Source organism: Mchenga conophoros, linkage group LG10 (assembly GCF_057382185.1).
Source record: "Mchenga conophoros isolate Kocher_MC1m ecotype Shallow Benthic linkage group LG10, M_conophoros_male_GT1.1, whole genome shotgun sequence".
NCBI classification, from domain to species: Eukaryota; Metazoa; Chordata; class Actinopteri; order Cichliformes; family Cichlidae; genus Mchenga; species Mchenga conophoros.
The window spans coordinates 17,215,497-17,665,069 of NC_140535.1; the positions used below are offsets into that span (position 1 = coordinate 17,215,497).

Here is a 449,573-nt window from a genome sequence, read left to right on the forward strand (position 1 = left end):
CCACTGGAGGAATCTCTCTCCTTTCCAGCAGCAGACTTTACTATTTTCTGTTGCAACATTTAATAAACGAACGTGTTCATTCTACATGGCGTAATATAATTCGGACCCATATTTGTCATTCTAAATAAAAACAGCAGCAAGAAAGCAACACAATATCGCACACAGGAAAAAAACAACAACAAACCAACAGAACTGCACATGATGATGAAAAATGGGGCCAAAACAGATGAAGAGATATTCTGACCTTTGTTATTGTAAACATCCAGGTAGTTTGGCGCTGAGAAGATGGTAATGAGGGATGGGAATCCAGTCGTCTGACTTTTACGGTACATCCGGTAGCTTCAAGGCCATTACGTGGAGGTGAAGACAGAAGAAAAGCAGAGCATTGCTCTTAAATAGGTAAACGTTCATTTATTTTTGTTTGTGTGCATAGGTGTGTCTTTCCGTGCTTTTTGTAGCGATTACATACCCAGCATCTTGTGCTTCGTGCGCTCGGATTATGGATAATAAGTTATTGCTCTGTAGGAACTCACATACAGCTGGATAACTGAAAGATAGTCAATGAAAACTGTGTTAAGAGGTGACAACACGAGGTAAAAATAACAGAGTGGTGCAAGCAACAGAGAATGGGAGTGACTTGGTATAATTTTATTTAAGGTGTGACTTACTAATTTCATATCTGGTTTCACTCTCAGATTTCTAAGAATTTTCCACGGGTGATGCAAGTGTGTGAAAAAGCATCTGATATCTACCTGGTGTGATAAAATAAATATATAAAAGCCAGATAGCGGCAGTCAGACCTTCCTGCCTCTCAGCTCCGTCCTTACAGGAAATGTGCTGCTAAAGACTGTGGCTGCTTTGTTTGTCTATGTAGTGCTTCGCAAAAAAGGGCTGCTCCACCTTCGTATCTTTGTGTGCACTGTTCTGTATATCAAAGTTCAATTCCTTATAATCATCTCACTTTATTGAACTGGAAGTGTTTGAGGTATTTCTGTCGACTAGAATTGATATTTTCACTCTGCCATTACTCCAAACATCTCAGAAATTATAACAAATGTGGGGTCTCCCAGGCAGTGTCGGTGAGAGAAAAACTATAAATGGACTTAAAGCATCTGCTTCAAACATTTTGGTGCTGGATAAGGTGTCCTCAGAGGTCTTGAAAGCAGGCCGGAGCACAAAAAAGACCGACAGCATATTAGGCAGGAGTGCTCATAATGTTCAGCCTATTAGTGGATGTGTTTCAGCTACAGCTATAAAAACAACAACAACAAAAAAACGAGTATATGAGTATAATCTGAAATGGAACCTACTTGATCCAATCCTTGATTTTACTGTCACACAACCTCTCTAGTTCTGCTTAAGATACGTTCATTTCCAAAAAACAAATTAAAATGTGGCTGTATGCCATAGTGGTATTCCTTATTTGTTTATGTATTTTGTTTTCTAGCCAGATGGACAAGAATATGTCCCATGAAGACTAACAATGCTAACACATGACTTCCAGTGTTACAGTTCAGGCCAGAGTTTCATAGCCATGAATCATGGAGCAGTGCATCAGGCCTCCCTAACACAGGAGGGAGAAATAATGACAAGTGGATCACCTTCAGCTACCAACCACAGTAGGGTACATTTAGCAGTTGTCACCTGAGATTTGTAACACCTGAAAGGTTGTCGTTCAAAAATCACATTATCTCTTCAAACTGAGTCTTGTAGATTTAAAAGAAAAAGAAAAAAGAAAAAAGGATTTTAGAGAACAGTTTAATTAGCCCTTTTAAATGCAGCAATTACTGCCCTCAATGCAACATCACCTCAATCTGTCACTTCTCTAAAAAGTTTTTTTTAAAGTCCTTTGTGATCTCTTTATTTCAGCTGCTGCTTTCAAGAAGTTACAAGAATGATATATTTTAGTCCCTCAGTTCCAGCTACACACCTCGCACACATCGCAAACTAGGCTGTTTCCAGTGTAATTGATTGCCATACACTCTCTCTTACCCTGATGTTCTTCCACTGACCTATCACAGACAACAGCTGTAGATACCGAAGGGCCTAACATTACAAAACAGCTCCAATATATGGACCCCAGATGTTGGTGATTTCAGCTTTTCATACACGAATGTTCACTAAATGCAGTTCTTTTTAACAACTACTAGGGGATGAGGGGTGTAGCTTAAAATGACATCCTGACCTATTGAGGTTTTGTAGACATGTGACCACTAACTTGTTGGCCATTTTGAACATGACAATCATGGCGACAATGTAGGCTCAATTGAATAAGGCATGTCTACAAACACAGCAGTTAAACCATGAGCTGAGCTGTATTAAAACTTGAATCAGTGTAACATTAAAAGGAAACAATTTGTCTTTAACCTCCTAGGACCTGGCGTCCACATATGTGGACATCACATTTTGGGTTATTTAGACCAAAATACTCAATTTTGCTCTACAAGGGCCTGATATCCACTTACGAGGACATTATACTGCCACTGATCTATCGAAATTTTAAACGAATGTCCTCATATGTGGCTCTTATTTTTCTTAGAAACAAAAATCAGGTTAAAAAAAATCTGGTAATTCTTTGTTTTTACATTCATCAGGTCCCAATCAGCCCAAATATCAAAGAGAAATTAAAAATGCATGCCATGGAAGAGTTCGGGTCTTAGGAGGTTAAAGTAAAAGCTGTGCTTTTTAAAACGTTCACAAGCTCTGAAGCACAAATTTTACTTTGAAGGTTATCCTTCTCCACTTCCAGATCGCCTTGCACTTTTTCAAGTTTTACTACTGCTCGGCTGATAGATAAAGTGTTTGCAGTCAAACATGCAGGCAACCATGGCAATCTACTGGGAGGTTTTTGGTTCACCGCCTTCTTTGCAACTGATTTCACCCAGTGAGAGCCAACAACCTCCGGGAACTACTGCAAACCAATTGGGGAATGTTTCCCTAACAACCAGTGGTTGTACTCCATCTAATCTGGTGAACAAATCTCAAACAATGTGCACATAAAGTCATGGTGTGAAACCTCAATAGAAGTCTAAACAGATTTCGACCTTAACTTATGAAAAACTTTGCTGGTGATTTTATGGTGTCAGTCACTCATTTTGGGGCCTGTTGAATAAAACACGAAGTCCATTATATAAAATCTCCTTACTCTAAATGTCAGAACGGGTGTGTTTATTGGCTAACAACTTGTGATCAACAAGTCATTAGCCAATGAACAGCAAGATCAAGCTCTCGCTCATCACATCCAGTTTCAGAACACAAAGACAGCGAAAACGCTCATCTCAGGGACTTAAAATGGGACTTCATTTAATGTGACGTTGGCTACGTCTATGTTGTACTTTGTAATATTTATACTGTTAGTTAATCTCTCCACTATGCTTTGATATATAACTAGTTAGTTAGTTTTGTCTAAAATAGAAATATCTTCACTTTACACTGACAATCGTCAGAAAAGTAGCTGCTTTGAAAAGCTTGATTGAAATTATTAAAAAAATGTAAACATAATCACTTCAGCGCTTTCATCTTTCTCCGAATCTCTACAACATAACCCTCCCCAGCAACAATCCTCTCCTCCTGCACTTCCCTAAAGTCGCTGCCATCCTTGGACCCATCAAACTTTCAGAAGTGTTTAAAATATTTAAGCCCTCAAAGGTTTGTGCCGGAAGAAACAACAAGGAGACTGCTGTGCCCTAAGCACCTGGCGAAACTATGCCATCCACCATATGTAAGTAGGTCGCACGGGCAACCCTCCTTTAGTGGCCAATATACAAACCACAGGATTAGCTTGAATGTGTTGAAACCCTTTCCCTTATTGCTGCACCGTTACCGATCTGCAAAACGCTGTTCTCAAAAAATGTTATATAACAGATTCTATTAAAAAACACATCCACAATGCATTTCTGCAGTTTTGCATCACACATACTGAAGATTAAGCCTGTTACAGCTGCAAACAGCATTTTTCTTTTTTTGTTTTCTTTCCATGTCGTGTAACAAGATAAAAATAAAGAACTCATCATGCACTGATGTACTTTTTTTTCCTTTTCTTTTGTCCGCTCTATCTATTGATTACTGCAAAGGAAAAGAATACCCACACAATGCCTGCCTGCAGCTCACATTCTTTTTCTTGCCTTTGTGAAAACACACAATAATGTGTCGGTGAGCCTGTGAGTGAGAGAGCGCGAGGAATCTGACAAGTGAGTATGAGCGAAAGAGACCGAGAGAGCGATGGAAGTGGCGTGTTGTGAGTGTGAAACAGAGTTTTTTTTCCCCTTTCACCTTAGAAAATCCATCTGCCAGGCTGGTGGTCATTAATCTCATTTCCCCCCACTATAAAAGCTATGAAATCATATAAACATATCCATAATCACTTAGCTGACTCACCACTTTTCTGATTGCACCTTGGCGCATGAGAAATGTTTAGTTAGTGCTTTGATATCATAATAATAAGACTGACAAGAATAAAAGGCCAAGGTAAACAAACACACGATGTGATGTATTTGCCTATACTTTATGAGACAACAGATTTAATGCAGAACCTTAAATCATATGCAGCATTACTACATCACATTACTGAACAAGATAAGCCTGCACTTATGCATTTCATCCAAGGCTGAAAAATGAAGTCAATGTACAAGTGCCAAGAACTGCAATTCATCAAAGGTCACTTGAGGAACAAAAAAGGACCTGCCTGCAACAACAACAAAAACAACAGAAGAAAACAAAAAGAAGCAAATGTCCCTGTATGTGATAACTGTATCACAGAAAAGCCAAAGGCAGGCATGCTGTTCCAAACTATGGGAAAAAACAATTTCATTGCTAACTGCGTTCATGGAAGACACATTCGGGAAGTCTAATAATTATATGTGCAAAATTATTTGATCCCCCATGAAATTGAAAGATTTTGTCTAAATTTTTAAGTATTTTTTCAAACAGAGAAAAATATTTTTCTTGTTTTTTCTTACTAATTTTCTTTAGAAAGCATACATTATTTCTATTTGCAAAGAATAACAGAATGATTTCAGAAAAACAAAAATTACCAGGGTTAATCTTATTAGCCTCCCTGGAAAAAAGGACCTTTTTATTGAGTAACTGCACAAACCACTACTGTGTAATGATGTGCTTTAACTTTGTGATGCTCAAAAGCTTGTGAAATAAAACCGAGGGGTTATCTTCCAATTTATACAGAGTATAAAAACTTCAGCGAATGTTTGAGCCGTCACTTGAGAAAGCATCGTGCCACAAACAAAATAAATCAGTTTTTACTTGAGAAAAAGAATTGTTGATGCTCACAAAGCAGGAGATGGTATCACAGATACCTTGTGAGAAACATCATCAAGAAATTCAGAGAGAGCAGGCCAAAAGAGCTCTTTGGTCATATCAACACTGCTTATGTTTAGAGAAAGAAGGGAGAGGTCAAAAGAAGACCGACCCCACAGTGAAGCATGGTGGTGGGTGTATTATGCTGTGGGAATGCTTTAATGTGTCTAGCATACAAATTCTCATCAAAGTAGAAGTGATCTCCAAAAAAGAAGGATTTTGAAAGAAAACATAAATCAGTCGCTTTGTCTCCCAACATGACAATGCCCCAAAACAAATGTTGCTCTTTGTTCAGAAGACCAAAGTGGACGTTAATGACGGGGTGATTCAAGCCCTCATTTGAATCCCATTGAACGGGCGCCTTGCAAGATGGCGCCGGTGTACGTGGCTTGCCGTGGCTTGCCGTCCTCGGCTACATCTGCTTCGCTGCTTCTTACCCTCTCTACGCTCTTTATGGACCTTGGCATTGTATTTTTTTATCCTTTTAGTTGTATGCGCATCTAATGGCTGTGCACTGATTACATACGACAGGCAAACACTTTTAAATCTAAGACTCTCTCATTCCTCTCGGCCCGATCCTTGCTGGAACCTGAGTGACGCCACCACGCCCCGACCGGACCCTCCGACCGGCTTCCTCCACCTACCTATTCCGAATCTACACAAGAAACGCTATAGGAAACGCGGTAGAAGGAGCGGCCGCCGCGTTCGCTTCAGGCTCTACTTTAAAGCCAGAGCCACAGGCTACCCACATGCCAGCCTGGATATTTTATCTTCTTTCCCTCCTTCCCAGGAGCGCTCTGATGCTAAGTTGCTCACCCACCGTTGGATCTGCTTGGCCGACCACGAAGTCTACCCTGCGATTCCTGTGGCATGTTCTCCTGCTCGGGTTTGGATAACATCGCTCCGACGCGGCGTTTGCCGAAGCAACCTAAGTGTCCTACGACGCACCACCCGTGGCGACTTAGCCCCTAGGATACGGATGGCATTGCTTAATGTCAGGTCGCTGGTCAATAAGACCTTTCTTTTAAATGACTTCATCTCCACTAATGGGATTGATGCCTTATTCCTGACTGAAACCTGGATTCGTCCTGGTGAGTTCATCCCTTTTACTGAACTTCTTCCGTCGGACTGTGTTGCTTTTAGCTCACCAAGGCTTACTGGTAGGGGTGGCGGCGTAGCCTCGGTTTTTAAGAATTCGTATGCAGTTCGGCAGCTACCCTCACCTACCTACTCTAGCTTTGAAGTCCAATTATTGGAGATGACTGCATCCACGACCACACTCTGCGTGGTGGTTTATCGACCGCCTAAATATAGCAAATATTTTATCACGGACTTTGCTGATCTCCTAGGCTCCGTTCTTTTTAAGTATGGTTGTGTTCTCATTGTCGGTGATTTTAACATACACACTTGCTGTAAGGATGACTCATTTGCTAAAGACTTCCTTGCCTTAACGGACTCTTTTAACCTGGCTCAGTGGGTTAATGACCCAACGCATGTTAAAGGACATACTTTGGACTTGGTTTTCTCATATGGTCTGGACGTTTGTATCAAGGATATAAGTGACGCTGGGATCTCGGATCATTTTCCAGTTATATTTGATACTGGCTTATGCACTAATGAACTACATCCTGCGGCTCCCCTTCGCCCGCTACGTGTAATTAATGCTGAAGCGATGTCAAACTTCTCTATGTCTTTCTTGGATTCTGCATCTGTCACTCTCGACTGTTGTTCTTTTCACTCGGTTGATGACTGTGCTAATTCCTTCCTATCGCTGATTTCTTCAATCCTTGATACTGTTGCCCCCATTAAGATGAAGCGCCCTAGAACCTACTCTCAGTGTTGGCTTAACGACACTACGCGCGCCTTACGTCGCGTGTGTCGGCGCGCTGAGAGAAGGTGGAAAAAAGATAAACTTCAGGTTTCCCATGACATGCTACGGACTAGCCGCTTAAAATTCCAAAGTGCTGCTAAAACGGCCAAAACGTCCTTCTTGTCCAAAATCATCCTGGCCAATGACCATAACCCCCGTACTTTATTTAAAATTTTTAACTCTGTGGTTAACCCTTCCCCGGACATGCCTTTAATTCATTCTCAGGGTCTTTGTGAGCGATTTCAAACTCACTTTTTAAAAAAGGTCTCATCTCTTAAGTCCTCCCTTCCCCCTGCTTTATATCCTCTCCCCATTCCTGAGTGCATTTCAACTTTCCACCAGTTTGAGCCTGTGTCACTTTTGACTCTTAAGCGGCTAGTTGCTCAAATGAATAACACCAATACTGTGCTTGACATTCTTCCATCTCGTTTAGCTAAGGACTGTTTTGATGTAATCGGACCTAGTATCCTATTTCTTATGAACTTTTCCTTGCTCTCAGGCTGTGTTCCTTTGTCCTTTAAGCATGCTGTAGTCCACCCGATTCTTAAAAAAAGAAATTCTGACTGTTATGACCTTTCAAACTATAGACCGATCTCTAAGCTTTCGTTCTTGTCCAAGATCCTGGAGAGACTAGTTCTCTCCCAACTCCAGGCGTACTTGGACACGAACAACATTGCTGAGAAATTTCAATCTGCCTTTAAGCCATTGCATAGCACTGAAACAGCGTTGGTTAGAGTTCTTAATGATATTCTTGTAATCACTGATACTGGACGCTCTATGGTCCTAGTTTTACTGGACCTCTCTTCGGCCTTTGATATGGTAGACCATAACATTTTATTACTAAGACTTGAGCACACTGTGGGTATTAGAGGCACTGCCCTCGACTGGTTTAAATCATACCTCGCTGATAGATCCTTATCAGTTCACTTAGGCACCTTCTCCTCTTCCTCCGCTCCGGTCTGTTGTGGTGTGCCTCAAGGATCAGTTTTAGGCCCTATTCTCTTCTCATTGTATTTGCTCCCTCTAGGCACAATCTTTGAAAAATACAATATCGCCTTCCACTGTTATGCCGATGACATACAGATCTATTTTGAACTTACTGACGACCTTGCTGTGTCCCTGCACTACTTTCAAGAATGCATGCGGGAGGTCAAAGAATGGTTCCTGAGTAATTCCCTCGTTTTAAATGATAAGAAGACTGAGATTGTGGTGTTCAACAGTAAAATCCCTCGTGCCCAGCTCTGTGCTGCCCTGGGTTCCTTTGCTAGTTTTTCTTGTGACTATGTCAGTAACTTGGGTGTACTGCTGGATAGTTCGCTCAAACTCGATAAGCAAGTGTCTGCTGTAGTGAGATCTAGCTTCCACCAACTGCGCCTTATCTCTAAGGCTAGGCATTATATTCCGCATGAGGACCTGGAGAAGCTTATTCACGCTTTTGTGACCTCCAGGTTGGATTATTGTAACTCCTTGTACTATGGTCTTCCCTCTTCTCTTCTTCTTAAACTGCAAACAGTCCAAAATGCAGCAGCCCGCCTTTTGACTGGTACCAGGAAATTTTGCCATATTACCCCTGTCTTAGCTAGCCTGCATTGGCTGCCCATAAAGTACCGTATTCAATTTAAAATATTACTCCTTACTTTCAAAACTATTAATAAATTAGCGCCAAGTTATCTTAGTGAACTTCTCAAACCACATACTCCTGTTAGAACACTCAGATCTGCCACTCAACTACTTCTGACCCAACCCAGATCTCGACTGAAGTCCCGGGGTGACCGTGCGTTTGCTCTGGCTGCCCCGGTACTGTGGAATACCCTTCCTCTCGACCTCCGCGCATCTGATTCCATTGCACTGTTCAAATCACGATTAAAAACCCACTTATTCAATCTTGCCTTTCCCTCTAGTTAATATTTCTTTTATGATTTTATATCATGCACTTCTATGCTCATTTAAATTCTTGTTTGCTCTGTACCTGTTGCTTTCCTATGTATTAGTGACAGTTATCTGCTTGCATATTTAGTACTTGCTTTGGTCCTATTTCTATTTCTATTATCCTCCTCCTATACTCTATTTTACTTGTTAAGCACCTTGGCATACCCTTGGTTTTTAAGTGTGCTTTATAAATAAAGTTTATTATTATTATTATTATGAACTGAAGATCAAGGTCCATACCAGATGACATCAACTCTGGAGGAGCTTGAAACAGGGATTGCTAAGGAGACATGTGTGGCAAATGATTTCAGCCTGTTATCCAGCAAAAAGGATACACAATTAACTGTCAGCATCAGGGGAGATAATGATTTTGAACCCTGGCAGTTTAAAAAAAATTTTTTTTTGTGTATGCAGAGTAACATAATGTAAAAAATGTGGGCTGATAATTCTGTCCTCATCTGTACCCGACTGCATCTTCGATACACTGCGTTTCCTGCTCGATTTCTATTACAATTTTTGTCATTTGTCAATAATACAGAATGAGGTTCTCTGTGTAGCATGCATCCTGTAAGCTTAGCAAGAGTCATAATGATGGAGAGGTATGTTTGAGAGCGAAGGCAGGAACTAAGCCACGGGGAGATAGATGACTATTATAGCAGCAGCCTCCACACATCCACAGAATAATCCTCACTGAGCTCCCATCTCCTGGTGAACAGCTATCAGTGACCGTTTAACAGGATGAAAGGAGAAGTTAAAACACTTTATTGGCTTCTCTTTGTTCGTCTTCACTATTCTCAAGTACCTGCGTTGTGTTGTTTTACTCTTTGTGTGTGTGTGTGTGTGTGTGTGTGTGTGTGTGTGTGTGTGTGGGGGGGGGGGGGGGGGTCTAAACTGCTATCCATTTTCCAAAGAATAATATATTGAAGTTCACCTCAGTTTTGTAATATAATCAACACCTTCAGACATCTGAAACTTGCTTTATAAGAGAATTCAACCACAGTAAACAAGTTTATCTTATTGCTGCAAAGAGATCTCATATGTTTAATTGGAGTTTGGTTTTATCCTGCAGGGAAACATTAATACAGAAATCTGAAAACCTCTGCTCCTGCAGCAAGGTGATCTCCGAAACAGAAAACAGTGTTCTTGAAGCTCAAACAAAAATAAAAATGAAAATGCTTTGGGAATGTTGTAAATGCTATGCAAATTAGACTCTAACACACTAATATACACAAAACTGTCAGAACGGTTTTAGTTAGGACTCAGAAGCAGATAACACTTCTTTAAAACTGTTACAACTGGACAAAAAAGGACACTTTCTTAGATATTAGTTTCGGTGCCTGAAAATACACAGGAATTAAATTAAAAATGGATTATAATGGGAACTACAATTATCCTACACACTCTGTCCAGAATGCCATTTACTCTTTGGTAGAAGAGCAAGTCTTCATGTCTTTCTGTGATTTGAGCAGATCTGCAGCTCCCACGCATGGCTCTGTGCTGTTCTGAACCTTCATTAAGAAAACTCTCACCATAACTGCCACCTAATCTCTTCTCCTCACCACCACCTACTTCCACGGCTCTCTTCCATCTCACAACAACATTAGGACAGCGCTCACTCTTCCTCTGCCTTCCTATCATCTTGATACGTTACCAGGGCATCGTTTCTGCCTCAGTTTTTATTTGACATATTTACCACTGCTTTATCACCCACGCTAACCTCAGGACATGGGGACTCCTTCACTGATAGACACTGTAAGGGTCAGGGATACGCTTATCTGTCTGAATCCTTCTGTGTTCATGTTAGCTGTGTCCACATTTGATTTGTGCTCAGGTATAAAAAAAAAATGTTTGATATCTATTAATAGTTTATAATCCTAACATCTATTTTTGCTATTAAGAGCTCATTTGCATGGGTTCTGTGCAACAGTCAAATTTCACCCAACATTATCCTTGACAGATTAAATGAGATCATCAACACTGATAACTAAGGGTGTTAACTTTAAATGCATGTCATCCCTGTCCTCCCATCTTCTTCCATCTCTTAACTGTACTCCAAGTAGAAAGAGTGTGACATACACACGATTGATGAATAGCCACCTACTTCAAGATCAAAGCACATGCGCTTCTATCTTTCTTTTTTTTTTAAAAGCTTGCCCTATTTATATCAGCCTGGATTTATTGTAGACAGCTTCACAGTGTGAGCTGCAGTCTTTCCTTTAAAACTTACAATTAGAGACCGGGGGTCATGTTCAACATACCAAGGATATATATTTTATTATCAAATTTTGCTAAACCTCAACTGCAATCACGACTCTGTAAGCAGTTAAGAGATTTCTCCAAATAGGGAGATGCTGGCTGCAGATAACCAATCTAGAGCAATATAGATATATCCTGTTCTTCTAAGAACAATCTGTGACCCCAGTTTCAAAAATCTTGGGATGCTGTATAAAAATAGTCTCATAGACCCACATGTTATTCACAATACAACACAGAAAACATCAAATGCTTAAGCAGAGGAAATGTAACATTTTAAGAAAAAAAAAGTGTCATTTTGAACTTGATGGCATCAGAATATCTCAAAAAAAATAAAGTTGGGGCAGGGGCATTTTTAGTACTGTTTAGCACCCTCCCCTCTTTAACAGTAAGCAAACATATGAGAACTGAGCTGCTGCATTTTGAGGAAGAGTGTATTTCTCATTGTTGTCTGATAAAGCTTCAAATGTTTTCAGTTGGTGAAAGGTCTGGATTGCAGGCAGAGCAGTTCAGCACCTGGATTCTTCTAATATGAAGACACGCTGTTGTAATAGTTGCAGTATGTGGTTCAAATATCCAGTCTTTCTTGAAAAAGACAATGTCTAGATGACGGCAAATGTTGCTGTATATACCTTTCAGCATTAACACTGTTTTTCCAGTGCGACAGTGTTCCTCTCCTCTTTAGTCCAGATGAAAAAAATCAACATTTTGACTAATCTGACCAAAGGGCAGTTTTCCACTTTGTCTCATTCAATTTTAAATGAACATAGGCTCAGTGAAGACTGCGCTTCTGGATCAAGTTCACATATGGATCCTTCTTTGCATGATGGAGCTTTAACCTGCATTTGTGGATAGCACCGTGAACTCGTGCTGAGCTCATGCATGATGGTCATTCCTGTTTTTAACACAGTGCCACCTGAGGGCCCAAACATCAAACTTCACAATTTCACATTGACAAATATTGACATAAAGTTGTTCCACAATTTGTAGACACAATTTTGTATAGATTGGTCCTCTTTCCATCTTTATATCTGAGAATCTTTGCCTCACTAAGATGCTCTAAATATTCCTTCACCTCTTTCTTTTTAGTAAAACTGTCCCAGCTTTCGAGATGAGAGTCACAATTTTGGAATTGCGGTTGTACAAGCCGAAACTAAGCTTTAAGGAATGTAAAATGTGTAAAAGAGATTAAGTGATACATTTGGTGCAGCCACAGTCAGGAAAGACAAAAATACAGATGCTGTGCTAAGAGACATATTATTATAACTGTCCCCACATTAAGACACAAGTAGATGTGACTATAATTACAACTACATATTCTCCTACATATTTATATGACTTAAATATTTTTTATGGCATTTCTGACCATTTTACTACAACTTTTTCAGCTTCAACCTTAACTGTATTAAAAGGTCTTTGGTGCAAGTAATGAACATGTATTAAATTGTATTAAACATTATTCAAACCAGCAGGCTGCTGGCAAATCTTGCATGAGGTCATTAAGTAGGCCATAAAGCTGAAGCGCTCTCTGTTTTAAGATTATGTTGCTTCACTGAGACCTAGAATAAAATAAAATATTGCAGCAAGCGAGGAATAAAGTTCCCTCCACTATGAAACATGATCTGAAGTTGCTGCAGGTAGCAAAAGAAAAAGCTCACCTGTAGAAGTAAGAGCAGCCCCGCACTGTGTTGTGGCTGAAATATTCCTGGGTTTTCTCATTGCCAAAGTCTTCGAGAGGGTCGGACCACAGCAGGTCACACATGGGCCCAAAAGCCGGTGGCTCCTTGAACCGATCCAACTTTACACACGGATTCAGAAATTGATGTCAGGCACACACAAAGAAAGCAGAGTGGGATATGGTAGTGGTGAGGCGTGACTGGACTGCTACCTTTTTAATGTCATCTAAGGTGTGTATTTCAGGTGAGAGTCCACCGTGAACACACAGAAACTGTTGGTTCATGAGCGCAGCCAGGGGAAGGCAGTCAAACGCGTCCATACACGAGTCATACACCTGCTCTGAGTACTTGATTTTACCTGGCACAACACAAAAAGTAATGGTTTGGTTCAATGAGTCACCTTTTGAACACTGAAATGTTAGCAAGTGGTAATTATTTGGGTTTAACTTTGGCTGGTAGGCATACTTTTAGTTCTTTCAGTTTGAATTTGTTTAACTTGTTGCATTTGTAGCTCTTCATTTTCGGCTTCTCACAGGCAATTCCAATTCAATTTTATTTATATAGCACCTAATCACAACAACAGTCACCTCAAGGTGCTTTATATTGTAAGGTAAAAGCCTTACAGCAATACTGAGAAACCAACAATGAGCGAGCACTCGGCAATAGTGAAAAGAAAAACTCCCTTTCAACAGGAAGAAACCGTCGGCCATGACCAGTTTGGGGTGAGGTGAATTCCATTCCCTTATATACCTTGATATAGCATTAACATTAGCTCCAGGCTACGCAGAACCGTAGTAAGACAGAGAAAGAAGAACTGAGAGGTACTCACATTCTTGTTTGAAGGTGAAATATTCTGTCAAATGTCTACATTCATGATTTCCACGGAGTAAAAATAGTGTCTTTGGATAGAGGATTTTCAGCGACCAAAGGTATAAAACACACTGTTGAAACAAGCACAAGAAAAATGTTACTTGTGATGTTTTTTTTCCTATTTGGATTCCTGTGTGGCGTTCTTAATAATATTCTTTTGGATTTACCTCAATACTGAAGTAGCCACGGTCAACATAGTCACCAAGGAACAGGTACCGTGTTGTAGCTGGTGATCCTCCCACTTCAAACAGCTTCATAAGATCAAAGAATTGCCCATGGATGTCTCCACAGACTGAAAAACACCCCAAAAGGGCAGATGTTATGAAACCGAAAAGAACCCCCCCCCACACACACACACACACACACACACTGAAAATCCTTTTCTCTTCTTTGCCAACATGTGCACGCATCTTTTTCCCGTCTGCTAGGATAAAAAAAATGCAGTACATTATCATTTCGGTCATACCTACCGTAGCCTGTAAAACCATTTGCAGCCATTGCAGTGCATTCACGAAACAAAACATTCAAGATTCGACCGATACTTCTGACTTCATCACTGTTGTCTTTTTTCACACGACAGTGATGAGTTGTGAGTTTCTATATGTATCGCCTGGATTTCCAGGCTTGATATTTATTGTTTTTGAAGGTTTGAAGAACAGAAGATGAGAGACAGACAGTAGAGACCACTGTGACAGGAGCTCATGGCGTTACAGAATAGTACACTTTGTACCAGAGGTGTGTGTCTTCATTTTCTGCATGCAGGTTAGCTGCATAAATAGACAGCCAGGCTGTGCAGATGCATGGAGATGCTGCTGTTTGTATCGTGACTCTACTGATTATTTGCATCTGATAAAAATGTCTCGCGTTTGTTTTGTTGTGTAATACCTTTTGCAACCGTTAAGAATGTAGCTGTAGAACGGGCTCTCGTTAATAATGCAATATTGCGTACAGGGAAATATGGATGTAATGTAACTATAAACAAAGGCATAAATAAAAATAACTACTTATGCCATAAGCATAAAGATCTGAGCGTATTCTGTGTGAGGTGAAAAATATGGTTTCACCGAATGGGCTCTCTGGATTACTCCATCTACTATGTGCACTTTTCTTCTCTCCTTCCATGGAGAACTCGGAGCACTTAATTATTCACATTGTCACTGGAAGTGTTCTTCATTCTTTTAACTCTTTAGTGCTCACATATAGAGAAAGCACGGCCTGTCAGCAGAGCGGCATGTTATGAGAATAATATTCTTGCGTGTGCATCTGGATCTGATGGATGCCATGTTAGAAATTCTCCCCTCTTTAGGTGTCGCTGTATTGAGATATTTCTAAGGTCTCTACTCTAGCTGAAAGGCTTCTGTCCTCTGCTTCTGAGAAATGAGACGCTCACGCCTCCCAGAGTTAGAAAAATCTCGAGCCCCCGGGGAGATATATACTTTTTTGTAGTGAACACTGTGGCACTGGAGTGCAAACCTACATCTCATTTCCTCGCTGCCTTCAATTTTTCATTATCATCTTTCTCTGTCTCCTTCTCTCCTACTCACCCTCCATCTCCTCTCGCTTTTCCGTCTCCCCTATCAGCTCCACAGTGGCCTTCGCCCACTCAAAGCTTAGAGCAATGTGAGTGGGAGACTTCTTGTGTGACTAAAGCAATCAAAAGCACACATGCGCACATACATGCAAGCTCATGCGCAAACACCCGTAAAACATGCGTGCAAGTAAGGATTCACATGCATAATCGGCTGCAGAGACATTCAAACACTGCTCGCGCTCACACAGATATAAACAAATGTGCAGACATAATACTTAGTTTGTCATACATATTTCATACTTAGTACATAAAGCCTCCATTTTGCTGATGCAGGTCGAGCTGAGGCCTTCTCCTGAAGTGCATTTGTCATCTTTGATGACATTAAGCTGATAGGAAGCTAGGTAAATGCATAATTACATGTGCATTCACATTTATGTTCAGTATACACTCACCAACCACTTTATTAGGTACACCCTGCCCTCCTAGTACCAGGTTGGGCCCTGTTTTGCCTTCAGAACTGCCTCAATTATACCATAGCCATCGATTCAACAAGGTGCTGGAAACATTCCTCAGAGATTTTGGTCCATATCGACACGATAACATTACACAGTTGCTGCAGATTTGTCAGCTGCACATCCATAATGTCAATCTCCTGTTACACCACATCCCAAAGGTGCTATTAGATGAGTCTGACAGAAGGTAGGACGTATGCATGCCCTACCATCTGAATATAGAAAACTGAGACTCATCAATCTAGCCAGTCTTTTCAGTCTTCTCTGTCCAATTTTGGTGTGCCAGTGTGAATGTTAGCCTCAGTTTCCTGTTCTTAGCTGACAGGAGTGGTTTTCTGATGCTGTAGCTCACCTGATTCTGCATATCTTGGTTGTCATGAGTCGTTTTTTGACTTCCTATTAGACCCCAATATTGCTGCTATTCTGGGCAAAATGAGCTATTTGTCAACATATCTGTCTCTGTATTTATAAAGGTTGGTAAATGAAAATTTAAAAAGAGAAACACCTTTTAACAATGCTATGAATGTTCATGCTATGCTTCCAGAGCTTTGAACGCCACAAACACAACAACCAGCTGATGTGAGCCGAATCAGCCAGAGCTTAAACGAGTACTCTGTGACTCGCTGTGGCAATCAAACAAGATTCTCTTAAAACTGCACCGTCACATTAGCTCAGTACGAACTAACAAATGTGTTTGTGTCTTGTATGCCTGGGGAAAAAAGAATGACCAATATATTCGATTTTTTAAAATAACCAAACATGTGAATCAGTGTTAAAAATCCTATAGGTTGGACTATGCTTCCTATCAACTCAAAGCAGTACGGCCATTCTCCTTCGACCTCCAGCATCAACAATGCATTTTTACTTAGACAACTCTTTCACTTTTTTGGACCATTTTCTGTTAACCTTATAAATGGCTTTTTTGAAAACAGTATTTGTTTTTTTTTTAACTAAGAAGTAAGAAAGCAACAGACAGAAAATAGAGAAAGTTAGAGAAATTACTTGCAACAAAGGTTGAAAGCTGAAGAGGTGGGTGTTGTAATTATACAGTATGTGTGGTAAGCAGTCGACCAGTGAGAGCCCCAAATAACCCCTTTATCATATTGGCGACAGAATCATGTTAAATTTAGCTGAAACACAACCGGCTACAACAGAGTCTGACATTTCACTAGTACAAGAAACAATATTGAGTTTTACTTTAAAATGTATTTATATTCACAACTTTAGTAAGATAAAATTGGCTAAATAGATGATGTAAAAGAAAAAAAAAACCCAACTAAGTCTCTTAATTAAATTTTCTTGATGGGAAGCCACGGTTGAGTACACAGGATACTTTTGTGTCGGGCTGAGGCATGTTAATATTTTAGAGCATAACTAGGACACACTGCAGGGTTTTCAGCAGAAAAAAGATTTTATCTGTTTATACATGAGAGATACTTCAGGCTTTTAAACTCAGCATTTGTTTTAACTTTTATACTCTCTACTTACATCTAAAGTAAATATAGGTTTAAAGCTTTGACTTATATATTTTTATATATTTCAAACTAGTGTTTTCCAACCTGATTAACTGGCTGCATAGCAAAATGTAGACAAAGAAGGAAACATTATGGGATTAACATCATCCTAACAGACCAGAAATTTGCGCAGAGACAGTGCTTCTGAGATACCGCTGAACTACTTTACATGGACTTATTTAACAAGATAATGATGATTCTGCCTGGTAGTGACAGCTTCCTGCTGTATTCACACGAATTCTCCTTTATCTATTTTTAAAAATCACTTGTGCTCTCTGTTCTCTTTAAAAAATACTGATCATAAAGGAGCAGAAATTTGATCTAAGATCCCTCTCACAATTTATTAAAATGTCTTAACTTACCTGACAAATAAGGCTAATAGCATCAGCTGTCTTTTATGCTAGCAAATGTTAGCATGTAGCACGGTAGACGTACTTGGTTAAGCTAGCTCAAGTTTACTGTCACAGAGCTGTTGATGACTTTATCATCAGTTTTGGAAATTAAAGTTAGGTGCTGCATTTTTTTTTGTCAGCTCTCACTGTGTCTCACTGACAGTTACTTGTAGACAACTTTTAATTCAAAAAGCTTAAAGGTTTTTTTTACATGACAATGTGGTACTACTGTACAGAGTCAAGACAGTTTTAACTTAAACAGGACTCATTTTTATATGCTTCGTTTGAACAGTTTCCCTGGCAAATATAGTCCAGATCAAAAATAGCCTGAGAAATTGAAAAAATAAAACAACAACAAGACGTTATATCCCTTGGTTTTTCTTTATTACTTCTGACTGCTTCCTTAAAATATTTTATGAATTAATTAAAAATGTAAAACTTTTTTCAATCACTAAATGATGGATGAACTGTGATGATGAAAGTTAAAAAGACAAATTCAATTCTATTTATCTAACACTTGCTTCCGGTTCTTCTCGAATATCAGCTGTCCAATAAAATCAAGACAGAGCAGATCCTCTAACTTCCTAATATAAAGGATATTAAAACTAGAAAATTTCATATGCAAGCTCAAATGCCAGCCCCATGTCATATTATATCTGAGCAAACATTTTAGCTTGGCATCAAACTAAAGTAAACTAAATTAGCAATGACTGTGCTCTAGTCAAGTGAGCTTGCTCCTGGCTATTGCGCAGGCTGCCTCATTGTCATGGTTTACTGCAACACTCAGCAGAAATGAGCCAACATTAAAACACCTGTTTCTTTTCCTGATCTACATCCAAACAGATCTACATCTGAACACTCAGTCGTTTCAAGTTCCAGGCTCGCCATGCTGCAGTTTGACTTTAAGTCTCAGGTAAGTGTCTGTGAAAGGTTTCATACCTGTGACCGGTGCCTCGATGTCTAATATAGTTTTCTCCTGACGCAGGATAGCTGCTCCCTCATTGATGATTCGGAGCGCCACGGCCTCCTCCACACGACCTTCCTTGGTGAGATGGGCCTTCAGGAGATCCACGCGAGGTTTCCCTTCACAGTCAAACACTTCCTTCATCGTAAGGCGGTGGCTCAAGGGGAAGGGGACAGCTGAGGACAGAGCACAGGAACGCAGCGACATTTAAGCACAGGGACATCATGGTCACTATGGCTACTCTTAAAGAAATGGACACAATTTCCGACGGTTTTGTTGCCACTGTGCTGCATTATTATAGTAAACAGTCCTCAGGAATGATACTGACAACATTTTATCAAGGAACTCATGCAGCAATCATATAAGAGAAAACCCCGACCATGTTTTGCCTGCAAGCAATACTGCACAGCTGCTTCATTCCATCTTTGTTGATGGTGTGTGCACTTTGGCATGAAGAGCATTCTTAAGAGCACAGTTTTCCTTAAAACAGAAAGAATCTCCCATGAAAATGCAAGGACTTCTCTATCTATCTATCTATCTATCTTAGCATACTGACAACTGTCCTTTATGTGGTTACTTGTATTTTCTGAGTGCCAGATAAAATATCTAAGCCATCTACTCATCCAACACTCTCCCTGGATCGCTAAAGCCTTTGGCCATTAAAATGCATCAGTCACCTACCAGCAGACAGCCTGTGGAACTGTGAAATCCAACCACCGATCATTACTTCAGTGGCAGCAAAGGTTATTTATTAGACCTGGTGCCGAGCTCTGTGTACTCTAAATGCAAGCTATCAGGACCTGTGTATTTACGTTAATCTACACCTCATCTAGCTTAACAAAAATCACATGAGGTCCAGTGGCAGAATTCATTTGAAAAGCTAGACACAAACAAAAAAGCCTGCCAGATTTGTGCAGAGAATAGCAAACAGAGCCACTCAGCACTGCCAAATAAAAAAAAAGACAAAGGAAAAGTCGCAAATCTCAGGCTTATACTGAACATGACCAACATGCTCTTCAATAATGAATGCTTGACTAGAGGAATCTCAAAGTCGCCACTCGTGGTATAATGAGGCAAGCCCCAGCGAGTGTTTTTAATGGGACTCAAATTTTTCACAGTGTGCAGCATGTATCTGTGACGGCAATGTGTACTTTGACACTTTACCAGCAAGTACAAACTCAGCACAGTCAGCACGGAGAGGAAGCGAAGTGAGCCTGTGGGGTATGTGGACAGTGCTCGCAAAGTATCTTTAAACGCCCTACCTGTTTATCCACAGGCTTTCGAAATGTCTGCATCTCCTGAATGTACTGGAACTAAGTAGCACTTGTCTTATGGTGAAAAACTCAGCAACAATGTCTCCTTCCAAAAGATAATGTCCCAGTTACTTAAAAAAAAGAAAAATCCACAAACCTCAGCGTGAACAATTTCAAATACCAACTATTTACTTTTATACTGAGGTACACGATGCAGTCTACCTCTACCCATGATGAGGGGCTTGCGCTCATGGCAGTATTTAAAAATTAACAGCCTGATGTGCTACAAGTCAGTGCATGGGTCGACTGTGTAATAAGTTGCAACGATATTCTGAAGTCTTGGTCTGCAGTTTTCACAGACTGCACTTGGGTTAATCGGAATGCCGCAAGCTATGGCTGTGTGCACATGAAGTCAACCCAAACACCAGAAACCAACCAAAACAGACTTGTAATGTGTTAGTATGAAAGTACTATCTACTCTTGTCCCATCCACTGCCCCTTCAGAGGACCAGTTGATGGTTGGAAGTGCTTTGAGAATCACCAGTTGACTTACATCCACTGCCTTATAAACAAGAAAAGGCAGACATTGCTACAGGCAGGCCAGATGAAAATATGTCATTTTGATTTAAAGCTGATAATTACCATAAGTCAGTGTAGCATATGGTTTAAGAACCATCCCAGATGGCGGCGCGCACAGACGCAGCGGCCCGGAGCTCCTACACTTTTGCACTTTTGGTGGTTAAGGGGTATTTATTATTTTCTTCTTTTTTTTGGGTTGTATGGAAGCCCCAAACGCAATTTCATTGTTCTTGACAATGACAATAAATAAATAAATACTAAATACTAAATACTAAATATCTGACAGATGGAAAAGATTGAAAACATAACCTGTGTTGAAATACATTGGCGTAGGTGCTATTATGTACCTTACATAACCGTAAAAGGTAAATGTGGTGCAGGAGCCCAGATTACTCAGGAACCGTTCTTATTTCATTTTAAACTTCAAACTAGCAGAGCAATTTGACTGTAAAATGAGCTGAAACTAGCCTCATGTGGATACTTTAAAAGGAACATTACGCTTTGTTTTTTTCTGTTTTCTTTCTTTTGTTTCTTTTTTGTGTTTTTTTTTAGCCGATTATCAGAAAAACCCAACAGAGATTATTTCGAGATAATCCTCAACAGCACATTTTAAAGAAACGCACATATGTTGACACAGACATGTGAGCGGTCTCCTGATATAGATGTATGGTGGAGAGATGAAAAGCTGACTTCTGCTCAGCACCCGAGCAGAGTTGAACTATGAAATACTGTACGTTGCCGGGCAACAGCAGCAGCAGCAGCAGCTAACTGTTGGAGTACAGCCAGTAGCTGTGCTCCGCAGAAAGCTGGGATTTGCATTGGGGGTTCACGTAGATACAGTGATGCAAATGCTCACACATTGGTCAAACCTTAAGCTCACAGTTATTCCTCTGTGTGGAGTTAAAAGACATTCAGCTAAAGACGGCTAAGAAGAGCTGCCTCTCTGCACTGTTCAATTAATAATAAATGTATGGTGGGTTTATGTGTTTGTTAACCATAGTTTGTCTTGTTAAGTGCAGGATGGTTTCACAAAAGTAAACAGTGCAATTAAAAGATCCATAAAATAAAATAAAATAAAACAATGACATAAGTATTCTGGTTTATTGCCCATATTCTCTGCTATAGCTTGCTTTGTATGATATTCAGTGTCTTACTGTATGTACCACCTGACTGATGTTTTTATTTAGATGCTATCAGAGCAGGTCTGTTCTGTCAAACCTAACTACTGCCGCATCATGGCCATTAATAAATTACTAATGCCAATACAAGTATTTGTATGGTGTTACCAAAGGCTGACATGAATGTGACAAAGTTGTACATTGATATATTATACCTCGGGGTGAAATATAAGAGCGCACCTGCACTAAACAGCCTGTGGTGACGGTACTGTAGCAAACAAACTGCACAGCCCAGCAGTTACTGTTACTGTACCACTTTAAATATGCTCTGTCAGATTAAGACATGTAAGACTAAAAGAGAACCAGCGAGAAACTGGCTGTGGTTTAAGTTGAAGCTATGTACACAGCAGGGATAAAAATAGCTTCGAGTAGCTTGTAGTGTCAGTGCTCGGTAGTTCACTACAAGCAGCGCACACAAAAACAGCAGGAAACGTCAGTCTTCTGGCTCAAAATTTTCACTACCTCAATAGCTTCCTTTGATCACCTGATGGATGCAAGATTCAGTTTCTTCTTTGTATTTTTTTTTCTTCCAATTTTCAGTCTTTTGGGGATTGTAAAAATGGCTTTTACTTCTTTTTCAAAGTGGTGTGCAAGAATAGGAGAGCAGATACAAGTGACAAAAGACACATTCAGTGTCGGCCAAGCAATAACAAACCTTTATAGCACCTTGACAATTCAGAGCATGGAAAAAAAGAGGATTTTGAAAAATTATAATTCTTTCTCTATGATCAGCCAAATTAATCTGCATTAGAAATCACAGGTGAGGCTATTTAACAAGTATCCAGGGCACACAGCCTGAAAATGAAAGAAAATACAAAATACTTATCAACTCCTAAATCCTAAAGTGTTACATGACCATGTTACAAAAGCAGAAAACTGAGTCAGAATTCTTGGCTGTGTTACGTTCGCTGATATAAACCTTCTGTTTGACATATTTTTGAATTCCTGGGTGTCAGTGAAGCTGCGCCAGGAAATAACCACAATGGTTTTGTCACTGCTTTAAATTCGTGTTCAAATGTGCAGAAAACAGCACGGCAAATCAAAACCAACTTCTCCCTTTTATGATGGACGGCACGGAAACAGAATTCTGTTTGAAACCGAATATCCTGTGAAAAAGATGAAAGTACAGTAAAAGTATAATGAAACGAAAGTGTCCGCAGCACGAGACCGAAGCTATTCAGATGGCCTGTTAGATAAATCTCCACTTAAAGTAAAGCTAGAAAACAATATTGTTCAGGCAGCTCAGGAAGAGTGTCTTTTTCCTTTTTTAAATTTTCTTCACCTGACACAATTCATGTTCTGTAATCAATGACAATTTAAGGCTCGTTTGTAACTGCTAGTGCACACAGTACATTTGTGCGCCTGCAGTCATTGTCATGTAAGTGCATCTCACAGTGCAGATTACTGTTTCTAAAACTCCGGAGGCTAAAGGACAAAGTTGCTAATGCTGACTGAGCTGCTCGGCCGTTATGATAATATACAGAATGTGGATACACACACACACACACACACACACACACACACACACACACACACACACATATATATATATATATATATATATATATATATATATATATATATATGTATGTATGTATTCAGGCAGAGTGCTGACTGTTGGCAGATCCACTGTAAAGAAGAGAGAGGGGGAAAAATGAGCAGGGCTAAGTGAGTTATGACATCCATGGGCACTTTATCATCCTCCATTGATCCATCTACTGATTCAGCTTTTGGAATCCCCCCACACACCGCCACCCTTTTTTTCTAATCAAATTAAACCCTGACTTGAGCCCGGTAAAATAAACCCCCCAATAAATGTCCATTTCATGCCCTCTCCCTCTTTTTGCTGGCCCCCGTCTAAGCCCCTGAAATCCTGCTGCATCACTGCTCCAGCTTCTACCACAAGCTCGGCAATTCAGCTGTTTTTTCCTCCTTCATCCTCCTCCTCCTCCTCCTTCTCCCCCCACACTCCCCCTCTCCTCCTGTCGTGAGCGAAAGCAAGCGTACAGTCAAATCATGACAGATACGATTAAACATAAATCAGCGGGCACAATTAAAAATGTATTACACTTCATATTTCCTGGTGCTGCCCGTGTGCTCGGCTCGCTCTCCGCGGGGGCTGTGCAGCAGAGGAACCCGGATTGTTTATCAACATCAAAGCTTCACTTGCCCACTACCAACACCACCACGAACACAACTTGATGGCCGCATATGCACCATTAATGCGCGACACGTTCATAAAGTCCGCGTCCTGCCGATCCGCAGAGAGCTAAACACCGGAGGTGTTATGTAATACAGCCATAAGCACGCAGAAAATATAGGCTAACTTACATTTCACCATCCGATCCGTGGCGTTTAAGACGATGTCAGCGTTAGACATCTTCATGGGCAGTTGCTGTCTTCGAGGCTGAAGCTTTTTTTTTTTTATCTTCTGTTTCCTCCTGCTCCCTCTCCTTTAGGATGTACTCTCAGTATTTGTTGTCGAAATGCGGCTGATGCTGTGGCATCACTTAGATGATGGGTCCCCTCCGTGCGTCGGTGCTGCGCCGGGTAGGACTGCTGCTCCCCAGGCAGGGATGGATGCTGGGTGCTGGATGCTGTAGGAGCTGCTTCTGCTGTCCTAAGCTGTTAATGTGGGGGAGGATGCGCGGAGAGAGAGGGAGTGAGAGAGAGAGAGTGAGAGAGAGAGAGATGTGCACTATCCCGACATGGCGGTGAAGGGAACTCCCACGCAAATGTTTCACGGGACTGCCTGATGCTGCCATCAGATGGAGGCTGAGACGGGGTTGCCCCCACGCACGCACTACGCGCCATGTTTCGGTATTCTCGAAATTTGTACGCCTGATAATGACAGCGCGTGGACCTCGGCTTAAACGTGTTAGACGTTCATCACAATCAGACGGGCTCGGTTTGATTCCCGCAGCGGGCACACGTGTGCGCCAAAAGCAGCAGTCGGGTGCGTATGTTGGCGGAGACTTTTCACTTGGTGGCGACAAACCATCAGGTTTTATGCAAAGTAAGCAATCAAAGTAGCAACTTAGTCCACGGATCTTTCAAGGAAAATGTTTAATATGGTTAACTGTGGATCCTAATGATGAGATAATCACGTTTGGACACAGGGGAGGTAAATTAACGCGTTGTATGGTGATTACAATTTGCTCACTTTAAAATGAATGATATTTAATACTAGTCGTCTGATGCTCAGACTCATTTCCTTATTACGAATTGTAGTTCAGTAGTTCAGTTTTTAAGAAAAAAAATCATCAAAAATAATTTTCTAGTTTGGTAACACTTAACACGGGTAAGTGCATCATTTATGGCGCACATTAGCATGTACATTAGCATGCATGTAATTTATAAATATAGATATTTTTGTTCTTGATTGATCAACTAATTGTTTGTGAGTGAGTTAATAAAGGTTTTATAAATACTTATTTCACATTTTAATTCATGGTTAATTCAGGCAGTTACTAGTTGTTAAGTGTTTTTGTGTGACCTCATTTAAAGTTAGGAGTATTTTTGCCTTTTACAGTATTTAAAAATGAAAATGAAAGTACCCCAAGACTCGAGCAAGTCTCAGCTATCTCCACAACAGAAAAACGACTCACCCAAAGCACAGAGAGATACACAACACTCAAACATTTATTGCCACCGGAGGTTTGCACATTACTGAAATCTAGGTAGGACCAGAGTCCGAGTTTGTAAGAGGGGTTTAAGAGAAAGAGATGCACTGAGCTTAGAAACAAATCTCATATCTTAATCATTATATGTATATAAATGTAGATCTAAATAGTTTGTTAATCACCTGCTCAGACTTTCGAAATGTTACCATGAGCACATTATATACAAGCTTATTAATCAAGAATAAACACTTATAAATGCATTTATAAATTACATACTAAATTGTATCACAATGAATCTGATAATATAGCAAAAAGCAAAAACAACAACAACCCCCAAACAAACAAAAAGCAAATCAAAGATGGAAAGGGGCATCATTTTTACTTTAGTTGTCAGCAAGCAATCTGATAGGGAATGTGCAAACAAGCATACGCTATACGATCACTATTCTGTGATTAAAAATAAATGTTACTTATTTTCTTTATAGGAAATCAAGTGAAGGATTTCACTTGAGTGAATGAGGATTATTCCTTTAGTTCAATCCATTGTGTTGGGTCTCTGCTTTCTGAAACACGAGACCAATTCAGTGATTTATTTCATTGTTGATGTTGAAGTCCGTGCTGTTTCTTCCTGGTTCACCTTGGTTTCTCGTTATGTGCCTTCTCTGTCTTTCTACTACATCTCTGATAGTTTCCATCCTGTATTATAGTTTCTCCTGTGTGAGTTGTTTGCCCTGTCTTAAATATTTACCCCCTGTGCCCTCTTCCAGCCCGTGCCTCACTGGGCCATCAGCTCTGTGTGCATATAATCTTATCTGTGTCTTTGTCCGAGTATCTGTTTGCACTTCACGTGTCTCCCAGCGTTCTCTTTGCTCCTGTTTTAGTTTCCTGTTTTGTTTCACCTTTTTCTTTTTTGGACTTTGTACTTCTCTGGATTTTTGCAACAGTCAGATAAAAGACCCACTTTCTCTTCAGTTCACCTGATCTGGAATTTTGTCCTGTCTTGTGAATCTGTGACAAAGTGAGGGTCGTCTCTCTTTAGATTCTGAGTTATGGTTTCTTCCCATAATAATGGTACTATTTAATAGACTGTTGTTAGTCCTGGCTTATCCAGCTCACAGTCCACAATTCACAGATTATTATAATGTGTGAGGTCCACAAAGAAAGTGATACGTTTTCATGTTATTGTTTGGCTACACTGCACAAACTAATTAGAAATCAAATCCAAACACTCCAATGAGTCAAAGAGGCTTGTGAACAATTTTGGCAGAAATTAGACTGCTTCATATCAGGATTACTATGATTCTAGTTTTGTTTTTTCTAATCAGTTTTACTTTTGACTTTTAGTTTTCAGTTTAATTTTAATTTTAATTTAGTTCCAGTTCCAGTTTTAGCTTTTTAAGTGTTAGTGTATTTAGAAAAATCAGTACAAGTAAAAAAGAAAGAAAGAAAGAAAGAAAGAAAGAAAGAAAGAAAGAAAGAAAGAAAGAAAGAAAGGAAAACAGAATTTTTTCAAAGCAGCTGACTCACAATCTTGTAAGCATTTAAAGTGTCAATATACACAGAGATCAACGCCTCTTCAGTCAAGTTCTGATTTGATTAGTTTTAATAAATTAACAAATACTAAACCTAAGGATGTTTCCTCTACATTTTTTGCTTTATTACCTCTATGGATTATGTTTTTGGTGGCGTTTGCATGTGTGCCTGTCACTCTGTCTGTAAACATGAAATGTATGCATCCACCAAGGTCTTCAAGGTCTACTTAATGATTTAGTGGTTGAAAAGTGACAAAAAGCCTTATGACTTAAAAAAAAAGGGTAAATATATTAGTATAAAGATTTCAAATAACATGTCGCATTTGACCTCTCTTTCAAGGTCAGTAGACTGAGCTGAAGGTCAAAGGGATAATGCTATACGGAGCTATTTAAACCTTTGTTTCTCACTGCCATTGTTTGAATTAACAACATATAGGCATATAATCAATGATATAATGATGCATTACTTTGGACCTCTGACCTTTTCTTCAAGCTCAAATAAGGTCAAACTTTCCTAAAATATCTTTTATCTTTAAAATTATGGTTAAAATTCTACTACCTTTGTTTGTATTGGCAACATTTAGTGACACTGGGATATCTGCTTTTTAAATATCACATTGCCACATATCATATATCATGTCAGCTTTGACCTCTGACCTCGCTTTTACATTTTATTTCTGCCAGTTATGTCAGGCATATTAAAATAAATTTCAAAAGAGCAAATAAGAAAAACCCACACTTTGCATTTGTTTCTAATGCACTACAAACATCTCAAAGTTCATTTAAAAAGAACAAAGAAAACAAAATACAATAGTATTCCGTTAAATGTAAACCCTACCCAGGCAGCGGTACTTGGCACTCTTGAGGTGGTTCTTGTTTTATTAGGTGTAGTATATTTTATTTTAGGTAGTTTTCCAAGTTTACAAAATCGTTTCAGGTAGTTTAAAGTAATTTCAAAAGTCTTGTTTTTTTTATTGTAGTTAACTAAAATGTTTTTTAAAACTAGTTTTGGTTAACTGCAACCTGTAACTAACCTTGTTATGACCACATATAGCCTTAAAAAGCATGAAAATATGTGGTGCTTTTCATAGCATTGCTTTGCTTATTTGTAAAAAATGTTTGGAATCATGTATGATTTTTGTTCCACTTCTCACGTGTACACCACTTTGTGTCGGTCTTTCACGTGGAATTCCAATAAAATTGATTCATGTTTGTGGCTGTAATGTGACAAAATGTTCAAGGGGGCCGAATACTTTTGCAAGCCGCTGTATAATCTGTTGGTCCCATGATTCATGGTGACAGTGTCAGCATTATGTATCTTCTGCTATGTTAAGTGTATATTTTATATTATGGTGTACGTATTTTTTTTTTATTGTTTGTATTTGAAAGTATTTTGCTGAATTTCTATCTGTAAAGGTTGAGGGTGAACTTGAAAGATTCACATCGTATGAAACAAACAAACTGGAAGAAAGTCATGGGACACGAGAGGTAAAGAAATCTCAAGTGAAACGGAGAAACAGAAACAGAGTTCACAGATGTCATTTTGATTCATAACATTTTGAGCTGGATGGATGTTGATGCCAATCTCTGTCCAAGACAAGTTTTATTTGGTTTAGACGTGAAACTTTATGGTTGCTTATACAGTCGTCACTTTGAAGACTTACCACTAGATGGAGCTCTAACCTTTATTTTAACTGCAGCAGCAGCAGCAACAGCTGGTTCTCTGGTACTGTTACATGAGGGGCAGCATTTGCTGCTTTGCATTATGAGACGTGATCATTTGAGAAGGCAGTGACACCGCTTATTTAGTGGCACAAGCTAAACAGTTGTTGATGTGATTTTGTCATGCTTTTTTGTCCTAAAACTGTCAGTCAAGACAACAGAGGCACTTCCTCGCTGACAGATGAGGCAGAACATGTGATGAGTGGCAGGATGAGTAATAAATCTCTAGAAATGGAACAAGTGTTGCTCATCAGGCAGAAAGCCTTTGCAGCTGTCAGGCTCACACAAGGTGTGACTGATTTAGGCCTATTCAGTGGGACAGGAAAACACTTCACACAAAATCCATACCACATTAGAAACTGAATTTTTTTTTCAAAAGTCGGTCCACTGCATGTTGGATTTGCACATGGTATGTCCTTGGAGTTGTCATTATTACCAGGACAGAAAAAAACAGAGTGGAGACGGTTTTCTGCCAATGTTCCTGTTTTTGCTTCACTTAAACACAAAAAACGAACAAATAAAAAAAACACCAAAATGAAAAATATTTTTTCAGAAACTTAATGCCAATCCCGATTTACTGCCTAAAAACATTACACGTCTTGTAATGACATATCCTTGGACGTGCAGAACCTAAATATTATTTTTGCTGGCGTGCTGTCCTGGCACAACAGTAGGAGAAAACGGTAGAGTGAAAGGAGCTGCATTATGTCCTGGAGTTTATCCAGCTGTAAGCTCCCACATTACTTAAGTCATTTTCTCGCAATCACATCACTAGGGCTTTCTGGCACTACTATCAAAATGCAGGGAGGAGAAGGGGGAATTACCAAAAGGGGGTCTATTTATCAACATCTCAGACATTATATATTCTAAAAGTACAATAAAGTTTTCAGCGTACTACAAATGTTGCTGGAGTTTAAGCATCTTTGGTCATGTCACCACACAGACAGTTCATCGAATCACAAGCCATGCTGCATGTGACTCATACAGATCATAAACTTCCCTTGCTTCATAAATACTATTGATTCCCAAGTTTAATAAAATGCTGATTCCCCTGTCTCTGTCTCTCTCAGTGTCATCCCAAATAGTTTAAAGAAATACTTATGTAAATATATACATACATATACATGTTGTTTTATTTCTGATAGAAAAGCTGTGTCATCCATATGTAATGCTCCAAAAACTAGCCTTGAATTTGGCTAAACTTCCTCACTTCCATTTCCTAAAACCACAGTACCACTATAAATAAAAATGTTTAATTATGCCTTAGGAGTACCTTAAAAAATCTCTGACCAATAGTCACTAGGGTTTTTTTTTTAACCATGAATTACATGAGTATGTTGACACCACAGGCTCTGGCTCAAGAGTTGTTTTGTGCGTCAGCTCTTGAGCCAGAGCCCGAAGGCACTTAGTTTAGTTCAAGACGACGATCGGGAGCAAGAAGAAAGAGGGAAACCACCAACCTGTCTTTCTCCGAGCCCCCAAAATATGCCAACGTGCATCTCCGCGACTCGCTAATTAAACATTTGTAACTGATAAACAACAAGAAGAGTTGGCAGCGAGAACTGCTTGTCACCATGGCTGTAGTGACTTCTTGGAGTCTCTGATAGGACTCCAGGCCTGTTGAAGCTAGCGCATAGAGATAAGGGGCAGACTGCAATTGACACACAGGAGTTTTTACTAAATAGATAAAGTAGTCTGTGACATTTTAAAGCTGCTTGCATGTGTGAGAAAAACCAAACAACTGGAAAAAAAACAACAATAATTCAAAGCATTTCCCCTTCCTGGCAAGGGAAAAGAAAGAGCTATTGGAACACTCCGCTCTAACAACTGGTTAGTTCTGGTGACAGATGATCTGTGGTATTTTAAGTGACGTCACCTGGCACCAAAGACCAGTCAGTATGAGAGAGCTTTGTTTCCAGTGGGTCCCATGGAGACATAAAAGTGTGCTTTTACGACTAATGTGAACTGCGATTATTAGGTGGCATGATTACATGTATTGATGTGGATATAGGTGAGAGGTTAAAGAATCCATATCTGAGAGAAAAAAGAAAAACTTGTATATGGTAACATGGGAGAGACACTTGACACGAAGCCAGTCTTTCAGAAATACCATAAGTGGCATGTGCGAAGAGTGTTACAATGATTATTTAGGCAGTTTACAGGGCTTGTAATTGGAAAAAGCTGATGTTCATGCTTTGCTTGCTCCCGTCATCACTTACGTACCTCTTTCTGGGCCATCACTGGGGGCTTTCCTACAACGCTGGTCATGTGTGCAGCTGGAGATGGAGGCCATGCAACGCTAATCCTCCACCCCAGCTCAGGAAAGTACCCGGCCTCCCTGTGCAGAGTGAAAACAACAAAGGGCTGAGTGTGGCTGCAGCCTCCGGGGTTCAGTGCACCCACCAGAACATGTCCAAGAGTCACAGCTTGCTGCTCACTCCTACCCATCTATCCATGCATGACTCTCCTAAGCCATGGTTTCTCTCTTTGATCGTCTTTTCAACCCGGGAAAAGCACGTATGATTGCAGGCTGTCGTGTAACGTTCCAGCCTTTTCCGGACACAAATAGAGGACTTTAGAAGGTTAAAAGGGAAGGACGTCTGCTACAAAAGAGTCAAAGAACACGGTCGCTTCATTTTATCCTACGTGAATGTAGAATAGCGGTGACATAGTCTGAAACCCTGAATGCAGAAAATGTAGAAAAGTGAAACTCTAATCAGTTGTTTTAAAATGGAACTGCAAATGTGGACATTTATGAACCATATCATAGCTAAGTTATCTGGAAAGTTAATTAGCCACACGTTCACGTGCTCACATGTATATTCATCTAACATTTATATCTGCATTACATTTTGTTAGTCATAAAAAACACATGTCTGAGTAAAAAGTCATTAATGCTGTATACACAAACACCATAATTTATGAAGAGAGCAACGGCCTCTCTCTAATTTAATGTCTACTCCTCGAGTGTAGCTACAGTATAACTATCACGTGTTTAATCAAAGTGTAAGCAGGTTTATTGAAGCCAACTTTCATTCACTGTGAGTGCAATCATGATCATGTGGAACAGTGGATATTCAGTTTATTTTTGGGCAGCCTCAGAGAAGATAGACACCCAGATCTGGATTTTTTTTTTTTTTTTTTGCCACCATAGCTACAGCCTTGAGTTCTCGATCTGAACCATGTTGCTTGCTTTGATGAATTGTTCATGCTCAAAAGAGGGGATAATCTTTCATTGACTAAACTCAAAAGCAATAAGAGGTGTAAAAAGGCAGAACGTAAACAATATTGTGTAAATATATATTTGTATAATTTTATATATATTTGAATCCCCATGTCACCAGAAAACGTGTGTTGAAATGTGTCTCCAATTAATTTGGTGAGTACTGGGCAAAATGATTACATGTGGTGTTTAAGTGCCGCTTCCAGGTGTCCACAGTAGATCCATTGTAGTTTTGAAAGTGACTAAAAGCGGAATGTACTAAAGATGCCTTTAATTATATTAATCCCAAGTCACATTAGGGTGAATCCCCGCTGCATTAACATTTCTTTGCTGAAGTGGAGAAGCTGTTAATGTCAAAATAACACACAGACACGCACACGTCACCCAACACTTCTTGAAGGGGATTTAATTTAATTTATGAGGAGTTAGAATGCAAAGTGAGACGCTCTTTTAAACAGATTTTCTTTTTTTAAAGGAGCCAATCGTTCCCTGGCATTTTATTTCAAATGTTTCCTGCTCGGAGAAATGTGTTTCGGAAGTATTCACGTCAGAGTCATTTCATCACGAGGCAAGTACTGTGGAAAGAAGCGCAAAAACTTCAACAAAGTCCTTATTGTCAATGTTTTCGCACGCACAGAATATGGACTAGCCTGTGGGTGGACACCTTTATTGTGACCGAGTTTAGAGCACAAAGACCGTGCGTAATTACGCATGTGTCGGCTTTTTGACTTCAGTGTTTACGAAGTGAGTGTCATGTATATGAAAGCCGTAGCGTTATTTGTTTGCAGGGAGGTTGGCTGGCTACGGGCAGAGTTAGTCGAATACCCCCTCCTCTCCTCTCCCTCCCTCCCTCTCCCTCTCCTCAGCTGCCGCGATATTTTCCAGCTCTGGAGCCTCAACCGCAAAGCTCGATCGATTCGCATTGATTGTCCCTGACGAGCTGCTCCACTTTCTAGCCAATGTCAGCCAGTCTGCGATCGGGAAGGAGAGAAATGAAGGAAAATCTCTGCCGCCCTGGCGGTGTCATTTCCACACACTTGGGTTGGCCGCCTGCCAGCAGACAGGACAGTCGAAAAAGGCGGACTGGACTCTGGAGCTGAGGGAAAGGAAGAGCAACCGGGGATGAGACTGATTTATGTCAGCGTCATTTCTGCACAACCTCTGTGCTCCAAATAAACACACTGGTGAACTGAGGTTAACCCCGTTTATTCTCAGCTACCCCGGATCCTTCGTGATAACAGAGATCACTCTTTAAATCACACAATTAAGCCCACGTGTCTCTGCTGTTTGGGCAAAAAGCAAATAATAATTGTTATCATGTCGAATACTACTATCATAGCCAATACCGAGTATCTGAAGACAGGATAAACACAGCAAGTAATCAGTCGCGTAGATTGGTGCTGTCAGCTGTGTTTATTTATTTTTGACACAGCTCTCGCTCCACAGTTGTCCTGAAATCACACCAAACCCTCGCTTTCGTTTTGTTGTTGCTTCGGCTGAAGTGCGCGCACCGCCGAAAAGTCCAGGTCGGTTTTTCCGCGAAGCTCCAAAAATCTATGAAATGTGTTTGCATGTTCCTCTCCGCAAGCGGGGATGTAGAGGTGGGATTGCAAGGACCGAGAAAGCTCTGGGAACCCACGCGTTCAGCCTCTGAGAAAGTACGCTTTTCCGAAATAACTGACGGTGAATATTTTTTTTTCTTTTCACATTTACCATTAACAGAGAGGCACTCTGTAGGATTGTGTTCTCGGAGAAGAAGCTTTTTTGCCTCCCCCTGCCCTCTTCTTTTTTTTTTGTCACCATTCTGCACGGCAGGCTGAGAGACGGACCGCTCGGACTGTGGGAGCCCTCCCCTCTGCTCGGATCTGCTTTGGTAGGTGCGAATAAAATGGGCCCGTGTTTGCAAATATGCAGATACATAGAAAAGGAGGGAGGAGGGGTTGGATGGAGGGGGGAATCACACTTTGTTGAAGTGTGCTGAAAGTTGGGATGTCATCTTTGTATAGGATCAAGTTATAGCAGGGTGAACCTGGGAGCTTCTGTGTGACTGCAGAGCATATGCTGGTACCGCAGATAGGCTACTGTGCTCAAACAGAGTCCGGGAAGAAGCCAGTTGTTTGGATCTGTTTAGTGATTAAATGATGAAGGGAAAAAAGCTGATGAGTTTAATGTGATAGGTTGAAGGAAATGTTTTACAAGCTTCTCCCAGAAGCCAATGTCAACAGGATTCATCATTTGTCTTTATTTAACAAGTCGCCCTCAGCGCCGATACGGATCGCCACACCACCGGAACAAAAAGTCCGCTGGTTTATTGTGAATCAGCTGTTAATGATGCGCGCCAAACTTGACGTTTACACTTAATGAAAGAAATGCCTGGAGTCAGGTCACGCTTATATTTGACATCAGACTGTCAGTTTATGACTGAAACTTTTATTCAGCAGTCACCTCAAACCATTAACCGCAAAACGAATATCACAGTTTCTCACTGAGACCTGAAGAGACTATTGTTTCTTTTTTAAACATATACTATTCTTATATCTCCTACACCCCCCCCCCCCCCCCGTTCTTCTCCGGGCATCATTAGAAAGTTCCCCGGCAGCGTTTCTCGAGCTACCTGCAGATTTTACAGTCAACCCCCCTCCTCCTCTCTTCCTCACCGCCTGCAATCCGCCACCGATGATATCGCAGCTCCAAGTCCTCCATATGCTGGCGAATAATTTGAAGTCACAGTGTGCGCGGCGTGGTTGTTTTTCTCCTCTAACTTTTGTGTGCATTGCCTAATTAGGGAAAATAGAAACGCAGCAGGTTGTGGACAATGGATGAAGCCTTGAGTCTAATTATTGTCACCAGGCTTTTCTAACTCCCCCTGCCTTTTTGTGCGTGTGCGCCCGTGTGCGCACACGCAGGAGGTAGGGGAAATAGAGTGTGTAGCTCACCGTGGACAAATAAAGAGTCCGCAGACAGCGCGTCTGAAAGGGGAGGTAAGGGAGGGAGGGAGTGCATTTGCGTCGCGCATCGCTTGAACGCATTAAGCTTTCTCTCTGGAGGTCTGGAGGTGTAGTCAGCTGCTCCGGAGTTCGTGGGGGGACCAAATGATTCATAACCATGCAGGAAATCACACCCCCCCACCTCTGTCAAAAAGCTCACCGCGATTACCTGACACGTGCGCAAGCAGTGACGTCAGTGACGGAAACTTACCTAGGAGTTAGCCCACTTCAGATCCCGTGATTTACACACGGACGTGTGCACCTGAAAGTGTCACACAGCTTCGTTTTGTCATCTTTTTGTGATTTTTTTTTTCCAGGTTAGTTGTTTTTTCACTTCAGTTTTTAAATGTGTAAATCAGGGATGATCACTGGATGACGCAAAGTGCCGTAGAGATTCACACCTGGATAATTTCACGGCGCAGCTCCAGAAATAGTGGAAAAGAGAGACGCACACTGGCCCTAAATGCTCTCTTCCTTTCCCCCCATCACCCATTGATCCAACTGGTCAATGACTGAACCAGCCAACCATTCATCCATCAGTCAGCTGGCTGTCACTGTTTTGTGGGCCGGCTTTCATTTATATACACGGATCTCTTGGTATCCTCTCGCAACAGCTGGTGTGTAATCGGAGAAGAAAAACAGTTTAAAATTGTGTCTTTGAGGTGACAAGCCAGTCAGGTTTTAAGCTGTAACAAGCTGAGAGCAGCATCTGAATGTTAAATGAGCTGTTTATGTTCATACAGCAGTGCTGACAACTAGTCTTCCCTTTTTTATGGCGCTGTTAAAGTGCTACTTCATTCACAAATGATTTTCAAGCCTGAAAGTTTTTTTTTTTTGAGGTTCCAAAAGAACCTGAAAAACTCCACTTGGTTTGTGTGCACCAGATTTTTGCTGATCAGTCATACACCTGACATCATGTGGGCTTTTGAATGGCTTTTACAACGCTTTGACACAGTGTTATGGGCAGCTTTGCCTCAGGTAAGATTGGATTGTACTGACCATGTGTGGCCTAGAAGAAAAAAAAAGTTTGACATTTCCAGAAATGTACTTGTTTGCTTTCTTGCCAAGAGTTATGGGGAGACTGATATCATTCACACACACACACACACACACACACACACACACACACACACACACACACACACACACACACACACACACACACAAAGTCATTTTGCCACTTACTGATGAGAAGGAACCTATGTTATTGATCTTTATTATTTCTTGGTTAGAAAATCATCCTGGTAGATAACATCCACTTTTTTTTTTGAAAAGAACTAATATTTTAAGTCATCAGCTTAAGGTGCAAGTAGGTCACTTTTTGAACCTTTGGACTAAGTTGCCCACTGTTTCCAGTCATTATGCTAAGCTAATAATTTCCTTGCCCTAGGTTCATAATTACCCAACCATGAGGGATATTTTTAGCTATTTCTCAGCAAGAAATACAGTTGATCTGGAACATGTTTAGTTTGACTGTGAATCTAAGGTCACTGATACTGAGCTGTGAATTTAATGAAGATTGTTAATCAGGAATATCTGGATTAAGAAAAAAATCATCTTTACATGACGCCCTGTGTGACAGTGCACAACAGCTTCTCTTTGTATCACACTGTCATGTTTATTACAGTATAAAAGTATAGAGTTCAAATCAGTAGACTGGATCGGCCGATGATGACGAAGCGTGCACCTGGCTCTAATTAATGTCCAGATTTTTGCCGTCTTTTCTGATTAAACAGCAACCTTTATAATCACATTAAGCGCCCCGTGTCGTACCTTTACAGGCTAGTAAATATTTTGTCAGCTGCACTAAATGATTTACCGACCACTGAAACCAAAATTTATTCTACACTCATGTATGCTTCCCCAGTTGTGCAAGAAGAGCTTAAAAAGGTGATTCAGTTTTGACTATAACAGTGAGGGTGTATCAAAACCAGCTCAAAAACACACTGATGTACAGTGAGGCTTGTCCTGTTAATCTGAAAGGGGCGACACCGGTAGTTGTCGGACCTTATTGATCATTTTTATTCACACCTTTATCCGTAATTCCTGTGCAGAATGTCGCGTGAAGATAGATTAACAACAAAAAGGAGAAAGAGAGCGACTCGAGAAGACGACAAGCCACATTTTACTCCTCTTTTTTATTCTGAAGGAGCTGGAAAGGAGGAATAAGACTCATTCTGGCATTAATATGTTACCACCAGTTACAGTGTAGGGGTCATGCCAAGTCACAGAAACTTGTGGTGTAAAGTTTTAATTCATTCCCTCTTAAAGATAACATTTGACCTTAGTATATATCAATAAATCTGTGGTTTGATGTTCATTAGAGGAGGTTATCCCTACTAAGCTGTATAGTCAGAGATCAGCTTTACTAACTTCTGACGCACACCCGGTCATTTTGTTCTGGAAACAGGCTTGAAACGTGCCAGAAACGTGTTCGTTTAGAAAAGAAAAACAGGGGTTATTCCTACTAGCCGTCCATTATGTAAATCACAGCAACAGGCCAATAAAATCACAGGAAGTTGAGCTGTATCGTAGTTACTCAGTAGAAGATGCAGCTGTGGCTCAGCAGACAGTTCACATGAGGACATAAACCTTTTCTGTAAATGATGCGGTGAGGGGATCTGAAGAGCCATGATGCTGGAAGTGGAGGAGGATGATTAGCCAAAGACTATATGCCATGCTCAGGGTTTATGGTGATGGAAAGAGTGTGACTGATAGGGCAGTGAGATGGAAGGCAGATGTGTACACATATAGACACACACATACACACGCACACACAGCAGAGGAGAATGAGTGTGAGTCTTTAGATAGGTGCCCTTGCTGTCATTTCTTAGATAATGTGGTTGACCAAAGTAATAAATGTGCCTCGGTGGGCAACACACATCCTTTAAACATGTGAAATATAAATCTACGTACATGTGTTTGTCATTCCGGGTTGGTTTCCTTAACGTCATCGATTTTTTTTCTCTTTTTTTTGCCATTGCACGCCATCATATCCGAATCGGTTAAAAATTTGTTGAATAATTGATTCCTGTGTTGCAAATCTTAGGACAGCTATTGTCCATTATAATAATTTAACTCATATTTTACTGATTATTCTTCCATAGACATACCAAAAGTTTGCATCACCCAGAGCTAGAATTGTGGTTTTAACCATGCTTCATCGAGGGAGACGATTTAGCTCAAAGCCACGCTTGTCAAAGTGATATTTGAGCTAGAGTACAAAAACAACTTATGCTTACCTACGAATCCCTCTTATTAAATATCGTTAGCCGTTTCCTGAAAGGCGGCTCTGAAGTGTAGTGGTCTACACATTCACATAAAATGTAAAAGATCCCTGGAGGAGACACAAATCCCTTGGAAGTTGAATCAGGAAGGACGTCCAGCATAAAAAATCTGGCAAATCAAATATGTAGAGTGACACCTTGTGATAAAGGAGGAGCTGAAAGTAGCTTACTGAGACTCTAGCATCAACATACTGTATGTGGGTGTTGGGGGATAGGGGTGCTAAGTAGGGCTGCCACAAACGATTATTTTGATAGTCGACTAGTCACCGATTATTTATGCGATTAGTCGACTAATCAGATCATCATCCACTGGACATAAAACTACAGCTTATTGCACCAGCAGCATATGCTCTTATATAACTATCATTAGCTTACAGCTTTAAGCTTTTAAGGTGCTAACTAAAAATAAAGACAAGATGATAGTTTATTCAATTTTAATGAAATTTGCAGATTGTTTCGGTGAAGTTTAATAAACTCCTTGCTATCTAAAATATAACAGGACAACGGAGTATATTCTCCAGCATCTCACACTTCTGATAATCAGCTGTCTGCTTGAGGTTTATTCAGCTGTGTAAAAACTATAACTTTAATCTCAGACAAACCGATTTACTCAGGAACAAATAAAATACTAATAAAAAAAAAAAAAAGAAAAAAAGCCAAACAACAACATTTTAATTTATCTAAGTGACTCATATATATTTAACCTGAGTAGCGAAAGACGGCGGTGGGTTTGAAAACAATTTGCCGGGAGTCCGGTGTTCTCACCGCGCTAGTGACCTAGCCCCCGGCTAGCTATCGAGCTAGTGGGTAACAGACGTCTCCGAAAACGTCGGAGCGCTTTTGAAAATATGTGGTGTCCTGATAAACTGAGCCGATATTTGAGGTTTACACAGCTACATTCTCGGCTGAAAATATGTTAAACGTTTATTTTGTGACCCAGAAAGAATAATAAGAGTAATATTAAAACTAACTAGCTACCGCCATTGTTGGAAACTGAGCTGGGCCGCGCTATGAATTCTGGGACACAGCTGCTTCTTCTTCTTCTTCTTCTTCGGGGTTTAACGGCAGCTGGCATCCTTGTACATGCAGTGCTGCCATCTTCTGTTTCAGTCCGTTATTACACTCTTAAATCCTGCTACTCATTCCTGCGTCTTTTGGGATCTTACAAAGCTTCAAACGACGCGTCGACTATTAAATCAGTCGTCGACGATTTTGATAGTCGACGTAATCGTGACTAGTCGACAAATCGTGGCAGCCCTAGTGCTAAGCAAAGCAAGTCAGAAGTACTCATGAAAGGAATTGTGGTATACTTATTACAACTGAGCTCCTGTTTGAAACAGCCAATGTGTTATCTGAAAGACTTCCCTTTTCTTAAAAAAACAACAAACTAATGGTATCATTGACAGGCCAGTTACTGGAGCTGGTGTTCTGGTTGGGTTGCATCACGAGTGATCAGAAGCCATTTTCATGCGTAATGATTTTCAGCTCGAGGACTCATTTATTCCAGCAATTGAAAATGAGCCAGTTCATTAATTATGTGGGATACTCAAGTCGTTTAGCATATTTACTGTATTTAGAGCACTGTTGAAATAGATCAGCCCTGATTAACCAGGAAACTCTTCAGTTTTACAATAAGCTGTTCATATTTAATTCGGGATCGTGCGTTTAAGTTCTCGCTGAAGAGTCACAACTGACCTCTATCTTCTATCTCTTCAGTGCCATTATTTCATGAAAGCCACAAACCTCCCATGCACTTCTCTGATGAGTTCACGTGCTGTTCGCACACAGCTGAGCAGAGGTAGCGGCAGTGAGGGGATGCTTCTGGGAAACTGGACCCCGGTCAGTGCTGTAGTGGGCGAAACTGAAACTATGGGGCTGAGGGGCTGCGGCGCTGGCTCTGGTTCGCTGGCGCCACATCCCCCTGAGCTGGTGAGAATGTGGGGGCTGTGCTCTTGCCTTTGAAGCTTTACCTCCCACTAATTCTGGCCTTCCAGTTTCCACACACTGCACAGACACCCCCCCCCCCCCCCAATCCTCTTCCCCTCCCTTTCCCTTTGTTTCCCTTATAAGGACTTGCCCGGCCATTTCCTCAGCTTTTCTGTGGGAGGTGGTGTGCTTGTTTGTGAACACGGACAGGTCAGGAGAACAGCGGCGTAGTTTTTTTTCTCTTTTCATAGCAGTCACAGGAGTCTTACACTAAAAGCTTCTAGATGCATGTGTACTCATCCACTTTGTAGTCTGCTGTGAGTGACCCTCCTCATATCTCTTACCTGCCCGTTTGATAATAACACTTTGCCAAATTTTACTGCTCCACAGTTTTGGTCTTTAACAACAAAAAACCCCCCAAAAATGAAGGGATGCTCCGATGAAAAGGACGGTCATGAGAGAAGCCTGGACTTCTGGCGTATTTTTTTATCAGCAGAAACACCTGATATTGAGCTGTGTGAGAAAGTCTAATAACATAGATATTTATTTTCTCCCATATTTTGTACCAAATTGCTGTAAGTTTCAATAAATCCAGTCTTTTCTTAAATGACTAAACTGCAATTGGGTCAATACATGCTATTTGACTTTCACTGCCAGGTTGGTCTTTAAACACACCTGTACTTACATAACAAAGGTAATGATCAATTCTGGAAAGACAACAATCACAGAGAAGTATAAAATAATTTGACAGAAGTCACAACCGTGTTGCACCCAATGCAGATCAACAAGTCGACTTCACCTGAGCACCGTTCCACTGTAGGCAATGATGACGACATGATGATTCTGAGTATATTTTCATATATTTTCAAAGGTCTTCAGAGTATTTAAGGTGAGAATGAAAAAACAAGAAGGTATAATGAACCTTTGAGTTGCAATTTGTGTTGTTTACCAAAGAAATTTCTGTTCTTAGCACAAGTTAATTGGACAATAATGAGATAACAATAAGATTTGGCTCCCTACCTTGTAATTTCTTTTTGTCGCTAACCAATCAGAGAATCTCCAGGGGAGCCGGTGTTTCTTCACCAGCCCAAAACTGCGAGGTTTGATTTTTGTAGTTTGTTAAGAAAAGAATCAGAATTAAAGCTGATTTACTGAGACAAAATTTTGGTCCCTCTCGATGGGTGATTTCTTTCTTTTTTTCTGCCTCAACTAAAAATGAGTTGGCTCTTTTCATCCGAGTTTTAATCCCTGCAGGTATTCATTTATTTATATATTATTAGAAGTGTTATTTATTGTCTCATAAGCTAATTACTATGCATCAAAGCAGCAGAAGTATTGGAAGACCAACACAAATAGTTCACATTTCAATAATTAATTCAATTATTTGCACAATATTACACTATACAACATTAATAAAATAATTTTTCCTGTTAAATTTTGTGCATTTTTATCATGTTTTGCGAGGCCTGGAACAGGATGTGAGGTTTGGTAATTTTCTAATTTATTGATCTTCACCTGATCTCGTGTGAACCTGATGTCTTTAACGTAATAATAACATTTTTTAATAAAAGCACAAATGATTAAATATAAAATTGTAACGTGAAAAGAGCAGAAGAATCTAAAAGTGTTCACGAGTAAGCCTGAACGAGAAGAGCCACTCAAATCTGTTGTTCTCCTTAAGGAGCTTTATGCTGAGTTTCATCTCATTTCTCTGCTGTGTGGCCTGCAGTGCCGCCGTTTTGGTTTCTGTTAACATCATTTCGTCCACACAAGGAAGCTGGGTTTTTTTGTCTTTTAAAGCAGAAATTCTCTGTGCACTCCCAGTGCAGTACTGAGAAACACACTTAGCTTCTAGCTGGTGAACAGTGCAACATCTAGGATTTGAAGAGATGCAAATCAGACAAAAGGAAAAGAGCGGTGATTGATCAAATGAACTGAAGTCTTACAGTGAAAAAGAAACAGTTGATATGAAATGAAGTGTAAGGTGCTGTTATGTCAATATTGTTTCCCTCCCAACATACTGGTTCTTTGTACTTTTGAGTTGATTTGTGTTTCGGAGAAGTGATCATCAATGCATAACGTACACATTTCTCTCCCTGTCTAAAGTTTCCAGATGGCTCATGGAAGAGCGTGGATGAGGGCTGAGCAGTAGTGGGGACAGAGGGCTTCGAGGCCTGCCTGTCGTCGCCTGGCTGACTGCTCCATCGAGGTGAGGTACCGCTCTCACTGGGGCACAGAACGGACCGAGGAAAGGTCCCTCCTTACTCACCCCTGCCCCCTTTCCACCCTCACCCCCAACCCAGGCACATACGTTCTGGACCATGTCTAGCGGGCTATCGGCGGGTGGCCAGACAGAGGACCTGGAGCGGAGTAGCTGCAAACAGGACTCTCCTGTTATAGAGCGCCGAAACCGCAGTGGCATCATCAGTGAGCCCCTCAGTAAGAGCCTTAAGAACTCCCGCACCCTCTCCCAGTATACAGCAGTCTCCTCTGCCACCACCAATGGACACACAGACAATAGTGAGACTAAGAGCCACCCGGCCAAGCCTCAGCCCACCCCGCAGCCCCAACCCACTGTCTCTGCACTGACAGCAGCCAAGTTGGACCGAACCCTAGAACAGGTTCTGGAAGGACAGAATGGCCTGCTGCACTTTGCCCAGGCAGCAGCACTGCTAAAGCGAGCCGGTATGGAGCACATGCTCCTGCCTGGGGGAATGGGAGTGGGAGTTGGCGGTGGAGACGCAGGCTCGGGGGCTAGCGATTTGGAGGGTACGTCTGTCACGGACGCCGTAGGTGGTCCTGTTGACTTCCCATATGGAGTAGGGGGTGGCTTCCCCTTCAACCCGGGGCTTTTCATCATGACGCCGGCTGGAGTGTTTCTGGCGGACAGCGCGCTGCACATGGCCGGCCTGGCCGAGTACCCAGTGCAGAGCGAGCTGGCCTCTGCTATCAACTCTGGTAAAAAGAAGCGAAAACGTTGTGGGATGTGCCCACCTTGCCGACGGCGGATTAATTGTGAGCAGTGCAGCAGCTGCCGGAATCGAAAAACGGGCCACCAGATCTGCAAGTTTCGCAAATGTGAGGAACTGAAGAAGAAGCCCTCTGCTGCTCTGGAGGTAAGACAGTGTTTGTTATGATGTGCCATTGCTTTAGGAGGCCCTTCTGATGCAAAAGGTCACTAAAAAGCTATTTGGATGCATTTACCATTCATTATCTGTAAAGGTAAAGAAATATGAGCCACACAGTTGTAATTATTGGCTTTAAGATTTGTAGCTGGGAAGTTAGCAGGGAAAATCCCAAAACCTTTGTAAAAGTTGCCACAAAGACTTTTAAACTTTACAAACAAATCTGAGAATCACACTGGAAGGCACAAATGAGATTCATACCTGAATGTCCTTGCCCTTTAATGTGGCTAGTACAGGGAGGCTTTTTGGTGGGGTGATGGCTCCACAAGCAGGAAAATGACAGGTGGTGAAGAGTGCGGTGGGTAAGTTCATGCCATGGGGTGTCTTTAATCTGTTCACCATAACTAACAAGCGCTGTGTCCACATTTCTTTACTGGAAGACTGATTCACCGGCTAAAAAACAAGCATGTCATTTTAAAATGATGCGACTTAATGTAGTTCCCTTTACTAGAGCACTTTGGATTTGATCCCATATAAAACTGCCTTGTGTGTTCCTCTGTTTAACTGCCAGGAAATGCAAATAAAATGGTGTGTGTGGAGGCAGAGTGGAAGTAATTGTGAATATGTGTACAGTATGCATGTAAGCATACATGTGTGGGCATTTTTGCGTATGTGTACACATGTAACAAGGTCCATCTGGCTACAGAGCTGTCATCTGGAGCACCAGGTGTCAGCGTGGCACATGCACCCCCACCTAACCCCCATCTCCTCCCCCCGCCACTGTCCTTCGCCGCCACTGTCCTTCTCTCCTGTGACACTCCTGTTCATCTAAATGGCACTCTGAACTTCCTGTCTGCTTCCGCCGTCACACTCAGCGGCCTAACTAACTCTGGCTGCAGTGACAGAATGACCAATCATGAAATCCATCTGAGCAGATGTTCCATCTCAAAGGAAATAAACTTTTGCGATCAATGCCTAATAGTGTCGCTTTGCCGTTACATAATGAATTGACAGATATGTAACCCTGTGAACCAGCGGAGAGGCCGCTGGTGTAATTGACACAAACTGGATCTATGATTCCAACTGGTTTTAGCTTTACCACTTTCGCTTTCTGATGTTGATTGAAGGTGACAGCTTGACCTCATCCTAGCAGGCTAAAGGTGTTCAGTCTCCACATTCTGACTTTGACCATCCAAAGTCAAACTTGATAGCATGTTCACTGGACACTTTGAGTAATGCAGACATTTTTTAGCTTGTGTGTACACTTTAATGTGACGTTAGAAAGGGATTAGCTTAGTTTAGCTTGATTAATGTAGGTTAATATAGCTCTTTAGCCCTTTAAGATTATGTCTTGCTAAGCAACCAACATTATAATGTATAAGTAATATATAAAAATATATATATAAAAAAGTGCATAGAATCAAATTCTATTAACATCATCTTTACATTGTACTACATTCATAAACTGTGCTTTAGTATTCTTTAAAATGTCTTTACTGACAAATAATTTAAAGTCTTGCACTACATTCATTGTTCCTATATGATGGATGTGAATTAAACTTTTGCATACAGTGCGTTTATTACCACTTTGAAATAATTGCACGAGGGGGTAATGTAACTTTTGTCCAGTATCTTGATCATTTTCTGGAAACAGTCGTTACTGACTGTGTTTAGTGGACACACATCTATGGCCAAAGTCAGACATTTGGTGATTTCAGTGCATCTCCGTGAGCTGGATATGTTGACACATCGTTGCGGTTGCCTTTCACAGACATCTGAACTGATGCTATACGATTTATGTTAGCAGCAACAATACGTTGTTTTTCTTGGTTTTAATTATATGCATTAAACGCTGCAGTTTGTGGTGGCTTCTCAGGCGCTTCAATAAGTTTGTTGTGTTTCTTTATGGGGCAGACACACAGCGCTCTGTGCATGTGATTTCTTCCTAGTAAACATCACTTTTGCTAAACCCAAAAGGATTTCCAGAAAACGGCCTGCTGGACGTTTGAGGTTTTTTCCCTGTTGTTTATCTGTTTTCGTGCACTGCTACTCGTCCAGACTAGTCCAGGTAACTTCAAGCGACGTGGTGCAGGGAACATCTGTGATTGGCACGTGTTGAGCGCTGATAATATTGCTCAGTCACGCTCATTGAATGGTGGGAAGACAGAACTGTGATCAAGATTACAATTGGATTGATTGTGTGGCCCTAATTTTGTCTGTCTAAAGCAAAGGATGAACTCATGAATCTTTTTTTTCTTCATTCTTCCCCCTTAAGTCTGCACAGAGAGGTACTACTACTACTTATTTCCTATTTCAGGGCATCACAGCCAGTAATGCTGTCTCTGTCTAATGAGCTCAGTCTAACCAAGTGCTTTTTATTATAGCCATGATATAGAAATACCTAAAAAAAAAAAGGAGAGAAGAAGAAGATCAGAAGAGTTCGTCCATAACAAGGTGGAAACCTCCCCAAATCCTATCCATTGCAATGCTCGTCAGCACGTCAGACTGAAAAAGGGCTTCTACTGTATGTGTAATTTTAAAGAATAGTGACTCAGCATTGATTTGATCTTATTTATCCTTAGAGGACTAACTGATTCTGTCAGAGTGGAGGTTGTGCCTGGTTTGACTGACTTGGAGCTGGAATTTGTAGTTTGACAGCATCCTTGGCAATAGTTTTTATGCAGCGTGTAAATAAATGTAAAAAAGAAAAATAACTGGCAACATTAAAAAGTTTACAGAAATGCTAATGGAGTAAAAACCTTTTACAAACACGCCATAACTTATTACTGGCCCTTCCGTGAGCTGAAAGTGTGAAACTAACCTGGTCAGACACGACCATTGTTAGGGGAAAACAGCCAGATGTTCCCTGATGCTGAAAATCAGACTGATCTGTATGAATATTATCATTTTGCTTTTGCCTCTCGCATTGTTCAGATTCAAATTGATGAGAAGATCCATTTGTCTTTGTCGATGATTCACCGAAAATGGTGAAATGTGTCAGCTTGCTATGTAGGTGGTGCGGCTCAATGTCTCTTAGAGAAAAGGATTTAATTTTAATTTATGATTTGCAATTGATGTTGTCATGGCAGTTAGCCTAACACCAGTTGTTCACACCGCGGATGCCAAACCCGAGGGGATTGGAATAATCACGGTAGTTGACGGAAGTCGTGTTGTTTGGAAGGGCGCAGCCCGCTGATGTTCCTAGTGACCACCTCACATAAACCTGTCAAAGCTTTAAGTAGAATCGCACTGACTTCAGTAATTACTTGCAACTAATTTATTTAATAACCCTGTCAAACTGTTTCCCCTGTTTTTTCTGACCAGATATGGGGAGGCTAATCTTTTATTGCCGCTTAATTAAATGTGAAAAATAATACAGCAATACAAGAATAATGAATATTGTCAGCGTCTCCTATTACATCATCTCACGATAGCATCTGCAGAGCAGCGTAGTTGACCAGAGCACGCCGTGTGCTTTCAAAGTCAAGCATTGCCTGACCTAATCCATTAGTAGCTGGAGTAAACATGAAATGTTGTCACTTTTCACTTCACTGAATATGCCACAATAAAGTTGGCCGGTACATCAGATATTAAATAGAACAACAAGTGCTTTGTTGTTGTGCAACAGATGAAGTCTGACTTCTGTTGAACAATGCTGCAGTGCCTCCTTGGATGTGTGAATATTCCTGCAGATCCACAGATGCAGCAAGGCTACATTTGGGAAAAGGTGGGAAACGTTCATGATAAGGTGACTGGCAGTCTAACAAACTCACATTTTTTTTAGGTAATCCCTCTGATGCTGCTTTATAAACCTAGTGGTCTTATTAATTCAAAGAGGTCCGTGAGCTGTTACGCCTTTACCCTGAATGTTATTTGATATCTTTTCCCTTGGAGCAGAGCTCTGCCAGTACTACAAAAGTTTCATTTTTGTCTGTCTTTGTTCTTAAGCCTGCAGATCTTGTTTAGCAGGTGATGAGATCACAGATCAAAGCCCGAACTGCACTGTCAGAGTGTGATGTCATCAGTACATCACACTCTGAGACTGAGATTCACGAAGGGGAAATCATGTCAGAAGAAAGAGCAGAGACTCAGCGTAATTCACTAATGTCTGTACCGCCTAGATGCTGTGAAAATGTGTTTCACGCAGTATTTATTTAGTTTTTAAACACGGGCTTTAGAAGAGAACTTCCTACTTTCCATTAATGCATATTCAGGGCAACTTGGGAAGCACCTGCGCCAGAACAGAAGATCCTCCTGGCTTTCACAGTCCACAGTGAGCTGCAGTGAGCCTTAGCTGTAGCTCAGACAGCCCCTAAGTGTCACATTTCCTTCCAATCAAAGATAGTGCAGCACATCCCCGTCTGCTGTGGCTTTAATACTCGGCGCACAGTTTCTAAAGGAGCATTATGTCTTATTTAACACGTTGCGCGGTCAGTTTATCAGATGGTTTTGACTGTTTTTTCAGCTCGTCTATGTGTGCGCGCAGCTGCAGCTAGAAAAGACTGGCAGAAATATCCTGGCTTCGCTTCCCTGAATTTGCATTGAAAGGTTTTACTTCTCGTGTTTGTACCGAGCCTATGAGCGTATACACGTCGGTACACAAGTGCAGTCCAGCAGCAGTGTGCTTATTTTAAGGGTGTTGACGGTTTCCATTGAAAGCTCATGGCAGCTCAAAGAGGAGCGTAAAATTGGCAAGTGAGGGGGAGTCAGTATGCTGAGGCCTTTGCCACCTCATAGCTCACTGGCTGAAGGTGTCTGGATTTATTCTGGGAATGTTACATTTGATAGAAATAAGTGGGAAGGCAGTTCCTTTCTGTGCTATGTCTGAATACCCTCAAGTGATGTAAGTCTCAGCGATGCTGTTTGGCATAAAAAAAGTAAAAGGAAAGCCGGGGTTAGGAAGTGTACTTTGTTTTTACTTGAATGTCATTGTGTGCTTGGGATGTACTGTACTGGAGTGTCGGGACTACTTAAAAGATAAGACCAGCTGTTTTTTATGTTGTTGTTTTTGTCTACTCATAGAAGAGCCTGTTCTGTTATGAAATTCAGTGGTTGTGTGCTTCAGATGCAGCTAACACCTAAACATACAAGTGTTTTCCATTGGGAGCCACTTTGCCAGTATCAGACGCTGATATGGGAGTAGCATATTCCCTCATGGTCTTTCCTGGCTCCCAGACACTGTACATCAGGCAGTCAGGACAGCAGCGACTCACACAAAGTGACAGGCATGCAGACTGACACAGAGACACATGGGTGTGTGGGCAAGTTGCTGGGCGGGCAGAGGGACAAGTCAGAGTGGACAGTCAAGGGAGAGTTAGGTACATCGAGAGAGACGAGGTTTTCAGGCAGCCAAGGTGTCGTACTCACTGCTGCTATAAGCGAAAAGGACCCATGAGGCCCCGGGGGGCAAAAAAAAAATCTTGAATTTCACAGAATATCCCAGTTACTGCAACTTTAAGCCACATTTATTTTCCCTGAACTGCAGCATTCTCTTTCACTTTAACTTCACAATACAACTACCTGACTGACTAAAGGGCAATAACCCAACCAATAGGCTGGCTTCTTTCATACTTAAAAAAAATGGTCTGATTGCCTTGTAGGCTGTATTTAACATTTTATTAAGTCAATCTATAATATTGCTTCTGCTGTAGCATTTCCCACTGAGTATTCTTTTAATATAAGATATAAAAGGTAGATTTAATCAATGCGGCGTAGTATTGTGTGCATCCATTGCTATAATCAGTCTAAAAAAAACAATAGAGATGTCTGGTCGGGCTACAGAGGACGGACGTCTAAATTGATGGTTTTGCAGTCAGATCTCTATAAATATTGTTGAAATTGTGCACATCGCATACAGAAAAAAATCTGACACTTTATAACTTGATGTTTGTCTAATATTTGGTCTAACTCGCGATGAATGATCAGTACTTCTGTGGTTGTAGTCGACTGTAAATGTAAATTAGCCATGGCTGATATCTCCGAAGGGCCCGTAGCAATAGAGGTAATGTTGCCTTGCTTACATCAATGTCCAGCTCAGAAATTTAAATACAGTAGTGTTAAATATTTTTAAAGTAAATGCTGGCTGGTTAAAACAATTTTAAGACATATATGTTATACACAACAACACAACAAAATCTTCAGGTGTCGAACAGATGAATATTATTGTTTAGAAACACTGTTGAAAGAGCTACAATACGTAGAGGCCTCTAAAAATCTTTCAGTTTAAACGCAGCTTTAAGATAGATGTCCATGTGTCTTTTGATCTGGGATTAATGGCCGTGGGTCTGATGGGTTAAAGTTAAGATGAACGTTGAAGTCAAACGTTAGATGATGAGTAGAAAAGTAATCTGCACCTATTTTGCAACAAAAGGCAATTTAACCACGGTACTTTGGACCGGGTAACATTTACATATCATTTTCAACAAACCACAGGTGTGAACTGCATCAAAGGATTCACGCACAAGATTAAGATATAAATCGTGGTATCTGCAAATCTCTCCTGCGCCACCTCATGAGCTGCTCGGCTTACTACGAGACATGATTGTTTTGGAGCAGGGGTGCCCAATCCCGGTCCTCGAGAGCTACCGTCCTGCAGCTTTTAGATGCATCCCTACTCCAACACAGCTGAATCAAATGGTTTGATTACCTCTTCAGCATGCCATCGTGTTTGGCAAAGGCCTGATAACAAGCCATTCATTTGATTCAACTGTGTTGGAGTAGGGATGCATCTAAAAGCTGCAGGATAGTAGCTCTCGAGGACTGGGATTGGGCAGCCCTGTTTTGGAGGATGCCCCAAGCAGCATGCCTTCAGTTGGCATACATTACAACTATTTGAAGTTTGCCCCCCAGACGTTGTGCTTTAGTAGTTTCACATCTGTTAAAGTGACATATCTGTAAAACACAACCTTTAGGGCAACATCTTTACCAAAATGAAGACGGGACAGGAGACAGTCAGTTTGCGGGAGTCCCCTGGGCTTTTTTACATACTTGCAGGATCCAACCATGAGAGTGGTGCACATTTTCATATGTAGCACAAACCTGAGAAAATATTTGATAAATTAGTCTGCCCCAGACATGGAGGCAGGATGGATGAGGATCTAATAATAAATATGACACTGTGTAGTCACAGAGCACACAGCTGTTAGCTACAGTTAAACTGCAATCCTCAGTAAAGGTTTGATGTGTTTACTGAACTCTAGTAAAGTGTCTTTGAAGGCATCGCTAATAAAACAAAATTAACTATTAAAATGACAGAATAACAGTTTAACTGAAGTTAGCAACTCCATATTCCATGTCTGAAGAAGACTTTGGTCACATTATACAATTAATAAGTAACTGAGATGATAATCAGCAGACAAATCAATGAAGACAACAACTGATTATGTCAGTGCATGTGTATGGTTTAATAATAAATAATAAATTCAAGGCCTTTGGGTTGATAGATCAGATTGTGTTTGTGTAATTACTCCGGTCCTGGCTGCGAGATGTGTTTAGTGGTCAAGTAAGAGGAATCGTATCAAATGTATTTACAATCAATCACAATCGACTCTTGGAAGAGAGCGCTTGCTTAGGAAAATGCATCATCGCCTCAGCCAGACAAACAGTGAATCTTTATGCCAGCTGGAGGTCATTCGCGGTTTTTGACTCAGTTGTTTTAAAGGTTCTTTTCTTTTCTGGTCGTTGTGAGCTACAGACGCTGCAACATCCCACATGTGCAATTGTGTGCAGAGATGCTTTGTGTTTCGTTCCTTTTTTTTTTTTTGTGGGTGTCTGTGAAAAAGTAGTGAAAACTGTTGATGATAAAGCAATGAGAACAATAGCCAGAACATTCACCGGTGCCCTGGGGCCAAAACATGATTTCATGATAGGTTAAACTGGTTTCCGGGGATCAGTAACAGATAACAATAAGCAGCGTAACCTGAGCTCTCTTAAAAAAAACATTAATTTCATTTGACTTTTGTGGTATAGTCCACACCGGTAAGACAAATGTGCATGCATTGTTCGAAAAAACACATCCATAGATTTTTAGTGATTGGCCACTTCACACCCACAGATCCCATCTGTTTGAACCTTTGCAATCAGTGTTGGTGAAAAAGGGGGTTTCTATTCCTGAAACGCTGCCATTTTTCCATTGATTGCACATGTTTAATAATGAGGAAAAACGGCGTTTACAGTTCGGTCGAGGGATGTGTTGTTTTTCCCTCCGCACACATTACGTCATGGTCAGTCTAGCCCCTACCAGATTTTTGACATCTGCGACAGTGCCAGATGTTGCTGTGTCCTCTGTCTGTCTTCTTAACAGCTGAGTACCACCACAGAAAGGTCATCACAGAGATGGATGAGAGGCTAGCACACTTTAACACACGGATCATCAAATCATCTTAGATGTACATTGGCTGTTAACCTCTGGGTTTGTGGATTGTATTAATATTCATTTGAGCCAAAAAGGATTTGCTGACAGGATCAACTGAAAGCTGTAGGGAAAATTTAGGCTATACCCAATTCAAACCTGCATCCGTAAACATGAGAAGTTGAGACGTTGAGAGGCAGAGCTACGAGCAGCGCCGTAATATTCTGTCAGATTATTCCTGTTTGAGTCAACATCACAAATAAAGCACAGTGTGGGTTATATTTGGCTGGGACCACCAGAATAATTACCTTGTTTGAATTCTTTTTACCCAAGCAAAAGTGTTTTATTTTTGTCAGCGGGAGTTAACTTTCAAAATGAAAGTACACGAAACCTGTGGAGCACGAACCCTGCTGTCATTCAGTTTCATGTCCAGATATGAACAATAGCAGTCAAAAGAACACTGTACTGCTGATTCAAGGGTAGAGGAATGGTTTAAGTGGGCCTGAAAAGTAATTAGAGCTGGCATTGTTTCTGGTTTCAAACAAGCTTCTTGAACTAATGGGCCATTTGCTGCCGAGCTGCCTTTGTTGAAAAACTTGTAATTTCACTGCAGCTGTGAAAAAGAGCTGCACAACAGTTTACCGGAAAAAAAAATCAAGTCTGATTATGTTCAGGTTACAAATAATTTTTAAATTTGAATTTCATTAGAATCGAAAAAAATTGTTCTGAGGGGAACTATAAATATGAGGCCAGTACACACCCTTAGTGCATCTTTTGTTTACTTTTCCGTGTCATCACGAGCACGTGTGTTTTTGTGTTTGCACTCGCAGTATGCATGATTCCTTATGAAACCTTCTGCTGTTGAGTACTGATGGAGAAGTGGAAATGAATCCAGCGTTTATGAGAATTTTAGTTCAACGGTCTCGCTGTTTGGTGCGATTTCGGGGGTGTATTGTGAGTGTCGGTTAACGTGCCGCTGTGTGTGGAGGTGTGTGACTGTACTTGAATACATATTGGTTCGGTGCGAGAGTGTGTGTGGGTGCATAAATGTTTCCCGAGCTCCTCCTGCCTCGCTCCAGGCAGAGCCGGCCTAAAGGAAGAATCCGTGCTGCAGAATCGAGTTGCACTTTACAGGACGCCAGCCGTGCTGCGGCTCCAGGGACCCGAGCTGCTCTCTATCTCCCGACTGGCAGGCTGCTGCTGAGCCCTGCAGCTGCATGCATGTGTGCCACTCCTGCTCAGTTCAATCAGGCACACAGATAACCACAGCGAGAGAGAGAGTGAAGGGGTGGGGGAGACGGGAAACGGCATCATCATTGATGATGGTGTGGGAGAGCAACGCGTGTGGTGGCTAAATAATAAATGTGGCATATTGGGTTTTGTGTGAAGCCAGGACTGAAGCCTGTTCCTGTGGTGCTGCCGAGGATAAAGATGTGAAGATTTCAGACCTAGTCATCCAGGGGTGGGGGATGGAAGTGGTGGACGACTGATTAGCTGCTAAACTTAATTTACATTAATCATTCCAGTCGATTGTCAATTGGAAATACTTCACCTTCATCTCAAGTTTTTTGTTTTTTGTCCTCGTCTTTTGTATGACTGGTGTGAGATTGCTAATTGAATCTCAACAAGTTGTCACACTATGGCCTCTGGTAGCAAACAATTTTACTTCATGCATTAAGCAATCACTGTTTCATTAACTAATCACTGGTTGGTGCCCAAAAATGAGGCAGAGGAACTCTCTGTTAACTGGAGGGAAACATTAGACACGCCTCGATTTTCAAGTTTCGAAAAATGTTTAGCAGTTAAGTGGTGGACTTGACATTATCTTTGCAATGCCAAATAGAATGTGTTGCTTTTCATTAACAACTACACCCGCATCTTCTCTCTGCTCTTCCCCTATCTGCTCCTCTCCTCTCCCATCCCCTTCCCCCCTTTTTCCTCCCTCTTTGTCTTCTGTTTCTCCAAGAAGGTGATGCTTCCTACAGGAGCGGCGTTCCGGTGGTTCCAGTAGGACTCCTCCTCCTCCTCCGCTCCCTACCCAAAGCTCTGCCATGAAGTGCAATGCCAACTCCTGGATTGTCTCCGGAACAGACACTGGCTAATAAACAAGCTAGCAACAAATAAAATTATAGAAAAACCCCCAACAAAAAACAAAAAAACTAAACTAATAAAAGCAGAAAAAAAGAGGAAAAAAATCAGCCGGATAATGGATGCACCTACTTATTCCTTGAACCAAAAATGAAAACGTAAAGAAAAGCATCTATGGCAACTTTCATTCCCTTTTCTATGTTTCCATTTTGGTACCTTTTGTCCTTATCCCAGCAGGTTTTTTCTGTCGCTTAAACATGGAACTGCTCATTGCCAGAAACAGAAATGACGGACTGAGTGTGGACAATCAACTAATTTCTGTGTTTGGTGTTAATGTTGTTCATGTGTGGAAAGATAAAGTACTTGTGTAGAGAATGTAAATTTACAGCTATATTTTAAAAACTAGTGGCTAATGGTAAACATTATTGTAATTCTTCACCATTATGTTACTCAAAGCCCTCGTCTTCTTTATGATTTCATTTTACTTTCCAGAAAGATTTAAGTGGTTGTCCTTTGACAGTCAAGAAAATGTTTCAAATTGTGGTGCTGTCCATTTTGGATTGTAATGAAACTTTTAAAAAAAAAGAAAGAAAAAAAAGTCATGTTAATGGGCAGATCACCTGAGATTCTTCGCTGGCTTGAAGATGTTGTTCGCCAGAGCCGTCACTACTGTAATCTCCTCAATCAGCCCTCCTCTGCATTTCCAAACTGTTCCTTTAGTGAAACTGGCAGCCTTGTTACTGTGGCCCTACTGAGCATGTGCCAATACTGCTCAGGGCAAAAGCACTAAGAGACAGCACTTGCTCTGAGTCTACCCTACTGAAAGCACTGGGACAAGCATTTTTTTTTAAATTTATTTGTTTATTTGTCATATTTTTATGATTTAGTTATGTTGCTGGGTAGCTACAGCTTTTAAAAATAACCAATCTTTGTATTTGTTTAGAAAATTGGACTGGTTTTGTGAATAAAAAGGAATGCATGTATTCGTGTCAAAATTTACAAATCTGATGTTTGTCTACTTGTCTATTTGCATGTTTTTTTTAACAGCTGATTTTAAAAAAATGGTTGGACTGACAAAATAAATATTAAGGATACATTTTCCACAAATTAGAAGGAAAAAAAAGTTTCCTTTTCTTTTACAATTGGACGCTGCAGCATAATTTTGACTCAAACACAGCTCATTAAAGTAAATCAGGTGGTGGTATGAATCGCTAAGATGTTCTTGGGTTGACTGAGATCTCTTTTTTACTGCCTATGTAATACACTATATGGACAAAAGTACTGGGAAATCTACACATGAACCCTACAGGAGCAGCTAGGCCATGAAGGCGCGTGTCATGAAGCTCCCGGCACACAGTGTTTGTGCTGATGTTAAACCCAGAAGAGATTTGGAGCTCTGAAGTTATTGAACCAGCAGATCATTGGTGACTTTTACCCACTTTACTTCTTACACTTTATACTTTTATATCAATATTTTTGCCCATATAGTGTATCTGCCTACAGTGGAACAATGGACCCTTGCTATGCTAAAATGTAACCAAAATGATTTAAATAATGTTTGAATAAGATCTTTTTGTTTGCAGTTTTTCTTCAAATTGCATGAAACCTCTTGAAGCTCCACGTAAATGTTTTTTTTTTAATTCTTCGAGGATTTTTCTTTCTCAACAAGATGTTTGTGACATTTGCCCAACTTCTTGATATTTATAGTCCGAAAACACATGCAGAAGTTTTGAAAATTGATGATATTTGTGGATGAATGATTGCAAGCTCCGTGTCCAGAGCTATTTAGGCTGTGGTGCTTAACGCTGATAGTATCATGTGTACACAGAGTTTAAAAGTTTGGATCACAGCACTTCCATGTTAGTCCTTTATTTATTTATCCAGGTAAAAATCTCATTGAGATTAAAAATCTCATTTCCAAGAGAGACCATGTAGTTCACAATGTACTCTGCATACATCCAGTATGTGAATTTAAACACACTAGTGTCATCTTAAATTTAATGCAGCAAGTTGTGCACTTTCTGAGAATTGTTCCGCTAGCATTTTCCTGTAATACATAAGTCACTGTCTATTTGTTTGCCTGCCAACTCCTCTATACACAGTTGGAGTTGAGCAACTTGGCACACAGGTACTTCTTAGGCCCGTGAAGGTTCTTATCTATATCAGATATTATGATGTCATCACATTGCCTAGTAACCACCTACCAATAGGCAAAATTGACCCATTTGTAGCATTTATGCACCTGTAACACCATACAAAACCATCATATGATTTTAATTTCTCTAAAGTAACATCTATCAACAAAACCTTTATTATGAAGGGTATATCATGATCACATGTTGCCTTGCAACAACCTGTCGCATGGACATTTTTATTGAAAATTTACAAGTTGTCAAATATGTGTGTGTGTTTTGAATTTCGATTAGAGGGTGTAGTGCTTTGATCAGGTAAGGCTAAAAGCGGTATCCAGAGACTGTCTGTCTCCAGTGCACAGCTATCTACTAATTAATGTTAAATAACAATCCAATAAAATCCAAGCAGACTCTCCAAAACTGGAGCACAGATTTCTTGGATGGGCTGTACCTCACAGTGAGCCATATTATTTGGCAGATAATTCCTTTAAAACTCCTTTAAAAGTCACCAACACCACAAACTCGTCTGAGAGGTCTGGTTCTGTGACTCAAATTAGTGAAGTAGAAGCCCAGTGGAAAGCTTCCTGTGTCAACACCCGTCCCTCAGCCAACGTGGTCTAACTTTTAGGATAAAATAAGATGTAAACAGCTTACAGAGAATTTGTTTTATATCAGGCTGTGAAGATGGTGAACACATAAATCTACGGGGATTGACTTGCTTTTTGAGTAAGCCTCAAGTGGCCACTCCAGGAACTGCAAGATTATGAAGCTTCCACGTTGGCTTTCGTTTCCAGCCCCAGAGGCTGGCTCTTGGTGTGAACACACTTATGCACTAAAGATAGCGAGAATAACGATGGAAGCATGCGAGACTCTGAGACTCATCTACGGATACGAGAAGGCAGAGCTGATCACATTGGTCTTAGTGTAATTACTGAGTTGATTTCCATTCCCTGCTATGCAATGATTCTGTGATTAATTTAGTTTTACAGCTTCATACTCACTATCTCTTATCCAGGTGGGGAAGTAGATACAGACAGCCAAAGTGCGGAGTGTTTTTAATTAGAAAATATCCGTGGTGGAAGGCCCAGTATGGTGGGCTTGTGTACGAGCTTGTGATCAGCTTGGTGAGCAGAGACTTGGAGAGCATAGCTATATTCCCAGCTTCCCCCCCGGTGACAGTGCTGGGCTAGTGCCATCGCCATGGCGATGGGGGGAGTGTGTGTATGTGTGTGTGTGTGTGTGTGTCTGGGGGTGGTGGCTGAGGCCTTTCATTATTAATGTGCACCGCGGCGTCCTTACCTCCTCTGAGCCCGCACAGCTCACTGCCTGACCTGCCATCCAAGGGAGAGGGAGTGGGGAGGGGGGACTGAGAAGGCAGAGATAAAGAAAGAGAAGTGAGCCAGAGAGAAAGAAAGAGACAGCACGACGTGTGTACAGGGTGCAAGCGTCTGAGTGTAACGTAGAAACTGGATTTTACATTTAGCAGATTTCAGATTAACATCTTTTCACTGTGAGTGCTGAGGTTCTGGGTGTGGTTGCAGGTGACAGCGGCTCCTGCCTGCTGAGTTGTAGCAGCCCAAGGGTTGGGGTGAGAGGGTCATGTGGTGGAGGTTGCGGTTGTCTCCATACAGAGGGGTGTACGGCTGGTGAGCAGGCCTGTCACATTGGGAAAATCCTGGAATCTTATCACCGCCTCACAGACACTGAGCCGCACTGATCTACTCACCCTTGTTGCCAGCAGACATGCCCTTCCCCCATCCAAATGCCCCTGCACAGGCTGGCCCCTTCTCAGCTCAGTCGCCACCTTCTTCGAACGGGGAGATAGCAGCGACTGATGCAGTCCAATTGTTGAGGAGGGGAGGAATGTTGCTTGTAAAATGTGACTAACAGGAAGAAAAACACAAGCTCCTCAAGTAAGTACAAGGCGCAACCCTGGTTTTAGTAATTGACCGAATGTAAGTCAAGTCACGGTAAAAAGCAGAATGAGGTACAAGAGGCTATTTAAAGATACATATGTCCTTAAAGTTGTTTTTTAAAGCATAATCTCACCAAACAACATTGTTGTTTTAGTGCTGTGGTGTAAAAAAACAACATTAGCCTTCATAAAAAATAGTCAATATGATGCCTCATTAATTGGACTATTTCTATATTCTCTTAATGTAATGTAGGAGGACTGTAAACGGTTTTAATAAAGCGATTCTATCTTAGGCTATTTATCTGTTTCAGCGTATTGCAGGAACGTGGATGAAAGATTGGTCTCATGGTAGACCATTTCTTTGTCTCACTGCATGCTCTGCAGAACAGTTACAGCAGCAACAAAGGTCATTTATGATACTGTTCTAGCTGTGTTAGAACTTGTATCTCCAACCTTACAAAATATTCAGTGACTTTTTACATATTAATATTAAATTTGTTCACTGGAAAAAATGATCCCGTGTGTTAGATGCTCCCAAAACATTTTTTTCCTCTTACTCGAACTGTTGATTGCTATTGAAAAAAATTGAATTAAATTCAGATGTAATTATATATTGCCAGGTCACAACAACAACAACAACAACAACAACAACAACAACAACAACACTCCCTCAAGATCCTTTTTACTTGTAAAGGTAAAGAAAAAATAGTCTTCAGAGAGTTTTCTCTGTGATTCTTCTGCTTAGGACATTCAGTTTAAAGACTGTGCACGCCTTTTTGTTAAATCCTCAAAAAAAGCTCCCTTCTGAGTCTTTTACTACACAACCATTTTTAATATAGTTATGATTAGGTTATATTAGTAAATAAACTAACTTACTAAGTTAAATCGATTCTTCACTTGTGTGAAAACATGTACAATAATAAAAACCTTGTATAAAATTCTACCTTTGCATTGATGCACCTGATTCAAGTAGAAATCTGATGAAGCTGATGTTTGTTTCTCCAGTGCTGCCTCATGAACTTAGTGATAATGCTAACATAGGTATGTGCTAATATATATCCGTACTCAAGGAACAAATTCATGATGAAGGAAGCAATGCATGATTACAGTTTAATCTTGAAACCCTCGGTCATAGATCAGAGCAGACTACAGCTATGGTGAAATTAATCAAAGTGATATTATGTCAACCAGCTGAAGCTCCAGTTGTTAAATGTGAGTCTGGGTGTTTTCTAATTATCTGTCTCCACTGTCTTATTATTTTTACTAGAGGTCTATTAAAGATATAACATACAGGCTTAATGGTAACACTGAAAGCTATGACATGACTCATAAAGAAACTATTTCAGGTATTTAGATGACATTTGGGTCTTAAGGCCCATCCACCACCATCCCATTTGAGCTGTTGCTCATATTTGTACTGAAGAATAACAAAAACTGTCAACAAAAGAAGGAAAAGTACAGTTAATATATTTTATACTTAGTTTTTTTCTTCATCATGCTTCTTTTAAAAAAGATTATTATGTACATGCAGTAGTAAGTAATAATCAAGTCACCAAAGACAATGAAGCAATAACACAGAAAAAACCTTCGTGAATCCCAAACAGTTTAGCAGCTTTCTGATATTTGGTGAAACCGAACTGCCTTAAAAGCGATTAGAAAGGATTTTAAAGTTAGTCCCATTTTTATTTTTATTTTTTTTACAGAAAGCTGATGTGATGAAATCAACACTTTGTCACCAATGGAGTGCAGCTGAATCAATCTTTCGCAAACTACCTGCGTGTGTGAAATAATAACTCGCACAAGTAAACACATAAGATCAGAGAGGAATCAAGCATAGCAAAGGATTCATCTCATTTTGGGTATGAATGAGGAAAATAGTCACTTTCTCCATTGCCACCGCAGCCCTGTCCTCTTGACACCTGCGGATGGAACAAAGTTACTTTGAGCTGCTTCGACAAGTATTGTAAAACTCACTCGCTCACTAAAGGCATTATGGCGCTTCCTGCTGAAGTCTAAGTAAACTAAATAAAAGCCAACAGCTGCGTCTTCATAAATAAAAATGATGCGTTAAGCAGAGTCTCAATTGTTGGAGTCAGACTGAAGATCCGTTGTAACTTTTTAACCTGAAACTCTACACAGATGGAATCAGGGAAAGTCTGTTTGTGGGTGTTTCAGCACAAATGTCGTTAAAATATGAGCTGGTGGCTGAATTTAATGGAGCACTGTGCAGTATTTCTAACTTCTTCTGTTCTGAGTGGTGACCAAAAAAAAAAAACCACCACGCTGAGCTCTAAATGAAACCTTTCTATTGAAATTATTACATTAAAAGCTGCTGCTGCAAGAAGCTGTAAGTATACTTCATGCTGCTCTGCTGTAATATATAATCAAACTTCATTCATAAACTACCTTTGAACGAATCACGACATTTCTATATAAGGCTTGAGACTTGTTATATGAGTCTGCTAATCCAATCCATTCTTAGTAATTACAGAGAATGGATTGGATTATGAAAGCACGGTTCATTTTTATGTGCAATAAATGATCTAAAAGCAATTTTGATCATCAGATTTATGCTTTCATTTATCTAAAACTGGGAAGCAAAAGAACTGAGTAACTAAAGTTCATCTGTCAAAATCTCACCAGCAGTTTCTCGGATTTAAATATATTATTGATAACCAGAGGGCTGACTAAGGGCATGTTCATGATTAGGAAAATTACAGAGGATCGGCACAATTTAAAGTGACCTCTAAGACCTCGAACCTCTAAGTCCATTTATACTTAAAAAAAAATAAGTTAAAACAGTTAAAAACAAAACAATTGAGGCTACAAATGTATGACATTCTTAAGATGACACACAGACCAATGACTCTGTGACACTGGCTAGACTGTGAGATTAAAAAGGTTGGGGGTGAATAGGATGTGAGTTGAACAACACTAGGCCAGATTTTTTACACATAAATATCTGTGAATGAGCACAGTGACACAATCTTGCGCAACCCATTACAATTTCTATCTAACTTTGAAAAAAAAAAATCCTATTAAACAGGCCCTGAAGACATGTCCATGTCAACTCTGATAGGGACACTGCTCGGGACAAGCATGAGGATAAAGCCATCTCTGTGTAAAGCTTTAAAATGCAGTTTTTTGGTATGCTTGGGCAGGTTGGGATGTACTCCTGCACGCTGCTAAGATCATGCTCCAGCAATGATATAAAAGCCACAGAGTCTGGGTCAGGCCTTTTCTGGTTTTGGTGTTTTCTCTGAAGATAGAATTGAATCCTAAATGTCAATATTAAAAATGGTCTTGATATGTATTTATGATTTTTTTTATACCAACTTAGTATATTTAACAATTTTATCTCTTAACATGAAACAATCCAGTTTAATATAACAGGCCTACACCTGATGTATTATATATATATATATATATATATATATGTACATACATATATATATATATATATATATATATATATATATATATATGTGTGTGTGTGTGTGTGTGTGTGTGTGTGTGTGTGTGTGTGTGTGTGTGTGTGTGTGTGTGTGTGTGTATATATATTAGGGGTGCAACGATACTCGTATTGATATTGAACCATTCGATACAGTGCTTTCGGTTCGGTACGCATATGTATCGAACAATACACAATTTTAATTTATTTTATCAACTTTCCTTCTGACGATGCTGTCTGTGTTGAGCGCTCAGTGGATCTGCGCTCGACAGTGCAGCCTAGGCGGAGTAGTCGAACGCAGATCCACTGAGCATAGGGCAAGCTAGCGAGACAGACGTTAAGCTCTCCTTGCAACATGCCAAATTGAGCCTCCCCCACCCTCATTCAGATCTGGCGTTTGGAATTATTTTGGTTTTCATGTGACGTATGACCCTGAAGGTAAGCGCGTCATGGACTAAAGTAAAACAGTATGTTGGATGTGCCACGCAATGCTCAATTACATTGGTGGGAACTAGTGTGTTAGCGCAGTTAGCTCGTTAACGTGTTGGCCGTCCAGCCCCATGCACGGGGCGATCCGCGGTAGCTCGTTAACGGAGATTTGCCGTGTTGTGGCGTTAACGTCATTTCAACGAGATTTACGCTGACAGCACTAGTGGGAACACAACGAATATGACTGCACATTTACTCCGACATCATCCTAGTGCAAAGACAAGTGGAAGCAGTCAAAAACAACAAGCACGCATGCTACAAACTTTACCCGAGTCGTTTAGACAGCCGTTAGCACATGATTCTCCTTATGGGGACCTGATATGTTTAATATGCTGCTGAGAATATAGCCCAGAAGAAGCGGATAGTATAGCTTTTATTTTGGAAAGAGACATTTCTCTGTAACAAACTCTCTTTTCCAAAGATGATTAATTTCTCGATCAGATAGATTTATTTATTTTTATTACTTTGTTGTTTCAGCAACATTAAATTTAAAAACTGTACTTTTGAGTTAAAATATATATTTATAATTTTAATAAATGACAAATTAAAAAGGCATGAACATTTTATTTTGTATCGAAAAAATATCGAACCGTGACACCAAAGTATCGAACCGAACCGTGAATTTTGTGTATCGTTGCACCCCTAATATATATATATGTATACTTTTGAGCGTGCACAACCACTAATATACAAACAGAAATATACAAATAAACACACAGTTTTGAGCAGACACAAAGACAGTCTTTCTTTCTTTCTTACACACACACACACACACACACACACGCACACACCCGAGAACACGTAGGAACAGATTAAGTCCAAATCAATGGCTGTGGCTGGACTGGGAGAGAGATTTCACCCAGGGTTCTCGTTAAGGTCTGACACATGCGGCAAAGGCTCGAGGGAGTGTTATTACCAGGGTGATGGTTGAAAAGACACTCGTTTCTCCACGGTGCGTCCTGCGGGAAAATGCATCGTGCAGCCATGGAAACCATAAGGCTAGGTGTTATGCTATAATTGGGGCAGCGTTTTTAACGGTGCAGCTGCACTGCCAGGTATGCCACTGTCTTCAAATGAGAAATTACAGTGGAGCCACAGCAGAGGAGATGCAACTGATTTTCAAGAACTCTTTGTTTTCTTCCCGTGTGATTTCTTTTTGATTTGTTTGATCAAACGCACTCCCACACAGAGACCGGGACAAAGATAATTCTATCAGACAAGTTGGAACATTTAAATAAAAAGCCTGCGTTAACCATACCTGCCTGCTCCTACGTGTTTTTATTATTATTTTTTCTTGGTGTTTACATTGTGCAACCTGTTTCAATTTGCTGACTAGCAATTACTCTTCAGTCTGGGTAAAACCGGCATCAGGAACCACAGCATAAGATGGAGGAAGAAGAGGAGAGAAAAGAAAGGAGGAGGAGGGACTGTGAGGAGAAGAGGGGAAAGATGGTCGCCGGCCAATCCCTGCTCAGTCTCTGTAACTTGGTTGATTACAATCAATTTCCTTGGTATCGATGGCCTCCCTGGCCCCGAGCTGCACTCCCTCCTGCACTTTGCATGGTACGTGCTTTGTGTACCATGACATGACTCACACTCAACCACGTCCAACACCCCCACCCACTCCAACCCCGGGCTTTTACCACCTGCAGTCCTCCGATCCTGGCCTTGAGAAATGTCAACAGCTGCGTAACTGTGTTCTGGAGGAGGGGGTATAAGCAAGCATGTGAACGACCCAAATGTTTCCACACCATGCTCTCTTTTAGAGTTGGTTTAAAGTCTGGGCTGTGCAGCATTTTTATTAGCTGGCGAGCTCGCGAGCGTGATAGATGTGAAGCAAGCTTGGGTGGTGCTCTTGCTGCAGTGAGGAGGAACTCAGGAGAGACGAGGTGGAAATGATGGGATGAAGTTTGGTCGTGACGCGTTGGGCTGAAAGCCCCCCAAATCTGTATTTGTTCTGGGGAATGTGAAACTGTCCTCCCTCCGGCATGTGCGAGGGCGCATCCCGCTCGCTCTATCTCTGCACACTTGGCACGCTCCATCCGAATTAATTGCATCTCTGTGAGGGAGAGAGTGAGATGGATAGAGAGCGAGAGGGAGAGAGGTTTAGTCCTTCTGTTGGGCTAGTCTTGCTACAAGGGGAGTCATTTAAAATTCTGCCTCCCATGTGGCTCCTGGTTTTCACTTTAATGACCCCCCCCCTTCCCTCCACCTTTTCCTTTTTTTTTTTTTTACCCCATGACTTTCCTGAGTTTGGAGCCCCGAGCACAGAGTCCTATGCCTGCATGATGCTGATATCATCTTATTCATTCATGTATGCAAATTTAAAAAAAAAAATGTTGTGTTGACTGACATCACAGCCGACGGTGACAAAATACTGTATGCACCTTTTCTTTGTCACCACACGTCTCCACCCTCCTTCACCTCTGGAAGCATACATTGCCGAGATCAACAATGCTATAGCTTATGCTACAGGTTACCATGGGCGGTTTTTCCTGCCCGTTTGAGCACCACATTTTCCCAGTTACTGCTTCAACTGTGGCAAAGATAAGTGTTCTTTAAATTACTCGCATTTATATTTGACTAGACACATTGCTTCGTTTTGTAACACATTAGAATAAAATCCCCCACCTTCTGTTTACAGTGTGAAAACTGCCTGCTACTAAGTAATGAACCATCAAATCAGGATCATAACAAATACTGTATATTGACCAATTTCAGCGATTTTTCCGAGGTCCAGCTCTACATGCGGACATGTCTGGGTGTTTTTGTAGCAGAGGCAGCAGAAGAAGGCCCTTGCGGACTGTTATCTGTTGCCGTGTTTCCCGGCGTTACAGTGAAGATTCTTGAGAGACACGATAGGAAATGGCCTCAGTAAGATAAAGCCAAGCTTTCTGCATGGTTCTCTGCAGGGGCCACTGCCTCTCTCTCTCTCACACACACACACACATTTTCTGTTTGAGGTGGGGGTAGAGTGGTATGGGCTGTAGGACAGCGACGGCCCACAAGGTCAGAGTAGGCAGTGTATATGGTTGTTTTTCTCTGTTTTTTTTCCTCTCTCTGTCTCTCAGCAGTGGAGCTGTGTGCTGCCTCCCCGGGTCTCTCCTCTATCTGGTCAATACCACCACGCAGCTTCTGACGATCAATGGAGGGTCAATACCTCTCAGACGCCTGCCTCTTTGTGCTCTCACTGAGTTAGCAACCACCTACCCTGGCCATCCTTTTTTTTTTTTTTAACTTTTTCTTTTTCACTCCCAGTTTTTTTATGACCCCAGCTCTCACTTAAATACATGAACCTCCTAAAACTGGAGACACGCTGCAGTAAATCTGAAGGAAAGCGCGTACGCTTTCTGCCAGATAGCATAAACCTTTTCCCCTCATCACGCATGCAGATGAGCGTATAGTGGCCGATTGTCTGTGGAAACGTCTTCTCATCTTTACATTGTACAGAGACGTTATGAATCACAGTAGTATGATGTACAACTAAAGCTAAACACAGTCTTTACTCAGTGATTATTGCATTTAATGGCTCTGGCTCAGGCCACCTACATAATGAACTTCACTTCGCTTCACGGGTAGGTGGGGCCAGATTGAGTTTAAAAAGTCCACTCCTGAAAGCGCAAAGTCAAGCTTGAAGCAGTTCATATAGGACACTCAGTCATGCATGCTATCAGCTGACCCATGAGCAGCCAAGTTACAATCAGACTGACAATAAGTCGGTCTGTTTAAGCCAACGTGGCTCACACTCATTCCTGAAGCACATTCACGCTGCTGCTGCTCATGATCGTTTTTTGTGACTCTTTCCTGCACCATTCCACAAAAACAGTCTGTTGGTGGTATCTGGTGACTTTTGGACCAGTTTTGTCAGTACAATATATTTCGCATTGTTTGTAATCCTGGAAGGCTTTGAGCCCCTTGCCATTTCTTAAGGGATTGCACAAAAATACTGCAGTGGGAAGAGGGACTGGGTTTTAGAGGAGGTCCTGGTCTTTAATACTCATTTCCAGCATCATGTTTTTATGCTTGATTGTAGGTTTTCTGGTCCAAACTAATTCTAACGTTCCCATCTCAGTCACTAAGATAAGAGATTTTAGCTCCCCGACATTTAAGGTCACTTTCCTTCGATTGGCCGCACTTCACAAACAAAAAGATTTAAACAGCACATGAGTGGGGCTTCTGTACTCATAGCTAGGGGTTTGTGCCTCAGTTGGCAATATTCAGAACATCCTAGCAGACATAAGAGAGCTAAGATGCTAAACATGGAGCTGTCAGGCAGGAGGAAATGAAGAAGACCACAAAGACGATTCATGGATGTAGTGTAGGAGGACATGCAGAGGGTGTGACAGAAGAAGATAGGGATAGGGTGAGATGGGGCAGATTGTCCACTGCATTGACCCCTAAAGGGAGCAACTGAGAGGAGAAGTCTGAAGCTGAGCATTTAGAGCAGAGTTAAACATTAGCTTTTGTCTAACAGGGATTATTTTCTGCCCATTTTTAATATGAACATCTAACACTGTAAGAATACTTGTATCCATCCATTCATTATCTTTCCAATTGAGGGTCTGTCCCAGTTCTCATAGGGTGATACACCAGGATACAACAGTCCATAGATTGCCAATCCATCATGGGGCAAAAACAGAGAGACAGACAACACCTACGACCAATTTAGAGAACATATAAACTCTACACATAAAGGCACTAGCAGCAAGACCTTCTTGCTGTGAGGCCACAGTGTTAACTACTGCAGTCTGTGCTGCCCAGACTTGTACATGAGTATTTCTATTTGAAATAAAATAAGGAAAAGCAAAATAGGCCCCACTTAAAATCTCATTATGGATCTCTTATTATGCATCCTAACGTTGCAGAGAATCCAGGTATAATACACAGCGAAGGACACCTAAATCTCTGTCTTATACATATACTGTACATAAAAGATGTAGCTGCTGGTTTGTGAAGGTCCCACTCTAAAGCCTCACTGTTAGCACTGATAAGTGCTGTGTCAGTTTTGTTGGAGCCAGAGGTTACCATATTTGGATGAGCATGTGGAGTGCTAAGTTCTTACCCAAGATGGGTGCACAGACACATACACACAGACACAAACACATATGCAAATTCATGCTAAGTAATATTTATTAGATAGTGTGTGAGTAAAAATAACAACTCATCAAACCCTAGTTTTTGGCTGGTCAACTGCATTAAAATGTTGCTAAAGACAACAGCACAACAAATACAGTCGAATGGTCCAGTTTGAGGTTGGCTACAGCTGCCTGTGTTGGCATCCACCTTTCAGGTGATGCAGCCAGAAGCAAAACTTCAAGCCAAGACAAAATTTAAAGGGTGACTTATTGAAAACATCAATGCCTGATTAGTTATTATTAAGGGGTAAAACATGAGATATTGGTGTTGAAGAGTGTGTAAAAGCATCATTATAAAAAAGATGCTACATCTGTTATGCTAACTATAGCTGCTGGATATGAGCACTTGAAGAGTCTTAAGTTTGGCTACTCTGCTTCTAAAAAAAAAATCATATTATTAGCTGTAGCAGTTTTATTCTATTATAAGAGTAACAGTTTTTACCACAATGCAACTCTTTTTGTAGAGGTAGGAAAAAATCTCAGCAGCAGGCGGCTCACACCTACCCACCAGATGTTAATCATATAGAAAGAAATAAAAGGAACACAAATATTAGAAAACAAAAGTTTATTCTTTGCATTTCTAATTAAAACAAACTGAATCACTGTAATGCACGACAGTACTCATGAGACGGGGAAAAGTAGAAGGAAGATTGATTTTTTCAACACTGAACAGCAAACACAAGCCAAACACAGTAGGCTATTAAAAACACCCACAGAGCCATTTGGCATTGTTCTACTGGAAACCCAATATTCTGCAGAGAAAAATCAAGTGGGGATAAACAAACAAACAAACTGTATTAAAACTGTATTTTGACTCTATTTTGACCCCTCAATAATAACGACACTAAGCGATCTGTGCTCTGTTTTTGTCACAGTCACCTCGCAGTTTCAGACATGCAGATTTTCAGTAAGGTCAACAAGTTGTTGGACAATGACAGACCTTTTAAAATTTCCCCTCTCTGCACGATATATAATTAAAAAACAAAGCAAACAAAAAAAAACAACAACCGCGATGTGATTGAAGTCCAGACTTTAACTTTTACTTCAAGGGACTTAACACAAGTTTTGAATTAAATGTTTAGGAATTACAGCCATTGTTATACACAGACACAAGTTTTCAGAGGCTTAGAAGCAATTGAACAAATTAGCATTGTTTTAAATATAAGAACAGTCAATGACTGAAGTCTCTCTCTGTCTTCATATTTCTCAGTAACTTCAGTAAACACATGTTCTGTTGGGCTGAGATCAGGTGAATGGCTTAACTATTGAAAAATATCTCATTTCTTTACCTCAAGAAACTCTTGGGTTGCTTTTACAGTAAGCTTTGGGTCATTATCCATTTGCACTGTGAGCCACCATTTGATTAATTTTACAGCATTTGGCTGAATATGAGCGCAGAGTATTGCGCTGTACAATTCACAGTTCATCCTGCTACTTCTATCAGCAGTCACATCATTAATAAACACTAGTGAACCGGTTCCACTGGCAGCCATATATTCTCATGCCATAACACTGACTCCACCATGTCTGACAGATGAAGTGGTGTGCTTTGGATCATAAGCTGTTTCTCTCCTTCTCCATCCTTTTCTCTTCCCATCATTCTGGTAAAAGTCCAACTTGGTCTTTTTCAGATCTGTGCCGCTTCTTTGAAATGTTTTCTGGCAAATTGAAAGTGTGACCTTATTTTTCTTGAGTGTAACCAGTGATTTGCTTCATGAATGTACTTCCATTCATGAAGGTGTTTATTGGTTGTAGATTGAGACAATGATACATCCACCTCCTCAAGAATGTTTGAAACTTGGATAGATTTGTGAAGTCGTTTTCCTTAACCATGAAAATAATTCCATCATCATCCGCTTTAGAGGTCTTCGTTCAGGCCTTTTTGGTGTTACTGAGCTTGCCAGTGCATTCATTCTTTTTAAGAGCGCACTAGATTTTTCCTGTATCGAGAGTTCCAGTGAACAATTACCAACAAGATCAACACTTAGAATCAGCTCCACATGTTTTATCTGCTTAATAGCTTCATTTAATAAGGAGGAAACAGGCCTCACCTGACCATGAAACTGATTATCAATCAACTGTCCAATTGATTTTCAGCCTCTGAAAATGGGAGACTGTGTTTAGAAATTCTCAGTACAGGTCACAAGTCTGCACTTAAATCACACACTGAAAATTTTTACATTAACTAGGGTTGTGTCCAAAAAAAAAGTACACAAAAATCATACGGTCCTAACTGTAACTATTGAAATGAAAATTTGCAAAGAATGCTCTTCAAATTCCAGCCTAATCATCAAAAACACATAAAAAATAATTTTTAAGTCAGACAAAGGTTTCATAAGGTTTCGTACTGAGAAAGTGGATGACGTTTGCGGCTCTTGACCATCTGTGGTTCGGATTGTTTTGTAGGTTTTTGACACCTCCCCAAAGAAATCTCAGTAATAAATGTAGCAATTTCTTTTCTGATGTTTCAAGGTGACTTGTTTGGTAACATGGACCTCTTCAGCAGGGGTCAAAACATGCACCGAGCTTAGCTTATTGACGCATAGAGCATCCGCATGCTCTTAAGAGGTCATGCACGTCAACACTGATTGTTTTAATCCCTTTAAACAATTGATCAGTGCTGTCATTTTCTGATGACTCTGGGCAATAAATACATATAAAATATAGTATAGTGTAGTATATAGTAAAATAGGTGTGTTTTTCTTGTAATAGAAGAGGAGTATTTGGCTACTTTGTGAGTCTTTCAGGTCTTTGAATGTCTCTGACATTGAGACAAACCATTTTCACCTCCAGAAAGAAAACAATTAAACAAACAAAGGAGAAGAACACAAACAATGCAGGACAAAAATAATTAGTAATAAGAAAAAATATCGATATCACTGGCGTCCTTCTTTCCCAGAGGCTGCACGTGGAAATGAGTTTAAACGTAGTGCGAGCCATTTATTTTTCTTGCGAGATTATTATATTTTTGGGGTTGTTTTTTTTTAAGGCAGCACGCATGTGTGTGCATGGTCGGTATAAAATCTGGTGCACCCTGGTGATTAAGAAACAGGTTTCAGTGCGTAAAGGTATCATAATCAAATACACTGTTGCACCCTTTGAATCTCTGGCAGCAGCTGACTAACATCCCCTCTCCCAAAATGACAGATGATTGGAAGGCCCCCACAGAGCCTGGTGACATTATGGTAATTGTCATTACTGGGGTTGGAGTGCGTGCGTGACTGACGCCATTAGAGAAAGTGCAATTACAGTAGGCTTTGGTGACCTTGCTGACTAGTGGAGGTCAGGGCTTCTCATTAGAGTGTAGTGGAAGGCAGCCCAGTGTCTCCACTGTGCCAATCAATAACAGCATAGCTTGGTCCGCGCTAATCATAGCATTGACGCAACCTCACGCCCTCCCACCCCCCTCCATCGCCACACATCTCCACCTAACCTTCCTCTGTCACACCTTTTAGCTTCTTAATTCCTTCCGAGCACTAAACACACATATAGAGAGCACATACAAAACATAATAGCATTTTAAAATCAATTTTTGTGATATCTTAATCTTACACTGCAGTATTTTCTTTGGATTTTTAAAACAAATTTTAGGACTTTTTATGCAGAATTATGGGTTTGTACCGTAACTGTGTATTTTGGATGCATATTTAATCTTTGGGGGTTGTTATGTATTGTTTCTTTTGTTTTTATGTTGTTCTTTGTCACATCACATTACATAAAATTGGGAAATGTACATTTTTAACTTATATTTTAGCGGTCTGGAGGAGAAAAAAAGGACCAAATTTACCAAAGCTTTGGGTTTTGTAACTTCGCTGGGTCAGTTCAGGTGCAGTCTATCATTTCCTTCTATTCCTCAAGCTTTTATTCACTGGCCTAGACTTCATAACCTGTGGGTGGTTTTAAAAGTTCCTTTCAGATAAGACTGAGTGTGCAATGAATGATGTATGACCAGCAGTTTTGACCACAAGGTGCACTGAAACCAAAACTCTGACAAGGTAAGATTTTTGACGTGCTTCTCTGTTTCAGATGGTGAGGTTATGTAATGTATAGACATCCACGTTTAACCCCCTAAATGCTGACCAGTTGTACTGTGGGAAATACCTGATACATGGAATTTTCTCATTTAGATATAAGCTTTGAAATGTGAGAAAATGTGTGCATTGATTTGGGTGTATTTATATCTCCCCTGCAGCAGTTACCAGCAAATCTATCTATTTTTGACTACAGGGTCTGGTTGGAATTGTAAATGACTCTGTACTTTTATCAGAGCTTTTAGCATTAGCTGTTCCTCAGTCCAAGGACACTTTGGCGTGTTGCAGTACTGGGCATCGAACCTGTACCATGTGAGCCACAGCCAGAGGAGGTGAAATACATGTATGAGACCTGTGCAGGTTTGCACGCTCTATCTCTTGATTTACTACATGTATTTAGTTGAGCCAAATGCATGTAGTAAATCAAGTAATAATAATCTACTCTTTTCAAGCCTGACATGTAAGGTCTATTTTAATGATGGCATGAATTAATTGAAAAAAATATTGTTTTTTTTTTCAGCAGGGTTAAATCTGCAACAGTTAGAAGCAATTATTTTTGGGATAATTTGGAGATAACACCCTTAAAATAAATTAATAAGGTGTGACTTCTTTTGTTATCACTTCTAATGCTGAATAGGTGAAAATTGCCCTCCAGTTGCTTATCTTTTTGTGGCCTTTGACTGTGCTAGACCAATGTCTAGCAAGTTGTATGTGATCCAGCAGTACTGTACATCATATGTAAACCTCACTACAGTATGCTTACTCTGTGCATTTGGCTAGCCTAAGGTAGCAGCTCCATGTGCAGTGAAATCCAGCTTTTGTTACATATCAAGTCCATGATCTTCTATATTCTTCAAGTTAAAAGGTGCTTTGATGGGGAGTGAGCATACAGCTGCAAGTACATGGCCCCATATAGTTCTGCAATAGCTGGTATTATGCTGTAATGTACCTGATGAGGTTTCAGGAAGGAAGCTATAGACGCTCCTTCATCTGTGCTGTGCTAAGTCTAGTGTAAGGTTAGAGGGTATCACATCCCATTTGTAGACTGAGTAAAGGCTGCTCTGTCACACGACCACACTAAGGTGTACGCACCTGCTGCTGCTGCTGCACTGATCACATAAAACCTCTGGTCTGTAGCTCTCCCTCTTGTCAATGAAGGGATGAAATCTTAATATGGTGGGGAGCTGATAATGGCGCTGTGTTGTGAATGTGTGTAGCAGTGTGCACCGCACATGGTGGCAGGGTGAGATATGCAGTGTGGCTTGGGTGCAAGCAGTCAGGAAAACAGGCTGTGAGCTAGTTGCTTGGTGTCTACAGAGACAGGGAGGGGGAGGGGAGGGGCGGCTGGTCAGGAAACTCCAGATCTGCCTCAGCTTTTTCTTCACTGTTTGCACTCCAGTGGTTTAGTCACCAGACCTGCCTATTAAATCAAGGGCCTCCTTTGACAAAGACTGCCAATTATGCCCCGATGAAATGCCCCGTCCTGTTCTTTTTTGTGTCCCCAACAGGGTTTTATCATTCTCTACTCCGTTTCAACTCGCTTCAATTCCTTTCTCGCTTGCTCTGTCTAACTTATTTTTCCATGTCTCGCTCCAGTGGGAAAACTGTGTGTTGCATCTCTGGCCTTTTCCCCGTGTCTGTGCAACTCTCACTAAGGCCCTGTGAAGAATGAAGAAAGACTTATGGAGGTTTTTAGTTTGGTAAAGGGAGCACTAATTGTACCTGAGGTATAAAAATAACAGCCAGAGGCTGCTGGGAGGTTCTGCTGTTTTGTTTGCTAACAAACAGATTCTGTCAATTTCAAGACAAGAATGAGATCAAGATCATGGCGGGGCTTTGGGGAGGGCAGTGTCCTTTCCACTATGCTGCTGAAAAATCTCAGACACATTTTTCATGCCCATAAACTTTAGTACGGACAGTTTGTATGCCTGACAAAATGAATTAGGCTCATATTTGTGCAAAAATACAACAATATACAAGCAAAAAATATAGTTACTACTACTACTATATGGCTAACTGGCCTTTATAGAGGTAGGCACTGATTATAAGAGGTTAGCTGTTTTTCCAGCGTGTGTTTTGCAGAATAGATAAATAATTTTTGAAGATATGATGTATACACTCACAAATTGTGACTGACCAAGAAGAAAAATTACTGAAGCCTTTTCTTTCATATAAGAGAAACATAAAATACATTTTATTTCTGCTATTATTATAAATATTATATTTTTCTGATGACTCTAACCCTTGGCCCTTTGGCAGACTTGGCCTGGTTCATTCCAGCATCAGGAGGAGAACTCATCATCGAACTATTTTTCATCTCTGTCACAGCAAAACGAATCACATGAGTCAGAAGTTTAAATTAGATAGCACCACATTAAGTGTCGACTCACTTTTAAAGTATAAAATCATGTTAAATTGAATTTTTACCTCACACTAAAATGGTTTGGATTTTGATGAAAAAGAGACATGCTACAGACACCTTTGTGCTTTTTGTGGTTGCAAATATATTGTAACCCCCTCCCCCCCAAAAAAACAAACAAACAAACAAACAAACAATGAGACATTTTATCATCTGTCTGTATCTTTGGATTTCCTACCTTGCCCGCCACACAATGAACCATGACACATATAACACACAAACAATGGACTTTTCTAGATTGTCTTATTTTTGAGTATTTAAACTTATACTGCTCTAGGACTCGCAACACTACATGACTTCACAAAAAAAGTAATAAAGTGTGCAAAAATCAAAATTGTGAATATAAAGACTTTCAATATGACAGATAACACACAATGTATCCATTCTACTTTCTCTTATGCATGCTGCACTTGTTGCTTTGAAGTGAGACGTGCATGAGTCAGAGCATTTTTTTAAAATAATGATGCAATAGTCACAATCAATTTTATTAACAAGAAGAGCCCAGCAGGATTAAATAGTGCAGCGAAGTTCCCAGAGGTGTGAGGTATTATGATAAAGCACTCAGATACAAAACAAACCCAAAACACTTCTTGTTACACTGTAGTAGCAAGAATTCATGCCCTAATGATATACTCACTAATATACTTATAACTAGCCTGTGATAAATGCACACAAGAATTTCACTCGCATGTGCTGTGCCAGTGTGCCTGCACATGTGATGTGACAATAAAAAGTGATTTGATTTGATTTGATGTAATCTTCAGGAATGCTTATATGATCTAGTAAGCCTTTATGGGTATAAAAATAATACTGTATTTAATAAATATCACATTTTACATTTTGTTTCAATCAATTCCTGTGTGAGCATGTCGAATTTTAAAAAAAAAAGTCCAAATTCATCAAATTTTGTGCGCAGGGCTTTGCAGGACTGCACAAGCTTTGGCAATGAAGCCAGTGAATGAAGAGCTTCTCAAGCAATCAGATAGTACTTGGTGTCACATTGGGAAGTGGAGTACTGCTGAAACAAGATAGGAAATGTGTGATTTTGTGGGGGATCGTCATTCATTTGCTGGAGTATAGGACCTCACGCAGTTTAAACCTTGTTTACAACACTCACCCAAATGAAGCTGAAAGCTGCAAATCAGATTTTTTACATAAAAACATTTTTTTAAAAAAGGTCAATAAAAAAAAAAATTAGAGTAATTGTTTTTGAACACCACTACATGTTAAGAGGCCACTGCAGATCTTAAAACCTAACGATGTTGTACATAGCAGAGATATAATCACATTTTTGGTGAAACGTAGACTGGCAGACCTCGCTGCTTCCTGTGATGTCGATTTCTGTGCATCACTCAATCCACTGGCTGCCTGTGGTTCGTTCGTAATGGATTGTAAACCCTGGTGCAGGCACATAGTGCTGCCGAGGCAGCCGCACCCCCCATACCTCCAGGCAATGCTCCAACACTGCACACTGCTCGTACTCCACGCTCTGCTTCCCTCTCTTGCCTGGCCCTTCCTTCTCTGGTCAGCACTCCACTGAGCCCTGGCTCTTCTATCCTGATTCTCAAATGCTCAAATAACCTTCTCTCTACAGTCTGAACAGCAGCCACGACCTGCCTTCGGTTCTTAGGGGGGGGGGAGACATATTACAGAAGCAAGATTTACCCTAAACAGCTTAGTATATTTTCTACTTTACACTTCACCATCATTTTTTTTTCTGTTGAATGTCTCACCCTACATATCTCTAAAAATTAAGGAACTAATGATTTTACACTTTAATCAAAACAAATTTGCACTCGTCTTGATACAAAGATACAATTACCTTGGAAACTATTTTTAAAAATCCATAAAGCGATTTCAAAGACGATAAAATGTGACATTCACCACTTCTTCAACAGCTATTAGCGGGGAACTTAGAAACCTCATGAATATCATGGATCAGGCGCTCAGGAGAGGATATAGTGAGAGCGCCACCATGCCAAAAGGGAGCTCAACAAGGCAATCAGACTGGAGAGTCGGGTTGCCAACAATGACTCATACTACAGGAAAAGACTCAACAGTTCTCCTTACCCGCACTCTCCAACAACCTCAACCCCCGTTACTGTCTTACGGAGCAATAAATCTCTCCTCTGCCTCATTCCAGTCCTTCTCTATGCAAATGCAGACAATGTAATTTGTATCAGCATGTTTACATGTGTGTCACACGTATGCCTTCTTCATACAAAGGCATGCAGGTGTAGCTGAAATGCAAACTCCAGTGCAGTTTACCACCGCAGGACGCTGCCTGACATTTGCACTGACAGCACCTGCGCTGTAATATAACATGCTGTTATATACATGCTTTGGTAGCACTCCGCAACAAACCAAAATGATTTATGGTGTGATTTAGGGAGTCATTTTCAGTACTTATGAAACCTTACCAGCCATTAAGATACAGTAAAGGCAAACTGTGGAAGAGCAATAAATGCAGCATTAAAGGAAGTCTAGTCTAGTCTCGTCACAGTTTTCACCAGCACTGACAGCATGGCTGATATTGTTTTCACCTCTTGAGTCTGTCTGTGTGCTATCACGGCACAATCGCGCATTAGAAAATGGATTAGTGTTTACTGATATATGCAAGAAAAATGATTTTACTCTGGTTTGACCAGAACCTTCAGAGATTTCCATGTCTCACTCATTAGACAGAGCGAGACTTGCGTGCACTTCTCGAGACTTGTGTTTAAATCTATCAAGTTTGACAGTGTTCAGGAATATTGCTATATATCTTCGTAGGGCTCGATGACGGTGACCTTGTGACTGAAGTAGGTGGCACTCAAACGGTTCATTTTCAGTGGAAGTAGAGTAAAATGACTTGTAAAACACCCCCCTATTTATGTGAGCGTGCACAGAGTCTGAGGAAGAAAACAGCCGTTAAGAAAGAAAGTTTTCTCTGTCTGTAGTTTTAGGATTTTTCGATAAAGGAAACCTGCTGATGAAGATTTTGATGACTTTGATTATAAATTTTCACGATTCTCCCCCCCTCCCTCTGGAGTATAAACACATGTAATTGTCAAAAAGGGGTGTGGTCATTAGACCCCATTTAAGAGTAATATAAATATAGTCTGAGTTAATTGTTTTCTGTGGAATAGATGGGAAAAAGTATTACTGTTTGTCTCCTAATATGTTCTTAATTTTTTTCCCTTTTGTTTTATTTTCTTCATGAATTGTTAGGATGAGCTTTAATGCCGAATCTTGTATGTATTGTAGCCACTGCATCGTTGGGTATGTGGGTGGAGGTTTCCCAGCTGAGACAATGTGATTATGGAAATTAGCTTTAGTAAGTTGTCTTCCAAGTTATTTTAGATGCTATCTGGTGCATTGATGATACTGTTCTTTGTACTAATACTACAATGTTCCTAGTAGCTTATGGTTGCTGTTATTTGAGATGTCGGACCACGAGTGAAATAGTGAGAGCAGATTTAATAACCTTGATTTAATACAGAAAATTACATGTTTAAAAAAATCTGAAAGCCCCCATTTTATAGATATACAAATATGGGATTGCATTTTATGGCTATTACCAAAATAAACACTTTTACCTAAGCGTTTGCTTGCTTGTAACCTCTCAGCTAATGGTTCATTCCTTTACATCTAGTGTGTCTCACCGAACTCTAGGTCATGAATGTTGACATATTCACTCAATCCCTTATACTTTACAATAGTCTGCTTTCGCTGTGAGTTTACATTCCTCACTGGTTCTCACTGGCCATAGTTAATATAGGAAGGAGGTTTGAAATCATATTCCAACAAGATAATCAGGCTAAATAAGAAGGGAAGCGAACTCTGACACTTTTGAAGGACGGGAACTTTTTACATAGTCGAAACTTGGTACCACTGTACTTCTTGGAAATATTAATTTAGTTCTTTCTTAAGCATCAGAGGGAGTTTGAGTTACATGTGTGCTGTAACTGGTAAAGATATGAAAGCACATTGTTTGGACAAGCACATAAATAGAACATTGGCAATTTCCATTAATTAAATACTCAGACATCAATGTTGCAGTAGCTCATCCAGCTAACGAATCAGAATTCACAGGTTATTCCCTGTAAAACCACAAATGTGACCTTGACAATGAGCTTTGTTTGGGTAAAGAACCATTAGGTGATCACTTTGTGTAAGTTTCACTAAAATCTGACAAGCGCAGTTGGAGGAATAGTGATTCTCTTGAAGTGTGAATGGATAGAAGGAAGGCGGATGCCTCTCAGTGACGTTAGATCATCGGTCCTTCAGCCAGATGAGTTAAAAAGTGTAAACATTGGTAAAACATTAGCTGTGTAAGCAGCAGGCCATTAACCTCTGAAGACAAATGTCGGAGCTGGGAGTGACGTCACTCCTGATTTGAGCGCGGTGAAGAAGACGAGAAAAATCAGGGTTTATTTTGCCCCTTAGAAAGGTAGAGGCATTCATGTATTACTAACAATACAGTGCACTGCTTGCTATTATGCGGTAAAAAAAACACAGAAGCGCATTTACGAATATACCATGGTCAAATTTTTGCATATGGATCATTTTTCCAGTCACAAATACACAACAGTGCCCGATTTTACAATTTTACTAAGCTTTACCTGCGCTAACATTCTGAGCTGAGAGTCCATCTTCCAACGTGGCGTTTAAGTTGTCCAATTCTGACTGGAAATTTGGAAATTCGAACTTCCAGCTTTAAATGAATACACCACAAAAGCTGGTTGGCGTCTTAGCTCAGCTGGGCCTATATATAAAACTCTTTGCTAATTTTCCCCCAACTTGCTACAAGGCATCCTGCGCACAGCGATGAGATGTAGACTTGAAATGAAACAAGCTGAAACAAGAAAATAAAGGAACACTAGCAGAGGTGAGATTGCACTTCAAAGTTCCTATTAGTGGTGTAAAAAGAAAATAGGGGAAAAAGGGTTTGGAAATTATTTCGTTCATGAGGGACCTTCCGTGTGGGTACTTACTCCCAGGTAGTCCCCAGAACTGTTTGTTCCAAAGCCCCTAAGAAGTGTATACTCCCTGAAAGCATATTACTCCAGATAAATTAATAACAATGGTAGTTTGTTCCTACTGTCTGAAACATCTTTGTAAGCACCCCTAAAAGGACACATAGGAGTGTTTCCACTTTAAAAGGACGAAGTCAGCATCAAGCAACAAGTAGTGTAGAAGCAGCACAGCAACACACCCAATTTTTAACCAGGTTAGCATTTGTAAAAGATTGCTAACCAGGTTAGCAATGTTTGGTTTAAAATACAAATTTGTTATAACCTACACTGAAAAAAAAAGAACGTTGGATTTACTTAATTCATTGGTGGACATTGGTTGCACACAAATGTTTTGCTCTGGAAGCAATTTAAACAACTGAGTTAAATTAACACAAGTTATTCATATTCATAAACCTGTGCATTTTGTGTTGACATAAAACTTCTCATGTGGATCTTTTTTCCCTCTAAAATTCACATAGTTGTCACTCCATCCATCTGCTTGTCACAAAAGCTGTCACAGGGTCAGAGGCAGGGTACACCCTGGACAGGTTGTCAGTTTATCGCAGGGCTAACACAGAGAGGCACTCGCATTCATTAACCTAACCACGCTAACCGCATGTCTTTGGACTCTGTGAGGAAGCCAGAGAACCCACGCAAACACAGGGAGAACATGCAAACTCCACAGACAAAGGCCCCGGCTAGTTGGTGGAGTTGAACTCTTGATTTGATCTTTCTCGCTGTGCGGAAACAGTGCTAATCACTGCGACACTGAGATGTCAATCCATACTTTAAAAAAGTAGGAAAACTATGATTACCAGGGTCGATAGAGAATTCTCTTTATATCTTGTGACGACAGGTTAAACAACAATAACTTTACAGCGTGCACGTCGTGTGTGTATGCTTTTCTGCCTCTTATAACCCCAGTAAGTCTCCTGAGGTTTGAAATCGTGTGTGATCTTGTGATATCGCGAATCCAGGCAACTAACCACTCTTGCCAGATTGTATCACGTCATCGCAACAAGAACAAATTAAGCTGTTTAATTTTATACAGATCCTACATGATATAATTATGTTCACCATATAAAAATTTGGAAAACAAGTTGGACTCTTGTAATTTCACTTTTTCAAGTGTAAAAACATGGTCTAAGTTTTAAATTGTAACTAGTTTACCTTTACACAGACCTTACATAAAAAACTGAATGTTTTCTAGATGAGGACAGCATCAGTCCTGTTCAGGCCTCTAAAAATCATCCTGGAAAACTTTACCAATAAACAACCAAAACCCACTAACTAACCAACGACAAATCAGGAGCAACCAATCAGACGGCACTGCTACATGGCAGAAATGAACTGAATATAATTGAGTACACAAAAAATTAGATCATTACTGAAAAAAGAACATGCGTGAGTTGATAAATCATCTTAAATATTCGCATTTGTGTAACAGTAGAGGGGTTTAAATACTATGACTTCTCTTATCTCTACATTATAGCCATTATAGCCATAGGCTTATGGGAGATCCTATGTTTTTACTGTCTCCAGTTTGACCATTTGCAGAATCCCAGCTTAAAACTCACAATGAGAAAGAAGGGAAGAGAATTGGCCTGGTCTGAGTGAGTTTGCCTTTCAGTGGGTGAGACAGATGCTTGTTTACTGGCCTCATTATGTCAGCAGCTGTCCTGAGCAGGTCACTCTGTGGTCCTCTGTCCACCTACTGAGACACAGAAGTCCAGCACCTGACAATGGACACACTGTAAAAGGTTTCGAATATGAGAAAAGCTTGAGAGGCTCTTATTAAATTTCTGTCACTTGGCATCTGTGTTTATATAATGGAATGTTTGGCTTCCACTATAAATGGAAGACACCTCTTTCAGTGGATTAAGAACTATAATTAAGATGGTGTACCTATTATTAAAAATGTAATGCTCAAAAAAAATTCCTGTTTTTAACAAAACTTTTTGTTATACAAAAGGTCCCTTGAAATTGTTTCACTCGGTGCTGGTTCTAAAACTGTCCACAGATTTTTACATGCATATTGTAGCTACAACAGCAGATTGAATGACTGATTCCAGGATCCTATGTTGCTTTTTTGATGGCACTTTTAACACAGATTTTTTTTAAATGAGACTGTTCTCTATAAGTCTTAAAATTATTAAGCCAAAATGTTTTCTTGTGTGTACACTGCCTATTTGCAGCCATGTTTTTGCCCCAAATGTGTACATGAATGTGTTGTTTTTCCCTCTCTGCAGTCCCCACATCTATAATCCCTTTTATTGAAATCCGTGTCACCTGCCGCCTGCGCAGTCCAGCACCCTGAAGCATTAGACGGCTGGCATAGTGACGGGCACTGCAGTGAGAGGAGAGAAAGGGAGAAACATGCGAATAAAGTCTTTCATTTAGTTTCGTTGATCGGCTTTTAAAAATAATACAAATTACTGGTTCGTTTCATGTCTAAAATTAACTGGGAGGCAACAAGCGACGCATCAGCAGGGTCTTCAAAACATACAAGGCACTAAAAGCAAGTAAATTCTCACTGACAGTGCTACCAAAATCCACTGCGAGCTGGATGTGCCCCCGTTGTTATGGCAGCACACTGTCACCCGGACTGCCCACGACTTTGGTCAGAAAGATGGAGTCATGGTGGGCATCTTAGCTGGACGCTTGGTGCCTCTTTCCCCACGAGTGTATTAACATTTCATCTTCCCTTGAGGCACACAGCAACACCAGAGTGAGCATTGTGTTTTGAGAAAGATTGAGATGGAGAGGGTGAGGTAGCCAACGCCACGAGGGAGGTGGAGGAAGAAGACAGAGTGAAGGAGAGAAAGGAAAGCCAGAGGGAGAGAGGAAGAAGGGAGGATTGCGCAGAGGGAGCGTGAGGCAATTTTGCAAACCTGTGACACATTAATTATTAACAAACTCGGGCTAAATGCGTAAACTCTTCCTCCTTGTTCATTCTCTTTTCTCTTTGCTTCACTCTCACCTTCTGCGGAAAACAGTCGCACGCACACACAAAACCTAACAAGGTGACATGTGACACTCATAATATGAAGTGGAGCATGTCAAAGGGCTGGGGAAGGTGTCAAGCATAAGACCCACAAAGGGTGGGAGACAGGCGGGAACATGCCAGTGAGGATGAGGTAAAGAAAAGACCGGGGACACAGCTATAATATGAAAAAGAAGTACGAGGCACAAGGAAGATAGAGCTAGAAAGTGAAAGTAAGACAAAGATATAAACAGCAGGGTAATGAGAGACTGCGGGGAAGAAGAGTAGAGCATTGTCCTTAAAGTAGGTGTGTGTGTGCGTGTGTGAGGGGGGGGGGGGGGGGGGTGATAGGACTGATAGTTGTATAAAGCAAAGAAATACAGACAGGAACATGTGGTCTCACTTAAAAAAAGATAAAGGGTGGAGGAATAAGGGTGTTGCATTAAAATGCAAAAAAAGAAGGAGAAGTGTGAGCACTCACAGCAGTCAAACTGAAATCACCCTTTGTTTGGAGAGCAGCATATCCTTCACACATATCTCAGTTTGCTGCTAATCATTAATAGGCAGTCAGTCCGTTAGGCATTCATTGTTGTCTAATCAATTGGCTAGGATGTTGCAACGGTCTAACATGAACATGCCTCTGTGTGTGTGTGTGTGTGTGTGTGTGTGCAAGTGTTGAGGCAGGCACTGCTTGAGCGGTCACTCTGCCCCTCAGGCGATGGTGTGTGTTTGGAAGGGAATGGATCCTCCCCCAGGAGTGCAGGGAGGAGATGCGTGTGAATGTCCCTACAATACTTTTGCTGCAGTCTGTCCTTCCTCACAACAGTCAGGCATCCATGAGTCCACAGTCAAACAAAGAATGGCTGGCAGCGAAAATCTCAAGGAATTGCCAAGTGAACAGCAACGCGTAATTATGTTTTTGTACTTGATATGTACCTCGCCAATGATCACGTGGAATTTCTTGAATGACGCAATGAGACACAATTCAGAATTTGATTGTCTAAAAAGTGTTTCATTCATTTCATGATAGATGAAAAAAGAGCCAAAATCAAAATCATATTGCAGAGTGTCCTACTTTCACGTCAAAGACCTAACGCCTACATTACCCACAATGCAACCTGACCACTGACAACTCAGTTGTTCTGTGATAGAAGCACCTAATGTAGCCTCTGGCCTCAAGCAGATAAGAGGAGCAGGCAACAGAGTTCTGATAAGCTCACACCTTTCTGACTCCTCTCCTTTTTCCATTTTAGACAAACGCTGAGTGAACTTAGTCAGCTGATCAGATTTGTTCAGCTCCTTCTGGAGCAACAACAGACAGAGCGGTGCAACAATTTCCCATGTGGATCAATTTCAATTCAATTCAATTCATTTTATTTATATAGCACCAAATCACAACAGCCGTCACCTCAAGGCGCTTTGTATTGTAAGGTAATGATCCCATAATAACGCAGAGAAAACCTCAACAATCAGTTGACTACTTATGAATAAGCAGTCTATCTATCTATCTATCTATCTATCTATCTATCTATCTATCTATCTATCTATCTATCTATCTATCTATCTATCTATCTATCTATCTATCTATCTATCTATCTATCTATCTATCTATCTATCTATCTATCTATCTATCTATCTATCTATCTGCAGTAGAAACATAAATACAGGGATAACATCGCCATTAATCACTTAGTGCTACAAATATATTTCTCAAAATCAGAGACAGATGAGGCAATTGACTGCTTGATTTTTAATTAATTAATCATTAATTATCAGTGCAAATAAATCTAAATCTACACACAGATGTAAGAGTAGCACCAATCTTTTAAACTTTAAATGTTGTAAATCATTTTTAAAAATTTACATGTCGTAAAATTGTATTAATAACCTTGATTTTGGCATGTGTTACACTTGCATCCATCTGGCAAATTAATTGGAGACTATATATTTTACCCAGCTGTTTAACTCCAGTTCCACTGGTCTTGTTTTTGTTTGTTTGTTTCTTTTGTCATGACGGCTACATTTCATTCTGTCTGAAGACAAAAACAAAGAAATGTACTTGTTCTTGCATATTAATGCACGAGCAAATGGCCATACAAGACTGCATGCACCCCTATATCACAATGGATAACTTTACATCACAATGGGCACCATTAAGAAGGTGGCTACTTTGATGCTTGAAGCAGGGTGGTTGACATTTCTGTGATTTCAAGAAAACAAGCACTTTGTTTCCAATTGAGATCAGCATAAAAACGATTTTGTCAGGTTGAATTAGTACTTGGTCTCATGCTGGGCTATGCATATGTTGGATCTCAACATTGCCCAGTTTGTGGAGTCTGCTTTCTGTTTCACTTATAATTTCGATTGTGTAGCCTTTTGACACTATATTAATAGGTTAAGTGGAATTGTATTCAGTATTACTCTGGAAAGTTTCTATGACCTTTGAAACCACTAAAAATACATGAAAGGCTGTTCCACACACAGTGCATTAGTTCCACATTTTGTCACGTTATAACTTTATTTTATCCAAAATGGATTAAACTCATTTTTATTCTCAAATAAAAATGAGTTTAATCACAATACCCCATACTGACAATGTGAAAAAAGACACAGCCATTGCTCAACATGTTTTTCAAGCACTTTTGGCAGCAATTACAGACTCAAGTGTTTTTGAATATGATGCTACAAGCTTGGCACACCATCTAGAGTGCTCTGCAGCAGGTGATCATCAAGGTTACCAGGTTCCTGAAGAGCCTGACTAGTCTTCCAGTTCCTGCTGCCAAAAAACATCCCCACAGCATGATGCTGTCACCACCATGCTTCACTTTTGGGATGGTATTGGTCAGGTGATGAGCGGTGCCTGGTTCCATCCAGACATTCAGGCCAAAGAGTTTAATCTTTGTGTCATCAAGCCAGAGAACTTTGTTTCTTACAGTTTGCAAGTCCTTCAGGTGCATTTTGACCAACACCAGGTGGGCTGTCATGTGATTACTTTTACAGAAATGGTTGTCCTTTTGGGAGGTTCTCTCCACAGAGCAACACTGCAGCTTTGACTAAACCCCTTCTATTCCTTTCGTTCAGATTGGCTCTAGGAAGAGTCCAGGTGGTTGGAAATGTATTTCACTTATGGATGATGGAGGCCATTGTGCTCACTGGGGCCTTCAATACTGAAAACATTTCCTGTATCCTTCTCCAGATCTGTGCCGATATAATCCTGCCTTGGCGGTCTTTAGACAATCTCTTGGACTTCATGACTTGGTTTGAGCTCTGACCTGCACTGTCACCTATTGGACCTTATATAGACAGGTGTGTGCCTTCCCAAATCACAACTTTACAATTTCGACAGGTGGACTCCAATTAAGTTGTAGAAACATTGGACAGACGATCAGTGGAAATCAAATGCCCCTGATCTCATTTTTGAGTGTCAAGGCAAAAGCTGTAAATGATTATATTATATATGTTATATATTTGTTTCATGTTTCTAATAGATTTTCAGTGATTTCAAGTAAGGAATTTCAAGGTGAAAAATGTTGGAATAAGGCTGTAACATAAAATGGGGAGCAAGGGAAGCACTTTGAATACCTTCTGGATGCACTGTATGCTTACAAAAGGGCCGATGCCTCAGTGAGTCACTGTTAACACTGTAACTTTATCATCACATTCTGTTATATTATGAGTCGTCTTCAAAAAAGCGAGGCTATCAAAAGATCTCTTGGAGTTTATTAAACTTGATTTTATAAAATTGGAAGACATGCCCGATCGTTATAGCGTCTTCTTTTTTTTTCTTATGTGGCAAATAGAGATGATTAGTGAAGAACCTTCAGTCATTACTTGTTCCCAGTCCAGCTGCACTGCACTGCAAGATTTTGCACATGGTAGCAGTTGCCATGTTAATTTTTACGCATCAGAAAGCTTGGGTGGTAGCCAGTTGTTCAGGCACGTCACATCACCTGAGAGCTTCATATCACAGCTCAGCTAAATAGAAAAACAAAAAGTGTGTGTGTGGGGTGGGGTGTACAGTATATCAAGGTTTTATATGCACTTAAAGGTCTATGTGAAAGTTATTAGTGACAGTCCTTGAATAAAAGGAAGACCACACGTGCAAGGTTATGTGTAAGCAGTTATCCTTACAAACGTGCTCCAAAAAGTAAAACAGGAAGTATCTAAAGACCAAACAACAAACAGTGAAACATGGAGACAAACATGAAGAACATGTAGCACAGAAAACAGGAGAAACACAACAAATATAACCAAAAATTAAAAACCCGGGACCATGACAAATTCAGTCTTTATATAATTAATAAAAAACAATACACTATATTACGGCACTGGCTTTTTTCTCTAACAGAGGCCTTTAGAAGATATTGTGCGACTCCACATTTGTGACAAACGTGGCAAAGTGAATAAAAGGACAACGCAAACTTACACTGAGATGTTCTGATGTCTGAGAGGAGTTCTGCAGACACTGGGGCTACACCCTCTGCAGATCATGGCTGAATAAAGAGGCAAGAGGATGAGTCAGCATGAGTCATGTTTTAAAGTCTTGCCAGGACGGACAAATTTCACCTGAAATTGCGATAATGTCATGTACTCAGTTCTCGGCATCTTTGTCATAGCATGTCTAAATCTGACGCACAGGACACTGTGGCTTCTCACCAGTACAAAGAGTCTGATCTGACAAATCTTCATGCTGTTACACGGAAATACTGTGAGAGGGTGCATCAGCAGCAGCAGCTACAGCTTCAGACGCTTTGCACTCAGGCTGTGAAGTCTTAAATAATTTCCACACTAAGTGACAGGCTTTGTCTGATTGACAAGAAACAATGCAGTTCCATAATATCATGACAAGACTGCCAAAAGTTTCTGACTTCTGATTGAAAGCCAGTGAAAGTTTCAGTCTCACTTGCTGTTCATTTTATTTTTCAATCAGAGCCACAATAGTTGGGTGGTATGCGCTTAGCTGTTTTTTCAGAGGAAAGCAGATATGTCTAGAGAAATCTCAATCATCAAACTTCAGCAGAGCACAGCCTGTTCCACTGACCTGGCTACCGAGAGCCAGACTTGATATCTTTTATATATTTTATTTTATCTTCTGCATCTAAGGATTAGGACAGCATTTAAAAAGCAGTGTGCAAGGAAGTGTTTGAAATATTTTTCACCTTGTAACTAACCTCAAGTTTGCTCTTCTACAGTAAAGTACTTGAAACCTACAATACTGTGCAAAAGTCTTGAGCCCCATTTCATTTTCTTATATAAGCTAGGAAAGGGGCAACAACAAACCACAATTTGTACAATTCTTACAAGCTTGAAAGTCAATTCTTGGTATGACCACCTTTATTCTTCAACACAGCCTAAACGCTCTTAGTCAAGCTTCTTCTAATTAAGAAAAAAGAATCTATTCAGGAAGAGCTCTTCAGGCTTCTTGAGTCCTTCAAGAAGCTCTTCGTTGGATATTAACACACTTCTTCAATAATTATGAAGTCCGGGCTCTGGGGAGGCTGATCCATAACTGATAGTGCTCCACTGTGTGTTTTGCAGCTATAACTAATCAGATGCTTTCTGGATGGTATTGCATGGTGGGTGAAAATTGGACGGTATTTTTCTGTGTTCAAATAAGATTCCCGAACCAGTGGCTGAAATGGAGTCCCAAGCCATGACAGAGGCTGTAGACACTCACTGTTGTACCTCTCTACTCACCTGCTCTGTCCATATTGAAGACAATCTGGAAATTTGGATTCATCACTCAAATTGATTTTCTTTCTGTTTAAAGCCATGACTTTCAGTTACTGTTTATCCTCTGTAGATAGCCACTTCATCTTTTGTCCTCTAATTGTCCAGTTTCCTCTTTTTTTAAACGGCACGCTGCCCATCATGCTGAGATACAGTAGACTAAGTTTTCAGCTAATAGATCTCGGGGAATCACTTACTGGTGCAAAAATAATATTTTGTGCCAATATTTGAGAATATTTAATTCTCAATATTTTTTTTATTCCAGCTAAGCAAGAATTTGTCTATCAGCAAGATAATGGATACTGGAGTATTGTTTGTGGGCCTAAGGGGCCAGGGACCACCCGACAGGCCCATCCTGACTGCCCATGAGAAGCATTAGTAGTATCAGTAAGCAAAATACTAAATGTGTTTGTCTTTCTAAATAAGTAAACAGCAAACCTATTAGGTTATCACAGGCAAATTCTGACCAATCGCAACAAGCCGTTTCACAGTGACCAACACCTGCTACATCTGAGCAAACACGCCATGGTTCAGAGGTGGCTGAGGATGAAAAGTTCCTTAGCTTAATTTGCACTGTATACAGATGTGATTTCCCCAGTTTACACCATTTGTCATGAGAATTCTTACCAAATAGTTCCCCTATAATTATTATTATAATTTTGTTTTATAGTAGAAATATTCCTTCAGTTTCTGGCTGCACAGAAGGCGGGTAATGCGTAAATCAGTGGGGATGAACTCACTGATTGCAGCAAATAGTCTTTTTTTTGTTCAAAGTAGAAGAACCTATAGAACAGACAGGAGTCGGAGCTGAAAATGTCTGCTTGTTTTACTTTCTCCTTGAAAGCACAGGTGGTTTCTATTGAGATTAGTGAATGAATTTACAGCACAGTGCATCACTCTCTCTCTCTCTCTGTTGATGTGACACAGTGTCGCTCATCCAACAGGCTCTTTGTTTCTCTCATCTATGTGACAGTAATCCTGCGGATAAGATATCTACTTAATTACACATTGCATTTCAGCATTTAAGTGAACAGATAGCGTGTATTGGTCTTCACAATCCACAGCAAAAATGGCGATGATAGATTGGTTGTTGTTTTCTTAATTTATACATGCACTTACCAGCAATAACATATAGAAGGTGTAGGATTAAAAGTATTAACGTCTGTAGTTACAAATTATTCTGCCCTGTCCATAATATGAATCCTTGTGTGGATCATGCTGAAATTTAAAAAGCTGAATTTCATGAAGTCGAGCAGACATGCAGCTGGGTGAATGAAAGAACCCATTAGATTTGAGCACAGATTACTTTCTGTAATAAAGGATATTTATTACGCCTTGGTTAAACTACAAGCTCTGTCCCTCTTTTCTTTCTTTCTTTTCGATTTTTAGTCTTGTTTGCATCTATTTTCCTTTTTAAAAGCAGTGTTGTATTAGCATCCCGTGTAATGAATCTTTATCTTCCAGAAATACAACTTGCAGCCATTAAGTTAAGAGTTCAACATTTTGGCATATATACTTAAATGAACATTTGTGATACCTCTCTAATGTTTATGTGTAGTAAAAATAAAGTTAGAACCTGCAGCCAAATGTTTTTTTTTCTAATGTACAATGATCCGATTTGAGGGAAGAAACTGGCTGGAGAAAGCTGGCCGAAAGACAACACAACAACACCCACCTAACAGCAACAGATTTTCATATTTAACAAATTAGATGTTATTTATTCATTAGTCAGCTGTAAGATACTGCTAGATGAAGTTTGTTACCGTTGGACAAACCAGGCTAGGTGCTATTTGGAGTCTTTTGTTATGCTAAGCTAACAGACTGCTAAGTCAAACTCCATAGTTAGCACACAGACATGAGTGGTGTCAATCTTCACATCTAGCTCTTCAGATAAAAGCAAATGAGGATATTCCCCAAATGTCCAACGAATCCTTCAAGTATTTGCTCATATTTGCTCACTACCCTACCTTCTTTGACAGCCCTCAGAGAAACAAACACCTCGTAAGATCCCTCTTCCTTAGCCTGTCACACATGGATGACTTTAGCAGACACATTGTTCTTGGACACTGTCACTGTGGCTCTCCATAGGCTCTGCCTCCACAGCACTGTTCCCAGTGGACATGATCCCTGTGGACGTCTCACTCTGTCAGCTGCTGTGTCTGAAGAAAGGAAAAAGGAGGAAGCACAGTTTGAAGTAGCTATTGGGTTTGAACATTACTGCTACGGCTGTTTCTCTGTTGCAAGGGTTTAAACCTCACTGACACATATTCACTATTTGTGAATATTTGGGTAGAATAATACACTAGCACAGACAGCATGCACACACCATTTGCATTACCAGTAAAGTCAGTTGCACTGACCATGAGGACTGTGTGGATGGTCTCTCTCAGGGCCCGATAACCCAGCTCACCATGGCAACACTTCCCACTGCGCAGGCCCTGCAGCTGCATTAGTCTTCTGCACACAGCATGCAAACCAGGTCTCCAGTATTCCTAAAGAGACCCTAAAGAATACATACACCCACAAACACATCTTTTTCACAAGTATGTATGCACATACATAATTAGAACAAAAACAGCTGGCCACGGTGACATTTAGTTTTCTCAAAACTCCATACTTATCTCTGCTGTTGGCAGGTATTATGAGTTATTTCTGTGGAATTAATTTCAGAGTGAAGGTTTTTTTCAAACAATAGGAATTCTTTTAAAGAGCTTTAGTTTTCAATCTTGTGATTCTCATGAATTTATCTTGTCAAAGATGAAGGATAAAGAGTTGAATCAGTGCTTTGTACTTTGTTCAAAGTGCTTGGGGTCTTTGGTCAGTGACACTGAACAAGCAGCTGCCTACAAGTCATACTACTGCCTCTGCAGTTCAGACCAGAGGGGCCACCTGCTGCTCTCTGGCCAGAAAATCATTAAAAATCCGTTACCTTTTCTCTAAAAATGTAACATTACGAATAAAGTCACCTTTAAGGTATTTGGCCTTGATTCTGCTTATTATTGTGGCATACTATGCGGTGGCAATATCTTAAAAATCTCATTTTTAAGCCTATACCAGCTCAATTATGTGCTATATCTTCTGTGGCTATAGATGTGTGTGCTCAGCAGTTCTTACACTCTTCTTCCATACATGAACTAAAATACGCACTACAGTATCTGCATGCACCAGTCTGGCTTTTTAACAGCAAGCTACTTCACTTTTCTTTCATAGCATTAATCAGTAATGTCATTGCAAGTATATGTTTGTGGCCTTTATAGGTAGAATTACAAAATGAGCACTATCTACTGGGTTTTGTCATATAAATGTATTGTTATAATGGCGCCTAAGCTGTTCAGAATCACACGGAGAACAACCTGGAGAGCAGAGCACATTGCACCGATATGAAGGCTTTGTAACATTTTGTGCAGCAAATGGCTCACAACATGTGCTCCTGACTTAAAGTCTATAATTTGTATCAAAGATATTTCACTTCTTTTTCCAAAGGAGATATTTTAGCAGTGAAAAAAAGGGGTAAAAAATACCAAAAATACATCTTGGGATCAAATTCTGAGTAAAAATGTGCAGTATTGTGCAAAGGTTTTAGGTGATCAAGATGCTTAGACTCTGCCAGTACAGTCAGGGAGAAATCTGATTGATCACAAATGAATTCTGCTGCATGAATGCGCAGCAAGTCACAGAAAACTATCTTCAGCAACAAGAAGAATAAGTTGTCCTCCGAACAGATGGTATGGATCCAAATAGACCCCTTGTCTACTCAGTGGGAGGGAATAATTATGTGAAGAGGCAGAAGACAGCAAGAAACAGTAAGACAGCTTATATTAAAAAAAGGACGGTTCTCCAACAAGCTTGGAACAATCTACTCGCTAAGTACACTGAAGAAATGTGCACTTGGAGAACTAATAGTAATGATCATGTAGTTTCTCTTGATTTACTGCACTCTGGTTGGAGTTAACTGGTGAATACGTAAACAGGCACCTGATATTGAAACCTAATAAAACTTAGAGTTCTTAAAACCTTGACCTAAAGCACGTACACATCTGCTATGTCTTTATTTGCAAATTTATCTTACTGTTCATGCCTCTTTAACTCTCCTTTACAGAAGAAAGGGAGTCATCAAGTAGTCATAAATGTCAGGCATGAAATCCAAAATTTTCACACTGAAAGAGTCAAAATGTCAACAGAAATTTTTCAAACAGCGCCTTCAAACTAGCCACTCTCCTCCACAAATCTGTATGCTCAGCATGTTCCAGATGGAAAAAAATTTGACACATTTATAGGACTGGTGTTTGAGATTTCAACAGAAACAACACTTTTAGCAGGACAAAGAGTTCAGCTTCTCTGCCTATTGATTAAAAGATGATGCTTTCATTCATCTCCCAAAATAATAATGCTGCCAATTCAGAGATGGCTCAGCAAAACAACACTCAGAAATAGTAAAGCGCATCTTACAATAATGCAGGAAGTAACAAATAACCAGCACAAAGAAGACCGTATATAGTGAACACTCAGAGAGCTCATGCTACCGCTGAAAACTGTATAAAACACATAATTCTGATTAACTACATGTGTGACACAGTGTCAGCTAAACTCAGCCAACCTATTTGTATGAATGCTTCTATAAAGCCTCTTTGAACTTCTTCAGATTCATTTTTTTTCTCTTGAAAACACATTGCTAATATTAGAAGCTATTCAAAGGAGACAGGCAGGGGACAAGGTCATTTCTCCAAATATATTGATCACGAGCCAAAGCTACAGTCTCTGCCAGGTGCACAGGGTTCAACAGTGATTTGAACTGGTCTGTCTGTTTCATTCTGTAACATATACAGTCACTTGAAAAATATGCGAATGTGTGCCTCAGCCAGAGTGGTGTACGCAGTCTTGTGTGCGATCAATTGCAAAAAAAAAAAAAAGTCTGTCAATTTGTATACAGTCTTTATTGAAATACACAAAAAGTCAAAAGAGATATTCTGTGTTTACTGAATCAAGTGAATACAAAATTCCACAAATACAAATAGTGCAAAGATTACAGAACTAAGAACCACCACCGCTGTCTGATCCAAATAAGCTGATTGTACACAATGACAACTGCAAGGTAAAGAGCCTAAAGGTCACATAAGGGTCAAAGTATAACTTTAGTAAGTAAAATTTATTTATATAGCACATTTCACAGATAAAAATCACAAAGTGCTTTACAATAAGATCAGACATACAAGTTTAAATTAATTAAAAGCCCGTTTGTATAAAAATGTCTTCAGCTGCTTTTTAAAGGAGTCAGTAGAGTCTAGACAGCGTAAAGACAACGGCAGAGAGTTCCACAGCCTAGGTGCCAGTGCCTGAAAAGCTCGATCCCCACGTGTTTTAAACCTAGTACGTGGGACCACCAGTAGCCTCTGACTTGAAGACCTAAGTGCTCGGGATGAAGCATGAGGTTTCAACAGGTCAGAGATATACTGGGGAGCTTCACCGTGCAGAGCTCTAAAAGTTACAACTAAAATTTTAAAATGAACCCTAAAATTTACAGGCAACCAATGAAGAGAAGCCAAAACTGGAGTAATGTGTGACCTCTTGTTTGTACCAGTTAAAAGTCTTGCTGCTGCATTCTGTACAGACTGAAGGCGATCCAGAGCTGATTTGTTAAGACACGTAAAAAGACCGTTACAATAATCCAAACGAGAAGAGATAAAAGCATGAATAATCATCTCAAGTTCTGCCTTTGACACCAGTAGCCTGAGTTTAGAAATGTTTCTTAGATGATAAAAACAGTTCCGGGCAAGTTGTTTAGAGTGTTTCTCAAGAGACATCGAACTGTCAAATATAACACCTAAGTTTCTGAGACTCGACTGAAATGAAGGGTCTAAAAAACTGATATGCTGCCTAATTTCTGAGAGCATGTGATCAGGTGCAATAATCAAAGTTTCTGTTTTATCTGCATTTAACTGAAGGAAATTGTCATTTAACCATTGTTTGATTTCTGACAGACAATTATTTAAACAAGACAATTTATACAACTCAGAAGCTTTGAAAGAAAAGTACAACTGAATGTCATCAGCATAGAGATGATAAGAAATATTATTGTAACGTCTGATAATGTGGCCTAGAGGGAGGATATACATCAAAAAGAGAACAGAACCTAAAACAGATCCTTGAGGTACCCCAGAAGACAGAACTGATGTTTCCGACAGCACATGATTTATACAGACAGTAAAGGATCTCTCAGATAGATACGACATAAACCATTTTAAAACAACACCAGTAATCCCAAACAAGTCCTTCAGCCTATTTATCATGATGCTGTGATCAACAGTATCAAAAGCAGAGCTGAGATCCAACAGAACCAGAACAGTGTAACTTTAAAGTGAACTTTAAATAAAGCTCAAATATATTCTTTTAAATATTCTAATGAATCCAGGCTTAAAGTTTGAAACTAAGTACTGATCGTGCTTTAAAGAGCTTATGAGAGACATTAAAGCATTATAGTACATTTACTGCCATTTCAACTATTTTTAACGAGCGTAAGAAACTGATCCTGGGTGATTTTGTAGACCTGCAATACCATCAATAGAATCACGACCATCAAAAAAAGACGGTCATCTGATCCCAACTTTTTTCTTTTTGAAGTCGACCAACACTCGTGTCCCTCCATTAAAATTAATTGGGCCATTTCCACACCCTGTTGGATTACACCTGAATGATGTGATTTTATGTCATCTTGAATTATCGATTCAGCAACATGTCCAGGATACAACATTAAGAAGGAAAGGTGCTTATAATAACAACGTTTAGCATAATAGCACAGTATATAAATGTACTTAATGTACTTTCATTAAGGATTCATTAAGTTGTTTTCAGTTTTAATGTCAAGCAGCTGCAAGCTGACTTATCCATTTTTCTTGCAAAAAGCCACAGTGAGCTGGAATAACATGGCTGCAGCATGGAGTGTGTAGCCTGCCTGATTAGTTGGATTTCTGCTCTTATGGTGCATCAGATGTAAATACATACATACATACATACATGAACAACTGCCAAGGTCCTCTTAAAGTAGCTCAGATACAAACACACACACGCACACACACACACACACACACACACACACACACACACACACACACTGAGCCCCTGGTTTGTCCCCCTGCCCACTTCCTCTGCAGCCTATGGTGTTTCCGCTGGGGTGAGACAGTGCCAGCTCCCTCCCTCTGCTTCCCAGTGGGGTCCTGCCTCCCGGCATCTGTCAGGGCAGCTGTCTCTCCTCTCCACTCTGCACTGCACCACACTATGCCAGGCCTCCACACAGGATCGTGAGCCACACATGCACGCTAGCATTAAAACACATCAAAACACGATGGGACGTGTCTTCATAGTTTTTAAACAAAAAGGTTTTCACGAATGGTTTAATCAGGTGATGCAGACCACCGAATTGCTCCGACGGCAAAAGACTGCAGTCAAATGAAACACATATGTGAAAGCGAGGGCTCATTAAATCTTTCTCATGTATATTTGGTGTTTCTTAAAAATATAAACAGCCCCCAGTGATAGCAGAGTACGCTTATACATCCATCTTCGTAAACTGAGTCTGTCCTGTCTGTTCCAAGCCCTCTACAAGCATTTGTTTAACGGCCGGTTTTTAAAAAATGAATATGAAATCAAGTTCAGTTCTTTTTTTGTTTTTTTGTGGAAGCCTGCAAACACTGTCTGGCTTTATATTATTTTATTTGTTAGTCATATGAACAAACCCGGAAAGGGATTTGCGACATAACAGCCAAACACAGGGAGAAGAGAAAAAAAACACAGAGAGCAGAGATGAAAGAAGGAGGGGTAGCTCAGGTCCAGGTGTGCCAGAAGCTTCAGGAAATAAACATACAGACACTGAGCTACACAGGTGCTGAAAAATGACCCTTTTCCTTGTGAGGCACAGCAACTCAGGGAAGTGTGCATATGTGTGTGTGTGTGTGTGTGTGTGTGTGTGTGTGTGTCTGGGTATGCGTTGGGGGGAATGAGGTATAGCCGAAACTGAAACCGGATAAAGAGGACAGTGGACCGAAGAAGGTTACCCATGACTCTAGTTCTGACTGCAAGGCTAGAAGAAGTCTGGCATCAACAACCTCCTCCCATCTCTGCTGGTAAATACAAAACACACAAAACTCCCTTCGCTCCCATACAACATACACACTGTGCACTCTTACAGGTAGTACACACACACACACACACACACACACACACAATGCATGTGCATTTACAGACGAAAAACACCGTCTCTGCTCCACCCCCTCCCCTTGGGGTAGAGGTCCATCCAACACAGATGTAGCCCTGATTAATTGGGCACAACGCAGGGAAGTGGGTCTGGAAACTACCTGGCAATTTCCTGCAGCCTATCCTCCCCCACCACCTTCTCTCCCCAAAACATCCCCTCTCCTCCTAAAATTTGGATCACGTAAGTCAGCAGGTGGGCTGCTGGGAGGAGTGTCTGCCGTGTGGCGTTGATATTCTGCCTGCGTCCAGCTCGCTGGGCGCCCTACATTGCAGGCACTCCCTCTGGCAATGCTTGCCTTGGCTCTGGGCTGAGTGCTGGAAATGCTGAGAGTCTGACAGACTCCATGGGCGCACATACAGGTACACACACACACACACACAGACATGCAGAGAATGGACCACTCTCCACTGGCGAGCAAAGCACATCATAGAAAGAGTGAAAAAGGGAGCACCAAAGGGAAAGAAATGGCAAAATAGCGCAGAGGATGGACAAACAGAATTTACCACACACTTTTTCAGAGAAGCATGTGGATTACCCCAGCGAAACACAGGGAGGCTTTTTAATGAAAGCACAGGAAGGGGGCAGCAGCTGGTGGCATGTGTTTGAGCCGGGAGGATAAGATCCTTGCGCCAGCTCCCCCTTCCTCTCTTGCTTTCCTCATCTCCTAACGCCTCCTTCATCCTATAACCCCCCCTCATACACACACACGCACATCCAGTAGAAAATGAAGTCCTTTGTCCGCTTCACCACTGCCTGTCCTGGAGTTGGGCCTGAGCTGTGGGGGCCTGCTGGTCAGCCAGCACCAGAACCAGAGGAGAACCAAGTTGAGCCCCTCACAGTGCTGGATACAGTCTGTCTCCACAGACCAACACAAGTCCCCAGTTACCCGGTGTTGGGAGAGGAAAATACAGAGAGAGACATCAACAGAATGGTTGGACAATGCCAATAACAAAGATGGACAGCAGAAAAGCATGGTCAAAAGTGTGGCCAAAATGACAAGGAAAACAGGATATTTTTCACAAAGTCACGCAGTGACAAGATGTCTCAGTTCTTTTTTTTTTCTTTTTTAAATAAACAGATAAAGTGCTTGAGGATGGGGAAAAAATTATTGGGAAATTATTCAAAAATAAAGAGAATTGAAAGGAAACACAAAAACATAGATATTACAAATATTCAAACAGTGAAACAGAAAATTGTAGTTGAGTTAAGTATGTCAGAGTTAAAGTAAGAACAAATATGTAACAAACAAATGTTTCAAACCCTTGGGGGAGTTGTTAAAATAATAAAAGTGAATAAAAGTGAAGTGCATGGTACAGAATTTATCCAGAACTGCTTGTGATGAAGGACTTGTACATTTATGTGTAGTTAAGTCACTGAATGAATAGTGACATTCAGCAGTTATTGCCTTATTTATTTCTTTTAGTTGTAGTTATCAGTAGAAGTACACAACAGTGGAATGTATGTATGCATGCATTTAGTCAACTTTTTGTTAAGTCTTGTTTTTTCAGCTCTGTTAAATTACTTTATTTTGTATTAATTCATACCTTTTTTAAAGCTTTTTTTTTTAAATATTCTTTTTTTTGCCTGTGCTGAGGGGTCTGTTGGCTGAGAAGATGCCCTCTTAAGAGAAGAAGTTGGGCCTTTCAACACTACTCAAAACAGGAAGTGTTAACTGGGACATGCCAAATGTTGCTACACGACTGAGGGTAGTGGGGTAACTTGTATACCTTAAATTATGTTGCTCATTTTCTTTGACTTTTAAGTTACATATTTTCTTATTTTCTTGTATTTTATAGCTTTAAAGTTGTAAAGTAAGTATTTAACAGATAAACGTGATTAGTTGTAATTTGTTATCTACTTCAGTCTGATTCAAGCTTCTCTTTGACTCTTGTTTGTCTGGTCTGTTGTTAGTTTTGTTTGAGCAGTTTATGATGAAACTTTTGTTTCCTGTGTTGCCATGACAACTTGAGTTTAGTTCTGTTTAGGGATGGGAACTGATACGAATTTAGTGATGGATATCAAATTGATATCACTTACCGATTTGATTCAATATCGATTCTCTTATCGATTTTCATTATGTTCTAACTGCCTCTTTTTTGAGAGTGGTCACCATCACTAAGCAGCATATCAGTGACATTATATTCATGCAAATTAACTTCATGCTGTGGGTGAAATGTTTGTCCGTCTTTGAGGTATTTTCCCTGCTTTGTTGTGATCAGTGTTGGAGTCGTTACTCAACAAAAACAATTATTACACATGTCACTTTTACTTTCATGCTACTCTGTGAAGTAGCTGAAAGACATCAATATAACCCAAAGCTACTGCCACACACACCAACATAATTCCCTATCCTAATGAGGACACACAAATAATTTTTCTCTTAGTATTTAGGTATGAACACAAAGCAAAAATGAAAATCAGCACAGAGACATATTAAAGCAATGCCCACAGTGATTCTACTGTAGAAACATGAACAGGTAGAAACAGAGGCAGCAGCCTGTCTGTTCAGCAGGCTGGGCTGGGGTCAGCATTCACTCATCTTTAACATCATTCTGGGTTCTTAGGTTGCTTAGCATTAGCATGCTGTCTGTGCAGATGCTTACAAGGAGCTGAAGTTGTGTTAGCAGCAGAATACAGCTGTTTCTGTCTTGCATGCAGTTTCCATCACGCTCTTCTCCTTTTGTGCAATAAAAATAAAGGTTATGCCCATATCCACGCTGTAGACTGAAGACCTCCTCCTTCCACACACAACTGAAATCAGCTGATTGGAGCCCAAGTGCAAGTGGAACTGGTAAGTGGGATCGTTGTATATTTTTTCATGAAAAAAACTTAGTAATCTGTAAAGATATTAGTGTGTACAAGTGTATTAAAACTAGAGATGGACCGATCCGATATTACGTATCGGTATCAGTCAGATACTGACCTAAATTACTGGATCGGATATCAGAGAGAAATAAAAAATGTAATCGATCCATTAAATATCAAACAAGCACCTCACGAAACTTGCATAACTCGGCTCATAACCGAGCAGTATGCACCACGTGATAGAGCGGCTGTGGCGTGTGAGACCTGTTGGTGGTCTGGTTGAGTATTTGTAGCCCTGCTACCAAACTGGCATTTCATCTCCGAGGAAGTGATCCCATAGAGAAGTAAAGCAAGTGTGTAAGTTCATCTCTGAATGTTTGTAAAGCATTCCCGCGTTAAGCTTAACAACGATATATGGAGCCACTGCCTCTTCTCTCCCTCCCTCTCCTGCTGCTACTTCAATCGAAACTGATCAATGATCAGCTGATCGGCTTTTCTGTCGTGAGTCCGTCTCTCTTGTTTGTTTATTGCCCACTTCCTGTCAGAAAGAGGAAACCAGCGGCTGAACAACAGCAGCACGTTTAAGCTTGATAAGCTGTTGTTAGAATTTATTTAATATTACTTTCTACACCAGGATCCTTTTCTATGTAGCTGACGGCTGGTAACTGTGCAGGGGTGGATCTAGCAAAGTTTAGCCAGGGGGGCCGATAGGGCATGAACAGGGAAAAGGGGGCACAAAGACATACTTTTCTTTCTTATTCTCATTTAAAATATCTAGCGTTTAATAAATATTTATCTGAATCTTACACCCAAAGTTATAGTAACTATTAAGTCTAATATACCCTAGTAAGCTATACTACTTTTTCCTTTGGGAAGGTACCATCTCTGCAGTTCTGTTGAAGAAAGATGTTGAATCAATTTAATTATTCTTGAAAAATAATTGATTTCTGTGCATTTTGTTTTCACACTGCATCAAATTAAAGTTGATTACGTCGATTAAGCATCATGAGGTGGGGGGTGGTTCCCATTTTTTTTTTTTTTTACTGGGAGTTTGCAACCCTATTAGTTAGGTTGCTTAATATTTCTGCTAAGTACTCTTTAAAATACCAGAATTGGGAGGGTGGAGTAGGTAGGTTTAAGTTTATTAGATTGATCTGTATTGCTGAACTATGAAATATTTTGGGTGCAGTGTATTTTTTGCATACAGGTATAAAATAATAGCTTTAGTGTTTTGTTTTGTTTTTTAAAGTTGAGTATAAACTTATACAAAATGCAGCAAGATATTTAAAAAACAGTTTTATTGATTAAAATAAACTTGAACTATATCGGATTCATATCGGTATCAGCCGATATTCAAATTTATGATATCGGTATCGGACATAAAACAGTGGTATCGTGCCATCTCTAATTAAAACATCGGTGTATATTGAGGTTTGAGCCTACTTCAACTGCAGTCTTTAATACTTGGTTCATGGATTAAATTTTAAGGCCCAAGGTGGTCACTTGCTAAAACATTTTTTAGTGTTTGTAGGTTCGGTACATCGGGCTCTGAATTAACCTTTTTTCCACATTGAAACATTCATTGCTTGTCTTAGTCTTGGCTTATTTATTTTTTCTCACTTTTAATCTGGTCTTCAGTGCCTTTTACTACCATTATAGAAACTATTGTTCATATTGTATTTTCAGTTTGTTTATGCCTGACAGAGATCCCAGTAATGTCAGTATAGTTATATAAGTGCACTATGATGAAAGTCAGGGCTGGACTGACATTTGCCCGGTGGGCCGGAGCACTTGTGGGAATTTATTTTCTTTGTCAATATATTATATAGCCTACAGGCTGGCTTGAAGGGCCACTATACACTGGCCTGACAAGCACTGACGAAAGCCCATTGGTTCATTGTCATTATTGACAATGGATTGCCCAATCAAATTTCAAAGCTCTCCCCTCTCCTACCTTCCCTGTGTGCTCATACACCTTGTGGATGCCAGGACCAATTTTTGTCCCAGTCCAGGCCTAATGACAGTGCTTACAACATGTTAGTGATTATAGTTAGTACTGTCATTGTTCACGAGTGCCACGTTTGCTTCTTTATTCTGGATGCACATCTGCACACATATTTGCAGTAACTACTTCTTGAGATATTATTCCAGTAACAATGCATTTTTCCTGTCTACAGTTACAGTCCAAGTTTTCAGTTCTTCAGACACAGCTAGTGTTATTTGCATTAGGCTACTTCTACAGTGTTATGTGCCTTCAGTAAGAGTAGATCTTAAAAATACTACTTATTAGAAAAAGACTGAGTAGATAAAAGATCTTGTTAGTTTTTCATAAATGGATCTGCATGACCTTGTCACCCCACTGACCCACCAAATCCATGTTTGCTTCCCAACCCCTCTTATTTACCTCCTAGCATTTAATCTGCTATTGCAACACATTCAGGAATCATTTTGGACAAGCAGGCCACAACTTTTCTCTCACTCATTGTTCCCTCAAAGCTTGCAAGGTTCTTGCCGCTCACTGCATTTAAAGAATATCTTATTTGACCCATACTGACATTGTTTTTGTTGTATTGGGGCTATTGAAACTTACCTTTCTGCAGGTAACCAGTCTGTTCATTTGCTTGCTCAAGGTGTCTATGAGTGTGCATGCTGAGGTCTTGTATTGATTTCAAACAAACAGCTGCTGCTTTTTCTTTTCTGGTAATGTAAGAGTTCTAGTGCAACAGAGAGGATCATTCCCCAGAAATAAACATGAACTGTGTACTGGATATTAGTTGTTTGTTCAGAACAGCAAAAGACACAGTGGTTAAAGCTTAGCCGAATGGGCTATTGTTGTGTTAAAATAAGCGCCCTTTAAAAACTGAAACGCAAAAATTTACAACAATTAGCCACAACTCTAACCCATCAGGACACAGAAAGCCAGTGGTGGTGCCTGGGACTTTAAGAGGTTGGGAGATTTCATTGCTGTGTTCCTTTAGCTGTCCCTGAGCAGTATGGTGGCACACACTAGGGATGTTCTTGATTTGCAGCAGTCTTTAAAGTGGCTGGTATGTCAACATCACATTCACATGAATGCCTGAAAGAATTTAACCTAGTGGTGAGAGGTGTCGAGGTTAGTGGTCTCAGGAGCTCAGCTCTGCTTTTTTGCAGATGATGTGATCCTGTTTGATTGATCATGATGACCTCCAGTTCTTATGCACCTGAGTTTGAAGCAGTGTGAGCTTCAGATGGGGAGAGGAGCTTGGTCATTCAGGAGGGTCTCAGAATAGAGCCTTTGTCCTCAACAGCAAAAGGATCCATTTGAGGTAGTTTGGGCATCTGAACCAAATTCCGCTTGGTGAGGTGTTTCAGGAATGTCCACATGGGGAAAGACCATGGAATAACCAAGAAACAGTGGACAAATTGTGTCTCTCAGCTGGCTTGGGGACACCTCTATGTCCATTCATAAGAGTTTGTGGAGATTGTTGAGGAGAGGGAAGTCTGGGTGTCTTCACTTAAACTGGTCACCTAGATGGTGCTAAATGGATGCATCCAAGATTTCCCAGAGTATTACTTTATTTAGAAAATGTGCATAGTTTTTACATGGAAACTGTATATCAAACCCTTTACTTAAATAAAAAAAAAATGGACTGAGAAGTGAAATCCTTGTTGATGATATAGTTCGACTACAGGGTTAGCTGCAGTAGGCGGTCTGTTTGACAGCAGAAGGGCTTGAACCTGGCTTCTCTGGTTGAAAGATTTGCTTCACAACCAACTCTGTACACTGACTCTCCTGAAAACCTATTTACAGTAATGTGCAATATAATTTAGTTCCTGTGAGCCTGGGTGAGTGTAAATATCATTACAACCCATGGAATAATTATCTCTTCGGACAGAGAGACACCCCATTGTATCTGCATTGCTACGCTATGGTGCAGTGTTTTAGACTGATTATTATACACTCAGGTTGTTTGCTGCTGTAGAAACAAAGTAAAAGCTTCATATACCTTAAATATAGAATGTGAGCGTGATAAACCACAAACCTCCAGAGATGGATGGGGTAAAAACAGGAATACAATCTTGAGTAAAATGTAACGGAATTGACAATAACAACAATAAGCATAAGTCTAGTTTATCTCTACTACACTCAAGTTGTTCACCCAAATGGTTCTTATTGAGTTTATCTGCTCTGTGTGAGGTTTATCCACAGTTACATGTAAAAACATAACGTAGGCTTCTAAATTCTAGTATTTTGTAACTTTCTATATTGTTGAGCCAGAACTATTATACCTTGCTGTGTGTTTTATGACAGTCTAAAGCCAGAGCCAATGACTGGTGATAAACAAGCCTGGCTAGTTTTTCCTCTGTCATTGCCACTAATAGCAGCATAGCCCGTCCTCATTAGGCAATTTTCAAGCGACTTGAATTCATTCTTTCTTTGCACATTGACACCTCATCCTCCATCCATCTAATGAACCATACACTGGTCTAAGGAGGATGGACTGATCACCACCAATGATCATGTGTCTGTGACATCCTTTTTTTTTTTTGCAGCTACACATATTGGACTGGTCACATTTCCAAGGGGGGAAAAAATCTGGCTGAATTGGTCCTGTGACTCAGGTGGTGAGGGTGCCCCCTAGAGACAGGGAAAGTCAGTACTGCTCTTGGATGATGCCGATGGACCACAGGTTTTGTTTTGGGATTTTTTCATGGCTCTTAAGGTCTTTTTGAGCAGGATGCTGACTGAAAGTGCACTGAATCCTTGTTCTCCTGTGTATTCGAATATGGCAGGCAACAGCCTCCACACATGGCAAAACACCAGCCCGAGAGCCATTTCCTAGCAACGTAGGTCTTCTGCCCCAGGAGGAATCTGGAGGCCTCTGCTGTAGTTGTACCATGCATTTCCTGGAGGGCAATCGGCTTTTCCCTCATCTCTTCACTGACTCCCTCACTCCTGGCCTATGTCTTTGTGTTTCTCTTGTGAATATTCTTCATTCTAACAATTTTTTTTGATAGTTTCTCGTAAATAGCTTTGGAAAAGGGAAATATTAACAAAAAGCAAAGCTAAGAACATAACTAATACAAAGCCCAGGCTTTTCTGACCTAAAATCTCTTATTTTTGATCACAGGTGGCTGTTCTTGTCAACATTGCCTCACTTTTTAATTGTTTTTTAACCTGTACCTATACGTTACTTTTGACTAGCACTTAATTAAATCCATTTCAGGTCAAAGGTAAGTAAGAACCTGGGGACAGCATCGACCTCAGAACCAGTGGGCTTTATTTGAAGTCTGTACCAAAAAACACAAACACTAGAGTAGAGCTCAGAACAGCAACCGTAAACGTCCCCCTGTGGCCTGTACACATGGCAAAGGTGTACACTGCATAGGAATATTATATCACGAACTATTTATTAAATTGGGTAAAGATGACATTTACAATAAATCTTGACAAAATAAATAATCTTGCAATACCTTAGCCAATTACCAGAGATTACTCAGATTTAATGTATAAAACAGTGTTATGTATCCTGCCAAAAGTGAAGTTTCCCATGACCTTGCATGACCTTTTATATTCTGCTCTAAGAAGCAAACCGAAAAAACAGAACAAACTCCGCTGAGCTTTGGTGTGACAGAAGGTACTCAGTGAAAACAGCCTCTGCATGCAACTGCTAACATGCGTGTACTTTTCCTCTCCGTGCTAGTCTCCTTCTTCCCAGCTCCATCACCACAAACCACCGTTCCCACAGTATTCCCATGACTCTCTGCTGCTCCCCCTCTCTTCCCGCGAAGGGCCCAGACTTCACCAAAAGGCAGGAGGACTGCGTTGGCGAGCAGCAAGCTGCTCTAGCCCACCTTCCTCACATCTGAGAACCTCTGTGAAATCCTAATCCCCAGAGCAGGGTGAAGCGCAGGCCCAGCTTGCCTGACCTCTCTGGTTGCCATGGATACAGTGCACTATAAATAAAACAGAGGGGGCTTTTTTTTCAAGCAGTTTGGCAGGGCTGTGTGGCCTGCTCACTGGTGGGGCTTATTTTCTCTCTCCCTCCCTCGTTCTGTCTCTCTTCTCTCTCATTCTACTCCCCCCTTTCACTTACTCTCTCAATCACCGAGCGCCTGTCCTTTCTCTCTGTCTTGCGCTTCCTCCCTCTCTGTGTCTCTGCGGCTCATTCAGCACTTTCATACCTGTATTCAATGAATCCTTTGCAAAACACTTCAGCACTTTAAACGTGTCATTGTTCAAAGTAAAAGCGCAGGCAGGCTACTCATTTGGCTGGTAGCTGTTTACATCTGGCAAGTAAACACATGCACAGACCAAGTTGGCAAAAGGAAGACCTATTTTCTTCGTGGTGGCAGAGAGGCAACAAGAGACAAGGGAGGCTGAGTGTGCTCCGCACCGATTCAGGACTGCGCTGCAGATTTTTGTCTGGCAAGGCGAATCTCGGGAGGCTGGAAAATAATTTGGTCATGGCTGTGGGAGGCTGTTGGGAGTGGGAGGCATGCGGGTGATGTGGAGGAGAAGGTTTGAGGGGTGACTGGTTGGTGGGAGGAGGAGGGGGTAGGGTTTTGACCGTCTCGCTGTGGTGAAAACATGCTTGACACTTCATTCCTTTCCAGTTAATGTGGAGCGTACTGCAGGATGTTAACCCTCTGCCTGCCTTTTGGTACTTGGTCTCCACTGTTGCACAATACCCGGTCCTCCCCAACACTTCCTGCTTTACAGCAGCCCAGGGCTTGAACATTCCTATGAAAGAAAGTGCTGCGTACCTCGGGAAGGACAGTTACGGTGTCTACATTAGCCGAAAGCGTGGTACTGAGAGACAACACAGACCTGCTGTACTGCATTGAAGTAGCTGTCACGGCTATTTGAAAATTTGACCACTTACACGCCAGATACTCTTAGGGAGAATTTTAAAGAGCAAGCCGCATTTCTTGGACCATCTGCTTCATGTGAATTACACAAAAAGACAAGACCAGGAAACATCCACAATGTTGCCTGGGAGACAGAGGTCACATGAGACTATGACTCACCGAAACCCAGAACTACCTAGAAACCAATGACCCTTGCATCATGGTGGTCTTTACAGTTTGGCAACATGCAGAAGGTTTAGTGTCGTATCAGTGCATGAATAACATGTGAGACGCTGCCCCTTGGCCACCGACAAATATACAGTTCAACTTTCAGAATCAGATACCTCAAAGGGAATCAACTTCACTGCCACTCACTATTCTTCACACACACACACACACACACACACACACACACACACACACACACACACACACATGCATGCATATACACTGCATTGTGTGGTTAGCAACCTGTATCCCTGCCATGGTTCTAAAGCTGGTGTGTGAGTTTGTGTGTGTGTGTGTGTTCGTGCAGACCTGGAGAGTAGGGAGTTAATGCAGGCAGGGCTGTGGCAGTCCTCCTGCCCCTCAGCCAGATTAATCATGCAGGAGAGACACAGCAGGCCCCCGTTCATTCTGCCTGGGGGTGAAGCTGTGCCCGCATGCTCTCCATATCACATGGCCCTGGCCCCCCTCTCTTCTCTCACTCTCTCTCTCTCACTACTAGGGTTGCTGTGGATGGGGCTGGTGCTGGAGGAGAGGGGGAGTTATTGGTGGTGTGGTGGAACGCCACAGCACGCAGTATAGCTTTCTTTCTTTCCTCCACATTGTTCGTTTTTTCCCCTCTCTTTCCTCTCCTCTCTTCACTTCCCCTTGTGTGAGCGCAAAACGAGTGAGGCAGAGAAAAAAAAAAGAGAAAAGAGAGAGAGAAACAGGCGTCCATCTCTCCTGCAAGGAGACAACAACAGCTTCTTTTTTATCTCCCATCGGAGGGCCCTGACGACAGCAGTGGCCGCGCTCGGTGGATGAAGAGAAAAGTGTGTGTGCGTGTGTGTGTGTGTCTGTGGGGCCAAGGGGGGTGGGGGGCATACCAAGGGACTCGCCACAGATATCTCCTGGAAACTGCTCGACGATGTCTCTGCGCATCAGAGAACAGCCACAGCCATTGTTAGGCTCATTGAGGGACGGAGATCTATAGGCGGCATTGCACAGTTGCGTGCTTCAGCACTTTCACTGTGTTGCACAAGTACCTAGAGCGTGAACAATAGAACCTACTATGCATGCTACATGACGTGTTGTGCTGTAAATCCTAAAAGACGACCTCGGTGATGAGACCTGATTGAGGAGTACATTTGGATGTGGACTCGCAGGTCGTTTGTCAAGTTATAAAGCACTTTCCTGCAGGAGAGAACACTGTTGCCCTCTGTGTGGGCCTACGCAGATACAAGATCCACACCAGTCTAGACAGCAGTGTTTTGTTTGCAATGACTTTGCAGTGCCAGATGGGAATATTAGAGTAGCTCATCATATCATATGAAAATTATCTTACAGTCATAATCAGGAGAAAAAAATTGTTTGGTTCAAAAGACATCAGGTGAGAACAGATGCATAAGCAAAGGCCTAAGGCTATATTTTATCTGGTTTTACAAAATAGTCACGTTCTAATAAATATTAGCCCTTATCTGAATAAATGAGATGAGAGCCACAACTTAAATTTCAGTAGTCATCAGGCATAAAGACTATGTACAGAATGATCATCCGAAGGAAAAATGAGTTTCAGAAGTTTCCTTATTTTGCCCCATAATAAGGATTAAAAGGCGATTTTGTCTTACTACGTATCTGCAAAGAAAAATGAGAAGGAAACTTAGCTACTTCTTCACTACAGAAACAAGCAGATATGCTTGCCACTGCTTAGCTGAAACTGTCATTAACCTCTGCTGTGTGCATGTGTCAGCGCAACAACACAGGGGGCTTGCATGTTTATTGGTTCAGCTGTTGCATGCTTTTTGAGGGGTGGGCCATCTTTGCTGTCGCAGAGTTTTCCAAAAGATTTCCATTCAGGAATTCATGCTCATCTCCTAAAATATCCCAGACGGATGCAAAAATCATTCTACAAACACAATGACATGAAATGCATTTGCCAATGGGTGACCAAGACAAGGTCAATCAAATATTCTTTAAATACATATAAAGAATATTTTTTTACTTTAATATTGTCACTTTTTCATACTATCTTAATTACCTATGCTTATCTAATGAAATCATTCTCTACACCAACATTTTCTTATCTTCTGTCGATTACTGTATTGCTGTTCTTAGATTAAGTGATTAAAAGACCAAGCAGTGTTTACGGCAGAGTGAATGCAGTCTTCCTACATTATCCATTTTTGTAACGGTTTTAAATTCAAGTTAATAAAACCCACAGCATACACACACACCTACTATCTGAAGTCATCACAATCATTAAGGCAGAAGCTGGTCTCTCCAAGGTGTTCATGGATCTGAGGCACATCTGGTTCCAGGTGAAAAACTCTGACGTATTCAGTGTAATTAATACAATAGCTTGTAATGAAACTTGTTAAAATGGTGCCAGTGTGTGCTTGTGTTTGAAAGGAGTCTCGATCAATCAGCAGCGTCATGACACTCTTACACTGTGTCTTTTGTAGAGTATAGAGCTAGCGCTGAGTCATGGGCTCTGCTTTGTAGACCTGTGCATGCATGTTGCTGCCTATCCAGACATTACAAAAACATCAATTCTGTCACCCCAAACTTGCGTGCCATTTTACTTCCATCTCATGTGCTCCTGTGACTCCTGCCTTAAAATCCAGTACCAGACCTTTTTCTGCTGGACAAAACACAGACAAAGACCACTTCCTGTCTAAATGTTGTTAATTATGGCACTGTAGGGCATCAGAGGGCCATTTGCAACTCACCATTAATAAGTGAGTGGTGCATTAACTTTAAAGGTGCTGGAGTGTTGCTGTTACTCACCCCCAGTTGGCTGATTTGTTACAGGGGATGTTCTTTAAACAGATTAGCCAGGTGCCAAACATTAGCCAAGGCAACTGCAATCTGCAATGGAAATCGCAGGTACAAATGGGAAAATATGCCTCAATTTTTGCAAAGATTTGAATTTCATCTGCAGGCTTGGAGAGCATTACTGGAAATTAAGCAAGAAATGTCTGAGCACAGCGATACCAAGCGTGTGGGTGTATCTGTTGTGCTGCTGAAATTAAAATTTTACACTGACCCTGGTGAAGCATGCAAGTATATTTGCTGAGGCTGGACATCTAAAAGAGGCAGATATTCTCAGTTCACCAGCTGCAACCTACATGTTACAGAATTTTTTTTAATTTTTTTTTTTTTTTTACAGTAAATAATCAAATTATTTTAAATGTTTTGCCCTCTGAACGCCACATAAAAAATTTTTTAATTTCTTTTTTATTGGGATTACAGTGATGAAAGTTAGCTAAACTATAAATTCTATGAACAGAATTATCCGGTATTTCAGAATTGGTAGGAAAGGGACAAGATTATTTGCTTCTTGAGCTGACTGGTTACCTGTTGTAGCTAGTTTCTAGTTCAAGTTCAACTGACCAATCACATTGGAGCAGATTTAAAAAGAAAAGCTTACATCAAAAAGAGACTGAACACAAACTTTCATTAAAAGTGGTTGTTTTTTTTGTTTTTTGTTTTTTTTTTTTTAATCTTTGCAAACAGTGACTAATGGACAACATTCTTGGCTTGAATATCTGGTGGCTACATCAGAACCCCGAAAAATTGGCTGTTGCTCTCAGAGGCTAAGTCAGCAAATTAGCTGAAGGATTGCCAGACAGAATAAATAGAGACAGAGTGAGAGGGTTTTTTTAAGAGAGTAAGCACACACACACACAAACTTTAAAAGACTCGGGTATACAAGTTATGCAGTTTTATTGTTTCATTGACTGTACCACAAAACCTTGACATCAAAAAAGAGAAAAAAAAAATGTCCCTCATTTTATAAGTGAACATTGCTGTAATGTTAAATATCCCATCACAAAATCTCACTCCTCATATAGAAAAATTTAAAAAACAAACCAAAAAAACAATAAGCAAAAAGTACAGTCACACAGCTCAAAAACATGAAACGCTGGATTATTTGGCAGCAACTGTCTAACTTGCCAGGATTTGATCCACTGGGAGTGACAGATGAGTGCATTTGGCACTGTCATTGGTCCACAACAGGTCGCAGTGAGCCTCCTGCCAGGTGGCAGAGGGAGACATACATTGCATTATGACAAATAAACAACTCTACACTATTCCCAGGGAGGAGACAGCAAGATAAAGGAGGCCTCTACTGTGCCTTCTTTCACACCCTCATGCCCCCCCATGCCCATTCTTTTGTTCAAGAAGACAGAAATAAGGAGGAAAAACAGAACCAGGCATGTGTGCACACCAGCGAATGTAAACTGTCTTATAAGCAATCAAAAGAAAAGGCAACGTGTCAGTAAATATCGTGTGCGCGGACTTTGTGAATTAGGGTAAAAACTGTGTTTTAGAAAAATAGCACATTTTTTCATGCTTGTATGAAGTGAAAAGCATCAGTAACAAGTAAATTCATTTGAAAATATGTGCGCCATCATTTTCCTGGCAAAAATGTTTAAAAACTTTCAAATGCAATCCACTTCTTTGGAATTCTTTTGACTTAAAGAGTGTTTACAGTACTGCAGCATCAAAAATAATAATAACAATAAAAGAAAACCATTACATTCAAGCATTTCCATCACTGTGCATTCAGAGTGACAGCAACAATGCAAACGTTACCACTTCTAAACCACCTTTGGAGTCCATCCCATTAAGCCTCTGAATGAGGCATCACAGTAGGTGATCTGAATCACAGAGATGCATGAAGCTTGGGTGGGTGCCTGTTCACCAGTGTACGGATTACCTGACAGTAGGTGTGCTCGTTTGACGCAAGTGGCTAGGTTTTGTGGGAAGGGGTGGCTTAATCCCACGGGAAGGGGTCTGTGCAGGGTTTGTAGCGCGATCGACACTGAAGGTTTTCATCAGCTGAGCCACGCGGCCACGCCCTGCGCAGACTGGTGCACTCCCTGACGTCCAAGGCTCCTCTGAGCTAGCCTTTTGAAGCTTTTCTGATTCGCGGATATCTGGAAGAAAAAGAAAACAACACACAACAGTTTACGTTTTGCCTTTAAAACCACAGCAACACGATCTCTTTAGTTCCCTAATGCTTACAAAGCTTTGTTAAAGGAGAGATGATGCAACATGGTGGTAAACATGTCACATGTTCCAGGTATCAAGTTTAGAATGGAAAAAAATTATATATATATATATATATATATATATATATATATATATATATATATATATATATATATATATATATATATATATATATATATATATATATATATATATATATATATATATATAGAGAGAGAGAGAGAGAGAGAGAGAGAGATAGAGATATAGAGATATAGAGAGAGAGAGATATAGAGATATAGAGATAGGGATGTTTGTGTGCGTCTTCAGTTTTCAATTAGATATAGGAGCTTAAATGCTTTGCAAATCACTTATTTAGGATTTTATGTTCAGTAGCTGTTGGGCAAGCAGGAATCAACCACTACCCTTCCCGCAATGCCATGTTAGCTTGCTCTTCACCCTTTTCTGCCTTTTTTTTCTCCCTTTCATTCGCTTTCTTTTATCCCACTACGGCTGAGCAGAGGTCATCCTCAGTGGAAGTGTAGTAGGGACACAGCTGGGTGTAGTTTGTGCTTTTGTGTGCGTGCGTGTGTGTTGCCGAGGTACTGTGTTTGGAAGAGGGTGTAATTGAGGGAGGAATGGAGGGAACAGGAGTAACGAACGAAGGGGAGGGAGGGCCGCAGGGACGGGAATGGAGAGCAGACAGACGCTGCTCAGACACCAGAAGGCTTGAGGAGCCACATATTTTTAGCGTCATCCCCGGGGGACAGAGATATGTGAGAGCACCCGTGTGCGTGACTACAGACACACACACACACACAAACGTGCGCACACGCAGAAAATAGAGTGAAAACACACACAGGCGTGTACAGAGTTTCTAACAGCTGAATTTCAAAAGACATGCACATTCTCACGTTATGTTCGGGTCCGTGCATGCTCTCGCACACATAAACACGGATTCAGACCCCCCCACCCACTGCACATGGATTCAGTCACGCATGCAGCCAACGCTGACTAACGCCACGGCATAGTGTGCACACACGCACAGTCACACACAAAGAGGTGAGGTACAGCCAAAACCACATGGGCACTCCTGAGGCCGGGAAACCTTTAAAGCTCTTGATGTCTTGCAGGCATGAAAGGGAGAGACCTAAAGTAGCCTTTAAGGTTGTGTTATTGTTTATTGCTGTTTACTCTGCTTTCGCTCCTCTTTCTCATTCTCTCGTGCACCTCTCCCCGTGGCTCCAACACCTCCCCTCTACCTTCCTTTTGCCCTGCCTTCCTCTGCCCCCTGACCCATAGTTCCTGTGTTAATGTCCTCTCGCTGCGTTTCGTGGGCTTGCCTCTGATTGTCTCGTTGTGTTGTGTGGTCACCACGGAAACCTTGGATAGGCTCCAGCAATTGAGGCTGACACACATTCAGGCACGCACCGAACACACACAGATGCACACAGACACAGACGCGGGCACGCACACACACTCATGGCCAGAGAGTTTTTTGAGCTCAGAGCCTTCCTGCAGGTCTGGAGTGGAATGCTTAATAGAGACAGAGAGATAGAAAGAAAGAGCAGGAGAGGGAGGATTGGTGTATGGGCAGGGACTAAATGAAACTCTCCTCAGCAGCTGCACCCCGAGCTCTGTCTGTCCGCCGAAACAAGTCATTAAAGCTACCTGCGAAAACACCTATTTAAATTAAAGAGAACCTCTGCAACGAATTGCTTGTTGAGATTGATTAATCTCCCAATCGAGCATTCAAGATGCCACCCATCACGTCCCGGGGCAGCTCGTAAATGTACAGAGAGGACAAAGAAGAGGGGCGGGAAGAAGTGTCAATGATCAGGCTAGCACAAAAATTAAAGACTAATCTATCTCTTTAAAGACGTCCACATGTCTCGCAGAGAAAGAGGAGGGGTGCGAGGGTGGAGGACTTGGGTGGGAGGTGGGGGGCAGAAGTGGGGCAGAGGGCAGAATTCCCCAGCAGCACGTCTGTGGACTGAAGCGTGGGGAGGAGGAGAGGTGTAGGTGCGCTTGTTGTGTGTGTGTGTGTGTGTGTGTGTGTGTGTGTGTGTGTGTGACGTGTGTGACGTGTGTGTGTGTGTGTGTGTGTGTGTGTGTGACGTGTGTGTAAGCGTTGGGGCAAGCTCCTGCATGGGGGCTGGGGCCCCTGTCACTTATCAGCTCTGGCTGAGCGTCGCCCAGGGCTAGAGTCGGAAAGCAGCGCTGGAATGTGTGTCCTTCCCTCTGAAGGTGAAGCCAGAGGAGAGCGGACGGAGACACAGGGAAGAGTTATAAACACAAAAACACGCGTGCATGTATTAGCTGCAGAAGACTTTGATGTTCTTGAAACCATCCTCAAATCATATGGACTGTCTCAACATATATAGGTTTATTTCTTGCACCGGCTCTGCCATCCTACCTTCATTATCTGGAGTGTTAACAGTTTCTATAACTTTAACTAAGAAATAAAAATCTCAAGATTCAGGATTTATTTTTGCTGCCAAAAGAGGAGAAAACCCACGCGATCACAGGGTGAAGCTCCACACAGAAGGACAGGTCCAAACCCAGGAACCTCTTTCTGTGAGGCAACACAGGTTTCACTTTTTGTGCAGAGTCCCAGTTAACAGTAAGACTCATTTTCAGATTTACAGGCTTTCAGTGTTTACGTTTTCAAGCATGAACTGATTTTGTTTTTCTCCACGCAGATGTTACACCTGTTTGTTTCCAAAAAAGTCTGTTTCCTGCCAAAAGAAACTGAAGAGAAAACTGGTGAGAAATATGGATTTTTCTCACCAACATTAATTACCAGATTATTTGTTATAAATACATCAACACTGTGAAAAATACCAGGGTTTAATTGCCATTTTATTTGTTCACTCACAATTTCTGCCAAGAAGGTTTTGTGGTTGGTTTGGTTTCATTGTTTCTCTGTTTATTAGGAGGATTACTCAAACATTTTAGCAGAGGTGGGACTTGGCCCAAAATTTCATGCCACATCTTCACAGATAGGTATTTAATTGAAATATGGGGGGGGGGGGGGGGGTTAATGTCTTATTGTTTTCAAGAAAATATCACAAACTGATCTGCGTTCATATCCTCTTGGATCCAGGAACTCGATCCATGTATAGCAAGACTTTCTTTTGCTTTTGTCGAGATACACGGACTTGGATACTCTTGTTCTTACCCAACCTCTTACCTGACGAATGTAAAACCTTTAATCTTTTTAAGCCATTTAAAATTTATCAAAGATGGGATAACGGCATCCTGTCAATATCCAGAACCTGAGACTTTTAAATTGGATTTCGTCTTATCCTCCTGGGTTAGCCTAAACCATACTGGCTTGTCATGACATCCAGTCTACCTGTGTAAAACATTTACAGCATGAATGCTCCAGTGTTAGATTTCAGAGTTTTATGTTCCTCGTTGTAGCTGTAAATCCAAATTTATACTGTCACTAATACAAAGTTAGTTATTCTTTGGGAAAGCGAGGCGTGAGCCACGGTAACTGCTCAGGATGCATGAACCCTTGTCATTACCCGCATTCAAATGAAAACAGCTGAGGCATGAGCCTCATCTTTGTTGGCCTCCTCCTCCTGTTGGAACAAGCTTCCTGCCATTGTCAAGGACAGACACTGTGTCAGTATTTTTGCTCCGGAGTCGAACACATTTATTCAGCACTGTGTTCAACCCACCTCAACTCCCACCACACCAGCTGTTCTTTTGGGTTTCCTTTCCCTTTCTTCCCTCTACATTTTGCTCTTATTCACTGTCGTGCTAGCGCCCAGGGAGCATAGATGTAGCCACTAATCTAACCACCAAAGTGGGTGAAGACACACATGCCACCAAACTTCTACAATACATCTTTGCAGCCAGATCCACATTTAACTAAAAACAAACAAGAAAAACAAAAAACAAAACAACAACACACTTTGTCTTTTTGCGACATTCTCACGAGTGTGTGGGTTTGACCGCCAAAAATCTGTAATGATCTTGAATGTTTACAATAATCAGAAAAAAAAGGGGCGGGGGGCAGGAAATATTTTCAGGATTGTTCCCCCCACCCATTTTATATAAAATGCTAAAAACATGTGGCTAAACCAATAGACAGTCACACAGCTATGAGGAAGTTCCTGTTAAGGTGCTAGGAACTTGGTTTTGTTGTATGGCTTTCTAAAGGAAACTGACTCTGTCGACATCTGCCTGGTATAAACTTAAGTTGACCCAATAAAACTGCTGCAATCACCGTTGAAAGGAAAAATGTGATTTTATTTAGGTTTCTTTGTTTCTTCCAAATTTAAAAAAAATGGTTCTGGAGGAAGCCAGCCTTCAAGTTCATGTTGCAGTGAGCGTGTGGTGTAGGGAGAGCATATTTCCAGCAGAGGGACCTTTATGGAGATGAGATTTTCTGCTCAACTGGACTTTTCTTTCCCTACAGTATCACTGATTTCCACTGGATGGTGCTAACTTCACCCTTACAATGACCATTTTTATACTTAACTGGGTCACTGTGTGGTACATGAGCTTCCAACAGGTATATTAGATATTACAACGATAACTCGAGAAAGATTCAAACAAGAAGTTGGTTCATCTCTACAACATAAAAAAAACTCCCCATTTTATTTAACACTGGCACAAAAGGAAAGGAGGAGCAGACCCATAAAAGAGAAACAAAAACACTGATACATTACCCTAACAGGAAGACCTCATCTCAGCCCAAATTGAAACAAAATTAATATAATATACACAATACTGTACAAAAGTCTCGTTTCACACCTTATTTCGTTCCATTTTGGTTGCAACAAGCCAGACTTCTCCATGCTTTCTGGAGGTCTTTCAAGGCTTTTATTTGAATGATGAATTTTAATAATTTGCTGAACCCATTTCCCTTTTTCCTAGAAAAATATAAAGAAATGACGAGTGACTCGAGACTTTTGCACAGTAATGCAGCTTTGAAGAACAACCTTTGCCAAGATTGACACAGAAAGATAGATAGGGCATTATTTACAAAACCTTTTGTTTTAATTTTTTGACTGGTATCCTTTGTTATTACTAAATTACCACTTAACAAAGGCATATGTTTACACTTTTATCCACATTTATGTTGCCTCCATGAAATAACACAGAAGAACAAGTTGAGTTTTAAGTAGTCATTCTAGGGAACTAATATTTTAGTTTTACTGCTGGCAGATAATTCTCCTTCACATTTTTCCTTGACTTCATGATATTTTTCATCAAGGTCAAAAAAAAAATTTTTTTTCTTCTTTTTTGTATTTGCTCACAAACTTAGCACGACGCTCTGAAGAAAAGACTGGAGAATAAAGGATCTGGAGAGGAAGGGCTGGGGAGAGGATGGAATGAGAGGCAAAAAAATGAGAGGAGAGAAGAGCAGAGCAAACACCCCTGCTGGCCACCAATTTCCATTTCCATCAGGAAATTGGTTTTCACATTTAGATTTTTTTTTTTTTGGGGGGGGGGGGAATTGGACCCTCAAATCCAGCAGATTTGGTCCCACCAAATGTCGACTGCATTGCCACGGCTGTTGACAAATTAATTGTTGACAGAAACTGATCACAATAGAGAAGCTATCAAAAGAGCAGGTGTGCACGAGCAACATGTTACAAGGGGACAAATCCCAGTCGCGTACGTTTTCCCCTGCTTTTTTTCCCCTCTAGGCAGGCCTCTTTTACTCTGCCAGTCCATAAAGATTCCAGGGGGCTGAGGCACTATTTGGCGAGCACATTGGGTTTCAGGAAATAAATCCTTCTTCCTTGCTGCAGCACAGAGAAATTTATCTAGTATGAACTTTGTTCAGACTGGTTCTGCTCAGCTCTCCAAAGCTATTATTACTCTTAGAGAAAAAGCTGCGGCTGGCTCAGAGAGCGGTGGTGATTGTCACGTAAGGCAGTAACCATGTTGTGAACTCAATTTTAAACCCATATGTTTAAAACTGGAGTCCAGGCTTTCCGCAACAAATGAAACTTAGCCAGAAATAAGAATCATGGACTTCCCACGAATCTAGATTAGTTTATCCACGGTGACACTGATCATAATCAGTATGGTTGCTTTTGCTTATTGGATTACAGGAAAACCGAGAAAATAAAAAGGTAGAAGGGGTACAAGCCCCTCCCACCTGATACTGTGAAAGATGGATGGCACACCATACAGTTTTCCCAGTACATCACAGGGGTTAAAACAATACCATGTCATCAATTCACTCCAACCTTAGATGTGTCATGTACTTTTAACTCTGAGTTAAATTCACTCACCTTTACCACCCGGTGACTCCTGTGGCTTCTGGGGTTCTTTTGACTGCAGGCTCCCTTTGGTTGATGACGTCATGCCAGAGTCTATTTTGACAGCGCTGCCGGGAGAAGAGTATGGCACGGCGGTAGCCAGCCTCAGATTTGTGAGGCCAGGTCTCGTGTTGACATAGTCTGGTGCTGCATTTGCAGAAGCCGGTCTCGTCTTGACAGCGTTAGCTCTCGTGGGAGGCCTGGAGCAGATGGAGGGCTGGGGAACTGACTTCTCCTCGGTTGCATTGGCTGACTTCAACTCGAGCTGCAGAGTGAGGAGTGACAAAAGAGAAGCGGGGAGTGCGATCGGTGTTGACAGCTAATTCACATACAGTGGAATTACTGTCATGTTTGATTAAATCATTGGATAAATGATTCACTAAATTAGAATCCTCCAGTGACAACATGGTGCCGGAATGAAACACGCAGAACTATGACCACTGATTAAGAGTTTAAGGATGTTTGGAGAGAAAATTATAAGGTGACTTGAAAATCAAGCAGCCTTGCTAATCTTGCCTCCTGATCTTACGCCTTCTTAATCAACAATCTCACTCTCTCCTCCTCCCTCACGACGACTCCTTCGCTCTCTAAATCAACTGGAGAAAAGCTGCAGCGGCGTTAGCAACAGCCACATCACCAAAGCGCCCCCGTTTCCTTTCTCCTCCAGGAACAAATCATTCAATCTATAAACAAGGCATTCAACCAAATTATGAATCCTATAAAGAAAGGCTTATGCTGTGAATTCTTGGCTGTCACACTTGCCAAACCTCCTAAGGTGTGAATGCTTTCTTGCCATGTGCACATGGGGTGGGCCAAAGATGTGCTGGGGCCTGTAATGGAGAGAGGCTGGTATGGATATAAGATGTGAGGGAGAGAAATTTCTGTCTGTGGCAAAGAGGAGGGGAAAAAAGAAGAAGAAAAAAAATGGAACAGAGGAGAGCTCACGCGCCCAAACCTCAGGAGACTATCCCACAATCCCATCCATCTGCGACTGACGCATTCTCTATCTCTGGCGTTTTAATTCCCTGATCAAGTTCATCAACCATCTGTTCTAGGGCAGTCCAGAAATCCTGCCTTGTCTCTGTGATTCAGCTGTTCTTGCAAAGCGTGTCACCTGCACACACACACACACACGCACACGCACACGCACACACACACTTGTATGCACATAAACGCAGAAGAAAGCAAGGGGATATAGCAAGCCTACTCCCCAGACGACACAAGGCTGGAGCGGCGATGGAGCTAGTGGGAGGACAGGACAGTTCAGCTGTTCCCCGGAGAGAGAACTGTGAGGGGTGCGGCAGCTTAGACAAGCGGGAGCACAGAGAAGGAGAATGCTGGGAGAAAGATGATCTGCAGAGAGGCTGGGAGTGAGGGGACAGCTGGCCCCAACCACCATTTCCTGTGACTCAGAGGGTAGGACTGCCACAAAAAGTCATATAGGCACTCTGTGGTGGTTGTGCTTCAAAGAGCTAGAGATTTTACTGCACATCGTATACAGCACCTTGCTGAAACATGTCTTTTAAAGTGTTTTTCTGCACAGGTATGCAAACATTTCCTTTCTTAAAAATATTTCAAAAAGCTAGAATGAGATCAAAACACCTGCAATGACTTTAATTCACAGATACCTTTGCAGTTGCTGTAGGCGGTGAATGCTCGCTCACTGACACCTGTGGGTTTAACAAAGACATTACATGAGTGATCTAGGCCATGATGCAGTGTGAGAGCACACAGCTCTGTTAGTGCAGGCAGTTACTCCAACTCACCGGCAGAGGGAGTAAAGTGCTCGCCTCCTCACTTTTCCCCTGCTGGGAGAGAAAGAGACACAGTTAGTGCTGATGGCGACTCGTCATCTTCCTCAACTTTTAGAGCTCAGTGCTTGGAATAAGCTCTTAAATCTATACTTAAAGGAGTTTAAGAAATAGAGATGAGATAAAATACTTAATTGTGTGAATATATTTCAAATTAAAAGTTGCTTTTAAGAAAAAAAACATCTGTGCGGTGGTTTTGTTTCTGCAGGAAAAACAATGATGGCCTCTTATTTCCACTGAATGAGCAGCAAGCAGCTTTAGCTTTAGAGAAACATCATGGTCAGGCCAGATGAGACTGTGTACGCTGGCTCGCTGTGGCTCAGTGTGTGCATGGTTGCCATGACAACACAGCAAATCTCTTTTTGAGATAGCATGGAAAAAGGAAAAAAAAAAAAAAAAAAAAAAAAAAAGGAGGCACCCACCAGCACCCCCAACACACACACACACACACACACACACACACACACACACACACACACACACACACACACACACCTAAAATATCACCAGGTCAGAAATCATCAGCACATTATTTTGACACAGAAACAGGGCAGCGATTGATTTTCACCAGCTATGCTCAAGAACCTAATGGAAAGTTTCCACAAACTGCTCTGCGGGTATGAGAAGTGAAAATGACTCCACCACAGTGTTGAGATTGAGATGGAAATATTGAGTTGAATGGATAAAAGATAAAGAGCACCGTGAAACTTTATTTTATGTCGATCTGAAAGCCCACTCCATCTCAGTCATTTTTATTATACACGATGTTTTGATCAACTTGAACATATTTATTAGGTGTATGTTTTTATTTAAATCAAGAGGCGATAGCAGTGTTTAATATTAAAAAATAATTATGACTTTTTTTTTTCTCCAACCAAAATGATTTGATTTTTAAGGATCACAGAGAGCTACACACACCTTTAGATTCAGGGAGACGTCGGGTTGCGTTTTAGAAAGGAGGTTCTCTCTCTCAGTCTTGACAGGTTCCGTGTTTTTTCTGTCCTTCAGTATAGTTTGATGGCTGGAAAACATAAACAGAATGTGTCACGTATAAAACCCAACCAAATCTCCTTAAATGACAGTCTGTTAGCAACACATGCACACAAAAAAAGAAAAACAAAAAACTGAAACACTGATTCTTCTGTTACACGTTGTTCTCTGCCTTTAATCTTAATTATTAAAAAAAAAAAAAAAACATCACTGTCTGTTTTGTATTACAAATGTGTATTACCTCGTGTTGTTCTGCAGGCTTGGAGTCTTCTTCTCTCCAAATCCTGAGCAGATTAATTTGGAGCTCAGCTCATCCACCTCCCCAATCACAACAACCGCCACGTCCCCATCCCGGCCGAGCTGCCAGCTGACACTCTTATTGTTGGCTGTTAAAAACACGAACACACTTAAACATTACAAGTCAACTAGCTACTGAAACAAAACTGAAAGTGCTTTTGAATTTCCCTCAGTGAACCTGTCAAAAAAAAAAGAAAAAAAAAGAAAATGTGGGATATGCCTACAAATCTTATAAGGCTATATCAAAACAACACAACAGAATAAATGATGAAATATTGAATAGACTGTTTAGAAGGCCCACCCCTGATTTTTCAAACGATTACTCTGAAATGTTTTATTAACATTGATAACTAGTGATCAACATAAGCATACTTTGACCCTCACATAACAACTTGTAGTGCTGGTTAAAGACATTCTAAATCACAGTCCAGTCTTGGTGATTCTCCTTGTGGTCTAAGGCCACAAGGAGAATAATTTATAGATTTATAAATGATGATTTATTCATTTATTTATTCATTTATTATATTCACTCTGCTGTTTTGCTTTCTAGATGGGGTCCGCGGCTTCCAACCAAATATAATATACGCCTGAAAAAAACAAAAAAGTCTAAATATACGTGATTGTGTTGTATGGTAACGCGGCTCACTTAAAAGATCACTAGTAAAAGTTACCTGTGATTATCTCGCGGCTTCTGACTTATCGCTTTGTCTTCACTGATTTTACTGCAGCTCTCTGTTATTGCAGTGATCACAACATTTAACAGACTTGTAGCGCTTACTTAGATGGAGATACATATTTGTCTGTGTGTGTGTGTGTGTGTAAATGACAAGTCTTTCTCACACGATAAAAGGTTATTAAGCTGCAAACACTTACACTTGTTTTAGAACTGATGCTTTTCATCCTGTACATGAGCTCTTTAGGCAACATTATAAAATTCAGGTTGCCTTCTTAAAGACCTCATAGTTCATAGAGCCTGGTTCTGCTGGAGGTCTCTTCCTGTTAAGATGGTTCTTCTTCCCCACCATAGTTCGTAGTGGATAGTCTCATTTTAGGCCCTCTCTTTCCCTCTAATATTGTCTAAATGACAATACAAGACTTGTTTGTGAACTGGTGTTATATAACTAAAGCTGAACTGAAACGCACATTATTCTCACACTCATCAACCCACTCACTGATCCTTTATGCCCTGGGGCTGTCTTGTTATCCTGGGGTCGAGACTGCTATCAGAATATAAATGATATTCGTCACAGGCTAAATGTGACCACTCAAAACAACTTTGTATTGATTTGCAGTCACCCATCTGTGTAAGGGGAAAACATGGACCCACAGTGAGCCAACCAAGAAAACAAAGACACTGGATTTAAGTACACGTCAAGAGTTGGGTTTTTCCTTTAATTTGTCATCGGTCCATATGTCACATCCTTGTAACTATGTTTGGAGCACTGAGAAGTTACTTTCATAGTGAACTGGTTTTGCCAGCCAACCCTGTGGATCACATTCCTGCGAGGCATACCAGCATGACGCAACCGTCAGAACATACCTCTAAAGACATTTCCAACAAAAAACTGACAGCAAAAGCCACAAAACAATTGTCAGACGCACATGACATGAACCCTGTCATCTGAGTACAAGGATGCTACATTTTATGGACAGAATGTACAAGAGGCATTTCCACTGTCCTCACCAAGAATGTGTTGCACTTTCTTGTAAACAGAATATATCTGTATTTGAAATAACAATCTGTTGCTGAAGAACAAGATCATTGATTCTAATCAGTTTTTTCCGCCTCGTGTAAATGTCAGCAGTCTAAGAACAACATAAACAAAGGCACAGAAACAGGGCAGCATAAAGTCAAAGTCAGCACATAAACACTCATTACCACGAGGACAACCTTGTGGTAACCAAAAAAGTACTTCCAGAAACAAAATTGTACTTAGAAAAGTAAAAAAAATAGCAATGTCTTTAGTTTTAGTCTCTCTCAGTCTGACGTCAGAACAAACAGCCCAATAAGGCACTGCTGCGTGTGTATTATTTTGGACTAGGATTTATATGTGACTGTGAGTCATGTGTTTGTATTGTTGTATTGTGTTAATGTACTTCTGTGAGCTTCTTTAATCCTCCAGTCTGACAAGTGCGCTCCTTGTCACAATAAGACATTTCAAAAGTGCCACCAAACCGAATTAGACCTGCGACAACAACAAAATCAAAACAAGCACATCCTGCACTGGAAAACTAACCAAAACTAACCTGAATCGACAGGCAAAACCGGAAAACTAAAGAAAAACAAAAACTAATGGAAAACACAAAAGTGCAGGAGCAACTGCTGAGTGGGATATGAGCTTCATTTTGTGGCTAAAAACCCATTTGGCATTTCAGCTCTCCCACAAGACCATCCAGATAAAAATCAAAGTCTCCATTTCTTTTTCAAACACATACATTTCCTGCTAACTTCCCATTTCAGACTCTGCTAATTGTTTAAAGGCCTGAGTCTTGACTCATGTCCTATTTTTACATTTTTACATCAATTATCCACCATTTCCTCTACACGCAAGACAGAAAAAGAAAAAAAAAGCCGTGTTTGTGGAGAAGAGTTGTAACCATGTGTTCTCAACCTACAGCCTCCTAGAGATGACTGCACTGGTCATTAAGACACAGTGCATTGTTCTCTCGCTCTGTACCACAGTTGATAGAAAGTGCTTTGATTAACCAAGACCAGACAAAACACATCACTGTGTCAATCATCAACTGGCTTTAAGTCATGCTGTGATATCATTGTAGTTTAAGTAACTGCTGCACTCATCCAAATAAATTAACTTTGCCTCTGATGTTTGGATTAAGGTGATAGAACAATTTGTTATGTTCGCGTCGTTACGCAACGCCCTTCTTCCAGAAGTCCTTAATACAAAAGACGTACAAGAGAAAATGCAGACACGCAAGATTTTGCCAAACCAGTTTCACGACCGGCTTGCAGCTTCCTGAGTTTCTGCTTGTTTTGTTTTTCCCATGCATACTCTCACCACCTAGGTTGAGCAAAAGAATTTACCAAATATGAGGAAAAAGACAGTATTTGTAATCATATCTTATGTCAGCTTCTGATAAACACATGTGCTCTTCGTTTAACTTGTAAATTTCCCGACAGGGCTGTTATTTTGCCATCTCCTCCTGTCCTGTGGATGTTTTCTTCTGACATTTATTTGCCATCAACCACAGAATTCCAGATATGAGCAACATCTGGGACCTCACATTGCAATGTTTCAATTGGAAATAAAATGATCTAATTTAGAGTTTCTGTCTGTGTGAATGAGGCTCAGAAGACAAGGAAATTAGACCATACGGTCAAACTATTTTCACCTTGTGGAGGGTGAAGCATTTAATAAAAAGTGCAATTATAACAGATCTTTAAATAAAGATCTGTAATAGTTTAGGACCTAAGCTGTAACCCCCCCCCCCCAAAAAAAAAACAAAAAAACAAAACAAAACAAAACAAAACAAAAAAACCTATTTTGATGCTCACTTCATGTTTTGACAAACAGCTGTTCAGATAATTGGGAGCATGCAAACTCCAGAAGCTTAGGATATCTGTCACAGCCAACGTACACATGCTTCAGTGGTTCCCTTATCAAGCTTTGTAACGCTCTATCGGGTAATTCTCAGCACACTACGCAAATATCTCAACTCCAAGGACTCTGAAAGCGCTTGCTCAGAAGAGAACAGATGGTTTTCTGTGGAACCTTTGTGAAAACGTGACAGTCGGAGTGCCTGAAAAACCTGAAGCTGCACCCTGCAGCTTCAGGTTTGAGATAAACAGGAAGAGAGAAGGTTAAAAAAGGTGAGGTGGCGGCTGTGGTTGTTGATGAAGAGTCTTTACTCAGTGTGGTTACCTTTTCTTGGCTTTGCTCTCTTGGACTCTGCGTCGCCCCCCTCTCTCTCCAGTTTCTCCTCCCGCTCTTTCCAGCGCCGCACCTGCTCTTGGCGCATTTTCAGGAACAGTGTCTTTTTCTGCTCTTCGTTGAGGGCTTCCAGCACCTCAGGGTCAATGTACATGTCCTTTAAGATCTGCTGCAGCATGTTGGCGGCCAAATGGTTGGTACGTTAACCTGGTACCACTTGGCAAGCAGTTGAAGCTTGCTTCTCGTAGTGCACAGTGTGTAAGGATGATTTATGGTCTCATGTCAGCAGAGGACTTTTGTAGCTTCTTATTTGTCTCTAAAGTCACTCTTGAAGTCATGAATTAAGGTTCTTGCTCTTTCTACACATGCTTTTGTACAAGCTGTACTATCTCACTCATACAGACTGTCTTTCTCTCTCTCTCATACACACACTCTCTCTCACACACACACACACACACACACACACAAATCCTGCTTCCTTTCTATAATGTGCTCAGTTTCCCCATCAAGATGTCAGATTTCTTTGGAGGTCATCTTTGGCACAATCTATGAGAAAAACAAAACACACAGTGAAGATCATCTTGCATGATTTTCAAAGCTGCAGTGTCTTACATATTTTCTTAAGAAACTTTTTTTCTTATTTCCTAGAAATATCTGTTTAAAGCAGTTGTCTTCTCCTTCCGTGCATGAATACGGAAGAGCCCAAAGCCAATTTCAACACTTTACAGAAAGTCTGCTACCCAGAATGGGAGGAGATTCCAAAGGAATGGGACTGCATCTGACATCAGTGTCCCACCCTGCTCCTTCCTCTCCCCAAAACCATGTTCGTTTCTCTCTAAAACTCTCACAAGATAGCGGCCCCCGCCTCTTTTTCCTTTTGTAAAAAAACATGGCCAGTGTCTGGTTGTAATGAGGGATAAAAATCTGGGTCATAGCACTGGACAGCGAGAGCCAGGTTGTCTAACAAGAGGATTGAAATGGACTCCTCCAGTCACAGTGGGTAGTTAAACAATGGCTACCACATAGGCAGCACTTGGAGGGAAAGAAAGCTCGTCTCAGACTGAAAACTATCACACTGGTGGAATACAGATTGGTGTCTGCTAAACACACCGCAGGGTGCAGAGAAGGAAACCAAAGAAAACAGGGGGGAGGGGGTGAAGTGGAGAAAATGAGTGCTACAAAACAAAAAGGGAGTTGTAGGAGAAGGTTAGAATTTGCTGAAGTACTCACAGTGGGATGTAGACAGCCGCTCCACAGCAGAGTATGCTAACTGAGCTGAGGGAGTCACAGCGCCTGTGGGTCCACCTCGTCTTTGTGTGTATGACTGAGCTGATGACATCACAGCATTCCATAATCTCTTTACCTCCCTCTCCCTTCCTCTCTCTCTCTCTCTCTCTCACACACACACACACACTAAAGCTACATTTAAGGCTACATTTCAACTTCCTGAGTTGGTCTCAGGAAGTTGAACTCACACTTTAAAAAGCTAGAAAGAAAGGCATGCGTTCATGTTCATAACACACGTATTTTCCACATCTTCACACATTTTCGCTTACACATATAATTCTACACAAATAATATTTAAAAAAAAATACAGCAAAGAAAAATGAGCTCTCTTCCTCCTGTATTTTCTTCCATTTTAATGACGCCTTTTAATTAAGAAATGCTATTTGCTAACGTTCGCGTTTAGTATTACCCAAAACTTTAGCACAGCCTCTAGCATTATGTGAAACAACCGATGTGCCTTCTAGCATTATGCAAGTAACTGTTTGCTGTTTAATTTACCATGTCTGCTGATAGTTTGCACATTCAAGCCAGAGGAAATTTTCTCAGCTAACTGTCCTCCTCTGCTTATGAGCCACTCATTTTTAGGTAAAGAGCGGCCTCTACTGGTTAAGGCAATTGCTGTGATTTAAAAAAAAGAAAAGGAGCCTGCCATGGATTACGTCACCACCCAAGCCAGTGCTCAACTACCTTAAACTACAGCACTAAACGAAAGCTGAATAAAAACTGTGTATAAGCACTTATGCACACTGACCGCATGGCTCCATAAATTTCCACTGCAAAACAGCGTAAATATACAATGCATGCAGATACCTGCACCTAAAACGTAACGAGGGGCAGGATGCTTTTGTAACAAGCCATTTGTTATAGTCAGCGGTGGCAAAGTGCTCATGTGAGAATGGTCATGCTTCAAAATTAATAAAATGTAAGTTCTCTAGATTCAAAGTGTGGCACCTTGGATCAGACTAAACACATCAGAACACATTACAATGTGTTTTATGTTTAATAAGAGAATCTTTGTTTAATTAAATGGGGTTTATCCTTTTTTTGGATGCTTTAATCATGCTGTGACGACAGAGACCAGTTCTCTGTGTAGATTCTGGGATGAGGAGCAAAGTCGGAGTGTAAGCTGGCATCTGGGCTGGAGTCCATCTCGGTATAGCACATCCACTTCAGTTTTTTCACCCTCCATCCCCCTCTGGCAGGCTGGGACTATGAACTAACAACAAAGCACAAACATATATATGTCCTGGAGAAATACCTTTGGGCATATCTAGAGAATGGACCTCCCAGCTCGTTATGCTGTATTTACTCTTATGTGGGTTCTTCTGATAGGAGGAGAATGGTTGAAGCAATACAAAGGTACCGCGTGTGGATGGCCCAGAAATAAATCTGCCTCTATGCTCCATGATTTAGAACCTAGAAGCAACCCAAATGGTGCTGCTTTATCACTTTGCCAATTTTCAGAATTTACATAATGATAATTAACATTTTCTATGTCATTTCATTTTATTAACAGAATTAAACCAAGACTTCAACTTGTTACAGGGAATCAGTTTTACTTATAAATAGCTATAAACTCAAGATAGTGAGACGCATCCTAAAAACATCTGGAAGCAACTTTTTTAAGCTCTTTTTTAAACTTTGATTTTTAGCTTAACTCTGACACCAAACGTATTAAAAAAGAAAAAAAATAAGAAAGAAAAACAATCATTACAAAAATGTAACTTGAAACATGTGCAGGTTCTGTTGGGTCACGATCAATAAAGTCTAATTTCTTTAGTTTTAGATTAACAGAAAAACTCACAGAAGAGCAATTGTTGCATACAGATGATCACAAATTGCATAGTCGGGATAGTCAGAGAACAAAGTAACGCTTTATTTTACAGCCTGGTTTTACACATACAGTACTATTGTAGAAATCTCTAAGAAGACATGAGTCATCAGGTACTCGCCATTGCAAAATTTGCATTTTATAGGCTGTAAAATTAAGCTTTAGCAATTAGTATCATTGCAAATGTATAATCAGACATTGTAGACAGCACTACATAAAAATTAAACAGACTTTTCAGTGATTTCCCCCACCCCCATCCCACAACAAGAAATGAAACATGAAAAACACATACATTTTGAATATAGATTTTTTTCACCCTCATGGGTAAATTAAATTTATTCTTTTTTTTTTATAATTTGTCAAATGTACATAAATTATATTTAATGCATCAAAAACCAAATGAGCAAATCAAATAACCTCATTTTTTTTAAATAAAAAGAGGTAACAGAAAAGAGAACAACATTCTTTGTTGAGATCATTTTTAAACAAGTATTGGTCAGGCATTTCATTAACCTGGGAAAGCAAAGTGCTACACACAACAACCACTGAAGACAGTTCACCATACACCTTAATGAGGATTGGACTGAAGCACCTTTTCTTAGCTTAAAGCTAAAATGGAGATTCCAGGGATTTTTTTTTCTTCTTTTTAAATTTTCCTTTTCACAAAAAAACAAAAGAAAAATCAAAACAAAGAAACAAAAAAAAAAAAACAACTCCATTGTATGTTTACAGTCTACCTTGAACAAACCATTAGCCAAGTTTACCCTTTTCCTTGAGAGGGGCATACTTGCAGGGACAATGTTCGATTTCAAGTTAAAGTAAGTACGTGAACTGCTTGACTCAACAGGCTGCTAAGACCTTGGTTTACTATATTTTCCTCCAGGATGGAGCTTTGTGTGCAAATAAAGGCATACAATTCCTTCATGAGAAATAAACATGGAATTCAGCCATATGCTTTCAAATAGTAATCATATATTTAATTGATATACATATATTGCCACCATTGGCACATATGATATTGCACACAGTGATGAAATGTTGCACAGAAAGAAAAAAAAAACAAAACGATATTTTTGTGGGCAAAAACATTCCAAAATTACAAATAATGTGGAATAATGCTGAAAAGGTAAAACTACATAAAAACAAACAAAAAACAAACAAACAAAAACCCCCACAAAACAAAACAAGACATGCTTGCTACTCCCCATTAATTGAGCAACTTACAACTTACACATAACTAACCCAAGCCATGAAACAAGCATTTTAAGGGGTGGGGTGGGGCTTTCCCGTAACAACGGATACCATTTCAGGCCACTACTGATGTTCCCAATCAGCCCCTGCTCTCCCTGCTAATGCATATGGCTGGTGAAGAGCCATCTCTTCTGCATCGTCTTGCATCTAGGTGACCACCCCCTTCCATGTTTACATGTAGGCCGATACCTGGATGGCTAGGGAATGGGGATGGCAATAAAGTCGGGGGGGGGGGGGGGGGGGGGGGGGCTGAAAGGTAGCAGAAAAAAGTTAAGAATTCTGCTCCTATTTTTCTAAAGAGTTTGTAACAGACACTTTTAGCACCACGAGTCGTGCGCTAGCACACAAGGGGGCTGAGACACAAGAAATAGAAGAAAAAGGAGTTTTGAAAAAAGAAGAAGAAGAAAACAAAAAGAAGCCATAACTGCGATCCAAAGCACCAGGCCAGCGTGTAAGCATGCGGAGTGTGTAAGGCACCAGGTTGTTTATATGCTGAAGAGGATGCTCCCAATCAGGTATCATTTAGGCTATACCAAAGGCTCCAAAAATAGGTGGTCAAGGACAGTCTAGTTTGCTGGTTTCCAGTCAATCTAAACATGGGAGCAATCATTTAATTCAATGCTGAGGTAAATCTGACAGTATCTGATTGTTGCCAGTTTCTCTGGAGTTTACTGACAGAGTTTATAAAACTGCTATCACACATCTATGAGATGCGACTGAACTGGATTAGAACCAGTTGTTTTCCGTGTGGCAGCCCAAATATTTACAATTAGACCAGAACAGAATCTCATCACCCCAGGTGGGTATTTGGGCTTACAAATCTAAAGCAGAGCTATGAGAATGTATCCAAAGTAGCCCCACACTGAACTTCACACCCTCAGATCTTAAAACGCAAGAAAGGAATGTGCACATCCAATGACATAACAGACATTCACCAACAGGTGAACCAGGCCGTCTTCACCTCGGCTAAGCCAGGCAAGCGCCTCAGTGGCCGTCCTCATAGTGTGATGGTGACATTTCGATTACTGTTCACAAGGTCGCTGCTTTTACAATCATGCTTTGAAACAACTTCCACTAGAACTACACCGAGCCTTTTGGATGGTAATCCCCCCCCCCCAGTCCTCGAACTTGAGATTCATACAACATAGGCAGATAAAGATACGTATGGAAGGGTCTTTGAGCCAATATTTTGGGAGACCAACGAAATCGTAGTGCAGATAAACATGCAGCAACAGCACTCCTTGGCACCATTTAGACTTTTATGACTAAACAAGATCACAAAAAGTTTGTTTCATATGTACTAACCGATTGCGCTCTTCCAGTTTTACTATGCCAATCAACACAGTATATTCAGGGTCTTTTGCCTTGTTAAATAATCTGCAGTTCAGGCCATTTGCTACATGTTGTCTCTGCATTTCCTCTATCAAATACACATTTAGTACCTTTAAACTGAACACATTGCATTAACAACGAGACACAAAGGTAGTCTATTATATATCCATCTGCATGGCAACAATTTCAACTGAAACAAAAGTTACAATATTAATATATCTTTGAATGCCTCTGGCAAATGTCAAGATCCAATGACCAGTTCCTTATATGCAATGCATATTGCACAATAAATAGAGCACTTATTTCATTTCATGAAAATGCCTACACGTTCCTTTGTTTTGTTTTGTTTTTAATATATATATATATATGTACTGCATGAAATCTTATCAGTTTCCGAAGCAGGCCTAGCCCTCATATGATTTATGTGTAAACACCTCTCTACTCACAGGTAAAGGTAAATAGGATGGCAAGTACATGTGACAACCTTTTACAAAGTTTTGGAATTTTGGTCTAAAAATTAAAACATCTGATTTGTGCTGAAGTCATTTAACTCACATGAGAAGGAAACTTTTTTGTCTCTCCTTTGAACTCGGCAATAATTCAATTTGAACATTGCAAACACTTTTTTTTCCTCTCCTCTTTACAATAGCTTTAACTGGTACAAAAGTTTTCTGTTAATAAGGGAAATAAACAGTTCAATATCGTTTGTCAAGTAGGAAACAATGTTCAAATATAATGTTATTACTTTGTTTAGCAGCCTGTTACTGTATTAATGGTGGTTAAGTGGGGTAACATCCAGCGATGAGTGACAACATGTCATAACTGTCAGGTCGTGGAGGTTTCTTATATTGTGGGTGATGCTCCCTTGGTTAAACCAATACAGTTAAATCTTTAGATTTCTTTCATTATACAGTAGAGTGTTTTCTTTTTAATTATAATTCTCTTGTTATTTTCATTACTCTGGCATGTTTTTCCTCTCTCTCTCTCTCTTTTTTCTTTTTTTGTTTGCTGTCTATATCAATCCTCGTCTCCATCGTCCTGCTGCATCTCCTCTTGTTGCTGCAGCTCGCATGCCCTTTTCTCCCGCTGTTTCTCCTGGATCTTCTTCATCTCCTCGGCATATTTACAGAAAGTATTCCCAAATTTGGACCACACTTTGTAGGGCACTGTAATTGAGTTGCGGTACGTTGGCTTCACCTCGCTTACCCTCATAAACACACCGTACTTATTGGATCCGACGTCGAAGAAAAACCGTTTGTTGTCCACAGTCAACGATGACCCTTCGGGCAACTCTGCAGGTTCGTCCTCTACACCATAATCGTCAATAAGTTTAGCCAAAGCGTCACGAAACTCAATAAGTCCCTGGGCAGGCAGAGCAATCGTCTGGCCTTGCGTGAATCCCAAACCGGGCCCCCGGTTAACGGTCTGTCGAATCCTCAGAAACCGTCCCCGCTGGTTCTCTTTCAGATCCATATAGTATTTCCGATTTTCTCGGACCAAGAACTCGCTTTTGAGGGCTCGCCTGGGCTCGTCTTGTACCATCCCCGGGTTGCTCGGACCCAGCTGGGCATAATGTTCGATGAAGTCCCCCAAGTAGTCACGGAACTCAACCGCCACGGACATGGAGAGAGTGAGGCGGCTCTTGTTTCCACCGGCCCCGACTTCTGCTATCTTTAAGAAGCGGCCTTTCGCGTTCTGCTTAACGTCCAAATAGAAACGTTTGTTTTGGATGTCAACCCTCTTCGATGCCAGCTCTTGGGTCTCATGCTGGAGCCCGGAGGCCGAGCCCGCCCCTCCTGTCGCTAGGTGCATGGAACCGAAGCCTGGGCCCGTAGCTGCTCCTCCCTGCTCACTTCCACTGTCTCTGTCCGCCATGATGCTGCCTGCCTGCCTTCTCCCTCTGTCTGCTGCACAGCCACAGCGAGCCGGAGCTCTCGCGAGATCTACACAAGAGTATAAAAAAATAAAACGAGAAGGGCGCTTAACGCAGAGCGATTGCCATGTGTTTTAATGCCCTTTATGCCACACCGCACGACTAATGTCATAAGCTGTCACTAACATTGAAAGCGAAACCTACGGTTGTTGGAGGAAATGCGTCTACCAGCCCACTTAAGTTTCATTTCGTCTGTACAACTCCCGAAAAGCCAGGTGCTTTTCCAACCTGGAAAGACCCAAGCTTGCCCTCAAGTTTTTATCTAAGAAAATAGCCTTCTAATGCATCACCGACTTCACATCACAAGTGTATCTGTTTACGTGGGATGTGCTAACGAGTTTACAGATCACCGTTTGCTCTCAAAGAGTTGAAGAATTAAATTTTTTTTTTTGATTTACAAGTCACAAGAAAATCGGTACATATTATTTAACAGGACCACATCAGCAGCAATACAAATAATAGCAGGACTGATAAAACGAATAGCTTGTAACGAATAATTAGTTTTCACTCTAGGCGACAGTCAATTATTACATAATTTATAATACGTCTTACCTTTTATACATTGTATTGGATTTCTAGGCTATACTAAACACTGATATCAGCATTAGAATTAGAAAGGAAGGAAGGAAGGAAGTTTAGTTTAAAATATATGCTATGTATAGCTAATAATACAAATAAAAAAAATTATATATATTAATTTTTAGTTTCCGATTCCCGTTTTATTTTATGAATGAGCAGTTTTGTTCTATAACGCCAAATCATGTCAGAAAGGGAGAGAGAGCCGCCATGTTAACTGTGTGGGAATAATATGATAATAATATGATAATAATAGGTGGGTCTCACACAACATTGTTTCAGCAACTCAGCTAAGTTTCCCCACCCTAGAGGCTACTTACCTCTGCTTAGATAAAAGACGGAACAACTAGGCTAGCTTTAATACCACCAGTCATTCCTCAGTTTGAAATCTGTAAAGGTGCAAATTTTTTTTACAAAGGTTACATTTTTTATGTAGCAAAACATCCAATGAGCGTGCTCGGTATGCCTACGGGACATGCAAAACAGCTGCCAACATCAAGGCTAACACACACAGAAGGCGTGAAAGTGTAGCAACCCCTCCTGTAGCTTACGTTCATGAAAGAAAGGTGCTGTTTCTAAACTCTGACTTTGTGGCGACTATTTCTAAGGTAATCTTACCCACTTATTCACGCCTTAAGATAGAATTGTGTCACCCAGGTGTCCGAGCAAGGTCTGAACGCTGTCTCAGCGGAGCGCCCTGCAGCTCGCAGGCCTGCCTCATTAGTACTCGGGCCTCCTTCTCTTCAGCTATTCAGCGGCGGCAATGTCTGCTCCGGGTCAAAGCTCTTTCTTTCATTTTATTTTTTTTACTTGCGCAAATGTGAAATTTGATGGGCAGACCTGGGCTATGATAGTTCAGCTCATTTGCTCTGGTAATATTTTGCGCATTTCAAGTAAAGCCACTGCATGGATTGATAATGGGAAAAGATCAAGGCATGCCCATCTGGGCCTACACAGATTATTACTGACTAGACCATGACGATCTTAGAGCATAAAAATAAGTAGTAATAAAGCCCCAAATAAATAAATAATAAACCCATCTTAACTTAAATTCTGCCCAAAAAATAAAATACAATAATCAATGCTGGCGATACTTTTTTTTTTTTTTTTTTTTTACACGAAGGACCTTTTTTTTAGTCTTACTTCCGATTTACCTGGAAAACGATTTTGTTTTTTTGTTTTGTTTTTTAAAAAAGAGTGCCAAGACCTTTCACTCGAGGCATCTATGAGCCTGTATAGGGTATCTGTATTTTTTATTTAGCATAAATCTTCTGCCCTTCTTCCGCCTTTTCTAATTCCTTTTTCATATTTACTTCAAACTACTTTAGATTGCCTCCAAATTATTTTTACGACCAAAGATAAACAGCGCAAATAGGTTTTAAATGTAAAAATCGCTCAAATAGTTTTATTCAAGCGCACTACAAAGAGTTAGTAGGCCTATTATTACAAGAAAATAAAATTTAGTATTCAGTCAGTGACTGTGAGACAGCTGTCCTAGGCCTCGTCTATATGATTACACTGCAGAAAGCCCAGAATTTAAAACATAATTGTTTCCCCCGCCGCTCATTCTTGCAGACTCGTTTATGTGTCGCTGCCGAGTCCAAATAAGGGAAAATGGTAAGATGTTTAACTGTGGGTATCCTTTAGGCACTATTCGTTCTTCACTTCACAAACAAGACCGAGAATTGAACCTCAAACTTTTATTTAGAATAGAAAATATCAACTGCATTGATGGAAACGTTGAGATACGTGATTAATTTCCCTCTCAAAGTTGACCTTTCTTCTCTACCTTTCCACAAGACTGTTAGGCCTGACTGAAGCCAGTCATACAAACAAACCCAACGCAGAAACTTAAAAATAAAGTAAAATAAAATAAAAATAAACATGTATGCATCTTGACTTATAGATACTACTTGATTTCTCAGGCGTTAAATATTAAAGCAGTAATTTGAAATGCTTTACATTTAAAATGCTGTATGCATTCTGTATGTTTATAGTAATCATTTCAAATGCTTATTGTTTAAAAAAGAAAATTCCGGGCTGTGAAAAAAATATTGGGTAATTTAAAAAGTTACAAATATTAAAAATTATAATTTATTTAAACAAATAATGAATAATAAAATGTGAAGCAGGAGGACGCTGAAATATCCGGACGATGCTAAGAGAGAAGTCGCGTTCAAGAAAATTATTCCCTCTAAAATTCCCTGAAGAAGAATTTAGGTCGCTCTTCTACTCTGTCCATCAATAGTGTAAATCAGAGCTGCAGGTGAGGAGACAGAAGCATGTGGGCCTTAAGAGGAAACAATACACTTGACTAATTTTCTCCTTCTTTTAAACGTTCTCTTAATCTTTACCCACCTTTTATATTTTTTATACACATAAACATTCAAATATGACCTATTCTGCGCCTCAAAGGGTGATTCATTCCCCAGTAATTCCCACTTTGATTAAAAAATAAATGAATAAATTGTGATTAAAAACCTAACAACTGCGCGAGGATTAAACCAATGACAATTTTAGAGTCTAAACGTGTAACGTGTATGACTGTGATGTTCAGCGTGAGGTTGGCCTGTTGGTTTTCTATGCAAAAAAAAATCAACTAAGTTTGTCCGCACCTGCTCGCAGTGAACCTCTCTCATTATTTCATTGCCACTCCCCAGGAAACTCTGAGTACAAGCTTGTATTCTTTTCATTAAGTGTTTCTGCTGAAGAGAAGTCAACTCTATGCTGTTTTTTTTTTTTTTAAATGATCTGCCCTTTCTTTTTATTGTTAGTTTTTCTAAATAGATGAGTCCAATAAATACCGCTGTGGATGCACGCGAAATGGGTAAGTCATTCCTATTGCACTGAATGAAGGAACAGCACTGCAAACTTACAGGCCTCGTTTGTGAATAATGTGTCGGATTTAAAATGGCCTTACCTCTCTGGGCCTCAGATTGCAATGGAACCACTCATTTAGAATTTCATCAGACTTTCTAATCAAAGCGTTTACTGTGACAAGCTCATCTTTGTCTGTACAAAGTTACACCTAAAACACTATATACGCCTCTATATACGCAGATTTATGAAGACCCAATAGACAGATGAATAACTTATCAGTTAAGCAATAAATTCATCACCAGTCGGTACTTGGCCTATTTTCTTTCTGACAATTTTAAATTATGGACGTGGATCATACATGCAGGTCTTTTTCGGATCCCGAGATCGCATCCAACGCAGTTTTCAGCCTCAGAAAGTGTTGTCGCAGTTGGTAAAAGACAGCCGCTGTGATCACCTCCCAAAGTTTCTCCCTACATCCCAGCATAGGTGGCATCGCTCCAAATGCAGCTCCATTTTTTTTTTTTCATTTTTCGTTTTTTGTAGACAGATCGGTCGTACAGTGAAGTATTCATGCTTCTGTAAACTCTCCTAAGCAATGTCATATGCTTGGCTGCACGTCAGGACACTTACAGCACAGCAACAATGCGAATGACTTGTAAATAAAGCGTCATTCCACCGAGCGAGACTCCATAACCTACCTTTACCCCGCTCAGTCTGCAGGCGCAGCGCCTTAAAACCTCGACGGTCTGCCGCAGATGGCGAGACGAGGCAAAAGACACATGTGAATGCGCTCGGACTCCTGCGTGACAGCGACACGGACTGCTCCTGCTTGCTTCACAAGATGGACAAGAAACCGAGAGTCGTGGCACGAAGAGCGACACACGCACAATTCAACGCCGCTGCACGTTGCATGATGTCAACACGCAAATGTTGGAAACTCGGTTCAAGGGCGCCACTTCTCGGCGACACTGGGGAATTACAGTATTGTCTTTTTGACTGTAACAGGTATAGGGCAACATTTCTGGGAACTGTAATGCAGGGTAGCGTCTAAAGAAGTGAAATCCGAGCGTATTTTTGCGTTAATGTTGTGAACTTGTGTGTCCCACTTTGCCAGTGGCAAAATGAATGAATGAATGATCTCCAAAAGTTGATTCTGTTCATCTGGACGCAGCGTTTTCAGTGGGAGAAACTTTTAATCACTCTAATTATTGGTTTTCCTATCAAAATATATATTCAAAAACATATGACCCCTGTACAAAGTCCTATGTCCTGGCTCTTTGAGCAGCCACTGAAAAACTAAAGTGACTATTTATAGTAATTCCCAGCCAAGAATTGATAAAGTAGCTCTGATCTTAAAGGGGAAATCCATTACCTATTATGTGATTGCTCCTTAAATGCTTGTTCCACCAATTCCTACATCATCGCATCTATCCCGCACTGGTCTGCAGAGTGCTGTTTAAAAATCGCATTCTCAATTATAGGTGCTGACAGGAGGACTTTAGTCCACACAGTAATGTCTTGTCTATTGTGAGCGTGTTTGACATTAACACTCTATAGGTCTAATTCAAATTTCAGCACCACGGAGAGCAGCCAGGTCTGTTTCAAGCTGGCAGGTGGTGCACGCAAGTAACTCCATTGTGTTATTATAAGTTACAGTATGGTTTTGAGAGTCTTTGGCTTCCTGGTTTTAGATTGATTTATTATAGAATTTATACCCTGACCTTTTTACCTTTTAAAGGTTATTTCACTTAATCTTGTGCACCTTTCATTTGAGCCAAATTCAAATCTAGCACCCTGCTGTGTCGCTTGTTTGATGAACATCAGCAGTTAGGGTATGTTACTGTCTCTCAACTACTCTCTGGTCAGCAGATGTCGCTCTTTGTGATGCAGTTACTTGAACATCATGTATCCGCATTCAGGCTAAAACCAAACCATTATAAATTTCAACTTTAGTTATATTTGGTATGACGATAATCAGTATTCCTATGTTAATTTGTGTAGTTATGTAACGTGACGTTTGTCAAAGTGCTCTGTCAGAACTACCCTGAATGAACACGTTTAAATATATATTTAAAAAACAACAACACTTTAACAAATAGTTCATCTGCGGTTTGGACCCCGGTGTTGCAGCTCTATAGATTTAATGCGGTCTTCTTTCAACAGCGTTTTTTTCTTCTTCTTCTTCTTCTTTTTCTTTCTTTTTCTTCTTCTTCTTCTTTTTTTTAGAGGCAGAGCAGTGAATGTGACCTGAATGCAGGGCATGACTTAATGGGATGAGATGCAAAACTCATTCAAAACAGTCTCTTGAAGACTCCGAAATGCTTTCGCAGCCTTAGTCATCGCAGCCATATGATTTCTCTGGGCTCAGCGGGTTTCCGTGTGAACCTGTTTCGGTCTTTGGAGCGATGCCTTGGCTACAGTGAAATGCGATTTTGAGGAGGGACAGTCATGGATTTTGGATTTCGTTTGTTTCGTTATAACGTGAGGTCGACACCGATAAAAGACCATGGAGTGATCGGCACACAGTAGCGGGGTTTGGGGAGTGAGGAGAACGACCCTTCGGTGCGTCGGTTGCCCGTGTCAGAGCTCCAGTTCTGCGTTTTTTTTTCTGTTGAGGGAGCCTCTTGGCAATCGGCATTATTTTCTGTCCGTCTGTGGCTCGTAGGGGAGGCGGAGAGAGAGCCGCGGTGGAAGGCGGCGTATTAGCGCTATAGCTGCCGAGCAGAAATAATTGCTTTATTTTAATTTAATTTTTTTTCTTTTCTTTTCTTTCTTCTTTTTTGAAGGGGTGGGGGGAATGAAACGTGGCTTTTGTTTTGCGAGCGGACTACCAAACTTGTGGTTCACTGCAGCATTTTGCGTCTTTTCTCTCCGCTGCAGATGATACAGAAAACCATCATAGCGGTACCCCACCACTGCAATTTTTGGGCAAAGATAAGAGTGGCGTCGTCTTGCAGTTAAGGCTACTATGGCAGCATAGGAAGCATCTTCTGGAGAGAGTGAAACCGCCGATTCCTTGCTTAGCATGTCTACGATGCCTTATTATTAGTAGAAATCAGTGACTGGGTTTGAAACCCAGCGTCACCCCGCGGTTCCAGAGCTACTGTTTACCCACTGAAAATCACCCGAAAAAGCAGCGGATCCCGATGGCATGGACACTTATGCAAGGTCTGCCGCGCTGTCGTGCTACTGGAGCCTACTTGCTGTCTCTTCATTCAACCCAGCTCCATCGCCATCGCCCCGCAGCCGAGAGAGCCCTGCCGCAACGCGACCAGCGACCACCGAGCCAAAGCAGGCGGCATGAGGCTTGATTCAGTACATTTATCCATGCTGGTCATCGGGGTCTCATTCGCCTGCTACTCCCCGAGTTTGAATTCCCTGCAGGACCAGGCTTACAAATCCGCCGTGGTGATCGAGGGCAAGGTGCAGTCTACGCCTGTGAACGTCTCTGCGGAGCCGTACCGTGTGAATGTCAAAGTGCTGGATGTTTGGCCCCTAAACAGCGGGGGTCTGGAGCGAGAACAGCTCGTCACCGTGGGGGAATTTGGATCTGAGGCTCCGTGCACCAAAGTGAAGAAAAACCACAAGTACATTTTTTTCATGGACCCCACTGACGAGCCCTTGGTTTTTAAGGCATCGTTCGCGCCTCTTGACACCAGTGGAAAGAACCTAAAAAAGGATGTTGGAAGGATCTTGTGTGAGGACTGCGGTAAGTCAATGTAGCCCTAATGTGGAATACCGGTGAAGTCCAACCCGGAAGAATCAACGTTGTGTTAACAGCCCCGGGCTTGGGGCTTTTGGTAACAGGCACTCTGGTGAATTGTGGTTATTGTGGCCACAGCATGGCTTGGAGTCACTGGGTACCAAATAGGTGCCTAAGGGGCGTCTATGCAGCAATTTTCGACAACTCTCGCAGGCTCCCATAGCCCACATGATCAATCAAACTCTCTTTCTCTCTCCCATTCTCCCTGAACTGCAATAGACAAGCGCCTCGCACTGTTGCTAGTGAGGAATTGCAGTTTATGTGTACTTTACTATCTGCAGCCAGGAAAGCTGCTTTATTCTTTGACATTTCAGACACATTGCAGTGCACGTTTTACTTGTCGTTAGTCATACAATCATTGCAGTTTTCCAAATATCCTCGTGGCTTCTTTTATGAAACGTCAAACGCTTACATTTAAAGGAGCGAGCACAATTTCAGGACCAGGGACAGCGGCCTGTATCACCGGTATCACGTGTTGAAAATCACGCTGCCCTAGGCAAATTGGCTCCTAGGCTATATTTAGGCTACCGCCCTGCTTTAATGCTTTAATGCCACACTTTGTCGTAGCAGCAGCAGAGCAGGTCTGTCTGTTTGCAGACAGACCTGCTCACATGCTAAGGGCTAGCAGTGTGCTGTAGCTGAATCCTGAAACGTGATGCTGTGATTGAAAATGTCGAATTAACAACTTTCCCACGTCACACTCAAGCATTTTCCTTTTCTTGTTAGTAGTTTAAGAAATAACTTTGGTCTGTAGATGTTGTTCTTAGAGAGTAACTTGAAAACAATATCCAGGGCATTATGTTTGCAGTGAGGCATCATGACCCTGTTAATCGCCATTGAGAGAATCAGGTTTATTGACAGCAGATATTTCAAAGGAAAATAACTTTGCTCTTTTCTTCTTTTGTTAGATTATTTTCTTGAGGATGTGGAAATTACGGAGTACAAAAAAATAAAGGAAACTGTGGTGCAACAGGCTGCACTCAAATCCTGAATTATTGTACATATGTAGATGGACACAGATTTTTGCTTTTTCACTTGATTTGCATAAGCAATGTTGTTTTCAATGCCCTTTACTAGGCTAAAATGAGCCCCTACTACTTTAATTAGAAAGTAGTGCAAGTGTCTGTAACGTGAACTTAAAGGCCACATAGTTCCTTCATTGTGTCTAGGCTATGGTGTTTGCTACTCAGCTGTAAAATCTTACTTGCCTGTCTTCCACACTTCTTCCACAATGTTTAGTTAGGACACACATTTGCACTTCCATTGAAGCACTGCGGCCTAAAATGTGATGCGTGTCCTGTACTGCTGCTGTCTTAAATCCACTTAGTCTGTACTCACGAGACACAAATTCTCCCCTCTCCTCTTGATTGTGCCACTCTCACTGTGGCTTTTAAACTCATCATCTTGTTAGAGAGGTAACAGAAAATGGACCCTATTCCCTTTTGGATTCCCTGAACAGCCCAAACAGCCCTTGTCAGTTTTTCTGGCACTTATCAAAGCTTGTCAGTGATGTGATCAAACTGGCACAGCCACCTATTGTGTCACTTTGAGTTACCACACCCAGTTCCTGGGCCTTTTATTTACTTCAAAGAACCCATCAAAGTATGTGGTTATACATGGATATTAAGATCTCCCCAGAGTTTCTTTTCTGACCCCCCTCTCCTCCCCATTTATGGCTTGTCATGCAAACAGTAACAATATCCTCGTGATACTTTCAGTTCCTTTCTTTGTTCAGCACTAACCAAAGATCACCAACTTTATGGTGACTGTTTTAGGCATTTAACTATCTCTTAATGTTTGCTCATATTTTTTTGGCTTAACAAATCTTGTTTAGGCCCAGAGACTGATTCCAGGTCTTCTTAGGACCTCCCCAAAACTTGCCTTTAATCCCTTTTTGGCACCGTACAGATGCTGTCTAGTGTGTTAAACATATATACTGTGCAACTCTCAAAATTATGTGGTTGTGTGACTTCCACTTCCTATGAGCTGCCTTAAACTCAGGCTACCTACAGCAGTTAACACAGGTGTTAAAGTGAGCTTGAGCACCTTTAGTAAAAGAGTAAATCTGATAGGCAGAATAATACATATTACTATTGAGTATGTTTTTTTTCTACCTGTACTTGCTTATAGCCAAAAGGATGGAGTAATAAGAAAATAATGGCATGAAATCCCACAACCTCATTGTGGGATTTCGTGTCACATCCCCTTGTCCGTCTCATCCCTACTGAGTGTTAATGGTGCAGATGTAAATGAAGCTGCTGTGGTGGAAATTTAGCATCTAGCTCACTCCTCTTCAAAAGAGGAGTTAGCATAAATGTTGTTTATACTTTTGCTCATAAACATTATTTTTTGGTGGGCAGTAATTTTAAATGTATAGAATCTTGTTTCTGCCACTGAAAAAAATGCTTCCTTCAATTCATCCATTCTCTTCTGCTTATCCAATTTTAGGGTTGCCAGCGACAGCTGTTGTAGGGCGAGAGGCAGGGTACATGCTGGACAGATCACCAGTCTATTACAGGGCCAACACATTGACACAGACAACCATTCACACTCACATTCAGGCCAATTTAGAAATGCCAATTAACGTAACCCCACTAACATGTCTTTGGATTGTGGGAGGAAGCCAGAGGAATGGGAGAGTACCCACGCAAACATAAGGAGAACATGGAAACTCCATGCAGAAAGTCTTGCTGTGAGGTAACAACGCTAACCACTGTACCACCAAATAAAAATAACAACACTAAAATAAAACCAAACCAAAAAAGGCAAATTTCTTTGCCATCGATAAATCAGAACTTCAGGTTATTATCTTAAAATTTAAAGTTATTATATCTCAAGAAACCCCAAATTCGGAGATATTTAACTTGAAGTTTTGGATTAATGGATGTCATTTTTTTTCAGTGGCAAAACAAGCTTCTGTACGTTTTGAAATGATTTCCCACTTAAAAATAAGTGGAAACAAGCTTAATAAATTCAACAAATATGATCACACACAAGCTGTTATATGCAGTTTATATTGCAGTGTGTCATGCTGGCTAAATATACATGTGCTGCCTATTTACAATAGAGAAATGTGTTAGGCAAAGGAGGAAGATGAAACATAATTTTAGTTAAAGTTAATCGGTTATTTGCTGAGCAGATATTTGATAAACTGGAAATTTAAAGTTTACTTGTAATGCCTTAACTTTGGAGATTTTAATCAGACATGCATGACATGCTGTAGTTGTGTTTTTTCATATTGTGAAACATCTTGCAAAGGAAATCAAAGCATCATAATTTTGTGGTGCTGTATTCAAAGTTTGCAATGAAATACTAGGTACTTCAGTACAGTTTCATACAGGCTGGTTAGCTGGCAGTACTGTGGTGAATGTACAGTCATGTGCTATGTTGGACAGGTGCAGAGCAGATTGTGGTATTTATGGTCAATGTAAGTTTACATCAAGGGTAGCAGATCTTAATGCAAAAGTAAGCTGATGATGCCGATAAGCTTCACTCAGTGGAATTTACCTTTTATCTGAACTTTATATCATCTAGTGGTTTCAGATCAGGGACGATAGCTCATACAACATCTGCGTCTATCTTGTTGAAAGTTAAGTGGCAAAAATCCACAAAGAGCAGGGACTCTCACAGCAGCACCAGACCACAGCCTATACACAAAGGAAAATTTTACTGGATCTCACAATGCAAAATATAATTGCTTATTTCAAAGTGGTTCTTATGCCCACATTGCACTGCTACACCCGTTTCCTCACCTGCAAAATCCCACTGTAACTCCCTGTTAACACCTGCACTTTGGCTGCAGGACTCAGTCAGCTGGGTGCTCTGGGTTTCTGTCAGAGCAGAGATGAAATCAGCAACAATTACACTTCTTATGCTACAGGTTACAGAAAGCATGCACAAACACAGGTTCATGTTAGCTATGAAAATGCTGCCCTCACACTGGTTGTCCATGTCTGGCTGAATCAGTAGCATTATCTGTGACATTACTGTGTATAAAAAAAGTTATACAGTAAGCTAGCAGACATATAAACATCTCACTCAAGTATACATTTCAGTATCATTGCATGACAGCCAGTATTTCCTTGGAGTTTAGTGCTGCTCTGCAACAGGTCACTGTTGATGCTATCACTTTTAAAAAGGAAGTTCGCTTATTATACAAAGCAGGCACAAGCATGTCAGATATACTGGTATTCCAGAATAAGGAAATCTACACAGTGGACCATAGTCAGTATTAGTGCACCATAAGGCCCAGTGACCTACTCCTCAGTACACAATTTGTGTTTACATCTCTTTTTAAGCTTGTTGAACATATGTCAGTTGACTTGGCGCACAAGTACTGAAGTAGGAGGCAGACTGCTCTGTACACACACACACACACACACACACACACACACACACACACACACACACACACACACACACACACACACACACACACACATTGTCATCCATTTGTCTATTCAGAACCTTTTTCAGAGATCACATCTCAGGATTGTTTCATTATTTTATGTATTTATTTATTTATTTTAGCCTAAATCAAAAGTGTGCAGACTGAAACAAATGTGGTAGGTGCCCCCCCCCCCCAGCTTTTTGTCTATCCACAGACTCATTGAGGAGACCTACATAGCTGTATTTTGCGTGTGCATGTGTGTGGGTGTATTCAGGCTGGTGGGAGCACTGTATGAGTAAAATGAAGTACAAATCAGTGCAATGTCTATGACAAAAAGCTCTCATTTTAAAAGCTGTACATTGTACTGCAAAATGCATCAAACATGCAAATCACTGTCACTTGTGTGTATTTTTAAAGTGCTCATTCTGGCCATTTAGTTTTTTTGAGCTTGATCAATGTAAACCTGTTGCAGTGAATGCACACCCTGTTACTAATCTGTCACTGCAAAGTCCAACTGTATGCAGGTCACAGCTGCTGCATTGAGGTGGTAGACAGGCAGAATTTTGCCTGCAAGCTATATCTTTCTGTGAATTGGAAGAGGTCCTTAGAAGAGCCAGACATAGAACAAGAATGACAGCTGCTGATGGCTACTGGGCTCTGCTTCTACCCCACAATTTAGTCTTGTGGCAGCATTAATCAGCATGCATCTACAAGTTGGTCATTACACCCCAATGACACTCTCAGGGGCCATTTAGCAAACAGTTGTGACAAAGGTGCTCATTTACTGTATTTCACCAGCAAAAATTATTGCCATGCAAAGGATGTGTGCTTGTTTAGGTGATGACTGAAGCGTTTTTCGATGGTCAGTGTTGTGGCCTTCCAACTGAACGTGACTGAGATTACACTTTATATTATGCGATTGTGTGAGGATTGTTTTCTATGTTCACATGGTGGTCATTTATGAAGAATTTCTGCCCCATTCAATCTCATCTTGGCTATTTTACAGTGACAAGATTGCTTGATGTATAGTCACAAGATCTGTGGGGGAAAAAGGCATGACCATTTTCAGTAATTGGGTGCCCATTTTCTTGTCCATTAGGTACTTTCTCACAATCACTCAGACTTGTGCTCCACGTTTCTAGAGACAGATTTTTAAAAGCTATTATTGTGACAGGGTAAGCATTTAGGATATCTATCTTTTGCGTCTCCATAAGTCACACTGCCCCAGTAACAGAGCAGCTGTCATGGCACAGTTGAGGTTTTCTGATTTGGGTCATGGTTGTACCTGTTTGTACAGCAGAGCTATTGCAAGTGAGCAAGCGGTGTGCTTCGAGCCTTTCCTCTACACTCCTAAAATTTCAAATCAGATTCTTCCCAGCTCGTGTGTTGTAATTGTTGCTCTTCTGCGTTACGTAATGAGCTCTATAGAGCCATGATATGAAAAAAAGAAAGAACAGTCATAGCAGAAATAAGAGTTAGAAAAAGATGATGATTTAGAGCAGAATTCATTCTTTTTTTGGAGGTGAGGCACATATTTGGTTATTACTGTTACTGAGTAAGCCAGTACTTTAACTACAGTGTTAGTTGATCCATTTATTGTTTAAAACAGTGTGAAGCTCTTAACGCTGATGCATGTTTGTGAAAGTTACACAATTATCTCACCAATGAGGAATGTCAATTTCCTTTCTGCTCTAGTTGTGGCATTCACCAGATATGCAATGTCATTTGAAATACTCAAAATCACAGTGGATGAAGATGGAACATATTAGCTTTAGTTACTACCACCTAAAAACTTTCTGTTATTATGTAAATGTACTGTGTTACTCCTTGCCTTCCATGATTTAGAACATTAATACGGTTACTGTACAATACTGTGCAGAAGTCTTGAGCCACCTATCATTGCTTTATACTTTGCTGGGAAAATGGGAAATGTGTGCCGGGATTTTCTGAAATATGTGCAAACACGCATGGAAATACAGTATATAAAGCAAAAACAGAGTATGTACATTTATAAGGTGCTTGAAAGTCAATATTTGGTATGGCCACCTTTATTCTTCAACACAGCATGAGCTCTCTTAGGCAAACTTTCTTGTACTCTCTTTAAGGATTATTCAGGATTAGTTCTCCAGGCTTCTTTAAGGATATTCAGAGTTTTTCTTTGGATGCTGTTTGCTTCTTGTTCTGCTCTCTCAAGATGATCCCACACTTATTCAATAATGTTGAGCTTCTGGTTCGAAGGAGGCCAATCAATGACTGATAGTGTTCTTCTGTGTGGTTTTCTATGCAGGTATGCTTTTAATGCACTGACAGTGTGTTTGGGGTGTTTGACATGCTAAAATTGAAGCTATTGCCAATTAGATGCTTTCCGTATTGCATATTTCCATATTGCGTGGTGGATCTGATGATACTTTTCTGTTTTTTGGCAAGCTCTCCAACACCACAGGCTGAAGCGCAGTCCCAAACCAAACAGGGCCTCCACCACAGTGTTTTACAGCTGTAGACACTCACTGTTGTACCTCTCTCCAGTCTTCCTCTGTACACGTTGATGGATTTTTGGTCAAGTTCTTGTGTAATTTGGCATACCTTAGTCTTTTCTCCTTGTTTTCCCATCCTTAAGAATAGCTTCTTGACAACGCCCCTCCGCTGAGACCAATGATGAGGCTCCAGTAAAGAGTATTGAAATATGCTGAAAGGTTAGTTTGTAGACCTGCCACTTTTTATTGTCCTCTACTTGTCCAGGTTCCTCAAATTTGTTTAAGGACACACTGCATACCATACCAAGTTTTCAACTAATAGATCTTTGAAAATTACCTTGTTAGTGGAAAAATACTAGCTTGCGTTTGTATAAGTATACCAACTGGAGCATTTTTCACATATTTACGTAAAGAAATGAAAATGTGTTTTTGCAGCAGGATGGTAGTAACAAAGTGCAATGCAAAGGTGCAATTTAAAGTTGGTTCTTTGCTAAGCCGTCTGTTATGTGCAGGTCTACAGGTCAGTGTTAAGTGGCTTAACAAACAATAAACATTCCACTGAAAATGGTCAGGTACAAGGACTGGACTGAAAATGAGTGAAAAAGCAGCCTATATATATATATATATGACTACAGTAAACATAAATATATGACAATTTTGGTATATGAAAGATACAAAACGGGCCAAAATTATCTATCAGCTGCAAACACAATATTTGATTTCCAAATTATATTCATATCAGTAATTTAAAATGGGCACCGATTGGTAGCAGGTATTTGAGAAATAAGATTCAGGTTTTCAGCTTGCTTAATGGTTCTTGCTGGTTAGACAACAAATGTTAGAGAATGTCATGTACCTAACGGATTTCATACAGTATTACGGTTATTAAGGTTAAGCACCATTTGTGATGCAAGGAAAGCTCTGGACAAAGCACAAAATGGAGTTATCACTTCCTAATTCTTCCCGATCCACAAAATGCTGACAGTTTACTTATGTGCAGTTTAACATATCCAGCATCAGAGATACTTGCTATAGTTTAAATGTCTGTTAACATAAGCTTTAGATTTCACACACACACTAAAGCAATGCTTTGGACGATTATAAATTTCCATGTAATACAGAATTATGTCTGGGCTCATGGAGGGCTTACTCTAAGTTCAGCTGGATAAGAACTATGAAAACAAGTCTGCAATGCCATGCAGTTTAAAACTTTCAATTTTATATCTGGTTTATTATTTGCTTCCATAAGTGCAAACTGCTTAAGTGAGAGTTTAAAAGTATTTCGTAAGATCACGAGACTGGGGAAATAACAGCCTGCACGATGCCATATTGGTAGATATGATAGTAGACAAACATGATAGACTGCCTGCTTGTTCAGTTTCTCGCTTAAACATGATTAAGCAAAATATGCATGTGATATCATTGGCAAAAATGTGGATTTAAAAAAAATTGCAGTAATTTAATAGCTGTGTCTGCTTTTATTTGTATTCATGTATTTGTAATTTTATGGAAAAGGTTTTTTGTTAATAGATCAATACTGCATGCACCTTCTGCTGCAGGTGAACTGCACCTTTTCACCAGCTTTTATCAAACATTGCATCGCAAGTCTCTGACAAACAGGTCAATATTTTCTGTGTATAATTAGATAAACAGTCATGTTTTATCCAGAGCATTTACCTTAACTGTAAAGCCACAGATCTTTGTGTCATGGCTGTTATACTGCAACACTGCAGCTTGCAAACAGCTGGCTGAAATCTACCATCAGACAGAGAAGCAGATTTGGATTGGTTAGTGGTGTGAATGCAGATTAGTCTTACAGTTGGAACCTAATCTCGCAAACAATAATCTCCATTAATCTCCAGCCTGCTTGAATTCACAAACTGGGATGAAGGCTGCGTTTGAAATGGCAAAACTATTTAGAGCAGAACACGAGGATAGTCTGTCTGATACTTTCTGCGACAGGTGGAAACCCTGTCACAGAAAGGGTTTCCACCTGTGTTTTTTATACTTAACAGTCAGAAATATTCAGTGTCAGTTCTGTCACAGTTTTATTATATTTTAAAACTGTGCTAATGAATTGGTACAAAAAAGTTTACTGGTCCTTCTAAAGCAACAGGGACAAAAAAGAGGATATGGTTAGAAGTTGCAGGAAAATGTGGACCAGCACATTAAATCAGCTCTCACTCAACCCATCTCTATCACACAAGGATCTTGCATAACCCCAAACCCTATCGCCCCAATTTTGCCTGCTGGCTGCTGCCAGGAAGATCCGAAGGAAGACAAAAAGATAAAAATAATATTTAAAAAACAAATAATAATAAAAACGCTATCAGAATATCAAAAGGAGAATAAAAAGGGCAACCTTGCCTCCACATAACCCAGATTTGTGTGTTCTGATAAAATGATCCAGGTTCAGTCTAAATACTTAATTTATTCTTCAACTTTATTAGATCTCATGGCATACCTCAGAGGAAAACATCCACGTCCATGTTATCAGCTATTCAGTTAAACAGCTCGTTCACCCTGGAAGACACCATTATTTTTTATAAACCTCCCTGTAAAACACTAGCACTGGATTTAATGTACAGTGTCAGCACCAAAGGACATTTTAAAGGATGGTTGAACCTTTAATTATACTTTACAGTGGGGCAAAAAAGTATTTAGTCAGCCACCGATTGTGCAAGTTCCCCCACCTAAAATGATGACAGAGGTCAGTAATTTGCACCAGAGGTACACTTCAACTGTGAGAGACAGAATGTGAAAAAAAAAATCCATGAATCCACATGGTAGGATTTGTAAAGAATTTATTCGTAAATCAGGGTGGAAAATAAGTATTTGGTCAATAACAAAAATACAACTCAATACTTTGTAACATAACCTTTGTTGGCAATAACAGAGGTCAAACGTTTACTATAGGTCTTTACCAGGTTTGCACACACAGTAGCTGGTATTTTGGCCCATTCCTCCATGCAGATCTTCTCGAGAGCAGTGATGTTTTGGGGCTGTCGCCGAGCAACACGGACTTTCAACTCCCGCCACAGATTTTCTATGGGGTTGAGGTCTGGAGACTGGCTAGGCCACTCCAGGACTTTCAAATGCTTCTTACGGAGCCACTCCTTTGTTGCCCGGGCGGTGTGTTTTGGATCATTGTCATGTTGGAAGACCCAGCCTCGTTTCATCTTCAAAGTTCTCACTGATGGAAGGAGGTTTTGGCTCAAAATCTCACGATACATGGCCCCATTCATTCTGTCCTTAACACGGATCAGTCGTCCTGTCCCCTTGGCAGAAAAACAGCCCCATAGCATGATGTTTCCACCCCCATGCTTCACAGTAGGTATGGTGTTCTTGGGATGCAACTCAGTATTCTTCGTCCTCCAAACACGACGAGTTGAGTTTATACCAAAAAGTTCTACTTTGGTTTCATCTGACCACATGACATTCTCCCAATCCTCTGCTGTATCATCCATGTGCTCTCTGGCAAACTTCAGACGGGCCTGGACATGCACTGGCTTCAGCAGCGGAACACGTCTGGCACTGCGGGATTTGATTCCCTGCCGTTGTAGTGTGTTACTGATGGTGACCTTTGTTACTTTGGTCCCAGCTCTCTGCAGGTCATTCACCAGGTCCCCCCGTGTGGTTCTGGGATCTTTGCTCACCGTTCTCATGATCATTTTGACCTCACGGGATGAGATCTTGCGTGGAGCCCCAGATCGAGGGAGATTATCAGTGGTCTTGTATGTCTTCCATTTTCTGATGATTGCTCCCACAGTTGATTTTTTCACACCAAGCTGCTTGCCTATTGTAGATTCACTCTTCCCAGTCTGGTGCAGGTCTACAATACTTTTCCTGGTGTCCTTCGAAAGCTCTTTGGTCTTGGCCATGGCGGAGTTTGGAGTCTGACTGTTTGAGGCTGTGGACAGGTGTCTTTTATACAGATGATGAGTTCAAACAGGTGCCATTCATACAGGTAACGAGTGGGGGACAGAAAAGCTTCTTACAGAAGACGTTACAGGTCTGTGAGAGCCAGAGATTTTCCTTGTTTGAGGTGACCAAATACTTATTTTCCACCCTGATTTACGAATAAATTCTTTACAAATCCTACCATGTGAATTCATGGATTTTTTTTTTCACATTCTGTCTCTCACAGTTGAAGTGTACCTCTGGTGCAAATTACTGACCTCTGTCATCATTTTAAGTGGGGGAACTTGCACAATCGGTGGCTGACTAAATACTTTTTTGCCCCACTGTATCAGTGAGGCATTGTAACATGGCATGGAAGCCTCCTGCACCTGATGCATTGCTTTTTGATACGAAGAACCTTCCACTAATATGCCCCATTTCCTTCTCTTTACCTGTTTTACGGTACAGCAGAATCTCATGGGCCTTGACGTCTCAGACACTACAGTGTAGTGCTGGACTGTGACTATGTAGTGGACCGAGCTGGGCTTTTAGATTAGCTTACAGCCCCCCAACCACTGCCAACATTTATAGAAGTCAAACCTATTTATTCTTTAACACATTTAAAAACGACAAGGGATAACCGAAGTGCTGTACAACTAAAAGCAGTATAACCGAGCTGGGAAGACAAACAATAACTCAGTCACATTTAGGTGTTTTAATCTGCTTCTACCAGAAGCATCTGATTAGCTGACTTTAAAGACATATCAGGAATATCCATAGTTAAAAGTTCAAAAATGTAAAAGGATTCTAATCTGTTTAAAACCATTTATTTAAAAAAAACAATCAATAAAATCTTAAAATCAATTCTGTAACCGGGCATCAGTGTAAAGAAGCCAAAAACAGGGGAAATATGGTCTCATTTACGTGTGCCTGACAGCAGTCGAGCTGCTGCATTCGTTGTAGACAACAAAGCAGAGCCTGGCTGATTACGAAATAAAGGCTATTGCAATAATCAAGCCCGGATGAAATGAAGGCATGAATTACTTTGTCAAAGTCAGCAGATGGGAGAACGTTCTTAATCTTCGCGAGGGCTCTCATCTGGAAGAAATTGGTTTTAACAACAGAATTTATTTCTTTATTAAATGACGCTGCCATCAAAGATCACCTCCAGTTTTGTTTTGTTTTGTTTTTGTTTTTGCAAAGGGCCAAGGTCACCTTTAAATGAAGAATGTGAGTCACCAAGCGCCCCCCCCCCCCTTTTTTTTTTTTTTTGTTCATTCAGGTTCAAAAAGTAAGCACGTCATCTTGACCACACTATTGTAAATCTTTCCTTCAAGCTTCCCATTTCCATTTAATCACCTTAAGCAATGGCGTCATTAACAGATTAAATATTATTGTCTGTGGCATTATTGGAGACTCCTTCAACCCAAACAGGGAATCAAACAATCCTCACTCCATCCATCTTTACAACCGCTTATCCGATTCAGGGTCAGTTCAAGGCACCCTAACGCAGGGCTAATATATGATTCCTATTATATTTTTGTATGGTAGTCTTTACTGTGTTTTTCTGTGATTTTCAGTCACTACTTTCTTGTTTCCTATTGTACAAGTACTGTAGTACTGCAGTGGTAGTGGAGAGCACAATGTTTGACTATGTCCACTAAATAGTCACAGTGTTCAGTGCACTATTTATTAGACTAAAAGCTGGGCCTACAGCTAAAAGTTTTAGCAAAGGTTAAGCAGTGTATCTCAACCTCACTGTTCTCTCACTAAATCTTTTGTTAAAGCTTCCCATTTCTGTTTAATCACCTTAAGTGATGGCGTCATAAACAGATTAATTATTACTGTCTTTGGCATTTATTGAGAATGCGTATCCCACCCCACCAGAGAAACAAATGGAATAAAAGCCATGGATCTCTTCAGTACCAGATGCTGAGCAGTTTCTTAGCTGAAAATAATGCAGTGTAGACTAATCATCCAACCTTGTAAAATAATTTTGCTAATAATGCACATAGCACGATTTGAACAGCATTCCTTGAGCATCCAGACAGCCAGCCATTCTCTTAACTGTTTATTCTTTTCAGGGTCATTTCGGGACAGTCTATCACAGGACTGATATGTTATTTCTATTGTATATTTGTGTGACGGTGACTTTCAGTCCTTACTTTCATTTACAGTTTCTCCTCATGTGTCCTGTTTCACTGTATGTGTCTTTTCTCTGTGTGTGTGTTTTGGAACTGGGAAGATGTGCTTAGTTTCTTTAAACGACGACAACACGATGAAAATCTGCTCGAAACCTTTTTTTTTTATATTGTTGGGATGTGTCAGTTCATTCATAAACAGATGTCCTCAAGCTCTTAGAGCCACATAAAAGGATCTGCATTTAAAAATATATATATCTACTGACTACATCGTCAGTAATAAACCTGACAAGTTAAAAATTTGTAGGTTGGTATTTGTTTGTGATTTGTGTAAATTAAGACTATGCATTAGAAAAAATTAAGTAGGTCAATATTTATAAAACGGCCAGTGGCTTATTCTTTGGACTACCTTGAGAGATGGTATAAGAGGGGAACTTTTATAAGCATAGGGAAACTGTAAATGGCTTTAGGTGTTATCATATTTTACCAGTTTTATAAATTCAGTTATTTTTGCTGAATACCTAAAATTGCTGGCCAGAAGTTTGGTAACAAAATGTGTATATAACACTTGCTAGGGACATTTTAGATAAATAAAAGAAGAAATCAAAGAACATCTGGCACTAAAGAGAACATTAGTCTAACCCAAATGTTGGAAATATTGTAGTTCTTAGACTTTGGCCTCTGTAACTACAGTTTACACCCTGCAAGTGGACTTTTTAGCAGTTAGAGTTTTTCAACCCACTGAAGAATGTTGACTTCACCACAATGAGGCAGTATATGATCAGGATCAGGACGAGGAAGTGGGAGAAACACCAAAAAGTTGAAAGGGATGAGTCCGTTGGGAATGTCCCAGCAGTTGTTAGGCTCCTTGCCTCTACAGCTGGAGCAGTGTCAGCAGCGCTCAAATGGCCACAATCGCCGCACAGTCCGCAAGATATCAACAGCACAACAACTGTGAAACTCACAGCCATTTGGATTTTACTTTGATGACAAAGGCAATCTGTTTTTCCTGTCCACCCCTGAATGCCCTGGGGTGGACATTCCTAAAATACAAAGAATCGACTCTTTCAAATACTACAGTATTACTACAGGTATACTTCAGAGCTAGCACTGAATAACATAAGGCATGTACTGAAATTTAAAAAGAAAAAGAAAAATACTATAGATGAATGACTAAGAAAAAAACACAAAATTGCCAATGAAATGGAAAAACACACATATACCTGGTTTGCAGCGCATGTTTCCACACCATAGACCCCTATTTAGTGTGTTTACGTTGGCCTGATCATTATGACTTGTATCCTCCTGCTTTGTGAAGGCAGTTCAAGTTTACTCAGCCTTTTGAATTATTCAGTAATTTGCAGCTATCTTGGGCTGCAATACGCTTCCTTCACAGGCTGCAGCTAGTGCACGTATTTAAATATTTAAAACTTGTTTTTTTTTTCTTTATATTGTGCACGCCATGAAAGGCTGTCACCAAAAATAACCTCTTAAACTCCTTTGGTATTATCATTAAATAAGAAATCAGTAAATAAAAAGAGACACGATCCTATTTTTAAACGTGAAGTCTAAATATGAGACATATACAGTTCTGTGGGTTACCACCCCTTGTTTCTCTCAGAAAATGTGAAATAGTTGCAGAATTTATTGAAACATATGCAAACGCACACAGAAATGCAGCATATAAGGCAAAACAGAATTTCTAACAAGCCTGAATGTGAGTATTTGATATGACCACATTTATTCTTCAACACAGCCTGCACCCCTTAGGGAAGTTTCCTTGTAGTTCCTTTATGTAGTCTTCAGGACTAGTTCTCCAGGCTTCTTGAAGGACATGCAAAGCTCTTCATTGGATGTTATCTGGTTTGGAGTTTTCTTCTGTTCACTGTCAAGATGATCCTGCACTGCTTCAAAAATGCTGAAATCCTGGATCTGGGGGGCCAATCCATGACTGATATGAGTTTTTACTGAACTGGCACTGTGTTTTGGCTCCAAACCATGATGGAGCCTCTACCATGTTTTATAGATGGCTGTAGATACTCACTGTTTTAGCTCCCTCCTGACCTCCTCAGTACATATTGATGATTTGAAACACAAATTTCAAATATGGATTAACACCTCTTGCCAGATTTTTGGTCCAGTTGTGTAATTTGGCATACATCAGCCATTTCTCCTTGAGACTGTTTCTTCGACAGCTACCCTTCCACTGAGACCATTTCTAATGAGACATCATTGAACAGTAGATGGATCAGCTGAAGGGACCGATGCGTCTCTCAGGTCCTGTGTCCTTCTTTCCTAAGCACGTTACATTCAGACACTCGTCATCTGTTGTGTATCATTTTTTAGGCCTCCCACTTCTTCTTTTGTTCTCTACTTTGCTCAAATCTTGTAAGGACACGCACGTTTTCAGCTAATAGCTCTTTGGGAATCACTTTGTTAGTGCAAAAATCCAGTTTTATGCCTGTTAAAACTGCGTTATTTTTGGATTGTTTCATAGATTAAAGTAAAGAAATGAGAACAAATTATGTGTTTTTGAAACAGGCTGTTAGTAACAAAGTGCCTAACTTGTCTCTTACGTGTCAACACAACACTGGTTCATCCCTTGAGTTATGTGCCTTTTGCATGCTTGAATGAGTCACAGGTCCGTGTTAAGTGGCTTAACAAACAATAAACATTCCTCTGAAAATGGTCAGGTACAAGGACTGGACTGAAAATGAGTGAAAAAGCAGCCAATGTACAAAGAAAAACTTTGAAAGACCTTCAGAATTATTGCTCAAGACCACTTTTAAAGACAAATAAGAAAGTCTGGCTCCTTGGAAGTTAAATATAGAGAAATGACAAATGAGCAAAGACTTTTGCACATGCATAAATGTAAAACAAACATGATTTTTTTTTTAACTTACGCTGTATTTCAGTATGAAAAAGATTAGACTGCAGACTAGTCTTTTTGTTTGGAGCAAAGAACAACAGAACATTAGAAGTTAATTATTCATTGACACTAAAAAAAAACAATGTGGCCCATCTGTATTAATGGCATAGAGTGTAGATCAATGTTGGAAATCTGCACTGCATACAGTTTATCCATCATTCCAACTAAATTGGGGGAAATAATTCTGGGCTATTAACTTTGTTATATACAGATTTTGCATTCTTTACATCGATCAACAGGTTAATCACATCACATATTAATTAATATCACTTTGGATTAATACATGTGAACGGCATAACTCACAAACTACTCAGGTAACCTCCTTTTTTTTTTTTTTGATCGGAAGCCTCGTGAAGCTTCTTGGTTTGCCCCAATACTAAACTGGTTACTCTTTTCCCTGCGTCTGATACTTGTTGTTTCTGCAGCCCGACAGAGCACTAGATTCACTTTTGGTTGATAATTCTTATGAACAGAATAATTGCTTAAAGCTGGAGGCCTGTGGTCATGATTGTGCTCACACAAATTACTCTTGAGATCAACACTGTTTTGGCATGTTGCAGAAGTAGTCTACTATTGCTCAGTCCACAGAGGGAGGGCATAGCTGGCAGGCACACATTTCGCTTGTCGATCTTCGTAGCTGCAGGCGTATCATGGAAGAAAACACATTCCATAAACATTCCATAAACTGGTTTATAGGTGAGAATAGAGCTCCTCAATCACAAGGTATAAAAGGTTTGTGTAAACAGCTTAACGTCTTCGGCGGCATCTTTAGCTTTGGCTCTAGCTTCGGTTACTGTAGAGCACCACACAAGTTTTTAAGTATACATACGTGCGCACTGTGTTTGTAATGTCAGTGACACTGTGGTGGAGAACGGGAGTTAACACAGTCTTACTTAATCCCTAAAATAAAACACAAACACTATAATCAAAACACAAATGCAACTCTCGCTCTTTCATTGGAAATTATGACTCGATGTAGCCAAAGCCGTGTAGCTTGTTTTGGCTGGAAAAGGAGAGGAACAGTATCAACTGACAGTGTAAAATGTCAAGAAAGTGCCAAGTCTTTGGAAGAATTATAGTACAGCTTATTATTGCTTCTTATTATTGGGCAACAGTAAGAAGCAGGTTGCATTAACGAGTGGCAAACATGACTTCATTTGTGATTTGTGTAATTTAGTATTCACAGCCTTAATTTGACTTATTGCAGCAGCATTTTTTTAACCTACTCATCAGTTAACCATTTGTAGCTCTGGGCGATTCTTCATTACACTATCACCTCAACAAATTGTCCGGTAGCTTCACAGGAAACAACGTGGCAATAAAGAACAGTACGGATGATAACCTTTCACTGAGGCTCTCTCTCTCTCTTTGGCCTTCAATTACTATAGGCCCCGGGCTACTGCTTCACTCTCATCAAGCATCAGTTTCTTGTAGTCTGCTGGTTTTATCAGTAGATTCGGGCAGGTTTTATTTAGTCACTACTTGATGACAGACGTACCAGCATTTTGTACTTCTATTTAGGTCATGTCACGGTAGTAAAATTTGTTCAGTCACTGGGAACAGAGTGTTGCTTAGAACGTGGAGCACATAACTCTCAGAGTAGTTTAGTTGTTTTGTTAATTTGGATATCTCACATTTCAGTCCACCTTCTTAAAAGGTACATACAGAAATAGTTCATCCTTTCCTCATCTGAATCTGAACACTTTTTTGTTTTGTTTTTATGGGGAATGCATGCAGATCGAGGAAAAAAGAAATTCCCAGCTCGATGTTGTTGCTTGCCGGTGCTTGTGCGTGTTATCCTTTTGGATAATTGGCTGAATTTCTCTAAATACATTTGCTATAATTCTGAGTCTGCAAGCATATGCACGCTTTCCTACGTCAGCTGGTTGTAGAATGGCTAGCTTCAAACCTTGCCTGCATTTGCGCCGTGATTCAAGCGTGAACACTGACATGCAGCCTCTGTAAGATTTAATAGACTGAAATAAACATTTGTCCGAAAACTGTGTAATATGACAGCCAATTATGCATTTTAGCAAAGAAAGCTGATGGTGTCCATGACAGGAACTTCAACCAAAAATAAACAAACAAAATGATAGGGAACAAAAGGACCATGGGAAGGGCAACGGTGTTTGTGTGCAGCGTGCCGAAGTGTTGAAAAGAGGGGCTGCTGGCACTCCTGCTGGGCGCCTCCCGGTGTGTTTAAGGGACGTGTCCGGCCATGTTCACCCCCCACACACAGTACATATCCTGAGAGAAGGTTTGTTTCCTCAGGTATGTTGTAGGTGTGGATTGATGTGTGTCTTAACATGAAATAACTTTACACAGAATGGAATGGCTTGTTAGCGGTGTTTGGAAGTGGACCAAGATAAAATCCTGTCTCCCTCAACAGGGGTCTCCGACCTTGGGACAGATGTTTACTTTACAACAAAACTAACGAAAATATGCATCATTTGCAGATTGGAGATAAATTGCCTAATTCTGTGTTCTGTGACTGAACGTAATACCGAGGAGGAGCTGATAGAAGATTATGACGCTGCTGACTCGACCAGCAATAACATGTCGACGACTCAACCATTGTATTCCTCAGTATTTACAATATATATATACACGGATATTTCATTCATCACACCATAAGATGACTAGATACTTGACGCCCATGCACAAAGCAGTCCTTGTGTGCCGTCCGAGAACTGGTCTACAAACTGTGACGCCATCAAGTTGTAAACTGTGGACATTTTCCAGTGGAATGATTTGGGAAGTATGACGTAGGATAGTAACCCCACCCCCCGCCCCAACCCCCAAGGTTTTTCAGAAAATTTAGGCAATCATTAAAAATTTCTGAAATTCTAAAAAGGTAAAAAGCAAGCATGTCTGTTTGTGATTACTCCTGCGTGTGTGATGCATGCCAGGGCGTGTGTTTTTGTCGTTGGCTGTTCCTCTGTCCTTTAGCCTTGCTTTCTTCTGACCTTCCACCAGTGCTCCTGCTCATTATTGTGTTGCTCTAATCTGGAGGGGACAGGACTGGGTGCAGAAGTGTATTTATCTTCCTGCACAAATAGGACCTCTTTCCGTCTGGTCGTTGCTCAGCTTGTTGTTGAAAGATAGCGAGCAGCGTAGAGCAAGCTTCAGTGTGTGTGTGTGTGTGCAGAAGGAAACTGAGATGTGTCCCAGCTGGCCCACAGACCAGCACACTACCATCACCTCGCTGCAGCAAATGTAGACAAAAGAGGAAATATCTCCCTTGTGATACTGATACCCCTTAACTCTGGGGGTGTTTTACCCTAAATGAGAACGCAGCATTCCTCACAGTGGTCTGTTGTACTTGTAAAAGCCAGTAAGATCAGTGTTACAGAAAGTCCCTGCAGTGTGAGCCCCGTAGCCTCGTTTCCGTTTTTTCCCCATCACATCTGTTGGGATGTGTACTTTTACTACACATTGTCTAGGCATGTTTCTTTTCCTTCCCTTGTTGTCTTCATGACATTAGGCTTAGAAGCGAGGAGTTATCATACTGCAAATGGCCATGGGCCAGGAAACCACTGTAGGCAAGCCAGCAATACAAAACAACATAAAACGTACCTTGAAAAATATCCCAGTAGATGACTTCTCTGTTTGCCCTGTTAAAACTGTGAAAGGTCATTCTGGTTAAAATACTGGGTAATTATTTGACCTTAGTTTTGCACTGCAGTCAGTGAAACTCTGACCCTGTCTCCAGTGTCTTAGCATTTCATTTTTATCCATCTAAACCTGGTATAGCATGATATTATTATTATTACTTGGCTTTTTGAGCAATAGTAAATACTCTTGGCTGAAATTCAACTATTAGAATTTAAGCTAAAGCTTTGGTACCGCACCTCCATCACTAAGCTGGTGGTGGCTCGCCTTGAGCTTGAGCTTTAGCTAGCTTTGACCTCCTTCTTAGTGCCGGGGTTGTCAGTCGCTGCTGTGCTCGGCATTGGATTTAACTGCTTGTAGAGAGTTAGAGAGAGGGTTTTTTTTCCTGTGTGTGTGTTTGTGTGTGTGCCTTTGCAGTCATCTTGTCGCTTCGAGATGACCCAACCACAGCCTTGGCTTCCTGTCAGCTACATCTGGCTTGCCAGAGCTCAGTGTGAGGCACCATCAGCTGGGCCAGCTCTCTTGCCCACTTATCAAATTCACTCAATTTGAGACCACCTTGGTTTGGGCTCATGCCGCCAAAGCATGATCTAAGCTTACACATGCGTAGTGGCCTGTTTTCCAGGAAAAGCCTAGATTGGTGAAAAACAAACAAAGAGATAAGACAGAGTCTCGATAAGCCCAAGCTCAGCCACGAGGCAAAAAACAGAATCGCAAATGACTTGACCAAGGAGCTGCATTCAGTGTGTGTGAAACACTTCACAGTGTCCTCATTGTGACATGTTTGTGCTTCTCTAAAAGCACATTCTGGAGATAAAGAAAAGTGCAGAGCACAAAAGGAATTTGATTTGATGTGAAGAATGCAAAGCAGAGAACGGATGAGCGTATGTTTTTCAAGGGGGGGTGCTGATAAGAAAACAACCTTCCCGTGTTTTCCCATGTGTACATTTATGTTTCGGTTTTAAACCATGTATGAAAACGTCATTGGTGGATTCACTTAAAAAAAAGTTCAGATATGTTTACACATGATTTATTTAAATCCGCAATGTAAATGTTTGTCAGTCATGGAAATTTGGGGGTATTGGTGTTATTATTGTGTGGTTATAGAAACAGATATAACAGGTGTACTATTAATAGCTCTATATGTATTTCATAATTCTATGTAAGATGGGGAATTTTTGTTGTTGTTGTCAGTTTAAGAGCTAAAATGTACGCAATGGAAAAACCCCACTATCTTGTGATTCAGATGTGGCAAATTAAAGGTCCGTTTTAGTAAACTACATGCAAGTGGTTTGTATTTACTACACTACGAGTGGAAAAAGGTCAATTTGAAATGCATCAGTGGCCCACGTGCATCTTTTATTTACATGCGGATGCACCTGTGTGTTTGCATGCGTATGCGTACGAGCGTGTTTGAGGGGGTCTGTTTGTATTTGAGTGTGACAGTGTATACTTTGTCAGCCTGAGGACACTTAGATTGAGTGTGTGTTGTTCTCTCTGGCGAGAGTGCACATATGTGTTTGCGTGAAGACCTCGTTCTATGTGGGTGTGTGTTTGATAAACTGTGAGAGCATGTGGGAGACTGTTTGTCTATTCATCTGGGTGAGAGCAGGAGAGATAGAGCAGAATGAGGAGGTGGAAGAGCAGATCTGCTTCCAGCCTCTATCTTCAAGTCAATCTGCTCCGTCACACAAACCTCTTTATGTCTCCTTTGGCAGAAGGGAGGGAGACGGGCAGAGAGAAAGAGAGCGCGAGACAGACAAAGAGACTCAGAAAATAAATATGTTTAAATGGTGGATGAATACAAGAGGAGGAGAGAAGGAGAGAGATTCAATCAGGCAACCTTAAGAAGATAGAGCGGATTTTTTTGTTTAAGAGGATCAAAGTCATACTCAGCTACTCAGACAGCATCTGTCATTTAAAATGTTTGTTCTATTTTAATCTCAGCAATGAGCTATTCTTATCCAGCTGAAAGGATATGGCTAGCGAACGTGAAATTCAATGACTTTAATATTTATTTTCATCATCAGGGAGCAGAAAATTGTTTTACAGAGTTTGTCAGTTTAGCCCCACTGGAAGTCGAGAGGCAATTGACATCCTGTAGAGCTTTCTGTACAGTTTCCTGCACACACACGCAACACATTCAATGCACGCACAATTTTTGTCTCTCTCTTGCTCTCAAGCACACATAACCCCACACTTCATCACATTACCATGAGCAAGGCCAAAAAAAAAAAGGAATCAGCTTTCAGTTGTGAAACAAAGGAAAAGCACACACAACAGTACATCTGTGTGAGTAGGTGTTTGTCTGCCTGCAGTACAGGCATTAAGAGCAAAACGTAACATAAATCAAAATCTGCTTAATGGTAGGTCTGACGCTAATGTATGGCTGCCATTCTCTCTCCTCTTCCGTTCTGGCAGCCGTCCAGATTAGGAAGACAGTCGGTTAGAGTTGGGAGGCACAGAGATCAAATCTGGTGGCAGGGTTGGACTGTTATTGCAGTATCATGCCCCACCGGCTGATGAGTTGCTGTGCTCGTCTCTTGTTCCTCTCAGCCGCAATCAAACCTGTCACAGTGTGAGTCAGCGTGGCCGTAAGTGGGGAAGATGCCTCTTGCCATTAAATCAATCAGTTATCAGACACACCAGTCACATTTTGTCCACTGTGGAGCCACAGCTAAAGCTGTGAGAGGTGTTGGTGATGTCACGTGTCTGTCAGAGCGAGCTAGTGAAGGATGGAGACTGGTACAGAGCGGGAGAACTGAACAAACTGGGAGGCTAAAGAGCTGAAATCTCATTTTCTCAGTGGCCTTGAGAGTGGAGCATGCTCAGTGCTGATGTTTGTCATCTCTCCCTCTCTGAGATGCTACTGCAGTGCTTCCCAGCAGGCTTGGCACAGGCTTACTCATGGACATCTCTCTTATAGAGCGATACAGTGGCCAGGCTGCAGCTGCTCGGAAGATGCTTCCCTCTGCGTTTCTTTTTTTTCTCGGTGTTGCTCCGTCCCCCCACGCCCTCTTATCTTACCTGTCTTTCAGTTCAGCCTCCCTCACTCTTCCTCCCATTGTATTTCTCGCACATTATCTCCTACTTTCTCACTAGCATCCTCTCTGCTTTCGCTCTCCCGGTCTCTCATCCTCTCTCCGCCCCTCCACATCCCTCTCTCACATACTCTAGTTGCTACCTTTAAGACTGCGGTTGCCATGGTGACAGCTATGTGCTGCAGAAACGTCAAAGAGCTGAATCCACACAGGATCACTTCCTTGTTTTAACACTTGTGTTCTTTGCTGTCGTTTCCCTCTGGTTTCTGGCAGCTCCCCTTAAATAACAGACGGACACGCTTGATTTGAATGCATCCAACCATTTTGCCATGCTGTAAATGAGGCAGCAGAAGCAACTTGTGGCTTCTTTTCTGTGATCCCGATCCCAGCTGTTGCTGAGCACACTCATTAGTAACACTCAGATTTGGAATCTCCGTTGACCTTGGCGCAGCTGACCTTGAGAAACCAGCCCCTTTCTGGGAACTCCAGATGTCACCGACATTGATTTGTGTCACGTCTCCACTCCACTCAGCAGCTCGCAAGGTGACATTAATCGATGGCGTCTCGACCCTCCTCGGCTGTTGCTGGCCACACGTTGTCCGCTTGTGCAGGCATTTGTAGCACATGCACATGAGCAAACAGCAGCTGTCAAATTCATGCAGACAAATCTGGGTTTGCTGCAAACTCTTTGGTTACTACCACACAGCATGTCTTTATTTCAGGCACAATGTGTTTTTTATTCCAGCAGCACAGCTCAGCGTGTGGTCAGCTGAGGAACAGATGCCTTGTTAAAAAGGTGAATGCAGCAGGTGGGGCTGTTTTCTGTCATCTGTTGAAAGGGACATTAGTTTCACTCACAAATTCCCTCTTTCATGCTTTTTTTTTTTTAACCCTGTCTTCCCTTCTCTTCCTCCATTACTGCTGTTTTTTTCCCATGCTTTCTATTTATTCTAGCTCTTTTTTACTTCTGCTTCTCGTAGAAGGTTTGGTCCTCTTTCTTCTCCCCCTTGCCTTTGCCTCACCTCTGTCAATCAAAAATATAGATGTTTGTTAAAAGCAGGCACTTTACCTTGTTTTAAGTCCTGAGTATACACTTTGCTGGAAAAAAATAGCTGACAGATGTAAACAGTAAAACCTAATGGCTGTTTAAAGCCATTATGTCTAAAGAGATAAACTCTTGTGCTTATGAAAGGGCTTTTTTAAGGAGTATCAGAATGATGATGTGCAGGTATGTTGCTGTTAGGAGGCTGGAGCTCAGCTCCATCATGCAGGGAAGCTATCTTCCCTTTTCTGGGAGAAGCAATGAAGGGGTTAGGAGACAACCAGAGATGGGATCTATGAAGCATTTATGGGTAGGGCATATATCTATGGAGGATCTATGTATGAAGTTACAGAGGTTGGCTCCTTTTTTCTTTGATTTCTTAAAGTTTTGCCACTCCCACACTGGTCTATTGTGTCTCTCCACCTACAGACCCTAATCCAAGGACAGCCCACGGCTGCTGAAAAACAGCAGATGCTTTAGAGTAGTGTAGAAAAAAAGAAAAGAAAAAAGAAGAGATCTACATGTTCATGATCTACATGTTCATGACCATATTTGAGTTTGGGTGTGTAAAATGTGAGTTTATTTCAGACTTCCATTGTACACCACAAGGTCATATACAAAACGCTAGACCTTGTTCAGAGCTTAGGTTCTTAAAAACCTAATTTCCTCACAGTGTGTTGTCTACTACAAGTCCGCCTCCCCTCACTTTCATGTGCATGCTCATGCAGTTCTTGCATATTTTATGTAACCGTCCCAATGGGAGACACTTGTGGCAAGCAGGCGATTGTAAAGCTCATTCGTTTGCATCCACACTCTACGCTGCAGATTTTAGCACGCGTTAAAAGAAATGTTTACAGAACCTAAAGGTACATGTTGCTGTTCAAGATCAACATCACACAAATGCCCCTATAGCTAAATACAGTACACCCTCATAGGTGATGTCATCCTGTGTCATTTACATCTCGTGGCTCCGTTTGAATAGATTTTGAGATCTTAGAAGAGCATGATGAGCGATGCCCTGAGAGACTAATCTTCTCCCAAATCTGCATGAAGTCATCCTAAAAGGCACGCTTTTCTTTTTTTTTGTTCCGACGTCACAAATCCTCGCGTACATGACAGATGCATGAATCGCAATCCCATCCCACCTACACTCAAGCAGTACTTTGAGCAAGTCTCATCTTGTAGGATAGAGGCGGAGGAAGTGCGTTTTGAGACTGCGGGGCAGCGGGGGGGATAAAGGTGGTAAAGGGGCAGTTTTCTGTGATACTGCATCCCCTTAACAGTACACAGCTTCAACTGCTGATTTGTTATGTCACTGAGAACAAGAGAGGGAAAGCAGAAAGAGCCAGTTGTTTTTGAACTAGAAAAATCTCCACCTTGAACCTTACTGGCATGTCAAACACTGGCCTTGAATCGACCCCTCCAGGTTCCTTGCCCACAGCTTATGCCACTGAGTGAGCTGACCTGTTAAGACATGACCCTTCGGCTGCCCCTTTCAATCCCTGCTGCTGCCGCCTACTCCCAAGCGGCGTCAGGAATCCTCTGAGGGCTTGACTGAGATGGTCTCACATGTGACTCATCTACAGATTTCTTTTTTAAAACATGAGTTTCATTGAGTCATTGTGCTCTTGTTTCGAAGGCACATTTTTCTTTTTTTTTTCTTTTTTTTACATAGTCACATCTTGAGCTATGTCAACTAAAGATAACAGATTAACTGATGTTGTAGTTATGTTCGCTTTAAATGCTGTTTCACACAAATATAAAGAGAAAAAATATCCTTTTTATATTAGAGTCAGGCAGGACTGTGATTGCCTATTTAATATTTAAGTTTCTGCCACTTTTGGAGCCACACATGTACCTCTACTGACTTTCAACTTTCTCCATTTTCCTAAATTCCTCTAAATTATGAATCCCTAAATTCTTTGAATACACAGAATGCAACAGAGGCATGAAAAACTGAAATGCACATTCAACTTTCAGAGATAAGGAAATATCAGACATTTTATTTTGACGTTCTAGCATTTTTGTGGTGACGCACTTTGTGATATTTATCTTGAAAGGCGCTGTGCGAATAAAATTTTACTTTTACTGTAAAAGCTGGCATTCTAATACTTATTGCTGTGTGGACATTGATGACACCGGGCTAACAGCAGCAGTGAAAGGCAGAAAGACACCCGGAGACAAGCTCAAACTTGCCTGTAATACTTAGAGGTGCTAACAGACAGAGAGAGGAGAGGAAGGGGAGCAGACCGGCAGAGCCGATTTCTGTGTAGTTCTGCAAGAAGCAGTCTGTCGCCGATTGGGATCTGACATTTTGGCACCTCGCGCACACACCGCTCTCTTACACGCATCCACTGAATCTGTTTTCAACAAATGTTTAACAGATGTGAAGTGTTTTGGGACCCCAAACATCAACCTGGTAAGGGGCAAGTCTCCGCCTGAATTATGTGGCTGAGGTCAGCAGTGCAAAGTGGACAGCTTAACTTGTCTCACTTCACTTTCTGCACGCTTCATTACAAATGAGAGGATGCTGCTGGGACAGGAGAAACAGAGCCATGGAGCTTGAATGGGCTGACTTCAGATTTTCACGTGTACTCACTCGATTTCTCACTTTGTCCTCAGCTTTGGCTTCTGGGCCTGGAAGACGCTGTACTTATCTGATAGATCCAGTAAGACAACAGTTGATTGCCTTAAAGCAATGGGAAATGCTTTCTTTGCCTCCCCCACCTTTTTTCTTCCCTCCTCCTTCTACAGTATTGCCCCTTCCTGCTCCTCTCTCTCCCTCCTCTCTCCTCTTATTGGAGCCAGTTTATATAGGAGGAGAAACGCTCTAACAGGCTCAGAGTCTGGTGGTGCCCACTTACCACACGTTCCCATAAAGGACTACCTGGTTTTTTTCCTAAGGATTTACTAACATCTGACAGCATGACAGAGAACGGAAAGAGGAAAGATAAAAAAGGGAGAAAGAGGGTGGGTAAGAAAGGACAAAAGGAGACAGAAGGTGATCCCACTAAAGGTAAAATTAAATGGCAGATGATTTCTGTGTAACGTGTGTTCCGCTTTGTGTGTGTGTGTCAGACAGAGAGAGAGAGTGACAAAGAGAAAGATTTGGAGAACGGGAACAAGTGAGATTAAGTTTGTGTTCTGCAGCTTTATTACAAAAGTGTGGGAAAGTAAGTATTCCCTCGGCTTGTCAAAGCTTGCTGCTAGGTTGTCACATGGAAAAGACTTCTCAGGTGGTCAGCTTGAAAGAGAAACATCTGGTTTTGGCAGCACTTCGGGATTGCATGGAAGTCAAATGAAAGGACTTGTGTACAGAATAAGCTTTCAATTAATCCCTGCACCTCACACGACCAAAGTGTCGTTTTATTAAAAGGTCTCTGAAAACTGGTGACTGGCTACAACACGCTTGTGTTAGGTCACAGTTCTGTTGCTGTATCACAGTGCTTTATACTTTTAAAAGCAGTGCGTGTAGCTGTAAATCATGTTTCATTACACAGTCTTTAACGGGGTTAATAATTTAAGGGTTTAGCCGTGTTTTCAGTGCTCATCAGAATTTTAGTCCGTGGTGAGTCATTCAGTGTGAAAGTGTCTCCGTATTTTTGCTCGAAGCCACTTATGAAATTTGAATAAAATGGAAGCTGTTTGTCTTTCAGAGTCACTAAGGTGGCGACGTGCTTGCTCAGTAGAGGATCCTACAAGCTGCAGCATGTCACTGTAGGTTGACCTCAGGTCATGGGGAAGCACAATCCCTATTTTAGTGGCATCCAAAAACAAAACTTTGTTTTTTACTATAGCCACAATGTGTCGTCTTCCGTTTGATCAGATACTCTATTTTAGGCTCGGTCTCTTCATCTTTATAGTCATTTTGATGCCACTGATCTCAGTTCTGTCAGCTTCCAACAGATAACCATCAAGACTAGTCATATGATTTCCAAAAAAACCCCAACAACCCCAAAACAGTGTGTTTACACCACTTAATTCTTTAAATTGCACTCCTTTCATCCTAAATATGCTATCGTAGCTATTTTTTGTCCTATTTACTTTATATAATCGTTCTATTACACATGCAGATCTGATCATATAAATAATTCCCAGTCGTCATTCCAAGTGTGATTATGATCTATAAACATGTCAGGTAAACAGCTCCCCAAACGAAAGGGGACTTGGAATACTTGCAGATTATCTGTGTGTGTGTGTGTGTGTGTGTGTGTGTGAGAGAGAATTTGCCGCACAGCTGCTGTGCACACAGAAAACAGCTGCATGTAATGTGTATCTTCTAGTTTATTTTTTCTGCTTGTCACAAAATGAATGGAAACAAACTGTGTTTGCCTGTTGTGGTATTTTGCACAAAGCATTTAATGTTACTGTAAATGTCTTTTTGTAGCTGTCACGTGTTGATACATGTCTTATGTCCGTTTTGTATGAGTCCCCCAGAGCACAATCATTTGATCTTTGAATCATCATTTTCTTGGTAAAAACTTGATTCATCTGTGTGAGGTGACGCGTTCACCTGTTTTAAAACTGAGCTTTCAAAGTAGGTCAAATGAATACATTCACGTGGGTGACGATTACTGTATACATACTAAAGGTACTAGCACAACATCAGACGTGTTTTATGAGCCTTGGCTCCAAAATGAAAAACACACTCCTTTCTGTTGTACTTGGAGAGAATCAGCTTCTATAAATTTCCTCAGTCTGATCTGATTCCTTGTGAAATTTTGCCAGCATTTAATAACCATTTTATTATCAGACCTGTATGTTGTCATCTATTCTACTTTATTTGTCTTTGTTTTGTTCAAAACAGAGTACAGTATACAGATATTCCAGCTTGCTAACTTACAGCGCACTTGCAGCATACTTGTAATGTAACGCTAAGACTGCCTTGTAGATTACCTATCTGCTGCCTATACACTCACTGGAATATGGTCACGTATTGCTGGATAACGGCTGGTCTTGGTGTGACTGTCCTCAATCAATCACAGACATTACAGGGTTAAAAAAATAAGACAGAATTCTCCCGGGTTCCTCAGCTTCCCTTAAGTTAAAATAAAATTTTACATTTTATTTTAAGCATATCATCTCACAGTAGGTACTTGTCAGCTATAATTACTTTTTTCAGCAATTGGACTAGAAAATATTTCAGTGTTGATTTTAGGGAATACTCCTGCTACAGTGTTACATGATGACTTCCTTTCACATCTCTGCCTTTGAGGGCTACGTTTATTGTGTCTGTAAGTTGACACTCTTTGGAGAAAATTGCACAAGTTTTCTAATGAGGCAGGTCTAGGGTGGGAAAGGCAGAACTTCTACAGGTCCCGACAAAGACATTTCTGCTAAAGCGTTGGTCCTCGCTGGCAAGTAAGACACCAGAGCAAGGGGAAAACTGGAAAAGTATTTTATTTTTCACAAACTTCCTCCTACTTCTAATACCAAGACAGAACAAGGCATGCTCTTTTTTTTCTTTTTCTTTTTTTTGGCTTGCGTGCCTAGTGAGCGTGGTAATAATTAGTTATGGAAATGAAGAGCTTATTCCTTCCTTTTGTGCAAAGTGTTTTTTGCCATGTGCTAACACCCACCACACCTTTAAATTGAAGAATTCCAGAGTTTACATCAAGTAATCTAATTTATGGCAACCAATAGTCAGAGGAGTTAATGGTGAAAGATCAGACAGCCTCAACTTCTGATTCAGGTGTGATCTTGCTTCTTACAGCTCTTACTCAATATATTTATTTTAATGTGCTATTACAAGCTCCTGCTGGAAACAGGAAAAGGATTGAGAAAATAAGTAAGACGACATTGATTCTAGATGATAGAATACAATAAATCCTCAATAACTGTGCCTGTGTTTATGTTAGGTTCGCTGCCATTCTGCAAACGTCTTATGGAAAAGTTGTCTGAAAGAAAATACCTTAAAAATAACTTATGATAAAGTTTAAGTTTGTGGGATATCAGAACTGTCTTCCCATAAAAGTAGACCTCTGCATCCCATCTTTCTGTCCCTCTCTGTCTTTACAATGTTTGTTCACCAATCTCAGTGGCTGGGGTTAGGAGACCAGCAGCTGTAGTAATGGCTGTAGTCAAATCCCTACAGCCATTTGAAAGTGTATTACACATCTAGCAGAAACAGAGTATCATGGGCATCCTGCTGGAATCTCTTTCCAGCTGCTGCCCTTGTTTGATCTACCAACACACGAGAAGCTTTTCTTTCTTCTGTCTTGCTTTCATTTTATTGCTGTTTGGGTTTCGTCAGTTACCCCCCAGACCGTTTTTCCCCCTTTTTAAAAAAAACAAAACAAAACAAAATTCCTCACCCTTTCAGGTAACGCTATAGATAGAGACTCAAGAACCAAAAATACCCAGCTTGGTTTAAACCGTCGAATGGAGGGCCGGAAGTAGACGAAAGCTTCGTGGAGCCATGTAGGGAGGTGTTGATGCGAGCATCCCTTTCGCATTCATTCCCATATCGATGTAAAAATACTTCTTGGTAGAATAAACAAATGTCTTATTTAAATTTGTTATGCCATGTCATATTTAAATTACACAGAAGGCGGCAGCTTCTGGGAATCAAATACCAAGAAATTCTGATTTGTGTAAAGCATTTGCATGGCGCTTATCGTGGCACAGTTGGGGCATTGAACATAACAGTAACGACTATGGTTATATTAATGGAAACTTCCTGAACATAAATGTCACTTACAGCTAAATAAGCACAGGGTAAGGCCCTAACATGGAATTATAATTTTGTTTATTTATTTTTTTCAAATTTATATGCTAATAGTGTAGTGGTTTACACATGACAAGCGGAAGATTCCCAGGATCCCAGGAGGAAACACTATTGCCTTTGGGACTCTGTCAGGAAGGGCACCTGGGGTAAAACCTTTGCCAAGTCACACTTGCGTCACTACCCACTGTAGCTTTTGTGATGTTAGCTTACAAAAGAATGATAAATAAACTACTTTACTACTCTTTAATTAGCGGTAACTGAAATGTATAAAACCTCAGCAGTACAAAACAACTAAACAACAATTAATGCAATAATCAATAAAACATTAATGCAAAATGTCCCAGTGGCAGGTGGGTCACACATTGGCTTTAACATTTTGCGCATGACTAGGTAGCATTAGCAATTTCTGGCTGACAGCCTCTGTGGTTTGTTTTTTGAATAAATTTTAACAACATACATCAGTTTTTTCTTATTAGATTAGGGATGCCCAATGGGATATCCTGGTTTTTAAGGTGGGCTGTGGCACTCTTAACCATTCAAGACCTGAACCATAATGAAGCGATGATCCTGGACCGTGCTATAGACATGATAGAAGAAATTTTAGTTTTTTTATATACACATATATTTTAATGTTGCAAACAAAATTCTATAGTACTTGGACTCTGAAACAAACATGGTTTTGCAAGCACTGCACTGGCAAGCATGGAGGAAACATTGTGAAACATGGACTGGTAAAAGTTTACCTTTTGTGTGTTCAACAAACTGTAAATAGAAGCCAGTTCTGCTGCTTGTAAGCAAATCTAAATGGAAGAACCTCTTTTGGTCCCAAGTGAACCAGTGCGATAATCCAAAATACAGATGGGGTGAGATAAGACCTTTTGAATTCACAATTGCATCTTCAATGTTTAGTCTATTTTTGTGCCCTGCTTTGGAGTCTTGATGACTACTGACTGACTACTATATTTAACTCAAGTGTCAGCATTGAATTCATAGGAAAATTACTAGAAAGGAGAAGTGATTAAACCCAGGATTCATTTACTCAAAAGAGTTTTGAATTGCAGTCATTATCACTTCTGTCAAACGTTCATCATTCAGAACAGTAGTCACAATTAAAATCTGACATGCAGTGTTGGTAAGAGAGAGGTCACATATAAACAATGTCCCAGATAATTATTTGGTGAAAGTGCACTAGATGTGCTGGGAGGCTGTTGAAATGATCTCTTTGAACAGATGTTGAGTTACAGTGACTAGTGTGAGGTGCTTGAAGACCATTCCCACATGCAAAACCCATTTCTCTGGCTGTCTCACCATGTAATTTGTCTTTTGACAACGTGCAGTGAAGTGACATAACACCAGAGTAATCAGGGATACTTTGTCTAGAAAGGAAAACACAAAGGCATGCCTCAGATTCCTTGTCTAAGCTCCTGGAAGTAAAACAGAATCGTTCACTCAATAAGAGCACTGTATTGTTAATTCATCAAGTAACTTTGTTTCTGAACAACTCTCTGGGCTGAGGTTTCCAACTGTTACCCAAGACATGAGCCGTTGACACACCGGATAGGCTTCTATTCTCAAATTGGGTTTTTATAGTCCATATCTGCAGCTGCCCCTGTGCTTCAAATTGAGAAAATCAGGCTGTTGTTGAGGCGAGGGTTTATCATTACTCCCTGAAACTTTTTCCACTGCTGTAATGGAAAATGAGACAACTGCTTGTCCCCAAGAAATTATTTTATTTTCAAGGATAACGAGTCTTTATTATCCTGTTGGAAAACATTAATTGCACTTGGTAAAATGAACATGCTCTCTAAAAAAAATGTATGTTGGGCTTTACTTTGTTGCACAGCCTGCACAATAATGTCCATTAAACTGTTGATTGAATAGTGCTTTTTTTCCATGTGTCGTTCCAGAACTGAGCTACTACATCACAAAGTACATGGATTTTAAATCCTTCTTTGTGCTAATGTATACATGGTTTAAAGTTACCATTAAATGTATATCAAAGATTCCTTGCGTCTTCATTAGCACGGTATACTGGAGTACTCCCTCTCACACATCTGGCTTATTGTTTGATGAAAAGTGCAGCTCTGTTTTCCTGGAAGTTTTCCAGTCAAGGACGAAACTTGTTTAATTTGCTTGGCAAGGACAGGCCCGTGTCCAGACAAAGCACTAAACATTCTATACGTTTCAGCCTCATTCCCGCTCCGCGCTATGACTGACAAGGCTGTCCCCAGGCAATGTGCTGGGTCTGGCAGAGTTGAGTGTGTAGGGAAATCATGCACAGTATTTTCATTTATGTAGAATTGGGACCCATGTAAATTCTGTAAGCTTTGTATGTCACTAAATAGAAAAGTAGAGAATAATATCCTAATTAAATTGAAATAAAAGTCCTTGAGAGTGTCTGAGTAAGCTGCTTATTAAACATGACACATGTGTACTCTATTTTACTGTATTCAACAATGCAGTTACAGCACAGCTGATTCATTTTTGGTAATTTTCCATTAGCTCTGCAATGTGAAGAGTACCAGGAGCCTACATTGTGAAGTCTTATCTCCATTGAGTTTCCAGTCCTGTGTAATATATTAGATTTAATAAATAAATGCTTAATGAAGTACATCTGGAGCATCAGGAGTCTTGCACTCACTATATGGTCTTGCTGCAGGCTGTCGATAAACCAGCCCCACTAGCAGAGTTGATTTTGAATGGTAATATACAATATGTGAAGCCTATATAACGTTATGACTCTCTGCAAAGCCACATTTATGTCTTACTGCATAAATAAGGTTTTATTGTCCCAAACCACTGTCGCACCAAGTGCTTCCTCAAAGGGGATCTTTGGGTTTTCTCTATAATACCGTAAGGTCTTTACTTTACAGTGTTAAGTGCCCTGAGATGACTGTGGTTGTGAGATGGAGTTATGTGAATATAACTGTACTGAACTGGATGAAATTGAACTGAACTGAACCGAATGTGTCAAGCAGTTGCAGCGCACAAATCCATATTGAGACCGTAAGCTCATTAAAGTTAGTACGTGCCACCTTACAGTGGCACATCTGCGACTCTCCACTGTGTAGGAGTCTTTTCCAGCAGGATGTTGTTCACAGATAAAAGTTCCTTGTTTTTCTCCAGTAATTTTAGTATCAAATGCCAGCTATTGAACTAAAAATACCAGCTTTTCCATTGATCTCTGTTGGTTGGGATCTATTTTAAATCTGACATTTTTCTCTCTTTGATCCCTGAAAAAAGCAGTGTGTGCAACACAAGCACAATTTTCTAATTATAGTATTCACTATTGTAGAGTAATCGTGGTTTTTACATTCTTTTATGTTTAAAACTGGTTTCTGAGGCCTAACTCGAGCTATCTAACAATAACCTTCAGCAATTAAGATTACTTCACTAAATATCAGAAATGTTTTTGGCAAAACGTGAGTAACAACGGTTACTCAAAAAAGTAATTTATTATACACTGCTTGTTACTTTTCTCAAACGCAGTTAAATTCAGTAAGTTAATTACTCACCAATTACTCAGTAATTTGTCAAACTACTTATTAGATTACTTTCACATTACTCTGTTAAATGAGTTGAAAAGCATAGTCTCATAATGACCAGGTAACTTATAAACCTGAGGATATAGTCCCACAGACCAACACACATCTCTATACTAATGAGGACCAACACAGGATCTTTCATTTTAGCATTTATATATGAACATGAAGTAAAGATATAGCTAGCCAAAAGAGACCTTAATGCGGTTGCCACAGTGACTCTACTGTAGGAACATTTACAGGTAGAAATGGAGGCTACAATGCTCAAAATATGAGCAACAAGTTCAGGGTCTGGCTGCTGGGCTGGAGTCGGCATACACTCTTTGCTAGCTTTGCATTAGCATGCTATCTGTGCAGATGCTTGCAAGTTGTGTTATGTAAGTATAATGCAGCTATTTCTGTCCTGGGGGCGGTTTTCAGTATTTCAGCATTCTTGTCCTTTCGTGCAAAAAAAATAAAAAAATGTCCGTATCTTTACTCCTTAAAAGTTGTACACCTCCTGCAGGCAAACTGAATTTAGCTGATTGTATCAGGAGTGCAGGGGAAGAAAAAGGGACGTTTGTATTTGTTGTTGTTGTTGTTGTTGGGGTTTTTTAACTGCCAGGTGAACAGATAACTGAAAAACCTTTTGAAGTGCAAGTATAATAATTAATTATAAAGTAATAACTGTATAATAATTATTATTGTAAGTAATAATTATGTAATAATATAAATAGTGTAATTATAAATAATAATTATAATGCGTTAGTGTTCTTAGCAAAATTCTATTTACAAGAATGAATGATTTGTCTACATCATACTTTTGCTTCAGCTGAGGAATCATTTCATGTCCGTTACTGAGAGATCCATGACTGGGACCATGAGCACTGACCTCCGGCTCCTGTCAGGAGAATTAGCGCCAAGTGGCCCGGGAGATCGAGCACAGGTCTGTGTCAGGATGTAGAGTGGAGGACACACTGTCAGTTGTAGGACACACTGACAAGCTTGGCTGCAACAGAGTTCCTAAATGTCACATCTGCTTGGCTTACATGGCACCGGAAAGTGCTTGCATTTCTGTTCCTGTGAATAATAGAGTATATTGAGGTAGGATCAGTAATAAGCAACAGTGACCTCTGCAGAACTGACAAGGAACAATACCTTCAAAAGTAGCGCACAAACCTGTGGTTATTGTTTAATAACGGTATACGTTTGGAATGCCACATTTTAAAATGTGAAAATGCTGTTATGTAGATATAATCAATCTACAGATATACCTGTAGCTGCATCAAAACCCACCACTGTCACCCGCTGCCCACTTAAACACACACAGAACATAAAAACTGCAGCATCATTAGAGTTTTTCTCTCTGTGCAGACATGTCGCTTAACCAGGTCAGTGAAGTGGGACAGTCTCTTTAAAAAAAAGAGGACAACAAGGGATAATTTCGGTACACTGCTATTTCAGTGTTTAATTGAAGTCATTACCTGTGTGTACTTCATTTTGCTTGTCATGCTTTGTCTTCATTCAGCTGTCATCCTTTGATGCACCACAAATAGCTGCAATTTGTGGGACCACTCAACTCAGCAAATGCATGAAATTTTAAATGTTACACATGGAGCAGGAAATTGTGTGTGTGTGTGTGTGTGTGCGTGCGTGTGCGCATTAGGGTTTGGAGGGGGCTCTCGGCCAGCCCTGGCTGACCCTTGTTCACCTCTTTCCTCTTGCTCCGCCCTGGATGAGTTTTCTCCTAAACATGTGTGCAGCTGTCAGCTGGCAAGTGTTTGTGTGAATGAGTGAGTGTGTCTGTGTTGTCTGTTTTGTGTGTGCTTTGGATGCAGATCATTTTCATATTTCAATTAAAATCTTTTCCTCTTCTGGGGACTAAAGAAAGGGGAAAGAAAAGTTGCAAGAATTTACAGAGTATACTGCCGAGGCACTGATCATTGATATGAGCATACAGAGAAAGAAATGAACACACAAGAAATTCACTCAAAGTTTAACATTTCTGGGCAAAACAAGGGTTTTGTGCTCTTGCAAAGCACAATACTGTAACAAACAGAAGAGCTATAATTAAATCCCCTTTTTTTGTTTTTGTTGTTCCCATCATCACAACAGACTAGTTGTTATGCAGTCATAATGTTATTGGCTTTTCTTGCGTACAGATTGGCTTTAAAGTTTGCGGTTACAGATTTTCTAGATCAGCCAATGGATGTTTGCTAAATATTGCTTCAGGTGTTTTTATAAAAGCGATGCCAGATTGAAAATCAGCCTGTTTATTAGTCTGAGGTAAAGCTGATCATGTCTCTGGTGACAACATCTGGAGGTTACATGAGAGAGCTGTTGGCTCAGTCCGTAGAGACAATCACCGCCTCTGTTGCAGTCTCTTTGTCTCCTCCTAAAACACACAATTACACACAAACCAAACCATAATCAAGTCCATGTCTATATATTATCACTGACTTGTTGTTTTTTGTTTTTTTTTGTCTTTCTCTATTTTTAGCTGCGGCTCCAAAGTTAAAACCGATGAAAAATCCAATGATAGTGGACGAGGGAAGCAAGCTCACAGTTAGGTGCGAGGCCACAGGAAACCCTGCCCCTACCTACAGATGGTTCAAAGATGGCAACGAGCTGAAGAAAAGCAAAAAAGTCAAAATAAGGAGCGGCAAGTGAGTACAAATCAAAAACCGAGTACTGTAAACCCAACATAGGCGGTACGGTAAAAGGTTCTCCGTGGGTGACGTTACTGTCAGCAGGCAGGGCTGATGCAGTTTTCCTCCTCTTTTCTAGTATTTGGGATTATAAAGGATAATTCCTTCATTGAAGTGTACTGTAATGACTCAGTTAGCGTTTGATCCCTCCTTTTATTTAACTTTCTCATTCAAATAAAAAGTTGCATTTCAAAGCAATAGATCATATATCTAAGCACTCAATGTGGCAGACGTGCAAGTTAGCACTAGTCAAGTTGGTTTGGAGGAGTGCTACCGGGGGCTAATGTTTTATGTAAAGCTGAAACATACAGGGTGATGTCGCTGACTTATTCTCAGCTAAACCAGCTAAACCTGATAAAACTGAGGGTGAGCTACGTCTGCAGTAGCTGTTTTCTGTTTCGTCCCTCTTCAAAGAATATATTATTATTATTAGCAATACAAGAGTATGATATAGTGCCCCTCATATATATATCTTTTTTGAAAACCCTACAAATTATAATTTTCTTTGTTTCTGGTTTTCTTTTGCACGCTGTGTAGCCACAGTTTTGTTACTGCCAGCCTTTAGACTATTTTTGGAGATCACACATAAATTAGCTTTTGAACAGATCAAAGGTGTGGAACACTCAGAGTTAAAACTAGCTCTGGGGTTCAGGTCGCCCTGAAGGGGCGGGGGAGGATGCTTTATTACCTTGTTGTAAATTAACATCAAAAATACCTGATGGTCTGGGGTTCTTTTGTAATTATGTTTTCTTTTTAATTGATTTAAAACATCATTAGAAAATAAGAAATACCCAAGGAAAGAAAGGAAATATGACAGTTTTCTGTGTCCTTGTCCAGTAATTACTCACCGTGGCTACTGTTGAGCAAAGGTTAAAACTTAAGGAGGCCACGATATAACAATATCGACGTGAAACAAAGCTACAAAACAACACAGCAGCTAGTTCTAACATATTGTTCCACGGTTTCTTATTAAAAACAGTCATCCCACTCTCCAGAGCAAGTAATCATGAATCCTTATTACAGAAGAGCTGGTGCCATGCCCTGTCATGCACCGGCACCCCTCCCTCAGTATTTCCACTTGTTGCCTTCACTTGCTATTTCCTCCCTGCCCTGATTCCCCTGACTCAGCTATGTGAGTGTTGTCACCCACAGGAAAAACTCCAGAGTCCAGATCAGCAGAGCAAAACTGGAGGATTCTGGGAATTACACATGTGTGGTGGAGAACCTGCTGGGAAAGGACAACTCCACTGGCACTGTTAACGTCCAAAGCAGTGAGTACTGACTCCTAAGCAACAGGCAAAGCGGCACAGATGTACTGGCATTGTTGTTGTTGTTATAACTGTTCTCCTGCCAATTGAGAGATCCAAAGGAGCCATTACAAACAGGCATGCAAGAAGAGTAACACGCATGAAGAACAACTGTCCACACATGTGGTTTTGGCCTATTAATCAGTGGAAACAGAATTGCACTTTGGGGTGAATGGAATTTAAATGCAATGTATGGTGTGTTATCTCCTTTCATTCACCATTCTTCGCTTGCAATGCAAAACCCCACAAAACTGTTCTGCACAGTGTCTTTGACCGTCACCGACACGCAGCAAAAGCAGCAGACTACAGATTTAGATCTGAAACATAGCTTGACAGAATATGAGAGTTGTAAAAAGTATCTTCAGTGTGTGTGATAGAATCTAACAGGCTTGTTTAGTAGTGGTAGTGGTGTGTGTGCATTGCAGATTTTTGCAAAGTATTGTATCAGATGAAAGAGTTTTGATAACAGCTGCTTCCATTCAGTGGGTTAGTGAGCTTATGTTTGTTCCTCACAGTATGGGTAGCGAATTTTTAGCTGCTGTGGGGAGCTTGTTTTTTGAGTAGATGAATCGAATACATTTATATATCAAAATATAAGAAAGAAAGAAAGAAAGAAAGAAAGAAAGAAAGAAAGAAAGAAAGAAAGAGTTTTAAAGACCTTATGTTGCTCTGCATCCTTTCAAGAAAGGACTTGATGTTATCTGGTGCTGGACTGTCAGAGATCTATATGGTTGTCTGGCATGCAAGAGTCAGAAACTGTTGGATGTGCTTGAGGAAATCCAACTTCCTCCACTGAGATCACCCGGCTTTTCTGTTTGTAGACCACTGAGTAATGGCGCAAGACTTTGATACTGTGCAGGCATGAGCATGCGACGTGAATGAAGTCAGCGCAGATAGTGATTGTTTAATCAAACCTCTCGTGCGTGACGGCATATTTTTATTCACGCTATTCCGAGTGAGAGATTTCCTAGTTTACAACATCCACATATTCACTATTTTTGAAGAATGAGTGACTTAAAAAGTAAGGTTCCTCGTGCCACACCAGTGGAGATGTTCTTGTTATTGCTGACCTTCCAACTAGGTGATTTCTGTACTCATCCCACGCTGATGGAGGTGTAAATGGTGGGGAAAAGGAGGGGGATTGGAGTTTATCCATCACACCCTGTCCTTGGGCGCACTCAGGGCACAATAATCACCTCCACCTTCTTGTTTTGCATTTGTCAAGGCCACCTTTTAGAGCTATTGTTTACAGTTAACAGACTTAAGCTGAGCTTCATTATTAGAGCCTTTTCAGATAAAGAAAGGACCCATTGTGTTTGGAAACACGGAGATTCTCAGGGGTTTCAGCATGCAAGTTTGATTTCCAGCAAACAATTGCGCCGAAAAGAAGTCCTCCGTATTGTGTTTAAATGGGGCTTAATATTGTATCTTTAATATTGCATATAAAAGGCTTCATTTGAGATTCACAGACAGATTGTGTGACTCTCACTATATTGCTTGTCATGAGATTTGGCTCTTCTCCAGTGCAGTGATATATTCCTTTGCACTTATGTGCATTTAATATTTAAAGGGTCAGTGATGCAATACATACTGCGCTAACATTTATGAAAAATTAATTCGATAAACAGTAGTCAGTTTAATGGCAAGTAAATAAGAAAGGTCAGATCGTGCTTGAGACCCTAGGAACCCCTGGTGGTAGCACCTGTTTGATCGAGCTTGCGAACATGTGACTGGCGGCACATGAAACTGTATATGATGACCTTAGCAGACGAAAAGAGCTGGTAATGCAGCAATATCAAAGGTAATATGATATCACAAAGCAATGAACATGTGGGCTGAGATGTACAGTAGCCACAATGGATAAAACATGACCGAACACCCGACAGTTCCAACTTAAAGCTAAGCACGATAGTATCTGCATGTGTCAAAGCTGAGGTTAAAGCATACTTCTTCATTGAATCTCAAGTCATCCTTTTCACAGTTTTGTCGCTCTTTTGTCTTTGTGTAAAAGCATCTTTGTGTTCTCTTTGTGTTGTTATCTGTCGACACTTTGTCATTTCCTTAAATCACTCCTGGATATTCCAACAATGGCATCACTGTATGTCCTTTCATGTGCCACGATCACTAGATGTCTGTCTCTGTGTGTTTTGTTTTTGTGTGTGATTGGGAGTGTGTGTTTGTGTGAATGTGTTTGTTCATGGTTCAATAAAAAAAAAAAAAGTCCCATTGTGTTACAACAGCACGTCTCGTTCTGTCATGCTTCGGGGGAGAAGGCAAGACAGGGCGAATCAGGGGTGATATGTCCATAGGCAGTGGGAGTGCTTAACTGAAAATACATATGGTATTAAAAGGAATTGGAAGCAAGCAGGGCATGTTGCTTTGATTAACATGCTGGTCTTGTGAAAGGCTGATATTAGCAGATGCAGATAAAAAAAAATGATGCATTGCATGTTGCAGGGAGTCTCTGTGAAATGTATTTCCCTCCTCCCCAAAAAATGTACTGTGTGATTTTGATTGAGATGCAGAGAACATGCAATCTGTTTAGACTGAGAGCTGTTTTCATTGTGAGGTCATAAGAGAAATGGCCATTGTGTTAAAGGGCTGCAGTGGAGTATGCTCGCCTGCTGCAGTATGTTGCAGAAGCAGCATGTAGCCGCAGTATTATCTGTGTATGTGTGCCTTCCAGGGAGGGAGAGCGAGGGGAGGGGGTGCAGATGTAGATGGACAGAGTGAGCTAAAGAAGAAGATAGCGTGGATAAAGGAAGGAGGGCGGGTTGTGGGGAGGGGGAGCAAAATGAGGGAATGCATGACAGAAAGCAGACAAAGACATTAGGGTAGAGGGCAAGAGGGAGATACAGCCAGTGGAAAAGAGAGGCAGACAGTGAGGGAGAGAAAAGTATGAAGAGGAAGACATGAGTCCGCTCTGTTGCAGAGGAGGGTTTCACACCCATTTTAGAATGCAGTTACTGCTCTCCAGCTTTTGTCCTGAGCACCTCCGTACTGTACCTGACATCTAGATTCAGGGTGTCTTTCCTCCTTGCCTGTGGTGTGTCTCTAACAGTATCTGGCATGCAAACAAGCCAACACTTCTTGAACTTATTAAGGAGAAGACAGAAAGTGAAATCCGTAGAGCATAGATAATAAAGTCAAATAGCAGCTCAGCACGAGAGCGTCATTCGAGCGCTCGCACTTGGATACAGTGTGCGCCGGGCTTTGCCTGCCTGCTTGTCTGTTCTGGTGAACAGACACTTCGGGAAACCAGCACTCAGCTCCACCACATGGTGAACACAGGCCACCACAACCCATCTTTATCTCAGCAGCTCACAGTAACTCCCGCACCTTATTCTTTGCCAGTTGTGTGTTATACATTAATATGTTTTAAAGTAAATGAAAGGACCTTTTCAAACGTTTTCAAAAAGCTTTTGTGGATCACCACAAAGGTTTTAATCGGAAGACGCTACGGTACCACACTTAACAAAACATTTTTTTCAACCCGTCTTTATTGGTACAGTGTTTGACTTGATATGCAAAGTAGCAGGTACAGAAGGAGTGCCAGGATATGACGCATTCCCCTGAGGTGTCGCCAAAGTTAAAAGCTATTGTTCTGTTCAGTTCAAATTATTCTTAGGAGAACCGCTTCCACTTGCCATAGAAGGAAAAAGCAGTCTGTATATATTCCCATATTACACAGAACAGCTGGTCATGACTCATCACAAACCATATCAATATAAGACAAATATAAGACCTGTGTAATCTCGAGTCGAGATGTGGACCATGGCGTAGAAACTGCTGTGAGCAGAACCTTCCCTCAAACTGAACCCCTTTATGCATTTGGAGGCATGCAGCACATTGTGGCTTCACGCCAGCCTTGCAGTTTGCCAATAACATTGATTGATTGGACTTGTGTGGGGATTTTAGTCATGTCTTTTTGTTAGGGCAGCAGAAGAGAAACACACACCGATTAAGTGCCAGTTACTGTACAGTTATTCAGCACAGATGGTCGGAGGTTCTGCTGAGTTGAGTGTTTAAGTTGCTCGTTATCAATGTCTTAAGTCCCATTTAATACTTTCTCCTTCTCTTTGGCTCCGTTTTAGCTTCCTGGGAATTTTGAAACATTAGTTTAATCTGCGGACCAGTTTTTGCATACTTTTGTGAGGCCACATGTTTTATTATTTGTGTTTGCGCCAACTTTGGCTTTCTGACAAAATGCACAACAGTGTGCAGCATATGAGCAACTGTGCACTTCCTGGTGCTTTGGAATATCATGTATCCTTTAAACAGTCTCGGTGACAATTGCTGTCTTTTTGAGCATGATGCTTTCCGCCTTATGCCCAACCCCCAGTGCCAGGGACCATTTGTTGTCCATGTGGTCTGACCTCTACCCTGTAATCAGTTTGGCATGGTGAAACCTGCTGGCATACTGCCGAACAGTGTTGTATATCATCCGCTGTTTTCCATAGGGCCAGCATGAAGGAGCAACACTAGTCAAAGTTTGCTCAGCTCCACGTGGCTTCAGATTAAGGCGTCCCATTATCCTACAGGCTGCTGTGTTGTGATAAGCGCTTGTGAGACAGCCATTTGTGTCTGCAGGCTGCAGGTCACATCCTTGGGGGGTGCTGTGCGCAGCTCCGCTGAGAGAGTGTGTGAGCGTCCAGGAATGTGTTGATGGAAATCACAGCTGAACGTACGATTCCTCCAACCTCAACAGTCCTGCTGAGGCCCACCAGCAACAATTTTGCGCACGCACGCACGCACACACGCATGCACGCACGCATGCACAATGCCCCTCAGCCCCTACCCCTTCCTCAACCCCACACACATATAAATGTGCGTAAATGTTTTGCGTGTTTTCGCTTCTCATTTTGAAATCAAATACTTGCATTCCTGCTGTCAAAAAGAGGGGGAAAAAGCTGTTGGCAATCTCAAATACTCTTAATAACTTAAACAATTGAGCAAGCAAACGAGAACTAAGCTTAAGCTTAATTTACAATTTGTTGCATTGTTAAAGGCTCAAGAACTCGAGCAATTACACCCCAGTCATCCTGCATCTGACCTCAAGTCAGTACAGAAGGCTACATTTACTCCGTCACATTTGCTGTTGCACATAATTCACCTGCAGAAAATATGCTAATATATAAATTATAGATTTGTTGTGATTATATGAAAAAGCTCCTGATTGGTTGTTATTTGAACTTAGCTAAAACGGACAACAAGACCAAATATGGAAAATAAACCGATAGCCCTTATTCACATTCAGTGTTAAAGCTTGGTGATGATACAAAACATTGATCAAAGTCTATCAAAGAGAAAGGTTTACGATGCGTTTAGAAAGCCATTCCTTGGAACCGAAGGCCAAAATTTTCCCGAGTTGTAAAACAACTTTATAAGTTACAGAAGACATGATTAACACAAAGCAATAAACACGAAACCGAGAAAAAAAAGCTTTTTCTGTTTTCTTCCAGTAAGTTAATATGTTCTACGTAAGTGAATCATTACAGTAAGTACCTCTTTGCACTGGATAAACAACAACTTCCTTCACTCCTTCCATGTCTTTCGATGGTCAACTGAGTAAAAGCAAAACTTACTCAATCCTACTACGCAAGCGAAAAGATAAACTCATCTCTAGTGACGCTAAAGGATGTTAGTTGTGGCCTCGGATGAATGTGGAGTATCTGTAAGTCGGTCAATTGTATTGATTGCTGCGGGTAAAGCTACAACCATGTCTGCAGGAAACGGGCCTTCACATCTGCCAAGCTCTCTGTATTTACAGGCCACTGGAGAACAGCTTGTCAGGTTCTGTGGATCAAGCTGCTCGGCTATTAGTCATACCCACTTTTTTAAAACTATCCAGGAGTCCGGGGGTCTGGACAGGCGTGTCTCTGAGGTGGCCATCTGATTGTGCCAGAATCTCCACAATATCAAGATCAGGTCCAGGGCTCTGTACAGCAAAGAGCATGTTGTAATCTAACATATAGCGGCAAACACATTGCCTTATAGAAGACTGCTGTGGTTTTAAAACGCTGCTGAATGTTTGATTTCTTCGATGAACACAAACGGAAGGAAACGATCCTGATCTTGACCATTTGGAAGTAAAACGACAAACTTTCTGAAGTCGTGCTTGCCATTGTCTACAGTTTTGCGTGCAGCAGCCTGCAGGCAAATTTACAAAAGCCGTTAATCCAGACATATAAAAAGAATCGGGATCTGCATTTCCTCTCTTTCACGTGTTAAGAAACCTGTTTTATCAAATGAAACCAGATTGTTTGTTTTGCTGTCTGACATTACGACTTGACTTATGACAGCTCGAGTGAGTCACTTGTTTTCTTATTGCACTCACAGAATCATCATTTCATCTACGCTGCGGTTTGTTTTTGTTTATTGTTAAAGACTTTTTGTATTAGTGGACAGCATCCGGTGTGGTGAGAAGTTCCAGACTAAGCGGAAGCGTTTACGTCGCGAGAGGATGAACACACTCTGCATCATCTAGTGATCAGAACACAGCTCGTGTTATGAATGGATGAGTGCATACGTACGGCAGTGGAGGACTCGAACGCTGCTTCCAGTAACATCCAAATGAAGCAGAAATCAAAGGGAAAGAATAATTTATCATGACTATCAAGAAAATTCTTGGAAACGATGCCATCATTCTTTTGCTGATCTCTTGGCACCTTCTGCACAACATGCATACCTGAGCCCAACCACAGCAACCACTGTGAGGCACATCTGTAAATACTGCCTCAGATCTTAGAGTATATCGATTTTAACCAATGTTTGGGGGCTTCTCCTGAAGTTAATCTGACAGAAGACAAGTTACGTTTCGCACCTAAAACATAAATCAGCTCCCTAATCTGTCAGTAATTCATTGCTTTTTGACAGGGACTGTGAGTTATTGGCTTTCATATGTACTACGTGCTAATGTCCTGGAGAAGAGGCAGCTGTTGGATCCTAACATCAGAATCTGTGAAAAATGAGTCAAATATGTTAAAGAAAACACTTTCTAAAAGTCCCTCGATGGATTATTATATTTTGCTTGATCTGTCACTTCACTTTAATCCCCTCCGATCCAGGACGATAAGTGGACGTCCTCACTCAGATCTTTGAAAAAACAACTAAGTTATAAAAAATCCAAACACATCAGACTTCTGAGAATGTCCGGTAATCTCACTGTGTTATGCGGGACAGTTAAGCCGTTAGTGTGAATGAGTGAGGATATTGCTATGTGTGAGGAAGGAAGCAGCTGTTACACTTGAAAAGCTGAGTGATGTGAGCAGGTGACACAAGGTTTTCGCTGTGTGCAGGGCTTTGTTAACTCTTCCAGTACCCTGGGACCAAACCTATCTGAGCCTTAATTTGATAGCATAATAAAAGAATCTCTTTCAGCCCTCCTCAGCTGTGCTGGTGGTCTTTTTTCCCCCTGATGGAGACCCCAACTGTGCAGGGTGACTGGGCGCCGTCTTCTTCTTTCTTGACAAATCACTAAGAAGCACCTCTGAGGAGAAGCGATTGTCTAAAAATGATGAATTTCATCATAAGGGCCTGGATGTGCCGACAGAGTAATGACATTAAGTTGCCTTAAGATGTGTTCATTCGCATTAAAACAAAGTCCCTGCTCCTACTCTTACCTGGCATGTTTCAGAATGGGGTCAGACTAATTCAGGGGTGTCTTCTGTTCTCTTTAAAATTCTCTTTGAGTACAAGAGGAACATATATTTACCATTCCGTTGCGTAAAGCTCAGAGTAACAGTACTATAGTTTAGTTGCCACAGCTGTCTTTAATCTTAAACCTCCCATTACTCCATCGTGCTGCTTCCTTTTGTTGGACACTCGGCAACTGTATTCATCGTGTGTGTGTCAGGGTGAGTAAGTTCTTTTACCGGGGACTCTGTATGAGTAGTGGGTACAGCAATAGTGTCATCAGCGTTGAAGCCATTTCCTCCTAAGTGTGTAGGTGTAAACAGAAAATGCCTCTCTTTAGTCAATGACACACTCACAGTGAACTCATCGTTAGTATACAGAGGGCAGCCTAAAACAAAACACACTTGCTGCGTTGCCTGTTTTCAGGACATACAGCAGGTGTGGGTGGTGTGTGTGCATGTGTGTTTATGACCGAAGGAGGGCTGCTGTGTGCTTTCAGGCTTTCGGGGAATAACCGAGGGAAAACCTTTAGTCCTAACAGCTGGCCACTACTGTAGCTGTGAGTACAAGACCCAAATATGGAGCTGTGGTATATGTCTTCTATATCTGGTACAAGGTCGCAAAGGCAGGCCTACCTTGGAAAAGAGGGCCAGCTGTTGAAGGTGAAGGCAAAGGAGCATATGGATATCTCACACTCTGTCCTTTTAAAGCTTTACCTAATGTATTTTTTATAGTTGACATCAGATTGATCATCTGAAATTGTGGCCACTTCCAGCATTTATGACTCATAATAAATATTAGATGGAATTTCTGTTTGTGGAACACGTTTAAGTATATCGATTTGATCGGTGATTATTTTTCATCGAGCGCCTTTCAATCCGCTACTTAAAACTTTATAAACACTTCACAGCAAAATCAGTCTCGCTTCATTACAAATAATTTCATTTGTTTTGTTCTAACATGTTAGCTTCGAGTTGTAAATCTGCTTTTTTCCCCCAACTTAGCTATCGGAGTCGCTGCCTGTCGGGTTTAAATAAAAGATGTCAGTGACTCTAAAGTGGAGATGCAGTGTGCCCTAAAGCCCTGTGGTGTTTTCTTGTTTGTTTGTTTGTTTGTTTTTTTGTTACCACAGGTTTTTTTTCCCCCGATTTGAATCTTTGTCCACCGAGTCCTCGCTGCAGTAAATTCACAGTGACGCTGAAAGCTTTCTAAAGAGTTAGCCCGTTGCTCTTCCTCACCTTTTGATGCTCATTTGTGACCACTGTAGCCATGGCTACAGGCTGGAAAACTCAAGGATGTGGTAAACAACAGCTTCTCAGCCCAGAGTTGAAAAAGTGAAAGCCACTGGCATCCCCACACTTGGATTGTGAAAGTGTCTCGAACGCCACCCTGACTCTGATCTGAGCTGCCCATGAGAGAATACCTTTGTCCTTAACCGCGGCGCGGAAAACCCCTCGTGCTGCCCTGTTGCCAGCTGCACACACACTGGTGCCCGCCAGTGACCATAACAGCGCCCGTTTGTACACCATTCGCACACCATACCCTGTCTTTCCTAAGAGCTCTTCGCTCCCTCGCAGTGCGTGAGCAGCTGTTGTGCAATCACATACTATGTCGCGCTTTGATTTGACTTCAGCGCTGAGATGATTGAGGCAGGCAAGACCAGGCAAATCAGCTATGTGACTGAAAAATGGTAATAGGAGACAAGAATATAAAAGAAGACACACTGGTTGTGGCAGTGGCAGTCTTGCTGAGAGTGGGTGGTAGATTAATGTTCCTGGCAGGCTCCATTTTGTTCATTTCTAAACATTCCCGTTTCGTACTGAAGGAGTTTGAATTGTGGATAAATTTCCTTTGAAAAAAAGCTTTAAGTGCATCGCCATTCATAATGGGCTCTTTCTTGCGTCTTACCTACAGTAAATAGTAATTTAATTCCTCTTTGGACCTTTGACATGAAATCTCTTGCTTATTTTATACTTTGTGCAAAATGCTGGAAGGCACAGATGCTTGATATTGCCACTGACTGGGTGTGGCCATATTGTATGTGTGGAAGTAGCATGCTTGGTTTTTGTTGGTTTTGGCAAGCTGAAATATTTTCCACCTAATGATCCTGTCAACAAGCCCTCTTTTCTCGTTCTCTGCTCTCATCTTCCCTGCACTACTTCTGTATCCATCGCTCTTTGTCCTTCTCATGTGTCTCTTGTTTTCTTTCATTGCTCCTACATTTGTCTGGGCTTGAGCTCCTGTCAAAATATGTTGTGGCTCCAAAGCTGAGCGTGAAAACACGTATTGTATGCATTTTTTTTTTTATTTAAATAGACACTTTTTTTTATTTTTAATTGCTAACTTTTATAAATATTTGTTCAAGCAGCAGATCTTTATTGTAGCATTTGTGAGGTCCAGACATTTATCTTACTTTCTAGGCTCATTTGTCTCCGGTCGCACCTTCTTTAAAAGTGTAATGCTGCTATTCAGTACAGCCCACAATATAAATAGCTAAACTCTGCAAATATTTTTTCTTCTTCTCCTCATTCATTTTGTTAAACCTCACTGGACATTCTCTGTTGCCACATCAGACACGGCTGTCAACAGCTTTATATTTAACCAAAGCCACACTTCCCAGTTTGCTCCTTTGTACCTCTTCTTATCTGTTTATCTTATTTATCCGTTTTCTTTGGATGGGATCGTCTTTGCAGAAGAGCAGAAAGGAACAAAATGCAGTGCACACATGTGTAGCAAGAATGCTCACAAAATGAACAGGTCTCGAGTATTAAGATAAAAGATCTCGGTTCTAGCTGTAACAGGAGACACGTCAGGCATTCCCTACCAAGAGTTGGGAGGTTAGGGGGCACTCAGTACTTTTTTTTTTCTGGTACATAAAACTGAGTTGTGGAAAAGCCTGTCTGGGTGGCAGAGCTATTGCAGAGACCACCCTCTTTACGTCTCTGCTGAAGGGTCTGTACATTTGCATTTATCACTCTCTCTTCTGATTTTTATGGTCTGGCTCGAAGGTTTCCTCCCTCTTTAGATTGTGATGAAGATTTACATTATTTGGATTTATATTTAGGTTGTTACGTTTGCAATGATAACACGCTCGTCCATTGTAATGGTTGTTAAGCTGCAGAAAATTAGTGGTTTTTGCACCTTCACCTCCTTTATTTGCGTTGCTTTGCTGCAGAAATGTCAGAGATGAATCTCCGCACCTGTTCTTGCTCAATGACATATTTCCAAATAGGCTAGATAATTTATACTGCTCATCTTGATAACACTTTTTTTAAGAGTGAAAACAAGAAATTCATAACCAAGTCCAGATGGATCTGGTCTTGTCTTTTTCCCTGCACTGAATCTGATTCTGTCTCGCATTTTTAGAGGCCTTACTGTTCATCTACAGTGCTGAGGTGAAAAAGATTAGGCTAAGCTGAAGTAAATTATCAGCATTCGCCATAAATTGCAGGGACGTGTGTGTAACTTCACCGCGGGCCTGTTGAAAATGTATTTCATTACACAATTCAGTGTTTTGGGGCCGGGCTGTGAGGTGCAGCGCAGGGCTAGGATTCAGTATGAGCGCATTTCTGCTTGCTGCATATGCACAGGGTGCCTCGAGAGGACAAAACTGTGCAAAAGGGACCTCTCTTTTCATTTTTACGATTTTCCTTGAATCCTTTGGAGAGCGTGGAAAGACAGGCATGTTTATGAAGGTTTCCAGATGGTCCGCCTTGCACCCCCAGCTTTTCTTTTCAGTTCTTGAGCCATGAAGGATTAATCAAAGTCAGTGGTAAGGGCTGATGGCTAAACACTGTGGCTCTCACTAACCCAGAGGAAACCTCTGTTCAACTTACTTCAAGTCAAATTCAGCCCCTGGGCTACAGTACTGAGGAAAGTTGAAACCCAAGGTTAAAAACCAAGCACGCTTAACGAAACCTTGGCTACACGAGTGCAGATAAACAAACTCTGCCCCCAATTCTGTTTAGCGGAGCAGCTGATGTCCTCCTCAGGTTAAAGGAATCTGTATTGCGTCCAGCAAGGAGTCGGCCTTAATGAATACACCTGAACTCTGGTCCCCTTTGAGAGGCGGGGAGGGGGATTGCGTAGCGTGACTGGAGACAGACAACACCATATGGCACGAAAGGCAAGAAAATGCAGCAGAACAAACTCATGAACTTTAAGTCATTTGGACTTTGGTATTTATGGATTCTCTGTAGAGATTAATTATCCGAGTTCCCTTTTGTTCTGTTTTTAGTCAAATGCATTTCAGCGATTCAGTGCTTTATCCTGCACAAGAAGGCTAAAAAGGATTTCTGATTGCTGTGATCAGACAAAGTTTTTGCCTTTTTAGAAACCATTTTTAGCTTCATCACTATCTCCTGACAGATGCAGATGAAAGCGGCGAGCTGAAAAAAAGGACGACAGCTCGAAACAAGAAAAGCCAAAAATAAATAAATAAGATAAAATCACAAAATCTGAGTTATAACAAAACTGTTCATTTCTGGATAAGACGACTCTATTTTTGTTAATAGAGCTACCCGCTGTTGTGCTTCTGTTAATTATCACTTCAGACACTGGAGAAAACAACCCTTCAGTTGACAGGAATAACTGGAGCTTGTGGAACAGAGGGGCTTTTTATTTATTTATTATTTTTGTTAGTAGTTAATGAAACAGATTGCTTGAGTAACACCGTGTCTTTCTATAAAAAAAAAAAAAATACAAAAATATATTACTGATGTCAATTTTCTTTAATAAGCACATGCAAAGGCACTAGCACTCTAACCCAGCTGAACAGCTGCGCTGCATGGCAGTGATGAACACATACAGCCTTCGTGACACATGTTATTATTCCAAATGTCAACAAAAATTGCAGTGGTTTGTTCGCCACAGTCGCGCTCGATGATTAGAGGTGAGTCCACCGCAGATCATCCTTTGTCATTCGGTGCTGTTCGCACACCATAAAACTGTAACCTGAACCCATGTAATTATTTTATCACTGAATATGTGCAAGATTGTGAGGATCATTTTTAGTCCACACAAACAGAACGCTCTTCAGAGGTCAGAGAGATGAATGATGCAAAACTGATGTGATTTATTGCAACTAAACAATGAAACCCTCAGAAAAAAAGGAGAAGAACAAAAGCCAGTGAGGATTATGAAGCATTTCAGTCCTTTTAGATACAGCGACTGAGATAAGACTGTACTCCATACGTCTTATCTCAGGATGACAGTATGCAACAGTAATTAAATCTGTTATGAGTCCATAAACATAAAGATCAAGCTTTGAATTATTGCTTTCTAGTTGGTGGTCTGACCAGTTATCCAGTCCATTCATCTTTTCTGCTTATCCCATTCTGGGTCACAGTGGGTTTGGAGCCTATTCCAGCTGTCGCAGGGTGAGAGGTGGGGTACACCCTGTACGGGTTGCCAGTCTGTTGCAGAGCTGTCGTATAGAGACAGACAGCAATTCACATTCAGATTCACACCAGCAGCCATTCTGCAATCCCCAATTAACGTTTTGATGCATGCTCTATTGGAATCACCAATCATCCTAACTGCATGCATGTCTTTGGACTGTTTGAGCAAGCCAGAGTATGCGGAGAGAAACCGTGCGAGCACAGGGAGAGCATGGAAACTCGGATTCAAACCAGGACCACTGCTCCACTGTGCTGGCCCCAACTGACTCAGGGGGAAAAAAAGGCTTTTCTGCATGATATTGTTAAGTAGTAAAAGAAAAAGATTATCTTCTCATATCAAAAGAAACCATTTGGAGTTGTATTGCAGTTCTTTGAAAAATAACTCAGTCTGTTACCAGACCAGTTATCTCCTCTCATTTACAGAAATGTATTCCTAAAAAGTCAAAAACGTTGTACTTATGCTAACTATATTTCAGTAGTACAGCGATTTCAAACACTTTTTTTTCTTTAATCTGCATCACACACCCTTAAATGAGATGTTCTCTGTTGTTTAAATGTGTATCTCTAACCAAGTCAATAAATTGTTAGGTCTTGTCATGAGTTTTAATCTCATGTAAACATGTGGTGCAGCCTGAGTAAACACTCTATTGGCTGAAGTAGATCTTAGAAAGAAAACATTGCTCTTGTTTCATCTCTGGAACCGAGTCTGCATGTACCATTTCCTTGTATGGGTTTCCCATTAAGTCAGATAACCATCACCTGCAATATTTTTGTGGTAGTCTTTTTATTTTTTTTCCCCCCTCATTTTATTTTCCCTGCTGCACTTGATGTACGTCCTTCCTGAAATTGTGGCGTTGGCGTGACGTGACCCGAGCCTTTTCTTGTAAACATATCGAGGTGGAGCAGACAACGAGACTGCTTCAAAGGCGTGTGTGTGCGCCCGCGTGCGTGTGACTGGATGGTCGTTTACTGTATTAATGCAATGTTTCTTCATAGTAGAGTGCCGAAAGTTTTATTTGTTATAGGAACATTTAAATCATGTGTTTCCAACTCTGGGAGGAAGGTCAAAAACATTTCAACTACAGCATATTTAAGTCTTCACCCTTCATCTGTACCATACCTTAAATGTTATGAATATGAATATAGATATTGCAGGAATATAAATATATATACAATTTTATATATGTTATATAAACTAAGGAGCTTGGAAAGAAAAAGTGACTGGGCTTCTTTAAGTTTCTTGAAGACGTTTCACGTCTCATCTAAAAGGCTTCTTCAGTTCTAAAGCTAAATATTGGAGAGTCCCAAGTATTTAAGCCCTAGTGGGAGTTGTCCCTTAAGAGGGTCGTTATCCACTATTGTTCATGTTCCTCATCACATGAGCCAAGGTGTGAAAAAGGGAGTGGGTCATTATCATCAGAGGTTTCGGGTGAAACCATGGAGAGCCTTACCTACTGAGATCAACTGACACAAGATGTGAGTGGGTGTTAAAAACTGGATTGTGAGCGGCAGATGGTGTTGTAAACCTCCACCTCTGTTCTTCTTTCACTTCTCTTTCAAACCGCCCGTCTTCTCTGTCCAAAACATTAGTATCCTCGAAAGAGTGACCTTTATCCTTTAGATGCAGGTGTACAGCTGAGTCTTGTCCCGTCGAGGTGGCTCTTCTATGTTGTGCCATGCATTTATGACGTGGCTGTTTGGTCTCTCCAACGTAGAGGTCTGAGCATTTCTCACTGCACTTCACAGCATATAGTATGTTGTTTAGTTTGTGTTTGGGAGTTATGTCTTTGGGATGAACCAGTTTTTGTCTGAGCTGTGGCTGGTTGTTTCTCTGATAAACCTGCTACATAAAGGATGACAAATTGGTGTCTGACCTTCTTTACTGTGCATCTCTGCAAATTTGATGAAAGCCCAGTTGGGATAACTACATGTTTTAAGAGTTTTCTTTACATGTGTGTGTTCCTTTTCTTGATTACTCCAAGTTTTTGTTCCAGAGGGTGATTGGAGTTAAAGAGTAGGTACTGGTCCATGTGTGTGGGCTTCTGGTAAACCTCAGTGTTAAGGTTTCCATTTTCCTCAATGCTCACAGCACAGTCCAGAAATGGCTGTTATCCTTTGTATCTTCTCTTTTGAACTTTATGTTTTTATCCACTGATTTGATGTGAAGAATTAAGGATTCTACTTTTTGGGTTTCGATTTTGATCCAGGTGTCATCCAAGTATCTGTACCAGTGGCTAGGTGCTGTCCCTTTGAAAAAGCCAAGAGCTTTATTTCCCACTTCCTCCATGTAAAGGCTGGGGACACTGGGGAACACTCATGTTTTTGTCTGTAGAAACCCTCTTTGTATTTAAAATATGTGGTGGTAAGGCAGAGATCGCTATCTTTTAAGAGAAGAGAGAGACCACATCAAAGGACACAATGGTTTCATCTGGATCCAGTGTACTTTTCTGAACCTTGTTGGCAAAGTAGGGGGAGTTTTTGATGTGATGGGGTGTGTTCCCCACAAGAGGATGGTGACGAGGTGCTTGGAAATGTTGTAGGTGGCTGGGTGGGACTCCAGGGTATAACAGGGTATAGCATCCCTGGGTACAGACAGTGGTACGTAGTAGGGCTGCACGATTAATCGTTAGAAAATCGCGATCTCGATTCATACTTATGTGCAATCTCATTTCCAAATGACAACGATTTAAAAAAAAAAAAGAAAAAGAAAAAAAAAGACAACGATTGTACCGCATTTTGATCCGGGACGTAATCTGCATGAAAACAAGCGCTCACTCTTCCTGCTCAACAAATGACAAGGGCGGAGCCTTATACCACGTGATACAGAAGCTGTGCGGTGTGATGCTAAAATTAGCAGGGAAAAAACAACGGAGAGCACGTCAGGGATGATGAGAAAGTGACAGGAGAAAATCCTTCCGGTCAACCACCCAAACATCAATAACGGGAACCTTATACAGCGCTTCCCTATACCCGTCGAACTTCCGCAGGCACAAAGAAATTACGGAGGCTATCACTTATCACCTGACCAAAGATATGGCTCCCATCAACACTGTGCAAAACGAGGGATTTAGGAAAATGATCAACACCCTAGACAAACGCTACACAGTGCCGTCCCGCAACTATTTTTCTATTGTTGCACTACCTGCTCTATACACGCAGTGTCGAGCAACGGTGGAGACGGAATTTCAAGCAGTACAACATTTTGCGGCAACAACAAAACGTGAGACATTTGTTGTTTTTATGTTTATTTATTGTTTTTATGTTCAGTCTCAATTGTTACGAAGTTGATGTGCAGTTAATAAGTGCAATAAATATTTATACTGGAAAAGAAAATCGTGAGAGAATCGTGATCTCAATTCTAAGCCAAAAAATCGTGATTCTCATTTTATGCAAAATCGTGCAGCCCTAGGTAGAGTGGTCAATGGCTTTATCATTTTTTCAAGTTGTTTTGGCAACTGATGACTTTCTTTTTGTAGTTACTTGGGGGGTCTCATCTTAAGGCTTCATTGGTGTTGTTGTCATGCCTTGGCACATGTGATGAGACACATGATCAATAGTGGGTCAACAACCCTAAAGGACTAAAACCCGTGACTCTCGACCATTTGGTCTTAAAACTGAAGAAGCTTCTCGGATGAAAGTGAAGCATCTTCAAGAAACTTAAAGAGGTTCAGTAGCTGTTTTTCCAAGCTCCTTAGATTACCATGGCCTGGATGACTGAGAACCTACACAGACATATGTTATATAAAATGTTTTACTCCAGGTGCATTCAATTTCTCTTAAAATATAAATATCTATTTTATTGACAGAAGGCATGATGATGGGAATAACCAAACAGTTTGGTTTTGCAAAAAAAACCAAAAAAAAAACTATAGCTTGCTGGGCGCAAAGCTAGCCTTCAGCATTTCAGGGTTTTTAGATATTTTACTGCAGCTCAGCAGGGTTTTTACACATGCTTTTGTCAAGTTTACAAGTTTATCATAAACCCTAAAGTGCACGAACCTATGATTTATAGATGCATCAGTTCAGGTCCTGTGTGTTGGCCTTTAACTGCCGTAAACCTTTAAATCTGACACAATTTAAAACACTGAGTCTCCTATTGGTGTTTTCAAGTTTTTAGTCTGCCTCTGAAATTAATTGTATGTTTCCTATTTAGGCCGTCCTGCTCACAAGCTTAAACCATGACTGTTATGAAAATAATACGGATAGTGAGGTTTTTGTAATTTTACACATGATCATTTTACTTTGTATCTCGAATGCCGTAAACATCAACAACTGTTTTATTATACGCTTCTGCTGACGGTGTATATGTGTATGCTTTTTTAGTAAGAATTCCTAAGCTTTCTGTACACAGTGTGCAAAAACTGGAACTTTTTCTTCACTTTTCTTAAAGCAGAGGGTCTGCTATGTGGGAGTAACTGGAAGACACAAAGGAAAGAAGGGAGGACAGCAGGGAAAAGGAGTAGGGGAGGATAAAACTGGGACACTGTGCTACATCATAGATGTTGATGACTGAAAACCAATAGTAATGTTAATGTTAGGATAACTGCAATCTTTGAAGCCCACTGAAAGCAGTGCTTGAATCCTGCTAAAATATGTAAAGTGACCTTTTTCTTAAGAAATCATCAATTCCTCCATGCCAGTAGGAGTATGTTTATATAGATCATTTATTAAAGTTATACAAATGATACTTTTATATGATTCATTTAAATTCATTTTAAACATTTGGCAGAGAATAGATTCAGTAAAATAGAAGTAGATAGTTTTCTGAAAGTGGGATCAACTCCAGGAATTATTTTTTTTGCCAAATTGTTAAGTCATCATTAAACACTTTCATTGTTTTGATATATTTAATGAATCGTTGCAGCGATATTAGCGTGTAATTTCCTTCAGTCAGTTGGATTTGCTGTTCTTCTCACTGTATGGAGTGTAAATTGTGGTCTGCAGGAATTTTTCTGCTCCTCTAGGAAGCCCCTTAATATTGCAGGTGGTGTTTGTTGTTTAGGTAAATGAACCTTGTCGGCTGAGGAGATGTGTGGTCTCCACCTGCAAGCATTCAGCTGTATGGCAATAAAAATATAAGCCCCATGCTACAGCTGTCCAGATTTAAAGCCTCTTCGCAAACTGTAGCTATTTATCAAGTTTAATCCAAAACAGGGATTTTGGATATATTGTTTAAATGCCCTCATTCCAGTTAGCTTACACAGGGCTGATCTTCACTTTGAACATTTTATAACAAGGAGTACAGCTAAGAAAATAGCGCCTTTACCCGTACCAGTATACCTTATTTTGGTTTATTTGGGTTTTTTTTAAGTCATTTATTTCTGTATAAAAATAATGTGATCTTAACAAATATAGGTTTCAGTTAGTTAAAATGTATCTAGCAGCCCTATTAGACAAAAAATATGTGTAATTTTGAGATTTTGCATCTGACTCTTTTTATGTGAAACAGCTCAACTAAGTGCAGGAAGTTGTTTTTTCACTTTTCACTTTTTCATTGAAAATGATGACAAAGAGGGAAAAAAGGTGACTACTGTGGAACTAATTTGGTATGACCAGTAGCAAAATAAACATTGACAGCAGAACTTGTCCACGGTTCAGATATAGGCCTTGATCTTTCCTATGTGAAGTCTGCATGTTCTCCACCTCCCCGTGTGGGTCATCTGTTTTCCACCCGCAGTCCACCCACATGCACGCCAGGTGGACCGTAGATTATCTGTGACTACGAGTATCGTGGCGTCCACCCGTCCTGTGGAGACTGATGATCTGTCTACGACGCTCCTCTGATTTCCACTGGTGCATTCTGGGAAAGGTTGCAGCCTTGTGCAGCTTGTTTGTCCACATGTTCCTGCACAGGTTTTGCACTTGAATCCTGCACGAAGTTTCCATTTTGAGCGTGGGAGTTTTTTTTGGTTTTTTTAAAAAAGGGTTTGCCCGACAGCTTTTTCTGATTTTTTTTCCCCTCTTTTTTTAATGAAGTGTTTTACGAACCAGTCCTCCAAGTGAGACATCAGGTGATGAAGTGGTTCTGATCAATGGGTAAACCTGGAAATATTTTAGGAATATTTGGACCTATGATAATAAATAGGTGTGGTGTTGTCTTGGGAGCATTACTTTTTTTTAAGGAATTTTGGCAGAACAGCGTGACATCGTAAATTTACCGTAGTAAAATTTTACCTCTAAAATGAAATGCTAGGTATAAATAACACCTTTTATCGACTTATCTCATCGCGATTTAACCAAGTGGATTTATGTCTTTGTTTGTTCATTGAATGGATGGATGTTGTACTTTATTCACAAAGTAATTTTTGCCCAGCAATGACACGCTATTTGATATATTTTGGTATACTGCATGTGTAAAGAACAAAACATTTTTTGGTTATATAGTGTTCTGATTTATTCGTGCTCTTCACTCATACTGGCAATGACGCACAGACTGATATCATTTGTTTGCTTCTCTATCCTAATAAGCATGGGAATTAACCTCTAATGTAGTAGCCAAACCAGAGGTGAGCTTCTGCAGTAAGCAACGCACTTCTCCAGCCGGAGGGTATAGTATGTCTTTACGGAAAACAGCCAATCTGGCATGTGAAGAAGAACGTTTTCACGGGACTCTATGTACTAGATTAGATTAGATTAGATTAGATTAGATTAGATAGAACTTTATTAATCCCTCGGGTGGGTTCCTCTGGGAAATTCGATTTCCAAAAAAGCACAGCACCGACAGAAGTTACAGAGTTACAGAATATTATATATATATATATATACACACACACACACACACACACACACACACATACATATATAAATACAGAGACAATATAAATAAAATATACGAAGGGGATAAATAGAATAAATAGGAATAAAAAAATAAAAAATAAAAATACAAGTGAATTGCACATTTCAAGTATTGAGGTCTATTGCACTGTTGACTATTTACAAAAGTATTGCACAAAAGGTATTGCACAGTGAGGTGAAGAGGCACTACAGCTTAGTTGTTCCCCCCTCCTTTGTCCTCCTGTTTCCCCTCCCTCTCCCCTCCAGAGAGGAGTTAAACAGTCTGATGGCGTGTGGGACAAAGGAGTTTTTAAGTCTGTTAGTTCTTGTCTTGGGGAGAAGCAACCTGTCACTGAACAGACTCTTCTGGTTGTTAATGGCCGTGTGCAGAGGATGCCCAGCATTGTCCATAATGTCCATCAGTTTCTTTAATGTCCTTTTCTCTGCCACTGTCACCAGAGTGTCCAGCTTCATGCCGACCACAGAGCTAGCCCTCCTGATCAGACTATGTACGCCCTATTGCTTTGTTCAGCATTAAGAAGATATATAGCAGCCAGGTGCTGCTAGTCAATTGAACATGATTAATTGATGTTCAGTTAATGTGTGAGCACCTGTATAAAAGCAGATGTTTTGGAAGTTTGCTAGTTGCTAATGTTAACAGTAAGCTATAATCTTCCTAGAAGCAAATGTCCCAGCAAATACTTCAGAAGAACAGACTGTGCAATGTTTAGAGAGATTCGAAAAAATCCAAAACTAGATCTCAGACTCCAAACCTGAGTTGGCATGTTAACTGGTTAAGTTCATGGCAGTACAATACACACACACACACACACACCTCATACGCACTGTCACTGGTGGACCATGACCACCTCTATGTATCGGTGTTCTAGACTAAATGTGAAGCCATCTGTCTGACAGCTAAAGCTTGGCAGAAAGTGGGTTTTGCAATAAGACAATAATCCCAAGCACAGCAGCAATTCTGCAACAGAACGGCTAAAAAAAGGACAAGAATCAAGATGCTACAGTGACCTAGTCAGACCAAGTTCAGACCTTCACGCGATTGAGATGCAGAATGATGTGAGAGACTGATAGAGGCTGGGATGAAAAGTATAAAAGTATAGGATGCAATTAATTCAAGGTATTGCTGCTAAAGATGTTTCTACAAGCTTCTGAATCAGGGAGTGTGCTTAGTTTTCACAGGACTGACATTACTTACAGTAAACCCAGTGGCTATGCTTGATAAAATGAGTGTCAGGCTGCTGAAGCCAATATATTGTCAGTGTAAAACTCTTACCAGCCGAAGACTTCTCTATGCCTAACAGCCACATTCTCCCAAGGTACTAACATCGTCTGACAGCAGGTACACAATTTCCATCACATGTCAGTATCTGACATGTGAGGTGCACTCCACCCTTCTCAAGCCCAATCCTGCCACAGTGAACCTTTCTCAGCACTCTCATTCCTCTAAACATCCCTATTTTGATTCCGATGAGCAGACTTCATCCCAAACAGATATCTGTTCAATGGGGGGGATTAAGTGCAGATACATGACATTTCAGGCCACTCCAAGGACCTGAGTCGAGGCATAAACACCTCCTACGCTACTTCAGGGAAATATTTATCTTTGCTCATAGAACTTGTTGAGATAATGTCAACACTCCTTTTGAGAAACAATTACATTTGTACATGAAAGACTAAGAGTCCTTGTGGAATTACAAGTGTGGCATTTAAGTAACTCTTTAAGAAAAACTAGAGATACACACATAAAAGTCATATTAGTCTTGCAGAGATACAAGAAAAACTAACAAATTTTTATTAAATGAAAATCCTCTTCATGTTCATTTATCATGACGTTTCCTTGTTTTGACTGCAAATTATTGTTTATTCATCTGGCTGTGGCTATAAAGGAAATAAAGCTGACGTTATAAAGGATCCACTGGGTCAGCTGGAGGTAATTTGTCATTTTCTTCTCTGTGTTTTTTCTCAGTGACCACAACGCTATCTCCAGGCTCAGGCCATGCCAGAAAATGCAACGACACAGAGAGAGCCTACTGTGTGAATGGCGGCGACTGTTACTTCTTCCATGGTATAAATCAGCTTTCCTGCAAGTGAGTAATCTCTTCTATCCTTTTCTTTTCAAGTATTTTTCTTCTTGGCCGTTGTTGTTTGACAGATGTTTTGTCCCACAGTCCAAATTAGAGGCTCTTTTACGGCATCTTGACTTTGATAATCATCTTCAGCTATCTAACTACAAGTTTTTACCTTGCTTTTTGTTTTTGTGGTATAGCTCGATTCCCCTTCCTTCTTTCAGCAGCAGCAGCGACGCATCACAGGAATATGCTGCCAGTTTGTCTAACTACCCACCTGTTGTGTATTTTAACACTAATAATGGAGTGAGGCGATGGTGTGCTCATCCTTTTAAGTCATGTTTAGTGTACAGGAGTGCCGCACATTAAAAGGCTTTTCAAAATGTCATGAGTCACTGGTTTAGTCGCGAGCAAATATTTATGCCTGTTAGAGGCCCCCAATGAGGTAAATAGAATCATTGCTTACATTTGGCAAAGGGGATCAAGACCTGTGTGTAAAGTGCGTTGGAGGAACCATGCATCTTAGCTTTTCAGGAGGAAAACAGGTTGACATTATCACGGAAACAACCTTTTTTTTCTTTGACATTTACATGTGAGTTTGTGTTAGCCTCGAAATCAACATTATTTGGGACCATGTGCACGAGAGGTTAAGCTAAACAAGTGGTTTTCTTTGTAGAGGACTAACAGTTTTTGTTGTTTTTTAAAAATTTATTTTAAGAGATGAAACAACCACTTTCTTGATTAGTCATTTAGTAATCAGAAAAACGCCCTGCAACTACTTGCATTAACTATTACTCATTTTTAGTCATAAAAGCCAGATGTTCACTGGTTTTAGATTTGGGAATGACTATTGGCTGGTTATCTGCTGCTATTTTAAAATAAAATCATTGATTTTGGGCTGTAGATCAAACAAAACAAGCAATTTCAAAACCGTTCCTTTGGAAACTGTGACTGTTATTTAGAGTTTCTTACATTTATTGGACCCAAATACAGTTGTATTCAGAATTTTATTTACACTCAATATGGGCATGAACGTCATGGTAATTTTGGCTTTTAATGATTTAGTTGAACAACATACATCTTTCATGACTTTAAAAACAAATATTTGGTGCACAAGTTTAAATTTATGTAAGATTTTCACTACCTTTCCTACGTACATTTGGTTAAATGTACATTAGAAAGTTACACCTCAATCAGACACTTTTGGTAGCAGTTAACAACCTGGATTAATTCTGTCTGGATATTTGACCACTCTTCTTGGCAGAATTGGTAGAGTTTGTTTAAAGTGGTTGGTTTCCTGGCACAGGCCCAACTTTTAACTTCACTTTTTGATGTGTCTGTGGGATCATTTTCTTGTTGGAACATGCAACTGTCTACACGTTTCAACTGTCTAGCTGTTGATCTAAGGTGAAGGTAGCAGGTAGTCCTACTTCTATATTATTCCATTCACTTTGTGTAATCTACCACTGCCACTGGTGAGTGCATGTAAACCTTTGAGCACAGCTGTATGTATTAGTTAATCAAAAGGAAAAAAAATAGGTTACCTTAGTTGTAAAAATCAGTTAAACCTTATTGTGTAGTTACAAAACAAATGACATCTGCTTGCATTGTTGTCAGATATTCTGATGTATTTTCTCTTCAACCATATGCTAACATAATCCTTTTGGCTGATTTGATATAGAGCTGAAACACTAGCAAGGCTTTCTGTGCCCAGTTGGCCGCAGGAAGAATGCTCGACGAGCAAGCAGGACATGGCTGCAACAGCCGTTCAATACGCTGTGTACAAATTGGAGGCAGCAATAACTCAATTGCTGCAGCTAATTCACTCACGGCTGGGGCATGGGTCCAGAAAAGTTGGATAATGCAGTGGTGAAGGCCTGCAGGGATTTGTTGCCCCACAGCCATCTCATTCAATATAGGCCAGGCTTCAGTGGGTATTACTCTCTGGCTAAACAAGTCCTGCAGACAGCTAGTCCTACTTTTATTCCCAGCTCCTTCACTTTCAGATAGAAACTTTTAGGTTGAGGTAAGGTGATGTGATAAGGTGAAATGATGTGAAGAGTGTTGAAAGTTGAAACCTGCTGTTATTTTCATGCAAAGCATGCATAATGTGCAGAAAAAAGAACTGTATTTGTTAGTTGTGTACATTCAGTCAGGACCACTGCAGCCAAAAAGGGAAAATAATTATTTCCATCTGCAGGACTCTGGCGTGCAGAAGATTATTAGTATGGCTCTAATCTGGGACTTTTCTACACTTTTAGTTGCTTACAAGGAAGGTGAAAGCAACTTAAATAGGTACCGCATATGAAATTTGATGATTGAACATGCAAGAATATCAGCTTAAGCATAAGGTGAAAAAAGCTGGCAGTGAGATCTTCTGATGTGCTTGGATTGCAAGCCAATCTTGACATTGTGGCTTCCCTCAACTAATTATGTGCTTGTTATATTTTTGAATCAGCTGAAACGGCTCGAATAAAGGTGCTCAAAATTTGACTGAGATGGTTTTAAATCGGGCGTATACTCCACAGGTCTCACAGATCTCCTGGGTAATGCTCGTTACAGATACCTGATTTTTTTTTTCTGTCTTTCAGTTTGCTTCCTACTGTCTGACCAGCGGTCCAAATCCAACAAAATTACGTTTATAATGATTCAAAACAAGGAAAAGCAGCAAACCATCAGAGACACAGTGATTAGAAGTTTTACTATTATGTAATAAATTGACTGTTTCAGTTCTATACATGATGATACAAGTACAATGAAAGTTGTTGAACAGAAGTGTCTTCCTAAGAGAACGATAGTTATCACTTCTTTATGGAACTTATTAGAAGGGTAATGAGTTGAGAAAGTTCAGTGTATCTACAGTTTGTAGAACATTTTCATAAACATTGCAAAGTGTTTGTTTTCCTCCTGAAAGTTACATGTTTATTTTCTGCACCTCTGTGGTCATTTGCACCCCGTGACAGTTTATTTCCTTCATCTTTCAGCCAAGTTTCCTCGACCTAGGTGGCGCAATCCCCCCCCCCCCGCCCAGTTAAACACCATCACTCAGGATGAGTAACTCATTGCCGAATATTTATGGTGCTCCCAGGAGGCACTGTGTGGACCCAGTAAATCACATTTGTTGGATCAGTGGTCTAGTTGTGGCTCTGGGTAGATTGTTGGTGGCCCTGAAAAGACCAACTTCTCATCCAAATTGAGATTATAATGAGGAAATGTGGTTTAACCCAACGCTCCTGATGGTGATGATAGTCTGTCCTCAGTAACAAAAACCTAACGCAGCCACACATTTGAAACTTTGGTCTTGACGCTGACTTCAAAGAACAGCTGAACACATCCTCGCGTGTTTACCAAGAAACATTTACATATTCATTTTTTTTTCCTTTCCAAGCTGGAAATTAAAATTTGGGATTTTATTTCCTTATTTCCTGATCTGACTGCTTTAACACTCTGTGCTCTGGTATCAGTTATAAAACAGTCACGTTTGCAGGTTATGGATACATCCACAAGGATTCCAACAGGCTCCAAGAGAAAGAGAAACATTTCCCAACTTTCAGCTCTGTTTCACTGCTTTCCAAGGAATGATTTATTGATTACCTATAAAACATTGCCTGGTTTATCCCAAGCTACATTCTTATTCTCCATACACTCATGAAAATTGCTCTTCTCTCATCCCATAGACAGAGTTCAGAAAGCCATGGGACTGTCAGTATCCTGAATCACATTTATCTCTTTTTATAAAAGCCCATATTATTATTATTATATGTCATTATATATGTTTTTTTTTGGTTCTTTCTCTTTTCTTCTTCTTTTTTAATTCCGCTGCCAAGATGAGAGCCCAGGCTGAAGTATATTTTTACCCTTTTTTGTTTGTCAGTGTGTCTGTAAGGGGGGGGAGCTGCTAGCTTATCAGAGAGATGCAGCATCTGCTAAGCATTACATTTTTGTGCAGATTGAGATCAATTTAAAACTGCGAAATTGGGCACGTTCATCAGCAGAGGATGCCCTCCTTGCTTTGTTTGCACTTTACTGTGAGTTTGGTAGCAGTTTTTTTGTTGTTGCTGTTACTTGTTTTGTTGTGTGTTTAAACATGCTGTGACATTTTGCAGAAATGTGTGTGAAGGGATTCAAGCCCCTGAAATCAACCTCACTCTCTGTGTGTTTTTTTTTCCTTTTCCATAACACTTGTCTGCTCCTTCCCAGATGTCCGGATGGATACTTCGGCCCTCGATGCTTACAGACTGAGCCACTGCGGGTGTACATGCCCAATCCTTTCAAAAGTATGTTCAAATGATATGAGCAGCTGACAACAGAGACACAGTTGTCACTGGATTACCTCTGTGGACTCTTGCTGCCCTCCTCACCCCCCCCCCCCCACTCCCCACCCCCCCCCACCAGATCTCTTCCTCTTTCTCCTCCTCTTCCTCCTTCTCAGGTCAACACGCATTGAGCTGTGCACTACACCATGCACACGATGGTGTCATCCAAAGGGAACACTCTGCTTCTGCTGTCTGTAGATGTTCTGTTGTTCTAATTCTGTGTCTCTCTTCCTCTCTCCCCCCTCTTCTCCCCCCCTTCCCTTCTTTCTCACTTTTTCTTACTCACACTGTCCTTTTCACTCCACTCTCTCCCCCTCTATTTTCTTCCTTTCTCTCACTCTTTCACCACCCTCTTCCTCCTTCTCTCTTTCTTCGGCTTTGTTTCTTTCCATCAGGTGTCCAAATGACTTTACTGGTGATCGCTGTCAAACCTACGTTATGGCCAGTTTCTACCGTATGTCAATTTCCTCTTCTGTCACTGTCAGTCTGTCCTCGTGTCACGCGTGCATGCTGGGTGTAGAGACCGCATTAATTTCCTGTTATTACCTAATAGTTTTGTCTGTGTCTGCTCTGGTGACTCATTCACAAGCTGGCATAGATTAGTGGAGTCTGTTACTGTGTTTGGTCTGCATGTAATATTGTGTGCCCTTTGACTCAGTGCAGTGCGTTGCATGCGCATTCGCAGAATAAGAGTTCGTAGCGAGGCCGACAGCAGCGAGTCAGGGTGTGAGTTTGCTTTGTGCAAGTTGATTTGCACATCGCAAGTTGCATGTAACGACACAGTCTAATGGCAAAATAATTACAAAAGGACTTTGTTTAGCCCACTTACTAATGATGCCTGTTCTCGCAATCAGCTTGAAACATGCAAGCACGTTTGACCCTAAGTAGAGCTTGTATGGAAAGCCAGGCCCAAACAATTAGTCGCAACTAACAAGCATGACAAATGACTGGCTCTATCAGGTGGAGCACTAACTGATAACAGCAAGCTTGTAAAGAGCCCTTATTTGAGAGGCTGCAACCAGCTGAAGCTGAAATGATGGTGCATTTCTTTCTACTAGGATTTATTAACTATTGATAAACAGGTGTGAAAGCGTAACCGTTATCATCAATATAAAGATCAAATATGAAAATGAAAAAACAAAATCACACTGATTTGATTTGATGTCGGAGATAATCATGGATTCCAAAAGAAAAGGCCCACTTACCGCAAAACTTTACAGCACCTGCCTCGCATTAGTTCAAAATTAGCCAAGATGGTAAATGTGAAGCACTATTTGTTTAACTTTGAGACCAGTGGATAACTTGCGGAGGACCTAAATCACAGCCAGCCTGTAGAAAACACTAAGCTTTGTTAGGTCCACACAAGAACATTTAGCCAATTACATCTGCTATAACACGCTGATCCAGAAGAAACAAAATGGTGTTCGCACGACAGATAGTCCAAACACTGTACTGGAGTGCCATGTCAAGCAGCTTTAGTAGCCTGGGGTTAGAGAACTAAACCCTGCACCATCCCACACGGCAACATCTGCAAACACATCTATCAACTGCGTTGTTATACTAAGATTAGAGGACGTTTTGTGGACGACTATGGCCTGATTGATATTGCCCTTAAGGGTTTTAGCTTTAAAAACCAACCACATGGTGGGGATTCTTGTGGAGCGTTTAAATGTCAGTATTACTTGATTGGTGATTACTTGTACAGTGGGAGACGTGACATTAATGAAACGTAACGACTGAAATTTCAAAAAGTCTGGACTTGATTCTTTAGGGAAAGCACTGCATGCACAGGGTTCAAGTATAAAAATGATATATAATTAAATCCAAATCCTGTCATTTATGCTGGATAATGGCAGCATCATGCCTTTGCAAGCCCATATGGTTGCGATTTAATGTAACATTGCATTCAGAAAATAACAAACTGCATCTGCGTTTGGAGTTTCCTAATGCTCATCCCTGTAGTCTGACTTTTCAAGCTTACACATTCTGTTTGTTGTATATTGGCACAGAGTACAATACCCCCAAAAAACCCCTTCTTAAGTACAAGTAATTTCATCTCACATTAAGTTGTAATGCACTGTGCTGAAATTGCTTGTTTTTCTGGCAAAGCAGACAGTGTTGTGTGGGAGCTTTTTTTTCCTCCCCCGTACACTCACACACTTTTTCTACATTCTGTTTAACTTCAGCGCAGCTGTGCATCAAGGACAGCGTTTATTTCCTGTTCTCATCCAGCTACACAAGTACAGACCAGCCTTGTATTATTTGCTTTGCATGGTTATACAACCAAGTAATCAAAAAACAGACAGAAGATGATAAAAACAAATAGTAAAACAATGAGAGAGAAAAAAAAGCGTGCACCCTCTTTCCGTTACAACACTATCATGGGAACAGCTTGGCTTTTAGTCTTTACAATCAAGTAGAACTGCTAAAATTTTAGTTTAAAAGGCAGACCCTTGTGCTCACGCACATCCGTTTCATAGTTAAAAACCTGCGTCCCGAAAGGGGCACCTCCCATCCCCAGGAGATAAAAAAGAGAAGGAGGATGGCTTTTTTTCTCCTCAGCCATAAGTGCTTGGATTAAATAAGAGCATGTTGTCATAAGAACAGCTGGGAATTGCTTTAGCCCAAGTAAAGCAAGTGAGGAGCCAGAAATATGGACTTGCTAGCTGGTACGACATCCCTGTGGCCTCTATCTGCCATACAATATAAAGTCAAGCCATAATTCTTCTTATTCTTCATGATTATTCCAACACAGTGCACATACACTCCTTTTAACTTGCCTGTTCATGTGATGGGTGTGTCCTGGAATTGACAGTGTTGCATTTTTAGAAAGCAGAAAACTGAAAGCACAGGTAATCTCGGTAGATGACGCATATTTTCCCAAACAGTTGCTATGCACCTAATATCCCATTCCCTTTTAGGATTTTGTTTGGTTATGCAATGATATGGCGCTCCATAAAACATAAACCTCAAGACTTACTTGTAAAACATAAAACTGTGGCGCAAGATAAATACAGTCCCTCAGAAGTGGCTGCATGCTTGGGCAAAATTCTGCATCATTGCATTTGGAAAGAAAATAAGCGGGGTTAATTCAGCTCCCTCACGTGCCGCCGGAGACGCTACGTGTGATTATAAATGGAGACTGAGGATGACAAAGCCGACAGCGGTAGTGACTCCAGGCAATCTTTGGTTGTTAAGATTACGAATACGTCCTGTTTGTTTTTAGAGAGCCGCAACTATTGGTAACAGATCCGCCACGAAAGCAGAACAGGCTTAAATAACCCTACACCTACCACAGTGGGTGCATCTATAGGATGTGCTCACCACTAGCACCTGGTTGCTGTCAGGGATCAGCCTTTTATAGGAGTAATAAACACTAAGCGACTCACACAGGGCCACGTCATCTCTCCTTTGATCATATCTGGAAACGTTCCCTTTACTTGGCACTGCATTATTACTGAATTGGACCAACACAGCAACTGGTAACATGTATCAAAAAAAGAGCGAAAACTTATTACTTATTGTAAACTTACTGTTAGTCAGCTTTTTCAGCTAACTCAAAGAAAATTACAAAAAAAGGAAATGATCTTGTTGAGGCCCCGTATGCTGAGATATAGAGTGGATATAATTTTCAAGCAAGAGCAGAATATTGTAGTTTTATTAAGAGTATTAAAAAGTAGTAAAAAGAAATCAAAAATCCCTTTATTAGAATTAGTAGTAGTGATATGTGGTAGTGATACTGATACGTAGTGTGGTTTGAAGTGTGTGTTGCATGCTTGTGTCTCGTCTTAGATAGTACTGACCGTGTCGTGCTGACAATGACCAACAAGTGTTGTGTAATGCCAATTTGTACTTGCTCCACTTCTATATTAGAAGGTGCCGCTCTTAATCTGGTCTTTTGTTTCTTGTGTCTCTCCCCCCCCTCTCCCACCCACCTTCCAACTCTCTGCAATGGCAGAGCATCTTGGGATTGAATTTATGGGTATGGAACAATCCATTTTGATTCTCAGTGCTAGCATAGCTACTAAGATGTCGTTCATTTTGACATTGCTCGTGTTCCGTCTGTGGTGTGACCATATCGTCCCCCGATTAACAAGTCGATCTCTCAAACAATCATGCCATGACTTATTACGGCGACGAACCCTCAGTCAATGCAACTGATCCTTCATCAAACATCATTAACATGGATGTAATCGCCTCCACCTCTCATTCGCGTGCAATGGAAAAATACCATTAACTCAGTTTCCATCTCACTTACAAGAGCATATTTTCCCCTTGGACTTTAGTTCCTCATTCCATCTGTAACAAGCATGATCTGTCATGTTTGGAGCTATACCCAAGGATTTGCTCAATATTAGGATCTATCTTTCCGACCTTCTTGGTCTCATTTCTAGCGTCTCTTTTTTTTTTTCTTTGATATGCCACCTCAGTCTTTCTTTTTATGTGTGATCCTGACCATGCCTCTTACATCATTTCGTCATTAGTGTAGCTGAAATGTAATGTCGGAGTATAAAACATGACACGTTTCTGGTTTGGATCATCCTTCAGGGATGCTGTAAAATGCTGTGATGTGAGCATGCCATGCTATATTTAGAACCTACACTTTCTCCTCTATCAGACACTCTTTCTGCCCTCTTTCATCGTCAGCCTTTGTTTCCTGCTACCTTTTCCAGAAAAGTCCTCTTGTGGTTGGGAGTATAAAATTAATAGTAGATCTCGCTGCTTCAACTACACAAGTGCACTCTAGTAGTAGACCATAAGTGTCATTAAACTAACACAAGTATCGTTTCCTCTGTTTCAAATTCAATATCAGTGGCTAAAAGCAATATTGTTGAAATATCACTGAGTTTGCAGCTAAAAATAAACTGACTTCAGTGATTTATTTATGGCGTCAGAAGGTTGACACAAATTGGTATGCTGATGTAAAATGGCTACTGGTGAATGAAAGGAGGAAACCTGAGATGGTTGCACAGATTCAATTCATTCTTATTACATTATTAATTGGGGACTACACTGCCTCCATTATTTCCCCCCAGGGGAAACAAAGAATCTACGTCAACCTTTTACAAGCTCTTCTCTGGAAAAGCAAAAGCATCAATCAAATTTCATCTTCATTTCATTTCTAATTTCTCTTGTTTGACAAATTTTTTTGCAAAATTGTTGTGATCTCATCGTTGTGTTTCACTGAATGCCTGAGCAGATGATCGCTTCTGTAAGTGAGTGAGTGAGATAGTAGACCACCAAAGACACCAAGACTAAGACTTGTTATTGAATATTTTTCATTTTATCATGCATGGTGCAATTTAAAATAGCTGGTTTTTAGAGTTGTTTGATCGAACAGTCTAACTCTCCAACAGTCCAATGCCCTTCCCCCACCTACGCCGCCTTACTGCAGCGCAGGGAGCAGCAGCAGCATCTGCTGCATTTGTGATTATGCAAAAGAAGAGGTTTAAGTGTGAAGGGAAAGGGGGGATGATGCTTCATTCTGCTCAGGATTTAGTAAAAAATAAAAAAATAGATGTGTAGATGTGACACCATAACCACCTTAAAGAAAAGAAGCTAATTTTTTTCCTCTGTCATTTCTGTGTGCGTGTGTGTGCGTGCGTGTGTGTGTGTGCGTGTGCGTGCGTGTGTGTGTGTGTGTGTGTGTGATGTTGACAGAGGCAGAGGAACTCTACCAGAAAAGAGTCCTGACAATCACGGGTATTTGTGTGGCTCTCTTGGTCGTGGGCATCGTGTGTGTGGTTGCCTACTGTAAAACCAAGTAAGTCCAGATGATGAATGATTTCTGAAGATGTACTCCTGCTCTTTAATTTAATAAATATACAAAACCGTAAATATTCGTGTACTTCCCAGTCCTTGTGACATTCAGCAGGTGGAAATGATAGATTATGTCTTAAAATACACCCTTACTTTATTAGGCATGTTTAAATAGTTACTGTAGGTGTTACAGTAAATCAAAAAGACTTAATAAAAGGTGATTAAATAATAAGGGAATGACCAAGATGTTCTCAACAGGAAACAAAGAAACAGGATGCACAATCATCTGCGACAAAACATGTGTCCAGAACATCCCAATCGTAACTTAGCTAATGGACCCAATCACCCAGGACCCGGCCCGGAGGATATCCCTATGGTAGATGTATGTTTCCGAGGATTCCTTACATTATTGCAGTACACACAGACTAATTTACACCACATGGATTTTGTTCTTTACAATCGTTTTTGTTTTTCACTCTCCACCTGCAGTACATATCAAAGAATGTCCCTGCGACTGAACGTGTTATACGGCCTGCTACAGAGGGCTCATTTCCTGCCAGTCATGCCTCTTCCAGATCTCACAACTCTTCCACACGAGCTCATTCATCAACTCACAGGTGAGCATCCAGTACGTGCGTCATCATAACTGCCTCTTGCAAATAGGGAATCAATCACAAAGTGATAGAAGAGTTTGATTCATCGAGACAAGTTCCTATATTTAAAGGGCACACTCGGTTTTAGTTGATCATTACAATCCGATGTAAGTAAATTGTTAACAGTGCAGAGTATCTGAATAGAATCGTTAAAAAACACACACCAGGAGTCTCGCTGCTGCAGAGTGAGCCAATTGCTGGTGAGGTAAGACAGTCTGTCTGATTTCTGCTGAAAAAGGCAAGCTTTGTTATCTGTAACAGACACGATTTTAAATTTGTAAGTGATCTAAGATGGGAAAAAGTAGTGCTGGCAGAGGAGTCACAGCTGAAAGTATTACCAGGATTTCTCACATGGGAATTTGCAAAGACACAGAGGCCAACGAGTGCTGAATGCATTAGTCTGCACTACTGAAGATTTGGTTTTCTTCTGTTGTTTCTATTGGAAAGCTCTTGTGGACTTCTCTTCAGAAGCAACTTAATCAAAGGGTTTATGACTGACCTGTCGCTGTGAGGGACTAAGTTTTCATATGCAGGTTAGAGAGGAACAGGGTCAAAAGAGATAAGAGCTGAATATCTTGGTACTTTTGCTAACGGATCATGGAATTGCAGTTGAATTGTGGAAATGTTCTTCCTCCAGAGACAGCCGCAGATTTGTTATCAAGCACTCTTTCAAAAAAAAAGGACAAAAAAGTGAAACTTGGACATATTGTGGGGTGTGTGCATGTTAACACCTATTTTTTTTTGTCTTTTTTTTATTGTCAGACATGAGGAACGGACATGGAGCCTGGAACATTCTGACAGTATCCTCTCTGACTCGCCGGGAATGATGTCATCATCCGTGGGGACCAGTAAATGCAGCAGCCCTGCGTGCATGGAGGCTCGAGCACGGCGCGCTGCACACTGTGGTTACTCTGACCCCCATCGGCCGAGGCTGCAGTACGGGGACTCCTTCGACTCGCTGGGAGACTCTCCGCACAGCGACAGGTGGGGACCAGACCTGTGTGGCTGATATGGCACTGGGTTTGTCATGAATATTTTGAGAAGTTTCCTCTCTCTGCTGGTTCTCTCTCAGCCTCGAGAGGCCAGTCAGGGCACTCTGAGAGACTCAGTGGAAACTGACACACAGCAGGCATGATGATGAAATACGCTAAGGTAGGCAAGAGTGAGAAACAGTGCTCATTTCAATGGGAAGAGTATTCCCTGGCCAGTATGCAATTCTAATTGGCTAGTGTTCCCTTTTAATGTTATTTTATTTTATTTAAGGGATGGTGTGACATTTTGTTAAATACACTTGTCTGCCATTTTGCACAGTCAGATTTAAACTCACTTAAGTCAGAAATAGGACAGGTTTAGTGAAAGCTAGCACAAAGAGGAGATTCAGAAACAGTCTGGCAGATACGAAGAAATACGACTTTCATCACCTCCACAGCTGTATCATTTTTATTTCCTGTACTTCATGTAAATATGTCTGTACCAGAGGCACAGAGAAATTAAAGTTCTCACATGACAAATCAGATCAGACCTAAACTTAGATCTAAATAGTGTGCATCTAGGTCTTTCTCTTTATGTGTGTTGCAATTCAATAGTAGTCAGCGTTACATTATTCTGTTGCCTGATTGTGGTACCTAAAATCCCCAAATGCCCTCCTCGGTCTCTGCTGATATTTTGAATTCCAGCACTGTTCACAGCTGACAATCCATCGCTCAGCAAGCCTAGATTAGCAGTGAGCAGAGAGGAAATTTGGGAATTTGGGGGCATGGTTGTTTCTACTGCTTCAACACAACTCCTACAAAGATTTTTAAAGACACTAAGGTTAAGGTTTCTCTCTTCTTCTTCTTCTTCTTCTTCTTCTTCTTCTTCTTCTTCTTCTTCTTCTTCTTCTTTTTAAAACAAATTATTTCTTAGTATGAAGACCTGCTATAAAAGGGTGCTTAACATCACACTCTCAAACATTTTTTTATTCAAATGAAAGTCATTAACGGTGTTGTAACATAATGGTGATTTGAGCCTATGGTCTGCTGTAAAGGTATTGCAATATTTATACAGTGTTACGCACAGGGTAGCTGCATTATTCCCAGGAAAAAAATACTGTATTAACTGAATGTGTTCTAGCCCTTACTGCTACATTACAGCTTCACATTACTGTAAAAACAGACTTTTACTATAGTGTAGATTGTATCAGTGAGCTTTAATGCTCCTAAACATTGTTGTTCAACAAAGCAGCTCTACAGTAAGCCATTAGGAGTTTTAGAGATCATTTCTTCAGCGGCGATTATTGTCTGTCTGTTTTACTAAAACAGCAACAGATTGTTTTGCTGCCGCAGATCATTTGTGACCTGTCAGTATGAATTGCATTTTCTGTGACCAACAGCAACTGTGAGTGCTGCCAAGCTGAAACTGAACTGATCAGGCAGATTTAGTCTTCAGGATCTACATCACTTCTAGTATCTTGCTTCATCCATGCTTGATAACACTTATCATCGCCTAATCCATTTCAGATGGAAAACAGTACTGTGTATTGATAGCTCAAACTGACAAGCTGATCCTAAAGGAAACATAAGATTCCAATGGAAAAGCAGCTGTTTATTTTTTTAAGACTACTTCTCAAAAGTCACTTTGTTGAATATACTTAACCCCTAAGTGAAATGCTTCATACAAAGTGGTACAGTCTAGAAGCATCCAGCAGAACAGTCTGCTCGGTGGGATTCATTATATTGAAAGGCACAATTAGATTTACCTTAGCATGGTTTTCTTACCTTTCCAAACTTAAAATGCATAACAGTCAGACCAAATTATAATCACATTTTAATTGATTAATATATTAACCAGTACTAACATTCTGTTCTGTACCTTTGGCTTTAGTACTGAGCCAAAATGGAAGTATGAAATGGATGTATCAAGGAGGCTGGAGCTCCTATACAGAATCCAAGCCAACTATCAGTACCTAAGAAAACCGAACCGAACAAGACATGTGCTGCCTTTTATCTGCTTGAGTTCTTAACTTAACTGACAATACCCGCATGCAGCATCTGTGCATGACCGCTAGGTTGTGATGCAGCGACAGATTACATGTCCTCAGAGTCATTCCAGGTTGCACGTACGTCTTTGATCATGGTGGCAGTTTCTGCCTCAGCTGAATGAGTGGTGTTGCGGGGATATCTGAGGCTTGTGTCTAATATAGCAGGTTTCCTAAAGGAAATAAAAGTAAATAAATAAAACGCTCTGTACACACAGGTCCAAAGTGAGTCACCGTCAGCCATCCATAAATTCTAACCTGTCTTTCAGGAATGTTTTGAATTGTTGTTGCTTTTTTATTTTTTTTATTTTAATATTACAAATGATGGGAAAACTCTGCATCTGTAGCGTATGCGCTTTCGATGTCTAAATATAGATTCTCAACATTAACTTCAGCAATCAGGCACGATGTTAGTACGCTCATTGAATGGCTAAACGTGGGTTTGTTTTGAAGAGTTTTGTAAAGTATAACTACAGATTTGACTCGTTGATCTTGTTGGGCAGGTTGATCCACGGTTATTAAAGAAGAGAGTTAAGTCCTCATCCTTCTTCCTCGTCAGGACTGAAACCTGGCTGCTCATAGTAGATCATCAGAAAACTGATGTAAATGTTTGCTATTCAAGCTCTGCTGGGGAAAAACATTGAATGTCTGTGTACTAAATCCTGAGCCATGTTGTTATGAAAGATTTCTGTACCAACATTAATAAACATAGTAATGATGGTTTTACTTTTGTCAGTCTTGAACATAAAGCAGTATTGTGCCTGTGTTGGGTTATGCAATCCAGAGCAGATCACAGAGGAGACTCCATGGTGCTGTTACAAGTGGAGATATTATTATATATTATATTTCTCATTAGAGATGTTTAAGCTCTGCACACAAAAGCAAAAGCAGTCTGAGCAGTAATCGAGTAGCAAATATAACAGTAATATAGTTATCTAGACTGCAGAGGATTGCTGGAAGTAAACTACACTTTGGGGCAACCTGTAGCCAACGCCCAGTGCTCCACCTACAGCAGGGAGCGGTGCTGCTCAGGTGAAACTCTAAGCTAAACGTCTCTATCGAAAAGCAATCACTTTGACTGAATATTTAAGTGTACATGCAGCTTCAGGGTATAATGTTCATTAGTTTAAAGAATACCTTTAAAACATTCACGCTAGGTTACTGTATGTGCAGCTGTCTTTGTCAGCATAATTCTTTGTTCTTCTCCAATTAACTATGACCTCCTCCTCCTCTCTGTATTTACCACAGATACGTATCAGCCCTGACAACACCAGCCCGCCTATCCCCAGTGGATTTCCATTACTCATTGCCCCCGCAGGTGCCTACCTTCCAGATCACATCCCCCAATGCCAGCCACGCCATGTCGCTCCCTCCTGCTGTTCACAATCCGTACCCCCTGGAGGATGACCAGCCTCTGCTGCGCCGCTACCAGGTGCCCCTACACGATGCTCATTGCCAGGAGCCTTACCGGCAGCAGCGTCGAACCTATCTAAATGACAGCAGGGGAAGCCTTCCCTCCAGCCCCTACCGGCTGGCTGAGGATGAAGACTATGAGACCACCCAGGAGTATCTGTCCTCTCGGGAGCAACCAAAGAGAAGTGGGTCCAGTGGAACTGGAAGCCGGCGCTGGCGGAGATCCAGACTGAATGGCCACGTGGCCCCACGAGGATACGAGGCATCTCGGGACTATGGGTCTCGAAGCTGTCTAACAGATAGTGAGTCAGAGGAGGACGGCGAGAGCACGCCCTTCCTCAGTATGCAGAACATGAACGCCGAGCCTTCCACCATCTACAGGCCGGCGGACAGTCGGACTTCTAACTCGTCAGGGCGACACAGTGGGCATGGGAACACGCATACGAGACTCACACAGTCACGCTCCAAACCGGACAATACACCGCATTAAAGAGTGATAATGAACCGACAAAAATCAATATAGTATAGACCTGCATCTATAAGAAATATTTTTATTTTATATAACTGACAGATATTCTAAACAAATGAAATATTTATTTTCATTTTAGCAAAAGTTGTCTACTAGTTAACAGCAAAGACTTTTTTATAGGGAAAACTCTATTTATATGTACATTTTGATTTACAGCATAAAAAGATGTGCCAGTTTTTTCACAATGTTAAAAAATAGAGTAATATTGTGGTGCCTTTTGCTGTATGCCGATGCCAGAGGGCCAGTGGAGGTTTTTGTAGCCTTTCTTATATGGACGCCTCATTTTTTTATACACATTTATGTTTTTGTTTTTCCTCTCTGGTTTCCTATTTACTTTCTTTCCAAATTGCATTCTTCGAGAAGTCTAACCCCTTCCATATCACGCGATATAAACCACTTCAGCATAAAGTGTATGTTTACATATGATAATATGATTCGCCTGTAGGGTTTTCTTTTATGATTTGGGATTTATTAGAACGCCTCATAAATGCGATGTAGATTCTTTTCTTTTTTTCTTTTTTTTTTTGCCCGCTAACTAATGTCTACCAAGAGAAAAAGAGTCACAGAGAGTGAGAAATTGTGTTGCGTGTGCATAAATGTCTGCGAGTGTGTGTGCGTGTTTGTGCACGCTCGTGCGCACCTGTGTGTGTTGCTTGCATGCGTTTGTGACTGTTAGATGAACTTCACTGTTTGTTGTGGTAACATCAAATGTGTGGGTCTACTGGTGTCTCAGGAGAGTGAGAGTAAAGAGTCTCGGAGGTTCACAGAAAAGTGGTTAATCAGAACAGTGACCCCAGTGTAGGTGAGCAGGCAAGGCTGCTGTAGGGTTGTATGTTATGCAGGTCATTGCTTGATGTGTTTACAGCTATTCTGCCCCTCCCCAGCCCGCCCCATTTACGTCCTTTTTTAAAAAAAAAATTTTTGAAAATGATTATTTCCCAACAGGTTTTCCTTGCTTCAGCCTGGTATGTGGCCAACAAACACTGAGCCGCTTGGCACAGGGTGACCCCTGCTGTCAGAGGCAGTGGCAAAACAAAAAGATTGCGTCTGTTTTCACTCGAATCCCACGCCTAATCATCCTTCTGTGTCCATTCTGTTTTCGTGGCTTACGTTTAAGGCCACCAGCGTCTCAGGATTTCCACATTCATCCCCCCGCCTCCACCTCAAGCCCTGCTCAACCTCTTCCTTAAGTTTAGGTCTACCTAAGATTCAAGTTCTCAGATGCTGAGGACCTACGTGTTAACATGCAGTTACTAGTACCCCGATCATTCCCATGCAGAGAAAAGTAAAGTCAGGTGGAAGCAGCTCAGTGGATCACAGTACAGAGCATACTAGACAATATTAACGAAATAGCTGTGAAACTTTGGAGGATCATATGATGCAAAAATATGCAAACTTTCTATTTTGCTGTTTGATTACATCATTTTCTAAGAGGTGACTGTAGTGTGTTGTGTGGAAAAAAAATGTGATGCCTATAGTGTAGAATGAAATAACATGATACAAATGCATATTTACCCGAGTTATTTTTTGAAAGCCATTATGCAGCCGTCTATCATGTTTTCAGCCTTTCTTGTTCACTTAACGTCACGTCCATTGAATGACTGTGTCTGTGAATTATTTTATCACTCGGCTTAGATCCCTCCACCTCACGTGCATACTTCCCAGTAATAGCCGATAGAATCCAAATAGTTTCACCTCTGATAGTAATGTGTACTGCTTTGTCTTGTTGACTGATGGAGTCATTTAAAATTTAGCCTGTAAATGATGATTTTGAAAGTGAATAAATTCATTTTAAGCCCTTTGTCCTCCACTGAGGGAGAAGTAAATATTTGAAAGATATCTCAAAGTCACAGCCGTCAGTGTGGCTCGCACAGAAAGGACAGCTGATGTTTCGTCTCTGTCGGTATATTTCTGCTCCTCCTTATTAAAAAATAATGGAATGCTGCAATTAGGGGGGGAAATGCCTTTTAAACACTGATCTGCAATTCTGACTGGTATATGGTAAATGCACAGTGGCATGGCAATAGAGGATGGTCACACATCGGTCACAACATGCAGATGTTTTCATTGAGTTTCTCACCTCTGGGTCTAATTTTGTATGTCAGAAAAGTGCAAAAGAAGACTTCACCTCCAGTTTTAATGTGACAGCCCCTTCACCCTGCCAGTCCTCTCACCCATTTGAGATGCTACCGGGCACGTCCAATCAGCCTCTTCTGTTGAAATTTATGACCCCCCCGACCCCACCCTCGCTTGAAATGTTTGAACACCTCTCCTCTGCATGTCCTTGTGGTCAAGGTTAGATGGGTGCATGGTTTAAAAAAAAGAGATTTAAAAAAAAATCACACAAAAAAAGCAGCAGACAATTCTTTTCCAGTCAGTGAAAGTGTATTTCATTTAACATTCAGCAATAAAAAAGAACCTTTCCCCATGTCATTCCTGAAATATGCTAGAAAAAAGAAAAAACTTGCGAGATTGTCATAGATTGTAAAATACAATGAAAAATGAATCCACCTGTTCATATGAGAAAATAAATCTTTATTCATATCATTTTACGTTGTAGTCATTTCTGTAGACCGCCTTGCTCTGTATTTTGATTCATCTCTCTCTCTCTCTCTCTTTCTTTTTTTTTTCTTGGCTTGGGGTTGGACTCGTCTGGCGTGCGCAAGGTGTCTCAGGAGAACACGCATAAAACCTGACAGTGAAATAAAATCTATTTAATACAGTGATCGAGGGTTTATATGTTGCAACCAAAAGGTTTTAGATAGCAGTTTCATACAGTTAGTGCCAGACACACACAACAATGCATTTGTTGCGTGAGAGCAAGAGCACTGGCGAACTTTAACTATTTCAAAGAGGAAAGTACGAGCCTTAAATTGAAAACATACATGTTGATATGAGGCTATAAGTATGAATCTATTTATTGTAAATCCTGGTTTGTTTGGGTTTTTTCACTCCAGACGGATCTTTTAAGGAACACGAACCAAAGCATACTAGTATTGTGACGCTGCCTTTTTTGTTAATCATGGATGACTCTATGGCCAAAATATCAACTGTTCTGATAAATGAGAGTAGCTACAATATGTGAAATCCAAGTCCAATATTTAAACACTGAAAGACAAAACCTCAATATGGTCAAGATTTCATTTTAGATTTAGTTTTCCACCTTTAATTTTTTTTTCCTCACATGGATACCTTCCCGTGATGGGAAGTTCAGCTCCTGCATTGGCATATATGCACCACTAGATGGTGTCACAAGCAGCAAGATGCGGAAGTCTTCAAATCACAAGAGTTCACCCTATGTAGGCGTGAGTGGTGCTCCGCATCAGCACTGTTTCCTCCTTTACCAGTAACATCCCCCCCTCACATCCGTGTAACAGCAGTAACTGAGAGAAAAGCAGCAAATCCGCTGAACCGATTCAAGGAAAGGGACGAGACCAAGTAATGTTTCCATAATATTCACTCTTATCATTCTTTTCGCTGACCACCATCCGTTTAATAACTACATTGATAACTACTGCATTACATTTTTGCTTGCGTGATGATCGTTTTCCGGGTGGTAACTGTGAGAACTCAAGAGAGCGGCGTTAAATCCAGAGCGTGCAGCGTGCTGAGAACAAAAGTAGTTGAATAAATTAAATGGACTGAAATCTAAGAAACTACATTTCTCGGAGGCTGTCTTATGAAAAACACAAACAAAATCCTCTGACCCATCCAAGCTACCTGCTTCAGCAACAAAACACTGATCTGCCCTTCAAACATTAACTAGGGTGTTCAATTTTTAAAGAGTGGGGGTTCATTTCACATAATTCATGGGAAATCTGCCTTCTGCTGTGAATCTATTTATTTAGTTTTTATACTTTGTGCCTTCTGTTGTGTGGCTCATCTGCTGCTTTTATTTAAATCCAAATCCTTGATTTCTTGTTCTGTCTCGTTTTAGTTACTTCAGCTCAAAGTGACTCATGCCAGATGAAGTAGACTGAAAGGGGTTTTACTAGTATTTGTGTTCAAACGTCCATAAAAAAGACAGACTTTGAGATTTAAAAAGGATTATAAGAAGTCTTGATTTAAAAGACAAAAAGGCAATTGTTTTCCAATACGGGCTTGTGTATAGAACAATAAAGATACCAGTGGATGCCGTCTTTAACCTGTGAAAGGCTCAAATAAAGAAATCGCTCTACACATTCAAAATACAAATAAAAAATAATAATAATGACATGTGCAAAGTAAGATTAAGATCCTGAAATCTACTGATTGTCAGATAAACAGGTCTGATTGTCCACAGCGTTCTTTTCACGGTGGCGTTCGCTTCGGATTTAACTCATTTGTTCACAAAACGAAAGAAAAAACATTCGTCCAGCAATCATAAGGTGAACCAAATTTGTGGAAATCAAACAGAGAAGAGATAAAAGTAGCACTCACTCTACTTTCATTAACATGTGGAGTACAAAAACACTCAGGCAACAGGCTTTAGGAGGTTTGCCCCGGTGTCTTCCAAGATTATTGTTTCTTTTGGTGACATTTTGGAGCGTTTCCCAGATCCCCTGTGTGCAAAATAGAAAATGCAAATGTGGATACATTATTTTTTTTCTCCCTTCTCTCCCTTTCTCTTTCTCTCTTCTAGTCTTATGTGCTTTTTTTGGCCTTGAGTAAACCATGATGATTTGCTATTTGCTGTATACGTTACCCTCGAGTCCTCCTGAGTTCTGTTTCTAAAATTAATGTTTTGATTCTGGGACATGCAGAGATAAAATAAAAGGAACACATGCTGCGTCCTGGAACTCAATCTTACCTCTCCTCCACATCTTGTATTGTGTCGGGAAGGGGTGTGCCAAGCGTTTCTGGAAGAAATATAACAGCAACCCCACTGAGGATTGCCGCCCCTCCATAGATTAAACCTGGTAGCCAAGGTATGTAGTCTCCCGTGAGGCGCACCATGGGGGCCACCATAGCTCCTACACGTGCCATACTGGACACCAATCCCATGCCATTCTGACTGAGAGAGAAGACATAAAACCATAAAACAGCTGCAAACAGTCATAACTACACACTAGTAAAGTCAGAGATTGTGTCAACAGAGGGTCAGTAAATATGTAAATTATTTTAGTGATAGTAAAGAAGTGCATGTGCAGTCTTAGACTATTAAAATGTCATGAAACCATATATTAGAGCAGAGATGTCATTATGGGCCACATCCAGCCAACGTTGAACTTAAGTGGGCCAGACCAGTGAAACTCCTCAAACTCCTCTTTATATCAGTGTAAAGAAGTTTGTCTACACATTTAATACCTTAGATTTCTTAATATAAGAAAAATCAGCACAATTTCAACGGTACAGTTCAGGTTTTCTACGTGACAAAGACATTATTTGGAACTCATTGCTTAGACCAGTGGTTCCCAAACTTTTTTTGCTGGGCCCCCCTTTGTTTTACAAGAAAAATGTTCGCGTGTGCGCGTGCACAAACACATCCTCCAACCACACACGCCCATATTTTGCTCCATTGCGGTTTATTTCACACCTCAAACATTTAGTAAACAATTAAGCAAATACAAATAAACTGCAATAAATTACAGGTAGTAAGAAAATAAACTACTAACTCTTTTATGCTACGTCCACACCTACACGAGTATTTTTGAAAACGTTTTGCGCCACGTTATTGTTTACCGGAGATGAATTGCAGAATGGCAGATAGAGACAAAATACTGTTAATCTGACTATCTTCGGTTTTTACAGGCTTACATATACACACGCAGTTACTGTCCCTCTATTTACAAAGGCAGAGGCATCACGGTGTGATTATTTTACGTGTAGTTGTTATTCCCCCGTGTAATAATATTCAACATTGCTATCAATTCATTTTCGAAAAATGCCTCGCTGTGCAAAATGGGTTGAAAAACATAAACAAGTGTGAGATACTGTTTGTCCGTGATTTAGACAGGGGGAACAAATCGTGGCAGGATCAGCCTGATATTATTTGTATCCCTCTGTAACTTTACTGTATACAGAGCTAACATCTCCAAAATGTCAGGAGTAGTTAGTCATTACAACAAGTGTGTGTGAACTAAAAATCAAGAATGTGGGACACTGTTTGTCCGTGATTTGAAGCCCCCCCCCCCCCCCCCCCCCCCCCCCCCCGGCCCCACACTTTGGGAAGGTCTGGCTTAGACCGTCCTTCAGTTTGAAAACATAAAAAGTCTGGTAGCACTTTATAACATGACCTGTGAATAATTTGCAGGCAAGTTAGGTTTTTGCAAAAACGTTCAAACGAGTACACTGTTTGTACCCTGTACTTGTTTCACTTGTTTGCAAAAACCTGACATGTTGCCCACAAAATGCATGTAAGTACAGGGTACTTACAGTGTACTTGTTCATTATTTTTTGCAAAAACCTGACTTGTTGCCCTCAAAATGCACGTAAGTACAGCGTACTTGCCTGCAATTTGCAGTTCATATTATAAAGTGTTACCAATAGATTTTCCAGTTCACAGAATTTGTAAATCTACTACTGTATAAAAAACAAAAAAGCAGCCACCCCTGGATTAGCGATTATCCTTAGTTGTTGCTCTTCAGCGAAACCTAGATTTCATTGTTAAACCAAAGTCATCTAGGTTTCCTTGCTGATAGTTTTATGGTTTTGCCAGATGAGACTTACCGAATAATGGTTGGGTACAGTTCTCCAGTGTAAAGGTAACAGCAGAAGAAAGATGCAGCAAGACAACCTTTACCCACAACAGCCAGAGAGGTCCGCAGAGTTTGTTGATCTGCAAAAAAGCGGAACATCCATCAGGTCACTCACTTGCTTCTCCTCAGCCTTATCTTGTGCACATGTCTGTGTTCTGACATACCATAAGGTACCAGCAGGTTGATCAAGATAGTGACCCCAGCGATGATGAGAGCAGCAGACTGCGACGGCCGGCGCCCTATATAACTCATAGTCACAGCGATGATGATTTTAGCTGGTATGTCAACAGCTCCAAAGATCACTTGTATCAGGTAAATATCCACTCCAAACTTTTGCAGATCCATGGAAAGGCCGTAGTAGGCAAAGCTGGTTGATAACCTAAATATAAAAATACACTTGGTGTCATTGCAGTTTCACAGAAGGTGCTGTAAATCTGTCACTGAGTGTTTCTACAAGAGCAGCACACACACACCAGGCAGCTGCCAGACAGACTGTGCTAATCCTCATGTAGGGTGTGCGGAACAGATCCAAGGCAGTGTAGGAGCCCTTTGACATGGACAGCTCATTCTTCATGGACTCCTGGAGCATCTGTGCACAAAGAGAAAACATTGTTAATATACAGTCTGTTTATGTGAAACACAGATTTATCCCAAAGTTTAAAAATATTCCCTTACCTTAATGTCAATTTTTTCTCCCTCATCACACCGTCTGTTAAACTTAGCCACACTTTTAAGTCCCTTGATCGCCCGATCAGGCTTATTCTTTAAGGCCAACCATCTTGCGGATTCATGAAACCACCTATAAGGAATATTGGTTAGGTTTGCTACATTTTTTAAAAATGTTTTAGCTTACATTGGTGACTATAGTTGAAACTTTTCAGTTCAATGATTGCCATCTCACCATGCGTAGAGGAAGAACACATAGAAAGGCAAAGACACAGCCAGGGTTAACCACCTCCAGTCCCGGATGTAGTAGGCCATCAATGCCAGGATCAGCTGGCCCAGTGTGTAACAGTAGCCACTCATCGTGCCCACCACAGTTCTCACACGAGTGGGGATCCACTCAAGAACTTGAAACAGATGAAACACATTTTCATAAGATTGGGAGCCCATGTCATCAACATCCCTTTAGTCAAGTAAAATAAAGGAACTAAAAATCATACTGAGGGACAAGCTGTTGAGTGATATGCCAGATAGAGCCATGCCACAACCAAACCGGAAAAAGCAGAACAGAGGGAAGGAAGGAGAAAATGCAGCACATGTTCCAGAGACCGCCATCAGAAGGTAAGACATGAGCAGGAGGATACGTCGACCATATCTAGAAGACATGAGGGCCATCGGTGAAACATTATTTGACTTGCTGAACTGTTTATTATTCATGCCACTGGGCAATTAAGATTTTTCTTTTCAAAGACGAGTCAAAATATTACACATTCAGCTTATTGTATATTATTGGTGTTACTTGTCTGCAAGGCTTCCGAAGAGAAACGCTCCCACAAGCACGCCTCCCATGTAGATGGTTTGTCCCATTTGCTTCAAAGAGTGCTGGTCACACACTAAATGCCACTAGCAAAAAATGCACATTACAACATATGAACATCTGCACTGCGATGACAAGTTGACTGAAACAGTGTGATAAAAATGCAGTTTTACATCAGATATGATTGTGGAGCTTCTGTCAGCCATGTTGTACGTCCAGCCATCTATGCATCCTTGCAGGTCAGCATCCAGATCATCCACACTGTTTCCCTCATTTCTCAAATTGGAGGTCCCATTTTTATCCAGGAGGTGCCACTGTGGAACAACGTAACGCTGGCACCTGTGCAATTTTCCTCTGTGGTCCTGTGGTACTGTGATCCGCAAAGCTTCCTCTGGGCTCAGCTGGGACTGTGAGAGATTTGAGTGAGCGCTACAGTAGTGAGGAGGCACCGCAGCCACAAAGTTTTGCAGCAGGTTGTGGCTGGCCAACATAAGGATGGGTGTGGAGAGGAGGGTTACGTGCACGATTTGGAAGCGGCCTGTGCTGCCCACCTGCTCAAGGAGCTCGCTGAACCCCATGCTTTTGTACAACTAGAACGCTAGAAGGTGACTTTAATGTTAATGGCACTAGATTATGCTGTTGTTTCCCAATGAACTTGGTTCCGGCACCTGTGACAACATTGAAAAAAACACTGGTTGTGAAAAACAACCACTGAATGTTGTGATAGTGTTAAATATTAGAGAGTTAAACAGACTTACCTGCCAAGTTAGTCTTCTCTAATTAGATAAACTGGAAAAAGAATGCACAGTGACTATGTTGGTTACTGTAGCATCGCCATTAAAACAATTAATGCAGCTCAAATGAATGCTAGCAAAGTGGTCCACAGACAGTCCTTAAAAAACAAAGCTATAAATGCTAAATAAAGTTAAAGTCGTCTTGTTGCTGCACCATGGAAAAGTGAGCAATCGGCTCACAAATTCCAAAAGCTTTCCTGAAGTTTGGATTACCTGAAGTACACTGTGAATTCTTGAGGTATTACCAGCTTGTTCTGCGAAAGCTGAGGTAGAGTACTCTTTGTTGTATAGTGGCAGCGTCAAGTCCTTCACTGCAAGTGAGCTTCAGCATCAAGAGTGAGCACATAACTATGCTCAGCTCGCTGCTCTGAGATGCACTCCCTGCCCTTTAGTGACTACATAACACGAAGGGCAATGTGTGCGCACAAACGTGTGTGTGTGTGTGTTCATACGTGTCAGGCCGGCTGAATTTGATTTTCTTTGTCATTTTCTTTCTTTCTTTCGTTTTTTGAAATATTCTTTTCTTTCTTCTTGAATTGTTCGCAAATCAAGCAAGGACCGGTTTGCTGGTAATATATGTACAAAAAAGGTATACGACACCTTTAAACAACTGAAAAACAGCAAGTATGTGTTTGACTTGTTGCATCATGCTGATAAATATTCAACTATTTGAAAGATCTGTAACAAGCTTTTGTTACACAACAGAATTAGCAGTCAATCAGTCAATCGTAAGGTGTCCTTCCATTCGTGCAATGCAGAAGAAAGGCTATGAGACAGAACCATTCATAAAGGGCAAAAGAAAAACAAAATCTTTTTCCAATTATTTGTTTTTCATATTTGTATTGCGCTTATGGAGTAGATGTTGCTATCTGAGACTGCCTGGTGTGTGTCTTGGTGATTAGTTATGAGGAATGTGTGCTCTTGTGTAAGGATCAGCATGAGATGTCAAGACGAATGAAGCTGCAGGTGCACCAAAGCAAAACAATAAACTTTGCATTTTTTCAGCTGCGAGTGTGTTCAGGAAAAGATTTGTCCTTAGATTCCTTTTTATTTGATGTATCTGCTGTTTGAGCCTTAAAAGTCTTGTTTTTTCACAGCAGCTGAAAATAAAAATGAGAAAAAGATTCAAAGGACGTTTTGAACACTCTCTGCATGACCTGTGAAATTTCGAGTTTTACATCCAGGCTTAATGTTTTACAAAAACAGGCTGTTCTGTCAGTCTGGATTTAAATTAACAATCAACAAAAGCTGCTCTGGACATGTGGACGGATAACAGAGTAACCAGAAAGGAACCAAACTGAGGGAAACACTCAGAATATCAATGAAGGTCTAGGGAGATGGCTTAGGTATCGCATGCTTTTACTTAAGTTTATGGCTCACTAAACAGCCAGTCATGGACAAAACAAAGGCAGCGGGAACATTTCAGAAGAAGAAGAAGAATTCCTATCATATGCTTAGATTTTATTGCTTTTAGTGCAGTGCTGCCTGATCACAAGGATCCAGTATTCATTTTCAGACTTCTCCACTGCGCACAGATTTCAAAATTTCTCCAAATTCCCTGACTTTTTTGATTATTTTATTCACTGTAGATGCTTAGATATTTAAAGCATACATAATTAAACACATAGGAACATTATTTGGAACATGCTCCACAACTGTAGATGCAATTTTATGCAGATTGCAGAACCTCTGCCCATCTTTGTTTCTCTAATAGTTGGTCTCTTTAAGATGCTACTTTATACCCAATAATGTCACTGATCTGTTATTTTTCCTCACTTATTTTTGCAGCCTTTTGTTGCTCGTGTTACAACTTTTCTAAGACGTCACCACCATCAAATTCAAAATGAGCTAATATTTCTTATGATACAGTAAAATGTGTACATTTAAATATTTTTATGTCCTTTTTTTCTATGCTCTCTGAATACAGTATAGATTTACGACATTTGCAAATCCCTACATCCTTGTTTTTGTTTTACATTTTACATAGAGTCCCAAATGTTTTGCAATTGGGGTTGCAAATACATATATGTATATATGTATCATTTGAAGCCACTTCTGCAAAGGATTCGCTTCCAAACCCACAAGCTATATCAGTCTCATGGCCCACACACAGATGTGGGGATCCATTAAAGCAGCATGGATGCATGTGTGCCAAATGTCAGCTAGATGCGACCCTAGAAAAACAAATGAAAAAATTAATATGGATAACAATATTAATATGCATTCATAGGGAAATGAACTAAATATCACTCTGAATGCCAAACTGTCAACTATGGCTCTGACCCAGAGATCACTGTGACATCAGTGTCACTTGCTGAGTTGGTTCTTTAATGCAGGGCTCAGTTTAATTAATTCACTTTCATCTTGGTTTCAGACCTGCCAACTGGAAGGACACTTTGAAACAGAGGTCAGCGCAATAACATGTTGAGACTCGAGAGGTGTGCGTGTCAGCCTCAAAGCCTCTGCAGCATACAGTCACCCATATTTACCTTTCTCTGCTCAGGTTCACAAAGACGTTGGGAATTTCAAATGGAGCTGGATTCCAGCTTAAAGAGGACCTATTATGCTCATTTCCAGCTCCGCATTTTTATTCTTGGACTCTACTACAGTAGCGTTGCGTGATTCACAGCTCCAAATAATCCTTTATAAATGATCCATTTATCCTTCACTGGGTTTTGGTGCAGTCATTTAGTTCATCCACTGGATTTATGACAGAAAATAGGCAAAGTGCATTATAGGTAATAATAATAGTAAGCTTTTTAATATAAATTGTAAAAATAACAACTATAAATAAATATATATATATATTATTATAATAAAAAATAACAGCTGCAGTAACTAATTTTAGACCAATAGAAATGACACCCCGATTTGCAGCAGCGGAGAACAAATGAAAAATTTGCTCTGGTCACTTCATGGAAGATGAGGGGATAACCTGATGATTGCAATTAAAGTGGCACACAGACCTACGCATACATTTTCATGACAGTTCAGGGGAGAAACAAAGTAAGGAGTCATCATCAACGGATACAGCAATCAAGAGAAAGAAAAATACAACAGCAACACCATCTTTATTTCAGTTTATCCTGATAAAATCGAGTTGTAGGGTTTACTTACAAGCAATGAAAAAACTTTCAGTATTGAAATGCTCAAACCTCACACCTGGAGAGACAGATACAGCCTGAATGAAACATCTATCGCAGGTTTTAATTCTTTAATTGCCAGATTAAAAAATGCAATCAAATAAAGTAGTAAAAGTAATCAAAAAGTAATCAGAGGTAGAAAGCTAACAACGTGCAAAAAAACTGCAGATGTGTCATCAAATTACAGATCACGGGGGACTAAATCCACAAAGTCTGAAAAAACAGGAAATTGCCATTTGAACAGTGAAGAAAAGGTTTCTTTTGTGGTTTTCTGAAGATGGTGTATTTTATGATATGCACTTGCTAAAAAGATAGACAAGCTCTAAAGGTTAGGGATTTATCAAATTTATTACATCAGTAAAATGTGACAAAACATGTGCATCTTCTCAATGTTTACCTCTTCCTCAGTTAAAACCTGTTAAACATAAGTGGATACGTAACACTTTAACTTTCAGTTAAGTACCAGTACAAAGATTATAAAAACAGTTTAACAGAAGTCTGACCCCACGAACCGTTTCAACATCAAATAGAACATAAGTTACACAAACTGTCTTTGTCTTTTCCCACTGACAATCTGTGTATCTTTAATGAACTGCAGTAATCACTCTGACCACTTCTTCTGAAGTTTAGTTTTAGTCTTTACTATCAGAAGCTGTTCTTGCCTGGTTCCTACACTTTTTCTGCAACAATTTGTTTTACCCAGCTTCTTGTTGCTTTAGCCTCCTATGCTGTAGTTTTTCATGTTCATTTCTGGCCACCCAGTGATTGGTTGAGATAATATTCAATGTTTGCTGTTTAATGCAGAGAGATTTCTTTTCATGCTGATCAGTGTAGATATAGTTCTGCTAACGTATATATCATATAAGATCAGTTTTACAAGGTACGCCAAGAAAAGAGCATCCATACTCACCATAAAACCATATTACAGTAAAACTCAACCTCAACAGTAACCCTGATAGTACTGGGGGTGGGAGGGTGGGTGGGGGGCTGTTCTTTCTTTTCATTTATAAATACTATAATGAGTTCACAAGGCCCATTTATGTTTGTATTCTTCACTGTAACAGATTGAATTTTATGGGGTAACTGCATTTCACCCAGTGAAAAACATGCCTATGCAGCTGCCCAGGCAATGTGTGCATATTCTCGCCACATGAACCTGCTCTCATCTGTGAAAAGCACAGGTCGTCATTGGTGGACCTGCCAATTGTGGTATATTAAGGCAAATGCCAGTTGGGCTCCATGGTGTTGGGCAGTGAGCACAGGGCACAATAGAGGATTTTGTGCTCTCAGGCCACCCTCACAAAGTCTGTTTGTGATTGTTTGGTCTGAGACATTCACATCAGTGGCCTGCTGGAGGTCCTTTCGCAGCTCTGGCTCATCCTGTTCTTCCTTGCACGAACAATCAGATACGGTCCTGCTGATAGGTTAAGGATCTTCTATGGCCCTGTCCAGCTCTCCTAGAGTAACTGTCTGTTCCCTGGAATCTCCTCCATGCACCTCATTTTGTGCTGGTAGATACAGTAAACCTTCTGACAATGGCACATATTGATGCTCTGGTCCAGGTGTCATTGCATGCTACAAGCAGTTGCACTGACCCTAGCCAAATGCAAAACTACTGAAAAAAATAATAACAAAGCAGCTGAAACTGATTAACAACTCCCTCTGCCTGTTTCCTGAACAGACCAACATCCTAGAAGATTAATGACTGATGCTATACTCTGATTAAAAAGTTTTCTTTTAATTTTTTTGAGTATTATATATCACTTGGTTCAATAACAATGTCTTATGTTAATTTCTGCTTTTTGTAACCTTGATCGCTCAGTGAAAGATAAGCCTACCCCTGTAGCATGTCCGTATGTGATGAGACAAATTAGATTTGGAGATGTATCTGTAAAATTTTTAAGAACTGAGGGACTGAATGTAACAAACCCAAAAACAGGCAGAATGAACAGTCACAGCAGATTTATTGTAGAACTCCAGTGATAACAATGGGTAGGAGTTAACTGCTCAGAGTTGCAGCTGGCAGTGTTTGGATTCAGCTGGTGGATGTGAATAAGAGAGATGGACAGGCAGGCGTGGTAGCTGATGATGTGAAGCTCTGGTACCAGACAAAGGATTTGATGCACAGGAACTAACAAAGACTCTTAGGAGGTCAGACAACAAAGCGACAACATTATAGAACTACAACTTGGACGCAGTGTTGATACCATATTGACAAACTGAACAACTGAGTCAAGAGCAGGAGCTTGATTGGTGGATTAGTCTCATGTAATCAAGTGAATTGGCAGCAGGTGTACGCCACATCCTGAAAACACACACACACACAAACAGAATACTCCACTCACATCTTGCTTCCTGAGCTGCAAGCAGTAGAGGTAAGGAGACCTGAGAAGCGAGGCAACCGGCATTTAACAAAATGAGGTGTCTTTGTGTCAGAGCTATAATTTTAAAGCAGCGTCAGTTTATTAGAAACACATGCTGCACAGTTGCAGAATCTTTGCATTCTCTCGTGTCCATGTATCTTTGTGCTATAAGAATAAAATGAAGTCACTCAGTTTCACTGGACATATTTGAGGAAGGCAGGATTTGGGTTTTTCAAGGTCCAATTTCTTTTTTTCTTGTCAGGTTTGGAAAATTCATTCCAAAACATCACACCTGGAAAGACATCTGTGCCTAAACACCTGTGCCATTTGGTAGATGCTGTATTACCCTTTTATTTATGCACTTGACTGATAGATCTAGGTTTGTCAGCCAGGATGTCAAGCTGACATTCACACTTTAACGCAGTCTCAGCGTTTATGTGCAGCGAAATTGTTGACATAATCTAAAAAAGCAGCCAAAGGTTTCTCAGAAACAGTCGCTGAAGAGCTGCCATTTTTAATGATGATGCTTTGATTCATTGTTTTGGAATAAAGGCTGTGAATGGATTTATTCACTACAACAAGTATCGTCAGTAAAAGCGCATGATAACAGCTTGCGTTGATAATTTACAGCCTCTAACTGCATCCTATCACCAGAGTGCTGTCCTCACTGATATAGTGCCTGTGGGTCTCGTGCTGGTATTGTCTAGCCTGGGGCTCGGGACCTTGGGCTTATCAGGCGCTCTGATCCCTCTCTTTTTTTTTTTGTCTAATTGCATCTGTGTGCTACATTGCTATCATTAGTTGGTTTAACCTACATACAAGAAACCTGTTGGACTCCATCCAGTAAACAGAGCCGTTGCGAACACACTCCCATCATGAATTTGAATAGTTCAAACGGATTGGATTTATATAGCGCTTTTCAAGGCACCCAAAGCGCTTTACAATACCATTCACTCTCGCATTCACACGCTGGTGGAGGCAAGCTACGGTTGTAGCCACAGCTGCCCCTCTGGCCAACACCAGTAGGCGGTAGGGTAAAGTGTCTTTCCCCAAGGACACAACGAACAGGACAGAGAGCCCAGGGATCGAACCGGTGACCTTCCGGTTACAGATACGCTTCCCAACCCCCTGAGCCACGGTCGCCCGGCCTAAAATAAAAGCTACAAATAATTGGTGCAACACCTACATGAGTAGTAAAACTTCCGTTACTTTTACATAAGAAAATGGTGCTGAGTTGTTTGTTTGAGGTTTGAATTTGCGCAGTCTCTAAACCCAGAGAGCAAACAACACACATAGATGTGCGTGTCTGCGCTCACGTCAGTGTTCAAATTACATATTAGACATGTAGGCCTTGTGGAAGATTGAGCGTGCACTATTATTCACAAGTATCTAATTACACTTCTGTCCCTTGTGTTTTTCAGTGGATGCCGTTGTTATTAATCAGACTTTTTCCTCCCCATTCACTCTCATAAACACAATTATACTCCCTTTCCTTTTAGCACCTCAAAGTGTACAATCACAGCTGTCACTTTAAGCTGTAAAATTGTAGTGATGGCATGACTATAGACTGGAGGCATATCATCATTTCCTTTTTGTTGTTTATGTTGTTGTTATGATTGGATGAGCTGAAGTTTTTATTTTCCGGCGTACAGCTGGTGCATTCACTGTCCATCAACACAGATTCTGGGATTTTTGTCGAGTCGCAATTCTGACGATAACTGTTTGTGCAGGTCAAGGTAAAGTCCATAGATGCCTTTTTTCACCAACTCACTCTAAGTTGAATTTGCGGCTAAATGTACGTGCATGTTTATTCTGTATTTTACAATTATGAATCATGCCTGAAACAGCTAAATAAATAAGTCAGATTTTATTTATGGCTTTTAAGACAGTTTTTGTTTTTTATTCAGAATGGGTCTGAAATGGAAATACAAGACTTTATATTTCGGAATACAAAGATACCACGGTTAATTCTACAAGCCCCAACAAAAATCTCTTTTGTCCTTTTTCCAGCAGCTAAACAGCAGTTTCTGCTTCACTGATGACAGCTGCAATGGATTTACTTCACTAGCCTGTAACCTGGATGCTGCGAATATGCAGGTATGAAAAATGTAAACTTGAGCTTATATGTGACACTGATTAATGGCTGTGGACAAAGGTTTGTGGGGGACTTTTGCAAGACATACAGTATCTTCCGTGTGAGTTCTGAAGACAGTTGAACCAACAAGGGAAACTGCGGTGTTGGCTGTCATGTAGACATTTTAGTGTTTGTCATCGGGGGCGGGGATTTTCTCAAGCGTGGGCTCCACGCCCCAGATCTCACGAGCATACTGGGCAATGGTGCGGTCACTGGAGAACTTGCCACACCCAGCAATGTTGTAGATCACCTTCTTGGTCCATTCCTTGGGATTCTAGGGGAGAATAAAAATGATTGATAAGCCAAGAATAACTTGACTTTTACACTGTGAATGAGACAACTATCTATATCATACTATGAATACATAAGAAGCATTTTTTCCCAGCTTTTGCATTTAATTCCTACCTTATAAAGAGCATTGACTTTCTCTTGGCATTTAATGTAGTCTTCATAGTCAGCAAAGACCTTAAACCTATGCAGAGAATAATGCCATTAACCAAATGATAACATAACAGGCTAATAACAAAGTTCACCTGTTGCATATGAATAAATGCATATGTGTGAATGAACATGTGCACTGAATATTGCTTTGCATGCAGCAACACCAGGATGTTCAGCAAGTTCATACACAATATTTGTATGTGTGCATGCAGGTCTGAGCCTCAGGCATCTAATGTTAGATGTGTCTCTACCTGTCATGATGCATCAGCATGTTGACAATTTCTTTAAACAGGTCATGCTGCTTTGGGCTAAAGAAGCCTCCAGCAATCTGGTCAATAGCCTGTTTCAGCTCAGGCAGACGGTTGTAGTACTCTTCGGCGTGGTATCTAAGCAGGAAAGAAAATAAATAACAAACACATTCAGAAACACAGAAGGACCAGGTTGTCGCCGTAGTAACTGAATCATTCACAAGGAAAAAGCAAATAGGGCCTATAAAAAATATGAGCCCAAGGCCACACCTTTTTCGTGTGGAAAATCTCAGTTTGTGTGAACATAACATTTGAGTCTCTGTTTGGATTGTCAGAGCATGTGTACACTCGTTTTAATATCAGAAAATCTTGATAGTTGATCTTTTGTTTGTCTGACAGATATGGCAATATATTACGTACAGTAGTTATCGAAATTACAAAGACAATATGAGGCTAGGAGTAATAAATGTTCTCTCCTTACCCTCTCTTGTCAAGGGCCTCGACATCGTCCACCCTCATGCCGAAGATAAATAGGTTTTCTTCACTGGCCTCCTCTGCCATCTCCACGTTGGCCCCGTCCATGGTGCCAATGGTCAGGGCGCCATTCAGCATGAACTTCATGTTGCCAGTGCCAGAGGCCTCAGTTCCAGCTGTAGAGATCTGCTCTGACAGGTCAGCAGCAGGGATGCCTGGGAAAGAGCAGAAGTAGGGGTTTGAGAAATTTTAGAATAAATATTAATAAACATTTGCAGTGATTTGGTAATTACCTTTTTCTGCCAGTGTTACTCTGTAGTTCTCCAAAAAGATTACTTTCAGACGGTCTCCAACGACAGGATCATTGTTGACCACCTCACCGATAGCCGTGATCAGGCGGATAATCATTTTTGCAGTGTGGTATCCAGGAGCAGCCTGCAAGAGAGCCACAGTTAGAGACACGACATTAAATAGCCTTAACACTTCGTATCGAATGGTGCTGAAATGTGACATAAATTTAAAGCTAATAGCTGTTAAATTAAAATACAAACCTTTCCTCCAATCATGATAGTTCTTGGGGTCCACTGCTTGTTGGGATCCTTCTTGATGCCTGGTGGAGATATAAAGAGACAAAACTGAGGCGAGCAGCAAAATCCTTTTTGTAGGCTCTGACACACAGTCGGTAAAGATCTGGAGCAACATGTTATTTGGATTTGAGAAAATATCAAATCAAATGAAAATGGCAGAGGCTTTTAAATGCATCCTTACGGTTGTAATAAGTGATGATGTGCAGGCAGTTGAGCAGCTGTCTCTTGTATTCATGGATTCTCTTGACTTGAACGTCAAACATGGAGTTGGGGTTGATCTTCACCTTGTAGTGCTCTTCCAGGTGCACAGCGAATTTCATTTTGTTTTCCTACGTGATCAAAACATTTATTTTACTCCAAAAAAAGAAAACGTCATAGTCAAAGTATGGTAACCCAAGAACATGAGAAAAGAAAAGCACAATTGTGACTGTCAGGAATGCCTTTTTGGCCATATGCGTATACTACTGTCTGCCTTGGGGAGGTTTCAGGGCTAATGTATTCATTTTATTTGCTTGTCAGTTGCAGAGACAGAAAAGAGCTACATGACTGTCACGTGTCAGAGATGAGAGGTGGATCTCTGGAATTTCTTCATTAACCGAGTCAGTGCTTGCTTCCCAGAACACCTTCCTCTGTCTGTAACTGTTTGCTGTAAAATATTGTTTTTGTTATGCAACTAAATGAACCAAGGTCACAGTCCAGTGGTCCAGTGTTGTGAGCTCAAACACAAGGCGAGTGTCACGTGTTGAATATCGCATGTGTCAGAAGCCATGGACCAATGTGCCTAAGGCCTTGAGGTAAGCCCACTGACTCATGCCCAACTGACAGTCAGGGCCCACCTCTATCCTGATGCTATTACTGTTCATGTGCAGAAATGTACTCTGAAAGCCCCAAGGACAACAGCCATCTAGGCTTGCGAAGTATTCATAAAATGGCATTTTTCCCAGACTGAAGTGGTAAACCACAATATGTGCTGGCTACGGTGTAGATGCTGCAGTTATTAACTGTTAATGCAGGCTTTGACACTGATCTTAGAGGAACAAATAGGTCAGCAGGTTGGGTCTCTGGAAAAAAACGATATTTCATCAGATATTTTACAGAACAGTTTGTGTGTGCAGTCTGAAAACAGGCACAGGTTGCTTAATGTGAAATATATGCAGAGGTGGAAAGAGTACTCAAAATTTGTACTCAAGTACAAGTACTGTTACACTGGTTAAATTGTACTCAATTACAAGTAAAAGTACTGGTGTTAAAAAAATACTTGAGTAAAAGTACAAAGTACTGTTCTCAAAAACTACTCAGAGTATTAATTACTTTTTAACAGACTGATGTTTTATTCTGTTGTCAATAGCAGGCATTCAACTCGATTCACCAGTATAAATATTTATGTTCAAAGCACATTTTTCAGATGAACAAGGTATAGAAAGGTAACTTGTTTTGTAAATAAATGTAGATATAAAAGGAGGAATTTTGTTTGTTAAAACAATGACAAAAATGTTTCTGAACATGCGTAGAACCATTTAAACTTTTCCCCATACACTGAACAACAGGCAGGTAAGTGTCTTAAAGTCTTAGCATTTCTTTCACACTTTACTTTCTGAACCTTTTGTTCAGTTTCAGCAAGAGCTGGTTTTCTAAATTAACAGAGGCAATCCGACTTCGTTTGGCAGTGAAGAGTAGACCAGCACAGCTAAAAAGTCGTTCACACGCAGCAGAAGCAGGCAGAGCTGTGTTCAGTTTAAGAGAGAGGTTTTTGATGGCTGAGAAGGAGTGCAGCAGCTCCATGGTGTCTGTGGCACAAGCAAGATAACCATCAAGCTCAACTGCACTTTGCAGCCTTCTGGAGATTGGTCTGGAGAAGAATTCATCTTCATCAGATGACTCTCTTTGCTGATCCTCACTCTCATGCGCTGTCGTTTCAAGATGTTGTTTGATGTATGTCAAGGCTGTAATTGCAAGTAGATAACACAATTTTGTTATTTAAATTTCAGTGATTATTCCTGAACACAAATTTAAAATCGGCAAATTCTCAAAAAGGATTGTTTAGTATTCAGGACAGACCATCAATAACTTACAATGTATTAGGTGAAATACTCACTTAAGCATGTGTTCAAATGTAAAAATACACAAAAATGGGATCACATGAATCCTTACCAGCCTCTGTTACATCTGCTCTGTCAGTCCAGGAAGTCTTGAACTTGGGTAAGAGGACTGCAGCTGCAGCCAACTCTGGATCCTCCATCATCGCTCCAAAACGCTTTTGAAGGCCATTTTGCAGGGCTCTGATGAGTGGCACGCATGTCTTGCTTGATGTCTCCAGCCTGCTAAGTTTGGACAGTAGTTGTTGGATTACTGGCAGGAGCCATCCCATAAAGGAAGTGGACTCAGACTGAAGGATGTTTGAAGCTTTCACCAGTGGCTTCATGGTGGTACAGTACTCCCTTAGGAATGCAACTTCTGCAGGACTCAACCTGTAAGACACAACAACAAAACCCACCATGACTATAATAGGGATCTTCTGATTTAATATTAAGAGTCTGCTCACGTTTTTAACCATCCATTAAGGAAAATTCACAAAATTTGAAACCATATTGGTAGGTGTCCAATTTTACTCACATTTTCACCTTGAACTCCTCACAAATGCTCCTGATGGCATCTTCCCCCTTCTCATCAATGATGCGTATTATCCTTTCAATGGCAAGGTAGGTTGAATTCCATCGTGTTGCATTGGGACGAATGATCTGTAGCTCACACTTGTCCTCTACCACTTCATTAGCCAAATGAGATCGGCCAGTTTTGTTCCAAATGGCCTGGCATTTTGCAAAGGTTGCACGGGAGAGCCTCTTGTAGGTTTCATTCATGCTCTCTGCTAGGGCAGCATCAGTTGTTGCCACAAGGTTTAGCAGGTGACATGCACATCGCTGATGAGGCGGAAGTTGATACTCCAAACCAGAGTCTTCATCAAGAATTGCACTTGCCTCATGGTAGTCCCTATGGTCAGTCAGGTCAATAATTTCTGGGTCTGCTTCATCTTCAGCTTCATCTGCATCATTTTGTGCCCCAAACATGTGGAAGGCCTTGACAAAGTTGGATCCACTATCAGTTGTGGTTCTTACAACTTTGCCTCTAATCTTGTATTGGCAATGGATATCATCAAGCGCACCAGCAAGCATGTCAAATGTGTGAGACCCTCTCAATCTTTTGCATGCTAGTGCTGCAGATCTTCTTTCCAGGGACGCTTCCTCTATCCAATGGCATGTGACTCCAAGGTAACTTTTCTGATGAGCTGACCAACAATCAGTAGTGGTAGCAACAAATTTGACTTTATCCAATGCTGCAACCAAAGTCATCTTCATGTGATCAGCAGCTTCACAGATTCTGGCACGGACAGTGGGTCTGGAGATGACTTTGGCTTGAGGTTGTAATGTGGTAACCAATTCTTTGAAAGATGGCTGTTCTACCACTGCAAATGGCTGTAGACCCTCACATATGAAATTGATGACAAGCTTGTCAACAGTTGCTTGTGGAACATGTTTGTTTGCAGCTCTCAACATCAGGTCTGGTAACTTGGCTTGTGTATTTGCTGAGAGCTTGTTTGGTGTGGCTGTGGTCTTTCGCTGTCGAGATGTTGATGCCACAGTGATATTGTACTGCTCAGTCTTCGATGGATGTTTCCTCTGTAGAGATAAATATTATCATACGTCAGGTTCATACATTACTTCATAACATCACTGTGATTAACACTAAAAGAAAACACATTTTTAAAACATTATTCAACTAGACTTGAGCTAATCTTTGATTGTTGAGCATAGTATAAAAGAGTGGTGAATTGGTCAAATTTTGCAGATATATTGCTGTATTTATTCACAAGTGTAAACCAATTTTGAACGATCATTGCAAAAAACATGAATTTCTGTATACATTCTAAGTTCTGTAATATGTATACTATCTGTAAAAAGAGTATCGACCAATGTATCAGTATCTAAATTTTTAACTCCTTTTTATCAGTATCACCCTAAAGTTTTCAGTATTAGTCAGGTCCTAAAAATACTAAGAGAGCAAAATATGTGTATCTAGCAAATCTAATTTAAGAAAAGGGATCACATACACAAAAATGCTGCCCATACAGCTAACAAATAAAACCAATCCACATTATGTTCTTTAAAAAAAGATATCATATTGGGAAACATATAACCCTACTGATTAAGAGCCATGTCACTATGATAGACCTATATCAGGCCAATGATACTGATCAACTGATCCATCAATCGGGCTCTGGTACATGTCAGCTGAGAGCTGGAAGATTAATTTGAGATGCAGCTCAGCACTGTGTTCAAGTTTGTTTGTTTTTTTAAATAGGCCAGCTGATTGTAGGCCTGTGAGTTTTAAATGACTACAAGTTTAATTTATTGTAATGACGGTGGTTATCCAAATAATAAGCTAAAACATTCCTACGAATTGTAGCTCAATTATGCATGCACACACGCACATTAGCTAGCTCCGTCTTATTTTAATATCAGGCTAACCAATGGCGGTGACAATATCTTAGCCAAACTAGTAACCTTAACACACATGAAAAATAAGAAAGCAATATCATACACGTATAGTTGTAAAACCTCTTACCTCAATGTGTTTTTTTAGATTAGATGCTGAAGTCTTGTAAGCTGAAATGACTGTAGAGGTCAAACAAAGTTTGCACTGCATCTGGACGCTGTCTCCTTTTCTTCCTCTGTACACGAAAAATTCCTCCAGGTATGGCCACGGGCACGCGTCCTCCGTCTTTTCTACGTCGTTTTCATGGTTGACAGTGTTGTCCTCTGTCTCCATTTTGGCTTCTTTGTCTCCAAATCTTTCGTCTATAAAGTAGTTTATACTCCACCATTTAGCACCTCCAGACACCTGTGCCTGCTGCTGCAGCGGAGTTTATTCTTTGCTTACGTCTTAAATTGGCGCGGTTGCGATTGCACGGCCTTATTGGCTGCAAAAATGCAGACGAAAGGTTTGAATATTAATTCAAATTGTGGGCGTACTCAGTAGTGACTTTTGATTTTATAAGTAGCGAAGTAGATTACATGGTGTAAGTTGTACTCAAGTATGAGTAAAATTACACACTTGAAAAATTACTCGTAAAAGTACAAGTACCCAAAAAATGTACTTAATTACAGTAACGTGAGTATTTGTAATTCGTTACTTCCACCCCTGAATATATGTGCCGCTTCTCTGCAGGACTTCGACATCCTGTCATCTTCAGACACAATTATAAACATTCACAAGCATTCTTGTATCTTTTTGAGCATAATGCTGGATACATATTAGACAAAATAACACATTACTTGCCTGTTTCACTTTGGCAATATCACGAATGAAAGCCTCATCATTCACAAACTTGATGAGGTTCCTAAGCTGGTCAAGGTCACGAATGAAGTCCTCCCCAATTCTCTAATGAGAAAAAGATAAGTGAAAAAATAAATGAGTAAATAAATTGACTGATCATTGTCCTTTGTTAAGTATAACCTAAATTTAAGCACTGTGTCCCTTGTATATTTGAAACACTGCTAACCTCGGCAATGACCTCGGCAAGCCCGGGGTTGCACATAACCAGCCAGCGGCGAGGAGTAATGCCGTTGGTCTTGTTTTGGAACTTATGTGGCTCCATTTCATAGAAGTCCTTGAAGCTGCGGGAGAGCATAGCATATATCAGAACACACAGATGATGTGCAGTCCTTGAAATGACAGAGGATGGGGATTTATGAAACAGATAGCAATACATTTACTACACACACTCGTGCATCTGTGTGCGACGTTGATTATGATTTACCACTACAAAGGATGATCAGTTTTTGTTTAGAGACGTACACTGTAGCTTTGAGGATGTCCGAGTGGATCTGAGCCACGCCGTTGACGGCATGGGAGCCCACAATGCACAGATGGGCCATGTTAATCCTCTTCTGTCCGCCTTCTTCAATGAGGGACATGCGGCGAAGGCGATCCACATCGCCGGGGTACTTAGCAGCAACTCTCTGCAAAATTCAAAGGTGCACGAGAAGCAAAAATAAACTAAGTCAGAGGTTATATTTCTTTATTTCATTTGCTGAATATGATTTTACTTGTCACACTTGTCACTGTAGGGTCAATACAGCTATTCTAAAATTATACCAGACCACCAGTAGGACAGTTTCAGTCAGGATTTAAGTAGATGAAAGTCAGTGTGTTATCTGGTTGAGCAACAGCTCATAAAAACCTGCCCACCACTTTATGTCAGAAACAAGTCTCTCTCTGTTCACGAAGAATGTGGGAGTCTATTCTGACAGATGTTGCAATTAAAAGCCCATCAGGACCATTTTGTCCTTTGACTTTTACATTACAGCATTTTGGTTCTCCTGCCAATCTTTGAAGTCTGTCCTTGCATTTTAATAAGGTTTCCTGTTGTCTCGTTCCACAGTAGCAATCTAAAATCCACGATGGAACAATATTATTAAAAAAGTAAGAATAAGTATTTTGTTTTTTCTGCTTCTTTACCTTTCAGGTTTTTCAGTTTCATGCTGTATTTATGCTAGAAGGTTAATATCTTTCTTAACTTATCTTACCTATGAAGCAGATTAAAATCATTAATTATAACATTAACTATATTTACATTGAGCCACAGGACAACGTCAATATGTCCTTCCTGTGCTATATATAGTAATTAGGAGCCATAGGGGCCTATGCATCCAGCACACCCCAAATTATGACATGCTGCAATGTGCAGAACTAACCTCCAGGTGGCGGCGGTTGATCTCATAGACTATTTCCAGATGACGGGGCAGCAGATGAGCAAACAGTTCGACTGGCCAGCGCTCCAGAGCTTCAGGGAGAACCGTGTGATTGGTGTAGGCACAGGTTCTCACACAGATGTCCCAGGCCTCACCATCAGCAGCAGGACATTAGGTTTAGTGAACAGAAAAATAAATAAATTCTGAGCTGATATCCACCCTGCATCCCTCCATTGTCATCATCATCAAGGTAATGACAGACATCAAGCGTCAAACACTGCGGTGACAGTAGGTAAGTTTTTAACTCCACCTTCTTGCTGAAAGAACAGGTCGCTTCTCCTTTTTTGTGACCTAATAGATCAGCAGTTGCTTCTGAACTCTCTCATCTGTAGTTCACTTTTTGTTTTGTTCGCCCTTCCAGCAGCTGAACTCTGTTTCTTTTGCTTGGTAGAGTGTCCACATTTACTCCAGTTATACTAGTGTCAACCATTTCAACTGCCTGGAGAAAACTACTGGCAAAAACAAACGGGTCAGCTTGCTTTGGTTGTGCATTCAAACCTTTAGCCTGGTAGCACACAGAAAGTGAGGCCTACTGGGAAATGTTCGCACCAATTTAAAGCCAGATGTGTCATTATTCTGTTACTGTTATACTGTGCAACAAACTGACCTCACTGTGATCATTTAAAGCAGCAAATCAACATAAAGCACACATAACCTTTTAAGACCCTTTTAGGGGTCGTATTAATCTGCTACTCACCGTTTCCCAGTTCAGCTTCTCTTCATCAACAAGAACCCTCATCAGCTCAGGAATAGCCATGGCTGGGTGAGTGTCATTCAGCTGGATGGCAACCTGAATATGCAAAACATTAAAGAAAGTCAAAACCGAGTTTGAATGGGTCACAGAGCGCTTTGTAGATACTATTCTTTTCAACTATTCTCCTAAGGTACAATAAAACCCACCTGCAACCTGTTCAAAAAACTGACAGAGGCAATTTAATGAAGACCCAGGGAGAACATCATGAGGAAATCTTTTCATTTTTGACAGAAACTATTTTGTTGAGTTTTTCACTTCACCTTGTCAGGCAGTTTGCTGAAGTCTGTGCGAGCAATCTCCCTGGAGCCAAACTTAGAGACCTTGAAACGGCGGATGATGTCTTGCAGGGTGGCAGACACCACAAAGTATTCCTGCTTCAGACGGAGCTCCTTTCCTTCAAAGAACTGCGGGTAAAGACACATATTTGTCTTTTTCTGTTCTGCAGTCAAAGATGAATTTTCTTTTATTATTCATTAAGCATAGCCTTTTGTATATCAGCGGCTGCTTTTTTTCGTGGACCACAAAAATATTTTAATATCACAATTACATATTAGACTTGTGAGAAAAGATTTAGTGAAGCTTTAATAGATCTATGTCTAATCTCTTAAGCAGAGACATTATGCTAACACCCATTAAGAATATACTGGCAAAGTGTACTACATGTGTATAAGCGTGCATTTGCATTTGTCCACTGTGCAGCTAATCAGTGTTTAAATCAGATCCCCCTTGAATATGCAAAAGACATAAATTTCACACTTTTCATCCCTCAAAGATACCAAATTCATGCCGCTATAAAAATGATGGTCTTACCAAAAATAAATTATTTATTCTCAATGATCCCAACTAAACCGCCACAAGATTGGTTCAGATCTCTAGATTCATGTATGTCCAAATTCCTTTGGAAAAATAAACCCCCACGTATAAGCTTAAAAACACTACAAAAGACCAAGGATAAAGGAGGACTAGAACTGCCTAACTTTCAGCACTACTTCTTAGCCAACAGGCTTCAGTTTATCTCAGGATGGCTAAAACACACCCTCTTAGATGAACCTTGGCTAGATGTAGAACAAGCACTTTGCAATAATCTAGAGATCTCAGACCTACCATTTATCAGCTCAAACATCCAACGACATGAATGCTTTAAAAGCATCAACATCAGCTATTCTCTGACAGCATGGTGGGAGTTTCTAAAATTGACGGCGTCTTCATTAATCCCATGCAAACGTACACCTATCTGGAACAACCCTGACATATTACAAAACAATAATATGATAAACTTTTCAGATTGGAGTGATAAAGGAATCAAATATTTAGAACATATACTAGAAGGAACAGAATTTATTTCATTTGACGGACTAGTTACACAATATGGGATCAACAAGAAAAGATTTTTACAATATCAACAAATTAAATCCATAGTAAAAAAGAAATTTAAACCGGGTCAAGTTGAACTACAAACACCACCAAGTGTGGTTCAATTTCTTACTCTTAAACCCCCCAAATTACTATCCAAAATATACAGAATGCTTTCTAAAACAGATGAATCAATATCACTTCCTATTGCAAAATGGGAAGCGGATTTATCAGTTAACTTAGACCTAAACTTCTGGTCTCAGATTTGCTTAAAAACCTTTCATCTAATTAGAAATCCCAGTCTTCAATTAATTCAATACAAAATACTACATAGAGTGCACTATACAGGTCATCGGATGTTCAAGATGGGCTTTACGTCTACCAACAACTGCTCACACTGCCAAACCAATTCACCGGACAATTATATCCACGCTCTTTGGTTCTGTCCACCAGTTCAGAAGTTTTGGCGCGAGATATGTGAAGACTTATCGAAGTGTCTGAAATGTAACATTCCAACTTCCCCCTTAGTGTGTTTGTTGGGCAGCTTAGATAATGTCACTTCAGAAAAGAATATAGCCCATATGGTTTTCACTGCCCTATGCATTGCCAAGAAAACAGTCCTCATGAACTGGAAAAATAAAAATAATCTTAATTCTAACCAATATAGAAATTATCTATTAGATTACATTAGTCTTGACACAGCCTCTGCCACCACATCAGATCAATTGCTCTGGGCTCCTTTGATCAGCTCCATCACCTAGTGGGGGTGGGGGGTCATAGTTTGGTCCCGCCTTCACTGTTGTGATTGGTGTGGGGGTAGGGACAGGCTTAGGGCGTCGGGGGGTTCCCCGGAGGCATCTTCCTTGGGGGGCTCAACCCGGGGTAGCGGTCATGTCCGGTTAGGGGCTCTGTTGGCTCTCAGGTGACTGTTTCCTCGCGGCTGCGTGCAGCGGGGCTAGGGGAGGGTCTGTGCTGACGGACGTGGGTTACTGACCTGGTAGCCTGGCTGCCCCTGGGTGGGTCCGGGATGGGCGTGAGGTTCTGGGGGTGCTCCGTCTCTGGGCTGGGACCCGGACCGGGCCTCGGGGGCTTGGGTCCTGGTTGGTGTGTTGCCGGGGTTGTGGGCGGGTGGGTGCATGGGGGCCCAGCCCTGGAGCAGGGTGCCGCCGGTGCGTCGAGCCACCTGGGGGGCTCTTCAACTGGTGGGGGAGATTGTCACATCTTGCAGGAGCTTTCCTCTCCTCAGGAGCTCCCTCTGCAGGAGGGGGAGATACAGGAGAGGTGGAGGAAGATCTCAGCCTGGGTGTTTATTGTCTTATGTAGTCTGGAAGATGAGTGGATGGTGGGGTGGGTGCAGTTTTCTCTGTGGTGGGGTTGGGTGGACTGTCCCGGGCTCTGTGGGGCCGGGCGGCGCTGCTGCACTGGGCCCGGTCTGGATGGGCCTGGGCCCCCTTTCCCTGGCGGGTCGCGGAGTATGGGGGTGCCTACTGGGGTCAGCGGGGGAGCTGGCCCCAGGGAGGGGTCACTTGCCCCTCCCTTCCTTCCCTCCCCATCTCCAGCTGCCTCCCTCTTTCCGCTCCACCACAACCACCCACACATGCAGGGCCTTGGAGTAGGGGTATGTCACCAGGGTGCAGAGGAGGCTACCCCCCCCTCTGTCCCCTTCTGGCTGCCTCTGCCTCAATTTTATCCCACAACTTAGACATTCACATTACTCACACTCTCATTACACATACATATAGGATCTTGGGGGTGGGCACGATACACGGAGTCCAAAGTACCATCAGGGTGTACACCCCACCCCTGGCATCGTTGCCCACCTCTCAATTTTAAATACACGTAGACATTGAGGGCTAGCAGGAGGGACCATGCGCTTACCTGCTGCTCTCTGGCAGGTAGCTCCAAGCCCTCCTGGGTTTTAAATGCACCTTAGAACACACATGCATCAACATTACAATGAGCGGGTGGAGGGAGGTTTGGAGTCTTCTCTCACCCCCATTCTCTGCGACCTGCTGGAGCAGGGGGGCTAGGACTAGGAGGAGGAGTTGGCCGTCCGACTGCGGTCTGGAGTGTGGAGCCTTCCTGCTGCTGCGGAGTCGGGGCGGTCTGCCTCCCCCCACCGCAGGGAAAAGGGAAACACCACCTGGGTCTGGGTGCAGTTCCCCCCTCCAGGGGCGGGGGCACCTAGACCCGGTTTGTAGAGTACGCTTGGGGAGTGTGATCGTGTGTACAACGTCTCTTTATGTCTGTCTCCACGTTGGTTGAGTGTGGAGTAAGTGCATATGAGAGCATGAGGGTGGGAATGGATGTTTGTATCTGTGTGTGCCTGTATGTCTGTGTCTATATGTCAGGTTGGGTGTCAGGCGCCACCTCTCTGGGGACATCTCAGGCCCTCCAAGGTTTGGAGGCCTATCTCCCCCTACCACCACTTCCCCTGCCAGTGGCGGACCCCCTCAGACATCGGTGCGTTGGTGGTTCTTTGTGTCCGGGGATGGGCGTCCAGGTACACACCGGCTCACTCCTTGGCGGCTGCTTATCGGGGCCTGGAGCCTGGGGCTCGCTCGGGCCACTTCGGAGGTGGGGTGCCCCCGGCCTCTCGGCCTGGGGCTCGGTCACTCAGGCGCAGCTGGCTGCCGGCGGAGCTCACGGGCGCGTCACTGCAACTCCCCCTGGCTTCTGCTCCGCGGCTGCTGAGTGAGCCCTCATCTGGGACTCTCCTCAGCTCTTTCCGGGACAGTGGCGCAGCTGCCCCTCTGTTGGTCTTCCTTGGTCTCTTGTGTTCTGGGGGCCTCTGGATGTCTGGAGTTTTGATCTCCTCCACACCTGCTTCACGCCCTGGAGGACGGGGCTGTGGCCCCCCCACACCCTCTAGCAGATTATTACATGAAGGAACCTTTTAAAAAACAAAAAACAAGCGCGTCCATGCTCACAGGTGTACACACGGGTGATCACACCCACAAATTACACCCTTTTTGGCTCCTACCTCAAAGCACACTGTGTTCTGTTGATCTTAAGTGCTGCACAATAATGTTTAACATTTAGTATTTACTGTCATATTCCCATATATCATTGTGATGTTGTTTATTCTATTACTCTTGTTCTCTTCTGCTTGCTTTCTTTTTTCTTTCTCAGCAGGTGATCCAGGTGATTGATATATGCATTTTTTTTTTCTCTGCCCGTTCTGTTGGTTTTTGTCTTTTGCCCTTCTCCCCCGTCCCTCTTCTCAGCTGTTTCTCTTTCCCTCTTTCTTTCTCCCCTTCTTTCCCCCAGTCAAGTCTGTCCCGTATTCATTAAGTGAAAATAAAATAAACAATAAAAGGTGAATCAAATGGACCATTACGGCAAGGCTGGGATGGTCAGTTTGGTAAAGTAAATCCGTTGGGCATCTTTCTTTGCCTTTAGACAACAATTCTGATGGCAAAAGAGCCAAACGGGACAGGCCAAGAAAAAAAATAAATAAATAAATAAGAAGTAGAGGTAAAAGCCAATGTGTTGGAGGCTATGAATATGTTTTTGGAAGAGTTAAGAGAATACTGTGTATTTGCTGTTTTGATTTGCCAAACAGAGAGGATTTGCAAAGACATTTTAAGGCTGATTAAAGCAACTTAAGGAATTATATAAAGGGATTAAAACTAGCAAAAATTTAGTCTTCAGTTTGCAATTTCATATACTGAAGAAACTGGAAACATTAGCTTTCAGTATTTTGAAACAACCTCAGCTTTCATTTTTGACTAAATTTAATAAATGATCACCCTACTATTATAATATCCCGATATTACTAGAGCAAACTTGATTGAACAGCAGTGTAACACTACATCATGAGTTACACCACACTTTCTGTTCTCAAATGCAAAGACGTAAATTACCACACTTGGCGTGAGCTATAACTCACGCTAGATGGTTATCTCCTAAATCCTCCTGCTGGAGCCTTTGAGGAGTCGGCACATGTTGGTCAGATCTTTTGTCAGATTTGAAACCGAGCTTCAGAGGAAGCTGGGAGAATACACATCGGCTCTAGCTGAGCACAAAGGACATTAGGTGTGGTCCAAATTATGGAAGTCCATCTCCCAGCTGAGCTAAGATAAGGTCTAACCAGTCACACACAGATCCCTTTGATATTCACATTCTTCTAGTTCCTCTAATTCAAGTTAATATCTGTATGCTCGGGCTATGAGTGCAGTGCTGGTGGATTAAATGGTAATAGAGCCACATTTTCTTACATTATCATTGGGATACAGAACACGGGAGATGTTCTCAGCCAGGTTTCTGTCCAAAACAGCCTGAATGTAGCCACCGACATTAACTATAAGGAAAAAGCAATTATTTAAGTTGATGCTAATTCTTATTTGACAGATGTATTTTTGAAAATACGTGCTCTCTGCCAGGATACATACAGTCTTTCAGGTTAAACTCGCACGGTGCCTTTGCAGACCACAGCCTCATGGTGTTGACAATGTTGTTTCTGTAGCCTGGGATAGGGGTGTCATAAGGCAGAGCCAGCACTACCTGTCAATACCATAACATGAAGAGCGAGTTATTTAAAACCGTAGATCATCAAAGAAATATCTTTCAGTTTAATTTGCTTTGTTCCACACATTCACCTGAGTGTCAACCCATTTGACGCCATCGGGGTGATGCTCGGTCCTGCCATAAAAGTGAACTGGGCGCATGTACTCAGGACGTGCTTTTTCCCAAGGGTTGCCGTAGCGCAGCCAGTCATCGGCCTCCTCGACCTGGGTAAAGCCACACATTTGTATTGAGGCAGAAAACTGCTCATTAGCGGGTGGCTTCTGAGCTGAGCCAGGTATAAAGGGATGTCAGGTCATGATAATGAAAAGGAGACTCCTCCAGCAGGTGATTTAAAAACAAAGCTGGTGTTACTTAAAAGGAAAGCAACAGCAGCTGTTTTCTCTCACTGAAAGGAATGTGAAGTTTAATCTTCTAACCTGCCAGCCATTGACAATTTTCTGATTGAAGATACCAAATTCATAGCGGATACCATAACCATAGGCAGCCAGGCCCAGTGAAGCCATGGAGTCCAGGAAACAGGCTGAAAACCAAAGGCAGGACATGATAACAGGTTCAATAATATCACAGCTCTTGGAAAGAAAGAAAGAAAGAAAGAAAGAAAGAAAGAAAGAAAGAAAGAAAGAAAGAAAGAAAGAAAGAAAGAAAAATGCAGTATTTTGGTCATCCAACAGGGATAAAAAAAAAATAAATTCCTTTTGAATTTATTTAATACAAAGCATGAAAAGATGCTCACCTGCAAGGCGACCCAGGCCACCATTGCCCAAACCTGCATCTTCCTCCATGTCCTCCAGCTCCTCCATTTCCAGACCCAACTGAAGGAGACAAACGCATACAACAGCAAACCAGTGACTCGGGGATGCTCCCTCTCTGTTACAGTATTTGAAAGCAGCAATTTCACAGTTAAAAGAGGATTAAAATAAGCGTGTTTGTCTCACCTGGTACATGGCCTCGTCACAGGCATTCTCCAGTCCGAGGTTCACCATGGTGTTCTGCAGAGTGCGACCCATGTAGAACTCGAGGGAGATGTAGTACACACGCTGCATTGTGAATTCGAAAAGGAGAAAAAAAAATCATATTTAGCAATCAAACAGGTCAAAACTGTCTTATGAACACTAGCAGAAATACTCAAGTGACATTCTGCGATCAGGGTCGGGGAAAGGTCCCACTAACACCCGCCCCATACTGTCAAAGAAATCTGCGAGTCTCATCTATTGGCTTCATGGTTCAGAGTGCGGAGAAATATGCCACCTGAGCCTCTGTTTAGCCTTTGCCATTTAGTTGTGTGCTTTTTTTTTCTCTCTCTCTCTGACATGGAAGGGTGGACACAGGCTGTGGAGGTAAAGCAGGGGGAGAGAAGACTGGGCGACAGATTGCTTCAAGTATTATGTAACCCCAACATTTTGGGCTTGGGCAAAAATAACTCCTGTAGAGGTCACTGTAAAGGTCCGCTGATAACCTTTCATTATGGAGTTCAAGTCTAGAGTAATAGGAGAAGTGGTTCAGATGGATGTGTAAAATAATAATGAATACATCTGACAGAGCCGTATCACTAGAGCGCTAACAGGATCTCCTGAATTATATATGACTCTGTTCCATATCTTATCTTTGTTTCATCTTCTTGTGTTGATTGGCTCTGCTTTTCCATGAATGTGTATTATTAGTGTTTAAATAGTTGCAATAGTAACTCTTCGGGACGTGATCTTTGCACAAAGATGTAGACGTGCTCTTAAGCTAGCATGTCTTCCCTCCTGCAAGACCTTTAAGAAGTTCACCTTTGACCTTTCGATGCAGAGCACCAGAAAAAGCTCTCGGCTGGTTTCTGAGTTAGAGCGCCCGATCAATAAACTTATTGTGAGGAGCAGCATGTGCAGATAATTTGCGAACTGAACTCGTGCATTGTAAGCTATGGCGTACAGGCAAATTTTCTTAACGTTATTAAAGAAAAATAATCTCTTTCATTCAGTGGGGTTATTAATAATCTCGCAAGAAACATTTTTCCCCACTAATAAGTTGAATTGGAGCTGAGTTTTGCTCTGCATCTGAACCCTCTATTGTAATTACAGACAGTTTCGTGTGACATTTTCGAGCAATAACGCGGTGTGGCGGCTAATATTGTGGTAACGGCAGCTTCATATTGTTCTTCTAAGGCTCTTTCTGTAGCTGTTGGCTAATAATACTGGGGTTGCTGAGATACAACTTCAATCCAACTGCTTTTAAGTGAACTCAGACACCCTCAGAGGCATTTGCTCATATGACACATGTGCTGTATGGTCAGACAGGAAGGGAACAGAAGGTCTTGGGGTGGTTTCATGTTTCAACACAGTATAAGCACTGCAGCATACCAGCAGAGTGCTAAGAACCCCCAGTGAAGTTTAAATGTCATGACTTGGCATTACACCGATATCAAGCTGCTGAAGGTACAGTTGAAGAATACAAAGCTTTGGCTCTCGGTGGAGGAAGAAGTATTTACATCCCTACACCAATACACATTTTGCTTTTTCTTGCCATTAAAAAATTGCGACATTATAATATTTGATATCAAGCTGACAAAGTTTAAAGAAGAAAGCTAATTACATAGACAAGCGCCGCTCCTTTGACTGATATATGTTGACATTATACACACATGCATAAGACTAATGCATCAGCATAGCAGCAGGTTGAGTGGAACAGGAGCTGTAGTTTTGCCCAGAGTTAGCTCCTTAAAGGATTATTAGATAAATTTGAAAAATTTAGATAAAGTAAAACTAATGTGAAAGAAAAGAGGAAACAATTTCTTTCAATCTGTTTTTTTCTGTGTGTTTGTGTGTGTGTTATATGCTTACACCTTCTACAGGTATTTACTAGAAACAAACCTGAGTAATTGTCTTCAGGTACTTGACACCACTGTTTACTTTAAAAAATGTGAAACAGTGCAGAAGAAACAGGCATCCCATAAAACAGTGTAAGATCCGAAGTAATTGTAATGAAACAAATTTCTTTCATCTTTCCCTTATACCACTCTTACTCTATAACCACCCAAAATACAAGTTTGTACACAAATGGCCAAAAAGATATCAAAAAGATAGATTAATAATTGATTTGTAGGCGATAGGCTGTCACATCTAGATTTATTAGAACTTACTTTAGGGTCTTTCTCATAGTAGTACTGCTGGGTTCTGATCCACCTGCCAATCAAGTGGTCGCGCACCGTGTTGGCAAGCGCAAAGTAGTAATCCCTTTTGGTTGCCACATTTCTGTCCTTGACCAGAGTAAAGTGGAGATGCCTGTTGAAGTTTTGCTTCAGATCTGAAACGTTTTCGACGCCGGCAAGGCCTCTCACTGAAATCTGTTTCCTTCTATCGTGGTCAGACAACGGTTTAGACATGGTGGCGCAAGTGATCGCGGCTCAGGGCTCTGACACTGGGAGAATGTAAACAGTATGGCAGCAGGTACACACCACCAGTCCCAGACACACAGCAAGACAGGCACCCACACCACAGCCCTGGCTTCACAGTTTTAAAGGCGCGATTATAAATATTAAGCGGAGGGTGGAGCAGATCGCTTGTTTAAGGTAAAAGGGTGGAGCGTATGCTGAGGACAGAGGATGTCACATCACAGTTATGTCAGTCGCAGATAACTAAGAGTCCCTTTTGGGATCTGTTATGTGTTACTGGCATCAGAACAAAGAATTGTACAAGTCGACGTCATTTACACTATATAGTGAAGGGAGGTTTTTACTGTGGTTACTCTCACAAAATTAAAACTTTCCAGGTAAGCTGATCAAATAATTTAAAATAAGCTGTACAAATATTCTACTTGCCATAAACTCAGGATTGTATCTGTTGCTACATTGTATTTTTTCCAGTTTTATTTTTATTTTAAATTGTCTAGCTGTATTAGCCTGGTGTTATGTTCAAGGATCTCAAAGTGCAGCTCCCAGGCCACTGGCGACCCTTGGTGTCATCTTAAGCGGCCTTCAAGCATCCTGGGAATCCACAGTTCCTGCCCCACTATCATATAGCAGCACAGAAAGAACAAAACCAAGGCAATATTCTCTTCCATATTAATTCCTCTTTTCTAGCCATCAGAGCAGCAAAATAAAACATCACCCTGTGAACTGAAACATTAGAAAAACTAAACTAGTATTAGTATTTAATGTGTGCACCCCTGAATCAAACATTGGGTCATCAAAATTTTAAGAACCCCTTACGGATAATATCTCCAGCAGCTCACTTAATTTCCCCATATTTTGCAGGACTGTTTGGCTACCAGAGGATATTTTTACAAAAAAAGGTTTGTTGTGGCACTTTGAAAGCAAAGCTCTACAAAGTGTGCTAATAATCACACTGTAGGGTGACACTATTTGTCAGCCACTGCAGTACAGGGCAGTTACAGGGTACTTGCAGTATGTCTCTGACAATCCAAAAAACCTCTACTGCAAAGTTTAAAATTGTCTCTCTACTCTGTCATTTCACTCCTACTGTACATAGCTGCATTATCAGTTATCAGCACAAACCAGTAATCCAGTGCATGTATGTGTAGGTCACATCTGTTCAAAGCCTGAAGCAATAACAGACACAAAATCAGCTGCAGTGAAGCAACTAAAACCCACTCTATTTTCAGTTATCACTCCAGCTCGCCAAGCTATCATAAAGTCTTGACCTTCTATAAATAGCAACCCTGACCCAGTCCCAAAGGCCATGATATTTGAAAGGCGTATCCTGTTAATGTCAGCAAGAGCCAGTAGACTACACTGCTATATTACTAGTAGCTGGAGTCGAGTTTAAGAGGGGAAAGCAGTGTTTGCAAAGCTTGTTCTCAGCGGGATGCGGTGCCATGTGATTATCATCATCTTGTTAAAAGACGGGTTCTGCTTTTGGACTAAAATTGTTTAGTGAAAGAGTGACTCTTATTTCAGTGTCTACTTGTGCCAGATTGTGCTGCACATTGAATGAATGTTGACAGGAAAAGTATTGGGAATAAAATTAAATTATCTTGTCTTTCTTACCATTCCCCACTCTGTCGCCTGATTGGACTAGATGTGGAGAGAAAGAAAGAAAAAGGTGTTGTTGTTGCTGTCAAGCACAACAGCAGTTAGACAGCAGCTAAATAGAAATCAAGTTGCAGGTGGTAGTTGAGCTGCTTGGCAGTGCTTCATGGTCGTTTGTGCATCAACTGAAGAATTCTTAGAACACACACGCACACACAAGCACATACAGCTGTCTACATTTGCTGTTTCCTATTTAATCTTCCTATATGCCAAATGACCCCAGAACATCACATAGCAGATGACAGATTGAAGCTGGCGTGCCCCTGATTTATCCACAATGATGTGCAAACTATGTTCTTGCATGTCTACTGGCTTTTCTGTCAAATGGTACATCAAGCATTTCAAGACTAAACTCAATGAATGCATTGACTTTTTGATGAGAGCCCAAATTTTCAACAACAAATACAATTGCTTTACACAGATTCTGCAGAAAGTGTGCCAGCAAAAGGTGAGCATTTTTAAAAAATAAATAAATAAATAAACTCTTCTTTCTGCTCTTATTTACGATCTCTCCATCAAGTAATAATCGGGCATGTGAACATTTAATTAGCTTACATTTAAATTTTTATTCCACTGGAAATATTAACTGTGATTTTAATGAAGGCTCTGATTGGCCAGGAGTAACCTCAGTTATTAAAGTGCCCATGATGTTTGACAGACATTAAAGTAAAGCAGCTAATGGACAGTAACTGCTGCTGCTGCTGAGAGCAACACTGACTTCTGCAAATTGGAATCAGCAACGGCAATATTAAAATATGTCTCATTTAGAGTTTACCTATTGATGTGAACTGATTTCTTAAAGCACATTTCTAATGATGTTTTATGAACACTGTTCGCGGGTTAAGTCTGTCTCTTTTTTTGGCTTAGAATAACTCCTGGGGATTTTTGTTTTCTCACCTTATTTTTCAAAAGTCTAAGCTGACAATGAGAGAAAACCTCTCTTTGCACGGTTATAAATTGCCTGAAAGCTTTCACACGAAATGATGTGCCACATTTTCAGTTGCAATCTCTGTCTTGCGCCTTTGTGTTTCTCTGCAACTTTTTACATTCGAGATTTTACACAGATGCCTTTTTTCCCCCTTTCATTTTTCTTATATTCCTATATTTGCCTGACTTCCTCCCCTTTTAAGCAAAATAAAAAACATTTTCATTTTCACAAACCTTTAATACGAGATTTATCAGAATCTCGTATTAAAGATTTGCATGGGCGAGTTCACCAGAGACTGCATTAGTTCAGCGCACAGATATGAGAAAATGAATGATTAATGGGTAGCAGGGGGCATTGCAATGTTCCAGTTAAAATGTTTACTTTTTTCTGGGGTTTGTTTGAATGGTTTTTGCACTTGTCTGCATTCAACACTCCCGCCACCCAAATCAGCAGTCAAACACCTGAAAAGTTTAAATTTAAAACCTGATGTTGATGTGGCTGCAGTTCTCCGTTATTCACGCTCTTGCTCCATTCAAAGACTGACATCCAGGCTGTTGAACTGAGTCTGTTTCCTCTTCTTTTCCTGGTGAGAGTGAGCATCTTTGTTTACATCTCACCGAAAATTAAGGACAACACCTACTGCTTGGCGCACATTGCTTTTCACACACAAGACTGCAAACCAGCAATCCCTAGAAGGCCTTGGTGTTTTGTTATTATAATGCATTAACTTTAATTAAGTTACGTAGTTTCAAATATGTTCTGTTAAACTGTAAAATCTGAACTTGCTCAATTAATTTTCATACATCGTTTATCTCCAGTCTTCCTGCAATGATTTCTAATAGTGCCAGACAAGATAAGTACTTGGGCTTGTGTGTGTGCATGTGTGCGTGTGTGAAATGCAGTTTTATCTCAGATGGCTGAAAAGACGTTTAATTGCATACACACTGAGCATATCTGTTGTGCACCGTTAAAATGGAACACCAATCATCTGATTTGCACTGCTGGCAATGAATCACAAGAGAACGGGTTCATAGGGGACATTAAGTTGCTGAGTGTTTTACTCAGGTGAAATGCTTTTTTTTTTCTTCTCTCCCGCTCCCCATCCTTGTTTATCCGTGAACTTGTCAACATGACGTCGGGACGGAAAGGAAGGAATAGTGTCATCTGGTGGTAAATCCGGAAATGTCACAGTGGAGTGAGTGTGAGTGCAGAGGGGACCTGGCAGTACCAGCAACTGCACCTGTTATGAGGAGTGAGCAATATCAGCCCATTAAATATATATTCGACACAACACATAGAAAAGTGCTGACTGATGAATGAAGGACTGGTTCAGTTTCCTCATCGAGTTTCATGAAGCTATCAAACGGCATCAAAATTTATTAAGTTGATTTTAGAAAAATCCCACTCATGATTCACACCCAGACGTTTTGTTATTAATCCTTATCTCTGAACTTCTTTACCGGGAATGTGCGAGCATGTACACGCTACCTGACAGACAGCGCCTTCAGTCACCTGGCAGGAACTCCACTTGGCACCCTGGTCACGTATATTTCGGTAAAGCTCCACCCTTTCTCAAACTGAGCGAATGTTTGATCATGTAGAATAATCAGAAGTGTTGCTTGCCACCAGGCAAGGCAGACAACTGCTTGGGGGTCCCAGGCCAGTGGGGTGCCCCCAAGGGCTGACAAACTTTAAACTACTGAAGCTGCAATGTGCAAAGTGTGGAATGATATCACGTAAGACCTGATTTCCCTAAAGGGGCTCCATCTTACTCCACTCGCTCTCTTTGCAAGTGGCGTGCATGATTCTGTTTAAACACACCTAATAACAACAACAAAAGCCACTCAGTGGAAATAAAGAAGAGTTGGGAGTGCGAAAAAGAAAGAAGATGGTAAACACGCGGGTACTTATATAGCACTTTTCTACTCAGTTGAGCACTTAAAGGACTTCCTACTACAAGTCTCATTCACCCAGTCACGCACTTTTATTCATGCCTAAGTGCTTTACAACATTCATTCACCCACACGCACACATCGGGGATGCAGTATCAGTTTGTTGATCAAAAAGGAGCATAAAGGGCAACTTTTTGCCTGAGGATACTTCAGCTCAAGGAATTAGGGATCGACCCACCAACCTTGCAAATAGCATACAACCCACTCCACTACCTGAGCCACAGCCTAGCCTTAAATTTTGGGAGAGACGATTAATTAATGTAACTTCCACTTGAATTGTCATTATTTATTTTGTTATTCCTGTTATTATTTCTTTTGCCCTCAGATGGCTGCCCCTCACTGAGCCTGATTCTGCGTTTTCCTTCCCACTGTCACCAAGTGCTTGCTAAAAGGTCGTTTGATTGTTGTGGTTATCTCTCTATCATTGTAGGGTCTTTACCTTGCAATATAAAGCACCTTGCTGTTGTGATAGGCATTATATAAATAAAATGTAATTCAATTGAATTTACTTTGACATTTAATGCTGGTTAACTAGCATAGCAGCCTAGTGTGTCCCACTGTGACCCACTTGGGTACACACAGTTGACTTGCTGGCATAGCTATCAGCCTGAAAGAACGTAGAAGCTTGTAGTTACAGTTTTGACACCATATAATCAGTCAACTTGATCTTGGGCATTGTTACTGACATAAGTATGGTCTCCACCATTTCTAGAGTATAGTTTTTCCTCTCAAATCTTTTTTTAGAACTGTCGTTGTCTTTGTTGGTTTTGACAACAATCACACATTGTTATGCAGAAATTAATTGTACAAATTCCCCCAAAATATTTCAGCAACATTAGGAATTCATAATTCTAAATAATATTATATCTAATAACAATTTTTTTTTTTACTTGTTCAATACCTAAAAATAAATAAATAAAATAAAATAAGCTGTTTTTGTTCTTGGCATGGAAGTCCAGATTTTGATAAATTGATAAAGCCTTGAACAGTGAGTCAAAGTGCCAGCACACCAGGACCCTGAAAATGAAGCTGCCAAACAGAATTCAACCATCATTAATTATATCATTCACACCTGTAATTTTCCAACTGTGACATGTCAAAATGTCCTCTGTGAAAAGGCCTATTGATTTCCTGTCTTTGTATCTGCTGTGTCATATTATCCCATAACAATTCCAAAGCAATGAGCCGAGTTGGTAATAATACTGTTGTTCAAACATTATGATAATAGGAATACTGCTATACATTGGTATTACTTCAAATTTGACCTGCTGCACTAATTCAGCATAATGGCTCATTATGTATTAGTATGTCTTCTAATCCATAATGACTATTACGCACTATTGCAAAGCAGTTAAGATACTCTGCAGCTTTTAATTGGTTGGCTACTTTACTACCTGCTAGGAATCCTTGTTAACTGTACTTGCCCCACACTTTTTATGATGGTAGAGTGTCTGGCTTGTTTTGAGTATTTACTGCTTATTTGAACTGCTCCAGACTCTATCACAAGGACGGCACAAGCCACAGGAATGTTTTGCACTGGTGAATGAACATTCTTCAAATAAAATACATGTAAATAAATAAATAAACTTTTGCAGCTGAATCCCATAAAGCAAGTTCAGTAATATGCATACTTTTCTTAAACCCTCAGGACTTTCTCCTATGAAAGTTGTTCAATATTTTATTGCAGTTGTTGCTCTTTGCACAAGAGATGTGCACCTCCATTTCCTCATCGAGGCCGCAGAGCTTCACTCTGCCTTAGACCAGAACAAAAATCAATAATTGCCGTTGACTGGTCACTAAAATATACACTGCTGTCTGGTAAGGTGTTGTGCAGACTAAAATACCACAGACATTCACAATAAAGGTTTCTATTGGTCAGATGCTGATTATATCCCAAAAACAGGGGAAGGGGGGATAAAAGCGTAATGATAACACAGAAATAAGATTTAGTGTAATAAAGAAAATAAGACCTTCTATATTTCCTGCTGTAGAAGCAACATGTCTTCAGCCTTGCCATTAAACTCACAGTAGCAACTCAAAGCATATATTATAACTGCCAAGAAAAGTCCCTGCAGTGCTCAAAGAAAGGGGGGGGGGGGGGGGGAGGCATATCCAGGGTCCAAAAAGCTGAGGAGAGATGTTAAAGGTAAGATAAGATGATGACAAGAAGGGGATGTTTTTGTCAGCTGCTGTGCCATGTACATGCAAAATCAGCAAGTGATCTGCAGACATTTCACCTCCAAAAAGCAAGTGAACTTTGCCTTTTAAATACGGGTTTGAAATAATTAGACGTCTGATGAGGACATTGTTTGGACTGCAGTGCACCATCTTTACTATGTGACTGGCAGGCAGATGAGTTGTGGTGACAAGTGGACACACTTTCAATTCAGATTTAGTTGCATTTGTTGAAGTCCATACTACTTTCATTAACATTTCCATTAGTTTTTTGGGGATATATATATATATATATATATATATATATATATATATATATATATATATATATATATATATATATATATATATATATATATATATATTGAGGCAGATTTTTGGTCTGGAGTATTCAGGTGTTTGTTAACACGATGCCAAGAAGGGAATTAGTTGTTGCTGTCCAGAATTCTAGGAAGGGTTATAAGAGAATTTCCAAACAACTTTAAATTCATCAATCTACAGTATGAAAAAAAGATTTTTCACACATGGAAAACATTCAAGACAGTTGCCAATCTTCCCAGGATTGGGCCGCCCAGCAAATTAACCTCAAGGTTAGACTGAATAATGTTCAGAGAAACTGCAAAAAAAACCAACCAAATATGACTTGCTTGGAAGTGCTGCCAGGAGAAAACGTCTTCTCTCTGAAACAAACATGGCAGCATTAGCATGACTTAGGTTTGCAAAGTTGCATCTGAAGAAACCACAAGACTTATGAAAAAATGTGATTTAGACTTGTTTTGCAGACACAGGACCATGGGCAGCTTGATGTCATTAAGTTGACCATGAACTCTTTCGTATACCACAGTATCCATCTGTGCAATCGATCCCACGGCTGCAAATCTACAACAGAATGTCTGAAAAAGAAAAGAATCAAGGTGTCGAAATGGCCGAGTCAAAGTCCAGACCTCTACCCGACTAACGTGCTCTGGTCCTCGGGAGAGCTGTTCATAAAGAAAACCCTGCAAACCTCAATGCAATAAAGCAATGCTGTAAAGAAAAGTGGGCCAAAATCCCTCCACAATGATGTGAGAGACTGATAAACTCATACAAAAACCATTATCTCAAGTTCTCAAAGTTCTTGCTGCTAAAGGTGTACAAGCTAGTGAATAATAAGGACATAACATGGCTATATATATGTATGTATGCATTGCTGAATTTCCCTCTGTGTTAAATCATGAACGTTGCTATATTGTTGATTTTAGCAGCAAATGTGACCGTAAAAATATTCAACCCCGTTTTTACTCAGTTGGACTGAATTGTTTCACAGGTAAAAACATTTCAGCACATTCATTATTCATTTGTCATCCTCAGACTCAAGATTGCTTTGATTTTATCTGTCTCACAAGGAAGGCTTAGTCCCATACCGGCTCACCTTAACAGGCTTTTAGAGTTTTAAATGGGTGAGTCAACCATCACCAATAAGTCAAATATTCTACACTTCACAGCATGCTGCATAGACCTGATGTAGGATAGTGAATACAGAATCAGCAGTTATAGAAAACTGATACGTGACCTCACTTTTTTCTTTCTGCACAAATCCAAATGTCCTCAGTTTCTCTGAATCCAATTCCAGCATGGAAAAGCAGCATGATTAAACAAAGGAACTTGAAGTATCATCCAGAAAATGTACAGCTCACTCCAACATAATGAGGTTAAATTTTGATTTTCTCCACCAGAAGACTTATATAACCCTGTGTGAAGTCTTTGCAGTTTATCTCTGTGTTGTCTGCTTGTGTGTGTCTGTGTGTCTGTGTTCCTTATATAAAGCAAGCTGACTTGCTTTTGTGCATTAAATGTACTCTACTACCTTTTTCATATCATTTTACACAAAAATCAACTTCAAAAGTTAAAACTTTTTTTTTTTACTTTTCCTGCTCTTTCTTCTCTTTCCTGCCATTAATTTAATGTGATTTGAGCAGAACTAAGAATTACAGTGTAAATAAAGCTCACATCCATACTCGCTCACTTACAGGGATGATAGCAGCTTGAAATATTACACCCCAGCCTGCACACTGGTGTCACTGTTAACTTTGGACAGTCTTTTTTATAAAAAACAAAAACAAAAAACTTTCCCTCAGAGCCATGGAAGTTTTCGTGCTTTAAATAGTTGGTGGGGGGGAGGTGAACGTGGAGGGAGGCTGCTAATGTAGGAATGACACCACGGTGTGTTTTGTTACATGATGTCAAACAAAGATGGCAACTGGATGAGTAAGCTGCTCATTAAGGCACACATGGAGCTGTGGACCCTAGAATGGAGCAAGGGGACTAGTTTTAGTGGTGATGTGGGGGCGGAGGGGGGGGGGGGGGGGGGGGGTGACCACAATCCGATCATCTGTCTTGCTCAAGGACACTCTGGCAACACGAAGAGACCTAAGGCAGGATCTGGTTGAACATTTGAACCGCCTCCTTAAAAATAGGATGGCACTCCTATGTTGAGATATCCCACTTAATATGATACTCGTGATGGAAATTCCAGTTTACCTGCTTAAATATTGCAGGTTACATTTCTGTGGTTAAACGCCGTTTAATCCTCCATGGCAACGCTGCTGTTATAGTTTGATGGGAAGCGGGATTGGTCAACAGCAGCTGACCGCGCCCTCAACCCATATAAGCTACCTACCAAACTATTACCATCAAGTGTCGGGGGAATGACGGCTCTGCTGCCGCTGCTGCTGCTGCTGCTGCCCTCGGTGCGGCGGAGGAGAGAAAGCATCTTTGTTTGTACAGAGAAGCTCTGGGCTTCCCTGCCCGCCTGCCTCCATCTACACAGCAACATTTGAAGATAAGAATATCCTTTCTGAAGACAGAGGTCGCTTATTCATCTGCCGCATTCATCTCTGCTCAATTTAGGATTTTTTTTCCCCCTTTCCCCCCTCCTCCTCTTCCTCATCCTCTCTTCTCTCTCCCTGTCTTTTGCCTGGCTGGAATAATCAAACCCTCCCTGTATCCATGTGTCGGATCGCTGGATGATGCACAGGTAGGCTAAATGACACCGCACACCTCCTACACAGAAACGACCTTATGGACGGCGATAATTGGCTTTAAAGCGTGCTGCAGTAGAAAGCTACAAGATAAGCCTCGCTGTATCAGTGTCTGTGTGTTTTTATTTTTATTATTTTTATTTTGTTTTTCAATGTCAGTGGTCCAGAATTGTTTGCATTTCAATTCTTGTGGGGGGGGCGATAGGCTGCTGCTCACCAATTATGGACACTTCTCCTGAGGTTTCTTTTGGAGATTTCACTTAAAGCAACGAGAGATAATCACATTTAAAAACCAAGCCGCCTTTTCCCTTCTCTCTCTAACGCTTTGCTTTTTTGTATCCGTGTTTACAGTCAGTTGAGGGAGGGTGGAGGAGAGGTATGGTTTCCAAATTCAACACGGTTGCGGTTGAGGTCGCTTAATTGCGTGCCGGCAGACATGCCCTGTGGTTAGGCTACAGCACATACAGCGGGGGCTTTTCCTTTGAATACAGGCTGCACAACACACACACACACGCACACACACACGCACAAGCCATTGTTTCATTTCGTCAGATGCCACATGCCGGGATGGCTAGGTATTAATTTTTTATATAAAAAAGTGAAGTTAAGGTGGTCTTTGAGTCATGCAGCACGCAGGGCCCTTGTCTCCGAAATGCTCGAGGTAGCCTATTTATTATTGAGAGGGATTTCATGTTCTGTGCCAGAGGACTGGCCAGTTTAAAGATAGGAGAAGGAGAGACAGGCAGACACAGAGAGGGAGAGAGAGAGAGGGAGGGAACAGTGGAGTAAAACAGTTGTCACATCCTTTGCATCCTCAGCAGCTTCACTTTAATATTATCTTTAAAACCTGAGAAAGTTGTGCACTGGAAATTATGATTATTGATATGTTTTTGATATATATATTTGTGTGATGAGAGTAGTTGCTCAAACCTGTAGCCCACTAGGCCTATTTATGCTCCCACAGGAATCTGCAGCTTCCACGCAGCAGGTTATGTAGCACCAATTAAGAAGCGTTGGCCGCTGATGAGGTGCTGTGGTTCAATTTGGAGCTTGTTTTCAAAAATGTATTTATTTTTTCCTCCCCTTTACACAATTGACAGCAAATCATCACCACTAACATACCACGCTGCATCTATTACTTGGATGAATGTGAATGAACAGAAACAGACACTAGTTAATCATCTGCTATTGTTCACTGGATTGCGTAAATTGGTGTAGTTCAGATTCTTAGTCTTGTAATTCAGTTTAATTACATCATCTTTCTTTTTTTCTTTTTTTTGAGTGTCTTCAGTGCTGTCGCTTAAAATGGTAACGAGTCTAGGTCACAGCTGGATATTAGCCCCAGTAATTAGATTAATTTATCAAAAAAAAAGAGGGGAGGTGCCCAAGATTCTGAGCTATGCTGCTGCTGCACATTTCACAGGAGTGCTGCTGCCCTCCCTTCACCCTGGAAACCAATTTGCTTTGCAAATTCTACTCCACCTGTAATCCAATCCATTTTGTTACTTGGTTCTCTAAAATCTAGGTATTTACAACTCAGGTAGCTGCATGAAAAATGCTTTTCACTTAAAGTAAGTAACCACCTGTGCTTGACTATCGTTGCATGCAATCTTTTAGCACCTCTGTTGTGGACAGCGCACAAGTGTTGCATCTCAGATTGCACATTTTCTCATCAACACTCTTAAATCCCTGCTGCTTTGGCTGACAGACTCATTTAAATGCTATGTTATTCTTTAGTAAGGCACTTGGTTTTCTTAAATGAGAGCTGTGTTGACAACAACCAAGGCTTGCAATGCTCCAAACCTGAACAATGGACTTATGCAATGCAGAGCATGACTTTTTGTGTATATAGTGTGTGTGTGTTGGGTATTTTTTTATGATAATATTTCCAGGCAGCATTGCAACAGCAGGGTGTGTCACAGTCTTGCCTTTTTGTTTTCTATTTTAATTTCCCTTTTTCATCTTTTGTATGTGCAGCTTGCAGCAAATTTCCTGTGTTTATTTTTATAAGTTATCAGCTCTGTTTTGACACAGAGTATGCCACTGGCAATATTTTGCTCATCATTTAGTATTTTTTATGCCTTCGGTGTCATCTTTTCCCAACTCTTGTTGCTATAATCTGGCTCACAAGACATCTGTCTCCATTGCTGCTTCCAGTGAGACTTAAGGGTTTGGACAGAGAGTTAGTTTTTTTTTGTTGTTTTTTTTTTAATTGACGTCACAGCTGCTGTTACCCACATAATACAACCAGTATTAATTCAATTGAAAATAATATCAGAAATTATTTTATAGCTGTTAATAGTATTAAGCTGCATCCACATTACTTCACATTAAGCTTAATGCTGGAATGTATTTGAGCCATTATCTGTTAAAGCTGCACTTATTTGAATTTTTTACATTAGCATGGTGCCTGCTAAGTATGAAAAGGAAATTTAGAATTAAGATGTCGTGCCTAAAGCACCAGCCAATATGCAAAGAGAGATGGATGACTGGGTGACGTGAAGGAGGAGACTGCTTGAAATAACAACAGGGCAGAGTTGACATGGTGTGTGTGCGTGTGTCACAGCTCAATAGCTTCAGCGTGCATACTGGGGAAGTGGAAGTTTACAGATATTGTGCGGCATTGCGAATCGTGTCGCTTCCTCTCTATCATACCCCATCAAGGTCACATCCACAGACTGAAAGTGGTGGCCCTGGCCTTTTCCACTTCTGGCTCTGGCAGAGGAACGGGGCCCGCGGACCACTGCTGCTTCTAATCAGGGCTGACGCGTGACTCAGTTGCATGCCAGCTGCGCAGCCAAACAGGGATTATGTCCCTGGATAGTGAAGACAAAAAAAGGTCACAGTTGAGATCTTTGTCTCGCTACACCTTTGGGGAGTTGGGGTTATTTCATTATTTGCACATTATATTTAATGAACTTTGCTCAAATGACTGAAACAAAATACTTAAACAACTGAAATCCTACGCACAATACAAGTCATACAGCCAGCAGTCCTATAGTCAGAGTTGGGAAACCAGCAGCGCTGTTGGTTAAGTTGCAATCTGGGTCATTGTGCCACTTGTTTTAAAGGGTAGCTGTAAGGCTGTAAGACAGTATTAGTCCAGATATGGATACTGAAATTTTGAAAAGTAAAATAATAATCTTCATATGTGGCGGCAACTGATTTAGAAAGCTTGATTGGTCTTGTTATATATCTGTGAAATAATTGACAGTGAAATTGCCCGTTATTTTCACCGCAGGTGGTACAGTAGGTGGAATGGAGCGGAAGGTGGTCTGTAATTTTCTGTAAGCAGAATGCTACTCAGGAATCAGCAAAGGTTGGTACACCAGGGCCTGTCATACTGGGAGGCGTCGTGACAGAAATGTTTTCTGAAAAGCTCAGCTGTAATTCATTAAATATGTGCATGACAAAAAAATTGCACCAGATCATATTTTAGCACGACGGTGCAGCCATTATGAAGAAGGAATGACATTTGCTAGGTATTTCTTTCCGTTAGTTCTCATTAATGAAATGCTGTGAGACTGAAATTAGTTTTTTTTTTTTTTTTTTTTTTGGCTGTGCAACAAATAACGAAATGTAAAATGCTTATGTGCTGTTTTGGGGGGGTGGAATAACAGCGCGGGGAGAAGAATGAGGAAACCTCAAACTTGTGATGTTATCAGTTATGAAGTCTAGACAGTCTCTGGAACTAGCGGCACATTTTGACACTTTGTTTCAGGAGTATTGGTACATTTTCTGCTGCATAAAAGACGATGCTCCTGTACAACAGTACTCACCCCTACCCCCCACCCCCACCCCCATTCCCTCCACCACCACTCTATGGTGCACACAACTTTTTTTTGTAATTAATGGGCTCCTAAGGTTGACACCACAGTCTCCAATCAGCCTCTGGCCTTGATTAAGAGGCTATTGTATTGCAGTAATAGCAGAGGAAAACAGAAGCGAAGTAAGTGTTCATAATCTCACAGTTTAACTTTGCATGGCACCGTAGTAATTCCAAATGAAAATAGCATAAAGAATAATGAGTTCTTGGAGTGCATATAAAAAAAACCCCTAAAGGTGATATTTATAATAAGCATTTACTGTTAAACTTGGGATACATGAGCCAGTAGGTGAAGAAAGCAGGATTGTTATTCTGCTCCATTCAGGTGTCTTCTGCATGTTCAGGAGTGTTGCAATACATTGCAAATTTATTTCAGCTCGTCCATCGTTGCTACCGTGTGACAACATGAGAAAAGGGAACTGCACTGTTACCCAAAATGTGCCCAGGCAGCATAATCAGTGCCCTTTGAGATATAAAACACAATATCACCCTGTCAGTACATTATGCAGTTACGGTGCTCAGAAAACAGCAATGCAACAAGATCCTGCTGAAATCCGGAGCAAAGAACAGAAACTACTCTCTGTGCTCCAGTTACTGTATCATTTCAAATCTGCATTTTCTATCTAACCCATTGTTTGGCAACTTAGCAGGCACACCGTAATATTATTAGAGGTGTCTTTGTTTTCCTAATTCTGAAATATTTACAGTTCAGTGTCCCCAAACTGTGGATCTTTATTTATTAAAAAGAGCCAGTAATTCCTAGAATATCATCACATTTCTGCATATTGATATATTCTAAACTTGTGTGATCTTTTACTTTGGCGAGCCTCATATCTGGTTTTGCATTCCTAAATGCTTTAGTAATGAATGTCAAAGAAAAAAATAAATCAAAGGTCCAACAACAGACTGGATCCAATGCATTATTCATGAGAGCACTGGGTTAGCTTCTTTTACAGTACATCAGTGCCATCTTTAAATAAGTGTGCGCAGAAGCCTGTTTCTTCCACTAAAACAGTGATGACATGTGGAAGGTCAGACATTCACCTTGGCTGACTGTCAGTCTGGTACAGTAATACACATTATCTTCATCAGTGAGTCAGCCCATAATGTTGGAACTGAAAAAAAGGGGGTGGGTGGGGGGTTTGGGTCAGTGGGGGATGCTACAGTAAGGCAAACTGAAATGTTTTGATTGAACTTGCATCAGATCTGTTGCCAGAGATGTCTGACGGGGCTACGGAGGTCTTATACTGTCTTAGTTTCAGATTGCTCAATGAATCTTTCTCTTTCATACCAGACATTACTCTCACCAGCAAAGGCATTAATCTTTTCAAGCTAATATCCACAGGACTCTGGCTTAGAAGGAATGTGAGCACTCACGATGAAAGGAAGCTTATGTATGGGGAAAAATAAGAGCAGGAAACCTGGCCAGCCATAGTAAATTGCATTGTAACACTTGGGGTTAAAAGAGCAAAGTCTTGCAAGCTTTCGTTTCTCCTTCCTTATCATCTCACATTAAGGTGGATGACAGATTTATGTGGAGGCAATTGATCAGCTGCCTGACTGTCCATCCATCACGCTGATCTCTGCTGTGCCTGAACCAGGCCTGTCACACTCAGATGACCAGCGGACTGCAGCGTCGGGGATGGTGTGGTAAACACTGGGACAGTCATTTATTTCAATTCAATCTGTGTCTTCGGGCGTCTCTCATGGGGAACAGATTCATGCTAATTTGTTATAGTATGCATCGGAAATCTCATCTAATGCTGCATTGCAAAATCAATCTTATCCTTGACTGAAGCGGCTGCTTCTATAAAGGAGTTTGTCTCTTGCGTCCTACCTGTATGAGGAGGCTCCATGCTGTATCAGTGTCAACATTCATTGGGTTTTAGTGGAGCTTTCTGATCCTGGCCAAGAAGCTGTTACCCAAGATTAACCCAGGTTGTTCTGTTGCATTGCTGGTGAAGAGGAGAGAGGAGTGTGTGTGTGTGTGTCTGTGTCTTGTGTGTGAAGGAAAGAATCAGTGAATAGGATCTTTTCTTGCTCCCACTCTCCATTTTGTCTGGTGGCATCATTCTCAGGATGAGATGTGACAGCACTGGATGATCTAATCATGGATGTCATAGCATAGCTGCTTATTAACTGAGATTTCAAGGGCAAACATTTTCATCATTAGTAGTATGCTGTATAAATGGGTGAGCTCCACAAGCAAGTACAGTGCTGAATGATGGCTCCTGGTAATGTCACTGAAGCACAGGAGGGCCTTTGCTGTCTCATTAAATTTTTTGTGCATATATTTTAGGAAGCGTCTTTATGAGGAGCTAAGTTACAGAACCTACATTGCTACACAGTGCTCTACTAGAGGACCGAATCTCAACGGCAAATTAATTCTTCCTTGAGAGTTGAGAGGGAAGGTCCGTCATTTATAATAAAGATCTCTGGGGTTGCTTTCATGAGGGTTGTGTTTAAGAGTATTTGCATATCCAGAGTCTTGAAGAGGCACTCTGAAAGATGGGGGAATTCATAAAGTTGCACAGTAAGGACTTCAATGATCTTTGATATCGGCACTGTATCTGTTAGCTCACTGACAGTGTATTTTATCTTCACTGCTTTTGGATCAGTGTATTTTTGTGCAGATTGAATTAAAGTTCAGCTTTTTAGAAACCTCTGGTATCTCCCAATGAGATGTTATCCTTTGTTAGCCCTGTATGAGCTACAGCACACTGGTGAAAACCGATGGAACGCTTTCAGTATTTTGATTGGATTTGATTTTTTTGCATGTGAAAATGTTAATCAACAAGGCAATCATTTAATTAACTTTATATACAAATTCATGATGCTGCCCTTTATTATCAGTGCTTGTATAGTATTAGTATTAGTAGGCTACAACTTACCTTGTGATTGTGTGAACAGCTAGTACTATTCAGAAGAGTGAAATGTAGAGATGCATTAACTGCAATTGTCTTGGTTGATGTCAATTGTTTTTAAGTGGGACCTGCAGATTTTTGGCACTGCCGATTTCTTTCTGAGTACTATAGCTACCAGCAAAACCAAGCAAAATCATATTTTTTCATTATTCAATATTTTTTGTTAATAAAACAAATGATAAAACAGTTTCCCCCATACTGCTCTGACTGAAAATTAAGTGCTCTGCTACTGGTAAGAGGTACAAGTCATTAATTGCTGTACACCCATCTTTACCTGAAACATTTTCCCCCATAAAACAAAAGCAGTTGCAATAGATTTTTATAAGATAACAAAACAAGCATCAGTTACTCGTATTATTTTCCAATATGTTTATAACTTCCCCAGAACATCAACACTTATCTTTTCCTATCATCTTTCCTTATAACAGGGTTGATCCTTTGCTTATACCAAGCCTAGTGGCATGTGGTAACTCTAGCTAGCTAGCTCAGACCTAGCTAGCTTTTTTAGTATCTTTAAAATGTCCATTTCAGCTTGGTGAGTGTTATTTAAGTGTGCAATTAGGTAAAGGAGTTTTTCATGATGGTCCCCCATGTGCCTTAACTCACAGTTGGGCGCTTTCTAGCCAGTAACATGTTAGCATGTGGGCTATGAGTGTGCTGCAACTATTTGTCTGCATTCGTGTTGCACATGCATTAAAGGTGACATACACGAAGTTGACTGGCCAGCCAGTCATCTGATTCTGGTCCCTAGCTGGTGGATTGGTGTATCTCTAGTAAAATGGGGTAAAATAAATTATATAGTTCACAGATATCCAAACACATCCTCACTAATGCACACCCTCACATTATTTTAACATGGGGCTGAATTTGCTCTCAACAACCATTCAGACATGAGCCATTTTTCTAAAATGCCTGAACAGTGAAAGATTAAACTATCACAGGAATATCAAAAACATCCATCAGAATAAACTGAAAGATTTTCCCACTCATTTGTACTGTAGCTTACCTGTGTGAGATTGACAGCGTCTGACTAAATGGCGCTCTACGCCATTCTTTGCTCGTCCACACACATCAGTCATGTCATTGTATGCTCAAACTGAGTGGAGTGGGTGGCGAGCAGAAAATTGGAATCTTTTTTATAAAATAAAGCTTCAGACAAATGGTTCTCTTCTGAAACAATCTTGTATGTAATTTCTTTTTTTCCCCTGAAAACTGAAATATAAGTAGAAGAACTGAATGTTGACAGAAGATATGTCAGGACAAAAATCTGTCTAATGATGTTAGTGAGTCTTGCCTGAGCTGAGCTTCTCATAGCCACGACCCAACCTCCACCTAAGTGTGCGATGAAGGTGTTGCTCTGATCCCGCTTGGTTGGACAGAGACAGTGATGCAGGCTCATTTGCTGCATGTAAGCGAATAAGCTGGAAGATGCCTGCCGTCTTGTCATTTAAATCACATTTTTTTTGCTGTGGGAACCCAAGCAAATTGCATCTCAGAGGAAAGCATTTCAAATGGCATTACAGTTACAGCAGTGTAGCAAGCAGATGTGCATGGATTTTATCCCTACTACGCCTACAGTACATTTACATTTGCTTAATGAGGGTACTGTGAAGAGTACCATGTTTATGCTTGTAGCTAGTGTTACGTAGTTAGTTACCTAATTACCTGGCTTGCTGGTTTGTGAAAATGTCATCTGTTACAGGCCCTGTTCTACTGAGACAAGGGGAAACTAATGCTTGGCTGACACGCACCCAGTATGTATGGCCTACATAGTGTTGCAGCAGGTAGATAGATACCTTAAATTGGTTGTTCTGCCTGAGTGTTGTTCAAGCCAAAGGCCCATATCTGCTCATATTTATCACACTTAAATCTAAAGGTGCAGTAAAAACACAGTTTTTTCTCTTCAGGCCTGTGTCTCTAAGAGCTTTCCCAGCAAGACAAATTGGCAGATTGTGAAGAAAAATAAGGGCAAAGCAACAGCATGACTACGACCGTAAATGCTACGAAAGTGGCTTGATTGTTTCTGTGGAATATTTACAATTAAAATCAATATTTTCAAAAGGTTGCTTTCATGTCTGATAAAAGCAACCGGCGCAGCGCACAGTGTGAACAGCAGCCACAAACATCTCGTTTTTAGCACTGAAAATACTGGAACGTTTATACATCTCTTTGAATTATGCAACATATAAATCAGGGGGATAACAGCTGACGCAGAGATATGAGTTAACGGTCAAGAAGAGGATCAAGTGGTTGATGAAGATGAGGATAATGACGGCCTTGTTGATGATGAGGAGTATATGCCTAATGGCAAGGGTGACGGTCGTGCGGATGCAGATGTTGATGAGGGCGGTGATTGTACCGCTCAAGCTTGCAGCTGAGCTAAAAAAGCATTCCACAAATACAAGAAAAGCAAAGCACACATAAAATCTCAATAGCAAACGCTTCTAGCTTGAAAAGGCACAAATGTGATACCTTAGGCTGGTAGAAAATTCAGAAAGACATATTTGACGATGTGTCTGTTTGAGGACTACAAGCATTTTTTTTTTCTTTAAAACATTTTTCATTTAACAGAATGCATACCAAAGTCCAAATGCAGCTACATTAAAAAAAGAATTCCGTGCTTTTGGAAATGCTTTGCCTATTTGCTTTCTTGCTGAGAGTGAGATGAGAAGATTGATAGCACTCTCATGTCTTTACAGTAAATATGAAACTCCTGCCAGCAGCCAGCTAACTTATCTTACCACATAGTGCGGAAACAGGTGGAAAATGGCTACCCTGGCTCTTTTCAGAGGTAACAAAATATTCCTTCCAGCACCTCTCTGTAAAGCTCCCCTAAAAGACATGTTGCACTTAGTCGGTATGAAACCAAACTGTAGAAAATTATTTTGCTGTCAGCTACTGTCTAGGCTCCATAAAACTACTGCTCCAGGCTTTGCACTAAGTGAAGTTAGCCTGTTGCTGCTGATTATCTACACTGAAAAAGAAATCCATTTAAATAATGGGAAATGTCCCGGTCATTTTATCCCCAGCTCATTTGTCAGAATTTTATCGTAAATTGTAAAATTCAGTGCATTTCAAGATTTAAAGAAAAACACCCATAAAAATGAAAGATTTTAAAATGGTAAATTGTTCTAAATCTACTATAGTGTGTAGTCTGCAGTGTACACTCAAAAAATAGATTTGAGAATTGTGTCACTTTTCTCATATTAGTTTTGATATAACAAGACAGCCAATGACCCTTTCTCTAAATGTTAACACGAGCAAGCACGCTGCTATAAAATACCATCTAAAATGAGGTTATTAGATAGGAGAAGCACCTGATAAGTCTAATACTGACGTTCAATATGAACCATGTTGTTTATCAGCTCATCTTTTATTTAGCAGGTGCAGAATCAGCAACTAAACGGCGTCCATCTCACCAGTGCAGCATCAGTTCTTGCATTTTTTAAAAATTCATCACCGTCAATAGCCAACTGCAAAAACGTACACTGCAAACCTGACACTTTTTGTTAACACATAAAATAAAAATAAGCAGTCCCTCATTGCTGATGAAATACCTCGATTCTCTCCCTTAGCCCACCTGCCAAAGTAGATGATGTGTCCTCATCATAAAAAAAGTAGGCCTAGATGTCATGTATGAGTAATTAAAGTTTCATGTTACACAAGCCACTATAGATGAGTGCATGCCCATCATAAAAGATTGACTCATTCCAAGGAAGCTGCCTCCAAAAAAAAAAAGTACTGAGGAAAAAGTAGAAGGGATGAAATGTAAGATTCATAAAGCTGGGAGAAGAAGAGAACGTGTTGTTTGCAACATGACATACATTTGAAGTCGGGACACTGTCATGCAGTGTGGAAAAATATGGATGCCACTAGGAGCGCTGAGAGCCTGGAACAGCAACACAGATACCCACAAAATGCATGAAAGAACACCAGGATGTTCCATTTACCAATTTACCAAATAATCATCTCTGCATTACGTTTGGGTTACAAACAGGATGAACTGTGTTAAGTGAGCAAACAGTGGCTTAAAACAAAAGCTGAGTGACAAAAAGGTAACGCGTGTGAAGAGAAAGAGACTCACCTAAGTGTCTCATGCACACTGCTGGGAGGAAAACGGTATCTCTGGGGATGATAATTGGATGACACCAAATTAGAAGCTGGGAGTGTTTACACACTGTTGCATTTAATAAATGGAAAATGAGAACCCCTTGAGCATCTGACCATCAAATGCATGTGTAGATCTGCTTATTAGCTTTTATTTTATTGATGGAAAAAGTAATGTCACTTTTATGTGTGTAGGAAATATGAAGCCACAGTCATCAGCAGCTATTATAGTTTGCATAAAGACTGGAAGTAGGGGGGGACACCGGAAGTATTGCTCTCTGATAAAAGAAAACCTTCCATTGAAAGGAAAAAATACAAATAATTGATACTATCCACTAACTGAGGGGGGTGGAAGTGGTTAACAAAAAGCTTTTAAATGTCCTTAAATCTAAACCACATGTCAGACAAACAACATAAAAGGCATTCAGTGCATAATGTCCAAAGCTGCCACAGTTTATTGCTATTCAAAGTCCAGGAAATTGCGCTTTAGTATTGTCACGCTCATGTCTTTCAACCATAAAAAAATCACTTTCAGTAACATTTAGTATTTGATCTATGCTTCAAACAAAGTGGAAAACGATCACGGAAATATATTAAAGAGAGTTTGATTTTTATTGTTAAAAGCTGCGGACTTCTCTAAAGTACACCTACCCAGTAGGTGTAGCAGAAAAAAACAAGAGAAGAAAATAAACACCCTTGTCAAATTACTCACTCGCTCACCTCACAAATAACCTGCACTGGTTGCAAATATTGCAAAGTAATTTAACTTGACCTTTGGAAGGTAATGGAGCCACTGTTAACCATAAATTCAAGGATGAGTCGAGTGAAACGCGGCCACATAACAAGGGCTGAAATTCGTGAGACATTCACTCTGCTTTTATCTAAAGAGCTTCAGTAAAAGTCGTGGCATTAAGTAAAATGAAGTGGCTTTAATGAAACATTCTAAATATACATTTAAGAAACTGAATATGGGTCAACATTCTTGGATGGGTAACGGTTAGAGCATTTACATTGCACATTCTTGGTCTCCAGAGGATGATTTGTACTCACTTTTTTAGCCCCCAGCCTGCGCTTTACATTTGCAGTTTTTTGTGATTTACCGTGACTTTCATTGCATTTTACTTCTAGCTCGTTTGTGTGTTCAGTACTTTTTTTTTTTAATTTGCAGTTTTATCAGCCTCAACAATACTTTGGGTTTAATTTAAACTACTAGGTCTCCAGGCTAAGGTGATGAATGTAGGCAGCATTGCAGATTACCATGTTATGTTAGCTTTGTCATTGTGAGCAGGTGAGCCTGCTGTCAGTAGCATTCAGCTATTCCTTTTTTCCCTCCTTTGTGTTGTCTCAGCTTCATTTCAGTCCTTTTTAATAAATGTGTAATTGATGAAATTAGGTAGATTATGTAATGTGAGACTATATATTGTATATTTTTTCTGCTTTTGAGCACCGCATCAAATCTGTGAAGGCTCTGGTTATGAGTGATTTTAGTATGAACTTAGTCTTTTTTACTCTTTTGATTCCTAGCAGACCTCCATTTCTGTTTATGAGGTTGCAGCTAAACTTGGTCCCATTATGTCTTCACTTTCTCTCCATCTACCTTCCGACCCCTCTAGTTGAGAGGATCTTTTCTGATGTGGATTTTTGCATTGCTGTGTTTTTACATTCAACAATACTGAATCTGCTTTTCAGCTTAAAAATTCAAAAACACAGTCTACATTAGCATATGTAATGCCCTTGCACATGTGGTTTATTGCAGTGGTTGTCATGTATGCCTGCAGATTGTATGTTGTGCCCGGTAAAGTGATCAAAATTCAGGGACCACAGAAAGTGACAACATATAGAAACAGCTACAACTTCAACGGGTGGAGCGTTCCTGGATTTAGATCCTACTTTTAGTATTGTACAAGGAAAACAGCTCAACAAAATTTTCTGCAGAGTAACAGCATCCATTACATGTGTCATCAAAATGACTTTAAAAGGTCACATTTTTGGCTTTATTTCTGGAAATTGTTGGAGTGTATCATGACATAGCCTCAATTATAGCATTTCCTGGCTTGGAATGAGAAAAGTCGATGTGGCAAATTTGTTAAGCTTATAAGGGAGGGTAAAGCAGGATCTTTCAAAATTGAAGATAGATCTTCTTCATTGTGAAAGACACTGAAAGAAACCAAAGAAAAACAGAAATGAGGGGTTGAATATCTCATAATGCAAGTCTTAATTAAGAAAACCTTCTCTTTGAGGCTGGTGGGGATTCACTGAGGAGTCGTTGGCATGCAAACACAGGAAGAATTCATTCCAACCCAAAACCCAGCAACAACTCACTGAGGCCACTTTTATATAGGCGCCTAGTAAACACAGTAAAAATAAAAGGAAAAAAAAAGCTTCATCTGGGCCAGACTGAGGTAGCAGCTTGTTTGAGTGATCCCACACAGCTGAGCAACCTTCTGTGGCTTCGTCCTGGGTGCTGTAGGGTGGAGGGCGGGTGCTGTCCTTGTAACTGCTGTAGGTCCCCAGGCAATATGAGTGCCTGAGTGACAACCCCCTGCTGCCTACCCCTCGCTTATATTTGCATTCATATACTATTAATAAACTTGAATTTCAGTGCAGCAGAATTTTCCCCTTTTTTTGCAAATGACCAGAACCTCCTTGAGCTTATACATCAAGAAAGATTTATAATTATTCATGAGTGTATTGATGGTTTATCCTCATAAATTTACATGAATGTGTACACTTTTGTGAATGTTATTTGAAGATACTCTGCTTAATATCACATGGGACAGACTTGAATGAAATAAATGTTATCGATTGGGTGTTTTTTTTCTCTTCTGTCTATCGAGTAATGAATTAATCATCTTACTGATGCCTATCTGTGAAGTAAAATCTGTCTTTGACTTAGCTGGTCTCCTATGTGCGTTCTCGCTCGTTTCACTGTGGAAAAACTAGTCTTCAAACTATGGGGCGCCGTTTGTAAACTGAAACATGCCGAAATTAACAGCAACATTTTTCCACATTTAGCTCTAAATCTTACAAAAACATGTTTTTTCGAGTCATTTTTTACAACATTTAGTATAATATTTGTAACTTTTCATATTTAAAACAGGATTTTAAATGTTAAATCTAAATGCTAAATGTTAAATGTAAATATTATATTTAAATGTAAATGTTAAATGTTAAATGTAAATATTATATTTAAATGTAAATGTTAAATGTTAAATGTAAATATTATATATAAATCTAAATGTTAAATGTTAAATCTAAATGTTATATATAAATCTAAATGTTAAATGTTAAATGTAAATATTATATTTAAATGTAAATGTTAAATGTAAATATTATATATAAATCTAAATGTTAAATGTTAAATCTAAATGTTATATATAAATCTAAATGTTAAATGTTAAATCTAAATATTATATATAAATCTAAATGTTAAATGTTAAATCTAAATGTTATATATAAATCTAAATGTTAAATGTTAAATCTAAATGTTATATATAAATCTAAATGTTAAATGTTAAATCTAAATGTTACGGGAAACTAAATATTTAGCTAATATGCAAATTTATTGTACGGGTCAACGGAAATACCAAAATAAAAGCTTCAAGAAAACCTCCCGCGCTAAAGTGTGCCGGTCGCGGTCAGGCTCTGTGTTTGCGCTCCTCTTACGGTCACTTTTGACTGCCATGAGCTGCTTCGACTATTCCCTACCAGCATGTCCAGCGATTTAGCTGAAAACATTGGAAGAGCCGTTTTGTCGGCCATCCAACGATTCAGCGGTAATGCACCCTCGACCTCACAAACGCCGCAGCACTTGGTAAGTTTATTGTATAGCATTTTGGACGGGTTGATAGCAGTGTTAGCAAAACTAGCAAAGCTAAATTACTTAGCTAGTCCTCAATTATTTCATTTGGTAGGCAGCAGACAGAGATCGAACATCATACAACTCTATTTATTTATTTGGTAGGTAGGTAACAGTCGTTCTTGATGTAAATGTTTCCTTAGGAATCCAGCAATGCACCTGGACCAAGTAGACCTGCCGTCTCCACTGGGATACCATACTGCTCGGTAGGCCTTCTTACACATATCATTTAGCTGACTAATTTCTGTTTTTTCTTTGGTGTAATATGTCACCTTAAATTAAATCCTGTCAAAGTAATGATTTTGATTCTACATACATTTCATCTTCTTGGGGGTCCATCACTAGCAGTGTCACATCACCACCAACAACATTCACAAGTTTTACGTCATATTTTATTACTGTTTTTGCTCTGAAGTGTCTTTTGATTGCTCACTTTCATATTTTAAAACTATTGATAAAATATTACTCTAGCTAATCTGTCACAGTACAATTGCCTCAAATTACCCATCTTTTGTTATAGAATTGTGCTCATTGAGATTTTCTGTGCCGTGTTCTAGGATGGTTACCAAGGAAGGCTTCAGATTTCCAAAGAGGAATTGGAAAATGTTCTTTCCCTGAAAACATCTTTTACTGAAGCTGCATCTATCCTTTCCATCTCCAGGCCCACTCTGTATAAGTTACTGCAAGACTATAATATCTCAGAGTCAAAATTCAATGTAATCAGTGACCATGAGTTAGATCAGATAGTGTCCCAGATAAAAACTGAACATCCAAATGTTGGAGAAGTGATGCTGATGGGTCATCTGGGTTCCAAAAACATAGTGGTTCAAAGATGGCGCGTAAGAAAGTCACTGCGGAGGGTGGACTCGGCTGGTGTTCTATCCAGGAGAAGAACTGCAGTTGCTCGGCGAGTATATTCTGTGCCTCATCCAAATTTCATATGGCACATAGATGGAAATCACAAACTGATTCGTTGGAAGTTTGTTGTTCATGGTGCAATAGATGGATACAGCAGGATGTTGATGTTTCTTCGGTGCTCCAGCAATAATCGAGCTGAGACTGTGAAAGCCCTCTTTACTGCAGCTGTTGGACAATTTGGCAGACCCCTGCATATCAGGACTGATCACGGAGGAGAGAATGCTCAGATTTGGGAGGACATGCGAGCAAGCAGGGGTGAAAGCTCTGTCTTAATGGGAAGTTCTGTGCACAACCAGAGGATTGAGCGTTTCAACCGAGACTTAAACAACAACTGTAGCCGCATTTATGCACCTATATTTTATGAATTGGAATCACTTGGTATCCTAGACTTAGAAAATGCAACAGACCTATTTTGCCTTCATTATGTGTTTCTACCACGAATCAACCGCACTTTGAAGGAATTCAAAGCTGGATATAACAATCACTCTGTTTCCACTGAAGGTAATAGAACTCCCATCCAGCTTTTTGCCTGCGGAACTCATGTGTCTCATCGTCACAACCCAGAACTTTCTACAGCAGAGGTCTCCATACCCTCCTTGTCAAACTCTGAAAGTAGGTTTGTCCCATTAAATGACAGCGATTTACAAGAGCTATATACAAGCATTCACCCTTTTGAAGAAGACAACAATAATGGTAAAACATTGTTTCAACGAACACAGCAGTATATTTTTAACAAACTTGTAAATGTGTGACCTCAACCACAGGATACCAGCGATGTTCTAAAGAGTGATGACACTTAATATTCTTAAATGCTGTACAGCAAATGCAGTTTTTGTACTACTGCAGAAGCCCCTCCCCTCTAGCAGTGATGCCTCCTGCCACATAAGGACTCAGAGTTAATGACTGACAGTGACTCATAGGCTATTCAGAAGGCTACAACCACTTTTAGTTTATGGGTAAAACCAGTTATTCAGATTGAAGTAAAGATCAAATTCACACTGTAATACAGTATAACAGTGAAAATTATCAACACTGAACAGTCAGTCTTTAAATCAATTCACAAGATTATCTACAGTATTGTTTTAATCATTGTAAAGTTGCAATAGTCTTAATAAATGTTGCTGTTAGATGTCTAAGTAATCCTGGCTTGTTCTACAAAGCATGTTTAGTATACTCTGTGCATAAACTGTTTTGAAGTGTCCTTGTTTAAAAAAGAAAAGCTTAATAAAATTATTGTATTACACCAGTGACTTCATTGATTTGTTGTTGAAAATACAGAGTTAGCATTTTTATAAATCTATTGAAGCTTTGAAAATTATTACATTTCAACATTAAATGCAGTCAGAATTTATTTCAACTATCTTGTATGAAGCAAAGTTACTTGAAACTACAATTAATGAACAGGATTAGAGTTAACAAACCCACCATTTTAATTTCACTTTTTTTGGAACATGTTTAGATGGTGCTGAATAAAGCTCCATTCATGAGTGCTACTAAGAAGCAGTAATGAAAAGCATCATCATCAGCCATTGTTGTTTCATTCACAAAAAGCTGAAGCTCATTTGCACATGTGTGTGCAATCGGGAGATGTTTGCTTTCATCGTGAATGAATGTTATTTTAGGAGCTGGTTGAAAACCTATGGCTGGAACCTTGCTGCTCCCGGTGGCAAAAGCCAAGATGTGACCAGGCCTCAAAGCCTTCACAAATGCCTCTTCATCCTTGGTAAGAGTCCTTTCTCCAAGTGAGTCTCTCAGCTCTTCATCTAAAAACAAAGAAAAACCACCGTTAACCTGGGGACACTAAAATAGTTTAAGCTTGAGCTAACAACTAAATGATGGCTAATGTTTTTATAAAAAATACAGAGGTTCTGTCTTTGCCTTGCTTGTCAGTTGTAAGCTATCATACATCTTTATTCCTGTTTTGTGTGCGCGCATGTGACATAAAAAGACAAAGTTTTACTTTAGTGTCCCGAATTGTTTCATGGCCAGACTACATTATGTGAATTTCTGCTTACTTTCGACACACTGGAGAAATTCCCGAAATTTGACCACCATCAGCTCCTCTCTAACTCTTCTGTTGCTCCCAAGGACAGAATAGCTTGGCCTGAGAACCCCAGCAATTAAACTGGCTGTCAGATCTTTGTCCTCCCCCGATAGGTCAAGCAGAACACGCAAACTGGGGTTCTCTCTCAGGAGTGATAAAATCTAGACAGAAAAGTTTAAATAATGGTTAAATTCCAGTTTTAAATAGAAAAAGTAGCTCACTCTAAATGATTATAAAATAATGACCAATTGATACAGAAAAAAATATAACTCTCACTCCATAGTAGGACAAGCCATCAGTTAGTTGATCAAAACAGCTTTGCCGTTGCAGAACTGCAAGGTATAGAGCTGCATTTTTCACAAACAGATCTTTATTGGCCATGGTGACTGTGAGTGGAAGACCTTCAACTTGATATTGCCATGAGTCGCAGCAGCTGACTGCTTCCTCCAAATCATGTTGAGTTGTTGCATTTACAACCTAAATATTTAAGAAAAACACTTTAAATGTTTGTTTTTTACCAGTGTACACAAATACTGCAGATGGTTCATTTTAATTGGACTCGAAACGTTTTTGTTTTGGTTTATTTGGCTGTATTTCACCAATATTTGTTTTTTTTTAACAAAAAGGAAACAAATTGAAAAAATAATACATGGAATTGCCTCTAATAACCAAAAGTGTATTTATTATATATTATAAAAGAAGACCAGAAGACTTGTGAATATAGGAAATATTACAATATTCTTGTTATAATATTGCAATTCACCTTTTTCAGATTCTCTCTTAACTCAGGGTCACCTATATCATCCGGTGTTAGGTGTACTTGAAGAATGTCTCCTGACACAATGTAGTCTACTACATGTGGAGAGAGAAAGGCAGGTGCTTCTCCACCTTGCACTATTATCGTGGACAACATCCTGCCAATGGTTCGATATACTCCATTTTGCAAGTGTAGGATGTTAAATTTCAGTGTGCATCCATTTGGTGTAGCTGAAAAATAACACACAAAAAAGTATATTCTGTACAGACCCCAAACTGATATCTTGAGATTGACAGACAAAAATGTATTACTTTTTTTTTTTTACTGTTTCAGACACACAGAACATAACAGATTTATTATCTGTAGTCATTTATTAACTTGTTAATGTTCTGTCAAACAATGTTCAGATCAGGTGGTTGTTGCGTTTGTAACATTATAAAAACGAGTGTCGTCAACAAGCCTTTAGGCCTTGAGTAAGTAAGTAAGTTAGTTAGTTAGACTGCGAAATCCTATTACCTTCAAAAGCACCACTGTCCTGAAAGATGGCCTTCACCAGTAAACGGAAAAACTCCCGCCTTGGCCCCCCAAGGTCAGCAGCATCTTCCTCTGTATCATGTTCATCGCTTGCAAATGTGACATAAAGCATCTCACAGCTTTCTGCAAACTTGGGTCTCTTGAACTGACGCAAAGCAGTCGACCACACATTGGCTCGACTGATATGGAGTTGTCTTGTTCCTGGTGTAATGACTTTCTCACTATGAGCTCTAAGAAGACCTTCAATTTCTTCTTTGCTGAGCTTCTTAAAAGACCTATATAAAAAAGGGACAATGACAAACAGATCTTGGGGAAAAATGGAAATTTGCTGTACATTTGACTCAAGTGCACAGAGTTACAACATATAATTATGTTGTGATAGTCCATATTAAATTAGTCAGAAATGAGCAATTACCTTTGTAATTGTGTAACTGCAAAAAAATGATGCAAGTAAAGATGCAAATAAAATATTCAATTATCAAAGGTTACTTTCAAATCTTACCTTGAAATATGAACTTCACTCTGTCTATCAGACTCTTCTAGGAGGCTACGCTGAATTGCCTCTTCAAGAGCTTCATCTTCCTCCAGAAAAATAGAGCTAAGTAGATAAGAGATATTAGAAATCATAAAACATGTCAGCCTTGAAGAATTTCTCACACTACATCATTAAAAAAAAAAAAAAAAATTAAATGTAAATCCTAAAGTTGCAGTCTTTCAGCAAAAAAAACCCCAAACATGCAAATTGGAAACTTGCATCAAAACAATATCCTAAACAACATCTAAAATGAAGGATTTCTTTAACCCCTAGACAACAGCTTACACAAATTCTGCCACATTATATGGAAACATCTGCTGTCCCTCTGCCTGTCCCTCATTTTCACTCTCTTGAATGCAGCTCTCTGTTTCCTGATGCTTGGCCTCACTTTCACCATGTGTTGTAGACAACGCATGATGCACTGAACAAAGGAAAGAAGGTCAGCATGACTTGCTTCATAATGTTAACAGCCTTTATATATCCTTATATTAGTTTAAGTGAAAGTTGGGCACATATTCCTCCTTGGCTGTAATCACCTGTGATAATTCGTAAACATTAAAATGGTAAATGGCCTGTATTTATATAGCACTTTTACTAGTCCCCCCTAAGGACCCCAAAGCGCTTTACACACCCAGTCATCCACCCATTCACACACTGGTGAAGGCAAGCTACAGTTGTAGCCACAGCTGCCCTGGGGCAGACTGACAGAGGCGAGGCTGCCATATCGCGCCATCGGCCCTTCTGGCCAACACCAGTAGGCGGTAGGTGAAGTGTCTTGCCCAAGGACACAACGACCGAGACTGTCCGAGCCGGGGCTCGAACCGGCAACCTTCCGATTACAAGGCAAACTCCCAACTCTTGAGCCACGATCGCCCCAATCGGACAAATTAACGATGCTCTCATCAAACAAACCCCCCAGGAATTATTACGCACTGCAGTAGAGATGGCACGATACCACTTTTTTATGTCCGATACCGATACCGATATCATAAATTTGGATATCTGCCGATACCGATATGAATCCGATATAGTGTTTTTTTAATCAACAAAACTGTTTTTTAAAATATCTTGCTGCATTTTGCAAGTCTGCAAGTTCATACTCAAGTTTAAAACAACAACTACACTAAAGCTATTCTGTTATACCTGTATACAAAAAAAATATTTCATAGTTCAGCAATACTGATCAATCTAATAAACTTAAACCTACACCATCCTCCCTATTCTGGTATTTTAAAGAGTACTTAGCGTAAATATTAAGCAACCTAACTAATAGGGTTCCGACTCCCAGCAACAACAAACATAAATAAATAAAAAATAAGGAACCACCCCTCACGCTCCACCTCATGATGTTTAATCGACGTAATCAACCTTAATTTGATGCAGTGTGAAAAAAAATGCACAGAAATCAATTATTTTTCAAGAAATATTAAATAGATTCAACATCTTTCTTCAACAAAATTGCAGACTGCACAGATGGTACCTTCCCAAAGGAAAAAGTACTATAGCTTACTAGGGTATATATATTAGACTTAATAGTCACTATATACAGTAATTGACTTCTATTCATTTTACATCAAATTAAAACTTTGTGTGTCAGATAATTATTTATTAAAAGCTAGACATTTTAAATGAGAATAAGAAAGAAAAGTATGTCTTTGTGCCCCCTTTTCCCTGTTCATGCCCTATCGGCCCCCCTGGCTAAACTTTGCTAGATCTGCCCCTGCACAGTTACCAGCGTCAGCTGCGTAGAAAAAGATCCTGGTGTAGAAAGTAATATTAAATAAATTCTAACAACAGCTTATCAAGCTTAAACGTGCTGCTGTTGTTCAGCCGCTGGTTTCCTCTTTCTGGTGCAAAGTGGGCCAAAAACAAACAAGAGAGACGGACTCGCGACAGAAAAGCCGATCAGCTGATCATTTAAGCAGTTTCACGATTGAAGTAGCAGCCGGAGAGCGAGAGGCAGTCGCTTGTTAAGCTTAACGTGGGAATGCTTTACAAACATTCAGAGATGGACTTACACACTTGCTTTACTTCTCTCGGGGATAACTTTGTCGGAGATGAAATGCCAGGTTGCTAGCGAAGCTCCAAATGCTATCCAGACCACCGACAGGTCCCGCATGCCACAGCTGCTCTATCACGTGATGCATACTGCTCCGACATGCTAACGTTCTGAGGTGAGTTACGGCGTGTTGCAAGTTTTGTGAGGTGCTTTCGTGATATTTAATGGATCGGATTACATTTTTTATTTTTCTCCGATATCCGATCCAGTAATTTAGGTCAGTATCGGACCGATACCGATACGTAATATCGGATCGGTCCATCTCTACACTGCAGTAACAAAATCTAACTGGTCATCGAGCTTAGAACCTCACTAGGTTTTCATTCACATCACATACCTCGTCTTCTCCGGCAGACTGGACTTTCAAAGTCACTATCAGACAGCTCTTCTGGTTCCTCCTGAGGGAAAAGAAAGCATGTTCTACATAAAATCAAATACAGTTGCACCAAATCACTGGTAACACAGAGGCACATGGCTGCACTAAAAACTGTTTACACCTGCTGAAATTGCAATATTAATTAATACAATTAATAAAATTATGTTAAGGGAACAGACTCACTTTTTAGACAATAAATATTTCTGCACTGCAATATAAAATGTTTACCTGTGCAGGTTTTTGTATCCCTGCCATTATATAGAGGCAGGTGGTGGAACAAATCGAGCCAACTTCTTGGCCACCCCAAAGAAAACTGCTAGAAACATTTGGTTTCATTAGTCGTTTACATCCTCTAATTGTACTCAAATACTCAAAAGGGAATGTCTGGCCAGTTGACAGTGCAAATGTTCTTCTGAAGATTGCTGCTATTTCTTCTCTAAGTTGTGCTTCAGACCAGTCAGATGTAAAGGAGATCTTACCAATAAGGCCATCTTGTGCTAGTTTTGCTCGTGAATCTCCTCTCGGTATGAGAAACGTTGATGTTGAAGACAAGGGCAAGCACACAACATCTTTTGTATAGTGTTTGCAGGTCTTGTTTTTTCTCACAAAATGTGAGCGCGTAGCATGAGCTTGAGGAACTGATGGAAGAGGAACCTGAAATGAATTCAAACACAGATACAGATAGACACCTATGCATTACAATACATCCGTAAGGTTTCTGTTATCTGTTCATTAAAAACAAACAAACAAACTGTAGACTCAGACCATCTTACTATTGTCTACCCATTACACAGAAAACTGAACCTTTTGTATCTTGTAGATTAGCATTTGGTGATTGTTGGTCACGTTGGTGATTCAGTTCCCAGGTGCTCTAATCTAGAGCTCCCAATGAGTTTATCCGACTATGACTGTGTGCGAATGTTGGACAGAAAAAGTGCTTGTATTAATCTGTGCATGTGAATGGGTAAATGAGATCTGTTGTATAAAGTGCTTTGAGCACTCAATTAGAGTAGCAAAGGCCTGCAATTAGGTCAGTGTGTATTTGGACCCTAACAAGTTTTATTTTGTTGCCCGTTTACTGAAACATATTCCAATCAAAATTATATCATGGACATGATGTGCAGACTAAGCTTTAATTTAGGGTATCCATATTAAAATGATGATGTCATTACCAATTAAGCAGATAAAAGGCCTGGAATTGATTTGAGACGTAGTGTTTGCATTTTGAAAATTTTACTGTGAACAGACAACATGCGGTCAAAGAGAACATAACAGAAAAAAGAAAATTAAGAAATTAATACAGCCACTACAGTGACCATCAAAACGATGAAAAATATTGACGTAAAATTTATTTTGCGACACCACAGAACAAATGATAGCGTATAATATGAAATGATAGATGTTTTCATATCGTTATATCGAACAGCCCTAATACAGAGGGTTCACTGCAAGGTGCAAGCCACTCATAAGCCTCAAGAATAGAAAGGCTAGAATGGACTTAACAAAAAAAAAAAAAAAAAAAAAACATCTAGTAAAAGCCAGCTAAATTTTGGAAAAACATTCTTTGGACAGATAAAACCAAGATCAACCTCTACCAGAATGATGGCAAGAAAAAAGTATGGAGAAGGGTGGAACGACTCATGATCCAAAGCATACCACATCATCTGTAAAACATGGCAGAGGCAGTGTGATGGTTTGGGCGTGCATGGCTGCCAGTGGCACTGGTAGTGTTTACTGAATATGTGACACGGGACTGAAGCAGCTGAATGTGTTCAGATACATACTTGTCTGCTTAAGTCCAGCTAAAAGTAGTCACATTGATTGGGCAGCATTTAATAATAAAGATGGAAGATGACCCAAAACATACAGTCCAAGCACCCCATGACTTTAATAAAGTAAAGAAATAGAATATTCTTGAATGGCCAAGTCAGTCACTGGATTTTAACCCAATTGAGCATACATTTCAGTTGTTGAAGACTAAATTTAGGACAGAAAGGCCCACAAACAAACAGCAACTGAAAGCCAATGCAGTAAAGGCCTGGCAGAGCCTTAGTAAGGAGGAATGCCAGCATCTGGTGGTGTCCATGACTTCAAGACTTCAGGCTGTCATTGCCAACAAAGGGTTTTGAATAAAGTAATAGAAATTATCATTTTATTTTCAGTTATTTAATTTGTCTAATTACTTTAGAGCCTCTGAAATGATAGGATTGTGTTTACAAATTAATTTTTCCCTCTCACATTTTTATGCATTCATTTAGTCCAACCCACTGAATTAAAACTTAAAGTCTGCACTTCAACTGCATTGGAGTAGTTTCATTTTTAATTCATTCTGGTAATGTACAGAAGCAACATTAGAAAATGTGTCTGTATCCAACTACTTATGAACCTGACTGTATATCAAAACCAGTCAGCTAAGATAAGATAACATACCTTTATTAGTCCCACAAGGGGAAATTTCATGATAAATGAATTAAATGATATGTGTAAGAAGGCCTACCGAGCAGTATGGTATCCCAGTGGAGACGGCAGGTCTACTTGGTCCAGGTGCATTGCTGGATTCCTAAGGAAACATTTACATCAAGAACGACTGTTACCTACCTACCAAATAAATAAATAAATAGAGTTGTATGATGTTCGATCTCTGTCTGCTGCCTACCAAATGAAATAATTGAGGACTAGCTAAGTAATTTAGCTTTGCTAGTTTTGCTAACACTGCTATCAACCCGTCCAAAATGCTATACAATAAACTTACCAAGTGCTGCGGCGTTTGTGAGGTCGAGGGTGCATTACCGCTGAATCGTTGGATGGCCGACAAAACGGCTCTTCCAATGTTTTCAGCTAAATCGCTGGACATGCTGGTAGGGAATAGTCGAAGCAGCTCATGGCAGTCAAAAGTGACCGTAAGAGGAGCGCAAACACAGAGCCTGACCGCGACCGGCACACTTTAGCGCGGGAGGTTTTCTTGAAGCTTTTATTTTGGTATTTCCGTTGACCCGTACAATAAATTTGCATATTAGCTAAATATTTAGTTTCCCGTAACATTTAGATTTAACATTTAACATTTAGATTTATATATAACATTTAGATTTAACATTTAACATTTAGATTTATATATAACATTTAGATTTAACATTTAACATTTAGATTTATATATAATATTTAGATTTAACATTTAACATTTAGATTTATATATAACATTTAGATTTAACATTTAACATTTAAATTTATATATAACATTTAGATTTAACATTTAACATTTAGATTTATATATAATATTTACATTTAACATTTAACATTTACATTTAAATATAATATTTACATTTAACATTTAACATTTACATTTAAATATAATATTTACATTTAACATTTAGCATTTAGATTTAACATTTAACATTTAGATTTAACATTTAGCATTTAGATTTAACATTTAACATTTAGATTTAACATTTAGCATTTAGATTTAACATTTAAAATCCTGTTTTAAATATGAAAAGTTACAAATATTTTACTAAATGTTGTAAAAAATGACTCGAAAAAACATGTTTTTGTAAGATTTAGAGCTAAATGTGGAAAAATGTTGCTGTTAATTTCGGCATGTTTCAGTTTACAAACGGCGCCCCATATCAAACTACTGTTAGTCATGTGACTTGATATAAGGGCTGCATATGGTGGTGTAGGAGAAGCAAGAAGGTGAAGAAGAGTGCAGTATGAAGGGAAGTCATGTTGAGCACATCCTTTGAGGCACACAAAGTGTGACCTGCTAATGAGATAGTTGATGATTCAGATCACATTTATGGCATCAAACAGCCTCACCCTGATGTTATCTTTGTGCTTGTGCTTTTAAAAGCAGTCGTGTCTGTTTATTTGCGTGTCTACCGTCTGTCTCTGTGCTGAATTTTATCTACTGCGAGAGAACCACTGGCTTAGGAGAGATTTGACTGTGTAGTAGTATCTTTTTTTATTCCTTAAAATGTATATTCATAAGATAAAGATCATATTTTTGCCTTGAAAGATGGATGGAAATAGTTTTTTTTTAGATATATTTAAAAACCCCGCAAGCTCAGATTTTTTTCAAGTCTGTTAGAAAATTGTCCATTTTTATTTTGGAAGCAAAAGTGCTGACACGCTGTGGACTTTTTGTTGAGCTTTAAAAAAACATGGCTGCTCACTCTCTTTGTCTGCTGCTGTATGCAGCAGTACTATCTCAGTGTGCGGAACAAGACGGTCCCTTGATGTCTGAGTTACTCAACTACAGACTATTCCTGATAAATACCAGCACTCCTTTTTTTTTTGTCTCCCCATAGAGGAACAAACGTCTGAAAAGAGGCATCCATCTGTGTCTCACGGTTATTTGAAGGAATCAATTCGCTGTTACACTCTGTAATTACTAAAACATGCAACTAGACAGATACATTAATGATTCATTATGAGACAACAAACAAAGCAAAACAATTTTTTTTGTCTACAGCTCTTCCATTTATGAAAACCTATGCTAAAATGGCAACAAGCAAAAAAAGGAAAAAAAACCAAAACGCAATTAATGACAATGTATTTTAAAAGGAGAGCTTCAATCTTCAATCCAAACTAGATCAAAGAAAAATTCCTAGTGTATGTAGGTCAAACTCGTCTTTGTTTCACACCAGGCCAGATTAGATTTTACTTCAAAATTGGTTAATTAAAAGTGTGTATCATTACTGGTGTCATTGTTTCCGTCTGTAATTTAGAGTAATTCTGCGCTCACTGCTCAGGTTTTCGTGTAGTTTCTTCACTCAGAAGAAATGCTGCTGTGCATGACAGCCAAACTTAAGACCATGAACTTAATAGGCACAGAACAGACAGAATTATGTGGAAGGGTTTTTAGCAGCATTAAATAATCTTATATCGTTTAGCATTTGCCTCCACAGTCTGGTGCATGCCACAAATTTCAATATGCTTTCTTAGATTAGAGCATTCTTTGAAAAAGCTGGGATAAATCTTCCTTTGCACTTACTGTAAATATCAGCAGGTTTGACTGTGCTGTAACAAAGAAGGTACAGCACTGTGCAAAAGTCTTGTTTCATTACTCATTTATTCATAATTTAATAGCAATGAGAAATACTTTTTTTTTTTGCAATGTTTTAAAGTGGTCTTGAGCAGTAGTTCTAAATATCAGTGCTTTTCTTTGGGTGTTTGCTGCTTTTTTAACTTTATTCATTTTCATCCCAGTTCTTGTACCTGACCACTTTTATTTTCACAATTTTTTATCATTCAAGCAAAAAACAGACAGCTTACTCAATGTGATGAATCAGTGTTGTGTCCACACATAACAGACACCCGAAGAACCAACTTTAAATTGTATCTTTACAATTTGTTTCTAGCAGCCTGTCACAAACACACATCATTTGTTCCTTTTTCTTTAGTTGTATAGAAACGTAGTTGTATGGAACGATAACACAGTTTGACAAGCATGAAACAGTATTTTTGCACCAACAAGGTGATTCCCAAAGAGCTGTTAGCCAAAACCTGGCATATCTCATCATTGAGTGCAGTGTGTTTTTAACAAATGCAAGAAAAATGGAAAAATGGACAGTTGGAGGATAAAAGATGAAGTGAAAGGCCTCAAAAACCGTCTGCAATGGTGCAATATCTAAAAGTCATGTCCTTAAGAAATAGGGAAAATATCCAGCAAAGACCTTAAAGATGCATCTGGCCCTTCAGTTGATCCATCTGCTGTTCCCTAAAGCCTCATCAGAAATGGTCTCAGTGGAAGGGTGGCTGTCAAGAAGCCATTCTTAAGGAAGGGAAACAGGGAGAAAAGACTGGAGTATGCCAAACCTGAACAGGTTTTATTTGGTGATGAATCCAAATTTGAATGTTTTAGTTCAAATTGTCATCAGGAGAGAATGTTCAACAATGTGTATTTATAGCCTGTAACAGTGCGGGGGCTCTGTCATAGATGATGGCTACATTTTCAGCCACTGGTGCTGGAATTTTTGTCAAAATTGATGGAATTATGAGCATATAAAAGTATTATCAGATTATGATCCATAATGCATTACCATCTGGAAAGCTGACTGGCAACAGCTTTATTTTTTAGCATAACATTGGCAGTGTGCAGTGAAATCATACCTGGGTATAAAAAAACAACCCATAGTGGAACACTATCAGGCATGGCATGGCCTCGCCAGAGCCCAGAACTCAGCGTTATTGAAGCAGATCATCTCGACAGAGAACAGAACAAAAAGGCAGGCTACATCCAAACAAGAGCTTTGAATATCTTTCAAGAAGCCCGGAGAATTATTCCTGAAGACTAATAAATGAGGGAACTTGCCTTATAAAGGCGGTCAACCTTACTAGCATTGTAGAAACTTTGTTTTTGCCTTTTCTGTTATATTTCTATTTATTTCGTTTAAAGAGATAGCTGTCCTTTTCCAGGCACAATATAAAGAAATGAGGGGTGGCTCAAGACTTTTGCACAGTACTTCAGAGTAACTCCAAATAACCCCCATCACCCTAATAGAGACTATTTCTAGAATGGAATCTTACATCAACATAAATACTTAATGAGATATTTGCAATTCACTTTGGTAATTAATATCCGAATTTATGCCTAATTTTGCTTCCAGCATCACTCAGAGGATTACAGAGGTGTAGTAGGAAGTCAATATTTGCCAGAGTGCTTTCACTAGGTGCACAGACCCATGCCACAAGTAGATTGGGCATGCATATTGAGTGCAGTTTTCCTTACATTTGCTTCTATAGGCCTATTGGAATTGTTTTCATAGTCTAGCAGGCTCCATTTGGAGAATGGCTGAATATTCAACCTCCACTGGTCGTCTAATAGAAAAAAATGATGGATGAAAAGAGAGAGCTAAACAGCTGGAGAAAAATAACCATGTGGTACATTAGGTGCAAATGCAGGACTCATTGTCATTGTAACCCAAGAACCTGCTCGGATAAATTCTAGATAAGAGGAATAATTTCAGAAACATTTGCAGTTCACTGAAGCGTGAAAAAGAAACCAATCACTGCAACAGAGGCATACTTGAAGACAAGAAGACCTTGAGCTCCGTCTAAATGCCTCAGTGACAAGCAAACACAGACTCCATGTATGATTAAATGAAACATACCATGCAACAGAATATCAGGCTCACTTTTTTGCAATCTCTTGCAGGTTATTCTTAAGCATTTTCCTTTTGGTAACTTCGCAGTCGAACTCCTGTTTTGCTCTTTCACCTGCTTATTCGGTTTATCCAGATTCAAAAAAATTGCTTTAAGCTCACCGCTGTGTTCGCTGCCATAATACTGAGTATCACTATGATCCCTCCTGTTTGGTGTCAGCTGTGGAGTCAAGAAAAACAGTTCAGTCCTATCCCTAGCAAGCCTGTGTGTGTGTGTGTGTGTGTGTGTGTGTGTGTGTGTGTGTGTGTGTGTGTGTGAAATCTGTTCACGTTCAGGCAGTAATTGCTGAACCTGTAGCCTCTCTGACCACTTCTCTGTCCTTCCCCAGGGTATCAGGTTGACTTTTACTACCAGCAAGTCATTCATGCTGAATTTCTTTAGCAGTGCAGTGCTGGTTGTGACCCTGATGTGATCCCAAATGTTCCATTTAAGAGAATACAGTATCTAATCTGTTAGGAAGAGGAAGTTGGATTGGAGGTTTTATGTGGCAACCCCATTACTCTCATTTTTTAATGATCAGTGCCAGTGGCTTGTGATTATAGACTAGGATACCAGCAGCAGTGACATTCCACATAAGTCATTTGGTAACTCATCTTTATTCTCACCATAGGGATCATAAGGCTAGACCACAAAACAAAAGTGTTGAATATCATCCTTATAATGTATACAAATGTCTATTGTAACAATTACTGAGCCAATTACATGAGATTGATACTGGATCCCTCCTTTCTTTCCATTTTTTTTTCTTTGCTTCTTTTTTCTTCTTTCTCCCAACTAAACAAATTTTCTGTCTGCTGAATGGAAATGTAATACTCTTATTTTCACAGGCCACTTTGGTATTATTTTTTCTGTACTCTGCATCAACTCTTGAGTCATCGCCACATCTCTCACATTTCTACCTGTTACCTGTTATGTTTATATTTATTCGGATGCTTCGTGGTCGCCTCGCTTCCTCCTTTTTCTGCTTTAGCAGCTCTGTGGGCCAACATTGCGTTTTCAGTGTGCAACACGTCCCTGCACTGTCTTTTCTCCTTTATTTATTTTCTTTTATTCGGCAGCACTCAGGCTATTTTATTATTTATTATCATTTTATTTCTCACGACTTAAAAAAAAACCTTCACTCAGCACGATGGAATATAACATTTATTAATATTATTATCGGCTATAGATAATAGTGTTGTTTTTCCTTGTTGCCGCAATTGAATTGTCAAACGCCACGCCACATTTATACCCACACCTACTGTCTCTTCCTGTCATGCCTTTTTTATATTTTGAATTGGTGCTTTTTTTAAATTTTATTGCCACTCACCCACTCACAATTTGTCTGTCCTAAGCACGCACGCACACACATTCTTTTCATATCTTAGTGAAGACATCTAATTGACATCATGCTTACCCTAATCCTAACCGTCAAGAATGAATGCCTAACCCTAACCCTCAGCCTAAATCTAACCATAACCTAATTGTAACCCTGACGCTAAAACCACATTTTGAGCCTCAAAAATGCCTTCAAACTCGAGGGGATGGGCATTTTGTCCCCATAAGTCACTGGTGGTCCCTACAAGTATAGTGGCATGCCAATTTTCTGTCCTCACAAAGATGTCTACGTACACACACGCACACATACATGCATTCAAACCTCCTGACATAAGCTGGTGTGCTGTATTTGTCATGTTTGTTGCATATTTGTGTCCTTGATGCATTTCTGCAGTGTATGTCTGAACTATGTGTTGCAAGAAAAGAAGAAAAACCAGCAGATGTTAAAAAATAACTATTAATTTGTGGGCTGTGTTGTAATAATTTACATTTTATCCATAAGATTTTTGAACAATGTTTACTTTTAAGTACGTTCATTAGCACCAGCTGTGTAGGCTGGAGTAAAACATGGTGCATTTGTAATGTGTCTCGTCCACCCACTTCCCACAATGATTGACCAGCTGTGCGCCTCTTACTGGAGAAAGAGGTCGGGGTATGAACTTCTATCTCAAGCTGTGTTTTACTCGGGAGAGATTGTCTGAAAATGAGCAGCTTTATTCCCCATCTCCACTGTCTACAGCAGTTGGCTTTTCTCCCCAAATTTGTGTGTGGTGATTTGGAAAAGCTATCAACACACTGAATATTCATTAAGGTTGAACTTTAGTTCATTTTTTTATTTAATTCACAAACAAAAACTTTATGACCAAGGCTTTAGTCATAGAGATTGTCATATAACCTTCAGTCTACCTGGAATGTCTGATGCAAAGTAAATAGTTCTGTGATTGTATATCTGTGGTAGTTTATAAAGTGAGTATTATTTTAGGTCACTTTTACACCTATTGTTGGTTTTCTCTGGTCGGAATTAGTTGACGAGTTTGTAAATTTGTAGCTTTTTCCTGTGGTTTGGTTTGTGAACTCCAAAGGGCGGGAGCAACAAAAGTAAATAGATGAAGAAGGTGCTGCATTCTGGATTATTGGAAAACAGAATTTACGTTAATTTCACGGCTAGTTGCTGGGCCTTTCCACATCTATAGTACTTTCCCACAATTAGAATAGAAGCGTACGTGGCTACGGGATGTTTTTAGCTCAGACTTGTAACGTGTGCCTGGTAGTTCGTTCAGATGTGAATCAAATCACATTCAAACCATAAATGGACTGCTCTGGAGTTTGTTTGGAACCGTACCAACACCACCTCCTCCAAAGGGTCTTGGTGTGGTTGTTTTGGTCCGAGTGCAAAGACTGTGTTCAAACAAACCACAAACAAACCACACCAAGGGGGGAAATTAACCAGATTTCCATTTAAATGGACTATACAACTGTAGGTGTGAAACTTGAGAAAACAAACCAGAATTCTTGAAGATGATATATGTAAGGATAAAAAAAATTGTGTACTAGTAGTTTCATGTACACTCACCGACTAGTTTAGGTACACCTTGCTCGTTCTAGGTGTGACACTATTTTCCCTTCCGAACTGCTTTAATTCCTCATACCACAGATTCAACAAGGTGCCGGAAACATTCCTCAGAGATTTTGGTCCACATTGACATAATAGCATCACACTGTGGTTGCAGATTTATCAGCTGCACATCCATGTTTTGAGCTTTGTGACATGGTGTATTATCCTGCTGGAAGTAGACATGAAAAGATGGCTACACTGTTGTCATAAAGGGACGGACAGCAACAGTACTCGGGTTGGCTGTGGTATTCAGACTCAGGTGGTACAAAGGGGCCCACAATGTGCCCATCTGCTTCATGGTTCAATGTGTTCTTCTGCATAGATTGGTTGTAACGAGTGGATCTGAGTTACTGTTGCCTTTCTATACCCTCCAAGCAGTTTGCTGTGTGACCTCTGGCATCCAAAACGCATTTTCTCATGCTTCAAAAATGCTCTTTTCTGGACCTTTCTCTGTAAACCCTAGAGATGGTTGTGTGGGAAAATCCCAGTAGATCAGCACTTTCTGAAATACTCAGACTAGCCCATCTGGCACCAACAGCCATGCCCTGTTCAAAGTCACTAGAATGACATTTTTCCCCATTCCGATGCTCGGTTTGAACATCAGCAGGTCATCTGCCTGAAGGCATTGGGTTTACGTCATGTGACTGGCTGATTAGAGATTTGTGTAAACAAGCAGCTGAACAGGTATACTTAATAAGGTGGCCAGTGAGTGTATTTAACTGATACGATTATGTATGATGATCAAAAGCAAACAGTACAGCAGTGTCTCTTTGCCGTTGTATTGATAATAAAATGTCAGTGATGTTTGGTGGCGTTTCACTTCACCATAGCAATATACTGCATCATGTTAGATGTATGCATGTAAGAATTATGCTGTATGCGTCCTACTTTTATGGTATCACTACTTATTCAATTTTTTTTTATAGACAGAAAAGTATGACAGCAAAATAATTTTAGTTGTCAGAAAAAAGAACAACAAGAGCTCAAAAATTTAGGGCAGATGAAAAGAAAGGCTATTGTTTTCTGCCACGTGAACCAGTGACAGTGCAGACAGACCTTGGTAGATTCCATGTACCAGTCTTCTTCCAGTGGTGGAAGAGAGAAGTGTATAATGTATCTGGTTTTGCCATCAAATTGGCTCGGGGCACCACTAAACGAGATTAATTGAGCACCCCGAGTGGCTCCCAGACCAGATTCTGACCCTGATGGGTAATTGGCCTGTTGCTTTTAATGAAGAAAGTGCATGTTACCCAGTGAGGAAAGCCATTAAAATTTACAAGCTTAACTGTAAGCACCTTGCTTAGACATTGAGACGTCGTTATTTTGTGATCAATAGTGAGGCCTATTTGAACAGGGAGTAGCTGACCTAGGTCCAAACACACACACACACACACACACACACACACACACACACACACACACACACACACACACACACACATGCATTGAGGACTCTAATTTGTGTTCTGAAGCATGTAATTCATTGAACTGTTATTGTGTTTTGTTTTTTAAAGTCAGCAATAAATCGGTGATATCATTCAGTAAGATCAAAATCTTCACAGAAAGAAAATTAGAGGAAGTAGAACAGGTCGTTTACTAATCAGAAGGTTTCTGGTTCAATTCCTGGATCTTCTACTCTACATGTTAAAGTATTCGTGGGCACAATGAGTCGCCCCTAAACCATCAACTTGTGTATAATGGTTAAAGTGTTCTGACTGCTCAGATAGTATGTTAAAGCGCTATGTAAGTCCATTTATCACAGCGTTTGGGCTGAATTGAGTTTTTTAAAGCACTGTGATGCTTCTTTTTTTATTTTCATGTTAGTAGGAGTTTGAAATTAACAGTATCCATGACAAGACTTACTTATACCCAAGATTTGTGCTGAATCAGCTTAAATATTTTTTCCAACAAGTGCAACAAAATTACATTTCTTGACTAGTCCCTCCAGGAAATAAGGATTTGCATGTTTCATCCACCCTGTCTCTGTTGGCTTAATGCTGCTTCAGAAATGTTGAGTGTTGGTAAGATTGTTGAGAGCAAAGGGTGTGGGTTAACGGGACACACAGCTCAGATACGCGTACAGAAGGATGCATTTGGCATAACCAGTGCACTTAAAAGTGTGATTATTTGAGAAATGATGTTTCATATAGATGTCATTAACTGTTTGAAGTTAGGTTTATATTCAAATGTCAGCTCATCCTCTTTTAACTTTGAGAACTCATGCTTAAATTCAGCCAGTCAAACTGTGCACTTGTCATACGCTATAATATGAAATTTCTCCTGCTCAAGATTTATTTATACTACCTGCCCACACATTGTAGTGATATCTTAGAGTGAAAATGGCTCGTAATGAGTATACAGGACTTGCAGCACAACACTTATGTGCACGATGTCTTTTAGTAGCACATACCTTCTTGTTACTTTGTGTCTCAAAATACTAATATGTTTTTTTAAAACATCAAAGCAAGCTAGTGTTGACCGCATATATACAGCCTGTGAAGCATCTGACACGCCATACCTGACCCTGGCAAATTGCAATTCATCTTGTGAGGAGGGTGTCAGTTTTTATGACCTTCCTATTCCCATGATAAACCCGTCTATCAGAAGGATATTCTTCCAGCCTGAAGCCTTCTCATGCTTTAGGGAAAAACTTTGATTTATTTGCTGTAATGCACTCTTTCTTGCAACATCTACCTTTAGCAGATATAGCTAACTGTAGCAGTCCCTCATCTGCAGGATACCCAGTAAAGGCTGTAATTCCCAGCAGACTCAAACACACATTATATTTCTCTCTGTGACAGAGATGAAATTGGGCCAAACTTGCGTGAAATGCTTCTACTCCTGGTGGAGAAACATCCTTAAATGAGAAAAAACTCAGTTTGACACAACAAAGATTATTTCCTCTTTCAGACAAATTAGCTATTTTATGTTTTATTGTAAAGCCCGGGAGCTGTAACTGTGGAAATTATTGACAGCAGGCTGTTTTTATTGGAGACTGACTCATTAGATCTGACTGGATCAGTACAGTACCTCCATTTCTTTGTGTTTTTTTTCCTCTTCTTGAGATGGGGTGACTTTGGGACATTTTTTGAATTTTAAGCGCAGACATCTCAACATTCACTCAACACCCTCCTTTTCAAAATCAAACATATAGTGAGTTTCATCAGACGCGCGCTATGTGACGTGCAGTATAAGCATCCTTCAGATCTACTGTCGCTCAACGCTTTTACTCAAACTGGTTGTAATTGATTGTAGCTGCTGATTGTGGTTTTGATCACTTAATTGAATCACATAGTGCTATTGCGCTTTTATGTGTTTTTAATAGATTTTGTGTAGCCGTGGAGTTCTTTGGCACAAAGAAACAAGCTGCAACAGGCTGAAGCTGTACTTGTCTGTATTCATTATTATTGGCTTTGTTCTCTGCAGGGTAATGAAAATATAAATAAACACTACCCTCGTTGTTTAAATACATTTTTTGCCACTTGGAATATGTCTAATTTCCTAAGAAATAATTTTATCCTGCTTGACACCAAACTGAACGGTCTTAGTGAGTCATTGCAGGCTCCGAGTACAGCTGACGACTGGTACATAACTTTGTTTGTGTCCCTAGCCCTGAGAGGCACACCCTCTTTTGTTATCACAAAGTATTGAATTTTGCTGTTTGCTTGTTTGTTTCGAACATAGACCCTGTCCTTTTCAGCACTCTCCAGCCTCTAGCCTGCATGTATTTTTTAGCTGTAACGTCTTAGCTTGAGTCTAGGGACTGCAGAAGGCTTTAGGGGCTCAACATCACTGAAGTTACCGAGGCCATGGATTGTGCTGGAACATCTGTGCGGGGGGGGGGCTTATAAGTTGTTTTTTTCCCACCAGCTTATTGGAAATCAACACAGGTCTCAGAAAACTAGTGAGACCCTCAGTTTCCCTTTCTGCCCAAAAGCTAAGGAGGCGACTTTTGTTGTGATTTGGCGCTATATAAATAAAATTGAATTGAATTGAATTGAATAAGGTGGGGTGCCAGGATTAGGGCTATATGCTAAAGCCATGTGTTGAGGGCCTTTTGCTGGAATCTCTAGGCTGTAGATGGTGAAAGTGACCTGTGATCATGTGAACCAGAGCTAAAGGCAGGCATTTCAGTTCTTCGTAACACTGACAATTCTCTCTTGCTTTCATCTCCATGTTCCCCTTCTTGATGCTTCATTATCTTTGGTAATTGATTTGCCACGTGATTCATAATGACTGTGCTGTGCAGTATTTCCAATTATTCATTGCACGCTCTTCTTTCATGTCTTAGGATGTTGGGATGCTGAGGAGAATGGAGGCTGTACCTAGGCCGCGTGCCTAGCTAACCCATGAAGAACTGACAGGAACAGTGCTGGATGGAGGCCAAGACACTGGATGGCGAAGACGAGGAATCACGCAGTGCTGTTTGTTCTCTTTCTCAGCCAATCCAAAGTAGATGCAAAGTGTTCTGTAATGTGCCTCGGCTGTTCACTCTGTCACGAGTCACCCAAGGAGAGATGGCAAAAAGAATCAGGATAGACAGTCAAGGCTAAAGAAACTCTTATTTCTGCAAACTGTAGGGTTATAAAACAATTCTAGATATATAGATAGCTTTTCCTCACAGCTGTCTGTTGGATTCATTGGAACTAGAGGCCTACACTAGATAATAGATAGTCAGCATCATGTGCAGCAGTAAAGGAGCAGCTTCCTGGTTGTTGTTAGCTGGATTGGTGCTAACAGGAATAGCTTTGGAATATGAGGGGGTTCCTGGTCAGTGGACACGTTATGGCCAGTGGGATGCTAAGACAACAGGTGAGCTGAGCTTTATTCTCAAAACCAACATCAGCAAAGCCCTGGTGCTCTATCTCGATGACGGGGGAAACTGTGACTTCCTGGAGCTTCTCATTGCGGACGGGAGGCTTCAGTTGCGGTTTACCATTCATTGCGCAGAACCCGCCTCCCTGCACACGGAGACCCACATCAACGACCAGCGCTGGCACAGAGTCCTTCTCACTCGTAATTACAGAGAGACCAAGCTGGTGGTGGACAACGAGGAGAAAGCGACTGAGGTGAAGTCCAAGAGAAAAGAGATGGCAGTGGATAGCGACCTCTACGTAGGGGGAATCTCACCTGACGTGCGCCTCTCAGCCCTGACTTCCAGCACTGTCAAATATGAGGCACCCTTCCAGGGCTTTATTGCCAATTTGAAACTAGGAGAAGCGCTACCAATACTGATGGATGGTCAAGCTGTCCATAATGATCTGGAGTATATATGTGACACACATTCTCCATGCAGCAACAAAGGCCTGTGCTCCATCGACCAGGGAGAGGTTTTCTGCGACTGTATCAGTACTGGCTACAGGGGAAGGTACTGCCAAGAAGGTGAGAAAAATACCATGTGTTTCCATGACTTAAAGGCAGTAAGATTTTATTTAAATTGTGCTTCTTTTGGATTAAAAAAGGGATTGTCTGACTAAGGCAGACACAGTTATAAGGGTAAATGATAAAAGTCAAAATACAGTGTGACAACACCACAAGCATGAAAGTTACAAAGTCAGCAATTAGAACTATGAGCTGTTCAGCGATGTCTAAAGTATAAATAGTTCACATATTTTCACATACCTTCCAGATATACAGTGCATACCTTCACTGAGCTCCTGAGGATAATCAATAAAGCCCACTTAACCGCAATCCAGGCCAGAGTACACTACAGCACCGCTTAGAAGCCGCTCGCCTGCGTGAGCTCAGCTCTCTCAGCAGTTATCTTCACAAGTCAAAGGATAACAGCTTTCTAATGTGATAGCTGTTTGCATGTTTTCAACACTGGCACGTTGAATGGGCCACCAAATGGAGCCCCTTTTCTTATTTTGGAAAATCTGCTTAAAATAAAAGGAGAAAAGAAGTGTTTTAAAGGAGCTTAGACACTTCTCGTTACCTAAGGTATAAAGATCAGAAAATGGTAGTGATTAAAATCTTTTCCACTTTGCAAAAACACATTAGGGTCCCTCTTATAAATGCTACTCGTGACTGTTTGCTTAGCTCAGAAGCTTCGCAGCCTTCTTCCAAGAGTCCATGCGATGTTCTTAGTGGCTAAAACGAATCCTGGCATCTATATCTGAGATCACGCATATGGGACATTATCCATCACAGATGTGATACAATACTATCATTATACCGAGCGAACAAATTACCGACTTTCAAGGCTCTGGGTAAATCATGTGTCACCAGCATGCATGCTGTGACATAAAGAAGAAGCTCGAGGAAGGCATGGCATACCCATCAATGTTTGATGAGATGCAGATAGTAATCTGGCTGTGGATTAATTCTTCATATCGAGATTAAACATGTCTGTCTTTCATTCACTCCTGCAGCTGTCCAGAGAGAAGTAGAAGGTAAGACAATGCATTGTTATATAATGAGCATAATGATGAGCATAATTTGTTTGCTGTGATGCTCTTATTTGCAGAGGCTATTACCGCAGCATCAGTGGGTGAGAGTGTGTTTCGGTTATTATCAGGTTGTTATTGTCAGTTTGGACTGCAGTTCTGACATCCTACAAATTAAGCTGAACGGAGATATACTATCACTGGTCACAAGGTCACTGATGAAAAAGGGCCTAATGTGCGGAATGCTCATTGTATATATAATCACTGTGCTCAAGGTGACTAGAAAGGTCCGCCGAGTACGTGGGTGTCACACAATAGGGGTTGCATTTATATACTGCATCACAGAGAAAGCAACTGTACAGAAATGCTTTGCTTTAATATTTATACATTCTATGTTTTCCTCTCCTGGCAGTGCATATATATCTCAAGAAAGCTGCTCTGAGGTTTATTAAGTCTTATATGCCATATATCTCTAAGGTAAATAAGTGTGTTTATCTCTAAAATGATGCCATTTTAGAGTTGAATGTACTCTGGCGCTGATCGCCACGGCCTTAACGTTAATACATTTTGATAATGCTTGAAATGTATTTTTTGCATAGGTGCCTTTTTTTCTTAGAAGAGACACTTGTCTCTGAATTGCCAGCATTTTCAGTCACCGTAATCAAACAGGACTGATTTCTAATGAGGTGCACATGCTGAATGGAAATGAGGATTGAGAGCCGCTAGGAAGATTTGTTTAGTTGGCATCCGAGTGAGACATCCATCTCCCTGGTAGGAACTGCTGGTTCTGGTGAAAGGACAGTCCAACAGACTCAGGACACCAGCACAAGGTGTGCCGGACTGTTGCACATGATAAATCAGTGTTACCGACTCGAGATGTGCACCTGTACACACCTACTCTCTCAAGTCCTGCTTGCGGCGCTTACATTCGGAGTATGACAGCAAAGATAAAAATGACATTTTCTTCATCTGCAGTCTTCTCATACGCCTGTGTTGATTAAATATACATGGTGTATCTGGGTATATTATTAGATGCAGTATTTATATGATACATGATTTGTTACTGATTCTCTCAGTGCAGGATTTCAAACTTATGCGGCTCTTGGTTTGTACTTTTCACCAACAGTTAAAACAGGATTCATCGCTGCACAATTTGCAGAAGCGAGCATTAATCATTGTTAATATTAGCAAAGATGGCATGGCTCTGCTCACAGCAAGCAGGCACGCATTATTAAATGACATGCTGCAAAGAGAGCACATCAGAGTGTTTATTGGATTAAAGCTTGACATGGAGACAATCCCCAAATGCAGAATGCATGAAAACAAGAATGACGGGGGGAAGAAAAGAAATACTGACCAGATGCTTTTTTTAAAATTTCCTTCATATCACTCATACACTATTCTGCAGCAAATCTCTACCCTGCTGGCCTTGCATCAACAGAAATAGACTAATCTATGCATTATCTAAATTGCCTTCCCCCTACCCCAGAGATGACAAAAATGGTACGCTACATGCTATATTTGGTCTTGGCTGTGTTTTAACTGGTGCAGGAATTAGCCTTATTTGTGTGAGGAATGCTTTAAGCCAGCAAAAATCTTTTGGCACAGCAGGTGAGTCGTCCCGAGTTGTTCATCTACAGTATGCTGCACGTGGGCCTCCCATCGATCCGTGCGGACAAAGGCCATAGTGGGGCATGCTTAGATGCCAAGAGAGTGCAGCATCCCAAAAAAAAATCAGGTCTGTGAACAAGAGATAAGAATAGCCACCTCACAAGGTGCAGCAAAATCAGTCAAACATATAGGGGAACCTTACGCAACACGCACTGCCATGTGCAAACACACTATCATTGTGTTATTTCCTCTTCAGATTTTCAGTTGTAAGCACAGAGTAATGACGCACTGAGAGCTTCTGGGATGATAAGGCAAGCGTCAAAATCTTCGAAAGAAAGGACACGAGCGGTCCTGGTGGGTTTTGCATCTCTTCAGCAGCACTGACCTTGGTCTAATCCCTCATTACAACAGGCTTCATAATGCTGTACTTTTCATGCAAAAACAAATTTAGCAAATGCTAATCCTCGTGAAATGGTTCTTTCTTCGTAGTTGCTTGCTAATTAATGTCACAGTAATGACTGAGAGGTCCTTCAACATCTGCATTTGTTTTTTCATTATACTTCTTTAATTAAACTTACAAAGGTAGCCTTGCTTACCTTGTTAGAATCATTTCCAGAGTTAATCGCGTTATAAATGATTCAGAGAAATAAAACTATTATGTTTTTTGTTTTGTGTTTTTTTGGCAGTCCCACTAACATAAATTCAGCTCTTTTCATATGCTAAAATGTTTCAAAATCATGCTAGTTTCTCTCAGCCTTATATATTTAATATAAAACATATATATGTACATATTTAAATTATAATGTGCTTTTACAAGTGGGAAAAAAAAAATCTATGAAAAGAATCCAGAGCTGAAGTGTTGGAGGAGGGGAGTGAGGGGAGTTAGCGGTCTAAAGGTCAGCAGCAGTGCACACGGAATAGCCTGTTAATACAACGTTTTCGGAAGCACCAGGCCTTCCTTCTGTAGCAGTGTTTGTTCGCATGTTTTTAGGTGCGCTCTTTAAACTTTTGCTGGGTATATTTGCACATGAAATCGCACAGGTCAAAAAACTTCACCTGCTCCAGGAATCTGTGGATTCAAAAACCCTCGTCATTCACCGACTGAATTACTTATTTTCAGCCAGCTCTAACTGGGATGTTGCCAGAGGTGCATTATTTTTGAGTGCTTGAAAACACAAAGAGTTGTTCTGCAGCAGCTTTCCTGGTTGTATGTTTTCAGTATCATAGATTTACTCGAGGTCAGGAGGTGCAGATGTTAAGGTGTGTGTAAGCACATAAAAAAAAAACAACAAAAAAAAAACGTGACTAGTAAACTATTGACGTAGAAAATCGCACGCTATTGTAGAGTATTGTGACCAATACCATCACATCACAAGGTAAATGAGTTGATTTCAGAGTACTTTTTACAACAGCAATAACAAAAAACTCCACCTTTTTTGTATAATGAGGCCAAGTTAAAAGTATCCTAATAGTAGCATTTTAATAAAGTGATATTCAGTCGCTTGGTTTCTTATTTTATAGCCTACTTTCCAGTGTATAGCTTACTGGTAGGAAGGATAGTTTATATCCATACAGGCTTTCCCTTCTAAAGGGTATTAGCCAGTTATCTCTGCATTTTCACACACTGAGATTTGGATGTAAGGCACAGCCAAGCAGGATGCACGTATTCGATGGGTGGCTGCCTTTGTACAAGGGAAGCAATGGCACCACTCCTAATCCCCTTATAACTCAACTCCTAGGAAATGCATATATTCTCAAAGATTATGATGTTGACTTGGGTATTTCTGTTCTGGTCAACAACATTCATTCATCTTACTCACGGGTGCGAGTCAGTTTTGCTTGACCCAGAGCTCAACAACAAGTAAGTGAGTCAAAATTTGCTTCCGTCAAAGCCTTTTTCCTCATCTTCATATAAGTGAAAGACAGATATTTGCCAGCTTTGGCTTTTCTACTGCATTTGCTTATTATTTGGATGAAGGGAACCTTATTCCTGTCCGTGAGGACCAAAGGCAAAAGCATGGAAAGAGGATTTTTATTCTTCCCGCTATGTGAGCCAGTGGTGGCTTACAACAACAGTGTCTTTGTTACAGTTAATGGCACTGTATGCAAGCCTCCTTTGTAGCCCCTTGAAGCTGATGCCGTGGCTCATCTATGCTGTGTGACGCTCATAGCAGAATGATAGGCAGAGGATAGAGGCAGACGGGATCTTAATCTAGTCACATCTTAGTACTGCTTTTGAGTATGAGATCACCTTAGGGGTGATGAGGGTAAGAAGAGGTGACATCATTTATGTATATGTACGTTGGCCTGTCATGTGCAGTGCACAGCCGCAGTGGGGGTGCACACAGCAGTGCTTTGTCTGCTCTGCAGACAGGGCTGCTGGTGAATCCTGTCTAAGCAGAGGCTCAGTCACTGGCTTTGCAGTGGCACACTGTATCAAAAGCCTACGTGTTGGCAGGCAAGGACCTTCCCAGGGGTAATCATGTCCATTCCACACCATGAGTTGCAGCATTAACAAGATTGTTGAGTGGGACATGCGACGAGATTTGTGCAAGAGCAACCTGCCCTCTTCATAAGGTTTTACCTAATGACTGAAATGGGGCTGGAATAGTGAGTAAGACTTGCTGTACAAGGGTCTTAGAGTGCTGATGCACTGATGAGAGGTGTTTGTGTCGGCTCACACAGTGGGGCTCATGTGCTCAGCAGAAGTGTTGCATTGTGTCAGCCCCAACTCTTTGATATCGGGAAAAGCAGGAGAGCTAGGCTACGCCATGCAATTTCTGCCTGACCTACTGAGATGTTTGTCTGTGTTTCGCTGTCAGTATATAGCACACGATGCATTGAGAGATTTAAGCTGGTTGAAACTGGATCAACCTTTGATGAGCAGTGCACGCAGGCTAACCTGCAGGGTTTTGACTGCAGTGTCACTCACAACAAGCACGTGACACGAAAACAATGTTTGTTCTCAATATTTGCTTTTAGAAGGCATTTCCATGCAGTATTTATGAGTACTATAATATGATCTCATGAAGTAAACTAACTGTTAATCAGTGCAATTAGCTCATATGTTCAGCACAGTAGCCAGTGCATTCAGGCTAACCCCTTTGCCCTGCCATATGCCATAATATGGAGGCGTGATGTGGCATTTTTGTCTTTGGCTGACAAATTAGAAGATGGTTAATATTTAGTGAGGCTTTACCGGAGTGCAGCATTGCTTTTTTCTTTGAAATTAAAAGGTTACGTGTGACAGCCTTAGATGTATTGGTGTTTATATTATTACATTAGGGCACAGACTTCAGGCTCCACTGTCAAACCCCGCTGCATTAGATGGTAAATCGTGAGAATAAAAATATGAATGAGAGTCGCTAAAGATTTAAAGGATAGGGAATGGTGCTTCGTCTGTCCTTTTATGAAATGGTGCCATCTGAAAGGTTAAATAGGCTCATCTGGGTTGGCTGAGCACTTACATGCCAAATACTCGTGTGGAGAAGTGGAGATCAGGAGATAGAAAGATCACAGAAATCCATGAACTAGCATTACCGCGGGTGATTTCTTTCTTCTTCTTTTTTTTTTAAACATTTAGTCTTTACAGTCGAAGCAGTTTTATGTATAGCTGGTACATCTCAAACGCTGTCTGCATCAAATAAACATACAATATGTGTTCCATTAGAAAAAAGCATCTATGAGAGCAACTACCTGCGAGGGTTGCACCTGTCAAGATGTTTTTTTCTCTCCTTGCCTTCCCTTTCCTCCCTTGAGATGTTTGTCTGTTTTTAGTTTGATTTCCCCTTTATATTTTAATTTGAACTTTGACATCCGTACCTTCCCCAGGATGTCTGTCACAAACTGCAGTCCAACATTGTGACAATGCTTTTGTTCTCCCGAACCTCTTTATGAACTTCCTGTTTTCGTATCCTTTTTTCTGTTCTTTCCCTCAAGGTCTGGCGCACCTGATGTTAAACCGCCAAGGTATGGGGTCTATTGGTTTGCTTTTCCTTCCCAACCACCTGATCACATTTCCCTTCCCCTGAAATCATTTTAGTTAACTGTGCTGCACTAATATTTCCTCTCCTCTTTTGTCATATACTTGCCTATTCGTTTTTTGCTTCCTCTCATGTTATGCTCACTATTCATAACAATTTTTGTCCGTCAAACCCTTGTCCTGACCACTGACTGAGCTACTGGAACATCACCTTTGACCTCTGCAGTTATTCGCCAAGGTAATGCATTTATGCTCATTTGGTTTCATGGTGTTTTCAAAGGAAACAGGTGTCAGTAATAACAAAAAAATACATTTATATATATAAAGGTATCTCATCTTACAAATGTGAAGGTCTGCAGAGAAGGGAGTTTATTTATGTAGGTGTTTAGACAGACATATTATGTGAGGACTTAGTTTGCCTTTATTTTCATTCTTAAGGTTGTTGTGTGCATAATTGAATTTTCTTTCTGTTGCACTGATGTCTCAGACGTGTTATCACTGGGTTGTAGATCAGTGGGAGATTTTAAAACAAAACAAAACATTGTTGGAAGGTTGTGGGATTTTTTTTTCCTAATGGAGGATATTTTTTCAGGGAGAGGTACCACTGTGGTCCTCTGGTTGGAAAATAAAAAAAGCAGTAACATTGTGTCATGCCTATGTGAACAAATAACAATTATACCAGCTCATTTACAGGTGATGAAAATACTGAATATAATTGTATGATTTTAAAACTGAATTAAAATAAAGCGTAAAACATTTTCTGCAAGGCATACTTGGAATATAGGCACTTTGAAAAAGGGTGGATGTACTCTGCTGTGGTGAGGCTTTTGCATTTCCTCCACACGCTGTGAGATTTAGATAAACTTCATCATCCTGTCTCCATGGAGATCAGTGTTGTCTATAACGTACTTGGCTTTTCTGACCCCCTCATGTTGACCACACAGTATTTTCCACTGTCCCAGTTCCTCGGGAAAAATTGCTCATCTGACCAGAAAGAACAGTGGTGTCGGGTTATCATCGCAGCTTCTGTACTAATGATTTTTTATTTTCAACCCAATTATCCTTGATTATGAATAATGTGCAGCCGTGAACTGAAATAGCTGCGTATGTCATCTTTCACTCTCCCGCTCGGTGAAGATGGAATAAAAGAGGGTGTGGCAGCATCCGCATTTTGTCACGCATATGTGAACAAATAACAATTATACCAAGATCATTTACAGGAGATGAGAATGCTTCACAGAATGAGGTTTTTCACCATATATAAATGATGCAGATTGAAGCCGAGCATGACTGTGACATTACAGATTAGGGTCTAAATCTTTTTGGTAGCCACTAGTAGCAATTAGTCTTTATAAGACCAAAAACATAATGTTCAGTTTAAGCTTGTGCTGTAATCAATGGATATTCTGACAGAACGGTGTGGGTGAATATACTGTACGCCACTACGTCCTCAATCGTACAAAGATTAATCATCTCTGCTGTATTAGAAAAATGCTGTTATATAAAGCATATAGTACATCATACAGTAAGTGTGTCCTGAAGCCAACCACAGTGCGATTTGTCATGAAATGAAGCCTAAACGTAATTGTTCAATTTCACGCATTTAAATGAAGAAGAAGTTGGTAATTGATTGTGGAATCGAGATTTGCAGAAATAACCCTCAATGCTCAAGCAAAGCACAGTTACAGCTGCAACACAGAGCGCTGCACGTCTGACCTCATGGGATATACATGAGACATCAGCGCTTTATTCAACCATCTCATGTTATAACAAACATTTGTTATTAACTGTGTTCCACCTTCAGCCCCGGGGCGCATACTTGAGCGAGCGCTCTCAGACTTAGTCTCTATTTGTTTTGCCACAAATATGCAGACTTCTGGAAATTGAGAAGCGGCAGCTTGTGAATATTTCACTCCCACACTCCTTCGCCAGCGTGTGCACCCAGATGAGATTATTCAGGCACAGGTGTAGCTTGATGACCACCTACAGAGCTACACACCAGTGGTCAGCTGCTGCCCCACAGCCTGCTCGCACTCTGCCTGATAACCCAGTCCCCGCCTCTGAGCCACAGACAAACGTTACCAGCTGCATCTGTGCCCCCGGCTTTGCATCATTTTGAAATTAATCTGCTGTAAACCTTAATATTAATGAGCAGCGTGAGTGGTGGAATTTGTCTAATAGTAACAGTCTTCTCACCTGGTGGCTCAACCCTTTTTCTCACCTCATGGTATGGCCATCAGGAGCTTACGTATAGCTCCCAGCAGCAGAATTATAAATAAATCTTACACTGACTGTCTTAGAGTTATCCGGTGTTATAGTAACATCCAGGATGCTTTCGCTCTCCATATTTTGTAGCTGCACGCTTCATTGGATTGGCCATGAGCAGTGTCCTTCTAGAAGGACTCGCTTGTATTTGTATCCTGAATTTAGAGGGAATTTATTTCAAAACCTTGGGCTGCAAGTAGATTGAATGGTGTATAGTAAGACGGGAGTGGGGGCAAGGTGGCGCGTGCCACAATGAGATGAGAAGCAGGAGAGGCATGTAGAGATTGTCGGTGCTGCTGTTATTTTCTGCTGAGCCTCCTTTTTTCATTGATGTGTTTCCATTTACATCGAGACGTGGTTCAGCACAGTGGTCTTATAGCTGAATCCAAGAGGGTGGACGGCCCATCCACCCCCTCACTCTCCGACGCCCCACCCTCGTATAGCTATAACATGCATAAAGTGCTAAACTGCTCCAGCAGCATCTTTTAGCTGGCGTACTGACTGCAGCTAGGGTCTTTGAAGATTTTTCTTCGGAGTTAGTGCCAAAGTCTGTCTGGTGTCAGACAAAACAAAGCTACTATTTCTTTTTTTCTTGTTCCTTTTTTCTTTTCTTTTTTTACAGAGTGGTAAACATTATTGCTGCAGACAGTAGGACACCTTCTAGGAGAGCTGAAAAGCAGAGCTATAGGCCGTCTACCCCTCCCATTTCAAGAAAGACCTTCAAGACAGATTCAGGGTCATGCTGGGGACATCTTCATCACAGAATGACAGGAAGCCTATTAGGCAGATTGCGTTCTGTAGAATGTGCACAGCTTAGATGCAAATCTTCTTGTCATTAAGGTTTATCTCTTATGATAAATCCTTCTGTATTTAGAATGAAAAATGACACAAAGGCACTTTTAGTTCAAGTGCTATAATTTCCCTGTAGTTGTAACTGTCACTATTGGCTCCACTTGGTTTTACTTTACACCTTAAACGTCAGCCAAATGAGGAAGTTTGCATTCATGCTCCGCGCCAGTAGCTCAACGAGTAGCTGTGTGCTCAAGAGTTGAGCGACTACACTGCACAAACAATACAGACTAACAGGACTGCTCATCCTGCAGCCTTAAATTGGCCCCTGAGTACCAAAGCTGACATTTGCTGTGCAAACAAACAAGCATCAACTAAAGGGTCAGCTTATCCTTCTAGCTTGAAACAGCTTGCTTAGTAGCTCATAAAGAGCAAAGGACAGCAGCAGTACTATGTGTTGTAAAGTTGTTAGTGTTACTCCCTGTGTCAAAGCAAAACTTTGGTTCAATATCAGAAAAACTAAACTTAAAATTTGATGGTTAAAGGTTGTGCGTGCGCGGAAGGCCTTCGTGAATTATGAAGCGAAACAAAATTCAGTGATTCTTTCTAATTTCGTGTGCAGTAGGGCTGCCTGTGAGGTCGTGAATTGAGAAAAAAAATAAAAAAATTAAAAAACAAACTCAAAACTGTCACCTTGTGGAAGGTGTATTAGCAGCATAACTGTTGAATGAGCTGTAAGCTGTCAAGAATGATTTATTATTGACGTGCCGTGTGATGTTTGCCATCAAGGATACATTGATGGGGTTGCTTGAGAAAAATTGCTAACATGTGGAATTCTAAGAAACATTGACAAATACAAAAACAACATCTTTAATCAAGCTCCATCTGCTTCCCTCTGAACAGTTGGTGAAGTTCCCTTCTGTATATTTCACTGTGTGCATTACCTAGCGGACATTCCCTGGAATGTGAGTGTGAATTAAATGTTTAGCCAAGCCTTACACGTTGATATTGGCATTTAAAAAAAAAAACCCTGCTGAATAAAGGATAAAGCGGCTGTCGTTGTATAATAATTTTTTTTAGCAAATTCTTCTCAAATGATGGTAAAAAGTGCACACGTCTTGATCAGGACCTTTCTCAGCTGAGGATGTGGTGTAATGCTGTAGCTCTAGTGTGTTTTTATGTCGGTCTTATGAAAGATGAATACAATTCATTAGGCTTTGACTACAATGAAAGTACTTGTCAGTAAGGATCACTTCATAGCTGCCTTTTTTTCCCTACATATGTTAATAAAAAGAAAAAGACATAAAGACTTATACTTTACTATGGAAACAGCACGCTGAAAATGTACACTTGTTCATCTGACTGTACAGTGACTTTGCAACGTTTCAATAGCTTTACAAAATACACACATGGTCTGTTCAAGTGGGTCTTAGTGAAATGTTTCCGAAGCAATACGGCACGCTGCATTTTCCGCTCATTTTAGCCTCTAATATCACCCACCAAGCCTCCTCTATTTTAGCAAACTAAAGTAGTGAATGCACCCAGTAGATAAGTAAAGGTTAAGCTGGATGAGAGGAACAATTATCTAAGCTGTTTCTCTTTGACTCTCAGGGCAGGAGGCGTCAGTGGCCACCTTTAAAGGCAATGAGTTCTTCAGCTACAACCTATCCCAGACTCCCATTCAGAGTAACCTGGACGAGATCACGCTGTCCTTCCGGACGCTGCAGAGGAACGCCTTGCTGCTTCACACGGGGAAATCAGCTGACTATGTCAACCTGTCTCTGAGGAATGGCGCTCTGTGGCTGGTCATCAACCTGGGCTCTGGCGCTTTTGAAGCCCTGGTGGAACCAACCAGTGGGAGGTTTAATGACAATATATGGCATGATGTTCGTGTGACGCGCAACCTCCGTCAGGTGTGTATACATCCATTACTTATGATTTTGTATTCTGCTTAAGAAAGTTGCAGTTTTTTGTAAAATGTGTAGATTGTATTTACGCAGAAGTCAATATAATTGCAGTCTGCAAGCGATCTGTGTGAGATAATGAGAAATCAGTCACTGTACACAGTATTGTAACAGTATTTAAAGTGTATCTTTCAGCTTATTAATATAAAAAAGATTTGGATCTGATTCTTATGAGCTGCAGGAAATGGCAGTCCTTTGCAAATAGAGTTTAGATAGGCTGCTATTAACCTCCGGCAGTGTGAACTGCCAGTAAACAAATACTGTGTTGGATTCTGTTGAATGCTTCTGCTGCCACATTCCCTATCCTGATATTGCAAGCGTCTATTAGGTCATTGCCCCTAGATTGCATTTCTAGAAATCACTCTTTTTCTTAATTCAGAGAATTGATTCCTTCTTGCACCCACAAGATTGTCATATATATACTTTTAATACCTTTTTTGTAATAAAAACTTAACTCATTATTCATCCTATTCATTCGTCCCACAGTAGTGATGATATCAGGAGCCTGTTCATTACCAACTCTTGAACGGAGAGTGCAAAAATATATTTTTTGCAGCTTTAGCCACTGATGTAACATTGCAGCAGTATATGGGGACTTGCGAGAGAAAGCAGTGCTTAAATAATGAATACAGCCAGTGCACGTGTCCAACCATGTACTGCTGTACCTATTGTACTCCAGCCAAGTACAACTCGGCCTTAAGGTTTCATATCATTAGCAGTCAGGACAAGGGACTGAATTCCCAGTCTAATTTACTGCAAGGATGTGTCCGTTACATTAAATGTTACCCCACTGGCATTCTTCTTTGACTGCATCATTCTGCTATTCTATTAGTCTCCTCATATAATACCTTACAGCTGCACTTTTTTTTGTATGGACACTGAATAAGTGGGAGTGAGTGTAATGTAAAGTGGTTGCTTGCAGGAACAAGCCCACACATAATTACTCATTTCTTTAGGTCTCACAAATTTACCTTTTTCTTTTCTTTTTTTTTGCATTGTCACCACTGCAACAACCTTGTGGCTCATAACTGCAGCAACAAACTGCAGAGAGACAAACTAGTGAAGAAGAAAAAAGATTCATAAGATGAGTATAATTAGGTGTTTAGGAGTCCTAATGACGAATGGAAATGCCCTTGAAGTGCTGACAGAAAATAAAGCAAGATTTGATTTTGGTCTGATTACCTTTTGATTGACAAGTAAGCGGCCTTACAGGGTTTCACAGTCAGAGCCACTCCTCGCTCGTCAATTCCTGTAAAAAAAAGAAGAAGAAAGAAACAGTATAATGACTGCAAAAGTGCTCATTTGGTGGTTGTAAACTTGTCAGCTGGAGACATTCCTCAGAGATTTTGTTCCATATTGACATGATAACAAGCTCATTTTGTCAGCTGCACATCCATGAGGCGAATCTCGCGTGCCAGCACGTCCCAAAGGTGCTCCGTTGGATTGAGATCTGCCGCCGTCGAGGCCATTTGAGTACAGTGAACTCATTGACATGTTTAAAAAAACAGTTTGAGATGATTTGAGCTTTGTGACATGGTGTATTTTCCTGCTGGGCATCAAATCAGAAGATGGGTACATTGTGGTCATAATGGGGTAGGCATGGTCAGCAACAATGCTCTGGTACAGCGGTCCCCAACCCCCGGGCCTCGGAGCGGTACCGGTCCATGAGTCGTTTGGTACCGGGCCGCGAGAGTTGAGGCTCAGGTGTGAAATGTATGGTTTTCAGGGTTTTTATCGGTTTTCAGCGTTATTTTGTTATCGTTTTTATCGTTAACTCGGTTTTCCTGGGTCTTTTCACGTGTGTTATGAATAAATCTTCTTTTTTTCGGTACCGGTACTAGTTTTATTTTGTTGTATTTATCCGCGACACCTTAAAGGCCGGTCCGTGAAAATAATGTCGGGCATAAACCGGTCCGTGGCGCAAAAAAGGTTGGGGACCGCTGGTCTGGTAGGCTGTGGTGTTTAAATGATAGTACTAAAGGGGTAACAATGTGCCAAGAAAACATTCCTCATATCATTATACCACCAGCAGCCTGAACTATTGATACATGGCAGGATGGATCTATGTTTTCATGTTGTTTGTCTGATCCTACCATCTAAATGTTGCAGTACACAGCAGACTCATCAGACTGGGCAAGATTTTTCCAATCTTCTATTGTCCACTTTTCTTGAGCTTTGTTTTCCTGCACAGGTGTGGTCGTCTTCTGCTGCTGTAGCCCTCTGCTTCAAGCTTTGGCATGCACTCAGAGTTGTTTTTTCTTTTTCTAATCCTTCTTGGTAAACCCAAGACACAAAAGTAGGTCCATTTCCTGACCAGCCCATCTGGCACCAACAGGCATGCTACATTCGGTCACTTAAACCACCTTTACTTCCCCATTCTGGTGCGCAGTTTGAACTTTAGCAGGTCATCTTGACCATGTCTACATGCCTGAATGCACTGAGTTGCTGCCATATGATTGGCTGCAACTTATTAACACTTGTTACTGTAGCCATTCATTGACGAGCAGATGAATGGCTGCGCCTAATGAAGTAGCAGTTCAGTGTATTTACACACAGAGCAGTGACAGATAAGCTGTGTTTATGGTTATTTAGCTGTCAGTTATGTTTCTCCAGCTAATCTGTTATGTCTTCACTTTAAGCTAAGCGTAAGCTAAGAGTGCATCCACCCTAAATTGTGCTCTCACATATCTGACCAATATGCTCCAGTATGCTCTGTATTAGTCAGATACATTGGACAATGGCATTAATGTCGCTGTTACCATTATCTTAGCTAACTGAGTTCAGTACAATACTGAAACCCTAAGAAAGCTGAGCTTCTAAAGGGAAAGGCGGCGCTAGCTTTTCTGTTCCCCACAAAGCGATCGCTCTGTAAATTTACTTGAACTATCACCAGACTAAATATATTCCCCAAGATGAGTGGGACTCATGCAGTGCATATAAATGTTAGATTTCTTTTCTAAAGAAGAACTCATTTTGTATCTAACCATCTCATCATCGCCAGTATATTCTAAACCTGTCACGTTAACCTGCATATAAGCGTGCATCCTCCTCCACTTCTATTTCCTTAGCCTGGCTTCCAGAAGAGCGGCAAGCCGAATGCTTACAACGTCACTTATGCTTTCAGGCATGCATTTGATCCCTGTGTAAATTGCTTTCCCCTCAGATAAGTTAGCTCACTGACATGTAGATAGGAGGAACTGTAACTCCCACGAGAGAGCTGGTGGAAACATTTTATTAGATCCGGTGGTGCTTTTCACTCTAGAATTCCTCCTATTACTATCTCTCTCTCTCCATCTCCCTTTTGTGTAGTCTGTTTTGGGCAAACTCGTTGGTGCTCATTTTCTCTGCCTTTCAACCCTTGTTATCGATGCATCCACCTATTTACTGGCATGCTCAGAACACAGAACTCACTAACATGCTTGCTGATTATCTGTTGTTGTACCGCATGAATACTCTTTTGAAAACCTCCTGAGCTACACTGACAGTCATAAATATATATTACCATTTAATAAGCACTACATAACACCGGCGATGTCGAAATGCTGGCAAAATTAATGATAAAAGGTCAGCTTCAAAGTGTGCCATCCAGGTCTGGAGCCTGTATATTCTCCCAGTGTGTTCTTCTAATTAATAATGACCTAAATCAGTAATTACCTTTGAACGCACCGATCCCTCACCTCAGATATTCAAATGCCAGTAAAGTAGGTGGGTGTCACCACCATCTTAGACATCGGCCATGCTTCTGTAGACATTTTGGAGTGAACAAGAAAGCAAGCTCAATCACTTCCCAGACATGAAACACATTTTTCTGAAATTTCTTCATGTGCAGTTTCATCAACCCTCAGTCAAGCCTTCTCATTGTCCAAGGTCCGAGGCAAAGATACTCAAGGCTTCAGTACCAGATAGATAGAAATCAATACCTGCCAGTAGCAGCAAATGGAAAGGCAGAACCTCATTTTATTGACCTGACGCCTAAACATACCATGCTGTCTCTCATCCTCTTATGATATTCATAAAAATAGACACGGTTCTTTTTACATAGTTAACTCATTCTCGAGATGCAAGGGTCACAAGTCAAACATTTTAAATGATTTTTTAAGCGAAGCTAGAAATGATTCCACATTTTATAATGCTTATTTTCCCCTGTGGGTGTTTACTTGAGAATTTGGAAAATAGTTCCCTCTCTCTCATCTCTCTCATTTCCTGTTTTTTTTTTTTTCCTTTTAGCTTTTTGTAATCCTTGGTTCTTAGTTTTCCTTCCACACTTTGTTTCCTTCCCACCAGTTTTCTGCACCACCTGTTCCCCGTTAGCTAATTACATCCTCTAGTAGTACATTACAGATCATCATTGAACTCATTTGTAGCAATGCATTATAGCCATTTATTCATGTTGTGAATCCTTTGCCTTACTCTACTCTTGTTGATCCTTAATTTTTTATTCTGTTTTCCTAGGTTGTTTGGGTATTGTTTTTTGATTTTGCCCTGCTGACTGATCGCCTACAAGTATAACCTGAAGCTAGTGGATAGAGATTTGTACTGGCTTTTGCTCTTTGCATCCTCTCCCTATGTGAAAACAGTGCATGATCTGTGGTATTTTCCAAGCTAATGATCTGACTGAAGGATTTTATGCACAGTGTCCTTCCACTCAGGAATATTGTGTGTAGCATGAGACATCGGAACAATTAACTGAATCTGTGACCATGCATGCTCAACACTTTATTTTGTTTGTTTATGCATTTTGTGATATTTATTATATGCAGTGCAATATACAAAGAAATTGCTTTCTACTGTAGAATTTCCTGAAATGAAATGGAATAATGCTCCCAACAATAGAAATAGTAATTGTTTTCACTTATTACCCCTAAGTGGGAGCTGTTACATTTGTGCAGAAATACTTGTTACTGTAGGCTTATTGTCATGGCAACAAGCATATCATTTTTACTTCTATATCCCTGTTCAGTCATTCGTTTTCTTCCCTGTTTACTGACGACATTGATAGGAGAAATCTCTTGCTTTGATGGTGCCAATATTCGAGTAAATGTAGCTTGCCATCCTGTTACCTTTAATCTCAAAATAACTGTAGCATCGCAAATTGCTTTGGAGCCAAAATATCAGCGGAGCCCACATTTATCATACGTTGACTTCGCTACGATCATGCTGGTTTATCAGAAATGGTGATCAGTTGAGATTAGTGAACCTTTCAAAGCTGTTCTTGTAATTGCCTTCAAGAGCCAACATTACGACATGCTTATTTCAAATCAAGAAATGAAGCATGAAATAATTAGGCCGGTTCTTTCCACTTGGTTTAAAAATCTTGGATTTTATTTTCCTAACGTGCTGGGATTTTTATCCCTGTAGGTGACGATTTTGGTGGACGGGATTCTCACCACCACTGGCTACACCCAGGAGGACAACACCATGCTGGGCTCTGATGATCTCTTCTACATAGGGGGCAGCCTAAACACAGCTGACCTGCCAGGCTCCCCGGTCAGCAACAACTTCATGGGCTGTCTGAAAGATGTGAGTACAGCTTGACCTCAGCTTCAGCAGCAAACTGGAAATACTATCCGACCCTCCTTAGGTAGCGCAACCCTTTAAGCAGAGCATGTTCTGCGTATAGAAAATTACCCCTCGCACTGATATTGATTCTCCTGTTGTAGGGTGTTTGAAGGAGAAACTTTCAGCTGGTAGGTTGTGCTGTGCAGAGCATATGCATTTATAGATTCCTGTGGGAACCCCTTTGAGAATGTAGCACTGATATGCATAAGAAACAGATGCATCTCATGTTCATTCCTCAGCTGGTTTTCATCCCCTCTTCTGCATTTTTTAAGTGCTTTAAGTCTGACCTGCACCTGTCACATTGATTATCTTCAGCAAGCGAGTAAAGATCATGTACTTGGTACTAGATGTTTAGGTAAAGCAGCAAATTATGGGTTAATGCCCAATTTCAGCCAGGTCTCACAAATTTTTAATGAACTGAGCCGTCTCATAAAAAAAGCAACTGATGTGCTGTGAGCCTTAAAATAAGAGAAATGCTTTCCCCTTACGCAACGAGAGTTAGGAGGAGACGTGATTAAACAGGCAGCAGTCTGATATTTAAAAGTCACACAGACGTGAGGGAGGCCGATTTTCTTCGGGGTTAATACCCCAGCTCATACAGCTGAGTTTACTTCTGTCAGAGACACTGACGTCACACAATATAAGACCATTTATTCCGTAATTGCTTATAAACTCTTTCTAGCCGCCTGTCCTGATCCCCATTAAATCCAGCTTCTCTGGATTCAGCAGGGAGAACAATGCACCAAGGACAGAGCAGACACATCACTTAGATATAGGTTACACATAATGCACAAGGCAAATAGAGTGGAAATAACGTGACTAAGCTAATAACAGCAGCGCCAGGTCGGAGCATAACGAGCAGCGGCTTCATTAAGTGTGAGTGCTTGGCAGTCAGAAGGACTGTCTTACTGTCTTGGTACAAGTAGATTAAGGACTGATTATTGTCGGGTATGCTCTTGTTCATCAGTGCTGGCCTGCTTAAACTAACACGAAGACTTCTTCGTACTTCGGTTTCACATTTTCTTTTTGGGATCCGGTTGAAAAAACTGCTTAAATTGTCAACTGCTAATGACAAAGCAGCCAGCTGGTGTAGTGGAGAAATGAAATCTTCAGATAATATTTTGATTAATTGGATTTTGTGAGGCAAAATATGGGAGTTCAAGTTTTAAAGTTCAATCAGATGTTGCATACAGAAAGAAGTTAGCGATATCTGTGATTTTTACAGTTGTAATATGCTGTGATTACTGTGCACTGGTCTAGTTTAAATGTCACAACAGGAACTGGACAGTGATCTGTGGTTCCCCCAAAAAGGATCATTCTTATCCTGATGTTGCCGTTATGAGGTTTGTGGTTTTTAAGCGAGTAGTATCGACTGCCTAGCTGGATTGTTGTGAATTTAGCTACAGTTAATCGAGCCCACCCACTCACAAGATAAATTTAGATGACTTTAGTAATCTGTGGACTTTTCGTTGCCGGTCAGAATTTAAATTGTCCACTTCTTTGTCTGTTTTTACCAAATACCTGCAAAATAATTCCTGTATGCTTTGGGTTTTTGTATGAAGTACTAATTTATTAAGGTATTTATGTATGAATGAGTGTTTTGATCAAGGCAACCCTGTGCTAAACCTTGCATTTACATGTTCCCTGGATTAGTCCTATTTCCTGAGTCAGAGTTTGTTCTTCTGACCTCAGTGCGTTCAAGTCTTGTGGAAACAACATGGATGTTACAATCAATGTGTGCTACTGCCTGTTGAAACAACATGCAACAATACATTTTAAGTAATTTAGGTAATTCTATGTAATACCATGGTCAAAAAATAAATAAACATTTTATATCGAAATGAATATACGGTGTATAAATGGGCAAGTTTGTTAGCCCAGATATTTTGCTTTCACCAGGTTTTTGTGTATGACATCAGTAACTTGGTCATAAACATTCCTTAATGTTCAAAGTCTCCCTTTAAGGGTCGCTACTGCGGATCATCTGCCTCCATCTCACCTTATCCCTAACATCCTCCTCTGTCACAACAACCTCCTTCACTACATCCAGGAATATTCCCTGAGTCTTCCTCTTTCCCTCCTGCTTGGCAGCTCCATATTCCACATCCTTTGTATTCCACATCCAGTATATCCACCATCCCTCCTCTGCATATGTCCAAACCTGAGCTCAGTCTAAGCCATATTATACCAATGGAATATTAGAGACTTTAAGAAAAATAAACACACTAGAAGGCTCTATTTTGATTTAATTATTCTTAATTTTGAGATTAAAGTCAAAATAGTACTTCAGGTTTTTCCAAAAATTTGGACTTTATTCCCAGAATTATTCATTTTACTATAATGACCTTGTAGCATGTATGCATTCCTTGTCTCTATCTCCTCCTTGACAGGTGGGCCGCATGTGGGTCGCACATACAGAGATTATTAACATCTAATGTTTTTTGAACAAAATGTATTTTAAATCACAATTCATTTGATTTTCCTGTTATTACGTTCATTTAGTAATCCTCCTGCGAATGCGATGTTAGTGCTCTATTTGGGTTAAATGCGTCACGTTTCTCATATACACAGACGGCACCCTAGATTCAAATTAGAATAGTATGTCAGTTATATATATTATTGTTTATTTTGTCTTCTCACAATGAACAATAATAAGAAACAACAGATCCCACTAAAATTTCCTTAATGCATTCCTAATGCTCTTAATAATAGCAATAAATGTCCATCCCAGTCACTTGAAATGGAAATCTGAGCATCTTCCACTCTCCTGTCTTGGCCCCCGCCCGACCCCCTCACCTCCACCGCACCAGCGCTGGGTTTAATTTTCCGAGGGGCATTCATACAAATTTTTCTGAATATTCTAGCTCGACATTTAAACACAATTACTGCCTAAGTACAGTCTCAGAGAGCTGCCAGCAGTTTTTATTTTTAAATCAAGGCTGTTATTCATTTTTAGTCATAACGTCAACACAGTTTGCATATATATATATATATATATATATTTTTTTTTTTTTTTTTTTTTTTTTTCCTATAAATTATATAAATTTCCTAAAACAGACAGATTTATTAATAAAGCCATTTGTAAGCAAACAATAACAAACATATAATCATTTTTTAATAAACCTCATAACATAAATATTTAAACCCACTAAAAGTATTTCCACTGACTGATTTTAAGTGCACCATCTACATCATTACTATGCAGTTTGCATCTACTAAAACGAAAAGGAGATGTTATTTATGGACAGGTTATTGTCCCAGCACCGCTGCCAATGCTGCAACCTCCGCTCTGTGGGCGGTGTGACTGGTGATGGTGTTTAGACCTACTACTTCTGTGTGTAGTCACACAGTCACACTGTAGGCATGCGGGAAGAGTGTGACGCGATAAAGAGTCATGAAGAAGGGTTGACAAACCCCGATAATGAGTGTGAGCGGTGACACAGGCAGAGCTGGTCATAACTGGATCGGCCTGCCAAGAAATCTGAGATGTGTCAGTCCATAAGCGAGCGCTTGAGTTTGGTGATGAAGTAAAAAATCAAAGCTCTGTGGTGATTAGAAGGTATTCACAAATACATCCGGCACATATTGTATTCCTCTTGGTCCGCGTGGGGGGAAAAAAGTGAACAGTGAGGAAAATACTCGTTTTTTTCTGTCTTATTTTACTGAATGTAGACAGCTTAGGCAATGACTAATCTCCCTACATGTTTCAGGATAGTAGATATGAGAGCTGCTGAGGAGAGGCCATCAGGTTCATCAGTGCAGGAGAAACATTCAGATGAATGTCACAACCAGCAGGCAGAGATGAATTTGTTTTTCAAAGTTGCCGCTATGTCGTTTTATTATGCTGCCGTGCGTGTACCTTCCAGATATCACATGCCTAACCATTAGCTACGTGTACTTTAATGCTTCACAGATTGCACCCAATTTGGTTATGGAGAACGTCTTCACACGGCTGTTGGGAGAAGAGAAGGTCCTCATTCTCACAGTTTGTTATGCTGTACTTTTTGAACATAAATGACACAGGGACTTTGCCGGTTGGCACTAAAGGGCTTTATTTCTTGTGTTTTGGGATACTCTGTAATCCATGTCACAAACAACAAGCATCTGAATTGGTGAAATAGGATTCCGCTTCTTGCTTTGTCCTTTGGCTTATATAATAGCCCTGCAGAGGTCACAGTGTCTTTTTGTAGCCATCTGTGCGTTTTCGCTGGTGTTGTTGGTTGTTAACTGAAAACACGCTGTTCCCTCTTTGTGTAAGTGACTGCCTTGATTGACTGTCTTCCCATTTTAAAATTGCTTGTTACACTCATTTCTCGATGGTCAGTTTCGCCATCTGATTTCACTGCTTAATTAGTCACACTGAGGCAGTGTGAAGTGTGATATTGGCTCAAATTGCCTCTCAGCTCTGCTGTTAGTCCTCTGTGCTGTGTGGTGTGTCACCTCAGGCAGTGACTGGTTGCAGAGTGATGTGGCAGATAACAGTGGGCTCGGGGTGACTTACAACTGATACAAAATGAGACAAGGACCGCGGTTTCCTACTGTGCATATTGATGAAGCCAGAATGAAAGCAGAAAATACAACAACAAGACAAAGAAGCCTGCGCAGGCATTCTCTCCCAGTATGCTTTATGTTGAAAATAGGCATTGTCTATCTGGAGCCTTGTACAGTATATGCAAGTAAATATATGTACAAAAGGTTGTTTTTGAATTTCACTAAAATATTAAATCACCAGCAAAATATTCCTCAAAGGCAAATGAGTTTCTCATGTACATTTATTCATGCCGGAGTGCAAAATCGGATTTTTTTTTTTTTTTTTAACGACTGTTCTGCAGATCACGAGTGCATGTTTACTAAATTTACCCATTTTAAATAATAAATTTCGCGCTGAGCTTGTAAAGGGTCAAGGCCGCCTCTCTCCCACTCACCATCTCTGCCTTGACTTGATCTCTTTCAGTTTACCTCGGTATAAATACACCAAATTGTTTGCCATCGTGTGGGTGCAGTGTTCCTCCTCCTGTTCCTCCGCTCTGAATTTAAGATGATTATGTCAGACACATTGTGCATTCCTAAATGAGCCAGTTAAATGTCTAAAATATAAGCATTTGCATCTAAATCTAAATGCATTTTCTTTTTTTTCCTTCTTTTTTTTTTGCAATTTCACAAGCGGTTTAACACCTGCTGCCTTCTTGTTGTCTCGTGATAATCTCCTCATAATTTGTTGGTAATTAAAATATTTTTATGATCTACCTGAAATCCTGCAGAATAAATGCACTCAAATGTAAAATCACTAAAGTGCTTTCTGTCTCAGCTCCGGGTTCAGGAATGATTCACCGTGTTGTCGGCTGCTGTGTCCTATTGATTGTCGTGTTTATTGATGACTAATATTCAACCTTTGCACTAAATTCATTCCGCTTTTCCAGCTGTCATCTCACCACGACATCTCTCTCATTTATTAGGTGGTCTACAAGAATAATGAGTTTAGACTCGAGCTGTCACGGCTGGCTGAACAGCGAGACCCCAAGATCAGTATCCATGGTGACCTGATATTCAGCTGCGAGGATGTGGAAGCCCTGGAGCCGGTCACCTTCGACACGCCGTCTGCCTACTTGACATTGCCCAGGTGGAACACAAAGAAAACGGGGTCCATATCTTTCGACTTCCGCACCACAGAGCCCAGCGGCCTTATGCTGTTCAGCCATGGCAGCCTGCAGGGCACGCAGCCTGATAGGAAGCCCCGGGCCGACTTCTTTGCCATCGAGCTGCTCGACGGATTTCTCTTCCTCGTCATGGATATGGGCTCTGGCAGCATCAAGATGAAAGCCAGTAGCAAGAGGCTCAATGATGGCGAGTGGTGCCATGTGGACTTCCAGAGAAAAGGGCGCAATGGTAAGTCAGTGTTGTGTTTTTGTGAAAGCGGGGTACGCCTTCTGTCTGCTTCTGCTGCAGTGTTTCTCTAGTTTTAGCTGTGGAGCAGACTATAAAAGGTTCCAAGCTGTGAAATCGCCATATGTCAGCGTGGATACAGTCACTCTGGCACGCTCCTGTTTTTTATTCACTGCGGTGAAACATGCATGCATATTAGCTTTTAATTACAATTATATTTTTAGTTGCTATAATCTACATGTGACATTTTTAAATTTGTGTTAACCTATTTAACAAGTGGCCAATTACACAGTCGCCCAACTCAAATTAGGAATTGCCTGACTTATTAGTGCGGTACGTATGTGGAAGACGAGATTGCACTTCTTCTATTTTGGCCTCACGTTTCTATAAATAAAATCCATTTCTTCTCAAGGGTCCCAAATTCACAGGTCGTCACTTTTACAGATCAAGTTTTAGTTTTTGCTTTTGCCCAAAAGCAAAATAATCTCCCAAGGACACATAGTGCATTTTTATTATATTCACTTTTTTTTTTAAGACAAGCAGCCTGGTGCCCACTTCCTCAATCTCGCAGTTTGTTCTTGCCTTTCATTCAGCACAACCCACGCACACACCTGTCTTCCTTTTCTGCAACAACAAAAAGAACTGTGTAAGTGCAAGTTGACTCACACTTAATGCCTGGCCCACAGGTTTTATTTCAGTGAACAGCCAGAGCATCCCTTTTTCTGCTAATGAAGGCAGTGAGATCCTTGATCTGGATGGGGACATGTATCTTGGAGGTTTGCCAGAGGATCGTCAAAACCTCATGCTGCCCCCTGAGGTATGGACGGCGTCCCTCGGCCTCGGCTACGTGGGCTGTGTGAGGGACCTGTTCATTGATGGACAGAGCCGTAACCTCCGGAGGCTGGCAGAAATTCAAAGCGCCACAGGTGTCAGCAGCTTCTGCACCAGGGAGACTCACGTCAGGTGTACCAGAGACACATGTGCCAATGGTGGACACTGCAGAGAGGGCTGGAATCGCCATATTTGTGACTGCAACAGCACTGGGTACCTAGGCCCCAGCTGCGAGAAGGGTAAGAGTATCTAAGAAGGATGGCAGTAGATGGGGAAGATAAATGTGTGTTTTGTTTTTTTTCTTTTTAAAGGTGCTGCAAAGCTTTTAGCACACTTGGCTAGTATTTTATTTATTAAGTTAGGTGTGTAGTGGCTTAAAAGTCTCTGTAAATATAGAAACAATGTAGCTATAGACAAATTTCATTATCAAAAGGACTTAGTGCTCAAGCTTCCTAAACAATAAGAATTTCATTTGCAGTTGCATTATGATCATACTGCCTAATGCCATCTCTATTCAAATGAGAGGCATGCTCTCAATCCAGAATAACTCTCCAAATATACAAACCAACCTGGTGACAGTGACAGTATTATGGAAAATGATGCTGTTTTTAATGTGAGCCATTCAACAGCAAATTGCGGTATTTACCTACAGTAGAGCGATTCATTAGTGGATTGTCAGTATCACGAGGTTACCAGTGCTATGAGTATTTCATCAGAAATGCAGTGGTTCTTCAGCAGAGTGATTCGGCCTGAATCACTCTGCATTCACCGTGCAGATAACTTCCTCACAGAGAGGCCAAATTACGCAGCTCCATTGGCAGCTAATAGTATGAGGAATGAAAATCCCCCTTCTATTGCGCTGTGTTGGGAATAAATCCTTCAGAAATTTGATTGCGCCTGCAATCTCGCCACTCTCTCTGTTTGCTCCAGGCTTTTTCTGCCATCTGGTGCGGCAGATGAAAACTGCAATCTAAAAGGATATCATGTCGCACCCAAAATAATCTCAGACCAAATTTAGGTTTCGCTCCATAAATGCCTCTTCGTGTTTTTAATTTCACGCTGCGATTCCCTCTGGATGTCTGCTAACACTTTTTTTCTCTCCCGTTTTTGGTCAAATCCAATTCCTAAATCTGCAGAGGCCACCATGGTGAGCTATGACGGCAGCATGTATCTAAAAGTGGTACTGCCGAGGACGCTGCACACAGAGGCCGAGGACGTGTCTCTGCGCTTTATGTCCCAGAGGGCCTATGGACTGCTGATGGCCACCACCTCCCAGCAGTCTGCAGACACCTTGCGCTTGGAGCTGGATGGAGGCAGAGTGAAACTCACTGTGAACCTGGGTAATGCTGCTGCGGCGAATATGAGCACATACTGTAATCCCTCTTGAACTTTTAGGCCGCGTTACTTAGACAGATACCTCTGTGTATTTGTTCTGTCTGAGGCTCTCTCATCCCCATCTGCATACACAGTATATACAGTGGCCTAAAAAAAAGAAGAGTAAAGCACACACCCCTGGTTGTTTTGCATGCTCCTATAATTTTTTTCAGAGGCCTGCAGTGGTTCTGTCAATTTTAGAAAGAGCAGCTGGGTCTAAGTGAAAATGAATTAATTAAATAACGAATTATCAGTTTAAATTAAAAAGTAGCATAATGTGATGTCATTAGGGGATATCCTTGTCAGCGTTCTTTTTTGCCAGCTCTGCTTTAAACCAGGAAATTTTAAAGAAACATTCCAAATAACGTCAAAAAAGATGCATATTATAACCTGCTAAATATTTGTTTGTCTTCAGATACAGACAAGACTATATAGAGAGAAAAATAGTATGATATGCAAGTGCCATTGTGTTTACACCCAATACGAGCTAAAGCGTCAATATAACGAGACGTCACAGTTATGTCTAAACTTTGCTTTGAAGTAGACGTTAAAATATGTTTCAAGGTTATGTCTTTATCTAATACCTTATACTGCAGAGGCAGAAAGGAAAGAAAGGGAGAAAATGTATATTTTTGTGCTCTAAAGACAATGCACATAAAATGCAGAACAAAATACCAAAAGCTGTGGAAAAACAAGGGATTAGTGACTTTTTAGGCTACTGTATATGTGTATGTATATTCTGCCTTATCTTTCTCTCTCTCTCTTTCTCTGCCTCTCTCTCTCTCTCTCTTTCACTCACTCACTCTTTCAGTTCATCCCTTGGTCAGGTCCCACCTGACCGTCTCGGCTCTTTCAGCCCTTCAATGGCTTGTCTGCAGTTCAAGGAGAAGGCAGTCAGAGACCTGATCCGTCATTACGCTGAAATATTACCGCTTAAACTGCTCACATTGTAGATGTGTCCATTGTAGTTCCTTCCCCTCACATTTACTGGCCTTTCCAGTTTAGAGCCGCTTCACTGAACAGAGAGTACCAGCGATGGCCGTACAGACACACGCACTCACGCGCACGCACACATGCAGACACACATCCGCAGCAGAAAGTCACTCTGGTCTCTGGCTGTCTGTATCCACTGCTCTGTGATGGTTGACAGCCTGAGAGCACTCTGCAGCCACATAACTTACACCGACATATTGAACCACAGTTGGTTAAATTGGTTTCATTATTCAGAACATGCAAATGATGTGTGGGTGAGCCCATTTTGAGGCCAAAAATGTGAACATTTCAGCTGGATTGAGAAGATAGTCACTGTTGTAGATATGAGAAAATGTTGGCAAAGCATTACATTTGTGCTGTTGTCACTTTTTTCACGGTGTAACTATCACTGAGGCTGCAGGTTGTGCAAATCGCCACTTTTCCTCTGTGTGTAACTCGGAAAATATATTACCGTCAAGCCTGCAGGACAAACAGCAATTTGAGCTGAAGATGGATCGAGAGTTGGGCTTTTTCAGTAGAGGTGCATTAGCCTACCAGATTTAATAAACGACAATAATTTGTGCATAAAAAAGCACAGTCATGAAGAATATACTTATAATGTATTACATCTACGGACTACTAGTTGATTAACCTCTCATATATTAGATTGCACAGGCTCTTCTTCTTTAAGCTGCTCCCTTTAGGGGTCCCCACTGCCTCCGTCTCACCCCATCCTCTGTCACACAACCTTTGTTGTCTTCCTCTTTTTCCTCCCTCCTGCCAGCTCCATATTTAACAACTTTTGTCCAATCCACTGTCCCTCCTCTGCACACGTCCAAACCATCTCAACCTAGCCTCTCTAACTTTTGCTTCTCGACTTGAACTGTCTCCCTCATATACTCATTTCTAATACTGTCCATCCTGGTCACTCCCGATGAAAATAGCATCTTCAGCTCAGCCACCTCCAGCTCGACCTCCTGTCTTTTATTGTCAGTGCCACCGTCTCCAAACCACACACCATAGCAGGTCTCACTATCGTCTTGCAAACCTTCCCTTTCACTCATGCTGCTATATTCTGTCACAAATCACGCCTGATACTGGTCTCCATCCACTCTCTTTTCTTGACCTGACTTGTTTAGTGTTTCTATGAATAGTTGGCCTCAGACACTCATACACCTTGATATCTTTACTCCTTGCTTCTTCACTATTACCCCTCTCTCACTCACTCACATTTATTCTTTCTTCGTTTATTTGTTCTACTGACTTTCATTACTCTTCTCTCCAGAGCATACCTCCACCTCCCCAGGCTCTTTTCCAACTGCACCCTACTCTCACTACAGATCACAGTGTTATCTGTGAACATCGAAGTTACCAAGTTACCATTACAATCAACAAGGGCCTCAGAGGTGATCCCTGATATAATCCTACCCCCACCTTAAAAACCCATCTGTCACATCAGTTGCACACCTCACCACTGTCCTCATACATGTCCTGCACCACCCTCTGAAATTTCTCTCCCGCTCCTGTTTTCCCCTTGCAGTACCACACCTCCACTCTTGGCACCCTAACATATACTTTCTACCGTATCATATCATATGCTCTATCCTGAAAGATGCAGTGCAATTCCTTCTGACCTTCTCTATGCTTCTTCATCAACACTCTCAAAGCAAAGATCGCCTCTGAAGTACTCTTTCTTGGCATGAAGCTTGATCATCACTTCTCCTCTTAACCTAGCTTCAACAACTATTTCCTGATCATATATCTCAGTGGTGTACAGGTTACTTGTCGCTGACTGCAAATTCAGCCTCAGTGACGTCTGTGACTGTTTATTGTTCAGTAGCCACCTGTTCTCTGTGTCTATTCTCAGAGAAAGGTTTTCATGTTTCTCATGTTAAAATCAGCATAATTATCTCCTCGTGAGACACTCAAATCTAATACGAGTTTCATTTTCCAATTTTGTTATCTGACAATTTTCCTCACAGCAGTGTGAGTTTGCCGAATTACCCCAAAGCAGATGTAGGTGGAGCGATCAGTCGTGTTATCTGAAACAGATAAATCCTGCCGATTCTTAACCTAAGCAGTCGTAGCAGAGCCGGTATGGATGCTAAAAATAACTTCACTGCACCTCTACTTTTATTGTCCATAAAACTCTCATTGATCCCAACTTTGACCGGGTGTCTTGTATTTCCAGCGGTGCCAGACACATGCTGGGAATTTTTTTTTCCCTTTCACTCACCGTTCCTTTTTTCTTCCTCAGAGAGGAAGGTGGCGGTTTAGACTCTTCAGGCTGTCCCCGGATGGTGGGCTCTGAAAAGCACTGAATTGTCTGCAGAATGTACCTTGAAGGATGTGAAATGATCTCCTCTTGTGCTGTTCTCTCTTTTTTTTTCTTTTAATCTCACCATCTCACTCTCTCTCTCACCAGATTGTATCAGGATAGGCTGTAATCTCAGTAAGTGTCTCCTATGATTATGATTTTATTTACTGTACCATGATTTAGGAACATGCTCTGTGCCTCTGCTCCCACATGAAAGAGAATATAATTCATTTATTCTGCCACACAATTGTCTTTGTTTACTGTTGCTGTTATCTTCCTCACAAGCATCAGTATAAAGATAAGAACATGAGTGAGACTTCACTGTGGCACGCAGCTGTACAGCTGAATATAATTGGGATCCTGTTGTCATGAAATCTACCAATTCAAATTAGACACATTTTCAGTATAATGATGCTGTAATCATATGTAGCTATTTTTGACATACAATAGTCTGCTGTTGGGCTGCCAATGAGTCTGCCATTCATCTGCCTCTGACTAATTTGCTCACATAGCTGATAATTGGGTGCAGTTAAAATATAACCCGTAATTGTCTTTAGTGGGAAAATCAGTGTCTCAATTTCATTTTAGGGAAAAAAAACAACTGCTTTATTAGGAGTAATCAGACTGCAGTGACAGAGCTGAGATAAACTTAAAGGTTAGAATGAAATCAGATCAATAGCAGAGCTTCAGAAAATCAATGACTTGTTTTGGCTAAAATGTGTAAAAATAGATACAGATTGGTGCAGACAATTCGCAGCTCTGGACACCTTTTTATTAGAGTAACTGTCACGAAACATGTTCCATGTTTAAATATCTTTTCAATACCCCATCTCCTTTTACTCTGATTACCAATGCCTCATTAACAGATTAACAGATTGCTCTTTTCATCAATAAACGTTTTGATTGCACATCGTTGACTGTTTGCCATAAAGTACAGGGCAATAAATGAAATAAATGTTGAAAATGAACTGAAAACATAAGCTAAAAAATGGCAATAAAGATGAGAATCTATCCAAAAAGAAGAAAAAAAACATTTTCATGAAGCTACAGGGTCTTTTAATAATTCAGCTGACCCAAAGGAAAATGAATACTGAAAGTAAGATTTTCCCCTGGATTAACGGAATAGATTTGCTGGTTTTTTCTGCTCTTGTGAAGTGGAGTGGGAGTTCAGGTCGCACCGCAGTGATGCTGGAATTTATGATGCAGATTGTTGCTCTCGCCCGATAGACAGGCAATTTAAGTTTGGGTTCAGACTACAGCGGTGTGAGAAACAGATAAACGCTATTGCCGGTGGAGAGGTGAGTGGCTCTCTGATTTAGATCATCGTATACAGAGGAGGCTTATGAATGCTTATAAAAGTTATCACTATAATTGAGTGCGGACTGAAAGCTTGTTCCCACCCCTCATGTATGAATAATTCTTTGATACTTCAGAATAAAAACCTCTCGGTGTTCGTGTTAGAAAACGATTCGCAGAAAAGCCGCCCTATTGCCAATTATTATGCATTTAAAATCACGAGAGGTAGATACTCTGATAAAGACAACTCTTTGTGTACTCTCAAATATATTTGACAGTGAATCCCAGGTAAGTAAAGAATCAATAACCCGCAGTCAGTTAGGTGCAGGTTTTAACAGCTTTTACAATACAGTTGTACACAGATTTACTGCACATGTATGAAATTATTGAACTGCTCGTTATATTGAATCAATTATATTGTTTTTCTCTGTGCGAGGTGAGTAAAATGTGTGCATTAATGTGTGTTTGTGTGTCTGGTTTTATGTGTGTGGATGGTTGAATGGAAACTAGGTGCCTGTGTGCTATCTCACCTGCATAAAAGCGGTTTATAATCCACTTTAAATGATTTGTTGCACTCAGTGGAAAATATACAGATGAAACCTTATGCAAAGAAAGCTTAGCAGAGAAAAATGCATTGAGCATTGCCTGCCTATCTATTATCTTCATCAGATATCTGCCCTGGAAATTCTCCTTCTCTACCAGCAGATGGCATTATAACATTGTGCATTGTCCACTTTATTTGTGTCTTCTGTATTCATTAAACTGCTTGTATCCTGCATCAGTTGCCTCTAAAATAGCTTAACTGGGCACATGTGGCAATGAATGGCTTCCTAATGGTTATTCAATATTACAAGATGTACACAGAGTTTTAAACTGCAGAACTACCTGCTTAAATTATTAAGACACTAATCACCAAAAACAGCGCTACCGTACAGTTTGGGTTATGTACTTTTTTAAATACATTTGTTTTCCCCGCTTTGATGGACTACCTTCTAACTTGACTGCAGGCAAATTATTTCTCAGGCAAATCGGAATTGCCTGAGAAATCGGAATTTCTCAGGCAAGGTGTCTTTCAAATGTAGCTTACTTCCAAAGGAATCTGGGAGGAAAGCCCATCTGCAACAGCTGCTTGGAAACTGTCCACAACTGGATACACAGTGGGAGGGTAATCGCTGTAAGAACAAATGTTGCTGCAGTGTTCTTGATTAATTATATGGAGTCTGGGAAAGCGTGGTGCGCACACTTTTGAAATGAGGCATTTGTTCGACAAATTTGCTTTTTATTAAGACGCAAATCCTGCAGCCATAGTCTCAGCTCACTCATGAGTCTGACCTGTATAACTCCACCGAGCCTTTGAAGTTATTATTGAAAGCATCACTCAAATACAGCTGGGGATCAGAATGGACAATATGGACCTTTCTTTCAAGCTTTTGAAAGGCAGACCGATTTCAAAGGGTTTACAATCAGATGTCTGTGGTGAATACACTTTTCTATTCTACCATTTTGATCCACTCTGCAGTGTTACAGATAACTCTTTCTATCATAAAATATACATTTAAAATGCTGCTTCTTTATTTAAAAGTATTGAGAGACAACATTCATTATTTATTGTTATATACATTACTTACCCTGCTGCAACTATTTAAACTATTCGCTGCAGTGAACCGGTAAGCTTCTTTCTGACTCCACACCCATGGATCATTCATTCATCGTTCATTTTTAAACTGTATCCATAATCAAGCTATATGAGCTAACATCCCACCTCACTGCTATAGCAACCACACTATTGGATTTCAATAAGGGGCCAGGACCACTGATGCCATTGCCCTTATTCTGTGGATGCTTTATAAAAGATGGGTTAAAAGTAGGATCATCTTAAAGTTGTTTCAGACAGTATGAACTAAGATGCTGTACCAACACCCAGTATCAGAAGAACCAGGATTAATTTTGAACTGTGAGGTGTGCAAAAGTACTTTACGCTGAGTTGTAAATTAGCACAATAGGTCACTTTTGAAGCTGCATTCTTTAAAATGGCCAGCAGGGGGGGACTCCTCCAGTTGCTTAAAAATAAGTTGGGAGAGGGACGGGGGGCGAGGCCTTTGCTCTCTGCCCTCTTTACATTTTTCAGATGGCCTCGATTGTTAGCGACAGGTCTTGAGATCTCGTGTTGAACATAACGCTCAGTTCAGTAAGCAGTCCTCCCCATTACAGTCATAAAAGGTGACAGAGCAGGGTAAGCTCCAGGGCAGGCCTCCCTTTTTGATCGATAACTCGCTACAGCATGGGCTTGCATGTTGTTATTTATTGTGTCACCCTCAGCTGATTAAAACCTCTGGAATAAAGTTGTATTGTATTGTATTGTAACTGGGTAGTTGTGTTGTCGAAATACATCCCAGTGGAAACAACAGACAAAGAGAAATTGTTCTTGCTAGAAAAATAGTCATTACTGGTTGTACCTGTACTGTTTTACATACTTAATGAACGTGTGCATAGCCCCTTTAATTGCATTTAACACTGTTTGTGAAGGATGCCCAGACTTTAGTTCACCCCTAAGCGATTTCTCGGAACTAACACGATGTTGTGCAAATGTGCACAACAGCAACAGATGTAGGGCAACTGCAACAACAAGAAGAGTGGCCTGAGTGTAATTTTAAAATGATGATATGATTGAAAGCATGTTCAGTATTGCACTTGTAGTATCACCACTTTGGGTCTTGATCTATCCAATTGTAATAATGATATAAACTGAATTTTATGTGTAAAATATTGAGAAATTCTTGTTTTGTGCTTGCAAGAAATTTGACTTTGTTGTTCTATTTTGATATTATTGTGTTTGGCTTCATATGCTGACATTAGATAGCAGGTGAGGTCCCCATGCAGAAACACAGATAAGCCGAATAGTCCGTACTGTCTTGCATTCCGCTGTTGCCTCTTTCATTACAGCAAATCTCGTCTGTACCTCTGCTATCATGATAGTCACTTACAAGATAAACATTTCTCGGGTTTTTTGTGTTGGACGTGAATCCAGCAAGTTGTGTGTTTTTCATTATCTAAGCGAAGCCATCAAATATACAGCGAGCGGGATTTGATGAGATTGATCTTTCTGGTGTGCGTAGTCAATATTCAGCAGGGTGACGGTGAAATGATGCAGTGTGCTGTGAAGACACTTGATATGCAGCTCTGGACAAAGTCTCCAGTCACCATTTTATTTCCCTGAGGATGAAACAGTGAAGTGTTCGGAAACCAGTTGATGTTTTCCATTTATTGTCCTCTGTACGTCCCCTGTAATTCTCCTGCACCCTGAGCTCAATTAGACAGACAAACCCCTAAAGGCGCAGTCAGCTTAGGCATGGCCAATTAGTTTCCCAAGCGATGTCAGAACTCCTTTGAACTGCCGTGTCGGCCTGTTGCATAGGCACTGATTTGGGATGACGGTGCTGCAGTGGCAAGCTTCTGCACTGTGACCTATTTTGAAACCACTGAAAAAGGCTCAGGATAGTGCAGAAATTCAGGAACTTAAAGCTCCGTGTTTGAGACAGGGCTCCAGATACTGCATGGCCTCAACATGTTTCCACCAACAGACATCACCCAAATGACCCTACACAGAGAACGCGCAGCTGTGTCATGCAGTACATTTTAAACATTCGGATTTGAATGGGCTCTTTTGTAGCTGTTTCTTTGTCTCATTTCCCATATTATTGCGTATTGAATAAATACAAATTATTGCTTGCTGGTTTGTGGCTTTGTGTGTGAGTGATAAGTAAATGAATGCATGAACCCTGAGAGTGCTTCAAATATTGAGTGCTTTGTGTCGAAGGCTTGTACACTGAGCTCATGTGGTATGATTGTCACTTGACGCTTTCTTCCTCTTAGGCAAGGGACCAGAGATACTCCTTGTAGGCGAGAAGCTGAATGACAACGAGTGGCACACAGTGAAAGTGGTACGGCGTGGGAAGAACTTGCAGCTCTCTGTAGACAACGTGACTGTGGAAGGTATAGTAGGGAGAAAGTGGCTATAGTAGAAAAAAGGCACAGATACTGAAATGTTTTTCAGTTGAAAAAGAATGCTTTGTTACTTAGGCCACATGACCGGCGCCCACACCCGCCTGGAGTTCAACAACATCGAGACGGGGATCATGAGCGAGCGCCGTTTCATCTCTGTGGTGCCTTCCAACTTCATCGGACATTTGCAAGCCCTCTCCTTCAATGGGATGCTCTATTTGGACCAGTGCAAGAATGGAGACATCTCCTACTGCGAGCTGAATGCTCGGTTTGGCATGAGGCACATTGTTGCCAATCCTGTAACTTTCCTAACGCAGGCCAGCTACTTGGCTTTTTCCACTCTACAGGCCTACGCCTCCATGCACCTCTTCTTTCAGTTCAAGACCACTAGCCCCGACGGGCTGATCCTTTACAACTCAGGAGATGGAAGTGACTTCATTGTGGTGGAGCTAGTCAAAGGGTAAGTACTAGCGTCTAATATACATGTGTGATGAAGAAATCTGAAAAAGGGGTTTATTTTTTCATTCACTGTATTCCAACCAAACAGTATTTGTCTTGGAAAAATAAAGCACGAACGGGAGCTTTTCTTATTTCCTGGCCTCGAAATTACCTAATCATAATTCATATCTTGAATCCATCACCCCGCAGCACTGCAGAGAGATACCAAATGGCTTTAAAATCATTTGTTCATTATAAATAATTCTGTTAAAGGGAGTCGAGCACAGAGAGGCAGCGCAAGTTCAAAAAAGTCACACTCGTTCCCGTACTCAAGCACATTTTGGCACTTTGACACCATCTCAAATACGTTTCAAATGTTTTATTCATCGTAAATAATTTTTGTTGCAGAGAGAATCGCAGAGAAAGGTCGTTAAAACAGAGCAAGCAAAGCAACAATTGTATCTTCCCACTGTCAGACCTTGCACAGACTTTCTTCCCAGTAAGCAATTAGTCAGCGGGAAGCCTTGTTCAGCTCTGGAGCCTGCAGCAGAGGCTCAGGCAGACAACACAGACAAAAAAAATGGTTTCCAACACTTCTGTCATAGTTTTCCGGCTGCTCGGTGTTATGTGTGAAGTGTAGCAGCTTATTCATGGATGTTGCTTTACTTTGATTTAAGCAAGATGTCGTTTTTGACAGTGTGTCCTTTAAATGATAAGATTTAATGTCAACATATTGGTGTGCCTAAAGCATTACCTTCTGTGTTTACATAAATTCACTGTTATTTGTTTGAACATAAACAAAATACTTGAATATGTTCGAGTAGTTTGAGGCCCGGCAGAAATAGAACCACAAAACAGATTGGCAGACAGAAGTGTGCACAGCTGCATCGCCACGCATGACACTGGAGTAATTTGAACCACGCTTTAATCGTATAAAAGTCACGCACACGGGCGGTTTTTACTTATCCGCTTGCTACGTAAAGGTGGTATTGCTGAGTTGCTGGTGGCATGTGGCATGTGAAGAAATAATTATAGATAGGAAATGGCATTTGTAAACATTTGTGTTGTCGTGCAGGTACATCCATTATGTTTTTGACTTGGGAAATGGGCCGTCACTAATGAAGGGAAACTCTGACAAGCCACTAAATGACAACCAGTGGCACAATGTGATGATTTCCCGTGACAGCAACAATGTGCACATCCTCAAGATTGATTCCCGCACTGTCACCCAGCACTCCAATGGAGCCCGCAACCTGGATTTGAAAGGTATTACTAAAGATATAGTTGGTACTTGTGGCAGAAACTAATGCTTAATAGTCAATTTTGTTGACATTTGCTCTGAAGAAAACACTATATTGCAAAATTTAAAGTGTGTACATGTGTAAAACGTGCTGTTTTTCGGAGTGGTTCAGTGCATGCACTAGCAAGCACTTGGATACGGAAAATGTTTTTTCTGGCCAAATTTCCTCCTGATCAATTCCTCTATCTTAAAGGGGAGCTGTACATTGGAGGTGTTGGGAAGAGCATGTACAGCAGCTTGCCCAGGCTAATAGCATCCCGGGAAGGATACAAGGGCTGCCTGGCATCTGTGGACTTGAATGGAAGACTCCCTGACCTCCTAGCAGATGCCCTACACAAAGTGGGGGAGGTGGAGCACGGCTGTGGAGGTGAGGACATGTGAAACACCTGTGAATCATTCGGTGTTCTGATTTCATTGTACTTCACAGGTGGTACTCCTGAAAAGAGGGGAGCAGGTAGCTGAAAATTAATCACACCTCATTTGTTAGGGCCTGAAACATCTTTGTTGTTCTGTGTATTATTATTTCCTTTCAACCTAATCTAACGTGCAATACTGTCATGCAGCAGTAAAGACATTCAGCTGCTTTTATGGACCTCTAACAAGAAAACACTCAGCAGAGTGGACAGTTCTGCCAAGGCTAAATAGTCACAAAAAATCTCAAATAAGGTAGCCATTACTTAACAAAGGCCGACCTGGATGTGACAGAATAGATGTATGCTGTATATGTACTTGAACTGGTGGTGACGCTTGGAGAAGGTCAGACATTTTTCTCTGTCAGTTTTGCACCATTTATTAGTTACCGGTGAGGAGCTTCAGTTGGTGTAAAATGATTGTGGCCCAGTTGTGAATTAGTTATTATTATTAATCTTCCTCTGATTGGGGGGGGAACCAGAAAACTCAAAAGTGTCATGTGAACTTGATTCAATACATTTTTGAGTTTTCTCAATTTTTTTGTTATTGACTTTGCTGCTGTGTTAATTTTAGCGGAACATTTTCATTCAGTTTTAGTCTTAATTTTTGAATTTTTGTTTGTATTATTGTGGACTAAATCTAAAGTCGATTAAGTTTCAGTTAAAGTTTGCTGTTGTGAGAGTTGTTCCACACTTATAATATCCACAAATGGATATTATTTACCTGGATCGTTTCCCAACTTCTCCCACATCACACATTGTCTTAAAGGGGAGCATTGGATCTCGATTGGATCTCACCTCCCCTGGAAATTTTCATCTCGTTTTTGTTCGTGGGTGAAAGTATCAATCAATTCTGATCCTGAAAAATCACTTGTCACGGTCCTGGGTCACTTGAACAGTGTTTGTGAGATCTTAGACTTTTCAAGTTTTATTTTCTATTTGATATTGGTTTCTTTTTTGTTTATTTTACAATGTTTTTGGCTTTTCCCTAGTCACTGATTTTCTTTAGAGTTTCGTTTTCCCTTAGTGTTTCATCCTCTTGTGTCAGTCCAGTCAGTTGCTTTTAGTTTTTCATCCCTTGTCTCATCCTCTGTGGTTTAGTTCAGCTGTGTCTTGTTTTCCCCAGCTGTTTCCACTTCCCTGATTGCCCTTCTGTGCGTAGATATATAATAACGTCTTCGTCAGAGCATCTGTTCCCTTTGCCGAAGTGTCTCTTAGCCCCCTGTGTGTTTTCTAGAGCTTATAGTTTTCTGTTTTCCCCTTTTTGATTTTGCAAACAGCCAAAAAACCGGTTGCTTTCAGTTCAGTACGGTTCACTTTCACACATCGGCCTTTGGGTCCTCCTCCACACAGTCTATAGCATCCACTGGTCCATGACAGCAATGTTATTCATGCTGCAATAGCTCTATTTAAGAAACACTGAGTAAAGTGAAGAGGATGAAGCTGATAGTTATCCACAACATTGTTTATTTTGTGAAGCATCGGATGGGTTTGAACAGGTAAAGTACATTCTGTCTGGCCTCAAGTACGACAGGCCTAAGTTAAACATGCATGTGTTTTTCAATGAATTGTTGAATCTAGTTCAGCTCCTAGTGATCTTCAACTGCTCTGATCTTTAGCATTAAGGTTCTCTCAGCCTTTGACATAAAGATTCAGAAACATTTTCTGTTGTCAGTCCACATGGAGTGCGTGTACTATTGGCTTGTAATGATTCGAAAACTAAAACGCTGGTAAAAGCTGTACTCTCTGCAGATTGTTCACATAAAAAGCCAACTGTGAAAATGCTTGCAATCGTGATTAAGCCATTAGGCCTGCGGTCAAAAGATGGTTTCCTTGTTTTGTTATACCTTCCCTCTACAGTTGGTGAATTGTTATACTCTTAATATCCATATCCAGGGTTTGAACCATTTAAGTACATTTTCAGTGTTACCATTGTGTGTTAAAACTTCAGTTTTAAGTGAACTCTTATACATCTGCTCAGGTTTTACTAACAATTCATTTGGATGGACAGGACTCAGACAACTACCAAGCACGTGCACGTGCTTGATGCCGTTATCTACGCAGATGTGGGCAATTCGTTTTCCCGAATGGCCACATAAGAAAGTCGGATTGTTGTGAGCGCACCAATAAGCTAATAAAGAGAGAAACTCAATACAGAGCAGAATTCAGTTTGTCTTAGTGGTGCAGCCATCCACAACAGTCCTAGTTTCCCATGTGGATTGCCCTGTGGGAAAATTAATTGCCCATCCTGGATCTAGAGGGTGTCCTCAAGGGAAAATTAGTCTTCTGTATCTGCAACACAGTAATCCATATCGTACAGCTTTTGTACAGCAACTAGGGTGAAGCTTGTTGGACTTACAGAGTCAGATACATTTGAAAACTTTAACAGATCGGCAGCTGATAGCTATTGTGTGTTATGAACATGATTTTTATGAGTAAGAGTAATTATATTGGACTGACTTTGGTGTTAAAAATGTGGTTTGGTGGTGCAGAAGAATTAAGGCGGTCTCGGCGGTGCAAACACACAGATAAAGTTGATACGCAACATAACCTTTAATTCTTTGTGTTGTTAACTAGATTGTGTGCTTAAGTTAACTAAAATTAAGCACACTGGATCAGATAAAAAATATGGATGTTTTATCTAAAATTTCCTTGACTTTAGTCAAAAGTTTGCAGTTACATTCACACAGGCTGCCTTGGTGCTCAGTGTTAAGTGGTAACGGTCCTACGCTGACCTACATGTGTAAAAGAGCAATCGGAAAGACATCACAGTCAGCGTGCTGTTGTATACAAGCAAAAAAGATACCCAGTCATGAGCAGATGGCAACAAGGACAAGGATGAGAAGAAAAACGGGCAACGTTTTACTGACAGTATGGCTTTTTTGTAGAGCTATGGCTGCTGCTGTGCAGAAGTGCCCCAAATCAAACTGGCTTACCACAGCTTGTTACTTTTGCTGTATGTTATTTATTCCGGTAGGCTAGAATTGAAGATGTGTGAATAAAATAAGTGGGGGCAGAAAAACAGCTGGTAAATCTGCTGTAAATACCCTGCAGGTCCCAGCACCACCTGCACAGAGGACTCCTGCCACCACCAGGGAGTGTGCCTGCAGCTGTGGGAGGGCTTCTCATGTGACTGCACCATGACCACCTACGGGGGGCCTTTCTGCAGTGACCGTAAGTGCAGCTGTATTATACCTCACAGGGAAAAGTCTGATTGAGATGTTACTGATCAGATCGTAGAGTCAAATAATTGGCCAAAGAAAATGATTTGTTTTCAAAAGAATAGCCAGCGGCATTTTTTCATGGAGTCACTGGATTTTAGAGCTTTAAAAAGATTACAGGAAGAAAGAAAAGATGTGCAAAATTCATTAATGAGGCTGCTAATTGTGGGATTGCCCTTAATAAAATGAAACCAGCTGCTCTGTAAGGTAGTAGCGGAAACTAAGGATTCATGTCATCACTCCAATAATGATGTAATAATCAAACCTCCATTGTATATTGTAGCTATTTTAAGCGAATAACAATAAGACTCTATTATTCCTATTAGTCAAAAACCATGTGAATATGAAAATTTGCATATATTGTGCCTACATTTGAAAGCATGGTAATATATTACATTTCTAACTCAATGGGCCGATTGTGCTGTAATTGTGCATAACAAAGTTATAGCACCGCATTTCAAACTTCTCATCTGATTGCTGCTTTCACTATAAAGGGCCCTCGACATCAAATATAAAAGACCCGACTTTTACCAGGAGCCCCCCCGATACCCCTCGAGCTCATCGGTCAGGGTGAGTTAGGCTTCATTTGCTGGAGAGGCATTTAGAGTAACAAAGAAACGTCTTTGCGGTAATCATTATCCAAATGTGCTGGTGTGTGTTGTTTAAAGCAAGAAAAGGACAATGTGCTATGAAAGCTGTAGGGCGAGTGTGAGAGGATAATTTGCAATAACACTGAGTGTAAGAAAGCCAAATTTGTAAGGGGAAGCTTCACATTGTAGGAAAACACATCTCATCAATTATCATTATAAACGAATTTCTGTTGGCTGTTTACACTGAGTGTAGCATAAGTGGAGCGCTTAGCTCACTAAATAAGGTGTTTTTTCGAGTAGGTGATTATCCGGCTTTACCTTAATATCATCAAGCAGCCTTCTTCTTTCACTTGTTCCCACAGTTTCTAGTTTTAACAAATACACAGCCAAATGTGCTTCCTGTCATTGCCTACAGATCTGAAAATCAGTAGTTTGTCCACTGTAGGCTTTATGTTTTACATCTAAATGTGCTACGTCACGGAGCGGGATAACTGCGCCGATTTGTGAAAGTTCAAACGATATTGTCATTTTAAATATGAATATAGTCTGTTTGAATACCTGCTACAGCATGTCTTAGTATTACAGATTGATATGCTGGTGCTTTTTAGTGTTTCTGCAGTAACTTCATTTGAACAGGCAGGAATTTGTTGTTCAATAAAGGCTTGAATTGGACCTAATGAAAATATTGATTGCATCAATACCAAAGGTGGTATTGGTATCGGATCGATACTAGTGTGATTGGATCGATACTTTGTTTCTATCCTCTAAGTTCGTTATGCAGGCCACTGGATTGTGTTAAATAAATATTTTTTAAATAAAAAAACTATACCTTTACCATGCACTATGTTTTATTTATAGCCTGTAGCAAATGTAAGTGTTTTATAGACAGGCGCATTTACATATACTGCCATTATAAGTTAAAAGGAGTAGTGTTAGTATTGGTATCAGCAATACTGCTCCTGTATTTACTTGGTAGTTCACAGCATTATTAGCCCTTAATCAAACAACTTAATTTGATACGGCAAGTTAAAAAAATTCTTGCATTTTCCATGTCACATAAATGATACTAAAGAGTTGGTTTTTTCTTCTTTTTCTTCCTCCTCCTTCTTTCATCCATTAGAACTGCAGATATTTGTGTTGATTCCCTTTCCACACAGATAATACTTCTAGTCGGCCGTGGCTTGTCAAAGCAAACAGCATGTCCGCTTACATAAACAACAACAGCAAAAACAAATTGTTGATCTTTATTAACCTTGGAAAGGATTCCAGTCATGAGACATTATGGCAATCGACAAAATGTTCAAAGGACGCATGATAAAACCCCTCCCAGCATCAGATAGAGACCATCTCCAGTGGAATTTCAATATTTTTCTGTAATTGCAGTTTGTCTCATGCACATCACATCATCTGAGCTGGAATTTCAAATGGCTGCCTACGGCTAAATCTTCACACCATCTTTTTCTGAGTGTTGCAGACATGAGTGCATTTACAGCAATATTTGTTAGCCTGCAACAGAGGCAAGCACTCCGTGATCTAGCTGTCGGATGCATCAGTGTGGTTCTGTCAGTGTGTTTTGATTTTCAGGACAGAAGCTGCCAACAGAAAATGTTTCAGATCTTTCATTTCTCTATCCCACAAATTTTCTGTGTTCACTTATCTGAAATGTATTCCTGTAATTGTAAAAGGCGTGAAAGAGACACTTTTTAGATAGCGGCAATAATAACATTTTCAGCAACAAAAGGGGGGGGAAAAAGAATTTCATTGCAGCGTTTTGGGTTTTCATCTAGCAGTGTTCAGGGAGGGCTCTCAATCATGCGGGTGGTAAATGGCATCGCTGGCCAATATCAAAGGTCAAACCAATACATCAGTCCAACTCGGAGGAAATAACAAGCCTCATACCTCACATTGATCCATCATTGAAGTCATTAAAACTAATGGAAATGTGACTATAATGTGAATACACAAACAAACACGTAGGCAGGACCGTCTTTTGTAATCATCAGTATTAAATGGTAAAGCCTGTCTCATCCAAACCACAATCTGCTGCTTTGTTTATCTCGCCATCATTAAAGCCAGATCTAATCCTCCCACCTTTGTCTGCTGCATCTGTGCACCAGCGCAGAAGGTCAGCTATATATTCCAAGAAACAACCATTAAAGAGAAAGACGACTGGTGTGCTTTACTGATCAGATTTGTTTTTTTGTTTTTTTGTGTTTTTTTTTTTTTTCCAAGAGGGGATTCATAAGAAACAAAGTTGGAGAAGTCTGGAGGCTTGTCAGACAACTCATTTTTTCTCAGTTAGCTTGTGCCTCAGTACATTGATATTCATATAAAGTGAGCAATTTACCAAGTCTGCTATAAACATCTGGGCTAATTATCTCTAGGTCATTGTTTTATCACCAAAATCACTTAGAATGATGCACTGCGCTCAATTTTTAACGTTTCTTTCTGTAAACATATGGAGTCTGTAATTATTGGTTAACCTCTGCAGTGGCAGATAATTGTTTTGGCATATTCATTACGTGTGTGTGTGTGTGTGTGTGGAGACAGAGTGCATGGAAACATGTACTCTATGTGAGCATTTTCAACTTGTGCTAATGTCAAGTAAAGTTCAGTAAAAATTTCTGTCATAACAACCACAGTCTAAACATTGTATTTAAACTTTATTTAAAAAAAAAGAAAACACAGTAAAAAAAAAAAATGGCGTGACATTAATAATACAATGTTCAATTGCTCAATGGACAACCGTTTATTTTAACTAAACGTGACTCTTCCCCCATGTTCTTCTCTAATCTTCTGTGTCCTCCCACCTCGTCAAACTCTGCCAGCCGACGTACAGTAAGCCCCCCGCACACTGAACTAGCACATGAAATTCCACCTGACATGGCTTTACATAACCATAGCATTAGCAGATTGGAGCCCACCTTTGTGTTAATTTGTAAATCAGCATTTCGCTGGAATTGTTTGATTCCTGTGGATAAAAGGCAGACAGTAAACAGAGTTTCCAGGCATGTAGGCAAGTTACAGTAGACAGCATGTCCTGTTGCACGTGCCTTGTTAGCAAGCATTATCTTTAGCTTTTACTTTCTAACAAGATATAATGAATTAAATCAAAATTGCAAAACTGGAAGACTTATTAAAAGATTTGAAATAGACCAAATGCAACTTTTAAAGAAATATGACATTTAAAAAAAAACTGTTAATTAGTTTTACGTACAAATTCATCGTCTGAAAAACCAGTGGTTATTTTTATATAATTATATTTCAAGTGTTTATGTAAAGAGTGAAAAAGGGGGACATGTCATCTTTTATAATGCACTCTAAAGAGCAGAAAAACTGGAAGTTTCACTGCTCAGTCAAATCCTATTTTCCCTTTGACCTTCATTTCAGGTGGAGTCATTCTCGATTATGAGTGTGTCCCAAAGGCCACAAGGATAATCCAGGATAGAGGTTCAGACTTAATCTTGCACTCCGGGACAGAGGCTCAAGAAAACATATTGCTGTTCATAACTTGGTGACCTATAAGGAATAGACTTTTGAGACACTACAAAATCTGGACTATTTAAAGTCAGTGGTTTGGACTAGCTTGGGATCCATCACCATACTGTATCTCTTGGAAACCTGACCTCTGTGCCTTTCGTCCCTTCTGTGAGAAACATAAACATTATAAAGCTGACATATTAATCAGGCTGCAATTTAAAAATCCAGAGCTTTCATTTATACATTACTTGTTTGAAAGGCCTTAGTAATTACAGTATAATTCATTCACTTTAGTCTTGAACTCTAAAGTGAAATTGACTGTGCTCGCTTTCTGTAAAAAGATGGGTAGTTGTGTATACTTCACTTCAATTTAAGTCAGATTAAAAGAGACTATATTGTGTTTAACAGAGATACACCATTGAATTCACAGTTCCAACTACTCAGACCAATCAGATTCAGTGGCATTTATGCAGACATTAATTAGATGTTGTAAAACCAGGATGGGATTAAAATAAATAAATGTTATTTTTCAAGCCAACCACCGTCATATAACATTACGTGCTGGGACAGAGCGGTCCTGTATGATTGATGAATCTGCTTGAATGCAGAAGTTTGTGAAAGAAGTCCTTCTGCAGTTACTTTGAGTGGTTCAAGTCCAAGTTCAGTTACATCATGACCATTGTACAACATCTTGCAGTTGCCAGCTGCATACAGAAATTAATAATAGCTAATGCATTGCTGAAAACACGTCTCTGTCCTTGGGACAGATGTCTGTTCATGCAAGGTTTTACTCCTTGTTTCTTATTTCACCTTAATACTCATTCTGATAGATGACTGTGTGTGGGGAGAACACGCAGAGTTGTCACGTAAAGGCCCGACGATGGATTCAATTCAAATATTTCAGCTATAGGATTTTAGAATTATTAAGGGACTGAATTAAATTTGACTTCCTACACAAAAAACAAAGCATGCCTGATTTAATTGGACCACAATTCAGTTCCTTGAAGGTCGTCTCCTCGTGCACGTTTTCAAGCACAGCTGTGATTTTTAGATCATCCTGGAAGTTGTGTTTTAACCACTTGCATTAGTCACCTGCGATTTCGTCATGGAAGTCAAACTTCCACAGAGAGCAAAACATCTGTGTCAAGCTGACCCAGCTTTTTTGTTGATGATCATCACTGTAGAGGAAAGCTGGACCCTGGCTATGTCCCAGTGACATACAGCAGCCTTCGCTGAAAGAGTCTAGTATCCAAACATAAAGGTGTTTTGTTGTAATGTCCTACAGCCTATAAGGGAGAACATTTGGCACAAACCACCTGGACTGTTTTGTTTATCATCATGTGCCAGCACATAGCGCTCTCAAAGGGCAGGTGGGTTTTTTTAGCCACACGAAGAAAATCTTCCCTTATTACCCACCCTACTCAGCCAATTTGTGTCGCTACCACTTTGTATTATTCTTCAAAATGAAATTCAAATCGAGGGGTTTTGTTTGACACCACAGATCTAAGACGCACCGCAAACCAACACATGAAGTACTTTCTATTTGTGGATTAGAATGAGAAAAATACTTGTATTATCAATTTTTTATAATGAATGAATGTTTGTGATTAGATTTCTCTATGGGCTGTTTCAGTTGGTCAATTCATGATCATTTTAACATATTATAATTTTCTATTAACTTTTACCATATAGAAATTATGCACACTTAACCACTGTCTTTAGATGCCCTTTATTAGCAGACACCTGAGTCTCTATTATAAAATATCATTCCTGACAGACCTCTGCCCTGTGTGAGTCATGTCTAAATCCTGGGCCTCAGACTGCTGGCATAGCTCCCTGCAGCTATATTAAAGAGGTAGAAAAGCTTAAACAGAGTGTAATTGACTGGCAGAGCTTACAGGGTCATAAAGGTTCACCTGTGATTTACAGGAAGCACTTCTTTAATCTTTGTAATTCTTTAAATATTTCCTCCTCCAGTGAAATACACCAAAGGTCAATGTCTGACCACTCAGGGCATTTTTACAGCTTTGTAGCCTTTTAGGCATAACTGCAAAACTTTTGACATTTACATAGATGTGAAAAGAAGTCAAGCACCTGAGGGAGTAATGCCCCCTTTAACTGATTTTGGCTTATGTCCTTGCAGTTTCTCACATTAAAAATATCTTTGTTGTCTTCTGTGTTATACTTCAGTGATTTTCTCTCAAGGGCAGCAATATGTCACAGGCATGTTTTTGCAAATAGAAAAAAAACCCACTAATAAGTATGATTAATTGCTAATCGGTCCGTCTTCCGATTTGTGCCAGTGTTGCCATTATTTTGAAAATAGCTGCTCGGTGAATAAATAGATAAAATTTTCACTCTAATCAGCGATGCTTGATAGTGCACTATGTTAAGGCTCATAGTGACAGCGACACAGTGACTCACACTGTTTAATAAGCTGTCAACAAACTAAAGCAACTACATGTGTGCATGTGAAAAATGTCTTATCTTTGTATATGGGACACCAAGGGATTAGCCTGTTTCTTCCAATTTACTAAACTGAGACCGTCATATTTACCATTTCTGTGTGGTATTTTAACTTTTCAAACACCAAACAGGCTCAGGGGACAACAAATCAGATCTGATCCGTTTGAAATGTCCTTTACCTCAAATGTCAGAGGATGGCATTAAAAGAGCTATAAAAGGACTAAATGAAATAAAATATAAAGTGAAGCCTCATGAAAAACGGACTTTTCACATCTAATCTGCTAAATAGTTTAACAACCAGACAAATACATCTAAAAAGTCCCCTTAGCCTGAACTTTTCACCTAATGGCATTGCTTTTCCTTCTTTCCTTTCCTTCATTTGCTTCCTTCCTTACTTATTGAAATTGTGTCTTGAAATTATGTTTGCACTTTTCAATAGTCATGAAATTATAAATTATTTTAGTATTTTTTTTCTTGTGTTTTATCTTTTAAAACACATATTCACTTATATTTTTTCACACACTTGGTAATACAGTATTCAAGTGTTGCTATTGCCAGAAGGTTGCTATAAGACACCTACAAGCTGTTTGCTAACCAGAGTTAAAAAATAAAAACAAAATTAAAAGAACTCGTCAGGGTCATGGTACTGTGCTGACACTAGACAAGGCTTTGCAGAGCTGGTGTCATAATATGTAGAAAAATATGTAGAACAGCTGCTAAAGGAGGCTAGCTTTTTGAAGTTTCAGCTTTTGTTTGTCCTTAAACTTTTAATAGATAATAGACCAAGAAATTCTTTGTAGTGAAGAAATTCACACTTTTTCTTCTTCATGAACTTCACTGTGATTCGATTTCCTATTCAAGCTAACTTTTTCACCAACTGCCATTTAGCAGCACAGAGATTAACCTCAATTGTCTTATTGAAGGACTGCATGACAATCCTCTTTGTATCACCTAAGAGGTCCATGAATGGACACAAAGGTGGGACCATAAGTCCAACTTTAGTAAGGTCCCAGTGACATGGATCTAGAACTTTTGGCAGATTGCTGCAGTTACCCGTAGTATGCATAGAAGACACCAGTTTGCCTGCAAAACCAACAACTTGAGAAAGTGCAACACAAACCAGAAACGTAGAGTGTTCACGAGTAAAAAGTGGGCTTTACCTCTGCAGCCAACATGGTTGCAGGTTTTCAACTTTTATTCTACTCCTCAGCGGGTGTTTACAGGCAAGTTGGTGTCTCCCATGCAAGCTGCAGCCAACCAGGGCAACCTTCAATCGACCAAAGCAGTCACATTGAGGTTTTTGGTGGAGGACCATCTTTGTGACTAATTTCACGTAACCAGCAGCCATGTTGGAGAATGCACATTTTTCACTAGCAAACAGAGATTACCAAGGGGTCTGAAGTCTTTGATCCAAAGGTTTGTGTGACAGGGTACAAACTCCTCAAACAGAGAAACATGTGCTGTTCAGTGTGATTAGGCACTACTGTACAAATATAGAAATTATGCAAAGACTATAATACCCATAAAACCGTCAGTCAAAACAAAAGTAAAAAAAAAAAAGTCAAATTCTGATATTAGCATGTCACAAAGAAAATTTTAACTAGTTCCCTCAATGAATATATATATATATATATATATATATATATATATATATATATATATATATATATATATATATATATATATATATATATATATATATATATATATATATATATCGATCACTACGGCCGTCTTCTTCTGTTTGTCTACCACCACTATGTCCGGTTGGTTAGCCACCACCATTTTGTCCGTCTGTATCTGGAAGTCCCACAGGATCTTAGCTCGGTCATTCTCCACCACCCTTGGGGGCATCTCCCATTTTGACCTCGGGACTTCCAGGTTATACTCCGCACAGATGTTCCTGTACACTATGCCGGCCACTTGGTTATGGCGTTCCATGTATGCCTTGCCTGCTAGCATCTTGCACCCTGCTGTTATGTGCTGGATTGTCTCTGGGGCATCTTTACACAGCCTGCACCTGGGGTCTTGCCTGGTGTGATAGACCCCAGCCTCTATGGATCTTGTGCTCAGAGCTTGATCGATGTAGCGGTTCCGAATGACAGCAATATCAGGAAGAAGGAACACGAGAAGCTGGAGAAATACCAAGGGCTCAGAGAAGAGCTCGAGAGGATGTGGAGGGTGAAGGTAACGGTGGTCCCCGTGGTAATCGGAGCACTAGGTGCGGTGACTCCCAAGCTAGGCGAGTGGCTCCAGCAGATCCCAGGAACAACATCGGAGATCTCTGTCCAGAAGAGCGCAGTCCTGGGAACAGCTAAGATACTGCGCAGGACCCTCAAGCTCCCAGGCCTCTGGTAGAGGACCCGAGCTTGAAGGATAAACCGCCCGCAGGGGCGTGCTGGGTTTTTATATATTTTTATATATATATATATATATATATATATATATATATATATATATATATATATATATATATATATATATATATATATATGACGTCGAGTTTCAGTTTCTACTTTTAGCTCCACTGACATCAAACAATGTTCTAAGAAAAACTATTAGAGAGCTGGAAACCATTCACAACACCAAGTATTACTAATAAAGTGCTCAGAAAATCACTCGCCGCAAACACTACCCATTACTCTCTGATTGCCATCTTCTCTCACCCCAGTGTTTGTCATTCAGGTAGCAATGTTCTCAACTGTTGACGCCCTTCCAGACAGAAGACTGTGATTTTATGGATTGCTGTTCAGCTGGGAACGCTTAAAGTGCTCACAATTTCATGTTTCTTAGTACATTGGCGTTTCTCTAGATTAGTGTAATATTGAATTGCACAACACATGAACACACTTAAATTGATTTTTTTTTGTTTTTTATCCATGTACCTTTAGACATTTACTTTGAGAGTTTAAATGATTTTGCAATTTTGACTACCCTCAAAAGTAGAAAAGAAATGAAGCACAGTCACACTCAAGATTTCAGCCACTGTATTGTCATTATAGATGGCCTGTCTCTCTATTTTCTTTATTGTTTTTTGTGTGTTTTTTGTCATTGAGATTAAACCTCTAAGCATGGTGCTTGATGCTCTTCTAAAAACAAAGTAGGTGTTGATTCCTAGTGGGATCAATAGCACTAGTAGCCCATTCACATAACTCTGAGTGATTTATTTCCATCTTGTATAAAACATTGTGAGCTAGGAAGTGCGACCTGACCAGTCAGCCAGTGAAATCTGCTCCCTTAGAGATGCTGCTTTTCTGTCTTTAGATTGTGGTGATAATGTTGCGTTGATTGTGACCAATCAGTGGTTTCTGGTGCACCTACCAGGGTGTTTATCAGAAATTAATCATTTGCAAATGTGCTACATTCAATTATTACTGAACAACAATAATCTAAAGGGCAGACACAGTCTGACATCTTTGAATTAAAACTGCATAGAAAACAAATAAAGCTACTGTTGTTTTTTTGTTTTTGTTCTGTTTTTTCCACGTTGCTCTAGAAGTTTTGACATTTTTTGGAAATGTAAAATGTAAAAAATGAACATGGTGAACTTTGACCACCAACAACACATTCATGAAGTTGTACACAGGAATCTATACTGTGCATCTTTGCACATTGTAATGGTGTCAATAATTGATATTTGTTAATGTTTTTAATCATAAGAAGTTGAGTATCATATACTTTATGCTTTTACCTCAGTATATCTATAGTATATCTATAAAAAGATATCATTAGTAATGACACTTTTTGGGTAAAATCATATAAGGTATTTGTTAAACATTTTAAGGTGTAGCTCTGGGCATAGCAGCTTCTGCCTATGGACCAGTAGGTGCAATAACTTGGTCCGGACTGAAATATTCTGAAACTGTTAAATGGATTTACATAAAATTTACATTCATAGTCAACTTCAGTGGTGGCTTGACTTTGATCATTCATGAGGTCAAAATATCTATTTAACCATTTCTTTGCTCCAGCACTTAATCCGTCTTATAGCTTGGTTCTCGTTAAATAATCAATCACAGGCTGACATAGCAGCTAGTGAGGCTTTATACTTGGAGATTTTACATGCTCAGCGTGGAGACTGAAGAGAATTAAGGCAGGTATTTACACTGTTCGCAGTGTAAATACCTGCCTTAGTGCTCTCATTAGCCTCAAGAATTTACATCATCAGCAATCAGTAATTCTTTCTTCAAAAATAATCCAACTCACCATTTAAAGCAACTAGACATTGCTTCTCTGACCCCTTGCAACCTCTGGGTAACGTGTCACGGATCAGGATAATTTAATGCAAGCTGATAGCTCATTAGAATGCAAACAGAAACAGGCTGTGCTAAGCTATGTTTGACAGATTGGAAAATACAAGCCACACTGCCAGTTTCGCTCAGATATGCGACAGGTTATTTCATGATTAGTCATGGTCTCTTATGACTCACCCTGCAAACACTGACTGCTGGAGAGGGAGTTCAATCTTCTGCCAATGTCACACTGACTAACAGAGTTAGGAGAAATATCCAAACCTCTATAACACACACTTCACTCACTCTGTCTACCAAGGAGTTCAAACCACAGTTACATTGTCTGCATTTGGAAGTGACGCGAAGCAATCTAGCATCGCTACGGCGCCATTGTTTGGACTCACAACAACAAGTGGCCCTTCTTGCGTGAGTTGTATTTTCATACCTTTTTATGAGTTTTAATGGAGTTTTGTCAGTGTCCTGTGCTAGTGTTTGTGCTTTATACGAGCTTGTTTGGAATTTCACCATAGCATATATAAAATGCAGTTTTGCGAAACATTACTTTTAAAAGTAACTTGATGATTACGCCTACATTATTGTTGCATTACAGCATAACCTACCAAGAGAAGTAACTCATAGTACTTTTTTCATTACATCCCTACAAAATTTAACTTGTGCATGTTGATTATGATATACAGAGTGAGTAGCCTACTGTACACTGATGCACACTGATTATACTTCACTGCAATCTGAGTTTATGCTACATCTTCTCCAACACATAACCAGAAACAAGCTTGGCAATTCATTGTCCATCAGAGCAGCCCACCAGTGTGTCGAAGCTGCACTTAGTTTTCTGTTCTTTCTTAAATATATGCAGTGGAGCTCCTTAGTGGCTGACAGACACTGATTATCAACTCAGCACAAAATAATGCAAATACTTCTGCAATGTAATGGCCTTTCAGTCATTTTGAAAGCTGACCTTAGCATGCTAAGCTGTCACAGCCGTACAACCAGATACACTGTGCTATAGCAAAGAGTCAGAAGGAGACTGAAGTATTGTGAATGTATCAGGGATTTTCTTTTCTTCTTCTTCTTTTGCGACAGGAAAAATGCAGCAACATTTTAACAGCAATGGATGGCTTACTTGAAAAAGTAACAACAACAAAAGTTGTAGAGTAAATAGTAATTAGGGTTGTCAAAGAAATCAACACTCATCAGAAAAGTGTTTACCAGTCTAAAAATGAAATAAGATGATGCTCATGATATCGTATTCGTTTTTTAAATGAAGATGACTGGTTGAGTCACTGTCCCAACTCAGGCAAAATCGCTGATATAGGAGTTGAAGAAGTAGAAACCAGAAGGAAAGAAATCTTTTTCAAGTTTTTCAAAGTTTGCATCATCTCCCTCTGTATAATCTGGAAATTTCTGATCTTCTGCACTGATGTATGCTTTGACATGGGTCATGTCTTCAATCCAGCCATGCCAACCATGCAACCTGCACGTGGTTACAAAAACTGAAAGCCACAACCAGTTTAGCAAGACCAGCATTGTTTTTCACATGCACCGTAGTTCCTGAGAACAAGAACAGTGGATGTAAAAAGCCAGACTTCTTGCAGCAATAGAAGATGCCCACTGCTGGGCATTTTTTTTTTTTGTGTGTGTCCTGTTTGGATCTTTAGCCATCAGAATTGTTGTCTTAAGGCCGAGAAAGATGCCAAACAGATTTATTTTACCAAGTGGATCATCATGGCCTTGCCATATTGGTCCATTTGATTGACCTTTATTATAATTATGTATTTATTTTATTTTCGGTTGCTACAAACGGGACAGACATGACTGGGGGATAGGACAGGGAGAAAGAATGAAAGAAAGAGAGGGAGAGAAAGAAAAACAGAGGGGAGAAGAGACGGTGAGAAAGGGGGGGAAGAAAGAAAGAAAAACAAACAAAACACCTGGATCACCTGTATGGAGAAAAAAAAAACAGAAGAGAAAGTAAGCAAAAAAAGAGCAACATAATAAATACAGCACCATCACAATAAACTAGCTAGCAGTAGATAACAGTAGATACTGAATATTAAACGATATTGTGCAGCACGCAAGATAGACAGCGCACAATGTGCTTTGAGGCAGCAGCCATGAAGGGTGTAGTCCGCGTCTGTGAACACCTGTGTGTACACCTGTGTGCATACCTGTGTGGATCAGCATGCTTGTATTCCAAAGGTTTCTCCATGTAACGATCAGCTAGGGAGTGTGGGGAGCCATAGCCCCGTCCACCAGGGTATGAAGCAGGTATGGAGGAGATCCAGGCCCCAGACATCCAGAGGCCCCAGAGTACGAGGACCCGAGGAGGACCACCAAAGGGGGGGAACCGTGCCACCCTCCTGGGAATAGCTGAGTAGAGCCCCAAACGAGAGGTCACCCAGCAGCTACGGAGCAGAGGCCAGAGGGGGTTGCAGTGGCGTGCCCACGGGCTCTGCCGGCAGCCAGCTGTGCCAGAGAGAACCAGGCTTCAGGCCCAGAGGCCAGAAGCCTGAGGGCATCCCACCCCCCAAAAGGGGCCCAGCCGGGCCACAGGCGCCAGGCCCCGCCAATCGGCCACCAGGAGTGAGCCGGTACATACATGTGTGCCCAGCCCCAGTCGACAAGAACCACCAACACACCAACGTCTGAGGGCATCAGCCACTGGCAGGGAGTGTGGTGAGGGGAGATAGGCCTCCGTACTTAGGAGGGCCTGAGATGTACCCAGAGAGGTTGAGTCTAAGACCCAACCTGACATATAGGCTGTATCCCAATTCAGGGTCTGCAGCCTTAAAGGCCCCATTTCAAGGCCGATTACGTCACAGCGGCGCGCCGAAGGCTGTCCCAATTCAAAGGCTGCTCGAAATGCAGCCCTGAAATGCGTCCTTCATATCCCTGAATTTTAAGGCTGTGGCAGTGTAGACTTCGTGGCCCAACATATCCCAGAATGCATAGCGCGGCGGTGGGTGTGGATAATTTCGCCGAAAAAAAACGGCGGATGAGGGGCGGCCGAAGAGTAAACTTTAAGTAAGTACTGAATATTATGTCACTTATTTATGTGCAAATATTTAATAACGCAGAACATTAAAACATTACTGTTGGCAACATGTCGGCATAGTTATGTGACATTAGTGAAGTTTGTACTAACTTGGTTTTAAAGCCTTTACTTTAAAATATACACCGTTCAATAGCTGAGCTTAATCTTACAGAGAATGATCAAAGCTCATGTAGAAAGAAACAAACAAATGAACAAAAGATTTTCTCCTTCATTTCTGTCAAACAAAGCTGTATGACACGTTTCCAGCTGTTAGTATCATGGTTGCTAGGCAACCTGGGCAGCACAACGGAGGCTAGACCGTCCCATTTTACAAGCCTCGCACTTCTGGCCTTAGCGGTCTTTGAGTACGTGGCCCTTGAGGATCGTTGAGGCTGCGTACTTTAAGGCTGCAGACCCTGAATTGGGATACAGCCATAGACACAGACGAACAGGCGCACGCGGACACAAACGTGCATTCCCAGCCCCATATACACAACCAAATACTCGGCACTCACCCAACGTGTAGACAGACACAAATAGACACTGCACAGATAGTCACACTCCCCAAACATACTCTATATCCCAGGTCCAGGTACCCCCGCCCCCAGAGGGGCAAGCCGCACCTAGACCCAGGAGATGTTACCCTTCTCTCTGGGGTGGAGGCAAGCGGACCACCTCCTTATCTGCAGTAGCAGGGAGGCCCCGCATCCCAGACCCCAGTCTGACGGCCAGCACCTCCTCCCAGCCCCCCAGCCCTGACGGCTAACAGAACCGGGGTGAGTGAAGACCCCAAACCTCCCTACGCCCGCTCATATGTAGTGTTGCTGTGTGCTGTTCTGAAATGCATTTAAAACATCAGAGAGCAGCACGGCTCCTCCCGAAGACCTGTAGTGTCTATATGCATTTAAAATTGAGGGTAGGGCACCAGCGCCAGAGGTGGGTTGGAGTACACCGACCATCCTCTGGATGCTGTAAAACGTGCCCACCCCCAAGGCCCTATATGTATGTGTTATGTGAGAGTGTGAGTAATGTGGATGTCTAGGTTGCAGAATAAAATTGAGGCACAGGCGGCCAGAAGGGGACAGAGGGGGAATGCCTCCCCTGCACCCTATTGACATACCTGCACCCCAAGCCCTGCGTGTGTGGATGGGTGTGGTAGAGCCTTAGCAAGACCAGCATTGTTTTTCGCATGCACTGGAGTTCCCGAGAACAAGAACAGTGGATGTAAAAAGCCAGGCTTCTTGCAGCAATAGAAGATGCCCACTACTGGGCATTTTTGAAACCCCCACCCCACAGTTTGAAGGCACTTTTTGCTTTAAATTTCAGAACAGGAGGCCGTATCCATCATCTGTATACAGTCTATTCATGCTGCTCTAAATCACATCGATAGCAACAATTCTTCAGCATTCCAAAAATCATATATATCATCAATAGGTTTAGTCTCTCAAGAATTATAAGATACAATAGTTGTGCTTTTATATGCCGAGTTACAACTAGCATTTGGTCCAACCTTAAATATTTAACATTTTATTGCTATTAGAGTCTCATAATCTGATATAAAACTCATCCTTGAAGTCATTGGAATCATCCAACTGCATCACAGTAGCCTGTAAATAAAATATAATAAGGTAAATCTGTCTGTCCTCCGAGACCCACCCATGATTTATTCAATAATACTAACATTTTTTGGTTAGATGAATTAATTCTTACCAAACAAACATTCTATGTCCATGAAACCAATGCATACTGAGGGAAAGTAGCCATTAAAGGATTATTCTGTGCCTGTAATTCAAGCATCATCTTCTCAGACTGTATTAAACGCTTGCTTTGTTAAAAGTAACTGACTCTATTCTTTAGTGGAACTCGACTTAATGTCATCATGCTCGACAGCTCCTTCAAGCAGAAAAGACTTATTTAAATAAAGATAGAGCTTTGCTAATTACCAGGTTGTGCTTGTGGATTTAAATACAGAGTGCTGTTTAATCACCTCCCGTCCAAATTAAAACATGTAAAATCACCAATGCTGCACTTTAAATAGGTTGCAGGGAGTAGACTTCTGTACTTGTGAGGGTGAAAACATTGCTTATAATTAAATTACAATATAAAGCTATATTTGACACTTGCCATATTCCTTAATAAGCTTGATAATATTTGGGAAAGTTTCTAAGTCATTATAAGTATGTATTAAACTGAAGAGGAAAAGAAAAATTGGGTTCAAGGAGACGCCAGGAGTACATCAACTGGAGGGCAAGTCATAAAAGAAGAGAAAACGCTTACCCGCTTAAAAATGTATCTCAAAATTTGTAGAAAAAGTTTTTCAAGCAATAACAACGTCATAGCAGCGGTTAGAAATTTGGGCTATCATGTCAGAGATGCCCCAGAAAATAAGTATTCTGGTTGGAAATTATGTGAATAAATAATGTAGAACGTGATTACTGGTTTAGGGCACAGTTAACGCTGAAACTTGACTGGCCTGTTTGCTGTTTTAAATTGTTGGTCATAAATGGCTGCAGCAGTCTTCTGTTCATCTATATGTAATTGCCCATGTTAGGCCTCCGTTAGTCTAAAAGTGCTTGCACGGATAATGAGACTTTAAAAAAATTCAGTCTATAGTGCTATATGGGAATAGTTATTTCAAAGAATTTTATTTTTTTCCCTAACAAAAATATCTCAGGAGAAAAAGACATAAGTATAGCTACCCAGCTTCATCTCACTTTGTGTGTCAAGGGGAGACTGCATGGAAAGACCTTATCGTATTATAAGCAAACAATAAAACTGAAAGATTCCCTTAAAAGAGCTATCAGGAAGGCTTTATATCAGCCTGAAAAAGCCTTGGTGTGCTGGCCGATTTAAACAGCCATAGGCAGTTTTAGATTCCATAATAACAACATAAGAGCTGAGCAGAAGGCTGCGTCTGCAGTTAGAACAGTGTCATATCCACCGAGGATCTATTTGCATTAGAGAGGAGAGCTTATTTTTTCCTTTTTTTTTTATAATAACTGGCAATTTGTTAAAGAGGATGTTTTGAAATAATCTTCATATAAAGGCTATTTATTGAAAGAATGCTTTTATTTCTAAATTGCTTTGTCAATAACCAAAGAAGTAACAGCAATCATAATGCGCCTGTAGGTGAAGTAACCAAGAGTACATATAATTATGGCAGTAAATGGTGTAAAAGTGGGGTCAGAGGCTTAGCAAGAGGCCTGGCACTTCTGCTCATATTGAGTGAAGTGGATGTGTAGAGATACAAGATAAAGTATAAACTGTCGCACTGGCGTTTAGTGCCTTTGTTTACTCTCTCATTTCCAGGCTGATATTCAGCACAGTCTCTGTGAGGCTCTATCAATTTTTGGGACAAACATTATGCAAGACTTGATTACCAAGTGGTCAGTCTCCACTTTGCTCTGACTGTCCCTCTGTACCCTGCTCTCCATGGGAACACGGTGGGTTTCACTTGACATCCAGACCACGCAGCAGCTCAGCCTCTGATGAATGCTAGTCTATGCTGGCTCCCGGGGGTAGGCCGGGGCTTCCTAGTCTCTACTGCAGGGGCTGTGTGAGAGGAGAAAGGTTACATTCAGTTTACATCATAAAGGCTAGACGGAGACACACACACACACACACACACACACACACAGAGGCCTTCAGATACAGAGACTGCCTCTATCTGGCTTCGTTTCTTTCTGTCACTCTTTCTAACACTCAAAGACACAGCGACACACTCACTTATACATCATTCAATTGCTGTTCCTCTTACAACATCAAGCTCTCACTCTGTTTGGTGCGCAATAAAATTAGACCCGCTGTAATGAAGAATTTAGGAAGCGCAACTTCTAATGCAGTTATGATGTATTGTGTTTTTTACATCATTTTTCAGAAGCCTGCGTGGGCTACGAAGCTGAACCATCATAATATCTGAACTAATCTAAAGCAACTGGTATAATTGAATACTATACATTAGAGAGCTAAAACTTTACATTTTATACACTTATACATTATAGAATGCTTACTGCACTCAGGTCTGACACTGCCCTGCAGCATAAGGAGGGAGTTGTGGAACTCATGTTAGTGTTAGGTCAGGTCAAAGTGATTTTATCAATTCAATCTCATAAAAACGTACAAATAGTCAGATCGATGTTCTAATGTGTGTTCTACCTGCTTCAATTTCATGTGTTTAAAGCAAACTTGGCATAGAATTAAGGTCAAGCAGAAAGACATATTTATTCATTTACATGCATGCAAATTGCCATGACAATGCAGCAAATACATTTTCGCACTGCTGTAACTTCACTGCGCAGCTTTCTCAGTGCATGCATAAAACAGATCTCTCCAGCTGATGAATTATATCGCACTTAAAGCATATTGTCATTAAAAGTGAAAATGTGGTGCCTTAAGCCAATTTTAAACTGAAACTCTGACCCAGTACCAGGTTATGTACCAGGTTATACCAGGTTACTATATGTAGCCAGATAAAAAGACAACCTTGTCACACTGAAAATTCTGATTTTAGGCTTAGCATACTCACCTACCCATTAACATACACAAAACTGCATAAATAAAAAAGATCAAAATCTAGCAGAAGCAAGAACAAAGGACATATAAAGAGTTCATTGGTGTTAAGCCCATTTTAGTTGACCTTTAAAGCTATATGTCTGTATGCAGTCTTATCCTTCTGTAATATTCAAGACTGTTTTCTTCATTTTAATGTAATGTCTGGAATCCAACACTAATCCTAAAAAAGTTGTTATGCTGAAGTAATTTGTAAAACATTTAAACCCTACATTGAACCTGAAGAAAGACTATATATCAAGTTTTTAAACTGAAAAATTTGCTTGTAATTTAAAATATATATTCTAATTTTAAAATTGTAACCTACAATTTTTGCTGTTATGAGACAGCAAAGAGTCCCACAACAAGAGTCACTCTTACCTCCACACTGGATCCTTTTCTTCTCTCTCACTGCCTGCTGATATGCCTTCCCCTTCTCCTTGTATGCAGACAGTCATTTGTAGCCTACATTGAAAATATTAAAATGGGGTTGTCACCCAGATAGCCCCCAAAAACTGAAGCTTTTGAAAATGTGGATACAATCGTGATATGGTGTGTTTTAACCCAAACAGTAACTAAACAGAGTGCTGTTTACAATGGACTAAGATGAATGGGAATCCTGCGGTTTGATAAATCCAAACTTACAAATTTTAGAAATCACAGTCACTGTAACCTCTACCTGAGCAAAAGACCTATCCAGCTTTTTATCAACACAATGGTCAAAAGTTGGGATCTGTGATACAGGTCAGAGGTCCCCAACCCCCGGGCCAGTACCGGTCCATGAGTGGCTTGGTACTGAGCCGCGAGAGTTGAGGCTGGGGTGCGAAATTTATGGTTTTTATCGTTAACTCGGTTTCTCTGGGTCTTTTCCCGTGTTGTAGTTGTGTCTTATTTTGAAAGAAATATTTACACATTACCACAGCAATTACACAGTGAATTCGCATTTATTACACAGTTTTTGTCTTGGTCCTATCATTTTATTTGGTTGTATTTATCCGCGACACCTTAAAGGCCGGCCCGTGAAAACATTGTCTGACATTAAACCGCTCCGTGGCGCAAAAAAGGTTGGGAACCGCTGATATAGGTAACTTGCAGATCTGTAAAAGTGCTTTTAGCTGTAATACATTCAGCCCTTTAAAAGAGTCTTCAAAAACATTTGGCTCATTATAAAAATTAAAATTAAAACCATTGAGTGGCTAAAAACCCTATATCAAATAATAATGTGAAGAGTTTTCATATTACTTTCATACGGTGCTTTAGTTCCCAAAATTTTGTAGTTTTCTACAATGAGGAAAGGATGTGATGAAGTAGTTGTAAAAATGCATAAGTCACAAGAGAAAATGCTGCTTACCTTACGTTCAAAGTAATCTGTGTTAAAATTTTGTCGTTCAATCATTTTTAGCTTTTGATATGTTGCATTTGTTCAGTTTTGAAGGAAGAATTGGGTTTAGATCATTTTAAAATTATTGCATGCTCTTTTCATTTTTTACATATTGTCTCTTCACGTTTATGACTTTATTACCATAGATCATACAACAGCAACAACAGAAAACTCAGCATGTCTTCTCATAGCATTATGTGATTGGCAGACTGTGCATCACTCTGGATGCATTTCTATGTCATTTCTATACTTGAGGTCACAACTGTTGTCATTTTCCTTCAGGCAGCACAACTGGCTGCCGTCTTCAGCTGCTGGAGCCGCCACTGTTGCCTGATAAAAGCTCATGTTCAAGTATTTCACATTTCCCTACCCACTTCTGTAACCTATTAAAACTCACGATCCATATAAAATTGGCATTCAGGAGATTCGTTTATGGAAACGGTATAGAGTAACAAGGCACTCAGACAGCTGCAGTGCTGTGAATAGCTATAATAGTCACAGCCATTGTATCTAGCACATGTTATTTTGAGGGGTCTGTCAAATGTCGTTGTGCCTCCTTGATTAACAAATTAATTACTTTAGAAAGTTTAATACATAGTTTCACTTAGTATTTGTAAGGTTATTGTCCTTACAGGCTGTAAAACAAGTGCAGAATATTTAATATACATATATTTTTTAGACAATAATAAGATACTCTTAATCCTTATGTTTCCTACATATTTTACATACATGTACTATGGAATAATAATTTTCTGTGAGAAGCAATCATAATAGCACAATAACATTTTAAAACGTATTTCTTCTTAAAGCTCTACGTATGTAATTAATGTCATCTAAAGATTAAAAAAAGATTGTTATTATTATTGGTTTTTTTGCAAAGTTACAGTCAATTTTCATATTTAGCAAAAGGACAGTCTATCCTTTTCTTTACCACAACGTGCAGCTTTTATCCCAAGTACAATTATTACTAAAAAGCGTATTTATATTCATTTGACTCTGGTGTCATTTAGTTTTCAATCATATTAGTTAACATTAATTGTGCTGTATTCATATGATAAAAAACAGCCAGGGTCATTTTAACTCCCACATAGAAGACTTGAAATAAACGCACAACCAGCCAATCCTGAAGTCTAATCTCTCCAGCATGTCCTAGGTCTGCCCTGGGGCCTCCTCACCTCCTTCCCCTAGGACATGCCCAAAACACCTCGCCTAAAAGGTGCCCAGGAGGCATCCTGGTCATACCATCTGAACTCGCTCCTTTTGATTTGGAGGAGTGGCAGCTCTACCCTGAATCTCTCCCAAACCACCAAACCTTACACCCTATCTCTAAAAGATAACTCAGACACCCTTTAGAGGAAGGTCATTTTTGATTTTATCCACAATCTCATTTTTTCACTCACTATCACTCACTATCGCTCCATCTGGAACAACTTTTAGTTGTCACGCCACCCATTTGAAGATGAGAAGCATGGCCTAAGACTTTGAGATGCTAATTCTCATCCCATCTGCCTCAGACTCAGCTGCTCCAGTGCAGGCTGGAGGTCACATCATCTGCAAAAAAGCAGGGATGAGACCACTGAATCCTCCTCCCTCCGAACATTGGCTGCACCTAGAAAGTCTGTCCATAAATGTTATGAGTGACAAAGTGCAATCCTGTCTGCCCAGTGTCAACCAAGCTCTGTCTATGGTTGTACAGAGACCAGAAAAAACTAAAAAAAACCTAAAGCTAAACATGCACTACAGGCAGTCATAGGACCCCTCCTGCTATGCTCAGGGCATCTTACAGAGGGAACAAACAGATGCTATTTCCTCACTTCCATGAGTGTCATTGCTGCTATGACGCAGCAGTATCAGCTCTCTTTTTTATAGGATCCATGGCAAATATATTTTTTTTAAAAATATTTCAATTAAAACAACATACTGTAAATGTGCTTTTGACTTTATCCCCCGGGACCCCCAGACATTTTTTAAAAACCCATCAAATCAAAGCAGAAATAGAAAACAGTGGCACAATGGAAGCGATGAGAATGGCCCATGATTAGGAATGAATTGACAAAGTCGTAAAACATGGGACTGATGGGTCCACACAGACCCAATTTAGAAGGATGATTGGTAAAGTAATTACTACACCTTTAGGCAAATCCAAAGAGTGGTTATACAGCACAACTTGTGACTTAATGTGCTTCATATTAAGATGTGTATGCAAAGATCCACCTATCTAAACACATTAGCAATTTAGTGAGTAGGAATAAGTATTTAATGCATATTCTTATGAAAAATTACTGTGCAATGTGATTTTCTCATTGGATGGTAGATTATTTGGGTCTAGATTAGTGCTGTCCTTCTCGTGCATGCTTGGCTAACACATACAACAGTACTGTACATGTGTGAATTTGATACCATTTTGTCACAGAAGACACCCTCTCCATTTGACACACAAATGCAAATGACCTCTCTTTACCTGTTTCTCATTATCTCTTTTAAAAAAAAACACGTCTCAGTTTCCATTCATTTTATCTTTCTCTATCTACCCCCTTGTCTTCATCGCCACTTCTTTATACGTGGCTCAAACTCTGGTCATTGTGCAACAATGGACGAGTCTCTGCATGCTCAGCAAAAGAAAATCCTTCCAATTTTTTTCTTTGCCCCCAATTCATTTTGATAGATTGCTCCCTCACTTTGCTCATGTTCAATGAATAATAAAAAGATCTGTTAAGCTTCTTTCCTGCAGTGAGGTAGACTGCTGTCCCTTATGCATTTTTCCTCAGACGCAGTTGTAATGCGAGTGATAAATTTAGGACACACACGCAATCATTTCTCACCCGATTTGATTCTCTGTGCAGTCTTCAATGCACAGTAAGCACTGCTATTTGGGCAGTGATGCAGTACTCGTGATTTGACTTGGACTGTCCTAAGGTCAGGTTAATGAACTGTAGAAATAGCAGTTTGTGTTTGATTGTGCCATCAGTCACAAAAAGTATTTTTTTCATTTGCAGCTTGTGTTGGGACTATTATCTGTTGGTCTAATTTAAAAAACACTTGATGACCATTTGATAAATGTTAAGTAATAAGGCATCTGGCAATCACTTTTACATTTTCCCCATTAAGATGGAAACTGGAAAAGTGATGGCGATGCTGCTGTTTGCTAAGGATTGACATATATTTTTCCTTTAAATGATTATAAATGAATATTTAATTAAGAGTAAATGGTGCATTTTCTTTTTTCACAGCTTACAAAAGAAATGCGTGATTATCAACTGCTCTGAATTAGCTGTGCATCTGTGTTTGTGTGTGTGTCATCAGGGCAAAAAGTGTTGCTGGTGACACCTACTGTAGTGGTACGTGGCACAAAATCAGTTTTGAGTACTTTGGCAGGTGCTCATATGTCTGACTGTGGACAGATTTTGCCAACACGATGGCAGCACAACCAGACACAGTCACGAAGGTTTGGATGAGTGTGGCTGACATGAAAGTAAAGGTCATCTTCGAATATGTGGTCTGGTATCCACATATCTGATCCCTTCACAAATGGTACTTGCATAAATAATTGTTTATGTAGTTTAGAGCGAAAGTGTTACCCGCTGAAAAAAGTAACTGGTTAAAGCACTTTTTGCATTGCAAACAAAAGCCCAGCACTTTGCAATTCCTTACAACCATGAGTTATATTGTCCAGTGTGCATGTGTCCTTTTGTATAGTTAACTATGTATATCACTGCATAGCAATTTGATGTTAGTATCTTCTCTGCTATGCAAACAACAGCAAGACTGTTAATTCCCTCTAGCTATCAGTTTCATATTAACTAGAAGCTAGCTCTTGCTATCCCATAGCTATAGTAACAGCATCAAATTGCTCCTCAAAGGTCTTAGCACACAATTTGGGAAACTTAGCTTTAAGAGGCGTTCTCAAAATGTGAATTGGAGTCCTCCAAACTCACAGACACTTATCTGTTACCAAGGCACAGTTTACATTTCACCGTGATGTTCTTTTCACCCACAAATTCAGAATAATGTGCGTCTTTGATGACATAAAGGTTTTCCTTTCTCCTTTCTTCTCTAGCGTAGCTTTACATGCACAGTAACACAACACTAGGTTTGGAAATCTTCAAATAACACCTGCACAGCAACTGGCCAATGAAGAGAAAGAGAAACTGTGCACATTTGTCGTGATTTTCTTTTTGTTAATATGCCTATGCCTGTGTATGTGCATGCGTGTGTTAAATAGGAAAAATTATTAGAATGGAGAAAAACAGGCTGCTTGAAAAAGTAACAAAAACAGTGAAATGCAAAACCAATTTGCCACATCAGTCGTTACAAGACAAAAAAGTCTGAGCAGTCCAGAATGTTACTTTTTAATGTGTTACTCTAGTTTTCCTTTGCTGGGGCTTTCACATTATTTCACATAAAACGATACTGCGTACTACAAAAGACATCCCACAATGAATATATTGTGAATCTGACATCTCTTTTTGGTTCCTGTAAAAAGAAAAAAAAGGGGGGGGAAAGAAGTATGTCTGTAATATTCAACTCAACGATACTTGATGACTTGCTCAGAGTTAATTCAACAGGGATCAGACTTCGCTCTCTAAACCCATTTCCCATCTTAAATAAACAGTCACTATGATAAAATCAGCTAAAGAACAGGGCAGGACAAAAATACAAGTTAAATGTGCAGTATGTATCTCTGCCAAGGCTGCAAAGTCATATAAATCTTTAAATATTGATTCACAGTAACTGCATTGGGCAGGCAAACAACTGTTTATCTTCAGACTCCACTGAAAAACATTTGTGTAAAGTGAAGATACCGACAGTATCTGCCTCTTGGTGGAAAGAAGCACACAGTTAAAAAAACAAAAAACAAAATAACTCCTCCTTCAACACTAAGGATCATGACATTCACGCCGATTCTTTATTTGAAAGGGTATTATTTAACTATTTTGTTTTTCACACACGATTTGCGGTAATTAATAAAATAGGTGAAGTAATGCAGCCGATTTGGTTCAAGAGCCGTTCTCACCAAACTGCACCAAAATACATAACACATTAGAAGCATCTGGTCTGAATACAATGTTAGCAGTGGAGCGAGGATCTTGGAAGTATTGTCTGAAATCTCAGAATAATGACTGATTTTCTTGTTCTTGCCGTTCTGGCAACATTGCATAAATGAAGCATAAGCATTCGCTCATCTTGGTTCCTGCCACCTCCGCTCATTTAGTGGCTACTCACATGAAATATGGTGCTAATTAATGTTAAGTGCTAAGCTTAAATGAAGGAGGATGCAACAAATGGATATTGACACACATCATGTCTAAAATCACTCACTTTTTTGCTAACTATCATACTACATTTGCCCTCTGTGGTTTTATTTGATTGTCATATTCCTCCTTTTTTGTGTGTTAATGGCTCGATGCGGCTTTCTGCTCACGATTCAATGAATCATATTTGATGGGTGTGAAAATTACAGTTGTGCAACACTACAGCTGTCAGCGATGATGCAAAATGTCAGAAAAATCTTTGTTTACTTCTCCTTTGGGAGTAAATTACTATTTGTTTCTTAGACGGTAGTTAATGAGTGAATGATGGATTGATTTCAAAAGCAGCCCAGAGGTTTGAGTGTTAAAACACCAGCATAAGTGACAAAGAGACACGATTCAGTGTTTTTGTCTGTGTTACACAAGTGGATAAACACAGTAATGACAGTAATGCAGCAAGACAAGAGTATTCAAATGTGTGTTTTCTCCCATTTTGTTTTAAGTTGTTTTTGTAACAGTGCCTTTCATTCTAGGTGTTGAACGCAGCTGTACTTGTGTAACGAGAGTGATAATAAACGTCTTTAATCATGTGGCAAGTAAAGAAGGAAACAAACACTTACGCATTCAGTGTCCACTTTGCTCGGTACACCGTGCTAGTACCGAGCTGAGCCCGCCTTTTGTGTTGAGAACTGCCGTAAGTCTTCATGTCTTCCACGTTGACGTGATAGCATCAAACAGCTGCTGCAGATTTGCCAGCTGCACATCAATGATGTGAGTCTACCATTTCACCACATCAAAGGTTCTCTATTGGACTGAGATCTGGTGACTGTGGTGGCCATGCTCAAGAAACCAGTTTGAGATTTTCTGAGCTTTATGGCATGGTGTGCTATCCTGCTGGAAGCAGCCGTGAGAAGATGGGCACGCAGTGGTCATAAAGGGATTGACATGGTCAGCAGCAATACTCAAGCAGGCTGTGTTGTTCAAACTCAGCTGGTACTAAGGGGCCACAAAGTGTTCTAAAAACACACACACACCATTACACCATCAGTAGCAGCCTGAACTGTTGATAAAAGGCAAGATGGAGCCATGCTTTCATGTTGCTTATGGCAAATTCTGACCCTGACCCTGAATGTCGCAGCAGAAATCAAGATTCATTTTTCCTGTCTGGTCTTCTGCTGCTACAGCCCATCTGCTTCAAGGTTCGATGCAAGGTGCATTCAGAGATGCTGTTCTGCATACTTTAGTTGGAGCTAGTGGTTATCTGAGTTAGTATTACCTTCCTAACAGCCTCTTGTTGATGATGATGCCATGTAAGCAAGGACACTCCTGAAAAATATTGGCTGAAATAGCACCACGGGTTGAACGTGAAGCATATATTGTGGGCACAAATCTCAATCTCAAGTTTCATTTCATATATTCAGGTTTTTCTTTCACATACTTCAACTTGCATTCTGTGTGCCATCTGTAGCTGTCTTTAGTGTGGCATCATTAGAATTTACTGCCCCTACTGGATGGATAGATATATCAACCACCGGGTATTATTAAGGGGGAACTAATTTCAAATAGTTAATTTGGATAGAATGGCCATTTAAAAGCCCAGAAACAGAGGGGAAAAGTTCACCTCTTGAAATCCTGAAGTCCCACAATGCAAGAATCCATTAATAATTGTCACCTGAAATCTGCTGCCTCAAAATCATTGAATTAATTAATTAAAGAAACAATTAAATTGGTTTTCAGCTTAACTAGCTATGTGCTGCCACATAGCTCATCTCCTACGTGTACTGATGAAAGCATCCACACTCACAACAATGATTTTGCTACTGCAAAATCTCATTTTGGATTTAAGCAGAAGAAAACACACAAAAAAAATTATAAATAACCATTAGATATACATTTGACCTTGACTGAATGCATCAAAAAAATTTTAACTGTTAAATAAAAATGCCTCAGCATTTACCTTTAAAACTATAAGCGCGCTACACAATACCTGCCCGAAATGAAGAAGAACAGATCAGGGCTTTCTGACAGATTTTGTGTCTGTGTCAGAAATAATTGTTATGAAAAATTAATAAAGTCACTGCTGTTCTGTGTGCACAAATGTGTAACCGGTTCCTGTATTTTTAGGTCAGTTCAGTTTTATTTATATGGCACCTATTCACAACAAGGCACTTTATATTAGAGGATAAAAACCCTAAAATATTAGACGGAAAACACTAACAATCAGATGATCCTCTCTCTGAGTATCACTTGGCAACGGCGGGGAGGGAAAACTCCCTTCAAAGAGGAAGTAATTTCCAGGGAAGGTGCAAATCACAAGAACATGGAGGATGGGGTGAACATAATTATTTTTGTGTTTTAAAAAAAATTGATATCTTGTATTGCTTGTAATACACAAATTGCAGTTGTGTTTCATCCATATGAAAAATCACCATTGTGATAGTTACTACTGGTGGTTCAGTGCCCCCTCTGACAGTTGCTGTCCGAATAGTGCCATTGTTGACATTTTGATGATATCCTAAAGTGCCTGAATCATCAGGTGGACACTGCACATACCAGAGCTATAGCAACAGCTCATGTTTTCTATAACGAGCAAGACGAGTAGATCAGCACAAAGCAATAGAAGAGAGAGGGCTTCCAGCATAGCCAGCTTTGCTGCTGATGTCTTTTCATGCTCATCATCAAAATAAGGCGATTACGCTGGAAATACACCTCATCCAAGTAAAAATTATATATCCATTTTCGATTTTTCTGTTTTTTCTTTTTTTTACTTTACACTGTGGAATAAAAGGAGGAAATGACTTGAAGCAGTCCCCCTTCACTCATTTTCTCTCATTTTTTTTCCTGGCCCTAATCCAGAGCCCAACATTTTAAAATTTTGGCTATTTAATATATTGTAATTTGTTCACATTGTAAGCATCACTGCCGCTCTTCTTTTCCAGGAGACATGCTGAGGCTAGTAAGCTCAGCTAAACAAGCAAAGGAAATCTATTTTTGCCAGCACCATGTGCAGCCAGCAATATGCAGCCTACTGTCACATGCACTGTCTTTTCAAAGAGACTGCACCCCATCTGCCAAGACACAAGTGAAAGATCGCATTTATTCAAGGTGTGCATTTCGACCAGGAAATTGTGTATTTAAAGTTGTGCTTCCAGTGCCCCCACCCACCGCCTCCATCTTCAAGCATTAGAGCATCGGTGTGAATGAATGCAAATTCTTATATCTGTCGATGGAACTATTGTGCAAAGCAGCGCCCTCATGTTTCTTACTTTTTCCTTCTTCTCCTTGCACCGTCTACGCCAGGCTTATTTTAGGTGTTGTCGCTTTGAGACTAATGAAATCAACCAAACATCACAACTGCAGGCCATGCCTTTCAGGGGTTGCTCGCATTATGAGTAATTAATCTGAAAGTGCTATGATTAATCCTGCTACTTTACCCCCTGGGGCGAGACTGGATGTCTGCGAAAACTCGTCTCTCACAAATCCTCCCGAGAACAAACATGCGCATTTAGGTTTCTTAAGTCTTTAAAACGCTATACACGTCTTCTCGCATCATGTCACTCGCAAGTTTGTGAGAGAGAAAAAAGCAGAAAAAAAAACCCTTCTTTACGTGAGCTTTTTCTGCAGTGAGACATCTGTTCACGGTATATGTTCTATAAATTGTTCCCTATGTGCATAAATAATGTGATTATGGAAATGCTCAGTGCTCTCCCAAAGCTCAATAAGTGATAAAAAGGGCTTTTAAAAGATATGTGGGAAGATTTTAAGGAATGCAAATGAAAGATTGTTTGGTGTGGAATACAGAAATCGCAGATAATGTAGGGCAGTATCTTTGCTTTTGAAATCCAGGAAAAGTTTGTTGGATTTCATCTGACGGTCAAGCTTGGCTTCTAATGCAAAGTTGATGTGCGTCCTTTAAAGTCTGCTGAACTTGTTCAAGTTGGAAAATAACCAAGGGCAACACAAGGTTACAGTCATCCATCCTTCTCCCTTGTGTTGTCCAGATATTGTGACTTCGATGGTGTTAAGCAACCCTCAAGTACGCAAACTAATTAACGTAAGCCCTTCATTGTAGACAGTTCTCAGAGAAATATCATCTGGAAATTAAATACTGGTTTTATTTGAATTGTGTGTCAGAGAGAATTTCTTGCTGAAATTATTTGTTATGACTGCCCGTATTTTTGGCTGTGCAAAACTGAAAATGGCTGAACTGCTTTGACAGTGGAAATAAAATTGACTTTTCAGTTGGCGTCATCGGGGGATTATTCTCTCTGTGCTTGTCAGTGCCTTTCCACAGCAAATAGTTATTACTGTAAAATGTGTCTACATGTTATAGCCGGACAGCGCTCAGCATCGTCACTGTTTGATTAAGCTGGCATGTGCTTCCCAGTATTAAGATTTATGGAGAAATGTATAGAAGAGGATACACATAAGGGAATTAAATCTCCCTCTGACCGAAAAAATAAAAATCCACAGCTTCTTCCAGCTTATTCACGTTCATAATAGCAGCAGATAAATGTCTACATGCTGTTTGGGCACTTGCCATTCCAGAGTGCTGTGCACTCATCCCTCCTGTGTTCTTTTTTGTTCGACCAGCCTCACTCCCCCACATGCCCCACCCCCTCCCCTGCTTGAGTAATGGCCTGCGTCGACTTCTTGTCACCATGAGAGGTGGTGCTGCATGGCTTGCCTCTGTCCTCCTGTTACCATGCGTGTCCTTTCAACCGACTAGGCAATCCCAGCTGATATCTATATCGACCGTGATTTAGCTGATATAGCTGCAGTCTCCCGTTACTTCTCCTGCAATCTCTTCCTCACTGTTTCTCCTATTTGACTCCATCCTCAACCTCCTCCACCCATCCCACCCACCCCTCCTCACTTTGTCTCTCCCTTTCTGATAATGTGTTCCATCCTCTCGAGTGTCAACGTAGTCCAATTCATCAGTTCAAAACGTGAGCAGCTCGGAAACTCGGATCAGTCGTTGCCTAGAATAAGTTCTGCATGGTTAAGCAGCAGAGCTACTGAGCTCTTTTAACATAGGGGTGCCTCGTATACAGGTATGAGGTGAAAACAGCAGGCAGAGGGATTAGAGCGAATTGATTTGGAGTGTAATGTAAAAACAGCAAAGGTTTGGAAGTGCAATCCTGGGAAAAGAGAGGTTTGAGATTGAATTTTGATGCAAGCCATTGATTTGCTTAAAATGGATTACATACCGCCGCCCATAACTTGCTTAGCTTAGGGGTGGCGAGCGATATTGCTCTGACAGGTATTTGTGTTTCTGTCGTTCATGCCTGTTGTAGCTCTGGAGTCTTTATGTTAGGAGCACGTCCATACCAATACCCTTGTGTTCATTCTGTAACAGCTCTGACAGCTCACCTAAATCAGGCTCCTCCTCTGCAGTATGATTCCTGCGTGTTACTGCCAGGACCTGCAAGCCAGTGCGCTGTGAATCTGTAGCATGTATTTATTCACACAACCCATTTACTTGCCTCACTATTTCCCTGTGTGTTTGCGCCGTGGCTGCCTGTTTTCTCTTTCGCTGTCTCTTCCTGTGTCTCCCTCCCTTCTGCTATCGTTCTCCCATCCTCGCCACCCCCCCCCCACTCTCTTCGCTCACAGACTCTCTTTCTCAGACGCACACACACACACACACACAACGCACACACACACACACACACACACAGAGGCACATGCTGTGCCTCACTGGATCAGAGCCTCTGACTACAGTATGCCTTCAGAAGAGCTCCTTTATCTTGCATTCATTAGACCACAACTCCAAGGCAAGGTTGCTTTTTGCCGGGGTCCAGACTTGTCCTGGAATTTTACCCATCCGGGATTCATTATTATACGACGGTGCTTTTTAATTAGCATAATTTTTGCTGCGGCAGTCCAAGGCTACATCTCACTCGCTGCCACCCAAGCCATCTGATCTGAGGAGAATCACCTGCTCTCCTTCAGAGACAGACAGACGCAGCCGTCACGTTAACCAACCGTTCTCCGTCAGAGGCAGTACGGCGGATCTGGACAAGGTAACAGGAGAAGATAAAGGGGGAATAAAGGAGCAGCAGTGAGAGGAATGCAGCAGTAGTCGCTACTGCGTGAGACTAAGCAGGTGGAGCGTGAGGGGAGGATTGTACGTTCAATTGAAACAGAAACACTCAGCTGCATTCTGGTAGATCGCCACGCCAGAGGTTGCCGTTCGCTGGATTTGCTGTGCCTGTGAGAGGCTGAACGAGGAGCCGCTGAGAAATTATTTATTTATTTTCTGGATTTTCTCCTTTACCGCGCTGCTGCTGCCGCTGCTGCAGATACTGCTCCCTGTCTCTCGCTCTCTCTCACTCATCTCTCCCCCCCCCTCCCAATCTCCGTTCTCTACCCATTCCCTGGCTAAAGGGGAACAAAAGCACTGGTTCCTGCATCACCCTTCATCGCTGCATCTCCACCTATTTTTATCTGCTCGTGATTTTTGCTTAATGAAATGATCCAGTTTCTCGCGGGAGCGTGTTATGTCTTCTACTGCGGTGGAGGGGCACTCTTCTTCTTAGTGGGCAGGCTCAGCTGCCCCCAAGCTCTACCTGTGGGCGATGGAGACTCTTATCAGAATTCCTATCACATCAATCTCTTTCGTGCCACTTCTCATGCCTAAATATCATGGTTGAGCAACATGCCCGTTTGAAATCAAGGCTGGATTCGTTTCCTTTTCTTTATTCGGATGTTTATCTTCTCTGCATTTAGGATGCACCTGGCTCACTTTTGGAAGAATGTGCTTTCAGGATGCTTTTTAGTGAGATTATAAATCTAGCTTTTCCGTGCAGTGGACATGTCGGCATGGCACAATGTTAAGTGAGAATAGACAGGTTAGTTGCTCTACAGTTTCTTCCGCAAATGCAACTGGATTTTGACTGCCTGTTTTTATATCCGGTTTTGATATTTTTCATAACATCCAGAGGATATTTTTGTCCAGAATCTCGAACTCTCGAACCAGTCTAAGGGAGTACAAAAGAAATGGGCCCAGATTGTTAGTGAGATGCCCTGTTGTCTTCAAGTTGGACTGTCAGAGGCCAAAGCTTGGCCAAGTTTTCTGTCCTGGGCCCATGTGGATCTAATATACATGGGTAGACTCTTTGCAGCCACCTCTGTGCTTGGACAGCGGAGCAGCTGGTCACAGTTTAGCCTAGGCATGGGCCTAAGTTATTGTTCGAGACTTGCCTTTTGGTTCACCTTGCTTACTATACTCCCCATCCAGACTGGAACAGCACGCGTGTCCTCAAGTCTCAGTACCACACACCATGTCCACCACTTCCATAATAAACATGGTACTGTTCCCATTGCTATCAACAGGATGCCTTTTCTTACAAGAGGGGGCCATGGTAAGACATTTCCCTTTGAGGTTTACACTTTGCTGCATCACCAAGGCATCACTTTACTTAGATAGAACAGAGTGCCGTGGGATTATTAAGAGCTAGATGTCAGATAAAATCTCTGCTGTCTGACAGAATTGGCAGTATTGTCGTTTTAGAGGTAGAAAGGCTACTGCTGTTCTTGTTCTTTTTATTTTATTATTCTTGGTGGCTTTTTTGTGAGATACAGAGGCACTATAGCTCTTTCAGCAGCTATAGATGAGCTGCAAGCCTCTGTGCGTCATTAACTATCTTTATCTGTCCGTCGGTATCAATAGTGTTTGCCCTCTCCCCGTGCTGCTGTTCAAGATGCGACTGCATCTGTGGATCCGTGTTTGTTTCATTACAAATAGAGATCAACAGCATGATGAATCATCGTTGCAAATCTCCTTATCTTTCTCTGTGATGTTCCTGCTTGTTTTTGAGTGGCACAATGCACTCGTTGTTATGATTTTTCCCTTGTGGCAAAGGTGATTGATGCAGTGTGTTGTAATTAGTGCGATGTCGTGGCACAGAAGCTCTACAGTGATTATACTGTACAAACGGAGTTCGAGTGGGGATTGCTTTAAATTTATGAAAATAATCTTGATTTTGTTTAAAAATTGGTCTTGATCATTTTCTGTTCTGGTTATTTTTCAAGGCTTCGATATAACTCGAGCTTAGTGGATGTGATATAAAGTATTGATCTGTCCTGCATCAAATTGGCTACACTCCTTAAATCGGGTCCTTCAAAGCGCTGACACCAGAGTCATTGCTCCCTTTTATATCTTACTTTGAAATTTCAGTCCTAGGACTTGCTTTTATGTCCTATAAAAAGAGACCCGATGGATTTGCAGTGTCTTTTTCACGGCAGCAGTTTTGTCGCTTGCAAAAGGGCTAAAAATGTGATGAATTACATCTGTGCTATTATAGCCATATCATTCCTGACCAGGCTTTTACAAGGACAGCACAGCCTGTGATCAAACAAGCTTATAAAAAAAAACACTTCTAAGAAGTTGCTGATAAATTTTCAATTACCTCTATTATAGATTTTGTACTGTGGGTTATTATGAAGGATGTGCTTCAGAGCAAGAAATTCAATTTAGTGCAACATAAATGATGCAGGCAGCACTTGTGATTTACAAGCCATGTCTGCAATACCGTAACGCAATATGTAGAATGCATATCTGGATTTTGGGGAGCATTTATTGGTGTCATGTTTACGGTAGTAAGTCGTGGAATAACTATCAGAGAGTCCTAACCCTTTAAAAAGGCATAATAAATATGGCCTTCATTATTGGTCACAAACACCTTTATTGTAACACTTAAACCATAGTTTGTTTTGGGGGGCTTTGTCCTTGCTTTGATATAGCATAAATGCCTGTGTGTATGAGCCTGAGCGTGTGCATGTGTGTGGCCATGTGTGTCAAGGCTGGCCAAAGACTTCTGGATGCCCCTGGGCTATTTTCTATTTATGGGCCACCTAGCCTGCTGCAAAGCCTTACATTTGTCATCCAAAACACATTATTGGATTTATTGTTACATTAAAGTGGGTAATGTTCATAGCATGATCATACACACAGTATTTCTATGACAAGTGCATGAAATACCAAGCAAAATAGGACAGCATTAATCACTGAATTAGGACTAAGGTGTGAGGTTGTAAAGGTTTTTATTCCTTTTGCTTTACGCGATCAACAAATAACTGTTTTCTAGCAGTATCTTAGATGGAGTGGCATTCATATAGTTCATTTCTCATCCTATTTATCAAAGCCACAGATGCTCCTAACCACAAGAATAAAATGTGTTTTTTGAATTGTTTTAACATCATTTTTAGCAAAAATGGCAAACATTCCTGATTCTCAAGTTGGAAAAAAATGAATGATTTTCTCTGTTTCATAAGCTTGATCAGGAAAGCAAAAAAATTGAGAAAATAACTGGCCGATTAAGCCAGTAGTAGTTTGTTCTGCCCTGTACATTTTTTACATTAAACTCTGCAACGACGCACCTTCAAATCCCTCTACAAAATCAGAAATCCTTCTTCCTCCAAGTACCAGGCACTGCTCATCGCTCAGCTGGTCTTTGATAGTTTTTTTGTTGTTGTCCTTCCCCTTCCCTTCATGTAACATAATACAAAAGCATTAACACTCAAAATGCATTTACAGCAATATAATAAATTCATAATTCAAAATAGGTTTTTCATTCATTCCTAAGCCTCGAATAAAACCGTGAATAACTCAGTCACACCTACTTTATCAACTGCTCACAAAGACCTGCAGCATGTTTTCAGCATGGTTTGGTTTATGCAATTTAGCAGCGGTATCTGGTTCATTATAAATAAAATGTTTCCACTTGCTAAACAAAATACCCTACATGAGTTCATTAGCTATTGAACAGGTCCTTTTCAAGAATGTTAACACCATGTTAACTGAAGCTTTTCTTATACCAGGGGAAGCCAAATCCCAATTTGAAGCATATTATGTAACTTGCTTGCTTCCATTCTTCCATAGTTCATATTCCATCACTGCAGGGCCATTAAAACTCAAGAGATTTTGCGCATGCTCCTTAAATGCAGCGTTGTTTTAAATCAGGTTCTATGCTGGGATTTGCTGAACTCATCACCGAACCACTAGACCGCAAGAGAGCTAGCCATGACCCCAGTGCCAAAGACCTTGTATGCTCTCAACAAGAATGCAAGAAAGATTGCACCAGCTGACCCCCCTTCATGCTCACAACACACCCGCATGTTCAACACACTCAGTAAAAATATGCTGCACTTAGATCTCCAGGGCCCCCATGTTAGTGCAAGAACTGTCTGGCTGAGGCAAGGAGCTAATGCTTGAAGAGAGACGTCTCAAGTGCAGGAAATGGTTTAGTGAGCTTCTTTCAGTGATGATACCTTTGGGCACAATTCAAAATTTAAAGATTGAATAAAACAGAAAGCATGCTGTCCTTAGATCGATGCATTAGTGCACCACAGTGTTTATTTTTTTCTTGCTTTGAGAGCTGCAGAAAGGGAAAACAAAGGGACGCCCGAAGATCCGTTGAAGGGGGCTCAGTTGTCTCCAGGTCGCATATTACATTACCCTCAAGGATCGTAGTGAGGAAGGCTTGAGTACATATGCACAATAATACACTTACAAACACACACGACAAATAAAAACAAATTTAAGCAACAGAGGTTGTCTCGGCCAGCGGATGCATATGTGTTCAGATTTTGCTTGTTAATTTCATATCAAAATCAAAATCATACAGCCATTGCCTCCATTGCCATTCCATTCATTTTGATTGAGCGGGTCGTTTTGGGTGGTGGACGCGACAAAGGATGGGGCGTAAAAGCAGAAACAAGAGACCTGCTCTAGATCTGCAGCAAAGCAGAACAGGAGGCTGAAAAAGTGTTTTAAGAGGGAAAAAAATGAGACACAAAAGAAGTGCGAGTGCTGCGTTCTCGAAAAAATAGCCAGTAACCAAACATCATGGCACATATACTGTAGATTGCATTTATGCTGCCTAACTGGTACACATTTTTAGCAATCCATTAAGCAGCCCGGCATTCTGCATTAGTAGGAGATGTAGGCCTATACGGGGGCTGGTAAGAAAAGCAGCATTGTCTTGTAATCCTGCCCATCTGTAACATTACAGTGAGCATTAGCAAGGCTCCTCTTGAGGTGCAGTGAAGTTAATACGTTGGCCATACATTTATGGTAGTCGATAAAAAGAAGAAGGGTCACATTCACAAAGAGTGATGGGTTTTTTTAGTACGTCACAGAGCACATTATAGGTTGGCTTGCTGTACCATTATATTGCATCAGAAACTTCTGCTTGCATGACAAGACAGGACAGTCTTGATATCAAGATTATTGAGAAGTTAGGTCCAAGTTAGGTCTTGGTGCATAATGGATATTTCAGCTTCTAAAAAATTAACCAAAAAAAGAACCAAGAGGAGAAAAAAATATATTAAAAAATATAAAGACTGCAGAGGTGCTCGATGAGAAAGAGTCTAAAACACAAAAATGAATGAATGTAGCTGCAGACTAAAGGTTTCTAGGAAATCCATTTTTTCAAGGTCTTGTAGTGTTTTCAATTCTCAACAAAGTAAAACCCTGTTATAATATGCTTTGCTAAAGGTGCACAATTGTGTCATGCATGTTCCTTTTTTTCCATAGGCCATATAACTGGCAGATTACAGGTGCTTATCAGAGCACTGCAGTGTGCATTTCGGGATCTCAAAATCACATTCGTCATTAAATACAATAATATCTGAGTTGGGATGGTGACACCTGTTCTTACTGTGATCACAGCAAGTAGGATTTTACACTTCAGCTGATGTGCTTTAGCAGCTACTTTGGCAGACATGCAGCAGAGGAGCAACAGCTGTATCGGTTTATAGCCTGGTAGAACAAACTCCTGTTGTTTTGCTTTGGAGGCGCATTATTGATAAATCATTAAAAGCCCGCTCTGTGTTTTGCCAGTTGAATGCTTTTAATCTGAAGCAGCAGTGAGAGGAAATGTTCAGTTTGCATTAGCAGTAGCATGCGTGTGCCACCATTTTAACACAACCCAGCTGAGAGCATAGCATTACACTGTCAAGCACATCATGGACAGTTAAGAATGGGTTCAAAGTTAATGCTTTTTTCATTCGACACATTCTTCTTTGGTGCCAAAACCTGCTATTTGTATTACCCACAATGCAACTTTATGATTCAGTTCGATGTATTAAAGCATAGGCTAGGCCACGGAGGTCTATTAAGCAGACTATATGTCCTCACTACCAGATTTTTATTCATTCCCAAACTTGTAGTCTTCAGTTCTAACCGACATTTATCAGATTTAATGCAGCTCCCTCTGGAGCCACTCAAGCCTTTATGCAACTCCCCAAGACCAGCAAACACACTTTGATGTGTAAAAGTGATGAGGTCTCCCTTTAATATAGCTCTGATGTGGCCTGAAGAGAGAAAAGTGAACTGTAACTATTAGGCTCATCTCAGTGAGATAAAATAATGCTGCTTTACTTGCGTCATCATTCCCTCTGAGTTCTTTGACAATTTGAATCCATGGTGGGAATAGGGCACTCCACCAGTAGCAATCAGAGCTACTTTATACTGCATAAATTAAACTAGAAGCACGCTGAATGGCTTCTTCGTCTTCTCCTGCTTCTTCTTTTTGCTGCTCCCTTTGCTTCCTCCATCTCTTCTTTCCAAACCTTCTCCTTCACTACATCCCTGAGCCGTCTCTTTGGTCTTCTTCTTTCCCTCCTCCCTGGCAGTTCCATCTTCAACATCCTTTGTCTACATTTTCTTCTCTCGCCCTGCTGCCAAACCCCCCTCCTCCTCCTATGTCTTCAGCAAACACTAACACAGTTTCCACCGGCACCCTGCTGGCAACATCAGCAGCGGCGCTTGTTGTTAGCCCAGTCCTCAACTGATCTGGTATGGAAATCTCATTCTTCACGAAGCGTATTTGATTTAGCAAAGGTTTTACACTACATGGCCTTCCTGATGCAACTCTCCCCATTTACTGGAGAGAAGCACTAGGCGTAGACTGGCTCGTGCCCCTCCCCCCATGGCAGAGTTAAGCACACTGAGTAGCTATTGCTAGAAAATAAATACCATAAGCAATGTTAAAAAATGTTTTCGGTTCCAGATGTTTAAAATACACCTGCCTCACGATCAAGCCATCACAGGTAACTTTAATATCGCTTTATTTCAACAATGACAGCTGACGGGGCAAAGTCTGAGAAGGCTGGGGTCCTTATCACTGACATGGTCATAAAAGCTATTGTGGCGCATTGATGGGAGATGTCTTGCACTTGAGTCACTGTCAAAACAGCTTCACCAGGACACACATCACCTGAAATCTGAGCGGGGCAAAACCTTAACACTGGTTTAGAAGACGGGGTTTGTTGGAGGTGCTCTGAGCTGCAGACATTCAATTTAAGAAGTGACAGCGTGGATACATCTTGCTGATAGGAGCAGAAACTGCAATTCAAGCATAATACAGCTGAAGCCTGCGTGCGCCAGCTGAATGTGCATTTATTTAAGATTCATAACGTTTTTCAGTCTGGCTTTTGGTTGATCAGATTTAATTGATTTGATTGATTTGATTTCCGAAGTCTGTGTTTACTGTGCTAAGTATATGATGCCACTTTCTAACGTGAACGCCATATTTTTACTTGGGAGCCATATGTCCTCTCTGTCAGGCTTTAGGCTGCACTATTCATTTTCATCGTTTCAGTGAGCCGTATTTAATAGACCGTGGAAGAAGTGTGCCTCAGATGCCATAAGTCAAATGATAAATTCGAACTTGATATTTCTCCATAACCCTCTATTTCAGCAAACCGCTCACAGATGAAAGATGTATGTGAGTTTATTTTCTTAATTGAACAGCTTTGTTTTCCCAGTAAAGTGCCCTTGTTGCCCTTCACAAACTGTCTGTCTGATGCCTCCACAGCATATTGTACAGTATACTGTACTACACTTGGACATTTTTGCCCTGCTGGAGGCTGGCAGGCCAATTCAGAGCTGTTAATTGACATTATACAGCCTTAGGTGCACTTAGATATGAAAATCCTGATCATAATCACCAGAAATGATTTAAATGGCAATGAGAGGATGAGTAATTTACAGCTTATTCCACTGCTTTGTGTCAGTAATGTTGCTGATATTAGTCGCTTTTTGTATGATTCATTATGACAGCAAATATTCACTCCCTCTGGCCACAGGAATTCTTTACGACAGCAAGCTCAGGGGGCGATTTCAAACCTTTTCACATCTTAACTGATACATGTGATAAAAATTATCGCCAGCATTTCAGCGTATTTTCCAAGTCCTATGAGCATGTTGCCTCGTCTCTCGCGTATTCAGCTGGCTGAGAGCTCAAATGAAAAGAACAGGATGTTTGAGTGGGTAGCATGCATCTTGGCACAAACAAGCAATCCATACTGTTACATTTGTTGTGTAAAGGATCCATTAAGACATGACAATCACTCATGGTTTCTCTATAGAAATTCAGGTGCTCCATTTACGTAATTACTATGCATTTTTTTTTAAAAAGCGAATTATTCATATGATATCATTATATGCTGAGGGGGCTGTGTTAAACTGAGAGACATTTTTAAAGGTGCAGTGTGTAGCATGTCTAACTCTAGATGACGTGACTGTTGCACCAGCGATGCTACTTTGGTTTCTTTGGCCAGCTTTCTTTATTTTCTGACTGGTGATCACGTTCATCGACAGATGTTGCTAAAGCATATAGATCATCATATAGCCAACATGCATGTGATCTGCGAGACAAACTGCATAATTTAGGCTTGCTGCGGGAACCAGATACCAATACCAGTCCCGAGTATTGCTTGATGCTGGCCAGGAGGGAATGTGTTATGCACAGTGTGCGGGCGGGAGGGATAGGCGCTAGGGTATAAACAAACCCTAGCCAGCTGCCTTTCATGTTAATCCTGCTTCCTAGTGGTCGCTTGCCAGGGCCGTTGAGTGCCGTCGCCATCGTTGTGTTTACTGTTTCATTCATTGACTTCCTGCCCTTCAACATGACTGACAAGAGGTCAGAATCATAGATGGTATAAAAGAAAAATACGAGCTCTGGGTAGCACTAAATCTTCTTGCTCTCGTGATGGACTGAGGGCAGACTGGATGCTTCATTGACTCACTATCTCATCTTGGGGTACAAAATGGCGTTACGTAAGGGCATGGGCTGGCAGTTAGTGGTTAGCGTGTAACTTTGGTAGATATCAGTCAATCTGTACATTTGACATGAAGTCATGGCTATTAAATCACTGTACTGATCAATTATTTATTCGGATAATGATTAATTTATTTTCTTAATGTTTGAAGCCGTTTGTAGGTCGTTGTCTTACATCTTTTATCTTTAATATCCCTAATTTGATTTGCACAGTGAATATGCTCCATCGCTTTATTATTATTCCCATATATAATATAGTAGACAGCAGGAACATTGCAGTGCCTGTGTAAAATATAGTTAATTGCCACAGCTGCAAACTAATAATGATGTGATATACAGTGAACACTTTGCAGTTGAGAATCTCCAAGGAGGCCTTGTTATTAAAGCACAGATGCAATGTACAGCCACAAGACAAGAGCAGAGAACTCCCATGAGGTAGTCGGCAGAGAGCGAGCGAGCAGGGAGCTGTTTCAAAGCAACAAATTGTGATGTTTATAGAAATAATTTTGATTTTATGTGTGCTTTCGTTGATGGAGCTCAGCCACAGAAAAGAAGAGATAAGAGGAGACGGAACAGGAAGGCAGAAAGGTGTATTGAAATGCTTTAATGTTATGACTAATTCAGGAGTTACTGCTATCTATAGACAGGTGTTTCTGTGCAGGTGTATTAATATTCTATATTTTTTTATGCACACACAAGGAGTGCTTGCTACCTTTGTTCGCCTTTCTGCTCTGTCTGTTTTCTGTGATCCCAACAGCAAACTAAATGTTTGTGTTTGGAAACCATTTGTAGTGAGACGTTTCCTTGACGGGGGAAATCATTTCTGAGATTAAAGAGTTTTTGTTGTTTTTGTTTATCTCATCAGTGTGTACTGCTCACAAAGAAATCCCTTCTTCCAGCAGACTTAATTGAAATTTCATAATTTCCGAAATACACTTCCATGGGTCCATAATTAATAAGCAGTCACCCAATATCAAGTGTTGTACTTCAAGACCATTTGGTTAATGAGCTTTAGCTTAGTTATTTGGAAATTTGGTCACGTGTAATTGAGTACAGTAAAGACTGGATTGGATTTTTGTCTGCTGTATTTTTGCCGAGAAGAATCCATTAAAATATACGAAATCACTCCTGATACCAATCTGAACTAATGATAAAATTAATACACGGTTTCATGCGTAGGCGTTAGCTGAATCAAGAGGGTATCTACCGATACTCTTCTTTGTTCCATCCACTGCGGCTTAGCGAGTAAACACTCGCAGTTAAAAGCCCTGTAGCCTTGGAAGATATCCACTTGACTAATTCAGTCTGCTGGAGTCAGTTAGTAGCTGCGTCTGAACTTTCCCTCAGCACATCTGTCAGTGTTGTTCACCGTCACTTGCATTAATATCCATTTAGGTTTTGCTGCACCCAGTATGGAAAGAATGAATAATTACAGTGAACAATACATGGCAGCTCTGCCGTGTACATTAGCCTACATGTGAACATGTCAGTTATATTTTAGCTGAGTATATAATAACAGGCAGATATAATTTTCTAACTTCTCAACACAGTTACAGTGAAAGACTACAGGTTAAATTGCTGTTTTCACATGAGATGACTTATCTGGTAATTAAGCATGACTTTGTCGTATTTGAATAGAATGAAGATGCCATCTATTGCTTTGCTAAAATATGATTTTCTTTCATAAATCTACATTTTTGTTGTTATTTAGCTATAACGAAAGTCCCCCACATTTTTCTGATGACATTTGGTGACATTTGTACTCACCACACTATTAAATGTGATGCAGCGATCGACCAAAGACCGGTATTTAGACTTCTAAAACTGGGAACAAGAAGTGCATGAGGCTTAAGCCTCTTGAGTATACTTTTAAAGAGGTGTCCTGGCTTATACAGCACAGTGAAATTTGAAAAGAGGCCTGATATGAAATGGGGTCTCCGAACATGTGGACTGACCACACCGTGGCTTGGCTGCTCTTTGTTTGCTTTCACAAGAGTAAACAGAGCTAGGAATCATGAAGGCTTGTATGATATAATCAACTGCAGCATTATGGTCCTCCAACAAATACCAGCAGTGTTTGATTTTGGCTGAGTATGTGGTGAAGTGCTAGTTTGGAACTCCTTATAGGCAAGTAGACTATCTGCACAAGTACTGCACTATATGTTGTAGGGCTGATAGAATTTATTACCATATGCCCTCATAATGCTATGTTGTTTTTCATAACAAAGGCGTAGCATCCGATGGGGCAGTTGGGACAATACCCCGAGGCCCAGAGGATGTGAGGTGGGGGCTAGTTGGCATAGTTACCAGATAATTAGTCCTGCTAATATTTTAAATTCACAATTTTATCTTTTGGACCGAAGCTCGTTTATGCAGTATACATTTTCTTTATTAATTGAATTTTAGCTCTGCAAATATTTACTCTCCACTGATTAAAACAGAAACCTTTTCTAAATGCATTTTGATGGCACAGAGGCATGCTGGGAAATCTTTGATTATTTTATGCTTGTTTGCTTTTTTCTGGCCTTTCTCTCTGTCATTTGTGGTTGATGCAGGCGAACCTGTTTACATCTCCTGTGATGCTGTTGTAAATTATGTTTAGCAGGACTTTTTTTTTTTAAAGTACGGTTGAAAAGAGGAAGGAGAGAACAGGATGAGTATACCTGCAGGACTCTGGGTTTAAGCAGTGTTGTCAGTGAGCGCAAGGTCCGAAAGATAAAGTTGGGACGGTGAGTAGTTTGCGTTTTTATAGAGCACTGAAACATTGTTCTCATTTATAGGCTGGAAATATACAAATAATACTGTAATATGTGTGCATGATGTATCTAGAAGCTGGACCATAGGAAACGATTGTGAATGAGGAGTCCTATAAATAAGTCTGTGACGATCTGTGGGTAATGGGTTTCTCTCGTTTGTTCCATGCTTACACACATTACAGATGTTTTTATATGATTTTCGCGAGGCTGAATCTGTTTTGGGCTTTTGGAAGATGGTGCAAGTTTATAGCATGAGCTTATTTAAATGTGTCTGTTCCTTTGAATGCTTTTATCCGTGGTTCTGATCAAAAGCTGGAACCATGTTATTGATATTAGTATTACTGCTACTATACCATGTAATATTTTTTTACACAAATATACATTGTGTGTCTGTGTGTGTGAGAGAGAGAGATCCTGCTTTGGTTGCTGGCAGTAGGAACCTAAAAAAAACACCGTATCTGCCCCGGGGCCCATCGCAGCGTTGTTACGGCTGTGATTCGTAACCTATATTTTGTTTAAGACACAATAAGACACGGGCATAGTAAGCAAGATAGTGGTTTGAAAATGAATCTAGAAGCCCATTACACATCACTGTGAAAAATAACAAAGTCCCCTTGCAAAATTCTGCAAAGAAAAGTAATCTAAGAAGAAGAGACGAATCTACAAGGACACACAAACCTTTTCAGTCTTCTCAAAAGTAATTTGGGAAGAGGAGACTAAGAGGCCAGCTGTGAGTAACATTAACTGAAAGGAAGAAGCCAATAAAACCGCTCTTTGATGTGACTAATGTCACTGACTCATATTCGACTGCAAATCCCTGACATTAATTAAGATTACCTCAGTAAGAAATAATTTTGTTTTAAAATAATTGCTGTCAGAGAACCTGCCCTTTTAATTTAAATTCAAAGCCAGCACAGGATGTTTTTCAGCATTTGGATTAGGCGTTTAATGTTAAGAAAGCATCCAACCAGCAGCTTGATCTGTCAATAGGAAACCTGTATGGTGAGTGCCCATTACGCTGAAGAGTGGAGTCTTTGTAGAAGGTTGACATTGAGGCTACAATTTTGTCTCAAGTGTTTCTCTGAGCTTCTATACTTAAATCTTTGAGAGATTCGGGCATTGAAAACCACCAGTCGTGAAACCAGCTCTTAGGTTTCAGTTGCTGAAACGATCCAACACGAGTTTATTTGTACTTTCTTAAGTAATTCTCATTTCTGCTATGGCCACGTATTACAGTGACTGCACTATCACCTGCCTTTGTGTAACTTTGTAACCTGCGGACAGCGCTTGGTTCTCACTTAGATTTTCCACATTTAAACTATGAAAGCTGTGTGGATTATATTAAATGGCTTAAAGTACACAAATGAAAGAATTTAGCAAATTATTGTTGAAATGCCTTTATGCAGTCTGTTAGTTTTTTTTAGAATTTAGGAAAATGTAACAGGTGTCACAAGAGGTGTCATATGTACAGGCTGATCAGCATATGGATTCTGCAATTTAAGCAAGGCAAATGTTGTTTATGTTGTTTATCTCAAGGAGACAAAAATCTTGCTGAGCACAGAGGAAAGACTTCCACAGTAAAGGTTCAAGCAGATATATTTCGTTCTCATGCACCTCTTAGATTCTGCACCAGCTGCTATTTTGTATTAATATCAAGTGTTTGCGATGCATTTTAACTGTGATTATTAAATGGTTGGCTAAATGACAAAAAACAAACTGAACTGTCCAGAATATCATCCTTATCTTTCAAAAACCAAGAAGGTACAGGGACAAAAGATGCTGCTAGTTTCTGGATTTCCATGGTGCAAGAGAAGTTTACATTTGTGAAAGCAAAGCTTTATCAAAATGAGTAGTTCAGGCTATTTAATGGAGATTCATGAGTGGGTTTCTTTAATAAATCTCCCATCTTTGGTTGAAGTTTTTCTCTGCCTATGGCATGATTTTGAAAAATGAAAGGTAGTGTTCGTGCAAGGAAAGAGAGACGTGGAATCTCATCTCTTTATAATAAGGATTGGTACTTCCAGAAAAAAAACCTAAAAACGAACAAATGTTAAATTAGTTAAAAGAACCAAGGCTAAGGGAAGACACCTGATAAAGCAGAACTAATTATGTTAAAAATGCTGCCTGTTTTTAAAAGTGTCTCTGGCTACTGTCTGTCCTCTCATCTTTTCCTTATTGCCTCTGTTCCCAGCTGGCACCACATATATCTTCGGGAAAGGCGGAGCTCTCATCACATTCACCTGGGCCCCCAATGAGCGCCCGAGCACCCGAGCTGACCGCTTAGCCGTGGGCTTCAGCACTCAGCAGAAGGATGCCATCTTGGTGCGAGTGGAGAGCACCCATGGGCTTGGAGACTATCTTCAGCTGCACATAGTAAGAACGTGAATCTGTGTGGCTTTAAGTCACAAAAAGGGAAGACTGGTATGGTATCACACTGCTACGATAGATTAAAAAAAAACACTTAAAGGAGATTAGAATTTAAATATTTCATACATATGACCTGCGGCTCTGAACACTCTGAATACTATGCTCATTCTTTTTCTGGTTTCTAAATATTACAAGTGGAGTTACTTAGACAGAAAATGTAAGAATGATTACCCAGAGAGATTTTAAGATACTTTTCTATTCATTTTATTTCCTTCTCCGAGTGAGTCTGCTCATACCACCTGCATCCTGTATTCATGAGCTTAAAATCATGTTGTGATTATACGTGAGCAGACTTTCTGTGTAGAATAAATTATCCTTAATAGCATTTATGGTCATTCATATTGTGCTATTTAATGTCACACTTTGCAAATATGGTTATAAAGAAGCATTGTGATTGGTTTAGGAGGCGAAAAGGACAACATACTTTGTATGTCATGGAAATCTGGTCTGTGTGAGGTGTGAAGCCTATCAGAACTGTTCAAATTAGTCTACTCTGTCTGCAAACAGAAGAGTGCAACAGCAACTATTTGAAGGCCCGAACAACATGTACATACATAGTTAGAAACAAATGAAACCATGAAATGAACGTCACTACACTGAAATGTGAACTTTTTATTCAAAAGTTTTAAAAAAAATGCTGCTGTGGCTTCTTAAGTGTTAACCTTTATTATTCAGGCCAGGTCTGCATGTTGAGGAGGCAGAGAAAGAGCCGTCAGGATAACATCACATGACCTTTCTGCAAAATGATTCACAACATTTGGATATCTGTTGGCACTGCACATATGCACAGAGCTTTTTTGGAGGGTGTAGATTACAGTAACTATGATGTCATCATGTGCTTCAGAGCGGCTGCAGCTACTTCTCAAATGCTCACCAGCTTCCGACAACAAGGCAGCCATGTAACTCAGGGGTTCTTAAAGGGAAACCCTAACAAGAGATTTCAGCTTCCCTCACGAGTTGCCACAGAGCGTGTTATTCTATCGATAAACTGGTAAGCCGTTCCTGATGCTGATTGCAGTACTTTCAACCTTTACGTATGTGAACAGTACGTGGTTGCTGTCGTACTGGCAGCATTTCCATGAGCAGTTAAATAAATATAGACAGCGCAGAAATAGTTACAGCTACAAAAAGGGGAAGAAAAAGACGGCTAAGGTGCCAAAGTTTTATTTTAGTAAACTTGTAAGTCACATATCATCATTTCTCTCCAGATAAGCTGATGAAGGCCCAAAAAAACAGGAAGCAAACTCACATTTGCTGGTGGAGTTCTAATGCTCTAATCTTAATTAAATGAAATGGATATAACTAAACCTCTCGGTCTATTTTTAAATGACGTTTTAACTAGACTTTGTCCTTATTCTAACTTGGCGCAGAAGCATCACAGCTTGTGTGATTCACCGATTAGTGGCATCTGAGTCCAAATATTGGAATAAAATAGGAATTAATAAATCACACAAGTACAAGAAGGAGAAGAGGCGCACGCACGTCAGCAGACTACGAGATATTTTCTGGTGATGAACACGTGTGTGGATATGTGTTTGCGTGCCTGTGTGTGTGTGGTCGTTGAAGCCAAGTGGTGCCTCAGCATCTGCCTGCAATGGTGCCTTTTTCTGGAGGGAAATCAGGCTTTTTAGTATGGAGCCACAGGACAGGTGTGCCGTGATGAAAACCAGAAGGGAGATCTGTCAAACGTCTGTGAATGGTGTAATAATTAAAATCACATCTGTTGACAAAACTCGTAACTCGAAGTCGCTATCTTATTAGCAGACACTTTTGTGGTAAACACTAAAAGGAAAAAAAGCCTTTATAAGATTACAAATCTGACCTTTGAAAGCAAAACTTTGGCTCCTCTTATTTTTAATTATTGTTTCTCATTTGAATTGGATTCATTCTGATTAGGAAGCTTTGAGGTCAGCTGTCTGGTGTTTGCATGTGTGGATGCACACGCACTTAGTGTCATATCCACTAAAGTAATGAATATGTCCTCAGTGGCTAATCTAATCTGTGGCACGTGTCTGATCAGCTCCCTGAAGACAGCTAGTGTCCGTTCCAGGGGACCAGTTCAGCTCAGAAGCTGCCGTTTTGGGCATGCATAACCACACAGTTACATTACTGTTTTGGGCATTGGCAGAAGCAAAGACGAATGGACCCCATGTGCAGAAAGAACCCAGCCTGAAAACAATCTGATTGAATTGTTTATATTCCAAAAAACAAAAACAAATAAGTCTTCTGATGAAAAAGTTTTTATGACCCTTCTGAAACCAGTTGTGAATTACGTGTGCGCCTCTTTTATTCATATCATTTTTATTCTAAAAGGAATTTGAATTGTAATATCAGTCTCTGTATTAAAGTACCTGCTGTTAAGTGTGGAAAAGTACTTTCTACCTGATTTATTGGACTCATTTGATCTAATATTGAACTTTTTGGTGCAGATACAACGCACAGAAGCAGGTAAAAGACTAGAATAAAAAACATCATGCACAAAATCTGTTGTTGGATGAACACAATTTAACCACGTGATTTAACCAAGTAAAATAACCAATTTTTGAACATGTCAAAGTATAGTATAGTATACTTACATTGACTTGAAGTGATTTATTTATGTAGAGCGAAATTTGGCAACTAACCACTCTGACTAGATTGTATCATGTCATCTCAACAAGAACAAATTAAGCTGCTGAATTTCATGCAGATGCTACTTGATTTAATTGCGTTCACCATAGAAACATGAAATTATTTAGTTCAAATTACAAGTTTGAATCTTGTACATGTAACAACCACCCAATTTCAATTTTTTGAGTGTGCTTGTCAGCATCTCCTCATTTTCCACACCACATTGACTCTGTCTCTTAATCTTAACTCTGAGTGCAGGGCAAGGGGAAAGAAGGGGGGGCATCACATTTGTCCTACCAAACCAAATACATCCATCCATCCATTCGCGTCCGCTTATCCTTTTCAGGGTCGCGGGGGGCGCTGGAGCCTATCCCAGCTGTCATAGGGCGAGAGGCGGGGTACACCGTGGACAGGTCGCTAGTCTGTCGCAGGGCCAACACACAGAGACAGACAACCAGTCGCACCGCAATGGCGTGTCCAGCGGGGTGGCCTGGGGGGGCACAGGCCACCCCCCAAACCAGACTGGCCACCCCAGGTGCCACCCCAAAGGCAAAACAATAAAATTCAATCAAATATCAAATGTCCGATTATGTTTTCACGGTGACGCTCAGATATCCGAGTGTAAGTGAATGCAGCATCGCTTCTGCGCTATGCGCATCACGTTAGCAAAGGTAGGAGAGCCAAGCGCGAAAGATGGCACTGCAGGAAACAATTTTTCGGTGAAAGAAAATGAGGACAGAATAAATGTCCCGGTAAGTAATATCAAGTTTGTTGAGTTTAGTAAACTTCGGTGAAATTAGAATACCAAGGAAAAAAATAACACTTAAAGAATTATTGCAGCTGTGGAATATTTCAGACAGTATGCTACTGAGGGCAGCTAACATAAGAGTTATGCGTTATAAGATATAATCTAAGTCGTAACATTGCTGTATGGAGCTGCAGATTTGGTTGCAGGTTAACATAGCTGGACTGGCCATCGGGCATACCGGGCATATCCCCAGTGACTTATTTTTTATTTTTTTTGTAATGGCATGAACAATGAGAGGTGGTGGATTGGCCAGATGCAGGTCGATGTGTAGAAATAACTCCGTTGTTTGGTGGTGGCTATGACGGGGCTTCCACAGAGGCAACAGGTGGATGAGGGAAGGGGAGGCAGGAGGAGAGACCCGAAGCAGCCGCCAGTCCGAGTGTCAGGTGAACTGAACTTCAGGTAAGAAGTTATGACCTGCAGTCTATCTGGGTCAGATATAAACCAAGTTTAGGTGGAGTTTATTTTCATGTTGCTGACTTTTTACTGTCAGTTGCAATAACTCATACTGCGTTCTAGCCAGTTTGACGGAGTTTTTATACAGCTGGGTGGGTGCTATGATGTTACTGATAGTGAACTTTATTTTATTCATAAGTTTAGTTAGTAGAGTTGCCAACGGCTCCTTAAAAAATGGAATGGTCCCTCATTCAGAGAAAATATTACACGTTTCGTATTGAGCTGAGAAGAGACTCAGTTTGTCCCGGACTTTAGCTAGAATGGAAAAAAGACACAAAGCTGGATTTATTCTGTCTTTATGCTGCACAGCTGCCTCTTCTTCTCTCATTCTCTCCCCCTCCCTCTCCTGTTGCTACTTCAATCATGAAACTGATCAATGATCAGCTGATCGGCTTTTCTCTCTTGTTTATCGCCCACTTTGCGCCAGAAAGAGGAAACCAGCGGATATTGCGCTAAACAACAGCAGCACGTTTAAGCTTGATCAGCTGTTGTTAGAATTTATTTAATATTAATTTCTAGTATCAGCTGATGTTTGCTGGAGCCACAGCTGTAAAGCTGCTGGTCATGATGTCTGTTTAGATATGTGGTGAGAGGGAAACATGAAGATGAAACCAGGAGATGTCCTTACTGAATCATCAGAGCTGAACAGGTGATGGAGAAACAGGTTTACCTTTTAGGTGACATGAATGAGTTGAAGTTATCAACTGTTTCTGAGAGATAAATAACACCAGGATCCTTTTTTATGTAGCTGACAGCTGGTAACTGTGCAGGGGCGGGTCTAGCAAAGTTTTGCCAGGGGGCCAGGTAGGGCATTAACAGGGAAAGGGGGGCACAAAGAAATACTTTTCTTTCTTATTCTCATTTAAAATACCTAGTTTTTATTAAATAATTATCTAAATCTTACAACCAAAGTTTTTATCTGACGTAAAATGTATAGAAATCATACATATACCAACAAGACTGTACATCACTGTCACAACAGCATTTGTTTTCATTCAAAGGCTTTATGGCTTTAATACCTGGTGGGTCGGTCTGTAGTCAAAATGCCCGATTTTCTGTCCCAGTCCAGCCCTGCAGGTTAATACTGGCAGTGTCACCATGCCAGCTGACTGTATTTTATCATCAGCCAGTGCTGTTCTTTATCAATATTACCAAAGTTTACCATAAGGCAGCATAGAAAGTATTTACTTGCTTTCAGGTTTTATTCAAATGTTAGTCTTTTCAGTTGTTTCTCCACTTTTTTCCTGTTTCAAAATCAAACACCAGTTTGTGAGAAGATTATCTTCTTTTTTTAACAGGCAGAGAAAGTTTTGCATTGGAACTGGCTAATTTGTCAATTGTTTGTTACAAATGTTCGTATTTTAATTTTCAAAAATGTTTTTGCCCAAAACATATGTGCACTACATGTCAGTAAAAATACTATGCAAATATTGATGTCCTTGAATGCTGAGTAAGCACTGACAAAGCACTGATTGTATCTCTTGTACTTTATCAACGCAGTATCTAAAAACTTTGCACCGTAGTGGTTAAAATCTCATTCTAATAAGAGTTAAAAGTGCATTTGGTTATTAGGTTTATAGGATTATTGAATTATGGTTAAGGGTTGGTAGAATTTTTTTTTAAACATTATCTGCCAATTAAATCTGCCACCCTTCTCCAAATCTGTGCCCCTACCTGGCCCCCCCAACAAAATTTTTCTAGACACGCCACTGTCGCACCGTGCCACCGTGCTGCCCTAATCTTAACTCTGAGTGCAGGGCAAGGGGAAAGAAGGGGGGCATCACATTCGTCCTACCAAACCAAATACATATTTTTGTTTTAACGGATATTCTGCTAATTGTAATTTGCACATATATCACATTATACTGAAAAAACAGATAAAAACTGTAGTGTTGAACATTTAAGCAAAAGTGTTTTTCCTCCACATGTCATTTACTTGACATATTTTGGTCCAAAAATCCTGCCCTGGATGTTTGTTTTTTTTAAATCGTCTCATTTAAATTGCATTTCCAGTTTTAAATGTCTGAATCTGACCTTGCCAGCCGTAGACTGTTGCTAGTAAATGCAAGGATTCCTGCCTGCGTGCAAAGTGAGCTGAAAACATTTTTCCTAGCATCTGCCAAGTCCTTGCGCACAGACAGATTGCTGAGTTTGACACCTTATTACTGCTCAGCGGAGGGAAATCCAAAGCAGTTCAGGTGATGTTGAAATCTTTTTTTAGTTTCCCAACAATTTCACACCTTCTTGTTTTGTAGAGACATAAGTTGTGATTTGTTTTAATGTATTCTGCTTTAGTGTTAATTCTTCTTTTTATCTCATTCTGTCTCCACGCTGGAATTTGCCCTCTGCAGAAGAGGACGACTGAGAGCAAAGCTGGCTTGAATAACAGTTGAAAATAGTAAAGGAAACAAATGATATGAGCTTTTTATGGTTTCGATTTTCTTCAGATTTCACCCCTTTCATTCAAAACTACCACTGTGATGAATAATTACAGTGGGATTTCAGAGCTGCTGAAGATTGCTGTAATAAACTGGTCACATGGTTAGCTCAAAAATATGACTTTGAACACGGTACATGCACCAGCTTAAAAGACCAATTATTCTGCACAAAAGCAGCAAACCATCACCGTATTCAGTTGAGAGCACATCAGAGTGGCTAATGCTATTTTCAAATGGTCATGTTTTTAATGAGTGACTAAAAGATGAAACAAAACACTGTGCAAAATGGAGACTATTAGAATTGTTAAAGCAGTGCTTCAAGAGCAAAAGATCAACAAAAGATCAACTTACTGGATGAGATTTGGGTGATTCCCAGAGGTGTGGACTCGAGTCACATGACTTGGACTCGAGTCAGACTCGAGTCATTAATTTTATGACTTTAGACTTGACTTGAAAAAATGTTCTAAGACTTGTGACTTGACTTGGACTTTTACACCAATGACTTGGGACTTGAATTGGACTTGAACCGGTTTACTTGAAAAGACTTGATATTTTACCCCAAATATAAAATTTAACATGCATATTATATAGAGATTGAAAATGTGACGTCATTCACGGGTAGAACCGCAAAGGATTCTGGGAACTCGTGGCAAGAAGTACTAGCGCACGCAGGCTTTCAATTAAAATCAGTTATACAGCGATAAAAAGAAACACAAAAATGTCAAGAAGCCGTTGTATTATTAACTGCAATAGCCGGTCGCATGACAGCCACGGGAAGCCGACGGGTAAAGAGATCGGTTGTTATCGGATTACGACGTTTAAGAGAAATTGTTCGAGCCATGTTTCCGAAGTAACAAAGACGCGACGGATGGCCTGGATTGCAGCCATTCAAAGATCAAATATAACGTCCCAGAACACTCCAGCTCACAGGTTAGTCTGCTCCAAGCATTTCCACAAAGGTCAGTCTGCTGTTGTAGTTAATGCGTCATTTTCATAACATAATTGGTGATATAGGTTACAAGCAAGTCTGGCGCTGAACAGAAATGGTCGCGCTATGCTCCTTTGTTTATTGTGCATAAATAGTGAATTGTCCTGACACAATATTGTGTTTCGCTTCTGTTATTATGGTACATTGACAAAAACATATACTTTTATTCACAGGATAAAACAGGTTTTTTGTATCACTAATTGCCCAGTACGATTACAGCATACAATATTATTGTCACTGCTACATTTCTGTGATGGGTACCAGAAATTATTTCCACTACTAATTAATTACCATTGAGCTCAAAGGTCCTATTAATAAACGGTTAACGAATGTGTATTTATGAAGACGATTTGTGAGACTGGTAAACTTATGATACGTACGATGGTCTTTCGTTCTACACGGTGCATTTCAAGGTCCTGTACCCATCCGGCGGTAAACTGTACCTGGGCTTGTTGCAGTGACCGGAAGTTACTAAACTTCATGAGTGTATGCACTCACTCCAAGAACCGTATAATTATAAATATGCATATAAATATGCTACGGTGAGATAGCTGACTTCATCTAACTAGCAAATGTTTTCCAGGCTACGTTGGTGATACAGTTTTTTTTTAATGTGTATGATATTTTTGTCATGCGATTTTAAAGCCGGTCCTACAACCGCATCCAAGAATAACATGCAGCTTATCTCAGAACTGTCGGTGAAAATTATTCTTGGAGCTAGGTTTAATTGAGCTGCATTTTAAAGAGGTGCAATTTCACAATTTGTGTATATTTTCTAAGTTCACTATTTTGTCATGTGTTGAGAAAAACACAGATTTAAAAATTACATGGTCTAATATTTACATTTAGCATAACTGCAACATGCTTTTTTTCGTTTTTTTTAATGACTCGAAAGGACTTGAAATTCAAAATTTCAGACTTGTGACTTGACTCGGACTTTTACACCAGTGACTTGAGACTCGACTCTGACTTGCCTGACATTACTTGAGACTTGACTTGAGACTTGAGGATAAAGACTTGAGACTTACTTGAGACTTGCAAAACAATGACTTGGTCCCACCTCTGGTGATTCCTTAATCTCACTCCTCTCCCCAATATTATTAAGGTGATAAGCCATTTAGCTATATAGCCAGAATATATTTTACAGTAATAATTACACATTTTTATGCAGAACTTATTTTAGTTGGGAATCAGTGTCTTTCATAATCTTTTAAATTTTATAGCTCAGTTTCCTTCATTTAAGATGTGTCGTTTCCATCAGAAATTAATGGAAACCTTACCCCTGACCACAGCGACACACCTGATTGAAGCACATTTTATCATTTCTATATTTCTGAGAAAGATTTGAAGACTCTAAAATCCCAACAGTATTGTCGCAGGCTCCCACCCACCTCTAAAAAGTCTCTAGTAGAGAGTATAGTAAAGCAAGCCAATTCAGAGACAAACATTTGGCTGGTGACAAACCGAGACAGACAGAAATGCTGGTGGTGTTAAAAGAATCATGATCGGTCCACTCTGTGCTCTGTTTAAAAATATATCAGGCAGCGGCGATGTATTATCACAGAAGAACTGTTAGTATTGTAACTCTTTTAATTCATTTTGTCACGTCATCATTTCATCTGAAGAAGCTGCAAATTCTTGAAATCACATATCCTTATAAAAATCAGTACTTTTTCCCTCATGTGAATTATAGTCAGTAGCAGGTTAGATGAGATACAGGAATGAAAAATCTTTGGGAGAAAAGTAAGAGTCCATCAGAGCGGGTGTCGAAACAGTTTAGTGAGTGTGCAAGAAAATGCACTTCATACAGTTACATGGGCATTAAAAACCACTTTGCAGTTAAGGAAGTGATGTCACAGTCACAGTCAACGAGTTAATGTCAGTCAGATAAAATAACCACAACCATAATAATATATAACTTTAAGCCTTTATATAAACTCAATGCAGTTATCATAATGCTGTGTTTATAGTGGCCAGTTATCCATTCCTTATTTATTCCACAATCATTCAAAAATCTGGCACTCTGCACCCTTGCACATATAAATCTTGAAATATGCTATATTCATGTTGCCGTCTGTATTATCTGTTTGTCTATTCTGTTAAGTACACTGAGAGGAATGAAAAATGCTTTTCCAGGCTGCAGATAAGTTTATTTGTGCTAAAAGTTTTGTATTATGGAGTTCTATAAGGGTCGACTCACAAAATGCTTGTTTCAGCACCACATTGCCTTCAATTTTGTATTTTATCTGGAAAATGCTTTGCCCTGCACACTGAAAAAATGATGCTAAAGGGCAGTGAGTAAAAATGTGATGGATCATGACCAAGCATCAGTATGTGATAAGTTGGGAGTGAGAATGTGTTGACTAGAATGGCCAAGCTTTTGTTTACAAAAACCGGGGTGCATTAGTGTTGCTTTGCCAACTGTCAAAAGGTGCTTCAGGGCTATTTTGCAATCACTCTCTAAGACTGAGTAAGCAAAATAGGAGCAGCACTTTTTGAAGCCATAAGGACCCCCAGGCAGACTCTCCTGGCCCTGGAGATTTTAATTGTTGTCCAGAGGACACGAGTTGAAATTTGACCTGAGGTCGCACTACCCTGTAGCTGCCTAATGACTACTCATCAGTTTGCATCATCGGAAGAATATTTAAACTACCGACATCCAAAGTTGTCCATTTAGGTTACAGATAAGTATACAAAGAAAATATAAAGGATAACACTGACAATAAAAAATATAAGGAATTTATAGTAAGTGCGTATCAAAAGGCATTTAAAGGATTTCTCATTTGCCAAAGTGTGTCTTTGTTCTTGAAGGGGTGTACATGTTCTGTGACATTTGTGTGACTTTAACTGTCCAGCTTTTGTTCAGGGATCATAATTCAATTCAATTGCACATATTCACCTGTTCATGAGTTCATGATGGCTTTCAGGTGATTTTAGAAAGCATAAAAAGATAACAATCCTTAAAACTTCTGTACTTAACACCAGCCATGTCAGCAAGAATAATTATTTCAAATTCAAAAGGTTTCTCGAATGGTTTTACATGTGATTAGAGGGTAAGAGCAAAGCACCGAGACAGGTTTTACATCACACCATCAAGGAAGGAAAAGAAGTCTACGTATTTGAATTTTTAGCCTTTGAGTCAGTAATGCAGTACTGGAGGTAGAAGAAAATGGGGAACAATCAGTTATATGAAATGGTGCATGTCAAGGAATAAGCTGTGCAGCTCATTTCTGACAGTAGAGGCAGGGAATCCAATTGCAATGCAAGGCCCACTGTTGAACATATTTACATAATGGCTGTAAGGCCAGTAGATATTGTGCACATCATAGCATGGAAGGCCAGCAGTTTGCAAGATTTTATTCAAATAAAACACAACTCCAGTCATTTTCACTCTTTACCTCGTCTTTCCTCGCTGGTTCAAGGTCTGATACGGTGTAAGCAGCTGCAGGAGTCGAGATTGTTTGAATAAGAACCTTCAGATTCTTTTGTCCTTGACTGTAAACATTTGAGATACACATGTTATGGGGTGGGATAAAAGTAGAATATTACTGCATGTGTTATACATATCATAATATCACATTGCATAATCTCTGGTCTACAATGAAATAAGTATGGTCTTTTGATTTATTTCTCCACCTTTTCTACTTACTTACTTACTTCTGTATTAAACCAGCATTAAAGGTTAATGCTATAAGTCGAGGGAAAGTGGCCCCGCAGCTTTATGTGTTGTTTCTCACTATGTCTATTATAACCACCTTAGCACTTTGTCCTTGGCTTGCATTTAAAATGACTGCGAGGCAGTGAACGTACAAGGGCCAGACAGGCACAGAGACCCCACAGAGTTTGCTTCCAATGTTTCTTATTAGTACCAAACAAAGGCTAGTTTGAGAAGCAGATTTGACCTTTGAGGAAGGTTGGCAGGAGTAGGTAGAGGCTGACAGGGTGAGAAGTTGGTCAACCAAAAGAGAAACAGCAGGATTCTGTCAAGAGTGATCCACATCAGGAAAGTGGAGCTGGCTGCTGAGGGGAAATGGCACTGAACCCTAAAGAAAGAACTAAACATACTGCCCATGTCACAAAGGATATGGGTTTCCGTTTAAACAAGGTTACTGGCCTGACAAGCAGATAGATTAAACTTGTCAAGCCATTGTCTCTTTAGTCAGAAAAGTGTGAAAAATATTATAAAAAGATAAACATCACCAATTTAATTAAAACAGTTCTTTTGATGTACAAAGCAAATATCAATATTAAATATAATTTAATAATACACGCCAAACGGCACGCAATCTGCTAAGCTGTAAAATAAATGCATAAATAAATACTAGCAATAATTACTATTTTATCATTCACAACTGACACTGTATTGTTCAACCTGTGTTATATGCTCTTAATAGTGATATCCAGCAGCAGATTGAAGTGGGGCATAATGCCCCCCAGGGCAAATGCCCTAAGGCTCAAAGTACAGGCCCCGAGAAGCAGAGGAATACCTCTAAGTAGGGTTAGCCCTTACTTTCATTTATTTTTAAGTGATTGCTCAACATGTTTCACTATCTTGGACTTTCCCCAAACCCATTTGTGGCAATGCTCGCTTTTCCTACCGCATCTGTCATTTGCCTAATGAGTCACGTTCATTCTTGTTTTTGTGCAGGATCAAGGAAACATTGGTGTCATCTTCAATGTGGGGACAGATGACATCACTATTGATGAGCCTGCTGTCATAGTAAATGATGGCAAGTACCATGTTGTACGCTTCACACGCAGTGGTGGCAATGCCACTCTCCAGGTGGACAACCATCCAGTCATTGAGCGTTATCCACCAGGTAAGGTTAACAGGACAAACTTTGGAGTTATTACACGCATAGTAAGACAGCATGAAACTTCTGGATCAGAGAGAAAGGGTTGCATGTCTGCCTATTTCTGCCTTGGCAGTTTGCCCAGTGAATAATTTTAATTCAGTGTTCCTGCGTGGTTATTTTATCAGTTTATAAGAGATCTATTAAAGTTGCCTCATGCAACTAAAAATTATGTGTTTGTGTAAAAATATAATAGTTTGAAATGAGTAAATCTCCTTAAAGCTGCCTTTTTGAGTTTAGCAATTCAGGTATTTTCATCAGCTGCTGCCGTATTTGCATTTAGTTTGGTAGAGAGGTGGGAAGATGTGAAGTTGTGGCTCAGGTGGGATTCTCTAGACTTTTCTAAATGGTGTAATATTTAAGCCATTCTTGTGCGGCTTAAGTGCTATTTCAGCCCAATATAGCAGTGTTTTAGATGTGAATGTATGAACTGCTAGCCTTAAATTTATATGATAGTGTTGTTTTCAATAAATATTCACTTGACAAATTCTTGCTGACATTCAAAATGTGGCTGTGATCATGCTTGATCATACTTAATCTGTCTGTTGTTAGATACAAAATAGTGTAGATTCACTAAAGGGAGACTGTTATAATGATAAGTTATATAACAGTTTTATTTTATGTGTGGTAACTTATGATAGTGAGTAAAAATCACTCAACTGTGTGCACACAACATATACATGGACCCAAAAAAGAAAAGATACATACATAAAATGATCATAACTGGCTGTGCTTTAACCTGTTCTGAACCAATCTACCAATTAACCTTATTCAGAGCAGGTGCACCAGCTGGCATAGTGGGACACAAACCACATCTTTTCTGTGCCTCCAGCTGGTGTTCAAATCACAGATGCATATAACACGAGGGCACATGCAAGCATGCAATTGGGTAATGAAGATGGTGTGCACCTTTATGTCAGCTCCCACTCAGCAATCAGTGATATTTGAAACATTTCACATGGCAATGCATAGAATAGTTAGAAATAGGGAGTGCACATCACACAAGTTTCTTGTGCCTTAAATAGATATCAAATATCATGGAGTATTTTTTTCTGGCAATTTGTTTGAGGAAAAAAAAGGCAAACATATTTTAACATCTTCACTATATTACAGCTTACAGTATAACCAGGCATTTAACTGCCTTTTCATTGTTGTGCTGTAATGGTTTACTTTAGATTCTAATAATTATTCATATTTGTATTAATTACAAATTTGTTGAAAATGTTTGCAAATAATAATCTCAACAGAATGTGAATGGAACAAAATAATGTCACAATAATTTACTATCAGTTTTAGTGACCCTGTGGCTGATGATTGATAGAAATTCCTCGGTGCTAGGTCTAAATAAAAATCTGGGCTCTCCTAATGTCTAGAAACAATTCATACTGTAATTACTGTATGTTGCTTGTTCTTGTTTTATTTTAATTTATTTGTTTTGCATTTGCATGTGTTTAAAGGAGAGCTGAAGTCCTGTCTCACCGGGGAACTGTTTGTGTCTCATTCAAATAAATGAACAAGACAATGAATGAATGAACACCAAAGAGACTTAAAATTGCAACTCCCATAAGCCTTTGATGTTGACATACTGTCACTGCCTTCTGGGAGCTCGAGTAAAAACACTGCATGTATACCATGCGCTGCATTGGAAAAATGCATTTTGGCACTGAAGTGAGCGAGACTTTGGCTCTCTGTGAATGCAATCAAATTCATATGCTCCTACTCTAACTACATGACTTTTTATCACTGTCTAAATGCAACTGTTTTCCTGATTTGATTGGTTGTTTCTTATGAATGAATGTCTGTTTTATAAAGTACATAAAATTATTCGTCTGTAATTGGTAATTACTGAAGACGATGCTTTGCTTGGAAAAAAAAATAGCTAAATAACACTAACTAGAGTAGCACATTATAAATAGCCTAAACGTTGCTCTAATTAGTATTAACAGTGTTACTCATAATAACTAGATAACACTAAGTAAAGCTCAAGTTTCTTTTAACTCACAGCTGAGTTAAAATTGATAACTTGTTAAAAATGTTAGCCGTTATAACTTTGTTTCTAACCATGTGATGTTTCAGCTTGCAGACTTTAACCTTTAATCTGTCTCTCCAAATTCTTTGAAGGACACTATGATAATGAACGACTGGCTATTGCTAGGCAAAGAATCCCATACAGACTTGGTCGGGTAGTTGACGAGTGGCTACTCGATAAAGGTAAAAAATATAATTGATTAATTAATTAATTAACCCTTGAAATAACTAGTAAATAAACTTCCCCCCCTGAGAGGTGCAGTGCCAGAAGACAAGGGTGACAAAGTGCAGGTTACCCAGACGTATACATTTCCATTTTAATTGGAACTTGTACCGGCTATGAATTTTAATGGCCACAGTATAGCTTTAAGCAGAAGAAAATGAGTGTGGAAGCAAACGAATATGGCGTGCTTGCCATTTCTTTTTGTCATCCTTATACCTTGTGGAGAGGCTGCACCTTAACAAAGATTTTAAACTAAATTAACTAAAAGCGCATAACCCTTGTCTAACCCTCTATCATCCCTCTTAACCACTGTGTGTAATTAGATACTGTGTGTAATTATTCTACATAAATATCATTAAAATGCTGTGTAACGTTTTCATTAATACCAGTGAAGCTAACACTGGACATAAGCTGACTAGGCTTTGTTCCTAATAACTGAACCATATTTTAAACCACAGCTTCAGGATGTGTTCACCCCAGTGAACCTCTTTCCATTTTTCTTGTTCCCTGTAATCTTGTGCTGCCTTGCATTGTACTACAACGAGCACATCAGACTCCCAAGCTGAATTTTTTTTTTTGCTGCAACAAAACAACCCTGACAGGCTGTTAAAGTAGATCACTGTTTGCAGCCATTAACTTTGCTAATAAGTATTCTCCTGAGTTGGGCCCATTACCGCAGCCCTCCTCCTCAGATGTAACACTGCTTATCAGTAAAGGTGCTGACAGCGGTGCTGTTGAATATCATTGCCCCTTTGAGGAGGTAAAACAATTGGACCGTGGGGGAAACCCACGGAAAAGCATGTGTTAATGGCCTAATGGCTGATGAAGTCAGTGGGAGGAGGGAGTCAAATTTTTATTGTCATTCGGCTTCAAACTGTCTGATGTGTGGCAAGACTGCCATTTTAGTAGTTACCTGTTAAAAGGAGCCATAAGATACAGATCTTCACACCTTCTTTTTTTCCCCTCTAAAGCTAAGAGACAAATATAAATATCATTTTCCCACAGGCAGCTGCTAACTTATTCAGTGACATTTCAAAATCATAAATAAACATCTAAATAGGCTTTAAGCCTCCTCTTCTTGTATGTGCAAAGTCAAAATTATAAACTTGCTGCTAACCAACATTTCCCTTTTTAGAGTTAACATCTAAATAAGCTTTTAAACAAATGAATTACTAAATCCCACCTGGCTCAGATGATGTTCTTGTGCAAAATCTCCCATATGCCGTCTCTGTGTGTGCTCTGCCGTTCTCTCCCCTTTTCCATCATCTCCTTCTCTGTGTTTCTGTCTAACTTTAGGGAGACAGTTGACCATCTTTAACAGCCAGGCAGCCATTAAAATTGGCGGTTCTGACAAAGGGCGACCCTTCCAGGGTCAGATTTCAGGGCTGTATTACAATGGTCTCCAGGTGCTCAAACTGGCAGCGGAAAATGACCCCAGCGTACAGGTGGAGGGGAACCTGCGGCTGGTCGGAGACTCGCTCTCCGTGGTGACCACGGACACCACCTCCGTCACCCCGCTGGCGGTGTCTGATATGTCTACCACGATCATGGAAACGACCACCACGATGGCCACCACCACCACCCGCAGGCAGCGGTCGCCCAGCTTGAGTGAGAGCATCTCAAAGGTCAGCGAGTTTAAAAAGGGGTGCTAATTAGCTGACAACAGGGAGGTAATTAGCTCATAAGGTGAAGGCTGTTGTCTATGTTTCGCAGTAGGAAAAAAGGCCATTTTAAATATGGCTCAATAACAGTGAGTGATTTTTTTTTTTTTTTAATTAATTAGCTTTGTAGAAATCTGGAGCTGTGCGTGATTCCCAAAATTACAAATTTATATTTCTGTTCAATTATCAGGTTGCTAATATGTCTAAGCATCCTTAACATTCTCAATCAGCTTTAAAAATGCAAAATTGTGATTAATATAAGAACAAAACTGAGTAATACTTTGGCACTGTCTTTATGTGTGTCACCTTATAAAACATAAATGTTTAAACTTGCACAGGTTTACACATTTGGAGCTTATTTAATCCCCCTGTCATGTTTAGCTTATACTGTAGTTTCTGTTCCATTCATCTTGTATTAATGCACATTTTGAAATTTAACTTGCAGTACTAGAATCTAAGATGACAGTCAACACACAATCACAAAACCAGAGAACACTTCAGAATCCCCAGTTCTTCTCTACATTTGACAATGATAAGCTTATTTTTCAGATTTTTCAGATTTTTAGGCCTTAAAGGGGTTTAGGAACATGAACACACTTTTCCCCTGATCATCATGAAACGAGTTATGAGATGAAATGAACCACATTTAAGTCTCACACCTTGACAAATTTCAGTGTTTCACAGCATCATTAAATTTCTTAGCGCTGCATCAGCTATTACTGAAAGAATTAGGCATATAAAACCTTGTATGGAGTAATAGGTAAGCTAAAATGCTTCATAAATTCATTAAATAACAGGTTTGATCCAGCATGTTTGATTCTGAATTCGCTGCATAACTTACTTTCCATCAAGGTATTAGGATTAGGATAATGATAACATTCTTGCTTAGTGTATTTTTACAATACAGCGGCCACATAAAAACAAAGAATTTGAATGTGATAAATGCTGAAAACCCTTCAAATTGGAGAAATTTCAGTAGTTGGACTTGTCCTGAGGTTTTAAAGAACCCCCACTGCCACTGCCTCTCCTAATAAAACTGCAGAGTGCTCTTTTTGTTCCATTTCTTTTGTCTAGCTATCCTAAAATGGTCTTCTCTATATTTTCAATTTATCAAAGTAATCCATTAGTGAGCCTTCTAATGCCCACTCTGCCCAGAGCCCACTGTGCATCCTGCATCCTCGTTAAATATATGTGAGAATTTTATATGGGTTTTTTGTGCAAATTTGATATAAAAGAATTGTTTAAAACCCAATTATATAGCATTTATCTCATTGAGAGCCTCCATCGGTGATGTTTTTCCATTGTTTGCACACACATAAAGTCAGCCAATGGGGTAAAGGATAAAAAGCAGCTGCTGATGGGCTCATTTTGAACTTGTAGTCTTACTAGTGTCGCTCCAGGCACAAACACTTAAGCAGTACAGTGCTGCATAGTGCAGATTTTTTTCTCAGACCGGACAGTCAGTGTAAAAAAGAGACTGTCTGTGAGCCTGAATGAAGAAAAATGTTTATTGGGTATTTGTTAAAAAAGAAATTGTATTCCCTGTTTGCTTTCAGCCACAGAACTCTGATGATATTTTGGTGGCATCAGCTGAGTGTCCAAGTGATGATGAGGACCTGGAAGAGTGTGAACCGGGAACAGGTGGGTCAATTGGTCCTTATGAAGCGATGGTACTAGGGTGCTTAGATGAGTAATGTTATTTTTACCCAGGAGTGCAGACAAAATGCAGTGCTTTTAGGCAGCCATCATTGTTCTTAACAAAACAGATCTGTCTTCTCAGTTTCATCCAACTATCTTACACTCACATATTGAGTAATTCTGTCAAATAACTGTCATTATTTGGATAGTTATTACAGACTAGCATTAATTTGTTCTCTACCCTGTATTTGTAGCTCACAAAAGTGAATCAAAGACAATCTTTGTGAAGTGTACTTCAGGCATTAAGAGAGTCTGATCGAGTTTGTGACAGAAACAAGCTGTAGAACTTGAGAGTCTGGCCTTATTGTGGGTGCCTTAATTATTAATATGACCTTATCAGAATTGTTTGTTGTTGTCTGGCCCGGCAAAGTGTGACTGAAATAATAATGAAAGAGAACCTATTGGCTGTAAATGTCTGTAGATGTATGTATCTGTAACATCTGTAACTCTGCAGAATGTTATAATCGTATATACAAATACACACACACACACACACAGGAAAATATATTGTTGAATTGTTGAGGCATCTAGTAGTAGTGGTTAAAGGTACATCTGTAAGATAGCAAGTGCTTTCAGAAAATCATACTATTTTGTGTGTGATTCATTCATACAATAACCTTTCTGCTCTCTTATCATTCCTCAACCTCTGCCTACAGATGTGCATATCGCAGCATGGCCATTTAAAACTTAATGTTCTTGTGTTTATTATGTGCTCTTCATTCAGCTGCCGCCTCTCACGGGTCATCTTGTATGTTTGTTTCTGCATGTGAGCTCTTTTTTACGCATTTGCTGTATTGCATTATTAAACATTCTTAATCTGCACACCCACACACATATGCATACCTTCCAGACAGCATTATGATGCTTTCGGTTTGCTTTTCTCCTCAGTTGCCAAGCGCTGATGTAAATACCCATGTATTATAGAAATGCAATTACTATAAATAAAATCACTGATAAGCCATCTAATATTAAATTCTTCATTAATAATGTACATAATGAGCAGATTGTGCTTCCGTTCTGATGAGCACAACTGCTCAGCCAGAATTTCAGTGTTAATTCTGCTCTAATTTAGGATCCCCTACCTTTTCTGTTTTCTTTCTAGGAGGTGAATTAGTGTTGCCTATTATAACAGTGGATTCCCTTGAGCCCCCATCCATCGCCACCCGTTACCCCGTCATCCCTCCTCCTCCTACTCTCCTTTCCCCACTTGAAACCACCAAAGAGTCCCTGATACTCCCTCCCCACCCTTCCTGCCCCCCGGACCAGGAGGACTGTGGTGACCCTGTGGAGGTCTCAGCCTTCGGCTCTGGGGAGATGACGGAATCCGATGACGAGGACTTTTACAATAAAAACTCCCCCTTGGTCACTGACAGGACAGTCCTTCCTCCACCCCCTGCCGCTGGTGATGGTGGAGTCCAGAAACCCCGCCCCTTACCTCCTTTTGTTCCCACCACCAACCCTGACCAGCTCCACATTCCTGCAGGCAAAATGAACACCCGTGACCAGGTGCTTCTGCCCCCTGTTCCTCCATCCTCCCGAAACACACCAGGACTAACTTACCCCCCCAATTTTCCCCATGTGCCCACAGCCAACCCCACAGCCTCTGATGATAAGAGCCTGCCTGGTGCCGTGGAGGTGATAAGGGAGTCCAGTAGCACCACGGGGATGGTGGTTGGTATCGTGGCTGCTGCTGCTCTCTGCATTCTTATCCTCCTCTATGCCATGTACAAGTACCGGAACCGGGATGAGGGCTCCTACCAGACAGACCAGAGCCACAATTTTGCCAACAATTCCACTGCGGAGGGCAACGGAGCAGTGGTCAAAGACAAAAACACAGCGACAGCCTCTGTGGCAAAGGCCATCACAAAGGGTAAAAAGAACAAAGACAAAGAATACTACGTCTGAAATCACAGGAGAGTAGGCAAGTGTGGACTGAGACAAGAGGATGAGAGAGGATGCTTTCCTTTCGCGCCCCAATATTGTCAGGTCGACTATCAGAAAAATTCCACAAAAGAAAAAAAACAAAAGAAACAACAACTGCGCAAAGCAATTGTGTCCTGCTTTTACATTTTTCTCAAAAGTCAAGGTTGCCCAGTTCCTATTAATGATAAATTCTTATCTACGGCACAAGATCTGACTCATCCTCTGTATCACAATGTGCACTCAGTCTGCATTCACCAATTCCTTATTAGTGTATCATTTTTTTATGTTTTTAACAAGCTCGAAGGAGGCATATCCACTTTGGCTTTGTATATAGCATGGATATGGCACCGTGAAGAAAGTGCTGAAAAACATCTGGTTTCTTTGTACTTCTTTGTAATGCCCTATCTCAAGTCTCAATGTCCCCATTATGATGTATGAGGCTGAACAGCCCAGCTATTGAATTTTGATGGTAGATGAACAGAGAGCACAACAGTCATCCTGGCTACACTCGAACAGAAGGCCTTCATTTGGATAAGACATCATGTCTGCAGTCTACATGTTATTTCATGTGATTTTAAAACTCCCCACTCACTCTGCCTCTATCCACAAGAGATGGTACCGTGTTGCTGATGGCTTATCGTAAAGTAAATGAAGCAAGATATTTAGCCCTCCTGGTGAAAAAAGGAATTTTCAAATCCTTCTCCATATTCTGGCCAGTGAACCTTACAGTATGATGGCTCAGAAAGAGAATTAATATCAGATATTGCAGTCAATGTGCCATGCCATTCCAGGTAGGGATGATTGTGAGCCAGTCATTCTACACCAGTGAAGGTATTTATCCGTGAACACTGCTTGTATGTACATATAGTGGTTAGCAGATTGAAAAAGCATCGTGTACGTAGGGAAGGTATAAAGAAGAATAATCATGCGAGATGCTATGCTTGGCTCGCCCCCGCAACACAGCTTTTCATGACAACTTCAAAACTGTTTCAGCCCGAACTTTACAGGAATTTTCAAGAGCTCAGAATCACATTTGAGAGTGTTTTCTGATTGCTTCTTGGAAAGAGGAAACCAACACACCTCACCAGATGCTGGCTCGCTCATAATGTTTTCTTTCTTCTAAACTGTCTTGGGATAATTCAGAAGCACACAGAAAATGTAAACATATCTTTGAAGCATAGATATTCCTTGTAAAGCAGCCAAACATGTATTGTTTTTTTTTTTCTATCGGTTATTAAATGACTATTCTACGAGATGAATAATTGAAGATTTGTGAATTGTATTGATATTTCTCTGATATTTCAATGTATCTTGTTACCACTCCTCTTAACACGTTATATTTTAGATTGCCTTTTACTCAAATCCGGACTAAAAGCACACTTTTTCCTCTGATAGCTGCAAATATCTTTTGGGTTTTTTGGGGGGGGATTATTTACGGTACAGATTATGCAGAGAAAACACAAGGGTGGAACAAACAAATGTTTTGTTTTGTTGCATTGTGCATTTTATATGTGCTAAATCTGTTACTCAATGGATCTGATAATATAAAGCCATTTTCTCTGTTGAGTTATTTATTCATGCTCTGTGATTTCGTTCTTTTTTTTATGAAAGTGCCATTCGACATGAGCTGCTTAGTGCTCAGAAAATATACCATTCCTCACTCATTGCTATTGTATAGTGTTCATGTGAAATGGATCTTAATATGTGTACAGAACGTGGATAAAGATGAAAATACACTTGATTATATACTTTGTACACAACTGTGTTGTGTGTTGCTTCTTAGAAGTTCCCTAAAATAATTAACTTTATTTGACTTTTCTTCTTGGATGCAACATTGTGGGTGAGCACAATGAAAAGAATGTAGTTTTTAGGTCAGGACAGTTCGGCTTCATGGTGTGGTAAACTGTGTGACCCTTGTTCTTGTATGCTTCTGCAACAGCTGTGGGTGTGCAGTCCCTGCAAACGGACAAAGTTAATATAGTAGTAAAATAAAACTAACTAAATTTCAAATAAGAAACTGACATTTTCAGAGGGTTAAAAAAAAGACTTTGAATATAAAAAATACAGTCAGTCTTTTTGTTTTAGTAGTTTTCAAGTTGGTCTCACTTTTTCAATTAGCAAATCGTAGCAAATGCGTTTATAGTGCTAAATATATAAATGCAAATAAAATGTAAAGTAATCAAAACTAAACTGAAAGTAAACATTTTAAACAATAAAACAAATCTTTAGCACTGAAAACTGCAAAGTAAGTAAAAATAAGCCAAAGAGAAAATAACTTTTTAACTCTATATTAATAAAAGCTATGAAAATAACACGGCTATGATAACCTTGGTACAGATGCTGACATGTTTGTGAATGTTATACCTCAGAAATGTCTTATGAAAATTTGGTATATTTAGCACAAATATTCCCTTGGCCTCAATGATGAACTGAATAAAGATTGTTGGTCAGAGGTAAAAGTCACTGTGACCGTACCCAGTCCCATAATAGTGATTTACTCTACTTAATTTTATGAGAACACCTGGAAGAAATATCATCACACCTGGCCCAAACATCGACCGGGACTCAAGGATCAACCATGCAGTGGCCAAAGATCACTATGACCTCATAAAATATGCTTTTGGCCACAACTTAAGAGTTCCTTTACCGAGTAACAGAAGATTTCCAACAAATGTTTAATATTGTAAAGTGATGGCATCTTAAAACGGAAAGGTCAACAGTAAAATTCCCTGTGGCATCATAATGTTCTGTAAAACATAACTCAGGAGTAGGAGGTGTGTGTGTGTGTGTGTGTGTGTGTGTGTGTGTGTGTGTGTGTGCTTCTAAGTTCAATAAGAGGACAGATGCAGAAGCAAATGTAAGGTAAGCTAGGGTAAACCTTAATGAAATTTGGAGAAGAATAACAAAAGGTGCTTCAGAGTTATTCAGGCAGGCAAACAAAAAAATAATTCAAACAGAGAAGAAAAATTAGATTTATCCAGAAGAGAGGGGGTTCATATTCCAATGACACAATGAAGAAACACAAGGAGACATGCAGAGAGAAGCAAGAACACAGGAAGGTGCACAGATGAATGGACAGAGGGAGAAACAAAAGGCTAAATACAGCAAGGTAACTGGGAACAGGTGGAAACAATGAGAGAACCACAGGAGTGTGAACCACATCCAGATATGAAAGGCACACAAGAAAAGTAACTATCAGATTGACACAGGGAGCGATAGGAAAAAGTGACAAAGAAATTAATACAAAGGGCAAACAGGGTGGAAAGAAAAACAGACTAAAAAGAGAACAATGACTGGAACACTCCAAAAGTTGATTATGTTCATCTGGACATAGCGTTTTATGGGAGAAACATTTCGTCACTCATCCAAGTGACTTCTTCAGGCTCAGCTGGCTGCAGGTTTCGCCAACCTACTCCATGCTCAAACCAGCGTTCCTCCCTGTCCAGGATGTGTACATCCTCATCATTGAAAGAGTGTCCACTGGCCTATAGGTGTAAATAGACTGCAGAGTCCTGGCCTGACGAGGTAGCTCTTCTGTGTTGCGCCATCCGCTTCGCCAGAGGTTGTTTGGTTTCCCCGATGTATAAATCCTGGCAATCCTCCTGGCACTTAACAGCGTACACTATGTTACTCTGTTTGTGTCGGGGGACCCGATCCTTGTAGTGGATCAATTTTTGGCGCAGCGTGTTTTGGGGTTTACAAGCCACAGACCCGGTGTTTAGAAAAAATGTGTCTCAACTGCTCTGATACTCCTGACACATATGGGATCACTACAGGTTTTCGCTTAGGCAGCGATTGTTCTTCTCTCCTGGATCGGCTGAAGCTTTCTTTAGGCGCCTGCCCAGCTTTGACAAATGTCCAGCTGGGATAACCACATTTACTCAGGGCCTTCTTGATGTGATGTTCTTCTGCTTCACTGGCCGCTGTGTCTGTGGGGATGGTGTTCGCTCTGTGTTGTAGCGTCCTGATGACACCCAATTTATGCTCCAGTGGATGATGAGAGTCAGACCTTAAATACTGATCCGTATGCGTAGGTTTGCAGTACACATCAGCTTTTAGATGTCCCTCATTACTGATGGAAATCTCACAGTCTAAGAAGGCTAACTTGCCACTTTTCATATTCTTCCTGGTGAATCTGATGACTGGAACAGGACGATCGTGACCGTATTTCACGTTTGGTTGAATACTGAATTACTCACACTAATTCTGGGAGCCAAACAATAGTGCTTGTGTAGATTTTCTGTGCTGCAGGGTTGAAGATGTATGTGCAGCCATGTCTTTACTCAGTGTTGATCCCGGCTACATCTTTGTCTCTTATCAAAGTCAGGCTCGTGGGACATAAATCCATCTAGCACTTTTCATTCAATTTCTTTAAAATCTTCACTACATCATAGAAATCTGGCTAGAAATGAATAAAAATTTAGATTAACCCCTGTTGCCTTACTTACTATAAGAGAGTAATTCTTGCAAATTAGCAGTGTAACATATTGATTGCTTCCGTTTGTCTGTTAGTGCTTGGGACCAAAGAATCTTTTTAGGATAGACCAAAGACAATCACAATGACGTCACTCTACAAAGGCTAACAAGACAGGTTAATACATTTAACATGATGAACTAGTATTTGCACAAATTGCAGGTCGTGTAATGTGCTAAAAATGTGTCTTACACTTGAATTTCATCATCATTTTCTCACTCCTTTCTTTTGCTCACGCACTCTCTTTTGGACTCTGCGTTGTTCTGGCATGTTAGTAGCTCCTGGATGTCTATTATTTATAATGAAGCACCTTCTTATACTATCAGAGTCCATTGCAATGGAATATCATGATCTCTGTGAGGCTTAAATGCAATTTAAATAGTCCAAAAAAAGAAAAGAAAAGAAAAGAAAAGAAAAAGAAAGACAAGATAAATTCTCATAAGAGATGCTAGTGATTTGTCCACAGTGTGACCCAATCAGGTCTGACACTCGTGGACTTTGTTGTTCCCTCACTTGAGTACCAAGCACTCAACTTGGGTTAAAAAACAAAAAACAAAACATAAAACATGCATTTCAAGCTGGTGACTTAGAGTTTAAAAAAAATTGGTAATTTAGAAGGCAGGAAGTGTTATGAAAAAAGTTACTATTTGGTCAAATTATTAAAAATGAGGGAGTGTTTGTGGAAACTAGGAGTCAGGCTATATCAGGCTCTGCTACACTGAGTTTAGTCAGTCTTTATTTGAAATCCTTCAAATAAAGTACTAGAATATTCCCTTAATATGTGGAGCAAGTCTATATGCTGATATCATATTACTAACTTTGAGGCTACAGCACATGAGGAGTTCCCTCACAGTAAAAAAGTATGCCACCGCACAGCATTTATCAAAGGCAAATTTGGTTATCATCTTCAACTACAGAACTACAATAAGGATCAGCAGCCTCATGATAATCTTTGACAGCGGCACCATGTTGGTGTTGTTTGACTACCCCCTGCTGAGAACATGTGGAACTGTAAGAGAGGAAAGCAAGTCGGTGACGTTGATGTGATGTAAGGTTATAGTTGCCTGCACTTAAGCAGCCATCAGTTTATCTCAAGGATGTTTATCACCAAAGACAAGAATTTAGAGAGACTGCATTTCAAGCCAGCAGGATGACCCGTCCTATCAGTCTCTTTGTGCTGATAGTGATGACAATAATCCTGTGGGGTAAGCAAGGTGTGGTGTCAGTACGGTTTTGGTGCAGCAAGGCCTGATCTGTGCTGACACTGTGTATCAAGGAGGGTGGCTACAGGATATGATAAGCCACTCCTGAGCATTGCTGAGGTATCACAAGGTTAATTCAACAAAACAGCAAAGGCAGGGGAAACAGATGACGGCTGATATGACCTACCCTACACTGAAGCTGTAGGTATAACACGCGGGGATTTAATTGGAAGGGGGAACAGAAAAGTGCAGGAGCAGCTTTTAGACCTGATGCACCTCAAGCATAGCAATGTACGACAGTAATGAGTGTATTTTATCCATCCATTCTCTTCTGCTTATCCAATTCAGGGTCACGGGGTGGGGGTGCTCAAGCCTACCTCAAAGTGTGTATTTTAATTAACATATTTTTTATGTGTGTGTGTGTGTGTGTGTGTGTGTGTGTGTGTGTGTGTGTGTGTGTGTGTGTGTGTGTGTGAGAGCGAGCAGATGACCATCAATGATTAATTTCCTTTGGGATTAATAAAATTTTATGAAATGAGCAACCACTGCTCAAACAAGGTTTTCTTTTTACTGTAATTACTATGTAGTTATTTCCAAGGACTTCACAAGTAATTATATGTGTTTCATAGCTTCTCTTCATATCTTGACATTTAACCTTGGCTATGTGTCATCTTCCCACAGCCGTGATGTTAACTCAGGCACATAACTCTGTAAATTGAGAGAAAATGAGTGCATCCATGCTCTTCCACTTATCCAAATCAGGATCACAGTGGGATTGGAACGGTACATCCTGGATGGGTCACCAGGATTAAGACAGTGACAGACTATTTGTGTCTTTGGACTGTGGGAGGAAGCCACTGTACACCGCGAGAACATGCGCTCCGCACAGAAAAACCCCAGAATGGACTCAAAAGCAGGACCTTCAACAGTGCTAACCATCGCACTACTATGCTGACCATCCAGCCATCCATTTTCTTCCACTTATGAGAAAATGAGTTATTTTATATTAAGGAAGCCAGCTCATATATACACTATATAGCCAAAAGTATTCACTCACCCATCCAAATAATTGATTTCAGGTGTTTCACGCTACTAAATATTTCACAAGTCTGTTAGTATTAGTGGTATTATAACAAACTGGAAGCAAATGGGAATGACAGCAACTCAGTCATGAAGCAGTAGGCTATTTAAAGTCACAGAGTGAGGTCTGCAGATGCTGAGGTGCATAGTTCACAGAGGTCACCAACTTTCTGCAGAGTTATAGCTGCAAAGGGTGGGCGGACATTATATTAAACTCTTTCGATTAAGAATGTCAGTCAAGTTCATATGTGTGTGAAGGCATATGAGCTAATACCTAGGGCAATATAGTATATTTGCACAAGAACTTTTTTTTAACATGCCCTCAATAAATAGGCAATTTTACAGACAAAGATGGTCGGAGATGTTCTTTTACTTTAAAAGAACAACTTTTTTATTTGTAAAGAGTTTATGTGTACTGTCATAAAAACAAGAGATCGTTGGCTAATGTTGCAGAATGGCACACAAATGCGAGTTCTATACTATTTATAAAGAATAAATATAAAATATAAATGTAAAATTTTTACCTATCTAAAAATTAGCTACGGTACCTACCTATATGTAGGTCCAATTCATCTCTTCAAGCATGGACAACTGGGATTGTCAGGTGGCATCTGGAACTGAACCATTAGCAAGGTGAGGGTCTTTTGGGATTGCAGGGAGCAGTTTAGCAGTGTGGCTGGCTTAAATGGGGGTTAGCTTGGCCTACATTAACCTGAGCTAGCTGGTAAACCCATATATAAGAAACGTCTACATGAATGCCAGGACCTGAAAGTAAACATTCAGGACCTATTTATTTTTATTAATTTGTTTAGGTAGTTTTGTGGTTGATTGGTTTGTACTAACATTACATTTTAAGAATATTTTAAAATAAAAGAAGAAGAAAAAGTCCTCCTCATGACGTCAGTACACATGGCCAATCAGCGCCATGGGAATCTCTCTCGGTCTCTCACTCACTTTGCGGCCGTGCGTGCGTGCTTGCGTGCGTGTGTCAACTAGTTGTTAGCAGAGCTAGCTACTCAGTGAGCTAGCTCGTTGAAACATTTTTTGTTTTTGTTTAGTTTTTGTTTTTTTACACAGGGTCCGTTTATACCAAGAAGCATTTGTTGTTCGTCATGAGAGGGGCCCACGGCTCCCCATACATGATGTTTGTCACCCAGTCATGCCAAAGAGGAGCACGGCCTCTCGGGAAAAACGATAAGTTAGCTAACGCCAGCAAAAAGTGAAGCTACAGTTTTTTAACAGCCGATTTCCTTCCTAGCTAGCATCCTGAGACGGAAAGCGCTGAGATTTTGCATGAACTGGATGCGGAAGGAGGATATAAGCCAACCTGGACAGCTATTGCTAACTATGAGCTATGCTGGGATCCAAAATCGGAGAACATCTCACTGTGAGCACAATTATTAAATCTATCAAGCCAGCGTGAGATAATAATAGCTAATGACTTTCACCTACCTATTAGCGGTTAGCGTTAAGCTGTCTTGTTTTAGGGTGACGTTACAGTTACCCAGTCAACGATAGGGACATCAAGATAGAAATGCTTGCTTATGCGGCCTAGCATTAGCCGGTAACTAGCATTAGGTATCCTAATGTTGTCTGTCAGGCAGTTTGAGGAGATAATCTTCGGGTTTAGGTCATGTTATCATATTCACTGAGGTCACTGAAACCACTGGCGGCTGCCCAGAGGTGAGAAATGCACAGAAATCTTTGTAATATACGATGAGCTGCCAGTTAGCTTGCTAGTGCCTGTCACAAAACTTAATCTAGCTGGCACAACAATGGCCTGGACGTGAACATAGGGAGTTCATGCTGTCGGAAAACCGAATATGTCAGATATGTCATATATCACATACAGCTGTTTTTGTTTGTGTGAAAGACATCTAATGGCAAATTATGTTTGTTATAATCGTTGTTTCACGTGCCATTGCTAGCTTATGTTATTCTTTTGCATTTATCGATCACTAAAACGATTCTGTCACTTCAGTTGCAATAAAGGATAATTAGTGTCCTGTGATTTAATGTAATTAAGTAAAGGACAGATGAAAGAAAAGAGTAAAATGTTAAAGTAAACATACTAAATAGACGTTATAAGTTGCACCTGAAACAAAAAGAGCAACACTAAACTTATTTGGTGATTTTTATTAGATTTTCAAGATTGTTTTTCCATAAAATCCAGTGTTTAAAGTGAAGCTTCATAAAAGAAAACTGACTAATTGTGATCTCTCTCACAGATGAGCACTTGTTCGTGCAGTCATTGGGTTACCAGTGTGTCAAAAAGTCACTCTGCTGATTACCCACCGAGGATTGGGCTAGAGTGTGGCAACGCTGGTGCAGGGAGGGAGCTTATACTGGCACAAGAATATGCAAGGACTCTTTATCTCAGCTGAAGTGTATGCATATATCTAAGACACAAAATTGCTGTGCTTGATGAAACAGTCTTGGTCAACCTGCCATGCCCCATGGACATGCCATCGTAGACACAAGATACCGTGGCTCAAACTGCTGCACAGTTTTTTGAGCTACAGCCTTGGGGGAAGCGTTTCAACTTTTAGTTGAACCTGAAGGTGGAGATGGGTTCCCAAGCTCTTCAGATACTGCGGCAGGGCGTGTGGGCTTCGCTCACTGGAGGGTGGTATGTGGATCCCCACCAGAGCACATTCTCCAACTGCTTCCACCTCTACCTTTGGATATTTCTCCTGGCTTTCCCCTTTCTTCTGTACATGGTAAGTTCATTTTCCTATCACCATAGGAGCTACCAAAATAATGCACAAATCCTTTTAAATCAGTTTTCAGAAGTTAGCCATGATGACATGATAGCTTCAAGTAATTTCACTTATATAGGTCAAATCACAAATTTACCTCAAGAAGTTTAATAATCCGTTTCTAACTTGCATGCCCAAGCCCTTTTTACACATTGGCAACTTCAACTGACTTAATCATCTCCCAGGATTATCATGTGTAAAATGGGTCAAATACTATGTTTTGAATAACATAACTGCATTTTTTTAATGATGTAAACTGTATGAGAGACTCATTCAGCACATATGCATGGGATAATAACTTTATAGTTTAACTTCTAGTGCTTGTAACAATAGGGGGAATAAAAACTAAGGGTGTTTGCCTGAACTTGTGTGGTTAAATTAAGATCCTGATTTAAAACAATTCCATAATAAGTTTGAAATATCCAGCTATATTTAACACCTCATTTCCAATTAAGCTTCCTTCCTGGTTCTAGTTCTTTGACGTGACTGCCTGGTCTCATTTTTGTAATTCCTCTCTTTAAATTCCAACTCCTTGTCAGGCTCTTCCTCCAAGCTTGTTGGTGGCAGGTGTGTACTCTGCTGTGGTTGCTGTATTTTTTACTGCCATTAAAGTGGTAAACTACCGACTTCATGCAATGTTCGACCTTGGGGAGATTGTAGAGAAAAAGCAGGCCTCACTAACAGCTGAAGTGCCAAGGACAGAAGAAGGAGAAGAGGGGTCAGGTGCTCATGAGGGGAATCAGCACAGGTAATGTGATGTGTCTTAAAGAAAACTTGCCTGTTGCGATGCTGTGACTTGCTGAATTCTTTGGGAAAAAAATTTCTTCCTGCATGTGACTATTTCACAGGGATAGTCATGTTGGTGTAGAGATGACTGTGTTTCGGAAAGTCAACTCAACACCCCCAGTGCGTTGCAGCTCCCAGCACTCTCTGTTTGGATTAAACCAAGTGTCGGTGAGGATTACCATATTTACTAGCATGCAACATTATCTCTTCTGGCTTCCAACATTTCTCCAGTTCTATCTATTAGAATTTTGGCACTAAGGCTTACTACAAGATGTAGCAAGCTTTAAAAGCTAGCAGGTGGTATGGCTACAGGCAAAAAATTAAAAAAATAGACAGCAGATGATTGAATAAACCAAGTTACTGTTTAACCCAAGTACACTTGTTGCTATGATCTTTCTAACTCGTAGCTCCTCATTAAATGCTAATTGGTCTGAACCTCCCGTGGCTTAGTGCCAGGTTAAAAAAATTTGTATTTTCCATGATCAGTATGCCTGTAATAGTAGTTTGCAAGATTTTTTTTTAGTTCAGTACCAAGCTAAGGGGGGATTTTTTAAGTACTTAGCGATGTTCTTATGGTTTCGTAATGCATAATCATGTGTATCAGGTGGTTTAAAGCATTGTGTATATTCTTTCTTACTCTTCAGGAATTCTTGCCTCAGTTGGAGGATTCAGGGGGTACTAAGGGTAAGCATCTAAATGTTTTAATTCTGCATACCATATTTTTATTTTAAATCATGATGTATATAATAGATAGTCTGACATTTTTATCCAAGCATATGTTTTAAATTTGTAATTTCCTTTTATTTCAGATATCAAAGAGTTAATGCGGGAACAAGGAAGCAATAATGTGATTGTCACGTCAGCTCAACGTGAGATCCTACGTCAGAGTTCCCAGGACCCCATTAGTAAGTCTGTTATGTTTCACTGTTTAGAAATGAGCATTAGATACTGGAAACAATGTTTAATCCTTCCTGTATAAGTCAGGCTGTAAGTATATCAGTATTTTCATACAAATTTAGGAAAGGGGGGGGGGGGGAAATGGAATCTTGAGAAACATAATTCACAACGTCAGTGTTACAGCTTGCAAAAGTGCATTTCAGTCTAGGGGGTCCTTTTGTCCCTCTGTGGGGGGATACTCCCACTAGGTTTATATCTGGGACTCTCCACCATTTGACCTCAGAACTGAAGAAGCTTCTCGGATGAGAGGTGAAACGTCTTCAAGTAACTTAAAGAAGTCCAGACGCTTTTCTTTGCAAGCTCCTTTGACTACGATGACCTGGATGACTGAGAACCTTCATAGACATTTCAGTCTAATGTTTGGTTTTCTTACCGTACAGGGGCTCTGAATGGGGTCTCATCCTGCATTGTTGCCGCTCTTGGAGGTGAGTTCCAAGGTCTTGTAGGAGTATCTGGAGTGTCAGCTGGATTTGAAGAACCTGGAGCCTTGTCTATCCCCCCTTCACCCTCGAGTCAAGAAGATGGAGGCGAGAAAGAACACTTGCAAGAAGTGGAGATGTTAACAGAACAGTTGTCTCATCAGAGTTCCAAGGACAATGATTTGGGGGCTTACTCTCCCCTTGGCCCCTCTGCTGAATCTGAGAGTTTGGGAGATACTCCCCTAAGCCCTCTTATAAAGAGTAGTTTAAGTGAAGAACTCAGTGAAAATCTGCTGGGTTTAGGCCTTGACCCTGTGGCTTTTGCTCCTGGGACTGAGCTCCCCGGCAGCCGCAGCGGAGTAGCACTAGCTGCTGGATCAACAGACAGTTGTTTCAGTGCTGGTGGAGCTACCACAGACCGTGAGACGCTAAGCACTGTTAGCAGTTACCGCAGTGAAAAAACTGATTCAACTCAGCTGGAAAGTCCTTCATTCAGCCAGTCGCGGCCTGTAGATGGACAGGTTTCTGCCTCAGCACCAGCGATAGGGTCTGACATCCACAAGCCCACAGAGGATTCAGCAGTGCAAGATGGCAGTGATACTGACAATCTGTCAGACAGTGTGTTACTACGCTCCCCTTCCAAAGAATTCTCCCTCAGCCAGGGGCTAGACCGGACACTTGTTGAAGGAGAGGATCTGCCATCTGTACCTTCTGATATTGCACAGCCCCCTCCTCTCCAGAACTCTTCCCCTTCAAGTAGTGGCCACTCAGAGGTTTGTGAATTGGACAGGAACGTCCCAGTTCCTCCTCTACCCCCACCTCGGCAGACCAATTCAGTGCCCTCAGGGCTGGCCCTGGGTCTGGTGTGTTCTGAGCCTGCTTTGCCCATATCTTCTACCCCATTCTTACTGTCTGAGCAGCCTGCTCTGCAGTCCCAGCAGGTTGTACGCCCTAAAGACTTAAAGCTGCTGCGGGCCAGCGGCGGTAGCATGGGGCACAGGCCAGGCCGAAGGAAAGCTCCAAGAAGGCGCGCTGGAGCTGGCAGTAGTAGTTTTGACTGTGGCTCTTACAGGCGTCACCACAATCATAGACAACACAGAGATTACATACCAGTGCGCAATCGACTCGGCACTAAGGCTTACAGTGAAAGTTTGTTTGAGGATTCCAGTGACGAGGACGACGGCAGTGACATGAGTGCAGGTTCTAGCCTGGGCTCTCAGCGCCGATACAGCTCAGATGATGATGACGATGATGATGATGACTCTAGTTCCTCTACCTCCTGCTACTCTCCAGACCTTGCTAACACTGGCATTACATCGACTCTTCCCCCTGCTGCTCAACTGCCTACTCCAAGGGAAGGGGATTTACCCGAAACTGCTGGCCCCTCACATCCTCGTGCTGCTCAACGCTCTTCTAGCACCGCTAGTGCTAAGACTCACGCAAGAGTGCTAAGTATGGATGGGGCAGGTGGAAGCCAGAGCAATGCAGTGGCTCTGCCCTCTACTCTGCTTGCAATGCCCTCCACCTCCACGCCTGCACCTCGGACTCTCACCATCTCTAAGTCTGATCTGGAAGCCCGGACTATACACTCTGATGGCTTTGCTGGAGCTCACCATCATCGCTTGGATTCACTTGGAGGCTCTTGGACTGGCAACCAGATGGGCTGGAGAACAGGAGAACTGGTTGAAGAGGGGGCTGTTGGAGGTGGTGAGTTTGCAAATTTTCAGTCAAGAATATATGTTTTAACTTACCCTACTGAAACAGTTTTCATCATGGTTTGGAGGTCTAACTAATTAAGAAAGTTAACCTTCATAGGGAGTCGCTGATAGTAAGGCCTATTTGTAAGGCATCAAATTGTTGCTGATATTTTTTTTCTGTAATATATTTGATGACAGACCACTATTAATTTGTACTTAATTTAATCACGAGTAATGACTCCATGGTGTAGTGATTAATACATATACCTTATTTGTGAAAGATTTTATTTAAGATGGCGAAGAGACACAAACCCAGCCTTGGGGTCTCACAAGCTAGTGTACTGTGATCTAACTAGATGTATCTGATATGATCCCTGTGTTGGTGTTGTCCCTGGTGATCATAATTAATATTGGTCCAGGTTCAACATTGCAAGTTATATTGTCATATGGAAAAAACTGCCAATGTGTACTAAAATCCAAAACGGGGCAGTTGTGGTTTAGGATGGGTTACGGTTATAATTATAGAGTTATGGTTATAATTATAGAGTTAAGGTTAGAGTTTGGTCCGAATTTCTTTCCACGTCGCAAAACCATGACATCACAACAATGTGATTGGTCACTTGCAATGATGAACCTGGCCCATCATTAGCTTCGGTGATCCTAGAACAACATTGGCACATTGATATCAGATTGTGCACTATACCCAAGCCAGTATAGAGGTGACGGTTGTGTCAGGAACTCCATCTGATATGAAGTCTGTGCCAAATCAAACATGGGTTCCATGTGCTGTGGCAATTCCTTTGGAAATAAGAGAGCAGCTGAAATTCTATTACTTTTTTTTTTAGTTCCAAGTAACCATGAGGTGTGATCAGAAAGCTCTGGAAACGATTCTGTAAAAATCAAAAATCATGCCTGTATACCCATTCAAGAATATATTATACACTGCACCATTGTAAGTGGAGCTGCTATATTTAGATCACTGTAGAAGTCCTGTTATGTCTTCTACTTATGTCTCAGTAGCGCCTGTTGGATCTACTCCAGTGTATTCCTTCAACTTAATTTTCATTTTCAATAAGTTTACAGTGTCACTATCAGACAAGTGTGCAATAAGAGCAAATAGTAAGAAAAGACTATGTTGCAATGTATTTGCAACTCTCATAGGCTCGTATTTTGTCAGGTAATTGTAAAATGCAGTGTTTCTTTTTCGGCTTTTCTGTTCTAAGATTTTGTGTAGAAATTTCACCAGAACCTCAATCTGTTTTGCAAAGGAAGTATGGTCTCATTAAGAGCTTGTTTGCACTTGGAGGGGCTGATGCCCTGCATAATCTGTTATCCTTCAGAGGTTGCTGGCGATGCAGGATTTTCAGCTCTGTGTGTCCACCCTGCAGCTGGATGTGAGACGTCATCTCAGCCGAATTTCTCCCAGATATCTTCTGCCTCTCTATTACCGGAGAGACCCAAAAGTGTTCACCGCCAGTTCCCCTTAGGTTAGGTGGTTATGAGGAAAACTAGATGCTTCATTGATTGGGTGGGGTGCTGTTTTCAAGTGGAGGGCCATAAATGGCACCTAGCCCCAGAGGCTTTGTCGCACATATATAAATTACTTGGAGCTGACGGCAGGTTTTCGGCTTTGGGGCATTTCTTGCTGCTCCTGAAAAATTGTTATGTCCTGATTAGGAGAGACAGTATAACAACAGTTGTGTATACAGACTGTCTGAGGCACTTGCTGTGTGACATTACACAGCCTGGCTCACACTCTGATTGTGTGGAGCAGTGAACACCTCCTGTCATTATGTGTGACGCATGTTCCCAGTGCATTGAACACTGGAGTGGAGCTACAGAGGAAATCCACTCTATGGGGAGTGGAGACTCAATCCCACAATAGTCCACCACGTCTGAAGGTGTTCGTATATTTGTTTGCATCATACAAAAAACACAATCTCCTCTTTTCTTTTCCCTAAAAAAATTGAGGGCAAAACATTAGGGGAGCTCACCCATGGCCAGGCGCACTGCTATAACAGTTTCCCTGAGCAGGTTGAGGGAGCAGTGGCTGTCTTTGATTTTGATTGTTCCATGATGGATCTAACTTGTCTTCTCCACAGCCCGGCGGTGGACACTGCCTTTGCACAGGGGCCTGGTGTCACAGGTGTCACAGAGCAGTTAGCTGAGACTGGCACCTGAAAGGCTGAATTTAAATGAGTTGGGTCTCCCCCTGAGGTTGATTGAGACCATTCAGAGTGCAAGAGCAGTTTCTGTATTCTGACTTTATGAGGGTGTGTATTTGAGAGATGTGCAGCTGCGAACAAAATTTCTTATCAGTGCTGTGTTAGAATTGTGTTAGACTTCCTTCAGGTTTTGCTAGATAAGGGAAGAGCATTTTCCTCTAACGTGTTTGGCTGGAATGTCAGGCTGCCATGTTGGCTTTGGTAATGCACCAAAGAGATTTAACTACAGTTTTAGAGTTAGTCTTAGTCTTTTTACAGCTTGCTTTAGCATCAATGAAAAATAACAGTAACTGTAAGTTGCATGCTCTATCTACCTACACATCATGTCTGTAGTTTTCAACTGTAATAGGGAGGTTTTGCACCCTAATGCTGTCTTCATGCCTGACATTAGGGATTCTACCTATAGCTGCCCTGCACAGGAGCTGTTAGCTTTTCGCCCCCTGCCATTTGGGGAATGACAGCCAGAGGTGGCTGATCTTTTGCGTGGATCAAGGGGTTAACCCCGGTTCCTTGAAAACTGAATGAGGTATCTCACTCACACTTTGCCCATGCAACTGGACAGTGTCAGTAAGGCATCAATAGATTAAAAAAAAAAAAAAAAAAAGGAAAAATGCTGACTGATATTTATTTATTTAGTCAAAATTATTTGACCTTTTGAATTTATTAAATTTAGTCATGAGTTAGTTGCTTTATGGTGTAGTAGTGGCACATAGAAGAACAGCACTAAGAATGCCTGGACCCCATGGTCTTGGTGATAAGAGCTTCTGTGGCTTGTCATGCCAGAGGGCACTTACCATAGTGAGATGCCGCATTTGAGCTTCAAAGAAATGAAGTTACCCTGGGCCCGTTTAAAAACAAACAAACAAACAAAAAAAACAAAACTATTAACAAAATCCTCACAAAACTAAGCTCGAAATTAAGCAGGCAAAACAAAGGTATAACTGTATCTTTACGGAATAAAGCATGAGATTGGGGTTTGAAAGAACACATTCAAATTTACAGATGTAACAGAATCTGCTTTGAAGTGTCTGTTTTGTGCACAGGAACAAGAATAAAGAAAACATTTAGAAAATAATATTTTATTCAAATTTATTTTTTAGGTTATTCTATTTAATCAGATTATTTTAACATTGTGTAACATAATACCCTATATGGACAAAAATCCCTCTTAATCTTTAAATTCAGGCGTTTTCACTCCCATTGCCAGACTTGCATAAAATCAAGCCCATAGCCAAGGAGTCTGCCTTGAGAAACATTTTTTCAAGAATGGCTCATTCTAAAGAGCTCACTGAGTTCAAGCATGCCAGCCAGTTTGTGAAATTGCTTCCATCCTAGATATTCCACTATCAGTAAGTGGTATTATTGCAAATTGGAAGCATTTAGGAACCACAGAAATGAAGGCTCAAACTGTGTAAAGTTATAGAACTGGCTTACTGACTGCATATAGTGCGCAAAAGTCTTCAAAGCTCTTTTGAGTCAATAACTGCAGAGTTCCAGAGCCCCCAGCACAAAACCATCAGCACAAAAACTTTGCACCAGCATTTTTGTGGCATGGGCTTCCACAGCTGAGCAGCTTTTACCTATATACTGTATGTATTAATGTCAGGTGTTTCCACTGTGTGTTATACTAGGGATTTTCCTAATTTCTTAGTCGACTAAATGAGGAAAGAAAAAAAAAAGACTAACTGACTAGTCTGAAACTTAGGAACACTCAGGTAATAAGTTCCATTTGAGAAACTTTTATTGGAAAATGTCAAAAATTAATAACATAGGTATTTGAAACCATTTATCACATTCTTCAGTAATGAATCATGCCGCTTAAATGTGCAGCACCTTGCAGCATGCATTATCAATATTACACATTATACTCCAGATAGACAACAAAGATGAAAAACACTTAAAATAAACCGATGTTAAAGATGATACAAAACCAAACACGTTCCACTAAAATATGACAAATTAACATCTAATAAATCACGACTTAAAAGTCCCAAGCATTATGAATGATGCACACTGTTCGAAATTCATGACATCCACTTCAATAAAAGTTAGAATCTAAAATAAAACAATAAATCATCCATCCATTTTTTTTCTGCTTATCTAAAGTCAGTCAGACATCCTTAGCCGTCCCCTTTCAATGTGAAGGAGTAGCTGCTCTTCTTTGAACCCCTTCCGAATAACTGAATTCCTTACCCTATAACTAAGGCAGAGCCCATCCACCTTATGGAGAAAGTTCCTTTCCACTGCTTGTAACAATGATCTCATTCTGATAGTGTTAACAGAAAGATCAGGCCTGGATTAACAGATTTAGTTTCCCAACAATGATGTGCCATTTGGTGGCAAATGGGTGCACAACATTTAGGACCCAATAATATAGCGACATTTGGCATTGATTAAAAGTTTAATAATTAGATTAAACCACTAGTAAGTCTGGTACCAACTAGTGACAACAGCAACGATTAGTCAGTTAGTCGACTAGTCACACATATGCCTACTGTAGGAATAGTGAAAGGTAACTAAAGCACAGTGTTGGGGAAAGTTGGAAATATTAATTAAAATGTTGACTGCTGTGCTTAAACTTTATTATTTTAGTAGAACTCCTTATTATGCAAGTTTACCAGAAACATTCAGGCATCATCCAGCTTTTACCTCTTTGTACCTGAGTCATGAGAATGTGAAGAAACTATGCAAAATATTTTCTACCATCTTTTGGTGCCATTTATGGTCGACGTGCAACTTATTTTTAGCAAAGACATAGTTGTTTAGGAGGTGTTCCCATCTGCACTAAAAGATGGTTTACAAAACTGTTAATCGAATAAATAACTTTGAATGAAAACCCAATAAAGTTTTATTAAACTGTCTGTTTAACAAATTATATGAATATTTTAAACACCCAAAAAGCGCTTGTTAGGCTAATTTGATAAAGAAGTTAAAACACAAGCTTCACTATAAACACTAACTGCTAACTTAATTTACCTCTGCAAATTGCCAATTTGGCTGAGGCTGCAGCTGTGCTCTTTCTCAATGAATCCTCATCAGCAGCATAGGAGAGGAGAATGAGATGGCTGAAAGCATCTGATTTCTTTGTTATTCACTCACTGTCTTCATTTTAAATATTTTTTTGGTTTGACAGTTTGGAAAAGCATGAGTGAGATATGTGCTGCTGGTAAATAATACTGTTGTGCTCAATTACAATTCTGTTCAGATGTTTTTCTTTTTTATAAAATGGGAGTATTTAAAACAATGTTTAGCAATGAAAAATGACCGAAAAGACTACTAATACAAAAATAAGAAGCATCAGTAAGATGAGTATAAATTATTGTTTAAACCCTGATTACCACCTCACTGCTGAGACCTCAGTAACCGATCACCCCTAACACATTGAGGCAAAATCTTTTCATTAACCCATGTCCTTGCTGCTAACATGGAGTCATGCTTTGAAAAATTTCTAATAAATTAATTTTAATTAATAGTCTGGTGTGTGAAACCTAACTATCTCTTAAGCTTTATACTTATTTATTTAATAAATGAATAAATAACATAAGGACATTCTAAGTTCTGAATTAAGATAAAATGCAGTTATAGTTAAATCTTAGATATGTGCATTATATACACTGACAATGTGATGTAAATGATAAACTTTCCTCAGCCATGGCCACGGAGGAAGGGGGCAAACACGAATCAGTCAGCAGTGTAAAGAGGACCCAGGCCATACGCAGGAGACACAATGCTGGGAGCAACCCTACACCACCACCATCTACCATGGGATCTCCTCCCAGGTTTGTCATCTAAGCAAAGATGTCCCTATATTTCTGCCATGCCTTCCATATTAGTATGTTTACATTATAATGGACATAAGAATAACAGCCCAGATTAAAATTTTGTCTATATAAAGTCGTATTTTCATTAAATAATTCTAATTATAGCTCATGGAGGATGTGAGCTTTAGGAGGACTGAGTTTAGGATTAAGATTAACTGCTGTATTCATTTGTTTGCTTCCTGCAGTCTCCAGGACCTCCAGCGAGCTCGGACCTCCTCTCATTCACGCACCCGTACACTTCCCTCAGCCTTACAGTTTGCCTCTTCACTTCTACTACCCCGCAGTGGCATCCATGAGGCTTCAACATTTGACGACACATCAGAAGGGGCAGTGCACTATTTCTATGACGAGAGTGGTAAGTACCTTGTCTTGTCTAGACAGTCATTCTGTTTATCCTATTATTAAATGGGGAGATATGAGACTGAATTCATGAACAGTGGACTCTCCTTGAGTACCGATTCTTAGGACTTGCTACCTTGAAATGTTACCAGTCTGTTATTTGAGCTATTATTTTGAAGCATTATGTAAAGTAATTGTAATGTAATGGTCACTGGTATTTGAATCTACATAAAGAAAATCACTTGTCAGATTGCATTATTGTATACTCTGTCTGTGATTGCAGATTTTACACTGTTGAGGGTATTCATTTCTGCTGTGTCTCTGTTATATAACAGGAGTAAAGAGGTCCTACACATTTGGACCTGCTGGAGGCGGCTATGAGGACCCAGTTCAGTAAGTTATAAAGTTTTTATTGCCAAGTGTCTTTCTTTTCTACAGACTACGAGAGTTATTGTTGTCATTAAAACATTACTAACAGCTACATTCAAGGCTGTGAAATTTTACACTTGCAGAGAAAGGGAGAGGCAGTCCCAATCTTCAAGCTTCACATCCACTGAGGTCCCAGAAGGGGCACCAGTCCTGTCCATGCTACAGCCCAGACAAGGGGCTTTACAGGGGATGCAGGTGCGCAGGGTGCCTCTGGAGATGCCCGAGGTTAGCAGTGCTTCATTGATTATTCCAAATAGGACATCAGTCGGCACATCAAAGCTAACTATCACAGACGGTCCTTCTAGATCCTGTTTCCTAATTCACACAATCTCTGAATTCTTACCTAGTTTGATCTGGATCACGAGTCTCTACAAGAGTCCCAAGAAAACACTTTGATGATTGAGGAGAAAGCCAAACCTAAACAGTACTATCGCTTTTGGGTGCTGCCTGGAAAGTGGCTGAGAGTCCGATATGATCGACTGGCTCTGCTTGCCTTATTAGACAGGTAAGACAAAACATTGGAAAAGAGAATGGATTACATTTTATTTAGTTACTTTTCTCTGTGACAGCAAAGAAAAATGTACAAAATGTACTCTGTTGCCCCTCAAATAATTAATACATAACAACATTTGTTTTTGTTTTAGTTTTGACAAATTATCAGTTCAAGTAAATATTTAACTTATAAAAGCAACTGAGTTCACTTTTAAACAGGTCCATGGTTTTGATTGAGAATTGATAGAGAAGATGGATTAACAAGTCCAACAAATTTGTTCACTCTGTATCATTTCTGAAGGCTGCTTTTCCTCTTACACTGAAGCAAAAGATTTTCATTCATAAGCGAAGTTCTTTTAAAGGATCAATTTAAAATATTTTCACTAAACAACAACTCAGAAAAATGTTATCCTGTGTTTTTCTTTCAAATACATAGAAGCTTGTGGCATGATATTATACAGGATGCATTGTAAACTGATTTAGATGAAACTTTAAGGTTTTACTATAATACTGATACTCGTTTTTTTTTTTTTTTTTTTAATGGGTTGTTTCGTTTGTAATGGATGAACCTCCTCATTGTCACAGGACTTATGTCCAGTGGGATATTGACTTAACACTTAATACACATTTGGTTTAATTTTTTTCATGAAGCACATTTTATTTACAAGTCAAAGACAAAATTTAGATATAATTTTGAGGTTTCTCAAATATGTACTGCTGCACCTTACTTTCCCAGGAACCGCCGTGTGGGAGAGAACGTGTTTGCTGTGGTGCTGGCCAGCCTGGTGGCATTCCTGGGGTTCCTGCTGCTGCTCCAAGGCTTTTTCAGGGACATTTGGGTCTTCCAGTTCTGCCTGGTCATTGCTAGTTGCCAGTACTCCTTACTGAAGGTACCTCTTATTTATGTTGTTTCTCTTACCAAAAGTCTTCAGCAAGTAACTTAATAATCGTCACTGTATGACCAAAACTTGTGTTCTTACAATGTCATAACATATAAGTGCTCAGTCTAAACTAAACTCTGAACCCCCGTTTGGTCCTGTGAAAATCTCTAAACAGATCGCGCAGGTGGAGATTTGGCAAAATCATATCCTGTCGAATTTAATCTTACTTAGAGCTTAGAGATTTGATGTTCATTTAAAAGAAAAAAGGGGGAAAAACAAATGGTTGTCAGACTTAGCCTATGTAAGACCGTTATAAGACTTTCTCTTACAACGCATCCTCTGTCAAGAGTACAATAATTGTGCAATTTAAAACAAGTCCAGTAATATGATACTGGACTTGTTTTAAAGCAATCTTTTAACATCATTGTTGTAGGAAGACTAAGTGCTCAAAATCCAGTCCAAGGGTCACAACAATTTTCAGTTAACCTGGTTAGCTAGAGCCAAGCAATTGTCGTTCCTATTTTTAACATACACGTGAAAGACATGAAGCCTAAATTCCCTGCCTCTTTGTTTTAGAGTGTACAGCCAGATGCAGCCTCTCCCATGCATGTGAGTAGTAGATTTAGGAATCCACATTTTATAAAATACTTTTGACCTTAAAATTATGGTATAACGTTGTTTCTCTCCTTGTCTGTTATGTAAAAGGGGCATAACTGGATCATTGTGTACAGTCGGCCAGTCTACTTCTGCTTATGCTGTGTGATGATCTGGATCTTTGACTTATCTGGGCGCTCTGGAAGTCTGCAGCCCTTCTCTCTCTATGGCATCATCATCTTCTCTGCGCAATTCCTGCTCTGTGTCAGGGATGTGCTCATTGGTTAGTATTATTCATGGATTCTTTTACATCAGGTTGATGTTCAGATTGACAGTGCTAGCATTGCTACATGCAGGTCTATCTTTCTTATTGCAGTGTTAATTAAATAGCCCTTAATATATCCTGATTGTAACACTGCTTTATGCAGGAGGAGGATTAGTGGGTTTTTAAACTGTAACCCATTTTTAAACACAATTTCCCCTCTTTTCATCCAACAGTGTTTGCCCTGTGTTTCCCAGTCATTTTCCTGTTTGGGTTGCTACCTCAGGTCAACACTTTTGTGATGTGTCTGCTGGAGCAGATTGACATGCACATTTTTGGTGGAACTGGTAAGAATATTATTACACGAATGGGATAATCGAATACTTGGAAGTTGAAAGTGTTAGACCATTTTTAGGAGGACAGTTTAAAAACCATGTGGTTATTTGAACACATCCTTGTGTTTATTGGTACATTTGAACACAGCAAAGTTTGTTTTGTTTTTTTAAAATGGTCACTACACACTATCACAGTAGGCAGTTAGATGTATGGTTATTGTTTCCGCCTTGGGAAGGCCTGGCTTCAGTAAACAATGCAAATAAAAATTTTTAAAAAATGAGAGATTCTGCTTGTGCATTGCTCAGAGAAACTAGTAAAAACAAATACTTTGAGTATTTCTGCCCAAACAGAATAATGAGAGTTGTCTACCGTTTGTGTCGTTGTGTCTCACCCATACCAGCCTAATTGTGTCTGATCTCTCTGTATTCTTTCCTCAGCCACTACCAGCCCCCTTTCATCTCTGTACAGCCTCATACGCAGTGTGCTGGTGGCTGCCCTGCTGTATGGATTTTGCCTCGGTGCCATAAATGTAAGTTGAACCGACTGACTGTCCCAGTTCGCACCTGTTATTAATGTGCGTCATGGGTGATCTGATCACAGGTAGACTGCTTACTCTCCACATATGTCTCAAGTGATCATTTGTGATTGCGTGTCACTTCCCGGCTCGGCATCTATGCAGACATACAGTATTATGTGTGTGAGCCACCACTCTCTTCTGCAGCAATTTATTGAAAAATGAGGAAATACGGATCATATGCAGGGCAAAAACGGAGTTTGTACAATTCTTATGAGCTTGATAGTCAAAATTTAGTATGAACACCTTTATTTTTTTAATATTATGACCTCCTAGGCAAGCATTGCTGTAATTGTTAGCGCTCAGCTGTAAAAGGCTGATGGGGTATTGTTGTCACCCCTCTGGGTGGGTGAGCAGGTGACGTGAATACAGTAACTAACTAGAGAGTGAGGCGATGTAAGGTTTTCAGTATGGTCGAATGATTCATTGGTCGGTGCTAAGCGGCTTAACAGAACATTCTTGTCCAAGGACTGGCCTGAATGAATGAAAAAGCAGCCAATGGCCAAAGAGAAAACTTTGAAAGCCTGGATACCTATTGCTCAAGATCACTTTAAAAATTACAGGTCTAACTCCTTCGAAGCAAAATATAAAGAAATAAGACTGTGTACTGTAAAACAATATTATTTCAGTGACAAGTGGGTTTGATTTTTAACTGGTAAAAGGTAGAAATGCACTTCCCCTGACTATTCAGCTGGAAATTAAAAGAAGAAATCAAAACAGTGCAAGCTGTGTTTCTATTCCTTGACATGTTCAGGCAAGCCAAGTCGCCAAAAGAGCTGTTAATGTGTGATTATGTTAGTGTCAGGTGTGAACTTACTGAACACGACATGGAAGAGTTTGAACGTGTTTTTCCTATTACAGTCGTCTATTTGACTCTTCCCCCCCCCCTTTTTTTTTTTTTTTTTTTTTTTTTTTTTTTTCCCATCAGGCACCGTGGGGGGACGCCCATGTTCCAGTACTGTTCTCCGCGTTTTGTGGGCTACTCCTGGCCTTATCCTACCACCTGAGCCGCCAAAGCAGCGATCCTACCATCCTTTGGTCAGTATTTCCTGTTTCATATCGGCAATGATGGTCTTGGGAGTCTTTATTGAATCTTCTTTTTAGATCCAGAATAGATTAACAGTTACTTAAAGAAGTCTATATAGCAAGATAGATAGCAATAGATAGCAAGTCTAAAGTGTAGTTTGTGTGTTTTACAAAGTTAGCTACAATCCAAGACATAAAAATGATGCTAATGGCCAAGAGACACTGCTGCTGTCTTGATCATCTGTGAAGACTTTGATGATAGATTGTATCTTTCTGTGGTATTTCTTGTAACTCTTTCTTTTATGCTTTTTACCCGTAACATCAGGTCACTGGTCCGGTCTAAATTATTCCCAGAACTGGAGAACCGAAACCCAGAAGAACCCCCTGTGGAAATCAAGGACCCTCTTCCTGATAAGCTACGCAACTCTGTGGTAACTACTGTTGCTCACCAGCCTGCAGTTTAATTTTTATGTAATGATTTAATTAGCTTTAAAATCAATCTGTCTATTTATAGAAAGAGATTCTTCATTCGGACCTCGTCATCTGTCCCCTCATGGCTGTGATTACCTTTGCCATCAGTGCCAGCACAGTTTTCATCGCTCTTCAAGTTAGTTGGAGCAGTATGCATGACCTTACTCTCGCATCATTTTTGTATATAGACTTAATTAAAATGTTTCTCTTTTTGCTCTTGCTCCGCAGCCTGCTCTTAGCGTTGTCTTATACATCCTGGCTGGAGTTGTTGGCTTCATTACACACTATCTCCTGCCTCAGCTCCGCAAACAGCTGCCATGGTTCTGCCTGGCTCACCCTTTGCTCCGCTCCAAAGAGTATAGTCAATTTGAGGTCCGAGGTGGGTGTCTGATTGCATCTTTTATCTTCATTCACATGCACAGAAAAATAACAACATCTAGAAATACATGTATAGTATAACAGGCTTTGGAAACTGAAATGTTATAAGTTGTTCTAATTACAAAAAGTAAGATCTCCAGCTGAAAGTGCTCTTGAGAAAACACTCCCGGCAAACTTCATAGGCTGCTTCACCAGACAATACATAACTATTTTTAAACAACAGTCAGCTGCATATTTTGAATATGATTTGAATATCATTGATTAATTAAGTAATATATATTAAGTAATATATACACTCAACACTAAAAATAAATCAGTTATTTTATCTCAAGATTTTTGTGTTAGAAGTTGTTTAAAATGATCAAATTACTGTCATGTCTTCTTGAGTTTATCTTTAAATATTTTACAGACAATTTTTGCAATGTTTTTAATAGTGCTAGTCAGCCACAACTTTAAAAGCATCTGCTTAATATTGAATAGATTCTCCTTGTGCTACTAGAATAGCTCTGATTCATCAGAACATGGACATTGGAGCCTTGGGGTGTCTGGCACTGAGATGGTGACAGTGATAGTTCCTGTGGGCCAGTTTAGGCTTGATTTTTGAAATTTAGTGGGCAGGCCTGGTCTCTTTATTGAATTCTTCAGGCAATTTCTAAGCATTTTTGCAGTGTGGTAGAGCATACAAGCCTGCTGGAGGAGGATGGGTGTTTCTGGGAGTATCGTTACAACCCAGAAACATCCACATGAATCCCAAGTGAGTAACACTGATCTCACAATCCTGCAGTGATGATCAGATCAGTTTTATTCATGTCATCTGTCAGTGGTTTTATTGTTGTGGCTAATTAGTGTATTGAACCTCTTTTAAAACTTCACTTTTCTTTTTCTTCACAGCTGTGGTGGGATATCTGCAGTTTGTGAATTACTCCACATTTGTAACATTTTTTTTTTTTCTTTCTGTTTGACCCAGATGCTGCTCAGTTGATGTGGTTTGAGAAGCTGTACGCATGGCTTCAGTGTGTGGAGAAATATTTTATCTACCCAGCTGTAGTGCTGAACTCCCTGACCACCGAAGCTCGAACAGTGGGCCAGAATCACAAAGAGCTGGACATCTAGTAAGCATTTCCTCGTCCTGGTTCTGTTAATATTTTAAATGTTATACTGTTATACTTTTCTTTATCTCTGCTCCCTGTGAACATGTGCTGTCTGCTGGATGTGTTGAACTCTCCCATGTGTGCCTTATGTCCCATCTCCCTCTGCTGTCTTCTTTTTCCCATCATCCCCAACCAGTGGTGGCAGCTGCCCCTCCCTGAGCCTGATTTTTTTTTTTTTCTTCTGGTCTTTTGATAGTTGGTGTTTTCTCTAATATTGTACCCCCTTTCCCTACAGTATAAAGTTTCTTGTGGGGACAGTTGTTGTGATTTGGCACTATATACATCCATTCGAATTGAATTGAACTCTTGAAACGGGTGATTTTAAAAATGTGAACATCAAGAGAAATTTGTCAGGTTTTATTTCATTAAACAGTGTAGTAGTATATTGTATGTTACCTGTGATTTTCTTTTCTTTGAAGAAGTAGTAGTTTGTTTTCGTCATTTTCAAAAAATGAGTGTGAGAACCACAGTGAAGATTTTTACAGCAGTCTTTGCAGTCGTGTAAAAAACTGTGATGATTCAGTAGCTTTTAAAGCTTCAGTTCATTCAGTTTTGTGCACTTTTCTTTGTGCACAGCTCCATTAAGGTCCCACCACAGCATTTCAGTTAGGTTAATGTCTGGACTTTTTTGGGGCCATTGCAGCATCTTAATTTTTTTAATTTTCACACATTTTGTGTAGATTTGCTGCTGTGAGTGGAATTATTGTTCTGTTGCACCAACTCACTTTTGGCTAAGGACACACTGGCTGATGCTCACTTAATGAACTTTTTATTAGCAGCAACTTGCTGCTACTTACACTCTTACAGTGGGGCAAAAAAGCATTTAGTCAGCCACCGATTGTGCAAGTTCCCCCACTTAAAATGATGACAGAGGTCAGTAATTTGCACCAGAGGTACACTTCAACTGTGAGAGACAGAATGTGAAAAAAAAATCCATGAATCCACATGGTAGGATTTGTAAAGAATTTATTCGTAAATCAGGGTGGAAAATAAGTATTTGGTCACCTCAAACAAGGAAAATCTCTGGCTCTCACAGACCTGTAACGTCTTCTGTAAGAAGCTTTTCTGTCCCCCACTCGTTACCTGTATGAATGGCACCTGTTTGAACTCATCATCTGTATAAAAGACACCTGTCCACAGCCTCAAACAGTCAGACTCCAAACTCCGCCATGGCCAAGACCAAAGAGCTTTCGAAGGACACCAGGAAAAGTATTAAAGACCTGCACCAGACTGGGAAGATTGAATCTACAATAGGCAAGCAGCTTGGTGTGAAAAAATCAACTGTGGGAGCAATCATCAGAAAATGGAAGACATACAAGACCACTGATAACCTCCCTCGATCTGGGGCTCCACGCAAGATCTCATCCCGTGGGGTCAAAATGATCATGAGAACGGTGAGCAAAGATCCCAGAACCACACGGGGGGACCTGGTGAATGACCTGCAGAGAGCTGGGACCAAAGTAACAAAGGTCACCATCAGTAACACACTACAACGGCAGGGAATCAAATCCCGCAGTGCCAGACGTGTTCCGCTGCTGAAGCCAGTGCATGTCCAGGCCCGTCTGAAGTTTGCCAGAGAGCACATGGATGATACAGCAGAGGATTGGGAGAATGTCATGTGGTCAGATGAAACCAAAGTAGAACTTTTTGGTATAAACTCAACTCGTTGTGTTTGGAGGAAGAAGAATACTGAGTTGCATCCCAAGAACACCATACCTACTGTGAAGCATGGGGGTGGAAACATCATGCTATGGGGCTGTTTTTCTGCCAAGGGGACAGGACGACTGATCCGTGTTAAGGACAGAATGAATGGGGCCATGTATCGTGAGATTTTGAGCCAAAACCTCCTTCCATCAGTGAGAACTTTGAAGATGAAACGAGGCTGGGTCTTCCAACATGACAATGATCCAAAACACACCGCCCGGGCAACAAAGGAGTGGCTCCGTAAGAAGCATTTGAAAGTCCTGGAGTGGCCTAGCCAGTCTCCAGACCTCAACCCCATAGAAAATCTGTGGCGGGAGTTGAAAGTCCGTGTTGCTCGGCGACAGCCCCAAAACATCACTGCTCTCGAGAAGATCTGCATGGAGGAATGGGCCAAAATACCAGCTACTGTGTGTGCAAACCTGGTAAAGACCCATAGTAAACGTTTGACCTCTGTTATTGCCAACAAAGGTTATGTTACAAAGTATTGAGTTGTATTTTTGTTATTGACCAAATACTTATTTTCCACCCTAATTTACGAATAAATTCTTTACAAATCCTACCATGTGGATTCATGGATTTTTTTTTCACATTCTGTCTCTCACAGTTGAAGTGTACCTCTGGTGCAAATTACTGACCTCTGTCATCATTTTAGGTGGGGGAACTTGCACAATCGGTGGCTGACTAAATACTTTTTTGCCCCACTGTAATTCTCTAGGAATTAAAGGTGGATTTAGTTTTTCTGTATAAAGTGTTGCGAAAACCTTTCTTTTCACATCACTGTAAAATTATGCACACCTCTCTGCAAACTCTAAAGAAAGGGGTTAAACTGTAGCACGTACACGCAATCACTAGCACCTGTTGTTGAATAATCATTTCATTTCTTACTCTGTTGTTGTAACCATATGTTAGCATATGTTGATTTTTTTCTTCTTCCCCCCCCCCCCCCCCCCCCTTCCTCGAACCCTCCAGTAGCCGAGCTTTCTTTATCTCGGTAGCTGGAATGAAGCTGCTGCGTTCGTCCTTCTGTACCCCATCGCAGCAGTACGTCACACTGTGCTTCACCACACTCTTCTTCCACTACGACTATCCACACTTCTCAGAGACCTTCTTAATCGATTACTACTTCATGTCCATTCTCTTCAGCAAGGTTAGAAAAATTTCATATTTGTAGCATTCTTTCGTCACAAATGATTTTGTTCTACTTTAGAAACAGCTTCCTGCACACAAATAGTCTTAATCGTCTTATTTCTGTAGCAAATATGAATACTATTTTTACATGCGCATGTGTGTGAGAGTTGATAATGATGAATGTTTGAATGTTTTCAGATGTGGGACCTGCTGTACAAGCTGCGTTTCGTGCTGACCTACATTGCCCCCTGGCAGATCACTTGGGGCTCAGCCTTTCATGCCTTTGCTCAGCCCTTTGCTGTGCCCCGTATCCTTATTCAGCTTGATTTTGTGATAGTAGGAATACACCAGTGCCAAATTTAAGGTTGATAGAGTATAAGATGGCAAATTGTAGCTTTAAGATGTGACAAAGGTATTTTATGTTGCAAGATTATTGAATTGTTTTGCATTACTGCACAGAGGTTATTGTTATTTTGTGCTGTATTCTTTGTTTTGATAGTCTTAAGTGTCAGTGAAGTTATTCAGTGGAGATTTTTGTTTTGCTTTGGGGGTTTTGGTGACATGTCCTTAACTCTTGCTATTTCAGACTCTGCTGTTCTTTTTGTCCAAGCTGTCTTTTCTGCCATCTTCTCCACACCTCTCAATCCTGTCCTTGGCAGTGCTGTATTTGTCACCTCATACACCAGGCCCGTTAAATTCTGGGAGCGCGACTACAAGTATGTGTTTGGTTAAATAACCTTTGCAAGTGTGAAACTGTATATCTTACACTCTTAATATAAATTAAATCTATTTGGTTTTAATCCTAATTTGTCCTGTTTACAGCACCAAGAGGGTCGATCATTCCAATACTAGACTTGCCACCCAGTTAGACCGCAACCCAGGTATGCCACAGTGTTCCCTCCTGTCGATGCTTACCGATTTTTGTTCTGAAATGAAGGTGACAGTCTGTTTTGTTTTTATCATTAAGGTGCTGATGACAACAATTTGAACTCTATTTTCTACGAGCACCTGACCCGCTCTCTGCAGCACAGCCTCTGTGGAGACTTACTGCTCGGCCGCTGGGGGAACTACAGCACGGGCGACTGCTTCATCCTCGCGTCAGACTACCTCAACGCTCTGGTCCACATCATCGAAATCGGCAACGGCCTTGTGACCTTCCAGCTGAGGGGTCTAGAGTTCAGAGGTCAGCAGCATGCGATGTTTAGAGCTCATAAAATAGTAATGTAGTTTTTAGTTGTTTACCATCTTGTTGTGACGTGGACATCAGTCAAATGTTGTGAAAAAGTACTTATTATGGGGATGTGGTGCTGTAGCTTAATCAGTAGTTAAAAAGAGGTTTCTGATGGCACTAGTTTCCCTGGAATATAAAGCTTTAGGTGGCAGCAGACGTAGAAGTTTCTCGATTTAACTTGTCATAAAGTAAATGTTAAATAAATGTAAATGTCGTCACATTATTTCATGCCGATAGAAAAATTACACGATTGACGATGAAATTCGTACCCTGTGCAATTATGTCTGCCATTAAGTATGAAATCTCCGTGGAAAATGAAGGCTTGATTGCAGAGGAATGAGGGGGAGAGATTGAAAAGTCGTCTAAAGCCACTTCACCTTCATATTTTGAAGATTACTTTGTGTTTAAGTTCTTACAGCATATTTTTATTCTTAAAAGAGATCAGTTTCACATCTGTTGGTTTATTTTAAGGTCATTGAGGATTCAAAAAAAAAAGTTGTGCGTCAGCCTCTGAAGAGGTTGTCACTTGGCAAAGCGGGGCTTTATGATCTATAATGATACGACCTTAAAACAGATTATTTTTTTGGTTAAGTTTAATCTTTTTTTATTTTTTAGCTGAGTAAAATTATTCAAGGCCAAGCATTGAATGTGTGGGCAGTGAAGTGTTTCTACCTGTTCTTAATCATATCGTTCCTCTTGTTTCTCTCCTGCTGGAGTCTGTGACAGCTGCTAGAGCTGTAGGGTAAAAGATTATTAAATTTGACACTCTGACTTTGACAGTCATTTCACCAAGTTTCATTATAATGTCTGACTCTGTCACGACCAGTGAATGAGTGATTGGAGCTCTCTTTATGCACACAGCTTTTAAAGCGTTTAAAGAATATGATCACACTGTCACTGGATTTGTCGTATCTCAGAAATGCTTTGACCTATTGGAGACCTATTGGCATTTGGACACCACATCAAATAATTAGGTGGTGTTTAGCCTTAAATAAGCATAACATCTCTTATTGGTTATACCCCGTGTGACACATGTTAGCCTAATTTGGTGACTCTTAAAAACCTCACCAAGATTTTATTGATTTTAAAACTCATTAAAGTCAGTCCAAATTAGCTGAAGAGTCTCATGTGTTGACATGAAACCTATGTACAGCACCTCTTACCAGCGTAATTTTAGAAAACAAAAAAGGTCACCTTTTAACACAAGATACTTTTTCTGATTTTATCAAAGTTCATTTTCTGCAAGGGGTGGCAGTCTAAGCAGAGATATCAACATTTTCCTTTCCCCAGCGATCTCCTACAGCTCATCTGGGCAGAAACTGAGGCGTTTCCGAATTAATGGAGAGCTATAATCTCTCCAGGGTGTACTGGGTTTGCCCCAGGGCTGCCTCTCAGTAGGACATGCCCCAGAACACCTCATGTAGGAGGCATTCTAGTCAGATCCATCAAACTACCTCAAATGTGGAGGAGTTAGTGGCTCTTTTCTGAACTCTATCACCTTATCACTGTGGGAGAGAGCAGTCACCCTTCAGAGAAGCTAATTTCCACCACTTGTATCAATGATCTTGTTCTTTCAGTCACTACCCAGAGCTTGTGACCGTATGGGAGCTGGAGTAGCTAGAGATAATTGATACCTCTACCACAACAGACCAGTGCAGCATCCAGTACAGATACTGTGCCACTCTGTCAATCTCTTGCTCCGCTCCTCCTGACTCATGAATAAGACCCAGAGATACTTAAACTCCTCCACTTAGAGCAGCAACTCATCCCAGATGTGGAGGATCTCCTTCGTGTCATTGTACAGTCTTTACCTTAGAGTATAAAGCGCCTTTAGATAACTGTTGTTCTGATTTGGCGCAGTATGAATAAAATTGAATTGAGTGAAGACACCCGTTGGACCTCAGACTTGGAGGTGCTAATTTTCCTCGCAGCTGCAAACTGCCTTAGCCCAAGCTGGAGGTCACAGGCTGACGAAGCCAAACAAACCAAGAACAAAGACGAGATCCTGAGGCCACTCAAGCCAAAACCGTCAGCCAATTACAACACACGCAGAAACTCTGTCCATAAAAGTTTTAAACACATTATGCAGATATATATTTTTTTGAAGTTGTGTTTTCCAGGCAGATTGTGTCAGTGTCATCTGTTGGAGCCCTTTAATAGAGCAGCTAATCCTTATGTTTCACATCTTTCCAGGTACCTACTGTCAGCAGAGGGAGGTAGAAGCAATCACAGAGGGGGTGGAGGAGGATGAAGGCTGCTGCTGCTGTGAACCAGGTCACCTGCCTCACATGTTGTCATTCAATGCTGCCTTTGGACAGCGCTGGCTGGCCTGGGAGGTGGCTGCTACAAAGTACGTGCTCGAAGGCTACAGCATCAGCGACAACAATGCCGCCTCCATGTTGCAAGTATTTGACCTTCGTAAGATCCTCATCACATACTACGTCAAGGTGAGCCAATGTTGAGGAGCTGTTTTTACTCTGTTCTCACATCATGCTTTTTGCGTTTTATTGCAGTTGGTTTTGTTTACTTTAGTTGACTCGAGGCTGTTTTACTTCTGTGATGAAGAGCAAGTCATAGAAATTTAGAAGCTAAGATATGAAGCTAAAATATGCACATACTTGTAATCCTTGATGTGGATTTAAAGCTGTCTACAAAAATGTTTTCCTAGCGTGACTAGTATTTTGGATTATGTATTTGTTGTGTCCAATAGAGCATCATCTACTATGTGAGTCGATCTTCTAAGCTGGAAGAGTGGCTGACCAATGAAACAATTCAGGAGGCTTTACGACCTTGTCTCGGATCAAACTACGTAGACAGTGACCCCACCTTCAACCTGAACATTGACGAGGACTATGATCACAGAGCGTCCGGCATCACCCCGTCCTCATTCTGCATGGTTTACCTGGACTGGATTCAGTACTGCAACAGCAGGCGCCAGACAGTAAGACTCCTCCACAACATTTAAACTATAACGTCACATGCGTGGGTTGCATTTGTAGTGCTTTTTCCCTTATGCTACACATATTTTGATCATAACGGATCAAGTATATCTTGCTTTCATGTGCACAAGAAGATGCTATTTGGTCGCATTTTTCTAAATGACATTTGTTGTCTTCCACTTTATGTCTGTCATTAGGATACTTTTTTCATCATTACAAACAAGTGAAATGTTTAATAACAGAAATACAGAAGGCATTAAATGTACAACATTGCACAATTTATTTGTGCTTCACTGTGTTTTAGCCGGTGACTTGCGAAAGAGATTCTCCACTTGTCAACCTCTGTTTTGGCCTCTGTATCCTGGGAAGAAGAGCCTTGGGCACGGCCTCACACAGCATGTCAGCAAGGTAAGTTCACCAGGCCGCACAACCATGTCTGTCACTGTTGCTGATGCCATGCATATATATGCTAAGAATATGGCAGATTTATTGTTGTTTTGTTTGTTTGACAGCTTGGAACCGTTTCTCTATGGCCTTCATGCACTCTTCAAGGGAGACTTCCGCATCACATCTCCTCGTGACGAGTGGGTGTTTGCGGATATGGACCTGCTGAATCGGGTCGTAGCACCAGGAGTGCGGATGTCACTCAAACTGCACCAGGTACCAGAGAAGAAAACTAGTGCTGGAGTGCCAATATTTACTCTTTTTTTTGATACTGAAGTGAGACTGTTTGTATAATCTGTGTTTCTTTCAGGATCACTTTACATCTCCAGATGAGTACGAGGATCCTATGGTCCTGTTTGACGCCATCACTGCCAATGAGGAAAAGATGTTGATATCACACGAGGGTGACCCCGTGTGGCGAAGCGCTATTCTAGCAAACATGCCTTCACTCCTAGCACTGCGCCACATCATGGATGACGGCAGTGACGAGTACAAGATCATCATGCTTAACAAGAGATTCCTCAGCTTCAGAGTTATCAAGGTCGCAGCTTGTTACGTTTAGCACTTCTTCTTTTTTTGTCTTGTTGTCTCTGACTCATCACATGCCTGGATTGTCAGATCCTCATCTCTCTTTTTTCTGCCCTCCATAGGTGAACAGAGAGTGTGTGCGTGGGTTGTGGGCGGGGCAGCAGCAGGAGCTGGTTTTCCTGCGCAACCGTAACCCCGAACGAGGAAGCATTCAAAATGCCAAACAAGCACTGAGGAATATGATTAACTCCTCGTGCGACCAGCCCATCGGCTACCCCATTTACGTGTCCCCCCTCACAACCTCTTATGCTGGGGAACACAGCCAGCTCCGCTCTGTGTGGGGAGGACCAGTCAGCCCACACAACATTTACACCTGGCTCATCAGCAGCTGGGACAGGTGCAAATTCTTTGCTTAAATAAATGTACACATGAGCTTTAAGAGAGAGTAAACATAACTGTAACATATGTCTCCCTGCAGGTTACAGAAAGGGTGCGGGGCTGGCTGCAACAGCGGGGGGAACATAGAAGACTCAGACTGTGGAGGCGGCTCCACCTCCATCTCCACCAACCCAGCTGTTCACACCACCCAGAGTACACCAGCCTCCAGCCTTCCACAGCCACACATCACCACTGTCCAGCCCTCGATGGGTAAGAACCGAAACAGAAATGGAGGTGTTTTTGTTAGCTTGTTATGGTCACATGAAGATGAAATGTATTGCAAGTATTTTATTTTTAGGAGTTAAAAGTGCTTTTTTTTCTTACACTTCAGGCACAGACAACCCTGTTGGTCCAACCCAGAGCTGGCATCACCACCCTCAGCCTCTCCCATTAGCTCTGCTCAGCCAGTCAGAGGGCAGAATGGAGGCAGGACTTCTCTCATCCCTACAGCGTACATCCTCCATCCAGGGTCTCCTGGGCCAGCAGCTGTCCAGCTCTCAGCTCTCCTTCAGCAGCTCAGTGGCTCCTCCACCTCTGCCAGGCCCAGAGCGCTTCTGCCCAGCAAGTCTCCTGGAGAGCTCGGGGCACAGAACGGGCCAGCGGGCTGGCCTTGGCCCGGGCAGCGGACTACACTATGAGAGCCACTTTAGCAAGTGGAGTTTTTCAGGGAGGAAGGGCTTTAATGGACCAGCTTCAACGGAGGGGGAAGGAGCACCATTACAGACCATACGCACACAGGTAAGGAGACTGTCCATAGTTGTTCAGTTCTTTAAAAAGATCCAGAAATACAGATACTCACGCTCAGTCAGTACACTCTGATGCATAAATCACCTGACTCTTTCTCTATTAATCAAACAAATCCAGCAAATTCAATTTCAATTTCAATTTTATTTCTATAGCACATTTAAAAGTCACAGGTACAACAAAGTGCTTCACAGACGAGCCATACTTGCAGGTTTACAGCAAAAGAAAACAATCAACAACAAAAATACAGTTATAGGATGGTACTATTGCAACAAGCATGAACCGGGAAGAAATTAAGCTAAGTAGTTTGAAAGGCAAGCTTAAACAAATGGGTTTTTAACCGTGATTTGAAAGATTGAATAGTTTCCGACGCACGGACATCAACCGGCAGGCTGTTCCACAGTTTTGGTGCAGCAAAAGCAAAGGCACGATCCCCCTTCGTCTTTAGTCGAGACATTGGTTGCATTAGGAGCCCCTGATTAGAGGATCTGAGTGCCCTTGTAGGGATATATAAATTAAGAAGGTCAATCAAATAACTGGGTGCCAAGTTATTTAAGATTTTAAAAGTGTATAGAAGAATTTTAAAAACAATACGGTACTTGACAGGAAGCCAATGGAGGTTAGCTAGAATAGGAGTGATATGATCCTGTCTTCTAGTGCCGCTTAAAAGGCGTGCTGCGGCATTCTGGACTAATTGTAGGCGTTGGATGAGGGAGAGTTGGAGGCCTAAGTAAAGAGAATTACAATAGTCCAGTCTAGAGGTTATGAAAGCATGAATGAGCCTTTCAAGGTCCTTGTGTCGTAGGTAAGGCATTGCCTTCGAAATTTGGCGTAGTTGGTAGAAGCTGGTTTTTACCACTGCAGCCACTTGCTTATCTAATTTGAGGGAACTGTCCAGCACTACTCCCAGATTTCTGACAGTAGACGATAGATGGCTGGCATAAGAACCTAAGGTCCCCGATAGCTGTTTCAACGGCATATGGCTACCAAAGACGATAATTTCTGTTTTGTTTTCATTGAGGGTAAGCGAGTTATGAAATAGCCAGTCTCTGACATCACACAGGCAGTTAAGCAACGGCAATAGCGGGGATTGGAGATCCAAATCCAGAGGGAAATAGACTTGGATATCATCCGCATAGCAGTGGAAAGAGATATTGTGATTTCTGAAAATTTTTCCCAGGGGTAGCAGATAGATATAGCCCTCCTGTTGTTAGTAAATCCACTCAGACCATTCTGTTTTATCAGATCAGTGTTTTTTGTAGAGTTGCTTACAACTGAGTATTCGCAATATGCTAAAGTAAATAATCAGGCACATGGACAAAATGGAAAAGAGGAGCTTAAGAAGAATATGCTGTGTTTCTATGGTTACTGCTTCCTAGATTTGAGTCTTGCTTATGTTAACCCCCAAAAATTGTTCCTTAAAATATTTTAATGTCTCTTCAAACCCACTCAGGGCATTTTTTTAGAGTGTTTGGGGATATTTTAACAGACCAAATGTCTGAGGAGTTCTGAGACAACAGAACTGATAGATTGATCAGTAATGAAGTAAATCTTTAGTTATATTTCTGCCTACATGATGTCTTTACAGTAGACGGTAAGCAGACAGCAGACGATAGTCACACCTACTGAGATATTGCATTAAGCTCATTTGAACAGATGCACATATGCAGTGAGTGGCTTGTTGTTGTTCAGTAATTCAAACAGGAAGTGGTTTATAAATATGGCATGCTTTCTCAGATCATGATCCAGATTGCTCAGTGGGACGTCCTTTTTGTACCTGTGCCTGTGCGAATGACTTGATTTGCTTTTGTTTGGACCTCGATGATACAGATTTTGACAGCACGTTGAATCATTTTGTTTTGTTCAGCTGTGAATATGAAGCAGTGGGCTTTTCTTTGCCTGCCTTGTTGGTCGTGCTGTTGATAAACGCACTTAATCGTCTTCTTATTATCAATCTGTCTCTTTCAGCCTGCTCCTCCTGCATCCCTACAAGAGGCCGGTCTAACGCAAGATCCACTGGGAGCCACTCAGACGACAGATCCATCCCCGGACCCTCCCACTCCCAGAGAGGAATCCACAGAGCTGCCTTTACTTGATCACCTGCGCTGAGTCTGCACTATTGACAGTTTCTACAGTGAAAGCACACCGCAGTTGAATGTGGACCGGTCCAGTCCGGACTCATTCCAGCCTTTGGGACTCATTCCATGAACTGTTGTTGAACTAACTCAGCGCAGCCACAGTTTGGAAGTCCTCTGATGGCACTTTGAATCAAGCGTGGATCTGGGAATATACACATCACTCTTCTTGTTAGTCAAGAGAGAGCTAAACATAGCATGCTGAGCTGATGCACGTCAGACCATGAAATCATTTTAGCCAACCTGTTTATTCCAAAGTCAGCTTTCATCACAACTCGTAAGACCTGATGATGTACTCATTTTTAATTTTACATTTTTTTCTTTTCCTGACTGAGCACTCGCTGTCTCTACAGCCAACCATTTGGTTGTAAAAGTAATGACAGGCCAGACAGGCCAGTGCAAATTATAAGGGATATTTTGCTTGAGGATTGTTTATTTTTCTATACTGGAGACTAGAGGACAATCTCTAACTTGACGTCTGCAGCAGCATTAGGTTTTTTCTGTTTGTTTGGGGGGCCTCATAATAAATCCAGAAAAAGAAAAAGGACGAGTACATTGCTGTACGTGCAACTAAAGGACACGTGGAGACCACAATAAGCCTTGTTTTTGTTTTCCCCCCACATGTAACCATCCTCGCCGGACAGTTGTGCATCAAACAATATTTCACATGACATATTGGCTAATTTCAGGAGCCTCCACTTCTTTTCCCCTGCACAAATACACATATTATATGAGGAAGAAGAAGAAAATAAAACAAGAAAACATTATTCTTGTACTCTGGCCCATTTTCCTGCAGAGGTGCCTGACTATATCAACAGTTCTGTCTTGGAGCAAGTTTCAGGGAACACCCCCACCCCCCCAAACAAAAAACAAACTCCCTTCCAGCCCAGCTGACATGTGGTGCTTTTACTGCTAGTTTACAGCGTATGTAGGCTTGGACATCGTGGAGTCCTGTATCTGACTAGCAACCTGGAGAACTTCAGACAGAGCTGGTTTCCATTAATCAGGATCAAACAGAGGACGAGTCAAATCTGTGAAAAATTGTGTTGATCACAAATTCACAAGCTGGGAGTGTAAGGAACTTTTTTTTTTAATCCTCTTTTTTTTTTTTTGCTTTGGTGAGTGGAATGTCTTCTATTTTTTGTTTTTTACTTGAATCTTCACGAATCCCTCGGTGTCAAATGTGCACTGAGTTTGTTTTCTTTGGATTACTGATCACTAATGTCCTCCCTGATCAGATCCAATCAGCTCATGGCTTTCTGAATAGCCGGGGTCCAGGCTGCTTTGTGAGGAGAGCTGTGTTTGCTAGGGATGCACTGATGTCTAAAATAACAGTTTGTCTGATACCCATATATATTTTTAGCTGCTTGTTTTTCTTTTGTTTTTTAAGTTACTTATCCTCCTTTTGCACCAGGGAAACAAAAGACGTCTTCATTATGAAACTATTTTAAGTCCTCCTCCTCCATCATGCTGTTGATGTGACACTACCGACAACCATTAGCCACTGGTTAACTGACCATGTGATTGGCTGATACATCAGTGTATCCCCAGTGTGCTCTTTGCCTGCAGTCTGGGCCTTTCTGTTACTATACTACTGCTTCTGCATCTCCTGCTACTACTACTATAATACCCACTACTACTGCTGTTTCTACAACAGTTAAATCCAGCGTTTTAGTTGGAAATAAACAAAAGCTGAATAAATACTGAAAGCAAAGGTGGAATATTTATTTGATAATGTCTTACAGATGTCTTTAACGGGGTTTGTCTATATGGTGTGTTGATATATTGAGTTGGAAATCTGCCTTCTGTCTACCCTCCCGCCCCCTCCCCTCAGTTTGTTTGGTGTCGTCACGTTTGCACCATCTCACCAACGGCTCTTTTTGGTTATTTTTAAGTGTGGAACATAACTGGAAGTGTTCCTGAAATCGCTTTAAGTTTGTTTCTTTTCCCACGCCTTTATTTTTATTTTTTTTTACCACTGTGAAAAGCAGAAAACGGGAGAGTTTCATAAAACAAAAAATAAAAGAAAAACTTGCAGTTCTGTCAAAAAATTTTAGCCCCAGAAGTTTCCCCGGGTCCACTGGCTTTGTCCCCGACGGTTTCCGGCTCTTCGCACTGGGTGAAGAATTCTTAAACGACCTCGTGCCATAGCATGAATCGCCATATGCTGCTTTTTCCTCATAAATGATTTGTTTGGGTTTTGGGGGTTTTTTTTGTTTTTGTTTTTTTTCCCCTTCCCTGCTGGAAAGTTGGATGGAGGCCAGTGTTCTCAGGGTGTATACTGGGAAAGGAACTGACTGCTTCTGCAGGAAGACTTACAATAGATGCTCCCTTTTAGTCCCTCTTTTTAAGAGATGTTCTGCATGCTGTTAAAGGCAATTTTTTTTTTTTCTTCGCAGTGTCCCCCCCCTTCCCCATCTAGCCATTTTAAGCTTTTTAGAAGATAAAGCTCAGCAGCCTCCTCCCCCCCCCCCTCTCTTTCTTTTAATCTTTTGAGCAGCCCTTAGTTTTTTGGGGTTTTTTCTCCTTTTTTTTTCTCGAGTGGCTGTGAAGAAACAGGTAAAAGTGTGTCAGCTTCCATCTTAAACTGCATTAGAAACTCCCACAACTCAGGAAAAACAGACTTTTCTGATCAGTGCTGTTTTCTGTTTTTCTTTTTTCATTTATTTTACTTCTAAACGATGGGGAGCTCGACTTTTGTTCAGTTTTGCTTTTTTTTTGCCTTTTAGTTGGAGTCGGGGAAGCACAAGTTGACAGACAGATGTGAGTGTCCAAAAAAAGGGATTTCTTAATCTCTGACGTTCTGTACAGCATGTTTGTTATATAAATATATTTAAAATATAAATCTATTTTATTATTAGATTTTTTTTTTTTTGGGGGGGGGGGTCTTTTTACATCAAAGACACTATGCTGATGTTTAGGGGAGGGACTCTCGTGTTTACCTGTAGAAAGACACCTGAGTGGAGAGAGGCGCCCTCTCCACATCAAGATGTGCAGTTTGGGAAGAATTGGTTCATACTTCTTTTGCACAAAAATGTATCATACACCATCCCACTTTGTTATAGTTTTGTTATTTTTAGTTACTTTTGGAGGGGCGGGGTCTTTTATTTAAGAACTTTAAGTCGATGTTAAATGTTCTGTACAGTTTCTTTTTTTTATGTGATTTTTTTTTTCCCCTCCTATTTAAATTAAAGGTTTTTGTCTTTGTTTGCAAATTAACTGCTGTGTGATTTTTATTTTCTGGCATTTGTCCTGTTGGTCTGTTTTTTGCTGTTGTTTTTGTCTGTAGGATTTTCAATCTTTGTCCTAGCAGCTTAAAGCCTTGTGCTACAGTAAAAACAGCACCACTGAGCGGGCACTCGGGTTTAATTAAACTGTACGCTCACCTGTCCACTTCATCGGGTAATCTGTTTAACTTCTCGTTAACACAAATGTCTCCAAGGAAAAATGGATTTGGTGTAAACAACATGATAGCATCATGTTCAGCATGGTGGTGGAGGGGTGTGGGGGATATTTTCTTGCACACTTGGTACCAATTAAGCATTGCTGCGGAGCGTGCTCATCCCTTTTTGACCACAGTGCTTCCAGCACTATGGCACTGTACTCAAACAGCTGCCACAGTCACCAGATCTCAATCCAGTGGCACACCTTTGGCATGTGGTGAAACAGGAGATTCACATCGTGGATATGCAGCCAACAAATCTGCTGGAATTATGTGCTGATGTAATGTCACCATCAACCAAAATCTCTGAGGAATGTTTCCAGCACCTTCTGATTTGAGGCAGCACTGAAGGTAAAAGGATCCCAACCCAATACTAGTGAGGCATACCTAATAAAGTGGCCAGTGTGTGGCTGCTGAAAATATTCAAAAGCCAAAAAAATGCTCTAAAAGCAGTGTCACTGTCCTCTTACACTGAACAGTTCAACCTCGCGTCCAAGGAAAATGCTTGGTTTTCTCAAGAGATTTACAAGGAGGAGTTGGATTGAAAACCCAATGACATTTCCCACTGGCAACCTAAATTTATCGACTCTGATAATGTGCATAAATGTTCTCGCCTGATGCTTTCAGGGAAATGTAGGTATTTGTTTTATTGAGAAGTTAGATGATTCCACTCTTGTTCGCGAGGTCCATGTGAAGCAGAAGCCAGGTAAGAGCTTAGCTCAGAATTATGACCAAAAACAGGGAAAACTTACATGAAAGATGGTGACTTGACTTTGAGTGCAGTTTTTTGTCTTTGGTTAAAGCTGAGGGGATCATTGATGGTTACCTTTAAAAGCTGGTTTGGAGGAAATGAGCATAAATGAGACGCATTGCTATCACACCTTTCAGAACATTTATTCCACTTTTATTTCAAAGTTTCTGATGCTTTACAGCTGTGGAGTAACATTCAGGGAACACTGGTCTGGGCTGCAGACATCTTTTACATGGATACATTAAAAAGTCCCGAAAGTCTTTGAGAAATCAAACAAAAGAGCGTTTCATCAGGGACGGCGTGTACCGTATCTCGTTATAAAACTCATCCTTGTCTCCTCTCCCCTTCCTCAACCTCCCATCCTGCCCTGTGTGATGGAGCCACAGAACGAGCACCAGCAAAGCCAGCAACAGCAGGCACATAGACAAGGTCAGCAGCACACCCTGCAGTACACCAGAGGGACTGTCTGGGGCTGGGCAGAAATACAAGAACGTTTTATCACAGGGCATAAAAACTCTGGCAGAGGGTTATGGGTGAACAAAGAGGATCTTACTGCTGTAGATGGATAAGTTGATGTAGCAGTTCTCTGTTCCCAGGGTGTTAGTGGCGGAACATCGGTACAGGCCGGAGGTCTGAGAGGACACGTTGACAATTTGAACAGAGCCCGATAGTTCACCTTAGAGAGAGGAAGACGAGTATGACGGTGAGTGCGCTGTCTTACAAATCTCATGCTTAATATATATTAAACTTCCAGCATTATATAATGGCTAAAAAATTAGAAAGGAACACTTTTTAATCAGAATATAGCGTTAAGGCAGTTAAACTTTCTGGGATATAGATGTGGTGAGTTAAGTATCAGAGGGGGTTGTTAATCGGTTTCAGCTGCTTTGCTGTTAATGACAATAACAACAGGGGCATTGAAGGCCAACAATAAGACAACCACCAAGACAGGAATGGTTTTACATGGTGGAGGACTCTGCCATTTTTGTCCTTCTCATTTTTTCTGACTGTTTTCAGTAGTGGTTGGTGGTGTCAGACAAGCTGGGGTGAGTATTAGGAAATACTCACCCCTAGGGTCAGGGCCAACTGCTCCAGGATAACACATAACTATGTGCCATTGACAGAAGGTTTGCTGTGTCTCCCAGCACAGTCTCAAGAGCATGGAGGAGACAGGCAGTTACTCTAGGAGAGCAGGACAGGGCCGTAGAAGGTCCTTAAACCATCAGCAGTACCAGGATCTGATCATCTAGGCAACGGCACCCTGACCCATTAGATATCAGGATGAAATCCTTGGATTGTCAGACTCTACGCTGGTGCAGTGGGTCCTGGGTTCCTTGTGGTGTTTGACAATAACCCGACTTCACGTGGTGAGAAAATGCAGACAGTTTCTGGAGAATTAAGGTATTGATATCATTGACTGGCTCCAATAGAACACCTCTGGGACTTTATGTTTCAGTCCATCCGACACTGCCAGGGTGCAGTTCAGACAGTCCAGAGCTCAGTGATGCCGTGGTCCAGATCTGGGAGGAGATCCCTTTGAATTTGTCTTTGAATTTAGTCTTCTGTAGGTTAATAATTTTCATTTCCATCAAACAAGGTGGCATCCTTTCTTCTGTTACCCGGTCCACATCAATATAGATATCCGGCAGGATTTTTTCCCCCCAATGAGATCAGTTGTGTTTCTAGGTATTCCTTTAATTATTTTTAAGTGGAGTATTAAGCTTATTTCCAGGAATATGTATTTTTAAGCTTGAACTCTTTGCATTATTCATGTTTCAAAACAATCCTTATTGATCCTATAAATGGCTTTATTTCATCCACCATCTGAAGAGGACAAACTGAGCTTCCCTCTCTTTGAGGATCTCCGCACTACTTCAAAGAAACCTTCTCCTGATTGGGTGCCCATCAGAAGCAAAAGATCTGACAAGCTGGTGGGTTGGGGCCACTATACCGAGTACCTGTGGCTGCGAGGTAGTCATATTTATCATATCCTCCTAAGAGTAGAAAAAACTGTCAAAAAACAATAATTTAGAGCATTTAGGATCACCTGCACATGTGTGAACGCTAATATCTAAAGCGTGTGTCATGTATGAGTATTTAACCTGAGAGAAAATAAGCAAGAACACATCAGTGCTCTTTTTAAAGAGCATTTGACTACTTTATGTTATTAAATTCACTTTAATTCGGTTTATATAACACCTGTTTACAACAAAAGTTATCTCAAGGAAGTTTACATTTAAAGAAAAAACCCTACAGTATTGGGGAGAGAAGCCCAGCAGTCTAATGGGTAAGAAGAGCTCCCTATTAATAGGAAGAGACCTCCAGCAGAACCAGGCTCAGGGAGGAGAAGCCATCTGCTCCAACCAGTGAGGGAGTGAGTGAAAGTGAGCATTTGGAAACCACCAGACAGCAAACAGGACAAAACACAAAGCAGGAGTTAATGATATGCATTAGTGGGAGAATAACCTTCATGATGATGACATTTCTTTCCACTCAAGTGTCTATATAGAAAAGCTTTTTTTCTTTTTTTCTTTTTAAATCAAAGATCTTTGATAAAAGCTCTTTTGTACCACATCTGGTAAAACTCGTGTTTTAGCCACAGGTCTCATGCTGAGTGACATAATTATTTCTGTGGGGAAAAACTGAAATAAAAAGCTTATCCCATACACTGGAGACTAAAGTTAAAGTTATATTTGCTAATGATGCTCCAATTCAGTCCATCCTTTCTTTAAATAGTCGATTTTGTTTTTCTAAGAAGTGCAATACTAAATTTCTCTTCCATTTAAACAGTCCTAAATACACTTTCATTTTAAAACACTTATGACTTTAATACGCCTTCCTTTTTTTTCTATAGCAGACCCATGTGTGCGTGTTTTTGCCTTAAGTGAAAAAGCCACCAAGTGGTTAAATACTTTTTAATAGGCACTAAATCTGCTTGTCATAGCCGGAAGCCTTATTGCGCTATAATGGAGTCAATTATAATATCCATCATATTTCACTTGCACTATTAAATTCAAACATTTATTGTGCGTCATTTTAGGGTCATTTAGTTGACTCTTTTTGGACTTTAAGATCTAAATAACGATCTGCACACAAGATTATTTTGATTCAGCTCAAGGGGTGCTTTAAGTTTAATACATATCCGTGTGTGTGTGTGTAACTGACTCTCCATGTTGATGGGAAGGGAGATTTCATCTGGATTCAGTTTATCCCAGCGGATCTCTGGAGTGGGGATGCCCTCTGCCACCAAGCAGGACAGCCTGACACTTCCTCCCATATTGATGTCTCCATCCCACTGGCACACAGGCAGCGAAGGCGGCACTATAGATGACCCACAGATGAATTTCTTAAAAGATGTGATACAAACCGAGACGACACACATTTGAACTTTTAAGCCGGTGGCTTTTAGAAGCAAAGCTGAAAGATGGTCTGTAAAAATTTAACTATCTGGTAAACCGCTGACTCAATAACATTTAAACTCTCTTGTATAAATGGATTTATCAATGTATGCCTCTGGGATAGCATTCCAAATTTCACATTATCTGTGCTTTTTATCTGTATTACAGCTAAAGTTAATGGTGTGTATTTTGGGGGGTTGTGGTCAACTGTGTTGTCATATCAACATGTGACAACACAGTTTAAAATAGTCTTGTTTTATTGTTACAACAAGTAATGTTGCTGTAACAACAGAACATGCTCATGCTTCATTATGCTCTGCCTGGCTCTGCTCTGCAGAAGCTTATTTCTGCCACTGAAAAAAAAATGTTGCTATTTATAGGTCAGAATTTCAGGTTATTGTCTCAAAGGTTTGAGTTATCTTAAAAATTTGACTTAGAAGTTTGAGCAAATTAAGGCTCATAACTCAAAAATTTGAGATGAGCTGAAATTTTGACTTCCAAGAACAAAAGTGCTTCTAAGCATATGCTTCACCTCTATTCAGATTATGCGTCCTTTGTCCCAAAAGCATGGGAACTGCTGGATTTACTTTAGACAAACCTTTTATCACATTACACTCACGTTATAGCAGCTCTCCCAAATCAGTTTTAACCTTCAGGGATTGTGCAATTCTCTGTCAAAATTATGAGATCTGATAAGGTTTCAAAATATTTTTCCTTTATTGGATGCACTCTGCTTCAACCAAAGCACTGAACAACATTATGTCTTTATCAGCCGATTCACACCAGAGACAAACTCGGTTTATCAACTAAGATAGCAGAATTCACCCTAAGAGCTGTGTGAATGTGTGTTGCCAAATATTATAGAAATCTTCCCAGCAGGTTGTTCATTGGAGGAAAAGTCACAGAGCCACCAAAGTCATTAGGAAACCTCCCCTCGGCCGCATGATTGTATCTAGAAAATTGTGTGAGTCTGAACTAAAAAACAGACTCACCAGCAGCACCACGATTGCTGTCGGCAGGGCTACAAATGTTTTAATTAACCTAACCTGTTTGGCTCCTCGGTATTTGCACTACAAATAAATCCACAGCAGTTTTGGCAGATTTGGTTTGGAAAACAACAAATATCATAGTCAGAATCACAGAGAAAAAAAAAAGACAAATGGATCACCAATTCCTGCTTTGGTAAATGGTCATAATGTGCGAGTGCTTCTGCCAGCTGCTCAACTCTCAATAACTTACCCAGAACACTGAGCACCAGCTCTCCGATGCCGGGATCTGTAATCTCCGGTGGGTTGTTAACCATGCAGCGGTAAATACCAGCATCTGAGACCCGTGTGTCGTTTAGCATGATATCTGCACTCAAAGGAAGACCTGCACAAGGAGCACATGAAATAATGTTTTTGTCTGTCTTCAGTATCAAGTTTCATCTATGAAAAGAGGATCATCTTACATTTTACCTGTGAAACCCACCCTGCCAATGAGGGAGGGGTCTTCAATCACCTGCCCGTGATCGTACACAATCACCTGGAAATCAATTAAAACAAGGATGTCAAAGTCCATTTACATTGTGGGCCACAAACACTTTGATCTTAAGTGTAAAGATGTTTAGCTACACGTTTAATCCTGGGGATATATAAGAAAATAACTGCAGTTTTAATGGTACGCCTCAGTTTTTCTACCCAATAAAGAAATGCTGCTGCAGTAAGTGAAAAAAAAAAATCAGTCAGATCGATGTTTTAGGTTTAAATTGTAGAAAATGGGCAGAAAAAGTTCTGGAAGCTCATTTCACAGTTTGTCCTGTAACAATGAAACAAAGTTTTTGTTAATTCACAGAAAATGTCCTTTTTTAAAATTTGGATTTGGTGTGTGTGTGTGGTGCAGTATGAATGGTCACTGGGAAGACCTTTGCCAGAAGGAAAAGCTGTAAAACTTATTCCCTGTTTCACATTTTCCAAAGCCGTCCAGGGGGCCAGATTGGAGTGTTTACCGGGCCACTTCTGGCCCCTGTGCCTTACGTTTGAAATAAACTGATTTAAAACAAACGTTACTCGAACACAACAGGATATGTAGAGAATATAAATGGACTGGAACTTATATAGCACCTTTCTACCTGAACACTCAAAAGGCTTTATACAACATGCCTCATTCTCAAGTGCTTTCTATGTGACGCACTACAGGGTTGTTCTTTGTGTGTGAAGACATTTCTCTTCAGTATCTTGCCCACGGATACTTTGGCATGCAGACGGGAGCAGCCAGGGAACCTAACCGCCAAGCCTCTAATTAGCAGATCGCCTGCTCCACCCCATGAGCTACAGCCATGCTAAAATATGCAATTGCAAGGCATCACCCTGACAGATGTATTGCCACACCTGTATCGGGGCCTCTGGACTGGAGAAGGGAGTCAGCGTCCAGATGATGTTGAGTCTGGAGAGGTGGTTGGAGGCGGAGGTGTAGAAGGAGCAGGGCAGGACGACAAAATCCCCTCGAGCCACCTCCAGACTGGATTCTCTCATGGTTACCCTGAGCGCAGCTAGGAGGGGGGAAAAGATTCAAATGAGACGAGCATTACCTATGACATCACACAGGTATTTCTTCTTGTTTTATCGTCACCCATCTGCTGTTTTTCTGCTGACGTGCAGACAGCACCAGGCCTCACTCTCCCCTTCATTACTGCAATAATGAACCTCCTCCCTCCTCCTCTCTGCCATCCCCGGGCCCTTTTGTGTGCGTGGGAATTGAGCGAGCACAGTCGTCGTTAATTAAACTTGACAGCTCTGAGGTTCAGCCAGATCCGTCACAGGACGAGAAGAACAACAGGCCACTTCACTAGGATGTGTTTGGTCATTTCTCTTGTTGTTTTTACGTAGATCACAAGTTCTGAAAATGCTGGCCTCAAGAGAGACTTTCATTAAGACTCAAAATGTCAAACATACTGTATTGTATTAATATTAAAAGGTCACGCTTTAGAGGCAGTTGATTAATAACGGCACTAACATGAATAAAGCCCCTGTAGCTCGTACTAAATAAATATCATCTCATTTGATGAATTTGTGCATGTGTATACAGCGAACAGTCCACGCATGCATCAAGAGGTCGCCCACAGTCTTACATTTCTGTCTGGAAAAGCTTAAATGCTTCTTTCTAAATACTCATAAGGTTTTAGGTTATTTATGTCACGTCTCCTTTTACACTAGAGAAGGAACCTTCTGCCTTAGCAATATCCGTGCAAAGAATCACAGAGTCGCAGCAAACATTCGTGAAACTTTGCAAATCCTTCAAACACTCGAAGCTGCTGCAGTGTACTAAAGCAGCAATAATTCAATCTTTTCTTAAGACAGGCCTACTCACTGTTCTCCTGAGCGGTGAAACACACACACAAGGTCCAGAACATCCATCTCCCTGTAGCACCCATAGCTGTTAGGGAAGACAGAGAGGCAGTCATCTCATCCCTACGGTCTCCAAGCTGGTGGCCCAAAAAACCCAGGCATGCATGATTAATGTATCGAGTGCTGCGATCAACCCCTCCCTGTTATTTTCACTCTCTGTCTCTGTCCCGTTGTCAGCTGGGAGAATTTTCTCTAATTAGGTTGTCAGGTAAGCGAGTGCACAAGGAATTTTTCTGCTCCTATTAGCTGTTCCTACAGTGGTACCTACAGCGTGAGCTTGTAGTCTAATTAGTTAGTGTAGCGTGACGAAAACTGCAGCTGCAGAAGCTACAATGTGCATGTATTCAGCAAGAGGTAAGCAACATGGTGCGGCCATGGGAGTGTCAAACCTTCATGGTTGTTTTCCAAATTCAGGAGCATCTTATGTTTCATCTTTGCAGAGGTGAAACAATCTGTGCACCAGGTATAGTAAACTAACTGAACATATTCTTAAAATGGATTCGTCAGCAAATAATGCTCATTTATGTTCATAATCCATACAGCTTCTTCCATCTATGCAATCCGGGGTCTCTGAGGGGGCCGGAGCTGATTTCAGTCAAAATACAGAGACCTGTCCAGGGTGAACCCATCCTGGTCAAGTTAGAATCACCAATTGACCTAAACGCACGCATGTATTTGGTATGTGGGAGGAGGCCGGAGTACCTGAGAGTTCCTGGAGATAACCCACACAGACATGAGACCACAGAAAGGCCCGAGCCTGGATTCAAACAAACAACCGAAGAGCTTCAGACTTTTGGGTGTTGTCTCAAATAAGCTTTTGGGCATTTTTTTTTTACCATAAAGCCAAAAATCCACACTCTCTGTCCTTGTGGTAAGAGGCCAAAAAAACAGCTTTAACATTTTGCATCATCTGGTTATTTACAGCTTCAAGGCTTCAAGAAAAAATGAAGGTCGTCAGTGGTGCAAAGAAATGTTCAG

General features: G+C 40.5%; 13 protein-coding genes across 30 annotated transcripts in view; 5 read left to right on the plus strand and 8 right to left on the minus strand.

Moving 5' to 3' along the window:
- The window catches only part of ppp3ca (protein phosphatase 3, catalytic subunit, alpha isozyme), a 35,046-nt gene extending 10,430 nt beyond the window's left edge, over positions 1-24,616 (minus strand). Inside the window, exons 1-8 of one of the 2 annotated variants that reach the window (XM_085288953.1) lie at positions 24,166-24,616; positions 18,800-19,000; positions 14,079-14,203; positions 13,871-13,982; positions 13,254-13,399; positions 13,024-13,163; positions 470-547; positions 245-339 (exon numbers count right to left, since the gene is read on the minus strand). In XM_085288953.1, coding sequence (XP_085145079.1) covers positions 245-339; positions 470-547; positions 13,024-13,163; positions 13,254-13,399; positions 13,871-13,982; positions 14,079-14,203; positions 18,800-19,000; positions 24,166-24,220 — 952 coding nt within the window. In that variant the 5' untranslated portion in view covers positions 24,221-24,616. The remainder of the gene's footprint in view (positions 1-244; positions 340-469; positions 548-13,023; positions 13,164-13,253; positions 13,400-13,870; positions 13,983-14,078; positions 14,204-18,799; positions 19,001-24,165) is intronic. The other variant, XM_085288952.1, reaches the window with a different exon arrangement.
- An 8,742-nt stretch (positions 24,617-33,358) lies between these two features.
- On the plus strand, positions 33,359-55,263 carry cxxc5a (CXXC finger protein 5a). Of its 5 annotated transcripts, XM_085288956.1 has the most exons (5): positions 33,359-33,807; positions 42,241-42,343; positions 42,438-43,250; positions 43,551-43,621; positions 53,579-55,263. In XM_085288956.1, exons 3-5 carry the CDS (start codon positions 42,456-42,458, stop codon positions 53,580-53,582), a joined length of 870 nt encoding a protein of 289 aa, XP_085145082.1. In that variant the 5' UTR covers positions 33,359-33,807; positions 42,241-42,343; positions 42,438-42,455; the 3' UTR covers positions 53,583-55,263. The 5 variants fall into 5 exon arrangements, with proteins under 5 accessions (XP_085145082.1, XP_085145081.1, XP_085145080.1 ...); XM_085288955.1 differs by having other exon boundaries at positions 33,362-33,811; positions 42,241-43,250; XM_085288954.1 differs by having other exon boundaries at positions 33,362-33,807; positions 42,241-43,250.
- Positions 55,264-108,776: 53,513 nt separating this feature from the next.
- LOC146565656 (uncharacterized) lies at positions 108,777-135,212 on the minus strand. 2 transcript variants are annotated; one of them, XM_085288960.1, is made up of 9 exons: positions 135,072-135,212; positions 124,574-125,846; positions 123,335-123,889; positions 119,398-119,542; positions 119,085-119,187; positions 118,122-118,160; positions 117,984-118,025; positions 116,329-116,620; positions 108,777-110,010 (listed from the first exon to the last, which is right to left on the minus strand). In XM_085288960.1, the coding sequence occupies exons 3-9, from the start codon at positions 123,519-123,521 to the stop codon at positions 109,787-109,789; spliced, it is 1,032 nt and encodes a 343-aa protein (XP_085145086.1). In that variant the 5' UTR covers positions 123,522-123,889; positions 124,574-125,846; positions 135,072-135,212; the 3' UTR covers positions 108,777-109,786. The 2 variants fall into 2 exon arrangements, with proteins under 2 accessions (XP_085145086.1, XP_085145085.1); XM_085288959.1 differs by having other exon boundaries at positions 118,122-118,163.
- On the minus strand, positions 130,006-135,205 carry puraa (purine-rich element binding protein Aa). Its single transcript, XM_085288961.1, has 2 exons — positions 135,072-135,205; positions 130,006-130,987 (listed from the first exon to the last, which is right to left on the minus strand). Exon 2 carries the CDS (start codon positions 130,917-130,919, stop codon positions 130,062-130,064), a length of 858 nt encoding a protein of 285 aa, XP_085145087.1. The 5' UTR covers positions 130,920-130,987; positions 135,072-135,205; the 3' UTR covers positions 130,006-130,061.
- Positions 135,213-136,346: 1,134 nt separating the features above from the next.
- Positions 136,347-216,057, plus strand: nrg2a (neuregulin 2a). Of its 4 annotated transcripts, none has more exons than XM_085288962.1 (11): positions 136,348-138,082; positions 174,414-174,579; positions 175,774-175,892; positions 197,724-197,844; positions 202,535-202,593; positions 206,098-206,121; positions 207,801-207,903; positions 208,158-208,281; positions 208,389-208,516; positions 209,315-209,536; positions 212,817-216,057. In XM_085288962.1, the coding sequence occupies exons 1-11, from the start codon at positions 137,674-137,676 to the stop codon at positions 213,469-213,471; spliced, it is 2,130 nt and encodes a 709-aa protein (XP_085145088.1). In that variant the 5' UTR covers positions 136,348-137,673; the 3' UTR covers positions 213,472-216,057. The 4 variants fall into 4 exon arrangements, with proteins under 4 accessions (XP_085145089.1, XP_085145090.1, XP_085145088.1 ...); XM_085288965.1 differs by lacking the exon at positions 136,348-138,082 and adding an exon at positions 164,504-164,681; XM_085288963.1 differs by lacking the exons at positions 202,535-202,593; positions 206,098-206,121 and adding an exon at positions 202,024-202,100 and having other exon boundaries at positions 136,347-138,082.
- On the minus strand, positions 216,051-222,789 carry slc22a6l (solute carrier family 22 member 6, like). 3 transcript variants are annotated; one of them, XM_085288968.1, is made up of 13 exons: positions 222,675-222,789; positions 222,426-222,456; positions 222,219-222,335; positions 221,841-222,074; positions 221,650-221,753; positions 221,351-221,505; positions 221,089-221,257; positions 220,863-220,986; positions 220,661-220,776; positions 220,352-220,566; positions 220,159-220,267; positions 218,300-218,503; positions 216,051-218,051 (listed from the first exon to the last, which is right to left on the minus strand). In XM_085288968.1, the coding sequence occupies exons 3-13, from the start codon at positions 222,243-222,245 to the stop codon at positions 217,964-217,966; spliced, it is 1,545 nt and encodes a 514-aa protein (XP_085145094.1). In that variant the 5' UTR covers positions 222,246-222,335; positions 222,426-222,456; positions 222,675-222,789; the 3' UTR covers positions 216,051-217,963. The 3 variants fall into 3 exon arrangements, with proteins under 3 accessions (XP_085145094.1, XP_085145093.1, XP_085145092.1); XM_085288967.1 differs by having other exon boundaries at positions 216,051-216,202; positions 217,930-218,051; positions 221,841-222,335; XM_085288966.1 differs by having other exon boundaries at positions 221,841-222,335.
- Positions 222,790-229,817: 7,028 nt separating this feature from the next.
- Positions 229,818-248,764, minus strand: pygma (phosphorylase, glycogen, muscle A). Its single transcript, XM_085288970.1, has 20 exons — positions 248,419-248,764; positions 246,233-246,334; positions 246,031-246,109; positions 245,714-245,817; positions 245,369-245,500; positions 245,162-245,273; positions 244,988-245,070; positions 239,675-239,818; positions 239,358-239,450; positions 238,604-238,750; positions 237,705-237,868; positions 237,409-237,523; positions 237,186-237,287; positions 232,033-232,180; positions 231,816-231,874; positions 231,558-231,699; positions 231,272-231,479; positions 230,794-230,928; positions 230,507-230,573; positions 229,818-230,375 (listed from the first exon to the last, which is right to left on the minus strand). The coding sequence occupies exons 1-20, from the start codon at positions 248,659-248,661 to the stop codon at positions 230,226-230,228; spliced, it is 2,529 nt and encodes an 842-aa protein (XP_085145096.1). The 5' UTR covers positions 248,662-248,764; the 3' UTR covers positions 229,818-230,225.
- Positions 232,187-237,175, minus strand: LOC146565661 (zinc finger BED domain-containing protein 4-like). Its single transcript, XM_085288971.1, has 4 exons — positions 236,472-237,175; positions 234,465-235,525; positions 234,003-234,319; positions 232,187-233,794 (listed from the first exon to the last, which is right to left on the minus strand). The coding sequence occupies exons 1-4, from the start codon at positions 236,673-236,675 to the stop codon at positions 233,439-233,441; spliced, it is 1,938 nt and encodes a 645-aa protein (XP_085145097.1). The 5' UTR covers positions 236,676-237,175; the 3' UTR covers positions 232,187-233,438.
- A 9,104-nt stretch (positions 248,765-257,868) lies between the features above and the next one.
- On the plus strand, positions 257,869-401,734 carry LOC146565662 (neurexin-2-like). Of its 6 annotated transcripts, none has more exons than XM_085288979.1 (22): positions 257,869-258,397; positions 294,725-295,815; positions 296,805-296,825; positions 302,370-302,399; positions 302,639-302,650; positions 307,078-307,379; positions 312,789-312,950; positions 318,446-318,875; positions 319,559-319,942; positions 320,840-321,043; positions 324,475-324,501; positions 329,536-329,655; positions 329,743-330,124; positions 331,178-331,368; positions 331,596-331,769; positions 334,867-334,986; positions 380,053-380,234; positions 392,237-392,408; positions 394,563-394,652; positions 395,989-396,317; positions 397,910-397,994; positions 399,640-401,734. In XM_085288979.1, exons 2-22 carry the CDS (start codon positions 295,116-295,118, stop codon positions 399,954-399,956), a joined length of 4,434 nt encoding a protein of 1,477 aa, XP_085145105.1. In that variant the 5' UTR covers positions 257,869-258,397; positions 294,725-295,115; the 3' UTR covers positions 399,957-401,734. The 6 variants fall into 6 exon arrangements, with proteins under 6 accessions (XP_085145105.1, XP_085145104.1, XP_085145102.1 ...); XM_085288974.1 differs by having other exon boundaries at positions 257,875-258,397; positions 399,154-401,734; XM_085288975.1 differs by having other exon boundaries at positions 257,875-258,229; positions 399,154-401,734.
- LOC146565663 (uncharacterized) lies at positions 272,718-274,852 on the plus strand. Its single transcript, XM_085288973.1, has 3 exons — positions 272,718-273,072; positions 273,261-273,323; positions 273,675-274,852. The coding sequence occupies exons 1-3, from the start codon at positions 272,971-272,973 to the stop codon at positions 274,785-274,787; spliced, it is 1,278 nt and encodes a 425-aa protein (XP_085145099.1). The 5' UTR covers positions 272,718-272,970; the 3' UTR covers positions 274,788-274,852.
- Positions 275,462-283,447, minus strand: LOC146565664 (uncharacterized). Its single transcript, XM_085288972.1, has 11 exons — positions 283,093-283,447; positions 282,838-282,900; positions 280,569-280,994; positions 280,302-280,362; positions 278,191-278,326; positions 277,873-277,968; positions 277,353-277,645; positions 276,843-277,066; positions 276,356-276,556; positions 276,051-276,240; positions 275,462-275,798 (listed from the first exon to the last, which is right to left on the minus strand). Exons 1-11 carry the CDS (start codon positions 283,192-283,194, stop codon positions 275,491-275,493), a joined length of 2,100 nt encoding a protein of 699 aa, XP_085145098.1. The 5' UTR covers positions 283,195-283,447; the 3' UTR covers positions 275,462-275,490.
- A 5,932-nt stretch (positions 401,735-407,666) lies between the features above and the next one.
- LOC146565665 (pecanex-like protein 3) lies at positions 407,667-440,837 on the plus strand. Of its 2 annotated transcripts, none has more exons than XM_085288981.1 (36): positions 407,667-408,413; positions 408,959-409,450; positions 410,029-410,237; positions 410,338-410,443; positions 410,920-410,959; positions 411,085-411,180; positions 411,613-413,358; positions 419,223-419,352; positions 419,580-419,749; positions 420,069-420,126; positions 420,246-420,387; positions 420,510-420,667; positions 421,391-421,544; positions 422,112-422,144; positions 422,241-422,412; positions 422,628-422,738; positions 423,165-423,256; positions 424,230-424,339; positions 424,653-424,758; positions 424,842-424,934; positions 425,027-425,177; positions 426,144-426,288; positions 429,001-429,178; positions 429,358-429,466; positions 429,746-429,875; positions 429,982-430,040; positions 430,127-430,342; positions 432,584-432,837; positions 433,101-433,331; positions 433,634-433,737; positions 433,842-433,989; positions 434,084-434,314; positions 434,424-434,698; positions 434,780-434,949; positions 435,071-435,477; positions 437,452-440,837. In XM_085288981.1, exons 2-36 carry the CDS (start codon positions 409,298-409,300, stop codon positions 437,590-437,592), a joined length of 6,828 nt encoding a protein of 2,275 aa, XP_085145107.1. In that variant the 5' UTR covers positions 407,667-408,413; positions 408,959-409,297; the 3' UTR covers positions 437,593-440,837. The 2 variants fall into 2 exon arrangements, with proteins under 2 accessions (XP_085145107.1, XP_085145106.1); XM_085288980.1 differs by having other exon boundaries at positions 407,667-408,117.
- A 1,083-nt stretch (positions 440,838-441,920) lies between these two features.
- Positions 441,921-448,702, minus strand: LOC146565666 (immunoglobulin superfamily member 11). Its single transcript, XM_085288983.1, has 7 exons — positions 448,558-448,702; positions 447,579-447,739; positions 446,667-446,733; positions 446,449-446,580; positions 444,977-445,132; positions 442,365-442,487; positions 441,921-442,283 (listed from the first exon to the last, which is right to left on the minus strand). Exons 1-7 carry the CDS (start codon positions 448,649-448,651, stop codon positions 442,081-442,083), a joined length of 936 nt encoding a protein of 311 aa, XP_085145109.1. The 5' UTR covers positions 448,652-448,702; the 3' UTR covers positions 441,921-442,080.
- Between the last annotated feature and the right edge of the window lie 871 nt (positions 448,703-449,573).

Bases quoted from the DNA above. Each gene is read 5' to 3' on its own strand.
- cxxc5a (XM_085288956.1), top strand. From the start codon at position 42,456: ATGTCTAGCGGGCTATCGGCGGGTGGCCAGACAGAGGACCTGGAGCGG. The intron at 43,251-43,550 runs GTAAGACAGTGT...TAATGTGGCTAG, and splicing joins AGCCCTCTGCTGCTCTGGAG to TACAGGGAGGCTTTTTGGTG.
- LOC146565656 (XM_085288959.1), bottom strand. From the start codon at position 123,521: ATGCTGCAGCAGATCTTAAAGGACATGTACATTGACCCTGAGGTGCTG. The intron at 118,026-118,121 runs GTGAGTTGGAGT...TTAAACCCACAG, and splicing joins GCACTTTACTCCCTCTGCCG to GTGTCAGTGAGCGAGCATTC. The intron at 116,621-117,983 runs GTATCTGTGAAT...CTCACTCTGCAG, and splicing joins CGCCTACAGCAACTGCAAAG to CTCGAGTTGAAGTCAGCCAA.
- puraa (XM_085288961.1), bottom strand. From the start codon at position 130,919: ATGGCGGACAGAGACAGTGGAAGTGAGCAGGGAGGAGCAGCTACGGGC.
- nrg2a (XM_085288962.1), top strand. From the start codon at position 137,674: ATGAGGCTTGATTCAGTACATTTATCCATGCTGGTCATCGGGGTCTCA. The intron at 175,893-197,723 runs GTGAGTACTGAC...GTTTTTTCTCAG, and splicing joins CACTGTTAACGTCCAAAGCA to TGACCACAACGCTATCTCCA. The intron at 208,282-208,388 runs GTATGTTTCCGA...CTCCACCTGCAG, and splicing joins AGGATATCCCTATGGTAGAT to TACATATCAAAGAATGTCCC.
- slc22a6l (XM_085288967.1), bottom strand. From the start codon at position 222,245: ATGGGGTTCAGCGAGCTCCTTGAGCAGGTGGGCAGCACAGGCCGCTTC. The intron at 221,754-221,840 runs GTAAAACTGCAT...ATTTTTTGCTAG, and splicing joins GCTCCACAATCATATCTGAT to TGGCATTTAGTGTGTGACCA. The intron at 220,777-220,862 runs GTAAGGGAATAT...CTTTGTGCACAG, and splicing joins GAGAAAAAATTGACATTAAG to ATGCTCCAGGAGTCCATGAA.
- LOC146565661 (XM_085288971.1), bottom strand. From the start codon at position 236,675: ATGGAGACAGAGGACAACACTGTCAACCATGAAAACGACGTAGAAAAG. The intron at 234,320-234,464 runs GTGAGTAAAATT...TGTGTCTTACAG, and splicing joins GAGGAGTTCAAGGTGAAAAT to GTTGAGTCCTGCAGAAGTTG. The intron at 233,795-234,002 runs GTAAGGATTCAT...TTGCAATTACAG, and splicing joins AGCAGATGTAACAGAGGCTG to CCTTGACATACATCAAACAA.
- pygma (XM_085288970.1), bottom strand. From the start codon at position 248,661: ATGTCTAAACCGTTGTCTGACCACGATAGAAGGAAACAGATTTCAGTG. The intron at 237,869-238,603 runs GTTAGTTCTGCA...TGAATTTTGCAG, and splicing joins TCAACCGCCGCCACCTGGAG to AGAGTTGCTGCTAAGTACCC. The intron at 232,181-237,185 runs GCAAGTAATGTG...TTGATCACGTAG, and splicing joins ATATTGCCAAAGTGAAACAG to GAAAACAAAATGAAATTCGC.
- LOC146565663 (XM_085288973.1), top strand. From the start codon at position 272,971: ATGTCCAGCGATTTAGCTGAAAACATTGGAAGAGCCGTTTTGTCGGCC. The intron at 273,073-273,260 runs GTAAGTTTATTG...ATGTTTCCTTAG, and splicing joins CACAAACGCCGCAGCACTTG to GAATCCAGCAATGCACCTGG. The intron at 273,324-273,674 runs GTAGGCCTTCTT...GCCGTGTTCTAG, and splicing joins CTGGGATACCATACTGCTCG to GATGGTTACCAAGGAAGGCT.
- LOC146565664 (XM_085288972.1), bottom strand. From the start codon at position 283,194: ATGTCCAGCGATTTAGCTGAAAACATTGGAAGAGCCGTTTTGTCGGCC. The intron at 280,995-282,837 runs GTAGGCCTTCTT...AATTCATTTCAG, and splicing joins CTGGGATACCATACTGCTCG to GTTCCTCTTCCATCAGTTCC. The intron at 275,799-276,050 runs GTAAGCAGAAAT...CTTTGTTTTTAG, and splicing joins ATTTCTCCAGTGTGTCGAAA to ATGAAGAGCTGAGAGACTCA.
- LOC146565662 (XM_085288974.1), top strand. From the start codon at position 295,116: ATGTGCAGCAGTAAAGGAGCAGCTTCCTGGTTGTTGTTAGCTGGATTG. The intron at 295,816-296,804 runs GTGAGAAAAATA...TCACTCCTGCAG, and splicing joins GGGAAGGTACTGCCAAGAAG to CTGTCCAGAGAGAAGTAGAA. The intron at 397,995-399,153 runs GTGGGTCAATTG...TTTTCTTTCTAG, and splicing joins AGAGTGTGAACCGGGAACAG to GAGGTGAATTAGTGTTGCCT.
- LOC146565665 (XM_085288981.1), top strand. From the start codon at position 409,298: ATGGGTTCCCAAGCTCTTCAGATACTGCGGCAGGGCGTGTGGGCTTCG. The intron at 430,343-432,583 runs GTCAGCAGCATG...ACATCTTTCCAG, and splicing joins GAGGGGTCTAGAGTTCAGAG to GTACCTACTGTCAGCAGAGG. The intron at 432,838-433,100 runs GTGAGCCAATGT...TGTGTCCAATAG, and splicing joins TCATCACATACTACGTCAAG to AGCATCATCTACTATGTGAG.
- LOC146565666 (XM_085288983.1), bottom strand. From the start codon at position 448,651: ATGACTGCCTCTCTGTCTTCCCTAACAGCTATGGGTGCTACAGGGAGA. The intron at 446,734-447,578 runs GTGTGGCAATAC...ATTGATTTCCAG, and splicing joins GTCCAGAGGCCCCGATACAG to GTGATTGTGTACGATCACGG. The intron at 445,133-446,448 runs GTAAGTTATTGA...GGTCATCTATAG, and splicing joins GCTGGTGCTCAGTGTTCTGG to TGCCGCCTTCGCTGCCTGTG.